This window comes from Ambystoma mexicanum, chromosome 6p (genome assembly GCF_040938575.1).
Source record: "Ambystoma mexicanum isolate Mex_15411 chromosome 6p, UKY_AmexF1_1, whole genome shotgun sequence".
Lineage (NCBI taxonomy): Eukaryota > Metazoa > Chordata > Amphibia > Caudata > Ambystomatidae > Ambystoma > Ambystoma mexicanum.
This window is the reverse complement of record NC_090935.1, coordinates 151,432,856-152,009,571: the sequence shown is the minus strand read 5'-3', so window position 1 is coordinate 152,009,571 and position 576,716 is coordinate 151,432,856. Positions and strand designations below refer to the sequence as shown.

The 576,716-nt window shown below is 45.8% G+C and overlaps 2 protein-coding genes across 3 annotated transcripts in view; both read right to left on the bottom strand.

The window, feature by feature from the left end:
• Nucleotides 1–92,674: 92,674 nt before the first annotated feature.
• On the bottom strand, nucleotides 92,675–403,122 carry SPMIP6 (sperm microtubule inner protein 6). 2 transcript variants are annotated; one of them, XR_011280602.1, is made up of 9 exons: nucleotides 402,751–403,122; nucleotides 316,916–317,099; nucleotides 289,444–289,595; nucleotides 279,138–279,197; nucleotides 242,739–242,817; nucleotides 193,645–193,837; nucleotides 129,461–129,550; nucleotides 109,150–109,262; nucleotides 92,676–92,813 (listed from the first exon to the last, which is right to left on the bottom strand). XR_011280602.1 is itself a non-coding variant. In XM_069626836.1 (8 exons), the coding sequence occupies exons 1-8, from the start codon at nucleotides 402,865–402,867 to the stop codon at nucleotides 92,711–92,713; spliced, it is 978 nt and encodes a 325-aa protein (XP_069482937.1). In that variant the 5' UTR covers nucleotides 402,868–403,118; the 3' UTR covers nucleotides 92,675–92,710. The 2 variants fall into 2 exon arrangements, 1 of the variants encoding a protein (XP_069482937.1); XM_069626836.1 differs by lacking the exon at nucleotides 109,150–109,262 and having other exon boundaries at nucleotides 92,675–92,813; nucleotides 402,751–403,118.
• Nucleotides 403,123–485,957: 82,835 nt separating this feature from the next.
• LOC138510706 (BOS complex subunit NCLN-like) overlaps nucleotides 485,958–576,716 on the bottom strand; it is a 426,819-nt gene continuing 336,060 nt past the window's right edge. The window contains exons 12-14 of the mRNA XM_069626473.1: nucleotides 557,914–557,967; nucleotides 555,960–556,038; nucleotides 485,958–490,283 (exon numbers count right to left, since the gene is read on the bottom strand). Coding sequence (XP_069482574.1) covers nucleotides 490,224–490,283; nucleotides 555,960–556,038; nucleotides 557,914–557,967 — 193 coding nt within the window. The 3' untranslated portion in view covers nucleotides 485,958–490,223. The remainder of the gene's footprint in view (nucleotides 490,284–555,959; nucleotides 556,039–557,913; nucleotides 557,968–576,716) is intronic.

The window sequence follows — 576,716 nt, the reverse complement described above, 5'->3', positions numbered from 1 at the left end:
CTCAGTTTTCCTTCAGGCTCCCCTCAACCTACTCTGCTCTCTCGCTCATTCCTGGTGTCATCTTCAACTTCACTCTCTCTTTCTCTCCTCCCACCTCAGACATCGCCAAGAAGTCCAACTACCAGCTGCACCTCCTCAAAGGGACTCTTCCCTTTCTCACTTTCCCCCAGAAGCTCACTGTCTCTAGTGCCTTGGTTCTCTCTAGGCTGGACTACTGTGACAGCCACTTTCTCAATTTGACCCTTTGCATTGTGCACAACGCTTTCTGGGGCTGAGATCCGCACTACAAAATGTTCCTCTTCTCTGTTTTCTCTCTCTCCCGCCCCTGCTGACCTACCGGACCTACCTGTCTGCTGTACCAACTGGTTGCTTGGCTACCCTCAGTCTCACTGAGTCCAGGCTCTTTCTTGCTGAGTCACCCATGCACCGCCTCCGGGCCTGCCACGAAGTTAGGGGCTGTAACTGTAACCCTACAGTCTCTTGTTCTCCTTGCCCTATCCAGAGCCGCGCTGCCCTGGCTGCACTTACTCAGAGCATTGCTGCCCTGTTTTCCCCTCCCCTCTCCCTTGCACTTCCTCCCTCCCTTTCCCCTTGCACTTCTCGTTCTCGCACTTGCACGATCTGAATGGCACATTTGTCTTGTCCTCCCTCTGTTTTCCTTCCCTAAAACACTTGTGTACAGGCGCGTTATATATGACTTATCATGTCATATCATTTTATCACAGATGCCCAGAAAAATATACAGTGCCGCAGTAAGAAACGGCTAGACTGGCAGAACCCAAATGCCAGTCTAGCCAGGTAATTACACTTAGCAGGACTGCTTTTATCATAAATGTCTTGTTAAAAAAAGTCATACCAAACTGAGGAATGACTAGACTGGCTGCACCGAAATGCCGCTCTAGCACCTATCACCACATATCATGCCTGCTTAGCATGGACATGAACAACCATTATGATTTATTGCACAATCCCACCCCCCACACACATCCCCTCTCCCTCCCATCGCCTACCCCAACCTCCAAAATCAGCTCATTGGTTCAGAATTACCTCCACATCCCTCTTCCTTGTCCCTGTGCTTATGTATGAGGCTCCTTGCACACTCAGGCAGCCACCCATACATTTAAGTGTGCACCCTTTCACCATACGGGCACACCCAGGCAGCCACCCGTACATTTAAGTGTGAAACCTTTTGTCATACAGGCACACCCACCGAGGCACCCACCCATACATTATGATTTATTGCACAATCCCACCTCCCCACACACATCCCCTCTCCCTCCCATCGCCTACCCCAACCTCCAAAATCATCTCTTTGGCTCAGAATTACCTCCACGTCCCTCTTCCTTGTGCCTGTGCTTACGTATGAGGCTCCTTGCACACTCAGGCAGCCACCCATACATTTAAGTGTGCACCCTTTCACCATACGGGCACACCCAGGCAGCCACCCGTACATTTAAGTGTGAAACCTTTCACCATACAGGCACACCCAACAAGGCACCAACCCATACATTTAAGTGTGCACCCTTTCACCATACAGACACATCCAGGCAGCCACCCATACATTTAAGTGTGAATCCTTTCACCGTACACGCACACCGAGCTACCCATACATTTGTGTGCACCCTTTCACCATACACTCACACAGGCAGTCGCCTATACATGTAAGTGTGCACCCTTTCACCATACAGGCACACACAGGCAGCCACCCATACATTTAAGTGTTCACCCTTTCACTGTACACGTACACACACATACCCAGCGACCCATACATTTGTGTGAACTCTTTCACCATACATTCACACACACACACGTCATGGGGTTGAGGGGAGCCATAATACTTCAAAAAGAAATTGTTTCTTTTTGAAGTCACTCTGACTTCATAAAGGAATTATTTCCATTAAGGACTAAACCATAACGGAAATCATTTCTTTATAAAGGCAGAGTGACTTAAAAAATAAACTATTTATTTTTGAAGTCATAGGGCTTTCCCCACCACATCACATGGAGGCCTTCAGCATAAGGTCTTGATGTCATGGGGTATGGGTAGCCCCCGGACTTTTAAAAAAAGTTTCTTTTTGTATTCACTCTGCCTTCATAAAGAAATAAATACTGTTACAGAAATAATGTCTTTATATATGCAGAGTGAATTCAAAAAGAAACATTACAAAAAAAAATGGAAAACAATTTTAAATTATTATTTTTTTTACTCCAAGTGTGGCCCCCTCTCAGGACATGTGGTCTCGGGCCCCCCCGCACCGCGGGGGCTGCGGCGGCCCCTTTTACACCATTGGTCTGAAGAAGATGACAGTGGTGGGAGAGAGCCCTTCTCCCCACCGACAAATCGCATTCCCACGAGGCCTCAGCGATGTCGCATGAAGCCTCACCAACTGATCGAGGAAATGGGCTGATGGACAGTGAGTGACCTACTGTCTTAAAAAGGGGGAGATGTCATGTCGCGAGCGAGCGCAACCCCTTCGTCCCTCATCATTATGTGGGCTGGCCTGCGATCGGGCCGTATTGAGGGAAAGTGACGTTGGGGTTAGGGAGGCGGGTGTTGGGGAAAGTTCGTTCCGTGATATGTTTTAAATAAAGACGTTGTGTTAACCACAACTCTGAGTCCTGCGCATTCTTTGATAACAAAACGGTGGCCTCACACCATCTCTAACTGATTTACCAGTGCCCCCCTCCAGTTCCTCATAAACATTGTACCAGTGTTGAGAGGTCAGAAGGGAAAAATAAGTTGAATGACCCTTCAAAACAAGCTGACTACCAACCAAATAAGCTGAAAAAACAAGTGCACCTCTAAAACACTGTGAATAGGTCTCAAATGTTGCCATGCTAATCCCCCACCCAGTTCTTGCCCCTTCCTGGCCAAAACACCTTGTCATGGGAACTCTTTGAGCTCTCTTTATTCACACCTTAATATCAAACTTTGCACTCTTAGTGCATGCCTTTGTTTTTTCAAAGCAGTCTTCTGAGAGTTAATGACTTAATTTGAGCTGTAAATGCTACTGGTGTAATAAAAATGTCTTAACTGAGTTTACCTTTAGCCAATCGAGTTATAAGCACTGTCCGTGTCCTCAGTGAAGTCCTGTTAAAAAAAGCAGTGGCACAGCCAACTGTTTTTGGCTTGTGTAAACGTATTAGGCATTTTTCCGGCACTGCTATTAGATGCTCAGGTACTCGAACCATTTTGCACCTGCTACCGTTCATACCACTATAGCAGTGCCTGGCAAAGGCCGTTCCCATGCCTACACAAAAGCCCAAACTATTGGCATTGCCAATGCTTGTTTCCATCATGCCTTAAATGCCCTGTGTTTACATCTTTTCTAGGTAATGAGTCTTCAAAGGGTCTTCTATATTGAAAGAGCCCATCAATGCAAAATGCCTCCACACAAACCTACAAAGGGAGCGCCCTGGTGATAAAACAAAGGAGTACTTGCAAGTCGTTAAGGGGCTGCAGACAGCCCTGTCCTGGACGCTGTGTGTGGCTTCGCATTAGAAAGGCAATCAGCCGGACCCTCACAGTGTGTCCATAACTGGATATGGGAGGATGGGATTTGCACCTTTAATATGCATTTTTCTTTTCTTTTTTTGAATGGAGCCAAGTCGGACAGGGCCTGGCAGACAAGTGGAACAATAAGCATACAATTAGGGGAAAACGCAGACACGACCCAGGTGTTGGACCATGGTGCTCATAGCACCATGGTCCATGCAGGTAACTTACCGACTCTGCCATGGCGGAATGGGGAATTACCGCCCCATTCCGAGGTTGGCGGGGCGGTAATTCCCCATGCCGCCATGGCCCTTCCCCATTCCCATTTTTGACCCATAGGGCTCAATGGGAATGGGGAAGGCGCTAAGTACGGTGCTGCAAATTGCGGCACCGTACTTAGCACCAAGGTCCCGTTGCGGGTTGGTTTTTTAACGCCTGCTAAAAGCAGGCGTTAAAGTGCCACCCGCAAAGGGACCTCGTAATCAGGCGTTAAGGGTTTAACGGCGCCGCCACCTTTTACGGCGCCGTTAACCCCTTAACGCCTGGGTTGTATTGAGGGCCAAAAAGCGCAACAAGCGACCTGGAAATATTATAAGCAGACATGGCAACACTGCATTGTACTATTTGCATTTGCAGGGACCCTCCGTAGCACACGCAGTCGAGGGAACCTTAATCCTGGTGCATCCCTGGGAAACCCCGGACTGTACTATTTAAACAAATCACTGGGCTCAGGTCAAATTAAAATCCACTCTCAAGTGGATTTGGGGGTGGGGGTTTTGGAGGGGGGGTTACAGTTACATAGAAAAATGTAAACAGTATACCTCAATCACCGTAGGCACTGTCGGGGGAAGACAGACTATACTCTCCAGAGAGATGAGTCCGCAGAGGAAAAAATCCAAAAAACAACAGGAAATCAAATCTATATATATATCAACGTCAAACGTTGTGTGTGGGTTTGTGGCAAAGCGTATTTCCTTATACAATTCCACACTGTTTCACCAATTTGCACCACATTTTGCACAGTTACCTGTTAGGACCCTCCAGACAATCCTGGCTACATGACATGTGGACACCCCACCCCTTTCCCTTCATTTCAGTACAAGTCAAAATTAGTTGGTGGGTTTGTGGCTTGGCGAGGCGTTGTTCCTTATACAATTCCACACCGTTTTTAACAATCTGCACCAAACGTTGCATAGGTACCTGTTAGGACCCTACGGATATTTCTGGCTACATTACATTTGGACACCCCACCCCTTTCCCCGGATTTCAGCACCTTCACACATTAGACAGTTGCCTGAAATCGGTGAAACCTCAATGTGGTCGCAGAAGGACCTGTGCTGATACGAGGAACCACCTCGAGGTCCCCCCTATGATGCACGGTTTCCGAGATATTTGTACCACATGCAACGCAAACACTGCACCATGCCAGGGTGAGGCGACGGGTGGGGAGAGAGCACAGAAGGTCCCAGTATGCAGCAGCACACCCAACTCTCGCCTCCCCCCCAAAGTCTGCTCCGGGGTATGTCAGCCAGCCACATGCAGCCATTCTCAGTGCAGTTTACTTCAGGGTCCAAAGCACATCAAGCGATAAGCGAATCGGAACAGTGACCTACAGGATGAGTGGTATCATGTCTGTCTTCAGAACCCGTTCAGAGAACAGGTACTTCTGCTAGTATTTATCAAAAAGAATATCTGAACATGTGTATACAATAATAGTACTGTTTTCTAACACAACCTGAAAACAATACAACCCTCCAAGCCCTGCAGTAGAAGAAGCAATACAGGCAGACTGGATATCGAAAACAGGCAGGATAGATAAATAGGAAATGAACTGCAGGTTGACATCAACAATAAGCAAATAAAAGAGACATAAAAACAAAACAGTCTACAAGAATCTTCTTGTGGTCAAGGTGATAACAAGGCACCTAATGAAACACTATGGCCCACCAAGGTAAGGCTTGGTGGTCTGGGTACTTAGGATGCCTGGGACTGGCACCTGCTCCACTAGTTCGAACGCCTTAATTATTGATCTTGGCAGTTCAGCAGCATGGAACTGGTCTTTTGGATGCTTTGTACCTGTTAGAACAGGTTGATCTTGTATTTGAGTTGGGTGAAAGGTGCTCTCCTACAGTAGTGTGGCACTGTCTAACTGCTCATCAAACCAGTCAAACCAGCCTGCTTTGAGCAAACCAGCCGCTGAGACATAGTACTGCTAGGCCACTATTTCCGCTGTCTTAGATGGATCAGGTGGCGGTCCATTGCATGAACATGAGCTGGTTCGACAGGCAGTTTGGTGCTGGTGCCATGGTTTGATTGATTAATTGATTTGAGTGTTCTTAGGGATTGACGAACAGCAGCCTTCCTTGACATTTCTTGAAAAAGATGATGGAGGCGGTCCCCTCGAAAGAAGTACCAACCTTGATGCACTCTTCTGCTCTTCAACGCCAGACGACGTGCATACCTCTACCCGCGACCAAACCAGGATGCTAACAACAGACCCGTCATTAAAGGGACCGTTGTTAGTATCCTCCCCATTCCCATTGAGCCCTATGGCGGCTCGAATGGGGATGTACCGGGTCCGGGTCCCGAGAATGGGAATTACCGGGCCCGCTAAAGTCGGCATGGCCCGGTAATTCCCTATTTTGAGACCCGGACCCAGTACCCGGTTTGGGGGTAGCCATGCCAGTATGAACGGCATGTCTACCTCCAAACTCCTAATGAGGCCTAGTGGGTCTTTCTCCTTCTACTCGATACACACACACACATCCATGTAGGGGAATGGTGAGTTTAGAGCAGCTCACTAGGGTCCAATGGGATCCTCACCTGAGTGGAGTGCCCACCACTTTGCAGAACTCCCAGATTGCTTTGCTTTTGGCAAATGTTTTGAGTGGCAGCTACCCAGCATTCAGGGAGACCCAAAATGGTGCATATGACTCTTACTGCCCCATAGCTCCTAGGCTGCCAGTATTCTGTCTCTTCAAGGAGAAAGCAGCCCTGGCTTCATTCTGTAATTCCTTGACATAACTACTCCTTGTTTGGAGAGCCTGTTGCTGGCTCAGCACTACAGTAGTATTCCCTTTAGTATTGCTCTTCACTCTTGGAGACAGGTTGGAGGTGTTTTGGGCTGTAATCAGGTGGTTCTAGATCTGGGGTTAGGGGCTATTTTCTCAGCACCAATCTGAGAACGGCAAAGATTAGCATGCTTATTAGGATTGAAGGTTTTATGGCTACAACTTTCTGTCTGTGTACAACACATCCTTTTCATTTTGCAATATGCTGCTTAATATTTAAAAAATTGCCCATTCAGTTTGTACATTGCCAGCACAGCCATCAGGTATGACACACAATTGGAAATCCCAAACAGAGTTTTAGCATGAAGGTTTAATTTTTGCAAGTAAACCCCAATGCGGCTAGCCTGGATGCGGGCCTAACAGCCTTTCTGATTAATATCATACTTGCTCGGACCAGTATGATTTGGTAATGACATGGTCAGGGGTACATTGAACTCATCCGCTGATTATCAATGGACTTTTAAAGAAGCTGTGCGGTGAAGGCAGAAGGAAAAGGCCTCAACCGCTCTCTGCAGCTCCGCTGTGAGCGTTATCACAGCCAACGGAGGAATAAGCTGTTCCTTTCTTCATAGGGACGCCGGAGTGTTCCCTTATGCCCGTCGCTACTGCTGCAGCTCACGCAGCCTCATACACCGACAAGATGCCGGTCCTGGTTGCCCCAGCAACCACCAACAACATGAGAGTTTCAGGAGGCATCACCGCAGCAGGGCATAGCCCGGATTGGATGCTCCAACCTTCCCACTCCTCCCCTCCTGCCTTAAAGGGAGAGGGAGAGCAGCGGCAGGCGAAGCTGTGCGGTGAAGGCCTGAGGAAAAGGCCTCAACTGCTCTCTGCAGCTCTCCGCAGCTCAGAGAAGCTGCCCGCTGCTAGCCTTTCCGTCACACCTGCTCACCAAGGTAAGCGTCCTCTTGCTATAATAATTCTGATGCTGCTACATTGTATGCTCCATGATACCACCAGTTGCTGTTACTACCGTGCCTATGATGAATCATTCTGATACTGCTACATTGTATGCCCCTATGATACCACCAGTTGCTGTTACTACCGTGCCTATGATAAATAATTCTGATACTGCTACATTGTATGCCCCATGATACTACCAGTTGCAGTTACTACCGTGCCTGTGATGAATAATTCTGATGCTGCTACATTGTATGCCACTATGATACCACCAGTTGATGTTACTACCGTGCTTGTGATGAATAATTCTGATACTGCAACACTGAATTTACCTGTACTACCACCTATGATCACTATTACCATGCCTGTGCCTGATACTGCCATTGATGCTACTATCTGTGCACCCATGACACCACCTGCTCTAATGAGTTCCTTGCATTAGCCTGTTGCTGCCCATGATGATACACTGTATGCCCGCACATTAACACCTTCTATAATGTCCACCATGCTCATGCCGGATCTTGCCCATGTTGCCAGCCCCCCGCCTTGGTCCACTCCCCACCTATACCTAAACCCAGCCAATCCCGCACCCTTCCTCTCAGCTGCGCCCTTATCAACGTCCGGTCACCCATAGCCCATGCCCTGGACGTTCACGGGTTTATCACCAGCTGCAACCTTGATCTCTTAATCAGTGAAACCTGGCTCCACGAAGCATCCGGTCCGGCCCAGCCCATGCCTTAGCCATCCGTCAAGGTTGCACTATTTTTAGGGAAGATCGCACTCTCCAGAAAGGTGGAGGGGTGGCTCTCATAACTAAAGAGACCATACCGATCAAAAGGGTGGAAGGAGAACTTGGCTACAACAGTGACTACCTTCTCCTCAAAGTCAACACATCCCCAAACTACAATATTGCCCTCCACATTGTTTACTGACCAACTGGGCCAGTCACAGATTTCCAAGATACCCTCATACACACCATCTCTGATAATCTAAGAAAATCCACAAAAGCCATCCTCCTAGGAGACCTACACTTGGGCCTTAATGACTCTAACGACTCCCAAGCAGCCACTCTCAATAAAGCTTTATCCACCTAAGGATTCAAACAGGCCGTCACAGAGCTCACCCACATCAAAGGACGCACCCTTGACTGGGTTGCCCACCAAAAATGCCCTCTCACTGTAACAGCCATTTCGACCATTCCCTGGTCAGACCACCACTACATTCATTTCGATCTTAGCATCGCCAAGGGGCCCCCCATGCAAGAGACTCCACTCCTCGTGCTCTCACTAGGAGCTCCCGTCAGCCCACAAGGATAGGCTCACACTCTACCTCTTGGTGCCTGCCCTCAAACCCCCCCTTTATCAGTGACCATGAAATTCTTGCATCTTCCTTCAACACCATCATCACCCAAGCGGTTGACGTCATTGCCCCACTCACCCTTAGGAAAGCCAAGCGCATTAAGCACACTAATGCATGGTTCTCCTCTGAGCTTCTTGAGCTGTGCAACAGGAAAAGGGCTGCACCCTCCATCTAGATAGCCAAGCCTGTTACTCCTCTAAACTAGCATTCAAGATTATCTCCAAAGCTGCCATAATTAAAGCCAAAGCCACCACCTTCAACACTAGAATAGCAAATGCTAAATCAGATTCCAAAGAGATATTTGCCATCCTCAGGGAGCTGGACACCCGCTCCCACCCTGCCGAATCCCACCAAATACTTGACAAGCTTAACATCCTTCAAAACAAAATCCTCGCCCACCAACAGGCCCTCAGCTACCAAATATCTAAACTCCACAGCAGCACCTCCTGTGACTCTCCCTCATTCGCCTTCAAGGAAATGGATGAATAGAAGTCATCGCCCTCCTTAAATCCATCAACCCCTTCAATTGTAAAGGGGTCCCCTGCCCTGCTCAACTCATCAAAGAATACTCCTCCACCCTTGCTCCTTTCCTTACATCCTTTATCAATGCCTCCTACACGTCAGGCCATGTCCCATCCTGCGTCAAGGAAGCTTGGGTACGCCCTCTCCTGAAGAAACTTGCGCTCAACACAACCATCCCAGGGAACTACAGACCTATCACCACAGTCTCTTTTCTCTTAAAAATCCTTGACAAAGCAGCTTACCTGCAAGTCCAAAAATTCCTCGAGGCTAATACCCATCTTGGTCTCCGGCAGTCAGGCTTCCGTCCTGGCCACAGTACCAAAACCGCACTATTAGACCTCAAAAATCAAATGGGTGATTTCAGAGACTGGGGCAAATCAGCCCTCCTTCTGCTCCTCGACCTGTCTGCAGCTTTTGATTTGGTGGACAACAACACCCTTTGCCACCATCTCTCTTACGCTGCCAATTGTTCCCCTAAGGCTACAGCTTGGATCACCTCCTTTATCCAGTAAAGAGTTATGAAAGTTTTTTCTGACAAAGCCTGAGCCCACCCAAGTCTTATCAAATGGAGGGTCCCACAGGGCTCTTGCATTTCACCCACCCTTTACAACCTGTTCACGAGGCCACTATTCAACATTCTGAGTGCGCTAGGCATCATATATACTAACTATGCTGATGGCACGCAGGCCCTCATCCCCCTCACCGGCGGCTATGAGTCCGACGTGGAAACCCTCAACCTAACTTACTCCACGAACCAAACTTGGATGGCGAAAACTGGTTGTGCCTTAACGGCGAAAAAAACAAACGACTACTTATGGATTGGATGACCTGCAACCCTAAAGAAGCTCGACAAACAGTATAGCTGTTTCACAATCAACAACACTCAAATTACCGTCTCCCAGGCGGTCCGAACCTTGGGGGTCTACATAAACTCCAACCTCTCAATGATCAGACAGGTCAACGCCATAGCGCCTGCTGCGGCCTACCACTCAAAACTGCTCAATGCAGCTAGAACTTCCTGTCAGAGCAGAACTGCCTTACAATAGGGAGAGCGATAATTGGGTCTTGGCTTGATTATTGCAACGCCCTCCTAGCAGGCACTTCCTCAAAAAAAATCAGTAAACTCCATGCTATCCAAAACAATGCCCTCAGGGCCGCCACCGGCATATCCAAAAGGGCCCACATTTCAGCAACGAGGAAAGAAGTCCATTGGCTTCCCATCAAGGAACGTATCATATTCAAAACTCTCGCCCTCACGCACAAAAGTATCCATAACACTGCCCCCCTGTACCTATCACAGAGAATCGCCAAACCAACCACAGACAGATCGACCAAAATCGTATAACCGAATCACCATTCCCAAGACCCTGAGGACTTGCGCAGGAGGCACTAGCTTCCCTGTCATGGCCACGACCCACTGGAACTCCCTGCTACCCCACCTCAGAATCATAGATTTGCACATAGCCTTCCGGAAAGCTATAGAAACTCTGCTATTTGTATAAACGGGGCCCGACTGGCCTCGCTGCTTTGCTTGTGCTGTATGCTATTTCTTACCATGCGATGTAACCTTCACTGCTACTCTGTGATAAATATAACCTGTAACCACCTATGTAACCGTCATCGCTTCACTCTGTAAGTTTATACGCTCACTGTAACCTTTTACTAAGACACTTTCTTGCAACAGCGCCTCGATGACCCGGGCTGGTAGTGCGCTTTACAAATCTAAAAAAATAAATCAAAGAAAAATGCCACCAGTTTCTTTCATGAGCACATTTCAGACTGCATTTAGCTGTGCATCTTGAAGACTGCACTTGGAACTTCCAGCTGCTCTGCTAGCGTGTCTTCTGAGTGTGCACAGCACTGGATTACATCCATGTCCACTATATAGACGTCATCGATCTATATGTACAGCATGGGACCATGCAGATGTTACCACTTACTCCACTTGTTAGACACCAAGATTGTGTGGACGGTTGGTTTGGTTGGCAAAACACTCTTTCCTGCAGAATCCATCATGCTTGGTTCCCAACATGTAAAAGAAAATCGGGAGAGTACACCTCGCAGGTGGCATTATGTCATATCAAAAGTGGTGACCCTTTTTCGTAATATAACACAGGACAGGCCACCCACATGGAAACTACAGTTTCACCGCTGAAGCTGGAGTCCTACTTCTATGTCAATAGCCTGCCCGTGTTTTTTATTTTCGAAATCTGATGGTCACCCTATTTCCAACGCATTTCTAGTCAACTGGTGGACTCGTTTCTTTATCCAAAAGAGATCTAGTTGAAGCTACTTTGTCCTTATGAACCATAGATTAGATACAGATAGCTTTGCGGCTTTGTGATTTACAGACACTGTAAACTGGATCGTTTGTACGCAGTTGCCTAACAGGTTTTATTCCATTATCCAACTGGATAGCACTAATCTCACTGAACACCAAAGGCTGGGTGGCAGAATCAAAACCAAGATAAATGCAGTTTAATCTCGGGGAACCCCCACACCGCCGCCATAAATGGCCGTATTTAGTCACATAGTAAACAAGCAATTCATATTATATAACAATCAATAGATTACGACTGGATTAAACAATAACTGTACACTTAGTTTCAAAGGCAACCCCGCGTACTGCAATCCTGCAATCAATGCGCCAGGTCTATACGTCACTTCCTCATTCTTAGCTGATAGCAATGGCGGCTCTCTAATGTGCAGGTCTGGAAGTGCTGAAGAGATAAGCATGCGAGTGGATTGTTAATCAGTTATGTAAGGCAGCTCGAAAATACCTGTGCAACCACTGAGAGGGGGAGGGGGAGGACGGAAGGGGGGAAGAGGGTTTGAGTGGAATACAGCTCTCCACCCACCGTACCCCATGTCTGAACTTTGCCCTTTGAGCCCTCTCTCCACGTTTCTCTCCCTCGCAGTCTTGAAGTCAGGGACTTGGGAGTCTCGAGGTGACCTTGGAGCGAATCGCAACCTCGAGCCAGCTGTGCCAATGTGTTCTTCCTTCTCCCCCACTCCTTCCCGGTTGACTGCTCGCTGGCAATCATTAACCAGTGGCCCGTGCTTCCTCTGTCCCTGTGGTTGCACAAATATTAGTCTAACCAGTTAGTTTGGACACATATAAGATAGCACTTTGAGTTAAGCACTCACCTTGCAAATCTAGCTGCAACACACACTTGAAAAATACAAAGACACATAAATGTGTACTATCTACCACAGCTCAGCTTTCCTGTTTTATTTGTAAAGCTCTAAAAAGAGAAGCCAGGAAGCATTGTCTCGGGAGGATAGCTCAGGGGCAACATGCTCGCCTTGGAAGCAAGACGGCACGGAGCAACACAGGTTTGATCCCTGGTCCATGCTTAGAAACGTCTGCCTACTAAGTGCATTATAAATAATAATAATCATATCATAGTAGCACTAACAAAACACACATAAAAATACATACAAGAAATAGGAAATCAAGCATAACAACAAAGCAGCATCAGGAATTAGGCAAACAGATCAATAAAATAAACTGCGCTTGAAGCAATCTAGAGAAGCACAGCCCCTGAGGTAGGGCGGTAGGGTTTCCAGCAACTCGGTGCTGCATAGTGAAATGCTCCCTGGCTAACCCTAGTCATCTTCTATCTAGGCATATGCTTTGTCCCGGGAGGATAGCCCAGCAGCAACATGCTCGCCTTTGGAAGCAAGACTACACGAAGCAACACAGGTTCGATCCCGGTCTGCGCTTAGAAACCACTGGGTGGTTTCTACATAAAATAAATATGCAAGAGATGGGTGTTGTCATCTCAGTGTCCTTTGGGAAGGCAGCCAGGACAGCCTATCTGAGAGGTAAGTTGGCCTTAAGCCGTAGATACACTTATGTGTCAAAAAGAGCAGGCAAAGGGTGATCCTGGCGTCCACTGCCTGCCCTCAAGGATGTGATCTCTCTTACCCAAGCCTTCTACGGCACGAACACTACCGTTTGGATCGTCTGAACCCTTGTTATTTCTCCTCCCCCCAATACCCTGCAATAGGCTGGCGCAGTGATCTCTATTGATGACGGCCCTGGCAATAGTAGTGCAGTTGTGTGTCAGTGTGCCACTCCCTCCTTCCCTGCAGCTCTCTGGCCGGCCTCCCTTGGCCTTCTTCCTGCTCCTACCTGCACGGCAAAAAAACTCGGGGTCATCTTCGACTCCACACTCTCCTTCTCTCACATCTCTGACGTCTCTAAGAAGTCACACTACCAGCTACACCTCCTCAGAGGTATCCTTCCTTTTCTCTCCTTCCCCCAGAAGCTCACTGTCTCCTGAGCTCTGGTTCTCTCTAGGCTGGACTACTGTAATAGCCTCTATCTAAATCTTCCTGCCTCTACTCTCCGCCCTTTGCAACTCATCCAGAACAGGACTGCGAGACTTGTCCTTGGCCTCAAGCTCAGGGACCGTATCTCTCCAGGACTGAAATCACTACACTGGCTCCCACTGGCTGCAAGGATTAAGTTCAAAACCCTCTGCATTGTCCACAAGGCCTTCTGGGGCCTTGGGCCGAAATACCTTCAACTCTCTCTTCCTAAATATCTTCCTTCTCGAGCCCTTCGCTCATCCACCTCCAACTACCTCAGGGTCAGCCGCTTCTCCAAGCAACAAGCTGGTGGTAGATCTCTCGTCGCAGCAGGGGCCTCCCTCTGGAACAGCCTTCCTGCCTCCCTGAAACTTGAGGAGAACCATCTCCGGTTCCAGAAGCACCTCAAAACCTTCCTCTTTGCCTCTGCTTTCTCTCCCTCTCTCCCCTGCTAAAATCACTGAACCTGCACTAAATCTGCAACTGGGCCACTCACCGATCTCATGTCCTGGCCCAGCCACTCTTCCTTGCACTGCCTACATGCACTACGGGACTGTCTCTGTATCCTACAGCCCCTTCTCCTGGCACTTACCTTTGCACTTGCCACCAGCTGGCCCTATTATTGATCTTGTATTCTATTAACCATGTACCGCACTTTCCTTGCACTTGCCACCAGCTGGCCCTATTATTTATCTTGTATTCTACTAACCATGTACTGCACTTCCCCTCTCCCCTTCCCCCGCACTTTTTCCCCAGTTTCCCTACCCTTGCACTTGCGCGATCTGAATGACACCTGGCCTAGTAAGATCGTTGTCTGTCTCCCTCTGTCCCCCTCCGCCTCGTCGCGCCTTGAAACACTTGTGTATAGGCGCGTTACAAATGCCATATCATATCATATCATATCAGGAGGGGGATTTAGCTGAGTCAGCAGCTTAATATAAACAGACGAAGATGAGAACAGGCTGTTCACATGAGCCTTCGTGTTAAGTTCTTTATCGAAAACGACGCCCAACATTTTAACTTTAAAACAGAGCTGATGATAACAGGTGCAACTGCGCGGCTAAGAAAGCTTGACCTTAAGTACAGGGAATTTCTGCTATCAGGCTGCGCCGTTGTTATTCTGGCCAAAGTTAAAATGTTATCATCAGCCCTTCTTTAGAGTTGAAACGGGCCATCCATAGCTGAATCAATGCATATATAGCATTAATGGTTTCCGCATCTTGAGCGTAGTTACCCGAGAAAGGTGTGAGACAGAGTATCGTCAGCGTAGTTGGTATATGAAACCTCTTTGGCTTCAAGCAATTTGAACAGAGGTTTTGTAAAAATATTGTATAGGCTGGGGGATAGATATGATCCCTGAGGGAACCCACACGTCACCATTCATCAGCAACGGCATTAACACAAAAAACTCAGCGAAGCGGCTAGTTACAAAGGACGTTACCAGATTAGCAGCTGCTGGTGAAAACGAGTCAGAATGTACTAACCTATCGACCAGTAATCTAAGCTAGCTACAAGGTTGAAAGCTGTGGAAAGATCCAGGAGCATAGGTAGTGCAGTACCATTTTTTTCCATTATCTGTAAGATACTGGACTTCAGGTCAAGCCATGCTGTTTCGGTGCCATCGACAGTCCGAAACCCAGACTGCCAATGGCCTAAAATGTTATCCTGAGTGAGAAAGTCCTGAACTTGGGTATAAGCCCCGATCATGAATTTTGAGCAGGAAAGGACCATTTGTGATGGGCCTGTGATGTGAAGGAACGCTCAGATCCATCAATGGTTAAAAGAGGAGAGATCCAAGCCTGCTTAATGCAGGGTGGTATCAAGCTTTCCATGAAGGCTTCATTAATGAACTTGGTGATAATTGGAATAAGTGAAGGCACACATGCCTTCACCACCGTCACAGGACACACATCCCCTTTACAATAAGTAGGTCATCAGCCTTTGGAGTGTCTGCTTTCTTATGTGAGTGCAAGTGAGAGCACAGTCAATTTGGTAACACAATTGCTGAAACTAAATAGGTACAACAAGTAAAAAGCACATGGGACAACAACGTCCGCCCTTACAAGCAAGCTGCTCAACACAACAGTATGCTGATACTGAGTTTTTAGTGGATTATGAAAGTGCATAGTTCATGACAGTAAGCACAACAAATTGCGTGCTGCATGCCTGAGAACTCTCAGGAACTGCCACTGTCAGTCGCAGGGATTTGAGTGCAATCTCAAGGGCTCAGGGAAATGACCGCCTTACCCCTCTTCTTCATCCCAGCCCTTACCAATTGAGACATCCTGCCTACTCGACACTGGCAATACCTTGCTAAAATCTCAAAGAAATATTTTTGACCCCCTGATCTCCCCCTTGACAGAAGAGAGGATGAGAGTGCCGACACACCCTAAACCTACCAGTTTTGTTTCTGTTTTTGCAGACAAGTAGCTGCTTGTAAGTAAGTATGGGCAGTATATTTTTCTTCCCCAATACTTAAGCCAAGGACTGCAGACCTGTTAATGCCCCTGACAACTGACCAGTGCAGGTAAACTGACTGTGAAAGTAAACATGACCCAAAGTAATTTGCTTGTTTGGTGAGGGAAGCCTCGTGTTCTGGGCCAGACTCTAAACCTCCCCGCCCCCAAGGGTCAATTGATTACCTCATGTTTACTTCTCCGCCCACATCTCTGATGTCTCTAAAAAGTCAAACTTCCTACTGCACCTCCTCAGAGGTACTCTACTGTAAGAAGATTCAATTCAACACTACAGCTAAGTCAATGCCTCGTCTGGGATACTGAATGGAAACCCTTATTGATATATTTTTATGTCCAGTTCATGAGTTCTGGATGACTACCACTATATAACACCCCTCTCTTAGAATCCCCCTGACCTCACTGAGCCAAGAAGTAGTTCTGTTTTGCAAGTTTAAAAGGTTTATTTGAGAAATAAGACAAAATATAGATACCACGCTTTTATAATAAATTAATAATTGATATCGCCCTTATAAATATAATGTTAATCAACAATGGGTAATCTGACACTAGCACACTTCTTTATAATCAATGAGGAGTTAGTATAGATGGATCAAGTAGCAAAAATACTTTTATGATTTCAAGGGAAAAGCAATGAGGAATAAAATGCAGTACAGAAATACTTGAGATGATTTTAGCAAAAGATAATATAATCACTTTTTCTCTGGCAATTCACCCCCTCCCCTATGCAATGTAAGACATGGAAGTAGATGGAAAGAGGAGCACACAGTTCTCAGGAATGCAATCAAATACAATACGAAATTCAGTTCCCCCCCAGCAAGCTTAGAGAAAACCGGTATGAGTTTTAAAACACAGGCCCAAGTGCTTTGAATGTGGTGGCAATGAAGTGAGAAATATGCTGAAAATGCTTTTAATTTCCTTTAGGAGGTTCAGGGTGAGTGAGAGATACTTGGGATGAGTTCAGTCTCACTTTAGCAATGATTCAGAGATGTGATTAAGAGGCAAACAAATTTTTAGTAAGGAAAGAAATGACTGCTGATGGTTACACGTGGCTGGATTTTTAACCAAATCGCAAATCGCCGTAAAATTTGCGAGTGCGTGAATCGTGATTACGGCAAAAGTATAAGGAGTAGCAAGTCTGTTCTAGGTTCGTTGGAAAGCAGAGGAAAGTTAAATTTCGTTCCTATCCCAAACGGTTCCAGAGATACGGACGATTAAATAAAGGTAGTTTTTCGGATTTAAAGTAAACTCAAAATGACAGGTGACAGCTTGCAGCTTCAGAATTGACAGGTGACAGTTGTGTAGCTTTACAAATGACAGATGACACGATTTCTAGGAGGCTGTTCTACTTAGGTTAAAATAGTTTGGATTAGATTATTTTAACTAAGAGATTGGTTCTGCACAGTTCTGCTAGGTACTCACAATATAAATTTGAAATAGGCCTCGCCACGGATCTGGTCAGGTTTTGGACTGGACTCCGGTTCTGGTCTCGGCACTTCACAGTGATCTGGGTCAGCTCTCTGGTTCTGCTCACAGCGGTCTGGGTCACTCTGGATCTCTGGTCTGACTGTCCGGATACAGCGGTCTCTGCACGGCTCCTGGATCTCTGCACTGGTCCTGGCAAAAGTTCTTAGCAAGGGATTCAAGCAGCTTGCCCGGCTGTGAGTAGCTTGCAATGATTTGAGGCCTGCTGCAGAGAACTCAGCTTGTGGTTTTAGGCCTCTGATTTAGGTTCTAAAGTATAAGTTCTAGGTTCTGGAGTATGTAGCTGGAGTCAGTCTGGAACTGGTATCTTCTGGATGTTGTGTGGTCCGGCAAAACGCTCCGCAGCAACTGGATTTGAATGTCTCTACCTGTCCCAGCAGTCTCTTTTTATGTGTTTTGAAAATGGGTGTGTGCCTGGGCCTAGCTAAGCCTGCCCCTCTCTACTTGTCATTTGCCCAATTCTCCCCTCTCCCATGATTGGGGGAAGGAAATGTGAGTCAGAGTGATGCTGTAGGTTTTATGGGTCAGAGGATCCTCCCCTGGTCAGTTTGCCCACAAATCTATATTTGATTCAAATACATCCTTCCCAGATATACAATTTGTTGAAATTACATGTGCACATTATATATTCCTTATGGTCCATGCTTGTCCGCCTCTGATCTTCCTGGGGGCTTGCATTCAAAAATGACAACATTTTGCGCTTTTTAACTGGTTTTGCAATATCGGATATTTACCCAAATTTACACACATGTGCGCAAGGAGTATGGACATTAATTGATGAAGTGTCAGATTTTTAACATGCAGACATTTGGAGTGAGACCCTATTTTCCGCTAGCAACCCCCCAGAATACACCACAGGGTCCTAACGCCCCTTAAAATGTTCACAGAAAAATCACAAAAATAATGATATTACTTATATAATTCTGACAAGTCCGCACTATGAGTTATCTATCTTTTTAAAATTATGCCCTGGTCAAAAAGGGGTGTGGCTTCCCACATCACAGGGTGGAATAACTGGTTTATCCACTTCCCCCAAGCTCAGCTGCTAGCAGAGGCACTGCCCCTCCCAGTTTCCCCTAAGAGGAAGCCACTTTTACGACGCCCCCAATATAACATTTGCCTGAGTCCAGGACAGGCCTTTGTTCAACTCCCTGTAGTCCCCAGCTGCTCCACCCCTAATCTAAACAACAGGGCCATGTGACCTCAGGATGCAGCCAGGCCTGGCAGCCAGGCCTGGGAACACAGCTGTTGATCCAGTATCAACTCCTTTCGGGGGTAGTTGTCAGGCCGAATTCAGTTTCATTAAGCCAGGTTTCAGCTAAATGTCACTTTTTGTTCCCAGTTTTCTACATTCAAATCAAACTGACAATTTTTACATATACATTAATTAATTACTTCCTTCAAGTCATTTCAGAATATAGTTTTACATTGTATCCACCTCTTAGCAAGTCTTTCCTTGGTCTGGTTTTGTTTCATTTGTTCAGTTTTACACAAGAGTCTGGTGGTTTTAAAACACCGGCTTTCTGATAGTCGTGAGTACTGGTAATGCAACCATTTTTGGGATTAAGAAAATGAATTCCCCACAAGAAGGTTGTATCTTTGGAGTGGTCTCGTGCCAACTGCGCATTTCTCCTATTCTGGCGTGAATGTGGGCGGCGATAGCTCATCCCCACATCCACCCAGTCTATTGATTTAGTTTGTTCTGGGATAGAATAATGGGCGGCGACAGCTCAACCCCACATCTACCCAGTCTATTGATTCAACATGGGTCAAAACCCATGACACTACCTAACCTCTCCTTCCCCCAGAAGCACATGGTCTCCCAAGCTCTGGTTCTCTCTAGGTTGGAATATTGTAACAACCTCTTTCTAAATCTACCTGCCTCTACTCTCTGTCCTCTGCAACTAAGCCAGAACAGGACTGCAAGACTTGTCCTTGGCCTCAAGCCCTGGGATCATATCTCTCCAGCTCTGAAATCTCTCCATTGGCTTCCAGTGGATGCAAGGATTAAATTCCAAACACTCTGCATTGTCCACAAGACTTTCTGGGGCATGGGTCCAAAATACCTCAGCTATCCCTCCGCAAATACCTCCCCTCTCGAGCTCTTCGCTCCTCTACCTCTAACTCCCTCAGGTTCAGTCGTTTTTCAAAGAAACGGGCTTGGGGTAGATCTTTGTCTTCGGCTGGGTCCTCCCTCTGGCACAGCCTCCCTGCCACTATAAAACTTGAAGAGAACCATCTCCGGTTCCCGGAGCACCTCAATACCTTCCTCTTTGCTTCTGCCTTCGCTACTCCTCTGCCCTGCTGATCTGTTCTCTCTTGGTACCGTGCACCAAGCCACCCTCTGTCCTCCGGGCCCAGGTACCTGCTCACCATGCCACCTTCCCGCACTGTCTCCGGGCCACCCCTTGCACTGGGGTCTATATCTGTACCCATACTGCCCCCCTTTTCTTCCTGCACTTATCAGACCTCCCCTGTCTGCTGCCTTAAACCCAGCACTTGCCAATTGCTGGCTGCACTACCACTGTTTGTTGCCTTTATTATGTATTCATTATTATTTATCTGTTTCTCCTTTGATCCGCACTTTCCACTTCTCACCCCTTCCATGCACTTTTCCTCTCCCCCTCACCCATGCACTTGTGCGTTCTCAATGTCACTGGGCCTAGTAAGATAGTTGTTTTGTTCTCAACTGTTCCCCTCCCTTGCCTTGTTGCGGTCTGAATTACTTGTGTACAAGCGCAATAGAAATAAAATATCAATATCAATTAAGGGGCGGCGGAGTCAACCACGTCATAGAGTCCATTCAGTTCCCTGGATGGAGCAGATCATGACTGGGGAACGAGATTCGATGTAAACGCAGATGTGAGAAGGAGGATGACAGCATGATGAACGAGAAGCCTTAAAGGTCTGTACCCTGCTATTCTCCATTTTGGTTTTGGCTCTATGTGGCATTAGCCACAGAATTGCCATAACATTGATACCGTATAAGAGAAAGGAGAAAGGGGAGTTTGGGAGCAGTGTATGACGTTGGCATGGCAACTTGATGATGCTTGCCGATGAAATGGCCGAAGCACCAGGTGGGCTTTGTTTTTTTTCCATCTGCTTGGCCTTCTTTTTGACCCATGTGCTTCCGCCATTTGACGTGCTTTAATGAGGTCTCATGTCACCATTACAAGTCCTCGCTTGCTCCAAGCAGCTGCAGAGCTGTGGTGCAGTGATACAAGACTGACACAGGCCTCTTTGCAGCCCAGGCACCAGAAAGGAAAGAATGAAAATGCAACGAGGAAGAAAGACCGGATCGAGGAATGATGCAGTTACAGCAATTACATGTATGCGTGGAGTTGAAAAAAGGGGCCCGTTTGTGCTCACCCTCACCAGGCAGCCCTTTAAGGGTCGGCCAGCACTTCCTCCATGACGGGGCAACAGCTGCACTGCTTTGCTTGCTTGTTTAAAGAGGGCGTGATGGTGGGTTGGCGCTTCCACAGGGGATCACCGAGCAGGCTGGCGCTTGCAGTTTTGCCCCGCAGTGCTCCACGGTGGCATACATGCCAACATTCTGTGACCAAAAATCTGTAGGAATCTTAAAGTTTCAAAAATAGTCAGTCGAGGAGGTAATGATAGGAATAGGGCGCGTCAGCAGCCCATTGTCATTGAATGAGCCCGCCGCCGCGGGTGCATTCAATGACAATGAGGCGCCTGCCACGCCTTCTGCCATCACGCCAGCTCGGGGGAGCCCTTGAAAGACTCACCAGAGTTGACGTGGTGGGGGGGCTAATGGCGCCTTTTGTGAAAGGCACTCGCGGCGGAGGGGCGCCTTTAGCCCACCGCCGTGGACGCCTTTTACATCAAAGGCCTGCATGCTGCGCCTTCTCCCGCTACGCCAGCTCGGGGAAGTCCTTGAAAGACTCCCCCGAGCTGGCGTGGTGGGGGGCTAATGGCGCCTTTGACCAAAAGGCACCCGCGGTGGAGGGGCGCTTTTAGCCCACCGCCGTGGGTGCCTTTGACATTAAAAGCCTGCATGCTGCGCCTTCTCCCGCTACGCCAGCTCGGGGAAGTCCTTGAAAGACTCCCCCGAGCTGGCGTGGTGGGGGGCTAATGGCGCCTTTGACCAAAAGGCACCCGCGGTGGAGGGGCGCTTTTAGCCCACCGCCGTGGGTGCCTTTGACATTAAAAGCCTGCATGCTGCGCCTTCTCCCGCTACGCCAGCTCGGGGAAGTCCTTGAAAAACTCCCCGAGTTGGCGTGGTGGGGGGCTAATGGCGCCTTTTGCCAAAGGCACCCACGGCGGAAGGGTGCTTTTAGCCCACCGCCGTGGGTGCCTTTGACGTTAACAGCCTGCATGCCGCGCCTTCTCCCGCTACACCAGCTCGGGGAAGTCCTTGAAAGACTCCCCGAGTTGGCGTGGTGGGGGGCTAATGGCGCCTTTTGCCAAAGGCACCCGCGGCGGAAGGGCGCTTTTAGCCCACCGCCGTGGGTGCCTTTGACATTAAAAGCCTGCATGCTGCGCCTTCTCCCGCTACGCCAGCTCGGGGAAGTCCTTGAAAGACTCCCCGAGTTGGCGTGGTGGGGGGCTAATGGCGCCTTTTGTCAAAGGCACCCGCGGCGGAAGGGCGCTTTTAGCCCACCGCCGTGGGTGCCTTTGACATTAAAAGCCTGCATGCCGGGCATTCTCCCGGTGCGCCAGCTCGGGGGAGCCCTTGAAAGACTCCCCGAGCTGGCGTGGTCAAAAAAAAAAAAATGTAAAAAAAAAAATTTTTTTTTTTTTTTTTTTTTTACAAAAAAAAATCGGTATTTCATGTCAAAAAATCGGTAGGCGGTAGGACTGCTTAAAAAGCGGTATCCTACCGCCTAAATCGGTAGGGTTGGCAAGTATGCGGTGGTACGAATGGGTGCCACTTTCTCTTGCCTCCCCCATCGGTGTTCCAGCTTAACTGCATTTTCATGCTTGTTTTTCTTAAGGTGCTTGCTTTATTGCCCTTTTGCCAGCATTACCTACTATGGGGGTTTCAGCTTTCCATAACCCTGCTCGTTTTGGTGAGCAACACAAAGCGATTGCTTGAAGGTAATTACCCCAAAAACACCCTTTCGGTGAAGAGCGAGCAGAGTGGGACGAGAGAGCCGGCTTCCTCTTCACGGCAGCCTGTGAGGTTGAGGCGAATTAAGCTCTCGGCAGCATATAGGTAAGTTTGCAGACTACATTCCAGTTTTACGTGATGGCAGCATTTGTTGCTTTACATCCACGCGCTAGGTTAATAACGAGCGTACATGGTTAATAACGAGTTTTGCCCATTTATCGCACTTTACCAGTCCCCTGGTCAGACATTAATTAGCAATGTAACGAGGAATGGGTGCTCTCCTATCTAAGGAACGTTTGCATTAGTTGCCTGACAGGTTATCAAGATGGAGTGCAGTGCTATGTTGCAAAATAGTAACGCGATAGGTCGAATGTGTGTGGTGTCACAAGAAGAGTTCCCTTTCAGGGAACTCTCCGCTCCAACAAAGATACTCTCCTGAAGCATCCACAAATCCTACTGTAGAGGATCCGTGGCTCAGGCTTTCATGCCTGGGCCCCAGATCTCTGGAATCAGCTTCCGTCTACTCTCAAGGGCTGTGAGTCTACCACCCAATTTAAGAAATAACTAAAAGCACACCTATTTGACATGGGCTAACGCAGTTTCCTCATTTCCTGGTGAAGACCCTCCCTCTCTGACACTGGTCTCTGTTTATTTGTTATGGCTGTTTGTGAGCGCCTTGAGGCCTATGGGTGAATGGCACTATATAAGAACATAATAGATAGATAGATAGATAGATAGATAGATAGATAGATAGATAGATAGATAGATAGATAGATAGATAGATAGATAGATAGATCGCTCCCCCGCAAATCATCATGCTGGACTGGTGAATGAAAGAGCTAATTAGCGAGGATTGCTTCAGAGGATTGCTTTCCTTCACAAGAAGTTGGTCAGTACCAAGAAGTTTTCAATGGTTCCATTATGAAGGTGGAGATCAGTGCTATTTTCTAAAATACTTCATGTGGTGGGGCTCGTTCTCTGGACTGCACTTCTGTGCAGGTCTGTTAACTACTTGACCAGTTAAAACCAGACCCTGATTTCCTCATCCCCACTGGATATCTTCTCCCTACTTTGTTTTTCGCGTACAGGGGGTGGGGGGAGTTGCCTGTTAGGAAACAAAATAGATGTTACGGAATTGAGGGCATTTTAATGTACAGGTAAGGAATGTTTTGTCATATGGCCGTATGGCTGTGAGAAAAACAGTTAAGAAGGTTCGGGGCTGGCCGGTGGAGTGGATGAGAGATCAGAGGAAGAACTGCTTGTGGAGGACTCTTCCGTACATTTCCCGATAGGATAGGGAAGTTGCTTCCTTGGAAGGGAAGGATTACATGAGGATTAAGGTTGCAATTTTGATTAGTTTCTCGGTCTCAATCATTTCTCATTCAACTGGTTTATTGAGCCATATGACAGAACAGGCTTCTCCGCAAGGTGAAAGGAAAGGGGGTTGGTCTCTGTTCGGGCGGCAAAGGGAAGACCGCCTGAGAGTTACGGGGTGTTTTGTTTCCCAGGCAAACATTACTTGCCGCTGGAACTTAGACAGCTCGTAAAATGCTCAAGCACTTGCCCCCCTTAGCCCTCGCTTTTATTTGCGTCCACTCTGTCGTATGGACGTGATGGTCCACATGGGCAATAGGCTTAAATGGGGTGACCTGGGGGCTGCTGTCCCGAGTGATGAGGAGTGTAGATTGATTTGGCGGTCACCACGCAGCATTTCCTCTGCTCAACTGTTTTGTAGGGCGGCTTAAGGTTTGTGTGGGTGCATCGCGCAGTGGGCCTTGTTAGGGCGGTCTCCGCACTGCATGGTGTAATCTTTGGAAAAGGGAGTATTACGAGCATGGGGGCAATTGTGTGTTTAGAGGTTTACAATTGTGTGTTTAAAGGCATGAATTTTTTATTTGGATGCTAGTTGTATGTGCATTCAAACTGACAATTCTCACAATTAATTGTTTTCAAATAATGTTCCACCTGCACCCCTTATCACATCCTTCTTTAAAACCTTTCACTCTGCTCTTTGCACCCTGGTGCCCATAAATGCAAAATGCTAACAACAGCAGTTAACACCAAAACTATTGTCATTGCCAATGTTTGTTACTGTTATTGTTAAAAAGGCAAATGGCATGAAGCACTGACATCTTCTACTTTGAACAATCCAGAACATGGATTGGCAATCACTGCATAACTGATCACATGCTAGATGGGAGTCATCAATGAGGCTTCCTCTCATGGCCACAAGTCCTGGGCAGAGATCAAAGGAGAAAGAGTGATCTGAGGTGCAGGTCCGGATCTTACTCCCACCCGAAGAGCTGCCACATGGAAAGGTCTCCAGATTTAGGCCTGTAGTAACTGCATCCACAGCTTTTTCAAAGCACACACTAAACATGTCAATTTCTGCAACTGAATTAAAGATGATTATTTTGGAAACAGTGAAGAGTGTCATTGAGGCCAAGGTCATTGATTCCAGGTTCCTTTACTTCTCCCTATCCTCCTGGTGCACTGTCAGTCCAAGCTGTCCAATCAGACAAGCAGTCAGAAGGATCAGTTACCCCTTCAAACTTCTATAAGTGGAAGGCCTGAGGAAAATCTCCCCAAAGATGATAGTGGAACAGTACGATGCTGTAGAAGTAGCAAGAAATTTCCTGAAGTAGAAGGTAGTTGAGGAAGAGGTGACCCACCTCCTGCACTTCCTTAACCTTTGGGATGTAACAGCACCTACTACAAAAGAGGATACTTCAGATGCTTTCAGCAGATATGTCCCATCTCCTAAATATGGATCTCTAGTTCTAAAGAGTGTTGGGTTGGTGGAAATGGTCTCCATGATTACAAGGGGTCCATGTTGCGCGCACCCTATTGACAGCCGGCGGTGGTGGAAAACTGGGCGAGATTTTGCAATTTTCATATATATTAAAGTGTAGTTCATTATGGATGGGATATACTCTAGAATTGATACATATTAGCTTGCACGCCCGTAGAAAGATAACATGTTAAACCCACAAAAATGTAAAAACATATACATTAATATAAATACATGGAGAATTCATGAATCTCAATATAGTGGGCTTTTACCAATATATCAAACCCACTGTAGTTGGGATTGCTTTTAAGGTGAAGTTTGACTCTTAAGTAAGGGATTCTGTGAGGTTTTAGAAGCAACAGGAGGGATTAATAAGTAACTCCACAACCTTCACGGTCAGCACAGCTGCAGAAACTGGCCATGAGTTTTATGGTTTGATCAATTTCACAGATGGCAGAAGGTACTCTCCTTATGATTGGGAGCGTGAGAGAAGGGATTTTCATTATTTGTTTTAGCTAGCAGTCAAACACGGGGTGAGCCAATGCGAAGGCAAAACTAATAAGAAACCAGGATTTACAAATATATTTTCAGATGTGATATGTGTGATAAAGTGTTATGCTATTTAGAATAGAATTTTTTTCACTTAGACTAATGACCTGGGGAATAAGTTAGCATCACTAACTCAAAGAGAAATAATTCACCCAGTCTTTCTCATATCGCTGGGAATATTCATGCAAACCATGTGCAAATCGAGAGGCAAGGTTTAAACGGCTTAGGCCAATCATTTCTAGTAATGAATTATGTTTCAATACCAATGGTTAACCATGTGCTGATGACATGCCCACCACAAGCTTCCCTAAGAACAGGTGTGTTATGAATATGATCTGAAGATTACTATTAAGATACAACTGGCCAATGAAAACATAGGAATTGGGAAAAGATGTGATTTTTTAAAATAGGTTTTTGTCCAATCATGTTTGGGGATGGATTGTAATAAAGTATCTGGTAGTGTAACTTTTGCAAAAATATACAAAAGATGTCAACAGATGTGGTTTGTTGAGACTTTGGCTAGTTTGGTCCTGTAACACCATCTAACCGCTGCCTGGATAATTGTACCATAAACTTGCTTTATGTACAACTGTGTACTCACTTCTTAAATGGTTGGCCTTTTTGGGTTAAGGTGATTAAGGGCCCATCTGCACATTTGGCATCCCTGGTGTGTGCCCCAGGCTTTCCGAGATGTTGGGGGTCTCCTGCCTGAACTACCCAGCTGTGGCACCTCACAGCAAAGACCATTTTTCTGTGCACAGTAAAAAAGAGGTCTGCGGACGATAACTAGAGAACATGAGGAAGGAGATGAGCCAAAAGATGAACAGAGATGTGGGGAGAAGGAAGTGGGACAAGAACCAAAAAGATCAGGGGCAGAGATATGTTGCCAGAGATAATGAGTAGAACATATGTAAGGGAGCCTGTTAAGGGAGTGAGTTTTGATCTCATACTTGAGGATGACGAGAGTGGAGAAAGGGATAGGGAGACATATTGGGTAGACGTGGATGGTGAAGAGGGGGGAGAAGAGGCAGCACAAACCACACAAATGGATACCACAGGACCAGGCGTAGGAGAGATAGCAGATTTACTGGGGCCACACTTAAGCCTTTATCCACCCCTCACATCAGTACTGCCCATACATGAAGACAATAAATCACCACATTTCTTAAGAAACTTTCCAGAACGCCAGTGATACCATGTAGCTGAGACAATGAAAAGGAGAACTTACACAGAATCACCTTTGCGCAAGAAAGGGGTAACACAATTCCCACTGCTCCACAAGGGATTAGGGCAACCCCACTATACTCCATGGTATAGACAGACAAAAATAACTTGATGGATAAGTTGCCATCACTGACAGTACTGGCAGGCCACTGAATCTACAAGCTAGAGCGAGAAACAGCTGGGATAGCATAAGCTATAGGTGACATGAAAAGCCTATTTGCATCCATATTGGGTGACCAGACAGAGGAGGTGTGGAAGCGAGCAGGCTATTCTGCAGTGACAGAACATAACACCACTAAATATGACGGGTCACCATTTAATAATTGCAGAGATAATGTATGGAAGGCACTGAGGGTGCTGTTTCCAGATCCATCTGACATGAGTGCCATAATGACTAGAAAAATGGGGCCTACTGAGGACCCCGCATCCTATATTCAAGACATTAAAGAACGTTGGCGTTTGGAAACTAAAGACCATTAGGATAAAAATACCAGTGTTTTATCATATTCTATATCAGGACCTATATCAGGAATGAAGAAGTACAGATACAGTTAAAACAGATTGTGAGGATTGAAATGAGACCATGGCCAGAGATACAACTGACTATTGTCCGTCACTGCAGGTTAAAGCAGGAGAAGGATCAAAAGAAAGTAGAGAAAAGGCAAAAGGAAGAGGCAAAATTAGTACAGAAAATATTATGCAAAATGGCAGTAGAAGGAGCAGTATTGGTAAATACAGGAGACGGGAATAATGGAAAGGGAGTTATCATGCCACAGCAGGGTATGGGTGGATATTTTTCAAGAAGAGGGGAAGATCCATTTTTACCCCAGAGGAGGAAGAGGATTTGTTCGCAAAGGGAGATGTTGGGGGTTTGGTGGGGGACAGCCCTGCTTTGGAGGACCTGGGGGACCCGGAGCAGTATGCTGATCATGTGGGAAAGTAGGATACATTTCATGAGTGTGTAGAAGTAGAAGGGCAATGCAGCAAGGTGCAATGCAGTATGGGACAGGAGGGGGGAGGGCATATCCAGCACCATATGGTGTACCACAGCAAGACTAGGGGTATTGTGACTACACACAATATTCACCAGATCAGACACAAGGGCTGCAGGTACAGCCACAGATAGTGCCACAACAACCACTGCAGACATTGACACATCAACCACAGAATGCAGTACAATCACAGCAAACAGTGACACAGTGGGATACCAATATTCTGCCACAGACACCACGAATAGGAGGCGTGACAGCAGTTGGGGGGAACCTTCCACAGGGACAGGACTGAGATGTATCCCCAATAGGACAGCCCACAGAATAGCTTAATATGCCCTATCCTAACAGTAACCACAGACACTGAACAGGAACCGAGGGTGGCGGTATCTATACGGGACCAGCCTCTTCCTTTCTTAGTTGACACTGGGACAGCAACATCCTTTGACAGGAGATCAGATGGCAACTATCCCATTCCTATATTCCAGGAATACACCTGTTAACATATTGGGAAGAGTGGTTATGGCCAAACTCAATATGTCAATATCATTAACAGAGGACAGCATAATATGCTCTGCACCAGGCACACATTTCCAGACAGCAAAAGAATACATACAAGCCTTACATTGAAAATAGAGTAAACAGAGATGCCACAACAAATAATGCTAGCTAGAAAAGTACCATCATTTATGGGAAAAGATTTGGCAAGGGTACCCGGCATACTATGGATGATCAGTCTATATGCTGTGGGGTTTTTAAAGGGAATTGAGGCAGTAAAAATAAAGTTAAAGAAAGGCGCAATTTCACCTCGAGTAAGGCAGTATCCAAATGTCCAAAGAAGCAGATGAGGGTATTTTACGCAACAATACATTTGCTCATTGAGCAGGGAGTGATAATGCCATCTAAATCTCCTTGCAACACTGATGTATACATAGTCGTGGATATGTAAGCACTTATTTATTTTATATGTATAAAAAGCACATAACTCTCAGGCATCACAGTTAGCGAGATTAGCAAGATTGCATCTGACTCCTTATGAGTTGCTGACAGGTTGTAGGATGCATGTGCCCATTACCTCGCCCATGTGTGCGCAAGCAGATGCCCAAAAAGCACTGTGACTTTGTTTGTAAACATGTTACATGACTATTTGATGTCCATGGCTTAAGACCACTGTTTTTCGGTTCCTGACAGAAAAGGAAAGGCGGGGAGGTATGGCTAAAGGCACAGAAAAAGACAAAATAGAATTGTATACCAGTGTAGTTGTCAAAAATGTTTTCTATGGGTCAACATAGCCAACATAAGACAATAAAAGAGTTCTGCCTCCCTGCCCAGCTGCCAGGTTCCCGAGGGAGAAGAGAACAAAAATAGACCCAGGACAAGAGCTCAAGTGCATGCTGAGAAAGAAGATAAAAGGAATAAGGAACTTGAAAGTAAGGAAGATATAAATCCCATTGCACCACTTGAGGAACACTGATGCTGAACGTTGAGGCTGAACTTTCACTGGAACAATAAGGAAGGAGTTGATGCTTTGACTTCATTTAATTTGAGCTAAGATTTCTAACGCACATATCCCAAAGGAACAAAGCGGCAAGCCACATCTAGGCACAGATTTAAATTACAGTATGCAGAGGACTTTTTGAATACATCACCCATGATGAAAATGAAAAGAAAGGTACTCAAGTATATACTATGAGATCCAAAAAGAGGAGATGTTGAAGTAGTGGATTGCCAAACATAAAGGTGTACAGATGCCCAATTTAATTTGATACCTCATTGTACCGACAGACCACAACTACAAATAAAGGGGAAAGTATATTCCTCAGGATGATGGGTTGTGGGAATGATGGGATGCAAAGCAGAGGCAGCATAGACTGCAACAATAGAAGTGATAAAAAACACGGACAGAGTGTGCCGTGAGGAATGGAAAGAAACCACAACTTTTTAACATGGGTAGAAGATGAAGCAGGGCCACTGTCCGTAACCAAACTACAAGCACCAACATTTTGCTTTAGAAATTATGGTTCAGTAAAGTTTGGCGACAATGAAGGGTGCAAACGCATTATGGATTTGACAGGTACGAAAGTTGGCACAGCTGTACTAATGGACCATTACTGGGCTTGCGGTATGAGAGCTTATATGCAGCTTCCACCCAACTGGGGTGGCATATGTACCCGCACATGATGAAGAGAATGGGACCTTGACAGAGGCCATATACTCCCTGAAGGAGCTGCATGTGAAAATAGAGGAGGACATTCTCCTGGATGCCTACCTGGCTAACAAATGCATTCAAATTTCTGTTGGCAATTTTGGTACTGGTCCTAATGGCTTTTGCATCTTCAGAATAGGAATAAGCCAATGTAAAAAGACTGGCAAGAAGGCACCTCAAATGACAGTAATGGTTAATGTGGCTGACGCCGTATATCAGTATACTCAAACTGATGAGGAACTTTACAGTGCTCGCATGCCCAAAATATACCCGTAACTACAATGAGCACAGGATGAAATGTGATGACAAGGGCGAGTGCTGGCTTATGACATGTAGTCCAGCTGAATATGTAGCACAAGGAGGTAACGTGTGGGGAGTCACCAGAGTGTGGCTGCCCAAGGATGGCTGTAACATGATGAGAAAAAATGAAGGTATGGGTGATGACTCGATCAGAGGGGGGAAATGTAGTGGGGCAATTGTTGACTAGAGAGCAGGTGCCCCCCTGCGTTCCCCAGAAAAAACTGAATTACAAAATCAGAAAGGACTGCACTTTAAATCCTCCTGGAAATGCAGCTGGCACAATGAATAGTTAGTTTGCTACACAAGTAGGGACAGAGCAGAGAAGGCATTAGCTTGCCCAATTAGAGTGTCTTTTAAAATAGAATAGACTAGGTGACAAGTAGGCATGTACCCAGGATAAGGGACTCACAACACAAGTAGGGCAGCATTTCTATAGGTAGGGATGAGGTTGCAGCGTACCCATAAGTAGAAAATGTATTTGTCAGGCATGCACCAGGCCTCAGCAGGCAGCAAATAAATGCAGAGTAAATGTGTCCTGCAGAGGAATAGAAACTTGACAAGAAGTTGCCATTTTAAATTGCACCAGTAGGAGGGAATTTAGTGCTACAACTCTAAGGGAAAGGCCCAGTTAAGCACGCTCCAACAAATACAGTTAAGTGAGGGAAAATGCTGTAGCCAGCTAGATGGTAGGTACATTAAAAGCAATGTCAACAGCCCAAGGCCTTGGAGAGGAGGTGTGCATGGCTAACAAGATATTATTATGTGTGGTCAGCTGTCAGATCAATTAAGTTGCAAAGACATGGCAAACTGTTTCAAGTTTATACCATTCCAGGAAATCAGAAGCAGTTGGCAGATTAATGTTCCTGCAGCTGGCTAGGCGTGACAGGAGGACACAAAATGCGACTCAAGAAAAAACAACTAATTACCGCAATGAAATCTTAGCAGAGTGAAAAGCAGGATGACTCCCAAAATAGTTATTCATAAAAGTGTCAAGTGCAGGATGGCGATTACCATTGCGAGAAATATATCTTTGGGACTGGCAACTCATTTCAGGGGGGGTAACATGGACTAGATGATTTAATTAAAATAAGGCAATATGCTCTTTCTCTCTTATGTACATAAGCATGGCATCATGCAGCCAGTTCATGGATTGTGTGACCACATTCTGACTGATGAAGCACATGTTTCTTTTCTCACTGCAGAAGTTATTTAGGGCCTACCAATTAATTTCCAGATATGATGAGGTAGCACTTTCTTTGGGATGGTTCATTATTATTATTATTTATTTATTTGTATAGCGCCGACTGCCCGCAAGCATCGGGGCGCATACATTAAGACAAGGACAAACGGAAAGTGACAGAACGTAAGACAGGACAGATCAAGTGCTAATAGAGATAGGACGTTTAGAAGTCATGCAATCTCATCAGTGTGGCTTATTTGAAGAAGTTATTTTAAGAAGTTTTTTATGAAATGAGTAGTCATTTGTTTCCAACCTGAGACAGATCGGCAGTTTCCTCCAGCTGGCTGCCACACGGTTGTGGAAGGCTTTACCCAATCTGAGTTCTTTTTTTATGTTTCAGTGTTGTTATCAGGCCCTTGGCTTGTGATCTTAATGCCCTGGTAGGGTTGTAGAAGGTGAGTTTGGACTTCAGGTAGGCTGGTGCTTTGCCATAAAGACACTTGTGTGTTAGGCATAAAGACTTGAATAGTACACGCTCCTCCATTTTCAGCCAGTGGTGGTCCCGCCTGGCTTCACTCATATGTTCATTTTTTGTTTTTTGTTTAATCGTTCTGATCGCATTGTTTTGGACCAGTTGGAACTTGTGCATGCTTTGCTTGCTTGCACCTGCAAGGAGTGAATTTCCATAATCTAGGCGTGACAAGATGGTAGCTCTGGCAATAGTGGCGCAATTCTTTTCACTGAGTAGGGGTCTGATTGCTTTAAGGAGTCTGATATAGTAATTACAATTTTTGCTAACATACATGGCTTGAGCATCTGCGTTAAGAATGGCTTCCAGGGTCATGCCGAGTGTTTTAACCTTGCCCACTACTTCAATACGGGATTAATTGATTTGAAATGCCTGGTAGTCAGAGGAGAGTTTGGCACGCGCCTGGGTGGATCCGAAGACCATTAACTCGGTCTTATTGCTGTTAAGGCACATCCAATTGTTGTTCATCCACTCTTCAATTTTCTTGTAAAGTGTGGTCAATGCCATACTGTCTTTCGCGTAGTCCCCACTCAATTCCAGTATGAGCTGGGTGTCGTCAGCATAGTTGGTAAAGAACACCTGGAGTTGTTCTAATAACTCACACAGGAAGCAAATGTATACGTTAAAGAGCAGTGGGGACAGACTAGCTCCTTGTGGAACCCCACATAGGATGTTGTGTTCTGAGGAGAATTTATCTCCCCAATGGACTCGGGAGATTCTGTTCTTGAGGAAAGAGGATAGCCAACTTATTGCTTCCTTAGAGCAATTTGCGATTTTGGTGAGTGCTTATTGTAGTAGCTGGTGGTCTAACAGGTCGAAGGCGGCACTTAGATCTAAAAGAACTAGCAAGCCGGTTTTGCCCTTGTCCATAATTCCCAGCATTTTCATTTGTAAATCTAGCATTGCTGTCTCTGTGCTAAGTACGGCTCTAAAGCCAGATTGTTGTGGGTGTAGAACCTCATGCCTTTCTACGTGTTCCTGAAGTTGTGCTGTTGCTATCTTATCCATGACTTTAAGTGTAAAGTTGCAGTTCGTGATAGGCCTCAGGTTGTTTGGGTCACGTTGGTCTAAATTAGTTTTTTTTACAAGCAGTGTGATGGTGACTTTTTTTTATGTTTTCCAGTACAGTTTTGTCACGGAAGGAGGTATTTATGATTTTATTGAATAATGGGGCAAAGATGTCCGAATGATCAAGAAAGATCTTGGGGGGAGAGTTTGTTTTCCGTACAGGACGATGGTTTCATGGACGCCAACGTTTTCATCATGAAATCAACAGAAATTTGTAAATTGGAACTTCTCTTTTCCCTTAGTAGTCATCAGTTCGACTGGGCGATTAGGTTGAGATTTATTCGCTTGCGCAGAGGCAATGCGTTCTCTAGCTTTGGTGATTTTGTTAGCAAAAGCTATCTGAGTGTTTTTGTATTCAGATTGAGATGGAATGAAGGCGGGAGCCAAAGCCTGAGGTATATCTATAGATTTTGGGATATCAAAGAGTTTACTAGCTGAGTTAGAGGATGCTTCGGTTTGACTATTGAAGTAGTTCTTTTTGGCCTCATTGATGTTGTTCTTATAGGATTTTTCGTAGTAATTTCCAGCTGGTCTTATTGTTGTCGGTTTGATTTTTTTGCCATTGTGCTTCACTGCATTTTTTTTTTCTTTTTCAGGATGTTACCTCTGGTGTGAACCATTTTTGATGGTGGTTGAGATTGGGCCTGACTGTTTTTTCTCGATTGGGAGCTTTCTGGTTTATCAATATGAGCATCTGTTGATCATATTTATTAATAATGGTGTCACAGGAGTCCTTTTCAGTAATGTCTGCAAGAATGCTGTTAACGCAGAGTTGTAAATCCGCCCTTTCAATGTTTTTGAAGTTTCTGGAAAACACTTTCCTTGCTTCGTTTGCAGGTTTTTTGGCTAGTTGGGGTGAAAGTAGATTAAAAACTACTTCATAATGGTCCGTCCAAATACAGGGGGTAGTTACAAAATTGTTTGTCTCAATGCTATTAGTGATGAGCCAGTCTAATTGGTGTCCATTGGCCATAGCAGGATCATGGTTCATCACATTAAATTGCATTTTTTGAAGATTTTTCTTAAGTAGGATTGCTTCATTATCTTTTAGATCTCCACGCCATCAATTCAAGTCTCCAAGGATGATTGTGGATTTATTCTGGCCAATTAATGAGTTGGCAAGGTGGATGAGTTCATCATTGAACTCAGATTCCAGTGAGGGTGGTCTGTAAATGAGTAAAAAATTAATACAATTATTGTCTGTGGGACAGTATTTTAGATGTAATGTTTTGCAGCCTGAGCAAAATGATATCGTAGGGAATACGGGTAGTGATCTCGTGTTATTATGGCTACCCCGCCCCCTTTCCCACTACCTCTATTGGTGTAATGGATTGTATAACCTGTAGGGACTGCCAGAGCACATGTAGGACCTATCGGGTCCTGTAGCCATGTCTCTGTAATGCACATAATGTCAATGTTGTCTGACAAAATTAGATCGTGTACACATAATGCGTGTTGATTGAGGGATTGTGTATTTAATAAGCCTAGCTTACGTTTTTTCGTATTTAGAAGATTCAGGTTTTCTTCATTCTGTTTGTGCTTGGATTGCACCCTGGTGGTCTTATTATTAGGAGGTTGAGTATGTACCTTGTCTGATGTAGTCAAAGTGCTTAAAGGTATAGGAATGGCGTCGCTAATGGAGTCATGGTCAAGACACACCGATACGCTGTGGACCTTGTCAAGAGTCCCCTGCGTTAGTGCATGTATAGCTTCTGTCCTTTGTAGTTCTTGTAACTTTGAAAGAAGTATATTGATATTTGCTATACCCATTCTTACCGAGGATTAGTTACTTGAATCGGCAGAGCATTGGAGATGCAGGGTTTCTGGCCGAGGGTGACAGGGTCGGCGAGGACCGACGCAGACCGGCTTGCCTCAGAAGCACCGGTGCAGAAGTGCCTGACGTTTCTGGAAATAGCCTGCAAGTCCTCTTAGGAACTGTAGTTCCTGTTCAGTAGAGCGCACACAAGAAATCTCAATACGAGTGCTTACTCGTTGCACAATAGATTCACAATTCAATACAATGACAAGTTGCTCTACGTTGTGCTGAGTGACCCCCAGTAAAAGCCAGCTCTAGTGGTTTGTAATAACAACTCGCTCAGTAGGCACGTCCCGAGTGTTACTGGTAAGTACAAGTTATGAAAGTAGCGTTTGCCCCTGGAAAGGCATTTCCGTCAAACAGTCAATTTTACACAAAGAAAAACAAAGTATGCAATTTAAATTTCACGTTCTTCCCAGCCCTGAACTACAGGGGGACTAACCTCTTACCATCATGGGTGGGATCTTAGATAACGATTGTCCAATCCCTAGTTGTGCACATATAGGTTCCATATGTAGCTTAGTAGAGGGAGCCAATGACCAGGACCAATAGGTTTTCATAACGCAGTGATCATAATGACATCAGAATGACTCATTTGTACTATATAAACTCCTGTTGTCTGTTCAAATGTTGGAGAATTCTGGAGGGAGAGCTTGGCTTTTGATCTTGTTTTTTTCTCCAGTCTATTGCAATAAACTGGTTACCTTATATTTGGCATACCACAATCACTCCTTATTGTCACTTTATTGACAAATACCAGTTAGAAGGCTAGTTGTCTTTTGACCTCTGGTTTTCAAAGTCTTCTTAGATTGGGCCAATTTCATAGAGACAAACTTGTCACTGATGGGCTGCAGGATAATTTGACAATGAGTTAAATAATGTTACAGTCTATCTTATCTTCAAGGATAGGTACTTTGACCACCAATTTGGCTGAAGGGACCTTAGGTAAGGCTTGTTTAGATCTGTAGGTAGCATAAGAGTGAGAAAGTATATACAGTGAAAGAATCTTGGAAAGAATTGTCGCATAAGGTCAGACATTGTTACACATTATTTATCTATGGAACTTGATACAGATATGCAGGATTGTATTAAAATGGCCTCTCAGTCTAGTAGGCATGAACAGCCTAGGTATCCCTTGCTTACACCCTTTAATAGACACTGGGCCTCATTACAACCCCAGTGGTAGCCGTGCCTGTAAAGTATTTTTCCGGTGCCCATTCCGGCCTTGCCGGACCCGGTATTTGCCCATTCCTTGGTGCTGGAAAAAATTCTTCCCCATTCCAATTGAGCCCCATAGAGCTCAATTGGAATGGGGAAGCCGGTTGCGTAGGTGCCGTTATTAACGGTGCCTGTGCATCCGAAATGCTGTGCTCACGGGTGCCTTTCATTCCACCAGGTCAGACCTGGCGGAATGAAAGTCACCTGCGAGCACAACTCAGAGTTTGCCGGTCCGAATACAACGGTACTGGTAAGCTTACCGGTACCGTTGTATCCAGACCGGCAAACTCGTAATGAGGCCCTGTCATAAACTCTCCTGTAAAAATGCATACACCTATGACATTGCATTTTCATAGAGGCCTCTCACGGCCACACTTGAGGAACCCTTTGCTAGAGGAGCTAGTGGACAGACCGTTGAAAGAATGTGCCGTTTGTCCAATTGCAACTACTTATGGGCATTTCCTCTATGCATAGTAAGCATACTAATAGGACAACCAGTTTGCCATCTTTGAACGTCGTACTACTAAACACCTGTTGTTTAGTGTGTCATGCTGCTGAATGATCAGATTGCATTTTAGAATCATAAACTGACCTCTTTGCTATCACAGAGACTTGGCTCCAAGACTCAGCTACATAGGCCATTCCTCTTGCTACACCTAAAGGTAATAGTTTGGTGCACATAGACCGCACTAGCTCAAGAGGAGGAGGAGTTGCATGTTTTTAAGGAGTATTTAAGGATCTTCAGTACTGTATGTTCCGGATCATTGCAAATCTATGTTGATTAAACTTAATCCTAATGCCACTACAAAACAAACTCCTGATTTTGAGGAACAACTTCTTTCCCTTCCTGGGGCTGTGACAAAACCATCCTCCTACGTTCTCATTCTGGGAGATTTAGGGGCATATAGTCCCCTGGACGTGGCTGCCTCCTCATTGCTGAAGTTATTTGGGGTTCTTGCTTCAGTCAACAAGTGAAGACTGGCACACATTGCAGGGGCAATATCCTGGACTGGATATTGACCAGTAACATATCTATTTCATCTACTGTGGTGGAAGAGTGCATGTGGCCTTCCCACTTCTCTATTACTTTTGACCTTTTTCTCCTGTGCTATATAGCTGCAGGATGCCCTGTAGTGAAAAAGACTTATGTCCAGAAACATCCAGAACGTTCCCCTGGAAGCTATTAACTCACTAGTAATCCCACGGTTTACTAATCTTAATAAAGATATTTCATTAGCTAACTTCACTCAGCACTTTAGAGCTATTACTAACATTGCCTTTGATACAATGGCACGCCTCCGTCTAGCTGCCCAAAAAAAAGCCTCAAAGCGGAACCAATGGTTCTCATCTGAAATACTATGCCTTAGGCAGATCAAACGCGTGACCGAGCACAGATGGAGAAATCGTCCATCTCATTCCACCATGAGAGCATATAAGACAACTGTTAAAGAATAGAGTAGGCTATCTTCAAAGCAAAGGGGGCTACATTTAATGATTGTTACATTCAGCAAAATCTAATACACAAGAACTATTTTCCATTCTGCATGAACTAGAAGGTAAATTGGGTAAATCCAGTATTACTGTTGACAACAACTGGTGTCAAAGTGTTCATGACAGGTTTTCTCAGAAAATATCCAGTCAAGTCCTTATTGCAGAGAGTGCTAGACTACCTGTAAAACCAGTGGCGGAAATCCAACCCACTGTTACAGCTGTTCTATCTGACCCTCCTTTATTTTTCTCCTTCAGGGATTTATCCGAAAATGAGGTTGTAAACATTGTTCGAGGAAGGAAGCCAATGTCCTTTTAAAGGTGATGTTTTTCCAGCTTTCCTCTTTAAAGATTTCTTGGTCTCGCTAGTCCTGTGGGTTACAAGGTTTATCAATGCATCTTTTCTCAAGGCCCAAGTTCTGGAATGTCTGAAAGAGGTCTGGATTTCCCCTTTATTGGAAAAGCAGAACCTGGACCCTGCTGACCCTGCCAGCTATAGCCACATAACTAATGTACCTTTTTTGTTGAAGTTTCCTGATTAAGTGGCATGTCATCAATACCAGGACTTCATTGAACAACACAGAATTCTCGCGCAGGACAATTTGGATTTTGCTCAAGGCACGGGACAGAACCTAAAGTCAAATATCATAAAAATTATTGATACGGGCCACACAGCACTGCTGCTAGTGCTTGACCTCCCTGCCTCCCTGCCACATTTGATTTAGTTGACCATGCTCTTCTTGCAGACAGATTGGTCAAGACAGGAAAATGTTCAGCTAGTGCTGCTCATTGGTTCACGTCCTTTCTAGGGCCAAGACAGGTCAGAGTTGTTAGTAGTGTTTAATGTGTATACTAGGTCCCTATGTGACCTCCTGGATGATCTGGGTGTCCAGTTTGCAAATTATACGGATGACACCCAGATATTTCCTGAGCTGACAGGGACCTATTCCAAGGATGTCAAAAAAGTCAATGAGGTATATGTGGTAGTCCAGACATGTATGGATTCAAATTCACATGCCTTGAATGATAGTAAGACAGAGCTTCATATCTTGGGAACAAGCAGTCGTTTTCTGATTGCTGGCAATGTTATTCCTGTCCTGACACTGGGAGTCTACTTAGATGCACAACTGACCTTCAACCGACATGCATAACATCTAAGCTCTTCATGCTCTTACATGACTCGTCTTCTATGGCATATTCACCCATATTTAACAGAAAAGAATAGGGCGCTGATTGGCTTTGCTACCATAAACACCAGACTGGAATATTGTAATAGCCTATTGGTTGGTTCATCACAAGTCAACCTCAGGAGATTACAGGTCAACCAGAATGGAGAAGTTTCTTCGGTTTGCGGGCTGGGGTGGCAGGTTCACGTGACTGAGGCTCGTCGCAAACTACCTTGGTTCTGTTGGGTATTTTGTATAGATTTGGGGCCTAGCGGTATTTTCTTACCGCCAAAATGAAAATAATTCAGTAATAATCACTCTTTGCATTCAGATTAGATTTGGTATATAGTACTATAGTATACATACATTATTTCAGCACACTGATACATTTAGTGGTATACATTATGTTGGTATGCGTTATTGGTGGTATTTCTGGTGAGCATAATTACTTTGTTTTATATATGGCCCCAATATCCAGAACCCCTTATTTTTGCTTAGTTTCTTCGTGTGATCACTAGAGAGACCTCAGGCCTACATTTCAGAAATATCACATTTTCATTTTTAGTGTGCCACCATGGGCGGTCCTCGCTGTCTTATCTACGGCAGCGAGCTAACATGCGGTATCTATCACCAACTTATCTACGTCGGTGAACTATGTCCAGGGCCTCTCTTTCTGCTGACTCATGTACCTCCAGCAGGCTATAACACACACAGTTATTTACAGTTGCTCATACTGAATGAATTTGTGCACACAGCTGCAGCCAAGTCTTATTTTTAGCTACCTTAAAAATGACAATTGCACTGTCTAAACATCTCCCCACATCATCAGCACTGTATTGGTAAATGCACAAAGGAAAGAAAAAATAAAACACACTACCCGTCTGCTTTCAGATATTTTTGTGTATTATAAAAGTTGCACTTAAACACAATCTCACTCTTTTTACAGAAATAAATGAAATAGCACAGTCAACATTATCTGTAACAAAATGAGAAGAGGGCGACTAGAAGTCGCAACATTAAACCTGACGATATGACACTGGAATTCTTTCTTCTACACTGACTGAATAGTTTCGCACACATGCACACTGCCCCCACACTCTGCAATATATAATTACCTAATCTGTTCAGCATGTGAGATGCTTCGGCTGGTCGCCTTCTGGAAGTGGCAATACTCCCACTTAAAACACCCCCAGCGAGAACGTGCATCTGCAATTACTCAAGCCGGGGATTATTGTCTGGGAGTTCCCAGTCTCTGTGCACCGGGATCTGCTTTTTCAGTCAGGCAGCCACCAGCCAGGTCTTTCTCCGAGCTCTCTAAAATGTATTCTCCCCTTCTCCTTCCCCCAGATTCTACAGGAAAACTTGGTTACAGCCTGCTATTCGAGTCTTTGCTTCCTGCAAATACTGCGGACAGGGCGCAGATAGAAGCAAAGAAAAAAAAATCTGGATGCGCTTTTAAAATGACTTTCAGAGCATGTGATTTTCCATTCATTTTGCACTGGAGAACACATTATTTTATTAATGAGTTAGCATGTTAGTTTTTTGTTAATGAGGTTAGTTCATTAATCCTCAAATGTGTCTCCTGCAACAGAGGAATTTCAGGTAAATATATATGCTTTTAACTGTGAAAAAAAAATGATATGCATTTTATATGTAGAAATCGTTTTTGACTGCATCGCCTGTTTTCATTTACATGTCCATAGGTTGCACTGGCAACACATAGCTTGAAACAATTGCATCATAGCAATGCACCAAACCCATGCAGTGGTGCTGTATAAAAACATGTTATACATTGATCCTGTGCAGTGGTGCCGTACTCTGTGTTCCCAAAACCCGCTAATTAATCTTACATATACCCTACTTTTTTTTTAGAACTTGGCTACGATCCAAGCCAATTTTAAAAAAACAACCTGCTTCTTTTCTTCTTTTCAAAATGTATGTGTATTGGGATATCTTTCTCTTCCTGACGTAGCTACTAAAATTAGCAACATTTTCATTTTTACAATCAACCATCCACCCATCATTAGCACCAGGACATTCAAACCCACTATAGAGCGTTCTCCCCAGGTTCCCCAATTAAATCTTTCCACTTCTATTATACCCAGGTTACTAACTGTAATATTGTTTTTTTTCAAATTCATTCTCATTACATGTTTTTCTTTGTGATTCAATAAAAACTCCACATCCGGATCTATTGGAAATGTGTCCCTTTGAAAAAAATCGATATTTTCTACTTGGTTTTCCCAAATATCGTTTGTTACATGAAACAATGTTAACCCTCCAGTTGACACAATTGTATCCTTCGGAACCTGCAAGTAAAAAACATTGTATTTCACCTGTTTAACCACATATGTTCCATGATTCAAATGTACTATTGTCATGTTCTTTAAATAGGTGCTGACTAACCATTTACCTCTGACCATCTTAGCCTGTGCCAATTCTTCACTTGGGTCAGATCTCAAACCACAAATAGCGTCTGTGGCATCAGGAACAAACGGTTTACCCGGGCACATATAGTTTTGTTCTTTAAATATGACACACGTTTCCAAGTTTGGTATCAAGTAAACTTCAGGTTCCCACGATTGAAATGCCACTACTTCTGGAGTCTTAATCTTAATAAGTTTGTCCTCTTGCCAAAATCCCACGTTGTGTACCCACTTGGTCTGATAAATAAGTTCAGGAGCCACATATGGGATGCATAGTAAAAACCCCACCTCCAACCTCTCCAAGTCCACATATAATGGCACTGCATTACCCATTTCAAATGCAATTTTTACTTGTATCACTTGGAGCCCACTGGCTCCCAATAAAGGAAAGGACCGTATTCAAAGCCCTGACACTGACCCACAAGTGCATTCACCTCACTGCTCCAGCATACCTCTCTCAAAGGATCCACCCCGTCTCCACTACCAGGCCAACCAGATCACCGTACACCAACATGCTCTCGGTGCCACTAGTAAAAAGAGTAAAAGCGGGCGGATCCAGCTTCCCCTACCTCGCGCCAACTCACTGGAATGCCCTGGAATGCCCTACCTCCCACTATCCGAGGGGAGGCCTCCCTCACCACCTTCCGCAAAACTCTGAAAACTACCCTCTTCACATAAGACCCGACACACCAGCACGAATACTTATCATATATGTTGTAATATACGTCCCAATGCAATATCTGTAACAACAGTACGACATCTTGTAGTATTCGTAATGCCTGCACCATGTAACTAAGTTATTGCAAGTAACAGCGCCTCAATGCCCATGGGCTTCTTGCGCGCTATATAAATATAAATAAATAAATAAATAAATCAACCTCCCTCCTGGTCAACCTTTCTATCATTTGATGAATAATATCCTGTGAAACAAAATACAATGGTATACGTCCTTGAATCAATTGTGAAATTGCAGCTTGAACTTCTCTCATATAATTTGTCAATAGTCTATCCACAGGACTCATTATTTTCAAAATCTCACTGAGTGTTTTGTCATGCTTAATAATTAACTTAGTTGCTCGTTGCATCACATCCGCTTGTTCATTCAATATGAACGCAGTTTCATTTATGAACCTTACTTGTTCATCCAATCCCCCTTTGATTCCATTTAATGTTTTTTGTATTATTTCTAGGTCAACACTCTGTTGTTGTGCTTTAGTGCTTAGTGTCCCTACTGAAATGGCATTGGCTGTTGATATCGTGGTACCCATTATGGCTCCAATTATAGACATTACCAATGAGATCGCCAGCATCACGGCTCCTCTCTTTCCTCTCCTCTTCTTAATGTCTGCTGGATTCACAAATGTTTTCTCCAATTACATCAATATATCTCTTATTGACTGCTTAGAGTCCTCTTTTCCTATTTCCAGCCACTCTTTAGTCTGTTCAATCTTAATTCCGGTATTGTTCAAATGTTTTTCAATCAAAATCTCAGGATTCAATGGTATGTAGATATTTTGGAAAATCATCCTTCTATCACTCATGATGAATCCAGGTGCCTCTTCTACCGCGATACCAGATGCTGGTCCAGGTTCAATGACAACCTGTGCTTCTGAATTTTTTAAGATCCCTCCGAATATCATCATCATTAACCATATTGTTGGTGTCATCTTCAATGCTGATCGCTTTGCAGCCTTGGTCTTCGCCCCCCTTCGGGGCTTTTCCAGAATCCGTCCACCTGGGCTCCAGGACTCCATCTTCTCCCGTGACCTCCGGTACAAATATGTTAATATTCTAAATCAAATAGAAAAGAAACAGATTAAGTATATAGCACAATAGCGACTTCACCCTTTTGCCAAAAATAAAACATGCTTTGTAAACATTACTCATTAGAGTACTTGTGAAATGACTTCCTCTGTCTGACTCAATTCTTTGTGGCAACCCAAACCTTGAGAACACATGGTTCACCAGCAATGTGGCTGCTGTTTGCGCACTACAATCTGGTGCAGGAATACATTCAATCCACTTCGACATCAAACATATCACACTTAAAATATAACGGTTTCCTCTGCTCGACCTTTTTAAAGGGCCTACATAGTCTATTTGCAAATCTGACCATGGAAGAGTTAAGCCTCTTTTCATCAATGGGGCTCTATGCATTGGTGAAGCAGGTTTAAATTGGGCGCATACTAGACATCCTCTAGTATATAATTCCACATCTTGGGACATATGTGGCCAGTAAGCATAATCTTTTAGTATTTCCAATGTTTTTTGTGAACCTCTGTGTCCTGCAGTTATTGCATCATGTGCATGTTGTAGCATTAGCCCTCTGAATGAAAGGGGTACCACCCACTGTATCTGTCCCGTTATGGACTCTCTAATCATGAGTCCATCCTGTAATCTAATTCATTTTTTATTCTTTACTAGCACCCTCAACTCTTCTTTTCCCATACAATCATTTTCTGTTAAAGGGTTTTGTTCAGGATCTATCAAATGATTATAATAGATTCCCAATATTCGATCATTCTTTTGTGCCTCAATCAAATCTTGGTCTGGTGTATTATGACCCCACTTTACCACTGGTTGATCTACCTCCTTTGGTGCTTTAGAACGTGTTACTGCATCAATTTGTATTTCACCCAGTAAATCATCAATAGGTAGCAACTCTCCCATCACAGCCCCAATTTTAGCCAGGTGGTCTGCCTTATCGTTTCCCTCCTTATCCTTCCCGGGTGTTTTTAAATGCCCACGAATCTTTCTCCAGTATATTGTCAAATCATTCTCTGACACCAATTTGTCTATGGCTTGTATCATTTTTCCATGTTTAAGTGGCTTTTTGTTGTATGTAATCATGCCTCTCGCTTTCCAGTCAGGTAAATACTCCACAAAGCTATTTCGTGCATAGTCAGAATCAGTCACCAGGACAATTTCACTGAATTTATTATCAACTGCAGTAGCAATTGCTTTATAAATGGCCGCATATTCCGCCACTTGACTGCTTCTAGCTCCAATCCTCATCCCTATACGGGGGACGCCTTCACATTTCAACCAGACGTTCCCTATTCCTGACACTAATTGTTTATTACTGTCATTTTCAATGTGAAAAGCACAACCATCCACATATACAGTTGTCAAATCCTTGCATGTTTTTTTCATCAAAAACTTTGTGTGGTGATTGTTCAAATTCCTGAAAACTAGGTTCCACTTCCATTTCGTTTGATACTTGTTCAGCTGCACAGTCATGTAAGTCAGCTAACCCTTGAGCAATTGGGCTCTTATTATTTTGTCCATATCTCACTTCTACAGGAAAACCTTGTAATGCCAGCGTCCATGAAGTGATTCTGGACTGCGCTAGATTACCTGACCTAATTCTTTTACTCTCTAAAAACTGCAAAGGTTGATGATTTGTTTCAATAATCACCTTTTCTCCCTGAACAATAGGGCGGAAATGTTGTGTGCGCCCACTTAGTGGTTAATAGGGCCTTTTCACATTCATTGAATTTCATTTCAACTTGGGAAAATGCTTTACTTGCATAGGCAATGGTTTTGTGATTCACATCATGTTTTTGTGATAACACTGCTGACATACATTGTTCAGAGAAACCTATTTCTACAAAGAAATCCCTACCCTTTATGGGATATGCTAAACATGGTGCCTTTACAAGACATTCCTTCAATTTAGCCACTGCCTCAGACTGCTCTTTTTCCCATATCCAGGGTGTATTCAGTTTAAGCAGTTTAGTCAATGGTTGAGTGATTTCAGCATAATTTTCAATGAACTTTCTGTTATAGCCTGTCATCCCCAATAAACTTTTTACCCCTTTTACATTTTTAGGGTCCTTTAGTTTTTGTATGGCCTCTATTTTCTTCTTTTGTGGATTTAGCCCATGTTCAGTCACTTCATGGCCTTGAAAGTTCACTTTTTTCTTGCACCATTGTGCTTTTTGTAAAGACACTTGGGCGCCTGCTTTCTGCAATTGGCCAAGCACATGCCTTATTTCATCAAAATGGTTTTTTAAGCTTTCATTTTTTATCAGGACATCATCCACATAAACTATGGTTCCTCTTTCCGCTGCATCTGGCATGGCCTTTCTCAAAAATATGCCAAATTCACTCCCAATATTGATGTACCCGAACAGAGTTCCAAGCCATGCGTATTGAGTCCTGTCAAATGTAAAGGAAAATACATTCTGTATCTCCTCTGCCAATGGCACGCACCAATATCCAGAGGTGAGATCTAATGTGGTAAACACTTTTGAACCATGTACCTGAGCTAGGCCCTGATCAATGAATGGCAGTGGCCATCTGGATACTGGCACTCTTTTATTTAACTCCCTCAAGTCTGCACATAGCCGCCATTGACCATTTGGCTTTAACACACCTAAAATGGGCGTGTTGGATGTGCTATGGATTGGCCTGATGATTCCTCGCGATTCTAAATTTTTAATAATCTCTGCCAATGATTCTAAACATGCCAGCGGTAGTCTATACTGGCGTACAAATACTGGACTTCTGCTACACCCTTCCGGAAGTGTGGCCACATGTAAATCAGTTAAACCGCAATCATAAGCATCTTTTGCAAATACATCTTTAAATTCCATAAATATCTTTCTCAGTTCGTTCCTATCCTCATCGTTGTCACACGCATCCGCTAAGGAGATCTGCTCTTCTACCATTTTGGAAAATTCCGGAAAATGTTCTGGTAGTGGAATCTCAGCGCTTTCCTCTAACTGTGTGGCTGTGTCTTTTTGTGAAGCTGCCACTTTTAAATATTTTGGCATATCAGCTTCCACTTCAATGGGCTGATTTTCTGTTTCATTTTCATTTATATTAAATGTTATGCAATCCTCTTGATGGCAGCACACTGTCTCATTTGAATCATAAGGGTACACAGAATTAATTTTAAATATTCCTTTGGGCTGAGAGTCCAGGTATTCTGGTAACTTACCCTTGGCATCTACATACTTTTCAGGGATATTTCCAACCACCATGTTATTTAGATCTGCAGTATAATGTGATTTTTGTATGGCCATTCCTAATGGGGAGTTTTCCTCTAAATGAATATCTTGACAACCCTTATTATTTACCATAATTCTTACAGGCCCTTCACCAATATCTACCAATGGAATGTATTCATAATCCAGGCCTTGCTGTTTTATGGATTCATTCAGGCATACAAATGCATCAGAGTCTTTCATCTGCTGTCCATTTTTGCATTTCAGTGTTATTGCAAACTGTTTTGTAAATGCAGGAATAATAGTTTCTTTCCTCATTTGTAATTTGATTGCATAAGGAACCAGTTGTGCACAATGATAAGCCCTTCTTTTGTCTTCAAATTCAGGTGCCGGCCTACCTAGGCGTGACCATATTTTTTGATTAAGGAAATCTAACACCATACACATTCTGTGCATGATGTCATTGCCCATGTAAAAATCATTTTGTGCTCCACTCACTATCCATACATTATGGTAAATTGTTTTCTGCCCAATGCTAATTTTAAGCATGCATCTGCCTGCAATTCGGTTTTCAAAGTCTGGCATGTCCAACCCAGAAACATATTGGTTTTTAATTCTAAATTTCAGGATCTCCTCCATCTCCATTATTTTTTCCAATCATTTTTCATTAATGAAACTCCTCTCCTGTTCAAGCGCTAAAGTGGCTTTTATTGTTTTAAAACAGTCATTTATACCAACATGAACCCATGGTTGCTCAACTTCCATGTGTATTTCAGCAAGAGTGGTAATGTGTTTTTCTGATTCTGTTTTAGGAGCAATATTCTGTTTGGATGTTTTCTCTTTTAAATAAAAACATAATGTGTGCTCATCTATGGCAGTCTGGCAATTTTCCCTTGGGTCCAAGTATATTTGTACAGGTAGTCTTTCATTGTCGCTCTGCATTTTGTCTTGACACATTAATATAACAGTGACACTAGGTATGCAACTATTCTGGAGATATACCTCCACAGCATCATTTGTTTTGGCAACGGTGTGACATTCATTTATGTTGCTGTTTTGTGATTTTAGTTTCTTAGGTCTCAATGGTTTTTTGGTTAAGGACCACAGCACTCCATTCACCCCATCTGCGAGGAGACAATCTTTTCAGGCAATCTGTCCCTATCAGAAATGGAATTTCACAAATAGATATGATCAATACCTCTTGTTTCATTCTGTGCTTTCCTATTTTTATGTCAACCTCAGTTACACCTATGATGGGCACCTCCTCCCCATTAAAGTTATGCAATGGACCTTGATTTTCCTTCACTGTGATCTGATTCTGTGGGGGTCTCCCTTCATTGATACTCTTTACCAGCTCCTTGGACATAATTGTGGCCTGTGCGCCAGTGTCAATCATAGCAAATGTTTGGCATTTTTCTTCTACAGTGATGGGTGCATAATATCTGTCCTCAACTTCCTCTAATACACATAAGAAGTGTGAATTCTTACTGATTTCAGGGCTCACCTTTCACAGGCCTTTTTCACTTTTGGCTAAGCACATTGGTAAATGGAAAGACATTTTTCCCTCCTTTTTACCCATTTCTGCGCGAGAGACTTTATTCATTTCTCCATGTTCAGAGGTTTTTTGGAGTGTGGCCACTGTTCGCCCATCCATCTGGGTATCATCAGGGACCACATTACAACCTTCCTACTGAACATGTGTAACAACATCATTTAGTAATTTGTCATTGTTTAATTCTGTGCATTTGTGATCATTTAGTGTGGTACCAGCCCTTTCAGCCTCTTCAAAAATATGTGGCTCAAAGAATTCTTCAGGTGATTGATTTGTACCCTCCTTTTGAGTATTTCCTTTTCCTGTATGTGTTTGTTCACCATTTTGACTGTCCAGGGAAGGGGCTATAGCATCCCTGCTTACTCCCTGTCCACTGGTATTCCCCATGCATGAGTCATTTTTCTTAAATCTGTCCCTTTGTTCTTTTGGAATTTCAGGTGTTTCTTTTTCATTTGCACAAACCTTCAATGTTTGATTTAGCTCTAGGTTAAACCGTACCTCTCTTTTAGAATTATTTGCACTTTCTGTTACATGTTCATTCATTGGTGCTTTCACTTTTACATCATTAGGCATCTCAGAGTCATCATGCAAAATTACATTAGGGCAATCTGTCTTTTCGGCGCTGTAGGTATCATGAGTACTTAGTCACTTTTCAGAAGAAGCCCCCCGGTCATTGCTAGGGTCATCAGCCCCCTCTTTGGATGGTTGTTTTTGCGCTGTATAGAGCTTCCCTATTTGCTCAGCTAATATTTTCACTTGGGCCTCGAGGCACTGGAACCTTTCCATCTCTCTAGAATCCTCTTTCTGTGGCCTAGGTCGATATTGGTTGTTTTCCCGCTGATTGGATCTGTTCTGATACCACTCAGGTGAGTGATTTCTATTGGGATGGTTCCTGAACTCTTGATTCAGTTGTGGAGGGGAGCTGGGTGCACCCATCCTTTGGTTGTAGTCCCCTGGTGGGGAATCATTGTACTGACGTGGAGTGTAATTCATGTTCTGTCTCATGTCCTGTCTCTCATGTTGTGGGTACTGACCCCTATGTTGATTCCCATTATCAGCAAATCGATCCACATATCGGGGTCTATCCTGATTACCATATATCATGGTGTTGGGATCAAATCTTCTCTGTGTCCCCAATGTCTGGTAGGGACCATCATTTCTTTGATCTTGATTTTGTCTTTGGTTATTATTCATACCTGACATATCAGGCCGATATCCTGCCCGGGGTCTATCCCCTAAATACCTAGGGCTGATGTAGCTCTCCCTATTACTAGGATCATGTGATTGGAACATTGGTGCAGAGTGTGATGACCTTTGTTGATTAACCCTTTGTTCAGGTGTCGAATTATTTTTACCTGGACTTTGAGCAGACTCAAGGGACATTTTGGCTGACCTGATTTCCATCACTGTGGCTGAGGGTTCTTTAGATTTAGGTCTAATATCTTTCATTTTATCACTTTCTCTACCCTGACAATAGAGTACCTCATATAGTTTTGTGTTTTGATGTACAATCCATTCAAGGGACTTGTCACGGACAAATTCACGGACCAATTGTGATATGATGTCTTTCTGTAGCCCATAGAAGTAGGCAGTTTTAAACTCATTGGAATTGGGGTCAAAAGATACATCAAAGCGAGAAAATGCCCTTTTTAAGTCCTGTAAAAATTGGCGCGGGGATGTGTTAGGCCCAGCAGTGATTGTGTAAGCGACTTTCTTTGCCTCCTGCAATGACTGAAAAGGAGATAAATGACACCTAATTTCTTTTTCAAACTCCACCCATGTCATATTCTGCTGTTCATTTAATCCCCTTATGATGCTGGCCGTCGGAGCATCTAAAGTCAAATGAAAATATTGTCTGTACTGTTCCTTAGGTATCTGGAGTGCTTTAAAAATGTCATGAACCGCTTCTAAGTGATCCTCAATGCAGCATTCCCCGCCTTTTTTAAATGGTTTGATCAGGGCTTTAATAGATTTCATTATCTTTATGGGGCTACTTGTTGCAATACATGGAATTGCACTATTTTGTGATTCAATCCGGGTCTCAGGTGTATGGGATTGGTGGCTGGCCCCAATGGGAGTATCAAATCCCCCAAGGGCGCTGCAACCAATTTCAGTCACCGGCCCAGTCACTGGAGCACTAGCTCTTTGGGCAGAACTAGAATTCACCTCCACTCCATTGAATGTAGTACCCTGCCGCCTCTCCTGGGCCCTGGGAATGCACATTTGTTGTTCTAAGTCTTTGCACTTTTTAAGGAGCCTGTGTGCTTCATTTTGCAGATAGTTGTTTTCATCACTCATTTTATTTATTACCTCCTGCATGTCGCACATTTCCATTTGGCATTCATTGAATTCTTTGTTTCTCTTGTCTCTTTCTTGAATCATTTTAACCATTTCTTGCTATGCACCTTGGAGATCACTTTCTTTTTCAAAATTTTCTTTTTGTAAAATCTGCATTTCAGAAACAATCTCATCTTTATCCTGTCTAATGTGGTCCACTAAGGCTTTTAAATGTACCAATTCTTGCTCACTGTCTTCAAACTGTTTCTTGCTTTTGGACAACTGAATATCAAAATCTCTGCATTTTAATTGCATGTCTTTCTGACATCCTTCTAATTCTGTTCTTAACATCTCCTCTTTTTTACTTGCCCCATCTAAGTCAGTCTTTAACCTGTTAATTAGTTGGGTATCATTTTCCTGCATTCGCAGGGACCTATTAAAAATAAACCATATTTTGGCACATAGCCGTATTAAACAGTCTTTTTCTGCATGTTTGTCAGCTGCATTTAATAATCTCTGAAGGCAGACCTGAATTATGCTGCCTGCTGCAAAAATACTGTCTAGTTTTTCTTTCTGCACTTCACCATGAATGCGGTCGTGCCATTCTGTGGCATTGTGCGATGACCACGTCCCATGTGCAAACAACTTTGCCTCTAAATATTGCACTAGCTCTGGGAATGTGGCTTCCATTTGAGACATTCTGAAATTCGTTTTTAGTGGCACACTGCTATTATGAAATGGGTTCCCTCTAATGTACAGATGGCAGTGTGAGACACGCTTGCCACGCCCGGTAGGTGCGCTATGATCACTTTCCCGGCCTGCAACGCACCATAAATATGTTGGGTATTTTGTATAGATTTGGGGCCTAGCTGTATTTTCTTACCGCCAAAATGAAAATAATTCAGTAATAATCACTCTTTGCATTCAAATTAGATTTGGTATATAGTACTATAGTATACATACATTATTTCAGCACACTGATACATTTAGTGGTATACATTATGTTGGTATGCGTTATTGGTGGTATTTCTGGTGAGCATAATTCCTTTGTTTTTTATATGGCCCCAATATCCAGAACCCCTTATTTTTGCTTAGTTTCTTCGTGTGATCACTAGAGAGACCTCAGGCCTACATTTCAGAAATACCACATTTTCATGTTTAGTGTGCCACCATGGGCTGTCCTCGCTGTCTTATCTATGGCAGCGAGCTAACATGCGGTATCTATCACCAACTTATCTACGTCGGTGAACTATGTCCAGGGCCTCTCTTTCTGCTGACTCATGTACCTCCAGCAGGCTATAACGCACACAGTTATTTACAATTGCTCATACTGAATGAATTCGTGCATACAGCTGCAGCCAAGTCTTATTTTTAGCTACCTTAGAAATGACAATTGCACTGTCTAAACATCTCCCCACATCATCAGCACTGTATTGGTAAATGCACAAAGGAAAGAGAAAATAAAACACACTACCCATCTGCTTTCAGATATTTGTGTGTATTATAAAAGTTGCACTTAAACACGATCTCACTCTTTTTACAGAAATAAATGAAATAGCACAGTCAACATTATCTGTAACAAAATGAGAAGAGGGCGACTAGAAGTCGCAACATTAAACCTGATGATAAGACACTGGAATTCTTTCTTCTACACTGACTGAATAGTTTCGCACACATGCACACTGCCCCCACACTCTGCAATATATAATTACCTAATCTGTTCAGCATGTGAGATTCTTCGGCTGGTCGCCTTCTGGAAGTGGCAATACTCCCACTTAAAGCACCCCCAGCGAGAACGTGCATCTGCAGTTACCCAAGCCGGGGATTATTGTCTGGGAGTTCCCAGTCTCTGCAGCAGTGCACCGGGATCTTCTTTTTCAGTCAGGCAGCCACCAGCCAGGTCTTTCTCCGAGCTCTCTAAAATGTATTCTCCCCTTCTCTTTCCCCCAGATTCTACAAGAAAACTTGGTTACAGCCTCTAAAATGATGCTTGTCCAATAAGAATCCCTCATGTTCTATCCTCCTCCTGCACACAATAGAAATCGTTTACAGTAAGCAACTGTAACAAAACTGATTTCCTGCTATTCGAGTCTTTGCTTCCTGCAAATACTGTGGACAGAGCGCAGATAGAAGCAAAGAAAAAAGAAATCTGGATGCGCTTTTAAAATGACTTTCAGAGCATGTGATTTTCCATTCATTTTGCACTGGAGAACACATTATTTTATTAATGAGTTAGCATGTTAGTTTTTTGTTAATGAGGTTAGTTCATTAATCCTCAAATGTGTCTCCTGCAACAGAGGAATTTCAGGTAAAAATATATGCTTTTAACTGTGAAAAAAAAATTATTTGCATTTTATATGTAGAAATCGTTTTTGACTGCATCGCCTGTTTTCATTTACATGTCCATAGGTTGCACTGGCAACACATAGCTTGAAACAATTGCATCATAGCAATGCACCAAACCCATGCAGTGGTGCTGTATAAAAACATGCTATACATTGATCCTGTGCAGTGGTGCCGTGCTCTGTGTTCCCAAAACCCGCTAATTAATCTTACAGTTCCCAGTGAAACAGAGAGTGCAACATAAGGCTACCACCTTGGTGTACAAATGCCAGACCAGGATCACCCCTGCATACCTCTGCTCATGCATCGAGAAGGCACTTGGTCATCATACTTTACGATCTAATAAAGACTTACTTCTGAACTATTCTCGTTTCTCCCTGAAGACATTTGGTTGCACCAGCTTTGATGCCGGGGCTCCTGTGATCTGGAATGCTCTTCTCCCTCCATTTAGGACAATCCCATCCCTGGCCCAGTTAAAAAAAAATAATGAAGACTTTTCTCTTTGATAAAGGCAGAGATGAATACACTTGACTGTTCATTAGTACCCTTCCTATATGTTTCTTGTAAGCGCCCTGAGGCCTAAGGGTGTGAGGCACTATATAAGAATTATATAGAAGGGAAGAGAATAGAAATAGATAACAAGGAGATAGTGGAATGTTTCATGAAATGGTCACTCTATGAGACCAGTACTGTAGAGACTGCATTTATGAAAAGTTGTCCGCTAAGAATCATATACAAGCAGTGACCACCAGAGTGTAAGGGAGAGTTGGTGGCCAAGGATAGCAAATGCATAAACATACGAACTGTCAGTATGTTAACACAGGTAACTGGTTAGGTGAGGCAGTCATGCCAGATGTTAAAATCTCTTACAGCAAGGAGATTTGTAATATACAGGGCAGTAGAAGAAAGGAATTGTTCATGAAACACAACAAATTAAGTTGCCGGGTAAGGTGGCCTGTAAAATAAGACAATTTTGAAAGAGTCCAAAAGGGAGAGCCGTCTCGTTAAGGAACACATTTGGCAGTGGCCATCCCACAAAAGCGTGTTCAAATTACTAACTGTCAAGTGGGATTTAAAGACAACAGCAATACCTCCACCCCTGTGACTGAGCCAGTTGACTCATTTGATGGAGTAGTGCTCTGGAATCTTCAAATGAAAAAGAGCTTGAGAGTCCTCAGATCCCCAAGGTTCAGGAATGAAAAGGTCAAAATTGGAGGCGGCTAGCAGATTGTAGATTATATCCTGTGCCCATATATTCATGCTGGCTGCACCAATATAGGCCAGTATTCCGATAAAAGATAATACTCCTATTTGCTTTGCCCATAATACTAATAATGATACTGTAAGAAAACATGTCCATGCTGACTCTGCCAATACATGCCAGTAATCCCAGGTGAGAATGTAGTCCTGTTGGCTTTGCCAGGAAAAAATGCCATGGCACACTAAAGTAATCAGACTGGCAGCACCAATGTAGGTTTGTATCACTCATCATGTTGGCTTTACCCTTGATTCCAGTACAAAAAGGGCATGATGTGTTATGAAGAAATGCCCACACAGGCTACACCAATGTAGCCCAGTGAAGCCATGTAAGAAAACTAATCAGTTGACCTCACCCTTGATACCAGGAAAACATGCCATGAAACAGTGAAACAACATGTCCTGAGTGACTATGCCAATGTAGGCCATTTATCCAGGTAAGAACACTAAAAAAAAGCCATACCACAGTAGGAAAATATGTCCAGACTGGCGCATCAATGTAGTCCAGCATTTCCATGTAAGAACATTAATCCTGATGGTTTTACCCTTCATGCCAGTAGAAAATGCCATACCACAGTGGGAAAACATGCCGAGACTGGCTACATCTTATAAGTTTACACAGCTGCATTCAATGGCGTTGTCAGAAATCTCCTATGAGAGCATTTGAAAAGATAGGAAATACCATTGGATCTTCTGAACATGATACAGCAGCTATATACAGGAACAACAGTGACAGTCAGACTTGATAACACTGGTAAATTCACCAAGTATTACCACATCAATGTGGGACTCAAGCAGGGTTGGATGATGGTGCCCTTCTCCTCTTCAATCTCTAAATTGCTGATATGCAGGTGAAGGTAACAAAGTGAATAACCTTCCTCTGAAGATAGGCTCCAGACATATTCCCTCTTCTCTGATACCCAAAGTCCACCCTTCTCTTGTTTCCTATCTTACTACTCTCCTTAATACCTCTCTTTTCACATCGATCTTTCCTTCTTGCTTTAGGCATGCTTCTATTCTCCCTATTCTGAAGAAACCATCACTTGACCTCTCTCTTCCTTCTAATTTCCGTCCTATTTCTCTCCTTCCCTCCCTCTCGAAACTGCTTCAACGATTAGTTTATACTCAGGATTTTACCTTTGTTAATGATAATTCTATCCTTCCTTCTCTCCAGTCTGGCTTCCATCCCTGTCACTCAACTGAAACTGTGGTTCTCTCTGTTTGCGATTCCTTTTTCTCTTCCCGTTACACCAAGCACTCTTCTCTTCTTATACTTTTAGACGTATCTGTTGCATTTGACACAGTTGCTCACACTTTGCTATTATCTTCTCTGTCTTCTTTTGTATTTGCTGACTCTGCTCTTGCCTGGTTTTATGCGTATTTCGCTAACAATACTTAATATGTTTCCTGGGCTGGTCCCTCCTCTGAAACTTTTCCTCTTTTTCATGGTGTCCCTCAAGACTCTGTTCTTGGTCCCTTTCTCTCCTCTCTGTATTCTTATCCTCTTGCTGCAATTATCTAATTCTTTGGGATTTCTCACCATTTTTAGGCTGATGACACACAACTTTTTCTCTCCTTCTCTTCGTTTACTTCGACTATCCACGATAATTTAACTTCCTGTTTGCGTGCAATCAAGTCCTGGACGTCTCACCACTTCCTTGTCCTGAACTCATCTAAAACTGAATTGCTCTCCTTCCATACCACCACTATTCCCCCTTTCCCCTCCCTTCTACTGTCTTTTTCCCTCCTTCTTCTTTATCTCTTTCCAACACTGCTTGTAATCTCAGTCTCTAATCTGACATGGATTTATCCTTTTCCCTTCAAATTTCTGCTATTTCCCCGTTCTTGTCACTTCCATCTTTTTTATTTTTTGCAAAGCTTGTTCTTTTATGTCCTTCGGCGCTACCAAACTCCTGATCTCATCTCTAATTTGTTCTCGCCTTATTTGCTGTTCTTCTATTCTTTTTGGCCTTCCTCTTTCTCGCTTGGCCCCTCCTAAATCCATCTTCAATGCTTCTATTCGGCTTCTATTCCAGCAATGCCCCCACAATTCAATTTCTAAATCTCTGTCTTCGATTGGCTGTTTCTTTCTCCTCTCGGCTCAAATAAAATGTTCTTTGTATTGCGTTAAAATCCCTCTATCGTCTTGCTCCCAGCTATTTGTCATCCTTGGTCTCTTTCTATGCCCCCATTCACTCTCTTCACTCTCAATCTCACTTTCTATTAACTCTCCCTTGCCCTCCATGTGCCCAATCCCAAGTCCATTTGTTTTCTTTTCTTGCCCCTTACCACTGGAACTCTCTCCCTTTGCCCCTCTGTTCTATTACTTCCTACATTTCCTTCCGTACTTCTCTAAGGAACCATCTTTTCAAGTCCTGATTCGCTCCTTGAAAATGTTTGTGATTGAATCAATCTTCATTTGTATTGTACTGTAACTTTTTTGTACAGCGTTTTGGAGTAAAGCTCTCTATAAATGCCAAATAGATACAAATGCCCCTTGGATGGGCCATGCAGATGATATAGTCTTAATGGATCATGCGCCAATAAGTCTAAGAAGCTCTATTTACTACTCGAATGAAAATCACCTTTTAATCAACTAAAATAAAGCTAAAATAAGGGTGCATGAGTAAAAAATATCTCTAATTACTGAAACAGCATTTACCAGGTAACTCTTAAGAACCTTGGGCTCCTATTAGGCAACATCATAACCTATCACGATTGGCAAGAGAATATTAGCACCAAACTCGTGGCTAATCCTTCATACATAAAATCCTTTGTAAACCATACAAGTGGTTATTCATTAGACGGCCTTATGCGAATATATAAATCTAGCATAGATCCAATGATATTGTGTGCCCAAGAAATGTGCCTATCATGTAGAATAGATTGGCTGGATAGATTAGAAGGTAGGCTACGGGGAACAACTCTAGGCCTACCGCAATGTGTCCCGATTCAAGCTTTCTGCTTAGAATTGGGGCTCATGCCTTTGGACTCAATGGCACAATACAAATCAAGTGCGCAAGTTATAAAGTTATATAAAACACAGGATAATTCCATCCAGGGCCTATTCGGTGATTTTATACACAGAGGCCTAAACAAAACAATGCAACATTTTTTTACAGTATGTAATAAGCGCCACAAAAAGATTGGATGGTCGGCTGCTGGGAATTATATTCCGACTTGTTATGTGCCAAATTAAAAGCAAAAACATGGAGCTGGTACTGGTGTAGCGACATAACCCATTTAGCTGGAAAAAGCCATATGCAGAATATCCAATGCAGGCTTTTCCTGTCGCCAAAAGAAGAAGTATTTATTAGTGTACGAAATGCAAAAACGGCATAGATTTCGTATGCTTTTTTGACTATACATGCTCCCATAAAGATTGATTCTGGGGGCAAGGCAGGACATATTTAGAGAGCTGAGGACATGTCTACAATATCCTAGTCTCAATGAATTATATGGTAACATATGGGGGAATTATGTGAATAATATAGCTTACATTTCATCAGAAAACAGCTCAAGGCCTATCGTGACATTGCCCGCCCTCCCTCACTCTTCCCACCTTTGCCATCACGCTGGTCCTAATGCCTAGATGACCACTGGCTGTGTGTGCTGTTACAAATGAATAACTAAATAAATAAATAAATACATAATTTTATGTTTTGACCTTATCGTACTTCCGGGAGATCCATTTAATTAACGAACGCACGGAGATGCCTATTGGACGTTGCTATGATCAAATGAAAGATTAAGGAGTCAAGTGGAGGCCCCAGAAAACATTCGAAACAATGTATTTTGAATATAAGTGAACTCTGGAATCCTCATTCCCCAACATTGAGAGACTACGGTACCACGCATGATAAAATGACATTGAATCCACTGGGTTTATTTTAAAATTACGAATTAAAGTACTTGTATGGTCATCAAGACATGTAATTAATTAAGGCTATTAAAGTTGTAATTGATATCATCTATATACTATATATTGATATTTTTAAAGAATTGCATTGGTGATTTTTAATGGAATTACTATTTGTGTAATTGTGTGAAAGGTTATGTTCAACCAAAACACACGTCAAATTAAATTTGAAAAAAGGTATGTCAGAATGGCCATGTAAGGAGACTCATAATGCTGACCTTTGATTGATTGATGTGTTATTTATTATGCGCCTATACACAAGTGTTTCAAGACGCAACAAGGCAATGGAGGGGTAACAAAGGGAGGACCAGCCAAACCATATTACTAGGCCTAGTGTCTTTTAGATTGTGCAAGTGCGCAACAAGAAGTGCAGGTGGGAGGGTACAAGACAAGTGCACCCAGAACAGCAGGGCCCTGAGTTAAGTGCAAGGAAGGCTGGGACTACAGGGGGCAGTCCCAGCCAGGAAGTGTAAGGTAAACCAGGCAGCAGTCCAAGGTGTGCCAGGCAGCAAGTGGAGGGGGACCGGTCAGGAGGGACCTGGTGTCCTATAAGATTCTGAGGACACCGAGCAGCCAGTCAGCTGATGGTGCAGGAGCAAGGGTAGGTTAGCAGGGGAGAGGGCGCGAGAAAGAAGAGGAGAAAAGTAAGGTCTTGAGGAGCTTCTGGATCCAGCTCAAGGTGGGGAGAGGCAGGGAGGCCAATCCAAAAGAAGGGGCACCTACAAAGGAGAGAGAGCTACCCCCATTCTTTGCTTGGAGAAGCGACTCACCCGCAAAGAATTAGAAGTAGACAAGTGGAGGGCTGTAGGATGAAGCTACTTAGGAAGAGACAGTTGAAGGTAGTGAGGGCCACAGCCCCAGAAAGCCTTGTGGTCGATGCAGAGGGTTTTAAACCTGATCCTTGCAGCCACTGGGAGCCAGTGTAGAGAATTCAGGGCCGGAGAGATGCAATCCCTGGGCTTGAGGCCAAGGATAAGTCTCACAGTCCTGTCTGGATGAGTTGAAGAGGGCAAAGAGTAAGTAAGGGAGATTGTGAAAGAGGCTGTTGCAGTAGTCCAGCCTAGAGAGAACCAGGGCTCTGGAGACAGTGAGCTTCTGGGGGAAGGTGAGAAAAGGGAGAATGCATCTTAGGAGGTGGAGCTGGAAATGGGCCTTTTTGGCAAGGTCCGTGATGTGTGGAGAGAAGGGCAGAGTGGAGTCGAAGATGACACAAACGTTTTTTGCCTCACTAGAGGGTGGGGGCAGAGGCCCAAGGAGGGTGGCCGGAGTGAGAGAGGAAAAGCGAGTGCAGGGCTCCTAATGTGAAGGATATCAGTTTTACTGGCATTAAGGCAGAGATCGTTAGAGGCGCTTCATGCCTGAATAGCGGATAGACAGTCAGGGATGAGCAAGGAGGAGGAGGCAGAGGGTAGCAGGGACTTCATTTCACCAAAATGCGAGGGGTCGCGGAAGTGATGTCATTTGACCCAACCCCCGAGTGACATCACAGTGAGTGATGTCATTTGGGTCCGACCCCAAGTGACATCGCCGGAAGTTGCATCCTAAGACAATATCCCTCAGTACACTAAGAAAAATATGGTTACAATATCCTTCTGGACCGCAGTGCATTTGCCATGCGTTTGATGTTTTAACCAGTGTGCATTTTATCCTTTGCTAATTTAGACCACAAGAAATTCCAGCTGAGCTCCCTTAGTCGTCCAACATGGCTAAGAAGCCCAATAAGCCTCTAATACACCCCCACAACCTCCTTCATTGCTAATAGCTTTAGCTTATCTTCTCTGGTTTACCTGCTCCTTTGCCTCTTTCTCCAAAGCCAAGGCTTGGTCCACCTCTCACATTCCCTGTTTTAGCTATGTTTCGACGTCTCACTCCTTCCCTCTTCATTCCTTGTTTTCCATTTCTGGGCCACGTCTTCATATGCATTCTCTTTCGATCTCTTCTATTTTCTACCCAGCCCATGTTCTTGTCACCTTTTGTTTACAGCAAAAACTACAATAAACTGGCTGGACAAACATTCCCATGGTACCGTGTACATGCATCGGAAGCCAGTTGGCCAGGGTTGGTGTAAACCGCATTACTATTGAATTTAATTGATTGAATGGATCATAGTGATTTCCTTATCACACAGCAATCGGATTGGTATTCCTTTAAATGCTTGCAAACATGTAAACATTGCACTGTCTTTATTACACGAAACGATAGCTTTGTTTCACCCGTTTCTCATCTCTTGTTCGAGCGCGACCATTCCTCAGTACTAAACACAGCCTTCCCCTTCCACCATCTCTCAATGAAGCCCGGCTGAAGAAGTGAAGAGGTCCATTCAACACCCCCTCCTCCTTGCTGAGAGCAGAAAACAGACTAGTGCAACCGTGGGGTGCATTCATTAAATTAGGGACAAATACAAACACGTTAGCAGACTTGCCAATTACGCGTCCGGAGGCACAGTCAGAAGTCTGATAATAAAATGTGCCTTACCTGTCCTGCACCAGTCCTGCCGCACAGTTTGCTTAGAAGCTCAGCTCACTCTGTCGCACCCGTGCTGCGCACCGTCCTCAGTGTAGCTGACTGGCTGCTGCAGTCATCGCTCTGTTCTTCAGGTCTGCTCTTCGACCCTGCCCCGGGCCCTGACGAGCTATGGTTGCTAAGCAACCTCAATCAATAGACATGAAGGAACCTGGCACCGGCGACTCGCTGAAGGCACCGGTGCCTCGCTGTTTAGTGCTTCCACTGGCCAGGCCTGGGGTGGCGTCAGGAGCTTGCTCGTTTTTTATGAATAGTTTCAACCTATTTATAAAAAATGAAATCTCCAGGGCTCCAGGCAAGGCATCGCAAAACTATTCCAGAGGTCGCTGGGGAAACGGAAGAGGTCCCTCTAGTAACATCTGACAACCCCCAATTGACGTCCCTGGATGGTAGCATGAAAGAGAGCTGCGTGTCATCCACATAACAAGTTAGAGGAAAAGATGGAGAGGAGGAGGGCTAAAGGGGCCAGATAGACATTGAAAAGCCAGGGGGAGAGGATTGAGCTCTGGGGAACACCACATGTGGAGAGGGAGGTGGTGGAGAGAAAGCACCCAAGCTGAACCTGGGAGCGATGGTCCAGGAGGAAGGAGGTCAACCACGCCAGAGCCTGATCCGTGATGCCCAGGGTCTCACGGAGAAAAGTAATCAGGATGGTGTGGTTGACCATGTCAAATGCAGAGGAAAGGTCGAGGAGTATGAGGTCAGAGGGAGAGCTAGAGTCAAGATTAGAGAGCAGATCTTCACAGGTGTTCAGGAGTGCAGTTTCCGTGCCTCTAGCTTTTCTGAAGCCAGATTGATGGTCATGGAGACAACAGTTTCAGTCTGGAGGGTTAGCTGGGAAATAGCCAACTTCTCCAGGAGTTTGCCCAGGAAAGGAGTGATAGAGATTGGACGATAGTTTGCCGGAAAGGAGGGGTTGGCAGAAGGCTTTTTTAGTTGGGGGTGCACAAGGGAGTGCTTAAGAATAGAGGGGAAAGAGCCAGTGGCGAATGAGTGACTACAGAAATTGGCCAAGGCTCGAGCGAGAGAACCAATGTTGTCCTTAATGGTTAATGAGGAGAATGGGGTCACCTGTTTGGATGAGAATTTCAGAGACCAGACTTGTCTAGAAACATCAACAGGAGAGGGGGAGGAGCGAAGGAGAGGAGGGGCGGTGGCCAAGGAGGGCCTGTGAGAGGTAGAGGGAGAGGGAAGTGAAGAGTAGGAGAGTGCGGACAGGATGTCCTGGGTTTTAGTGGTGAAATGAGAAGCCAGAGCTGTGCAGAGGCCTTGGGAAGGAGTAGAAGAGGTACATACTGCAGTCGGATTGGCCAGGAGTTTGGCGGTGTTGTTAGAGGCTGCAGTGATGCAGGCATGGATATGGACCTTCTCCTTGGAGAAGATGGAGAGTCTGTATTGCATTTGAAGCAGGCGTCAGGCCAGTTTGCTAGTTTGTCAGAGGGTGCGCCCGAAGCTCCCCACTTCCGAGAGGCCAGATCGGAGCCATACCAAGAGTTTTACTTGGTGGCAGGCTTAAGGCAGATCCTCATGACAGGGGCAAGAATATCCAGAGTGTTAGAGATGGAAAGGTGAAATTTGGAAAGGGCTGTGTCAGGATGGGAGTCAGCCGCAGGAGTAGATGGTGGAGAGAAGGTGGAGGAATAGGTGACCACTGACACTCGCTTCATAGGTTGAATGACCATGAAGGAAGGTGGCAGTTATGGTGGGCCTTTGCCAGGAAGCTTCAATTGGGAAGAAAGAAGAAAGTGGTCAGTCGAGGGTAGAGGAGTAGTGAGAGATTAGAGAGGGGGATATCTGAAGAGATGACAACATCCAAGGTGGGTCTAGTAGAGTGTGTCGGACCTAAGGGTAGAGTGGAGAGGGAAAGAGAGTCGCACAGGTTGTGCTAGAGCCCAGAGGAGTCTGGGAGTCCAGGTGGATGTTGAGATCCCCAAGGAGAAGTTGGGAGGTAGAGGAAAGGAAAGAGGAAGTGCGGTCAACCCATTCAGAGAGGAAGAGGGTGACCTGGCCAGGTGGCCTGTAGATGGTGGCCAAGGTCAGAGAGAGGCCAGGAGAGATAGGGAGCCTTCAGACCAGGCATTAATCAGAGAAATAAGTCTGAGCGGGGATGATGGAAGCAGGGATCCACTGTCATGGCTGGTAATATCTGATAAAATCCTTATCCACGCAGGAGCTGCTGAGTCCCACGATCCCACTAAGATGTCTAGCAGACAACTAAATATAACAGCTGTATACTAGACACCCTTGGGGGGAAGGGGGAAAAGTGGATAAAATAACACATCAGACACAGGATCTTCTTTCTTCATCCAGTCTCTACATGAATGAGAATTAAAACACATTAAATATACATATATATCACTAAAACAAACTATTTATATTTAAATAGCCTTCTACCATCCTACCTGAGTTTCCTCTGCAATAGGCCTAGAGGATGATATTATTCTACAATAACTCTGTGGATATGTTTGTTCTTATACTGTGCTATATATTATTATAAAGGTCTTAAAGTCTTTTCAATCAACTAAATGAAGAGAGTTTGTTGTTGTGCACCATTCACCAAAGGTTCCATAGAAATGTCTTATGAATAAATTCACATTTGAAGGATTAAATAAAGCACAGAATTTAAGAACATATTCCCAAAGCCTTTCTTGTAGTTTATAAGTAGCCTTGAAAAGATTCTTCATTTAGAACTGATGCTCAAGTTTTCATATTTTTTCTTCCTGTAAGAACATTACAATCCTTTGATCCCAAAGAGTATGCTCATTAGAGTTACACTTATAAAATGTGCTTGTTTGTTCTTACATTAATATAAGTGCCTTGAACGAAACCTTCTTTTCATTACCCAGTCTCAAAAAAGAAGAGTTCAATAGTTAAAAAATAATATCTTCTCAACTTGAAGTCTTTTGTATTTAAAAACATGCAGTCTTACCTTGATTTCTTTAGAAAAGAAATAGTTCATCTTACTGCATCATCATAAAAAACTCAGGAGAAAAACCAAACATGACCTGCTCTGAAAACATAACTGATGAAAGGCAGTTTAGAATGTTGGGGATTAAACAGTGTCAACCTGCCACCCAATCAGAACTCCTGCCTCTGCCCTCCATCTTGGCTTGGGGTATCTGCAGTACTCTGAATGTAAAAGTTAAGGCCAAACATTTTGAAGATTAAATGAAAGAACATATTATTTACTATGGAAACCTAACTTATGGAAATTTACTATGGAAAACTAACATATGGAAACCTGACATCCACTCAGGAAAGAGCAGGGCCAATCTGCCTCTGGGCCTATTGGGCCTGGGCTCGGAGAGGATCTTGTCGCCCTCAGGAAGGAGTGTGTCAAAACTTGTCACAGTGCTGGCCTTGAACCATGTCTCGGTAAGAGCGAGAACGTCCAGTTCCAGGAGTTCAATGAGGTGGCAGATGTCAAGGGAGTGTTTGACAGAAGAGCGAAAGTTGAGAGTAGCCACATGGAGCATTTTGCCACTTTTGAAAGACTTCCAGGGATGGGTATGGGGGAGAGGAGTACCCATCAGAAGTGCCAGAGGCAACAGAGAGGTGGAAGGAGGAGGTGGCAGAGGAGCCAGAGAGGTAGTGGATGGCAACAGAGCCAGAGAGGTGGTGGACCGAGGTGGCAAGGGAGCCAGAGAGGAGGTAGATGGCAAGGAAGCCAGAGAGGTGAAGGGTGGAGGTGGCTGAGGGGCCAGAGAGGTAGTTAATGGCATAGGAGCCAGATCAGTAGAAGAAGGAGGTGGCAGAGGAGCCAGGGAAGTGGTAGATGGAATAGCAGGAGAACAAAGGCAGTTCATGTGCAAGGGAGGTGCCTATCAAATAGTAGGAGATTGGGCTGAGGGCCCTGGACCATGATGGTGCCGTTTAGATAGACATTAATGATGACTTTGGAGGACTAGAAGGAGGCCAGGAGGTCTTCCGACCGGGTACCTCCATTAATGGGAGAAGAGGAGGAAGGAGAGAGCACAGAGACCATATGTAGGGTCCATGGTCGGGAGGAGAAGGAACGGCAAAGAGGAAGTCGGTGAGAGTCTGTCTGGAGGAAGCACTGACATAGATGTCAGTGATGAGAAGGCCTGGATTGGAGACCAGGGTGTCCTTCTTGAGCCACCTCCTTCTAGTCTTAGTGAGAAGAGTAGGATAGGAGATAGAAAAGCAGTTAGGGAAGATGGGGAATATTGAAAGCACCATTCTGAGTGTGATAGAGGAGAGGGAAAGGGCAGGGGAGAGGAGGACAAGAGAAGGAAACACATCACAGAACTACACCACACAGGGTGTACAAGGAGGGGATTTGGAAAAGAGGGGGTAGCAGAGAGAACAACGGGGCAACAAAGAGCGCAGATGGAGACAAGTACACAAGGGCAGCACAGGCAGTGAGTGTAAACAGCGGTGAGAGCCGACCAGGCCCAGCTCAACCTAAGGCGGAAAGGCCTGGAGGGCAACAGTAATGATCCCAGAGTAAGCAGGAACCTAGAGAAGAGGGAAAATGCCTACTGGACACAGCAAGCCATGTGCAAGCACACCCCAGAACACTTGCCTGGTGGAGAAATGCAAGAATGCAGGAGGAATGCAGAGAACAAAGATAAAGGCCAATACATTCACCTAGCAGGAAACAATGCAGAAACATGCAGGGAAATGCAGAAAAACAGTGAAGGAGGCCAACAACATTCACCTAGAGGGGAAAACATGTGGAAGATGCCAGAAAAATGCAGATAAACAGTTGCAGAGACACAGAAAACAAAGTGTGGCTACCCGGGAGAGGGACAGCCTAATGGATGTGTAGAGACAGTGCAGGGAGAGAATCGCACTGAAATACCCTTGATTCCGGTATAAAATGCCATGGCACAGTAATAACACATATCCAGACTAGCTGTACCAAGGTAGGCCAGTGTGACCGCGTAAAAACACTCATTTAGTTGGCTTGACCCCTGGTCAAAGGCCATGTCACAGTAAGAAAACATGTAAAGGCTTGCTGCACCAATACATGCCAGAACGGCCATGTAAGAAAACACATATTATGTTGACTACCGCCAAAAGTATAATAGCATTTTTACTGGCATTATGGCCCATTAGGCCAGAATAAATGCTAATATGCCCACTGTAAGAACATATACCCATGCTGCCTGCATCAATGTAGCCTCCATCCCCATGCAAGAACATTCATCATGGGGGATTATGGCAAGAGGATAAATGTATGCCCACTGTAAGAAAATATGTCCATTTTGGCTGCTGTTGCTACACCAATGTAGCCTGCACCCTAGATCAGAGGTCCACTTTTTGGTCCAGCAAATACCAAGCACACACCTTCATAGAGGGCATACATTCTCTCATTCACAGGCTCACTCATACAACAGGCACACTCTCACATATGCTTCTGCACAACATACACTCTCTTAATAACAAGTGCACTCAAACAACATACATTCTCTTATTCACATGTGCACTTTCAGATGCGTGCATTCAAACACATGCTGCCTGCATTATGACCATCTGGCTACCGCACAGCAAGCAAACTAGAACCAAGAAATAGGGAGAGCTTCTTGGTTCGTATACATGCCTGGTGGAGCTGGAGCACCACCACCCCACTCCACCAGGTTATCCAAATATGTAGTGCCCCATAGCACATTTGGTCCTGCATTACACCAGAAAAACACCCCAGGCCTTGTATGGCCAATTGGGCATGCGTGCTGGGTTATTGAACTGTCGAAGGGAAACCATGTTTCCCTGTAAAGTTAAACCCAGCCTAGAATCAAATCTTCAACTGCTTGCTGCAGTCGAATGAGTGCTCAGTGTTTTGCAGTTAATGCAGTCTGCTCCAGCTAGCAGCTTGTCAAAGCAAGTCTCGATTTTACTCAGTGTGGTAATGTCCCCTTATATGCCAGCGAATGAACTATTTAAAAAAATGTGTGGTGTACTCTGAGTGGGTCTGTGAAGATCATCTATGGTGGGATATTCTCCATAGTAAATCAGTCGCACTAAATTTGGCAGTAGTAAGATTCTTATCCGTGGTATGTAATTTAGTTTAGATCTGCAATACAAAGTTTCTGGTATCCGTATTTGATGATTTTGTAACAGATAATTTGTCAATATATATATGAATTGTCATATTTTTCTTCCTGTGTCGGCACTTGTAATGTGTGCGATCCCAGAAATTAATGCCAAACGAAAATCCAAATGCGATGAAGAAAATTCTTGATTTATTGCTAAATTACATATAAATGTATTCTTCATGTATTGATTTCATACATAACATTTGACATATGTTTGATGTACAGTTCGTAATGGTTACTCCTCCATTTATCATGTATTAATTTCATACATTTAAGCACATTTTACATTCTCATTTTGCACTTGTATGCATATTTTATCTCCCAACACGTGTCTCCCCACAGCATTGGCCGTGGTTCATCAGGAGACATTCTTAGTCTCCTTTTCTTTTTGCCAATTTGAAGGTAGCATCCGCAAGGTCCGATTGCCTTGCTCACTTCACCAGGATCCGCGATGGATCCTGGTGAATTGTACAAGAATTGTATTGAGGAACTGCATGTGTCTTATGTATATTGAGGTATAGGTATTTGCATTACCATACGTGTCTTAATCCATTTGTTTATGTATGATATAATGTATAATACTGTTTTAATTGTGTTTTTCAATATTCACATTGTAAAGGATTATATTGACCAAAACAAATAAATAATAATAATGGCCCCTGCATCAGGTTAATGGGTTTGACAGTGTCATGGAGGATGGGGACCCCTCTCAGTTTGGAGTGTGCCGCCTACCAGCATAATGCCAGAGGCCGTCATAGGTTGTACGGTGGAGGTGAGAGATACTTTTTTTTATTTTATTGTTCATTTATAACACGCTTCGTACCAGCGAGTAGTTTCTAAGCGCAGGAGCAGCATTCGAACCTGTGTTGCGCCACATTGTCTTACTTCCAAGACAAACACGTTGCCTCTGAGCTATCCTTCCTCTCTGTGTCCCTGTCTGCCCAGTATGTATGGAGCCACACATTTACTTTGGTGCCCTTGACTCTATCCAAAGCCTATCAGCCTCTGTCCTGGCCTTGTCCCTTTGTCTATCCTTTCAGGGGATTCACAAGAAACTTTGTCTCCCAGAATGCAGGAGACTCCTCGGAAACTGGGATAGATAATAGTTCCCAGGAGGCAGAACCACTTAGAGAAAACCCACAATGCCCCAGGCTGAACGGACACGACCCAGCCTGGAACAGGAGGCAGGGACTGGCTACCAAAATAGGAATGGATGACGCTTCCCCCCTCAAGTGCTGAATTGGGCATACACACCAGATCCACAACCCCCTGCCAGACTATAAGGAAGAAGTGGGGCAGCAGAAGAGAAGCTGGAACTAGCAGGGAGCTGCCCAGCACTAGTGGGCGGGAGCAGGGATCCTTCCCAAGAACCGTTGTGGGCAAAAGCTTACTTGATCCAGGAGGGTAACAGAAAACAAATAACCCTAGTGACTTTAATGTCAAGGATGGAGGCACCAGAGATGCTTTTGAAGACTCCCATGGGAGATCCAGGCCCTTAAGGGAATAGCTCATACCGAGATTGGCCCAAAAAGGAATCAGCTGAAGAGGTGTCAATGGAAGAAGTGGGGTGCTTCTTGGCACAAAAGTGAGGGTTTTGGAAAGCCTGCAGAATCAGATGGTAGTGAGTGGTTTATGGGTGAGGTCAGAGAGCAGGTGGAGGACCAACACACCAGCGAGAGGGTCTAGCAGCTGGAGGAACATTTGGAGGAGACTTTGGATTGTGAACAGAGAGAGGAGGTAAGTTGTTGGAGTGAAATAATTGACTGTGAGTGAGGTAGTGGTTAGAGAGAGAAAAGGAGGTGAGAGCAGATATGTGGGAGAGAGAGTGTGTGAGAGAGAAAGAGGGGCAATTGAGAGGCAGGAGTGTGACAAGGAAAGACACAGGGTATTGTTGGGAGGAGTGAGGTTTGGAGAGAAGCGGCTGGGGTCAAGATGGAGTTGGAGGGTGGAGACAGGTGAAGTGCGAGAGGCGAGAGATAAGAAACAGAGACCCAGTGTAGTGAGAGGGGCGAGATCAGGAGAAGGGTGGAGGGTGAACACTGGAGAAGGGTAAGAGAGCAAGGAGACCAGAAGAGAGACTGTGGCTAGAGAGAGAGTGAGGCAGAGAGAGAGAGAGAGAGAGGGGAGTGTGAAAAAGAGGAGGCCACCATAGGGAGTAGACAGTGAGAAAAAGGTTGAGAGGCGGGGATCTGGAGGTGAAGGGCATCAGGATAAATATTACCCTGCAAAGGCACCTAGGAGGCCACTGAGGGAGTCAGAGAGGTATGACCTCAGCCTTGAGGCCCTCCCAAGATCAGGAATAGAGCGGACTGGGCTAGAGACACGAATAGGGAAGTGGGGGGCATCTCGAAGGAAGGATGAGGGACAGTTGTACTGGAGTCTCACCTAGACGGTGAGTCCCAAATTGCCTGTTTCTGTAAATTTGTATAATACAAACGGAAAACGTATTGGAATTGCTGTGTCACTCATTAAGAACCTGGCCACACCCACCAGGGGTGGACTGGCCTACAGGGAACTCTGGAGATTTCCCGGTGGGCCTCTTTTGTGTGATTACCAATTGTATTTCCACATGTCCGTATGTGAAAATAGTTGGGCTTGGTCACACTGCGTAGCATGGAGCCATTTTCAAAACATTTCCAGTGCCTCTTTGGGTTCCCAGGCCACCTCTGCTCCCCCACATCACACCACTGAGGAGCCTGGTTTGTGTGTCACAGGCCAAAGGTAATCTTGTTTTCAGGGTGCTCAATGTGCACCTCAAAAGTCTGCAGTCGGGTCGGCCACCAGGGGGCGCACGGATGAGCACCTATCCTGTGTGAGCCCCGTTGCTGCAGGTCCGCGAGGTGATTTGAGCCCCCACACAGCGACCCCCTCCACGGAGAAAAGACTTGAAGAACGCAGATCGGAACTTCCCCCCCACTCCACAGGAGAAAACCCGATTAAAATCGGAGCCGCATAGCCTAAGAAAGTGCTGTTTAAAGTCCCGCTCAGTCGACGGCCTGAAAGCGAAAGTGAAACGGCCCAGCGTGGCCGCGCTGGAGAACGGGCCCGCCCGGGGAACAGTGCTCAGCTGAAGAGGTGCCATTCAGAGCTCCCACCCCGGCCCGCAAACCTCAGTCCAGGGGTACCCCCGTCTGTTTGTCGGCACGGACTCCTTGCTGTCGCCCCCCCGGCCTCCAGACCACCGGGCATACGCGGGACTCTCCCGGGAGGTAAGCCACGCCCCCGGCCGAGCGCGGCTTATACGGCCGGCTCTGACCGCGGTGCCCTGGGTGCCGTGGACCGTGAGTGAGGGCCCGACACCCAGTGAACCTACTTGGGCCCACCCATCAGTGAACATCAAACGCGGGTGTGCTGCACCCCGCGGCCTGCGGGTGCATCCATCAGCGCACGAGAGAACGGCACTGGTCCGCAACAGTTATTCCACGTATTGCGCAGCCCCCGCCCCGGCCGTTAAGTACATCGCGGCACATAGATTTCCAAACTGACCTTTGGGGCGGCAGCGAGGACCCGCTGCGGAACACCCGCCCCCCCAGGAAAACCACGGCCCCTAGTGCCCTGCGTTCCGCAACCCAGCCCTGGGCCATCACAAAGAACTCTGACTCTGGGGCTTACCAACCCCTCTGGAAACCCCATCAGGGGTGACGGACCACTGGAGTAGTGTACATATCCCAGATCTGTCGGGGTGGCATCATAACAGTGTTCTGAGTGTGTCGGTCGAGAAGGCCTTTACACCCGACCCCTAATAGTAAACAGTGTACCTCAGGAATGCCATATCTTCTCTTCATATTACACCGGCGACGATATACATGACGCGTGGACCACGGGGAGGTCATTACGCATCAGTACGCAAAACAGACACGCATAGAGCGCAGTGAACACTGGTCTCATGGTCTCAATCACCAGCTCCTACTGAATATGGTCATAGAACCCCCGGGCCGCTACACTCCACCTGCCTCCCCCAGTGCATAAGGCAAGAGGTGTTGGGACTGAGGGTTGGGCCCCCGAAACAGGGGCGTGTGCCTCCTCAAGTGCCCAGCATTGACTTGAATCAGAACCAGGAGGACATCCCGCAACTCCCCCTCTACACAAGAGACCTGCGAATCGTGAGGCCAACTCACTGGAGACTGTGGGTCACACGCCTGTCTTAAGGGAAGTGACCAATACAATTACTTACATGTGATGTGAATCATCCAGGCACCTGCACAGCCTTCCCAAGCTCCACGAAGCCCCGAGCATTCAGCCCACCTCGCTCTCTCACATCTATATCATCGCACAGAGGGTAGGGCCCCCGAACCAGGGGCGTGTGCCTCCTCTAATTCAAAGACCACCCTATGCAGGTACAAAACAAGCTTGCCAAATACGCCTACGTCCCTCCCCCCTTGGCCCCGGTCCAGGACACAATGATGACGATGGACATCACCGGAGCGGAGGCCGCCGCCACCAAGGGGGACATCGCGGCACTACTGTCTGAGATAAAGACCCTGGGAACCAACCTGGGCGGCAAGATCGACAGGATCACCCAAAGAATGGACAACTTTGAGGAGAGACTGGAGGGTGTCGAGAACAACCAAGCGTCCATTGATACTCTTGAAGCCCAAATGGACACAAGACTACGCAACATTGAAAGGAGGGAAGAAGAGGTACGACTCAAAATCGACGATTTAGAAATAGGGAAAGAAGGAATAACCTTCGATTTTTTGGTATCCCGGAATCCGAGGGAGAAACTGAAGACTCACTCAAGGTCATGATATACAGCATCATAAAAATCTTAATGCCAGATGAAGAGATAGACGAGCCCAAAACCGAGCGGATCCACAGGGCTGGCGGACCCCCTGGTGGCCCGCGTTCTGTCCTCACAAAATTCCACCGATACCAAGACAGAAATAAGATCCTGATGAAGGCCAGATCCGGAGACTCACTCACATTGGGCGGCGCCTCCATCACCATCTTCCAGGACTTATCATCGCTCACACTAGCATTAAGGCGCCTTTGCAGCCCCCTGACCAAGTGGCTCAAAGAGAGGGGAATGAGATACCGGTGGGGATACCCTTTCTCCCTCACATTTGAACACAACAGCACGAAAATTGTCCTCTGAACCGAAGCGGAGATCAAAGATTGCATTGCGGATATTCTCGGGACTGCTCCCAGAGGAGCTGAAAGAGGTGAGTCTGATCAGTCCGGACCACAATGGGAACTTCAGGGCCCCAGAAGAAAGAGAGTGAAAGGATCCAGAAAATACAGACGCCCAAATATCACGCCGGAACAAGAGAAATCGGGACGGACCCTTTGAATTTGGCGAACTAACGCACGCACGCTTACAAAGGAATAGCTCGAAACCAAGCCTTTGGGGCACGAAACAATGTGATTGCTGTAGGCATAACAGTGCTCGGCAGCAACAACCTCCCCCGAAACAAGGGGGAAAAGAATACCCGAAGGAGAGGCCGGACGACACACGTATCGTTACAATTTTACTTTCTTTGTTGATGTTATAGTTGAAATGAAAGGAGATAGGGGGGGATAGGTGGGGGGGGCTCAACGATATGTGATGATAGTCGACTTACACGGGACCGAGAGGCAGCGGTCCCCAACTGGCGGTCCGATATTGGACTGAACTTTTCCATCATGTCCGCGTCGGATGCCGTCAAAGTGCTGGAGACAGCACATCTCCTGCTCCCGGGTTCGGATGAACGTCGGGGACTAAGGAAGGGGGGGAACGGGGGGGAAGGGTGAAGAGAAACTTGAGATCACTAATAGCACCATTTGAATTTATCTGCAATATTAACATTGGTGTGGGACTGAGAGACCGAACAATTGTCTGGTTGTCGACAGTGAACGACGTTCCAAAGACACTCAGAGATGGCATCACTTGATGTACGTAAAGTGAGTGACTCGCTTACAATCGCATCTCTCAATGTGAAGGGATTGAACTCTCCAACCAAGAGGTCGTTAGTGCTTAGGGAATTCCGTAGAATCAACATTGACATATTGCTCCTACAGGAGACCAAGTTTGCCAAGGGCGAAGAGCGGAGCATCCTGGGGAAGCGGGGTGGACTGGAGTTCTGGGGCTCGGGCCCTCTTACAAAGGGAGGGGTCGGTATTTTACTCAAGAAGGGAATTCAATTTGAGGTGGAAAAGACATGGTCAGATGTAGTGGGCCGGACCCTGCTGATTATGGGGAAAATAGCCAAAGTGAAAGTGACTATTGCCACTGTATACACGCCAAACAATGGACAGGCTGCATTCCTTTGGAAAACGATCCCTAAAGTAATGTTGGAGGCCACGGGGCACGTCATTCTGGGGGGAGATTTCAACCAATGGGCTGATCCAGATATGGATTGGAAACCAGGAAACCCAGAAACAAGAAACCAAAATAGAGGGGGTCGAACCAAACTCGCTGAAATAACGGACCTGTACGACCTGCAGGACGTCTAGAGAATTATGCATCCTGATGCGATTGGATACACCTTCTATTCGAACCCCCACCACACATTTACACGTATTGACTACATATATCTCACAAGCGATATTACAACCACTGCACAGCATGCAGATATCGTCCCGATAACCTGGTCAGACCATGATATGGTCCTAGTCGATATCGCTTGGGCAGACCTACCTACCATTGGAGGGAAGTGGCGGTGTAACGAGACCCTCTGGAAAGATCCGGTCTTCAAAACAAATATGGAGACCGAAATTGAAGACTATTTTAAAACAAATAATGATGGGGAAGTCTCCAAACAAGTGGTCTGGGAGGCAGGGAAGGCCACGTGGCGAGGTGTCTTAATACGAGAAGGGTCCTTTAGGAAGAGGGAGCGGAAGATCATAGAGCAAAGGCTAAGGTTGGAAATAGGTCAAGTAGAGGATGATATGAGAAAAAACCCTTTGTTAGACCCCGCTAAAATGAAAACAGCCCAACTAAAAAGGGAAGAACTGCGACTCCTGGGACACAACCAAGTGGTACGCAAACTGCAGTTCCTAAAACAGAAATTCTATGAGAAAGGAGATAAAGCAGATGCCTTACTAGCTGCCAGACTTAGGGAACAAAGAGCAGAACGCAGGTTAATGAAATCACTGAGGACTCCACCCCCTCCCCCTATGCCCCTTGCCCCATTCCAGAATCCCTAGCCAATTTCTATGAAAAGCTTTACACCTCTGAAATAGATTCTGGCCAACTGGACACAACTGCTTACCTATCATCAATCACTACGCCCACAATAACAAATACAGAAGCGGAACTCCTTGACTCCCCAATTACTGAACTGGAGATACAGGAAGCTATAAAAAGGCTAACTTTAGGTAAATCCCCAGGAGAGGATGGGTATACAGCCGGTTTCTATAAAACGTTTACTAAACAACTAACTCCCTTCTTATCGGAACTTTTTAACGAAATACTAGAGACAGGCCACGCTCCAGACGCCTTCAAAAAAGCACTGATAACAGTGATCCCCAAAGCAGGAAGGGACCCTAAAAGTTCCATACACCACGCTGACGCTCGCCAAGGACAAGGGAGTGGTCGGGCTTCCCGACTTGAGAGCTTATTACATTGCTGCCCAATTACGAGTCTTAATCCCGCACCTCAGAGATCATCACAACCTCCAATGGGTACAAATGGACAACCACTACTTGTCCCCTGCCACAGTATCAGAATACTATGGACTCCGCACAAAAGGGTACTTTGGAAAATTAAAGGTCATCCCATACTGAGCACCATATGGAGCATATGGCGTGTAAACAAAGAGATACGCAAAATTACCACCTGGCCGTCTCCGCTCAGTCACTTATGGTCCCCTGGTATAAACAACCACATACCCGACGTGGGCAGGTACCAATCATGGTACGAGGCGGGCTTGGAAAGGGTGGGACAGCTGCAGAAGAAAGACTCTTATATCACCCTACCGGAACTGACTGAAGCGTTGGGTATAGGCCCCCTATCCACATTCCAGTACATCCAACTGAAAGGGGTCCTAACGAAGGCAAAATGGAAAGACAAACTGAACAGGGACCTGACCTCATTCGAGAAGATCCTAGACTCTGAAGCAGAGATGAAAGGTCTTATATCAGTAATGTATCAGGAACTAATAGCAGCGGGGGACGGATCCACGGAACACCTGAGATCCAGATGGGAAAAAGACTTGGGGGAAGACATACACCCGGAGCAATGGGATATAATGTGTAGGGCTGCCTCCAGAACATCAATATCCATTCAATATAAACTCCATGCCATCAAACACCTCCGCAGGTGGCAATATGACCCCCTTAGGCTATCTAAAATGTCCCAGACCATGAATCCAACATGCTGGAGGAGATGCGGTCAGACAGCCAGTTATTGGCACATGTGGTGGGATTGTCCGCGCATCAAGGTATTCTGGAACAAAGTCCTGGGGTGGATCAAGGAAATAGAAGGCATCCAAAGAGACACTGACCCCTACCTAGTGCTTTTGGCCTAGAAAGGGATGCAGATGATTAGACCAGAGTGAAGGGCCTGACTCCCCACTTACTACTTGCTACCAGGGCTCTTCTGGTGATCAAATAGAAATCTGTAGTGGTCCCTGGAAAGAATGAATGGATCGCCCTAGCCACAAACATCTACTTAATGGAAACCATAATGGCCGCCCTACTTGGCAAGGCCGCTCAATGCGAGGCCCTATGGATGGACTTTAAAAGTAAATATTTAACAACAGATCACGAATCCCAATCAGAAGAGCCTGAGGACCCTTGACGGAAGTCTAATACTCAAGCAGCAGCGAGGAAAAAAAACTCCAGAAGCGAGTGAACGCTGCGCGACCAGACAATGGAGACACAGTTATCGAGCTATTGATGTTTCCACACCACTACAACGAATAATGAATAATGTGCTAGAAGAATGGAGGGGAGGAGGAAGGGGGGAAGTGGAGGGGTTTTGCCTATTCCCTTTTTTTTCCTCTTGTTAGTTTAAGGAAATACACCGCAATAGAGAACTGTGAAAAACGTTTAACACCTTATGCTGATATAATGGGTTCGGTTATTGTTGAACAGCTGAAAGTCAGGAAGGATGTACAATTTGAAATGTATTTTATCTTTCTGTCCTTTCTCCTCTTTGTTGTTTAAGATAAAACCAATAAAACCAAATAAAAAAAATAAAAAAAGCCTGCAGTCTCCCCTCAACATTTTCAATCCTGTTACCCCAGGGGTACGCTGCTATTAGAGCAGCAGGAGCTACACACACTACTCAGGGTCTTTCTTTTTCGTTTCTTCTACCCATCTAGTTTGTTTTTGTTCCATCCCTTCTCTCTTTATTCTTCCATCTTTGCAATTCATCTATTCCACACACCTTTCCATCTCTTCTTCTCTCTCTTCCCTCCTTCAATTTTTTACTCATTCCACCTTTCCTTCCCACCCACCTTCCCTTCCTTCTATTCTTTCCTTTGCCTTTCCCCACTTTTTTGTCTACCTGCTGTTTCCCTCTTTACCCATCCCTACTCATTGTTTTCATTCGCTCTCTCTTTCGCCCACTGCCTGGTGCTAGAGGTCAGTTATTTGACCTGCCTGTCAAGGTGTGCAAGCGACCAACACCAGCAAGCTGGATCCCCACACCACAGGCATAGATCACTCCAAGAATCACTCGGACTCAGGAGCGCAGCTACACACTTCTTTATTGTCCCTCGACCAAGTACATACTAAAGAAACCCTGTGCCCTCCTTTGTACTACCGCCTCCCTAGCCTCAATGTCATGTCCTATAGTAACTTGGTCCAAACTGCGATCCACCCACATGACGATGTGAGAGGGGCGAGGTCAGCCTCAGGCACGTCACAACATGACACTTCTAAGTATAAATCTATAGTATTAAGGCAAACGCCAAGTGAACCTTGACAGGCACTTCCATCGACCTGCTATCCCAGGCAGATATCTGATTCTATGCGAAGACAGGAGCCTCATATTATGCATTACAATCTTTACTTCTGAAGCCACAGCAGCAAAGAAAAAACTTTTACAAACAAAAAGTTTCAAAAACAGAACTAAATAGAGTTCAATGTCAATGTAAGGGGGAACTCCCCAATCCATCATGGAGGACAGGTCATGCCCTGCAGGAGACCAATGAGCAGGGACCTTCCACTATACAACTCCAATCATAACTCCTCTTTCATTCCTGCTGACACCACAGCTAAGTCACTCCTTTTAGTTGTGTCTTGCATATTAGTCAGTAGTAGGCCTTAATAGTACATTAAGGCCTTAAATTGTGTAAATATAGATGTATTTGTGAATATATATTAGGGTACCTTTATTCTTTTTATTTTGATTTAATTGCGATGCAATTTTTACAAAAATTAAAACCTCCACCGATTCGCTTTTCCTTGATCCCGTTCAATTAAAGAAAAGAAAAGGCTTCTTTTGTCTCATCTCATGTTTTCACGGTGTGGGGTTACTTTAGGTCCAGATATTTCAGAAATAATGCCACCCCGATCACAACTCGTCTATCGTTTCCACTGGTCCGGAGGGACCATAGTTCCTCTGCATCTAAGGTTGCAAAGTTTTTCAACGGATCCGAGAGAAAACAGGTTCTTGCTGTTTTGAGTCCGTCACATTCTAGTAGTAAATGCCGGCTCGTTTCGACTTGTGGATTTTCCTCACAAAAGCGGCAGTTATTCGATGGTACCTGTTTCCTTAAAGCTAGTATTTTGTTCATTTTCACCTGATTTAGACGGAATCTGAAAAATGTTCTGCTTAGGTTTTTGTCAGGAAAATGCCTTAGATACCCTCTCACTTTGTTGACTTTCATTGGCATTGTTGGAAAATTCGAAGTCAGGGAGTAGGTGTAGCCACTTCTAGGGTATTAATCCAGTCGGTCTCAAACAGTTTTTTTGCCACTTTGTTTGGGTTGCGTATCTGTGTTTCTACAGACGTATCCAGTTTTTCTAATGTTTCCAAGTTTGACTGCTCCCATTAGTCTAACATCTGGTTCGTCCCCATGTCCATCTCTTTATCGACTAAATCGAGTGCTCTTGATCTTGGAACACTGAGCACTTTCCTGTATAGCATTAAAGTGGCTCTCGTTTTGATGGCCAATAGCGACGGTGCACATAATTCTCTTCTGATAAGCACCATTGGTGTTGATTTCGGCAGACCCAGTACGCCTCTCCAGTAGTAGCTTTCGAGTTTCATCCAGATCGTGTTAGAAATTTGCGGCATTGCCTCCACTCCGTAGGTTAATGCAAAGACAACCTTCATTTTAATGAAGTTGAAAGCCGGAATGAGGGCTTGCGCCGTCAGTCTTTTTAGTTTGCTCCACAAGGCATCTTGCATGGCTGCTTCCTGTCGGTCATTGCTGATCATTATTCCCAAGTATTTGAACTTAGTTTCTTTTTCCAGGAGTAGACCCTTGCAGCGCCACACTGCCTTTGGCGTTTTTTGGTGCTTTTTCCCATAATAATGATTTTCGTTTTTTTTTTAGGTAAGTCACCAGGTTGTCCAATTGCTGCTGCAGGCCTATGGGTGTTAAGTCCAGCAGTATAATATCGTCAGCGTATAGGAGTCTGGATACCTTAGCGCCTCATATTGTCGGTGGAAAACGTCTGACTTGAGCTGCTGATTCATCATAGTCTGCTATATATGCATTGTACAATGATGGAGCAAGTGGACAGCCCTGATTTACTCCCCTGGCCGTCTGGATTTCTTCCGACAAGCAGCCCCCTCTGCTTAGGCGTACCCTTATAGTTTTTTTGTGGTGTAATGCTTGGATCGGCTCGAAAATAGATGCAGGGCAGTTCTTAAATTGCAGCTTATTCCAGAAACGTTGTCTGTTGACCTGGTCAAAAGCTTGGACCAGGTCAATAAAGGCCATGTAAACTGATGGTTCTCCTTGCATAACCTTTGCCTTCATGGTACTTATCAGTAGAATGTTGATCGTGGTTCCCGAGTTCTTTACAAACCCACTCTGAAGTGGGTCTATACATTCGGAGGTGTGAAGCCAGCTTTGAAAGGTGTCCAACGCCAATGAGGCAAAAACTTTGCACATCACATCAAGAAGAGCAATTGGTCGGTATTGGTTGGGGTCGTCCGTCGCTCCTCTTTTAAAGATCAGGACGATGATTGCTTTTCTCTATGATTGGGGGACCGCCTGGGTATTGTTACAATTTGTGAAGATGTTACTCATTATGTTAGCCCACAGCTCTGGATGTTTTTTCAGTTCTAAGTTATAGATCCCGCATGTCCGGGTGCCCTCGAGTTGTTTAGTTTACTGATTTTACTTAGGATCGTCTCCTCGTCGCAAGGGATGTTCCAACTTGGTTTTTTCCTTACCCCAACTTCACTAGTGTTTTCCTTCTGGTCCTTTTGAGCCATTACCAGGGCGTATAGGTGCGAGAAGTGGATTATCCACCGATCTTCCCCGACGTTATTTTGTATATGATCATTCGTGGATTTTGATTTACCTTTGATCATGCTCCAAAAGTCTTTGGCTTTATTACCACTTATTGCACGCAGCATTTGCTCAGAATCTTGCAGATATAGATTGTACCGATACTGGATTAGCCAATTCCTGTATTCTTGAAGAGCCCGTTGCCACCTCGCCTTGTTTTCGACTGTCTGACTTTTTTTGAAGATTTTCTTGAGTCTTCGTGGTGTTTGTCTTTTTTTTTTACTAGTTCCGGGTTGTAGTTGTGTAAATGTTTAGACCCTGGTTTTATAATTTTGTTACAGCTCACAGTGTATCTTGTTAATAATGGGGTGTAATCCAAATCGTCCTCTCTGTTGTTTAGTGCGTTCAGGTTGTCCGCACTTATTCTTTTGTACTGCTTTGCTATTTGTAGTAATGCTCTTTCCGTAATCTTTAAATGCGTAACTCCCATCCCCAATGATATTGCAGGTATTGCAGAAAAGTGTTGAACCAAAGGCGCAAAGCACAATGTGATAAGTATATTGTGATCGCTGTTTCGTGTTCAGTCGACTTTAAAGATCTTGATCTCCGACAGGAAGTGCTTTTATACATATACATGATCAATCGTGCCTTGCTGAATTCCTCTCTGCCAAGAGTTGGTTTTGGGACTCAGTCAAGGAAGATTGTGCATATCACGGGCTGCCATGACGTCTTCCAGAAGTTTGACTCAAATCCTCACAGGGATGTTGTTTTCTTGGTGTTTCACCTGGAGTCCCACGCCTTCACAGGAGGCGTTCAAATTACTGTTTATTATGGTGTAGTTCCCCAGATGTTTGGCATACACTTCATCCATGATTTTTCCCATCTCATGTAAGAATTCATCGTTTGATGTTATTTCCGGGGCCCAATACACGTTTATTATTAAAATCGTCTCCAACATCTGTTTGTGGAGGCCTTCAGTCAGCCGCTTCCATTTTAGTATGACGGCCTGAATCCAATGTGATGAATATATCACTTTGTGAGTGTCTAAGCCGTTTTTTGCTGCATTGAAGACTAGGTCATATCCATCCAGTTGGGGTTTGGTGGTCAACCACGTCGCTTGTAGACATATGTCATAGAGACCCAGGTTGACGTCAGTTTTCCTTGTCAAATGCTCGAATCCCCAGGTATCCCAGCATCCCAATATTATGTTTTTTCTATGTACAGTTTTTTTTAGCCTAAATACATTCTCCAAAGTATCTAGCCATCTTGTTATCCTCAAAGGTAGTGGCTAGTTTTTACGTTGAAGTTCTACCGGGGCCTTTGACCATGTCCAGTTGTCTGGGTCTTTAACAGAGACTCCTTTGGTCCTTTTTAAAGTTTTGTCTTTCGTATTGAAGTCTGATGTCCTTGGGGCCTATTCCCTATGGAGATCTCCACTTAGGCCCCTCGGTCTTCGACCAGGGTCTCTCCTTGATTCCTGTTGTTCTTCTTCTTCTCGCCTCCCCTCTCGTCGTTGTTCTTTGTTAATGGTCTGATAACGTTCCGTCCTACTTATATAGTGCGTATACGTGCCTTCTGTCTCTCTGGCTCTCGTCGCGCTGTTGTAATTTTTTCCCGCTGTGGGGGGCCGTCTCAGGGATTTGTCATCCACAGTTGTTCAGTTGGTTATGATTTTTTTTTATCCTGTAGTTCCCTGTTCATCAGGTCTATTGAGCTCGCCAGTGTTCTTCTGGGGCGCAATAACTTCTGTCATATCATATCCGAAGACGGATTAACTTTCGCTTTCTTTTATTAATCAATGCTCAATAACTTTAGAGGCTATGTGCAGGTAAGAGCAGTCTCTTCGCCCTAAATTGCATGGTTCCACCATCCACGAGTCCACATTCTGTATGTGTCCGAGCCTTGGTATTTGTTTAAATAATTCCAGAATGGTGGTTCTGTTTAAGGTCAGACCGTCACCTTGGTGGTGGATGCGTTTCAGTTTGAAGATACATGAGCTCTTAATTCTCCTCGAGAGGGTTTCTTGTTGCTTATCATCAGTCTGGGTTCGTGATTCACTACGTTCGCGTCGCCTTTTAATCTTCAGTGGCGATCGCCTTTTTCTCTTTTCTGAGACAGGCGCATCTTCGTGTCAATCTTTTTTAGCTCCCACTTTACATTTGTTGTTCTTTGGGAACCTTCTTTCAAGGTTGCTGTCGTGACTCGCTCTTCTCGATTTCGGTGAGCATTCAATCTTTTCTATTTCCTCTTTTTTTTGTAGTTTTTCCAACTTTCTCAGTTCCTCTGTTGCTTTTGTCTTTGTTTATTTGTAGTGTGATTGTCTCAGGAGATGCTGGTTCATATATTTGGACCTTCTTCAATGGCTCCCATCTTGAAGTTCTATCGTCCAAGGTTTCAGCTTTCCTCTTGTGACTCACTGCCACATTGATCTCTGACTCAGACTCTTTGATCGTATATGTGCTCCAGTCCAGTTGCTCCTCAGAAAAGCACGGCTGGGCTTTCAGTATTGTATGCCCTGTTTTAATGGTGATATCGATCTGCTTGCTAGTCGTTTGTTTTCGGTTTGTTAATTCAGTATTATTTGTACCTGTTTTTTTGAACTTCTGTTTGTATTGATCATTTACTTGCAGGGTCTTTTGTTCTTTGGGAGTGGTAAGGCCCTTATTTGTTGGCACTTGAGGGCTCCTTGTTTGGGCGAATACTGGTTCGTGAGATTTGTGGTGGTTAAATATTCCGTACGTAAAGTTTGATTTTTGTCCACTCATGGGGAGCTTGTTGCTTTTGTTGGTCGTTAGTTTTTTGATAGAGAAGGGGTTTGCTTGCTCTGCATCTGGTCCTATATTTTTAAGGATAATCTGAGGTTCCTGCTTCTTCGCTTCCTCTTTGTCAATTAGAGCGATAATTTCAAACATTGGGTCTGATATGTCCGCTTGTTCAGGGTTCGTGCATGGTGAAACTTGTTGTTGGATCTTCTTGGATGCTTCCATCAGCTCTGAGTCCGACTCTTTGTTACTTGATTTCATTGCGTTTGGTATGGCAGGGTTCTGTTCTCCAGAATGGTTGTTTGTAGAGTTTGTTAGATTCCTGTTTCTTGATTGATCCTGCCATAGCGACTGCGCGATCCGAGAACCGATGCTCCCCTCATTACCAATGATGAAACCCTCCAGATAGTTCAGTTTTGTGTGCATCATGGCTATGAGGGAAGTTTGATCGCGCAAGGTGACATTTAATGCCTCATACAACTTGCTGAAAGGAGCGAGAGCGCGATTGTGACCGTGGACATGATGGTAAGTAAGTCTACTTTTTTTGCGGGGAGTCTTGAATCGGGGGTTGTTGGAGTTCAATCAGCCTTCTCGACTGAATCGGGGTACGTAGTGTGTCTGGAAATTTGTTGGCTGCCGATTCGTTATTCCTTCCTGTTTTTTTTGGAATCCAGACACTGTCTTTGTCTTCCACCTGCGTTTCCACTGATGCCATTGGTTTATCATGATGCTGATGGCACATGTGTTCTTCTCGCCCGCGCCCTCTTGGGCATTAGCAGTCATTCTTTCCTTTGCATGTTTCCGAATGCGGTCCTTGTTTTGGTAGTTGGGCACTCTTCACCAGCGTCGTGAGAAAGGACTCTCCCTTATGGTTTTCGATGGGCTTGCAAAGGAGCCTTGGAGTTCTCCCTTGGATTCCATCAGGAGGCGTGGGGGAGGTCGGTTTTTCTCCACAATGCCATCTGAGAACTGGTCGAATTTCATATTTCGTTTACGTTTGTGTGTCCTCTTTCTTTTTTTTTGTACAGTGGTACCCCTCAGTACTCGCTTCTTCATGCTCGAGGGCTGGGTTTGTCACCAAATATTCAGAGGTGCCCTGCGCTTTTGGCGGTTCATTTCGTGTTCCTTGAGTTAATTGCTTTGAGGATTCTACCGTGATGATATACTCCGGATTGAGGAGATGTGATGCTTCTATGTTCTCCAGAAGCTTCAGCTTGGTTTAAATCATTTCTGGGCCCACGAAACATGAGGGTAACAAAGGATAATGCTCATTCTATAGCATCCCTATTGTTATGCAGTGTCCCACAGGGCTCATGTCTTTCCCCCTTACTTTTTAACATTTACTCACGTCTCCTCTGCGCTCTTTTGTCAACCATGGGCATTTATTTTGCCAACTATGCCGATGACATGCAGATTGTTGTCCAACTTACTGGTGAGTACTTAAAAGATGCAGAACATATTAATGCTATCTTTGCTGAAATCCAGAAGTGGATGGCATTTAACTCATTAGCCCTTAACAACGCTAAGACTGAGCTGTTGATCTTAGGCACCCAGCAGAGATTAAAGAAACTTGATACAAAGTATGACAACTTCCTGATAGGCCAACACGTCATTGCTGTTTCTAAATCTGTAAAAACTCTAGGGGTCTTTTTTGACCCTCAGTTATCCTTTACCCGTCAGGTCAAATACCTTAAATCTTCCTGCTACTATTATATCCAGCGCTTATGGCAGATTCGTCCGTTTCTGTCTAAAGAAAATCTTGCTTTGATCGCAACTGCCATTGTAAACTGCAAGCTGGACTATTGTAATAGTCTGATGATTAGTACTTCGCAGGCCAACGTGAAAACGATGCAGATTATTCAAAACAGTGCAGTTCGGGCTGTAATGGGCCTTAAACGTAATATGCACATTTCCGATGCTAGGCGTAGCCTGCATTGGCTGCCAGTTAAACAGCGCCTAGATCATAAAGGTTTATCCATAGTCTTTAAATGTCTGTTCGGTCAAGCACCATCTTATCTTACAGCTAGGCTAAGAAAGAAGCAAGTTACCTGTTCTTTGCGCTGTAACAGTAACATCATCTTGGCTCAACCACCATTTGCTCTGAAAAGATTTGGCGGTGTTAGTTTTGTTTCTTGGGTTCCGGCTCTATGGAATTCACTTCCTAGCTATTTTGCTAACAGCGACTCCGTGGTTACCTTTAAGAAGCAACTAAAGACCTTCTTGTTTGATAAAGGTTAGGACATTCTCAACTTTTCCGACCCTGCACTCTGATATCTGGTCTTCTTTCTGTCATTTCTCCTCATCATGATTGGCCTGTGTGATGACGGGCCTCCCTTGGTCACTGTCTTTTTTGTGCTACTTGTTTGTCATTGTTGTCTGTTGTCTGCTCTCTCTCTCTCTTCTGTGAGCGCCCTGAGGCCTTTGGGTTAGTGGCGCAATACAAGAACCTAGATAGATAGATAGATAGATGTTATCCTCTTCCAGATTGGTAGGCCCGTGGTTTGTCTGAATTGCCAGCTTCTTCATCACTAGAGGAGTTGGTTCGTTCTCTGGGTTCCTCAAGTGTTCATGAGCCGTTACCGCGTGTATATCGATTATACACGATGTACGTGCTTTCGAAGATTGAATGATTAGACTGTGGTTGGAAGGTTGTTCGTGTTCTCTGGCTCTGATCGGAGAGCTTGGACTCGTTGGGCAAACATGGTCTGGGGGTGATTCCCTCTCAGACTGCTGTGAAATTATGTCTGGCTCGTGGTTTTCACAAGGGGCACTCAGTGTTATAAAGTTACCCCCTAACTGGGCCAGTCTTGCGTTTTCTAGAGCGGGTTGTGGAGACCAGGGCGCTGTAGACCCTGGTTTAGCAGGTGAATGCTGGCCCGCTAGAGTCGATGAAGAGCTGCTTGGTATCGGCGGCCACAAGGTGCTTTCCTTGTTCACTTCCCGAACCCCGCCTCCCCTGCTGTTCTTGCTTGGTGAGCGCATTGGTTTCTCCTGAGAGTTTTTCCCAAGGGGGCGCTTTGTTGGGGCCAATTTTTTGCCCTGTTTCTTAAAGTTTGCCTTGAAAATCATCAATGCTTTTGGGGTTGTAGTACACGCCTGTTGACTTCCGGTGCGCTGGATGCTGTTGGGCTACTTCTGGCAGGTAAGTCAAGGGATTGTGGCACGGGGAAGGGGGAGAAGGAGTCCTTACCTGCAATAGCTTCAGTTGTTTTCTCGGCTATTGTCTGTGCTGGGGGAATTTTCTCTATTTGGTCCATTGTCGAGAGCTATCGTTCTCTGCTTTGACAGTACTCCTTGCTCTCCGTTCACGATGGCTGTCACTATAAGGCCGGGCACACGGCGATGCTACCTGAGCACCCTAGCAACCTGCCACAGTCTGCCAATGTCTGCAGTCACTCTGCAACTCACTCCGCGGCCGCTCATCGGCCGAGCCCAGTACTTGAAAGAGTGAACAGGATCCGCCTCTTCAATAGAGCCTGTAGAAAGACTCTGATAGTGGTCTGCCAACGTCTGCAGTCACTCTGCAACTCACTCCACAGCCGCTCCGTGGCCCAGCCCAGTTCTTGAAGGAGTGAACAGGATCCGCCTCTTCAATGGAGCCTGTTGAAAGACTCTGTTAGTGGTCTGCCAACGTCTGCAGTCACTCTGCAACTCACTCCACTTAGGGTACCTTTATTGTATAAGGGACGTTTTACTGCTTTGGCGTTGTATCTGGGAGGCCGCATGCGGCCGTTGCTTTTTTTAATATGTTGTTTTTGGTTACAATGATAGCGTTCGTATACCTCTGTGTATTAAGCGCGTTATAATTAACCGTTCATTTCCTTACTAGAAATTATTTAATCCTGTGCACGCCGGTCTAATGGAAGCTTCTGCTTCAGACCCAGCGCATGCAGGCCTCTTTGATTAAGCTCTTTATGGTCCCGGTGCGCGCTAGTCGCATAAGAAGCTGGTGCTTCATACCCGGCGTGCACGGGTCTAGTTCTTTTAAAGAAATGCCTGAGAATTCCAGGTGCTGTACACTAGTGGGCTTGTCTGTGTAGGCTCACTACCCGACTCGGACACCCAAAGTTTAAAGAAATATGACAAACCCCAGCGGGGAATGAGACCAAGAAGACAGGCTGCAAGAGTTTATCTCTTTATGTAAGAATTAACATCCAGAGAACTCTGCTGCCCGAGAGTGCTCTGGCAAACATTACAAGGATGGCAGCTTATAACGGGAAAAAACATTATACATGACGTTGTTACATATGGGGCCTTATTGGCAACGGATTGGATAAGACACATAGACATGTATACACTGTATATAGTTGCTTCTGCTGGATTGGTTGTTATGTTGATGGGAGGACTTGTCCCACGAGGTCCAGTTGCCTGTGTCTAGGAGGGGTGAGGGGCAGGTCACGGCGAAGCAGGGCAGGCCCTAACCAATCTAACATAACACATTGTTTTAAGCATGCACTAAATAATCATTACTTAGGCTCCTTTGAGCAAATCATTATAGCAGTAAATTTTGGGGTTATACTAGCATCATTATATACTGGGGTCTTATGAGGCTTATCACAACTCAGGGGGGGCTCGGATAAGGTGGGATCGTTGATCATGGGGTGGGTCTGGTTACATCAAAGAGGCTTGGGGGCACGCTGACATTTGTTAGTTCTAAGGGGCAATATATGGTGACAGAGCTGGGCTGGTGTTAGTAGGGGCACACTAGGGTGGGCATCACACAGAGTTTACAAATCTGGTACATCAAGAGAATACCTATCGGGGGCCATGGGTTATATTGGCAGTAATTTTCCAACGTCGGGGGGTGAAGGGACATGGCAGGTTTGTGGAGATGGATGAGTTTGCAAGGCATGATCTGAGCCAGTTCACACACAGGACAGTGATCTCAAAGGAAGGGCGAGGCGTTACATTTGTTTTTGTTGCAATTACCTCCGGCTCAGGAGTAAGAATGAAGCTGCAAGTCTTTCAGACACGGGAAAAATGTGGGGACCGTTGAGAGTGCCGAGCGCGGCGCTGCAAAGGGGAGAGAAGCCTTCTCGTAGTATCGCAGCGAGGCCTAATCCAAAGATGGAGTCGGGGGTGTCCAAGATGGATGCCGAGTGTCTCTAAACAGCTCCTCCTGCATCGTCATCAGCACGTTGGCTAGTTATGTACACAGGGGCAAAAGGAGGCTTCCCCCACTGTTGGTCGAGCAAGTGGCATGTACCTTAGACTGAGTGAGGGGGGGCCAGACTGGCCCGGCCACTCCCACACACCTGCACTGTGTGGTCCCGTTGCGCGCCGGTCTGAATGAAGCTGCTGCTTCAGATCCGGTGCGCTCGGGCCTATTTGTTTGTTTTAAGAAATGCCTGCCCTTGGTGGTCACGTGCACGGGCCTCCTTGATTTAGGAGACACCTGGAAATACCAGCTGCTGTAGGCTAGTGGCCTTGCCTGCCCTTTATGGTCCTGTTGCATGCTGGTCTGAAAGAAGCTTCTGCTTCAGGACTGGCGTGCACGGACCCATATATTTCTTTTCAGTGACTGTGTTTATTGGAATATAACAAAAACTTCTGCTTCAGTGCAGAAGCAGGATAGCTCAATGATAGAGCTGCATGTTTACCATGCATGGGGACCTGGGTTTGTTTCCAGCCATGTCTAGTACATATTTATTTATATGTATTTTTAAGATTGATATTTTTAATTTCTTATTTTTAAATAATGATATTTTGCAATATATATTTGGCCGATGACCCGCCCGCTCAAGAGCCTGATGGGCTGCCAGTCTGCAGCTCTGTTTAAGTGCTGCATATGGCATAGGTGATTGCCTTCTCTGTAGCTGTGCCATAACCTGCTCGGTGCCAGTCTTTGCCTGCGTTCTTGTGCGAGGTTGCACCCTCGTGTACTGCTGGTTACCACACCCTGCTAGGGTGAGCGGTTTGAGGTGCACTTGCTCAGTGTACTCCTTTGTTAAGCAATATTTTTAAGCTGTGTGTGAAGCACATGAACGATTTTCCTGTTGGCAGTAGCCCAGATGGCTCAGTAAGCATCACTTTTTTTCTATAAGGGGCCAGGGTTCGGACCCTTGTTCGGGCGTAACCCCACTTCCTAGGGGTATTACTTTGTATTTTTATTTATTTTACCACACCCTGCTAGGGTGAGCGGTTTGAGGTGCACTTGCTCAGTGTTCTCCTTTGTTAAGCAATATTTTTAAGCTGTGTGTGAAGCACATGAACGTTTTTCCTGTTGGCAGTAGCCTGGGTGGCTCAGTAAGCATCACTTTTTTTCTATAAGGGGCCAGGGTACGGACCCCTGTTCGGGCATAACCCCACTTCCTAGGGGTATTACTTTGTATTTTTATTTATTTATTTATTTAGTACTTAAAAAAAAAGAGTGTTTAGAGGAGGTCGTTAACAGACCTTAGGGGGGCTCTATCTTCCTTTCTAGCCATCACTTAGGTGCTAACCTTAGTCCTTTTAGTAAAATTCTGTCAGCCCCATACATTTGTTAATTACAGGTGTGGGATATATTGAACCCCTCAAAGGCATTGCCCCACCTCACTAAGCTGCATTTGCGCAAGAAACAGCAACCTGGCTGCGTTGGCTCCTGTGCGCACCAGGACCGCAAAACTATGTATTGGCAGCAACAAAAAAATGGCTGCACCAACCTGCATAGCACACTTCAGGCAAAATGGAACAAGGGGACACCCTGAAAAAGTCTGCCAGTGGGTTCCGAAACCTATCAATGGAATCAAGTGAAAAAGCAGCTTTGCTTTACTGCAAAAGCCAAAAATCCCCTTCAAGATGAAACATATTCACCCTTCAAAAATGTTGTTTTGACGTTAATTCCATCTTTTCATTCTGAAACCACTGTGATTGAAAAGGCTCTGTCATGCCCAGGATATTTCACTGTGCTTCACCAAAACCAGGCATAATTCCTGAGTGACAGGCCCAGTCAAACCAGCTCTGAGAGAAATGAATAAGCAACTTAATTTTCACTCGCACGGGAACACGTCTTTATTTCTTGCAAAAATGGATCCAGGCTCAGCAGTTCAAAGAAACTTTAAATCTCTGAGCCAGGTCAGTGCCAAAGTATCTATGCTTTAGATAAAACTCCTGCTTCAAGGAAATTGCTACAGCTGCAAAAACAGTGTGGGCAGCTGGTGGAGCTGCAAACTGAATTTAAAGAAAAAAATGCTTCTAGTTGTTAGCACATGTGGAAAAATGGGCTTTTCTGACTGAAGAAAAATTGGCCTGTTTAAAAATAAATTGTGAAGGAAAGCCGGCTTACTTAACAATGTAAAGGGATTATGTTAGTGGTGATAATACACACATAGGCTTCTTTCACAGGTTTGTTTAATTCAGGACCCGAAATAAAAAATTAAAGAGTTTAAAACACATGGGCTGGATTTGCAAGCTCTCAGAAAAACCAGTCATTCCAGTTGCCAGCCATGAAACTTTCCCAAGGAAGGGAGACACACCATAAATCCAGGATACGTAGGTGAAAATTGCAGCTTGAAAAACTTTGAATGGGCTAGGACAAAGAAAGTTTGCACGCTCGTCAGACATTCGTCTGTGCTCCAGGCTGGGACAATAGAAGTCCTGGGACACTGACCTGTTAAGTGTAAGGGCAATAAAACCTTCAATTAAGATGGGAAATCCCCCTTGCCTTGAAGGAAATGACAGTTGCTTGCACTTGGAGGAAGAAATAAAAAAGGATCTAGTAACAATGGACTTCCTTTTGGTTACAAAGACTATTTTATAAAGAAACTTTAAAGACTTTTTATCTCTACAGCAAGAATTAGTAAAAATGTAAAAAGTTCACAATTTCAAATCTAATTTTATGGGCTGTTTTTTAAAACTTGGTAGAACTCATTGCTGCACGGGGAACATAAGTTACAAAATTTGACAGTTTCCAAGGAAAGTATTAATGTATCCCTGGGGATAATTCGCATCTGTGTATAGAATTGTGGAATTTTAGGCTGAATCTTTCATGTTTAAAATTACCAAAATATATTCGAAGAGCGAAACAAGGTCGCACAGACCTGAGGATTGGAATGATCTGTACTGCGCATAATATGCAATCTTCAATTTTTCTTTTTTCCTTCAAATTTGTGTCAATATTGTAAATATGTAAATTTGATAATTGTATGTAATAATTAGTAACCTTTTTGTACAAAATGTATTATTGAAAAGTTGACTTAGTCAGCTATATCAATAAATAAAAATAAAAAAAGTAATCTGTGGATATCATTTGCCAAGAGATTGCAAGTGTATAAATGTATGTTTTTGGCAAAATCGGATTCTCAGTAAAGTAAATGTGGGAGTTTCAGGACGTTGTAAACCTCACCTCATAAACCTGACATCATTCCCTTAGAAACCCAACCAGTTGAGAGCAAGACGGAGGCTAGCACCCCTGCCCAATACAAGTAGTTTAGTGTCGTGCAATTCCACTCCTTAAAGGGTGGCGTGATTTCCCTTACTATTTGTCCCAATATTGCATTAATCAAGCCAATTTTCAATATTGGCGGGGACAATGTCAGCTCAAAGGCAACTCTTTAGTCTTGCAAGCAAGACAACATTGAGCAACCCAGGTTCTGACCCTGATGCAGTGTTTAGGAAACACTTGCTGGTATCAGAGGGAAAGATTACCAAATTGGATGTAAGATACATTTTTCTCTTTGGCAAGTTCTGTCTCTTAAGGGTCAGGTTTATGTAAATATCTCCCTATGGTCATGATAGCAGATTCCTTCTTCAAGAGCTCAGGTGGTCTTACGGTCTCCGTCTTTACGGCTTGGCGGATTTAACTCTTCCTGGTGTTTTCAAGGATTTTCGGGAATATCTTTTTGTCATCAGTGTCCCCTGGGTGGGCTCTTCTTAGTCAGGATGCTATTTAGCAGCTATATGCTGGGTTTCAGGTGTGGACCCACTCTTCCATCCCGCTTCTGCCTCCAGAAGATGTAATACTTTTCTTGGTTTAGAAAGGTTAATGGTATACAGGTTTTACATATGACTGGAGGCAATTGTGTAGTTAAGGGCAGGACTTGGGGTGGACACTTCTGGGTGCGTAAGGCCCTCAAATCTATTGCATTTAAGCTCCACCTAAGCTAGGTTGTCCTATAACATGTTAATAAAGTGTCTCTTTGACTCCCGCTTTGGCCTTCTAATGAAGATTTGCCTTTCCAACACTGTTCCCCAGGGTAGTCATGTGATATGTCTTGTTTCCAATAGGATTTCTTTCATCAACACATGGGATGGAGCCAACAAAGCTTTCACCCCTCTGGGGGTAATTTTTCTTTATCCCCTGGAGAACTAAGTGTTTAACTTCTTACGTTTAATAACTAGGTTTACCATAATATGGTATGACTTTAAGTGTTTTAAATGTTTGTTGTTGAAGACAGAGGAGCTTACTACTCCTATGCCTTTTTCCTGCCTATTTCTATAGGAAGACTTTTGTCTGGTGTCACCCCCTTTCCCCCCGCTTTGTAACCAAGTGGTTTTGGTGGCTTGTGAGGAACGCTGGAGTGGGCACATCTTCCTCGTTCTTTGCAGTTAAGACTGCTATGCCTTATAGGACAGTTCTTGGGGCAGCTTAGCCTGGGGAATACATTTTGCAATCAGTTGATTGGTCAAAATAGAAACATTTAAAACACTTCTTCTCCTATTTGTATTGTATTGTCACTATTGTATTGATCATGTTGTAATTAATATGATGCAAGGGCTTCAAACTTGCATAATATGAGCCTTCTGCCTTGCCATAGAATGACTAATCCCGCTCACTAGCGTGAGAAGGGGGTTTAGATTGTATTAAAGACAAGGAGGTGACTATTATCCCCCCCCTTTCTTTGGTTTGTAGTTCTGACCACCCCCCAACCCTCTTTGTTTGTTATTCTTACAGCTTCGGGCTAAGATGTTCTGTTCAGGAACGTTGGTCACAGTTACCGGATGTGGACAGTGCGTGATCTGGTAGGTTCGCTGGATTCTGTCTCCATAATTTATCATCTGGTCTGTGCAGTGGACGTCTGGTTCAAGACAGCTACAGAAAGAGGAGTTGTGATTGGAGTAAAGGACTTACATAGAGGAGGATCCCTGCTCATTGGTCTCCTGCACGGCATGACCTGTCCTCCATGATGGATTGGGGAGTTCCCCCTTACATTGATATTGAACTCTCTTTAGTTCTGTTATTGAAACTTTTTTTGTAAAAGTTATTTCTTTGCTGCTGTGGTTTCAGAAGTAAAGATTGTAATGCATAATGCTCGCCCCTTGTTTTTAATAGAATCTAAACTCCCTTCTCACGCTAGTGAGGGGGATTAGCCAGTCTGCCTCTTCAGAGGAACAGCCCTGCACAGAACTGGTATTAGAACCAGTGGCATAAAGGTGGCCTTGCACAAACACTAGGCCCCAACCTCTGGAAAAAACCTGTTCCCTATCAAAAAGAATATGCCTCTTCCAGCCAAAGTGGGAGCACTACCTATGTTCGATGCAGACCAGGCAATTCTGCAGAAAGCAGTTCTAATGTGAAAAATTCAAATTTCCTAGTGAGATAAGTATTTAAATTTCCTAACGAATTTCAGAAAACTACAGCAGATTTTGAAAATGTTAGACATTTCTCACACATCTCTCTGTCCCTATGAAACAGGCAGAGGGAACGTCTTCAGCAATTCTAGCATAGTTGCCAACATGATACATTCCAATCTATAGGCGCTTATCCAGTACTTGTTTTACTTTGTATTCTGGGACTTGTAGTTCTGTTTTTGCTATTTTATAGTTTGGCATACAAGGGACTGGATAAGCACCTCCAGATTGGAATGGGCCATGTTGGCAACTAAGCAGCAGGTTTAGCCAACCTGTCGCTCTGATGTAGCTTATTTTGTTAGTAATGCACATTGTTACTGTCGTTACTGTTGATTCCCAGGTTTCCCTCACGGATTGTACCCTTTTTCCATAGAAATTGAAACATATTTCTGCATGTGTTCACGCAAGTTTACGTGCATATGTCGGCGGGAATACGTGAGACTATCTGCCCAGGCAGGCGTCTCTTTACCTCTCAGCAATACACACAGACACGCGTGGAGATGTTCCTAACTGCTTTATTGGAGCTGCTTATCTAACAGTGTGCTGGCACAGACTCTGACCCAAAATCGACATTGATGACATAGTAGTTTCTGTCAGGGGGGTTGACTTGCTTAAAGGCGCCCATATCCCATTTCCTGAAAAAACAACACAAACATGTTATTTTTATTTCTTGTAATGATATATTTTGGACTTTACAACCTTAATATATAACAATTCTCTGTATATCGTCCCAATAAAATAAATACCACTTTACTACTGGTCTTACGGTTTTCTACACATAACAAAACAATGCGAGACAAGCTAAGTACATTATTTGGGGCGGTGTGCTGAGATCCTGTAATACTTACAAATGAAGTGTCTGAAAACACACATGGCTAAGAAGTTAATAATACAGAATGAGATCCATTATGTTTCGATCATGTGCTATTGCAAAACTATATAGAATAAACTCACCTTAATGTGGCAATATTTAGATAACAAAGAGTGTAGTTGCTGTATTTAACTTTATAATCATTTATTTTGAATCTATCTGATCACTGCGCCACCCGGAACTGCACAGATGAAAATGTCGACACCAATTACGGAGCAGAGCAGTGATTAGATAGATCACTGTGCCCGCATCCCCCAGGCCACATTTTACTTCCCAACCCCCCCACCCCACATACCTTGACAGCGGCACACGTCTGTGCGTGCCGCCTACACCCTGCTTTCCCTGTGGCACCAGCTCCTCCCACTAACGTGGATTCGAGCTTTTCTTTTTTTGTCTTGTCCCCACTTAACAAAATGTTAAGCGAGGGTCACCACCAGAACCCTGACTCCCGTTACGGTGCCAAAGTAGAGCAGGAGATACCCCTGCAAACCCCACTCTGCTTCTGCGCAGTAAATATCGCCCTCATTTTGTGCGCCCCCAAAGTGGCAGTGACTGCAGCGGCGCACAAATGAGGGCAACATTTTGGCACGATTCCTTTATTTCTTAAATACCGCTACACACCCATAGGTCTCAGAGCACTCAAATAACAGAAGACATTATTATCCCACAGAGTAGTACTCATTTTATCGACCTTGGAAGGATGAAAGGCTTAGTTGACCCTCCCGGGATTTGAACCTGCCACAGCAGGCTGCACACAGATATCAGGGCCGAGCACTTAGTCCGCTCTGCTATTATACATTTCAGACAGCTGTTTCGGAAGGGAGTAATGGCTTTTATGAACCAACTTAATATGCCAAAGTATTGGACAACCTAGAGAATGTGTCGGCGGTCATGCTGCCATGTATCTCTCCGCAAGGTGCCAAGCAAACAGGTACTTTCAGTACAAATAGCTTTTTTTCCCCATGCAGGTTGCTAGGGTAGCCCGTGGCCCCACGCAGCCCGGGTGAAGACCGTGGCCAGCCCCCTGTGTCTAACGATGAATTGCTGAGGGGCCGAGCCAGAAGAAGAGAAGGCTGCGGCGCACAGCGTGATCCAAGACAGGGTCCGCAGTTGCAATGGGGACACGGCCTGACCTTAAAATGGCTGCAGGTGCGGCAGTGAATGCGTGTGGGCTTCCCAGCGAACAGTGCCCACCCTGAAGATACAAAACAGGCACAGGTGGCCGCCCAGGAAATGTAAACAAGCACAGGTTGTGCAATGAGCGTGGGTGCCCCATGTGGTGAACGGAGCCACCATGACTAAAGGAGAGGAGCCAGGCCCCATTATTCATCCAGAGGGGGCAAGACCCTAGGCAGCACAGCTACCAGCAAAGTCACCAGCCACCCACCAGCCAGCTTTGCCTCGAGCCAGTGTAGCAGCCAGCACAGAGCCAGCACCACCAAGGACAGACCCAGGAAGGTACCGTAAAGGGGATGACTGGCTGCACTATTGTGACATATTGTCCATATGTAGTATATATGTTGTATTTTAATGTATTTATGCATGTGTAGTTAGATGTATATATTTATTTAATTACTGTTATGCAGGGTCATTCTTTAGCACAGGGAAGTGTAGTGTTCGGTTAAGTATTAGGGGGATGTTATTCAGGTGTAAAATTTAAGTATGGGTAGGATTCTATATATAAGGACTAGGGTGTAGAGTTGAGATACCCTGGCATGGGGTAATGGAATAGTGTGGCGGCCTGCTTGAGGCCTCACACTCCATGTGGATGATACCTGAGTTTAGGTAGGGGGTCTGTTGCGCCAGACTCACCTTAAGGGTCCCTGATACCCCTCCAAGGAAGGATGAGCTGACGTAGCCGGTTCCCATTTAGATGGAGCTCAAGCAAGGGGAATTCTAGGGAATCGGAAAAAGTATTAAAGGTTAAGAGTGCTTAATAAAGAGGGTTCCCCATTGGGATCCCTATAAAACTCACTCTGGTGTCTGTGTCCATTAGCGATCTAAGAACTCAGGGTGTAGCCCATCTCCTGTTATCAGCAATTTTATTTTGGCAGGTGCAGCGCCCCTCCATACACAGGTGGGCAGGTGGGCGGGGGTGGTAGTATCCATGCTGTCTCAGTGTCATTTTCTTTATTTTTTAAATTTATTTATTTATTTAATTTCTTGTTTTTAAGCAAAAGAGATTTTTACAAGAATACTTCGAAAAATTCAATATAAGTAAAATATGAAAAATAAGTAAAATACATGAAATACATTAATGCCATCATAATTTTACAATATTTTATAATATGTCCTTAAGCCTCATGAACTTGAGCATGTTAATGCATCTGACATGTGATAGTAACTAGGACAGATTTTATGAAAGAATCAAATATCGCATGGTATATGCAAGCTAAGATTATTCAGAAACTCAACAGAAGCGATAAATAAACTCATATTCGTGGAGTTTAGCAGATAGGCCCATCTCATGTTCTGCTGTACATTAGCAACCACAGTCATATGTTTCTTGTATGCATTGTTTCTTGATGAGCATAGAGCAGGGCATTCCACTACGATGTGTTCTAAAGTTTCTTTTTGTGATGTCTTTTGACAGAACCTACAGAAGTTATCTGACATGTCTATTTGTTTCCGCTGTGCCAGGATGTCTCGGGTCAACCACAAGCTGAAACGCATTCTCATGATTGCCGTGCGAAGTTGAGGAGATGGTGATTTTAACAGGTAAGTTTCAACAGTTCCCATTTTTTTGTCTGGAAACAAATAACTACTGAAATGTTTATATTGCAGACAAAGAGTACGATTCGCCAACCAGTCCTGGTAAAAGATTTTTTTTTTTGCTCGATTAGGGTTCTGTGTTAGAATTTCTACGTCTACTACAGCTACAGCCATTATTTAATAGACATAGGTGGCCAAATTAACTATGAATCGATGATTTGAGTTAAATAAATATGCCGCCAATACAGCTAAAATTGATTCAGTTTCGATATTCAATAAACATTTCCTGAAAAATGCACACAGCTGCCAATGATATCTTGCCTTGAGTGATGTAAGACCGAGTTCGTACCTTATGCATGATACCGGCGTTGCTTGTGGGAGCTGTAAGATGTTTCTCCAAAATTTAGCTTCCATTCTGTCTAGATCTTTCACGTCAGTTAAAGCTCGTGCCTCCATCCCATATAAAATTGTAGGAGTTACTTTTTGCTGCCAGTAATGTAGGGCAGGCTTGATGGAAAATGTACCATATTTATAAAGAATCAATTTAGACTGGGAAATTGCTATAGTCAATTTACTTTGTAGTAGACGATGATGGTCAATAGTCACAGAATTGGCTTCAAATTGAGTACCCAGGTACTTATAGCTTGAGACAATGTCGAGGGTAATATTTTTGACCCTCCATACGAACTTGTTTCTTTGTGATCTCGTAGGGGTGTCAGCTATAATCTGGCATTTTTTTATATTCATTGATAGCTCATTATTTTCAAAGTAAATTGAGAGTGCAGTTATTAACTTTTTGGAGGCTTGTCGGTGTCTTGGAAATTAGCACAAGGTCATCGGCGTACCATAATGCTTGTATTATAAGACCGTTCATTTTCGGTGAGTCAGTAGGTAAGTTGTAAAATATTTCTTGGACATCGTGAATGAAAAAGTTGAAGAGTGATGAGGCCAAGATGCACCCTTGTTTCAGGCCTCTTGATGTGTTAATTGCTGAAGAAAGCAGGCCAGTAGAGGACAACCGAATTTGAATGGACGTGCCTGAATGAAGAGCAGCTATGATGTCGATTAGATCTTGTGGGCACTGTGCTTTAACTAGTTTTTGAAGAAGTTTTACACGAGAAACCGAATCAAACGCAGCATTTAGGTCAATAAATGCGAAAAATAATGCTGTTTTTGTTTGTTGTGCTTGAGCTTTTAATGCATTGAGGATCATTAGATTTACAGACGTCCCCAATCCACGAACAAAGCCTGTTTGATTACGGTCTCTGATTTTGTTTTCAAGTGTCCAAGTATTGAAGCCTGTTAAGACTAATCTATTGAATATTTTACCTGGGGAATCCAATAGCGCGATCGGGTGGTAATTAGCTGGTATGCTACAGTCCCCTTTTTTAAAAATTGGCACAATAACAGACGTACGCCATGAGTCTGGAATCCTCCGTGTCTTTAATATGTGCTGGAAAATGTTGTTCAGAATCTTGGCCCAAAGTTGTGGATGTTGTTTTAGCATATAATTAGTTATGCCATCTGGGCCTGCTGCTCGCGAAGATGAAGATTTAGTTATGAGCGTCTCAATTATTTCTTCTGAGCATTCAATGTTCCAGGTCACTGCAGAGTAACTCTTAGGATCATACTGAAAGGCTTTGTCTGTGTACAGTTGTGAGAAATGTGCTACCCATTGACTTTCGGTAACTCCATTTAGTTGTGATTGCCGAATGTTTGGGTTTAGTTTTTGATTGAGTAATTGCCATATTTGTGCAGAATTCTTGCTTATTGTAGCTGTCAAAAAGGCCTCTCCATCCTGTTGAAAAAACTGTCCTTTATGAGCCCATATCCAGGATCTATAACAGGTTTTTAGAGTTTGACATAATTCTTCATTTTCAGGCCATGGAAGATGTCTGGCTAATCTCAGCTCCTTACGATTTTCCTTTTTTTTTTGAGATAGTAACTGATCATATGTATGAAGATGAGAGCGTCCCGAAGGAAAAAAAAGGGTTTTGTAGGTGGCAAGTGCTTCCACATATGTATGAGTATTCCGTGAGTCATTTTGTAACATTAAATTTGCATTTAAGCTTATCAATTTAGACGGCGTCCACTTAAATAGTGATTTTGCATTGTTGATTGTCAGTTTTTGCGTCATCCATTGAGATTTAATACTTTCTTTCTGTGTGTCTCTTGGCCACAATAGAGATAGCATATGGTGGTCGCTACTCGATTGTTTGATTATCCTAAATTCAATTGATGACATAAAAAGCCCCGCTGAGAGGTATATATAGTCTAGAGTACTTGACGATGATCCTCGTTGCCACGTAGCATGTTGAGGAATATCTCCCGGTAGTGATCCATTAGCCATTCTCATGTCAAATAGCTTCATGAGAGAACTCCACTTTTTATAATCCTGTGTTCTTTTCCCCAATTCACATTTGAAAGCATCAATATTGAGGTCCCCCGCTAGAATAACATCAGTTATTTCTTTAGATTGGGCAATTATATCAAACATTTTGGACAGATCTTTATAAAAACAGAGATCCGTAATCGCGTCTAAGTTTCTGTAAACGCTTATTAATGCAAGCCTTTTGGACTCCATCGAGATATTTACCAACTGTATGAACTTATTGGGGTTTTCCCATGCTTGTAATTGTATTTTAGTTCCCAACTTAACGGCTACCAGAAGCCCTGCCATCGGGCGACCTTTTTGAGCTATAATTGCAGGGTTAATTACGTTGACATGGTTATCCCATAGTGGTGCATCGCTTAGCCATGTTTCTTGAAGGACTATGATGTCTGCTTCATTCAAGAGGGAGTTAGGGTTAGTTAAAAGATGGGAGTAACCCCTTGTATTCCAGCTTACAAGTGTGGCAAAGTCAACTTTTTGCCCATTGAGTTCTTGAGTCGATGGTGGTTATGACTGAGAGAGACGGGCATTAAGAAATACAAAATCAACAGTATTGCATTTAAAGCACTGGCAAACACTTGTAGATGGAATAGCCATTACTTGTTCCTCTGCGGTTATTTCGCTATTTTTTCTTTCCGGATCTTGAGCAAGCAGAAAACCCATTGCAAAGAGTTTCATTTGTGCCTGCCATAGGGAATTCATGACTAGCCCGGATTTCATCCATAAACGCACAATCCCCAAATTGGTATCACAAATAAATTCCACTTGGTTAATGTCAAGTGAGGTGAGGTCTCCTAGTTCTGGCACATCACTAAAGATCTTAAGTACACTTGTGCGAGACGGATCATATTGAGGATGAAGAGCCGCACAACATTTTAAGATTAATGTGTGATGGTTTGCAAATTTTTGTTTTCTTTTTAGGTCCTGTTTTTGTTGTTTTGTTACAGGTTCTTGAGTTTTGGAGAATTGTTTACAGTTAGATTCACTGGTCACTTGTTTAGTCTTTTGACATAGGTCAAGGTCAGTGTCAGGTCTTTGTTCATCAGAAAATGTGACTTTATTCGGTTTCTCTGATAAGCATCTTGGTGTGAGGAACGATCCTAAACGAGTATCCAAATAAGATTCGATTACTGATTTAATTTTCTCATTTTGATCGTGCCATGTCTCATCACCATGGGATTTGTTTACTACCTCTGGAACATTTCAGACATTGAGTGTAGAATGTCTTCTGTTTTCTCTGTCTTTTACACACTGAGATTCAGCGAGCGCTTTACTATGCTGTACAGTGTCCACAGAGTATTTCGCCACAGTGATCTGTGAATTTTTTTTTGCAGCCAGGTCCTTTATCTCAGATGTACGCTGGAGAATTTATGCATCTACCGCAGCTTTGAGTTGGTCAATTTGTGGCCTCTCCGTTGTTGGCAAGATTTCTTGCATTATTTTTTCAGTTATATCAATTGATTGAGCCTTTGGATAGGTTTCCTGAGGGCTCGTTTGGAATTGCTGTTTCCAAAGACGAGACCAGTTTTGGCTTAATGGGGACTCATTGATTTGTGGTATATGATGGTTCGACGACGTAAGTAGAACAGGAACCTTTTGACCTGAAATATCATCATCAATTGATTGGCCAACACTAGACTTTGCAGGAGCAATCAGGTCCACTGTTTGTGCGTGGAATATTCGATTAGTTATTTTGTTATTTCGTTTCATAGATTGGAACAGTTTAGTGATAAGATGTCTTGCACAACCTTTATTCCATGATTGTTTGTTAAAAAGATCATATTGAGCTCTATTTGCTGGTTGCTTCACTATTTTAGGCGAATTCTCAACACTTATCCATGATGTATTTTGCTGCGTAATTACTTGCGGATCTGCTTCAATTGGGCAGATGACATGCTCAAATGTTGGAAGACTGGCAGAATATGTGGTGGGAACGGTCACAATTTCAATACTTTTGGATAGATCATTATGTGGTTCTTCAGTTCGACAACATTTCTCTATTTGCATCGCTTGTGTTTGGATCCATGAGGTTATATGATCAATCTTAGCGGATTGTAAATTAATCTTACATTCAAGAGTTTCAAATAACTTGAACAAACTCTTGATTGTTGTATTTACTGCCATAAGTGTGACTTCCAAAAGCCCTGCATTAGCAGGAGCCTTTTCTTTTTCACGTGATGATTCACAATGTCTTGGCTTTGGAAGTATGTAGGACGCAGCATCCGAAATGGTAGAGTCCATTGAGCATCGTTGGTGATAGTCCGTAGGTGACCTAATGAGAGATGTGATCACACTTATAGGCGTCATTTGTTTGACTTCTTTCAAGAAGACCTCCTCATTCGATTCATTAAGTTCATCCTCTTGTATTTCTGTTATTTTATCCAATTGCAGTTTTGGATCTTTCTTTTGTTTGATTTGATTTGTAGATTGAAGCATGGTGTTATCAGAAATTGGCATGTTGTGTAAAACTTCAGGCTCTACAATATTCGACATAACAGCCTGCTTTAATGATTCCCCTTGATTTGGATCTGATGTTACATTTGGTATGTTTAGGTTTGGTCCAATTTGTTCTTCATTGCACCTCATAGAGGGGCTTGTAGGGATCTCCATTTGTGCCTCATTAGCTTGTTTAGATATACCTTCTGCATTGAGGTCTTCTTGTTGGGAAGCGGGCGTTGTACACGGTAGGGTAGGATTTTTTAATACCGGGCAGAACTGCCTAATATCTTTGCTTGCGAGTTGTGTTTTTAGGTGTGTTTTTGCACGCGGGGTCAAAGTTATTGATGTGGATGATGTGATTTTTTTCAAGTTACTTTTAGACCTGGTTGCGACAACCTCCATTGGTGTATTGGAGGCCACCGCAGGGGAAGACACGCTGGTTTTGCGTCTTTGCGGCGTTAAAGACATTTTGATTGTGCAACAAAACGGTATGTTAATTGGGCGTGAGGTCACCAATACGCAAAATGTACCTTTTTGTCGGAAACTGGATCAAAGAGGGCACACCTCCGCAGTCTCCTGTTTGATCAGCGCAAAACAGCCGCACAACAGCCAGCGCCCTTTTCCCCGATGGGCTTTACGCCGCAAGGGTGACTCTGGCGCAGGGATGAGGGCTTGGGTTGCTCACGTGACCACGCACGTGGGCGGCTGTAACTCCGCCTCTTCCAGGAAGCGGATCGCGGAAATGCAGTTCCCGGCAAGAGCTTCACTCCTTTGCTCGCAGTGCCGGGAACAGAAATGAAGTCCAAAAGTGCAAGCACAAAGAAAACAGTGCCGCTTCAGCGTTCAGACACACACGCCACTCGGGCGACTCTGGCGCAGGGATGAGGGCTTGGATTGCTCACGTGACCACGCACGTGGGTGGCTGTAACTCCGCCTCCTCCAGGAAGCGGATTGCAGAATTGCAGTTCCCGGCAAGAGCTTCACTCCTTTGCTCGCAGTGAACAGAAATGAAGTCCAAAAGTGCAAGCACAAAGAAAACAGTGCCGCTTCAGATTTCAGACACACATCAATGACAAGTGTCATTTTCTGACATCTTATTAAAAATTAAGAAGCATTTTGTTTAATCTGAGCTGTGAGCTGTTCAACTGTTTTCTGCAAGAGAGCCGGATTCCAGCGAACATTGCCAGGAGGTACCAGCCCCTGGTCAGGTTAATAGGCCCAAGGAAAGCGAGGGGCTTTACGGAAGTTGAGGAAGGATGCTGTGTGTGTGGTTACCTTAACAATCAGGCGTATGTGTAATCTTGCTATCAGTTACATGCCTTTGGCTCACTTAGAACCTTAAACCCCACCTTTGTGCGCAGCAAAGCCCAACCTCAGTAAAGTTGCAATGATGCAGTATCATTGCAACTTTCCTGAAGTTGGGCTTTGCCGCGCAACTGGAGATATCCCTGAAGGTATCATCGATACCTTCAGGGGTGGCGGTCTAACACGGCTCTCCAACTGTGCATTCTAGGTCCGTGCACACAATCAGAATATGTGCGCAGCCAGGGGTGGACTGGCCTATAGGGAAGTCTGGAGATTTCCCAGTGGGCCTCTGCACCATGGGCCTCTTTTGTGTGGTATGTCCACATTTTCCCATAGGAAAAGGGTTGGGTTTGCTGAAAATGTGCACGTTTGGGCAACTTTGAAAATTATTTCCAGGGCTTTGTTTGGTTATTTATTTATTTATTGTTTACATTTGTATAGTGTACAAACAGCCCTTGGGCATCGTGGCGCTGTTACTTGTGGGGAGATTAGTTTCAGGGAAGCTACAAGTGTGTTATACATTTATACATATTTGAGCATAGGTTATAAAATACACTTTGCAGGTTAACAGGAGATGCAGGTCCCAGTCCACCCCTGTGCGCAGCAGAAATGTTCTGTCAGAGAGCAACGTCAGCGGTCGTCCTGGGACACCGAGGCCCTGATTCTAAGGTGCACACAAACTGGAGTGGAAATCCTACATCCCCCCTCCACTCTGAGGTGGGTGGTAGGATTTGAGGGGGCTGTCGTGCTTTCCAGCTGCTAACGCTTTCCTTGTGGGAGCAAGTGTCGCTAGGAGGATTCTGAAAAGTCTGACATTTTTCTCATTTACTAAACTCTCATTGAGTCTTCAGTACATGAGATAAGTGGTGTTGCCATACAGGGAAAAGCCTACCTTTTCCAGGAAAAACGAGTATAGAAATGTTAACGACACTTCACAGGTGCTGTATTTTAACTCCTTTTTTTAAATGTGCAAAAGAAGGGCCGCAAGTGCTCCATCGAGGTAGGCCCAGGGGTGCTGCTAGGTCTGGAAAATATCCAGGGCTACGCTAATGATATGATATGTTATTTATAACGCGCAAGCGCGGACCCGGGAATCAAACCTGTGTTGCTCTCTGTCGTCTTGCTTCCAAGGCGAGCACGTTGCCACTGAGCTATCCTCCCGAGATGTCAGGATTGTCGGGACTCGGGCTAGTTAGCCTTTTGGTTGTAGCCCCTTAGCTTCTATCTGGGGCAGCAACCAAAAGACCAGGGGCTATAGCCATCACGTGACCACTACAGTCTGTTGAAACATGTTGGCCGCTGATCTTTTGTATTGCATTTATGATCTACGCTTGCAAGTGTCTGGTAGCCATGACAACAGCCCGTTTCTCAGTAAGCCAGTAGATAGTTCAGACAATTAAGTACTCCCCTTAGACATCTACGTGCAATCCAAACTGAGCCCTGGATCCTTCTGGTAATAACACCTATTAAGGCATGGCTTATAAGAGGGACATGAAGCACTATATAGCAATATATTATTATCACTATGCCAGGATGGAGAAAGTGTATATCATAGATCCATATATTCAATAAGGTAACGTCTATATATAGACTCCTAGAGGCCTTTTAAGTAATTAATATGGGTCACTTTGCGGCAATTTATTTATTTATTTAAATTTGTATAGAGCACCACAGCCGTAGTAGTAGTAATCACACTATTGATATGATGGGGATAGTCAGAGAACACGATTTGAAATCTTAAAACTATGCAAATAGGTTTAATATCCAAATGCAAGATGGGGAGGAAGACTTTTTTGGAGGAAGCACCAGCTATTCTTCAGACCGAAAACCTTGCACTGCTGTCATCAGCAAATGTCAAACCAGGCAATCCGAGGATTGAGAAGAAATATCTCGTGCCAGGGGACCCTAAAATAGGGCAGGGCCCCCGATATCGCTGGCAATGGTAAAAGACGGTTTGTTTGGGACACATCTTACCCCGAAGTACCACCTTAAGTAAGAGATTGTTTGCATACACTATACAAATTTACATACAGTGGCATACTGGCACGGTACGGCCATTACAAATGCAATGAGATGCAGGAAATAACATTACTGCCAAAAGACCCAAGAGTAAGAATGCACACCATTGCACAAGCAGGACAGTTAGGTGCTATACAATGATCCAGAGAAGCCTGGATGCAGTGGAGAACGCTACTGCACTCTGTGCAATTACTACCCAGGAGGCGGAGGAGGATGTGGTGGCCTTTCAGCCAATCAGGAGGCTCAGGACGGGGGCTTTACTACATGGTAAGTGCGTTCCTATGCTCCCCCTGCATCTCCTTTCTCCAACCCCTATTTTCACATCCCTAACCCACCCTGTCCTCCGCCCCTTCTCCCTTGTCCATGGTGGCCATTTTGGATTGTAATTTTTTCCAAGTTGAGAAATGTCAACTTTATAAAAAACCTAGCAGCATCCCGGGGAAAAAAAGCTTTCCATGATACTAATAGCAATACAACTCTCCAGGCAGGGGAATTACCTAGTCAGGTAATGCCTCATGGGCTATCATTAAGGCCCTCATTTTGCTCGATCTGTAAATTGGCGTGGGGCATCCCGCCCGATGGTGTTTATTGCCTAATTATAAACTCTGGCTCCTTAAAGAAAGAATATTCTGGCGTTAGCGGTGCACTCTACAGGCCGCAAATCTGTTCCGGTAGCTGCCTGATTAAACACACACCACTAGGCCATTTCACAGCACATAGCATGTACATCCAACACTTCTCTTTAAACCCTGACTTCATGTTTGTGGGTGTCTACGTGGTGCCTCCGATTTTGGGCTCTGGTGATGCGCAGGTGTTTCTCCTTTATGGGAATATGTGGGTCCTCTGGAGAGTGTTGGTGCCTTGCTGGAAATAGTTTGTGTACTTTGCTGTTACTTTGCTATGCATGTGTATCTATAGTTGGATCGGAATCACAGAGACCAATTGCTCCTCCTAAACGCCCCTCTGGCACCATCTCTTCTCCCACTCATCTCCCAACCTGCTGCCTATACCCACCCAATGGAGTAACTGAGGCAGAGCAATAGGGCAGCACTCGACAACTAGGCAGGAGGATATGCATGGCTGATGAGCAACTCTGGGCTCTGCCCACCATCGGTAGGCACCACAAATGTGGAGGACCCTTTCATTAAAATACAATGTCTCCATCTTGCCATGATGCAGTTACACCAATTATGACCCTCACTACATCATCAAGTACGGCTACTTGTCACAATGTATTTATTTAATTGTTTTTTTTAACGTGCCTAATACCGTACCACAATTTGGTTTCTAAGTGCGCATCCGGGATCCAAACTTCTGTTGCTCTGCATGGTCTTGCTTCCAAGACCAGTGTGTTGCCCCTGTGCTATCCTCCGTTGACAATGAAGGGGAAACAGAGCGCACGACAACTGTGAAGTAGGATCAGCAGCATTTATTTCATAGGACACGGTTGCACACTTGTCTTGAAGGAAGGCATACAATAACTGGATAGGGCTATGAAAGTCTTCTCTGACTCAGCCTCTGCCACTCCAAGTCACCCCGAATGCGGAGTCCCACAGGGCTCGTGTATTGCGCCCACCCTATATAACCTATTCACAAGGCCACTGTTTAACCTTCTAGACGCACTGGGCATCTCATACACCAACTATGCAGATGATACCCAGGTGCTTATCCCCCTCTCAGGGGACTACAAGGCCGATTTGAACACCCTTAATTCCATCTACTCAAGGATCCAATCCTGGATGGCAGAAAACTGGCTTTGCCTTAACACTGAGAAAACTGAACTCCTGTTAATTGAATCTCCAGTCACCCTGGGTAAACTTGATAAATAGTACAAATCCTTCACCATCGATAATATACCTATCTCAGTGTCTCAAACTGTCAAGACTCTTGGAGTCTATCTTGATTCCAATCTTACCATGAACAGACAAGTGAATGTCATTGCCTCATCCTCAGCGTACTACTCCAAACTGCTTAATGGAGCCAGACCTTTCCTATCTCAACAAAACTGCCTCACCATTGCGAGGGCTGTAATTGGTTCAAGATTGGATTACTACAAGGCCCTCTTTATAAGGACCTCTGGCAAGAATATTGCCAAACTGCAACTGGTACAAAACAACGCCCTCAGGGCCGCCACCGGGATCTCTGCGGTTCGGAGGCAGGTTCATTGGCTCCCAGTTAAAGAGAGAATTGTCTTTAAAACCCTTGCCCTTATGCATAAATGCCTCCATGACTTGGCACCCCCTTACTTGGTTCAAAGAACAGCAAAGCCCACCTTATCTAGGCCTACTAGGAAAGCCTACGCCAATAGGATCACCTTGCCAAAGACCTGGAGAATTCTTGCAGGAGGAACTAGCTTCCCATCCATGCCTGCCCTTCACTGGAATGCCCTTCCATCCCACATTAGGATGATTGACTCGCACATAGCCTTCCGCAAAGCAATCAAAAATAGGTTATTTGTATGATATTTGAGCTCATACTAGCCACCTACTCTAGTTTGCTCTCTGAAGTTTGTGACGTCCTGTACTGAATTACCTGATATTACTCTGCTTACTAATGTTGTAACTATCTACTGAAATGTGGAATAAAAAAATCTACTGTTGGGCCGCTCTCATTGTAACCCTGAACCAAGCCTACTCACAACCACAAATAACAGCACCTCAATGCCTCTGGGCTGTAGTGCGCTTTACAAATTCAAAAATAAATAAACTGAGGGTGGCCTACTCGGCTTAGTACTGAGATTGTTGAAAAGTTGCTGAAGAGGGGAACAGACAAAACAACAGAGTGGTGGCTGTTTCCTAAGCTTTCTGTCAAAGATCCCAGTTGTCTACTGGAGGGGTCGGACAAACATCTGCAGGGTCTACTGGGAAAGATAGGGGGGACCAATGAATAACAGTGTCATGGTGGAGGACCAACAGGAAAGCAGGGCAAATGCCTATTATAAAGGGTATCTGAGGTCCCCGTCCAAAGTCCAGACACCTATTCTAAATCACTGGATCCCAGTGTTGCCACCCCTGTTCCCTCCTTCAGTTCACTTCAATGTTTAGGGTATTTAAAGCACCCCAACACGCTTCTTTCCTGGGCTTGCTGGTTGCTCTATGGGTTGTCGGTCAACTTACTGGGCTTTGGAGTTTTGGCTACAATGCACACCTACTATACAGAGGTTAAGAATCATACTGACCTTAGAGGATGTACCAAAAGGTTTAAAGGCAGTCATTTTTACCCTCCTGTCTGGGTGCCTTTCAGAGTGAGCTTATTCTTATCTAAAAGCCATGAGTAATCCTTCTAGGCAGGAACCAGTCCACCACATGTTCTAGACAACCACAGGGTCTTGGGTTCTACCAATGGTATAGGATGACATACTCCTTCTCATTTCTGCTGGCTTTCACCATGGTGTTGGCTGTAGCCCAAAGCAGGCTCTGTGCAAAGCATCGTTCTTTCAAGGTCACAAATGAACTACGCTTCTAGGCAAACACGACCTTCCACCCCCTCTTGCTCTCTCTAATTCCCTGCTTTAAAAGCACACCAACCCCCTGGAACACCGTCCTAACTCGCTCACGGATGTTCTCCTTGAGCCTATAATTATACTGTTTGGAAAAGGCTTAAGTGTTTCAATAATGTCAGGGGTTGGCTGGGCTCCTTTCTCCTTAACTCTCAGTTATCTGATTGGCCAGTGCTTTGTGTGGCCCCTCCATGTGTTTGCTCTTTCTATATCTTCGCTGCAACATTCTCTACAGGTTTGATTTCCACGCATTACGCAGGCCGAGGGATTGTGGAGGCCACTTGCCATATTTCAATCAAGGGGAAGCAACTTGGTGGTTAGGTAGCTCCATTGGTTCTCTGTGGTTTTGCCGAAGCAAATTACTTTGTTGTAATTCTCTTCTACAGCACCCTCAACACATAGATCAACAAAGCAATTTTGTGGAAGTAAATTACAACAAAGCAATTGACTTTGGCAAAACCACGGCATACCGCTCAGTGGGCTGGCTATTTCGTGTGAAGTTGGGGATTCCACATGTCTCCAACTGTGTCTGTGCAATGCGCATGTATATATGTTCCCCTGTGTCTGGGGAAGGCGACTGTTCTTCCCTGCTTCACTATCCTTGAATGCTCGTTGAGCTCCCCAGTATATTGGGGGCCTCAGAAAGAATTCTCCCACCCTGTGCACGGGCTCATAGAATGGCACTCTGGAAAGACAGTGAATTCACCATATTTTGTGAATTCTCCATGCAGGTATCATAAATGTGACTTTTGAATCTCTTAATTTGTTGACAGTATATGCCATGAGGCATCTGGTGACCATGGAAACTTGATCAAATGAGGTGTATTGGGGCACCTCGACAATGGGGCTTTGGTAGGCTTTGTAGATTGTGGGGATTCCTCATTCTGGGAAATGGAGTCTCCTGAGGTCACATCGCTTGGCTAGATGCCTTCTCTGTCTCCATCTCCTCCTCCCCAGCCCCACTAATTGTGACACCATCACATCATTTCGCTTTATAACTCGATACACTACATAGAAGTGTGCTTATATTATTTAGCTGTATAACATGCTAGGACTCTGTCTCACAGCACAGAAGGATTTTTCTCAAAACCGTATTACTATTATGCATACTAGGGGAAATGTATTCCTGTTAATCGCATGGCCCACAACTGCAATCAGTTTCTGCGAGCAACATAGTCATGTCTCAGCTCACTTTACTTGCTCCACCTATTACTGCAGCATTCCCACAACAGCTGCCAGAGCACCATGAGGGCAATTTGGCTCTCGCACCAATCATCACAAATGTACTGATATAGTCAAACAGATACTGCCCCCCCCCCACCCAAAACATAGCAACTGTAAAAGATATGGGGCAGTACCAAGCATGTATGCCGAAGCCGTTCTCAATTTCCTGTGGCATAATGTACAGTTTTTCTTCTTATTTTCAGACTACGGTCTACCAAATTCCCAGACAACCTACTACGCCTCAGACCATAACAATGACAGTTAGCTGTTTTACAAAAGTCACATAACAGAGCGTAACATAATATTACTTCTCTGTTGGTAGTTAAAAAATAGCTACAGTGAAATACATTGTTGTGATATGTCAAGGGAAAGAAACAATGACTGGAGTAAAATATCATTGTTGACAGTAAAAACATACTGTTATTCCATAACATAAAAAAATTCAGGGAGGAGATATGATCTTGGTACACACTAATCCTTCATCATCACCTGATAGTTTAGGGACCTCACCTGACTCACACTTCAGGTTGTGGCTGCAGGGTTTGATTTTTGATTCCATTTAGGATAAGTGCACAGCAGATATTTCCAGTAATATTCACTGCTATTGTAAGGCGTTGTTTTTCCTGCAAATGGAATAACCAGTGATAATGGAATAACCATGTTTTGCATTAACCACAGGCAGTATATTTTCTACTGGCAGTAATGCATTTTCTTCTTTTGTAATGGGTAGTAAAACAGCTTTTATCATTGACGAATTAAGCGCTCATCTCAGACATCTATGTTCAACATGCATGGCACAGAATTGCATCCTGGCAGGAATAAATTGACTATGATTACATTGGGTAAAAATAACGCCAATTTTGACAGTGCATGAACGATGCAGATATCTGCCATGAAGTGCTGTTACCACATGAATCCCAAAGGAATCGAGGTTATCGGGGGTGCTTAAACCCAAACAAATTGATAATGTATAACCCAATACAATTAGGGTTGAGTAAATGTTGTGTAAACTCATTGGATATAGCTCGAGCAAAGTAGTTTCCGTATGATGATTAATTGTATATTATCAGTACATATGTTGTTGTTGTATGCTGTATTGAATAAACATTGATTATTTTATGTTGATAACTTTTTTTTAGCTATAGTAAACCTGTCAATCTATGACTAACACAAAATAAGTTGTGATAAGAAAATAGTTATACTATTTAAAGGTGTTTGAGCAACAAACATCAATTATAATTCTAAATGTATAGTTTGGTATCTGCTGCTATATAATTTGGGGTGTCAGTGTTTTATATTTTTTTTAAAATGCTTTATCTAGGTACAGTGACGTTGGAGGTGAAAAATCACTGGTCATGGCCAAAAGCCATTGTTGGTGACCTGATAGGTATTAGAGAGTCTTTTTTATTTTAGATGTTTGTTTTCAGACTTCTCAGCATGTGAGACTTTGGAGAAAGATAGAAGAAAATAGTCTAATAAAATCAATATAAAAAGGAGCAACTGTAGTCTTGTTTTAGATGTGCCACACAATGTATTTTAGGTTGTGTATTCTCACATATGGTATTATGTTGTGTGGGTGTGAAATGTTTACTGTTAAGTATTTTCTTTCAGGAGTCTTATTTTCCAGTTACTTTTTATTAGTCCACGAGTGGTGTTGTCTCCCTTTTAACTGACTTTTGTAGTCCATCAACTGTAGCCGCAGGTATAATACATTTTTTAGTTATTATTTATTGTATTTGTGTATGATGAGTATTCTTTAAATGGACTGTTTTGGGGTACACAGAGTGTTAAACTTTAGCACATCAGGAGTACTGTTTTGATGTTATGCAGGAACAATGCATTTCCTTCATCGGTTAGGTGTATCCCATCATGCCTATAGAAATTGGCCATGTAGAACTCTATATTGTTGTTCGCAATTCATAATTGGCTGTGGTCTGTCATGAATGCTGAAACTGCTTTATTAACATTTCTCTGGGATTTTTCAATTTTATCATTAAATCTGGTAGTCTGTCTCCATTTTTGCCTCTGAGTGAGATTGGAAAAGATAAAGATGGTTTGAGTAAATAGTTCATTGGTTTTCCCATGTCTTGTTTCATCATTAAAATAAGGGACACCCCTCGTACATTCCCAAAATCATTGGCCCTGATTCATGGATTATGGTGCTATTGTTAGTATTCGCAGCTATTGAACAACCGACCAGCGCGTGGCATTGCTAGTCGCAGGTAGACACCTCCCCTATTGCAGCCGCGGCTAGTTACATGTGTGTTTGTGGACGTGTGGTAGTCGCGGCTATTCAACATTTTGGGTTGGGTGGCATCTTATATGCATTGAGTGTTTTGGGGATTATAAGAGACTAGGGGAGTGGAGGAGGATTATGAGGAGCAGAGGGGGGCTGATAGGCATGTTGGGAACAGTTTTGGGAGTTTGGTGCAGTGTAAATGCAATTTTGAATTCAACGTTTTTGCACGTAGCCGCGGCTATGAACAAATGTCCTAGAAGGGCTCTTGTATAGCCAATACTACTCTGCATTTCATTTGTTGCAGCTGGAGCCGTGCGTATATTTAAAGTTGCGTCTATAAATATACATTTTCTGTGCGGTAATCATACCTTTATGTGGATGATACAGTACAGCTTTTTATTTCTGTATGTTATTACATGTACTTGGTTGTTCACTTATTTGATTTGAAGGTTTCAAGGCCAATTTAGTTTGATTTGAGCCTTGTAAATAATTTACCTTTCAATATTCGCGGCTACATTTGATGCCGAGCAGGATTTGTATGTGTTTTGGTGTTTCTAATTGGGTAGTGTTAAAGTTGTTAATGAGTACTTCATTGTGATAGGTTGCAGTAAACCTGCCGGCCATTTTATTCTTTTTATTACAATATAGTTCTCTTTTTGTGGTTTTGATTTTGGAAAGTATGAAAGTCCATTTTTGTCTGCTTTTCTCATTTCCACTGCAAAACACATACTGTGCAGTTCATGTTACCTGTGATGGATATCAGTGGCATTAATCAGTTGTTGGGCATTGTTGTGTTGAAAGTTTGATTTAATGATATGTTCATAATGGGGCTATGTGGTTTTCTTTGTTTTTTAACTATATTTGTTAACATGAAGTGCTGCTGCTTTATATGTAGAAAATGGGTGGGAATCAGGGTCGGAATGGGGCATAAAATTGTCTCGGCCACCAACAATAAAGTGGCCCACAGTTGCAAATGGGAATTCATTCCTTTTGTGACGCTGTTTGAATAGTACCCAAGGTGGAGGTTTTTGATAAAATGTGATGCAAATGGTACATTTAAAGAATATTTATTCAGCATCCATGGTCAAAACTATTAGCCGCATAGTGAAGTAACTCATCAAACTGCCCCACATTGGCCAAAAACGTGCCCCACTTTGACCCAGAAAACTGGTCCACACAGGCATTTTGCATTTTAGGTTCGGCCATGGGCCTATTGCCCTATAGGCCAGTCTGAGCCTGGTGGTAATAATTATTGAAAGTTGTTTATTAGGAAAGAAATAGAATTTGATAAAATCATGAAGTATGCTTGTTGGTTGCAAAATACAAGATTTATCACAGAGCAGTAGAATTGTGATTTTATCTACGGTGCTTTTTTAATCACTTATGGTGTGTGTTAAAGTGATTTTTGGGGTAATATAAAAATGTGTTTGTTTTAAAAAGATTTTCCTTTTTGCTGGTGTTGTGTGATATTTAGCGTGTCCGTAGTTAAGGGTTCTGACTAATGTGAGGGCTTCAATAAAGACATTGGGCGGCGTTGGGCTTATTGCTATGCAAACTCCTATTATATAAAACACAGTATGTGTTGGGAAATGCTATTTTAGTACAGGGATTAGAGGTTGTACAATGTTGGGATAGTTTATTTGAAGTTTCCATGTGCAACAGTTTTAAATAGGAAACACTGTTTTTGTTTTAATGTTCTTGTTGCTGTATAGGTACAACAGAAATACTGGCAGCTGTCAATGGCAGTTTACTTGGCACACCGTCCTGGACAGCCCTGTGATGTCCATGAATATCTTAGATGTTCAGGCCATGAATGCCTATTTGGATGGCTTACAACTTTGGTGCCACTCAATGAAACTGCATGTAATTCAGGAATTTCATTCTAGACCACATTGTGAATGGTTTTCCAAAGTGTGATGCTGTTTTGTCAACAGGGTGCAAAATTAGAGTGGGGGGTCCCAAAGTATTATCATTTATTTATTTATAAATTCCTAAAGTGCCACAGTCCGTAGGCATCAGTGCGCGGAGAGAAGATAGAAGGAGCAACAGTGGGATGAAAAGGGAATCATCAGTGATGAGTCAAAAACTAAGAGAAATAAGAAGGCAACCACGCCTGTACAAACGCATGAGAAATTTTGCCCTCAAGCGGCGACTGTGGACTATGACTCTGCCGCTGAGGGGTCTTCTTCAAGATTGGAGTATAATCGCAACACACAACGAAACGTATAACGCTGCATGGTTTATTCCGACTGAATAATCACTTTGGCATTCTTGCTTCCCGAGCCATGACCGCAGATCATGACTCTTGGAGCCACTATTGGGATCTTTATTCAGAGCACACCTGCAGTCTTATATTGCCCTGCTGTTACCATAATGGAACAAACATACTGCTATTTCAACTCCTGAGTGGTGACTGCAGAGTTTTCTCTTGAAACCGCTGTGCGAATCTACTGATCTCGATTATCTGCTACTCACCTGTGAGTGCCTTGAGCTTCTACATCATGAAGTCATGTAGTAAGCTCAAGGTAAATACAAAAAAATGGGTCTGTAAATGGGTCAAGGTCTATGGGCGAAGCAAGCACCCAAACGACTGCGACTAAGGAAAACAAAATAACGGATTTCTTCATGGGAAAGCCCGCAGTCGCTGAGATCCATGCTGACCCCCCATCCCCCAAGACTGTGGGGATATCTATTGAAGCTGTGTAGATCCCTACAGATTATGACAATACCAACTCATTACTTCATCTTTGTAAGGACAAACGGCGAACCTTGAATGTGCAAACTCTATAATTGAACAACATCTTGCTGCGGAGGAGGTTATTTGTGCTCCAGCAGTTCACGTGGCGACTGAAGAACACTGTGCTATACCAACAACTGTGCCTTTATCTAATCCTGGTAGATTGTCCTGCACTCCTCGGCTTAGTGGCCTAGCAGATAAAACCATTGAGTCTGAATTTACTATGGGTAGCAAGGAACAGTCTGTACTGTCAGCTGACGCTACTATGGTAAATTGCTTTAGTTAAACCAAACTTAAGGAAATGGAAGTTCATAATATTTCTACGGGGTTTGCTTTAAATATTCTGTTGAAACTCTTCTATAATATACTGTGCATAGTGGATAAGAATGCCTTTTTACTAAACAAAGTGACTACTGAGAAAGGGGTCGCTGTGATACTAGAGAACCAACCTCCTTTACCTGTGGCTTCTAACAAACTAGAATCCACCTAGCTGGAGATGATACAACTGTGGACGGATTTTGCCACCTATCTAAAAGAGAGAGGCGAAGAAAGAAGAAAAAGGCTACCGATTTGTAGGGCAAATTGCCTGATAGTGAAGTGATGGAAGTTATAGCAGTTCCTTCTGCCTTTCCTCCTAATGTGATTTCTTCTAAGAAAATGACTTCAAAAAAAGGCAAGAAAGAGGATACCCAGAAAAGACTAGCATTAAAATCTGGTAACTTGACTTCCTGGCTTTTGGGGGCGTCAATACCAAATGAAGGGACTTCTAAACCTGAGATAGAAAATATTGAATCTAGCTCAAGTGACATGGAGTCTGAGCCTTCTGATACGTTTAGTGATAGTAGTATTATGTCTATTGTAACTCCTGTTCAGAAATCCAAATGTAATAATGATGATATCAAAAAAGACTCTCCTACAAAGAAACAGGCCAGTGAAACAAAAATTACTGAATAATCTCTGCCATTGCCAACAAAAATATTTACCATATCAGCTGGCTGGAAGAGGCTAATAAAGCCCATAAATAGAAGCCTACTACTGGCGATTCTCTACTCGCAACTGATGCCGAGAATGGTAAAAAGTAGCGACTTTAAGTTTAAGTTTGTGGACTCACGCCCAAAAGGTATGACAGAAGTACACTGTTACTCTGATAGTCAACAAAAATTGGACCAATGGAACCAGGAATAGCCTCTCAATACATCTATTTCTTTCATAAATACCAATAAATGTTCAGTTGTCAGTTTCTAAAAACTTTTATTTACATATCAAATTCATATAAAATACTGGAGCATTTCCACAGACAAGTATCTACAAGTTCCACTCATACTCAATCACTCCTACCATTCATTCTATTTTTTACTTTTTCGTATCAAATTATTGACATATAAATATATATGGCCTCATATATGGACAGCCTCCAACCCTAATTCCATATTGCACAAAAATCCTCCATTCGATTATCTGGTGGTTCCGTCTATGTGTTCCTAATTACACCGACGTTTGGTTACAGGATGAACGTCGGTGTAATTAGGTAATATTTGGGTAACCCATCTTGAGGATACATTTTGGGGTGATTCTTTTTGGTTAGAAAAAAGACCTATGACAAACTTCATAATACAGAGAGATGATGTTATCAACATTATAAAACAGCTCAATACATCTAGGGATCCTGGCCCAGATGGAATATGCAATACCATTATCAAGAAAAACAGTGATATCTGGGCAGATATCTTACTTATTATCTACCATAAAATCCTAATGACTGGCGTTATTCCTAACTCATGGAAGAGTTCTATAACAATTCCTGTGGCAATAGGAAACTGCCTGGAAACTACGCCTATTAGCCCTGACAAGGGCTGTTGCTAGGTCTGAAAAAGACCCGGGGCTACGCTAATGTCAGAACTGTCGGGACTGGAGGCTAGCTAGCCTTTTGGTTGTAGCTCCTGAGATTCTATCTGGGGCTACAACCAAAAGAGCAGGGGCTATAACTCCCTAAACCCCCCCCATAGCAATGTCTCTAGCCCTGACTGATGTTTCAAGCAAGATTTTATGCATGCTGGTCCTTAGGGAAATCAATCGACGGGCATCAAGTAATAATATTTTCAATAAAGCCCAAACTGGCTTCCACAAGGGCTATTCAATGGTGGACAATATCTTGATTGTTTATACCCTGGTTGAACAAGCTAGCAGTTCAAATGGGTTACCTTTGTATATCCTGTATGTTGACTTCTCCTCAGCATTTGATATGGTGAACAGAAACTTGCTATGGAAGATATGTGAGCGTATGGGCATGCCTACACATAGGCTCTATATTTGCAGGTTGATGTATGAACAGAATTCTATCAGAGTAAGACTTAACAACATGGGACTAATGTCTGATCAAATACAGTGAAGATGGCGGTAAGATAGGGCTGTGCCTTGGGCCCCATGTTTTTCAACTTGTTTATGGCCAAATTTGTGGATGACTTCATTGATAAAATGAATGCCTTCCCCAGGAATGGAGTAAATACGTTAAGCTGGAGCTGTTATGCAGACGATATTGTTATCTTTGATAACACATATGTCGGAATCTGCAACAGCGCTAGAGCAGTGTATGGCTTGAAAATTAATATAAATAAGATGCAATTCATGGCCATTGAGCGTAACAGAAGTAATAAGGATCCAACAAAAGGGTTAATACCTACAAGAACCTTGCCCATGAAGTTGTGTCTAATAATAAAGGGGCTAAGGAAAAAGAGCAGGAAAACAAACGAGCAAAGGTTCTTTCTACCATGGAGGTTATTTCATCTTTGCCAACAGTTTGTGCAGTGTTTGGACCATTTACAATCAGAAATTGACAACAGCTTCTGTGTATAGTTTGGAGGCATCGTTAAGAGATTCGACTCGAAGGCCGTGTTTGGCGCAGAATCCTAGGACTTAGCAATTATAGGCCTGTTGAGGCTATTAGGTTGGAAATGGGACTAGTCTCCCTCAGCACCCTAATTGACCTGAACAGAGCAAAATCTCCTGATACTTTCTTGTCAACTCTGCGGTTGCCTCTGGTGAATACAGTAAATAAATTTAAACACATATTTGAGAGTTTCTTTGAAAGGTTGTACTGTTTGTCAGCCTTCTTTATGATGCTTTATATTATCAAGAAATGCAAGGTTATCTTAAATCATGCCCGTCTTGGAAAACACGCGAAATATTTATGAATATTAGGCTAAATAGGCTTGACATGTAGAATTTGCTGTGATAGGCAGAAAGTTGAATCTGCCAGACAGATACTTACAGGATGTGTAAGCATAATTTCCATCTACAAACGTTATTATTCTAAATTTGTTACAGATCTGAAGGATATAACCTGCGCATTTATTTGGCTAAAATGTTTGACTGGCCAGAGTCGTAGCAAAATTATTGCTATAACACAGGTCTGGAAATGTGTTGTTGAGAAATTGTGTAAGTTTGAGGCAGATACAAAATTATTAGAGGAACTTCATAATTTTTGATGTATAAATTGAATGTATCTCTGACATTTACTTTGTATCACCCTGTGCTCTTGCCCTTATGCTCCCTTTTCTTATGTATGAATTACTTATTTTTATTTTCTGAAGATATATATGGATGTATGGTGTGATCTAATATTTTTAATTCGATGTTTCACTCACTAGTGTAATGATCTATTATCTTTTTTTCTTTTTTATCTAAAGAAATTGTTTTATATATGTGTAAACATTTTTCGTTCTTTAAAACTGTATACACAATAAAAAAAAGAAGGTCTTTAATGCTTTTTAAATGCTGGTAAACTTCTATAAAGGCTTATAAATGTGGTGCCATTTGACGAATCTGCAGGAAGGCTTTGCAAAAAGATTTTAGATCTAGATATAAATGTTTTTGCAAAGTTTGGTGGGATTTTGTGAAGAGCGTGCAAAATTAGAGGGGGGGTCTCAACATTTTTAGATGGTTTATAACTTTTTTGCCATTTGACGAATGTGGACACATGTTTTCAGAAAGATCATAGACCCAACCTTGAATGTTTGTGCAAAGTCTGAATGGATTTTGTGCAGTGGGGCTAAGTCATTTGATTATTGTATGTACATATATTTTGACAGTTTTGAAAAAATAAAGCATGGGCGGATTTCCAGCAAAGTCACGTAAGGAGCATTGGCAAGGACCTGAAGGCATGATTATTTTTTTACTAGTGTCATAATGTAGGTACCAAACATAGTGATATATCTTTGGTGTTTGCAATATAACCTATGGCCATAGACAGTGGCCTAGATTGTCCGGGTCATGGCATAAGGTCATGACCCGGACAATCTGGATAGTGGCCATGACCACCAGGGATGACCAATGGGGTTAAAGTGGCCATGTGCACCAGGGACCGGCTATGTGGTCAGGAATTTTGAAATTGGGATAGGTTTGAAAAGGAAGAACATGTTCTTGTGGGTACAGGTTGAAGTGCTGGGTGGGATTGCAGAAAAGTTGTACAAGGAGGGTCAGCAAGAAATGGAAAGCATGGTTTTGCAAATATGTCCTGTGTTTTAAAAAAAAGTATAAATAGTAAGTACACAACACAGTGATATAACTCTAATGACTGGGCAATGGGCGTGGGTGTTAACAAGAAGAAATGTGTATTGTCATCTGCTTGTTGTGGCATACAGCATGGCCGAAGCAGTAGGTTTGAATGGTAAAAAATATTTAGCTTGTGGTTACAGCCTGAATTGGTGGACTAGATTACAACAAACTTGCCTGACGAGCCTTAGCAGGGACCTGCAGGCATGTTTTTGGAAACATCTCTTGTGTAAGATTATAAGTAGAAAACTAGTGCTGTACATTTGGTGTCTGGGTAGTGGGCCTGACCCTCAGCAAATGCAAATGTGTACTCTGATTTGCTAATTGGGGAATGCAGAATGGTTGATGTGTTGCAAGCAATGAGCAGTGGGCATTAGTTACATTATTATGGTATAGTGGACACTGAACTAGGATGCATCGTAGGTGCAGTGAATAATAGGGGCTGTTTGTTTCAGCTGGGGTCATGGTGGATCCTTATGGCATAGGCAATTGAATGATGATTTCCACCCCCGGCATGCACTGCTGATAACAATGGACATAAGTATGTGTTGCAAAAAATATGTTTCTTAAAGGAGCATTATAGTGCTTTCATGTATGTGAAGAGTAGCCCATCTAATGTTCTCTTTTAAAGCGTGGGAACATTAATTATGATCAATTAAGTGGTGCATATTTCCTGAAATTATGTGGATGATGCGTATTGCAAATTGCATGAGCACTACACAAAATAAAATGCTCGTGGGCTCATGTGTTATGTGTATGGAAATTGGATGTACGTTGAGTAGGTGATTCCCCCAGTGCAATGCCACCAATATTGAATGAACCGTTGATTTTGACAACAGTGTCCACTTTACATGTTCCAGTTTTTCTGCCTGGTAATGTCTAAGTGTTCTAAACAATAAAAATCCTCTCTTTCAAAAATGGGATGCATGTTTGAAATATCTAATCCAAGAATAATTTTACCCTAAAAATAGCACAAGCTCCGGAAAATACATGTCATTTTATGTGTATATAAAATGAGACTAACAATAATATTTTATGGAAGACATATTAGTCACCAAACACATATAGATTGTCTGTCTACTATAAATTGTTTATACAAACAACACAATTATATTTACATTTTATTATATCTTCAATTTTTTCAAAATATTTGAAATATTTTCAAACAGGTGAACAAGTTATTGTAGTATGATGAAGAATCAAAGAAGAAGCACTACAACAACTACTCACAAAACTAATCCTAGATCATTTAAAACTATTAAAATGACTATTAATTCATTTTGGAAAAGAAGTGCAATCAATTAAAAAGGATATTGAAAATGTAAGAGAAATTATGGACAGTAAAAATCACATTGAGTTAGAAAACATGAAGATGTGGCTATTTTAATGTACTGTCACAAAAATTGCAAACATGAATTATGATGAATTATCTGGTGCAAGTGTCCAGGGATGATGTGAATGATGTGTATTGGAAATTGGACAAGACGGTGTGGTCCATACTGGGCTGCAGTCTTTTTTTACTTATATGTGGTCTTATATTTTTATTGTAGCTGTGAGCTGTGGTTGTATATAATCAACCTCAAGCTATTAAAAGTTCTGCTAGCAACAGCTAGAGTTTTCAAACATCTGCAACATTGGCACACTCTATTTGAGGAGTTACTAGAAATTCCAGAGAGGTGTCTTCATTTTTTGTGGCATTGTCTTTTTAGAGTTCTCATTTTTGTTATTTTATATTTTTCATTTCAAATGTTTCATTAAAAAGGACAACACATGAAATGACTGACTGCAATTTCTCCATCAAATGAGTAGGAGACATTATCATCGGCCAAGAATCTAGTTTTTATTTTTTATTTTATTTTAATTCACACAGGTATATCACATCTATACTCACTTCTAGATGACATTAAGTACACAATAGCAGAACATCCCCCCTTGTTATCATATATCGTTATTCAATCATAGCATCATCATCATCATCGATTTGGTCCATGAGGTATTGTTTATATCTACCCCAAATGTTCCTGGGTTGCATTGCACCATGCATCAGTTCTATATATGTTTCTTCGTTATCGTTTGCCCATAGCATATCTTTATCCCAGTCACTCTTAGTGGGTGGGTCTTTGCTTTTCCATCTAGGAGTAGGGCCCTTTTAGCTAGTAGTAGCCCAAGGTTAAGTAATTTCCGCCACGTGGGATTCATCTTCCCCTTGAAACACTTGTGTATAGGCGCGTTACAAATGCCATATCATATCATATCATATCATATCATGGCCCCAAGTAGACACATCGTTGGTGATCTTTCAATAGGTTGGTCTGCCATTTCGTCCAGTGCGTCACACACATTTCTCCAATATTCTCTCAGGCTTGGGCTGGACCAGAACATGTGTAGGGTATCAGCACCTGTGCTCAAACATCTGGGACAGTTAGAATCTGCTGTAGGATACATGCGTCGTAACTTAGCTGGTGTGTAATGTATTCTATGTATAATCTTGTAATGTATAAGCTTATACCGTATTACATGACATTTATTTAGTCAGACCGCATATTTGTTCCCAATGTTTGTCAGTAATGGTGTGTCCCAGATCCAATTCCCACTTCTCCCTTGCCCTATGAACAATTTGTGGGCGGGACGTGATTATTAGTTTGTATAGCATCGAGGGCTTAATTTTAGCTGTCCGTGCTGTAAACATATACCCCAACCCTGGATGTATCGCTGGTTCTGCCGGGAGTGTTACCCACATCTGGGCAATGGCTGATCTCATTCATATGTAGTGCATTTACTGTTTTGGCGTGTCCCCCACTTTCTCTTTTATTTTCTCCCATGTTATAAATTTCTTATCAGGGTATAGGTCTCCAAATTGGTTGATGTCCCTGGTCCCCCAGTGCGTAGCAATCTCTGTATCCAATGAGGGAGCTATATAATGTGCTCTCCAGATCGGCATGTTTGGATGGTATAACACTTTTGACTCTTTTGTATCAGCGATTTTGGCCCAGGCTGTGCTCGTTGCAAGCGCTGGGTCTGTGGTGTTGTAGCGTTTGGGGCGTGACACTGCTAGCGTGTGGAGGAGCTCATTCGGTTTCTGAAGTAGGTCGGTTACCCTTCTGTGGGTAGGGTCCAGATATGCAGTTGCCCATTGTGCCGCATAGTGGGCCTGCGCCACTAGGTAGTACATTTAAAATCTGGAACTGCTAACCCCCCCTTGAGAGTATTGATCGGTGAGCTCCCGCTATCCTAGCCTCGCTTGCCCATTCATATCAGTGAAGTGCATGTGCTCTTAATCTTTCAGAACAATACTCTACCCGGCCATATCGGAACAGTACTGAACATTTGCAAGGGCTTTGTAGTTCAGAACGTGAGACAGCTGTGCTGTTCTAGTAACCTATACCCCCAGATACTTGATGTGGACCGGGCTCCTAAGTAGTTGGTCGGGTGGTTGTGTCTGTTAGGGGGAAGATTTCAGACTTTCCAATGCTTTGACTGATGCTAAAACCCTGCCTAGATTGCGTTCGGGGTTCTTTAGATACAATAGTATGGCCTCGGCAAACAATGTAATTATCTCTACCCTACCCGCTAGCTGTAATCCAAGTTTACTATATCTCGCCCTCATCAGGTCTGCTAATGGTTCTATCACCAAGGCGAAGAGCAGAGGAGACAGCGGGCAGCCTTGTCGCGCACCTCCCTGTAGCTCCAACATCACCGAGAGAGCGCTGTTGATTTTTTTTCTAGCGCAGGGGTACAGGATCCTAACCCACTTAATAAAGTTATCGCCGAATCCATAGTTTCTCAGGATTCCAAATAAAAATGTCAAATAGACCGTATCAAAGGCCATATGCATATATAATGCAATTGCCACCCCCGGTTATTGTAGCAGTGCCGAATATTCTCAGCTGCGGACCTGCTTGTTATAAAGCCTGCTTGATCTTCGTGGACCATGTAAGGCATCAACGGCGTCAGCCGTGTCGCCAGAATCTTGGCGAAGATCTTAGCGTTGGTGTTTATCAACGACAGTGGTCTATACGAGCCGCAGTCCTCGGGGGGTTTCCCTGGCTTAAGCAGCAGGGTAATGATAGCTTCTCTGGTGGTCTCTGGAAGTTCACCCTTTCCTTGTGCTTCCATCCAGACATCATGTAATTTGGGGGCAAGGAGCCCAGCAAACTCCTTATAAAATTCAGCCCCTAGGCCGTCCGATCCCAGGGCCTTGCTATTAGGCAGTGTCTTGATGGCCTCCAGTATCTCTGCTACCGTTATTGGGGCTTCAAGCGTATTCCTTGCATCTGGAGACAGTCATCAGTATTTTTGCCAGATATTGATCTACATCTAAGTCCTTGGCTGTGCTTTGTGGAGAGTATAGACGCTTATAAAACTCATAAAAGGTTTCTTCAATCTCTGCCTGCTCTATGGTCACCACCCCATCCAAACGTGTTATACCTGGTATGCATGTGGCTCCTCGTTCACCCTGTACAATCCTTGCCAAAAGCCTGCCAGGGTGCTCTTGTTCTCCATATCGTCTGGCTGCAGCGGGTCTTTCAAAGTAGCAGACTTCATGGTCTGCCATTTTCCTGAATTCTTCCTGAATTCTTCCACCTGATTTTTAATATGTAGCCCCAATTGTGGGGACAGATGGTCAATATAGTGAGGTCCCTGCGTATATCTCTCAAAACCCTGAATTCTGTCGCAATCGCTGTTCCCCTTATGCACACCTTAAAGGCTTGCCCCAATCATGCCTGGGACTCCCCCATGCCCTCGTTTAGTTCGAAATACTCCTCATTGTGTTGGCTAACGCTGTTTTATATACCTGGTCTGGCAGAGAGGCAGCCTTGAATCTCTATGGGGTCCTGTGTATTTTCATCTATGGTATTTTTAAAGTTATTTTTATGGGGGAATGGTCAGAGGGCATTCTAGGAAGTATCTGTGTTTCCATGGCCCACCCAGGGTGTCATGCGATAGGAGCCATGCATCTATTCTGGAGTGCATATCGTGCACTGTGGAGTAGTACGTGTATGTCCGTCTCGTGCCCTGTAGGGAGCACCAGGCGTCCCACAATCCCAGATCAGTCATGTGGGTCAGTATCATGTGAGCAGCGTGGTGAGAACTCTAGGTTGGTTAGATGTGCGGTCTAGCTGTGTATCTAGAATGGTATTAATATCCCCTCCACATATCAAATGAGATGTAGGGTATTTAGCCAGTTTCGCAAAGAGTTTCGAATAGAGCCCCAGGTCATCGATATTCGGGCCATACACATTCACGACCAGTACCTCTTCCTCCCTAAGTTTACCATGTACTAGGACATAGCAACCTTCCTGATTGATCTCAGTGTTCTGGCATGTGAGGGGAATGGATTTATGTATCAAGGTCATCACACCCCTGGCCCGTGATAAGTACGATGTGTAGTAGCGCTGAGGGCCCCAGCTGGAAGCTGCTTGGTGCTCTAGTAAGTGGGTTTCTTGCAGGAAGACAATTTTGAGGCCCAGTCTGTTAATGTACGCTATGACCTTCCTCCTTTTTATCGGGGAACCCAGCCCGCAGACATTCCAGCTCAACAATGTGATGCTGTCTGTATCCCTCTTAGCCATAGTCGTGTATTTCCTTTAGAGATTGTTGAATGTGTCTCTGTATAGACGTGATTCCATACTTTGTCATCTGTAGTACATGTGTTATTTTAACATTAACTCCCACCATACCCCACCCTTTCCCCAACCCCCCTCATAGTTCCCCGAACTCCAACTATGTGTCCCAATTTACCTCCCTCCCTACCCATAACCTATAGTGTGCACCTGCAGCAGGGGGTGTCTGCTGCAACGGTCTGGGCTTGTTGCTGAATATACTTCCGGTCTAGCTTGTAATCATTTGTTTCCCAAACCCATAAATAAAGACTCGGGGGTACCCCTCTGTATCATACATCAACATACTATGTCATAAGCAATTGAGATAGGGTCATCATCTTTCTGATATCTGTTATCTTCTTTCATTCTAGTGCTGCCACATCTTGTGACGGAGCAGATAGAGAGTTCAGTTGATTCAGGTCTCAGTTGCAGTCGTTGACTGTTGCAGGGGTATTGGAATATTAGCCTCCACAAAGCTTGCCGCCTCCTCCGGGACGTGAAGAAATAAGTCTTGTTTTGGTATTGCAATCGTAGTCTCGCAGGGTATAGCATAGCATAGGGGACCTGGCGGTCGTGCAGCAGTTTCTTGACCCCTGTGTAAGAGCGCCTCTCCTGCTGGACTGCTAAAGTGTAATCCGGGAATATGCGGACAATGCTGGCCTCCCATCGTAGCTCCTGCTTATCCCTTGCCGCTCTCAACACAAGGTCTCTGTAGTTCATTAGCCGCGCAATGATGGGTCTGGGGTATGCTCCAGGCTTGGGACATGGAGCAATCATTCTGTGTGCCCATTCCACAACAAACATGGGTGACCATCCCGGATCGCCCAGCAGGTCTTTCAATAGCTTTTCCACTGCAAGCTCCATAGGCCCCTTTCGTGCCTCCTCTCGAATGTCTATACTTCAGATGTTATTACGGCGTGACCAGGCTCCCAAGTCTTCGAATTTCAATTTCACAGATCCCAGATCCTTCACCATCAATGTCACAGTATTTCGCAGCGCTTCCAGCGAGTCCTTGGTAGTGCTGATACGGGTCTCGGCTTCTGTGATGCAGCCCATAGCCTTCTCCAGTTGATTTCTAATGGTTGCCACATTTGCTGTGAATCCATCCAGTTTCTCCAGTTTCTAGTTAAGGGCTGAGAAGCCTTGTTGCATAGCCGCGAAAACTGCCTGTGAGTCCATGGTTGTTGATGTGGTGTTGGGATTAGCTTGTGATGCCTATACTGTGGACATAACTGTTCCTGTCACTTTCGTAGTGGCTGTTGTGTATTTGTCAATTTTTCCCTTACCCTTCTTTGGGCCCGCGCCTTTGGGCATCGTCTTCTTTCCGTATCTCCGTCTGTTCCACTCCCCACAGCACACTAATGATCAGCGTGGTTTGCTTGCTTGCTTTATATTCGTTCTGACTTGCAGCTCAGATTATGCAACATGAACGATATGTTGGTGTAGTTGTTAGCCCTTCCGTTAGTAATTGGCCATTGTGGTTGACCAGGAGTGCATATTTTCCAATGGATCCCCTAATCTGCAAATACCCTTTTCCCCCTATTTGGCCGGGTGATACGAGACAGCAAGTTCCCGCTGACCTTCAGAGGGGTCCGGTACGTGATAGAGGTGAGTAATCTCTCTCCCCCTGCAAGGGTGACTGCAAGCCCACTCTCCCTTAACGTGGGGCATCCCTGTTAGCCCACTCATTCACCGTTGGCGCTCTCATGAAGTAGTTGGGGGAGCCCTTCCTGTTCTCTGCCTTAAGCCTGTAACTAAAAGGCTAGCAGGGGGAAGTATTTCAGATTATGCTATTGAGAACCATGCTGAGACCAACGGTCTCTACTCCAAATGTCGAGGGTGATGCACAAGATACCCCTTCCTGTGCTGCCCTGGGAGTATGGGCTCTTCAGTGAGGTGTCTAGGCACTCTCACAAGCCTTTTGCATTCACCTTTTACTGCTTGCCCTTAGCTGTTGTTCCCTCCACACCCGTGCTAGCCAGCCTTAGCACTGTTGTGGGAAATAGTTTGGTCAGACTGTGGCCCACGACAAGTTGACCGCTTTCCAGGAGCGTGTCCCTCCACTTTCCGTTCACTGCGTGTCCGCTCTTACTGCTGCATAACGGGAGTCAGCCCTCGCCCGTCTAATACCTTGTGGGGGACTTTGAGTTTATACACCCAGGCACTTAACAATTAGAACCCTACTTAGATCTCATGCCCTATGAGGTCTCCTTGTGTGCGTCTTGGCAGAGACCAAAGTCCTTAATCGAACAGTTCCTAGGCTGCGCAGGGCTTAATGTGCACTACCCTGAATGCACCCCCCGCCTCGGACTTGCGGGCTAACAGCTCGCGCGAAGGAGGCCTGGAAGAGCAGGGCAGCAGCCTCGTTCGTACCTCAGCTGCCGTGTCTGCTGTAGTCTCTGGCACCAAACACCGTTCCTGCGCCTCACCGTATTATCACCCCTCAGTTTTCCAATCTCCTGTAGGGTATGTCGCCAAATGTCAGCAGGCGCTCAACGGAGCCTCGCAGCGCCTGCAACCAACACAGTTTACGCATCTCGGATGTCCTCGCCGGCACCGATCACTTCAGGATAAGCGACTGTCGCCTGGGCTCCTCCTCCTTCACCCTTCCCTGGCACTCGGGTGTGGTATCTCTGCAGCTTGGAATCTTGCAGGCCCACCTGGCCAAGAGCGTAGTCGGCTGCTTCGCTCGATGTTTCTTAGGCAGTTCAATATCAATCTGCCTGATCTTTCAGCCAAGCATGTAGTGGGTTCTCACCGACGTCTCCTCCAATTTTTAATATTGATAAATATCCCTATTTGCCCAGATTGTTGCAGGAGCTCACTCGGCTGTGACCATCTCACCGTGTGCACAACAGTGCCCCTATCTAGGCGTTTCTTTTTAGAGATATTAAACAATAGCCAGTTTGTGAAGTATTTTCCATGAACACATCGACATTTGCTCCTAATAGTCAGTAGCAATAACCACATTTGTATTAGCCAATGCCTTTTACTTTAGTACAGTCAAAAAGTGTCTGGGCAGACCAAGTTGAACTGCGCTCAAGGTTCATGAAAATAAATATATATCTGATTTGATCTCTACATTGATGGTGTGCTGCATATTTAGGTGTGTGATATGCTATGCCCAGCGCCTCCTTATTAAGACTCTGAAAATGCGCGCACACCTTTGCGGATTATCAACTAATACCATAACAGAAGTTTGTAAGTGACACATTGGTTTAATATAAACAGTAGGATATTGGTGTTTAAACAGTTTTTGAGAAATATGTTCATCGCAAATATAAACAAGATTAATTTGCCAATGTAAAGGCTTGAGAAAGACCCAGATGGGTCGAAACACGTGTTGGCGAGGGCAAGAATTGGTTAGGGCTAGAACCTGTTTTGCCTTATTACTGTTTATATTAAACCAATGTGTCACCTACAAAATTGTGCATGGTATTAGATGAATATGCACAAAGTCATCGGTGTGTGCACATTTTCAGGGGCATTTACTCTAATAGCTCCTGAGCGATCTATTTTACAAAAGGACACACATCTGTCTCCAGATGTGTGTCCTTTCAATGAAAATGGAGGGCACATCCTCATGATTACCCCTTAAACATAATAGCCCGAAACACAAGTTACTTTGCGCATGCTCTCTTGTAAAATTACAAAGTCTTTTAAGTTCAAGTGTGAATGTACTTCCCTTACAAATCACTTACGTGAACATGAATTGTCATGTTTGTAACTCGTTGAATATTAAGGGTGATGTAGTGATAGTGATAATAACAACAATCAAATGTATTATCTGTACCCAGAGTAATACATGCTTATCTAGCACTCACTCTGTCTCTGTCGCTCTCGTTTTCTCTCTGTCTATCTGAAAATCGCAATGCCAAATGCATTTCTCCTGGAGTCACCCCACCTGCTCATGACAGCTGCATGACCAGAGGAAAAAACATAGATATCTTAACGCGGGAGGATGCTGTTTTTTTAGTCGTTAAAAAAAGAATGACATCAGCCAAGGGGATAGCTCAGCTGATCTTGATCTCCAGCCTTTCATCCTTCAGAGATTTATAAAAGGATCTTCACTTTCATTGGGTAACAACAACCGTGCCTACATTAAGTACTTTTGAGTCTAGGTAAAGCCATGAAGTGCTAAGGAATCCCCCAAGTTGTTGACTGGCTTGGTATTTGGAGACATACATTAGAATTGTGTGTGTCCTGAAAGAATGTTGCAATTACACTGAGGGTGCATTGTCTGCAAGAGGGGAGTTTTGGTGGATGTGGAAAGGCAGTGCAGGGGGTGCTGGTATTCTGGTTTATTGTTATTCATGTATTTGTATATGATTAACAAATAATCTTTGCAATAACGATACAAAAAACAATCTAAAATACTATCATTGGCATACCTTGTAAGAGACCAGAGGACCAGACTTTAGGGTCTACAACTTAGTTATGTTATATGTTTTGTTAATTATTGGTTGTTGTGCATACTGTACAAAATGCATGCGTTTGTAATATTACAAACCAATCAATGGCCAGCCAGCAAAATTAAAGGTTCCATTACTGATGACTGTGGAAGGATATCATTGGTGGTTTTAGTATTAGATCAACCCTTTTCAAGAAGGAAGGACATTCTGAAAAACAAAGTGCTGTGTATTTTCAGCAAAGGAAGCTTTAAAAAAGAGAAATTATGCTAATTTGGAAATCGGGCAAACTTGCAAACTGTTAAATCTTTTAGTATATACTTTAATCATACTGCAATATTAAGAATGTTAAACGTGTTTTACTGAGCAAAGCACATTCTCAAAAACTAGAATAAACATATACATTATTTTCGGATCATTCCAAGATGGACAGTCTGGTACACTCCCATCCTTTTGAAATACCCTTTATGAGAAAGGGGAAGATACAAATGACATAATGTGGGTTCCTGGCTCATTTGCATACATCCAAAGGGCATTTTGGGAACATAATAATATCACCAGAAAAATATGCCCATGATAAAAGGGTTTATATCTGAATCACCAAGTTATTAACACAGTCTGAGATTGGTGCTCATTTTCTTTTTCACACCACTCAACCTAATATTAAAGTGTTTGTAATCATAAACCATGCATACACATTTGGGCAGCTTCAGGCTTTGGATGTGAGGCTAAAATGGCTGCAACCTCTGTCACTCCATTGGGGTCTGAAAGCCATGCCTCTTCTTGTTTCCATAGATATGTTTGATTTCACCAAAACTGGGTGCCTCTCAGAATTTTAGAAGAGAAGAGGTTGATAGGGGATGGCGGGCATAGGCACGCTTAGAAATGTATTTATATTGTATAATTATCATAATATTAATATCACGTTTTTATATAGTGCTTCACGAAACAATCTTCTTACTTCTAAGATTTCATCCCAACGCTGATTTGAGCAGCGGTTCAAGCCATGGAACATGAGGGTAATTGCAATAAATGTTTGGGGAAATAAAAATAAATTGGTTAAAAAAACATATCATGTAAGCTGAAATAGAAAAGCAGCATTTTTCAAAATCAATCCTCCAGTAAACCTAGAATTGAAGCATAATTGGATGGTGTCTCGGTGCTGCTCCCGCACTTTCATGAGCGATGACCACTTTTAAAATGCAGTTATTCATTGGTTCAAAACAATGCAATTTAAACCTTAGACAATCTATTCAGCGAATATGAGGTCTAATGTTCTTACTTAACACTGGTGAAAGGGATGCACTCAGGGAGCCGGAATGGAGGTCCAAGGTTCCGGCTTCCCTGCAAAGGGTCGTAATGAGGAATACCCCTGAAACGAAAAAAAGGGAGGAGTTTAATCAGAACAAATATTTAGTGTGCGTCCTTTTTGCTCCTCTGTGAACTGCAAACACGTATGTTCATGAAATGATGTTTAATTTAACAAAAACATTCTACACGCTGCGATAGAAAACCAGCATAATAGGTGTCAGTCATAAAGCGCAGCAACCTTTTCTCATCAGCATGCTGGGTATTGTGTTGCTTCAATTAATCTAAGATCAATCATTTTCACTCACCTTAAAGTGCGTTTGCCTGAATCACCTACTTGCCCTCATGATAAATGCATATGTTTTACTACTGATCTTAACTTGTATCTAAAGTTTAGACACAAGTTTATATCAGTAATAAAAAGCTATTCTGTTTTTCTTGGTCTGAAATCTTCTCAAGCAACTTTGGGAAGCACTTGTGTACCTGGGTTATCCGAGCTTATACATAGTTGTTGACATTTAAATGGTGTGTTTGCTGAATCTGGTCTTCAGCTTGCAATGAAAATTGTGTGTAATGGTGCCATTTACCTGCATACGGCTATCATTATGCTAAGGGGCTGATTCAGAGACGCATGTTAGAATGGCGCAATCCCATTGGAAAACGCTCTGTGAGTCAGGCCCTAAATGTCTTTCTATCTAGATTCTAGACTGAAAAAATAATAATCCATTTCTAGTCCTGCAAACTCCAGTATTCAATGACCTCTTTTGAATTTCTTCCCTCAATGTTCTACTGGTTAAAATATAATCTTGCAACCCTGAAGTTATAAAAAATATTAAAAAATGAAATCAATAGAAAAAAGTGAATGAGCAAATGTTGGAAGCACAGAGATGAAAGTTAGGAAAGGGTGGAAATCGCCTTGCATCAAATTTCCCAAAGGACGTACCTTGGGTTGCCTTCAAAATTCACTAATAAAATTACAAAAGTAATTAAAAAAGCAGTGTACACCAGGCAAGAAGTCATGCAATTTCGTAAGGGCCCAGGTGCAGCTGGGAAAGCAAGATTCACACAGAATGCAGAACAGAACTGCATGAAAAGCGCTGTCAAATATGCGTTTCTACACCAAAGTTTTTATAACCGTATAAACTAAATAACATTGAAACACATTGCAACATTAAGTCCATCCTCCATCCAGAACTTGTTCATGAACAACACATCATTCCCCTTTAGTAGGACATACATTGTTCTAAAATGATTGGATCCCAAAATCTTACCACAACACCCTCGACCACCTCTGTGAGGTCACAGTCCAACATCATTGGGCCAAAGCATTGAGACATTTTGAGATGATCAGCAGATCTTTATACAACTGCCGCCGATCATCTTCATCCATTTCTCACGGGCGAGCTACCAATCATGACTCTGACAGAGCCTTAAATAGCGGACAAGTTACCATTTTAATGTTGCATCTTAAGAACTCTTTGCACCACTTCCCAGGCTGCGTTGTGCTAGAGGGCAATTTGAAACTGCCATGGGGCACTTTGAAACTGCCAGTAGGCTGGTTTCATAAACTACTATGCTGAACTGTAAAAATAATATTGCATTCACTTCTATTCCCCGGCACCTGTGAGCTTGGCTTCCTGGCCTTTGAAGTATCAAAGGCTGTCCATTCCTTTCTGCATGTTCCTGGGAACGTGTAGTTTGCAATGTGCTCTCAGCTTCTGCGGCTGCTAAGTGTGAGTTTGTTTCTTAGTGAAAAAACAAGCTTTGAGGACTGTTTACAGTACCTCAATCTAATGTTACACCCTACATGCATACATACCTGTAACAATTTGCTTGGCTTCTGTGTTGTTCCCTTAGAACTCAATTACTCGGAACATTCTCTCCTTTGGTGCATACAACAAAGTGATTATCAATGAAGCCCAGCCCCTTCTTCACAGGCTATTCCCGCAATTGAGAAGTTCACCTCTCTTTACCATGCTGCTCTTGCATTTTCACCACAAGTACAAAAGTACCAATGCCCATATGATCCCACAAGCTCAAACATATGACAAAACAGCATCAAAACTGAAAAGTGATGGTTAGAAAAACCTTGACTTAATCATAACCACTGGAATTGCTATAGGAAGCTTTGCCTGCCATCAATTTTAGCCTGCTGTGCCATCTCACCCTCAAAGGGGCAGTCAAGCCAAACTGCTGGGTCACAGACTGAATTCAACAACAGACTTGTTTTGGCCTCATTGGCAGTCATCAGTGAGCCCACCAATCTATGCACATCAAGCTGGGGGCCAGAAGTGCCCATGGCAGTTAAGGTAACTTTGCAACTCTGAAGAGTGAAGGCTTTTAATTAACCAGAAGCACTGACAATTGTTCTGGAATGCCTTCCAAATCATTGTTTGTTTTTCAGGCCAATGTGCCATTACACTAGGGGAAAACTCATGTGTACATTAGATTTACTCACACCCCAAAACATTTAGTTCAGCCCAAACTTCTCAGTCACCTCCCTTCAGACCATGAACATAGAGTGCCACAAAATGTGCAAGAATGGGGATGCAAAGTGTCAAAGCATCTCAGAACTAAGGCACAAGCATGTACACAGGCTAAGGGATTTTATGAAGGTCAGTCTTTTTCTTAGCTTCTTTCCCCAGCCTGTTCATTGCAACATTCTTTTTTGCTGGCACATGCCGGCTATCCTCTCACTTCATGTCTGGAAAAGTAAAGGAGTATTCCAGTGCCAGTGGAAATAGGCTTGCCGTAACCACACACTCTCCTCCGATATCTCTGTACTCTTGTATAAATGTATGGGAATTTCAAGATGCAAATCAAGCTGGAAAGCAATGGAGTGCTGTACATGAGTGATATGTTTGTTTATGTTTATGTGTATTCACTTATAATGCGCTGGAGCCCGCAGGCATCAGGGTTATATATCTAGGGGGTTTCAAGTAGATTGCGGACACAGCAGATGAGCTGGGATGGACAGGAGTAAGAGCTGTGGGGTGATCCACGGAAAAGAAGAATTTATGTTGAGTTAGACGATCAGTGATTGGCGTACACTCTACGGGGTCTCAATCAGTCATACTAGCATGGTCAATTGTAAGGGATCATGGGAGTTGTAGTCCAAAACATCTGCAGAGCCGCGGGTTTCATAGGCCTGCTCTACAGGTTACAATTGTGTTGATAATCACATCACAGATGTTCGGCCCTTATCGTTGAAACTTTGCAACCTAGAGCCTCAGGTGGTGCCAAGAGTTTTTCTTACACAGTTTTATTGCACCATTTGATTATTAAGAAGACATGCTTCAAAATGAGAATGTCTGAGCCATCATAATTTTCAGTTGCTTCTAGCAGCAGGCACCATCGCTTCATTCATTTTAGGCACACATTCCACAGCCGCATGACGAAAGGTTGTATGCCACTTACATTACGCAAAGACGACTCTCTAGGACATACAATTCAAGTAAATCATCGTGTGGTCCCATTTTTCCCATCGGCCCCAGCGCATAACAAACAGCTGCTAGAGTCTGGCCATTCACGTGCAGACTTGCAAAAAGGCAAGGACCAGAAAACAATCCTTTTCTGCCTACGCCACAAGACTATGAAACCTCCTGCCCGTCAGCATCAGACTCGCTCCCATGCTCCTACAATTCAGGAAAGCACTCAAACCCACCTCTTCAAGGTAACTCTCTGCCTCAACATCTAGGTCAGCACATCGCCCCGTGCAACCTGACATGCTAGACGCCGCCCGCCCTTCTCCTCCCTGCCACCTGGTACAGCTGTACCTCTCCTGTGTGCCCCCCTGTATATCTGTACTGTTGTATACCTCTGTAAAGCACTGTGTTGCTTCTCGAAGCTAAGTCTGCGTTCAATAAATACAATAATAATTATAATTATAATAATAATAATAATAATGCTTGACCAATAAGTCTACCTTTTTGCTTCTTGTTCCGTGCACCCATTTGGATAGCTACATGGTTTCTTCAACAACCAACTCTCTCCAACATGTATTCATCAGAAGGTGTGTTGTTTCATATCTCATTGCAATGTTCCCAGCCATCCATGTCTAGGAATTCTGTAGGCAGTCTCCATCAAGACATTCTGGGCAGCATGGGTGACTGACTGATCTCAGAATCTTAAGATTAATTCTTAGAAAATACGTAAGTAGTAGTTAAGTACTGCTGCCAGGTACACTAGTCTCCAAATATAGCATGGGTGATGCGGTAAGTTGGTATACCCTCTAGCAGTGCACTCAGTAGGGATGACCAGCTCAAAGGTAAACACTTTCAAAGGAGAAGCAAGAAAACAAACCTTCAAAGCCCCCCGAAAAAAGGTCAATATATTTGTGTTAATTCACAGAAGAGGAAACAATTTTAAATATAAGGCAATCCAAAATAATAATAATAATAATAATAATAATAATAATAATAATAATAATACTAACAGCAGTATTTGGCTCCAATGGATATGGGACAGAGCCAAGGCCATGGAAGGGGGGGAGTGAATGGATCCTTCTTTACCTAAGAAAGGAGGCTCACCATGACAAAAGCCAGAGCCAACCCTGTCCCAGATGAAGAAAGCGAGAGTTGTGGGGGAGGGGAATCAGTCCCTGAAAACCCCCCATGTGCCACAAATGTCACCACTAGTAATGCTCTTGTTTAACCAATGCTTAGTACATTTGCTGGACAGTGTTTTCACTTTTCCATTTCAAAACTCCAACTCCCACAGTGCACCTGGGAGCAACTGAGAAAACCCGGACGGGAGCCAGGAGAACAAAATCAAAAACAGCCAGCAAATGGACTTCCCTGCCAAACAGAAATGGCACAACCAACACCCGACCTGACAACCCCAGATGGACCGCAGGGGGGGGGGCAGCAGAAAATGAAATGCGAGTGAGAAGAGACTGCAGGGGGACAAGAGATACACAGAAAAGAGTTAAACAGAATTGACAACAACAAAATCTACCATCAACTGAGGAAAGCCACAGGGAGAATGAGCAGCCTGAGCCCCTGACTGCTACCACACTAGAGAGAGCAGATAAAACCAAGCTGAAAATGGGGGAGAGGCTTAGTCTTTTTTTAATGCCTCTCACCTTTGTATCCCAGTCCCTGGGGAAAAGACTGAAATGGATTGTTTCCAAGTGCCGGTTTGGAAACCTCTCATCTGTAAGTAAGCGAAGCTCATTTTATGTATGTTTTAAAATAGTTTTTTTGATCAGTCATTTCCAGTCTACTCCTCTCATTTGTATCCCCATCTCCTCGTTGCCCGGTATCTAACTTCCACCACCTCCAACGACCATAGGATAATGCTTTTCAGCATTTTGTGGGTCAAGGAATTTGAGCTTGCATCGAACTTGTAAGAATGCAGCCATTTGAATCTTTTAAAATGGACGCACAGTCCAATTCCCATCTCTTTTCTATCAGTAATTGAGGTCAAATAAATAAAAAATATCAGCCTCTTTGAACTGGTTTCCCGCATATAATGCCAGAGTTTTTTTCTTTAGCATGTAGTACACAAGATTAATAAGGATTTTTCACGGGTTTCCAACTATTATTTTTCCATCATGTCAGAGCTCTGTGGGCCATCTGTATTTCCATTTCTCTAATTTTTTTATCCAAGGCGAGCGGCCCTTATAGCAGCCATGCCATAAAGGACTTAGTATCATCATCATGTTCTTCTCTTTCTAGTATTAAGAGATTACATCTAAGGCTTTGAGTTTTTAACCATGCTTGTTGTGTTATCCAATCTCTCGGTCTTTATCTTATTTGAGTGACATACATTTTCTACAATATCAATTCGTCCCACTACTTCCATACCATGAGCTCCCGCCTCCTCCTGTTCCTCCGCAATAGCATACACTTTCCTATCCATTATCTTCAAAGTTTCATTGAACGCATCCCTGCAAAAATCTTCTCATGTTGCTGGATACCGGTTTGAATTTCCTGAATTTGCCTTCCATGGGATATTCCTCTCCTTCTGTACTCTTCCAATCAGCATTGGTCACACTGTTCTAGCTCCCTTTTGCTTGTTAGAATGGTCATTATTTCTTTCCTCTGATACATCATTTTTATATGTGGCCCATTTTCCTTCTTCTCAGCACCATTCTCCTTCTCCTCCTCCTTCTCATCCTCTTCATCTCTTTCTATCACCTGTACTTCCAGTTGGTCTCCCAATTGCGCTTCCGTCCTCCCAGCATCTTTTCCATGGTTCTTCTTTCAGCTCTCCTTCCTCCATTACTTTTAGCCTTACACCACTATGATTACTCTGTTTTCAAATGTTTCGCTCTCTCTGTTCTACCTGATTCTTTGGCATCGGTGAGGGCGTGGACGGGGCAGGACCTTGGGACAAGGGTCAATGGCCGGCTTGAGGTTTCAGGGATTGATTTACTTTTGTTAATCCCAAGACCTTTCATATTCTCTGCATTTGCACCTTCCATTCCCCTTTCAAGCAAGATTCCCTTGATATCATTATGGAGTGGGGAGCAACACTTAACCAGCCATCTACATACCTGATACAGATTATTCGGCCAATGTCTGCGGTTCTTCAATCTCTTCAGTCGCTTGTCCTTCTACTTCATCGTCTGTTTCAGCCAGTACTTCACTTGTCAGTAATTTTGGAGGAGATTTGCAGTTCCAACGTATCCAGTATATCGATCTGTCTTGTGCGTGTCTTTGCGCCCTGTTGTCTAGCTCGGCTCTGACCCCCGCCCCATCCCCTTTGCCGTTGTCAGGTTGCTCGCCTTCTAAAAGCAGGGGATCATTTAGATCTGCATTGGAGATAAGCAATTGAAATGACCAATCAGACACTTTTACTTGCCTTCAGTCTAGAGTGGATAGCTGTCTGCAACAATAAATACAGATTACAGCGCATCCAATAAATAACAACAACTTCACAGGAGCTATAGTTGCAGCTGGTATCCTTAAAAAAGAAAAGCAGTCTATATTGTGAATTGCAGATTAACTAGTAGAATTATTCAAATATTGTGTGAAATATGACCAATAGTCTTTGGGTGGAGTGATCATCATTTGAATTTCCCTGTAAGTGTCCTCTGTTCATTGGCTATTTTTCTATATGTCACATCTCCTACAATTTCTCTACGCATCACATCGATTACAGTTGCTCTAATGCTGTATTGGGTATTCAGTCGCCATATCTGTAAGAGAAGTCGATGTATAGTTAGCATGCTATGAGTTTACAAGTCTGTTACTGCAAACTTGTCTTTAAATCAGAGGAAAAACCTCTATCTCTGTGTTTGTTTGTCTGCTCAACTGAGTATTCTGTGTTCTTGCCCCTCACTGCTGTGTCCTGCAGCACATCTGGCTTTGCCCACTCTACCTGCATCTGTGTTCTCTTTCTCCTCCTCATGTGTCTGTGGGGGCTTTTATATGATCTCTCAATCCAGAAACCACCTCCCACCACTAACTGATTCTACACATTAATCCCTCTCTGTGAGGCAGATGTGGTATTTTGATTTGGAGCTACTGTTAATTATGGCATCTAGTCAACTTTGTCCATTATAAAGAAAATAATCTAAATTGCCTATCATAGCAAATACATTTGTTTGGAATAGCAATTCTTTAGCAAGGTGTTTATATAATCATGCTCCTTTCTAAGATAAACAATGTTTTATTTACTTGAATGTTCAGAGTGTCCCTGCTGCGTGGAATTAGTTGAATGTTATACTAATTTAGCTATATAGGGAAGGAGACTGTGTAGTGTTTTAACTGAGACTGGTTCGCAGTTGTTTTAACACATTTTAGTCCTTTTTGTATTGGAATTTTAGTTTCTTTTTGTAACAGAATATAATGTATAATGGACAATGTGTAGTACTGAACTTTATGTTATGTGTAAGGTTAGCTTGTCTAGCCATTTCATTATATAAAAAAGGTTATTGCTATGAAATGTTTGTATAAGCAAAAATATTCATCACCTTATTACGATAAAAATAATAACAATAAAATACAGTGAATATATCTAATGTCAGTTCACTACCATATATGCAAATCTTCAATTATCTTAAAAATCGAATGATTCCATTTTTTTAAATGTCATATATCTCAAGTTAAAATCATTTCCTTGAAGAACATTGTACCACAGTGTTTGCATACATTAGCTTCTTGCCACATTGTTATATTTACAGATGTATCATAGCCTAACCTTCTCTAAACTCTCACACTCCATTAGAATATGTTTTATTGTGTAGACGAGGGGTCAAATCGGACCCTCATGCCCCCTGTACGACTCTCTACCTGAAGACAGAGAAACGACAGATGCGCCTCTCTTTGAGGCCCATCACCACGGTCATCAATGTATCGTAGGGGTGAAAAGCGGTATTCGAACGGGTTGTGTCCTCCGACGTATTCCTTATCTTAGATATCTCTTTCCAGCTTTGCTGGCCTCGGAAATTTTTTCTCTGTAGCGGGCGCTGCGCATCGACGTCCGCCGAGTCGATGTCCCTCGACAGCCGCCGTATCGACGTCGACGTCATCCTGCCTATAAAGGCAGCACGCAGCGTCCGTTGCTCAGTTCCGTTTTTCCGCGCTTACTCAGTGCCTCGGAATATCGTTGCTCAGTTTCGTAGATATATTATTCCATTTTCCTTGAGATATTCGATCCATACTCGATGGCTTCCTCGTCTGAACCGACGACCCCTCGGTCCGGCTTTAAAAAATGCAGAGACTGTGGAAAAAAGATGTCGCTAATGGACCCTCACAATGTCTGTCTGTGGTGTTTGGGAGCTGAACACCATTGTTCGGAGTGTAAGACTGTATGTCCATGACAGCGAAAGCCCTGAAGGAGCGTAGGGGGAAGCTGGAAAAAGGTAAGACTTCTAAAGCTTCTTCTTCCTCGACGAAGTGGAGACATTCGTCTCCTTGTCACCATTCGCGCTCCAGGTCTCGAAGTGGGTCCCATCACTCTTCGAGATCGAAGCACTCGAAAAGGAGACGCCGAAGATCCCCTTCTTCGTCCTCCTCTTTCTCTGTTTCACCTAAGAGAATCCCTTGCCCCACGAAGCATAGTTCCCAGGCTGAATGGGTGGAATTCCGAAAAATATGATGAGCGTCTTCGAGAAAGCGGCCTCGACCCCCTCGAAGACTGCCGAGAGCGATGCTCTGGTCGAAAGACCCGAAGGACCAAAACGCCGCGAGTCGCAGCACCCGGCGAAGGAAGCTTCTCGAGTGCGTCACAAAACCTCGAATAAAGCAAAGACCTCGAATCCTTCTTCGAAGGTTCCGTCGACGCCGTCGACGAAGGTTCCGTCGACGCCGAGGTCGGTGTCTTCGACGCCGTTGTCGAAGGGACCTTCGACACACAGGTCTGTCGACTCGACGCCATCCTCAACACCGGCGTCGACGCCAAGGAAAGTCACGGTTGCGGCGCACCCAGTGGCTATTCCCAGGTCTTCGATGTCGATGTAGTCGAGATTGTCGATATCCTCGAGCAGAATTCCGATTCTGTCGAAGACCTCGAGGCCTCCACCTTTGTTTTCGACGCCACTTTCGAAGCCTTCGACGTCGGCGTCGACGACATCGACGTTTTCGAGGCCGATTACGACAAGTTTGGCACCCTCTGCCTTGGAGAGGGGTTTCACACCCTTTGTGAGCTCAGACCAATTGAGAACAATGTCTTCAATTATGGAAGAGGGAGAACTGTCTGATCAAGAAGAGCCATTTGAGTTGCAGGGATCTGCAACCCCAGTTCAAGAGGAGTTATCCTCAGAGGAACGCAGATTAAAGGAACTCCATGATTCCATACATGAGGCAAGTGGTTTAGACACTTCCCCAGAGGTGGAGTTCGCTAGGCCAGACCCAGGGGAGCATGCTGAAACCCCTTATAGAGCCTTAATGGCCAGGATTACAGAACTTATGGGGTGGTCAACACCTTCACCGGCTTTCCAACAGGATGACCTCACGGATATTCTTGATAAAGGTCCACAGGAGGATCCTGTAGTACCTTTTCATAAAGCTCTTCAAAGAAAAATAATGACGAACTGGGAAACCCCAGATGACGTCCCGGCAGTAAATAAAAAACTGTCTGCTAAATACAGGGCATCTTCTGCAGACCCAGAGTTTTTGTCCAAACACCCATCCCCAGAAGGTCTGGTGGTACAGGCAGCATCTTCTACTGACATTAAGACTGCTTACCCTACCGTCCCACAGGACAGGGACGATAAGAAATACGATGCTATGGCTAAGAAAGTCTTTTCGGCATGTAGCATGGCGTTAAAATCTATTAATGCTACTTGCACCCTTGCTAGATTTAGCCATACACTTTGGGAGTGTGCTTCTACAGCGGCTGACTGCATCCCGGAGGGAGAAGAAAGGGAGGCGTTCCTAAATATCATAAGGGACGGTAAAGACGCTATGTGCGAATTCCTCCAGACGGGCATTGACTCGGCTGACAGTATCAGCAGAGCAAATGCGGCAAGTACAACAACCAGGAGATTTGCTTGGTTGAGAAAGTCTGGTTTTGCCCCAGATGTGCAAGCCAGGCTCTTGAACATGCCATTTGATGGCTCTTCTTTGTTTGGGAAAAAGGCGGATGACAGTTTAGAAAAACTGCAAACATCAAAGGCAGCAGCAAAATCCCTAGGCGCTGCAATCCGTCAGACACCTTTTCGTCCCACAGGAACCTCTGTGAGAGGCAAGTCTTTTCGCTTCTACTCGGCATTCGGAAGAGGTAGAGGACGACCGGCTCAAAGGGGACAAAGAAGAACTACCCGAGGTGGACGGGGTAGATATTCAAAAGCCGCAGCAACAGCAGGTGCCTCTTTACCATCGGCATCTGCATCAGCCGCCCCTAAACCACTCTGAGGACTTCCCTCACAAGACACCTGTAGGAGGCAGGTTAACTCAACATCTGGCAGAATGGCAGGCTATCAAGTCAGATGCTTGGGCATTGGAGACAGTTGCACAAGGTTACTGCCTGCCTCTCCTACGTATACCTCAGAGTCATCCACCGGGGATCAGCTCTCAAAAAGCTCCAGATCCGTTCCTCTTGCAGGAAATTGTAGACCTGCTAGAGAAAGGTGCCAAAGAACCGGTACCTGTAGCGGAGAGGAACAAGGGCTGGTACTCCCCTTACTTTCTCATACCAAAGAAAGACGGAGGACTGAGACCCATCTTGGACTTGCGGGAATTGAACAAATTCCTCAGGAAAGACAAATTCAAGATGGGAACTCTCTCTCAGATCCTTCAGGCCCTTCCGTTCCAGGACTGGTTGGTATCTCTGGACCCTCAGGACGCTTATTTCCATGTGCCAATCCATCTCAAACACAGGAAATACCTGAGGTTCGCAATTGGCAACTCTCATTATCAATTTCAAGTTCTGCCATTTGGGCTGACCTCCGCCCGAGGGTCTTCACCAAGTTAATGTCGGTAGTCGCTGCAAGTCTAAGGAGGGAAGGGATTCACGTCTACCCCTACCTGGACGATTGGTTGATCAGAGCTGTATCTTCGGAACAAGCTCAGATCCAGCTAGATTATGTTTGCCACTCCCTTCACAGACTGGGCTTCTCCCTCAATTTAAAGAAGTCACAAATGATACCATCGCAGAGACTCCAGTTCATCGGAGCGATCCTGGACACTTCCCTGGGAAAAGCCTTGCCACCAGAGGTGAGGGCTCAAGATATTATACAGATGGTCACCAAGTTTCAAAATGCCCAACGTCTCCCAGCCTTCGACTTCTTGAGGTTGCTAGGCCTCATGGCATCCTGCATTTTCCTAGTGCCAGAGGTTCGCCTGAGAATGAGATCTCTCCAGTGGGCACTGAGAACTCAGTGGTCACAATTCTCAGGGAGAATGACAGATCTTCTTCAGGTTCCCGACAGGGTGGCTCGAGACTTTCAGTGGTGGGCCTGTCAGGAGAACATTCTGAAAGGAGAGCAATTTTGGCAACCTTGGCCTGAGATAACAGTAGTCACGGATGCCTCACTTACGGGGTGGGGAGCCCACGCCAACGACTTGACGATCAACGGTCATTGGTCTCCATCGGAGTCCAGACTACATATCAACCTGTTAGAGCTGAGGGCCATCAGACTTGCACGGAAGGCTTTTCTGCCATCTGTACAAGGAAAGAATGTCCTGATAATGACGGACAACACAGTGGCCATGCATTACCTCAACAAAAGAGGAGGCGTAGGATCACTACCACTGTGCAGAGAGGCGATGCAGCTCTGGTTTTGGGCAATCCAAGAAGGAATCTCTCTATCGGCAGTTCACCTAGCCAGAGAGAAGAACTTGACAGCAGACGCTCTGAGCAGGCAGAGCACAGTCTCCCACGAGTGGGAACTAGCTCAGGAAGGCCTTCAAGAGATCTTCGCCCTTTGGGGAACCCCTCAGGTGGATCTGTTCGTCACCAGTGTCAACAGGAAGTGCGATCTGTTCTGTTCAAGGGAATTTCCCCGGAGAGGAGCTTTGGGAGACGCGTTCATAATGGACTGGGAGATTCCACTCCTGTACGCGTTTCCACCAGTCCCTGTCATTCCTCAAATGATCAGGCGGTTGAGAAGATTCCGGAAAACCATGATCCTAATTGCCCCGGATTGGGCCAGGAGAACGTGGTACCCGGACCTTCTAGACTTGTCCATCTGCCCTCCAATTCGACTTCCACTCAGAGAGAATCTGCTCTCACAGAAGGGTGGTCAGGTTCTCCATCCAGACATCAAAACCCTCAACATTCATGCTTGGCTTCTGAAAGGCTGAGGTACAAGGATTGTGACCTCCCTGATGACGTTATGGAGGTGTTGCTTTCGGCAAGAAGGCCACCAACAAAATCTTTATACCGCTGCCGTTGGAACAGATTTTGCAGCTGGTTTAGGGAAAAGAATACCGATCCCTTTTCATGTGGTACACCAATGGTTTTGTCCTTCCTACTTTATTTAGCGAATTCAGGCCTTCAAGTTGGCACCATCAAGGTCTATCTCGCAGTGCTATCCATCTTTAAGCGCACTGCGGAAGAACCATCCTATTTCAAGTTACCCTTGGTAATACAGTTTCTAAAGGGGTTAACTAATGTTTATCCCCCAAGACCATTCCAGGTTCCCCTGTGGGATTTAAATTTAGTCCTAACTTTCCTGATGGGCACACCTTTCGAACCACTCCACTCTTGTTCGTTAAGGTTTCTTACCCTTAAGACTGTTTTATTAGTAGCACTTACATCTGCTAGAAGGGTGAGCGAGTTACAAGCTCTTTCTTGTAAACCCCCTCATACAATCTTTCACAAAGACAACGTTGTTCTGCAAGTGAAGCCTAATTTCCTCCCAAAGGTGGTTTCTGAATTTCATATCACACAGAAGATTACCCTTCCATCTTTCTATCCTCCTCCCCATCCGGGGAAAGAGGAAGAGAGGTTACACAGGCTGGACCCAAGAAGGGGTTTACGTTTTTACATTAGTAGACTGGCTAGGATGAGACAAGCAGACCAGCTGTTTGTAGGCTACGCAGGTCACAAGCTGGGGCTACCGATAAGTAAGCAGGCCATTTCCAGATGGATTATTTTAGCCATTTTGGAATGTTATAAACTGGCAGGAAAAGAGCCCCCTCAAAATCTTAGGGCTCATTCGACCAGAGGTATCGCAGCTTCATCGGCCTTCAAAAGAGGAGTGCCGGTTCAAGACATATGTGCGGCTGCCACATGGTCGTCCGTCCATACCTTTACACGGTTTTACAACTTGGATTCCTCCTCCAGTCAGGAAACTAGGTTTGGAAGGGCAGTATTGCACTCTATTCATCAATAAGAGGAAGCATGAAGTCAGTACTCCCACCTCCAATAACAGAATACTGCTATGGGATCCTATCTAAGATAAGAAATACGTCGGAGGACACAATCCCTTCGAAGAACAAGTTACTTCTTACCTTGTAACGTTCTTTCGATGGGATGTTCCTCCGACGTATTCCTTATCAACCCTCCCATCCATCCCTGCAGTACTACTTCCCTTGTTGTTGCAGCTTACGCTCCTTCAGGGTGATTAGTCTAGTCCAGAAAGAATTATTGTGGGCTACAAAACGGAACTGAGCAACGGACGCTGTGCGCGGCCTTTATAGGCAGGATGACGTCGACGTCGATACGGCGGCTGTCGAAGGACATCGACTCGGCGGACGTCGACGCGCAGCGCCCTCTAGAGACAAACAATTTCCGAGGCCAGCAAAGCTGGAAAGAGATATCTAAGATAAGGAATACGTCGGAGGAACATCCCATCGAAAGAACGTTACAAGGTAAGAAGTAACTTGTTCTTCCCTTCGACAACCGTTCAGACCATACCCAAGTGATGATTTGGATGATATGGAATAGACTTTGATTGATCACGTAGACTCATTTTTACATGAAGTACATATCCATCCATTCATGAAGCTACACAGACCTACACTTGTTCATTGCATTAGGCATGATGCACATGCTTATGACGCACTGAGGCAGAGGACTGACACACATGCATGTCTCTATATTCATATCTTTCGCCAAAGCTGAAACCGCAAGATGCAACAGTATTCATATATTATAGGGCGGCGACGACCACCCTATAGTTAAGGTGAGTCGGAGATACTTAGAAATCCCTCAAAATTCTATTGCTAATAACCTCTGATACGATTAACGGGTTTGACTGAAATTCTGGAAGTGATTACAAATCTGAGCCCCTCCAACCCCAGAATGCAGAAGTTATATAATGATTGGTTAGAAAATGAAAAGGTTATTAAGCATCAAAGATATTTTTTTCAAAAAATTCGCCTAATTCCTATTAATTTTCCCATAGACAAAAAAGGTAAATTTTTGCAACAGCGCACAACCTAAACCGCTGCACGGATTTGGATCAGGTCCGAAACAACTTGGGAACGAAGTATTGACTCACACGCCGTTCATGATTTGGGATTATTCTGTGCAGTAGTTATTTAAATATTTGATGGAGAAGGGCGTGCACATTTCCCCCAAAGAAATTGAGAAAGCCCCTATGGTGCATGCCAGGATCATGGTTTTCAGAAATGAATCAACTGTCATCTGGTTTTTCTCTCAATGCAAGAGATATTCGCGGCTATAACCGAGGTTAAAGGCATGGTCTAGTAAAACATTGTATTTAAAAAATAGATAGGCAACATAAAAAAAAATACTAGCATTCTCTTTTTTAAAACTTCCTATGTAAAATGTTGATCTACTCAAGCTCAAAATTCGCAAAAGCAAGCACATGGGCGCATCCATTTTGTGAAATGGATGCCCTCCTGTGCTGGCTTTTGCTTTTGCGGCACTAATGAAGGAAAAGCCAGCCAGCTGTAGTAAACAAAAGCTACCGCTGGGTGGCTTTCCCTTCATTAGTGCTGTACGCGGAGGACGGGGACCGGAGACCAGAGCAGGAAAGCTGTAGCTGAATCTCGGTAAGTGCTATTTATTTTATTTTAAAAATAAGCACTAGCTGTGTTTTTTTTCTAAGTTTTCCGGTCTGGAGGAGCCCAGAAAACTTAGAAATAAAACCACAGCTTTAAAAACGTTGTATTTATGTTTGCGGTCGCTTTTGAAGCGACCGCAAACATAAATACAACGTTATTGTGTTGGAAAACGCTGCGGTTTTTCTTTCCAAGTTTCTCAGGCTCCTCCGGCTCGGAGGAGCCTGAGAAACTCGGAAAGAAAAACCGCAGCGTTTTCCAACACAACCGCGTTGTTTCTGCCTGAATCTGCTTTCCCATTTGGGGTTCTCGGGCTCCCCCGAGAGCCCCAAATGGGAAAGCAGATTCAAGCAGAAACAACGCGGCATTGCGGAAAACAACCGCGAGGAGCCTGAGAGCCCGGAAAACTTCGAAAAAAAACCCAGCTAGTGCTTATTTTTTTTTTTTAAATAAATAGCACTTACCGAGATTCAGCTGCAGCTTTCCTGCTCTGGTCTCCGGTCCCCGTCCTCCACGTACAGCACTAATGAAGGGAAAGCCACCCAGCGGTAGCTTTTGTTTACTACAGCTGGCTGGCTTTTCCTTCATTAGTGCCGCAAAAGCAAAAGCCAGCACAGGAGGGCATCCATTTCACAAAATGGATGCCCCCATGTGCTTGCTTTGTGAATTTTGAGCTTGAATAGCTCAACATTTTACATAGGAAGTTTTAAAAATGCTAGTATTTTTTTTTTGTTGCCTATCTATTTTTTAAATAACATTTTTTACTAGACCATGCCTTTAAGGGAAAATGAAACACAGTAAAGAGCTATAGGCAGGTCAAAAAAACATACAAATGCCATCAGTGTGGAGGTGGGGGGGACGGCTAGAGGGCACTGAGTGAAATCTGGGAGTTGGAGGTGGTACAGGCCCAGAGTTTGCAACACAAAGCTTTCTGTAGCCCTGGCTATAGGCGCGAATAGCCAACATCTTAAAGCAAATTGCGTCAGAGGGCGGGGAAGGTGAGGAAGCTGCTTGGGGAGTGGGAGGAGCTGGCACTGATGAGGGGGGGGCACTTGGTGATGGCCTGGGGGGACAACAAAGCATTTCTTTTCCGGTCATTTTGCCGATATTCCTGGCTATATCCGAGGCTACGAAGGACTACAGATACCCACAAGTAAGAGTAGTTCTGTATTCGCAGCTATATTTTTGGGTGTGCTTGTGTTTCATTTATTTTCTAAAGTTATTTGCATAGGTATAGTGACATTGGGGTAAAAATCACTGGCCAGTTAGTTTTTAGAGAGTCTTTTTTTATTTTGGATGTGTGTTTTCAGACTATTGAGCATGTGAGCCTTGGAGAAAAAAATAAGAAAATAGTTTAACAAAATTAAAATAAGAAGGAGCATTTGTAGTCTAGTTCTATGCTTTCCTATTTTTCAGTTACTTTAAATAAGTACATTAGTAGTGTTGTACTGAATTGATTATTTAAGTTGGATTGTAGTATAAAACTCAGTCCCCCTTTTAAGTGATTTTTTTTAACCCCAGTTATGGGAAAAGACAATGAACTGTAGCCGCGGGTATGATAAAAAATATGTTTTTTTATTATTTATTGCACTTGTAAATTTATGTATGATGTGTAGTCCTTAAAAGGACTGTTTTGGGGTACAAAGTTTGCATGGCATCAGCACTAGGGCAAATTTTGCCCTATTTTTAGAAACACTGGGACACATTAAAAAGCCATTGCACCTTGACAATTATTGAATTATGGATTTTAGAGTCCTTTTGTTTGCACTTACGCACCCCTTTTGTTGATCCCGTTGGCACTTGGTTCACTGAAATGATTACATGATACATAGTAGTTTTGTTCACCTCAGAATTTATTTTGCATTTAAAGTTGAATTGCCTTCATTCAACTAAAATTGTTCATACTAGAAACAATTGTAGCATTTGTGTGAATTCATCGTCATTCAGATAATACTTTACTTGTTTCAAACAATTGGATTGACCTCATTCAGTTGACATATATGTGATTTCATTCCCCTGGTTTGACTACTTTCAGTTACTTCATTTCCCCGACACGTGTTTCCCCATCTACAATACGACGGTTCATCAGGGGGTGCAGTTTGCACTCGAATGGTGATGTGTTTAAGTTCCAAAGTTTGTTATGATGCTCGAAGTTGATTGTCTGTTTTAGACAATAAATAGTTTTTTATTTTTCTAGAATAGACTCACTTGGCGTTGGTTTGCTGTGCTTGGCTATGGTAGTTGCCAATATCGTTATGGCTTCTCAATATGGTCTGTTGGTCGCCATAGATTACCGATTTAGGATTATTAATTTGATATTTGATTTGGATCCGTAAATCTTATCTCTCTCTCGCTCCCTATAGATAGAAGTTTAGAAAAGCTTTAGTCTCCGTTTTTGAACAGCGGTATATTCGCATGGATAGAACAGAAGTTAACGTTTCTAATACACTCTGTGGCAGTGTGCTCCTGAAGTTTTATCATCCACATTATCGTGTGCTTTATTCGCTTTGGTTAGAGGATTTCTACTGTTTAGATTAGAACATTATTTGCATGATGTCTTACCTTATTTTCTATCTTTCTACTGCATGGTATTTTCTCGCGGTCATTCTTGTGAGTCTACTTAGGGAAGTTGTTTGCTATTGTACTGCGTAATGACGTTGTGGGGGTTACACGTGACGCTCGTTTGACTGCCATTTTGGATCGGGAACAAGATTATAGATACTCTTAAGATCCATATTAATTTTGATTGTATCTTATATTAGATTTGCCCGATTGGTTTCTTCGTATTTGATGTAAATGTATTATTATCCTATGATGTTTGTTTAATATTTGATATGCTTGCTGAGGCAAAATCATTTCCGGGGCGGAGGCATCAAGGTATTTGTATACAATGTCAGTGTATGTATTGTATATAGGTTTACACTGTTGCATATTTTGCACAGATTCATTTTTCACTGTACTTGTATACATACAATTTGCATTAAAACATTCAGTTTCTGACACACACAAACTTGAACAAAGCTAATTGTGAACATACATTGGGCTTGTCAGAGGAAGTGATGCATCTTCTGATCTATATTTAGACCGGAGTAACAGGTGTCCATGAAGCATATCCAGTATGCCTCCCGTCTTCTAAGTAGCGTTTCCATATTGCCTCCTCTTGGTGGGGACACCAATTTTTAAATTCCATACCATTTGAGTTGTGTAATTTGAGTTGCTTGCAACACACTCTCAGCAAGAAATCACACAACTCAGTAACTATTCATGAACAGTAACCCCTCATTGCTGCATGTAGCCACACATACATCATTAGTAGACCGGCTATAAAACCATTTAAAATATATATATATATATATATATATATTTCTACACATATCATTTAAACCACCTGTCTTTCCCTGTACCAGCTGCCTTCTAAGGATGTCACCCTGCCCACTCTGGGACAGAGTCAACAGCCCCTCCATTGGCCTGAAGCAGACCCAGCAGCTACATTAAGATGGCTGCTGCTTTTTCGCCACGTCTACGATTTGCCTGGCGTGCCTGGAGGGGCACCACCAAGATGCTGTAACCTAATTGGTCCCCTTCCTCAGCAAATACCAAGGCCCGGCCAAGCCATGAGGCAAAGCTGGGCCCGGCATTAAAGGCATGCATTTAAGGCCACCTGTCTTTCCCTGTACCAGCTGCCTTCTCAGGATGGCCCCCAGAGTCTGCAGCCCGTGCATCGGCCTGAAGCAGGCCCAGCAGCTACATTAAGATGGCTGCTGCTTTTTCACCACATCCACGATCTGCCTGGAGTGCCTTGAGAGGCACCAACAAGATGCTGCAACCTGATTGGTCCCCTTCCTCAGCAAATACTGAGGCCCATCTAACATGAGGTGCGTTTGTCAGCCTGTAATGTTCCCACCTGATTTTAACCTTGACTGACTGATATGATTCATTGTCTCGGGACGATAGCTCAGGGGCAACGTGCTCACCTTGGAAGCAAGATGACACGGAGCACCACAGGTTATATCCACGGATCCGTGCTTAGAAACCTCTGGGTATTAAGTGAGTTATAAATAACCTATCATATCATATCATTGTGTGTGTGTCTGCTTCAGCCTCTTTAACATGAGGTGTGTTCCTGCCAGTCTGCCTAACTCTATTGTACCGTCCCGATTTTTCATGTAACTTACTGATTTGACTCATTGGGTGTGCGCCTCTGCAGCCCCTTTAACACGATGGGCCTTTTGTTGAGCATGCCCACCTGTAATGTACCCACCCACCTGTAATTTGTGACTACTCCTGTAACCTATTGAATTGAACCACTGCCTGTGCACCTATGACAGCCACTTCCATGTATGCTCTTTAAGCACTTCTGTAACTAACTAAGCCTTCTGTAACAGCGCCACGTTGCCTAAGGGCTGTTTGTGCATTTTATAAATGCAGCAAAAAAAAAAGAATATATATATATATATGGGCAGTAGTCTTGTACATATTTATTTTAAAATATATTGAGTGTAGTTTTTCTACACAGTTACTGTAACACTTTAGAAACTGTTCATGACAGTACATTTACATGTAAGTACATATGCAAACACATTTTCTGTAACAACAGGTTTATTTGGAGGTGTGTGGTTACACAATTACTTTTTATTTTACTTTCTAGACATAATACATAGTATTGTGTAGCCAAATTGTCTGTATAATTAATGTTAATTATCTATGGAATAACAAGGAAATTCAAGGAAATAACTTTAAATGCAGGGGAGTTAAGGTGCGCAATACATTGTAACAAAACCCTTGAAATTCAAGGAAAATACTTTAGTTACATGTACGTTAAGGTGAGAACTGAATGCAAAAAAAGCCTGGAAATTCAGCTAACGCCACTTTAACTTCTCGCCCCCTGTTGCGCTGACTATGACCATAATACTGGCCACTGGCTTCAATCTCAGACTTCTTGTGCCTGGCCTTGCATCTTGGTCACTATGCTGCCTCGCCACTTGCAACCGAGCCTCACTCCCCAGGCCCAGGAATATCATTGGACATCAATAAACAAGGGCCAGAGGTGGGCAGAAGGCGCAAGGCAGCAAAGCCTGGGATAGAGCAGGGCGGGTTCTACCTCATTTTACCCCATGGCACCCCTAAACCCCTTCACGAAGGCCCCAAATACAACCACAATACGTGTAGGCAATGCTTCCATTTAAGTATTTTTAAAATGGATCTTCACAGTCAATCAATCAATTGTTTATAGAAGCATTTGACTCAAATGCTTCTATAAACGATTGATTGACTGTTAAGAAACATGATTTGAGTCAACTTAAAACTCAATAGCAGTTAACATGACATTAAAAACATTCACGTAAATATGTTCAGTAGCCAAACGCGTAAAAAGCTTAAAGCTGGACATTTAAAAGACCTATACCCTTCTCATATTGACAGTAGCCCCACTCTCCTGCCCCATGCTCTTGGCTGGGACTGTACCACTGCATAGGCACGAGTAAAGTATGAAACATGCTTCATAAGTGTGCGAGTCTGTGAGCAATTCTGGGCCTTCTGCAGTACCTCCATTTCAGAAGGGTACAGAGCAATAGTGTATGATACATTAACAATTATAGCGTTTGGCAGCGTCTGTGGACCCTAGGCAGTAGGTAGGGGGAAAGGTGGATTGGGGTTCATGGTTTACACTATCGATAACTAACATGTGTTAATGGGCTTTTCACACTCTTTACAGATAGGACTCATATGTCAGAGGGCTCTGTAACTAGAAACGAAAAACGTGCATCTAGCTGGGGTGCATTTTATGGGCGCAGACATACTGGATTTCAAATTGGGCATTGCAGGTATCAGTGCCAGTGGTCAAAGTGAGCGGGAATGTTCCAGATGGACTTCCACTACGTTTAATTTTTACTGTTAACGGTTCCACTACTTTTTGCAACCATTTGCATCATTCCGGGACGGTTCTTTGAGAAGTTAAAGCACATTTCTCAACTTTACCACCCAATAGCAGTTACAGCTAAAATGAAATCTGTTTCAACTCAATTGGCTGTCAAGCAGCATGGCTGCAACCCTGAAAACCCCCCTTTTTTGGTACACTTCTATCACTGATCAGTGCTGGACTGCATCTGCCTGCCCAGGAGTGGCTGATGATTATGCTTGGCCCAGAGTGCCCTTTAACGCAGTCCGCACAGGTGTGGTGGGATTGTGAGACATGCATGTCCAAGGCAATGCAAGGAGGAGACCATATGGTGGTCATGTGTATTTGAACCTTTCGGGTGTTTGAGGAAGATATGGGTAGTGTTTGTGGAGGCTCTATGTAGACTGTGACTTCAGCGAATTTGGTGTAAGCCAATAAAGTGAAATTAAAATACATACACTGTGCAATGTATTCAAATGCACACCGTGCAGACACTCGCTTTGCCCAGACACCTATGGATGGAAATGGACAATAATAGCTCTGGGGTTAATTAAGCACATGTGAGTCAGGAATCAGAGTGAATTTTATGAGGCCTTCTGTGGAGGTGACATGTGCTTATCATTCCAGCGTTTATAGCGGTGAGCATCAACATTACAACGTGGCATAGAAAAACTGGGCCGCTTCATTCACACTACTAGGCACCACCGCCATGAGCAACTCTCATCCACCCACCAACTAAATTTAGTACCGTCCTTCGTCTGGTCTAGATGTTGCCATCAGAGTATATTCTCTACTCTTAAACAAGCGTCACATTCCTGAGACCTACAGACAACTAACTGCAGTTAGAAAGACGCACCCCTTCTACCACAATCATATCCTACCCCCCTCTTCCCAAAAGGTTTTTCCTACTGAACTTGTGCTCTTGACTGTTTGTTCCCTCTCTCCTATCAACTACCCCTAACCCTACTCTTCCTTTCCACAGACTAAGGTCTGGCAATACCCTGGTGGGGTCACAATGCACCACTTTACGGACAAGGCCAGATGCAGCAAGAACACTACGGTGGTGATGGATGCAGTATAAGCACTGTAATGCGTAACATAATGTATAAAATACAGAAAAAAGTGGGCCCTAGGTCTCAAACTCCGCTTGCGCTTCACTCTGTTATTGTCTCAGATCTTTGGGCTGCATGGTCACGGGAAGGTGGAGGTGCTGCCCACACCTTCTTGTCTGAAGGGAAAACTTGATGATGCCGGAATACCTTGCGCTGGTTTAAGAATGATGGGTATCTATAATGGTCAGCCAACACATGTTTCGACCTCAATGGGCATTTCCAAGGCTAGGGTAAAGGAATGATGTGCTGTAAGTCCTGGGCTGGAGTAGATACTGCAGACCTGGTAAGGCTGAATCGGCAATACCTGCCGCGTTTTATGCGTGTCCCTCTGTCGCATACCCTAGCCTTGATTATGACCGTTGAGGTCGAAACATGTGTCGGCTGACCATTTATGACTATTGGGTTTAAACAGTAATAACACCACTTGGTTTATATATAACTTTGTAGATATCCATCATTCTTAAACCAGCGCAAGGAATCCGGGACCATCCAGTTTTTCCATCATGTATAACATAAGCTGTCCGGGAAATGCAACATATCATTGGTTAATTATGGAAATTAGTCTAATTCATGATGACATCAATATCTCCAAGTGTTAGAAAAGGATTTGGTTGGAGTGGCGTGGAGTAGCATGTCCCGCTCCTATGGGGGGGTAAGTGGACTTCCGAGAAGGGATTTTGGTTTGTTACAAGGGGAAGGGGAAGCCCCCATTGGTTAGGGGACCCGTGGGTTTCACTCTACTGCAAGGAGTCTAATTTACATCTGCTACTGGTGAACTGCGCCCAAGTTAAAACTGCTTAATGCATTTAAAAAGCACACATCCACTCTCAAGGAATATGCAAAATAAAGTGTGCCCATTTTCTATTCAAATCTGTATGTTGAATGTAAGGTTGGAGCTTTCTCACGTTTTAAAGACACTTCCCTACTGTAGAAGGTTTTACCCAAATTGGTTGTTTTTAATTGACCGAATGTTACAATTGGTCGAATTCCGTCGGTACCATTTGGTCGTTTCGAAATGACCAATTTGGGTAATCACTACCAAACATGGGGAGCGGCGTTTGCGTGGGTGTCCCCTTCTCTCCATGTTTGGTAGTGATTGCCTTTGGGGGTAGCAGGGGTGTCCCTCGCTTCCAGAGGTATGGAGATGGGGGACAAAAAAAACAACACATCCGACCCAGGTAGGAGGGACGGATCCGACGCCACAGGGTCAGAAAAGGACCGGACAGTGAAAAGGTAAGTAGGGGGTGGTTGGGGGTGTGTGTCGGGGTGGGTGGAGTTTTTTAAAACAGGGCATTTTTGGGCGTGGCAAAATTGGCTTTGCAGCCAAATTGACCACAGTCAATGCGGCAGCGACCAATTGTGCGAAGGCCAAAACGTATACATCCCTGTAGAACACGTGTTTTCATACTTGTGTAGGCAGTGCTAAGGTCCTTTTCTGATTAGGCTTGCATCAGCAATATTTAATAACGGGATGCCAAATGCATGAAGGACTGGACGCTGTGTGAGTTTGTTTCTGCTGGAGTCTGGTAAATTGCTTACACATGTTTCTCTGGATTTTGATGATGCTGCAGTGGCTGTCCTCACAAGAAAGCACAACGAAGCCAGCTGTGCCTCGCAAGCCCTGGAGGGCAGGGGCTGAAGGGGCCCTGTTTCTGTTACTGAACGTAAACACGAGCTCTTGATCACAGCTCTGAAGCATATTTTATTTTAATTGAACGTTTACATTTATAGCAGCGCACCAAGCCCTGAGACATCTAGGTGCTAGTCCACAGTGTGCGCGACCAAGCAAAGAAGTTACAACTAAGGCAAAATAGTGAATGCACATTCCGGTAAAGCCTCACCTCACGGTGCAGGTGTTACATCGGGTGTACAGTTAGTCATTAAAGGCAACATTCAGGTGGCTGCACATTCTGGTAAAGCCTCACTTCATGGTACGGGGGGCTACATTGGGTGTACAGTTAGGCATAATAGGCAGCATTTGTGTGGCTGCACATTCCAGTAAAGCCTCTACTCATGGTACGGGGGGTTACATCGGGTATACAGTTGGGCATAATATGCAACATTCATGTGGTTGCACATTCCAGTAAAGCCTCACCTCATGGTACGGGGGGCTACATCGGGTGTACAGTTAGGCATCATAGGCAGCATTCATGTGAATGCACATTCCGGTAAAGCCCCACGGCATGGTACGGGGGGGGCTACATCGGGTGTATAGTTAGACATAATAGGTAGCATTTATGTGGCTGCACATTCCAGTAAAGTCTCATATCATGTTATGGGGGTTACATTGGGTGTACAGTTAGTCATTAAAGGCAACATTCAGGTGGCTGCACATTCCAGTAAAGCCTTACCTCATGGTACGGGGCGGGGGGCACTGCAGGTTTACAGTTTGTCATAATAGGCAGCATTCATTTGATAAAGAAAAATGCACATTCCAGTAAAGCCTCACCTCATGGTATGAGGGCTACATCGGGTATACAGTTAGTCATAATAGACAACATTCATGTGGCTGCACAATCCAGTAAAGCCTCACCTTATGGTTCGGGGGGCTACATCGGGTGTACAGTTAGGCATAATAGGCAACAATCATTTTGCTGCACATTCCAGTAAAGCCTTACCTCATGGTACGGGGGCTACATCGGGTGTACAGTTAGGCATAACAGGCAGCATTCATGTGACTGCGCATTCCAGTAAAGCCTCAACTCAAGGTACGGGGCTAGATTGGGTGTATAGTTAGTCATAATAGGCAACATTCATGTGAATGCAAATTCCAGTAAAGCCTCACCTAATGGTAGGGGGGCTACATCGGGTGTACAGTTAGGCATAATAGGCAGCATTCATGTGGCTGCGCATTCCGGTAATGACCCTTCCCGAGGTCTATAAACTATTAACTCATGCTGGTAGTAGCAATACATGTTTTTGCAGTTTTTGGGGGTGAAGTAAACAATGTGCTACTTTAAGAGTGAGTACAGTAAATAGACAAACTGAGTTAGTAAATTAAATGTGTTATATTTTATGTATTTAAATAACATGGTTGTCTTCCTAATTGTAACTTGGCTGAACTGGAATAGGTATAAGAAGAGCATGCCTAAGGTGTCATGTAACAGAAAATGGTTTAAAAGAAAGTGAAAGTGTAAAGGTACACTGGAAAGCACCAGTATATGCGAAACAGGCTGGCTGGGAAATCCTGCACCCAATAACGGAAATAGTCAAAGTAAATGGCAAAACCTGCTTTATTAACAATCCACATAAAGCAGGGACAGCAATAAGCACACACGTCCCAAGAGATCTCAGTGGTTTCAATACAGAACAATGCATTATAAATGAAAAACATGTCATAGCTGATGTAATGCTACAATCTTAGTTACAAAAACCTATGGGGTCAGGGGATTGGTTAGGGGAATTGTATACATATATAATAATAATAATGTAGCATTTATATAGCGCTACGAACCCACGGGCATCTGAGCGCTGCTTATTATTACCCACAGTGTGTGCTGCTCATTCTTCGATCTCGGAAGTCTACTTGCTGTGCTATCTGACCGTAATCATATATAAAATATAAGTTAGTATTTTCATTGGGTATAGTTATCTAATGGCCCCACCTTAGGTCACCCCTAATTTGATAAAGGTAAAAAAGACATCAACTTAGCAATAGGTAGTTGGCTAATGCAACATGTACTCAGCGGCACCATATTGAGTGTTTTGATTGGTTGGTGTCTGACTTACCAACCTGGAGCACTTGCCAGGTCAACACAGGAGCAAAAATAGGAAAAGGAGGAGAGAAACCAAGAACCTGTTTCTTCCAATTAAATAAGATACCATCCCTTATTTCCAGGGCATCTAGCTTTGTACTTGGCCTTGTTGGATGCCTCTGATGTGGGAATTTGTGGGGAGTCAATGCAGGTACCTATCTGTGTCTGGAATAATGAATAGACAGTGTCTTCCAATTATAGGTCACATGTGAGAAGACCATATTTTAAATTTATTTACCCTGCTTTTACTGTGGTTTATTAATGTAATATTAATGCAAGTGTTATTACACTCTCTGGCCACTGGAGACTTGGTCGATCCATTCCTTATACATTATTAAGCTTCTAATTAATCAGCACCTGGCATTCAAAAGCTGTTTGTTCTTTACTTACTCTGCGAGAAATATGTCTTACACTTCGGGAAATTTTATCTCCTGTTCTCTTTGGAGCAAATCAACCTCCTTTATTTCTCAGTAACCTTGGAAAGGGGTAGCATAGCTATTGTCTGTCCTGCATGGGTATGTATTTCAGTGAATTCAGCAAGTTGAACTTTCCTGCAGCCTCAAAGCTTCCCATTCACTCTAATACAACTCTGCCGTCCATTTTATACAAGATGGCCACTCATTATTGTTGCGTTTCTTCATTTGCAAGCTATATGTGCATATCATTTGTGTTGCATTTCAGCATATACATTGGTTATGTTAAATTCTTTGTGCCTATGTGATGCAAGCAATGTTCTTTGTGTCTTAATGCACTTTTCACCTAGTGCTCGTGTTTGTTCATGGTGAATACATATCTACTTCGTGTCTATTGCACTCACGTGTGTCAGTTAGCAGTGAGTTCACTCACGCTCACCATCTTTAGTTACATCAGGTTCATTTTATCTTGTATTTGTGTGGGATAAGGCTGATATGGTTGCTGTAAAGCATAACGCCTTTCACCTACACGATATAGGGGCGGGGAGGGCCAGTCACCATGAATGATGTATTCATCTGTCTCTCGACATTCTCCACTTTGGTCCCCCCTCGACCAGTATAATTGCATGGGTCTGGGGGATAAAAGAGTTTTGACCCAGGAGGTGTAATGGGGCTTTCCATCACTTGGGCATGAAGCGGGTTTTCTGTCTGTGTTTGCTCTTGAGTGGAAATACTCATGCCTATTTCTATCACTCTGTTACTATTTCCATTCCAACTGCTCCCTTGGCAGCCTTTTTACACAAATGTATTGCTATTCTTAGAACACAGAAGACCAGTAGTATGAATACTACTGAAGAGGGAAAATGGGACGATCCATTCCCCCGATTGTCATCCAGACCATGGCCTAGGACGTCACGACCCAAGCACCCACCGCGAGAGGAATTCGACCCGCTCACTACTGCCCCAGATGTCAAGATCCACTGTGTCCACGCCCCACACATCCAGGGAAGCTGCGCGTCAATCAAACCCACGTGCTGGGACCTCAGGTGCAGCTGACACCAACCATATGGATCACCTCGATTTGACAGCACCCACAAATACCAGCACAGTTAGAGATGCCATGACGACATAACTAGCGGACAAGAACACACGTGCCACCAAGCACATTGGTCATACACACACCAATCCACACGAAGAACATACTCAGTGCTATGACGTAGAGGACGACACACACTCACACATGCATAGTTGTTATTTTTCACATAGGCCAACTACAGCACCGCAGAAACGCAAGATGCCAGAAGAGCTTGTGTACATGCTTGCAGACGCTTCCTCGCCACTAATACCATGAAGATGTAACCCCGTATAAGGACTAATGCATATGAATCTTTGTCACCCCTCGCGACCCCCTTATTATGGACTAAAGCCAGAGTCACCAGGCCGGAGCAGCTCAGACAAAGCAGCAAGGTGCTGATCACGCAGAACGAGCCCTGACGAGAGCCCACAGCCAAGGTCTTAATGTTGCAATCTACACGACGCGCTACCCGTGCCAAGGTTACACCTGCCACTGCTAGACGCTCCTCAGAGCCGAAATACAAATCAAATGCTCATAATTCTGCTTCAGCCACGGTCTCACAACACGTGACCAGGCCGACCTGATACGATGCCAAGCCCAAGGACCAGAGAAGCTCTGGGGTCTCACGTCTGGGACACAGACTGCAACAATGAAGTGACAAATTGGACACCAACAGCAATGGGAAAGACCCGCACACCAGCTAATAGTCAGACCTGTCCATTGTACGCCACTGACACATAGTCATACTTTGTTGCCAGCAACAGTGATGGTCCCAGGCTTGGGGGCTCGCGGGTGGACCAATCAGAATACGAGGGGCTCACCATTTATGTCACTATAGTCTAGCCAATCACTAGTTGTCCCCTTGTAACAATTCTCTTGTAGCAACTATGAGGGATGGCCCAAGCGTACCACCTGACCCTTTTTCCACAACTAACATTTTCCTCTATATGTGCCTATACTGACCTTACCACTCGGGGAGCCAACCCGAGATGGCGTTAGGTTTTGGGGCTAGTTCTCCCAGGTGACGCACGTAGTGGCGTCATACAGCTAGAAAAAGGGCCTGCGAGCCCACCACAAACGAAATGCCTCCTGGATGCCTGTGATCTGAGAGCTTGTCCCTGTCTGTTTTGTGCAATAAACAGCAGCAACTCTTTGCTCTTGTGTGTGTCTCATACTCCTTTGGGATGCGGGAGGAGATGGGGCATCCCCAACCCCGGAGGTCCGCGGACGGCCCTGCCGACCCCCAGATAATTACCCTGACAAGTTGGAGGCACTGCTGAGATTGAGGGAGATCACAGCGAGGCCGCATGTGTCAAGGTGGCCCGGCAACATGGCCCCCTCTGCCATTTCCCCCTTTGTAGGACTAAAGGACCATCGCGGAACTGCGAGACGACCGGACTGCGCAATCCGGATATTGGCAGTCGGGAGCCATCTTCAGAAGTATCCCGCCCACGGTTGGCGAGTGTCCAGGCGTGGTCCAGATGAGGGGATACGGCGAGCTGATTGGGAGGGGTGCCCACAGTCGAGCGGCACTGGCAGACGAGATCCCGATGTGAGTATGGCACACACAACCAGCAATGCAATGTTGCACGGGAGGTGGGAGGCACTGTAATTAGAGTGGCGGGTGGCTCTTACAGTGAGTTAAGAAAAGATTTTGGTCATTAAGCGGCGATCAATGTGTAAGGTCTAGCAGGGATCGGCACGAGGGCCGTCCCTTCTAGTGTTACAGAGAGAATTGGGCAGGGGCTTCAAGCACCCACGTGTGACTGGTGAATCACGTTGATTGGTCTAGATTGCGGACACCTGTATGAAGGGGTGTGGCATTCCTATGAGTTGGCGTTGTAGATCAATGAATAGATGCAGATTCCTATTGATTGGGTGTTTTAGCTCGGTGGGTAGATGACCTATTCCCGCAGGAGCTAGCTAGATTGTTTCTCAATGCGGAAGATAGTTGGCTGGTTAAGCTCCCATAGAGAGGGGGCGTATCACACGCGAGGTGAAGCAATGTGCGCAGGCCAATTGTAATAATGAAGTGATTAACGAATACTCCACTCCAGACGTGGTGGGAAGACAGCTGTGGGGATCACGAGGAATAACATTGTCAAATATGGCGCGCATTCATCTTTTATTGTAATTGTACGTACTGGTAACCCCTTGTAGAAGTTGGTGACATCACCCATAGGACTTGCATAGGATACAGCGGTCTTGTTCCAAGAGTGTTCGGGGCAGGGACACGCGATAAGGGAGGGGTGAAAGGGGAGAGGCAGCTGTGCACCAAGAACGCCGGCACGTCCTCAACAATGGGGGTTGCACCAAGAGGTGGTGCAGCTGGTGGGAGAGGGACAAGAAGGGCATACACTGCGCAGGCGGTGAGGACAGAGGAGAAGGAGGAGGAGTCAGGAGTACATTGCAGGTGCGCCAAGTAGCGGCGGAACAGAGAAGGCGGGGCAGCTCAAAAGCACGCTGCACGGAGCACGCAGCCGCAGGGGGATTTGTGTGTCACGGGTCGAAGGGGGCCCTAGCTCCGGAAGGAGAAGTATAAAAGAAGGTGACATCGTTGTAAAGATCAAGAGGGCGGTGGCGACCAGCATGAAAGTACTGTAATAAAATACTGAAGAACCCAATTTACAGGGCCAGGTAACGGGGGTATTGAGAAAGTGAAGTTTCTAAAAATGTCTATGTATTATGGGATAGGGGCAGGGTTAGGGCACAGGGCCAGCACCTTAACAACACTACTCCAGCATATCCGCGCAACACTAATTTCGCACAGAGATAAAATAGTAAAATACAGTATTGAATGGACGCAAGGGACAGATAACAAAATAAGGATACCATGGCCGCCCAACGGCAGGTCTGACATGTGCACCCAACATTCACTCCTAGTGTATCTACATAACACATATAAGGGGAAGAAGTTAGCGAGCCACCTAGACGTTTTTGACCTCTGGAAAATGTTTCAGGGGTGCGCACAAGGGGTACCAGGGGAGTTCACCGTGCAGGGAGTAAAGGAGGAGAAGGTGAGCGGGAGGGCGGCGGCAGCGCGCCCCAAGTTCCCCCCAGCGCTGAGGAAAGTGAGGAAGAATCAGAAGGATCATTCCCAGTTGCAGAGGTAAAAAATGAAGGTGAGGGAGAAATGCCCAAAACTAAAGAAGTAAAGAAAGAAACAGAAGGGCCGTATCCAATAAGAAAGTTGAGAGAAGCAACACGATCACAGTTAACAGCAGCTGAAGGATACTCCAACCCTACATACAGCCCACCACCACACGCACCAGCAGACAGCTACTAAAAGGGGGTGGGTGCAAGGAGTGCAGCAGATACAAAACCAACACAGGTAAGCACCGGGGGCGTAAAAAAGGCACAAATAGATTTAGCAAGAATAGGACCAGATGAATGGATAGCAACGCAGGTGTTACTGAAGCTTCAAAGGACGTTAACAGGGGAAGAGGAAGAAGCGTTACAGAAGGTAGGTGTAGAAGAGACAGAATACACACAGAGAGGGTGCGACTTAAGTACAAAGGAGGAGGGAAGAATGACACAGGAAGAAGAGGAAGTGCTGGAGGCGAAATTAGCAGAGCTGAGGGAAGCGCAGAGCGTATTGATTAGACAGCTCGAGCAGGATGAACGGGAAAGAAAGGTGAAGAGGAAGGAAGGTAAGGAGGACAAAGTGGGATTAAAACAGCAAGTGGAAGAACGAAGGAAACGAGAAGAGGACCGCATAAGGGTGATTGCAGAAAGAGTGGCACACATGGACAGCGGGAGGTCAGGAGAAAAGAAGAAGAATGAGAAGAAAATGTCAGGGAGATGGGTTTATGGAGGAAGAAGATTATATCGGAGAGCGCATGAAAGTACGAGGAAGGTAGAATTATAGAGAGTATACTGGCAAGGGAGGGCGGAATATGGAGCAACAAGAAGGAAGAGGAAAGGGTATAAGAACAGGTAAGCGACGCAATAATGAATGAACTTTGCAGGGCAAGAGCGGAGGTAGGTGATGAAGTGAACAAGCAAAGCAATATAGCAGTAAGAGAGACGCGCAAGGAACATGGGGCCAAGACATACGTGTGTAGCAATAAGGAGGTAACGATAACACAGGCACAGGGGGGCACAGAGAAGACAGGTGAGTACACAGACATAGACTTACAGACTGCAACAGTGGGGGGAAAACGCCCAAGCACAGGGTTGACATTCTCAGATGGATTTTGCAGTGAGGAGGAAGAGGGATCTTGTGGAGGACGGAGTGATGGAAGTGCGGAGGAGCTAAGCAAATTATACATAACATGCACAGACTGCGGGTCATCATGGGAATGTGAGACACGAGAAGAAGAAAACACAGGGAGGGAGAGCAAAAGGCAACTAAAACAAAGAACACCACGGCCACTGACACCGCCAGCCAACACACGACATATGCTAATAGTCTCAGAGACCTCTCAGGATGCAGAATGGAAGAATCAGCTAATACACACAGGAAGGGTCAAGTGGTTCAACAGAGAAGGCATAAGAGCATAGGAGATGATAGAGTAATACAACACATTACGGACATTATCGAAGAACTTTCTGACATGGAAGAGGAGAGCAAATACATGGACACATCCCTGCACAGACGAACGCCAGGGGAGGTGAAGGAGTAAACTCTAATTCCATTACTAACGAGAGGGGGAGCAAGGCCACAATATGTCACATGGAAACATGTGGACAAAGAAAACATTAAATGCAGGCTTCCAACTTTGAGTGGAGGGGCCGGGAAATGGATATATGAAATGGAAAAACAAACTGCAGGACAAAAATTAGCAGTAGGCGATATCAAGGGGTTGTTAATTTCCATAATGGGTGACGCAGCAGATGACATTTGGAAGGGGGCGGATTTCCCAGGAGTGACAATAAGTGACACATCACATGGTGGGGCGCCATTTGCAAATTGCAGACACGCGCTATGGCAGGCACTGAGGATGCAATATCCAGACACTTCAGACATAGGGGCAATAACGTCATGCAAAATGCGTGAGAATGAAGATCTTGTTGATTAAATCCAGGAAATTCAGGAGAAGTGGCGCCGGGAAACGCGGGAACCGTGGGACAAAACACTAGCAATTTTTTACCACATACTGATACAGGGCCTCCCAGAACAAGTACAGAGACAATTAAAGAAATTGGTAGTAATGGAAGCAAAAGCATGGCCAGAGATACAGCGGACAATAGTACACCATTGTAGGCTATGAAAAGATGAAACAGAAAGAGGAAGACAGAAAGGCAGAGGAGGCCAAGTTGGTCCAAAAGAGACTGTCCAAATATGCCATGGAAGGTGCGCTAATAACAGGCCCCGCCCAGGTAACTCTGGCACCAGACACTACACAACAGCAACAACAACAAACAGCATCACTACAGCAAGCACAAATGACAACACAGCAAATGCCACCACCTCCGCCATACACAGCCCAACACCAATACGCCACACAGCTGGGGGGTGGATACAAGCAAATGGGAAATGGTTACACAAACAACTACAGGGGGAGGGGTGGGCTAGCGAGAGAGAGGGGATTTGGACCAGCAGCACCACAGCAAGAGGGAGGTTTCCGGGGGCACAACCAATAGGGACATCAGGGGTACTTAGATAGCTCTGGAGGATACCCGTGGCAAGCACGGGAGCCGCCAACGTGCTGGACATGTGGGCTAGTAGGACACATATCACGCACGTGCAGAGCGAGACCGACACAAGTAGGGTGGGGAGAGCAAGGGCAACATGGTTACAATGGGGGATAACAACTATATCAACAACAACAGCAAAAACAGGTGATAGAAACACAAATACAACAACAAGCACCACCTCCACCACAGCAGCAACTACAAACATACACGGCACAACAACCACAAGTTAAGTACCAACCAGCACAACAACAGCCACAACAGTAAGTGGCCGCAACACAACAACACATCCAGACAGTACAACAACTCACACAAATACAGGACAATAAATTACTACCCGCAAACACACCGATACAACAGACACAATTGGGGAGGGTGACAATATTGGGTCACAACCCATACACAGGGAGCGGACAGTCCCTATACCCCCAATAGGACAGCCCACAGACATCCTTGATGTGTCCCATCCTATCCGTAACACCTAACCCTGCGGAGGAACCACGCATAAAGGTGGCGATAGGAGACAAAACATTTTCCTTCCTAGTTGACACAGGGGCCACTAGGTCCTGTATTAGGGAGGGGAAGTTCAACTTGTCAGGCAAAGCCATACACACTCAAGGATTCTTTGCGGCTCGAGGGCTGGTTCCTTTTAATGATAAAATCTCCTTATCTGTTGGAGATCACAACCTATCTCTACCACTGCTATACTCAAAACAATCACCAGTAAACATACTTGGGAGAGACATTATGAGCAGACTGAACATGACTATATCCTTCACTGACAAGGGAATAGTGTGCTCCACACGAGGCATAAACATGCTCACAGCACGACACATACTCCAGGCTTACTGTGGAAAAACAGTGGCGAGGGCATAACCAGTGGAGGGGACCTCTTCCAATATGGAACAGACATGGCAATAGCATGGCTACCAGGAATTGAGGGGAAAGTGTGGGGGAGACCAGCAGCATACCTTTTCAGACCAGAAACACCCACTAGTGAGGAGGAAGGGGCAATAATATCAGTGGACAACGAGAGTATTGTGGCAACCACAGACTACATTGCAGTCCAGGTCCAGGATGGGGAGGGGAAAGCGTGGAGAGCACTAGCACTACATAGCACTAGTAGAAGGATGCAGGCTAACGCAGGTGTCAGATGAGGGGCTGTTCTCAGATGAAGCAGGAGATGGGGAGATGGTGTTCCAGATGAATGCCTATATATGGTTAAAAGTGACATAAAAGGAGGTGGCCCAGAAAATGGCAATGGCACTAGAGGCACCCACCCCTACCTAAGAACCTTTCTACGAGGAAGATTTGGTAGCTGTACCCGCCTCCCTATGGACCACTAGTCCATATGAAGTAGGCTGCATAAAAAGCATTGGAGGAGTACAAATAAAGCTTAAGAAAGGTGCAGTACTGCCCAGTGTGAAGCAGTACCCACTATCTAAAGAAGCTAATGAAGGAATCTATAAAATAATAGCTGCCCTAGTGGATAGAGGAATATTGTACCATCAGAGTCACCATGAAACACTGCGGTGTATCCTGTGCGCAAGGCAAAGGTAGGGTCTTGCCATTTCATATAAGATTTGAGACCTCTTAATCACATTGTAGAGGCAGAGTACCCAATATCAGCTAACCCAGCAACCACACTGTGTGGGATACTAGCAGAGGTGTCACGATTCAGTGTGATCAACCTCATAAACGCCTTTTTCTCAATACCTCTACACCCTGATTCACAAGACTTAACTAGTTTCACATACCGCAACACAAAGAGGAAACACACTAGACTACCCAAGGGTACTGAGAGTCACCATCCATTTTTAACAGAGTAATACAAATGGATCTAGGAAACATAGAGATGGAAAGCATGGTGCTGCAATATGTAGATGACATCATCATCTGCAGCATCACTGAAGAGAAGTGCAGAAGGGACTCTGTAAAGATGCCCACAGTGCTGGCTGAGAAAGGATACAAGGTTGACAAGGGGAAACTGCAGTACTGTCAAGAACAAGTACTTTATATCAGGCAGATCATTTCACAAAAGGGAAGGAACATTGCACCACAAAGGGCACAGGCAATAACGAATACACCACAGCTACAGACTGTAAGAGAACTGCAGCAATTCCTGGACATATGCAACTACTGCAGAGCATGGGTCTTTGACTACAGCTCATACATAGGACCACTGCTTGAGGCCCTTCGAGAAGCACAGATGGGGGGGGAGTTGGGATGGACAAGAGAAATGACAGAGGCATTCAATGAATTAAAACATGCCATTTCAACTGCACCAGTACTAGCTACCCCCAACTATGAAGAGCAATTCTACATATTCTCACATTGTGATACTGCAGTAATGAAAGCAGTACTAACACAAAAGACAAGCATGGGATACAAACCGGTGGCATTTTACAGTGGCCATTTGGATCCTGTAATGTTAAGTCACTTCCCGTGCCAGCAGAGCCTAGCTACAGCAGCATTTGCGGTAGAAAAGTACTTCTCAATCACCATGGGATGCCCCACCACACTGTACGTGGAGCATGTCCGCTTTGCAATTCTGAACAAGCCAAAATCCATACTGACCCCTCAAAGAGCTACATGGTACGAGATTATACTCTCCAGACCAGAGCTGAAAATAATAAGGTGCAGTAATGTTAACCCAGCATGGTTATAGCAGAAGAAGTGAAAAATGGAGAGCATGCACATGACTGCACACAGGCAATTGAAATTTACTCAAGTACCAGGAAAGTGGAAGAAAATGCCCTAGAGGGGGGGAGATAATGTACATCGATGGGTCATCAACGATTGATCAAAGCGATGGGATAAGAAGGACAGGAGCAGCAGTACTGCGATTGAGGGAAGACTGGACTCACATTCCAGTAAAATGCATCAAATTACCACAACACTATTTTGCGCAAGCAGCAGAGCTAGTAGCGCTCATTTTGGCATTAGAAGAAAGCAATGGGAAAAGAGTAACTATATACTCTGACAGTGCATATGTTACATCAACAGTACACTCAGGATTGATAAAATGGCAAAGAAGAGGATTAAGACGAGCAGATGGTACTCCGGTACAACATGCTCTCCTACTGGCTGAAATAATTGAAGTAATTAATTACCGGAATACCTCTTCCGGTGGTACCAGTGCTACCACCGGAAGAGGTAGCACTGGTGAAGTGCCAGGCACACACTAAGAGTGATGACTCAATATCAAGAGGTAACGCAACAGCAGACGCACATGCAAAATATGCTGCGTACTTTGGCAAGACATGGACCCACCCAGAAAAACAAAAAGATAAGGTGGGGGAATAAGACAGATGTTGATGAAGGATGGGTACACACACATCCCAGAAACACAAATTATGGAGCTGCAGGCAGCAGCACCAATGGCAGAGAAGGAACTATGGGTCAAAAGAGGATGCATCATGTTCCCCACTGATGCATTATGGTGACAGAATAAGACAGGGAAAGTTGTGATACCCCTGGCCCTATTGAAAACAGCTCTGACCCAATTGCACTGTCCCACGCACTGAGGGAAAGAAGTAATTGCTGCACGGATAAAAGAATCATGGTTCTGCCGGAACTAAACTCACTTGTTTCAAATTTCCTTAGCAACTGCCTCACATGTCAGCAATTTACGGCCGGTCACACGCTGCAAGTGATCAAAGGTACAATAACCGGCCTGAAGGACCCTTTCTACACCTACACATTGACTACATTGTCATGATCAATGTATGTCAAGGTTACAGATACATGATTGTAGTAGTGTGCCCATTCTCAAGGTGGATCGAGGCAGGTCCATGCACTCATGAAGATGCATTCAGAGCAGCCAAATTCATGGTGAGAGAGGTGTTCCCGAGGTGGGAATATGCGAAGTGCTGCGGTCAGCCAATGGCCCCCACATTGCCAATTAATTGTTCTAGCACGTAACTGCCCTTTTGGGAATTAAACATAAGTTTGCATGCGCGTATCACCCATGGCATCTGCGAACGGCAAATGGCATCCGCGAACGCCTCAACGGCCTCCTAAAAGAAGAAATAGCAAAGATCCAACAAACAACCAAAAAAAGTTGGCTGTACTGCCTCCCTTTGGCCTTGTTTGAGCTGAGAAACAGACCAGGGTTGGACCACCACCTTGCACCCCACGAGGTGGTGACCGGACATCAAATGCATCTTCCACTAACACCACCATCAAGAGCAATAATTGACGGCCACACTACAAGTACGGTTTTTGGTGAAGAAATGCACAAGTATGTCTCTTCCTTGGTTACTAGTGCTGCTTTTATCTCTCAACAGATCCAACGGACATAGGGCGGGTCGAAGAACAACCAACAGGGAGAAGCAACCAACGAGGAACAGTAAGAGACTGCACAATGGACAGTGAAAGAGGGAGACCAGGTTCTCCTGAAAAATTATCGTAGAAAGTGGAACAATCCTAGATTCACAGGCCCCCACTTGGTGGAAAAGATAGCCCCTAGAGCAGTCAAGTTGCAGGGTAAGGACTTGTGGACACACATCTACGACATCAAGCCCTACAAAGCACAGACCCCCCTCTCACCTCAGCGAAGGGGCCAACGCTTCAGCAAAGACAACTGGCAACAACAACGACACAGTACAGACACCGGATATCCCAAAGGACCGAAATGACCAACCACCCATAGCGCACCCTATGATCACGAAATCGCAGACAAAATAAATAACTTTTGGTAAAATTACCCCCCACCAGCCACCAGTTAATGAAGAACATTGTCAAAACAGTCTGCAAAATACACCACACTGTGTAAACATGTGCATGCTCTCTTCTTTTGTCTCGCACTGCAGGTATTGCGCATTGCTATTGTATAGTAAAAAAGGACATGGGACATACGTCACTGAAACATACATCATCGCACAGGGGTAAATGCTACCCACAGACGATAAGATCCCAGAAGCACTCTCACACCAGTTTGTATACGTTATAAAAAGGCCAAAATACTTAAGGCGAAGGAGAATAGGTGTATTATAATGCGTTTCTTATGATAATAGTACAATAATTTCCACATCTCCACACAGCACTACCCGCCCTAAGAGATAGGACGGTGAGGAAAGCGTGGGTAGAGCTTTTCGTCTGGGCATTGAACGATTATTTGATACGCAGGGCTTGAATAAAAGTACTAACAATAATAACACACATTTTGAGAGATTTTCAGGCGAGCACCTATATCATCTAAAGTAAAGTAGCTGCAGGACCGCAGCAAAGGTAAAAGGGACATGCCAGTGGTAATAGCAGCTGTAATAAAGATGTTAGGGATATTTTTCACCACTGGTCTGATTACTGCCACTGTGTGGCAGGCCTACTATGCTTTCTATGTGATGGTATCTCCCTCTACTAACATTTCCCCTACCATGGCTGCAAGGAGCACGGTGTCAGGTGGTACAAGTAGCACCGGGTCAAACATAAAGAGGGATAAATGTAGTGTTCCCATTGATGTACATGGGGTGGACACGTACCTCACAGAATCCGCACATATCTCCAACAACATGTTGTACAAGCACATGGCCAAAATTGGTAAGAACACGACAAAGGACAACTGCTATGTGTGCTCGTTGATCCCATACGCCATGAGCGCCTCAAGAACTTTTGTGGAACCCGAAGTACCTGCAACAACTGCTGAATGCTTGTTATATCTATCATTGTTCCAAACACAAGGACGATTTCAAGGAAAAAGAGCAACACTAGGTTGGAAATCAAGGTCAACATACCCCTATGAAGATAACTTCATCAAAACACTACCAATGTATGACGAATCGTGGCAGCAGACAAAAGGGCTCAAGTACATAACAGATGGACCCGACAAAGGAGAAACAGAAGAGGTTACACTAAATTACTTACCATGCGAGTGGTACGCAAAAGAAGTCGCAGGTGAACCAGGATACTGGGAAAGACCACTAATATTAATATATGGCAAAGTATACACGAAAGGAGGGTGGGTGGATGGAGTTATAGGAAGTAAAATGTTGACCTTGGCAAAGTCACCAGTGATGATAGTGCAAGAAGAAAAAGACAAATGCTACAAGGAGTGGACAAAGAGTGCAGCACTGGTGACATGGTTAGATAAAGAGGAGGAACCCATAACAATACTTCCACTCACAGCACCAACACTGTGTTACCAGCATGATGGAGAAGTTGATGTTGGAGCAAATGAAAGTTGCAAGAGAACAATAAAGCTCCCTGAGGGGGGTGCAGGAACAGCAGTACTGATGGACCACTATTGAGCCTGCGGAGCGAAGGAATACAACAGCTTGCTACCGTTGTGGAATGGAGTGTGCACTATAGTACACATCAACGTACCATCACGAGTAGTACCGCAAAAGCATGTCAACATGGAGGACTTCCCTAAAATGGATGAAGGGAATAAAAGGATGAAAAGATCACTGAAGATGGTAGGAAGCAAGCAACGGAATGATACTACACACCTGTCCAGAGTAAAAAGACAAGGAGAACCACTGACAGGAAACTACTTGTGGGGACAGTCCGAAACAGCTCTGAGTGACATTCCACCAGCACACAGGCTGTGTAGCAGAGTGGCAATGTTCTTTTCCTCCATCGTACATCCAGGGGTGCAGGAATATGCAAATGCGAAGTGGCTCCAGATAACAAGATGGGAGCTAATGATGACAATCAACTACACAGTTAACGGATTCAACGCGATAAAGGAAGAACTAAGAGCGATTAGGATAGTGGCCCTACAGAACAGATATGTGCTGGACCTTCGGACGGCAATGGAAGGAGGTGTTTGCTCAGAAATTGGAAGTTCATGTTGCACATTTATTCCTGCCAATGACGAGGACAACGATACGTTATCTGAGGCAGTATCACAGCTGGCCAAGCTGCACGCCAAGATGGAAGAGGAAGCAAAGGGAGTGAAGAAGGACAGTAGCTGGTTCTCTTACATCTGGTCCTGGATGCCATCATGGCTCTCAGATGGCCTTAAGGTTGTGGCAGGATGCATAATTTTAGGAATGGCTTTTCTGATGGGGATAAAGGTATGGAAGGCAAAATCAAAGCGTATTGCCGAAGAAATGATCGGCATGCACGTCCTAATGCCAGCTGAAGACGACCAACACACAGACGTCATTATTAAGGAACGTGAACGGCTGCGCCAGCAGATAGTAGAAGCAGACTTGTACCCACCATCAATAAAGGTTGAGTATCCAAGAAACCCGAAAAGCTACGTTGGAAAATGGGTTTATTGCAAACCCTGTGGTGGATGTGTTTATATGTACTGGTCATTTGAAGATCATGTGGACCGGTACGGACACCTGGCAGGAATAACGAAGGTATGGCGAGTACGAGGAGACAAGAGAGTGGATAATTTTGTGGTCGACAAGTCGAGCAGAGGGGGGACTGAAGAGGGAAAATGGGACAAACCCTTCCCCCAATTGTCATCCAGACCAGGGCCTAGGATGTCACGACCTAAGCACCCACCGCAAGAGGAATTGGACCCTCTCACTACCGCCCCAGATGTCAAGATCCACTGTGGCCATGCCCCACACATCCAGGGAAGCTGGGCATCAATCAAACCACGCGCTGGGACCTCAGGTGCAGCTGACACCGGCCATATGGATCAACTCGATTAGAAAGCACCCATAAATACCGCCACCGTTAGAGATGCCATGACGACATAGCCAGCAGACAAGAACACACGTGCCACCAAGCACATTGGTCATACACACACCAATCCACACGAAGAACATACTCTGTGTTATGACGTAGTGGACTACACACACTCACACATGCATCATTGTTATTTTTCACATAGGCCAACTACAGCACCGCAAAAACGCAAGACGTCAGAAGAGCTCATGTACATGCTTGCAGAAGCTTCCTCACCACTAATATCATAAAGATGTAACTCTGAATATGGTTACATGCTTTTGAATCTCTGTCGCCCCTCGTGACCCCCACATTATGGACTATGTACCGCCACCCATTAGCCAGGCCAAGGTAGGCTGCAAAGCCAGAGTCCCCAGGATGGAGCAGCTCAGACAAAGCTGCAAGGTGCTGGTCACGCAAAACGAGCCCTGACAAGAGCACACAGCCAAGGTCGTAATGTTGCAATCTACACGCCATGCTCCCTGCGCCAAGGTTACACCTGCCACTGCTAAACACTCCTCAGAGCCGAAATACAAATCAAATTCTCATAATTCTGCTTCAGCCACGGGCTCACAACACATGAGCAGGCCGACCTGATACGATGTCAAGCTCAAGGACCAGAGAAGCTCTGGGGTCTCACGTCTGGGACACAGACTGCAACAATGAAGTGACAAATTGGACACCAACAGCGATGGGAAAGACACACACACCAGCTAATAGTCAGACCTGTCCATTGTCTGCCACTGACATATAGGGCCTCATTACACGTAGTGCAGTAAGGGTTTACCGGTACCGGTAAGGGCACCGGTACTGGTGAACCCTTACCGTCTTACTACTTTATTTATTTATTTATTTATAAAGCGCAGAAACTACGAGGTCCCTTTGCGGGTTGGTACTTTAACGCCTGCTTTTTAGCAGGCGTTAAAAACCAACCCGCAAAGGGACCAGGGTGCTAATTACGGTACCGCAATTTGCGGCACCGTAATTAGCACCTTCCCCATTCCCATAGAGCCCTATGGGGCAAAAATGGGAATGGGGAAGGGCAATGGAGGAAGGTGGAATTACCGCCTTCCCAACCTTGGAATAGGGCGGTAATTCCCCTTTCCTTTAAGGCGGTACCGGTAAATTACCGGCATGAACCATGGTGCTAATAGCACCATGGTTTACCGCACTACGCGTAATGAGGCCCATAGTCATATTTTGTTGCCAGCACCAGGTACACAGTGAGCTGGCAACAGCGATGGTCCCAGGCTTGGGGGCTCGCGGGTGGACCAATCAGAATGTGAGGTGCTCACCATTGACGCCACTATAGTCTAGCCAATCACTAATTGTCCCCTTGTAACAATTCTCTTGTAGCAACTATTAGGGATGGCCCAAGCGTACCCCCGGACCCTTTCTCCACCACTAACATTTGCCTCTATATGTGCCTATACTGACCTTACCACTCGGGGAGCCACCCCGAGATGCCGTTAGGTTTTAGGGCTAGTTCTCCCAGGTGACGCACGTAGTAATGTCATACAACTAGAAAAAGGGCATGCAAGCCCACCACGAACGAAATGCCTCCTGGATGCCTGTGATCTGAGAGCTTGTCCCTGTCTGTTTTGGGCAATAAACAGCAGTAACTCTTTGCTCTAGTGTGTGTGTCTCATACTCTGTTGGGACGCGGGAGGAGTTGGGGCCTCCCCAACCCCCGAGGTCTCCGGACAGCCCTGCCGACCCCTGGGAAATTACCCCAACACTACTATAGCAATTTAATATCTTGAATGCTTTAGCCAAACTGGACAGTATCCAAGAAAACAAATAACTGAACAAATCATAATTTTCTGTTTTATTCACCTACTTTATGGGTTTTTCATGCGATTCTGTTAACGTGGGTATGGCCTCTGTGAGGGTCCCATTTTCTCCATTGTGCGCACGTGTGTACGCACAGCAGGATGGCCCTATTTCAGCGCATGTGCCACCTTCCATGGCTGTATCTGTTCTGGGGGGGTCATACGCTTGATGCCCCTTAACTCATCCCTTCTGGCACTGATGCCTTTCACGGTTGCATTAATTATCTTCACCATCAGATTCACCTCGTAATCGCCAGCCATTTTGTGTTTACTGTAGTTTTCAATCCAGGGAGAAAGATGTAAGAGAGAACTACAGATGCTGTACTGAGCACCCTCTGTTCATAAGATATTTCTGCAAGAGAATCCCTTGCTTATGTTGAGAAATAATGATCCCCCTTACTGAGCACAAGAGTGAGGAATCTCTTTTTCCTTAAATGTGCATCAATTTTGGGAAAGTTGGTAGCTTGTATGTTGCTCTGGGGTACTACCAGAATGTGTATGATTATTAGCACTATGGAATATAACCCTTGCTAATATAGGGGCAAGTTCATGCATGCCCTGGATCCACAAGCCCAATAGTGATCCATCATTATTGCTGTGCCTGTCTTCATGTCTGGTAATTCAAAGATACGTTTAAACCCAGTATTTTTCCCAAGGCTTGTTGTACCATTATTCCGGAAGCATAGGGTGGCATTTTTCAGGGGTACTATCTGTATTGGTTCCCCCTCGCCGTCGACCCATGTGTGTAACCTTGTAATTTTGGGCCACAGGTTGAGACATTCTGCATTTACGTTTACCACAACCTGTTCACATTGTTCCAACAGTGCTACTGACTTGCATGCCACTAGTCCGTCCATCCACCTCTCAGGTGTAAGTACAGTACCCTTTATTTGTAATTGGCCCCATTCTCAGCATCCGGGTATTTCCTTCACTGTATTGTCATTGCACTGCACTACATCATTCTATTGGAATTCCTGCTGTTTGCTCCAGATTGCCCATATCTTATTACCTTGTGCTTTGTTTCAGTTTTTATCATCGATTTTATATCTTGTATATAATTATCTTCTCGTTGGGATTTTGCTTTGTTCACCCACACAAGTGAAGCAGTCTGGGCCTGGAATTGCCCTCTGATTAGGTAAAGTGCAAGGTGTGACAGGCAATGTGCTGTCTTTGCGGGCACTTCGGTGGCTCTAAAGACTCTGGAAATGCTCATGGCATAGGAGATAACGTACCACACACAGCAGCTCTCTTCAGACGTCCATCTCCCTATCTGGCTCATGTGCTGGTACCACAAATTGTTAGTTACTTGGATTGGATTAGTCATAAATGTATTAAAGTGTTGAAAGTCATTCATCACATTTCATTTTAGTCTTTTTATCTGCTTAGTAGCTACAGTACATTATTTAGTTGTTCGTTCATTTGTCACAGTAATAGGGTTGACATTGCTGCAGATGGGTTAGGATACGTTATACAGGACTAACTCCCATCATCCCATAAGGATAGGAAAATGAAGGCTGCTAAATGTGAACAATTTAGCTATAGGCATTACTGCCAATGAATCCACATTTTGTAAATAACCACAGTGTTATGTTGTCTGCGAGCCAAAAGCGAGTACCTAACAGAATGGAAAAGCCCAATGTTCTTCTTTTCACTGAGTCCCTTTACATTATCTCTAAAATGTGTCTACAAGAATAACTGTACCACTGTGGCAAGAAGAACTCTTTCAAGAATAAAGCACATCTTAGAACTGCAGAAAAGTTATATTTCTTGTTCTTAAAGCAGGGTGCGTGTCCGCTATATAGGAAAAGATCGTACAAAGTAGCATTTGTAGATGAAGCATTTAGTGTTTGTATTTCTTTACTTGTAAAAGGGGCTATGCTATTCTTTATTTTGTGTTGGTTAGATTCATAGGAGAAATGTTCACTGAATTTTTTCTGTTTGCTCATTAAGAACCATCGGCTTATTATCTGTCTCAGTCTCCTGGTTGCTACTTGTTTCTGATAGCCGACCTCATTTGGACTTGTGTCGCCTCTTCTTCACCTTCAGATTCAGGGAGTTGTGACAGGGGGTTTCTCCTCTATAGGGTTTGATGTTACCAAGGTGCAGTCAGGCTGTTCTCCCTTGCACTCTTACCACTGTGTGTGTGACCTCCTTCAAAACATGACCCGTGTAAAACTCCCAATGAGCACTGTGTCTCCAGGGTATAATGCGGGGGGCTTCAGCAATGTTTTGGGGTCAATTTGTCCGGTGTCTAAGCTATTGAGACATAAAAGTAACACTCACCGTCATAGCATCCAAATAATCATGCATTTCGGCTGCAAGTATATTAGACATGTTATGGGCGTCAGTTTGCACTTGAGTGGGAGAAGCATGAGGTACATGCATGTGGCATCCCGTCACCAGTTCATGAGGAGTCAGGTGATGGTCTGAGCCGGGCTGATTACACAATGGAAATAGAGCTAAGGGTAGGGAGTCGAGCAATCCTTTTTTCAGAGTCACTTTTAGCTGGCAATGCATTCTTTGAGGAGGCCATTGAGACACTCACATAACCTATTTGTCTGCGGTGGAAATCCGAATGCGCTGGCCAACCATCTGAACCACTACCATATGTAAAGGCATATTGGAAAGCACACGTATATGCACAAGAGAGGCTGAAAAATCCTGCACCCAATAACAGAAATATTTGATCAAAAAGTAACACAGCTATGTTGTGTCCCTCTGCTTATCAACAAATGTGATGATTAGAAAAAAAAATATTATAGAATTTTATTTTGTTATTTGTTTATTTTTAAAAATGATTTGTTTATTTTATTAGTTGCCTGTCGCTCCTCCAAGGATACCTTAAGGTATAGCCAATCCTTTGAAGAAAATAAGATCTGTAATGGTGTACCCCAAAGATGCGCCAGACACTTAAGACAAAACAAATACATCATGGTTTGAAGCTTAGGTACACGTGGACATTTATTATATGATCATAAATATTCATTATTTCAGTGCCTAAATGTGACACGTGTTTCAACCTTACTGCTGCCTTTTTCAAAACTGGGCTTTAATTGTCAAAATTAAAGTTATATGCGATGAGCATGAAACATCATGATATGTTATCAAAAGGAAATGTGATATCAATAGTAAATAAATAGATCAGAAAAATGCAGTTATGAATAAGTCAGTACAAGACAAATAGTTCAGAACATTGTATCAATTTGGTCAGACCAAAGTGGATTGTGTTTGCAAAATATTATTCATTCGGGCAAACAACCCATTAATACATAAATTAAATAATGAAATAATGCACATATAACAAGGGGTTTGAGAAGGGAGGATTGTTCGGGAGAGAGAAAGGTAAAGGAAATCCAATCAATAACCTTATATGTGTCCAGAATGGTTAGTCTCAGAATCGCAACCATGTGTAGCCTATACTGTGACTGTTTTGCTACCACATTTGTGGCTCACTCTCCTTGTGCTTTTCAATTGATGATGTTTTTTTACATCCTTAAAAGTGCCTCTACATCCAGGTCACAATTACTGGCAGGGACGTCATTTGACCAAAACGCTAGGGGTAGCGGAAGAGATATCAGACGACCCCTGACGACATCACAGGAAGTGATGTCATTCGACCCAACCCCGAAGTGGCATCACAGGAACCAAAGGAACACGACCTTTCGCTCCTTGATAAAACAGGAAGGGGCATCACATAACATTGTTCCTACATACACAACGAAAAATATGGTAACGATATCGCTATAATGTGATATACATTTCACATAAGAATGGATCACCATATGTATCGTTAATATCTGTGTGTATAGGCCCATATTACCAAATTACTGTGAATGCAAGAAGACATCCAAGGCCAAATGATAATGATGTGTTACTATAAGCGCTTTATATAGAACAATTATACGTACAATATCACCCAACCAGTGTTGGTACTCATTTATCGACCTCAGAAGGAGGAAAGGCTGAGTTGAGGGGTTTAAGAACAGACTAAATCAGGGACTCACCCCCTGAAGTGTGCCTAAAATAAACCTTCAATGAGTCTAGCAATTATTGTATAGAATTCCAGAAAGACAAATTATTTGTTATTCCTATTCATTCTTATTTAGGGTCACTACTCAAATGTTACACTATTGCAACCCCCTATTTTTTTAAGAGGCTTGAACAACAAAGACAGCCACTCCAGAAACAAAGAGCCACATGACACTGGGCACAGCCAGCCCAGGAGCTTACATTTCTTTTTTTTAGGGGAAGCAAGGGAGACCACACGGGTAGCAAGGGAGACCTCAGGGGTCGCAGTTGCAACCCCTGGTGACCCCCAAATGACGTCCCTGATTACTGGTAATAGTGCATCAATTCCTTGTCACCATTATCTCTAGTAGCTTTATGCATGTACGCCACATGCTGGGTGTTTATTTCACACATTTGTGGGTGTACACACTGGATCGTGCATATATATGGCTCTCAAACCCTACATCTGTCAGGTGATGGACAGAGTCCCGCATGAACGCTCAACTTATTTAATTAGCAGTCCTGTGAAATCTTGTAATGCAAATGCTCAACATCAAATTACAGGGATATCGTGTAATGCAAATGCTCAACATCAAATTACAGGGATAGGTCCCTTGGCCTTAAAAGGAAATCGATATTAGAAAGCTGCTATATGCTGAGAATCCATCTGAAATATCCTCACATAAACAACAATAGTTCTTTCCCCTAAACCAAGACAAAGTTAACACTGATTGAGAGCGAGAAGAAAATACTAGTCAAATCTCTCTTAATTACTCGATAATTACTAGTACACATAGTGTACAATTAAACAGAATTCGATAGCTTAATGGTTGGGCAACTCGATGCATCAATTATTAAGTGTTTAGCCCCTCCGAAATGGCGTCTCATGTGGCTTGTTTACCCAACCTCCTATCCCATACAGACACCACCATCTAGAATAGAGAGGAGGTTTATTTTTAGAGTGCTACCTCCAATAGAGTTAACCCAATCGATTCGGAGCCCCAAAGATATTGCCTCTTAAGCTTGTTTGTTCACCCGCTTACCTTCCTTTTAGAGAAGGTGCCACTCTTACACTGGTGTTCGCTTTCGATTTAATGCTGAGTTTGCTATTTTAGGATCCCCTGTATATTAAGTAAACATCGGGTAACATCACTTGTCCTGCGTGTGACTTAAGACTTCCTGTCAGCCATTTTGTAAGGCTGTTTCAATAACAAAGTCACAGCACAGTATGCCGTTTGTTAAATTGGAACAATATCTGTCAGTAAATCCACCCACAATACCTCAATCACTTCCTTATCCTGCACACTTTATTAAGGACAGTAGTGTGTGATTGATTAATAAATCAAATGGGTACATGCCATATAGGTTCTACCCCATATTATCTATATATGGCATAAGTATAGTGTTGGCAGGAGCCTGAAAGTTACGGTTGGTACCCACTGCTACCCATTGCCATGCTAACACCCTGATCCTGAGTTTGTTGCCAGGGGAGAATTCACCCACAGTCCTGGACCACTTCCTTTGTCTGCCATTCTTGTTTTGTGGACCCTGTATGTAATTGATTGATAAATCAAATGGGTAAATGCCATATTGATTATAACTGATATTGTCTATATGGCATAAATATAGAATTGGCATAAACCTGATACTTAAGTGGAGTACACACTGCTACTGATTGTCATACTTAAAACCTGGTCCTGGATTGAATACAGAGCTAACTATTCCTCTGGAATTAATCTAAATCTTAAAATATGCATTCTTTATGCATAAATGTTCTCATAGGAAAACCCCAATCCCGTGATCAGTGTGCAGTCAATATTCTGTAGATCGCATTTTACATATAATTTGGACTCCATTTGTCTGAGTTTTAATTCTTTATCCCGTTTACCCGTTTTTCCCAGGGAGATTAAACAAGTAAAGCACAGTTTTGAAAAAGGCCTCAGTAAGGCCGAAACATGTGTCACATTTGGGAATTGAAATAAGGCACATTTATGATCATCTAATAAATGTCCACTTGTACTAAGCTTCAAAACATGATGTCTTTTTTGAGTCTTAAAACAACCTTTTGGGTGTCGGGCGCATCTTGGGGATACACCATTACCATAACAGAAATAGTCAAGGTAAATGGCAAAGCCTGCTTTATTAACAATCCACATAAAGCAGGGACAGGAAGAAGCACACAAATCTCAACAGCTCTCAGAGGTTTGAATACAGAACAATGAATTATGAATGAAAAACACATCATAGCTGACGTAATTCTATAGTCTTAGTTACGAAAACCGACGGGGTCAGGGATTGGTTTGGGGAATTGTATACATATATAAAATATGAGAGTTTGTCTTTTCATTGGGAATAGTTGGCCCCACCTTAGGACACCCCTAAATTGATAAAGGTATAAACGACATCTTCTCAGCAATAGGTAATTGTCCAATGCAACATTTACTGGGCGGCATCACATTGAGAGTTTTGAGTGGTTGGCTTCTGTCTTACCATTCTTGAACACTTGCCAGGTCAGCAACACATAAGCAAAAAGAGTCAGGGGAGAGAAACCCAGTAACGGTTTCTTCCAATTAAATAGGACACCAGCCCTTATTTCCTAGGCAATGAGCCAGGGCATCTAGCTTTGTACTTGGCCTTGTCTGGTGCCTCTGTTCTGGGAATTTGTGGGGGAATCGATGCAGGTAGCTATCTGTGTCTTGTGGGATGTTTTAACCCACTAGTCCAGGCCCTGCAACATTACTGTGCGCTGCTTGCATCAGGAACATCAGAATGGCCGCCAGAAAGCATGATGCGTGCTAAAAATCACCCAGAAGTGCGCAGGAAAACCTGAAGAATCGGCCACCAATCCACTTTTGCCTATGTCAGTGGTAATACAGGAGACCACTGCCAAAACCTATCATTTGGTTACCCACAGAGTAAATTGAAACTACTTAAGAAAGTAATGCTGCATTGCAAATAGAAACACAGAGCTGTTTGAAAAACAATTTTTCTTGGCTGTCAAATTTGCAAAAATCATGGTTCACAAACCACCCAAAAGATCCAACCTCCTTGTTGGGTGTTAAACATCATTCTACTTTAAGAATCCACATAAATGCAATGTCAGCAGAAGTACATTTATCAGAAGAAAATCCACATTTAAAGATGCTTGCTTGGAAAATATGTTGAAAATGGGCGCAATACCGCTACTTGCCTGTGTCAGAAGGTGGCGACCTCTAAACCTGTCATGTTAAACTTGTGTTTCAAAATCTAAGTGTGGGGAAAGAAGAGACTTCCCATCAAAGGAAACCTGCGTGAAAGATGCAGACTGGTGTGAGAGGATTCAAAAAGCCCTAGCAGACAAAATCACCATGTTACAATCCAAAATCGAACAGAAAAAGCTCAGCCTTTCCAAAAAAACAAACCATCCTCCGTCCACCACCCCAAAAACACCTACTTGCCCCCCCTTCTCCTTCTCACCAGTTTCCACTAAAGAAGTAGAAAGCATCATTAAGGGCCTCAAGCCCTCTAGATGCCAAGGGGACTCATGCCCAGCTCCCATCATCCAAGAAGGCGCCAACACTCTGGCCCCCTTCATAACAGCCCTCATCAATGCATCCTTCAAATCAAGCTCAGTGCCCAGCAGCCTCAAGGAGGCCTGGGTCATGCCACTTCTAAAAAAACCTAATCTAGACCCCAATAACCCAACTAATTACAGGCCAATCACCACCGTTCCCTACATCCTAAAGATCCTAGACAGAGTGGCCTACCTGCAAATACAGAAGCACCTGGAAGACAACAACCTCCTGGGTCTCAGACAATCCGGCTTCAGGCCAAGGCATGGAACAGAGTCAGCCCTACTGGACCTAAAAATCCAGATGGACGAGGCAAAGGACAAGGGTAATCTAGCCATTCTCCTACTGCTAGATCTATCAGCTGCCTTCGACCTCGTCGACCATCAGATCCTCACAGAACATCTGATGACCTCAGCGGCCTTCTCTAACCAGGCGACTGCCTGGATCCAGTCCTTCCTAACCAACCGAACCACCCGGGTCTTCTCCCCAGGGGCATCAGCACTCCCTGTCCCCATCACCTGCGGCGTTCCTCAAGGCTCGTGCGTCTCGCCGACCCTATACAATATCTTCACAAAGCTATTGTTTGACCGCCTAGATAACTTAGGTGTCACATACACAAACTATGCTGACGATACCCAGGTTCTCATCACCCTATCAGGGTGCTACGACGAGGACTCCACCAGAATCAACAACCTTTATTTAGAGATCCAAGCCTGGATGGCAGAGCACGGCCTATGCCTCAACGACGAGAAAACTGAGCTCCTCATTGTCGGCTCCCAACATCGACTAAACAAACTAGACCCCCGTTACGCGTCCATCAACATAGACGGTAACCTAATCACAGTAGCCAAAGAAATTAAAACCCTTGGGGTTTATCTAGACTCTACTCTCTCGCTCAAAAGACAGGTGAACGCAACTGCCTCTTCAACAGCTTACACCAATAAGCTCATCAACGCCTGCAAACCTTTCCTATCACCTTCCAGCTGCATTACACTAGCCAGAGCGTTAGTGCTCTCAAAAATTGATTACTGCAATACCCTCTTTCTTGGCTCATCAGAACACAACCTGAACAAACTACAGGTACTTCAAAATAATGCCATCAGAGCCGCCTTCAGTATCCCACGAAACGCCCACATCTCCAGCTTCAGACAAGATGCTCACTGGCTCCCAGTACGAGACAGAATCACCCTCAGATCCCTCGTCATCGTCCATAAATGCCGCTCTAATGACGCACCCAAATACCTGGCAGACAAGTTCCACAACCACACCTCAACTAGACCAACTAGAACACCATACGCACATTGCCTTTCCGTTCCCAAATTCTCCCTAAAAAAAGCAGGTGGCGCCAGCTTCCCGGTCCTAGCTGCCAAACTATGGAACGCTATGCCACCATACCTTAGAGCAGAACCCTCATTTTGGACTTTTAGAGCCAAAACGAAAACATGGCTTTCCAACAAAAACGCTGCTTAATGCACTTCCTCTCTGCATGCCTCTGTTGACCACCTGTAACCCGGTCTGCTACACCGTTGTTGTTTTATCACAGTCTGTATTGTATATTTTTGCCATGCTGTAACTGTCTCTAAGTCTCCGGCGCCCAGCTACCCCAGGGTTCGGTGCGCGGTACAAATAAATAAACTAAACTAAACTAAACTAAAGGCAATATAGGTTGCCACTACTTAATTTTCACATTGAAAAAGACTGGAATTGAAGATATGTTTGCTTATTTTTACATTTTTAACTTTAAATTTCACAAAGAACAATGTCACAATTTACTGTAAGTTAACCTGATTCAGCTAAACTTCAAAGATATTTTCCCCCACTGAGAACACACCACCCTTTTCCTTCCCATCAAAAGGAGAGGATCTCTCATTTGGATACTAATGAGAAGAGACAATGGGTTTCTCGAACTGAAAGGAAATGTTAATTTGGGGCGTCAGCAGAAATCAGCACAGGCAGGAACAAGCTAATGTTACTCTCTGGCTTGGCCAAGCCTTGGAGGCAGGCCAGACTGAAAATTTGGATTTGAAACTGAAGTAACTGTATGTTTGAGAAAAAGACTTATAGCAATTGTGCCGAACTGGTAAAAATATGGAATTTGGAGGTTATTAAAATGAAAAGGTCGCTCAGAGTTTAAAACTAATCTGGAATCTGTGCAATGTTCAGAGACTGAACCACGAAAATGTTAAGATTGTAGCAATTGTGATAATGCTAGGAATATGAAAATGTACAGGAATATACTCGGATGTTATGTGCATGTATGTAAAAAAAGTGTACAGATCTGACAATGTGTAACCAACCAAAAGCGCGAAAAACTGTAATTTGTGAACCAAAACTCGTAGGAAGATGAGACTTTGACAGAAACGTACCTTAGTTAATCTGTAATGTAAATATGTATTGTTAACAAGTTGGAGATATTGGAAATATGTTTTTTATGAAAAATAGATTTTCTGGGTAAAAACAAAGGGGAGGGTTTTTCTCTGGACCATAAACACAGTGTCACTCTGACACATCATGACACATTGTTCCCTTCTCAAAGCAGGGGAGAGGGAGTTCTCTGACCTATCAGATTCTTAGAAGGTTGGGCATAGTATAATCAGCCTCCCCACCCCCTTGGGAAATACATACATAAGGACTGCTGAGGACAGATACAGACACACACATTCACTCATCAACTGATCCACTGGCAAAGCACCCTACAGGAAAACTCCAGAACTATCCAGACTCCAGAAACCTGAAGCAAAGGCCCAATCCAAAAAGCTGAACCCTTCTCAGCTGGCCTTTGAAATCTTGCAACTTGATTTAACCCCAACCTTCCACGGGGCCTAACCAATTCAACAGCCTGGCTGTGCTGTTTTGGCTGCTTCTGGCTAAAAACCCTTGCTAGAACCCTGAGATCCAGATCAATAGAGCAGAGCTGTACCCAGAACCAACCAGTCAGATCCAGTCCAGGAGGCCGTGCAGACCAGAGTGCCTTGCTGAGAGCAGAACCAAGCGCCTGAGACCTGTCCAGTGGCGAGCGAATTCCAAGCCAAACCTTGGACCATATCTTTGACAGGCCTATTCCATTCCAAAGCCATAGTAGTGAGTATTTAGCATAGAACTGTCCATAGCAAATCGCTTAGTATTAAGTAATCCAATCCAACCCATTCCAACAAATCCAGACTGCATTATAGATTCTCTTTTGTCTATCCTGAATCCTTCTCTAATCGATATACTTCTGTGATAATTGTAGTGATAATCATCTTTGCGTTAAATATATTTTCAGAAGAAAGACAAATTTCTCGGCGGGCAAAATTCAGAGCGGAGGCGCCCTGTTCTGGTGGCTGACCGTTCGGGTATCTTGCATCTTCATAGCCGCTTAATGTTAAGAAACCTTTGTTCCAAATCTTCAACAGCGCATTTTTCATTTTGAAATCTTCACTCTTTTGAGAAAAATCTACCTTTACTAAAACCTCTGTAACTTTTGAACCGTACATGCTAGGACGAAAAATAACTGTCAACTTGAAGCAAACATCCTCAGCTTTCAAACGAACTAAGAACCACACTTCAGGTTTTGCTGTAATCGCATTTCACGTGCGCTGAAAGGTTTGCCGCGATTTGCATTTGGCTCAATTTCACTCCATATAAAAATAGCTATTTCTTGCTTTCAACTTCTGAATTTCGTTTTCAATCTGATAATCATTCAACAATCATTGCTGGTGTCTACCTGAACCAATCCAAAGCAACTCTCACTAGTTCTGAATCAATTCAGCGAATTAAAGTCATTTTAGCATTTTTCCCATAACTTCATATTACATTCAAAAGCATTTGACCTGTTTAAAATCATTCCTGTTCTCTAAGCTTGCTGGGGGAATCCGGATTGAAACTGCAATTGTTGATTGTTATTCCTGAAACCTGTGTGCCCTCATTCCATGTCTTCATACTGCATATAAGGGGGGAGTGAGTAGTAACAGGGGGAAAGCGTGATTACATTGTCTTTGATTGAATTCATACAAGTTTATTCTGTGCTGCATTAATTTCACCTCATTGCATTCATTGAACCACATAAAGTTATTCTCTGCTACCTTATTCTTCTCACCCATACTCCTATTGATTAAAGAGATTGTTGATTGTTGTGATATCACCCATTGCTGATCATTGTTCATATTCATAATAGTGTGATATTTAGATATTGTTCATATTCATAAAAGTGTGATATATATATTGTGCAATTCTTCAAATAAATCTTTTAACTTGCAAAAAAAACCTACTTCTTGGTTCAGTGAGACGGGGGGATTCAAAGAGAGGGGCATTATATAAGGGGACATAATCCAGAAATAAAATAACTTTTGACATAAATATAAATAAATAAGGGTTCCAGCTGGGCATTACAGCTAGGCATTGACTAGGCTGGAGTGCTGGGTTGAAACCACTTACAGTTTGGAGCCAATGAATAGACAGTGTCTTCCAATTATAGGTCATGTGTGAGAAGACCATGTTTCGAATTGATTTACCCTGCTTGTACTGTGGTTTTAGCTAATATTAATGCAAGTGCTATTAACTCCCCAACTAAGTTGATTCCTTTAGCCTTAAACAGTGGACATGGCCAGCTTTCTTTATGTTAGAATAGAGCAAGTAGAATAAAAGTAAAAAATAAAAATGTGCTAGTGTCTCCACCTAATTTGTTACACACACACAGAAGTGTTGCTCCGGTCACTTACCTCACCAGATACCTACTAGACAGCTCAAGAGGACGTGAACCCACCACAATCGAAAGAAGAAGGGCCCTGCCTTCGGGCTGCTAATCTTGGTCAAGTATCTCTCAAGCCCATATCCCTCCTCACCATCAAATTTGGCTCCACACACCTGGCTCAAGGCAGCCTCTGTTTTACCGATTAATTTGCTTTATCTCAGTGGGCCGCCTTAAATTTCAATTTATCGTTAATAATTACTGACTGATACCAAAGTGATTAAATGTCCCTTTTACTTTTGCCCAACACAGAATATTCCCTTCTAATCCAATAAAGCAGAGCTCTTAAACTAATTTGTATCAGCCAATACCGGCATACACAGCTCAACCCTCAATGCAATAACTGCCGCGTTCTCTGGCACAGTAAGCAACTTTCTAAAGGAAGTCTTTTCTGCTGGTGTCAGCCCATGGGTAGAAGATTATCCCAAGATTTCTCACCCATATCCACTGTAGCAGTATCAACCTGCAGTACTTCAATATTAACTGAAACATCAAATTGCATGTTATGTGCGACACGCTCTAGTTACATGATTGAGTGCCTCCTTGGCCCTTTACATTACTCGACCCAGATATTGGTGCTAGAAAAATCAGAGTCCTAAATAATCAAAATTCCTTACTACTTTGACCTTACCGCTACTCATAATGAAGGTGTTTGGCGGCTTTGTCCCTTTACCTAGTTTCAGTGCCTTGAATTTCCCCTCATTCATTTCTAAACGGTGATCTAAACAGAAGTGTGAAAATCTCCGAAGCTGCGTCTATGTCCTGCTGCTGTTCTTGATGCCAGATTATCATCCTCCGCGTAGAGCCGGATAGGGATGCGCCGTCCCCACCTCCACCAGAACTGTTGAGCCAAGGTCCTTCTCCATATCCACATTGACTACCATATCGATATACAAGTTGAGCTTCTACGAGGCAGGATCACATCCCTGGCAAACACCTCTTTGGACACGGAGTAGAATGGTAGTTTCTCCCCCTCTGACATAACGTTGTGCGGTTTGTGAAATTATTGAATAGCCCTTAAAAGTGAATGGACCATTTCTTTTCAAAATGTTGGCCTATCCACTACGTAGAAAGCCTGTCTGAGATCTGAAAAGGACAAAGGGCCTCTTTGTTAACCTTGCTTGATGAGGCCCAACAAGGCCGAAACATGTCTGGGGTTGCTTATGTTTCCATGCAGAGGGGACCTGGCCTAGAAGTTTGGGCAAGGCTGCTCCTACTGGTGGCAGAACCTGACTTATTCGCATATGGATGGCCTCCTTTTGCAATGGTGCAGACAGCTATAAAACAGTGGTGTGGAAGTTTGCCTAGAGCAGTGCCAGTGGTTCAGATTAATTCAAAACCTTCCACCCATCACTTTTTTGGTTATAGTTTGTCTCCCTATGTGAGAGAGGGTATGCCCTGATGTGGGTCCCTTGCTCGTAGTGCCATAGGGAACAAAGCTTCACCTCACTGATAAGACCCAACAAGGCCGAAACATTTCTGGGGTTGCTTGTGTTTCCGTGCAGAGGGGACCTGGCCTAGCAGTTTGGAGAGGGCTGCTCCCCTTGGTGGTAGAACCTTACTTATTTGTATATGGCTGGACCCCTTTTGCAATGACGCAGTCGGGCAAAACAACCGTGGTGTGGAAGGTTGCCCAGAGCAGTGCCAGTGGTTCAGATGAATTGAAAACCTTCCACCCATCACTTTTTTGTTTATAGTTTGTCTCCCTATGTGAGAGAAGGTATGCCCAAACATGGGTCCCTTGCTCACTGCAACATAGGGAACCAAGCTTCACTTCACTGATGAGGCCAAACAACCCTAAAACATGTCTGGGGATGCTTGTGTTTCCGTGCAGAGAGGACCTGGCGTAGCAGTTCAGGCAGGGTTGCTCTCATTGGGGACAGAACCTGACTTATTTGCATTTGGCTGGTCCCCTTTTGCAATTGCGCAGACAGGGTAAAAAACAGGGTTGTGGAAAGTTGCCTGGAGCAGCGCCAGTGGTTCACATTAATTCAAAACCTTCCACCCATCACTTTTTTGGTTATTGTTTGTCTCCCTATCTGAGACAGGGGGTTCCCAGAGGCGGATACCTTGCTCGCTGTGCCATAGGGAACCATGCTTCACCTCACTGATGAGGCCCAAGAAGCCCAAAACATGTCTGGGGTTGCTTGTGTTTCTGTGCAGAGGGAACCTGGCCTAGCAGTTCGGGCAGGCTGCTCCTACTGTTGGCAGAACCTGACTTATTTGCATATGGCTGTACCCCTATTGCAATGGAGCAGACGGGCTAAAAAACTCTCTTGTGGAAGGTTGCCCAGAGCAGAGCCAGTGGTTCAGATTAATTGAAAACCTTCCACCCCTCACTTGTTTGTGGTTATAGTTTGTCTCCCTATGTGAGAGAAGGTATGCCCAGAGGGGGGTACCTTGCTCACTGCACTATAGGAAACCAAGCTTCATTTCACTGATGAGTCCCAACAAGCCCAAAACATGTCTGAGGTTGCTTATGTTTCTGTGCAGAGAGGACCTGGCCTAGCATTTCGGGCAGGGTTGCTCTCAATGGGGACAGAACCTGACTTATTTGCATTTGGCTGGACACCTTTTGCAATTGCGCAGACGGGCTAAAAAACAGTGCTGTGGAAGGTTGTCCAGAGCAGTGCCAGTGGTTCAGATGAATTTAAAACCTTCCACCCATCACTTTTTTGGTTATAGAGAAGTTAAGACAGTAGCACACTGTCTTCCCCTCAAGATCTCAAATGTTCTAGGAGGGCCGTTCCTAGAAACGAAGAGGACGAATCGAGTAGGGAGAGGGGCCTACAGAAAGCCAGACTTTCTCATCCCCTCAAAGAGGACGAATGGCTGAAAATTCATCACCAGAAAATCGTGGACCATTGCTAGTTATCGCCATCCACCAGCTGCTGCGTGAAGAAATATACTGTGCAATTACAGTAGCTAATTATGCGTTAAAGGTCTCCTATTAAGAAGCAAAAGTACACTTGGGATGCATTCTTCATTCATGCTCCGCTGCATTTCTCTTCCATCTATAGGGGAAGCCAAGGGAATGACACTAACTCCAGATTGCGGTTTGACTTCAGTCTTGACTTTTTTGCTGCTTCAATTTCATCATTCTTCTGACCGACCCATCTTCTTCCTTCCGCAAGAGTGACAAGTAGTGAGGATCCTTAACATGCTGGCGTCTCACCTTTCCTGACATATACACGGCATGTTTGGACTGTATAGGCATCATACCCTCAACACTTGGGGTCACTCCCTATCGACTCCCCACTTCCCCTTCTATAGGGGAAGCGAAGGGAATGACACTAACTCCAGATTGCGGTTTGACTTGAGTCTTGAGTTTTTTGCTGCTTCAATTTCATCATTCTTCTGACCGACCCATCTTCTTCCTTCCGCAAGAGTGACAAGTAGTGAGGATCCTTAACATGCTGGCGTCTCACCTTTCCTGACATATACACGGCATGTTTGGACTGTATAGGCATCATACCCTCAACACTTGGGGTCACTCCCTATCGACTCCCCACTTCCCCTTCTATAGGGGAAGCGAAGGGAATGACACTAACTCCAGATTGCGGTTTGACTTGAGTCTTGAGTTTTTTGCTGCTTCAATTTCATCATTCTTCTGACCGACCCATCTTCTTCCTTCCGCAAGAGTGACAAGTAGTGAGGATCCTTAACATGCTGGCGTCTCACCTTTCCTGACATATACACGGCATGTTTGGACTGTATAGGCATCATACCCTCAACACTTGGGGTCACTCCCTATCGACTCCCCACTTCCCCTTCTATAGGGGAAGCGAAGGGAATGACACTAACTCCAGATTGCGGTTTGACTTGAGTCTTGAGTTTTTTGCTGCTTCAATTTCATCATTCTTCTGACCGACCCATCTTCTTCCTTCCGCAAGAGTGACAAGTAGTGAGGATCCTTAACATGCTGGCGTCTCACCTTTTCTGACATATACACGGCATGTTTGGACTGTATAGGCATCATACCCTCAACACTTGGGGTCACTCCCTATCCACTCCCCACTTTACCTGAGACTGGGCAATCTGCTCCCCCGTATTTCCACCCCCCAGTTACTTGTACATGCTTAGCTGCCAAGTTGCCCGCCATCCCTCTCCCCTATTGTTAGCTCAGCGCTCACTTGTAATGATTCCTTGCAACCTACTTCCCTTGCTCTGTACTTCCCTCTATGACTTGTAAAGCACTACCTTGCTTCGCGAAGCAAGGTCCACGCTCCATAAATATAATATTAATAATGATAATAATTTGCAAAACCTGCCCCTCTAGGGATCCTTGAGTGATTTGTTAGAAGTCACATGCCAGTGCATCTCTGTGATCCAAGTAGATGTTTTTAATTCTCTTTGTTCAGGAGTTAACCAGTAAATGGAAAAAGGAAACTGCAGAGGTAGAAATACAGATGGATGGAAAGAAGCAGTGGAAAGATGAAAAGAAAGTTAAAATGTCAAAAGGGTGCAGTGCCAAACAAAGAGTGGTTGAAGGAGAGAATACAATAATACAAGGCAAATGACAGCTCCAAGAAATGAAAAAAAGATGGAAAAAAGCACACTCGCATGCTCATGTACTACAAGGGATAAAATACCCCTAAATGAGATATTGCAGCTCGTCTGCAAGATGCTGGACCGTATAATGGCACTCCGCCTGCTGCCTTCATACCGTTACAGAACATTTCTCTGACTTGCACTAGCCTTAACGTGTTTATCCCATTTATTACAGTATAGTTAGTAAACAGCATCCTTACTGAAGTGTAAAAAGGTTGCTAAGAAGCCATTTATGGTAGTATGTTTGCGTTTAGACTGGTGGAGTTCAGTGCAAGACATTAAGAACCTGTCTGCCAGCCACCTCTCATTTTAAACTACAGAGCAGTAATTACATGTTTTTAAAACATCTTAACAATTTGGGTGACAATACTGATTTGATTTTATTATAGCATGGGACAGTCCCAAACAAGCATCAGAGCGCTACACGCAGAAGCAGAAAAACATGACTGGTAGAAACGTATGAAGGCAGATAACCCGCACAATAGTCTGAACAATATATGCATAAACAGCTGCGTGTGCCCAGTCTCGCGAGATAACTATCCTCATTTGTAACCATTGCTTTTTACAGAGCTCGAAACTGGATTGCTGTTTAGATTGCTACTGAAATCACTTCACACACCTCCGGAGAGTATAGCCTGCCCTCAGTTCATGTTACCACAAAAGGCAAATGTGGTATACCCTCTCGGCTGCGTCTGCTATGTCTTCATGATAGAGAACACTGCTGGTTCACTGGTATTGTTTATTTGTTTATTTATTTATTTATTTGCATTTTTAAAGCGCTCACACAGCCTGGGGGCATCGAGGTGCTGTTACATGAACATGTCTCCTAGTTGCGTATTTGTAACGCGCTTAATACCCCAAGGTTTCTAAGGGCGGACCCGGGGATCGAACCTTAGTTGCTGCGTGTCGTCTTGTTTCCAAGGCGAGCACGTTGATGCTGAGGTTTCCTCCCAAGACAATTATTGATTTGTATTGCACGCCGAAACCCAAAGGTATCTGGGCGCTTTTGCCCGGACGGACAAGAATACATTAGGCTTAAGGTACAGTGTTACAGTTCAGTAAAATACAACGGTTACACTGATATATACATAATAAAAACAATACAATAGGGCAGGGAGGGTAATTGACAAGGCTGAGACAAGTCAAATGTCTCATGTGTCCTTACATACAAGCCAATTTATGATATTGCGCCTAAAGTGTAGTGCAGCCACCTAGTCAGTATGGCCGAGTAGGTGGTTTAGCCATTACTCTCTCCTGCACTGCTGCAGAGCAGTAGTCATTTTGTCACAAGAGGTTTTGAGTGTGTAAAAAAAATGTCTGCATGGCTGCTGAGAGAACCATCTATTGCATGCAAGCTAGCTGGTAAGCCCTCAAAAAAGGCAGGGGGCAAGAAAATAGGCCCTATAAAAAAATGCTATATCCGGGAGTTAAGTGGCATGATGTAGATGTGGCCAGGGGAGCGAAAAAGGAGGAGAAAGTGAATGGCACGAAGCAGGTGTAGTTAGCAGTTAAGTCTACACCACCACTGGAGCAGAGGGAGGACTGAGGAGGGTGCAGTAGCGGAGTCAGCTTTTGGTGCAGGGTAGATAATAGTGTGCCAGCGGGAGGCTGGGGGGGCACACTGTGGAGCAGTGGGGTTACGGGGGGCGCATGCCCCCCCTGAACCTCCCCTGGCTCAGCCACTGGGAAGGGGTAAATGAGGGGTGAGACAAGCTGCATCTAAGAAGAAAGGTGTGAGGAGACAGAACAGGAACAGTGTCAAAGCAGGCACCACCATTAAACTGCCAGAGATAATCCAGCAATGGTATTGATTTACATGAAGAGCTTGCAAAGTGTTGGACTAGCTCCAGTGTGTAAAATGTTTCTTGGACAGAGAAGTCTTCAGTCCTTTCCTGAAAATGATTCCAGGTCCTCGAAGCATGGCCTGAGAAAGACTTTCTAAGAGTGTAGTACATTTTGAACTTTGCGGAGTCACTTCTGTGCTCCGTGGCGCCTGCAGGCTACCGAGATCAGACGCTTTTTCGCCAGGCACTTTAGGGATTGCAGGTGCAGGGTTTTGTTTGTTTGGCATCGATCTTCTGTTGGGAGCCACTGTAATGGGAGGAGAGCAGGAGTCATGTGATTAAACAGAAAGTGCCAGATATCAGATGGGTTGGGCCATGTTGTAGGACCTACACCATTGCTAGGTGGCTTTTCAGTAGGGTGACCAGATATCCTGGTTTTCCCAGGACAGTCTGAGAAATCGCTCTCCGCCCCAGGGTCCAGAGAGTTTTTTAACTTAAAGAACCCCGTCCCGGGATTTGATGGATGGCTGGCTGCTGTCCCGATTTTTGCCGTATCCAATTCAGAAATCCGGAAATCCAGGGCCTGGCGCTACTCTTCCTATGCATGATGGCTTTTCGCACCCCCCTTTCTATCTCCTTCCCCTCCCTGGTTGCTCTCCTCCAATGAGAGGAGTGTGGCTGGAACACATCCCCACGCAACAGTCCAGCAACATGGAAGTTGGACTACCGTTTTATCAGAGCCCTGTTTGTGTTTTACTGTAGTCCTAATTCTATGTCTATTGCCTGTCCCTTTTTTTATCTGGTCTCCCTAATTTTCAGGAGGCCCAGCTACTGGCTTTTCCTATAGTCCAGACTGAAAAGGGATGTTGCTTCTATCACTGACCAGATGTCCAACTTTAGTGAGCTTTTTAGGTTTCCCAGTAGCGTGAGCTAGAATTGAGAATTGTTTTTGATTGGAATATCTAATTGAATGATGGTGTCCAGAACAAAACCCAAAGATATACCATCCACGTCAAAAGCCTAATTTTTAATTGTTTGCACAGATTGGCCCCACCTCACCTGGCCCAACGTATTCTATTGTACCAGCCTTCCCGTTTGTTCGATCTTCCAACACATTCATCCTTGCTGTTCCGTCAAGTCGCTGGTATACTCGAGGCGGCAGGCGTCTTACTTCTCGCCCCAAAATCTGGAACAGCCTACCCCTTCCAATGCAATCCCTGGAGACTTTAGCATCCTTCAATAAATCCCTTAAAAGCTAAGAGCACCCAGATGCAGTTGATTCTGCCCACTCCAATTTCTATTGTTATGCACATTACAAATCGTTCAAGCATCAACATCAAACATCCATAACTAGATTTGCAGGAATCCTGAACTCTGAGTGTTGGATGGGGATGTGTGTGGAATGTTGGATGGGGGTTGGAATGTGGCAAAGGCATCATTAGGAATTCAGTTTGCAGAGGGTTTAGCTTCATGCGATGGAGGGACATTGAGTGTTTTATTTTTCCTAGATTTTCAGCCAGGCAGAACATATATTGTTCCCTCGTGATCTTGAGGACAAGTTGAGCATCGTCTACCTGCTGCTGAATTGTGAGGTTCATGTCACTTATCACATCACCCAGCGGTAGCCAATAGGATGAAGCCGAAGTGGATGACGTCGGGTGCAGGTGCAAGTAAAAGCATTAAGAACGACTCCATAAAACTACTTGTTTTCCAAAAAGTATAGATTCTACATTGAATTGTGCAAATCAACAGCTGCAGGATTTCTTGCATAATAGTGAGAAAGAGACCACATATTGACTGGTAATGATGGATAAGGAATAACCTGGCCCATGCAATAAGTAAACATTGTATTGCAAGTCATGGGAGTTCCTTATAAAGGGGGCACTTTATCCCATGTACAACATCCAGGGAATCTCTATTCAAAGATGTACATGCAAATTGGCTTTTGTTTGCTCTCCATTGCCCAATCTAACTGCGGTTGGAGCAACTAACTGCATCTAAACAAGATGTAGGCCCTCATTATAGGTTTGCTGGTGTCCCGAAGGTAATTCCAGTGGGCTACCGGCAAACTTGCTTTACCGTCTCCCCCGCCCGATATCCGGGTATTACCGTGATATTATGGGTGGCGGATGGCCGGTAAGTTCCCATGCCCATGGAGTCATATAAGACTCCATGGGATGGTATCGCCGTAATCGCCAGCACCGGTAGTGCCAGTGATTCTGACAATTATTTGCGGTAGGCACCTGATCTACCTGATCTGTGGCCTCCACTGGAAAAACTGAAGTGTGCCGGGGCAGGAAAATGCCAGAGCCGGAATTACTGACATTTTTACAGGATTCTTACTGGACTGGCACACTTGTAATGAGGTCTTTAGTTTTGATTCTAGGACATGCGTATGCAACCTTTGACTCTCCAAAGACTCCCATGATCCCTCACCATTGACTATGGTGGCTTGGGCTAATGGCAGTTGTAGTCCAAAACACCTGGAGAGCCAAAGGTAGCAGACCCCTGTTCTAGGAAATATTAAAGTACAAAGTCACGTCAGTGGCATGTTTGTGCCCTATAAGAGAGTACATAATAAGGGATAAAAAACACAAACTTAACACATCTCTAAGCAACATAATTAATGAGCTCCCTAGTACTCGCTCAACACTTCCTTCCCATTTGAGACATTTTGGTATTGCCATTTGTAATGTTGTATGAGACATGGAAGTGAACACCTAATCAATACCTTGAAGGTCATTGCATGTATGATAACAGCCATGTGCTGATCTCTAGATATAAATGTCCTTAATTAAGTGGGCAAAGGCTATTTGATTACCTGGCAATCTTGCTCATAACTAGCTTCAGTCGTCTTTCGGTGGCTGGTGCAGGGTCCACACGAGGGTCTACCCCTTTCATCATGAAGGTACGTCCAGAGGACGGGCTGCAGTATCCGGTTTTGCACCATCCTCCAGTAAGACCCGAGCGATTCTTCTCTAAGGTGTCCAGCATCTTGACAATAGCTCCTCTATCTGGAACCAGACAGGGAATTAGAAGGAGCAACACAGAACCGATTAAAAGCATGTCCCTGGATCCTCAAAAGTGGATGATCATGTGACTGAGAGCCACCTATCTGCATACATAGTCATGTGCTACCAGCTTAGCATCTAAAAAGCAGCATCACAGGTGACATACGGTGTACACATTATAGTTATTGATATGCTGAGCATTTTTATAATTCTATTAAGCTTGCCTGGATTTTGGTACTGTGTAGGGACATGGACATTAAAGGTGGGCCATTCGCCTACCACCTGAAAACATTACAGGAACGCAAAAAAATCACCTAACCAACTATCAGATCCCAATCCACAATGAAGAGGCTCAGGGACAAAGTCCCAAAAGAGGAGAAAAAGAAAGAGAATTAAGAATTGAAGAGGTTATCGAGAAATCTTAATGAAGAAAAGTGATACATACAAAATTGTGCTAAGATAATGATGTCTCTACTCTGGCATTAGTTAATATGAGTGTTCATAAATAAATGTCACGTAAAAATCACGTAAAAATAATGAGCATTCTAGTTTATAATTTTCACTTCTGCTTCCATGTACTTTTGCATTAAGGTATTCTTAATTTTCACGTAGACGCAACCCATACATTCCTGTAGTGACTATATGATAATAGGAAACATCCAAAACTGCTCCCACACGCCCCATACTGGAAATGGCCCTTCCTCCTTCTCCTCTTACCGATTGAAGCCATCAGAGTGTAACCCTGCACTGAAGCTCTCCATATGGGAATATTATTGTTCTTACACCATGATTACCATAAACCTAGTCAATAAAGTGGCAATAAGACCCGAGGTGGCCGGCCAATACCGCCCCAGGTAATGCCCCGGAGGCATTATTTTGGGCGGTATTGGCCCGCCGCCCAGGGTCGTATAGCCATTAGTACCAATACTAATAGTGTGAAAACAAAATCAAAATATCGAGGCTGAGTACCCCAAAAGGAAATACACCGAACACGGGTTACAAAGGAACATACAAAGAACTTTATTTTATACTGAACAGTTTTCCAAGAGAAGTAACAGATAGCTATCAGCCCTCAGTACAACACAATGAACTCCAGCGTGGTTCAGTGTGTTCAGTGAGAGACGCTGTACATTAGAATTTGTCGCTCTTTTATACCATTTGCGAACATGATGTCCAACCCTACTTCGGGTTAATATTCCTCTAATACATTACTGATCTAGGGTTCATGCCGAGTTCGCATATCCACATGTAAATAGTTTGCCTTTAATACATACGTCAACAAGCCTACACAGCAACTGTGTATTTTGGGATTTCCCATACAGGTCTTCTCAAACATTAATACAATGTAGTTAAACAAGTGTTCTCAGTTCAGTATTTGAATACATTGTTCTTAACATATGCTCGCGGATTAGTTTCATTGACGCAAGTAATCCTTTGCACACAGGCTAACGAAGGACAAGGTCTCAGTTCACGACCTCAACAAGTGGCCTGCAGGCAAGTTACATATTAATTACACACAGAGGTCAAGACGGCCATGTTGTATTTCGGAATGACATCATCTACCATTTTAACTCACAAGGTGACTTTACAGAGCGAACCTAAGATGGCGGATTGACCTAAAATGGCAGCTTACATTGATTTTAAGGTCAGGACCTTGCAACACGGATTTCTTCGCAAGTGGCTCACAAGCAGCTTGGCGTAGGCCAATATACACATATTCGTTGCAATAGGAGGCACAATATAATTTCTCATTTGACAAACCCTCCTTTTGGCCTATGCCAAGTGCTAAACTACTTCGGATCTCCAACCAAATAACTCCATGCATCATCGTCCATGCACCCTGAATTGCTGTCAGAAATATCTATTGCCATCAGGTCATTTGCTAAAATTTCTTTTAACATGTTTCCTTGGAAGTTTTATCCGGGGCATACACTTTATGTCCTATCGTACCTATTGCTTGTGCGCAACATACCCCTAGTATCGAACATATACTAGGTAGACACTGAATACAACAACAAAGGAACAACAGAATTCCCAAAATGATCAGTAAGACCGAAAGTACCTTCCAACCCCAAGATCGCAAGAAGTCCCAGAACCAAGCGCTAAGATCCCAATTTCCCTCAGGAACATGCACTTCTGAACTGAGGACGTGCAGATTCTGTATTGCCTTGAAGATAGTTGGGGAGGAATCTGGCACGAAAACACAGCAAGCGGACCCCAATAATTTACACACTCCACCACTTTCAGCCAGAATGACATCTAATGCCATCCGGTTCTGAAGCGCTACCAGTCTTATCGCTTTCCGTTCTAATGTCATATTATAGAGTATGTCCGTGGTCCGGTTGATGGTTCTCTCCAGTACTCTCGCTAGTCTTCTGATATGTTTGGAATTCGCTATCTGCCCCCAAAATGGCACAACTGATTTTGCTATATCTCCCAAGATTTGTGCTGGAGTGTCACCGTTCTCGTCCCGCCGTGGACGAGCCTTTGAAACTTCTATTGAACTAGCTATAAACACCCCAGGTAACAGGATCCCTAAATAACAGGTTCCCTGCCAATTCCTGGGCAACCATAGAAATGCTACATTACCGCAAACAAAGTAGACAGGTTCGCCTACATACAAAGGTCTGTCTTCCTCAGTCAAATTTGCAATGTTGGCACAACCTTTAAAAGCTCCCATTGACTAAGTACCATTCCTCTGTATGCAGAAAGAAACTGAATCGGGCTATGGTAAACAGTATAAGAAGGAGGCATGGCATCCTTATTGCCTATCGGAGCCATCTTAAAGGAAATCAAGGATTGGAAAGGACGAGACAGTCTATCAGAAGGCCTAATAGAAGCAACGTTGGGCTTACTCCTATTTGCGAAAAGCGAGCATCCCAGGGGAGTCAGAACACGTTTCTCAAAGCTATTCAAATTAGTGCCATCAAAGTTTCCTGAGATGCTATCGTTCCAACGGCCAAAGAACAGTGCTCTAAGAGAAGCATAACAAGCAGTTGTCAAAGGCAAAGGATGAATATACCAACCTAGCCCCTTATCCCTGTGTTGCGGTAAATGCGAGCAGACCCAACAATTAGACTTATTAAAAATGGCAAGCATAGCATTCATGATAAGTAGCAGAGTATTATTTTGGTACCTTTGTCTATGCTGGGACTCCCTAGGGGACAAAGTCTGCAAATGTACGAAAGGAGTAGGAACAGTAGGTACATTTTCAGTCGGTAAGAAGGATTCTAAAGGATGCATTTCCTCGAGGTACCATAAGCCTAGGACAGTGACTATTTTAAAACCAAATGTCATTATAAAAATACAGCAATACGTTTTCGGGGCCCAGGTGCATTGTCCATTGTCCCGGTTGGTCACACAATCATTTACAAAACCCATACGAGCGGTAGCGGTGGCAGGCATTGTAGTCTTCAAACGACAAACTCCAGAGTTATTAGCTTGTGACCTCCCGGCCGCGCGACTTCTGAGTCCTTCCACAACCCTAGCCAACAGAATCCCCTTTCTCAAATGTGGGCAAAAACAAGCCCTTGATGATCTTTCCTTCTCTGAATGCACAGCCGAACCGTGCCGTAAGTCTGTCAGATGCACAGCAAAACCGTGACGTAAGTCTATTTTCTTGGACGCAGATTGTACCTTGCTTTTCCCGGTACTGATTGATCCGGAAACTATATGTCGTCAATTCACGTTGGAAGCAACGAATCGAAGACAAGTGAAGATGCCGAATTTGAAACAGCAGTTTCCGGAAGCAAAACTTTTGGAGAGTGGGGAGACAAAATGGCTGGTATCCCAAGCCTCACAGGCTCAGAAAGATTCTCCGATACACTCTCAGCACTATCTACTGCTTTGGGATCGTTGGTTGCAGCGTTAGCGAGGGGTTCTGTTTCTTCTGTATCGTGTGGCACTGGTTGAAGAAGTTTCTTGACGTGCGACACATGGATCCAGTTCTTTCTTCCAGAAACCCGCACCGCCATTTGTGTGACCAACAGGACCTGGAATGGGCCCCGCCAGCTAGGTGCAAGGCAGGAAGAGCGCTCAAATGCCTTGATGAGCATGCAGCTTCCAGGCCGTATGCTGTGGCCCGGGCCCTCGTATCGCACAGGTAAAGCCTCTCGCACCTGGTGATAAATCAAATACAGGGTTTAAGTCAACTGGCTGCAATAATCTGAAAGTAATACATTTTCAACATCTCTCAAAGATCTACATTTAGGAAGGTTCCAGATATTGGCAGGTCTCCCCATTACCACCTCAAATGGAGAGAGCCCAGTCTTAGTTTGAGGGGTTGTACGCATGGCTAATAACACGATCGGTAAGGCGTCCGGCCATTTTAATTTAGTGGCGGCACACGTCTTAGTGAGCTTATTCTTGATGATACCATTGTGTATTTCTACTAGTCCGGCGATCTGAGCATGTCTGGCCGAATGGAACCGTTTTTTGATCTGTAATGCCGCACATATCTGCAGAATTACGGCAGCGACAAAATGTGCACCATTGTCTGACCAGATGACTCTTAGTAGCCTGTACCGTGGGAATTACTCTTTTAACATGGTTTTCACCGTAATCATAGCTGAAGCATCTTTGAAAGGGAAAGCCTCAACCCATTTACTAAAAGCACAGATGACCACTAATACGTACTTCATATTATTACAGCGTTCCATTTCAATAAAATCAAAGTGGATGACTTTGAAGGGGACAGAGGGTGGCCCTACACTTCCCCTTGGAGTTGCCGTCCCCTTTCCCACATTGTGTTGTAGGCAAATCATGCAATCCTGAACATAGCGTTTTTTTCGAAATTTTGTCATTTACCCAAACGTTCTCTAACATTTTCTTTTCTGGGCACATAGATGCGTAGGACCATGGGCCATGATAACCATCATCATTACATACGCGTCAGGGAGTAGCTATTTCCCTTCAACTATGTCCACCCAACACCCGTCATCATCGAGTTTCCCCAAGCCTTCAGCCCACCTCTTGGATTCTTCTAGCGTGGCATCAGCTTGGATATCCCGTACAGACCCAACACCCTTGTCTATTGCATAGGCATTTACAGTCTCCCTTGTAACATACATCTCCGTAAGGGGATGTCATGATGCCTACCCCCGGGGAACCAGACCAGGTCCAGCAATCCTGGAAGCAGGCATCAAGTTATTTTGAGCAAGCCCAAAAACCCCTGCTAGGGGCTGTTTGGGTGCGGTCCTGGTGCCTATGGCGCCAGGCTCATATGGAGAGATAGTCCTGGCGCCATAGGTGCCAGGCTCATAGAGTACAACTTACCTGATGCAGACCATGCTGCAAGCTTACCTGATGCAGACCATGCTGCAGAGCTCCAAGCCAAATGAGGCTTGGAAGGGACTATTTTACCTAGGGACTATTTTTTACTCGGGTGGGGCTGGGGAGGAATACTTACCTGGGACTACTTTGGAGGCTATTTAAACCACGCCTGAAGAGCAGCACACGCTTCGCGTTATTCTGCATCCAGCAGCGTAACGCTCACAGTGTCTGCAAGCCTGCATCCAGTCTTCTGCAACGCCCGCCTTGAGTCTGCAGCTCCTCGAAAAAGGGAGGAACAGAAGGAGAAGAGGTTAGAATAAGAGCAAGACCTTCGATCCTTACCTGAATTCCGGATCCACCGCGCCTTGGAGCTGGAAGAAAGAAGCATTTTACGCGTGCCGCCTCGCCTGCTGCAGCACCTCGCTGAACTCACCGGCCTTCGCAGCATCCTCATGATCCACCGCATCCTTCTGCACGTTCCCGCCGCACTCTGGCACCAAGGTGAACACAAGAACAGCAAAGGTGAACCAAGGGACTAAACAGAGGCAATAGTAACTACCCCCATAGACTTACCTGATTACCGCCGGGGTTACTATTCCTCTTCACGGGTCGGCGCAGTCTCCATTGCATCCTTGCCGTACTCCGGCCCCTAAGGGAAACAAAAGGACAACAAGGTGAGATGGAGGGACAAACAAGGGGAACTCTTCTCACCACAATAGACTTACCTAATTTTACCGCCGGAGGCATTATTTCCCCGAACTTCATATTTTCTCTCCACACCTGAATAAGGGAGCAAGCCACAAGTTACATTCTGGCCTTATTTTATTGAACTGTGTAAGATAAGCCAAATCCTTACCTGAACTTCGTCAGCTACCACAAGGAACTCTTCGCTGGGGTCAAGCTGCAAACTGCAAGGAATCGGACAAGAGTGAAAGTCAGACATGTGAACTCTTACGAACTACATACTTTTCGGAGTCAATATTGTTCTGGAACTCACCAATTCCTTTGAGCCAGTGGAGCAACTGGTTATCAACGCGCCCCTGTGCTCAATGCAGGATGGAGAGCTCATCTTTTCAAACCATCAGGTGAGACTATAAGAGGGGACATCAAAGGTGATGGGGACATCAAAGAGGGGACATCAAAGGTGATCTGTGGGGAGAACAGCGGGGGTGGGGGGATTTACGCTCAACTCCACGGGTGGTTAATTCCCTTTCTCCATTTGCAGAGGAATATTCCTACGGGCCAAGCAAATGAAGCCAGGTGGGCCAGTCCAGTCCGTCATCTCGGCCCTACACGTCACATTGGTGGAGACCGCAGCTGTCCAGCTCAGATTGACGCCTCTGTGGGAGCCAGGTGAGCATAACAGAACGCAAAGCCTACCCACAAATTCACACCCGGGAGTTATGGATACCTCAGAGACTGACCAATTGGCCCAATTACTAGGGGAACTGAGGGCTGAAGTGCATTCTGCCCGTCAAGAAACCAATGCTCTTAGGAGAGAACTGATTTTGTCAAAGGAGCAAACTGATGACCTTGCTAGGCAACTATTGTAAAGCCAGGCTGGACAAGCACCCCTACCTGGTTCCGGGGGAAATCCAGCTCCTGTGTTATCGAGTAACCCTGTGCAAATAAACCTACCAGGAAATATTCCATTAGCCCCACCCGAACGCTTTGCCTGAGATCCAAAAAGGTTTGCCATGTTTATGAACCAATGGCGCTTGCATTTTTTATGCAGACCTGGAGCCTTCCCAAACGATCAAGCCAAGGTAGCCTTTGTATTGTTATATCTCAGCGGCAGTGCAGCTGATTGGTCAATTCCACTAGTTAGTCAGGATGATCCAAGTCTTCGGGATTTTCAGGGCTTTCAAACTAGCATGGAAAGACTATTTGCCCAGCACTCCCAAGGACAGGCCCTGGATAACGAACTTTTGTCCCTACGACAGGGTAACCAGGACCTTCTATCCTACATCACGGCCTTTAATAAGTTAATAGTGGAAACTGGATGGCCTGAGGTCAAACGAATCACGTTATTTCATCGAGGGCTTCGAGGAGAACTCAAGGATGTCTGTCTTGGCTCAAGTCGTGAACCCACCTCAAGACTTCGCTGAATATATAGACTTAGTGGTCCAGTTAGATCACAGACTTCAGAACAGAAAGGCTGATCGAGCCAAGTTTGAGAATCGGGTGTTGGTCAAATCCCACGCTAACCCCAAAGGAGCAGATGCTTCAGAACCCATGCAAATCGGAGGGTTAAAGGACCCTTAACCCAGAAGGAAAGAGAAAGGAGACGGCAAATGCAATTGTGTCTATATTGTGGAACTCCTGGGCATTGTCTATGGGATTGCCCTGTAAAACCACCCAAGAAGGTGGTAGGAGCTGCTGATAAAAGCCATATGGAGTCAGACTCGGGAAACGACCACGCCCGACAAGCGTAGATGTCCGCTTGCCGAGCTAGAAGAAGGATTCTCAGACCTCGCATTTCATCATACCATGGTCCTCGTAGATCCAGGGCAGCCATCGCGTATGCACGCAGTAAGGGCATACATTGATAGCGGGGCCATAGGAAACTATGTGGACTATGAATTGGCTTCCAGGATGAATCTACCTCTCTGCCGAAAAACCACCTCAGATGTCATCACCACAGTCGATGGAACTGAAATTGCCTCTGGGACTGTAACACATTCCACCGCAGAGATGACACTATTGGGTCAGGATGGGCATCGAGAGACTATTGTGTTTGATCTAATCAAAGCCCCACAGTTCCAAATAATACTGGGGATACCTTGGTTGGAAACCCATAATCCTTGTATTGATTGGCGAGAGAAGAGAATAACCTTCCCGGATTGTGCACAAACCTGTTACCTAAAGAAAAATCAGAACGCAGGCCTGGCCACAGTAACCACAGCAGTCATGCAACTACCTCCAGAATACCAAGAATTCCAGGATGTCTTCCAAAAGGAACAGGCAAACAACTTACCTCCTCACAGATCGTACAATTGTCAAATCGATCTCATACCCGGTGCACAACCTCCTTGTAGCAGGATCTATGCCCTTACGGAACCTGAGAACCTTCACCTACGACAATACTTAGACCAGTACCTTGCCAATGGCTTTATTCGCCCATCCAAGTCCCCTGCATCTTCAGCTTCGTTCTTCGTGCCCAAAAAGGAAGGTGACCTCAGAACGTGCATAGACTACCGCGCATTGAACCAGATAACTGTTAAGAACCGATACCCATTGCCTCTGATCCCTGAACTACTAGACCAAGTGAATGACGCTTGTATATACACTAAATTAGATCTCCGGGGGGCATACCATCTGGTACGTGTAAAAGAGGGCGACGAATGGAAGACTGCTTTCTGCACTGAGTATGGGTTATTCGAATACCAGGTGATGCCTTACGGGTTGTGCAATGCACCAGCAGCCTTCCAATACTTCATGAACGATGTCCTTTGTGAACTCATTGACGTTTGTGTTGTCGTGTATATCGATGATATTCTAGTATACTCCTCTTCAGAATCTGACCATGTGAGGCATGTCCGAGCAGTCCTTGAGAAATTGCGCCAGCAAAAACTATATGCAAAACTTGAAAAATGCGTTTTTCATGCCACAGAAGTTGAATTCCTTGAGTTTATCCTGACCCCGAAGGGAGTCCGAATGGACTCACGAAAGGTGGACGCAATCCTTAAGTGGCCATCACCAAGTTCAGTTAAAGGAGTACAAAGCATGCTCGGCTTTGCCAATTTCTACCGCAGATTCATCCCAGATTTTTCACATGTCATACATCCCATCACAGCACTCTTGCAAAAAAATAAACGCTTTATGTGGACTGAAGAAGCTGAAAATGCCTTCCAAGAGCTGAAAGCGAAATTCACGTCTGCACCTGTGTTAAAGCACCCGCGCCCTGAACTTCCATACATAGTGGAAACTGATGCATCCAGTTTAGCCATGGGAGCCGTCCTGTCTCAAAAGGACCCTAAAACTGGCCAGCTTCACCCAGTAGCATTTTGGTCCAGAAAGTTCTTGACACCCGAGTTAAACTATGCGGTTACCGACAAGGAGTTATTAGCCATTAAATCCACCTTCAAGGCATGGCGGCACTATCTTCTCGGTGCCAGGCATACCATTACTGTGATCACCGGAACTTACAGTATTTAAAAACAGCCAAGGCCCAATCATCACATCAACTCCGATGGGCATTGTTCTTTGCCGAGTTCGATTTCGTGATAACCTATCGACCAGGTTGTAAGAATGGTAAAGCAGATGCCTTATCCTGAATAGGGATGGGAGAGGCAGAAGTGAACCCAGAACCAGTACCTATAATTTCCGAACAAAGGATTCTTGGCATGACTACTCTACAGACACTAGACGACATTCAGGTTAAGATCCAGCAACTCTTTGATCCTACAGCCCTGCAGGACTGGGTAAAGAAAGGCCCGCACTACTCTTTCACCAATGATCTGCCTTATTACCAAGGGCGGCTATTTCTGCCGCACAAGGAACTACAAGAGCTAGGCATTTCCCGTTATCATGATACCCTAATGGAGGGGCACCCAGGTATTGCAAAAACTGAAGCTAAAATTAAAAGACAATTCTGGTGGCCCACCTGGCGAAAGGATATTAAATCTTTTGTGATGTCTTGTGGCATTTGCGCCCAAAACAAAAGTCAAAAGAAAAAACCAGCTGGACTCTTACAACCTTTAGTCATTCCGCCTACACCATGGCACACCTTATTGTTAGACTTTATAACCGATCTACCTCCTTGTAATGGGTTTAACACCATTCTAGTTATTGTGGATCTTTTTTCGAAGATGGCCCACTTTATTCCTTTAAAAGGACTACCTTCAGCCTCAATCCTGGCCAAAGAATTCCTCGAAAATATTGTTTGTATACATGGATTTCCGTCCGTGTTGGTCTCTGACCGTGGCAGTCAATTAATTTCACATTTTTGGAAGAAATGTTGTCAATTGGCGCAAATCGACATGAGATTATCGACCAGTCACCACCCCCAGACCGATGGTCAAACGGAGAGGACCAACCAGACTCTTGAACAATACCTGCGTTGTATGTTACATCAGACTGAGAGTAATTGGAAGGACATTCTTTGGATCGCCGAATATGCATACAATAATTCAGTACATTCTGGACTGGACAAAGCCCCTTTTATACCCTATATAGACACCACCCTCGAACCTCAGACCTTGACTCACCCCAACACTTAGAAATGCCCACAGTGGACAATCTACACGCTACGATTACACAAGCCTTTACGGAGGCAACTGCACATTTACAACAGGCGAAGGAGAAATATAAGAAAGATGCTGATTGGCATAGAAGTGATACTCCACAGTACCAGATAGGGGACCAAGTATGGTTGGCCACAAAACACATACCTCTCAAAGGAACCCGGACCTTTAACCCTAGATATTTGAGACCTTACTCTATTAAGGCCATTATCAACCCGGTGGCCGTCAAGTTGGACTTACCTGCTAATATGCGAATTCACCCCGTCTTTCATGTGTCACTTTTGAAGCCAGTGCAACCAGGGACAAGACTAACCAAGCCACCAAACCCCATCCTTATAGACGGGGAACCTGAATTTGAAGTTAAGAACATCCTGGACTCCAAGATAGTAAAGTCAACATTTTTTATTTAATCGACTGGAAAGGTTACGGACCACAGGAAAGGTCTTGGGAACCTAGTGACCACGTGCATGCACCTGGATCGGTGAAAAGATTCCACCAAAATTTCCCAGACAAACCAAAACCACGGGGAAGAACGACTTTAGGAGGGGCCTTGGGGGGAGTGCTGTCATGATGCCTACCCACGGTGAACCAGACCAGGTCCAGCAATCCCGGAAGCAGGCATCAAGTTATTTTGAGCAAGCCCAAAAACCCCTGCTAGGGGCTGTTTGGGTGCGGTTCTGCCGCCTATGGCGCCAGGCTCATATGGAGAGTCAGTCCTGGCACTATAGGCGCCAGGCTCATAGAGTAGAACTTACCTGATGCAGACCATGCTGCAAGCTTACCTGATGCAGACCATGCTGCAGAGCTCCAAGCCAAATGAGGCTTGGAAGGGACTATTTTACCTAGGGACTATTTTTTACTCGGGTGGGGCTGGGGAGGAATACTTACCTGGGACTACTTTGGAGGCTATTTAAACCACGCCCGAAGAGCAGCACACGCTTCGCGTTATTCTGCATCCAGCAGCGTAACGTTCACTGTGTCTGCAAGCCTGCATCCAGTCTTCTGCCATGCCCGCCTCGAGTCTGCAGCTCCTCGAAAAAAGGGAGGAACAGAAGGAGAAGAGGTTAGAATAAGAGCAAAACCTTCCATCCTTACCTGAATTCCGGATCCACCGCGCCTTCGAGCTGGAAGAAAGAAGCATTTTACGCGCGCTGCTTTGCCTGCTGCAGCACCGCGCTGAACTCACCGGCCTTTGCAGCATCCTCACGATCCGCCGCATCCTTCTGTACGTTCCCACCACACTCTGGCACCTAAGGGGAACACAAGAACAGCAAAGGTGAGCCAAGGGAATAAACAGAGGCAATAGTAACTACGCCCATAGACTTACCTTATTACGCCGGGGGTACTATTCCTCTTCACGGGTCGGCGCAGTCTCCATTGCATCATTGCCATACCCCGGCCCCTAAGGGGAACAAAAGGACAACAAGGTGAGACAAAGGGACAAACAAGGGGAACTCTTCTCACCACAATAGACTTACTTAATTTTACTGCCGGAGGCATTATTTCCCAGAACTTCATATTTTCTCTCCACACCTGAATAAGGGAGCAAGCCACAGGTTGCATTCAGGCCTTATTTTATTGAACTGTGTAGGATAAGCCAAATCCTTACCTGAACTTCGTCAGCTATCACGAGGAACTCTTCGCTGGGGTCAATCTGCAAACTGCAAGGAATCGGACAAGAGTGAAAGTCAGACATGTGAACTTTTACGAACTACATACTTTTCGGAGTCAATATTGTTCTGGAACCCACCAATTCCTTCGAGCCAGTGAAGCAACTGGTTATCAACGCGCCCCTGCGCTCAATGCAGGATGGGGAGCTTATCTTTTCAAACCATCAGGTGAGACTATAAGAGGGGACATCAAAGGTGATCTGTGGGGAGAACAGCAGGGGTGGGGGGATTTACGCTCAACTCCACGGGTGGTTAATTCTCTTTCTCCATTTGCAGAGGAATATTCCTACGGGCCAAGCAAACGAAGCTAGGTGGGCCAGTCCAGTCCGTCATCTCAGCCCTATGCGTCACATTGGTGGAGACCGCAGCTGTCCAGTTCAGATTGACGCCTCTGTTGGAGCCAGGTGAGCGTAACAGGGATCAGTAGCAGTTTGTCTAACTATCTGATCAGCGATAGCATTCCCTTTTCCTATGTCATCTGTAATCTTTCGATGTGCTGCACACTTAATAACGGCTAACTGAATAGGGAGCGCAAGCGCTGAGAGCAGGTGTACTATTAGGGAGCCATGTTGGATCTTGGTGCCATGTGAAGTTATGAACCCTCACTCTGACCAAAGTCTCCCAAAGTTGTGAACCACCCCAAAGGCATACTGACTATCAGTATATATGTTTACTGCAAGCCCTTCGAAAAGTTCACAAGCTCTGGTCAATGCTATAATCTCTGTGGCCTGCGTAGAGTTATGCGTAATTCTCTTGGTTTCCACGACCGTGCTTAATGTGGTGATTGCATAAGCAGCTGTGGATATACCATCCAGAAGTTTGAAGCAGGAGCCATCACAAAACAGCTCTCCTTGCGGATTATCCAAAGGAGTGTCTTTCAAATCAATTCTACCCTTTGTCTCTTGTTTGGTAGTATGCAGACAGTAATGTGACTCTTCATCGCTGCAAGTAGTATCTTGCGGGAAAGGTAGGAGTTCAGCTGGATTAAGAACACAACACCTCTTAATTTGGATGTGAGGAGCAAACAAGATCAATTCATATCTCGTCAACCGTGCGGAAGTGAGGTGTTGCGTTTGGGTTTGGTTCAGTAGAACATCTACAGAGTGAGGCACCATCAGGGTTAGATCATGGCCTAGGACCATTCCCTCACTCTGTTTTACAGACGCAGCAGCAGCAGCGACAGCTCGCAAACATCTTGGCAAAGCGCATGCTACAGGATCAAGGGCGGAAGAATAGTAATCGCACAGCCTATTCTTCTCTCCATGTTCCTGCGTTAACACAGCCAAAGCACATCCATCACATTCATGCACAAACAACACAAAGGCCTTTTCATAGTTTGGTGTGCCCAAAACTGGTGCCGAGCATAATGCAGTCTTGAGCAAATCAAACGATTGCTGGTGTTCCGCGTGTCACGGCAATGGTGAAGAAATGCCCTTCTTTGTCATAGCCAACATCAGTTTGATCACTAGTGAAAGGTTCGGGATCCACAACCTACAGTAAGAAGCCATACCTATCAAGGCTCTAACTTCCTTCTGTGTATTTGGGACAGATATGCCAGAAATATGTTTTATTCTTTCAGGTGTCAATCTTCTTCCCTCTTTTGACAGGAAATAGCCTAAATAGGCGACCTCCTGACAACAATATTGAAACTTTTTAAGTGAAGCTTTTTGACCATGCTTAGCTAGATGAATAAGCAATAATACAGTGCCCTCCTTACAGGTGCTCTCAGAGTCAGCGGCTCAAAGCAAGTCATCAACATATTGAAGCAATGTACAAGTAGAGGGCAATTCAAGGGTATCAAGCTGTTCTTTCAAAGCCCTACTATAGATGCTAGGACTCTCTGTGTACCCTTGAGGTGCACAATAAATGTGAACGAGCGTCCCCCTAAGGTGAATGCGAACAAGTATCTACTATCCTTGTGTATAAGAATACTAAAGAAAGCATTCTTTAGATCCACAACACTAAAGTAAGTAGCTATAGCTGGAATCATGGTTAATATTGTTGTCACATCAGGAACAATTTGAAATTGCGGAGCGACGACTTTATTAATGGCACGTAAATCAATTATAAAACGGAATGGAATTGCATTATCGCCTTTCTTGTACACGGGTAAAATCAGACTATTGCACAAACTTCCTGAAATTTCCTTAATCACCCCGCGATGCACAAAATCGGAAACAATGCATTTCAAAGCTTGCTCGCCCTCAACTGAAATCTTATACTGGGGAATGCGTGGCAGCTCTATTCCATGTTAAACTACCTTAACAGGCTCAATCTGTAAAACACTGATATCGTTGTCGTCAACAGCCCATAAGCTCTCTGGTACATCAATGAATTCTGGCGGCAAAAGTCTAGTCAAGAATTGCGGGACAGAAAGTTGCTGTGGTGAAATCGTCAAGCACACTCCATCAGAAGAACAATAAATCACTGGATTTAATTCTTTAACAGGTTCAACCCCAGCAAATTCTCTCCACAATTCGAAGTCAACAGAAATGGACAGTGGTCCGTAAAGGGACCCAAAGAAATGGGTACCGGTGAAGAAACTGGACAAACAACTGGCGTACCAGAAAACCCTACAGAAACATTGGTTTGCCCTGACAGTGGAATGTTTGGAACCCGAGAATGACCAATGGAACACTTCTGTGCTTCAGTATCTATCAAAAACTGATGTTTCCTATTTCCCACCAACATTTCAACGTAGGGACCTTTCTGATTGACGGGAGTAGGTGTAGGTTCCAAACCCTGCTTCGGGCAATCCTAACAAAACAGAATATCATCAAAAGGAAGCTCTTCAGATAGATATGCAGCAGAAGGATGATGAAATATGGTCCTAGTGTCCGCACTCGAGCGACCTCTGGATCGTCTACCTATATTCCCAAATGTGTTATTCAACCTCTGTCGAAGGACGGGGCATTGTGCACGCCAATGACCCTCTTGTCAACAATAGGCACACTGGTTAATGTTCACAGGACCCAAGGGCACATTCCCTTGTGGAACATACCGACCTCTAATCTGCGAACTACCCCCTCTGGGGCCTCTAACAATTTGCTGTAATAGTACTTTAGTCTTTAAATCACCTTTTCGTTTTTCGACTCTATCTTTTTCATTATTGACACGATTCTCGTAGTACTGAGCCATATGCAGTACTTCTGATTGGGACTTCGCCTGCCAAGCGCTCTCAGAAGACATCATTTCTGACTGGATGTCAGGCAGCAATCCACGCACAAATTTGTCCACAAATAACCTTTTCCCAGACTCTGTGCCTAGGTCTTGTCCTGTGAAATCTGAGAATACGTGTTCGAACCGATTAAAGAACTCGGTAGCACCCTCAGACTTCCCTTGGAGACAGGCAATAAGTTTGTCCCAAATAATTCTTTTCTCAGGAATTATGGTTTTTAATTTTGCAATGATTCTATCAGGCAAATTTAGTATCTTTCACCAGATGGCCTTTCTCCATCGAATCTAGTTATATTCGCCCATGTATCTCCCAACCCTGGCACGTCGTCTATAGCCCTAACTTGTTTCCACAAATCTACGGGCAGGAGTACAGGAAATAACAAATCAATATTCCGTAAGGTAATCACTGAGGACTGCAAGACGGACTCTATTTCTTTATAGAATCCTGTCAGATTTTTCCTAATATCAGGAACAGATTGTCTAATAGTATTCACTTCCTCTCTTGAGAATGGGACATGAACAAACTGTGATACATAATGTGTATGAATGTTCACAGCGACTATACCCTGTGTAGCATCGGCCGTAATCTCAACCTTCGGGACAAATGTTGGAGGAACCTCTCTCATAGGCAACTGGGAAATAGCTGACTCCGAACGCTTACTAAGCAACAGAGCTAAGTCAAGTGCTAAAGCAGTCGAAGAAGTGTCAAGTGAAAAAGCTCTCTTATAAATACTCAATAGCTCTGTGGGACAACTAATCTTTCTTTTTACACAATCATCCCGTAGGTACTCTATCATTACCTGTATCACTTTCCACTTCATTTCTGGCGTATGCTGACTATATGTGTCATATACCTCAACTGAAGTTATCGACATATCTGAAATCCATCTAAGCGCGTCCTTCGTACAAATCCGTGCTTCCTCAGATATCGATTTTCGATAAGGAAGGAACCGTTTCTGTACATACATACTTTCCCCCTCATCATCCTCATTCTGTAACCTTTCCAACTCCTTTCTATACTCAAATAACCTCTCGACATGCTCATTTACTTTCTCCACAGTGTCTCTTGAAAACGCTAAAGTCTTTAGATCCCCAAACCTTTGCGAGAGATCTGTATTATTTAATTTGCCCCACATTACACATAAATGAATCCCTAAACCTTCTATAAAAACAATTTTCTCAGGAAAATTATCCATATTAAAAAGTGTGGCAAAAATATTAGCTTGATCATCCCTCTCCATACAATGCTTAGCCCATGCAATCAAATGACGTTTCTTCTCTGGTGGCACAGTATTGCAAGTGACAACCTTCGACCCCGCACCTTGATCCACTACAAGCGGCACAGGACCACTTGGAAGAGAGGGAGCAGGCAAATTCAATGGAGGTACTGTTGCTGGTGCAATAAGAAGAGGTGGAGGAATAGGTGGAGGAATAGGTGGAGGAAGAGGAACATTAGGAGGAGCAGGAACAACAGGAACAACAGCAGGTAGAGCAGGAATAGCAGCAGGAAGAGGCAAAGCAGCAGGAAGAGGAACATACGGAGGTGGCGCAGAGGCACCAGGCCTTTGTTCATTTAATAATTTGTCGATGAATTCATCGCAAACATGAAGGTCTTTAGAAAGATAGATTTTCTGAATTCCAAGTGAGAAAGCCCTATCCATATTCCTAGTCGACTCAGAATACTTATCTTGGTCATACAATAATGCTTTTTCGGCATTCGTCTTATGACAGCGCGCATGTTTTTCGCTACTCTTAAGTTGCTGCAACGCTACTTTTTTCCAATTCTGCAAAAAATCAAATGCTGCAGGTCTAGCCTTTGTCTTTAATAGAATAGAATCTAAATACTCAATATGAGGGATTTCAAAACTTCCATTGATTGGCCACTGAAGTTCGGAGGCATGTCTGGTTTGTCTGTGCCAAATATCATTAAACACTATACTTCCAATGCAATGCTTACAGTACATAGTACACGCCGGCGACCCCTCCTGTGGTGCCGGACGGCTAAATTCCAAAGATTGTCTATCACTGCGGAATAACGCCATGAAGCAGGTAGACAATTTCCCAGGCATATCAAATTATTGGTGTTACCTGGTCAATAATTGTGTCTGCAGATACAATACGCCAAAATCAAATTATCAGGATTATTTAAGAGTCGGGTCACGACTCACCTGATCGATTTCCTAAGGAGGTCCTATTGGATTTCAAAGAATGTTACCTAACTAATCTTACCTCGTGTGTGGTGATTTCGGCAAATCTGCCCGCCTCGATAAGTGGACCCTCGTCAAGATGCCGTTCTCGGACCACAAGCTAATCGTCCAGGGATCGGGTCGTGCAGCGCTGCTGAGGTGTCGTGTCTCGTTCAGTGGGGCCCCTTTTTGTCACACCTTCCGATCCCGGTCCGATAGCGAGGGTCAACCTTCGATAAGCCGGCATCAATCTTGAGGGTCCCTATTCGGGCGCCAACTGTGAAAACAAAAATCAAAATATCGAGGCTGAGTACCCCAAAAGGAAATACACCGAACACGGGTTACAAAGGAAGATACAAAGAACTTTATTTTATACTGAACAGTTTTCCAAGAAAAGTAACAGATAGCTATCGGCCCTCAGTGTAACACAACGAACTCCAGCATGGTTCAGTGTGTTCAGTGAGAGACGCTGTACATTAGAATTTGTCGCTCTTTTATACCATTTGCGTACATGATGTCCAACCCTACCTCGGGTTAATATTCCTCTAATACATTACTGATCTAGGGTTCATGCCGAGTTTGCATATCCACATGTAACTTGTTTGCCTTTAATACATATGTCAACAAGCCTACACAGCAACTGTGTATTTTGGGATTTCCCATACAGGTCTTCTCAAACATTAATACAATGTATTTAAACAAGTGTTCTCAGTTCAGTATTTGAATACATTGTTTTTAACATATGCTCGCGGATTAGTTTCATTGGCGCGAGTAATCCTTTACACACAGGTCAACGAAGGACAAGGTCTCAGTTCACGACCTCAATAAGTAGCCTGCAGGCAAGTTATATATTAATTACACACAGAGCTCAAGACGGCCATGTTGTATTTCGGAATGACATCGTCCACCATTTTAACTCACAAGGTGATTTTACAGAGTGAACCTAAAATGGCGGATTGACCTAAAATGGCGGCTTACATTGATTTCAAGGTCAGAACCTTGCAACACGGATTTCTTCGCAAGTGGCTTTCAAGCAGTTTGGCGTAGGCCAATATCCACATATTCGTTGCAATAGGAGGCACGATATAATTTCTAATTTGACAGTAGGTATTGCCGCATTTTGAGACAGAAAAAAAAAAAAAAAAGTTGAAAAAAATGGCTGCGGTAAAGGGAAAATGTACTCAGTTTTCCCTTTCCATGGCAGCCATCGGGAGCTGACGCAATAAGGGCCCAGGTGAAACCAATGCAAATCAGAGGCCTACAAAGGAGCCACCCATCCACAACACACACTTCCAAACACCATGCTGCCATTTGAATCCGGGAGCCTTGATGTGGACTTCTACCTGCTGCGCCTGGAGCTACAGAGGCCAGCCAACCAGGCCAGGGCCTTGGGAGCGCAGGGGTTGGTGGGGAAGAGGAGAAGGAGGACGAGAGCAGCACCAGCAAGGCGGTCAGCCATCCCCAGGGTCAGGCCAACACCCTGGGCCCTGACTGATGGCCAGTTGGTGACCGAATATCGGCTGGACAGGGCAACCATCACCCAGTTGCTGGACATAATCCAGGCTGACATTGGCAGCCGTATAGCCATCAGCACAGCATTACCCCCACTTGTCAAGCTTGTGTCCATGCTACAATTCCTTGGGACTGGCAGCTACCAACACACTGTTGCCATGATGCATGGCATGGCCCAGTCCACATTCAGTGCCATGCTGGGACAGGTGCTGGATGCTGTTACGCTCACCTGGTTCCCACAGGGGCGTCGATAGGACCCGGACAGCTGTGGTCTCCACCAATGTGATGCGTAGTGCCGAGATCACTGTCTGGACTGGCCTGCCTAATCTCGTCTGCTTGATCCGTAGAAGTATTCTCCTGCAAGTGGAGAAAGGGATTTAGCCACCCGTGGATATGAGTGATAGCCCCCTCCCACTGTTCTCGTTCTCCCTTCTTGTCACCTCCGATATCCCCTTTTAGGAACCTCACCTTATGTTTTTAAATGATGAACTCTCCATCCTGCGTGGATTGCAGGGGCGCGTTGATGCCAGTTACTTCACTGGTTTGATGGCGTGGGAGAGTTCCGGAGAGTATTGACTCTGAGGTTCCTGGCAAGGTTCGGTAAGTATCAAGTTCATAGAGTTCAATATGTCTGATGATTGACTCTTGTTCCCCCCTTCCTTCCTTGTCTTGCAACTAAGATCGTGAGAAGATACCTCTCGTGGCAGTTGGTGACGCTCAGGTAAGAGTCTGTATTACCCGACGCTATCCGGTAAATGTTGCCGGTGTTTAACGTGTTGTTTTCTCTCCCTTTGCAGGTGCGGCACATGAAGATGTGGAGAGTTATAGAATAATGCCTCCGGTGGTAATCAGATAAGTCTATGATGATAAGTGTTTTATTTGTTGGTTTTCTCGGCTTACCTTGTTTTCTTTTGTCCCTCAGGTGCCGGAGTTTGGCGAAGAAATGATGAAGGCAGCGCCGGATTGAAAGATGCTGCGAGGACTGGTGAGTATGGCGCGGCGCTGCAGCTGGAGATGCGACGCGTACACAAATGATGTTCTTTCCAGGTCCGGAGGCGAGATAGATCCGAAATCAGGTGAGGAATTCAAAATAGTTAGTTTTCTAATCTTGTCCTTTTCTTTCCTCTTGGTTTTAGGAGCTCCAGATACGAGGCGGGCGTATGGATGCAGACTGCAGGCACGGTGAGTGTTACGCTGCTGGATGCAGAATAATGCGAAGCGTGTGCTGTTGTTCGGGTGTGGTTTAAATAGCCTCCAAAGTAGTTCCAGGTAAGAAGTTCCCTAGAACCACGCCTGAGTAAAAAATAGTCTCCGTAGAAAAATAGTCCTATCCAGGCCTCACGTTGTCTTGGACTCACTAGCAGCATGGTCTGCATCAGGTAAGTAAAGTCTATGAGCCTGGCGCCTAGGGCGCCAGGACTGATTTTCATGATGAGCCTGGCGCCTAAGGCGTTGGACTGAACCCAAACAGCCCCCAGCCGGGGCTGTTGGGGTTTTAATAAGTATCTGTATGCCTGCTCCCGGAGCTGATGGGCTTGGTCCTGATGCCCGGGAGTAGGCATCATGACAGATGCACTGTTGAATTATGTGAATGAGCACATCGCATTGCCAGCCACACAGGCACAGGTGAACCAGCTGAAGGGTCAATTCCATGCCCTTGCCCAAGTCCCGAATGTAATAGCAGCCCTGGACTGCACACATGTAGCACTCGTACCATCCCAGGCACATGAGGCAGCCTACAGAAACCGGAAAAATTACCGTTCCCTGGATCTGCAGATGACATGTGGCCCTGACCTCACCTTCAGCCACTGCTGTGCCCGCTACCCAGGATCCACCCACGACTCCATGGTCCTGCGCAACAGTACCCTGTCAGTATACATGGAAAGGCACCCAGGGCAAAACACATGGCTGCTGGGTGAGTACAAATATATACCGTAATGCATGTCAATCCACATCTGAAGGGGCTGGTCACACACAATGAAATTCCTCAATGTTAATAGGCAGCACCATCAGTGCAGCATTTCCATTCAAGCACCTTGAACGGGAAACCTTAGACATGTCCAACACAGCAGAAGACACCCATTCAGGATGTAAAAGACATGTGGCAGCACAGTGACGTATGGAAGGCCTACCACCACAAAGCCTCCTGTGTGAGTAGCACTATGGCTCCCCACACTGACACAGTACAGACATCCCACCCTGCCCACCCGACAGTAGTCTGATTAATGGCAATTTACATCCCACAAACATCCTGTCCCCTGATTGGCCAATGAATTGCCTGGAGAACAGTGCACAATAGTGACAACCAGCAAATGCAACTGCAGCCAAAGGGAATGGCAATGACACATGAGGTAGCCACTTCTCGCATGCACAAGCAGATGGAAGGGTCCCCTTCCCCAGTGACAAGTGAATGAGTACTGTTACATTCTGAAACAGAGGCATACCAAGTTGCGAGTACTTCATTGAATCAATGCTGCTCGTAGCACAGCACACTCCACAATGTTAGTGACCAAATGACAAGTATGGCAAATTGACACTGATGACTGTGCCCTGTACACCCACTGAACTTACCTTGTCCCCAAACCTGCTTTCTTTCCCCTGCAGGTGATTCTGGATATCCCCAGTACACGTGGCTCATGACCCCTGTGCATCATCCACACACTGCAGCAGAGCGGGCATACAACATTGCCCATGGTCGTACACGGATCTGCGTGGAGAGGGCATTTGGACTGCTGAAGGCACGCTTCCTGTGCCCAGACCGTACAGGAGGGACATTGATGTATGCACCTGAAAAAGTTGGAAAAATTGTACTGACATGTGCCATGTTGCACAACATCTGCTGTCGCAGGAATGTGCCACTGCCCCCTGATGCTCATGTGCAGCCACCTGAGGATGGGAGTGAAGGTGATGACGTGCCGGAAGGTGTTGCACATGCACAAAGGGTTGGGCTGAGGAAGGCGAGGTTGGCCAGACAGGGCTTGATTGATGTTTTTTTTTATACGGGTGTCGGCTACATTTTGCACAGGTCACTTTAACATTAAAGAGCACTTAATCACAATCACTACTGTCCATGCTTTGTGAATTTTGAAACGTGATTTATTCTCAGTTTAACAATCCCTCCTCCCCCCAGTGAACACCCAGCACACAATCCTCCCTCCTCCCAGTGAACACCCAGCACACAAACCCCCTCCCCCACTGAACACCCAGCACACAATCCTCCCTCCCCCAGTGAACACCCAGAACACAATCCCCCCTCCCCCCAGTGAACTCCCCACAACACTGCAGGTAGGTGCATATCTGCTTTCAGGGCACCCACAACAATGCCGTGTCCAACTACAATGGTCGTGGGTGCTTTCCATGTCCAGGCCCCTCTGGTGTGTGTGACCTCAGGTGGCGCATAGAACAGCACCTAGGAGACAGCTCAAGGGATCTCTCCGTGGGTGTAGTGGAGGTCGATGGGACTGACCCGGTTGCTTGCATGTGCTAATGGAGAAGGTTGTTCCCCTCCCTTGACTGCTTAGCAAGTGCTGATACTGCCTCGCACAACTCCCTCACCCTTTGACCAAACCCTGTCAGTGTCAGGGTCCGGCTTGACTGAATTCCACAGGAGCTGATGCTGGCCCCACAGACCCTCACCAGGAGTTCACCTCTCAACCCTTAAATATAAGCTGAGCTGAAAACCCCAAGAAAGGGAAAGGGGAATTTGGAGAAAATAACAACGGAGACACTGCAGCCCTGCAACCGTCTGGTAGGCTCTGGTATCTGTGGTAAACAAATACACCTGGTTACTTATATGATAAGAAAAACTTCTTTTCTAAAATTATTCTAAATAAACTCTAAACTCTTTACCTCTAAAACCTCAGTAAAAGACTTAGAGGCTAGTAATCTGTGTGGAATATCTTGTAAATATATCTTGTGTTGTGCATATAGTTCAAGCCACTCAAGTCTCTTTAGAATCCTAAAGTAATGGCCTTTGCAAACACCTTTTCAGAACTAGATATTCTTCTTGCTTCAAAGTTCTTTTAACCTTATGTAGTTTTCAATGCTTTCATAAATTGCAGTCTTTCTCTGAAGTATTGAATTCCATTTGCATAAATTACATTAAAAAATATTCTTTAACTTCCTGGAATACTGCTTTCCTTCTGCGTGTGAATTGTTTCCTTATTTACACAAAGAACGTATAGTTTCCTCCTTAATAAGCGTGTGCGATAAACACGTGAAATCAGAAGACATGAAGAATTGTCCTCGCGTTTAAAATACACACGCGATTCTTTACAAAACCTGCGCGCGTGAAAAAATACTTAAACTCGATAAAAAATAACACGCGTTGGTAAAAATGGACTTGCGCTCTATCGCTACTGTACTCACGTGGAGAAACGAAACGTATTTCACGTAAAATAGTTCACGCGTTTAAAACAACTTGCGCTTCATCAAAATGGACTCGCGCAATTCTTTTGGGCACACGCTCTATCGCAAAACAACACGCGCTTTCTCATGAAACGTCTTTCACGTTAAAAATGTACACGCGCTAAAATTTGCTCGCTCAATTCATTTGGGCACGCGCTCTATCGCTCTGAATACCCGCGCGCTTTCAAAAACACATAAACGACGACTTGCGAGCTCGCGCACACATTAAACAGTCTTGAAGAACATTACACGCAGTTAATTAACTTTAAACTCCTACGCACTATCTTCAAGCTTGTTTTCCTTATAATAACTTTAACTGTAAATGTCTCTTTTCTCAAATGAATTTGAAACTTGTTAACTCTTTAAGTTTTCTTATAAAAGAAAATGAAAGTTCACTGTGACAATCTTAAAATCTTTAAAAGAACGATCCCACCTGATGACTTCTTGTTCAAACTGGATCAGCAAACGATATTCTTACTTCTTTGGTAGATTTTCTGAGCTCTGAAAAGGCCTTACTTAAGGAGCTTAACTAATGTACAACCAGCCACTGAATTTCTCTGGATGAAAGGCAGTTTAGAATCTTGCTCACCTCCCAAGAATCAAACCCATTGTCCTCTCCACCAATCAGGCAAACCAAACATATCATTGTTCCTTTAACCAATCAGATTAAGTTTCTTTCGCTCCATCTTGACTTGGGCAAGCACAATGTTAATTCTATGTACAAACTCTTCCTGTTACTAACCCAGCCAGTTCTGAAAGCACAACTAACCCAACCAGCTCTGAAGGCACAATGTTAATCTTGTTACTCTTCCTGTTACTAACCCAGCCAGTCCTGACAGTAACCCCCTCTTCAAAGCCCTGTCCCAGGGCCTGGCTTAGCAGGGAACCTTTTGTGAAACTGTTTTATCAATTGAGGGGCATGTACATCTACTTGATCCTCCCATGATCTTTCCTCAGGACCGTATCCCTTCCAGTCAATAAGATACTGCAAGGTACCTGTCGGGGGGAAATTCTGCCGGGGTCGGCCGGGCCGTCCGCAGACCTCCGGGCAGGGAGGCCCCAACTCCTCCCGTATATCCCAAAGGAGATAGAGTATGAGACACACACAAGAAGCAATGTGACTCTGCTGTTTATTAAACACAAACGGCAGGGATGGGTCGAGGATCATACGCGTCTGACCTGACACACACAATCGTGGGGCTCGCAGGCCCTTTTTACTGTAGTATGACGTGCTACCTGCGTCACTTTAGAAAATTAACAAAAAACCTATCGCCACTCTTAATTGGTTGCTCGAGTGGTAGGGTTAGTATAGCATACGTATAGAGAATAATATGAGTGGCCGAGGGTTAGTCAGGTGATATATCTGGGTTGTCCCTACAATTAGATACATGAGAATTGTTACATGAAGACTCATAATGATTGGTTGATGTTAATGGCGTCAGTGATAAGAGCCCCATGTTCTGATTGGTGCGCCCGTGAGCTTCCCAGCCTGGGACCATCGCTGTTCCCAGCTCTCGGTGTACCTGCAATTTGCAACAATGTTTCACTATTGGTACATGCAGACAATGTGAAGACTTATTCATGAGCTGGACGGCCGACTACTCCCACCATTGCAGATGTCCATTGATCCTTTCAAGTGCATCTGCCTGTGTCTTGTAACGAGGGATCCAGACGCCTCCTTCCTCCTGGGTTTGGCATCTCGTCAGGTTCGGCTTGGTCACGTGGGATGGGACCGTGTTTGAGGCAGAATTCTGCACAATTAATATTGTTTTTCTACTGTGTGCCTGGTTTAATTGCAGGTGCGACTTTGATGTTGGTGCGTGGCGTGCGAGGTTGCAACATCGTGCCCTTGATGGTCTGCTTTTGGATTGCGGGTTTGCAACATTACGACCTTGGCTGTCTGCTTTCGCCAGGCTCATTCTGCAGGATCAGCAACCTGACTCTTGTTCTGTTAATCGTCCACGGGAGCTCTTGCTTGCGGCCTACTTAGGCCTAGTATATAGGTGGAACCGTCTGGTGCACAGGCGCTTTAGGTTATAGTCTCATATTGTCTTATGACCAGTCTCGTGTCTTTGTTATAATTCTCATTACGGCACCTAAGTGTAGGAGAAGCGTAAGCAAGCTCTTTAGATGAGTTCATGGTGCGTCTTGCGTTTCTGCATTTTTGAAAGCCTATGTGGAAAATAATAAAGATGCACGTTCGTGAGTATGTCTGTCGCCTACGTAATAGCACTGAGTATATTCTTCATGTAGACTGGTGCGGGAGTGTCCAGTGTGTATGTTGGCACAGGTGTGCTATCCGTTGGCTAGGTCGTCATGGCATCTCTAACGACGTATAGTTTTAGTCCAGTTGATCCATGCCGCAGGCATCGGCATGGGCAGGGCGGGCTGCTGGGCAGGCAGATGGACACATCCGTATGTTCCTGTACCAGGGTATCTGGTCGTCTGGTAGATTGGCAAACTCTTCTCGTGGCGGGTGCTTGGGCCGTGAACCTTTAGGCCAGGCGCGAGAGGGGAAAGAGGGGAGTCTGTTTTTCCATTTTCCCACTTCAGTCCCCCCTCTGGTCGACTTGTCGACCACAAACATATCCTTTTCATTATCTCCTCTTACTCTCCACACTTTAGTTATTCCTCCTAAATGTCCATAATGGTTAACCTGATCTTCAAATGACCAATGCATATACTCACAGGCTCCTCCAGGAGTACAGTATACCCACTTCCCTATGTAACTCCTGGGGTTTCTTGGGTTCTCCACCTTCACCGATGGTGGGTCCAGATGGTTGGAGATGATCTGGTTGCGCAATTTCTCTCTCTCTTGTATTATTATGCCTGTGTGTTGGCCGTCATCCGCTGGCATCAGTGGGTGCATACCGACCATTTCAAGCAACTCGTCAGTGGTGCGTGCCTTCCGGGCTTTCCAAAATCTTATTATGATCAGGGTAGCTCCAGCCAAAATAATACAGCCAACTATAATTTTCAGTCCATCTGACAGCCAAGATGGCATCCAAGACCATAATATCGAAAACCAGCTCTCATCCTTTTTCACACCCTTACTTTCATCCACCATTTTGGAGTGTAACTGGGCCAGTTGTGAAACTGCTTCTGTCAATGTACCGTTGTCAGCATCGTTGGCAGGAATGAATGTGCAGCATGATTGTCCTATCTTTGCGCAAACTCCTCCTTCCATGGCAGTGAGGAGGTCCAACACGTATCTGTTCTGCAGTGCTACCATCCTTATTGCTCGCAGCTCTTCTCTTATTGCGTTGAATCCGTTTACTGTAGAATTGATGGTCATCATGAGTTCCCATCTAGTTATCTGGAGCCATTTTGCGTTTGCGTAAGCCTGCAGTCCCGGATGGATTATTGAGGAGAAGAACATTGCTGCTCTGCTGAATAATCTGTGTTCTGGCGGGATTGAAGTGAGTGCCGTTTCCGACCTTCCCCATAGGTAATTTCCTGTCAGAGGTTCCCCTTGTCTTTTCCGTCTGTTTAGGACAGTATCATTGCCGTTGGTCCTGTTTCCTGGCTCCCCCTGAGGCGGTGCAGATCTCTTATTTCTCTTGTCCCCTTCATCCATTTTGGGAAAGTTTGCCACATTCACATGCTTCTGGGGTACCACTAGCGATGGTACATTGACGTGCACCATCGTGCATACACCATTCCACAGAGGGGGCAGCGTGTGATATGCCTTTTCTCCACAGGCCCAGTAATGGTCCATTATCACTGCTGTTCCTGCTCCCCCCTCAGGTAACTCCGTCACGCTTCCACAATTGGTGTTATATCCTACGTCCACCTCTCCTTTATGTTGGTAGCATACTTTAGGCGCAGTCAACGGCAGTATTGTTATGGGGTCTTCATCCGTTTCTATCCATGTGAGCATGGGCACGTATTTGATCCAAGTCGTCCAACATCTGTGGTTGTGTGCATCGATAGTTGAAATAGTTTCTTTTGTTACCATGTTGCTGCCAACCACTCCTATCTCCCATTTGTTGTCCAAGTACACTTTCCCCGTTATCGTCACCAGTGGCCTCTCCCAGCATCCTAATTTACCAGGGACTTCAGTGGCGTACCAATCACATGATAAGTACTGCAGTGTTACTTTCTTTGTTTCTCCTTTTGCAGGACCACTTGTTATGTATCTAAATGCTTCAGCATGTAAACTGCTCTTGTGGTAACTCAAATAAGTCTTGAGGAAGTTGTTTTCGTATGGGTATGAGTCTCGTGTTTTCCACGTCATATGCACCACTGTTCCTTGAAATCTTCCTTTCGTTTGGAACAGTGCCAAGTATATTATGCACCGTGCCGTTTTTTCGTCTATTTCTGTGGCAACAAATGTTCGAGAAGCGCTCATGGCGTATGGTATTAATGAGCAAACGTAGCAGCTGTCTTCTGTTGTCTGCTTACCAATGCGGGTCATGTGTTGATACCATATGTTGTTTGAGACGTGTGCTGAATCTTGTATATAATTGTCAATACCTTTATTATCTGAGTATGTGCTGCGTTGTACTCTATTCTGCTTGTGCGCTACTTTGCTAATATCACCTGACGTAACACCTGTTGCAGCTGGGGATGGGGGTGTGTTAGGTTTGGGTACAGCAATAATATTGGTAGCATAGCTGTACTGCCATACAGAGGCAGCTACAAACCCGGTGATTATCAAAATCCCTATTACCTTTATTACATATGCTAATTTCACCGGCATTTTGCTCTTACCTTGCTGCAGTCCGGCAGCGAATTCTTGCGATGTTAGAGTTGCCCGCCTGAAAATTCTTAATATGCTGGTTAATGTTAGTTGTTAAGCTCTCCCTATCAAATAGTCATTCAGTGCCCAGGCGAAGAGCTGTTCCCACGCTACTCTGAGCGATCTATCTCTTAGGGCAGGTAAGTATGGGTGGAGGTGGGGCATCGAATATTCTATGGCCAAAAGGAACGCTGTGTAGTAAACTCGTACCCTTTTCCTTTTCAGGTACGTTGGCCTTTTTATTTCATATACAAATTGGTGTGACAATTCTTCTGGGTAATTATCGTCTGAGGGTACCATCTACTCCTAGGCAGTGAATTTGTTAGTTATCTACTTCTTAGCAATACAATAATGCGCGGTTCCTGCATGTGCAAGAGAAAAGAAAAGAGAGCATTCACGTGTTTGCATGTGTATTTGTGCGAGGCAATGTCCTTTAGTACAGTTACTACTGTAATGGGTACAGGGGTCAGTGGATGGTGGGCAGGGGGTGTTTGGGTTCAACCTGTGGGCGTTGTTTTACTCTTTGAGCGTGTGATCATGGGGTGGGCTGGATGGGGATCACCCCTTTCTTCTTCAGTTATTGTCTCTGGGGAGTCTGGGGAGTGACACGGTATGGGAATACTTGGGCCGCTGGCTGTGGTAGAACTTCCTTCTTCTGTTGTCGATGTTGTTGCTGTTCTCTCAATGGACCTGTCGGTGGCGCTGGGGCGGGTCTGTTGTCTGTAGATCTTTACGTCGTGTAGGTGGTTCCAGGCACGCTTGTCCTGTAACTTTACTGCTCTTGTTGATACTTCCTCTACCAGATGGGGACCAGTAAAGCGTGGGTCATTCCATCTCCCATTGAAGTTGCGAAGTAGTACGTGGTCACCTTTAGCAACCTTACACAGTCCTTCCTTTTCCAGTTCTTTATCCGCGTCTTCTTGTTGGCTTCTATTAGACCCGCCCCGTGTGCGCTCGAGCTGTTGAGACACAAACACTACACTAGTAATCAGAGAAGACACATATTGGTATATTTCATCACCCAGAACACTTGCAGAGCTTTCATGGTCGGTAAATGCTCTTGACGTTGGTGTTAGGGGAAGGCGCATTTGACGTCCGGTAACCACCTCATGGGGAGTGAGGTGGTGGTCGGACCCTGGCCTATTCCTCAGCTCAAATAATGCTAATGGAAGACAATATAACCAACTCTTCTTTGTTGTTTGCTGTATCTTTGCAATTGCCTCCTTTAATAGGCCATTCAGGCGTTCACATACCCCGTTGGCCTGTGGGTGGTATGCACATGCAAATTTATGTTTAATGTTCAGCAGCGATGTGATGTGCTGAAACATCTCGTTTGCAAAATGTGGGCCGTTGTCTGACCTTAACACCTCGCACACTCCCCACCTGGGGAAGACCTCCCTCACTAGGAACTTGGCTGCTCTAAATGCATCTGGGTGTGAACAAGGCCCTGCCTCAATCCACCTAGAGAATGGGCATACTACTACAATCATATACCTATTTCCTTAACATATATTGATCATATCAACATAGTCAATGTGGAGATGCCGGAAAGGTCCCTCTGGCCGGGGTATAGTACCTCTTATCACCTTTAGAGTGTGGCCGGCCGCAAACTGTTGACATGTGATACAGTTACTGATAAAATTCGACACATGCGAATTTAACTCGGGGCAGAACCAGTCTTCCCTAATTCGTGCTGCAATTACTTCCTTGCCTGTGTGGGCTGGATGATGTAGTTGGCTCAGGGCAGTGTTCAAAAGTGCCAATGGTATTACAACCTTTCCAGTGCCACCCTGGCGCCATAGTGCGTCAGTTGGGGACATTGTACATCCTCTTTTTACCCATATTTCCTTTTCGGCCATTGGTGCAGCCGCTTGTAGCTCCATAATCTGTGTGGCTGGGAGATGGGTGTACCCTTCTCTAAACAACATCTCTTTTGCTATTCCCCTCCCTCTCCCTCTCTGTGACTCTGGGGGGTTCCATATCTCACCAAAGTATGCAGCATACTTCGCATGTGCGTCTGCTGCTGCATTCCCTTTTGAGACGTGATCTTCACCATTGGTGTGTGCGGTGCATTTTACTAAAGCTAGTTCCTGGGGGTCATTTATTACTTCAATCAGTTCAGCCAATAAGAGAGCATGTTGCACTGGGGTGCCATCAGCTCTCCTAAACCCTCTTCTTCTCCATTTCGACAACCCTGAGTGGACAGTTGATGTAACATATGCGCTGTCGGAATATATAGTTACTCGTTTGTCAAAGCTTTCCTTCAACGCCAAGATCAGTGCGACCAGTTCAGCTGCTTGAGCAGAGTAATGCTGTGGTAATTGTACACATTTCACTGCCATACACACCGGTACCTCCATCATTTTCACCACTGCTGCCCCAGTCCTCATCACACCATCCCCCTGATCGATGGTAGATGACCCATCAATAAATAACAGCTCACCCCCTCTAGTGCGTTTTCCTCAACTTTTCTAGTAGATGAGTACATTTCAGTTGTTTCAGTACAGTCATGGGCATAGTCTCCCTCCTCAATTACTTCTGCTAGGAACCTTGCAGGCTTGACCATGCTACATCTAACAATTGACAGTTCAGCTCTGGATAGAATGATCTCATAACCTGATGCCCTTTGCGTGGTTAGGGTGGATTTAGGTTTATTCAATATTGCAAAAAGTGCATGTTCCACAAATAGTGTAGTCGGGCACCCCATGGTTATTGTTGATGCTTTCTCCACCGCAAAAGCGGCTGCGGCGAGACCTTGTTCGCAGGGGAAGTGGCCTAACATTACAGGATCTAAGTGGCCACTGTAAAATGCTACTGGTTTGTAGCCCATGCTTGTTTTTTGAGCCAACACGGCTTTCATTACTGCTGAGTCGCAATGTGAAAATATAAAAAATCGCCGCTCATAGTCTGGGGATGCCAGCACCGGAGCAGTTGATATCGCATCTTTTAATTCATCAAAAGCTTCTTTCATTTCCCTCGTCCACCCCAATTTGTTCCCCCCTTTATTAGCTTCCCGTAACGCCTCAAGCAGGGGTCCTATATATGAACTGTAATCAAATACCCAAGCTCTACAGTAGTTGCAGAGCCCCAGGAACTGCTGCAGTTCCCTTACAGTTTGTGGCATTGGAGTGGCCGAAATAGCTTGTGCTCTTTGTGGTGCGATCTTTCTTCCATGTTGGGATATAAGCTGACCAATGTAAAGTACCTGTTCCTGACAGTACTGTATCTTTTCCATGTCTACCTTGTAACCTTTGTCAGCCAATATTGTCAACATCTTTAATGAGTCCTCTCTGCATGTTTTTTCGTTTTTACTGCAAATTATTATGTCATCCACGTACTGCAACACCGTGCTTTCTACTTCAATGTTACCCAAATCCATCTGTATCACTCTGTTGAAAATTGAAGGTGATTCACAATACCCTTGTGGTAATCTGGTGTGCTTCCACTTAGCGTTTCTGTAAGTGAAGCTCGTCAGATCTTGTGAGTCTGGGTGTAATGGTATTGAGAAAAACGCATTTTTAAGATCAATCACTGTAAATCGTGATGCTTCTGCTGGAATGCCACACAATATTGTGGCCGGGTTTGCAGCTACGGGATATTCCGCTTCTACTATGTTGTTCAAGGGCCTGAGGTCCTGTATAAAGCGCCAAGACCCTCCTTTAGCCTTGCGCACTGGGTACACAGCCGTATTACATGGTGATTCTGAGGGGACCAATATACCATTATTTATAAGGGCTGTTATGGTTTCATATATGCCCTCATCTGCCTCTTTTGATAGTGGGTACTGTTTTACTCTGGGGAGTATTGCACCTTTTTTCAATTTTATTTTTACTCCCCCTATACTTTTTATGCAGCCCACGTCATAGGGGCCAGTAGTCCACAATGATTTGGGTACCTTTGACATATCATCCTTAAAGAAAGGGACCGGGGTGCATGTGGGTGCCTCAAGTGCCATTGCAATTGTCTGTGCTACTTGTTTGTAGGCCACTCTTAGCCATATTTCCACACTCATCATAAACACCATTTCACCTTCCTCCTTTTCATCTGAAAACAGCTCTTCATCTGACACCTGGGTGAGCCTACATCCTTCTGCTAATGCTATCACTGCCCTCCATGCTCTTCCTTCTTTGTCTTTGGCATGTACAGCAATATAATCAGCTGTTGCAATAATGCTCTCAATATCCATTGAAACCACCTTCCCTTCTGGTTCATTAACAGGTGTTTCTGGTCTGAACAGATAGGCTGCTGGCCTTCTCCATATTTTCCCTTCTATCCCTGGCATCCATGCAATTGTCATGTCGGTTCCATACTGGAACAGTTCACCATCTACTGGCTCCGGCCTAATCGCTGTCTGTCCACAGTATTCCTGCATAATTTGTCGTGCTGTGAGCATGTTAATCCCTGGAGTAGAGCAAATTATGCCGTCCTCAGTAAAGGAGATTGTCATATTCAACCTGTTCATTATATCTCTCCCCAGTATATTTACTGGTGAAGCCCTATAATATAAAAGTGGAACTGACAGATCGTAATCTCCAATAGATAAGGGAATGTTATCAGTAAAGGGAACCAACCCTCTAGCCCCAGAGAATCCTTGGGTGTTCATGGTCTCACCTGACATCTTAAATTTACCTTCCCTTATGCAAGACCGGGTCGCCCCGGTGTCAACAAGGAATGATAATTTTTTGTCACCTATCGTTACCTCTATGCGTGGTTCCTCCGCACTATTAGGTGTTACTGACAGGATGGGACACACCAAGGCCGTCTGTGGGCTGTCCTATTGGGGGTACAACGACTGGCCATTCCCGGTATAAGGGTTGTGACCCAAAACCGTCACCCTACCCAATTGCGTTTGTGGTATTTGTGGTTGTTGTGTGATCGCTACCTGTTGTTGTGGCAATGTTTGGGGCTGTTGTTGTGTTAATTGTTGTTGTTGTTCATTTCCTTGTGGCAACATTTGCTGTTGTGGTATGCCTTGCTGTACTTGTGCGGGCCGTGGTTGTCCCTCATTACTCCATGATGGTGTTCCTGGTCTAACTCTACACGTGCGTGACATGTGCCCCAATAGTCCACAGCTCCAACACACCGGTGGTTCCCTATTCTGCCATGGAAAGCTCCCTGTGTTGTCCTGGTATACTGGTTGCCCTGTGGGATAGGAATTTCTAAATCCTCCCACCTGTGGTTGGGTACCATACCCGTACCCTCTCCCCCTCATAAGTCCTCCTCTCCCCCTGTTATAATTGTAATATCCAGCTCCTTGCATTGGGTATCCTCCTCCCATGTTGGGCGTGTATGGTTGGAGTGGCGGCACCTGTTGTGTTGTAATCTGTGAAGGTGGTATTTGGGAGGAATCTTGTGCAGCCACTACTTGTGTGGGGCTTTGGGTCATTGTTGTAGGTGTAGTTATTAGTGCCCCTTCCATTGTGTACTTAGTAAGCTTTTTTTGTACTAGTTTAGCCTCTTCCGTTTTCCTGTCCTCTTCCTTTTGTTTCATTTTTCCTTGCCATGTCCTACAATGATGCACTATAGTCAGTTGTATTTCGGGCCATGGTTTTGCTTCCATTCCCACTACTTTCTTTAGTTGTTTCTGAACTCCTTCCGGGAGCCCTTGTACTGGTATATGGTAAAATATTGCTGGTGTTTTATCCCATTGTTCTCTAGTTTCCATGCGCCACTTCTCTTGGATTTCCTGAATATAATCAACAGGATCTTCGTTCTCATGCATTTTGCGGCATGTGATTGCTCCTATATCTGAGGTGTCTGGGTACTGTACCCTCAATGCCTGCCATAGTGCATGTCTGCAGTTTGCGAACGGTGCCCCATCGTGCGATGTATTTGTTATTGTTACCCCATGAAATCCCGCTCTTTTCCATATGTCATCCGCTCTATCCCCTAATATTGATATTAAAAGGCCCTTTACATCTCCTACTGCTAGCTTCTGTCCTGCGGTGTGTTTTTCCATTTCATATATCAATTTACCCGCACCTCCACTTAATGATGGGAGCCTACATTTGATATTTTCTTTATAGGTATGCTTCCAAGGGACATACTGTGGTCTAACTCCACCTCTCTCCAACAGTGGCATTAAATTATGTTTCGGTTCACCCTTTGTGTTCCATAATATTGAGTCCTCACACCCTTCCTCCTCTTCTCTTTCTTCCGCATTTTCACTTTCGTTTGTATTTCCCCTGCTCATACCTCTTTCTTCTCCATCTTTTCCCCTTCTTCCATCTTCCTCTGTATTTAATGTGGGCATGTGTACACCTCTTTCCTGCCTGCGACTAGGGAGGTCTCTAAGCCGCCATGTATAGGGTGTCAGTTCGTCTGTGAAGGGAGCTAGTTTTATTTTGCGTAACGAACGTGAGGTGGTTGAGCCTGTAGGGTGCGATAGGGGAGGGCGTGATGGGGATGATGGGGATGGGGATGTTGCGTCCACATTTGCCCGTCTTTCCTCTACTCCTGTCTTTCCCTCCTCACTTCTCTCCATCTCATCCTTTCTCCTACTGATCCATGGTGAGTTCATGTTGGTCCGGGTGATGTATAGTTTATCTAAGCTTTCCCTTTCACTGTTTCTTCCTTCATTTTCCGCTCCCTCTTCCTCACTACAAAAGCTAGTCATAAACGGCACCCCCCACTCGTTCTTTTTCCCCTTGATCGTTACTGTATGTAAATCTATTAGGTCCAGTTCTCCTCTTTCCCCTTTATCAACCGCTCCCCTTTGTGCTGATGTTGTTGCTACTTCTGTGTCATGATATATATTCCCCCATTTTCCACTCTCTCTTCCCCTATCTCCTCTTTCTCCTTCATACCTTTCCTCCATCTCCTTATTATTTTCCTCCCTCTTCCTTTTCAATTCCTCCATCACTTCACTTCTCATCTGTTCTAATATTCTCTCATCCTCTTTCACCCTCTCCCATTTCGCCCTTTCTTTTTCTACTATACTCTCCATCACCCTCTCTTCTTCATATTTCTTAGTTGATTCTGATAGTAACCTCCTCCTCGATATTGCCATTTCTTTTTCTTTTTCTTCTTCTTCCCTTTTCTTTTCCCGCAGTACTACTCTTGATACCCTTTCTGCTGCTGCTTTTACCCTGTCAGCTTCTCTCCTTTGCTCCTTAGTTCGTTCCCTTATTTTTTCCAATTCGTTCTTACCTTCTTTCCTTTTCCTCGATCTCTCTCTCTCTTCCCTCTCAAGCTACTTGGTCAATTCATTCTGTTCATCCCTTAGTTTTGCTAATCGTTCCTCCAAAATCTCTTCCTTTTGTCTTAAAAGCTCTTCCCCCCTCAATTCACTCTCCCTGGTATTATCCTCATCTGTTTTCTTCACTACCTCCCTTTCTTCTCCCGTTAATGAACCTCGTAATTTCAATAATATCTGTGCAGCTACCCATTCATCATTTCCTATCTCCACAGTCTGGTCTTCTCCAGTCCTCCCTTCCCCTGCTAGCATTTTCCTATGAGCTACATATGGTGGGGGGCTGTATGTCGGGTTCGAGTATCCCTCAGCCGCCCTTAACTGTCCTCTTTCTATTTCTCCCAATTCTCTTAAAGGGTACAACCCCCCTCCCTCTGTTTTTACTCCCGCTACTATGGGTACATCATTGCTCGGTTCCTTTTTTATTTCATCTGCTTTATTATTCTTTTCTCCTCCCTCACCTCTGTTCCCCGTGTTCTTTGGGTCCTCATACCCCTGTTTCCCATTCTCTTCTTCCTCCTTAATCTCTGTTTCTTCTGGTATTTCCCCCATAGTGAATATTCCATTTGGTCCTGGTCGGGACCCCTGGAACATCCTCCATAAGTTAAACACCTCCATGTGGTTTGCCAACTTCTTCCCTTTATATGTATTGTGCAGATGATTTAATAGTGAATGTTGGGCATATGGATCGAAGCTACCATTAGGCGGCCATGGTGTTAGCATTTTGTTATCCGTCCCCTGGGTCCATTATATGCTATACTTAATCAGTTTCTCCCTATGGGGTGGCAGTGTTGTGCATATGTATTGTAGTGGCGTGGTGAGGGTGTTCCCCCACCCTCCCGATCCTGTTCCGTATGACATAGTAGCGCTCCACTCGCTACCCTCCCTTAATCTGGTGTCAGTTTATCCCACTAGTAGTTTACAATATACAGCCTTATATCGTTACCTGGCCCCGTAAGTTTGGGGACTTACGATAGTCTGCTTAAGGGAAATTATAAAAATATAGTATGTTACATTTGTACATTTTCCTCTGCCCTTCTTCCTTTATACAACACCCTTACGGCCCCCTGCGGCCGAGGCGCACGTAGCCCCCTGCGGCTGCGTACCCCTTATTACGTGCTTATACAGTCGTCCTGTTTTCACGTGCTCCTCCCCCTTCTACACTTGCCGTGGCCGGCGTTCTCCTTGCGCAGCCACGTTCCCCGTTTCGCCTTTTCTCGATCAACTCGTTTTACCGTTTATCTCCGTTTCTACTCCCTTACCACCGTTCTCTTCCTCAACACTCTCACAACGAGGATGCCTCGTGTTTGCGATATCCTATGAAAACCCTATTGGTGACGTCACCGATCACGTAGAGCTACTGGTAAGTTCTTCATATACTCTTTAAATCCAGAATACACCTGCAATCTACCCCCGTTAACCCCACAGCTGTCTTCCTGTCACTCCTGGAACAAGGTAATCAAATCAACACTATAATCGGACTGCGCATGCTGCGTCGCCTCGCGTGTGATACGCCCCTCGACAGGAGGGCTTAACCAGCCAATTATCTTCCGTATTTAGGCAACTTAACTAGCTACCGCCTACAGGGAAACGTCATCTACCTATCGAGTGTCTTGCTCGAACAATAGGGATCCTCATCTACTCTTTGATCAATAAATGCCAAATCGTAGGAAACCACACACACACACACACACCCTTACACGTAGTCGCGGCCTAGGCCAATCAGTTTCTACGAGCGGCCGCACGTGATGTTTTCGTGCTCCGCCCCCTTCTCTCGCGTTACGTAGCCAACTGCTCTCGCGCTTGTTCAACTGTCATTCATTCTATTTCTAACACTAAACTATCAAACCTTCGCCGTTCACCTGTGCAACACCTCCCGCCTCCCGTATTTAATTCTTCCCCCCTCCCTCACAATTTCACATTGTTTGTTGTGCGTGGCATGCTAACCAAGTTCTCCTGATGCGGGGCCGCTCGACTGCGTGCACCCCTCCAAGCGGCTCGCCACCTCCCCTCGTCTGGACCACGTCTGGACACTTGCCAACCGCGGGCGGGATACTTCTCAACCGGCTCCCGAGGGCCAATATTCGGATTGCGCTGTCCGGTCTTCTCGCAGTTCTGCGAAGGTCCTGTAGTCCTCAGAAGGGGGCGACGGCAGAGGGGGCCGCGCCGCCAGGCCTCCTCGCAACTGGAGTGCCTGGAAAAAGTAAAAGTAAAAATGCCGATCTTAAACAGATCTCAGCAGTGCCTCCAGCTTGTCGGGGGGAAATTCTGCCGGGGTCGGCCGGGCCGTCTGCAGACCTCCAGGCAGGGAGGCCCCAACTCCTCCCGTATATCCCAAAGGAGATAGAGTATGAGACACACACAAGAAGCAATGTGACTCTGCTGTTTATTAAACACAAACGGCAGGGATGGGTTGAGGATCATACGCGTCTGACCTGACACACACACAATCGTGGGGCTCGCAGGCCCTTTTTACTGTAGTATGACGTGCTACCTGCATCACTTTAGAAAATTAACAAAAAACCTATCGCCACTCTTAATTGGTTGCTCGAGTGGTAGGATTAGTATAGCATACGTATAGAGAATAATATGAGTGGCCGAGGGTTAGTCAAGTGATATATCTGGGTTGTCCCTACAATTAGATACATGAGAATTGTTACATGAAGACTCATAATGATTGGTTGATGTTAATGGCGTCATTGATAAGAGCCCCATGTTCTGATTGGTGCGCCCGTGAGCTTCCCAGCCTGGGACCATCGCTGTTCCCAGCTCTCGGTGTACCTGCAATTTGCAACAATGTTTCACTATTGGTACATGCAGACAATGTGAAGACTTATTCATGAGCTGGACGGCCGACTATTCCCACCGTTGCAGATGTCCATTGATCCTTTCAAGTGCATCTGCCTGTGTCTTGTAACGAGGGATCCAGACGCCTCCTTCCTCCTGGGTTTGGCATCTCGTCAGGTTCGGCTTGGTCACGTGGGATGGGACCGTGTTTGAGGCAGAATTCTGCACAATTAATATTGTTTTTCTACTGTGTGCCTGGTTTAATTGCAGGTGCGACTTTGATGTTGGTGCGCGGCGTGCGAGGTTGCAACATCGTGCCCTTGATGGTCTGCTTTTGGATTGCGGGTTTGCAACATTACGACCTTGGCTGTCTGCTTTCGCCAGGCTCATTCTGCAGGATCAGCAACCTGACTCTTGTTCTGTTAATCGTCCACGGGAGCTCTTGCTTGCGGCCTACTTAGGCCTAGTATATAGGTGGAACCGTCTGGTGCACAGGCGCTTTAGGTTATAGTCTCATATTGTCTTATGACCAGTCTCGTGTCTTTGTTATAATTCTCATTACGGCACCTAAGTGTAGGAGAAGCGTAAGCAAGCTCTTTAGATGAGTTCATGGTGCGTCTTGCGTTTCTGTATTTTTGAAAGCCTATGTGGAAAATAATAAAGATGCACGTCCGTGAGTATGTCTGTCGCCTACGTCATAGCACTGAGTATATTCTTCATGTAGACTGGTGCGGGAGTGTCCAGTGTGTATGTTGGCACAGGTGTGCTATCCGTTGGCTAGGTCGTCATGGCATCTCTAACGACGTATAGTTTTAGTCCAGTTGATCCATGCCGCAGGCATCGGCATGGGCAGGGCGGGCTGCTGGGCAGGCAAATGGACACATCCGTATGTTCCTGTACCAGGGTATCTGGTCGTCTGGTAGATTGGCAAACTCTTCTCGTGGCGGGTGCTTGGGCCGTGAACCTTTAGGCCAGGCGCGAGAGGGGAAAGAGGGGAGTCTGTTTTTCCATTTTCCCACTTCACACCTCTAACAATCCTGGAATCTAAGATTTTCTTAACTTCAAACTCTTCGTCATTTTCCTCTGTGTAAACTGATGGTGGTGGTTTTCCCAATCTAGTTCCTGACACACAAGGTTTCACTAAGCTGACATGAAATGTAGGGTGACTTTTGATACTTGCGGGTAATTTCAGTTTGATTGCTACGGGATTTATTATTCTTTCTATTTCAAATGGACCAATAAATCTCGGACTAAATTTAGTTCTTCCCTTTTAACGTAGGTTTTTTGTGGACAGCCGAACTTTTTGACCCACCTGATAATGTGGTGCTTTACGACGTTTCTTATCAGCAAATGTCTTAAATCTTAGCTTACTTTTTTCCAAAGTTTCTTTAGCTTTCACTAAACCATCTCTAATACAAGTCAATCGCTGCTCAACCTCTGGATTGGAATACTCAGATGGCAACACTTCTTTCAAAAATCGTGGGTGGAAACCATAATTGCTAAAAAATGGAGAATACTTAGTAGAATCCTTGACAGAATTGTTATAACTAAACTCTGCTAGCCAAAGAAGATCTACCCAACTTCCTCTTTCTTGCCAAAAAGCTCTAATATATTTTTCCAACTCCTGATTTACTCGCTCTGTTTAGCCGTTGGTCTGTGGATGATAACCTGAAGAAAGCTTTACCTCAATTCCCAACTCTGTACAGAAAACTCGCCAAAACTTAGAAATGAACTGAGACCCTCGATCTGATACAATTTGTGTTGGTAGACCATGTAATCGTACCACTTCTTGCAAAACATTTTTTGCCAGATTCCTTTCAGAAGCCTCTCCTTTCATGGGAATGAAATGCCCAGCTTTAGTTAGTAAATCCACAACTACTAATACTGTAGGGTAACTTTGATCTTTAGGAAGATCTACAATATAATCCATAGAAATTGTAAACCAAGGACTAGGGGGTACTGGTAACGGATTTAATAACCCAGATGGTTTTCCTCCTCCTGACTTTACTAGAGCACAGACTTCACATGTTTTCACATAGTCTTCAATATCCTTTTTCATTTCTTTCCACCAAAACTTTCTTTCAACCAGTTCAATAGTCTTACGAATTCCAGGGTGACCCACCAACTTGGATTCATGACATTCTTGCATAATTTCCTTTTGCAGTTCCTTGCTTGGAAGGTAAATTTTAGAATGGACACATGGAAATCCTTCAATTAAATGTCTTCCAGAATCCTCCGCTAACCAAGATTGAATTTCATCTTCTGGTAATTCCTTTTGAATCTTTTTAAGAAGCTGATTCTCTTCCTTTGTAGTACTTAGAATAAATTTTTCTTCTGCAATCACTGGTTCTGGTAATAATTGATTTTCAACTTCTCCCGAAGATCCTTGTCGCGATAAAGCATCCGCTCTACTGTTTAATCGCCCAGGCTTGAATGTTATCACAAAATCGTACTCTGAAAAGAAAAGTGACCACCTAAGTTGTCGAGGTGATAGTGTTCGAGCAGATTTCAAAAACAGAAGATTTCTATGATCGGTTAAAACGGTTACTGTGAATCTTGCTCCTAACAGATAATGCCTCCATTCCTGAAATGCCCTCTTGATTGTCAGGAGTTCTCTGTCAGTAATTGTGTAGTTCACTTCTGCTGGAAGCAATTTCTTAGATAGATAGGCCACAGGATGCAACTGTCCAGTTTCAGGATGCCGTTGAGAAAGCACTGCTCCAATTGAAACATTAGAAGCATCTGCCTCCACAAAAAATGGTTGTGAAGTAATAAGATCGGTCCTGATGTAAAACAGTTCTTCAATGTTTTGAAAGCTTGATCGGCTTCATCTTTCCACTCAAATTTCATTCCTTTCTTCAATAATTTGGTGATAGGAGCAACAGGTTGAGAGAAATTTTTAATGAATCTCCTGTAAAAGTTTGCAAAGCCCAGGAAGCTTTGGATATCTTTAACACAAGTTGGAGTTGGCCACTGTTCAACTGCCTTAATTTTCTTCATATCCATTTCCAAACCTTTGGGAGAAATCATAAAACCTAAAAATTCCACTTCCATGGTATGAAATTGGCTCTTTTCTAACTTAGCAAATAGTTTATTCTCCCTTAGTCGCTGTAACACTTTCTTTACATGTTCTTCATGTTGCAGTAGATCCTTAGAATAAATGAGAATGTCATCTATGTATACTACTACAAAGATGTCAATAAAATCTCTTAATACCTCATTTATAAAAAATTGAAAGGCCGCGGGAGCGTTACACAATCCGAATGGCATTACTTGATATTCGAAAAGACCAAATTTTGTTCTAAATGCCATTTTCCATTCATCACCTTGACGTACTCGCACCAAATGATATGCACCACGAAGATCTAGTTTGGTAAATACTGAGGCTCCTTGAATCTGGTCTAACATTACTGATATTAAGGGCAGAGGATATCTGTTTTTAATTGTTATCTTATTTAATGCCCTATAATCTATGCATGTTCGTAAAGTGCCTTCCTTTTTGGGAACAAAGAATAGTGGAGAAGCTGCTGGCGATTGAGAGTGCCTGATGAACCCCTTATTCAAATTTTCTTGGATGTAATCTTTCAAATGTTGATTCTCTTTTTCTGTTAAGGCATAGATGCGACTGCAAGGAATGTGGGCCCCTGGTTCTAAATCAATTTTACAGTCATACTCTCTATGAGGAGGTAATTCATTAGCTTCCTTTTCACTAAACACATCATTGAAATCATGGTAACACTTTGGTAATTCTCCCATTACAGCCCCTATAGAATGTACTATAGTTCCCAAATTCACCAAACCTTCCACTACTTCTGAACAATTACCACTAGAAACATTTTCCTGAACTACTTCTTTACAACAATTTGTAACACAAAAAGCAGAATCCAATTTCACCACTCTTCTTCTCCAATCAATATGAGGGTTATGATACGTCAGCCAAGGCATTCCCAAAATTATTTTCAACTGTGGAGTGTCAATTAATTCAAACACAATTCCCTCCCAGTGTCCTCCAATTTCCATTTCCAATGGGATTGTTTCGTGTGTAATTAAACCTGATGTCAGTTGAGACCCATTCACCGCTCTCACATACTCTGGTATATTTTTTACAACGTAAGGCACATTCATATCTTTAACCTCATTCCAATCCATGAAGTTACCAGTGGCTCCTGAATCTATTACTACTGGACCACTTCCCTTTAATTCCTCTTTAATATAGAAGGATACATTCAATGTAATATGTGGTACCGCTGCTTGGATTGTATTTGCCACTTGCTGATTTCTGGAGCTGTTAGTAGATGCAGAAGGTTTTGGACACCAAGGGCAATTTCCAACAAAGTGTCCTGATTTCCCACAATAAAAACATAAATTATTCTGTCTTCGCCTATCCTTCTCCTCCTTAGTTAAAGGACCTCTCACTTTATTTACTCTCTCTGCATTCCCAGTTCTCAATTATTTATTTACAAATTCAAATCTTCCTTTATCAACTCTAGGGAAAACTCTGGGTTGCTCAACTCCTCCTCTTCTACGCTCAGCCTTGCGTTCCCCTAATCTATAGTCAATTTGTATGACAAGATTAATTAAATCCTCACATGAAGTGGGTCTATTAACAATTGTAGATAAGGCATCTTTCAATTCCTTCTTCAAGCCTCTATAGAATAAAGAGGATTGCTTCTCTTCTGGCCAATTGCTCTCTAATACTAAAGATCTGAACTGTGTGATGTAAGACACTAAATCTTTGGTTCCCTGTTTTAACTCTAATAGTTCTCCATCTACTTCTTGAGATAATTGGCGTCTGTCAAACATCTTTTTAAATTCTAACTTGAAAGCTACCAAGTTCTATAGGATTCTCTTGACCAACTAATAATACTGACCAAGTTGCCGCCTCACCAGTAAGGTAAGACAGCATAAAAGCTATTTTAGAAGCATCTGTATTAAAAGCTTCAGGTCTACAAAGGAAATGAAGTTCACACTGTGTAAGGAAAATCTGGCATTTCTTGGCATCTCCCCCAAAACGCTCTGGAGGTGCTAAGGGGACTGGACCTACAGGTATATTCAAACTTCCCCTACTTCTTCCCTGAGAACTCGTTCCTTCACCCAAATCCTCTCTAATTAACACTGGTAATTCTCTACTAGTATCCTCTGAATCTCTTGACTCCAAAGAAATTTCTTCACCCTTACGGGTAACCTTGGAGTTTAACTCTTCAAACTTGACTTGTAATTCCTGGTTTTCTTTTCGCACAGCCCTCATTTCCTCCCTTAACTCTGAAAACATGTCCCTTATGGAACTTGCTAGTGCCTCTGTGGGATCCATATCAGCTCATGTGGAGAAAATATTATCGTGGGCCTTTCATCCTGTCAGGGTCCGGCTTGACTGAATTCCACAGGAGCTGATGCTGGCCCCACAGACCCTCACCAGGAGTTCACCTCTCAACCCTTAAATATAAGCTGGGCTGAAAACCCCAAAAAAGGGAAATGGGAATTTGGAGAAAATAACAACGGAGACACTGCAGCCCTGCAACCGTCTGGTAGGCTCTGGTATCTGTGGTAAACAAATACACCTGGTTACTTATATGATAAGAAAAACTTCTTTTCTAAAATTATTCTAAATAAACTCTAAACTCTTTACCTCTTAAACCTCAGTAAAAGACTTAGAGGCTAGTAATCTGTGTGGAATATCTTGTAAATATATCTTGTGTTGTGCCTATAGTTCAAGCCACTCAAGTCTCTTTAGAATCCTAAAGTAATGGCCTTTGCAAACACCTTTTCAGAACTAGATATTCTAGATATTCTTCTTGCTTCAAAGTTCTTTTAACCTTATGTAGTTTTCAATGCTTTCATAAATTGCAGTCTTTCTCTGAAGTATTGAATTCCATTTGCATTAATTACATTAAATAATATTCTTTAACTTCCTGGAATACTGCTTTCCTTCTGCGTGTGAATTGTTTCCTTATTTACACAAAGAACGTATAGTTTCTTCCTTAATAAGCGTGTGTGATAAACACGTGAAATCAGAAGACGTGACAAATTGTCCTCACGTTTAAAATACACACGCGATTCTTTACAAAACCCGCGCGCGTGAAAAAATACATAAACGCGATCAAAAATAACACGCGCTGGTAAAAATGGACTCGCGCTCTATCGCTACCAAACTCACATGGAGAAACGAAACGTATTTCACGTAAAACAGTTCACGCGTTTAAAACAACTCGCGCTTCATCAAAATGGACTCGCGCAATTCTTTTGGGCACGCGCTCTATCGCAAAACAACACGCTTTCTCATGAAACGTCTTTCACGTTAAAAATGTACACGCGCTAAAATTTGCTCGCTCAATTCATTTGGGCACGCGCTCTATCGCTCTGAATACCCGCGCGCTTTCAAAAACACGTAAACGACGACTTGCGAGCTCGCGCACACATTAAACAGTCTTGAAGAACATTACACGCAGTTAATTAACTTTAAACTCCTACGCACTATCTTCAAGCTTGTTTTCCTTATAATTACTTTAACTGTAAATGTCTCTTTTCTCAAATTAATTTGAAACTTGTTAACTCTTTAAGTTTTCTTATAAAAGAAAATGAAAGTTCACTGTGACAATCTTAAAATCTTTAAAAGAACGATCCCACCTGATGACTTCTTGTTTAAACTGGATCAGCAAATGATATTCTTACTTCTTTGGTAGATTTTCTGAGCTCTGAAAAGGCCTTACTTAAGGAGCTTAACTAATGTACAACCAGCCACTGAATTTCTCTGGATGAAATGCAGTTTAGAATCTTGCTCACCTCCCAAGAATCAAACCCATTGTCCTCTCCACCAATCAGGCAAACCAAACATATCATTGTTCCTTTAACCAATCAGATTAAGTTTCTTTCGCTCCATCTTGACTTGGGCAAGCACAATGTTAATTCTATGTACAAACTCTTCCTGTTACTAACCCAGCCAATTCTGAAAGCACAACTAACCCAGCCAGCTCTGAAGGCACAATGTTAATCTTGTTACTCTTCCTGTTACTAACCAAGCCAGTCCTGACAGTCAGGGCTGTGGTGTATTGCTCCACTACTCTGTGTGTGCATGCATTGTCTCGCGCAAAGTACTTGCCATCCATGGCGTATGGATGCACTGATGGCCTTGATGTGGCGGCTGTGAACTTTGGCCATGGATTCAACTTTGGCCTGTTTGGCCTCGATCACATCCAGTCGTCCCATCACTGCTTCCCCCGTGATAAAGGGTACCCCTGCCACTTGTGCGCTGTTGGGGGGGGCTGCATTGGGACATGTTGCCGGCTGTTATTGTGCTTCAGGGCTCTGAGTGCCAGTCTTCAGGGCTGCCATGTGATGGCGTGTCTTCGTCTGGCTGTGGTGTGCGGACATGATGCACATGCACACTTGGGGTTTGTGATAGCTGTGTGCCTGGCCCTGGGGTCCCCTGTGGTGTGCCCATCCCTTCAGCATCACTGCTTCCGGGTGAATGCAGACGTCCTATCTGATGCGCATGTGGTGGTGTCACTCCCACGTCATGATCCGATCCACAGGTGACTCCCTCTGCATCGGGGCTTTGCCTGGTGGCTTGGGGCGAGCTGGCTGCGGACTCACTGCGGACATGTGGGTGCTGCAGCGGTCTGGTTGGGCTGCGTTGTGGTGATGTTGGATGTGGCCTGCGTCGTTTCCCTGCGTCGTATCATATAAAATCAACTGTGTCAGGAGACTAATAATACATTGTGATATGCATCCTACCCTGTGACTAGAGATCTCAGAGTAAGGGTTTACATTCTTTTTGGGCCCTTGAGTAGCTATCTTAGAAGTTTGCACAGAGTTTATTTACAGTTTGTTCTCAATATTGTGCTTATAAAAATCACTATGTATTCTTGACGGGCACTGTCTGCGAATATACTTGTGTCGGGGTGTGCCTTTATCAAACAGATACTGCTTTTGACACACTTTGAGAGCAGTCCCACGGAATGATCACATTTGAAGCCTGATTATGCTGACCCACATCCACAGATTTGTCTACTCATTTAAGTGCTTTACACTGGTATCATACCAAACCAACTGTGCTAGGAGGCTAATAATACATTGTGAAATGCATCCCACCCTGTGGCTAGAGTTCTCTAAGTAAGGGTTAACAAAAATGTTTGCGCCCGCAAATTCTTTGGTAACCCTAACTCGGAGATCTCTAGCCACTGGGTAGGATGCATTTCACAATTTATTATTAGCCATGCCTGTGTGATCTTTGACAAAAACAAGCATTTGTCAAATACTAACTTCACAATGTCAATATTGCGGAAAGACAATACTAAAGTTAAAAACTGTCATTAAACATGCTAGCACACCCTATTACATATCTAGCCCTGAATTAACAAAGCACACATTGTGGCTTGCCCATGTAAAAATGGATTCCTAGCACTCTAAGCCTTCCGTAGCACCCAGAGCTCGTTGCTTGCATTCAACAGAATGTCAATTGTTACATTTTGTCCAGACCACACGTCTAAATTGTAAATATAGCTTTTAATTTGTGTGCTGGTTGATACATCAAAACAGGCTGGAACTGCTCTCAACCTCCAGGGTGTAAGATACCCCTCATAAATTTACTTAAAACATAGTGACACTCATTTAGAATGCAAAAGATCCTTGTGACTAAATGTTACCGAAAATATTCTTAATAGAATGCACAGCATTTTAACACTGACATCTTAAGCCCTGTTAATTCAGAGTCCAACCCTAATAACATATTTAAAGGCAGTCATTAAATGCACAGAGATGGTTTAATTTAAAAGTAAATACACCAGAACTTTTTTTTCTTTTTGGCGATAATCTACCTAAAAGAGACTAAAAGCCTTCCAGGAGTTCCCTCTGTTACAGGCTGACAGATAACAGGCCTCCATGCAAAGCTGCCGGCAGTTCAACCCAATTATCCACATCACAGGGAATCAATCAGCAGGTCCTGGACATCTCCCGAAACTTCAAAGTGCTATTTCTGTTGGCTTACTTCCAAACTCTGCTTTTTAAACAATACGGCCTACATTCACTCACTTGTTGGTTTGTTATCAAAAACCCCTAGCTGGCTGTATTTTATAAAAAAGTATGGCCCATCCCTGTGCAAAATCCGTTATCCACAAACACATAAATATATTTGTGCTTACGTTGTAAAAATAGAGCTTTATGACAAAACTAAAATGACCTAGCCACCTCTGACCAGTCATAGATAACAATATTGTGTATTGCAGGTCCACTCCCTATGTGCTCCATCCAGCTCATCAGGCCTTATCAGGCCCGTCATCTGTCTTTTCTACTGCAGTGGGGAAAATAGAAAAGTCTTGATTTTGACAGATAAAAACCCCTTCCCACAGCGGGCCTGTTTCACAGCTGACCAGTGTCGTCCTTTCTCTCTGCATGCCCCTGCAGCCCTTTTAAACAGCATTTATTCTAAGAGAACCGGTCTGTGTGTACATTCTTTCCAGATCAGCAGACCTTTGTGTAACTCTAGTGGAGATGCTTTGTGTTCTGTCATTTATATTTTGCCATAGCAATAGTTGCTTGCATGTGCTGACGGAGACTAGGACTAGGACTTTTGTATAACTCTGGTGAGGACACTTTAGTAATAAACAAACTGCTTTCATTATTTAAAAGAAACATGTATTGTCAAACCACATAGTTTGACTTTTGTATAGACTCCAAACCACATACTTTACACTCTGTCATTTGTGTTTTGGGCTGCCAGCCTCTATTTAGAGTCTATATAATATCTACCCCAGCGTTACCAGGCGAAAACCCCGATAGACCCCAGCAATCGTTTGTAATGCTATGACCTCATCTATACTACATATAGACTTTATGGCCAGTTGATATCACTTTGATATACATTTTATATCACATTCGATATACAAATATTTGACACCACATTTATGGGGGGAGAACTACAATATTATATTCATTTTTATATTAAAAAATATTAATTTGCACATTAAAAATATTGATTTTGCATATTACATGTTATATATTTGCATATCAACATATTTATATATATATATTTTTATATAAATTTTTATATATTAAATAATATAAATTGTTATATTGTTTGTATATAAAAATATACTTTTTTAATACATTTTTATATATATTTTATATTAAAAAATATCAAAATCTTTTGATATCCGCTTCCTATTCACATTAAAGGCCAAACCCCTCTCTGACGTCATCGCAGCATCACAACACAAAACCCTAAGTTCACAGTCTCTGTCGTCGGAGCTCATTTCGCACTCAATAGTCGACCGAGCAACACTTCAACACACTGCTCCTGTGTTTACAGCATTTTTATATAAAATGTATATTCACTTTATATCAAAAGTGATATAAATTATACCCACTTGATATCAAATATACTTTTGATAGCAAATTGATATCAAAACATTTTGATATCTTTTTGATTTCAAATGTATATTTAATTGATATCAAAAACATATGAAAGGGGGGGATTAAAGACACCAAGGGGGCATGCCCACGAGTCAATATTTAACATTGAGAATAAGGGGGGCCCAGTAACCACTCTCAAGGGTTAAATTCATGAGATAATATCAGCATTTAGCTGAATTAATGAATTAATAGTTTTAAGATAGTGGAAACTAAACATTTCAAATTCAAGCCTATATCAATAGAAGGCTGTTTGAAAACCACCCACAGGAGAGGCTTTGTTGGCTGCTAGGCTAGTGAGGTCAACTTACCATGAGTACTGAGGTTGGCGTGTTCTGGGGTGACTTGACATCTCTTCCAGTAAAGGTCCTGGTTTGAGGTCCCTGCTATCTGTTAAGAAAGATGTAAGAGATCAAGAGTGACCACACGACACACGTGCAACATGTACCAGCCTGAATAGAATGGAGACTGAACATCGGGATCCAGAAGTGTTCATGCTGAGATGTCGTGACTATTCTCTGGAATCCTACACTTACCTGTTTCATTACTTGGCCCTCATTACGCAAGCATTTCATAATTACAGCCTGCAGTGGCTGGGACTATCTCTGGGCGGTATGCACCACTCTTTATGTAACCACAGTGGGGTTCGTCAGAGCTCCTCACCCAACTCGCAGACAGAGTGTGACTTTTAAAGGGGCCCGGGTGCACTTCCTGTAATATTGGCTACACCTTCCCTTCTCCGGACCCCACACATTTCATAGCAGGGTCTGCCTGCTTTGCAGAGGGGTGGACACATCAGGAACGTGCATTTGCTCTCATGTATGTTCCCATTAGTAACATGCATCTGGACCTATTAGTTGTTCATACCTTTATTTTGAATGGTTGTTTACCCTTATAGCTAGCAAGGCTGCTAGTTATTCATATGTTACTGTGTGCAATTGTCTAGCCCCAACACCCCACCCATGAAGTCCTTCAACCACTCAAGATAGAATATCCAGAGTAGGTCCTTCTTCCTATTGGGTAGAAGCATAAACATACATCATTTCTGTGCAGTCTAAATGCCCATGATAGGATCCTTTTGCTAGAACTTGCCTGGAAAGGGCGCTTGTCTATATTGGCCAGAGGTGCATCCAAAATGCTTCTCCCCACCTCCAGAAAAGAACAACCCATTTGTGCATCAGTCACCCACATACCCGCACACTGGAACCCGCACACTGAAACCTAATTGTTCAAATGCCTCTCTTGCACTCTACTTTAGTATGTATATGTTTTCTGAGGCATCTTTGCCTGTCGCAAAGTGGGCCGGAACTGGCGCTGTTGGGTCCTTTTTTTCCTTGTTTCTGATCTTTTTTGACCCGGCCATCCATGTAGTGAAAGTGAGGGACACCCATGCAACCCCCTAGCCCCATTTTACCAAGAAGGGGGACGGGGGACACCCCTGCATCCCCCGTTTCCTTCATTCAGTACAATCGGATTCAGTATTTTCGTAACTTCCGAATGCGTGATAGTTTCTCAGAATACCGCAAAAATAAACCTTGCCCAAAAAGCAGTACATGAGCAGGGGCTGGATTCCTCATCTCAAAGAGGGGTTGTGGGGGAGTAAAGCATGAGTCATCCTGCAGTTTTTTTGGGGTGTTTGGTAGATCCCAAAAATGAGTGATCCTGATTGCCAGTGAGTGGGCATGTGCTGTTTACAGTGAGTAGCATTCTCATAGATGCTAATGGTTCTACTTGGGTGTGTGGAGTGCCAGGCATGTGATGGAGTGGGGATTACAGTGTAGCAACATTGCGCCTAGTTCTTCCATGCTTGTGCACAGCAGCTGTATTTGCCAGCATTTACGGTAGATCCAGGCATAGTGCTGTTTTGTTATGTTATCTTGCAATTGTATAGCGCCTACTGCCATATTTCATGGCGTCTAGGCACTTTTGCCTGTCAGCGAGGTCAAGGAGGATTGTGATAGAACATGCAGAAGTCGTAGGAGTTAGCAAAGTCGGGTAGATAGTTGAGATGAGGGCAACGGATAGAGAAGATGCTCAGGAAGGCATGAGAAGGAAAAGGTGGAAGAGCTATGTGTACAATTGGACCAAATATATTGTGGGACTCAACTTTATTCTATGGAGCGAAGTGCCAAAAGGAGGTAGCTGGAGAAGAGGTGTTTGCTGTGCCAGGGGGGTATGTCTGGAACTTAGTCACTGCATGGTGAGCTGGGGCATGTTGAAGCCATGCGCAACAACATTTGGCAGGGGTTTTATGGCAGAAATCCGGGTTTGACAATTTTTGCAAAAACAATTCTGTCTGGGCACCCAATGCTCTATGGGTATGGAGTAGGAGCTGCTGGTGGTCAGCATGATAATGCAACTCAGCGTGCTAATGGTCGTGGTGGCTCAGTGTTTCTTAGAGCACAATGTCGCAACAGCCGTGAGCTGCACAAGGAGGAAGAGGTTTGTGGGATGCCTGAGTGAGCAGGTGTCACGTGCAGCCCACATGCAGGGGGCACAGTAGGGAATGAAGGGAAGAGTGTGTGTCAGCCCATAAAAAAGGGTTGGAGAAAGTAAATGCTGCACTGTTAGAGTGTTGGCCTGGGTAGGCACAGGGCTGTCTCTGTCCCAGGTGGAGGTACTGGTGGGTAGAGTGGTCCATGAGGGGAAAAGGTAGGAGGCAGGTGGGAATTGAACCTCCACCACTCCAAGAATGAAATCCTACTGCTGACCAACAACACCGAACACCCTGACATCTAGACCTGGCCCTCTGCTATGAACCTCGAGGGCTTCACACTCCAGCTGTCCACCTGTGCCACGCATCTTGGGTTCAACATTGGCAGACACCTCACGTTCAAACAGCGCATAGCAAGGAAGACACAAACAGCTTGGTACCAACGTTCTCTCATGTGGAATAACAAGCCCTTCAACAACTGTCCATACCTTAGTCCTCACCCAACTGAACGGTGCTGATGCCGTTTTGAAAGGGCTTCCGGCGACTACCATGGCACCTCTGAGATGCATCCTTCATGCTGAAGCAAGACTCATCAATGGACACCGCAGATTCGATCTCATAACCTGACCCTCATCGAACTGCACTGGCTCCCACTGCAAGCCTGTATAATCTTCAAATCCTGTTGCATGTTAGAGAATTTAGGATATAAAGAGTCTGTACAGTAGGTGCAACAACATTTAGAATTAGGAGGTGAGTAGAGTAAGGCTAGATATACTTGGGCTACGCAAGTACTAGCATAGCTGCAGGTGCATAAATACAGCTGGGTTTCCAAAAATCGAAGTAAAATCAAACATGAACAGCAGTGCTTCATGAAGAAAAAGATTCATAGTGTTCCGAGGATGTAGCAGAAATGAAATCGGCCTTGTGAGAAACCAGTCGTTGTTTGTGCAAGTTAGAACAGAAGGGAACTAAAATGGATGCAGATGTAGCTAAAGGTTCTGCAGGCGGCATGAAATTGTGCAAAACGGAATGCTGTTCAAAGGTCGCCATGGATTGAGGTCGAAAAATTACACAAGTTAGCACGAGACCCGGTGAGAGATAACAGCACATGGAGAAGATGTAAGTAAGGTACATAAAATGTACAGCGGGGCAGATATGAATGATGAAGTTGAAATAGAGGAGAAAGGAGGAAGGCGGGGGAAGTACTTGGAGCCTGCTGATGGCTGTGGGTGGGGAGAATTTGGGGACCAGCTCATGGGAGTTGGTCTGACAATGACGAGCTGAGGCATACCAAGTTGCCTGAAACGAGCGGTCTGGCAGCGAGCGTGGGGCAGACATACGAGGGCGAGACGGCCCATCGAAGTTACAGGGAGGTGGAAAATCATTCAGATGGTGAGTACAAATATACATGAATAAATAAGATACCTCCTGCAGAATAATTGTCAACGGGTCGGATTCCGCACAAAGCAGCATTTTATTCACCTTTTTTGGTAGCAAAAGGTTAATGAATAAGTTAGGCTCCAATCTGAGTTGACGATTTTGCATTTAACGCAGAGGTTTAAAATATAATGAGCTATCTGATGATAGATGAGGCTGTGAGGAAGAGAGAGACACAGAAATTCGAAAAACGAATGTTTTTATACATTGTTACAATAACAAATGAAAGCAGAAATCTAACAAATTGCTCACATCATGAATGCCATGCCAAAGTAAATGTTCATTTGCACATCTAGTTTAAAATAGCAGTTTCATGTGTATTTTAGTTTATGCACAGCAAGTTATTTAACAGCTTGGCTGATTCAAGTTGATGAGATCACATATATAAAGTACATGAATGCAAAAGTGTGTGGGTGTTTTTATTTGCATCTGAAATATATAATATATAATACATTGATGCTATCACACCACAGTACTGAGTTACCAGTGTATAGCTGAAGGGTCAGGCTACCTCACTGAGAAACTCAGCATCACTGTAGGCCTGCGATCCACCAAAGGTAAGAAAATGTGCAGACTTGACCTCCGATGGTGCAGGTAGGAGAAAACCAAAAGCTGATCTGTCTACGCTCTAAGACTCAACTTGCCCCATCACTTCTACAGTTCACGAAGGAGCTCAAGAGCTTCCTCTTCAAGGAATGGCTCCTCCCTAACACCTAGGTCCACACACGCTGCTCTCCCCACCCAACCTGAGTCTCAGTGATCTGCTCCCCACTGTCTCCTCCCCTTGTTGCTGGTAGATCCCTTGCTGCCAATTGCCCACCCTCACCTTCCCCTATTAGCTCCCCGCTCCCCTTTTCTCTGCTTCCCTTCCTGTGTTCATCCCCCGATGATTGTAAAGTGCGCTGTTAGCCACTGAATATTATGGTATGTTTCCATCCTGACAATATACAATAGATGCAAACCAAAATTAATTTCATAGTAATCTTCAGGACACACATCCTCAAACGATAGGCACATTTAAGCCGCAACCATTCATGATAATGTCAAATACGTGTGATTACTACATGTAACATTAATACTCCTATCCTGAATTTATAAAAGTAGTCAGCAGAATGTATAATAATGTACTGTCTTTTGATCAAATCATTTGTTTTTATACAAGAATGTCTGTTTATTTTTTGTTTAAATATGCAGAGAATGATAGTAGCAGGACACAGGGTGCTTTACTTTGGTTTGGCCATCCAGTCCTTTCTGTTCATCCCCAAAGGAATGGTCTTGTTTAATCACAAGGTGCGCATACATGATATGATATGCCATTTATAACGTGCCTATACACAAGTGTTTCAAGGCATGACAAGACAAGGAGGGGATACTAGGGGTCGACAAAACAACTATCTTACTAGGCCTTGTGTCATTCAGATTGCGCAAGTGCGGGGAAGAGGGAGAGTAGAAGTTCCAGGGGGAAGGGGATGGGAGAAGCGTGGGTAATAAGTGCCTCCAGCAGGTGGCTCATAAGTGCAGAGAGAAGACCCTAAGCGCCGGGGGAGCCCAGAGGAAGTGCAAGATCAACTGGACATACAGTAGCCTGGGCCCGAGTTCGGACGGTAGCCAGGTGACCAGTGCATGGAGCAGTCAGGAACATCACTAGGGAAGAGAGAAAGCGAAAGCGAAAAGGAAGGTCTTGAGTCGCTTCCGGAACCAGAGGCGGTTCTACCCAAGTTTGAGAGAGGCAGAGAGGCTGCTCCAGAGGGAGGCCTGAGCTGAGGAGATAGATCTGCCCCAACTCTCTTCTTGGAGAAGTGTCTTACCCTCAGAGAGTTGTGGGTGGATGAGAGTAGAGCTCGAGAAGAAAGATGTTTAGGCAGAGAAAGTTGGAGGTAGAGTGGTCCCAGGCCCCAGAAAGCCTTGTGGACAATGCAGAGGGTCTTGAAATTGATCATTGCAGTCACAGGGAGCCAGTGAAGAGATTTCAAAGCTGGAGAGATATGATTGATGGGCCTGAGGCCAAGGGCAAGTCTCGCAGTCCTGTTCTGGATAAATTGTAAAGGTCGAAGAGTAGAGGCAGGACGATTTAGAAAGCAGCTGTTGTAATAGTCCAGCCTAGAGAGGACTAGATCTCTTGGGACAGCTTCTGGGGAAAGTGAGAAAAGGATGAATACCTCTGAGGAGGTGCAGATGATAGCTTGACTTCTTAGAGATGTCAGAGATTTGAGGAGAGAAGGAGAGGGTGAAGTCGAAGATGACACCAAGGTTCTTAGCCTCACAGGAAGGAGCAGGAAGAGGGCCCAGAGTGGGCGGCCAGAGAGAGGAAAGGAGGGAGCGGGTGTCCCAATGAGGAGGATCTCAGTCTTACTGGCATTAATGCCGAGATTATTGGCGGCACACCATTCCTGAATTGCGGCCAGACAGTCTGGGTGAGAGAAGAAGCAGAGGTGGCTGAGGCGAGCCTGAAGAGAGCTCAGTGTTTTACACATAACATTGAAAATTGGAGCAGAAAGTAGTGATGCAGTGGGCAAATGGTGCCAGGTAGTGGTTGAAGAGCCATGGAGAGAAGTTTGACACCTGGAGAACACCCCAAATAGAGAGAGAGAGATAGAAGAGAGGAAAGACCTCAGTTGGACCTGATGCATAAAAGGGTAAATTCTGGCTCTTGTATGCCTCATATGAGTAAGGGATGATAAGAGGCAAACAGAGATGGCCACCTTTTTACCCCCTCAGCATGGCTATTTGTAAAAAATATTTTTCGTTCTGTATAGTAAAAAGAAAGATTTAAAAATTGTGGGCCTGTTTGGATTTGTACCTCCACCTTCTAGGTAGCGGTAAAACAGATGAATTTCCTGCAAAAATTCTGTCTAAGATACCACCATTGGCATTCCCATGGAATAGCACTGATGGTATTTAATCAAACCATCAATTGGGTGGAAAGTGCAATAAACAGTATTTGTCAAATACTGATGATTTTACTGTCACCATCCAACTCTGAATGACCCGATAATGTCTGTGATCGTTTTTAATTGTCTTGACCAGAACACTCTACTCTTATGGGAACCACAAAAGACACACATGCAAATCAACACCAGATATATATAGGTACAAAGTTACATGAACAAAGATACACTCTTCCACCTATACCCTGTGACAAATACACAGACAGACACACACACACACACACACACACACACATATATATTTTTTAAACATGTTTTTTTGGTTAATCAGTTAAACCTTTAACATTTCCACATTCAGATTCCTTAAATGCTTATCATTTACTGATGGATACTGTCCATTTTCCTGTAGGTCCATAGAAATGTCAATTCTCAATACCCATTCATTTCCTCCAATCTGGGTTCCCCTCCCACCACTATTCCCAATTTCAGGGATTCGACAAATTTCAAAGCGTCTATTGTCCGTCCTACTTTATCTGCTGTCAATAGCCTCCCCCAGTATTCTTCTTCCATCTCCGGTAGGAGTTCTGTCACATAACTCCCCATTACCGTCGAACGTTGCATCCCCAGAGCCATACAATTTAGCATCACATGCCTGATGGTCTCCAGTGATTCTTTGGCTTTGCAGAACCTGCAATACGCTACTTTCTTTAAGATATGTTTTCTCCTCAGTTGCACCTCCCTTGAGTGCCAGATGTTTAATCTACATCGCATCAATAGATCTCTGTAGTGACACGACGGAAATTTCTTCAGAAATGGGGGGAGGTCGTTCAGGGTTTTCTGTTCCCATGTAATGTTATGGCAGAGATGTTTTCCCCTTTTCGCTTCCTGAGTTTCATCCCAGTCTTTTTCCTGGAGATTTCTTTTTGCCTTGTTTGGGTTGTATTTCAAAAGGTCGCCCGGGATGTTCTGCTGTTCCAGAAGGTTTTTGCATTTGCTCTTCCAGCACTGTAGTGTCTTATCTCTCTTTACAGGCTCTTGGTGCACTAGGATTTCAAATGGTGCTGGTGGTTGATCGAGGATACATTTCCGGTAGAGGGAGAGAGTTTTCCACAATACTATAGAAACAAGTGATTGCAGCCTCAGTTCATGTCTTATAATATCCACTGGAAGAGAGTTAGGCAGTTTCAAGATTTGAAGCCAGAAATATGCCTCACAGACACCCCAAGTTTCCCAACGAAGGGCCAGTAGAGCCTCAGACCCGTAGGTAAGCGCTGCTACCACCTTTTGTTTGTAAAAGGTTAAGATAGGGCTCAAGGAAAAGTTCCTGTGTCTTCCATTTAAAACTAGCCCCTGGTTGGTTAAGGTCACTAGTTTTTCCCGGATCAGTGCGTATTGCCCCTCTTTGTTGCTGTTCTTATTTATCCTCACTCCTAGATATATTATTGTGTCCACCACGTCCAAATGTAGTTGTTCTTTTCTCCCTTCTTTCTGCGACTAGATTTCATTATCAATACCATTGATGTTTTTATATTTATCTTCATACTATTTTCTGGTAGGTATTCCTTGAATGCCATTATCCGTCGTTGAAGACCAATGGCCGTCTGAATGATGAAAACCACATCATCAGCGTATGTGTACCATCGATCTTTGGAGCAAAGGCGCGTACCGTGCCTTGTGAGGCCGTCATGTCGGCCATGTATAGGACAAACAGGAAAGGTGCCAGTGCACATCCCTGCTTTATTCCTCTGAAAGTCTGGATCTTTTCCGTTACCGTGCCCATAGATGTTATTTGGACCTGTATGCTGGTGTTTGTATAGAGGGCTTGAATGGCTTCTAACAAGTCGTCAGGACACCCCCAGCTTTTTAACTTCGACCATAGACGGTCACGATTTATCCCGTTGAATGCCTGTTCTAGATCTATGAAGTCCAAGTAGATGTTTATTTTTTCTTCTAATTCCCTTGCTTTCAATTGGTTAAGCAGGAACAAATTCAGTGATGTGCCCACACCACTAATGAAGGCAGTTTGCCGTTTGTCCAAAATAGTAGTCTTTAGGGCCCATTTATTCAGATCTCTTAACAGGATGGAGGCAAATAACTTGTCAATTGAGTCCAATAGGGCGATTGGCCTATAGTTTCTAAGATCGCCTCTATCCCCCTTTATATACATTGGCACAATAAATGCCTCCCTCCATGACACTGGGATTTTTCTGGTTCTCCTTATTTGTTGGAACGATGAAAGTATTAAATCCATCCATTCTTCACAATTATCCTTAAGCATCTTGTTTGAAATGCCATCAGGCCCGGCCACCCTTGAGGAGCTCAGTCATTTTATCATCCCTGAGATGTCTTCACGATTAAATTCAGTTGACCATGGTTTTACGTTGTGCCATATTTTCTTGTGTATTGTCACATTTTCTGCCTATATATATTAGGTCACCATCACCAGGCCCACAGTGTATTTCCTTTTCAGTTTTCTCTGTTTCAGTGAGTTGAAATGTGTAGCTGACTTTCCAAGAAAGTGCAACTTGGGAGCACCTTAAGCCATGTCCTACTGCTGAATTTCACTCTGCATTTTCCAAGTGCAGACCCGATAGCATCAATAACCTGCAGAACCCCGACCACAGCTTCTTGTCATGTATAGCAGAGGCAGACTGGCAAATCAAGGTGGTCTACTGCCTAACTGTAAGCCAGGTCAATAGAAGGTGGTGAGGGGCAAGGACTGGGCTGGGTGTGATGAGCAATTAAAGGGGTGATGACAAAGAATTAGTGACTGAGCAATGTGGGCAAGGGGATGGAGGAGCATGCAAGATAAGGGAAGGGAATTGAATTAATAGTTAAAGGATGGTGTAAAGTGGAACAGGAAGTTCATTGTAAGACACAAGGAGTGTGGGGGGTGAACATTTCTTTCAAGGTAAGGACACCGGAGGATGATGGTTAAGGAAAATAGGGTAAATGAGACAGAGGTACACATCTGAAACAGTAGGTCAGCATGTTGACTGTTGCTGAGATCTATGTCCTGTACTTTTTTAGGTTGATTTATCATGTGCTTTGGTGCTTTCAAAGTACACACAATTTTACAGACTAGGATTATAATAAAAGTAGGTTTTCATTATTATTATTATAATCCAAATCTGTTTCTTAGATGTATTTGCCTTGGGATACAGGAGATTAACAGGCTTCCCCCTTGTAGATACTTTGGTGATTTGAAAAACAAGTTTATTGAACAGTATACTAGTTTAGCCCTTTAATACCAACTTTGCAGAAAGCATTTTTTTGTTTCTAGTATTGAAGATAGAATAAGAGAAGCTGAAGCTTCTACTGCTTTCTGAATTGGAAACTGTGGAACCAGGAACACAGGGATGAAATCCCCTCCTTCCAGTCTTCATACATTATGTAATCCTGAGCCAATCACTTTTCATCACTTTGCCTCATTTGCCTTAACTATCTGTAGAGAAAGCCTCACTCAAATGGTTGTATACTCTATAGCAGTGGTCTTCAAACTGTGGAGACGGGCCCACCTGAAGGCCCAATGGGTGTCCAGAGAGAGCGCAAGGCTCTTCCAAAAGGGAGTACAGCGACTGATTTTTGTAGAAAAAATAAGCAGAAACGACATCTAGGGGGCAGCAGTATGATGTTTAACTCAAGGGGGGCTCGGCATAAACAAGTTTGAATACCACTGCTCTATAGTGTTACTCTACAAATAATGTTATACATTTTTGTTAAGCATGCTAGTGAGGAGGCGGGATGACAAGTGTGGGTCTTATGTTGTGGGCGGTGGGTGCAGAGGATGCAGGTATTGGTTTTGTGTTGTGGGCTGGGGAGGCAGGACGCCAGGTATGTGTCCTTTGCCATGCCAGCTCACGCTTGCCTCTGGGAGCAATCCCAAGCCCCTTTGTTCAGCATTGGCTCTACTCTACCAATTAACTATCTAGCTTTGCCACCTCTTTACATTGTTCTAAAGCTAAACATGAGATGGGAGGAAATGTAGCCTGCTACCAAATTACAAACTGCAACACATTGAAAACTGGGCTCAAATCCCAACTTTCCCATTTCATTCATTATATTATCCTGGTAAAATAATGTTGCTATCTTTGGTAAGTGGTAGAATTTCCAGGAGTCCGGGCCTCTAAGAAACGACAAACATAACTGAAAAATATGCTGCATAAAAGGAATGTAATGTAAGTAATGTGTACTATATACTTGGGAATGTATGGGAGGGAAGAGGTTGGTATTGAGATTATTTGCTCTCCAAGTTGGACCTCCTGCCCTGTGGGATTTGGCCACTGCACTATGGGCCAGAAAAGCAAACGTCCCCCAGGCCCAATGTTGTGAGTCCTCCCCTGGTGACAATGTAGCGACAGGGTGGCCTGTCAGAGTGGCAGGGTTAGATATTTACCAATGTGGCTCGGGCTAAAGATGCAGTAATGTCAATAAGGAGGTGTAAGGAGAGGGGACTGGGGAGCTGGAGGTTAAATAGGCCAAACAGTGCATTTATGGAGTTCCTTCCGCTGCTGGCGACTTACAATGTGGGAGTGATCCGGAGAGCATAAAAACGCACTGTGATTGGAACGACGGTGAAGTGGGGGTGGCAGTATATAGGCATTCAGCAAAGGATGAGAGATGTCTTACCTTACCCACAGTGACCAACAGAAAACATGACACAACATATGGTTACAACTCTTATTTATTGTCAGGAAGAAGTTGGGTAAAATATGTAAGGAACTAGAGGTTTATCTACAATTAGAAAGGGTGTTTTTATCTTGTAACCATCTAAACCAGGGATCTGCAATCTTTGGCTCTCCATATGTTTTGGACTACAGCTTCCATCGACCGTAAACAGCATAGTCAATAGTGAGGGATCATGGGAGCTGTAATCCAAAACATCTAGAGAGCTAAAGGTTGCAGACCCCTGATCTAAATAAAAGGTGTTAGGATGGGAAAATCTATAGCGCCTCAGGTGCCACTTCTCTAATAGGAATAGTAATCACACTCTTCCCATAGATCACTGCTCTGAATACGGCCACTGGGAAATAGCTACCAGCCTACTTCTTATCATAGTCTCAGGTCTATAGTGCCCCAGCCACTCCCTAGTCACAGGGACATGGTTCCTAGCTCACTGTTTATGATTCCAGCTAGGGTCATGGTGCCTGGACTGCTTCTTTCTGCCCCCTTGAACGTGGTGCTCAGCTAACTCTTCAGGGATATAGCACTGATATCACTTGGACGCAGTCACAGGCATTTCAGCATCCTTAGACTGCCCAGCCTTTCAGGCCAAGCATGCATCCCTCAGGACCTCACACTGTTCTCATCAGCCAACTGTGGTGCCCTGTTCCAGCCCTTTCTCTGCCACAGTCCCTCCCTGGTTTCTGTGTGACTGCTGCTTCCTGCCTCTCAGTTGCAGGTATTTTATATGTGGTAGGCAGGCTTTCCAGTGCTGCAATGCTCGCTCCTAGCCATGGGTGGTGCTCAGGCTCCTGGCCTTTTCACATCCCCTTGCCCTTCTGGATGGTCTCACTTGTGGTGAAAGAAAGTAAGCAGGCTTTTATTTATTTATTTCATACTTTAATGTGTTTTAGTCAAAGACGTTACGCGTAAAGGAAAAAGAAACAAAAATAATAGAGCATATAGATATACAATACAGAAAATTAACAGAATTGCAAAATTGACAGAATTTACAAAATGTAAAGAATTTAACGAATTTACTGATATAAACACCATAAAACCGATAAAAGAATTAAGAAAAATTCATAATTAGAAATCCTTAAAAGAGGCATCGGAGACACCCAAAGCAGGTCATACGAGGATTATTTCACCCCTTCCTAAATGGCATGGGCTATTATAGGCTGTATTGGCATAGCTGCTCAGAACACGCCTCTGAATATGCAGCCTATGGCATAGAAATCAGGGGGAATACAGAATGGTAGTATGGCAGTATTTTCTATTTCCGTTTTCCTATTTCTGTTTTCTATTTTATCGCTTCACCCCATGATATCCGACCAGGCTCGAGTTCTATTTACAGCTCAGAGTCTGTCAGCAATTGCCCAAATGATAACCATAAGCGATTTAATACCAGTGTGGTCTATCATTATCTGTATTCAGGCAGCAGAGCCACAAGGCACTCTCGCTGATTGAAGACAAATCATGTACATAGCCAGCCAGATTTGACATGATAGCTGTAACCATACAGGGGCACTCAGTACATGCGTCTCAGTTTCCAGGCAACTTTGGTTGCACGGCAGTTTCGTTCACTGCGCTTCATTTTCCTTGCCGGTCCGGTGTTGCCCAATACTGGCAGCCTGTTTATTCTGGGGAGCAATATAAACCTACGAAGATTTCTTGATGGACATAACATGAGACAGCGCTGGGCCGCTCCCGGGGTATACAGCATGTATGATATAAACTGGTATGATTTCAGCTTCTGTAGGCGTGTGTGATCTTTCATCCTGTCCCAGTCTAGCATCTGATTCTTAAACATCTTTCAGGGTTTCCAGTATACAAGCTCCAAGTTTGGTGACCAATGAATTAATCCAAACAGGTCAAAGATGCACTTTACATATAGAGAATTCTCTCTGTCCTCCATATCCAAGCCCATCAGATTTAATAATGGATGCAGTGGTTTAGATAGAGCCTTTATGCATAGCAGGCCAATCCTCATCAAGATCAATGTTTCCATTGACCAAAGGGCCAGTTATAGGCGTATGACCTTGATTGGGATACGGGATGGTAGTCCTAGGATCCGACACCAAAAGCAAGCCTCTATCCTGGCAACCTAGGGCATGTCCGTCAGCATGAGGGATTCCAGGCCATTTATCACAGCAGTGCAAAAGCACTGTTTCCACATCCGCAGGATTCCCTTCAGGCTGTACCCCGCCCACATGCTCTTATCAAAGGTGGCAATCAGAGCAGTTAATTGCATTGCTTTCCTTTTCCTGCTAGCTTCACACACTGGGTAATTCCTTTTACTCTCCAACTCCATCCCCAGGTATTGATAGCTGTCAGTGTAATCTATTTCAACTTCCTCAATCAAAAGTGCAGGACGAGCCACTCTCTTCTGATTGAATAGCATTAACTGGGTCTTTTGCGGAATGATTACTAGATAGTTTTCCGCAGCATATCTCCGTAGGCCCTCAGCAAGCTTTCTCATGCCAGTGAAGGTCGTGTCCATAAGTACCAGATTGCCGGCGTAAGCCAAATGTTTGAAATGCGCCGATGCTATCTTAGGCAGGCGTGTGTCCTGCCCCTCTAAATATTCTGGTAGATCTGCCAAATACATATTAAACAGAAATGGTGCCAGACCACACCCCTGTTTCAGCCCCCTTTAGTACGCCAGCGGTCATGATAAAGTCCCCTCATTATCTAACTTGACCTGTACAGTGTTATTAGTGTGGAGTAATTTTACAAAATATAATAGGACTGGTGGACATCCCATTGCTTCAAGCTTTAACCAAACTCTCGCCCTGGGATCCTGGTCAAAGGCAGATGTAAAGTCCACAAAAAGCGCATACAGGTTGAGACCACCTTTGGTCCTTGCGCCATCGATCAGCAGGTCCATGGCCCTGAGGTTGGGGGTTGTAGAGGAGCCTGGGCAAAAGCCCGTATGAAATCGGTCTAAGATTTTATTAGCATCAGACCATTTTTGCAGGCGGTCCAGTATGAAGAAGTCAAACAGCTTCCCGGAGACGTCCAACATTGATAACAGGTGATAGTTTGTTACCATCATCCTATTGCCCTTCTTAAAAACTGGGATTAGTATTGCCGTTAGCCATGATTCCAGGATCCTGCCTTCTCTCATCACTTTCCTAAACAGTATTTCTAAGACTGTTGCCCAATATTCAGAGGCGTTCTTCATCACTAGCACACCCAGCCCATCGGGGCCCGGGGATTTGGATGACTTAAGTTTCTTAATTTTGAGGACTACATCTTCCCAGTCAATCCTGAAGCGGCCGCCTCGCCAATTCCCTCCTTCAGGCTTGGTCCACTTAGTTGGCACTGTTTCTACGTGGCCAATCCATTGCGCTTCACTCACACGATTGACTACCTTTTCACAAACCTTCCCCTTGGCTGCCCCCAATGCCTGCCAAATCTTCCTCGTATCCCCCGAGCACAGCATTCTAGCCATATTTTGCTACCCTTCCTGTTTTAGAGAGTAGCACCACCACCTGACCCAGGTTTGATATTGCTTTTTAATTGTTGTCATTTGCGAGAGGACACTTAAAGTACAGGTCTTATTTTTTACGTAGAGAATCACCTGTCTGATTTCTGACCAGAAAAGAAGGGCCAGAACTGACAGAGAAGTTGAAGAAGAGCTACATGGGGAAACCCTGACATCGTAGATGAAAAGTGAGGGTACATTAAAATCAAATAAGTGTCTTGAGCTTCTCAGATTGCATAGAAATGGGATGCATAACAGGCCCTTATTGCCCACTGACATTGTGGCTAAGAACTGCTATGCCAATGCCAATCGATATGCAAGGAAGGTTGGTCTTTAACGCAAAGAGTGTGCGTGCCGCAGGATTTGCAAAGAGACAGATGGTTGCTTGGAACTGTGCCCTGGCTCACCCTAATAGGCACCTACACTCCCTACTTGCTTATGGGGATATGGAACACTTTCCAAAAGGATCTGGCGCTATGGGAAAAAAAGCCTGACGATGAAGCAACAGGGTTTTGAACATGCTTCGCTTCATTATGCCGCTGTACGGGCTGATTTCACGCAGCACATATCTGTCGATGCTAAAAGCGCAGGAAAATCTTAACATTTTCCCTAAGTACAAGCACTCAGTGTGCAGTTGTGTCTCCCTGTGCTGGAACATCTGGAGGTGTTCTGTGGACCTCTGGCCTGAACTATGCAATTCACATCCACTCTGGATTCAGTAAGAACTGGTGCTCTGCATCTGGATTGCAATTCATGGCTTCCATTCACTCTGTCCCGAATCTGAATTCTGGGTTGGCAATCCTGCTAACCTCTATTGACTGAAGAATTGAGCATTCCCAGACATCTAGATCACTGGAACAAAAAGAGCTTCACATGGCCTAACTTTGCATTTAAAGAGAACCTTTTGAGCCCATATTGCATTTACAATTATAATATATGACAGGTGATGCAAGTCCCATAATCACATCTCTTAAATAAAAATCTCTAGCTGGAGACCAGACCAGAAGAGTGACTCATGGTGTGTCCGTGTGTGTCCAAACACAAAAAGACCTATAGTATTGTGCAGTGTGTATCATTATTTCCTATGGTGCTGGCCTAGCACTCTGCAGCTGCACCAGAAGCAGTGCAGGATCCATGGCTAGTCACTGCACACCAAACCACTGCTAACAGAGGTGTGGAGAGAATTGCAGTCTTAGGAGTGGGCATTTCTTAGCACCAGAAATTTGTCTGAGGCCTCTTGGCTGCAATGAAAGCAGCTGAGAACTGTAGAGGGCTTGGCTCTGTCCACAGACCACCATCTGTGCAAAGTAATCAGAACTAAAAAGACCCACAGTGTTGCAGTGGGTGGTAGCTACACCTAGGACTCTTGAAGCACCCATCCCTGGGCTTATCATTTCCTCATGGGTCATCCAGTCTGCGGTGCAGGAAAAACGGAATCGTCTCCGCCTAGAAGTGCACTTGCACCCCCATTTTCGCCTTTGGGGTTGGTTTCATGAAATGCTGTTACTTCCACTATCAACCGTGCACCTGCTGGTGAGGGCATGACTCTAAATGGACATACGGGCAATGATCAGAAATTAAGCTGAGTATCATTTTCCAGGACAGAGAGGCTTGTTGGTGATTGACACCATGAATGATGAAGACACATGGCAGACTTGCTCTACCACAGCGCCTGCATAGGCAAGGTGAAAGGCTCCTCAAAGGCCACATTTACACATTTAATCTATGGAAAGGTTTAAAATTTCAGATGTGCCATCAAGCAATTGCCCTTGGTGGGGCACTGGGTTGAATGCTTACAAATGTAGTTTGTGGCTGTTAGTGAGGACAATGACTCAAGCAAGAACTGTACCCACCTTTATAAGGTTGAGTAAGCGGTTCACAAATTCTTTAATACCCACTAATGACTCATACAGGCCAGCAAAAGACGGGTTGTCAGTGTACTTTAACCGTTGGTGAATGCCCTCATTATGAGTCTGCTGGTAACCCGCTGGTGCTACCGGCGGGTTACCGGAAGAATCGCCTTACTGTTGCTGGCGCCCGATATCCCGGTGTTACCAGGTTATTACTGGTGGGTCCACGACAGTAAGTTCCCATTCCATGGAGTCCTATAGGAATAGGAACTACTGAATCAATGGCAAAACTCAGGGTATGCAAGTCCAGGAAAAATGCCAGTAGTACTGGACGTTTTACCAACATTTTGCCCAAACGGGAATACTCATAATGAGGGCCATATGTGATCTTTAACCTGAGAAAACCTCACCAGGGTGAAGGAGAATCTGTAGAGAAGCGTGTAAATGCTTTCTCACTAGCTCCCGCCCCCTACCACTGTCATACTGGAACAGCAGAAGAGCAGTAAATGGGACCTCCTGTATCATTCCTTTACCACATCGAGAGTATGAAAGACCTTATGCACTCAAACAGCCATACAGAATGTACCCTTGCACTGAAAGCATGTAAGGATGCAGTGTGGAAGGATGTCGCATGCACGGATGTCAGAATGCACCGATGGACATCATGGATGTACGATAAAGTAAAATCTGATGAGGACAGAGTGATGTCATAAAGAAGATGCATGAACCTAAGTTGAAACAATATGAAAATACTTAGAGCAATGATGTAACTGCAGCACCAAGAGAAACATGTACCTAAAGCTAAAGTAACTGTGGATACAAAGAAGATGAAGGAATGCATTGACTAATAACTGTAAATACGCAGTAACGCAAGGTAGAAAGAAAACATATATAATCTTGCTATAAAGGTATATATAATGTGGCAAGGATGACCATAATAGGAAAATGGACGATGGCTCAAATTGAACTTAACCAAGCTACCTCAGAGACAGACCGAGTCTGTAGAATCAGGAGACAGCTCCATGTGCAGAGCCAACGATGTGTCAAGCTTGGCCCAAAATTAAGGATGCTATTTTAAGAGATAAGCACAGAGCACAAAGGAAACATGGATAAGCTCTGAATGTGGGACATTACTCATAGATTGAAGAAGGAGAAAACATCTGTGAGAGCCAAAATGCTGGTCAATTAAAAGTATACAAAGTTCATATGAGATAGAGTGAGCAAGTTTCTAGAGGCCAAGAGGAGCAACATCACCCTGCATAATTAAATCAAATAGCAGTAAATAGAAGGCAGAAATTGACAATATCGTGGTCTCTTCACATGTGACTCAGAAGTTGAAAACAAAGGCTATTCATTAGCGCCTCAAGTTAAGATAGTGATGTGCTCATGCGCCCTTTGAATGTTCCAGGCCAGTGAGCAGACAACAAGTTCAACTACAAACGGAAGACTTTGGCTTATGTCCTACCGATGAGAGATGATGGTCTAATTGGGAAACGGAGAGTAGTCAGAAGGGATTCAAACACCAGAGTTTCAAATCATGTATGTGCTGCCAAAGAGCCAAAAGTCCAAGGTTGGGATAGTATGTCAACCAATCAGTGGGGTTGAGGGACAACCTAATATACAATGTTGCAGAGACAAACCTACTGTTGTTTAGACCCCTATAATAAGTAATATACGTATTTAGAGGTAGCTCAAAGCGTGCCCTACAGATAAGGGTTAGACAATGATGCACTTATCCTTATACTTTCTATAAGTAGATATGTTCCCTTAACCAATCCCTTCCTCTCAATAGGTTTTGCATTTTGCCATTTAGAATGACATCATAGATGACGCATATCGAGGTATAAGACCTCCATGTAATCACGTTTAGTTGCGAGTGTACAAGCATCACTACGATGCATGTGAGTTCTCCCTACTTTATTAAAGAAGAATAAAGTAGTACTTTGCCATATCGCCTTGAGTCTGTTTGATTATTTGGTCTGAGATCATTATTTGTAAATTCCATCTAACACAAAAGACGCTTCAAGGTGCTAGAGCACAAATCCTTACATGCATTTCATACTTGGCCGCATCACCTTGTTTTCACATCCACCCTCATAGATGATGAAGATGACGGCATAGCTCAACTGATACAAAGCTGCTTCTCAGTGAAGCTGCATAGACAAATAATAAGAAAGCCAGGAACTATGCTCAAACAAAGTTTGGAGCTTAAATGATCTTACAAAGCTAACTGCAAAGAGGGCCTTGTACAGGAACAAGGCACTCAACTCCCTACAAATAGAAGAAGTAAGAGCTATGCTAAAAACCCTGACAGTAAGTCACTACTCAACAACCTGCCTCAAGACCCAAAACACAATAACAAGACCCCTACAATTTCTGTCCATCAAAAGGGCAAATCTGCAGCTGTTGTAGAAATCTCAGTCATTATGCCTGAAACAAGGACCACATTGAAAAATGTGTAGAGTTGCTTAAGAGGATGTGAACTGAGATGATGAAGAAAGTAAGAATCCAAAAGGGGATGAAGGAATATTATTTATCTGAGTGTAAACAGTGTCGCCAAATGTGATACAGAGTTCAGATACAAGGTAAGGACATCCCAAGTCTTTTCGACACAGTCATAACAGTCAATGCCATTACGGATATCAATTTCAGACCACTGCACCTGTGCCAAACTCTTACACCCTCAGAGGTTGACATCTTTGCATTTGGAGTTTCTCCTAAAAGGTACCTTCCTGACAAAGGTTCATCCTGGCAAAAAAATAGGAAATCCTGGTACTATATGTCAAAAACGAGACCCCTAAATTTGCATATTTCACATTCACAGTAAACACAGAGACTGTTGCCAATTTTCTCATCAAACAGAAATCATTATTCCATGGAATACAATGCCCCAAAGGTCAGCCTGTCAGACTTCACATCGATGACACAATTTAATCTGTCACCTGTAAAAACAGGAGAGTCCCTTTTACAATTGGAGGAAAGTCAGGCCTCTGTTAGACAAGCTGGAACATGAGGACATTATTGACAGATTGTCAGTCTCACTGCCTGGGCATCCCCTATCGTTTTAATGAACAAAACCCATGAAAGCAGATTCATGAGGATTTGTGTGGATATACACCTTCCAAACCAGGCAATCAAGCAGGAGCACCAGCAAGAGCCCACCATAGAGTACATTCAGACAACTTTTCTTCAAGATGGATCACAACTCTGGGTACCGCATAGCTTTTGGGTGTTTTGAGCTGTCAATGGGGGCCAAATATACCATCAGCTGGGTACTGGCTGGCCTCACTGCAGTGTTGATAATAACTGACTATATTCCTGTTCATGCATCAAAAGCGATAGAACACATTGAGAATGTGTCCAATATACTTACCAGATGACAGCTTCATTGGCTAAACCGGGACAGCTCCATGTACGTGTATTTACAACCCAAACTCTAGGTGTTTTGTTTTGGCAGACCCGCAACTGTGATCGATGCTCATGTGACCACAGCACTAACCAACCCCTCACATACTGTGGCTGATTTATTCAACTTAACAGAGTAATCCGTAAATCTGCTAAGAAAGATTACACATGTCAGTGGATTTTGCTGGAGGAACATACATTCCAAGACACCAAGGCGGAGCCCACCACTGATGCTGCTATGGCATTCTTTTACCTGTCAGGTCCCACAGATATAGGGTCTGCCACAAACCCCTTCTTTCTAGGGACAGCTTTGTTACCGCAGGACAAGACAGGGGCAGCCATCCCCATTGCCCATGTTGAACTAGTGGTCACAGCCATACAAACAGACCTCAGGAAGAAGCTAGGTAAGTCCCAAGATCACTGGACACCCAAAGCAGAATCAAGCATAGGGGGCCTATGGAAAATCTCTCAAGATCCCACATGCTCACTAGAGTGATTCTTGCTACATGATTCCTAGATTGTGGTATCCTATTAAGTGGACAAAAGACATCAAGGTTTAGCAAAGACCAAAGCACAGCTCTGTGATAGGCGTTGTTCTCAGACCCATAGGAAAGAGAAGAATTGTATTCATGGAAATGTGTGGTGCCAGGCAACAGTGACACTTAATAGCTGTCCCCCAATAGAAGCAACTCAAAGAAGCTCCAAATCATGGACCAGTGAAAGCATGAACTTTGGCACCCCATACTCATGGACAAACATGTTCTCATGGTAGCGGAGGAGAGGTCCACATTTGTATATGTATTTGTATTTTATTTATTTGTATAGCGCGCCTGGCCCAAAGGCATCTGGGTGCATGTCTGAGGTTACAATAACACAGTAGACAGCACAGCAAAATTGCATATGTACATATAGTAAAAAATCAAATACAAAATCACATATTATACATACAGAGAGACAAAAAATAAGAGTCAAGTAGCGTACAAGCATAGAGGAAATAAAGCCTTAGGATAATTAGAAGATAATTACAGGGGATATGCAGTGTATTTACAGAATGTGAGGACCTGGAGGGTATAAGAGCAGGGTCCTGCAGAGGTAAGTCAAAGCTCAGTGTGCCAGGAGGGAGTTTTAGGTGTCTTGGGTGATCAGCCACAACTTGACTTTACGTATGAATGAGTAGGAGGAAGGTTCGGTCCTGAGAAAGATAGGCAATGAGTTCCAAAGTTTAGAGGTAATAACTGGGAAACTCGTCCCGCCTGCTTTCTGCAGTTTGTATCGGGGTACGGTAAGACAGTGTTCTTGGGCAGTTCTCAGCGGGCGGGTAGAGGTGTGGTGAGTGAAACGGTTGGCCAGATAGATGGGGGCCTGGTTGGTCACGCATTTGTGAGTGAGGGAAAGCGTTTTGAGTGCTATTCTTTGGGTAACTGATAGCCAGTGTATGCTTCTCCTGGTGTCAGAGATGTGTGTCGGTCAGGGATGGCTGGCTGGCTGAGTAGGAACTAGGAAGAGTATGTACATAGAATTAACATTGTGGTTGTCGAAGTCAAGATGGAGAGAAAGAAACTTAATCTGATTGGTTTGAGGAACAATGCTATGTTTGGTTTGTCTGATTGGTGGAAAGGATAATGGTTGGATTCTTGGGAGGTGAGCAAGATTCTAAACTGCCTTTCATCCAAAGTAATTCAGTGGCTGGTTGTATTTTAGTTAAGCTCCTTAAGTAAGGCCTTTCAGAATTCAGAAGATTTACTAAAGAAGTAAGAAAATCGTTTGCTGAGCCAGAGAGATCAAGAAGACATCAGGTGGGATTGTTCCTTTTAAAAGCTTAAAGATTTTCACAGTGAACTTCCATTGTTTATCAGAAACTTAAAGAGTTTAGAAGTTTAAAGCTTACTGAGAGAAAGAACGTTTACAGTTTATATACAATAAGGAGAAAACAATTGAAAAGACTGTGCGCGCAAGTTTTAAAGTTGTAAACTGTGCGAAAAGTGTTTCAAGACTGTTTAACGTGCGCGCAAGTCTTCATGACTTCAGCAACGTCGTTGGGAGCGCGTGCGTATGAGAGCGTGTGTTGGATTGCGATAGAGCGCGAGTCCATATCAACTGAGCGCGGGTAGTGTTTGGCGCGTGTATATTTTTCACGTGAGCAACGTTACGTAAGAGAGCGCGTGTTGGATTGCGATAGAGCGCAAGTCCATATTAACTGAGCGCGAGTAGTTTTTAGCGCATGTATATTTTTCACGTGCGCAACATTACATAAGAGAGCGCGTGTAGGATTGCGATAGAGCGCGAGTCCATATTAACTGAGCACGAGTAGTTTTAGCGCATGTTTCTGTTGGCGATTGCGCACATAGTTTTTTCAGAGCGTGCGCGTGTTTCTTGTACGCGTGGAATTGTTTGTGTGCGTGTTTCACATCCGCGTGAATTTGTTAAAGTGCTCGTGTTTCACGTACACGTGAATTGTTAAAAATGCGTGTTTCACGTGCACGTGTATTTGTTAAAGTGCGCGTGTAATTTTTAGTGCGAGGACAATTTTTCACATTTTGTGATTTTGCGTGTTAATCGCATGAATGCAGTGAGAATTCAATACTTCAAGAAAGACTGTATTTCTCAAGAGTATTTGGAAATGTAAATTTTATGGAGTTGAGTGAACTTAAAGTCAAAGAAGAATATTTAAGATTGTAAGGTGTTTGCAAGAGTCATCTTCTTCAGAATATTTAAGAGACTGGAATGGCTAGTTTTCAAGATATTCTCTACAGACAATTAACCTCTAAGTTCTAAACAGAGGTATAAGAGGTAAAGAAGTTAGAGTTGTTTTAAAAAAAATAATTTAGAGAAAAAGATTTACACTGATGTATAAGTAACCAAGTGTGTTTATTACTACAGATACCAGAGCCTACCAGAAGGTTTCAGGGCTGCAGTGTCTCCGTTGTTATTTTATCCAAATTCCCCTTTCCCTTTCCCCATGTTTTCAGCTCAGCTTTCACTTTAGGGTTGAGAGGTGAACTCTTGGGGAGGGTCTGTGGGGCCGGCATCAGCTCCTGTGAATTCAGTCAAGCCGGACCCTGACAGTGTCAATCTAGAGAGATTTAGGGCTGCCCTGATGGCATTATTTTGAGTCCCCTGAAGTTTGTTAAGATTGAGTTGGCTTGTCCCTAGGTAAAGTGCATTACAAAATTCAAGTTTGGACATAACCAGGGTTCTAGCAAGGATGGTGCAGTTAGCAGTGCTGAGGAAGGGCGGCAAGCTGTGATGAGTTTGCACATGTATGCAGAAGCTGAGATTACAGCATTGGTTTGTCTGTTGAGTGATAGTGTAGAGTCAAGGTATATTCCTAAAGTTTTAGTATAGTTGGCAACCTTAATGATGTTACCATCAATATTAAAAGCTTTAAATGACAGATCTAGTTTGTTAAGTCGGTGTTGTGAACTGTCAGGGTCCGGCTTGACTGAATTACACAGGAGCTGATGCTGGCCCCACAGACCCTCACCAGGAGTTCACCTCTCAACCCTTAAGTATAAGCTGAGCTGAAAACCCCAAGAAAGGGAAAGTGGAATTTGGAGAAAATAACAACGGAGACACTGCAGCCCTGCAACCTTCTGGTAGGCTCTGGTATCTGTAGTAAACAAATACACCTGGTTACTTATATGATAATATAAACTTCTTTTCTAAAATTATTCTAAACAAACTCTAAATTCTTTACCTCTTAAACCTCAGTAAAAGACTTAGAGGCTAATAATCTGTGTGGAATATCTTGTAAATAATATCTTGTTTAGTGCATATAGTTCAAGCCACTCAAGTCTCTTTAGAATCCTAAAGTGATGGCCCTTGCAAACACCTTACAGACTTAGATATTCTTCTTGCTTTAAAGTTCTTTTCACTCTATGTAGTTTTTAATGCTTTTATAAAATGCAGTCTTCCTCTGAAGTATTGAATTCCATTTGCATAAATTACATTAAATAGATACTCTTTAACTTTCTGGAATGCTGCTTTCCTTCTGCGTGTGAATTGTTTCCTTATTTACACATAAAAACATATAGTTTCTTTCTTGATACACGTGTGCGTTAAACACATGAAATCAGAAGACGTGAAGAATTGTCCTCGCGTTTAAAATACACACGCGATTCTTAACAAAACACGCACGTGTGAAAAAATACGTAAACGCGATAAAAATAACATGCGCTAGTTAAAATGGACTCGCGCTCTATCGCTACCGAACACACACGGAGAAATGAAATGTAATTCACGTAAAATAGTTCACGCGTTAAAAACAACTCGCGCTTAATTAAAATGGACTCACGCTCTATCGCAACCCAACACGCGTTTTCTTATGAAACGTCTTTCACGTTAAAAATGTACACGCGCTAAAATTCACTCGCGGAATTCATTTGGGCACGCGCTCTATCGCGTTGAATACCCGCGCGCTTCCAAAAACACGTAAACGACGACACGCGAACTCGCGCACACATTAAACAGTCTTGAGGTACATTACACGCAGTTAATAAACTTTAAACTTCAACGCACAATGTTCAAGCTTGTTTCCTTATAGTAACTTAACTGTAAATGTCTCTTTTCTCAAATAATTTTGAAACTTGTTAACTCTTTTAGTTTTCTTATAAAAGAAAATGAAAATTCACTGTGAAAATCTTAAAATCTTTAAAAGAACGATCCCACCTGATGTCTTTTTGTTCATACTGGATCAGCAAACGATATTCTTACTTCTTTGGTAGATTTTCTGAACTCTGAAAGGGCCTTACTTAAGGAGCTTAACTAATGTACAACCAGCCACTGAATTTCTATGGATGAAAGGCAGTTTAGAATCTTGCTCACCTCCCAAGAATCAAACCCATTGTCCTTTCCACCAATCAAGCAAACCAAACATATCATTGTTCCTTTAACCAATCAGATTAAGTTTCTTTCTCTCCATCTTGACTTGGGCAAGCACAATGTTGATTCTATGTACAAACTCTTCCTGTTACTAGCCCAGCCAGCTCTGAAAGCACAACTAACCCAGCCAGCTCTGAAAGCACAATGTTAATCCTGTTACTCTTCCTGTTACTAACCCAGCCAGTCCTGACAGTACCCCCCTCTTCAAAGCCCTGTCCCAGGGCCTGGCTTAGCAGGGAACGTTTTGTGAAACTGTCTTATCAATTGAGGGGCATGTACATCTGTTTGATCCTCCCAAGATCTTTCCTCAGGCCCGTATCCCTTCCAGTCAATAAGATACTGCAAGGTACCTCTAACAAAGCTGGAATCTAAGATTTTTTTAACTTCAATCTCTTCGTCATTTTCCTCTGTGTAAACTGCTGGTGGTGGTTTTCCCAATCTAGTTCCTGACACACAAGGTTTCACTAAGCTGACATGAAATGTAGGGTGACTTTTGATACTTGCGGGTAATTTCAGTCTGATTGCTATGGGATTTATTATTCTTTCTATTTCAAATGGACCAATAAATCTAGGACTAAATTTAGTTCTTCCCTTTAAACGTAGGTTTTTTGTGGACAACCAAACTTTTTGACCCACCTGATAATGTGGTGCTTTTCGGCAAATGTCTTACATCTTAATTTACTTTTCTCTAAAGTTTCTTTAGCTTTCACTAAACCATCTGTAATACAAGTCATTCGCTGCTCAACCTCTGGATTGGAATACTCAGATGGCAACACTTCTTTCAAAAATCGTGGATGGAAACCATAATTGCTAAAAAATGGAGAATACTTAGTAGAATCCTTGACAGAATTGTTATAGCTAAACTCTGCTAGCCAAAGAAGATCTACCCAACTTCCTCTTTCTTGCCAAAAAGCTCTAATATATTTTTCCAACTCCTGATTTACTCGCTCTGTTTGGCCGTTGGTCTGTGGATGATAACCTGAAGAAAGCTTTACCTCAATTCCCAACTCTGTACAGAAGGCTCGCCAAAACTTAGAAATGAACTGAGACCCCCGATCTGATACAATTTGTATTGGTAGACCATGCAATCGTACCACTTCTTGCAAAAAACATTTTGCCAGATTCCTTGCAGAAGCCTCTCCTTTCATGGGAATGAAATGCCCAGCTTTAGTTAGTAAATCCACAACTACTAATACTGTAGTGTAACTTTGATTTTTAGGAAGATCTACAATATAATCCATAGAGATTGTAAACCAAGGACTAGGGGGTACTCGTAACGGATTTAGTAACCCAGATGGTTTTCCTCCTCCTGACTTCACTCGAGCACAGATTTCACATGTTTTCACATAGTCTTCAATATTCTTTTTAATTTCTTTCCACCAGAACTTCCTTTCAACCAGTTCAATTGTCTTACGAATTCCAGGGTGACCCACCAACTTTGATTCATGACATTCTTGCATAATTTCCTTTTGCAGTTCCTTACTTGGAAGGTAAATTTTAGAATGGACACATGGAAATCCTTCAATTAAATGTCTTCCAGAATCCTCCGCTAACCAAGATTGAATCGCCTCTTCTGGTAATTCCTTTTGAATTTTCTTAAGAAGCAGATTCTCTTCCTTTGTAGTACTTAGAATAAATCTATCTTCTGCAATCACTGGTTCTGGTAATAATTGATTTTCAACTTCTTCCGAAGAACCTTGTCGCGATAAAGCATCCACTTTACCATTTAACCGCCCAGGCTTGAATGTTATCACAAAATCGTATTCTGAAAAGAAGAGTGACCACCTAAGTTGTCGAGGTGATAGTGTTCGAGCTGATTTCAAAAACAGAAGATTTCTATGATTGTTTAAAACGGTTACTGTGAATCTTGCTCCTAACAGATAAAGCCTCCATTCCTGAAATGCCTTCTTGATTGCCAGGAGTTCTCTGTCAGTAATCGTGTAGTTCACTTCTGCTGGAAGCAATTTCTTAGATAGATAGGCCACAGGATGCAACTGTCCAGTTTCAGGATGCCGTTGAGAAAGCACAGCTCCAATTGCAACATTAGAAGCATCTGCCTCGACAAAAAATGGTTGTGAAGGATCTGGGTGTAATAAGATCAGTCCAGATGTAAAACAGTTCTTCAATTTTTTGAAAGCTTGATCCGCTTCATCTTTCCACTCAAATTTCATTCCTTTCTTCAATAATTTGGTGATAGGAGAAACAGTTTGAGAAACATTTTTAATGAATCTCCTGTAAAAAATTGCAAAGCCCAGGAAGCTTTGGATATCTTTAACACAAGTTGGAGTTGGCCACTGTTCAACTGCTTTAATTTTCTTCATATCCATTTCCAAACCTTTAGGAGAAATCATAAAACCTAAAAATTCCACTTCCATGGTATGAAATTGGCTCTTTTCTAACTTAGCAAATAGTTTATTCTCCCTTAGTCGCTGTAACACTTTCTTTAGATGTTCTTCATGTTGCAGTAGATCCTTAGAGTAAATGAGAATGTCATCTATGTATACTACTACAAAGATGTCAATAAAATCTCTCAATACCTCATTTATAAAAAATTGAAAGGCTGCGGGAGCGTTACACAATCCGAATGGCATTACTTGATATTCGAAAAGACCACATTTTGTTCTAAATGCTGTTTTCCATTCATCACCTTGACGTACCCGCACCGAATGATATGCACCACGAAGATCTAGTTTGGTAAATACTGAGGCTCATATCTTGTTTAGTGCATATAGTTCAAGCCACTCAAGTCTCTTTAGAATCCTAAAGTGATGGCCCTTGCAAACACCTTACAGACTTAGATATTCTTCTTGCTTTAAAGTTCTTTTCACTCTATGTAGTTTTTAATGCTTTTATAAAATGCAGTCTTTCTCTGAAGTATTAAATTCCATTTGCATAAATTACATTAAATAGATACTCTTTAACTTTCTGGAATGCTGCTTTTCTTCTGTGTGTGAATTGTTTCCTTATTTACACATAAAAACGTATAGTTTCATTCTTGATACGCGTGTGTGTTAAACACGTGAAATCAGAAGACGTTAAGAATTGTCTCGCGTTTAAAATGCACACGCGATTCTTAACAAAACACGCACGTGTGAAATAATACGTAAACGCGATAAAAATAACACGCGCTAGTTAAAATGGACTCACGCTCTATCGCTACCGAACACACGCAGAGAAACGAAACGTAATTCACGTAAAATAGTTCACGCGTTAAAAACAACTCGCGCTTAATTAAAATGGACACGCGTTTTCTTATGAAACGTCTTTCACGTTAAAAATGTACATGCGCTAAAATTCACTTGCGCAATTCATTTGGGCACGCGCTCCATCGCTCTGAATACCCGCGCGCTTCCAAAAACACGTAAACGACGACACGCGAACTCGCGCACACATTAAACAGTCTTGAAGTACATTACACGCAGTTAATAAACTTTAAAATTCAACGCACAATCTTCAAGCTTTTTTCCTTATAGTAACTTAACTGTAAATGTCTCTTTTCTCAAATCATTTTGAAACTTGTTAACTCTTTTAGTTTTCTTATAAAAGAAAATGAAAGTTCACTGTGAAAATCTTAAAATCTTTAAAAGAACGATCCCACCTGATGTCTTCTTGTTCATACTGGATCAGCAAACGATATTCTTACTTCTTTGGTAGATTTTCTGAGCTCTGAAAAGGCCTTACTTAAGGAGCTTAACTAATGTACAACCAGCCACTGAATTTCTATCGATGAAAGGCAGTTTAGAATCTTGCTCACCTCCCAAGAATCAAACCCATTGTCCTCTCCACCAATCAGGCAAACCAAACATATCATTGTTCCTTTAACCAATCAAATTAAGTTTCTTTCTCTCCATCTTAACTTGGGCAAGCACAATGTTAATTCTATGTACAAACTCTTCCTGTTACTAACCCAGCCAGTCCTGACAGCACAACCAACCCAGCCAGCTCTGAAGGCACAATGTTAATCTTGTTACTCTTCCTGTTACTAGCCCAGCCAGTCCTGACAAAGGTAAAGGGGAGGCTGAGGGTGGTGCTACTTTCGTTGTCTGATGATAGTTGTGAGGTTGTTAGGATGTGCGTCGGAATATGGTCCTGAGTCTGGAGTTCTGGTGTGTAGCGCGCATGGTTGGTTAGGTGTAGGTTTGGATGCAAAATGCTCTAGCCAGAGGGCTGGGGAGTTCAGGTAGGGATTGGTCACTTGTGGTGAGGAAGTCAGCGAAGTGATAGGAGTGAATAGTGAGGCATGGGGTGAGGCAGGCATGCCGGTGGGTGAGCTGTGGTGCGATGGCATGATGTAGCCTGTGTGGCGGGCAGAATGCAGGATGTTATGACTGAGAGTTTCAGTGGTAGCGGGAAGGTGAGGAGTGTTACAGTGATAGGCAAGTACACAGGCCAGTGCAAGTGTCTTGACCAATAGCTCAAGGATGCAGCTAACAGTAAGGTGCTACAGCATAGTGATGTGTAAGTAGTGCAGGTCGAAGAGATTTGAGCACTATTCGCGCAGTCAAATACGATAAAAAAGGGACGTGTGTGAGAAAGTGTGAGGTGAAGGCACACAATAAGTTATAGCAGTGAAGATGCACACTATCTCAGATGCATTCAAGAGGGCAACCAAAATCAGTGTTCGAGGCACGTCATAGCAGTGGTGATAGACTTTGACTCAATGGTCTCAATGTAAAGTGGCACATATACGTAAATTGAATTCGTACAGATGACAGGAGCAAGAACAGTTTTAACGATTCTGGAAAATAACTTTGCTACTCATGCGCTACATGCAGAGAAATAAATAGATAACGGAGACCTTTTTTAAGGGAAAGAATTCCAAGGGTTCATGAGCTCTATAAGTATCCACCATCAACGGATGATGCTGCCACGAAGAAAGGCAAATGGCAATGCAGAAAGAATCATGTGTTCACTGATAAGAATGTTAAAAATTGTACATTGTCAAGTAAAAAGCATGGAGAGGACACTGTACCTGTTCACTGGGGGAATATCACCCAACTCTGGAGAAATATTGCTGATTGGACCACTCATTTGTGGAGCATTTGCTAAATAACCTCTCCAGGACAGTTAGCCAAATTGAAAATGATAAAGTGTGAGCCAAACAGGTATCAGGTTCTATCTTCTTTGATGGCCAGTTATTTTGCTGAATGATTTTGTCCAAAAAATCTCATCTATTTTTTATTTTATTTGGGGAGGTTCCCCCTCAAGCCCCACCTTCTCTATTATCTAGTATGAATGATTAAAGTTAAATGAGTGGTTTCATTTGCTATCTAGTTGGGTGGTAAAGGGCTGTTACATTTAAACTTATGATTGAATGGGGTGATGCAAGGCACCTGTGAGACTAATAAGCTCAGGGTCATCTTCAACTCCACACTTTCCTTCTCTCCTCACATCTCTGGCATCTCTAATAAGTCAAATTACCCACTGCACCTCCTCAGAGGTATTCTTCCTTTCCTCTCCTTCCCCCAGAATCTCACTGTCTCTAGAGCTCTGGTTCTCTCTAGGCTGGACTACTGCAACAGCCTCTTTGTAAATCTGCCTGCTTCTACTCTCCACCCTCTGCAACTTATCCAGAACAGGTCTCAGAGACTTCTCCTTGGCCTTAAGCCCAGGGATCATATCTCTCCATCACTGAAATCTCTGCATTGGCTCCTAGTGGCTGCAAGGATTAAGTTCAAGACCCTGTACATAGTCCACAAGGCCCTCTGGGGCCTGAGTCCTTAATACCTCCAACTCTCTCTTTGTAAATACCTTCCTACTCAAGCTCTTTTCTCTTCCACCTCCAACTCCCTCAGGGTCAGTCGCTTCTCCAAGCAACAAGTTGGTGGTATATCTATTTCTTCGCTGGAGCCTCCTTCTAGAACAGCCTTCCTACCTCTCTGATACTTGAGGAGAACCATCTCCGGTTCCGGAAACACCTCAAGACCTTCCTCTTTGCTTCTGCCTTCTCACTTCCACTCCCCTGCTGATTTCCTGTCTAATACTGCACTGGTCTACTGGCTACCCTCTGATTTCAGGCCCAGGTCCCTGTCTGCCCTGTTGCATACCCGCACTGCCTCTAGGCAACCCTTGCACTTGGGTCTGTATCTCTAACCCTATATTCCCCCTACCTGCACTTTTGGACACCTGGTGTCTGCACTTACTCTTGCACCTGCCACCTGCTGGCTTCACTTGTTATTGTTTTGATCCCAGGTACAGCACTGCCCCCTCTTTCCCCTGGCACTTTTCCCCTCCTCCTCCCTTGCACTTGCACGATCTCAATGTCACTTGGCCTAGTAAGATCGTTGTCTCTGTCCTCCCTCTGTTCCCCCTTCCTTGCCTCATCGTGCCTTGAAAAACTTGTGTATATGCGCGTTACAAATGCCATATCATATAATATCATCACGCCTCTAAAACAAATAGCTTGGCTGGCACCTGCTCGAGACCAGACCAGGATATCAACTCAATGTGTGCATGCCATTCCTTCCTCTAGTTCTGGCACTCAGCAACTGTGCCACGCTCTGTGCCCCTGGGCGGCCTCTGTACACTCCAAGACCCCTCTGCCAGAGAATATAGGGGGCCGGGGCTGTTGACCAAGGAATCCTGGGGTCCCTCTTATTGATTCTGCCAATCCGCATTCCAAGGTTATGTAGAGGAGGAGCAAAGTACCCCCCCTCCAGCTGCCCCACCCTTATTACCTATAAAGTGGGAACCAAAGCATGTGACGTATGTGGAACAGTTGAACCAACGAAGAGCAGACTGTGGACTCTGTGCAGTTCCGATAAGAATATCAGTACATAAGAGAATCTGGGAGCAAGGTATCCATTGAGAAAACTGTACCCGCATGCAAGACAATATGATGGCCATTTAAATTAGATTCCTTAAGAAGCAAGGCAGATTTAGGGCAAAGATGAATGGTGACATCACAGAGAGAGAGATGACGCACACAGAAGAGATGCAGAGACCAGAGAATGCAGATAGTCTATAAGGCATCAAGAAGGTACCAAGGAAAAGTGACATCTTGGGATCAAGGAGAAGAAGCTTATGCCACAGAAACAAATAAAGATATTAAGCTAGTTTAAATGTTTACAGATGCAACAGAAATGCAAGCAGCAAAGTAATCTTGAAAGCTAGCCTCAAGCTTTATAGTAAATAGATTGCGGCAAGCGCCAATATGTATAGATGCATATGGACAAGTAAAAGATGGATGTTTCCAATACGCATTATAAAGCAGTGCTTAACATTAACAAGAAGGTCTCACTTCAGTGTGTCGCAGTTAAAAGCAAATTTAATTACAAAATGAGATCTCAGCAGAAGGAGTTGAATGAGCCAAGCAGCCAAGGTCTTATCAAACCGGTATTGGCTGACATTGGATACAAATTATGTGAAAGAACAGAGACTCATGCTCAGAAGTCTTGAGCAAAACAAAAGACGTCAGAGGACTATTAGAAAATAATATTAAATACACGAAAAGGCTTGATTTCATGGTGTCAAGTCACGTGGTCGAAGGAAGTTGGACGATCGAGGTGGTCACACCTACGCACGAGGGCAGTCTGTGCCTACACTCCTTAAAATTCTCAGAGCACAGTACAAACTCAAAGCCAAACTTCAAAGCACTAATTGACACTGGACCATTGAGGTGATGATGGACTGATATATTAATTGGTGGGAAGCTAGTGTTTAGATATGCCCACTAGCACCTGGATGTTCAGTCTGCATGCTGCTAGACGTAGGTGGAAACGTACTGACGGGGGTTAGAATCCAACCAATGTTAGAGGACCACGTAATTAAGGGTCCTATAGTTTGTGTAGCCGATGGAACGTTGTGTATTTAGTGACGTTTATAGTGGCCATTTTGAGGAGAGGGTTTAGTTGCGTTGCCCCACCTGATGTTAAGTACCCTATCACTCTCCTTCACAGTTCTATACTGATATGGATACTTAGATATTCACTTAGAGTTTATCACTTTCTCCGATAGGTTTTGTATGTAGGTAGTGACGTAGGTCAACACGTCACTGATGACGATTTTATATTATATAATCTCAGTTTCTACTAAAATAGGTCGAGTAAGAGGATCAAGCGAATGCTGATGTTTGTTGTACTCACAGTTTTAGACAATTGATAGTAAAACTGATTCCCTTTTGCCAAGCTACCTGAGTCATCTTGATTATTGATGTATGAATAAAATCTGCATCCCCATCCAGTTCCAGGGTATTCTACTCATCTTAAAGGGCTGGTGCGAACCAGTGCAGTTATGCTTAAGACAGATCAGAGTGTGCAGTGTATTTTTCCAGGATTGAGAAATAACAGGGTTCTGAAGGGGAAGAGGTGGCCTTGTGATGGAGATTACGCCGAAGAAATGAAGGACACCTTATCAGAGTGCACACCACAGCTTCTTTCGCCTTAAGGACCTGCCATCCTGTATGGGAGTGAGGGGTCCTCAGGCCTCCTCGCGACGTACACTCCTCAGTACAAGGCTTGGACCATGTGCCTCCGGTAGTGGGATTGCCCCTCGCCCTTATGTAAAGTTAACCACGGTTGGCCGCTACATAGATGGGACTACTGAGCCCAGGGCACAGGGCATCCATCTTTTGTGCCCCATTTCGACTCCATCTTGGGTAAACAGGCCTCACTGCAATAGTACAGCAATGTTCAGCTCCTCTTTCACCGCAGCAGCCAAGGACAGAGACACACACACACACACAAGGTGCGCAGGCAGCTGGCTGGCCCCCACCCTTGCACCCCCCTGGGAAGGAAAGCTCTGCGCTTCCATTCTCACACAGAAGCCGGAGAAAGTTACAACAACCAATATGATAAAGTTTTCTTCCTCTGAGATCACTGCTCGCCTGAGAACCAGCATGTGAACTAGAATGAGCTAAGCACTTTCTGCTCGATTCATCCCCATAAACGTGCCAGCCATCCATCCCCATTTTAGAACAATTTTTTGCCCTCCTGACCCTACGCTCCCAGTAAGGTATTTCTTTTAAGTGCCAGACCCTCGCTGTGTTGCGAAACCCACCCAACACACTCCTTATTAACCTTAAGCATTTTTACTACTATATATGTTTTTACTTGTAATAATGAGTTTGAAACCTAGGAGAGATGCGAAACACAGCCGATTCTTTTTACATGCACAATAAGGGTCAAGGCCTTCAATTACAAGCCACGCATGACCCAATTCTACTTACAATAATCATTGTGTGTGACTTATGTAGAAATGTGAAAAGTAGTATAAAATGTTTTAGATAATTTGTTATTTAATGTGTAACATATTAGCTTAGGTAGTGACCACAGTGACGGACCCTGACCTGCGTGGAGCACAAGATATTTGACGTCCATCATCTCGTCAGCCACTCAGCCAACCAGAAGGAAGAGATGCCACACACACCTACAGCACCACACCGCCTGGCCAATCAGGTCCATTTTAGCATTTTTTTGTTAAAGTTACTTTAATTGATATAAATACAAGCGTGATGTAATGAGAGAGGAGGGTTTTTTTGGGTTATTTCCTAGCTGGAGAAATAAACCATCCTTTGAACTCTTGCAGCCGGGTCTCAGTGCCTCCTTCCCCGACAGGGGGTTGTATCGGTTATTTTATTTTCTCTCACACGTAGTAAGCCGGGGAAAGGCACCTACAATCCCTGTAATGCTGTCACACCACAGAATTCACAAAAACAAGAAAAAGGTAATCAGGTCATCAGGGAACTCTAAAGCCACAAGTACCCATTTGGGCATATAAGGAAAATGAAAGTAACGGATCAAAGTAATGCACACAAAATTACCCATAAAATGCTACCACCATCATAGCGTCAATGGTGGAGGCTGGATTCAAATACAAAGTCAGGTGAGGGTGTGCAGACTTCCTGTAATTTGCGGTACTGTCTCGAATGTATAGGTTGTGTCCCATGTCCTGCACACACCCTGTTTGGGATGGGAACAGTCCCAACTTCGCCTTTGGGCATCATTAAGGCCTTTAAGAACGCAGCAGGAACACCTTTCACAAGCCTCTGTGAACAATGTTAATAGGTTGCTCTGCGACAACAAAGCGATTATAACTGGAACAACTAGGCATTGATGGCAGCAGACATAGCAGGGAGGAGGCTACTAGCAGGGACTCATGTCCCTTAAGAAGTGCAAATGGTGGGTGATGAGAAATGGGATGTATAATAATAGTGACTATTCATATGTCGCCCCACAAAGATATGTGTGTCTCGACTTTCTCATGGCAACGTCTTGTAATGTCACTTCCCATGGGCCTCGCAGTATCAAGGACTGATGATGCTCCTTGTATTGCCCTTTACTTCTCCACCCCCCTGACTCTCCTTCCCCACCTCTCTCCCCCCTCATACCCTGCCCCCTCTTCCCTTCTCCTCTCCCCTTCCCCCTCTTCCCATTGACTTCATATTGGATACTGTAACCACCATAATGCGTAGGAGGTCACCTGGGGGCTCTCCCCTCTTCCCCTCCCTCCTTCCCCCTCCCTCCTCTGAATAAATTGTTCTAGATACTGTTTCACTGGTTTGTTTCACGTTTGTAAATCATGCTTCATTCATTAATGTATGTGTTGTTATTCTGTAGAGCGCTTTGGTGTAAAGCGCTATATAAACTCAATAAACATAAACATACTGTGAAGTTACTTGTATTGCTGTGATAGGCAAATTGGGTGATTTTTGTGTCTTTTATCCCACAAGGCATGGACAGAACTCAAACAGGTCAGTGTCCTAAATGCATAATAGTTCCATAGTTGTGTTAGTGTTTGTGCTCTGTATGTGTTAAAATGCCATCTTCCACTAAAGCTACTAAACAAAACCAAAGAGCGTAAAAGATGGGCGTGAGTGACAGGAGCGTACTGGGAGAAAAAAGAGGCCCTGGAAATACTGTTCAAAGTGGCCCCATTTTATGCATTTTCAGCAAGAACCAACCCTTTTCCTATGGAAATACTACACAAGAGAGGCCCACGGTGCAGAGGACAACCAGGAAATCTCCAGAGTTTCCTATGGGCCAGTCCACCCCTGGTGAGTGACACTGTATGGAATAGCGTGCACGGTAGAACGCTTCTGATGCCCTGCCGTGACAAAAGCGCCCTGCGAAAACTTTTTGTAAAGATGGCCTCCCTAAGTCAGGTTGAAATCAAGGGAGCTGCTCACAATACTAGCAATGGAACTGCTGTGATGGACATGAATACAAATATGAAGGACCAGTTGATGAAAGAAACATATGCAATTATTGAAATGCAGAAGAAAAAACAAAAAAGGCTATGGGGGATGAATATGAGTTTGCTGGTATCCCGCTGGTAATTCTGCCGGGATACCGGCAAACTGACCTTACCATTTCTGCCATCTGATATCCCGGTATTACCAGAATATTCCAGGTGGCGGAAACGCCGGTAAATCGCCATTCCATGGAGTTCAATTGGACTCCATCGAGGGGATTGCCGATGACGGTAATTCCTGCATTTATTTGCCGGTAGAGGTGTGATTTACCTCCAGTGCTTGGCTTGGGGTAAATCCGTGACCCCCACTGACAAACTGGTGTTTTGCCGGTCCGGTAAAATTGCCGGATCCAGAACTACCAGCAATTTTACCGGACCACCAAACTGTAATGACCCCCACTCTTGCCCTGCATCTATTAAGGGTGATGACATTCAATTCAAGAAACATATATTTTGAAACCAATGACAAGTACCTGTCCTCCCTGCAATCCCTTCGCCATGGAAAGCATTCCTTCTTGACCTGGGATCGGGCACTGAAAGAAAAGAAAGACTGTTTTTTAGAGGGATGCCAGAGATTCACTCATAGTTCTCATAGTGCTCATGCAGATCAGTGCCGTTCTGATATTACATTCACTCTAGAATAACACCCAGTTTTCCCTGCAAGTTATTGGCAAATTTGCAGTTTAAAACCAAAATATAAATATAGGCCGTTTAATGATTTGGTTTTAAAAATAAGCTGTTTGCGCACACTAGATAGAGGGAACTTCACTCGCAGGAAATCCAAATGCTGCTTACTTCCTCCACTATACAGTGAGGCACCCTCCAGAATGATCTAGAAAGTTCGAAAATTATTTTTTTGTTGTTTTCAGGTGCATTTGTATTGCTGCAAACACTGGTACTTCCAAGAATGCGTGGGTCACCATCCATGAGTATTTCTATTGACAAATACAAGATTTCTAGCGCTTGTTTTTTAGCAGGTTTAATGCATGTCCTCATTGAGTGCAAGTGCCCTCAGAGTCCTCAGTTCCTCGGCGAGACTTTGTAGGTTATTCGATCCTAGGGATCTCACAAAATAATCCAAATATATTTCACACATCCTTTTTCCGTTGAGGAAAACAATGCTTTTTCATAATGTACGTGGTCGAAGTTAAGTTTATGCCGATCTATGGTCTGGATGTGAAATTTGTGACATTTCTCAGCAAACTACTTAATTCATTAACATTTGCCAAAGAACCCGTTTCTGCAGTCCTCGAACTGGCTGCTACTGGCTGACAACGTGGGCCCACCGTAGGCTGTTGAGCGGCCGCGAGGGGCGGTGCTAGGTCTGGAAACGATCCGGGGCTACGTTAATGTCAGGACAGCCTTTTGGTTGTGGCCCCTGAGCTTCTATCTGGGCTACAACCAAAAGACACAGGGCTATAGCCTCCTCAGCCCCTCCACCCCCAGCAACGCCTCTAACCACCGATCCAGGACACTGACCAGCCTGCACCAGCTTTGAAGTATCCCAGAGACTGAGTTTGGGACCGTTTCAAAAGAGAAAATAAGAGTTTCTGAGAAGTACGTGGAATTATAGGCTTTTAATGACATCGATCCCAGAGGATCGAAAAGTAATTGGCACACAGTAATTAATGGCATGGGTAGGGTATTCATTTTTTTGTATCGTGCCAACTTCAAAGCACCAAGCACATTACATTTACGCCTCAAGGGGGACATGGCAACCTTCTTGCTAAGAGCAATTACACCCCACCATTTTATTGCTCCGGCTCATCACAGTTTTAAATGATTGATATATTTAGTCATAAGAAATGCATCAACGGAAGCAGATTAGGAAACTCTGGAAAAATTAATAAGGAAATGAGACATATACAAAGCATTTGATGTTTCTATAGTTTTTTCCACAATCCAAGGATTTCATTTGCATGAGAGTCCCGCCTGGTGTCACAGATGGCCTTGCAAATTCCCAGACTCCTAAGTGTGGTTCCAGAGATTTTTTTTATTGTAAATCTTAAAAAGGTGTTCAGACTGACTTTTAATACATGAGGTATTGGAGCACACCAATGGGTGCCACTTTCTCGTCTACTCCTGGGATTCCCCGTCCTAGGCCAGGTATCCCTGACCGCACAGCGGGAGCTAGTGGTAGGTATCCCCTGCTTTCTAATGACTGACTGTGGTGAGGGCTTACTGCTTGAATCCGTATCTATCTATCTCCCACTGGGGTTCTTCTAAGTCAGTGGTCTTCAAACTGTGGGACTGCCCCTACAGAGGGATCCGAAGGATGACAAGTGGGAGCGAGTCTGTTTATAAAGAGAGTACACTGGCTGCCTTTAATAGAAAATATAAGCAGATCTGGTAGCAGGGCGGCAGGAACATCTGGTAGCAGGGCGGCAGGAACATCTGGTAGCAGGGCGGCAGGAACAATATTTGCTTCTCAAGGAGGATTGGCAGCCATATTGTTACTCAAGGGGACGCAGCATAAGAAGTTTGAATAACACTTTTTTAAGGGCTCCCTGTCCTAACACTACTCTAGACCAGACTGTGCGATATTGGGTGTTCCATTATTGTCCATTCACAAATGCCAGTCTCCTCTCTCTCTCTGTCTCTCCACGTGCTCTCTCTCCTTCTTTTTCCTGATGTTCCTTGTCTTATGCTACACTCTGCTTCTACTCCTGTCGTTCTCCCACCTCCTTCTCTACTCCTCCTTTTCTATCTCCACCAGTTCTGTTTATCTGTCCCTCCGATGTTCACACACTCTCTTCTCTCCTTGCTTCTCACTTCTAGTCCCCCTTCTCCTGCTCGTCACCTTTCTCCTTTGCCCTCTCTTCTCTCCCTTCTCTCCTCTCACTCACACTCTCCCCTCCCTTTCTCACTCTTCTTCCCTCTCTCCTCTCTCATTTCTCCTATCCCCTCTATCTTCTCCCTTCTCCCCACTCTCCTCTCACTCTCTCCTCTCACTCTCACTCTCTCCTCTCAATCACTCCCCTATCATTCACCCCCCCTCTACACCTAGTCCCTTTCACTCAACCCACTAAGCCCTCACTCGCAGCCTCACTTTCATGATCTGGTACCAATCTCTCTCACCACCAACACCTCATATGTAATGACCTCCCCCAAAATCTCCTCAACGCTCAGCACCACTTTGTCTCTTAGTCGACATCTCCACCTCATGAGCTCACCTGAACACCACTCACTCTGCTCTTCGTGGGCCAGTCTTTTCTAACTCTCCCTTCCTGTCCCTAACCTTCCCCTCCCATTGCTTGGTCTGGCTCCCCACCTGACCCAATGAACCTATGTAAGTCTACTCTTTCTGTCTGGGGTGGGCTTCGACTTTGAACATGTTATTAAGCCCCTTTAGGCCATGCTCTCATGGCCATGGAACATCTGAATTCAAGTTTGGACCAGGATGCTGGTGGGATTCTTCAACTCAGCCTCCTTCACACTCCGCAGTACGTGTATTTGGTGCAGCGCGGCAAGCGGCTCAGTTGATGCGGTTGCGTGGGAGACTTTGCGGAACACTGCTGATTTCTGTCTTCAGGTCACAGCAGTCTCTGGCAGTGGCAGGGCTCGCTGGTCTTTGTATTTCTGAAATGAGACAAAAAGAACTTGGGCCAGAATTGGAGCTGCAATTAATGGTGGGAGTGACAGTGGCGCAATATGCATTCAACACGACATATGTGGAGGGGCAGAGAATGGGCCCTCCAAACCCCCTCATCCCAGAACTGGCTGTAGTAAAAATCTTGGTAGGCCTCCTGCCTAAGGCTGTGAGGCCCCCATTGTCTCCCTGACAGTTTCAAACCTTTGACCTTGTCACATACCTCCACCCCTTCTTCTGAATTCCCGCCCCCCCCCTCTGGCTCTCTAATAACCTGGGAATATTCAGAGAGAAATGTCATGTTAATTTGTTTCTTTCCTGCTTGTGTCTGGAGAGCTTTAAGGCACTTGTTGAAAAGAGGGTAATTTGTCTCAAACAGGGCTCCTTCGGGTAGGCTGGGCATTACATTCATGAAGACTGATATTTTCTGCTCCAACACTTGAATTCCTACTTTGGCTTGGGTATATAGATATGCATCCCTGTAAGCGCAGATGATTCTGGGCAGAGGTCCAGGGTGAGTTCCTCTTGGGCTATGAAATCTGACCTAATGACTGTCTTCCTGCTCCCTCAGGCCAGGAAAGCTTTTGCCGGTCTTCCCTGAACTATCACAGGAAGCTGGAATGCCCAGTCTACTTCACCTGTGGTGTATACGGTCCACGCTGGGTATTCATAAGCCTTCTCTTCTTTGGGGAACAGATCAGAGAGGTACTACGGGCTGGTGACTCTTTCTCGCCATCGGGTTAAAGCTGTCCTAGGTTTAGCAGCCATCGTCTCTTCCCTCCGCTGGTCAAGTCTAAACATGACTATATGCCAGGGTTTCCCACATGTTAGCGCCATTACCTCCGGGCGCGGGCTGGGTCTTGATTTTCTCTTATCCGCTGGGCGAGGCAATGTCACTCTCGACCCAGCAACAATTGATGCAGAGGTTAGATTTATCAGGTTAAGGTTTTCCTCTCTTAAACGGGTCCCAGGATTGGCATCACTGGTCTCTTCGCTTCCACTAACCTATCCCTGGTTCTCTGTTGAGTGTTGGCTGTTTGAATCGCTTCCTCCTGTAACTAGTAAATTACCTTTGGCAAGTATAGTGGCAAAGAATTCGCAACTTGCTAATGCAGGAGCATTTTCTGTAGGTCTTATGTCTTCACCATGTATTGAAAAGATTCTTCACCTAATCTGACATCTGATTGGGGCTCATGGCCTGTACACACTGAAAACCTCACGGGAGGCATCACAGACATCTACAGAAGTCCTAAGTACCAGAACCACACATAACATGTGGCCATCACAATCACTGACCACCATGTTCATGATCCCAGACATCCCCTGTCAAGGGGTGCATAATGGGGACAATCTGTCAGCACATCTTGGTGGAATCTACTTCTATTTCCCTCTCTTTAGCCAGGAACTGGAATGCAGTCTTCTGGCTGAGCTGTGAAAGTCTCCCAACCCTCACTCTCCTTCTAGCTACCCTCTTCTACTTTCTCCTATTGCCCTCCCTTTAGGAATCAGAATGTGGCTCCCTTGTTTAGCTGTAAATGGAGCCAAACTAGCACTACTCCTACCTTACTACTCATACTTCTATCTCCCTCTCTTTAGTCAGGAACTGGAATGCAGTCTTCTGGCAGAGCTGCGAAAGTCTCCCAATCTTCACTCTCCTCCTTTCTACCCACTCTACTTTCTCCTATTGCCATCCTTTTAGGAATCAGAATGTGGCTCTCCTCTTTAGCTGTGAATGGCACCTAACCAGCACTACTACCTAACTACTCCTACTTCTATCTCCCTCTCTTTAGCAAGAAACTGGAATGCAGTCTTCTGGCCGAGCTGCGAAAGTCTCCCAATCATCACTCTCCTCCTATCTACACTCTTCTACTGTATCCTATTGCCCTCCATTAGGAATCAGGATGTGCCTCTCTTGTTTAGCTGTGAATGGAGCCAAACCAGCACTACTCCTACCTTACCACTCATACTTCTATCTCCCTCTCTTTAGTCAGGAACTGGAATGCAGTCTTCTGGTCGACCTGCGAAAGTCTCCCAACCCTCACTCTCCTTCTATCTACCCATGTTCACTTTCTCCTATTGCCCTCCCTTTAGGAATCAGAATGTGGCTCTCCCCTTTAGCTGTGAATGGCACCTAACCAGCACTACTACCTAACTACTCCTACTTCTATCTCCCTCTCTTTAGACAGGAAATGCGTTGTGGCCCACTGGTTTAGCTGTGACTGTTCCCTAGCCGACTCTTCTTCTATCTACCCACTCCTCTTCCTAGCTCCCTCTCTTTAGTCAGGAACTGGACTGGCGCCTTCTGACTTTGTTGTGAGCGTCCCCAACCCATACTCTGCTCCTATTTACCCACTTCTTTCTTCTATCGCCCTCACTTTAGTCAGGAACCAGAATGCGGCCCTCTGGTTTCGCTGCGTATGTCCCCTAACTGACACTCCTCCTTCTGTCGCCGGAACTGGAATGTCGTCAGGAACTGGAATGTCGTCTTCTGGAAGTTCTGGCTGAGCTGTGAAGGTCCCCTAATCGCGTAGTGCACTCACCCATTACCTACCCACGACTCTTTGCTTCTGTTTACCTTCCTTTGGTCAGGAATCGGAATGTGGCCTCCTGAACTAGCTGTGATCATACACTGACCCCTTATTTCTAACCCCCACACTTTGAGGCAAATGATTTTGGCAACGTACACCAATAAATAAACGACTAACAAAGAAATACATCCTGTCCGGTGCTCACGCAGTGCAGCAGCTCAGGACATAGCATACACTAATGGAGTGTACAGAACAAAACGCCGGGAGAGGCGGAACAAGCCATTTCCTTAAGTAGTTTAAAATGAGAAACATGAATCTATTATTTTATAAAGGCTTCCCACCTATTCCTTCTTCCTACCCTTAACTGAAAGGGAAGCACAAGTGGTAATCATCGTGAGTGCTTGTAAATCTGAGTGGTAATGAGATTGAGATTTTAGAAATTCAATACATATACAAAATAAATATTAGTTAAATTGTACATTTACAATATTGTAACAACCAATACAACAACTTTACTCTCAAAATTCCATGCAGGATAAACGTTTAATGACTATTTCCTTTGTCCCCAGATTCAGCACTTTGTCTGAATATTGAATCCGCCCCCTCCGCCTACCCTCATTGGGCGCCAACACAAGACGTTCAAGAGCATACATACTGCTCATCATTGGGAAGCGGGGAAATCTGTCCGGAGCGCAGTTTCCTCCTACACTGTCTCCATTCTTTCACCTTAATACATATGCAACCTCTTCAGTATTGCTTCCTGGGGGTTCCCTGCTTAAAGGTGGCTGAAATAGGTGAGCTTTAGAAGGACACTGACCTTGGGCTCGGACAGCAGGAACACCATCTGCACATCACTCCCAACATTTGTAGTTTCTAACCATGGCAAACCCTCAAAGCCTGCATCACTTTGAACATGCCTACTTCACCTATAAGGCTAAAACACAGAAAGTTGCCTCCCACAGCACCCGGCTGAAAACATATGGGTGTCACCACAGCACCAGGAGCTGCAACAACGCCAGGCTAGAATCTAACAGCAGCAATAAGGAATAATAAACAGGAGACAGGCCTTCTCCTGCTACACACCCAGAACCCTGAAGCTCTTACAGACACACAACAGGATGGCCTCATCTCTAACGCACTTCAGCTGAGAACTAAAGACTCTTCCCAAAGAACATAATATTTAGGTAATAGAACCCGAGGTCGGGGGAGGGGCATTACTGGCCGGGTAATGCCCCTGGGGAGATAGTTACAAGCCTGAGCAAAGACAGGGCTTTAACGTAGCCCTGGGATCATTACCTGACGAGTAATGCCCCCCTCTGAGGGTTCTATCGCTACAAGTACCCCAGCACATCATACCAGGGTACTAATACATTTTTTTTTAAGTTGTGACACAAGTTTGCGTTCGTTTCTCAACTCGAAGAATAAAAGCAAAATAAATGGCCACCAGGGATTGGGGAAAAGGTACTACACGTAGACCCTTCTCCCTTTTCATGGCGGCCATTACAAACATTGAAAAATAATAAACTGAACAAAATGGCCGCTGTAGAGCATGGAAAAGGGACTGCACTTAGTCCCTTCTCCCTTTCCATGGCGGCCTTCCATAGAAAGGGAGGGAACTCCATGGGACGCGGAGCTTGGGCACACAGCAGGTGAATCTTTTTCGGCCGGGCAACGGCCTGTCAAGGGCCAATCAGATTGTTTGATAAAATCGTATTGTCCCTAGCCAGGTACTAATTAAGCAATAGAACCCGAGCGTCGGGGGCATTACCGACTCAGGTAATGCCCCGGGGCCCATAGGTAAGGACCCGAGCGAAGCGAGTTAAAACCCTGATAGTACTTCTACCTGCTTCCCAACTTGATCTCCTGGTCCTACACTCTCTGTATTCTCCTATTTTTCCTTGTAACAATCTGTTGTATCCAGCTACGTTTGCATTGTGTATAACTCTCACAGGTATACCTACGTTGTCTTGCTATACTCTTCTCTTTATACATCCACTGATTATGTATGCTAGGATAATTACATAGATTTCGCAGGATAGTCTGTCAGAATGTGTTTGTAGGTTCATATCTGTATTGTACAGTTCTCAGTGGGAGGAATAAGAACAATCAGTGGGCGTTGGGAGCAAAGCTCTGTCTACTAGGGTCAAGGGACAGAACAGAACGGGTAAACATTCCAAAACACATCTGCACTTCATGAAGCCAGTTTCCATGCAGGTGTGTATTGACAAGGCCTTCCCCTAAGATGCTGGCATCTGGGCCGAGGAGCATCTTGCAACCTTTTGGAAGTGTACTTAGGTCATTGGCCAGTAGTCGAGGGTGGACTCTGGAGAGAAAACATAGGGTGAGGGAATGAACAGCTTTGCGAATCAGTCAGAGAGTGTCGAAAGTTGATGGAGCATTTCACTGGGATGAGGATAGTGGATGCAAGGCCAGGAAAATGAGGGTGAAGGCTGAAGATTGAGCAGAGGGGAGTTTTTTAGGGTCTTATAGGGATTTCCTGGTATCCCATTTCAGGAGTCTCGCTAGACAGATATAGGAGTAGATGGACGCCCCATAGGAGTTGCCTGTGGGGAATGAGGGCATACCGTGGAAAGTGACCCTCAGTTTACAGACCTGACACACATGTAAGTGCCCACGGTTGATGCCCGTGAGAAAGGTAGGAGAAGGGCTCACTGGAACCGCACTCAGGACCGAGTACAATATATTCATGAGGTGCACAGTACATGCTCCAAGGCAGAAGGCAGAGATGGTGTTCATGCAGTCAACTGGATGTGGTGGATGGATGCTGTTATCTGTTGATGTCCAACTGGGCTCTGCTGGAATAGTGTCATCGGCAAGCACAAGGTATCAGTATTACCCAATTTTGTCGAATCGCATTTTTTATGAATTATTTTTACAAATATTGTTTTGCTGGAAAAATATAGATGGTAAGTTTGGGTCAGGTATATAGAAGGGTAGTTTTGGGTGTAAGTGGGAGTTTGGCAGGTGCCATCCTGCTTTCACCGGTAAAAAAGCAGTAAAGTTGGCACAAAAAATCAGCGAAATTGCCATTCAGTAAAATAAATTTCATAGATCCAAATGATCAAATCTGATAACTACATAGCATGCATGCCAGTGGGAACATACATATGTTTAATCCAAATGGCAATAGGGCCGATCCTGCAAATGATCTGCATAGAATATAACAGGAACAATTACATCTGCAGCTGGTGAATGTATTAAGCCGTTAAGCTGGCGAAACCGGTCAGGCCAGTGCCTCCAATCGCTATTGCCGGACGGAGGGACTGCATGCAGACGTCATTTGTTTCTGCATCAGAGGCAGTGAACAGGTGGAATGGTATCAGAGCACATGAGTAGCATGAGGCCTGGTCTGAGGTATTTCTTCCCTAGTGCTCTTGAAAATAGTTCTGGATCCATGGATGGGCAGAGGTATTGACAGAGCACGCTATGTAGATTATCGGGAGTGGGCATTGGGGAGGTGATTACTGCTTCTAGTGTATTAGCCGTGCATGGAAGACCAGAGAGTCTGGGCATCATTCCAGGTTTGGCTGTGCAGGAAAAAAATGGCGGTTATTCCGTTGCCGCCATTTTACCCAGACCGCTAAACTACAAGTTTGGTGATGGGGTGGTAGGATTTACCTGCAGCCCCGAGCGGCCGGGAATTCCGGTACCCCACCACCAAAAAATGGCAGTATTACTATTGCCGGTAATACCGGCAATTCCTAAGGACTCCATGGAATGGTGAATTACATACACTTACTGGCACCTGTAATCTCCCAGTAATTCCGGTAGATCAAGTGTCCCGGTAACCGTTATACCATTTGGTGGTATCCCACCAGAATTACCGGCGGTATACCACCAAAGCTAATAATGAGAGCCAGTAACTTTTGTTAATACCGTTAGATAAGCCTTTGGAGATTTCATGAGGGAGGTGATGGGTACATGCTTTCATGTAATTAGCCCTTCTTAAAGAGAACAGTTGATAAGGTGAGTCAGAAGGTTTCTGGAAGAACTTCTTGGGGACTTCACTACCTAATAAAAAGACCTTGGTAATATGACTTGTGTGCTCTCTAAACTGAATCCAGGCAGCTGCTTGTGATGAATGCTGCGCGGTCAATAGCGGTTTGGGTTTTTTGTCCTAAAGCCTCTCTAGTGCCCTCCATTTGTTTGGGCTTGCTATCCTCTGCGTTCCTACTGCCACCCATGTTGGTGTGGTAAACACTGAAGTTAGCAGCACTGTGTGTGAGGAAAAATATGATGGTGAGGACAGGTTTTTACTTTCCTCTAAGGTTATATCTCCAATTGCTATCACAGTCTGCAAAAGGGTTAGCATAATGCCCTCCCATCTGTGGGAGTAAAAACTATGGTTCCGGTGAGGTTTCAGTAAGAAGGACGAATGCACATAACATTGGCACATCGGGAACAATGAGTCTAACCATGTACTGAGCACTTGCCTCTGATGGTACTGGTAAACACAGCTGTTATGGTTTGCTCTTATAAATGAGGATCTTCAGCTACTCTCACAGAGTAGATAATGCCTGTGTGTCCCATTACTTGAGAATAAACTCTTTCATTGGAGCACAGTTGGATCCTCTTTCACAGTACTGTGCTACCACATGGCTTGAATGAGTGCATGGGATATAGAATGGGATCTTCATTTACCGGGGACGGCCTTTGGTCGGGCCACAGACATGCCCTGCATGGATCTTCTTCTTCCTGCGATTCCGTTTTCCAATCGGGTAGCTTTGGCCCTTTGGACAAGTTGCAGCTCCGTTCATCAGGCATTTCCTTGGCCAATGTTTCTTTAGTTAATTCTGTGTGATAACAATGACACAGTGTTAGTGTGCGATAAGACGACACAGCTAACCATTATTTTGCAGAACACAAGATTTAGAAGGCAGTATTGGAGTAGATTAGATCCATATAATACCAGCGACACCTTTCTACATGGAGACATGTGCACCTAATAACCTAACAACACCAAGTGTAGCATAATGTTCATATTATTTGCGGTTCGGAATCATCTTATCATTCAATGGTAGTGGCATCCTAACCAATCCGAAATCCTAGTTGCACATATTTAGTGGACACACAATAAATGTGGATAAATGCAGATAAAAGAGCAACACAATAAATATGGAAGAACACAGATGGAAATGTCAGGAAAAGAAATATAATTAACCTGGTGCCTTAATCCTAATATAATCAGCTAGTTATGACATCACCACACACACACACACACACACACACACACACACACACACACACACACACACACACACACACACACACACACACACACACACACACACACACACACACACACACACACACACACACACACACACACACACACACACACACACACACACACACACACACACACACACACACACACACACACACACACACACACACACACACACACACACACACACACACACACACACACACACACACACACACACACACACACACACACACACACACACACACACACACACACACACACACACACACACACACACACACACCCCCCCCCCCCCCCCCCCCCCCCCTCTGCTTCACTGTTCTTCCCAGCCAAATGTAACATTAGGAAAACATCACTCAAGGAAATCCCCACTTCACACTCAAGGACCAGCCCTGTGAAAGTCCCATCCCTACCAAGGTCCATCCACGCCCTCATAACCATCACCATTCGGGGTCCCATCCCCGCCGAAAGATCCATCCCTGCCACAAGGTTCATCCCTGTCCCAAGGCCCCTCACTGCCGCGCATCCCCTCCTGGTATTTCGTAGCCCATTCCCACATGTGGCCCATCCCTGCTACTTATCAGAGGGGGCGTATCCCCTCCTGATATTTCGTAGCCCATTCCCACATGTGGGCCATCCCTGCTACTTATCAGAGGGGGCGTATCCCTTCCTGGTATTTCGTAGCCCATTCCCACATGTGGGCCATCCCTGCTACTTATCAGAGGGGGCGCGTATCCCCTCCTGGTATTTCGTAGCCCATTCCCACATGTGGGCCATCCCTGCTACTTATCAGAGGGGGCACATCCCCTCCTGATATTTCGTAGCCCATTCCCACATGTGGGCCATCCCTGCTACTTATCAGAGGGGGCGCGTATCCCCTCCTGGTATTTCGTAGCCCATTCCCACATGTGGGCCATCCCTGCTACTTATCAGAGGGGGCGCATCCCCTCCTGGTATTTCGTAGCCCATTCCCACATGTGGGCCATCCCTGCTACTTATCAGAGGGGGCGCATCCCCTCCTGGGCCATCCCTGCTACTTCTCAGAGGGGGCGCATCCCCTCCTGGTATTTCGTAGCCCATTCCCACATGTGGCCCATCCCTGCTACTTATCAGAGGGGGCGCATCCCCTCCTGATATTTCGTAGCCCATTCCCACATGTGGGCCATCCCTGCTACTTATCAGAGGGGGCGCATCTCCTCCTGATATTTCGTAGCCCATTCCCACATGTGGGCCATCCCTGCTACTTATCAGAGGGGGCGCGTATCCCCTCCTGGTATTTCGTAGCCCATTCCCACATGTGGGCCATCCCTGCTACTTATCAGAGGGGGCGCGTATCCCCTCCTGGTATTTCGTAGCCCATTGCCACATGTGGGCCATCCCTGCTACTTATCAGAGGGGGCGCATCCCCTCCTGATATTTCGTAGCCCATTCCCACATGTGGGCCATCCCTGCTACTTATCAGAGGGGGCGCGTATCCCCTCCTGGTATTTCGTAGCCCATTCCCACATGTGGGCCATCCCTGCTACTTATCAGAGGGGGCGCATCCCCTCCTGATATTTCGTAGCCCATTCCCACATGTGGGCCATCCCTGCTACTTATCAGAGGGGGCGCGTATCCCCTCCTGGTATTTCGTAGCCCATTCCCACATGTGGGCCATCCCTGCTACTTATCAGAGGGGGCGCATCCCCTCCTGGTATTTCGTAGCCCATTCCCACATGTGGGCCATCCCTGCTACTTATCAGAGGGGGCGCATCCCCTCCTGGGCCATCCCTGCTACTTCTCAGAGGGGGCGCATCCCCTCCTGGTATTTCGTAGCCCATTCCCACATGTGGGCCATCCCTGCTACTTATCAGAGGGGGCGCATCCCCTCCTGGTATTTCGTAGCCCATTCCCACATGTGGGCCATCCCTGCTACTTATCAGAGGGGGCGCATCCCCTCCTGGTATTTCGTAGCCCATTCCCACATGTGGGCCATCCCTGCTACTTATCAGAGGGGGCGCATCCCCTCCTGGTATTTCGTAGCCCATTCCCACATGTGGGCCATCCCTGCTACTTATCAGAGGGGGCGCATCCCCTCCTGATATTTCGTAGCCCATTCCCACATGTGGGCCATCCCTGCTACTTATCAGAGGGGGCGCATCCCCTCCTGATATTTCGTAGCCCATTGTCACATGTGGTCCATCCCTGCTACTTATCAGAGGCAAAACGTGGGATTAATGTATAATTCTGTCCGGATCTAAAATGTTTCATAGAAACTCATTCCCACTACAATCGAAGACGCACAGCAGAAACAGTTAGGTGGCTACATTATCCTTATAGTGTGGTTGGGGGGGACCTGGAATGACTGTAGAAAACCTGTCCATAATATGCTCCATTGAGGAAATGCAAACTAAGCGCCGATTTCGACTATTATGATGCAAATAATGTCTTTGCCAACACTGAAAAACACTAACACTGCCTACACAAATCCAGGCAAAAAGCACACAGAAGACAATATGCAAGCCACTCACAAGCCTGCACAAATATAGGGAAATGAAGCTCGCCTACACCAAAGCCCATGTATATGGGCAATGGGCCAATGGCACTTCCAATTGATGACTTTCCGAAGGCCTAGGACTACAACAGGCACGGTCCTACTCAATGCACAACGGCATAACTGAAACAGGCTTCCGTAAGAAACGCGCTGTGAAGCACACTATGCACAAGGGCATAACATGAAATGGGCTTCCGCGAGAAACGAGGCGTGCACCACACTATGCACAAGGGCATAACATGAAACAGGTTTCCATGAGAAACGAGGCGTGCAGCACACTATGCACTAAGGCATAACATGAAATGGGCTTCCACGAATAAGGAGGCATGCAGCACACTATGCACAAGGGCATAACATGAAACAAGCTTCCGTGAGAAATGAGACGTGCAACACACTAGGCACAAGGGCATAACATGAAACAAGCTTCCGTGAGAAACGTGGCGTGCAGCACACTATGCACAAGGGCATAACATGAAACGGGCTTCCGCGAGAAATGAGGCGTGCACCACACTGTGCACAAGGGCATAACATGAAACAGGCTTCCATGAGAAACGAGGCGTGCAGCACACTATGCACTAAGGCATAACATGAAATGGGCTTCCGTGAGAAACAAGGCATGCAGCACACTATGCACAAGGGCATAACATGAAACAGGCTTCTGTGGGAAACGAGGCGTGCACCACACTATGCACAAGGGCATAACATGAAACAGGCTTCCATGAGAAACGCGGCGTGAAGAACACTATGCACAAGGGCATAACATGAAACGGGCTTCCATGAATAAGGAGGCATGCAGCACACTATGCACAAGGGCATAACATGAAACAAGCTTCCGTGAGAAATGAGACGTGCAACACACTAGGCACAAGGGCATAACATGAAACAAGCTTCCGTGAGAAATGGGGCGTGCAGCGCACTATGGATAGGGGTAAAACATTATCATCATCAGAAAATCGTTATTGGGCTAATTGCCATCAAAGAACAAATTTAAACGTACATCATAATACATCACTTTACATTAACATGCATAAAAGATTAAACATTATAAAATACACAAGCAGTCATTAAAAGTATAAATTCATCATATACAGGACAAGCTAAACACTATACCAAATACTTTTTCCTAACCTTAGTCGCTCTCTTAAGAAAAGACAACAGAGCCCATGCAATGTAGCACGACTCTGCCTGCAATAAAAAGAATCGAACCTAGCCCTGGTAATCAGCCCTCGATCAGCAGAATGATTTCTGAAGGTAAGGTGTGGCTGTAGTTTTCCAGGTGTATTAATAATGGCATACTTTCTATCAAAGGTTGTCCTAAATTAACTAAGCTCTCTTGATAACTTGAACTTGTCCCTAAAATGGGCTGTAACTGTTCGGTTAAGGACCTTAGAGACTAATTAACGGCGGCACTAGATGGAAAGTACTCTTGGCATACTTCTCATCCTCTAAGTGCATCATTTATGTCTATCACAATGGCACTGTCATGGCCCAGCGTCCACCCAATGTACTTCTCTTCAGCCAGCGCCTACCGCCCCATATCAGTCATTCATAGGCTTTATTTCGACAGTAAAAGTCATAAAATTGATACATCAAAGATAAAAAAATAAAAAATGCAGGAGTTTAACACAGCATCCCGACAATAAATCAAAGAGTAATTGCCAGGGGTGGCTGAGCTGGCTCTTTAGACTTCTTGATTGTATACCTAGTTGCTTTGAAACGCAAGTGCAGAATTACTGAACAGACGTGGCAGACCTCGACCTCCTCCGCTGACAAACTGGCCTGCCATCTGCTCCAAAGGTAATACCGCCTCTCTATCCGCCCTAAGAAGAGAGCTTATATCCAGGCTAGTATCTCTGGAGTATCTTACAACACGGCTGAACTCTTCACAATCTGCAAGGAACTAGCCAAACCATCTGTAGTCTCCACTCCACCTCTTCCTTCTCAGGCCCTCTGTCCTGCATTGGCCACCCATTTCACCTCTAATACTCAGGACGTTCTGACTTCTCTCTTCTCTTCCCCCTCCTCCATCCCTCTCTCTGTCCTCCTGCCACGGCTGGCTGCTTTTTCACCCCTCCCACTCTCTCCACCTTCTCACCTACCACAACATATGAGATCTCCAGAGTAGTCTGCTCTATGAAGGTCTCATCCAAACAGGTGTCTCCCTACTCTTCCAGAACCATTAAGGATAACATTTCCGCCCTCGCTCCGGCTCTTGCTAATTTCTTCAACCACTCCCTAGCATCTGACTCTTTCCCCTCTTCTGTCAAGCACTCCCTTGTGCATCCCCTCCTGAAAGACCTTCAGCCGGCCCCTCCTGTCTGGCCAACTACCGTCATATCTCTACTAAACCCTTCCTTTGGAAACTCCTGGAGAAGTTAGTCATCCCCCAACTGACCCAACACACTGAGCTCATTGGCTGTTTGCATGACCATCAATCTGGATCCCGAGCATCCAGAGGCACAGAAACTGCTCTCCCGAACACCCGTGAAGAACGGCTCACAAGTGTTGACCCTAACTCTCATGCTGTTCTCATTCTCCTTGACCTCTCTTCCGCCTTTGACACGGTAAACCATTCTATCCTCATAAAGCGGCTGCACGATACTCTTGGTCTCAGACTGGGCACTGGATTGGTTGTCCTCCTTCCTCACTGACCACCCTTCCCAGCTGCTCCTACGTTTTACCGAAAAACAAATCGAAATTGTTTTATTTTTTTATTTTTGGGGGGTTCCCCCCGAACCTCCTATACCATATTGTTTTTTACCTATTCACAAGCACCCCCACCCCTTATATATATTTTTCCAACCCCCTCGCCCTTATATATTTCAAAGAGTTTTTTTGGCAAAATGTACTCATAAAAAATTGCACCCATTGATGAAAGAACGTTATACCCTTTCAACTTCACCTCCTATAGGGAATTCTCCCTTTCCTCACCTTCCTCCAGAAGCTCAATGTCTCTAGAGCTCTGGTCCTCTCCAGGCTACACTACTGTAACAGCCTCTTCCTCAATCAGCCTCTTTCTTCGCTCCGTCCTCTCCTACTAATCCAGAATAGGGCTGCAAGACTTATCCTTGACTTCAAGCCCTGAGACTGGATCTATCTAGCTCTAAAATCTGTCCACTGGCTCCTGGTTGTTTCAAAGATCAAATTGAAGACCCTTTGCATCATCAACAAGGCTGTCTGGGGCCTGGGACCTCGCTACTTGCAACTCTCTCTCACTAAAAACTCTCCCTTCAGATCCCTCTGATCTTAGAGCTCCAACTCTCTGCTGATCAAACACTTCTCCAAGCAGAGAGCAGCGGGCAGATCTCTCTCCTCAGCTGGCTCCCTAGTATGGAATAGCCTCCCTCTCTATCTCCTTCTGGAACCAGACCACCTCAGGCTCCGCAAACAACTCAAGACCTTGCTTTTCTCCTGCTCCTTCCCTCTCCCCTCCCATGCTACCCATCCCCTCTGTCACTGAAATTTGTGGCTTTGTCCCTCATGAGTCCAATAGGGCCCTGGCATTCTGCCCATTCGCCCATAGCACCCCCCTGCACTTCCCTTTGGGCCCACACCCGCCTGTCGGGTGGCCGCCTCTGCTCTGCACTTACCTTTGGGTGGTAGACCTCCCTCGCATGGGATGCCCCTGCCCATGCACTTACCGGTTGCCTCTCCAACGGGCACCTCGGCCACTTGGGACCCTAATAGCACTTACCCCCACCCCATCTCCCTTTATGTCCTTTTTCTTTCTTCACACTTACACGCTCTGAATGTTACAAGGCCTAGTAGGACCGCTTTGCTTTCATACTCATTGTCAATTTCATTGTTTATCTGCTCCCTTGCTCCCTTACCTTATGCCTTGTGGCGCTTTGAAACACTGTCTTGCTGTCTAAGCGCCTTATGAATATCCAATAAAAAATAAAATAGAAAAAGCTGGAGTGGGGTGGGGGGGGGTCAAGCGCACGTGCATTCATTTTGGTTAAACTCATTTTTTTTATAAAACATTTTATTGTTTTTCATGACTGAAACAAGACAGCCACAGAACAAAAGAACAAAAACCACAAACAAAGCAGCAGAACAAAAGCACTTCAGGACAGCGTCCACATCTTAAATCAACAGAATATCATTTGCGTTACAAAACACCAAGAGTTCCACTCTCCATCTGTACGTGCAGTAAGCATCGCTGACCTTGGCCTCAGGGCCCAGACTCGTCCCATTTCCCCCATATTTTAACTGCTTTGGCTGGGTGCCTCTTGTGCCATAGATTCGGTGTTCCATCATAGCACATGAGTCCATATCCAAGATCCACTGTTCCAGTGTCGGGGGGGTCTGGCTCTCCCCATTTTTGCGCGATGTTATGCTTCATTAGGGCCGTCGCAGTATTCAGTAGCAGCATGTCCCATTTATTAAAGTCAGACGGGTCCGGCACACCGAGGATCAGGACCCTCGGGTTCAGTTTAATGGCGCAAGTGAGCACCCTGGAGAGCTTTGCACAGCAAGCATTTCAAAAGGTACGGATCCGGGGGCATAGCCACAGAGTGTGGAAGAAGGTACCCTCCTCTTCGCCACATTGGAGAGAGTTCGAGTTCGTAGCCCTCTTCCAGCCATATAAAGTAGTTCTAGGGTATATATATAAAGTAGTTCTAGGGTAGTATATTCTATGCAGGACTTTGAGTTGCACTAGCCTGAGCCAAGAGGAGATAGCCACCTCCCGTGGATGCATAAGAACCTGGATCCAGTCCTCTGGATCTATCTCCACTACATTTCTCTCCCAATTAGCCTTTAATCTCGATAGCTCGGGGGTAGCAAAGGATGTAATGGCGTTGTAAAGGATGGATGTGCATTTTATGGGGATGCAGGCGGGGAACATATTTCGCTCTATCGGTGTGTAGTCAGGGATCGTGCCCTCTGGAGATATATGAACTCTCAGGGCATGGGACAACTGCATAAAGTGATATGGTTCTTTGGTAGGCAGCTGGAATTTACACTGCATGTCCTCGAACAAAGCTAGTTTCCTGTCCCTCAGGGTATCCTCCACCCTCAAAATTCCCGCTCTTACCCAGCTTGGCCATGGTTCAAGTTTCTCAATTTCCCTCAGGTTACCATTTTGCCATAGGGGCTGCGCTGCGGTTATCTTATTTCCCCACCCAAGAAACACATGTGCCTGTCGCCAAGTGTTGGTGATGTGGGTCGTAGGTGTCTGCCGAGGGGGCCGTTGTGGTGATTGATATAATATCTGTAGCGGGTCAAAGCCCTGTATCGCATCCAATTCGGCCCTGATGTGGGGCAGTGCCCGGTCCCCGGGGATCATGTCGTTGACCACCGCGAGCTGTGAGGCCCAGTAGTAGGTCTGGAGGCGGGGTACCCCTATCCCACCCTCTCAGACCGATCTCTGCAAAGTGCTCAACGCAATACGTGACTGCCCCCCCCCCCAGATAAGTACCCTGAGAAGGGTGTCTACTCAGGTAAATTCAGAGGTAGGGATCATAAGTGGGGCATTCTGCAGGACGTAAAGGAATCTAGGGAGTGCCATCATCTTAAAAAGCGTGGCTCTCCCCATGAGAGTCAGAGGAAGGAGCTTCCAGTGATGAACGTTGTTAACAAACCTTTCTATGATCGGTTGGAGGTTATACATCGCATATTTGGTTAGATCAGTGGTAACTCAAATTCCCAAGTATTTGAAGCCCTGCCTTTCAATCCGAAACGGGCAGCTCGGTGGGCTGGCCTGCTCCCCTCCCTTCACCGGGAAGAGTATTGACTTCTTCCAGTTGATTCGCAGTCCGCTAAATTCCCCGTAGCCAACAAGCATCTGCGTCACTATGGGACAGGTCCTAACCGGGTCGGCCAGGTACAACAGGAGGTCATCGGCATACAGGGAAGTACGATCCTCATGCCCCTCGGGCCATCTGAAACCCGTCCACTTCCTGCACTGGCGAAGCCACAAAGCCAGCGGTTCAATCGTGAGGGCAAAGAGGAAGGGGGACAGGGGGCACCCCTGTCTTGTGCCTCTGCCCAGGGGAAATGATCGGGAGGTCCACCCGTTCACCCTGACCTCTGCTTGGATGTTTGTATAAAGCAATTTTACCCATCCCAGAAAGCCCTCTCCAAACCCCATACGGTCCATGATTTCCCAGAGGCTATCCCATCTGATTGAATCGAATGCCTTTTCAAAATCAATTGCTAAAAGGGCTAATGGGGTGTCCAGAATAGGGGCACGGTCTAGCACCAGATGGAGTCGGCGCAGATTCATTCGGGTTGATTTATGTGGCATGAAGCCACATTGATCTGGATGTATCAAGGTGTTGACTACCTGCTGGAGCCGGTTGGCCAGAAGTTTAGCTAGGACCTTTGCTTCCCCGTTAATTAACGAGATTGGCCTATATGAGGCACTTTTCTCCTGTGGTTTATCCGGTTTGGGGATGACCACAATGGTGGCCTTGCACAGGTCTTGTGGAAGGGAACCTTGTTCCCGGGCTGTCAGCAGCATCCGATGCAGGGGGGGGGGCTATTTTACTACTCCCTAGTTTCTGCCAGATTTCGGCCGGGAACCCATTGGGGCCCGGAGTTTTCCCCGGTTGCAATTGTGCCAGTGCATCTGCTATTTCAGCTTCGGAGATGTCGGCATCCATCAGCTCTCGCTGTTGTTCCGAGAGGGTAGGAATTGCTATGTCATCAAGAAGGGTTGGGTCAAGCGACACCGATGGGGCCCGATACAGCGCAGCCTAAAATTGGGCGAATGCCTCCGCTATCTCAGCGTCCGATCGGCATCTCTCACCTCTGCGGGGTGATGATTACCCGAACGCAGCGCTGTCCCTCATCCCTCCTCTCTAACCACGCCAGCATTCTCCCCGCCTTGTCTCCCAGCTCATATATCCTGGCTCTGGATTCCCAATGGGCCTGCTTGGCGTTATTCAGCATGAGATTGCGGAGGTGTTCGGTGACTCGTTAAAGGGATATGTGGGTCTGGGGGGTTGGATCGAGGGTGTATGCATTTTCCCGATGGGTTACCTCGGCTTCGACATCGTTTATTTTCCGGAGCCTCTCCCTCCTCCTACTCGCCGTCCAGGAGATAATTTCCCCCCGTAACACTGTCTTGTAAGCCTCCCAGATCCCCACCGGGTCGTTTTCGCCTGTATCGTTAATCTCAAAGTACTCGGTGGAGACCTCTGTGAGGCGTTCCACCAATTCTGGGCAGTTCAGATAGTAACTGTTCAACCTCCACGTTCTAGGTGGGGCCGTACCTTGTAGGAGTGATTCCACCATCAGGGGTGAGTGATCTGAGATTCCCGGGGAAGTAATTCTGCCGAAAGTATTCTGAAAAGATCTCTGTGCGGGATGAATAGATAATTGAGCCTAGAGAGGGAGCCGTGGAGTTCCCGCCACACATCACAGAGACCCAGGGCAGATACAAAGCCGGAGAGCCTCGTGGGGACAGTCGGGTTACGCTGTCTAAGATGGGAGCGGTCCATGGAGTTGCACATGACGTCGTTAAAGTCGCCTCCCACGAACCTTTTATCGGGTTGGTGTTTCCCCATAAGGGTGGTCAGTTCTTCTAAAAGCACCTGCCCCAGTCCCGGTGGGGAGTAGATTGAGACAACCCCATATGTTTCCCCCCAGAGTGTACCCAGGACCAACACATAGCGACCCCGGGGGTCCTGCTCCTGTTCCTGTAGTGCGAACGGGACGCGTTTGTGTATGAGAATGAGTGTGCCCATGGATCGCATGGTATATCCCGCATGGAAAGCTATCCTATAATTGTCCGGTGAAAGAAGTTACAGTGCGATCCCCCTAAGTGAATTTCGGTAATCAGGGCTACATCGGGGGAGTGTCTAGAGAGTAGTTGCTTAATCAAGCGTCTCTTGATCGCGGAGCCCATCCCGTTCACATTCCAGGTCAGGATCTTAAGGGACTTGGGACGTGCAGTAAGTGGCATTTGAGAATGGTCAGGTGTCATCTTGCAAGATTATTTGAGGGGAAGGCAGGTGGCCCACAGGGATATCATCTTGGTGCATGATGGTGTAGTGTAAAATAAACAAAAAGTGATGGTTGAGTCGCTGCCTGGGCGTGCTATAAGCCCAACTACCAGAAACACTGCTGTCCCTTGGGGGTTGCAGGGATAAGCTGGTCTTGAAACAACCAGGAACTCTTCCCAACAAAACATTCCCTCCCCCTCCCCATACTCCACCCCAACACGAAGTACCTGTCGCCCCAACATGTGCTGACAATCAGAGAGAAAAAGAGTAGATTGTCAGCGTATAAAAGCCCCTATAGAAGTTGAACTAGAACTGATGGGGGGGGAATAAGATACCCCAGGTGCGAGGGTAGCAGATCCCCGCTTACCGCATTGTAGGTGTGTGACACGCCATTGGCGTCCTTCCGAGGGCCCCTTGCGGTGGCCTCCATGGTATGGTCATATAACGGCAGGAGGTCAAGCCAACGAGGGGGGTCAGGGCAGAGCCCCGACTCCTCCGGGCGCCGGAGGGTCAGGGGGTGGTGGTTGCTCAGGTCTGGGTCATTGTTCCGGAGGTGTTCTAGGGTTTCTTTGCCTGTTTCCTCGGGGCCCCGACCAGTCCCCCTCAATGTGCTGCTCCGCCCAGCGCCATGCTTCGCCCGGGTCGTCAAAGTGAACCGTAGTGCCTTTGTGATAAATTTTAAATTGTGCAGGGAAAAGCAGCCCATACTTGACACCCAGAGATTGCAATTGTCTCTTAAGTTTCTCAAAGGATTGCCTAGCCTTCTGTACCTCCTTTGTATAATCAGGGGAAAAGGCCAGCCTGGACTCGTTGAAGGTTACCGTGCCCTTGGTCCTAGCCAGCTGTAAGAGTGCGTCCCGGTCTCGATAGTTCAAGAACCTCGCTAAACAGTGCGCGGAGGAGCGCCAGGCAGCGGCCTTCCCGTGGGCATTCGGTGTGCTCTCTCTATGGAGAAGAATTTTGAGAAGGAGTGTGAGTCAAAGAGATCTGTTAGTAGTTGTTCCAGAAAGAGTTGCATACATGGGCCCTCCTCTTTCTCGGAGACACTGAGTATACAAACATTGTTACTTCTGGACCTCCCTTCGCTTTCCTCGACCCTCGCCTCCAAGGTCTTGAGTGTGGCCGCGACTCCCTGGAGTTGGTGTTGCACATTGTGTAGCCCATCCTCTGTATTCGAGATGCGCTGTTCCGCTTCTCCAGTACACACGGACAGTTTTTGCAGGTCATGTCTGAGAAGGGACACATCAAAACTTATTCGATCAATCTTCTGCTCCATGGACAAGCGTGAGTCAGCTATTGCAGCCATGACATCTTTGAGGGAGAGTGCGTCGGCGGGTTCCATGTCTCCAGATAGATGCGGTTGAAGGTCGGTGGCCTGAGAAGAGGCGACTGTGTATTGTTCAATCCTATTCTGCATGGCAGGCATTTTTTCTTTGCCCATGGTTGCAACCCGGTCAGGCAGGTGTAATGTCGTGGTGGAGCTCCTGTCTCTCGGTCTCACGGAGTGCGGCCCGGTTCGGTCGCGACTCAATGATGGGATGAGAGGTTGGGTTTTGCTGTTTATTGTTAGTTCACGTATGATTGCGGGCTCCGATGCCAAGTCAGCGCACTCTGCTATATTGGCAGGTGTTCCTAACCCAAAGTTTGTCTGGTTCTCAGGATGTTTATGCTTAATCGATGGTTTCAAGGTATTGGGTGAGGGGGGATTCCTTGGGTGGTGAGAGTGGCCCAGTCGTCCTGCTACCAGTGGCGGTCTATTGGTCTTACTCCCACTGTCTTAGTGTCAGGCCGTGAGCAAGAACGTGTCAGGCCGTGGCGGCGCGGTGCTCCGTCACTCTCGACCAGCCCGGCACACTCACCAGTGGTGTATGGCGGAGGGACCTCCTGGATGTATATGGGGGCACCCCTCACTTATTCCAGGCCGTTCCGGGTCAGGCTGATGTGTGCCTCCTGCAGTGTCTCCAGCTAGGCTCGGCAGGCCCACTGGTTTTCATTACCCCTTCGCCTCAGGGCCCAGGGAGAGCCAGCTATATTGTCCTTTTCTGTGCAGGTGGTGTTACGCTTTGTGTTGTTCCGCTTGGACGTTGTTTGTTCCGGTCCACGGAGGACCCGACAGTTCTTCTCTGGGCGATCCAGCAGCGACCCGCGGGCCTGTACTTAATTGTCCACCCCACCCCGGTGGAGCCGTGGCGCCAAGGGTGGGCTACCCTGAATCACCCGCACACCTTGCTGTTGCGTTCCCCCGCGGGCACCCCTGGGTAGTGAGCACGGGAGCGGCACTGCCCCAGGGATTGGTCCAGTCTGAGGTCTCCTGCAGCGTGTCACAGAGCGGGCGCCGCCTCTGCCCCACCCGATGTTGCTCCTCGGTTGCGTCCCCTGCGGACTCAGGCTCGTCCGGGACCACCACCAATCCCCTCGTGGGCCCCACATGGCGACGGCCGACGCTGGTGCCGGCGGCTGTCTAGCGGTGCGGCCGTGCCTGGGACAGTCAATCCGCCGGGGTAGCAGGCCGTGCAGGGGACGCATTCAGGTCCGGATTGGTTCGGATTTCAGGGCGCCGGAGGTAGGCGCCACCCCTGCAGCCCTGCTGAGCCCCCAGCCCAGCTGCAGTCAGGTCTCCATTCCCCTCAGCAGGGCGTCACTAGCCTGGATCTCCAGCGGCGGCCATCTTGTTTCGGGGACTCCGCTCAGGGCCTCGGACTTCGAATCGCCGGGGTTCAACACAGCCGCCTCCCAGGTCACCACAACTTCTCACACTTGTGCCGCGGGTGTTCCTCGTTCTTGCGGCCCTCTTGGAGCACGGCTAGCGGTCACATATCAGGCTGGTTTTCCAGGATGTATCATGCGGCAGCGGGAGCCGAAGGGACTCACGTCTGCTTCGCCTCGCAGTTGGCCACGCCCCCTGGTTAAACTCATTTTTATGTACTGGAGCCACAGAATTCGATCAGTTCCTGCCAATTTTAGTACTTCCCTAATAAAAAATTGAATTAAAATAGCTTTGGGATTAGACCAAATTCGTAACCAGTGTTAAAGGGGTGCTAAAATTCATCTTCTATAAAGCCAACGTCCAGCTCCTCATGAACTGCAAAATTAGCCGCGGCGCTGGCTAAGCCTAGTCTTGAGGAACTTATTTTCACCCACCTGCAAATGCGAAACATTTTTGAAACCCCACAAAGCAACTCCATAGTTATTTGCGACCAAGCATTGGGTATTATAGACGGTAAGTATCAAGTCTAACGGTTTGCCCACGCACATCCCCGTAAACCAGGATATACCACCCAGCCTTTTGCTCCGTTTTCTGTATGGAGACATGGGCAGTGCCTGTCAAAGACTTTGAGAAACGTACATCCAGGTAGTCAAAGTCTGTCACACCAGGTATAACAGCACCTTGACATAGCATTTTACCCAGCCTCAATGCCTTCTTCCTAGGTGCACATGCTATTACTGTGGATTTGACTGTATACACTTTAAGTTCTAAACCAGACAGGTAGTTAGTATAAGTCAGGATTAGCTGTTGAAGTGCCCATGGGGTATGAGCAATCAAGACAGTGTCATCCTCACAAGCAAGAACTGGGACTCCACGATTACCAGGACTTGGGTAATCAGCCTTAGTGTCCAACAAGGCCTTCTCCAGGCCAGAGTGTAAACAGCACTGGAGCCAAGCACAAACAGCACATCCTTGGCGTACACCCCTATTACATTGAAAATGCTGTGTACATTGACCTTGTTCGCTGCATCAAACACAGGCTCCATTATCCCTGTGTATAGCCTCCAAGAGCCTGATTATGCCACCGGGGCAATTCATGGATCTGAGTACACCCCAAAGCTTAGGCCTTGAGATCTTGTTGAAGGCCACGTATATAGGCTCACTTTTCATAAAAATTAAAAGGGACATTGCTAGATACAGGCTAAGTGCCTGTTCACAGGTTCCCAACCCTGGTCTGAAACCCAATTGAGTATCAGATCAAATGGAATTACACTCTATCCAATTCTCCAAATGCCCCACAACTAGCCTTCCAAACGCTTTAAATGACATGTGCAGGGGAGATATGGGACAATATGAAAGGGGGCTTGCACTATCACCCTTCTTATAGATGGGGAACATTATGGCATCTTTGCAGAACAGGGGAATTACCTTGGCTTTCAAAATTGATTTAAAAATAATAGTCAAAAGAGGGGCTCAGAGATCTATAAGATCCCAAAAATCTCAATTGGGACAGCAATGTGCCTTGTCTCATAGCCTTCAGTTCAAAATTCAGCGACCACTCCAGAGGAACACTTGCTGGGACCTCAGCCTGGCCGGATACACAGATGCAAAATGGTCCTCCCAGGCGGAAGCTGCTACCGTCATCACTGTTCCTAATCTAGAGTGTTTATACAACGGCCCAGAGTTAACCAAAGTCCAAAAGGTTTTAGGATCCTTACAATGAATAGCCTCAACTAATGCTTCCCATGACAATGTGTCAAGTTCCTTCTTCCATTTAATAATGGCTGTTTTTTTAGGATGCTCTGGCAGAATAATGGCAATTTTTGCAGAACTCACAAGGTCCAAAGTCTTCACGAAGATAGACCTAAACGCAGGTTACCACCAGCTCAAATTACATATGGAATCGAGATACATCACAACGTTCTGAACGCACCTGGGACTGATAAGATACAACAAGTTACATTTCGGCATCTGCTCGGCAGCTGACGTTTTCCAGCAGACAATACAGTCTTACAGGTCTGCCGGGATTCTTAAATGTCAGCCATGACATTCACACCCACACAAAAGACAGTGCGGAACACATGCACCTACTAAAAGCAGCCCTCAACCCGCTAGACAAAGCTTGCCCAACCATCCACAAGGAAAAGTGCAAATTCCTCAAGGCAGAGCTGACCTTTTTTGGTTATGTGTTTAACAGAAAGGGCGCTCTACACTCTTCCATACTGCACCACTGCTGCTGGCGGAGATACTGAACCCAGAGATGGCGGCTTGGCAGCACGATAGGTACCACCTGTTGGCGGCACTGAGGCCCCCAGGAAAGTTAAATGACTATGGGCCTCATTCTGAGGTCAGCGGTAACCCGCCGGTGCCACTTGCGGTTTGCCGCCAACCTGGAAACATTGAATCTGCCACCTGACTTCCCGGTGCCACTGGGACATTACAAGTCCCGGCGGCGTGGGAAGTTAGGCCTCTGGTTTGGTAACTCCCCATTCCCCTGGTGTCCCATAGGACTCCATGGGAGTGGGGAGACGGATGGACAGGCACTGTTGCTAAGTGCTTCCGCGAGGACTCTGCATACCGTGGCCGATGCACCCAGCAGGATCAGACCTGCCGGGCGCCATGCTACCTGCAGGCAGACTCGTAGTGTGGCGGTCCGGAATTAAGGGTGCTGGTAACCTTACCCTTAATACCCTCACACACACACACACACACACACACACACACACACACACACACACACACACACACACACACACACACACACACACACACACACACACACACACACACACACACACACACACACACACACACACACACACACACACACACACACACACACACACCCCCCCCCCACCCCCCCCCCACCCCCCCCCCACCCCCCACCCCCCACCCCCGGCCTCGAAGGTGCAAGGTGCAGAGGGATACACAGCCCTTAGACAGTTTATGCAGTTTCGAGATTAAATGCAGCCAGAAACAATTGCACAACTCACTAGGTCCAGGCAACGGTGTCCAGTCAGTATGTCGAACGCATTTTTTCGAATGCAAAAATGTCGAAAACATTATGTCGAAAAAAAATCGAATGTATAATTTTTTTATTTAATACATTTTTGGGGGGTTTTGGTAAGTAAAATAAAGTGTACAAAAAATAGGGGTTTAGGGGGGAACCCCCCATTAAAAAAAAAATTAAACATTCAGAAAAAAAAATCGACTTCATGTTTTCGACATTTTTGCATTCGAAATAATTGAATTCGAAATATTAACTATAAACCGTTGACACCCTCTGAAATATACGATTGAAGGGCACGGTTACAGACACGTCGTACACACATTTGCCTCTCACAGGGGCTATCCGTATATATAACAGCCATAACGTTACAAATACAACTGAAAATAGACTACTTTCCCAACAGAAACACATCCTGGCAAAGGTAAGGAGCATGAACTGCAACCCAGTGCCAGATGTCATAACCAGCACTTCAGGCTACCTACCCACAGTGGCGCAGGCACCCACTGGGGCCATGTAAGGAACTTAGCATGAGTTTCCTCACGCCGAAAATTAAAACGCCTCACACACAAATTAGCAACTATCCCGATCGTGAAGGTTCTTCACATGCATACATCAGTCTGCATACTCCTGACCGTGGAGACTGAGATGGCAAACCATGATGCTTACACAATACTAGCATGCCATCTCCCACATCCACTGCTGCATGCCATATAGAGCATGCCACCTGACTCAGAATAAGCATCAAGATACCCCTCACACTTGCAGTGTGTCCCAGGAGAAGGTGTTGCCTCAGATAGAGCATATACCAAGCAGCACTGGATGGATAACAAGTGGTACTGGAGTATCGGCACCATACCTCCAAGATATCTGGGCCAAGTGCAACCGGAACAGGGGGTTCCAGCTGGGTCACTCAGGGCAGACACATTAGTGTACCACAGTGTTGGTTCTCCATCAGGGATAACAGTTACCTGCTGGGGGCATAATACCAACACAGTCCCCCCACTCCTGTAGGCCAGCGAGTATTGTAGGCCCTCAAGCTTAGGGAAGCCCAGAGGTAGAGCACATAGAATGCGATGCCATCCGAGCATTGGCCATTTGGGTGACCGGAGAAGGATCACTGGTGGTTTTGAGACCCGTTTTGCTACATTAGGTGGGCGTTCAAGTGATGTGTCACCCAGGCTGAGGCGGCAGCAGAGCAGGATAGGGCCAAATTGCAATTAAGGGAAGTGGTGGCCAACAAGAGACCAACACACCGGTGATGTCTGGCCTCTTGTTTGTACAGAGGTATGTCTCTATTGGAAGGAGTGAGGAACACATTGAGTGCAACTCAGATAACCAGCTGTTGCTTCTCTGCATGATGGGAGATATATAGGGGTGCCTAGTGCCGCTTAAGCCCCCTGAGTGTTGATGAGGAGAGCCTGGCATGTTAAGCATGGGGATACAATATTCAAGGCCGTCAGCTTTTTCTGTATGGTCTTGGGGCCACGTTGCTAGTGCAACACATCACACTTGCTCTTCAGTGTACTTTAGTCATATCAGGCACAGGCGTTGAGGCGTTAGCTGCATCCCAGGGTACTGTGCATATGGAAGTGATACAGGTGTACCCCTCTGTCAAATGTGACCACAGACATAGTTGCTGAACAGGTGTTGTTGGCACTGGTGAGGACATTGAGAGGGACACGTAGGTGTGGAGGTGCTTCTAACCAAGGCTAGCCAGGTAAATATCCAAGCAAATTGACAGGGTTCCTGAGGCGTTGCTAGGGGGGGTTAAGGGGGCTATAGCACCTGGACTTTTGATTGTAGCCCCCGATAAAACCTCAGGTGCTACAACCAAAGGAGAGCTAGCCCCGAGTCCTGCCCGTCCCTACATAAGCTTAGTCCCTGTTCTTTTCCAGACCTAGCAACACCCCAACTTCCCAATTGTTTCTCTGGTCTCACCAGGACAATAGCTTCAGGTGTGTGACTCTTTAGGACGCGGTGCATTGACTGTGCATGGTCTGCTGCAACCTCAGTCACCCCTGTACCATGGATGTTCTCCTCCGTTCTCCAGCCACATCCTGCCATTGATTTTGAGGTGCATGTGTTAAAGTATGCCACATTTATCATGATTGGGGGTGGGGTGGGTTGGTTCATGGATGGAGTGGTTGGATGCTCTCAATGCCACCAGGTTGCTAATGCGCATTGCCAATCACATGCCGGGAGGGCACAGATAAGGGTAACGTAACATGTTGATGACCCTCATGTGTATCCGTGTTCATGCATGCTTTTTGTGTGTGTTCGGGCATTTTACTTGTGCCAATCCGAGATGTGCCTTGTTCTGTCGACGTGTGAAGGCATTTTCCTGCAGTGCTGCGTTGGTGCTGGCATGTATTTCCTGTTGTAAGAAAGCATGTGCACTGTTCCTTTCTGATGCCTTGTGTTCAATGACTGCCTTCTGTACGTGTCTTTGCATGTGGGGTGTTTGTTTCTGTGGGTGTTCTCTTGGCAAATGTGCTCAGAGCAGGATTACAGTTTTGGGCTTGGGTTTGTGCTAAGCGTTTGATGCCATGTTCAGTGTTTCAGGGCAAGTCGAGTTTGCTCCTTTGGCATAGTCGCTTTGGGCTTGGGGCGTGGCCATGTTAAAGAGGGGGCAGCCACTGGATTATGAGCCAGTAGGTGTTGGGTGACTACTTTCCAATCACATATGTATTTTTGCATTATTTGATTCAGTAAATTGAATGGTCATATTTTCTGTACTTCGCTTCTGCACACTGTTAAATCTGTATTTGCATAGAGTTCAACAGTAGGGCATACTGTTTTTAATATATCACTACCCACCTTTAGTAGTCATAACCCATTATTGAGTTGTGAAACTACAATGGCTGCTATCAGAGCCACTATAGTGCCAGCTGCCAGCACCTGTTATCTCTCTGACTGTGACAGATGTTTCCGGGCTGGAGAGTGCTGTGTGAGGTAATTTAGATAAGGGCTAGTCACCTGGTGAAAAACAAATCATACATTTAATAATGAGATAACTGGAAGAAATGGAGAAAAGCTGGAGCTCGAACATGAGTGAAAAAAGGATTGGAGATGCCAATAGGCTGTGAAGGACAGCCTAAAATACCCATCATAGACCGGGGATGGTCACCCAAGGTATTGCCGCAAATGTGCAGAGTGTGGGCACTCGAGGCAACAATACATGCCACACACAGGGGGAAATCTAAAGCTAACGATGGTCTTCTATAGAACAGTGTCAGAACAGGCTAATACAATACATGGTTCTCAGGTTGTGATTGTCCCAATAAACTAACACAAAGTAAAGTCTAATCTTTTTAATTGCTTGCCCTTCCGGGGACCCCCTATTCTATAAATGATGTTCCAAATGCTATGGACACAGAAAAGTCCAAAAACCTGAGGTTTCTTTAGCCTCCTGGCTACCCTGTGCTTTAACTCTAAAGGTTACAAGGTTTGGCCAACCCAAGAGTTCAATAATGCTACACTACAATTGTCCACTCCTAAGTTAATCAAAACCAAAACATCTGTTCCTGGGAAGTCTCCTTCTGGGATTACTCACAGTCCAAAGGCTCCTGCTTTCACCATGTTTTTGTCCCTTCACAGGCATTCAATTCGAGACCTTTCTCTTCTTAGATATTTACTAATAAGTTCTCATGTCTTCAAGGATCACAGGAAGTCCCTCCAGTTATCACATCAGGTCTCTCCTAGATCTTAGGTTTCTTAGGATCTACAGTGGGCCCTCCCTGTATTTTGAGTCACACATGCCGAGGGTCTTAAGGATGGGCAGGAGGGCAGTAGTGCTGCACAGAGTGGGTGGGTGTTTCTCCTCACCAAGGTGGTTTTAAAGAAGAGGGAGAGTAAGTGGGCTGGGTTATCTATGAATGTCTTCTGCAAGTTACTGGTTTCTCATTACAGGAGTCCCTGTGTCAAGATGAAGGGAAGGTTCAGTGGTCTTAGGGGCTCTGTGATGTCAGTACCTAGGTGGCGTGAAAATCCGGAGGGTATTTCACTGCCCAGAACCTTAGGGAATGACGAGGAAACATCCAGGGGAGAGACGCGGTATTCCCCCACTATCCAACACTTCCTCCCCCTTTATAGGGCGTAATGAATCCTGTCCCGTTGTCTCCTCCCCAATTCCAACAGGTACATACATTAAAGAGAGGCATGGAGAAGACATATATCCCTATCCGACATCCCCTCAGTCACTATGGGACATTATCATCTAAAACCCATTCACCTACAACCATACACCTGTCCCCTTCCCCCTGACAAACACTTCCGTAAGTTTCCCTTCATCATTAGGGAAAACTACAACTCCCATACTTCCTTTTTTCACAAACACTGGGATGAAGTAAAAGAGGAACAGAGCTATGAAGATTGCCCATAGGAACCAATGTACCATGGATTCCTATGTGCAGTCTCCATCTAGTCACATTAACGTATGTATAAAAAGTAGAGCACAGGAACACACACTGAGCGACCTGGGGATGCAGTGTGGACCAGAGGAGCTGAAGAAGAGAGGAGAGGAGAGTGCTGAGGTCTGGAAGGGAGCTGTGGGCCAAGACGCTGATCATGTGTTGTTGAAGGGCTGCAGCAGGTCTGAGGAGCTGTGCCTCCCAAGAGCCAGAGAGGACAGATCATATCCTGCTGACTCTGTCCACAGAAGGGCTTGTTTCCCCTGGGCATATGAAGGGAAGTCCAGGTGCCTCAGGGGCAGGTGGGAAGACCCTGACCTCGACCCATGAACTCCAGAGAGGTTGCTCGCCAGAGCCACGCTAACCGGGTGAGTCTCATGGCAAGAGAGAGGAAATCCTGGTTAGCATGCGTGTGGCTGGAGCGGGAACCTGAAAACTGAATTTGAGAAAGAAAGCAGGAAATAAAAGGCCCATGAAAGGCATTATGGGACTATGAAGTTCTTTTTGAAATGCAGTGAAAGTAGAATCACATTGAATGCAAGCCAGCAAAAAGGGTTATGAGAAACCCGTGTTAGCATAATTGAATCGCCAGCTGCAAAGGAAGACAGAAAAAAGGGCCTGAAAGAGGATGATGCTTTGAAGGCTTTATGTACTTCCATTGAAAACTACTTTAGAGAGAACCGTGGTTCAACGGATAGCCTAATGGTATGGGACTCATTTAAAGCCTTTATTAGGGGGGAATTGATGAATTGGACCGCTAGAATAAGGAAAAAGGGAGGAATTAAATTGAGGGAACTTGAATTGGAGTTAGGAGACTTGCAAAAAGCTTATGCTCTATCGAGATCTGTAGAAGATCGCGTTCAGTTTGACAAGGCTAGGGAATTGTTAAGATGTGAAGTTGATGCTCAAGCAGATAGAGGTGTGTTTTACTTGAAACAACGCTATTGGGATAAAGGAGACTGTGGGGGTTGGTTGTTGGCTAATAAGTTGAGGGGTTTCTTGGAAAGATCTTTTATTCAAAAAATCGATAATGGTCTGTGTGGTGTGGTGGTTAAAAAGAAAGAGATTAGTGAATCCTTTCGGACGTTTTATGCTACACTGTATTCTGAGAATCACATCCCACACGAGTGTGAACTAGTAGACTTTGTTGGGAAAATTGGTGTTCGCTGTCTTTCTAATGAGGGTTGTTTGTTTCTACATTCTCCATTTCTGTTGCAGAGGTTCTTCAGGCTATTAATGGTCTCAAAGTTGGGAAATCCCCAGGGTCGGATGGATTGCCAACAGAATTCTTTCAGGATTTTGAGGTCCAATTGACGCCAGAATTATGTGTTCTTTACAATCAATTTCTAGTGGAAGGTTCATTATGTCCCTCGATGAAAGAGGCTATAATTACGGTGATTCTCAAGGAAGGGCGAGATGTGTCTAAGTGCTGTAATTACCGTCCTATATCATTGCTCAATGTCGATATGAAGATCTTTACAAAGATTCTAGCCAACAGATTGGATAAACACATTGGGGATCTAATTGATAGAACACATGTTGGCTTTATGAAACAACGCTATGGGTATGATAATATTAGGACACTCCTAGATGTTTTGAATTTGACAAACTCAGAGGTTGAGGGGCTATTATTCATTTTTTTAGATGCTGAGAAAGCCTTCGATAGGGTAAACTGGACTTTTCTGAACTATACATTGATGAAAATGGGTTTTGGACCCTTTTTTATTAATGCTTTGGAGGCTTTACAATTGGACATTAGTGCCAGAGTCTGGGTGTATGGGGAATCGTCTGCCTCTTTTAATCTTTTTAGAGGTACACGACAGGGGTGCCCACTGTCTCCCTACCTTTTTAATTTGGCGCTGGAACCCTTTTTGATTTATATTCAACAAAATCTGCTTTTGAAAGGATTAAAAATAGGGGAACAAGAGGTCAAGGTACTAGCTTATGCTGATAGATAGTTCTTGGTAATCCAATTGAGGGGGGCTCTATTCTGAAGCAAATGGTTGAGGAGTTTGGGGCTCTTTCAGGTTATAAGGTTAACTGGGAGAAAACAGTGGTTTTTCCTGCCAGAGACACCCCTGTTCGTAATTGTTTGATGGATTGGAACTGCAAATGGGAGAACGGTATGGTGAAATATTTAGGGGTATATCTTGTGAGTGATTTGAAGAGGCTGGTTGAATATAATGTAGATAAAATAATGGAGGTTCTTCCTAGGGACATCTGTAAATGGGGAAGACTTTTGTTAAGTATCTGGGCGAAAATGCACGCGATCACAATGGTACTACTACCGAAAGTCCTATATATCATTCAGTCGCTCCCTGTTAAGTTTACAAAGAAAAACTTGGGGTGCATTGATAGGGCGTTCAGGAATTTTTGTGGGGAGTCGGTAAGAGGCTGAGTATACCTCGCTGTATCTAGGTTCGTAGTGTGCATGAGGGAGGTTTTGGATACCCTAACCTTGGGAATTACTGCAAAGGATTTATTTTGAAAAAATCTGTTGCTTATTTCAACATGGATAGTTCCTTGACTCCGTTGTGGGCACAAATAGAAAATCAAAGAATGGGGCCGTATCGGATTGAGAGTTTATATTCAATGGGGAAATTACCTAAGCCAGTGTCTTGTTTGCAGACAGTGGTTGCTACCAAGGAGGCTGTTACATCAATGATACTGGGGAGTGGTCAGGGATTGTTCTTGTATAGGGAGGCTTCCATTTAGCACAATCTAGGTTTGCAGATCAATAACAAATTGTTATGTTGGATTAGTAGAGGTGTATTGTTAATTGGGAATGTCTGGTGTGATGGTAGTATGGTGGCTTTTGAGAATTTAAGAGAAAAATGTGGCTTGCATAAGAGAGTGTTGAGGAGATATGGTTTGTTGACAGCCTTGATTTCAGAAAGACAACAGATGTTAGAGGTTCCTCTGACGCAGAGACCGGAAGGATGTAACCTTCTCAAATCTGCACCATATAAGGTGTCAACTTTTGTTGAAACCTTTCCCATTAGAGGCTCATCTGGCTGAATCATGGGATAAATTGAGACTTACTTGGTCTGAGGAACTGGGTAGGGTTATTTCAATAAAGGAGTGTCTGTGGAAGGTTCCTATCAGGGCAAAAGTTGACTTGAATTTACGTTATATTCACCAGAAGATATTGGGGCGCGTTTATTGGACACCGGTTCGGAAGCACAGATTGGGATTGATAGGAAGTGAAAATTGCTGGAGATGCCACAAGGAGAAAGGTACCCTGTTACATATGATTTGGAATTGTGCCAGGGTGAGGGATTTTTGGAATGACATATTGGATAGAATTGATTTAATATGGAATCTTATATTTCCTAGAACTCCATCTGCAGTGATTTTAAAACCCCCAAAGTATTGTAGGTCTATTGATTGTACAGCATTAGGTTGGATTAACAAAGTCCTCTTGGTCGGAACAAGGTAAATACTAAGAGTCTGGAAAACTCGGAAGAAGCCATGTGTGGCAGAATGGCTTGTTAATATGCAAGTTCTCTCAAATTTTGAAAAGGTTAAGTTTGGTAAGCAGCATGGGGAGGATGTTTATATGTAACAATGGGGACCAATCAATGAATGTTATGATTAATATTAGACGGAGTGTTTGTGACTTTGCTTGATGTTGTCTAGTGGGGTTTTGTGTTGTGAGTATGACTTTTGTCATGTCTTGTGTTTTGTGTTTTATTAGTTTATTGAACTGTATATTATTTAAACTATGATGAGGATTGGTTTGCTCCCAAAAATTGCGCACACAACCGAGAATTATAATGCTCAATTAGGCGTAGTTTAGTGCAGTTTGAAGACAGCCAACACGTGTTTCGAGCAGCAAGCTCTTCTTCCAAGGCTGTAAAGTTATACGCATATTTTGTACATTTTTGACAATCAATTATTGGGATGAGTAACAGTTATACAGTTATACATCAGTCAGGTCCAAAAACCATAGAGTTAACATAAGGGTGGCATATAATATAATTAATACAACATTTCCCAACGAGATATGCCAAATATATTAGCATTGCAAAATATGTTAATATATCATTGCAGAATTGAAATAAACATGATTATTATCGCCATATTCTATACTTGTGTTTAAGTGTCTTGTGGATTTTGTTCTGGTGTACATCTGTTAATCATATGTTGGATTTGTATATCGAATCATCATTTTATTTTTTAATCTGCATTGTTGCAGTGTTATCTGTGTGTGTGTTCTTTGTTTTCATTAGAAACATTATTCATTTGGTTTTTATTTAACGTTTCCTCTATGAAATGACCTGGTCTGGCAATGCCTGAGCCTGCAGCACATCTGTAAGGAGCAGAGGGGTATCACTGTGGACCTACAGTGCGCAAGAATGAACATATTGATGATTTATTTTCTTTAAAAGTGAATACATCGAGTTTGGTTGACAGGATTTTCGAAATTTTTGAGACATGCAAAAGTGCAAGCAAAGAGCTAAGTGCATGGCAAAAATATAAAAAATTGAAATGGATAATTGTGAGATGTGCAGTGCCAAAACCTATTTCTGGAGGTCTATCAGAACACAGCACTGTTTTTGGCCATGAAAACGTTTATAAGACCTTTATTTTGCATGCTTGTTGATTTGACTAGATATTTGGGTAGCGTTTATGGACGAGAAAAACGTTTTATGAAACAAGGGTTTTGAACGAAACGGTTTTCATTTCTTTTGTAAAGTGGAACCGTAACTATGAACTCCCCAGCAGCAAGACACATTTTTGATGGCTGACCACTTTTGCAACATTCAGGGAATCTTCCAAAAACTTTCCCCAGGAAATAGACCTGACACTGAGGGAAGGATGTTGTCACTTCATCAGGGAGAGGGGCCCAGGTATAGGGGTGCTCTAAAGCTTACATTTTCCCATATACAAAAGATTGCTCTGACCTTCCGCCAGCACCACTCGATGGATGTGCTCCATATCGCCTCAATTATTGTGTTAGTTGTCCTGTGCTCCTGATTGGGGCAAAGCTATGGAGGAGTCCCTTTTATATCTGCCCAATTAGCAACATCCTTGTATCACCAGGATAATCCGCGTACACACCTGACATTTTCTAGCTAGCTCATCAGCTACATGCGTCTGTGTCCGCCGAACCACTAGCCGGTCGGCCTGTAGACCTGGTACGGTCAACCATATCGGCTCCTGAAAGGAGGTCAACATTTTTTAAAGAGACGACATTGTGGACTGTGGATGCCTAGCGAGGTGCAGCTGGGTCATGCGCAGCAATACATTTCAAAAGGGGGCATGTGGTAGCTTTCTTGGGGTCTCCCCAGCCCCATGAGAGGTGAAGGGGTTCGCAATGTACCCCTACAAACATCAAACTGGCCACCACGCCAGTCTGCAAGCAACATCCTGATCTCTTTCATTGGGTCCCTCATTTAGGTTTAGGTCAAGGGAAATTGTAACGCAAAAAAGAAAGTGGACATAATTTCTTATGGTAGATGATTTATCTAATACTGATATTAAATTATAATTCTTCAAAGATCTGTGCCCACTGTTTGCCTTATTAGCAATCCCTTACCCCCAACCCCATCTAAAATCATATAATACTTCCATTATCTCTTGAAACAAACAGTTAGGCCCTAGATATTATTTATTTATTTATTATGACTTTACACAGGGCGATCCAGTCCTAGACCATTCAGCTAACAGGAGACTGTGACACAGCTGAACTATAGGGGGTGAAATGGCTGCTGTTTAAATTAGCATCACCAATAATGACTCCATCTATATTAGAAAGCAGCAGCAATTGGGTGGATGTCAATGTATCAGTACACGCATGTGAGCGAGCGCCTAGTCATGAACACAAGAAAATTGGTGCTGCGCCTTCAATCTAGCTAATGGTGGCGTTGGTTTGCCAATGGGACCACTGACAGTTTGCACACTCAAGCACGTGCCAATTGGCTGCTCTCCTTCTCAAGAAGCCATGAATACATTGAGTTCTGCAACAATTTAGGTGAGAATGAAATGTACTGAAAGTCGTGCGTTGGTGATATGTTTGGCTTTGTACGTTTCTCTTACATTCATTTGTGTACATGACTTCCAAGTACCGATAGGAAAGTTACTCACACCTTTTTTGAAAATCTGTGCAAAAAAAAAAAGCATCGGGGGAATAGCTCAGCAGCAACGTGCTCGCCTTGGAAGCAGGACGACACCGAGCAACACAGGTTCGATCCCCAGGTCTGTGCTTAGATACCTCTCGGTATAAAGCCTGTTATAAATAACCTTTCATATCAAAAGTCACCTTTTACCTTTAGGCTTGGGTTTCGGGCGATTATCTGGAAGGATGTCCAGCAGCTTCCGCCGAGGAGCAGTAGCTGATGCCAGGACCCTGTCCACGACTTCTGGTAGAATATTTTCGCGGCCACATGTTTGCGCCTTATGCACCTCATGAGCTAGAACTGATGGTGGCTTTAAACTCTTCTCGGCTTCACCCTGCAGGTAACACATTAGGAAACATGTCAATCCTCTGGTGATACTCAAATACTATTTCATAAATCTGCAATTCTTTCTAAGATTGTCTAGAAATGTAGAAATCATTGACCTACACCTTTGAGGAACGAGTGGAAGGTATATTCAGTGCACTCCATCTAGCCCCAAACACAGCCATTATAGCTACAAAATGGCACTCGTACACCTACCCTCCATGTATGTGTTTCTTTTACTCAGTAAAAGGATGCTTTACTTGTTCAGACACAAGTGGGAAAATCCTCCATGGGTGGAGTCATGGGTGGGGTCATGATATGATAGGGTTAGACCCAATAGAATCAACATAGGCCAAAGCACTGCCACAGCTTTGCCACTTCAGCATTGTATGGCCAGTTTCTTCCAAAGCATGCCAATTATAGCTGCATGCCGGGTATTGTCATTATACAATAAGTAGAGCCCCTATATTGTTACCAACAGTGCAGAGCAGCTGTAATGCTTTGATCCATAATAATATTTTGTTATTTACATAGCACTTCTGCCAAAGCACTAGGCATAGAACACATTTACAAACAACTATCATCCCAACTAAAGTTGGTACTCCTTTATCAACCTTGGAAGAATGAAAGGCAGGCTAAATTGCCAGTGAGCGCTCAACCAGCCGGGCTATCTTACTGCTTTGCTATTAAACATGCAATGCCACAATAAGAAAACATGTCAAATCTAGCTGCACAATGTAGGCCAGACACGTAGTAACACTTATCATGTTTACTGTAGCCTTGATAATGACCAGTAAAAAATGCCATGCTACAGTAAGACATACTTAGGTGGGCTGCACCAAAATGCCAATCTAACCACATAATAACACGGATCATGCTTACTTTATTGTAGATGCCCAGAAAAATATACCATGCTACAGTAAGGAAAGACAAGGCTGGCTACACCCAAATGCCAGTCTAGCTGGGAAATTACACTTATTATAATTGCATTATCTGAGATGCCAGTACAAAATGCCAAGCCACAGTAAGAAATGGCTAGACTAGCTACACAAAAATGCTTGTCTAGTCACGTAATAACACTTATGATGCTTACTTCATTATAAATGCCCAGATAATATTCCATGATACAGTAAGAAATGGATATACTGGCTGCACCCAAATGCGGGTCTAGACAGGAAATAACACTTATCATGCTTACTTTATGATAGATGCCCAGTAAAAATGTCACGCCACTGTAAGAAATTACTAGACTGGCTGTACCAAAATGCCAGTCTAGCCACTAATGCGTATCATGCTGCAATTATCATTGAGGACCATTATGTATTAGTGCACCCCTCTCCTGACCCACCCTTTCCCACATGTCCCGGCTCCCTCTCACTCTCTTCCTCCAACCCCCAAAATCACCTCCTCAGTCGAGAATTACCTCTACGTACGTCTTCCGCGTCCCAGTACTTATGTATGAGTCAAGGTGCTTAATAGGCACGAGGATGAGTGGAAATATGTGTAATGAAGATTACCAGTAAGTAATCCAGGCATTTAACACAGGCACACACATTCACACACCAATCACTTGCTCATTTAAACACGCACCCATTCACCATTCACTGACACTCACACACCCAGCCACGCAGTCACCCATACATCACGCACTCATTCACACAATTTACATGATATCTAGACACACCTACATTACATAATACACACACAAACTTCAAAATGAAATTATTTATTTTTGAAATCCGAGCCCTCCTCCATAACCAGGAGTCGCAGAGACAGTGCAGGAGTCCCATAAGGGTTTCCAGGGGAAAGTTGCGACCCCTGGGAACCCCCAAATGGCGTCTGTGACTGTTGCTCTACTCTGTTGTACTGAGTGCCGTGGGCGGATGGGGTCAAAGGTATTTGCCAGTGGGATTTCTCTACTAGTGCATGGGATATGAATCCAAAGAGATCCTAGGAGCAAGACTGGGAACATGTGAACAACAAGCAGTGCTTGGTTGGGTTACTTGTGCATGATGGCAAGGTCTGGCCTCTCTATGAAGTGAAATGGTTGCAGATAATGGGCCTCATTACAACATAGGCGCTCCCGTAATGAAGGGTGCCGGTACGGGACCGGCACCCTTCATTACGGGATGCATGATCAAGAGGTCCCCTAGTGGGACCCGGAACAGACGTCTGGTAAAACCAGACGTCCTTTCCGGGTCCCGCGAGGGGACCAAGGAGCTAATAACGGGCGTGTTATTAACGGGCCCGTTATTAGCTCCATCCCCCTTCCCATTTAGCCCTATGGGGGCTCAAATGGGAATGGGGAATGGTTTTGTGCATGAGGAATTACCGGGTCCTCCAAGGTCGGAATGACCCGGTAATTCCTCATTCACAGAACCCGGTATTGGAGCCCGATATGGAGGCAGTCATGCCCTTATTAGGGGAATGGCTACCTCCATACTCGTAATGAGGCCCAATGTATTGCCGAACACAGGCTGCACAATCAGGTTACTTTGATCAAGAAAGGAACTGTAATGGAATGGGGCTCTACGGTTTATTTAATTCCGGCCAGTGAATCTCTGACGAGGGAAACAAGCCTGGAAGCATCTCCACTACTGTACATTTCAGAAGCTTGTATTATAGACACATCATGTACTTGCAAGCTTCTGATCACTGATAAAGGCTGCTGCATAGGGATTGGACTACTGTGCTCTGGCTGTTCCAAGAAGCTTGCAATAGCTCTCAGGTCTTCCATATTAGCAATGGCTAGAAAAGACCAGTCCTGCAGCGAGCAGAGAGCTTGGCTGCGAGGCAACAGGAGTCGCAGCCACACCATCAGCGCTCCCACAGTTCTCTCCGGAGTTCCAGAGCTCATTGTCAGCCCTAATCCTCCCACACCCTAGTCCTGCCATCATCCCGCTGTATCCAAGCACTGAAGGTGTTTGACATCCGACAATCGGTGACCAGGATAGGAGTGAGGATGCGTCTGCTAACCAGGATAGGAGCGAGCATCCTTTTTGCGTTCATCACCACTTGCCCCTCATAGAAGGGACAATGGGCTATCAGAGGTCCTGGTACATAGTGCCAAAAGGAGACAGAAGCTCCTGCTAGAACAGCTTTCTTTTACCAAATTGCTGCACATCAACAAAGATCTGATGAACGAGTTCAAGAGGGATGTCTCTAATAATGATGGTAAAGCTAGATGCCTTTCCCTGCGCATGCCGATGTTCTTACAGCCAAAAGCAGTTGATCCTTTTGACAAAGGAGTGAATTAATGGCTCCCATTAACAAGGATTCCATTAATGCTGAAGGCCACATACAGATGGGTGAAACACTCGGGGCTTACCTAACAATCTGTAAGTGTGGACCAGACGGGGGGGGGGGGGGGGGGCGGGTGTGATTCAGCAGCAAGTACAGATAGGGGGGCTGCTGACCTCAAGATATCAGAGACTTGGCGTCTTTTTAAGGAACAGATGCTGCGGGACATTTCAGCCTGCTCTAACATGGAGGATTTTCAGAGATTGATGTTGCCTGCTGGTTTTCACACACTCATCCCACCACTGCCGCACCAGCAGAAGGCTACTCAATTAAAACTTGAAGGAGCGGATAATTCTGCACAAACCACCCCCCCCTCCAGTTTGGTGTTCACCGGGGCTGTCCCGGCAGGTGGAGACAGTTTTGGCTCGCTCCTTGCTTGGCGGGTGATCCTTCATGAGAGGCTCTCGATTTGCCTGTTCCCAATCCTGGTCAAATTCCCGCCAAACAATCTATAGTGTCAAACACCAAACAGGTGGCCTTTAGGAGCTTGCACACCAGGAAACCACAAATGCCCAATATTGATAATACGTGTATTGAATCTCTCGTTCCGGATCAAAGGAACTTTGTGATGATTAATGTTGAGAAGGTGGAAGGGAAAGAATCGAGAGATTCACTGCGAAATAAGGTACTCGCTTGGTTACGTCAAAGAACGGGGCCTGGAGTAATCAGAACATCAGACCTGAAGATCTTACGCAGGATTGACCTAAGCGACTGATGCTCGTAGCAATCTAGTGACTGTGTTCTAGTGGGCTTCGGGTCTAGCACTTTACTCACTTATCTTAGATCATCTAAATATCTCCCTAGGGCAGTGGTCGAAGTGAGCAGGAGCGGTCGGGAGCGGTGCTCCTCTACTTTTTTTAATTACCTTTTGTAGCTCCTATACTTTTATTTTAAAAGAACCCGTTCCGGAATGTTTCGTATTAAAATAAAAGTGTAGGAAGAAGTTGAAACTTGCCCTTTCAGTGCACTGCACTGAACATTCCCTTAAACAGCAGTGTTTGGTGGTGTGTATTGTGTGTGATAGGGGACGTGATGATGGGCTTTGTGGGGAGTGGGTGCAGGCCAGCAGGGAACAAAGTTCCACTACTTCTTTTCATACACTTCGACCACTGCCCTAGGGGCTGCTCGAACTGTAAACTGATACTCTAGGCTCCCCGTCTCGATTGGGCACTGCTTTACTCTTATGATCAAATGGCCCTCACATGTCCGTAATATATGTTCACGGATGTATTCATTCATGGTTCTTTTACTAGCAATATGCTATTGTTGTTTCTTTGCTTCTAACCTCCCCCTTTTCTGTTTTATGTTGTTATATTTTCTGTGTTGTCTGTCCGTACGCGTCATCATGCTTCCGGGTCCATTGTGCGCTATACAAATGTAATAAAGTAAAAAGTAAAAGTAAAGGATGATTGGCTCATTCTGATCGTTACTTACCTAGTAGATTCACACCGATCAACCCACTTTCCTCTTAGCAATTTCCCCAAAGGCCACTTTTGTCCCAAGGTGGCCTGTCGGGGAACTGCGCATGCATTTACTGCGCATGAAGGAAGTGGGATGATCGTGGCGGTGTCAACTAAGGAGGGTGTTGGGGTATAGGTATGTGTGTGTATCAGGTTCCTATGTACGTGTGTGTGTATGTCGGGAACGGGTCGGGGGACAGGGTGTTCCCCGCTGAGCAGTTAACTGGGACTAGGGGGTAGGAACGGGGGTTGCAGGGTCATCCCCTGCATGGGGAAGGGCGTGGGGCGTGGAAAGGGAAAGATGCTTCCTTGCAGCGCCAAAATCAGGCCCGGGCAACCGGCTTCGATTAAATCGGCCCGCAGGGAAACATCATAGATCCGATTTACACCACAAACCAGTCGAGCAGTTACCTGCAATCTTTTCTGAGATGGAGTCTCTAAGTCAAGAGTTTCCATCTGTCACTAGTTGTGAACTCTCTCCCTGGGCACTCTGTCCAAGGGGCAGAGGGGCTTTTTCACTGGAGACATCCATGCACCGCTTCCTGACTGTCTTTCTTGGCCAGCTCTGCCGACTCACTCTCCCTGATCTTTCCACTCTCCTTTGGGTCCTCCAGGCAAAGCTACCTGGGATTTTATTACCTTCTGACCAGGGTAGGTGACAAATTAGCCTTATGGTTTGTTCTTCTGACTGTGGCTTCAAAGTTTAGATGCATTCCCAAAGGTGCCACAATGCCAGGTGGGCACCAATAAAGCAACTGCTTAATTCTAGTGACCGCTTCCATGGGCTGTCGCTGTAAACGATGGGCACCATTTCTTCCTAAAACCTCCAAACAGGCTGAGAATCCAATAAAGTGCTTGCCAAGAGAGTTGGGGAAAGGAGTGGTGGGTTGGAGGGGTTGATCATGTGTGAAGGCAATTATACTGATATGTTGCATGGTTATCATTCGACAGACAGGAGAGCTGAACACCTCTGAAAGGAAAACACATTTCTGTGACTTTCATCTATCTTTTTCTCCCTATCTGTGCCTCACTCGATGTCTCATTCTCCCTCTCTCTGGTCGAGAGTAGCATTGTCAGAGTATCCCCAATTTACTTTGCTTAACGAACATCTTCTGCAATTACTTTTTTACATTCACTTTGTCAGACATGGACTTCTTCATGCATTCACTTTGTATGGATCTTCACATTGTCAAGATGGCCATGAACATGGTAAGGGTAGCTAAAAGGTTAGGGGTGAGGTCAAGGGGGCTAGAGGTTAGAATATGAGTGAGAAAAGTTGGGGCATTTCAGGGGCTCTCCCCCTGTATTAATGAAGAAGTGAATCTTAGAAGAAGGGAAAGACAGAAGAATTAAAGGTATGAAGAGGTAAATGGAACAAAGTGAATGTATGGCAAAGTGAATGCAGAGGACGTAAAGACATAAACCCCATTGTCAGGTGCTTGTTCTCTAGAGCCACCCAAGCCGTTGGTCTTCCTGACATCAGTGCAACCAGAGAAAAATACAGCTTGGGATAAATAGCACTTATGAAGTATCCTGGCTGCTTTGCATGAAATCAAAGAATATTTTTGGAACATAATAACGACTGCAGATATTTACATTTAAGAAATATGTATGTGTTGAAAGGTACCTATGCTTGAATCAATAAGTACATTATACAGGCTGGGCTTGGCGTTCAGTTCATTTTTCACAATACTTTTCCTAGCATTCAACTGTTTGTAAACATGATCCATACATAGTCATTTGGACAGTCTGAGGATGCAGAGTTGAGGATAACATGACTGAAACATCGGTCTCTGTGTTGGAGCCCATAGATATTTTGTAGAGAAGGCGCTCAAGAGAGAGGCCAGGTCTGCACATAAACATAAGCCACAATGCCCAGGCATTCTTAGAGAATTATACATACAGGACATAGATGAGAGTGAAACACATTTTTTAAAAGGATTTGTGGTGCCACCCTATAGAAAGGTGAAATCTACAACTGTTGGGCATGTCGAAATAAAGGTACAAACACGCAGTCCAGAAGTAACAAAGTGTGACATGTACAAATAATGTGAATGCCAACGTTAAGGCACAAGCACCCAGTCCAAAGTGTATAGTTCCCTAATACTAACAAAGTCAATCACATTAACAATGGAACCTTAACTTGCACTGCACCACTACTTCACAAGGCTTACTTTAACTGTGAAACTATAGCATGGATGTGGCCTGTGTAACTTCTGAGAGGGTGATGGGAAGTAGTAGTGAGGTGAGAGTATGACATATGTGTGCCAGTAGTTTCTGCCTGCATAGGTCAGTTACGTGTGGTTCATGCCTTCGTGCGTGTGCATACTGCGTGCCCATGGTGTGTATGCATCTATACAGTGTGTGTACTTGTGCATTCTGTCATGTGTGCGCCCCAAGAATGCATATGAGTGTGAATATTGTCCATGTGATCCGTGTTTCCATACATTCCGAGCATAATGTACGTGCATATTGCCATGTTCTGCCTGGGCATTGTTTGTGTTTGTGTGTCTTCAGAGACTGTAGCTTGTGTATCAGGCATGTCCGCGGCGTGGGGGCCGGGGGTGGATATTTGGATAGGGGTGTCGGAACGGGCGGTGGGTATCCGTGTGGCGCTGTGTGTGTTTCCTTATGGGGCTGGGGATTGATGTGCATGAGTGCTGTGCATGCGCCCTGTCTGTGTGTGTGTGGGTGGAGTATGTGTTTTTGTGCTCGATGTGTGTGTGCGTGTTTGTGTGTGCTTTATTAGTAGGGTGTGCATGAAGTGGGCATGCACTACCCTTTGCTCTTGCACATTCTGAGCTTACTGTCCAGTTGTGTTTTGGGTGTCTATTGCACCCCTTGATATTCCATGCAGATTGAGGATGCAGTCATCCGCAAGGTCATTGTGATCTGTGTACTCCACTATGCGCTGCACGTGTTGTGGGTGTGTATATATGGAGACAGATTTCCACATCTCGTCACTTGCACCAAAACAGGGAGCAGCCCAATCCACAAAGATCACCTGATTGAGCGCTTCCCACATGTGCTCCTTCCAGGGCCCTTTTTTCACCCCTTTGCACATTTGCACAAATCAGGAGGCATTCCCGCAACTGTAAACGCGCTTCCCGAAGTTACAAAGGGAATGTGCTTTTAAACGCACAGAAATGGGGCGTGCACCCTTTGAGCCAAGCAAATCATGACAGGGTCACCCGTGACCTGTCATGACGTTTTCTTGACGTGTGACAGATGCATTTTAAATCATGGCTGTCATACTTGCATTTCCATCGCCCAAACAAGGGATAACATTTTTAGCCTTTCCTCGGTAGTGTGCTCGTTCAGACGCAGTTTTTCACCCCTTTGTGCATGTGTGCAAATCCAGCCACATTTTCTCAATTGACAATCCCTACGCAAAACATATTCGCAAATGGAAACAGTTCATGGATGACATCATCTTCACCTGGAAAGGGAACAAGGAAAATCTGGCACAGTTCTTCCTGTGGGTCAGCAACTGGGACCCTCAGACTAAATTCACTATGAACATGAGTGACAACGAAATCCATTTCTTGGATCTATGCATTGGAGACGATAATGACCATTTGCAATGCACACTATTCAAAAAACCCACGGAGAGGAATACATTACTGTTATACGATAGTTTTCACCCCTTAACTTTGCAAAAACCTACCATATGGCCAGTATTTAAGGGTACGACGCAATTGCACACATTACTATTTTGCACGGATACCTTGACAAACAGGCAAAGCTCTAGAGGCTATCCCAAAGAATTGCTTAATCAATCCAAAAAGAGGGCAGGATTCACCCCTCGTGAAGTTCTTGTGATGCCCAAGGCAACACCGGAACAACAAAGTGACCAACAAATGACATGGGTCACCACGTATTGCCAGGAGACTCAACAGATTAAAACGGTTATCAAGACATTCTGGCATCTGATCAAACTAAACCTAGCGGATGAACCCCTCCCAAGAATGGCACTCAAACGTTCTAAAAACTTGAGGGAACATCTAAACCGTGCCCAATTTCAAAAACAACTGCTGAAAAGGAAAATTGTGCGCAACCATCCATGTGGGACGTGCACAATATGCAGATTAACTCGTAAAATCCCCTCCTTTAGAGTGGAAGGTAATGCTTGGACATTAAAACACTTTACAAATTGCAAAACATCAAATGTCATATACTGTGTACAGTGTCCCTGCGGGATGAAATACATTGGACAAATATCAAGACCAGTATGCAAAAGAATAGGTGAACACTGGTCACGCATCAGGTGCAAAACAGTTACAGCGCCACTAGTTTCCCATTACATCAGTATGCAGCACACATCTGACGATATGGTATGGTGGATAATAGAATACTTCCTACAGAAGGAATCCTGGTGGATACACAAATTGGGGACTAATGTGACAGGGCTAAATGAGGATTTCTTTTTCAATTGACTAGTCTAAGTGCATCGAGGCACAGTTCGAAGATTGGGCCCCTAAACAATAGGAATTGGCCCTTGGGCGAATTGCCACGATGGACAGGAGCAAATGCAAGTCTGAAAAGGGATCTTCGCCGCAGATTCCCACGCTTACCCATGCAACATCACACTCCTCCTCCCACTAACATTTCAGAGCTGGGAATATGACAATATAGTCAGTGCAAATGGTGCTCACATGCACCAGTGAGCAACAGGTGCTGGATGTGTACATTCATTTTCGAAAGCCACTTACTGATGACACGCATGATTAGGTCATCTGCCGGGAGACAAACTCACACCAATAAAGTGGGCTAATCTATGTTGTTCTTTCGATTCGTATATAGGTAAGAGCCAATGGGGATGCGGGAATTAACATAGACTTTTTGCAATGTATGCTAATGTATTCAAATGTTGTGTTTTTCATCTTTGAATATTGTAAACCAATGTTTGCGGGTTGAGAGTTTTCAGCTTTGGGTCTCCTGAGACTTGACTGACCTCCTGGCCATTAATTGCATGCATTAAAGCTGCTTTTCTTGCAATTGATGCCTCTATTGTTTTCGGGACTGATTTGTGGGCCTATTTCTACACTGTTCGGTGCAGTGCTTGCAGGGTAAGCATTCTCTCCCTCTGGTTTAACCTGCTTCTCCTCCCTCTTGCTCCACTGTTGCACAGACATGGAATGGGTTCTTAAGCATATGTGGACGATTCACAGATTCTCCTTAACCTAAAGAGTGTTAATGAAATATGGTTATCAAGTTGAAAAACTGTAGCATTGAGGTCTGTTAGGGAGTGGGTAGGAATGCACTGAAACTCAACCCACTGAAGGCTACCATCCCACTGTTTGTTCCCTACAGATCAGAAGGTGGGATCAGATGTTCTGGCTGAGAGCACTGCCTATGTGCCCAATAGTTTTTTTTTAGTATGCATTTTATTACATGTTCAGAAAAAGTTATTTTCAGACAAGATGTTGAAGGACCAACGTGAGTATACAAATGTTTATAAATGGATGGAACTATCCCCCTATAAAGAGTTATAATTATAAGGGTAGGACAAATGAAGACACTAGCAACACATTAGGGGGAGTGCTGTCAGGGAGAAGATAATACACTAAACATGAAAAGGAACACAAATAGTAAAACAAAAAAAACAAAAAAACAATAATTGTCAATGCCAACAGTTTGGTCTTTTGTGTAGGCATGGAAAAGGCACGTGTGAGGCACTGCCGTAGAGATATTAACTGGTCATTGATGGTAGCAGCTGCAAAATGATGAGAGTACCTGAGTATATAAAAGCAGCACCTGGCAAATGCCCAATATTTATACACAAACCAAAACTGTTGAAGTTGATAATGCTTGTTTTTAACAGGACGTCAGAGAAGGACATGGATAATGCTTAGAAATCGAGTGGCTGAAGGCAGACCTGGTTAAGACAATTGTATTACACAAATAGCATGTTTACAGCTCCAATTAAGTCATTAACTCTCAGAAGACTGCTCTGAAAAAACACTGGCAGGCAATTTGAGTTCAAAGTTTGATTGTAAGACTTCATTGAAGCAATCTTAAAGAGATCCCAGGAGAGTGATTTTGGGGCGGGCAGGGACAGGAGCTGGGTGGGAATAGCCATAGGTATTAGCATGGTCATGGGCAGTTAATGGGATGGCAAATAACCAACCAACTTCAAGCTTTGTGTCCCTCATCATACTGTAATGAAATCGTTTTGGCTTATAGGTGGTGCTGCCAACTAATAGCCCAAACTAAAAAGTGGCAATGGAGGTGAAAGGGATACACTGGAATCAGGTGCATGGATACCGTCTTTATTACTTGGTGGCTTTAGCTTTATTTCCAGGACCTCTATCTGCTTGTCCACCTCCAACCACTTAGCAAATTCTCTCCAAATCATGTCATATGTTCTCCTCCGTCACACATCACCTGTTCACGCTACCGCAGCCGATCCATTTCGCTTCTGCAGTCACTCTGTCACCCAGGGAGGAGCATTCCCGAACCCTAATATCAGTATTTGCCATAAACCCCACTAGCAGCTCTCTATATCCACACATACCTCTGTCTAGGCCATCCCATGGTAAAGGTGCCAGACTTCCGGAGAGCTGCAAATCTTTAATGAAAAGAACCACTACATTTCCGGCAAACCGACAGCAAAATGTTCCAACTTTCTCACAGCTCCAGAAGATGAATTATCCTCTCTCAGCCCATGACCAAACATGTTCTCTGGTGCTCGAAATGTAGTAAATAAGTTATGCTGGTAATCATATACCAATTCTTGATCAACGCATGATCCACATTTTATTTTAAGAAAGTCTCTGGCTTCCAAAATGTAGTAAATATTGTATGCTGGTAAACATATACCAATTCTTGATCAATGCATGAGCCACAGTTTTCATTTTCAGAATTTCTTGTTTTGTATCCTCCTCTATCTCGGTCCCCCATTCCTTCGGCTCCATTTTGGCCAAAGTTCAATTATCCTTTCTTCATTTTTGTGCCTTTAATATGCTATAGATTTACAGTAAGACTAGTTAGTGATGTTCAGAATGTTAGAGGAATCCTTGATTTGACAGTAAGTCTCTGATTTACAGAGCGTTTTCCAATGGGGTTTTGCCATTATAAAACACGTCTGTAAATTAGGCCCTAAGCCTCCAGAGCCGAATAGAAGCTTGAACTAAAAGCTGCCGTTTCAGACTTAATCTGCTTAACTTTTTTGCATTGACCTGCTCAGTGACACTAGTCAATGCATTTATTTCATCTAGGTTAGACTACTACACAGCAGGCAGTAATTGTATACAATGGGCGTCCACTGAGCCCACTACTGCACCCAATGGTGATCACCTGGAAATCAGAGCGCGCCGAACAAAACCTTTCTTGTTTGATACATAGGTTAGATATTCACACAGTATGTATGGTGTGTATGATTCAACAGCTCCAAGACGCCTCTATGAGGTATGTGAGCACTCTAAAAATGTAAGAGATTACATAGGAAAACATAACATCCTGACAGCGCACCAACATCCCCGAGATGGCCCAATATGTCACTGATGTTGCTTGCCATGCTCACAGCCAGGTAGTGAGAAGCCATCTAGGGTCTGTATCAGCCCTTGTGTGTTTGCAGTGATAGTCTGGGCAAGAGCCAGTTGTGAGGTGTAGAGTCCAGTCGCCTGTTGTCCCTTTGAGGACCTTCAACCATGTGCCTGTTGGCGAGAATTAAGCACTCTGGTGTGAATCCACCACAATGGACTGTACTGGACAGGTTACCCGGCCATCCATAGAATTTGTGATTTTCTTGACACCAACTGTTTCTTGTGGCTACAGCGGTAATGGTGGCATCAAACGCCCAACAAGGGACCATTGGCATACCTAACAAATCAATATACGGGTTGCTTATAAAATTCCACCAAACTTCTAAAAAGATAATCATATCAAAATAGTAGGTACTGCAGCAGGTTCAATATAATGGGAGTCTGGATATACCCCTAAGATCTGGAGGACGCACGTTGCACTTTCGTAGTCATGTTTTTCTGCTGTTGAATGGCTGCCACCTTCTTACGGCCGGACGGTCCTATAGTGTTGGTGCCTAGCGGGGTGTCTCATATTGGTTGGAGGGCGGCCTCTTTATATGTTAGCTTTTCTGGTGCCCATCTTCTACCATGGTCTTCCGTGGTCTTTTGGGGCTTCCGGCTTCGGAGGACGTGTGCATGGTCTACAGCGCAATTCAAGCAGGTCCGGTGTCTGAAAAACATGAATAGGGCTCTGTGTCAGAATACGTCTGGGCTGTATGACAGGGCTTCAGCACTATGTGTCCAGCCTGTGGCCCGCACATTTATCTCCTTGAGTTGACCAGTCTATCACACATGCATTGGGGGACTTTGGTATTGTAGGACCTCGAAGAGCATAATTCCAGGAAACATACATTATGCGTTTTCCCCGACACCTCCCCATATCCCTTTAGAACCTAGCGGCTCACTTCCCCTGCTTGAGTTGGTGTGTCTTTGATAGGCACATATGTTGGTGACATTTGCTTGACTATCCTTTAATTTGAGACGGGTTTCAGGGGTTAGACGTGTGGCAAAGCATTAATTATGATTGTTCTTGACTCACCAATTAAGAACCCAGTAGCCAGCCATTTAAAAAGTTTGAATTGGTAGCCTCTACTTCTATCATGTTTGCCAATAGTTCTGAAACCCTTTTTTAAAAAAAAGATTGTCTCTAATGAGTAAGTTGCTGATACAAAAGCCAGGGGACCTTAGCTCCAATTCCAGCTTTTTTACTTGGACAGAACCATGCAATTCCAGGACCATAACATTATCTTCCAATTTCAGTTTCCTTATGTGACCAAAATTTGCAATGCGTAGAAAGAGACTGAACAAAGATATTAAGCGCGTCATTAAAAATAACGAAGGAAACTTGACTGATCTGTTCAGCCTGGAGTCTTTTCAGGTTGTGGTGTTGCACAATATACCCAGTCACTCACAACTGGGGGAGCTCTGTCTAGCCCCAGGCCACAGCCCACAGAAAGCATCCTCACAACTAAAGACTGCAGGCTGAGCCCACCCAGCACCAGTCCAACAAATGCACGGTGAGCCCCAAACTATTTTGTCATTATAATCGGCCAGAAACTTGCCAGCATCAAGGCAGTACCCCAACGCAAGGCATTTAGGGAGACAACCCAACTAAGGAATACTTGGATAGCTTTCGGTTATTTCACAGACAACTCAGTTAGAAGTGTGGCAACCAGGGCGTGCATACCCTCCCTCTTATGCAGACCACCAGTCATCAAATCCCCTACACACACACATTCGTTACCACAGTTATAATCTAATGATCATACAGGAATATATTAAAGTTCTCCACTCACCTTAATGCGGAAGTGTGTGTATTGTGAGGGCGCAGAAGTAAGACTCGGACACAGTGCGGCAGGTTTTTTGGAGGAAACCTTTATTATATGAGAAAGGGTTGGAAAAATGCCTCTCTGTTCTTAAAACTAAGAGGGGTCCCCTGCCTCTGAGAAAACTAAGGAAATTGTCAGAATGTCCAAAACTATAAAGTCTGTCACTGTCATGTCCCAAAAATCCTACCTCTGTCCCTAACACTAATGACCTAAACTAACTGTGCAAGGATGATCACTTTCCCAAACTGAAGTGCTCTTGTAGATCCAACCAACAGAAAAGTTCCCATTTTCTCGGGTAATCACAAGTGGTAAAACCAAGGACATTTTCAAAACAGTAGGACTCCACTGTCAGGTTTGTAAACCTTTCCCCTAGGTTGCTTCATGTAGTGTCTCTCTCCTTCAGGGGCCTCTCTGGCCTGTATTTCCTTATTTAATGGTCAGTCCCTCATTGGGTGTGAATCCCAGACTTTGTAATTTTTCAATTGGCTTTGTTTCTGTTTCTCATGTGGGTTCAGGTCCCAGACTCATAACTTTCTGATTGGCGTTCGTTTCTGTTTCTCAAATGCGTGCAGGTCCCAGACTCGTACTTCTTTCCCAAGGTCCCAGATACTCTTGTTCAGCTTTACCCCATCAGTCCCCCAGATCTCCAGCAGCTCTAGTGTAACCTGCATACCTGTTTTCTTCTTACTGGCAGGTACCGGCGTCTTCCAAGCAGCTGCTGCCTCTCTTGAGGTTCTGGTAGCGTTCCGGGCTCGGTGGTGGTCTGCAGCAGCTTTGCGGACATCTGCTTCTCCCCGGCAGTGCGTCCTCTCTCCGGTGCTCTGGATGCCTGGAGGTCATTCTTGGCAGCAGCCTGAGCAGTCCTTGATTCCTGGACTGTGTTCGGATTCTTCTCCTCTGCTCGCAGCTTCCCTCCTGCTGGCTCTCATCTGCTTGCCTACTGCACGGCTCACCGGCTTCCTCCTTGGAGGCACATTCACCCCTCGCAACTCAGCTGTGGTCTATTTAAACTCCCACTTTGGACAATGGAATTGCTTTGGACGAATGGCATATGTTGAGAAGCTAGAGCGCCCACTCTGCTTCTCCAGGGTGATCCTTGGACTCCTGGTCATCTTCTTCTTCTCAGTACATAAAATAAAGTGCGATGTATGATACTTTGCATTCCCTAATTTTTTAGTCTCGTGAATTATATCAAGATTCCCAATACTTGAAACCGAGCCATATGCAGCATATCTTGATGTTTGAATTCTGTCAAGTATATTAGGTTGGCTAACTTGACTACAGCAGATGTTGGTTATGTCAAAAGGAGAGGAAGAAGGATTTGGCATGGGGGAAGGGTTTAGGTGTACTAATGAGAGGGAATACTGCACTCTCTGAACATGGTCATCCCTAATCTCATATTGGTGTTCCTCCCCTATGTGATCCTCCTTCGGTGCACAACCCCCAGAGGGAGTATAGTCCCGTGGATGCAGATCCCTGCCCCCATGGGAAAGGTCAGCCCCTATGGGAGAAGGGACGACATCCTGAGATTCATCATAGTGTGTTTTACCCTATGCCTGGGGTTTGCGACCTGCCCAGACCGTTTGTACTATTGCTCCCATGATCCCTCGAGATGTACTAAACTGGCTAGGTCTATTGGGGGTTGTAGTTCAAAACATCTGGAGAGCCAAAGATGCAGACTCCTGACCTCCTGGGTAAGGCATTGTTCACATTCCATTGTAACAGGGTACCTATTTACTTTATTATTCGAGTTTTGTAATGTGCTAAATCTCAATAAAGACTGATTCTGATCACCTGAGGCGTGCCAGGTTATGAGGTGAATAGAGGTGATGGGATCGCGGAACTTTTATTGATAAGCCCGAGGGCTGCCTACCTGATTGTGATTCTAAAAGGGCAGTATGAAAAAGATTGGAGGGGTTGGGTAGAAAGATGGTGAAAGGGGTGGGTGGGGTCTTATTAACAAATTTGTTTTATTAAGGTTTTAAGGAGAACATTAGAAAGTACACAATCATTCTCACATCTCCAAAAGGGGTAAGGGAAACGTAGGGATGATGGACGGAGAGGGAAGATGTTGGGAGTGTGGAATTAAGGGTGCAAAAAAGGACAAAAAGAAATAATGCAGAAAGGTCGAAGAATTCGAGGGGATTCACAAAATATTCTTCAAACTGCTTTTGGCAGGTTTATCTTAGAGGGTGGGTGTGGTTAGGTGGAGGCTGTGGAGGGTGTGGAGGATCCCTGCCGCCTCCAAACATGACAAAAAAAGATGCTGCCCCCAAGGATGGGCCTTGGGTGACTGGAAGAGCGGGCGGAGAATGTGTCTTCTCACCTGCTGTTTCAGTCACCTGATTGGATCAGCGCCCTCCCCGTGGTGCAAATGTGTTTAACAGATGTTATATATTCTTTTAATATAACACATTATATTATGGTTTAAAACATGTAACAAATCAAAAACCAAAGCAACACCATGCATGACCTAGTCCATGAGATCTGGACATACAAGAAATTAAGAGCAGCTCAAGGCATAAGTACATACAGTCCTCATCCCTCATCCCAATAACAAAGCTTCTTCCCATTTATGCAATATCCTCTGCAATTTAGTCGCACACCCCCGTTCATTAGATATTCTCCTTTCATACGACATACAGATATCCATATCTGATAACCATTTATTGTATCTAGGCATATCCGACTTACCCCACAACATAGTTCGGAAGATACTTTCAATGAGAAAATACCACAAAAAAGATTATTACATTATTAGATTACACTTATGTTCCAATTAGCAATCTCAATTGCAATCTGTAATCGTGTTGTCACTTAATATTCTGGAGAACTAAATTGTAGAACTCTTGTGAATAAGATATATATAATGACACGGGCTGAAAGACGAAGGTCTGAAGTGTTGCCCTGAGAATTGTCCGTCGTTATGAGTCATTCAGAAGCTTCCAGACATCAGGCTTCAGTTTTGCTTAAGTCACCCTGAGTGGGACCTGTATGCTCAGCTGTGGTAATCAAGCTTGATGTGCCTAGAGAGACAAGGTACACCTCACTGACGAAGCCCAATGAGGCGGAGAACGTGTCCGGTTTAGCTGTTACCCAGAGCAATGCCGCTGCTTATGGTACACTCAGAACCTTCCAGACATCACTTTCAGTGTTTATAATGATATGTGAGACATGGAGTTGTACAGTAAGACTATAATCCACAGCGAAAAGATTTCCCAATATTGGTATTTGTGTCAGAACAGATGCATCAGTAATACTAACGTCATGAACATTGAAGAGGGACTGCCGGGAAGACAGCACTGCGCAGCAATTGGCCGATCCACAACAGGGGAAACACTCTTAGCAACCGTACACTTAGCGGTGAGAGGGCTACAGGAGCGCGGAAGGCAAGGGGTGTTGGTTGCTCTGAGCGCGGACTGTCCTGTAACGAGCAATTTCATTGGCTTAAAAAGTCAACCAGGGTGCTAATGCTGAATACAAACAAGTTATTAGTCAGGAAGGATCGAAGTGATTCGTACAGATGGCTATAATCTTCAGCCCACTCGTGACCATACAGCAGCCAAAAGATAGTCCTCTGATTGCAAAGAGGCCAGTGAGGAAGTGATCGCCCTCACGAATACAAGTAAGAGAGGTAAGAGAGGTGGCCTGCCTACCTCTTCTCTCAATGCATGAGAAACACATGTATTGCTAGAAAGCAACATCATAAGAGACTACACCATGTGACCTTGCAGTATTCAAAATTACAGACACAAGACTACATCTCCTCACACACATCCTTACCCATGCTATACCTGTGCCTGGGCCCAGAGTGGAAACTTTGTATAAACACAACACCGAAAATGTAAAGACTCGCCCTGCAGTCCCACATAAGGTGAAGGAAGGGCCAATAGAGCGACATGGAGTTTGCAATCAAACATATTAGCTAATCACGTTCCCACACACAAAGCACCAGAAATCTGAACATAGTTGGAGGAGGGAGGTCCCTAGTGGTGGGGCCAAACCCCTATGTAAGAGCTGAGGAATGTCAGAAGTTGGTTGGGAGTTGGAAGCAGATGGTGTGGTGCAGCAGCGTGCTGGGGGTAGGAGAAGGCTGAACTAGAGTGTAGAGTGCAAGGCTGGAGAGACACCGGCAGATGAGGTGCCAGAAAAGGGTATGCAGAGCTGCAGCAGAGAGAGGAGAAGGGGATAAAGAGGAAAAGAGACAGAATATGCAAAGAGGAGATGTGAGTAAGGAGGTAAGAAAGAACAGAGATGAGGCAAAATGTAATGAGGGGGAGAAGGAGAAAGATCAAAAGGCAGGGGAGACTTTGCAGGTGGGAAAGAGAGTGAGGGGAATGCACTGGTTGAGATATAACTCCGGATGAGTGCAAATATAAACCAAAAGTCACACTGGTAAACTATGAGAGGAGAAACAGGCATGCTACAAGCAAGTGTGAGAGAACGGGAGGTGGGAAAACACACACGCATGTGGCATAGCATGGAGGAGGTAGTACAGAGAAGAGAACCTAGGAAAGATGTATGACCTATAACCCAGCTTGCAGGCAAGTCTGATCCCCTTGTGGAACATCTATGACTTGGCCTAGTGCAACGTCGTCTTCTTGTTGCCGCCAATGTCTAACATACTGTTGGAGCCACCTATATCATCAGACTTTGAGTGACTGAGAGACTTCCGGAATGGAATCGTGGATTGAGAGAGTTTGTGTTGCATTGGTCTGGTAGCTTATACGTACACATTGAGATGTTTACCTATTTGAAAGACAGAGAGTAGGCATCCTGTGTTTATGAAGCCATTTCTTTGATTGGTTTTCATTTGTTCTGTCCCACAATACATATTCGTATTTTAATTGGACATTCCTCCATATCTGTTGTCCCATTGATTTCACTCAGCCTCATGGTTTCAGAAGTGGGATCAATGGGGCTGAACAAGACAACCCAGCACACCAACACTGAATCCTGTTAGCACTATCCAGTGGGTTAAGTGCTCCTTTAAAACCTTTCCAGGCTCTGCCATCTTTGACCAATAAATCCTCGACAAAGGAGATATTCCGGTTGAGGGCTGGGCCATAGTTGCCCCTTGTCTAAGAATACATCTACCCAATGAGATGTATGGGAGGATAGTTGCGAAGTCAGGCCTTGCTTTAAAATATAGCATAAATGTGATGGATCACGTGACTGATGATGACTATCATAGCATTGTTAAGTTGTCCTGACTAGGGCTGCATGCTATACTGAGAGGGTACCTGCTAGCCCAGATGGTATAAGCATTTAATTTTATGTTCCCCATAACAGGAACTTACAAACCTGGTGAGGCGGGAGCCAAAAAAAAAGGGCGTTGGGTCATCTTACTCTTGATCTATACCCAATCCAAAGGTTGAACTTGCAGACCATTTTCCATTTTGCCCTGAGTTCGCCCCAGCTCATTCTAATTACCCTTCAGTTCAGTCTCCTTTTGACCAGGCCATCTCCATAAAAGAAGACTGAAGTTGGGACAGATTCTACCTTGTTGAGAAAAAGAGACTTCTTTATAGGGCAGATTATAACATAAAGGATTTTGAGCAGATTTTCTATTAGTTATTAGTTCCATCTCCTTTCAAGAGAACAGTCTAAGACCTGGCCAATTTCCATTTACTGGTGGGACATAAGGGCTTTGCAAAAATAGAGGACCATATACGAAGTGAAAATGTTTTGTAAGGAGTGTGCCATCTCCCAGAAAAAATCTCGAACACATCTCGGGCAAACCCCTTAATACCATCTGCCCACTATAGATGCTCCATTTCCCTGCTTACAAACTGGTGGTTGGTTGTGGATTATGACACCTGCTACCCTGAATAATTTACCCTTGGCAATGGCACCAGTCAGAAAATCATTGAGCCCTCTATTTATCCCAGTTAGGGTTTCCTCAAGAGGTCCTTGTGGGTAAGGGAAAGCCGTTTATGTCAAAACTCATGGATGAACCTGAAACCTTGTTCCACAATAACTGTGAACCCCCATCTAAAGACCTCAGTTGTTTAGTTTAGGTGAGACATTCAATCAGACTCTGAAGACTCTGCACCTAAAACTGGTGGATGAAAAGGCTAAGAATGTCCTGTTCCTGTTTTTTGTGAGGATGCCTCTACAGGCCTCTGTTGGCATTGTGCCCAATCGAGCTAGTTTATATCATGATTCCCGGGCATGCCGAAGAAGGGATTGGAGAGTCAAGAAGACACTGGATAGAACACCGCCCAGTTTGTACAGACATCTAGTGGACAAACAGGCTCGGTAAGAGCTCTAGTAGACTAACAGCAGTAGGAAAGACAAGACAAAGAGAAGCAGCTCTATTATTATTACATTATTATAATTAATTGGTTATTTATAACAAGCTTAATACCCAGAGGTTTCTAAGCGCGAACCCGGGGAACGAACCTGTGCTGCATCGTCTTGCTTCCAAGATGAGCACGTTGCCCCTGAGCTATCCTCCTGTGACAAGGCTCACTTAAGGAAACCTTATGTAGGAGACCAACTGCTGCTGCTCCTACCTATCTTAGAAATCAAGCTCCTAGAAAGGTGCTATGGACCCTATTGAGTCACCTTTCTGCTGGGGGAACTGAACCCTCACGCACTACACACACACCATGGCTACAACTACAACTGGATCAAAGTGCGGGAAAATCCAACCTATCCTTCTTTGATGGCCAGCTCAGAGACCTATTCCGGATCTGGTCCAGCTGATACCTTGATGAAGATGATTCCAGAAACCCTAAATGCGGACTATATATTACCTGAACCCAGATGACAGGCAATACAGACATAAGTTGCAAGAATGTCAGAACTCGTCCCATTGAGCAGTCACAGAGCCATTAGTCCCAGGTTGTCAAACCAGATGGACCCTTGGGGTCTGTGTAGCCTTTATAAAGTTAAGAAATGTTTATGTAATGCCTCTAATTGATAGAAAGATCGAGAGGATTGGACCAGCTACACATATTTCACTGTTACATTTAACCAAAGGCTATTGGAAGATCCCCCTGGGCACAGAAGACCAGGAGAAATCTGCCTTTTTAAACTGGATTATTTCAGATTACATTTTGCCATCTGGTCTCCATGGGGCCCAAGCCATATTCCAATGAATGATGGATTGCATCCAGAAGACTAACCAGTGTTACGTTTGAACCAATATGCAGGAGACGGAACACATGTGAAAAGAGAGACGGAGGCGAGGGGTAAGTTCAAAAGCTTTATTCGTACAGGCCCGCTTGGAGCCCAACACACATATTTCCCAACGGTCACTGTCTCTGTCTTGCGACCCCCGCACTTAAGGAGAAACAGGGCTCGCGGAACAGAGACAGGACCAAACATTCCAACATTCTAGGATGTGTTCCGGGCACATCTCTACAACATCCATCACCTGTACCTGGTACACAACGTTCACAGGAGGCTGGTTTGACAGCCAATCCTTATAATTGTCAACAAATGCTCAATAAATAAATAAATGAATTAATTAATTAATCTAGCTCTAATGTCAGTAAAAAATGTGGGCTTTAACATAAGGGAAACAACTGTACAACAACAGGAAGCTAAAATAGAGACCATATAGAAAATTACACCACCCACAATAAAGTTACACCACCCAATAAAGTAACACTATCAAAAGTTACACCACTGTAGGGGAGGGCCGGTCAGTAGGACCCCCCTCTAGCCTACATCTCGTGCCCAGGTGAAGACTCATGACGGCCCCAGGGCCTGGGAGGCGAGGTGGCTGCGGACCGACACGTGAGGCTGCACGACCACATATATGGCACAACACAGACACCATTTTGTACTAGACAACTCCATTTTATCAAAGTCGCTAAAACCTAACACAGGCAGAACAACTTGCGCACATAGAAAGCTACAGCCTTACCCTTGCTTGACTGCGTTCACAGAGGCCTGCACTTCCCCCGGCCTCCACCTTATGGTAGATCCGCTGAGAGCTCATTCTCACGAGCAACCAGACACGAACAAACAACAAAATAAACACTGTATCGTTTAACCTTCCGCAGTACATCATTGCCCCAGTCGTGACCGAGCTCATTAGGAAGCAACCGAAACCAGCCCAATCCTGCATGCCCTGACCCTGTACCAAGCCCCCAAAGTTGGACTGAGTGGCGCCCCTTACCGCAGCCCACCCCCGAGGCACCTTGTATTGTATGGTAGCAATTTTGGTGATATTTGCCGCGTTGACTAATGTTTGCTGCTATTGTGTAGAAGAGTGGCCATATGATATGTGATAGCTTTTTGACAGCCCCTGTACATAATGTAATAATGAATCGCTGAAATGCCTATAGGCCCATCAAGGGACTGGAGTCAGACTGTATCATGGTATAACATGTATTGCCCTCTGTTGCACACCAACCAATCTAACACTACCTCATGTTCGTATGTCAACTGCTGTTATGAAATATTGTGCTAAATCACCCAGCTTATATTCTTACTAATGTAAATATATGTGCACATCCCAGAAGCCCCCAAGTGTTGTCACCCACCCCTTGCCAATGGTACGATACGCTGCCCTGTGCAGGGAGACAGGCTCAGAGCTGCAAGGTTGTCTCCCCCCTCCTCCCTCCCAGGCTTGCCGGGGATAGCTGGTTTTCGAACAGCACAGCTTCGCCTCCCCTCCCAATCCTGCTGGACCCGCTTCAAGCATCCACCTCCCCCATGTCAGAGGCCGCCACAGCCTGACTCTATGAACTACGAGCTACCTGGTCCTAAATCCCACCGTCTCCCAGCACCGGTTACATGCCCCCCACGGCCCATTGGTATCCCCGTTCACCCCAAGTTAATGGCCCTCGAAGGGGGGCACCCACCCCTGTACCAACAGATCGTAATATCATCCCTCACCGACAGGACGATCAAGTAACCCCTCCTGTGCCCCTGACCCTACACATGGACCCATGGAATTAACGTGTTTGAAACTAAGGTGTCCTTACAACAGATGTATTGGGGTACTTCCTATTATATATCAATGTCCCTGTCTCATTCTCGATCTGAGGTCAATGTATTACAAGAGTTACAAGACAACTGAAATTGTATAGCATGATGAATGAATGTGACTGTTTGGCCACAAGGGCAAAGTATCAGAGTCGCCACTTATCATCACTACAAGTCATGTCCGGCCCAGCACTCCACCCCGATGAGCCCAGCTGACCCATCCACCCCGCGTGGCACCGCACGGACGTCCACCAATCCTGGAGCAGCAACTGTATACAATGCATACCACCTAGCCATCACCACCCAATCCCTAAGACTATGTGCCCCCTATAGCTTGTGTGATGCGTGACGTAGTTTTGTACTAAGTAGGACTGTCTTTGCTATTGTCAGACAGAGCGCTCTCGGAGTTTGGAGAGTCCTTTGCATGCCCTAAATTGGTTTAGATAAAAACCCTTTTGATCTTACCCGTACTTGGTCTTGTCTCATTCCCTCCTGGGGTGTGTCTGTTATTGCCTCTCACTAAGGGGGGTGCGTTTTTGGGGACGCTTACATTCACCACCCAATAAAGTTACACCACCCACTTTTTCACCACCAGGGGGCGCAGAAGCTCAGCTGCCTGTGCCGGCGCCTCCTCTACTCAGGCTGAATCCTTCTGAAAATAAAACAATTTCTATAGCAATTCTGCCACTTACCTTTGTCCGTTCCTGCTGCCCTGCTCCTGGGGTCCCTCCGGCTCCGACCTCTGCCAAAATCGGACCTGCTTTCAGCCGCTCCTGCATCGGCTTCGGGAGAGGCCTCCTCCTGCTTTGCCATCTGCCCGGCTCTAGCGGTGATCCTTCTCGCGCTGCGATCGGCTGGGACGGCGCTGTGCACTGTTTGCCTCCGGGTGTCACCGGCACCTGCAGCGGTCCTGGTTTGCGACCACCTGGATCCCTCGCTGTCATCTCCGGCCGGTCTCCTTCCCAGATCTCGGAGTCTGTCCGCCGCCATCTTGATTCCCCCCATCTCAGGCGGCCCTCTTCATTTGGGTGTGGATCCTCCTGCTTGCGCCCGCCGTAGTCTGCCTGACTCAACCTGGGTCTCTGCTCGTTCGCGTCTGCCTGAATCCCTCCTTGTCATCTGCGGGCCTCCTCCATCCCAGATCTCAGGGCCCGACTGGGTTGTGGCTGTCCGCCACCATCTTGACTCCTCCCTCGTCTCCGGTGGCCCTCCTCACTTGAGCGTGACTCTGCTGCTTCCACCCGCCGGCATCTGCCTGACTCCTCCGGAACTCCACTGACCTGTGGCGAGATCGTCCTGATGCCCGCACACTAACTCGGGGCCTGCCTTGCCGCTGGGTTGCACCTGCCTGGGTCCACCGTGTTGGCATCGGCCGTCCTCAGCCACCCTCAGCTGACATCGCCCGCCAGCATCAGCCTGTCTCCTCTGGCGTTCCATGGACCTAGTGTGAGTTCTTTCGGACGCACGTGTCCTACCCTGGTACCTGCCTTCCCACTGTGCTGCGTCTACTGGAGGGTCCTACATCCCGGCTTTGGCCGACATCAGCCTGCTTCAGCCCGCGGGGGTGGACTGCCTGGACTCCCTCCTCTCTGTCCCTGGTCCTTCCTCTCTCCACACTGACTCTCTAGAATCTGGCAGGGCCACGGCTGCTCAGAGTGCCTCATTGCAGCCGTTGACCCGCTGTCTCCGGTCCACCCCACCTGGGTTTGAGCGCGATGGCGCGGGTGCACCTTCACCTGCTTGGACCCCGGTGGCTGACCGCTCACAGTCACTGCCCTGCCCTACCGCCTCTGCTGCCTGAAGCCCTGCCAGAGTGACTGCTCATGACCGCTACCTCAGCCCCTATCCACCGCTTACAACTCTCCCCGCTTTAGTCTGGGCCTCCCGCAGAACGCTCCGGATTCTCCTTTGGCACCCTACCGCCTCTGCTGCCTGAAGCCCTGCCTGTGTTCTTGCACTAGTACCCAGATACAGCCCCTGCCCACAACCTACAACCCTCCCCGCTCTGGCACCGGACCTTCCACAGAATACTGCGGATTCAGCTCACTACCTGCGGTACACCCACGGATCATTGCGGCCTCAGACCACACTTCTTGACTGTCCTTGTTCCTCACCTGGTGTCCGCACCTCACTCTTAGACCCACCAAGTTAATCACGTTAGATCCTTGCTCTCCTCCATTTACCATATGGTCTGAATTCCTCCACTGTCACCTTCCCTTTGCATCTGTTACCACCTGCAATCTCTCCCCCAACACATAAGATCCACTGCTTCAACGTTACTACCTGTGCTGCCTAAGATCCCCCACCATTATCTCCTCCCTACCCCTTTCCATCCCCCTACTACTACCTCCTTCCACTACCTCCCTCCTCACGTGTGGGTGCATTTGAACAGACTTACAGCCCTGTCTCACCCACCTCACCAACTGGTGTACTAGTGGTTCCTCCATTCCACTCCTGCCTCCACCTCCTATGATCCTCCCCTCTCAGTAGTGAGAGCAACTGTCCAAGACCCCGTACCTGCCCATTCCCCTTTATTACCCCTGTCCTTCCTCTGGGGCCTCTACACTGCCCCTGATACCGCTACCCAGTCCTCTGTTTTCTGTCCCATCTTGATACTACCACACTGGTCGCTGTCCTCACCATCACAAGTGTCTACTGCTACAGCCCCCCTGACTTGCCCTATTTCTGAGCCCCTGTTATGCAATCCTCCACATCTTCTTTTCACCCCCCTTTGATCCCTCCTTTTCACCACTCCCACCTTCTCCTTTCCCTCCTTCTCTCCTTTTCCCTCCTTATGACCCGTCCTTTCCCCTATCCCCCCCGCTACTCCTCCTGCAGCACACCTTCCCTCTCTCACCGCCATAATCTTCATTACCCCCCTCTCGCCCACCACTCCAGTCATATGAACATGGCACTCTGGAACGCCAGATCCATCTGCAACAAAACCGCAGCAGTTCTTGACCTATTCTTCCGCCTCAACCTCCATTTTCTATGCTTAACAGAAACCTGGATTCCCCCCCATAACACTTCTGTCCCAGCTTCCTTAACCACCTCCTCCTTCTCTCATACCCCTCGCTCTACTGGCCCTGGCGGAGGTGTTGGCCTCCTCTACCACCCCAGGTTTATCTCCTCCCCCTCCTCTCCATCTCTCCCTTCTTTCCCTTCCTTTGAATTCCTTTACAAATCTTTCTCCTCTCCCTACCCTATCTCTCTCCTGATTATCTATCGACCTCCTGGCCCCCTTTCTTCCTTCTATGAAGACCTGGATCACCTCCTCTCGCTTATCTCTCCCTCCCCCTCTCCTCTGTCAGTGCTTGGCGATTTTAATTTTAATTTTAAAAAAGCCGCGGAGGGAAGGCCAGGAGAAAAGGCCTTCATCCCTCTTGGCAGCTCCGCTGCGAGGGATCACCAGCATAGCAGTCGAGTCCACTCCTGCTAATATCCCTTCCACCCACCCGATGCCGACTTCTTCACGATCAGCTGTTCCAGTCCGGAACATAGTGAAGCAGCGAACCCAACCCAAAATGGCCGCCCTGGCTTCAACCAACGCAACACCAGCCTCTGAGATGCCGGATTGGCTCCCACACCTTGCCGCGACCTCCTCTCCTGCTTTAAAGGGAGAGGAGGCTCGCCGCGAGGCAAAGCCGCGGAGGGAAGGCCAGGAGAAAAGGCCTTCATCCCTCTTAGCATCTCCGCTGCGAGGGATCACCAGCATAGCAGTTGAGTCCACTCCTGCTAATATCCCTCCCACCCACCCGATGCCGACTTCTTCGCGATCAGCTGTTCCAGTCCGGAACATAGTGAAGCGGCGAACCCAACCCAAAATGGCTGCCCTGGCTTCAACCGATGCAACACCAGCCTCTGGGATGCCGGATTGGCTCCCACACCTCGCCGCAACGTCCTCTCCTGCTTTAAAGGGAGAGGAGGCTCGCCGCGAGGCCAAGCCGTGGAGGGAAGGCCAGGAGAAAAGGCCTTCATCCCTCTTAGCAGCTCCGCTGCGAGGGATCACCAGCATAGCAGTCGAGTCCACTCCTGCTAATATCCCTCCCACCCACCCGATGCCGATTTCTTCGCGATCAGCTGTTCCAGTCCGGAACATAGTGAAGCGGTGAACCCAACCCAAAATGGCCACCCTGGCTTGAACCGACGCAACACCAGCCTCTGGGATGCCGGATTGGCTCCCACACCTCGCCACAACCTCCTCTCCTGCTTTAAAGGGAGAGGAGGCTCGCCGCGAGGCAAAGCCGCGGAGGGAAGGCCAGGAGAAAGGGCCTTCATCCCTCTTAGCAGCTCTTTGCTGCTCGTCGAGGCTCGAAGGCGCACCTCGTAACAAAATGGGTAAGGATCAGAGCTGTCGAGAATGTCGCACATACTCATTCATACGTATGGCCAGTGCTTCCTCGAGCCCCCCACACACTCACACCCCGCTCTACCTGTCAGGAACCTCCTTCTCCGCTCACGCATCTTGCAAACTCCGATGCGATGCTACGCTCCGCCCACGAACGTCCGCAACCGCAGAGTTGCTAGTAGATTTCGACATGTAGCCACCCGCTGACACGTTCTCGTACGCGGACCTCTGAACAACCCTAGGAAAGCCCTCTCCACTGAATACAACCGCATCAAAAGACTTACAAAGAGAGCTATAAGAACTGACACTAATAACCATAGCACTGATGTCTTGAATCGCGTTAGTGAACCCTCCTGCTATCCTGGTTATGCATTGCCTTTGCCCACTGAACTGCCTGCACCTATTGATGCTGCCACTGTGACTATGCCCATTGCACTGCCTGCACCTATTGATGTTGCCACTGTGCCTATGCCCATTGCACTGCCTGCACCTATTGATGTTGCCACTATGCCTATGCCCACTGCACTGCCTGCACCTATTGATGATGCCACCATGCCTACTGCACTGCCTGCACCTATTGATGTTGCCACTATGCCTACTGCACTGCCTGCACCTATTGATGTTGCCACTGTGCCTATGCCCATTGCACTGCCTGCACCTATTGATGTTGCCACTATGCCTGTGCCCACTGCACTGCCTGCACCTATTGATGTTGCCACTATGCCTACTGCACTGCCTGCACCTATTGATGTTGCCACTGTGCCTACTGAACTGCCTGCACCTATTGATGTTGCCACTATGCCTATGCCCACACCACTACCCGCCCCACAGCACCCTGCGCATACGCTTAAGTGCGCACTAGTTAATGCTCGCTCTATTCCTGCGCATCCACTTGACATTCACGATCTGATCACCAAAGACAATCTAGACATACTTGCAATCACGGAAACCTGGTTGAGCGACAGCTCAGGACCAGCACTCTCTCTAGCCATCCCCGCTGATTATGCTATCTATAGGAGAGACCGTTCCAACCAGAGAGGAGGGGGTGTCGCCCTCATAGCCAAAAACTCCATAAGCATTAGGGAATCACCAGGACACCATGGACTAACTGGGCTCAACTGTGACTACCTCCCACTTAAAATCAATGTGTCACACACCTGCACCATCAACATGCACATCGTATACCGACCACCTGGTCCCTGCACAGACTTCCAAGACTCGCTTGTCCACGCACTATCGGACAACATCAAAAAAACCTCCCAAACCATCCTCTTGGGTGACCTCAACCTAGGCCTCAATGACCCCAAAGACCATCACGCCAAAGCGCTCGACAAAGCCCTCACCACCCTCGGCTTCGCTCCCTCCATCACTGAACCTACCCATATCAAAGGACGCACCCTGGATTGGATCAACCAGCACAACTGCGCCATCGTGGTCACTGCTAATACCCCTATCCCATGGTCCGACCACCATTACATCCAATTCAACCTCTCCACTAAAAAAAGACTCCGCCCCCACTCAGACCCCCTGCCCAGCGGCACTCGCCAGGAGCTCACGTAAACTTACAGTAGAACATTTGGCGCCGTTTCTTATGGTTCCAGAGCTACAAACGCCCACCTCCAACAACCCAGAAATTCTGGCAAATACCTTCAAAAATATCATCTCCAAAGCTATAGACGCCATTGCGCCCCTGACCCACAAGAAAGCCAAGAAGGTTAAGCACTCCAACTCCTGGTTCTCCAATGAGCTGCTCAAACAACGCTCAGAAAACAGATCTGCCCTCTCTACCTGGAAAGCCAACCCTTCAGAAACTAACAGGGAGGCCTTCTAAACCATCTCCAGATCATACAAAAATAATGCCATCAAAGCGAAAGCTCTCTCATACAACACTAGGATCAATGACGCCAAATCCAACTCCAAAGAAATATTCTCCATCTTCAGAGAATTGGAAAAATCCTCCACCCATCCTCCCACGCTCATCAAGGATGTTAAATAGTGCAACAGCATTCAATCAGCAATGCTAGACAAGCTCAATACCCTTCTGGCCAAAATCATTGGCCACCAAAAAACATTAGAAAAACTGATAGCTAGCCAGCATAGCAAGGCACCTACCTCGCCAGCACCAAAACCCTCTCCCCATTCGAATTCAGAGACATCACTGAATCAAAGGCCATTACCCTCCTCAAATCTATTAAACCATCAAACTGCAAAGGTGATGCCTGTCCAGCTCAACTCATTAAAGACTCCACTCACGCCTTGGCTCCCTTCCTCGCTGCCTTCATTAATGCCTCCTTCAGATCAGGCCTTGTCCCTAAAGACCTCAAAGAAGCGTGGGTACGCCCATTAATCAAAAAACCATCACTCGACCCTACCATCCCCGGGAACTACTGGCCAATCACCACAGTCCCTTTCCTGCTAAAAATTCTCGACAAAGCGACCTATATTCAAGTCCAACAATACTTGGAGGAGAACTAACTCTTAGGCCTACACCAATCAGGTTTCCGCCCAAGACATGGCACGGAATCAGCCCTCCTCGACTTAAAAAACCAAATGGACGACCTGAGAGACCTAGGCAAGCCTGCACTTCTCCTACTCCTTGACTTATGAGCTGCTTTCGACTTGGTCGACCACAACACGCTGTGCTGTCACCTTGCTTCTGTGGCCAACTTCTCTCCCAAAGCACGCGACTGGATTACTTCCTTTCTCAAAGATAGGGCCATGAAAGTCTTCTCGGACTCTGCCTCGGCCACACCGAGCCTACTTAAATGTGGAGTCCCACAAGGGTCATGCATAGCGCCCACGCCCTATAACCTTTTCACCAGGCCACTGTTTAGCATCCTGGATGCCATGGGCATATCATACACCAATTATGCGGATGATACGCAGGTGTTAATCCCTCTTACAGGTGACTACAAGACTGACATGTCTAATCTCACATCTATATACTCGACTATCCAATCCTGGATGGCTGACAACTGGCTCTGTTTAAACAGCGAAAAAACAGAACTCCTACTCATCGGCTCACCCACCACCTTGGGCAACCTCAGTCAGGAATACTCCTCCTTCACTATTGACAATACACCCATCAAGGTGTCTGACCATGTCAAAACATTGGGCGTCTACCTTGACTCAAACCTCACCATGGACAGACAAGTAAATGCCATCTCTACCTTACTACTCCAAAATCATTAATGCAGCCAGACCCTTCCTTTCACAACAGAACTGCCTAGCCATAGCCAGAGCCATCATTGGCTCTAGACTAGACTATTGCAATGCCCTACTATCTGGGACGTCTAGCAAAAACCTTTCTAAACTGCAAGTAGCGCAAAACAATGCCCTCAGGGCAGCCACCGGGACCTCAAGAAAAGAACACATCTCAGAAATCAGGAGCCAAGTTCACTGGCTCCCGGTTAAACAGAGAATCATTTTCAAAACTCTCTCACTAGCGCACAAATGCCTCCATGATACTGCCCCTCCGTACATTGTACAGATGATTGTGAAACACACTGCCACAAGACCCCTTAGGGAAGGTTACTCTAACCTTATCCTAATGCCCAAAACCAATAAGGCCCGTGCAGGAGGCTCCAGCTTCCCCACGATAGCTGCCACACAGAGGAATGCCCTCCTGCCCAGCCTCAGAATGATTCAGTCCGAACTAGCCTTCCGCAAAGCACTCAAGGCACAACTTTTCATCTAACCAACAAGCTGTTTTGATATGTCCGCCTTAAAAAAAATTGTTATGAACTCTGTACGTGCAACTAAGAGACCTGTTTGGTCATATGTAACCTGCCTACTGAAAATTCCTTGTAATCTCTTGTAACAAGCGCCACAATGCCCCCGGGCTGTACGTGCGCTCTACAAATACAAATAAATAAATAAATAAATGAATTAATCTTCATCTCCCTTCTCCTCCTCAATCTTCCCCCCTCTTCTCTATCCTTGATTCCTACCTCCTTTCCCCTCTCCCCTCCTCTCCTACACACTCCTCTGGCTCCACCCTTGACCTCATCTTCAACTCTTCCTACCACACTGTCAGGATCGGCCAGAAACACTCATTGCCTTCTATGTCACCCGGCAGTTTCTCTGGAAGAACCCTTGCATCACTCACGTCACGTTCAGATTTCCGTTACATCCACACTCATTTCAGGACGTGTACAGCTTCGTTGCCATGGCGATTGTGGCGTTCCCTCCACAAGCGTAACGCTATTGCATTCCGCAGGGGAGGAGTCAAGCGGAAATGAGGCCGCGCTCACCTGGTATAATCCCTTCCGGGTTGCCGCACTTGTTGCTTCTGATTCTGATTCAAGGCTAGTTTGTTCGTTCCTTGCTCTTGTTCTTGACCCCCCTTTTGCCCTCTTTTGCCTGGTTTGCTCTCCTCCTGGCCCACGACCCCAGACTGTCCTCTGACCTGCATTTTGGATATGTCTTACCTCTTGTTGATTACACGCTGATGAATCCGGACCGTCCAACAACCTGCCTCCTCTTTCCGGATTATACCTGCATTGCCCGCACGCTTCTTGACCTCGGATTGTTCAACGACCTGCCTCCTCTTTTCGGACATTATCTGTATTGCTCACCCGCTGCCGACCTGGAACGTCCAACGACCTACCTCTTTGGACATCATCTGCATCTGCCACACGACGTCAACTGAGGAGCGGCTCGAAATCCGCTACGGCTGATTGGACGGCCGTGTTTGCTTGCCTCCACTACTGCCTAGAGTGAACCTACACCATCCCATTCTCGGCGCCTGGACTAGAGACTGTGAACATTGGCGCATAAGGCGTTAGGCATCCCCGTTTCGTCGGGATAGTACCTTGGACTAGAGACTATTTCCGCATAGGCGTCCTCTTGTCGGCAAGGTGTTTAGGGTTAGGTTGGATGGTGTACGAGTTCCTCGGTAGTATTCTCACCATAGACGCCAGTGGTAAGTGTACTACATTCCATCTCCTCGTTTCTTCTTGCTTCTTGCTGTTCAATGTTCTTGTTTAGTTCTGATATTCATGGTCTTGTATAGTTCTTGGGGACTACCTTGTTTGAACTCAGGTCTTTTCATTTAGGCAGTCATCAGTATTGGAGTTTACAACCCAAGGCTAACAACAGTATTGGAGTTTCCAACCCGAGGCTAACAACGGTGTCTGAACTTGCCAAACTACGGATGCAGTGATCTCCATCTTTCGGCTAATTGATCCCTTTGTAGTTTTGATTATAAATACAAAGGGGTACATTGGTAGGAAGAACTCTACAGCGACGCTTCCAGTTCTTCTACCGGATTATTCTCAGGACCAGCAGCCTGACACCCACTTCCCCTGTCTCTACCCTTCCTATCTACCTCTCTGACCATGCATTACTCTCTTATTCCCTTTTTTCTCTCCCTCACGCCTTCTCTCCCAACCCCTCCCCTCTAATCTACTCACAGCGTGACTTCCGCAACTTTGACCCCTCTGTCTTTACTGCCACTTGCTCTCCTCTTCTCCCATCTCTCTATGACTACTCATCATTATCGGCGAATGATGCTCTTTCCTCCCTTTCTTCTGCTATTTCATCCTCCCTTGATCAACTCTACCCTCTTCCTTTCTTCCGCCCAACCCGGAAACCCTCTCAACCTTGGCTCACTCCTCATCTCCTCTCTATGAGGCGCCTTCTCAGACGTCTTGAAATACTATGGCTCAAAACTCCCTCATTATCTAACCAAACCTCTTACTTCACCTATCACACCATCTATGACTCTTGTCTGACCTCAGCTAAATCCTCTTACTTCTCTAACCTACTCCAATCTCAAGTGACTCACCCCCACCATATCTTCCAAACTCTCTCTCGACTCCTCTCTCCCCCCACTCCTGATCCCTCCTCCAATTCTTCACACTCTCCTTCTGACTTCGCTAACTTCTTCTCTTCTAAGATTGTTTCCCTGCGGCAAAAAATGCACACCCCCCCTCTGGTTTCTCTTCTTCTACTCCCCCCCCTCCCGCCTGCATGTCCATCTTCTCTCCCGTTTCCCCTGCAGAAGTCTCCACCCTCCTATCCAAAGCTCACCCCACATCTGCCCCTACTGACCCTCTCCCTTCCCTTCTCATCCCTAAGATTTACCCTCTTCTTGTCCCCTACCTCACCTCCTACTTCAACATCTGTCTCTCCTCAGCCACCTTTCCCTCTGCCTTTAAACATGCCACGATCATCCCCATTCTAAAAAAACCTTCTGCTGACCCACGTCTCAGCTGGAATTCCAGGCCTATCTCTCTTCTCCCTTTCCTCTCCAAGCTTCTCGAACGCCTTGCCTACTCTCAACTTTCATCCTTTGTCACTAATTCCTCTCTCTTACCACCCTTCCAATCAGGCTTTCGTACTAAACACTCCACTGAAACTGCTCTCACCTCTATTCTGAACTCCCTTCTTACTGCTCGCCATGCTAAACAATCCTCTATCCTTATTCTCCTTGATCTCTCTGCAGCCTTTTACACTGTCGATCACCCCCTCCTCCTTCATACTCTCTCCTCCTCTGGCTTCAAAGGCTCCGTACTCAACTGGTTATCCTCTTACCTCTCTTCCCTATCCTTTACAGTCTCCTGGGGTGGCCGGTCCTCCCCTAACTATCCTCTTGAATATGGCGTACCCCAAGGTTCTGTCCTAGGCCCTTTCCTTTTCTCTCTATACACCTCCCTCATTGCTCCTGTTATCTCCTCGTTTGGCATCTCCCACCACTTCTACACCAACAACACTCAACTCTTCCTCTCCTTCTCCTCCTTCTCAACTGACCTCCACCTACAACTCTCATCCTGCCTTACTGCCATCAAGAACTGGATGTCTTCCCGATTTCTCTCTCTCAACAACGACAAGACAGAAGTTGTATTCTTTCCCTGTAACTCTCTTCCACCTCCCTCTCCTCCCCCTTTCATTCACTTCCCTCCCTCCAACCTCCCTATCTCTCTTCAGGCTCGTAACTTAGGCGTTCTCTTTGACTTCTCTCTCTCCTTCTCCCAACACATTTCCCTCACTTCTCGCTCCTGTCGCTTCCACCTCTTCAACATTCGCAAAATCCATCCCTCTCTCACTTTCTACGTCACTAAACTCTTAATCTCCTCCCTCATCTTCTCCCGCCTCTTCTACTGCTCCTCCTTACTCTTTAAACTTCCTTCTTCTCACCTTGCCCCTCTTAAATCCATCTACCACTCTGCTGTTCGCACCCTCTGTCTCCTTAACTCCCGTGATTCCATCTCTTCCTCTCTCCTACCTTGGCTGGCTTCCTTTTCACTCCCAACTTAAATTTCAATTTCTTTGCCTTGTCTTCAAATCTCTCCATGGTCTTGCCCCCCCTTATCTCTCCTCCCTTCTCTCCTTCTACTCCCCCTCCCGTTCCCTTCGGTCCACTGACCATTTCCTTCTCACTTCACCCCCACCCCCCTTTGCCTCCTCCCGTTTTTGCTCCTTCCAACTCTTAGCACCTCTACAATGGAACTCCCTTCCTCTTGCTATCCGTTCTCCCCCCACCTTCACTTCATTCCGCACTTCCCTTAAATCTTTCCTTCTCCATTCTCCTCCTTGAAACCCCTACCTTCTACTTCCCTCCTTCCTCACTCTTTTCCCCCACTTTCTCCCCTCCCATCTCCTACCTCCCCTCTCCTACCCTCCCTTTCCGTGCCTCTATAGTTCAGCTTCTGTGGTTCTGCCAACAGAACGGAAGAACTGTGTGAAAGCCATATTCCATAACACAGTGTGATGGGTTATCAGAAGGCCCCTCTTTCCCCTGTCACTATGTGGTACTTCCCTACTTATGTCAATAACTAAGAAGTTTCATCAGTCATCAGGAACGGTCCAAATGAATATGTCAGCTGTCCAAAACTAATATTAACATGAAGGATGAGCGCAAGGACAAATAAACCCCCGCCAGATTATGAGTGGTTAAGATTCTTCCAGGACAGAATCCTGCATTGAGAGTCTTTTTTTGCATCTGGAAGCTTTTAGTTGCACCCATGTCATTTATTTACTTAGCTCAAGCTTGTACTGACTCACAATAACTGTGGTTTTGTTCATTTGACAACCTTTTGTGGCCATCTCCCAAAGATGGTGCTCCTTGGCCACTGGATTTTTTGCAACATCTGTGAACTGGTGGCCTGGTATGGTCACATAACTCTGATTGCAGCTGGGGATACTTGTACCCAAATTTCATGGGAAAATGGTGCTATACGCCCGATGATTCCCAATAGGTCTCATATCACAGCCACACATTCTAGGCTTAATAGAGATTCTGGAATCATCATTGATAATTATTGTTGATGATGCAGGCATGGGTAAAGAGAACATTGTGTGTGACATATTGCACAAATTCATCCATACGACTCATTGGAACATAATGCTTCATACTGAATCGGCAGCCAAGCCATTCTCTGCTACTCCACTCCTGCCGGGATGCCTGATGAACGTGTGGGTCTCCTGATGCCTCAACCCTGCCTGCCACAGCTCTACCACCTCACTGGGCTAAGCCTTACATTAAAGGTTTATTTTGTGGGAAACGCACGTCGGAGTGAATCATTTGTGCAACTTTGACTTAAAAGGCTCATGTTGAGGCAATCCATCCTTTGAGACATGAGGGACAAGCCCTCTTTCCCCCAGCGTTTCTGCCTTCCTGCAGTTAACTTTGCCATCTGCATGCAGGCATTCCATCATGGCCGTACTTTTTCTACACTTGCCTTTGTCTGCTTGGCCGGGCCCTGCTCGCCCCTCCCATTGGCTGCACTTAGCTCCCCCACTCCCTGCCCCCTTTTGTGTCCCCATGCCCCCATGTTGATCTCCTGCCCCCCACTCTCCCCTTTCTTACCTTTTTACCTTGTGCCACCCCCTTCCTGTTCTCCTCCCTCTCCCTCACCCTATCCCCCTTCCTTCCCTTCTTCCCTCCTTCTGTCAATTTCCGGCACTACCGCAATTGCCATCAGGCATAGTAATTCGAAGATGCCTGTCTTTACAGCCTTCTTGCCCCCTCTTCACCTTTAAACTATATCTTAGCACTTACTCTTATCATCGGTCTCTGGATCACTGATAACAGCGTGTCCGTCCCCCCTCTTTCCTTCATGTCTTCTACTCCCACTCCCTCCCTTGCACTATTCTTGAACAGTCGTTGACCTTTTATGGATAGTCACTTGTTTTGGTCCTCTCCTTACCCCTTCTATTCCTCTCCCCCTCACCTCCCCTCTTCCCCTCCTCCCCACTCCTCTTGTCACTCTTGCACTGCAACAATTGTCATCAGGCATAGTAAAGCTACTGCTAGTTTTGTCTCCTTCCACCCCCCCTCACCTCTCCCTTATTGTTCCATGCACTTGTACTATCTGTTATGATTTGATAGTTATTTTTCACATTCTGTAATTGTATTCTCCCATGTTCCCTCCCTCCTTGAAGCGCTTTGAAACACATTGTGTATAGGCGCTCTACAAATAAACAATCAATATCAATATCAAGCAGAGCCCTTAGAATTCTTTCAATGCCTCCTAGTGCAGAGCACCCTGTGAGCACTCCGACATGTTTCTCAAAGTGAAGAAAAATGGCTGACTGTATCCCAGCCAAACTTAACACCTCCCCCTCCATTCTGGCTGAGTGAAGTAGCAAGGAGAGGTGTGACCGGTCGGTTGCAGAATAGCAGTGTTTCTACTTCACAGTGCAAGCCAGAGCCCTACAGCTGAGGAATAGTAAACAGGACAAAGAGAGGGTTCCGACAGTTGTTTGACTTCTTAGACAAAGAAAATTTATCAACTGCACTTACTATTTGTGCAATAATGGCAGTGTATCTAGTCCTACAAAACCTAACACCCAAAAGGTGTATTTCTCCCATTTTTATCTCACGAGCCTTGCTGCTCATCGTCCATGCATGATTCCAATGTATACATCTACAAAGAGGCGTCTTGTACCAGAAACATCTCTGGTATCACCAGGCCCCATACCCCCCATGCACACTACCCATATGCACCCTAATTTCTAAGTAAATTCATCCCCCATAGTGGCACTAATGTACGTTGCAGCGGTTATTGCCTGCACAGTCTACCTCAGCTCATCCTTGCCCAGTATGAATAGTTCTCAGCGGCCATTTTGGAGCCTCACACATAACAAATAGTCAATCTGCATGGAAGGCACATGTCCATTCACAGAGCAGACTCTGGCCTGTTGGGCATGTTGAATTGCTCAGCAACTGCACGTTTGCACAAGGATAGAGCAATGCAGCCAGACCAGCCAGATACAACGCACTGTTGGCATTCACATATCTGCAAATCACTCAATTTTACAATTGAATCACCGATCATCTAATCTCGCCTCTCTATATATATATATATATAAAAGGGAAATGTGTGGATATGTGTGTGTGTCTGGTCGAGATGTTCAGCATGCTTCCCAACATGCTACACACCTGACATTCGCCATGTGGGTAGGTTCATTGGTGTTAGCCAATGTAAAAAGTATAAAACATGAATTTTTCGAATTTTGTTTTTTTAAGTTGTTTTTTTAAGCGTCTGCAATGCATGGATATGTGTGCGAGTCTGTTTGGAATGTTCAGCATACTTCCCAACATGCCACAAACCTGACATTTGGCATGTGGGTAGGTTCCATGGTGTACAAAATGTAAAAAGTATCAAATATAAATATACCTTTGTCTCATTCTTTTTTATAGTAGGAATAATCGTGCGAAGCACGGGTATATAACTGCTAGTGGATAAACGAAAGTGCTAATTGTGTCCTATTATTAATTATCTCGTGGATCATGGATAAGTATTTTACCTTGCTGCGACAGGGGCGGGGTGCCTTGGGATGTAATGGGGGATGGGGAGCTTTATTGAAATCATTCCACCATTCGTGGACAACAATTACATGGGCTTTTTTTATATATGGTGCAACATATGAAGAGGACAGGGGCTGGCGGACTGTGAGGCATGGAGGCGGCTACAGGCACAAAAAAGCTGTGTCGCGTGAGGGGCGGAAGGAGCAGAAGAAGGAAGAATGGAAAGGACCAAGCCGCCAAGATGGTGGGGCAGAGAGGCAACACTAGGGGGGCCTGCAATATGCACAAAAACAATCTGTTCTGCCAGAAGTCCAGTAAGACAGTAGATGGAATGGCAGCCACACAGATAATGACAACACTCCCTGCACTGTGATTGGCCCAAGTGCTCTTGTTTGGTGCTAATTAGGCTATAATGCTGGATTCTGAGTGCATTACCAGGTGTTAACAACCTGCAGTAACCACCAATGGCCTGAGGATGTTCTTGTTAGTAGAACATTGCCCCAATGAGATAGAATTTATGCTTAAAACTAGGAGTGACAAAGGAGAAATATTGGAATGTTTGGACTAAAGACTTATATCTGTCATTACTGCCCTCTGCCAGTGAGTTGTCTGCAATGGAACAGTCAAATTTTGCTTGGGCTCATAGGCCGGTCTTGTGGGCTCAGAATGGTGCTGTATCTGAAAAGGTAGGAGTCATATGAATATATCACATATGGCATGCACGTGGAAGCTCCTGTAAACCATGCCAGCACGTTATACAAGCTTAACATGGGCACAATCAATGGCTCCTAAGACCTTAGGATTACCACTTGTGCCTCATGACCAGGTTTGGGGAGGACAATTATTCAGATGTTCACCTCAAGATGGCTGCAAGAATTAGAAGGTGGAATCCTGAAAGTGAACTCTGGGCCATTTTTGCATGCTGCACAAGTCCAATGGAATGATCTAGATTACACTGAATAGGTTGGAAGTAAGTTACTTGTGCCAGTGTTGCTCCAGACACATTTGCAAGGCTGTCCATTGACTGCAGGATTATTGCACTGTGCATCCTATACCTTTGCTGTACAAGGTCCAGGCCAACTGATTCTGCATGTTTTGCTATATCATTTGCCAGCATATCCTTCTCCTGCAACCATCTTCTCTGGGGTGACGAGGAGCAGTCTGTGCTGATGTACGTGTCAATTTACCTCCATCTTGCTCCCTTGTTTGTGCCATGTAACACTGGCCATGCTTCCACAAGATTCTTTCACATGAAAGCACCTTGCTCATGTTTTGTGGCTGCGTTCCTCTTGGTGGTCCGTTTAAGGTTGATTCTATATGGCCCTCCGACGCTCTTTAAAATTTTTGCTCCAACTTGGACTCTCTACTCTCAGTCCTGTAACCTCGTCCCTCAACTCTCTTTCTCCTTGGTGATTTCAACCTTCAAGTTTCCACTATTCACTCTCCTTCTTCTCACCCTTATGGACATCTATAATCTTTTCCTCACACTCGTCAGGTTCATCTCTTGATCCCATCTTCTCTACTCCCCTCTTGTCTTCTCCTGTCTCTCTCTACCCTTTTATTCTCTGGCACCATCTCCTTCTTTCTTTTGCCTATACTACTCCTACACCCACTGTCCCTGTTGCCTCTAAGCAAACGTTTGTCCATCTGAATTTTCTTACGCTCGACTCTTCTGTTTCTTTTCCTCCCCTTCTTTCCTCTCTCCCTCCACTAACAACCAATTATGCACTTCCTGTAGATACAGCCCTTTCTTTCCTAAACTCAGCTCTTTCTTCCTCACTGGACGTACATCACCCATTATGCTCCTTTCGGCCTTCTGCAAAAACTCCTCAACCATGGCTAACACCGAACCTCCACCCATTGCCCTCCTCTTTGTAGCACGCTAAGCGCCTACAGAAGAAAAACAGGTCACCCCCAGATCTCATTGCTCTTTCCTCTATTTACACCTCTTACGACTCTCTGCCGCTAAAAAGCTAAAAAAAATGGTATTTTTCTAATCTTATTGTTTCTTACTCTCCTCATCCCTCCCAACTTCTTAACCGTTTTCTTTCTCCCACCTCTCCCGATCCCTCCCTTTCTTCTTCACTCTCCCCTTCTGACTTTGCAAACATTTTCATCTCTCAGGTCGCTCTCTTATAATGGCCTTCCTCATCTACTGATAACTCATCTTCAATTACTACTTCTTGTTCAGCAGTCTTCCTTTTCCTCATCTTTCCTTATATCCGAGTCTGACACTGCCCATAATCTTGCAGCTGCTCATCCGACTGCCACTCCTTTTGATCCCATCCCATCCACCCTCATCACAATGTTTTTTTACTTCTAACCTATCTAACCTCATTAACCAATATTTCTCTTTATTCTGCCACTTTCCTTGTTGACTTTAAAGTAGCCATCATGCTCCCTCTCCTGAAAAAACCCTCTCCGGACACTTCTGCTTCTTCCAATTATTGCACCATTTCACTCCTTCCCTACCTTTCTAAGATCTTAGAAAGGGTGGTCTACACTCAGGTTTCATCTTATCTTGACTTTAACTCCCTCCTTCCACCTTCTTGATCAGGCTTTCGCCGCACGGCACTTCTTCCGGTCTGTAAATCTTTGCTATCCTCTAGACACTCTACTCCATTCGTATTCTCCTTTACCTCTCTGCAGCTTTTGACACGGTGGATCACTCAAGTTTACTCTCTTCTCTACATTTACTTGGTTCACCTGGCACCTCTCTGTCTTGCTAAAGGTCTTATCTCTATGATCTGTCTTTTTCTGTTGCTTGGGGAGAATGAATTCCCCCACATTTCCTCTCGCTCATGGAGTCCCTCAGAGTTCAGTCTTAGGTCCTTTCCCTTTTTCACTATGTACTCCTTCACTATATGCTGTCGTCTCTTCTTTTGGTCTGTCGGCATACTTCTATGTGGACGACTCCCAACTATTTATCTCTTTTTATGATTCTTTACATTCTTCTATTTCTGAATGCTTACTCGCTATTCAATCATGGATGTACTAACGCTTTTCCCATCATAACGCGTCGAAGACAGTGATCTCTGCGACCAGCCATAAAGTTGCCTAGGAAATGGCTGCCAGGTGACAACAGTTCCCAAAAAATGCACAGTAAAATCAGTAAAATCAAACACTTTCCCCAAATATTCTAGGACTGGAGTTATTTGCGGAAAGTATTTCAGGGGTCAATATAAAAAAGTTGCCTACCTGGTGACTTTTTCCAGGTGGCATTATCACATGGAAGCAAATTCTCTATTTCCCAGCCTCTATACCCCCTTCACCCAATTGTTCCACCTTCCATCAGCTGTCTGCCTGTTCTTCGTCCTTTCTCTTCTTCCGCCCGCAACTTAGTCCTTCATTACGATTCTTCTCTGTCCTTCTCCTCATGTATCTCAAACACTGCACGGTCTTGTCGCTTTCAGCTCTTCAATATTCAAAAAACTTGCTATTTCCGCACTTTCCATGCTACTAAACTATTGATCACTGCCATTGTTTTTTCCAGCCTTGACTACTGCTGCTGTCTTCTCTTTGGTCTTCCCGCTTCTCATCTGGCTGCCTTGAACTGCATTTTTAAGTCTACTGTTTGCACCATTTGCTTTATTTCCCCTGGCTCTTCTATTTCTTCCACCCTCCTCTCTATTCATTGGTTATCCTTCGAAGCTCGTCTTAAATCCACATTTCTCTGTGTAACATTTACATGTGTCTGTGGGATGTCACCGGGTTATCTATGCTCCTTTGTTTCTATGTATATCCCCTGCCGACCTCTCCCATCTCCATTCCATTGTCTTCTGTCTGTCCCTAAGCCCCATTGGTCTTCTTGCCCCCAGGTTCTGCAATGCTTTACCACTAAACATTCACTCTATTCCTTCTTACTTCTCTCAAAAGCCATCTTCTTTACACTGTGTCCTAATTCTCCTACTTTTGGTTGTCATTTTTGATGCATTTATTTTTGTACCGTTTGTAACTTTGTATGTGCGTGTTACTCACCACACCAAGATTCCGAAGATTGAAACCGGACCTCGAAGACAGAAGTGGTGGAACTCTCAGATCAACCAGTCTCGACCTCAGATACCCTGATTTTAATAAATCAGGCTTCCTCAAAAGAGGAGCTCTTTTTTATGATGTATCCCTCTCCTGTGTTGATAAGACATACAGAGGTATCAATCAAATAAAAGAGCAGGGTAGACACATACACTGCTAGACCAACAGCTGAAAAGAAACCACAGAAAGGGTTATAAACGGCAAGGATAAGAATAATAATTTTAAGACAATCAACTATCCATGAATACCTGAATAATAAGTTGGTTGGAATAGCAGAGCAGATACAGAGCCTAAAAGAACAATGCAAAGGACAATAAGGAACTAACTACTGAGTTAACGAATCCCCTTGAACCCCTAGGGAATGCACAACTGACCTGGAAGGATATGGTTGAAGAGCCAAGAGGGAAATCCAGTTCAAAAGGACACAGCGATAGGAGAAAATAATAAACAGGAAGGTTAGTGAGGGAGGAAACACCCGAACGGCACGAGGGACGCACTAGGTACGGGTTGGTGCAGATAACTGGAAAGCGTCCTGAACTGCACTTGCAATGTAAGAATACAAATCCAGCACAATGTCCAAGGAAGGTAATTTTCTTCACAGCGGGAGTAGACAGTGTTATCCAAGAAGTAAATCACAGGAGATTATGACAATGAAGACACACTTACTGAAAGCAATTAGTGTCAGGCAATGATTGTTTTAATGCAGCCCTTGTGGAAGGAACCAAAAGGCTACAGAGTATAGGAAAATGACTTCTAACAGCCGTTAGCAATCCAGGAAACATTCCGAGTCATAACAGCGTGAAGAACCAAAATCAGCTGGGCAATCCGTGAACAGTCCGAGTGGAGGCAAGGTCAAAAACCAGGAATTCTAGGTTGGAAGGTTTGAAGAAGAAATTAGCTCGAGGGATAAACACGTAAGAGTACGTGTAGACTACAATTAGCAGCACCGAGTCCCGAGCGGAACCGGATGAAGAAGGCAAGGGGCGGGGCATCGGTGTATGCGTAGTGCGTAATGCGCGTGTCAGCTGACGCGGACGATACTGATACCGACATCCATACAGTCTTCATGGAAATCGATAACGCTGCCACAGCGATGTCTTTCCCCGGACGGTGTGAGCTGGTGTAACTGCCGAGGGAGGCTGGCGAGAACCGAGCTAATTTCTTCTTCAAACCTTCCAACCTAGAATTCCTGGTTTTGGACCTTGCCTCCACTCGGACTGTTCATGGATTGCCCAGCTGATTTTGGTTCTTCCCCCTGTTACGACTCGGAATGTTTCCTGGATTGCTGACGGCTGTTAGAAGTCATTTTCCTATGCTCTGTAGCCTTTTGGTTCCTTCCACAAGGGCTGCATTAAAACAATGATCGCCACTATATAGTTCTAATATTATGCATATTATCACTGTATCATCTTGTTGCACTGCACTGCGTTGCTTCACAGGTAAATACAGGAAATACAAACAAAAATGGATGCATACATACAGCTGGCTTTCACAATAGTGGGTCCAGATTGCATACTTGCACTCATACAGATCAGCCACTCACACATTCCATTATACATCAGACACATATTTGCCAGGCAATATTGCCCATAACAATTGTGTGTCTGTGGACTGTCTGAATACCACCTGCCATTATTAGGAAAAAACTGCCAATGCTGCCACTTGCCCAAACACTATGGAGGCGTGTACATCCCCGGTGGCCATATACTTGTGAGTTCCCATGGGTATGTGCTGTGTGTAGGGATTTGGGTTGTTTTACCGAATTAGAAACAATCAGAGCGGGATTGACCGTAGTCGATTTCACCCCAAATCCATTTTGAATTCAGCAAAACAACCCAAATTTGGCTGTAGACCAAATCCTCCCTACTAACCATTTCGCTGGCCGCCGCCGCTGCTTCTCGCGAACCCTGCTGCATCAGTTCCATCCCTCTGGAGCTGCAGGGTCCCTTTTTCTTTTTTGCTTGTTTTTTTTTAAAGGGTCCCACGATTCAATATCAAGGAAGTGGGGGACACGCCCGCAACTCCCATAACCCATAATACCCCACATGGGGAGCAGGGTACCCCCTGCAAACCCTGCTCCTCATGTTCGGTAGGTTCAGGATTTCATTTTTTAGTACTGGCCGAATTCGGCCAAATGGGCCATACAACAATTTCTTTACAAACTTTTTGGGTGTTTCCATGTGTGTTAGGAAAGATTTCGTAATTGTAGGTAATTTCCCTTCCATGTGGCAACCCCTAAACTTTTTGCTGTTGTTTTCACCTTGTTCTTGACTTTGCCAGAGAAGTGCAGCCTTCTGCCGCACTCCTCTGGGCTATCGCTCCTTTCTTACGGGGAAACTGACATGCCCTTAAGACAGTCAGTACCGGGGAACGCTGTTTCCCGTAGTTTCTTCTATCATGTTGCGGCTTTAGTGCAACATGACACAAGAGGGCACTGTAAGCTAAGTTACAGCTCTCTTGGGTCTCTAGCCTTCTACAGGCCCTAGATACTCTTTTAGGATGGTATTTGATCGGTGCAAGTCATTCAGGGACTCGAATGGTGGCAGCGATCGTTTTGTTTATTTTGAGCTCCTTTTGCCGTTCTGAGCACGTTTTTCGCACTGAACCCAAAATGGTGGCCTGGCTCCCAAAATGGCCAGACCACGAGGCTCCTTTGTCTTGTCCACTGACCGTCTTGCTCCCTTCACCTTCCCCAGGTCGAGCGACCCGGGTCCTTCCTTATTTGGGCATGTACTTTCCCGCGAAACGTGGTTGCTTTCGCGGGCTTCTACATGTCGTTTGTGTGCCTCCAGGGTGTGGGCTGGGATGTCTGGTCCCAATACACATCCTGGGTGCCAGAGAGTCTAGGGTGGTGTGAATGCCTGGGACCACCGTGGTCCGTGATTGGTCCACGTATGGTATGTGTGTTGATGAGCGGATCTCCCATTGGCTCCCCTCCGTTTTGGCGCGAAGGGAACCGTGGATAAGAGGGAGCTGGAAACACCACTACCATGTCGATCTCCTGAGTTCTCACGAACGAAGGAATACAGGAGCCAAGTATCCTGCAACCACGAGGCTGGACCGAGGAATCGCTGGTGACCCGCTGAAGGAATCCTCCTTTGCACTGCTGTCGTCCTGTGAAACCCTTTCCTCCTTGGATCGAACCAGAAGGCCTGTACTGGTGCTTCGACCTTTGGAATAGCAGGAACAGCTATTCCCGGCGACTTCATCAACTCCTGCCAAGTAAGCCTTCGGAAGTGTCTCTGGGCCATCCAGTTGACTGACCAGCTTACAAGGGAGTCCTGCTCTCTAACCGCCGCCAGGTTGTGTTGTATTTCGAGTCCTTGTCACTCTCCCACGCTTCGTACACTTGGCGTTCCCAAGTCTGAAGGGAGGAGTGTTCATTTGGCTCGAATACACACGGCCGCTCCGTTGTCCTGCAGCGGCAACAAACTGTGCTGGTTTCGTCGATTGGGACGTGTTTTTGCTCTACACGACTACGAGGCGTTCCCTGCTCTTCTGAACCTGCCAGCTGCTGAAACTAACGTGGAGAAGCCTGGGTCTGCTTGCTTCGGGGACCGGTGAGTAGATTAGCTAGGATCTGGTCGCCCTCCTGCAGTATCCCATTGCTTTTCCCTGCTGTGTAAAAACAGCACCCTTTTGGCCGTACTCGCGCTCTGCTTCTGCCCGCTGTGGAGGCTGCGCTTGAGTTGTGGAACCTGTTCTCCTTCTGCTGTGCACTAACCCGAACTGCCTGACTTCCTCCGAAGAGCTTCTCCTTTTGCCCGTTGGCACCGGCGTGGCAGGTACTTTGAGCACAAGGCTCCACTCTTCGCAGGGCTCGGACTTCCATCTAGTTAGGTGCCTCTGAAGGCGAACTGAGTCTAAAGCGTTATCGCACTGCCTGTTTTCCTTTCCTTTCAGGTGGACTACATATTTCGTGCTTTAAACGCTTGCGACTGTGCATTTGTATATATATTGTGTTGATATGGTATGTGTTGGTTTAATATTGTGATATTGTGATTTTCTCGCTACGATCATTGTTTAAAAGGCCTTAAAATAAATGTGTATCTATTTTTGATATAACAACTGTTTGGAGTAGTTTGTAAGCGCTCTTGCTTTGTGTGCTCATTGCGGGCTTTCAGTCACCCTCACCCCTCTTGAGACCTAGTCTTGACCGCCGCGATCGCTACCTTGATTGGTCTGGCTCGTCCAGAGGTTACCCTGTTCCAAGTAATTAGGTTGGCCTTCTGAACTTCTGCGCCACCAGGACAGAGTTCAGAAATCCGTCTTAACAAATTGGTGTACAGCGGTGGGATACGACTGAAGGTATCCAGTGTTGCGCTCGAACTAAGGCATTTCAGGTTATTCCAACCAGTACACGTAGTGAATTGTTGTAGTATAACTTTAAAAAGGCCATAGTCCTATCAAACAGTATGGAAACAAATACCTTGTTAACTTTAAATGCTTCCAAATCAGAAACGCTGAAAAAGATGTGTGCGGAGAGAGGTGTTTCCTCTCAAGGCACAAAATTGGAAATGATCCAAAGAATCGTGGCGTGGCAAGAAGCGCAGCTTGACGCTATAACTTCTGAGGACAGTGCAGAAGGTGGTGGGGCTGCTCTCACTGGTAGAACCGACGGTTCTGCCGCTGCACTGATCCATCGCGACCACGAGGACAGGGAGGACGAGATGTCTAATGTTTCCTCTGCCAGTGTTGATGGGGATGCTATGCTTGAATTCAAGAAGCAAGAGCTGCGGTTTAGGCAGCAGGAGCTTGAATTCAGCATAGCAAAACTAAAAATCGAACAGGCAGAAAAACAGAAAGACAGGGATCACCAGTTGGAACTGGCCAAGCTTCAGGTTGCAAATGGGTCCAAGGGTCCTGGACATGGGTCTGGGGCTTCCTCTCATCCACGGTTTCCAAAAGATCTGCTCAGTGTGTATGAAGAAAGGAATGACATTATGGACTGGCTGAATGCGTTTGAGTATGCATGCGAGGTTCAAGAAGTTGACAATGCTGATAAGATTGCGTGGTTGCTCAGTAGACTGCCCCATTCTGGCTGTAGTGCCATTATGGAAATGTCGAAGGCTGAGCGGGCTGATTTCGCAATGTTAAAGCAAACTCTCATTTTAAAGTTTGGGAAGACTCCGGCCCAATATTTAAAGCGTTTTCGAGAGTATAAGAAAAAGGAAGGTGGTACTTGGGTATCTTATGTCGCTGAATCCTTGAAAAACTTAACTGGCTGGGTCGAAGGTTATAAGGTTTCTACCTTCGAAGGCATGATAAATCTTGTCATGCTGGAACATATTTTTGCTTCTTCTTCCCCGGAGCTTAAGCAGCATTTGGCCGATTCGAAGGAGATAGATCCTAAGAAGCTGGCCATTGCAGCAGACTTATGGGTGTCACATCGAGTGTCCCATAAGGACAAAACTCATCCTGGTAAGCAGGAGGAAGGGAAAAAGTCCAAAGATATGGAGGGGGGGAATCTGCTAAATCTTCTTCCCATAAGGGCCACAAAAAGAAAAACAAGGGTAAGACACAAGAGAACTCACAGGGCAGTGGAGGTCCGCCTCCGAAACAGAACTCTGGTTACAATAAGCCTCCCTACGTAAACAGACCCACTGGGGCTTGTTTTTCTTGTGGAGCAACTGACCATGTGAAGGGGGATCCCCGTTGTAAGGTTAGACCTTTGGGGGTCCACTCCGCTAATCTGGCCTTCTCCTCCTACGAGGAAGAAGAGATTACAGGAGCATCCTTCTCCTCAGACTCATTTCCCAGCGGAATAGAGGCTGAGGTAGTTTTAGTGTCCCTGGGTTCCTGGGAGCCTAAAGTCGCAGAGGCTTATGCTAGGATTCCGGATAATACCAAGCACTACTTTAAAGACAGTGTGCTGATCAATGGAGTGGATACTCCAGCTCTTAGGGATAGTGGGTGCAGTCGCACTGTAGTGGATTCTACCTTGGTAGACTCAGAGGAAGTTGCCAGAGCTACTCTGATGCCCACTAAGTTGGCTGACGGCCCCCTCCGTATGTTTCCAGTAATACCTGTAAATCTTACTTTAAATGGTACAGCAGTCAGGATTCCAGTGAGCATTCAGAGAAACGTCCCGGGAAAGGTCTTGTTGGGTAATGATCTCAGAGCTTTAGGGCTCGTAGGAGACACTGCCGAAAGACCCTACACACGGTCTCAAGCACGGGCAGCATTGGCCAAGTCCAATACGCCGCCCCAGCCAAAGGGGAAACCCAAGGCGAAAGGAGTCTACAAGTCAAAACGAGGGAAAGAGAATATTCCCCCGAGCTCGCCTACCACTGCGGTGGAGGAAGTTGGTCAATCGCCCGGGCCTGACGAGGAGGTGGCGATGCCTGAAGTATTCGACTCCAACGATCATCCTGAACTAAAAGACTTGTTAGTTGAAGGAGGTCCTGATAGGGACGAATTCAGTAAAGGCCAACGTGAGTGCCCATCTCTGGAAGGCCTAAGGAGACAGGCCTGCTCCCAGCTTGAGGGTGAACCTCCTGGGATGCATAGGATTTACCAGGAAGGTGGACTCCTGTATAGTGAGCCCACAGAGTCTACAGAAGGAGACCATAGGAGGTTGGTGGTTCCCCTTGCTGTTAGGCCCTTCCTCCTGCAGTTGGCGCATGAAGTTCCCCTTGCTGGTCACCTTGGTATGAAGAGGACCAAGCAAAGGTTATCCATGCACTTCTACTGGCCCAAGATGGGGGTGCAAGTAGAAAGTCACTGCAGGAGTTGTGCCTCCTGCCAGTTGTCTGGTAAGGTTGGCGCGACAATCCAAGCTCCGTTGGTACCGCTCCCAGTTGTGGGGGTACCATTTGAAAGGGTAGGGATCGACATGGTTGGTCCCCTTGACCCGCAAACATCCTCAGGCAATAGGTTTATCCTGGTGCTGGTCGACCATGCAACCCGGTATCCTGAGGCCGTCCCATTTACAACTGTAACTGCCAAGCCAGTTGCAGAAGCTTTACTCGGCATGTTTACTAGGGTTGGCTTCCCTAAAGAAGTTGTGCCGGATGATGGCAGCAACTTTATGTCGAAGTATAGGCAGGCTATGTGGATAGAATGTAGGGTCACCTACAGGTTCTCTTCTGCATACCACCCCCAGACCAATGGTCTGGGGGGGCGTTTTAACAGGACGTTAAAGAGCATGATTGGGGCTCTGGAGGAGCCTCAGAGAAGAAAATGGGATCTTCTTGTTTCATGCTTACTGTTTGCCTACCGAGAGGTACCACAGGAGGGTGTTGGCTTCAGCCCCTTCGAACTTCTGTTCGGTCATCCCATACGGGGACCCTTAGCCATCGTCAAAGAGGGATGGGAGATGCCCACTCCCCCTGTTACTACCAATGTAGTTGATTATGTGCTAGGGCTCAGAAAACGGATGGTACTTCTGATGGGCTTGGCTAGTGATAAATTGAAGGCAGGGCAAGCGCTGGTGAAACATTGGTACGACCAGAAAGCTTCCCTCATCAACTTTACACTTGGTCAGCAAGTCCTGATCATGAATCCCATAAGGCCTCGAGCTTTACAGGACAAATGGTCAGGCCCTTACCCAGTGGTGGAGCCCCTGGGTGAGGTTAACTATTCAGTGGACCTTGGAAGGCCTGGACAGGCTCCAAAAGTGTTTCACGTGAATAGGCTGAAGGCTTTCGGCCCAAGCGTCGAAATCGCAGCACTGCTACTGGCTTCAGACGTTGCGGGAGAGGAGTCTGAACCTCTCCCCGACCTGTTCCCAAGCAGTCCTTCAGATAGCTCTTTTGAGGGTGTCCGAGTGGCCCCTCACCAAAATGGACAAGGCTCAGTGGTTTACCTTGGACATGAAGTAGGTGGAGGGAGGAGACAGCCTCTACTCAGTCAGGTACAAGCAGTACAAGACTGGCCTACCCCCACTACGCAAACCCAAGTGAGAGCCTTTTTAGGACTCACGGGGTATTACCGCAATTTTGTGGCAGACTATGGCACCATAGCTGCTCCTCTGACTGCCCTCACAACTCCGAAGAAACCCAAGAAGGTAACTTGGACCGACGAGTGTGAGAAGGCCTTCAATGGCTTAAAAGACTCCTTGTGCCAGGCCCCTGTGCTTAGGGCCCCTGATTATCAAAGACCTTTTATCGTGCAGACGGATGCCTCTGACACTGGGATAGGAGCTGTACTATCACAAGTAGATGAGAAGGGTAAGGAACACCCTATCGGTTTTATTAGTCGCCAGCTTAAGGACAGAGAGCTCAGATGGTCCACGGTAGAGAAAGAATGTTTCTCTGTTGTGTGGGCCCTAAGGAAGCTGAGGCCCTACCTCTATGGGACCCACTTCACTGTGCAAACTGACCATAAGCCGTTAAAGTGGCTAATGAACATGAAGGGGGAGAATCCAAAGTTGCTTAGGTGGTCCATAGGTCTACAAGGCTTCGACTTCACTATTGAGCATAGGCCAGGTGTCCAACATAGCAATGCTGATGGGTTGTCCAGAATGTTTAACCGACCTGAACAAGATACTCATCCAGGGGTGGATTAGTTCCCCCTGTCCATAGTCTGGGAGGGGCGAGTGTTAGGAAAGATTTCGTAATTGTAGGTAATTTTCCTTCCATGTGGCAACCCCTAAACTTTTTGCTGTTGTTTTCACCTTGTTCTTGACTTTGCCAGAGAAGTGCAGCCTTCTGCCGCACTCCTCTGGGCTTTCGCTCCTTTCTTACGGGGAAACTGACATGCCCTTAAGACAGTCAGTACCGGGGAACGCTGTTTCCCGTAGTTTCTTCTTTCATGTTGCGGCTTTAGTGCAACATGACACAAGAGGGCACTGTAAGCTAAGTTACAGCTCTCTTGGGTCTCTAGCCTTCTACAGGCCCTAGATACTCTTTTAGGATGGTATTTGATCGGTGCAAGTCATTCAGGGACTCGAATGGTGGCAGCGATCGTTTTGTTTATTTTGAGCTCCTTTTGGCGTTCTGAGCACGTTTTTCGCACTGAACCCAAAATGGTGGCCTGGCTCCCAAAATGGCCAGACCACGAGGCTCCTTTGTCTTGTCCACTGACCGTCTTGCTCCCTTCACCTTCCCCAGGTCGAGCGACCCGGGGCCTTCCTTATTTGGGCATGTACTTTCCCGCGAAACGTGGTTGCTTTCGCGGGCTTCTACATGTCGTTTGTGTGCCTCCAGGGTGTGGGCTGGGATGTCTGGTCCCAATACACATCCTGGGTGCCAGAGAGTCTAGGGTGGTGTGAATGCCTGGGACCACCGTGGTCCGTGATTGGTCCACGTATGGTATGTGTGTTGATGAGCGGATCTCCCATTGGCTCCCCTCCGTTTTGGCGCGAAGGGAACCGTGGATAAGAGGGAGCTGGAAACACCACTACCATGTCGATCTCCTGAGTTCTCACGAACGAAGGAACACAGGAGCCAAGTATCCTGCAACCACGAGGCTGGACCGAGGAATCGCTGGTGACCCGCTGAAGGAATCCTCCTTTGCACTGCTGTCGTCCTGTGAAACCCTTTCCTCCTTGGATCGAACCGGAAGGCCTGTACTGGTGCTTCGACCTTTGGAATAGCAGGAACAGCTATTCCCGGCGACTTCATCAACTCCTGCCAAGTAAGCCTTCGGAAGTGTCTCTGGGCCATCCAGTTGACTGACCAGCTTACAAGGGAGTCCTGCTCTGTAACCGCCGCCAGGTTGTGTTGTATTTCGAGTCCTTGTCACTCTCCCACGCTTCGTACACTTGGCGTTCCCAAGTCTGAAGGGAGGAGTGTTCATTTGGCTGGAATACACACGGCCGCTCCGTTGTCCTGCTGCGGCAACAAACTGTGCTGGTTTCGTCGATTGGGACGTCTTTTTGCTCTACACGACTACGAGGCGTTCCCTGCTCTTCTGAACCTGCCAGCTGCTGAAACTAACGTGGAGAAGCCTGGGTCTGCTTGCTTCGGGGACCGGTGAGTAGATTAGCTAGGATCTGGTCGCCCTCCTGCAGTAGCCCATTGCTTTTCCCTGCTGTGTAAAAACAGCACCCTTTTGGCCGTACTCGCGCTCTGCTTCTGCCCGCTGTGGAGGCTGCGCTTGAGTTGCGGAACCTGTTCTCCTTCTGCTGTGCACTAACCCGAACTGCCTGACTTCCTCCGAAGAGCTTCTCCTTTTGCCCGTTGGCACCGGCGTGGCAGGTACTTTGAGCACAAGGCTCCACTCTTCGCAGGGCTCGGACTTCCATCTAGTTAGGTGCCTCTGAAGGCGAACTGAGTCTAAAGCGTTATCGCACTGCCTGTTTTCCTTTCCTTTCAGGTGGACTACATATTTCGTGCTTTAAACGCTTGCGACTGTGCATTTGTATATATATTGTGTTGATATGGTATGTGTTGGTTTAATATTGTGATATTGTGATTTTCTCGCTACGATCATTGTTTAAAAGGCCTTAAAATAAATGTGTATCTATTTTTGATATAACAACTGTTTGGAGTAGTTTGTAAGCGCTCTTGCTTTGTGTGCTCATTGCGGGCTTTCAGTCACTATGGAACTGTGGAGGGGGGCGTCCCCTCTTGAGACCTAGTCTTGACCGCCGCGATCGCTACCTTGATTGGTCTGGCTCGTCCAGAGGTTACCCTGTTCCAAGTAATTAGGTTGGCCTTCTGAACTTCTGCGCCACCAGGACAGAGTTCAGAAATCCGTCTTAACAATGTGTAGTAGGCTGCTGCTGCTGGCATGGGTTACGATGGCCTGTGAGATCAGAGGTCACTGTAATCTTGGAATGCTTGTGTGGATGTCGTGTGAATGTTCTTGTGGTGATAGATGGACTAAATTCTGGCAGGGTGTGGATGGGCCGGGGGCTGTGTCTCTATATATGTACCCTCTGGTGGTTTACCTTCAGTTGAGGACTGGTAATAACGCTTACCTTTACACATAGTCAAGAATCATGTGCCTTCTCTAACTTTTCAGACCATGGTTACTTCACTGGTGATGAGGTGGTCTTCTGGAAGCCTTCTGAAGTGCTTGTTAGGGTAGGGTGGTGCAGAGTGGTACAGAAGAACCATTTGTCCAGGGACCCATCCACAACACCAGTAAGGAGATGGAGTGCCATCTGGGCTATTTGACCATCGAAGGTACTATTCCCAGAGGAACTATAGTAATGAGGATGACTGTTGCCCTATGAAACTGTGGAGGGGGGCGTCAAACGGCTAGCCTTGGAGGTGGAGGAATGAATGAATCTCTGCAGCATTAAACAACTCGGCCGAACTTTTCAAAATCTGTAAGGAGCTAGCCAATCCTGCTGCAGTCTCTAGGTCTCCTGTTCCCACCCAGGGCCTCTGCGACAGTCTTGGCTTCTCATTTCATCACTAAAGCTCAGGACATCCTATCCACCCTCTCTTCCTCTACCTCCTTTTCCTCCTCCTCTACCACTCCAGGCCCGTCTGTGGCTGTCTCTCCTCCTCCTTTCTCCTTCTTTCCCTTGGTCACCCCTGACAATGTTTCTAGACAAGACCGATCTATGAAAGTCTTGTCAAAGCAGGTTCTCCCCTGCTCATCCAGAACCATCAAGGACCACATTGACACCCTTGCTCCAGCCTTGGTCGATTTCTGCAATCACTTCTTTGCCACTGGAACTTTTCCCTCCCCACTTACGCACTCCCTTGTGGACCCCCTTCTAAAGAAGCCCTCAGCTGATCCTTCCTATCCGGCTAATTAACACCGATCACCATCACTGCTTTCCTGGGCAAATTCCTGGACAAGCTGGCCGTCCCCAAGCTTAATCTGCATACTGAATATGTTGGTTGTCTCCATGACCACCAATCTGGCTTCAGGGTTGCCAGAAGCACGGAAACTACTCTCCTGAATACCCGTGAACAGCTGCTCTCCAATCTTAACTCTAATCTTCCTTCTGTCCTCATTGACCTCGATCTACCCTCTGCTTTTGACATGATCAACCATGCCATCCTGCTCAATCGCCTCAGTGAAAACCTGGGCCTCACTGATCAGGCCCTGGCCTGTTTGACCTCCTTTCTCCCTGACCGACCCTCTGAGGTCCAACTTGGGTCTTTCCTCTTTTCTATCTCTCTCTCTACCTGTGGTGTTCCCCAGGGGTCAAACCTCTTTCCCTTGCTTTTCAACCATTACCTGGCACCTCGTGCCGACGGCATCGCTACCTTCTGCCCCAATTTTCAGTGTTATGCAGATGACACCCTGCTCTCTTTCAGGCTCCCCTCAGCCACTTCCGCTCCTTCTCTCATACCAGACTGTCTGGTGGCAATACATAAATGGTGCCCCACCAATGATCTCTGCCTTAATGCCAGTAAGGCTGAGATCCTCCTCAATGGGACACCTGCTGCCTCTTTTCTGCTCTCTCTCTCTGGCTGCCCACTCTGGGCCTCTTCCTGCTCCTTCCTGTGAGGCTAAGAACCTTGGTGTCATCTTTGACTCCACCCTCTCCTTCTCTCCTCACATCTCTGACGTCTTTAAGAAGTCTAACCATCAGCTGCACCTCCTGAGACGTATTCTTCCTTTTCTCACTTTTCCCCAGAAGCTCACTGTCTCCAGAGCTCTGGTCCTCTCTAGTCTGGACTACTGCAACAGCCTCTTTCTAAATCTGCCTGCCTCCAATCTTCAACCTTTACAACTTATCCAGAACAGGACGGCAAGACTTGTCCTTGGCCTCAACCCCGGGGATTGTATCTCTCTAACTCTGAAATCTCTTCACTGGCTCCCCGTTGCTGCAACGATCAACTTCAAGACCCTCTGCATTGTTCACAAGGCTTCTGAGGCCTGGGACAGCTCTGCCTTCAGATTTCTCTCCCAAGACACCACCCTTCTCATGCGCTCTGCTCATCCACCTCCAACTCTCTGAGGGTCAGACGCATCTCCAAGCAGAGAGTTGGGGGCAGATCTCTCTCCTCGGCTGGGGCCTCCCTCTGGAACAGCCTCCCTGCCTCTCTCAAACTTGAGCAGAACCACCTCCAGTTTTCAGAAGCAGTTCAAGACCTTCCTCTTCGCTTCTGCTTTCGCTCTTCCTAAACCCTGCTGATGTCCCTGACTGCTCCTCGCACTGGCCACCTGGATACCCTCTGAACTCTGGTCCAGGCACCTGCATATCCAGTTGCCCCTGCACTGTCTCTGGGCACCCCAGCACTTAAGGGTCTGTTCCTGCAACCCTGCAGCCCATTCTCTCTGCACTTATGAGCCACCTGCTGGCTGCATTTATTGAGCTACCTGCACTTCTCCCTTCCCCTCCCCCCGGCACTTCTCCCCTCCCTCTTCCCTGCACTTGCGTGTTCTGAATGACATGAGGCCTAGTAAGATCATTGTTTTGTTCTCCCTTTGTTTTCCCCCTGCTTGTCTTGTCGCGCCTAGAAACACTTGTGTACAGGCGCCTTATAAATGCCATATCATATCACATCATATCATATATTCAGCACTTTAAAACCTATGAGTCTGGAGTTGGCGTTTCACAGTGGTTTAAGACCATGATACTACTGTGGGAGTGTCAGGGCTGGCTAGAGTAGTGACCTGAAAGAGTATGTACATAGAATTAACATTGTGGTGGCCCAAGTTAAGATGGAGAGAAAGAAACTTAATCTGATTGGTTTAAGGAACAATGCTATGTTTGGTTTGTCTGATTGGCTGAAAGGATAATGGGTTGGATTCTGGGGAGGTGAGCAAGATTCTAAACTTCCTTTCATCCAAAGAAATTCAGTGGCTGGTTGTACATTTGTGAAGCTCCTTAAGTAAGGCCTTTCAGAGTTCCGAAGATTTACCAGAGAAGTAAAAGAATTGTTTTCTGAGCCAGAGTGAACAAGAAGACCTCAGGTGGGATCGTTCTTTTAAAAGCTTAAAGATTTTCCCAGAGAATTTCCATTTTTCTAATAAGAAGTTAAAGTGTTAAGAAGTTTAAAATTAACTGAGAGAAAGAACGTTTACAGTTTAAATACAGTAAGCAGACAAGTGTAAAGACTGTGCGCGCAGGTTTTAAAGTTATAAATTACAAGGAAAGTGTTTCAAGACTGTTTAGCGCGCGCGCGAGGCCTCGTGTCTTTAGTAACGTCGTTATGGGAGCGCGCGGGTATGCAGAGCGATAGAGCGCAAGCCCATTTTTACAGAGCGCGAGTTGTTTTTAGCATGTGTACAATTTTCGCGTGAGTGACGTTGCGTACGACAGCTTGTGTTTGGTTGCGATAGAGCGCAAGTCCATTTTTACGTCGCATGTGATTTTTCATCGCGTGCACGTTTTACACGCGTACGTGAATTAGTTAAGAAGCACGTGTGCTTTTAGCGCGTGTACGTGTTTTCTCTTTAATACGGTGCGCATGTGATTTTTTCAGTGCGAGGACAATCTTCACGTCTTGTGAATTCGCGTGTTCATCGCAAAACGTTCGCTCTTGTAAAAAGGAAAGATTCACACGCAGAAGCAGGAGCAGCAGCATTCAAGAAAGTTAATGAGTTTCATTTAAAGTAACCTTCACGCAAAAGGAACTCAATACTTCTTAGAAAAGACTGCATTGTTTTTAAAAGCATTTAAAACTCAACTATCATAGAGTTTAATGTTCTTAAGGAGCAAACAAGAATATCTAAGTCAGTGAACTGCTTGCAAGAGTCATTACTTAGGATTCTAAAGAGACTTGAATGACTAGTGACAATATGCTCTAAAGTACTCCAATTGTTCTATACTCCATGCAGATAATTAACCTCTAAGTCTTAAACAGAGGTTTAAGAGGTAAAGAAGTTAGAGTTGTTTCCAAAATAATTTTAAGATAAGAAGTCTACACTAATGTATAAGTAACTAAGTGTATTTGTTTACTACAGATACCAGAGCCTACCAGATGGTTGCAGGGCTGCAGTGTCTCCGTTGTTATTTTATCCAAATTCCTCTTTCCCTTTCTTGGGGTTCTCAGCTCAGCTTTACTTTAGGGTTGGGAGGTGAACTCCTGGTGAGGGTCTATGGGGCCAGCATCAGCTCCTGTGGAATTCGTTCAAGCCGGACCCTGACAAGACGAAAGGCCCACGATAATTTTTTCCACCTGAGCTGATATGGATCCCACAGAAGCATTAGCAAGTTCCATTAAGGACATGTTTTCAGAGTTAAAGGAGGAGATGAGGGCAGTATGAAAAGAGAACCAGGAACTACAAGTCAGGTTTGAAGAATTAAATTCTAAGGTTACCCGTAGGGGTGAGGACATTTCTTTGGAGTCTAGAGTTTCAGAGAGCCCTAGTAGAAAATTCCCAGTGTTAATAAGAGAAGATGTGGGTGAAGGAACTAGTTTTCAGGAGAGAAGTAGGGAGAGCTTAAAGGTACCTATAAGTCCAGTTCCTTTAGCACCTCCAGAGCATTTTGCGGGAGATGCCAAGAAATGCCAAATTTTTCTTACGCAGTGTGAACTTCATTTCCTTTGTAGACCTGAAGCTTTGAATACAGATGCTGCTAAAATAGCTTTTATGCTGTCTTACCTTACTGGTGAGGCGGCGACTTGGTCTGTGTTATTAGTTGTTCAAGAGAATCCCATACTAAAGAACTTTGTTTGCTTTTAAGTTAGAATTTAGAAAAATGTTTGACAGACGACAGTTATCTCAAGAAGTTGATGGAGAACTATTAGAATTAAAACAGGGAACTAAAGATTTAGGGCCTCATTACACGGATGACGGAGAACAGAAGCAATCATCTTTGTTTTATAGAGGTTTGAGAGAGGAGTTAAAAGATGCATTAGCTACAATAGTGAATAGACCGGCTACATGTGAAGAGTTAATTGATCTAGTCATACAAATTGATTATAGATTAGGAGAACGCAAGGCTGAGCGTAAAAGAGGAGGAGTTGAGCAACCCAGAATTTTCCTTAGAATAGATAAAGGAAGATTTGAGTTTGTAAATAAAGAATTGAGAACTGAGAATGCAGAGAGAGTAAATAAGGTGAGAGGTCCTTTAACTAAGGAGGAGAAGGATAGGCGAAGACAGAACAAATTATGTTTATTTTGTGGTAGATCAGGACATTTTGTTGGAAATTGCCCTTGGTGTCCAAAGGCCTCTTCATCTGCTAGCAGTTCCAGAAACCAACAAGTGGCAAATACTATCCAAGCTGCGGTACCACATATTACATTGAATGTATCCTTGTATATTAAAGAGGAACTTAAGGGAAGTGGTCCTGTAGTGATAGATTCTGGAGCCACAGGTAACTTCATGGATTGGAATGTGGTTAAATAAATGAATGTGCCTTACATTGTAAAAGATATACCAGAGCAAGTGAGAGCAGTGGATGGGTCTAAACTTACATCTGGTTTAATTACACATGAAACAATTCCATTGGGGATGGAGATTGGAGGACACTGGGAGGAAATTGTGTTTGAGTTAATAGATACTCCACAGTTGAAGATAATTTTGGGAATGCCTTGGTTGACGTACCATAACCCTCAAATTGATTGGGGTAGGAGGGTAGTGAAATTGGATTCTTCTTTTTGTGTTACAAACTGTTGTAAGGAAAAAGTTGAAGAAGATGTTTCTCATAGTTGTTCGGAAGTTGTGGAAGGCTTGTTGAAATTGGGAACCATAGAACATTCTATAGGGGCAGTAATTGGAGAATTACCAGAGTGTTATCAAGAATTTAATGATGTGTTTAGTGAGAAGGAAGCTAATGAATTGCCTCATCATTGAGAATACGATTGTAAGATTGATTTAGAACCAGGAGCCCACATTCCTTGCAGTCGCATCTATGCCTTGACTGAGAAAGAGAATCAGCATTTGAAAGATTACATCCAAGAAAATTTGGCTAAGGGGTTCATCAGACTCTCGCAGTTGCCAGCAGCTTCTCCACTATTTTATGTTCCAAAGAAAGAAGGTACTTTACGAACATGTATAGATTATAGGGCCTTGAATAAGATAACCATCACAAATAGATATCCACTGCCTTTAATCTCTGTAATGTTGGACCAGATTCAAGGAGCTTCAGTGTTTACCAAATTAGATCTTTGTGGTGGCATGGAGGCATTATCTGTTAGGAGCAAGATTTACGTTACCTGTTTTAACCGACCATAGAAATCTTCTGTTTTTGAAATCTGCTCGAACATTATCACCGCAACAATTTAGGTGGTTGCTTTTCTTCTCGGAATACGATTTTGTGATAACATTCAAACCAGGGCGGTTTAACGGTAAATCGGACGCTTTATCTCGCCAAGGTTCTTCAGAAGAATTTGAAAATCAGTTATTTCCAGAGCCCGTGATTGCAGGAGATAGATTTATTTTAAGTACTACTAAGAAAGAGAATTTGTTTCTTGAGAAAATTCGAAGGGAATTACCGGAAGAGGCGATGCAGTCTTGGCTTGCGGAAGATTCCGAAAGACATTTAATTAATGGATTTCCATGTGTCCATTCTAAAATTTACCTTCCAAGTAAAGAACTACAAAAAGAAATTATGCAAGAATGTCATGAATCTGAGTTGGTGGGTCATCCTGGAATTTGCAAAACCATTGAATTGGTGGAAAGGAAGTTCTGGTGGAAAGAGATGAAACAAGATATAGAAGACTATGTGAAAACATGTGAAGTCTGTGCTCGAGTGAAGTCAGGAGGAAGAAAACCATCTGGATTACTTAATCTATTACCAGTACCCCCTAGTCCTTGGTTTACCATCTCTATGGATTATATTGTAGATCTTCCTAAAGATCAAGGTTACACTACAGTATTAGTAGTTGTGGATTTATTGACCAAAGCTGGGCATTTCATCCCCATGAAAGGTGAGGCCTCTGCAAGGAATCTGGCAAAGAGTTTTTTGCAAGAAGTGGTGCGACTGCATGGATTGCCAACACAAATTGTATCAGATCGAGGGTCTCAATTCATTTCTAAGTTTTGGCGAGCTTTCTGTAAAGAGTTGGGGATTGAGATAAAACTTTCTTCAGGTTATCATCCACAAACCAATGGCCAGACTGTCACACACTCCACTCACTCTCCCTTCAGTTACGCTAGGGTTCCCATTTCCCACCCCCGTACCTCCATTTCCCCCGTCCTCTTGCCCGGTTCCGGGACTCACATGTGCTTTCCTCTAATCCCCAGGTGCCACGGTGCCAAGTGCCACAGCGCATGGTTCGGCATGCTGCTTGCTCACAGAGACGCCCGCTCCATTGGCGTCTTCCCTGGCGGTTGCAAGACCGGCTTCTTCCGCGTCACATGACCACCGCCTCCCGCTCGTGTGTTTCTAATCTACGCTAACGTGATGCGGTCGCGGCTCATGTGACCAGGAGGAAATAGCAGCGCTAGTATTTAACCGGCTGCATCGTAGTGCTTCGGTGCTTCACAGCTGTTTTCTTGGACTCCTGTACGGCGCTATACTTATCTTTTGTCACCTCTGGATTTTGGACTCAGATTTCACTACGGACTGTTATCGGATTACCCCTGCCTCTGGTTTCTGCTTCTTGGATTCATTGCTACGATCACAGACTGCCTCTCAGACTTCTATCCATTACGTTCCGCCTTCATTGTGTGGATTCTGGTACCCGGTGGGCCCGGCTCTTGCAACACTGCTGGGATCGCTACACTGCTGAAGGAACAGCCTTGTTGGGTCTCGGAACCTCCCCAATAGGTACAACTGATACTCCACGGACACCTCTTGGTAAGACCGTTCCACTTACTTGTTGATGGGTTGTTGATGCTGTTTTGGCTTGATACTTAACCAGTGTTTCCCTTACAGTGGTTCGTGGTTCCACGAGTTCCGCAGTTCCGGAAGAACATCTCCCACCTGTGGCCTCAAAGGTTGTACAGAGAGTGACTTTGATTCTCTCTGTGCGGCATTTGTGGACAGAGGACTCTTCGACTACACGACAGTCAAGACACAACAGACTGTGAAGCCATCCTGTCATGTAGCCTATGGAGGGAGCTGCGGATGACTCCTTAACCACTATGGTTCAGGCCATAACCCTATTACGTGCAGACATGGCCGCAGGGAATACTGCCATTCACCAACGCTTAGATAACATCCAGAGTTCTAGACACCCCTTACCCCCGGACGCTGAGTTTGGGGATATGCCACCAGCCCCTCCACCCGTCAAGCCTCCTGTTCCACCCACTCCTAACCCCATCCCCGCGGTACTTCCCTCTCCTTTTCCCTCGGCCGCCCCCGAGAGATATCATGGGGATCCCAGCAAGTTTAGAACCTTCCTGAACCAATGAAAGTTGCATTTTTTGTGTAGGCCCCTGGCCTTTCCAGACTCCACCACCAAGGCAGCCTTTACTCTCTCGCATCTCGCAGGTACGGCCGCTGCCTGGGCTATCCCACTCCTAGAAAACGACAATCCAGCCCTTTACGACTTTGATCTACTGGTTACGGAAATGTCCCGAGTGTTCGACACTCGTCATAAAGTTCAGTCCCGAGACCTGGAACTCCTGGATCTGGGGCAGGGTAGGGGGTCCTTAATCGAATACATCACTAAGTTCAACCAGCTTGCAGCCTTTCGGCCTGAAACCAAAAAGGCTGTTGTATATTATCCAGGCCTAAACAACGCTATGAAGAACGTCCTTGCGGTTTTTCCCTCCTTACCAACCTCTTACCAGGATTTAGTAGACTTAACACTGCAACTGGACGCCAGACGTTCTGAACGCAGGGCTGAGGCTGTGTCAGGGCTGGGCGGGTTGCTGGTGTTACTCATGGTAAGCTGGTGAATACATCACTAAGTTCAATCAGCTTGCAGCCTTTCGGCCCGAAACCAAAAAGACTGTTGTATATTATCCAGGCCTAAACAACGCTATGAAGAACGTCCTTGCGGTTGTTCCCTCCTTACCGACCTCTTACCAGGATTTAGTAGACATAACACTGCAACTGGACGCAAGACGTTCTGAACGCAGGGCTGAGGCTGTGTCAGGGCTGGGCGGGTTGCTGGTGTTACTCATGGTAAGCTGGTGTCCCACGGTTGTTTAAAGACTTGGTTGCGGCCTCACATGCAGTGCTTAAGGAGAACTTCTCATCTACCTTGCAGGCAGAGCAAACGGGGCCTGAAATCAGGCAAGAGACTACATTACCCAGCAGGCCGTGTAGTTCACAAGCCTGCCAGGAAGAAAAGACACACACGCGGGCCACACCCAACCATCAGCGCATGCGCGTGCCGCGCCCGCTTTTCTCCGCTTGCTATTCCGTCCGTAGAGGAGAGAGGACATGTTCCTTGTTGTTCCCTCAGGGGCAAGCTCACGGGGCAAACCGCCCGCCTGAAGACTTCACAGGCCCCGTGCTTCACTTCAGATAAGTGCCTAGTGTAATCTGCTAACGGGGAGAAAGACTAACAAAGCGACCGAAGCCGCGCTGCATGCAGACGTAGCACTTAGGCGGTTAGACCGCAACACATGGCGCCACACCGCGGCGCACGACAACCCACAGTACATTAACCCTGCATGAAGAGCGTACTATTGGGGAGACAGGCTGAAGTTACGTTCCAGGTGAAGTAACCCGAAGCGAGCCGTCTCAGACTATCCTACGGGGCGGGGCAGGAGGCAAGGAGTACGGAGCCACGGGTGAAGACAACCCGGCCCGCGCTCATCAACTGGCCGTCTTTCATAGCTTTTGGGTGCAAGTTAGTGAGAGTGAGTGGAATCGACATATGCTCATTATTCCTTTGGTGTTTTTCCAGCGGGACTCTGCCGCTACAGAACTATTGGACTACCTGAGCCGTGCTAAGGAGAACACGACTACGGACCGCAGCTAAGTACAATCCTATTCTGTTTGGTGTGATTAAGTGTAACTAAGGGCACTATGTAAAGGTTCTAGGAGCTGTGTAAAGCCAGTGCATGAGTTAGTACCCATTCTGTGTTGTTTACAGTTGATGAAGGGCAGTAAGCACTTGATTAATCTTAGTCAGGTCCAAAAACCCTGTGGTTAGAGCTCCAAGTAAAAGCTCCAGAGAGGTGGTTTCATGCTCCACTAAAAAGGCTCCGATCACTGGCAAGAGAGTGACTGGTGTGCATGGTATGAATGGGCGGAGAACACGCCACAAGAGTTCTACCACAATAGTTGCATCCAAAGGAGGCGGCAGGAGCCGAGGAGCATCTTTCCTTAAACCCCCGTTCCCATCCATAACCTCTCCTAACCCTTGTTCCGGTGTTCCTATAACCGTCTACCTATCTAATCTTAGGACCATAACCCTCTTTCCCCGGTGGGATACGGTAGCCTGTGTTACTTTTGGTTCCAAGCGCCAAGACCCTACGGGGAGGTAGGTGTTCGTGCTGCCTCCGCGTCAGTTGGGACAAGATATCTGACAGAATAGCAAGCCCACGTATTATAGGCGCCCGGGCAGCACGACCAACATGGCAGACGTGGTAGGTCTGTTACAGGAGCTAAAACAAGAACTAGCAGCAACCAGGCAAGACCCTCCAACGCCAGTCCAGGTGCAAGTGTCTAGTGAACCCCAACTCCCGCTGGCTGCCCCGAACGGTACCAAGGTGACCCTCAAAGGTACAACCAATTCGTCATGCAATGCCAACTTCATTTCTTAACAAAACCTACCGTGTTTCGCACAGAGCAGGCCCGCACTGCCTTCGTAATATCATACCTGACTGGAGATGAAGCTTCCTGGCCACACCCCTGGTTCGTAAGGATGATGCTTTATTGTACTCTTGGGACGACTTCTTGGAGGAGGTTGGTTGGATATTCAACTGGCGTTCAGCCTCTTTGCAAAAGGACAGGGAATTGTTGACACTGCGACAGGGTAGTAAGGAGTTAGTTACTTATGTGACCTCTTTCAATAGATTGGCGGTGGAAACAGAGTGGCCCCAAGAAAAACGAATGGCACTGTTCTACCAAGGCCTGCGGGAAGATCTAAAAGACTTGATTGCACAAGTAGATCCTCAACCAAGGGATTGCTCTGGTATGATTGATCTAGTATTGCGTCTGGATCAACGCCAAAGTGACCGTCGTCAGGACAAAAGAAGGTGGGATGTCAAATCATTGGTACGTTTAGATCAGCAGAGACCCGGAAGGTCATCTGAGAGGAGTGCAGGTTCTGAGGAACCAATGCAGATTGGAACAGTACGGGGGCCATTATCCAAAGAGGAGAAAGACAAGAGACGGCGAGACAAGCTCTGTTTATACTGTGGTAAAGCAGGGCACTTCGTGAGAGAATGTCCCACAAAACTAAAAGGGAACCAACCGGGAAACGCCACAGCTCGCCAGTGAGGGTGGCCCAGGCGAGCTTAGTACAAGACACCCCGAAGAGCCTGGCTAATACGTTTTATGGAGTAGCGACTATTGAAGGGACATCTGAATTGGCAGGGTGAACGGGTTTCGGTAACACTCATGGTCGACTCAGGTGCGACGGGAAACTTCGCTGATAAGCAGTTAGCGTTGAACCTTGGCCTCCCATTGGTCAAGAAGAAGCCAGAAGAAGAAGTAAAAGCAGTAGATGGGTCTCCATTGTCTTCAGGACCTATCACACAACAGACGCAAGACCTACGGTTGACTTGCGGGGATCAGCATCAAGAACTGTTGTGGTTTGATGTGATAGCAGCTCCGCATTTCGGTTTCATCTTGGGTCTACCTTGGCTGCGCTCGCATAATCCTCGGATAGACTGGCCTTCAGGTATAGTTCAGTTTTCATCAGACTACTGCCGGGAACATCGTCTACAGTCTCGTGATGCTCAGATCATAGGGAGTACAGATTTGATACTACCTGAAGAGTACGTCGAGTTCAGGGATGTCTTCAGTAAAGCTGCAGCAGAAACTTTACCACCACACAGGTCATTCGATTGCCGCATAGATTTGGAAGAAGGAGCTGTGCTACCATGTAGTAGGATCTATGCACTTACAGAGGCAGAAAACGAGCATCTAAGAACCTATATTGATACTAACCTGGCAAACGGGTTTATACGGCATTCGACTTCACCGGTCTCTTCGCCCTTGTTCTTCGTCCCTAAGAAAACAGGAGATCTACGCACTTGTATCGATTATAGAGCAATCAACCGGATAACTATTAAGAACCGATACCCGCTGCCATTAATACCGGTTTTATTGGATCAAGTAAGAGGGTCCACTGTGTATACTAAACTGGACTTATGCGGAGCATATCATCTCGTCCGCGTAAGGGAAGGAGACGAGTGGAAGACCGCGTTTCGGACCAAGTTCGGTCAATACGAGTACCAAGTGATGCCGTTTGTACTCTGCAACGCCCCAGCGGCGTTTCAGCATTTCTTGGATGAGGTTCTGCGAGGATATCTGGATGTTTTTGCAATTGTATATATCGACGATATCTTGATATACTCACAAAACATGGAGGAGCATCAAAAACATGTGCGAGCTGTTTTGCAAAGACTAAAGAAACACCAACTATTCGTAAAGCTTGAAAAATGTGAGTTCCATAAGTCAACCGTAGAATTCCTTGGGTTTATCCTTTCTCCGCAAGGAGTAACCATGGACAAGCAAAAGGTACAAGCCATACTAGATTGGCCATCACCCCGCTCAATCAAGGAGGTTCAGACCGTATTGGGATTCGCCAACTTTTACAGGCGTTTTATCGAAGGTTTCGCTCAAAAAGTGTATCCTATCACCCGACTTCTCAAGAAGGGAGTGGATTTCCTCTGGAACGCAGCAGCAGAAGAAAGTTTCCAGGCGCTTAAAAAGGCTTTTACCACCGCACCAGTGCTGTTACACCCTGACCCAAATAAACCCTTCATAGTTGAAACGGATGCGTCAAGCTATGCAATCAGAGCTGTTCTGTCGCAGCGTGATGGTCATGGGCAACTCCACCCTGTGGCCTTCTACTCTAGAACCTTGTTGCCAGCCGAACAAAATTACGTGGTTGCGGATCGAGAACTATTGGCAATCAAGGTTGCGTTTGTGAATGGCGGCACTATTTGATGGGAGCTAGGCATACCGTCACCATTTACACTGATCACCGCAATCTACAATTTCTAAAATCAGCTAAAGCATTGAGCCCCCGGCAATTGAGGTGGGCAATGTACTTTGCAGAGTTTAATTTCGTCGTCACTTATCGACCCGGAGCGGACAACAGAAAAGCAGACATCATGTCTAGGTATCCAGAGTCGTCATCACCTTCGGTGGAAAATCCAACGGAATCAAAACCCATTGTTGATCCGGGACGAATTATCGGGAGCATTGTAGTGGAGGACATGTTCCAAGATATCCGAAAGGCTATGACCGCACAAGAACTGGTACAGTGGACAACGCAGAACACAGACCATACAGTAAAAGAAGGACTACCATTCTATAAAGCTTGTCTCTACCTCCCAACCACCTGATTACGGAAACAGGCTCATCAGTGGTGTCACGATTCACCCTTCGTGGGGCATCCTAGAGCGACTAAAACACTAGAATTGCTTCATCGACACTTCTGGTGGCCTCAGATGACCCGAGATGTTCGGCAGTACATAAGTCAATGTGAGAATTGTCTATGGAACAAAACTGACCACCAACGACCAGCAGGCTTGCTTCAACCTCTACCCACGCCACCGAGACCTTGACATACAGTTTCATTGGATCTCATCGTTGACCTTCCTGAGAGTTTGGGGTTCACGTCAATCCTGGTGGTCATAGACTACTTAACAAAAATGGGACACTTTGTTCCGTGCACAGGCACGCCTACTGCTAGCGATATGTCCGAGCTATTTCTGAAAAATATAGTTCCACTCCATGATTTACCTCAAAGAATTATATCGGACAGGGGACCCCAATTCAGCTCCCACTTTTGGAAGGCTTTTTGTAGAGCCGTAGGAATTGAAGTACGTTTGTCTACGGCCTATCATCCCGAGACAGACGGTCAGACGGAACGCCTGAACCAAACACTGGAGCAGTATTTACGATGTATGATTCACAACCAAGACAAGTCATGGGCCGAGGTGATTTGGCTAGCTGAGTTTTCCTACAATAATGCAGTTCACAGCTCTACTAAGGCAACCCCTTTCTACAGCACTTATGGCTTCCACCCAAGATTTCAGCCAATGCCAGAGTTAGCCCCGAGGGCCCCAGCTGTGGAGGAACGAAGGAAACAGCTCATCAGTAGCTGGTGAGTCATACAAGACAACCTGTCTTCAGAAAAACAGAATTATAAGAAATACGCAGACAAAAGACGGAGACCAAGCCCGCAGTACCAAGTTGGGGATACAGTTTGGCTATCCACAAAAAACTTGAACTTCCAAGGTCCAAAGAAATTCCAGCCGAGATTTATTGGCCCATACCCAATTGAAGAAATAACGAGTCCGGTAGCAGTGCGTTTAACCCTACCAAAGCATATGCATATACATCCTGTATTTCATGTATCCTTACTAAAAGCAGCTCCCTCGTCCTTGAAACCCAAAACGCCCCCACCTTTGCTGGTTGATGGCAACCCCGAATATGAGATTAAGGCAATTCTGGACTAGTGTGTTAAACACAATAAGCTCTGGTACTTGATAGACTGGGAAGGTTATGGCCCAGAAGAACAATCCTGGGAACCTGCGTCCCACTTGCATGCTCCTCGGCTCCTCCGTCAATTTCACCAAAGGCACCCGTCTAAACCTGGACCTGCGAGAGGGAGGGGGAGTACTGTCAGGGCTGGGCGGGTTGCTAGTGTTACTCATGGTAAGCTGGTGTCCCACGGTTGTTTAAAGACTTGGTTGCGGCCTCACATGCAGTGCTTAAGGAGAACTTCTCATCTACCTTGCAGGCAGAGCAAACGGGGCCTGAAATCAGACAAGAGACTACATTACCCAGCAGGCCGTGTAGTTCACAAGCCTGCCAGGAAGAAAAGACACACACGCGGGCCACACCCAACCATCAGCGCATGCGCGTGCCGCGCCCGCTTTTCTCCGCTTGCTATTCCGTCCGTAGAGGAGAGAGGACGTGTTCCTTGGAGTTCCCTCAGGGGCAAGCTCACGGGGCAAACCGCCCGCCTGAAGACTTCACAGGCCCCGTGCTTCACTTCAGATAAGTGCCTAGTGTATTCTGCTAACAGGGATAAAGATAACAAAGCGACCGAAGCCGCGCTGCATGCTGCATGCAGACGTAGCACTTAGGCGGTTAGACCGCAACGCATGGCGCCACGCCGCGGCGCACGACAACCCACAGTACATTAACCCTGCATGAAGAGAGTACTATTGGGGAGACAGGCTGAAGTTCCGTTCCGGGTGAAGTAACCTGAAGCGAGCCGTCTCAGACTATCCCACGGGGCAGGGCAGGAGGCAAGGAGTACGGAGCCACGGGTGAAGACAACCCGGCCCGCGCTCATCAACTGGCCGTATTTCAAAGCTTTTGTGTGCAAGTTAGTGAGAGTGAGTGGAATCGACATATGCTCATTATTCCTTTGGTGTTTTTCCAGCGGGACTCCGCCGCTACAGAACTATTGGACTACCTGAGCCGTGCTAAGGAGAACACGACTACGGACCGCAGCTAAGTGCAATCCTATTCTGTTTGGTGTGATTAAGTGTAACTAAGGGCACTATGTAAAGGTTCTAGGAGCTGTGTAAAGCCAGTGCATGAGTTAGTACCCGTTCTGTGTTGTTTACAGTTGATGAAGGGCAGTAAGCACTTGATTAATCTTAGTCAGGTACAAAAACCCTGTGGTTAGAGCTCCAAGTAAAAGCTCCAGAGAGGTGGTTTCATGCTCCACTAAAAAGGCTCCGATCACTGGCAAGAGAGTGACTGGTGTGCATGGTATGAATGGGCGGAGAACACGTCACAAGAGTTCTACCACAAGAGTTGCATCCAAAGGAGGCGGCAGGAGCCGAGGAGCATCTTTCCTTAAACCCCCGTTCCCATCCATAACCTCTTCCTAACCCTTTTTCCGGTGTTCCTACAACCCTCTACCTATCCAATCTTCGGCCCCTAACCCTCTTTCCCCGGTGGGTTGCGGTAGCCTGTGTTACTTTTGGGCCCAGACGTCAAGACCCTACGGGGAGGTAGGTGTTCGTGCTGCCTCTGCGTCAGTTGGGACAAGATATCTGACAGGCTGGTTTTGTGCACACAACTGCCCCATCTCCTTCCACCTCTGCCCCCTCTGGCACCAGTCCCGAACCCATGCAGATTGGAGGCATCAGGAGCCCGATCACACCTATAGAAAGGGAACATAGGAGGGTGGACAACGCTTGCTATTATTGCGGCCTAACCGGCCATTATGTGAAGGAGTGTCCCCGTCGCCCAAAGCTTAAACCTTCGGGTTTTCGGAGTGCTCGACCCTAGACTCGGGGACTGGATCGAGCGCTCCTTGTCATACCCCGAACCCTGTGTTTGCTTTTGGTCGCATCAGGCCCATTTATGTACAGGCCGTTCTACAACCCCCTCCTGATGTCTCTCACCCAGTTACTATTATCATAGATTCCGGGGCCACAGGCAACTACATGGACAAGCTCAAACCCTGAACCTACCTCTTCTAGCCAAAACCAGGCCGGAACCAGTACAGGCAGTCGATGGTACATCTCTAATGTCTGGGCCAATCAAACAACAGACCGCCCCAATGCTCCTGACCATACAAGCCATACATAAGGAAACCTTGAGTTTCGATCTCATCTCGATGCCCCAGTTCGGTGTAATATTGGGGATACCCTGGCTTCGGGAGCACAAACCCTTAATTGACTGGAAAGTGGGCTCGGTGCATTTTGAATCCGATCTCTGTCAACACTATTGTCTAACAGAAACCACTAGCATTGATACACCCGCTCAAGCATTGGGAGTCATAGCTCAATTAACCCTAGAAGAGCCCACTATTCCCTCTACAGAACACCACACAGTTGGCCTGGTCTCCACACTCATTCCAGCTCAATACCAAGATTTCATGGGAGTGTTTGACCATGGTTCGTCGGAAGTCCTACCGCCACATCGTCCATACGAGTGCCCGATAGATCTGGTTCTGGACAGTGCTATTCCCACAGGCCGTATCTATTCCCTTTCCCCTACTGAAGACCTAACCCTCAAGGAGTACATTCAGAAGTCCCTCCGTTTGGGCCAGATACGTCCTTCTACTTCCCCGGCGGCTAGCCCCATCTTCTTTGTTCCCAAGAAGGAGGGTGACTTACGGCCTTGTGTGGACTATCGCCGACTCAATGCCATCACGAAGAAAGACCGCTACCCCATTCCACTAATCACGCCCCTGTTGGACCGTCTCACGCATGCCACTGTTTTCACTAAATTGGACCTCCGCTATGCCTACAATCTTGTCCGTGTGCGTCCCGGAGACGAATGGAAGACCGCTTTTTGTACCCGCTATGGCTTGTACGAGTATACGGTCATGCCGTTCGGTTTGTGCAATGCTCCAGTCACGTTCCAGAGGTTCATGAACGACATCTTCTCTGACATCCTGGACGTGTTCGTTGTGGTCTATTTAGATGACATCTTGATATTCTCCCAGACCATGAAGGAACACGTACAACACGTTAGGGAAGTGCTTTCCCGCCTACGGAGCCACTCCTCGTTTGCCAAACCCGAGAAGTGCCAGTTCCATGCCGACTCCGTAGAGATCCTTGGTTTTCACATCTCATCTGGAGGGCTAGCCATGAATACCTCCAAAGTTCGAGCGGTGTTGGACTGGCCGGTCCCCGATTCCCTGAAGGCGCTCCAGTCTTTCCTTGGCTTCGCTAACTTTTACAGGCGGTTTATCTCTGGGTTCTCATCACTGGTGGCTCCTTTTACCTCCCTGACTAGCCCTCGCTCTCCTTTCTTGTGGACGGAGGCACATCAACAAGCCTTTGAGGCCTTAGAGACGGCGTTCACTACAACCCCTATTCTACAGCACCCAGACCCCAAACTGCCCTTCATAGTGGAGGCTGATGCCTCATCCTTTGCCCTAGATGCTGTATTGTCACAGACTTGCTCTACCTCTGGTCGTCTTCACCCCGTGGCCTTCCATTCCCGTAAGTTCACAGATGCTGAGTCCCACTATACCGTGACCGAAAAAGAACTACTGGCAGTCATGGACGCTTTCCGCGTTTGGCGACATCATCTCTTGGGTGCTAAGCACCGTGTCACGGTTTATTCCGATCACCAGAACTTACAGGACCTAGCGTCCCTGAAATGTATCAACAGCAGACAGGTTCCTGGAGAGTATCTCTCCAGGACTGAAGTCTCTACACTGGCTCCCAGTGGCTGCGAGGATAAAGTTCAAAACCCTCTGCATTGTCCACAAGGCCTTCTGGGGCCTGGGGCCTAAATACCTTCAACTCTCTCTTCCTAAATATCTTCCTTCCCGAGCCCTTCGCTCATCCGTCTCCAACTCCCTCAGGGTCAGCCGCTTCTCGAAGCAACGAGCTGGGGGTAGATCTCTCTCCGCGGCAGGGGCCTCCCTCTGGAACAGCCTTCCTGCCTCCCTGAAACTTGAGGAGAACCATCTACGGTTCCGGAAGCACCTCAAAACCTTCCTCTTTGCTCCTGCTTTTTCTCTCCCTCTCTCCTGCTAATTCTTCGCTGAATCTGCACCGTATCTGCAACTGGGCCACTCTCGCCGACCTCGGTCCTGGGCCCAGCCACTCTCCACTTGCACTGCCTCCCTGGCAACCCATGCACTGCGGGACTGTCTCTGTATCCCTACAGCCCCCGTTCCCAGCACTTGTCTGCACTTACCTTGCACTTGCCACCAGATGGCCCTTATTTATTTTATTCTACTTACCTTGTACTGCACTTTCCCCCTCCCCTCCCCTTGCACTTCTCCCTTCCCCCTACCCCTGCACTTGCGCGATCTGAATGACACCTGGCCTAGTAGGATCATTGTCTGTCTTCCCCTGTTCCCCCCTCCCTGCCTCGTCACGCCTTGAAACACTTGAAACCCTTGTGTATAGGTGCGTTACAAATGCCATATCATATCATATATCATATCTCTTCTTTGCGGCCTTTGATTTTGTTGTCAAACATCGCCCAGGTTCTATCCATGGCAAAGCCGATGCCTTATCGCGTTCCCCTGGTGGGGTGGCTTTGCCGACGTTTCCAGGTACCCTTCTAGATGTCGGTAAGGTGGTTTGTTTGTGTACTCCGACCTTGCCCTTGCTTGACGCAATACGGAACTGGGCTACCTTACACCCAGGTCAGTTGTCCGATTGGGATTTGGTGGTTCACAACGGTCTTCCCTTTGTTTCTGATTGGCTATTCCTGCCAACGGTAGACACCCGCAACATGGCCTTGGAGTGGTCCCACGACGCTCCGGTTCATGGACATCCCGGTCAGAAACGCACTTTGGAGTTGTTGAGAAGGTGGTGCTGGTGGCCGTCTATGAGAAGGGATGTTGAATCATACGTCAACGCATGTGCTGTTTGCACGCAGTGTAAGCATCGTAGGGGTCGCCCTGTGGGTCTCTTGCTTGCTTTACCTGTCCCTCCCAAACCATGGCACACCTTGACCATGGACTTCGTTACTGACCTACCCCGGATCCGGGGCTTTGATACCTTGTGGGTAGTCATCGACTCCTTTTCTAAGATGGCTCGCTTTATCCCGTGTAAGGGCATCCCCTTTGCACCTACACTGGCCCGACTGTTCTTCGAGAATGTCTTCTGTCTTTTCGGGCTTCCTTCGGTTCTCATCTCGGATAGAGGTTCCCAGTTTACGTCACGCTTTTGGCGGGCCCTGACCAAGCTACTTGGTATGGACGTCCGCTTCTCCTCAGCATACCATCCCAAAACGGATGGCCAGACCAAAAGACTTAACCAGACGCTAGAGCAGTACCTGCGTTGTCTGACCTTACAGATGCAGTCTTCTTGGTTAAACATGTTACATCTCGAAGAATTCACATACAGCAACGCTGTGCATTCCTCCACTGGTTTCTCCCCGTTCTATGTGCTGTATGGTCAGCATCCTCGCGGTTTGCCCTTCACGGATCTGCCTCCCTCAGTCAACCCGGCTGCCCTTGCATGTGTTAGGGACCTGACCTCCATCCACGCTCAGGTGTCGACTCATCTTGTCGAGGGTCAGGCGTCCATGAAGGCGCAGGCGGATAGGAAACGGGTGATGGCCCCGTTGTATTCTGTGGGGTCCGTGTTTGGTTGTCCACTCGTCACCTGCGGTTGGTGGGTTGCCGCAAGCTTCTGCCTCGTTTTGTGGGTCCCTATGTTGTCACCCGTGTTATAAAACCTGTGTCCTATCGCATTGCACTTCCAGGGTCCTGGCGGCTTCACCCCGTTTTCCATGTTTCTCTGCTCAAGCCCTGTCACACTCGCACGCGGCTTCGCTCTCCTGTGGCTCCGGTGTCTCTGTCCACCTCGGATGTGTTTGAGGTCTCTGCCATTCTGGGTTCCTGTGTCTCTAGGGGGTGCCTCCAGTACCTCATGGATTGGTCAGGCTATGGCCCCGAGGAGAGGTCCTGGGTCCCTGCTGCTGATGTCCAGGCTCCCCGTCTGGTGGCGCGGTTCCATAGGGACAGTCCTTTGTGCCCACAGGGTCGTGGGCCTTTGGGGGGGGTCTCTGTCACGCACTCCACTCACTCTCCCTTCAGTTCCTCTAGGGTTCCCATTTCCTGCCCCCGTACCTCCATTTCCCCCTGTCCTCTTGCCCGGTTCCGGGACTCACATGTGCTTTCTTCGAATCCCCAGGTGCCACTGCGCCAAGTGCCACAGCGCATGGTTCGGCATGCTGCTTGCCCACGGAGACGCCCGCTCCATTAGCGTCTTCCTTGGCGGTAGCGAGACCGGCTTCTTCTGCGTCACATGACCACCGCCTCCCGCTCGCGTGTTTCTAAGCTACGCTCACGTGATGCGGTCGCGGCTCATGTGACCGGGAGGAAATAGCAGCGCTAGTATTTAAACGGCTGCATCGTAGTGCTTTGGTGCTTCACAGCTGTTTTCTTGGACTCCTGTACGGCGCTATACTTATCTTTTGTCACCTCTGGATTTTGGACTCGGATTTCACTACGGACTGTTATCGGATTACCCCTGCCTCTGGTTTCTGCTTCTTGGATTCATTGCTACGATCACGGACTGCCTCTCGGACTTCTATCCACTACGTTCCGCCTTGATTGTGCGGATTCTGGTACCCGGTGGGCCCGGCTCTTGCAACACTGCTGGGATCGCTACACTGCTGAAGGAACAGCCTTGTTGGGTCTCGGAACCTCCCCTATAGGTACAACTGATACTCCACGGACAACTCTTGGTAAGACCTTTCCACTTACTTGTTGATTGGTTGTTGATGCTGTTTTGGCTTGATACTTAACCAGTGTTTCCCTTACAGTGGTTTGGGGTTCCACGAGTTCCGCAGTTCCGGAAGAACATCTCCCACCTGTGGCCTCAAAGGTTGTACAGAGAGTGACTTTGATTCTCTCTGTGCGGCACTTGTGGACAGAGGACTCTTCGACTACACGACAGTCAAGACACAACACAGACAGAACGAGTAAATCAGGAATTAGAGAAATATATTACATCTTTTTGGCAGGAAAAAAAGATCGGGGTAGATCTTCTTTGGTTGGCAGAGTTTCGTTATAATAACTCTGTCAAGGATTCTACTAGTTATTCTCCTTTTTACAGTAATTTTGGTTTTCATCCACGTTTTTTGAAAGAAGTGTTACCATCTGAGTATTCCAATCCTGAGGTTCACCATCGTTTGACTTGTATTAGAGATGGTTTAGTGAAAGCTAAGGAGATTTTGAAGAAAAGTAAATTAAGGTTCAAGACTTTTGCTGATAGAAAACGTCAAAATGCACCAGATTATCAGGTGGGTCAAAAAGTTTGGTTGTCCACAAAAAATCTATGTCTAAAGGGAAGAACTAAATTTAGTCCGAGATTTATTGGTCCATTTGAAATTGAAAAAATAATCAATCCAGTGGAAATCAGGTTGAAATTACCCCCCAGTATTAAAAGTCATCCTACATTTCATGTCAGTTTAGTGAAAACTTGTGTGTTATGAACTAGATCAGGAAAACCACCACCAGCAGTTTTTACAGAGGAAAATGAAGAAGAGTTTGAAGTTAAGGAAATTTTAGATTCCAGGTTTGTTAGAGGTACCTTGCAGTATGTAATTGATTGGAAGGGATACGGGCCTGAAGAAAGATCTTGGGAAGATCAGGCAGATGTGCATGCCCCTCAATTGATAAGACAATTTCACAGAAAATTCCCTACTAAGCCAGGCCCTGGGACAGGGCTTTGAAGAGAGGGTACTGTCAGGGCTGGCTAGAGTAGTGACCTGAAAGAGTATGTACATAGAATTAACATTGTGGTAGCCCAAGTTAAGATGGAGAGAAAGAAACTTAATCTGATTGGTTTAAGGAACAATGCTATGTTTGGTTTGTCTGATTGGCTGAAAGGATAATGGGTTGGATTCTGGGGAGGGGAGCAAGATTCTAAACTTCCTTTCATCCAAAGAAATTCAGTGGCTGGTTGTACATTTGTTAAGCTCCTTAAGTGAGGCCTTTCAGAGTTCCGAAGATTTACCAGAGAAGTAAAAGAATTGTTTGCTGAGCCAGAGTGAACAAGAAGACCTCAGATGGGATCGTTCTTTTAAAAGCTTAAAGATTTTCACAGAGAATTTCCATTTTTCTAATAAGAAGTTAAAGTGTTAAGAGTTTAAAATTTACTGAGAGAAAGAACGTTTACAGTTTAAATACAGTAAGCAGACAAGTGTAAAGACTGTGCGCGCAAGTTTTAAAGTTATAAATTACAAGGAAAGTGTTTCAAGACTGTTTAGCAGGCGCGCAAGGCCTCGTGTCTTCAGCAGCGTCGTTATGGGAGCACGCGGGTATGCAGAGCGATAGAGCGCAAGCCCATTTTTACAGAGCGCAAGTTGTTTTTAGCATGTGTACAATTTTCGCGTGAGTGACGTTGCGTACGACAGCTTGTGTTTGGTTGCGATAGAGCGCAAGTCCATTTTTACGTCGCATGTGATTTTTCATCGCGTGCATGTTTTACACACGTACGTGAATTAGTTAAGGTGCGCGTGTGCTTTTAGCGCGTGTACGTGTTTTCTCTTTAATACGGTGCATGTGTGATTTTTAATCGCGTGCACGTTTTACACGCGTATGTGAATTATTTAAGGTACACGTGTGCTTTTTAGCGCGTGTACGTGTTTTCTCTTTAATACGGTGCGCGTGTGATTTTTTCAGCGCAAGGACAATTTTCACGTCTTGTGAATTCACGTGATCATCACAAAACGTTCACACTTGTAAAAAGGAAAGATTCACACGCAGAAGCAGGAGCAGCAGCAGTCAAGAAAGTGAATGAGTTTCATTTAAAGTAACCTTCACGCAAAAGGAATTCAATACTTCTTCGAAAAGACTGCATTGTTTTTAAAAGCATTTAAAACTCAAATATCATAGAGTTTAATGTTCTTAGGGAGCAAACAAGAATATCTAAGTCAATGAACTGCTTGCAAGAGTCATTACTTAGGATTCTAAAGAGACTTGAATGACTAGTAAACAATATGCTCTAAAGTACTCCAATTGTTCCATACTCCATGCAGATAATTAACCTCTAAGTCTTAAACAGAGGTTTAAGAGGTAAAGAAGTTAGAGTTGTTTCCAAAATAATTTAAGATAAGAAGTCTACACTAATGTATAAGTAACTAAGTGTATTTGTTTACTACAGATACCAGAGCCTACCAGACGGTTGGCGGGCTGCTGTGTCTCTGTTGTTATTTTATCCAAATTCCCCTTTCCCTTTCTTGGGGTTCTCAGCTCAGCTTTACTTTAGGGTTGAGAGGTGAACTCCTGGTGAGGGTCTGTGGGGCCAGCATCAGCTCCTGTGGAATTCGTTCAAGCCGGACTCTGACAGGGAGGCCATCCCTGTGTGGGCAGCAGATGAGCAGCTCATTAGTGGCTCTCTGCCGTGGTCTGCTGCAGGGGTCCCCGGTGTGTCGTTCCAGATGCTGGAGGGGCGTACGGGCTGCTGGAGGTGTTGCCAGCTTGGTGTCATGGCTCAGCAGCTGGATTCAGGGCTCTCCTCAGGGATATGTGCAGATGGACTCTGTAGGGGTGGAGCTCCTCCATTCGCACCATCCTGAGGCGAAATGACGTAAGAATGGTGGCTGTCATTGTGCGTTCTCCACATGTCTGGGGCATTGTGGATTCTCCAGCATCCCTGAGGAGAGGCAGAAAGGGAAATGGAGCAAGTGTGCACCAGTTTATGATCATGGGACACTGACATCCCTTCCCCAAGGAGTTAAGCAACACGGTTAGTGTGCTTCGCTGGAGCAGAGTGTGTCAGAATGTCCCTGGCTGCACTGGATCTTCGGCTCAGCAATATTTTAAAGTCAGAAGAGCCTGTATGCAATACTAGAGGCGTAGGATGTAATGAGGGTTTGGGGTCTTTGGACACTTCATAGTAGAGGCTATTGACGGGTCATCTTAAGGAGGTGACTGGCTTGTAGGACAAGGTAAGGTGAGCGTTGTGCAGTGCCTCATTCGTCAGCCCCCTTTTTGATATCTGGAGCAGAGTGTACCTTGTGCTGAAAGTTGTCTTCAAGAAGGGTTCTCTGCAGCTGGATTGTGTGCTTGTGAGTAATTCTACTCTGAATTGTTGTAGCTTCCTCAAGTGTTGACAGAGGAGTAGCGATGTTGCCTGGATTTGTCCGGAGACCTGAATTCTTTAATATGCTGTTCATGCATGTACTGGCCTCATGCCGTCAAATCAGGGGAATTGAATCCCTCTAGGTGGGTAGAGGGATCCATGCTCTGTGCCTTTAGCCATGTGTTTACCATGGCCTTCATTTAGTGTGGTGGCTTCACTTTAGGGTCAGTTCGGGTTTAGGGTCATATCGGGTTCTAGGGATAGGATGTCCCGTTAATTTGTATTGCACTGTGGACCTCCATTCAAATAGCCTTGGATGGGATTGGGGTAACAACCTTCAGTCTGTGTGTGCTGTACACTGTAGGGGCATTCTCCAGTGTTTGTGAAGATGTCATGTTTCATCATGCTTGTCCAAGGGTTGAGGGCATTTGTTTGCAAGATTTGTCGAGCGGACCTTTGGGACTACTCAGTTTACTGAGAAGTTGCTCCTAGTTAGAAATGGCCAGTTGGGTTCCCAATTTTTGGGTACTCAACAGGAAACATCTTTTCTTGGAGTGAGTGGTTGTGGCTGTTTTCCCCATGGATCCTTTACAGAGGTGTGCCGGAAGGGTTATTTTGTATGTGCTGTTTTATCCACATGGATCAACCGGAGCAGTGTGCTGCAAAGTTCAGTTGTGGCTGTTTTCCTCAGGGATTATCTGCAGCGGTGTGCTTTAATTTTGTTTGCAATGGTTTGGCCCATGGATTAACTGCAGTCAGGTGCTGCAAGGTTAGATGTCACTGTTAGTCCCATTTATAATCTGCAGTGGTATGCTATACGGCTTGTTTTGGTTGCTTGCCCCATAAATTATGTGCAGTGGTGTGCTACATGGTTTGCAGTGGTCTCGTGGTGTTGGTGTGCTGCAACTTTTTGTTTCTGTCTTTGTTGCCAGGGACTATACTCAGTGGTGGTGGTGGTGTGACTGTAGCCGTTCAGTCTGGTTAGTTGTTGTTCTGAGACTCATTGGTGATGGTAGAGTTGCGGATGGTGCAGTGCAGTGGATCAACTGGCTTTTCACCCCAGGTTTTTCAGCTTGCAACTTTGGTCCATCTTTTAGTATGGTAGCTAGGTGTGTGATGGATTTCCCCTTTTGTGTTGATGCAGGAGGACTGTAACTGCACAAGGTTTGGGGTTTCCTTGTGTTTTTCTCTTGTGTGGTTATGATTTTTTTTCATCATCTTGCCAGTGAGCATCTTGCAAGCTGTTGTGAGTGAATACACATTTCCTTTATTTGTTTGGGTCAGAAGGCGGCTGAATGGGCTTCGCTCTGGTCATGTTTCCCAAATGTTTGGCATGGTTCCCTGGGTCTTTTTAGGGGTGTGCCTGGCAGTAAGGTGGTTGTTCTTGGTTTGAATTGCAGGGGGTACCTCTTTGTGAGCTTGTTCTCCCTTTTGATCATTCCCTCTGGTATGTTTTCCACTGGGTGGTGTCTTTGGTACTCTCTTACCTGGAAATTGTTGGGTGTTGGTGGTATAGAGGAGGAGAGGTGTAGCAGCGTGCTGCTGTCGGCGTGGGTGAGTTCAGGGTGGAGTGTTAGGGCAAATGCCTCTGTGCATGTTGTACGAATGTTTGTGTTATGATGTTGCCTGCTGGATGGAGTGTCAATGGTGGAGCGTTGGAGTGTTGGATGAGTGAGATTCCATTGGGAATGCTATGTTGTGCATGTTGTTTAATGTTTACTTTGGTTGGGGATTCCACAGAGCAGCAATTGGAGAGCACAGCGTTGGTCTTGGCTGCGAACTGAGCTGAGCTGGGGGTCCATTTCCATACTGCTTAACAATAAAGCTTCTAAATAAGTCGCAACGCGTGGTGTCGATGGTATCCTAACATTTATTTATATATTTAGGTATTTGAAGAATGCACCAAGCCGTAGGCATCCAGGCGCTGGTTACAATGGTTACATAGCAGAGTTTTGGTGGTGACAGTTGGACTGGGTACTAGCAGCGTCTGTATGTGCCAATGGTTGGTCCCCTATACATGTGTCCATAGCTATATACCCACATGTGATTTACCTTCATGTGACTGGCACACCAGTGGAAAGTAAAGCTTACCTTTACATATAGTCCTGGATCCTGTGTCCTCTGTACAGTACCGGGCCACTGGTTGCTTTACTGTGTCAACGTACCCCACTGACATATTCCTACATGTGTAGAGGGGGGACATTGCAGAAATATAAACCTTTGCAAAAATCAGATGCTTCCATAAACCAAGAGCTTTATTTTTGGAGTGGACGAAGGCCATTCAACCAACAGTTAGGAGGGCTACAGTTATATCTCCTTTATAGGGCACAGATAAAGGAACCTGCTTGCTTTACACTGTTTGTCCTCTGAGTTATTCTGGCTTTACAAGTCACAATACAACTCAGCAGTCAAGGCAAACTCTGTGGAAGGTGAAGGATAAAAAAAGTTCCATGAAACACTTTCAATAGAATTTGGAAAGTCATCAAAAGTGTCGTTTTCCCAAACACTAAAAGAGAGGATCATTTTATATATACTTTTGTTTTCAAATCCATGCAGAAACAATGAGATGATTTGACTATCTACGGATGATGCACAAAATGAAATAAAAATCATGTGACAGCTTTGGCAAAGGAGACACCTCACATTTAAAACAGACCAACGGGCACAGCCCACACATTCACTGTGTTAAACAATACCTAAGTAGCTTCAGTTCGAATGACATTGGCCCTCATTCCGAGTTTGGAGGTAAATAACGTTCCTTACCGGCATGGCGTAAATAGCTTGTCCGGGCTGTCACCAGTCTGCTAATAGAGGACTATTACGACTTCGCGGGCATGAGCTTTACGCCATGCCGGTATGGTCTTTTGCGCCATGCCGTTAAAGGCACCCAAAATGCCCTTAGTGGCCTCAAGCATAGCGCAGATAACACTACCGACATTGTCCAATGCGGCATTAGCAGTGACCGCAAATGGCGGTGACCGTTATTAGCGGTCACCGCTATTTACAGTCACTGCTAATAAGCGGAGCCGGAAGTAGCGTCATTGCACAGGAACGGGAAGGAGCACGACGGCCATCTTTAAAAACACAATCCAATGCCATCCTCACCACTCAGGATCTCTGTGACTCTGCTGATTTTTGCAAAAGCTCCACCTCCAACACCACTATGCCTAAGGCCCTGAAGAAGGGAGCTGCCTGCTAGCAGAAAGAAAGGTTCAATGAGGATGAGCTGCAGATGCTGGTAGACACACTGCAGGAGCATGCTGCCATAGTGTTCTCTAACAACATGAAGAGAGAGGCAGTGCTTAAGAAGAAAGAGATCTGGGCACTTGTTGCCCAGAACGTCAGTGCTGTGGGGAACAACCCACACACCATTAAAGACTGTCGCAAGCGTTGGGATGACCTGCGACTAAGGGTATGAAACATCCTCTCTGTGAACCGCAGCCAGGCCATGGGATGACCCAGGGGGCGCCGTGTACCAACCGGCAAGCCACCCCAGTTACCCATTGCACCGGTGCCACCAAGGCCCGTGGAGGGCGAAGCACCATCACACCTGCACCCATTGGCCAGCCTGATGATTCATGCAAGGCACCACATTCCAAGGAGTCGAGTTTGGCTGGGGAGGTGGCAACCATGGCACCCCTGGCTGTGGAGTACACACAGGACGACATCTGGGTCCCCATGGAGGACGATGTTTTGGAAGTGGTCCATACCCCAACTCCACCGGCATCCCTCCTAGTATCGTCGCTCGATACAGAGCACGCCACCACCCCGAGCAGTCTGGTCAGAAGCAGACTGAGGGACAATTCAGTCCAATATACACGACTAGGGAGGCTGAGCAGGCTGGGTAGGACAGCCAGGGGCCGACTACCTCCACAGGTGCACCCGCAGGGCCGCAGCGGTCTGACCTGCTTATTGCCCTTGTGAGAGAGTTTGTCCAGGACAACAGACTGGCCAGAGAGGAGTGGCGTCAGGACTTAGCCGCTCTAGGCAGGTCTATCAAGGACAACCCTGCCTCCATGGCCAAATCATTCTCTGACAACACCAGCCGCCTCTGCGAGGAGGTCTTGGCCCTCCGGCAGGTGTTAGGCCACATAGCGGATGCCATGGAGGCAGGGTATCCCGCTACACAACCACAGCAGGCGGCCACACCGTCTTCCTCCAGTTCTGCACAAACAAGCCCGATCCGCAGGTCGGCCCGTACCCTGCGCCGGCAAGACATGCTGCCCCCTGGACCAGGGAGTGCCAATTAATTTTCAGGGCAGCCTCATGTAGGCTTTGGAAACTCAATGGGACTTGTGTGGGTGAGTTGTGGGGGGAGTTGGAGGGGGACAAGGGTGTGTGGGGGAGTTGTGGGGAGGGGGAGGGGAGTGAGGGTGTGTGTTGGGAGTTGTGGGGGAGGTGGAGGGGGTTGAGGGTGGTGGAGGGATTTTGCACTTACGTTTACATTGTTACATTTAACACATTTAATGCGTATAATGGTTGGGAGTGTGTGGAATGGTTGGGAGTGCGTGGAATGGTTGGGAGTGTGTAGAATGGTTGGGAGTGCATGGAATGGTTGGGAGTGCATGGAATGGACTGGAGTGATTGGAATGGACTGGAGTGCATGGAACTGACTGGAGCGCATAGAAGTGCGTGACATACATGAATGGTTTGGAATGCATGTAAAGTTGAAAGAGCATGTAAACCATCTTATCACACCACCATGCTTACTCTCCTCTTTACACCACCATTCAACTAGAACAAAGAGATACTATGACACCATTCGGTATAGCTGTTCTCATACCTACATCTGCCTCATACTCCACATCACTCTAACTAATCACTGCTGGTTTCACTCCCCCCAGCCATGCGTTCTCCTCAGGCCTAATGCAGCCAGAGCCAGTCTGGATAAAACCTGCCAGAACGAACACATAACCCTGATCTCTCAAACCACCACACCTACCGCTATGAAGCAGCTATTACACGAATGCCACACCAGCTGCACACATATCCGGTGCTCACAAGCACCTTTGACTCTCTCTACGCTCTCTACTGACTTGAACTTCGGTTTCCGAGGGCGTTCAACCTACCAGCGCCTTCAGACCATACCAATGGTACATAAGGCGCTATATAAATGCAAAGTAACATAACATAACATAACACCGGTTGTGTGAAAAACAAGACCTGAGTGGACATTCATCATTGCACATGTGTCATTTATTCAATTACAGTGCATAGTGTAAATGTACCCCCACACCCAGTGCCCTCTGTCCAACCATCATGTCACCCTCTGCTGCTATGTGTGTCACTAATATTGTGCAATCACTGACTTGCGCACAGCACGTCCCTCCTGTGCATCGGCACCGCAATGATGTCCAGCCGCATCTTCTTCTTCCCCTTCATCATCACCAGGTGATAGCAGTTCAATGTCAGGGGGCAGGGGCACGTTCTGGCGGATACACATTTTGTGCAGCATGACACATGCCATGATGATCTTAGCCACCTTCTCATGCCTGTAGAGGAGTGCCCCACCCGACCGGCTGATGCAGCAAAATCGTGCCTTCAATAGGCCAAAGGTCTGCTCGATGACCAGACGGGTACGGGTATGGGAACGATTGTAGTCCTCCTCGTGCCTGTCTGTGGGTTTCGGACAGGGGTGAGGAGCCACAGATTCAAGGGATAGCCACTATCACCTGCATGAGAGGCAATTAAAGGTAAATGTCAGGCGACTAATGATGGACAGCTGTACTAGTCACACATGCCTGCATGGCCACATGCACATGTCCTTGGATGTATTGACGCCTTTTTCAGTCCCTCAATGTGTACTGTGCCATGGACTGATGGTGTGGGTTGCATCTTCAAGATGATACATGGTGTGCACTGACGTCTTGTTGCACATGCACGTGTACGCATACAGCTGTGTTAGTGTCAAATTAGTGAGGTGTTGTGTTCTGTGAGATTTTCTTAGAGGGAGCGCTGGCAGTAGTATGTGCAATATTGGGCAATCAGCGCTGATCATTCCCATGGTAACATGCAGCACTCCTGTGAGTATGCCGGCCATGTGCCAGACAGTGTATTCCCTAGTAGGTTCAGTTTGATGAACTCACAGGGATGCTTGTCCTGTGTGGTCATATGCTGGAGACAGCAACATAGTGCATATGCACTGCATGGTGCAGGATGGCGTTACGAGGGTGAGGGCCGCTGATGAGTGGTGCACATGTTGTGGGATGTGGGGTGGTTTCCTCTTAGTCATGTAGTGACAGGTGTCAACCTTACTTTATTCCTATGGGATTTGGGTGACATGTACTGTTTGTGATGCTTTGGGGCACAGTGTTTGGTGATGTGCACATTGTGCAGTCACCACACCAATGACACCAGGGTGGTGTGTGCATCTCTCTACCCATTTCAATGACATATGCCGGTCATGCAACTTACCAAGCAGCCAGGCACGTTGTCCAGCATGTCGCTCCATGAAGTGTGGTAGCGTGGAGTTCCGCAGGACCATAGAGTCATGAGTTGATCTGGGATATTGGGCACAACAATGTGTGATGATCTTGCTGGTGTCGCATACCATCTGCACATTGATGGAGTGGTATTGCTTGCGGTTGCGGTACACCGCCTCCATGGCATGCAGGACCACCAACTCCATGTGGGTGCAGTCGAGGGCACCTACACAAATTGGCATGCCTGCCAGTGCATGGAAACTGACTTTTGTATCAAATATCTCCTGGGGAGTCCGTGGTAGGGATATGTAGTCCCTCGTGTGCTTGAGGAGGGCATCCAGCACTTGGTTCAGTATCTGGGAAAATAAGGGTTGTGAAATGCCATGCATGTGCCCCACTGTGTGCTTGTAGGTGCCTGTGGCAAGGAAGTGGAGCACAGACACCACCTTCAGTAGAGGGGGGATGGCGGTGCGTATTTCAATGAGGCTCACTATGTTGTCGTGTATCAGGTCCCCTATGGTGGTGGTGGTGTCCCGGTCCAGACGGTACAGGGTGTGGATCTGCTCAGGGGTTAGGTTGGAAGGACTAGCTCTGATGCAAGGGATTGGGGGCTGCCGGCGTGGTAACGGTGGCTGCAATGGTTGGGCATGCTGGCCCTGTCTCACCGTCCTTCTCCTCTGTGGTGGCGGCTGTTGTTGTTGTTGTTGATGTTGTGGCAATGCAAGCATGTCCTCCAGCTCCAGTAATGCAACTACTATTGGTATCATCTTGGTGTGGGAGGGGGTGTGGTGTGTGAGTGTGCTCCTTTTGTACTGGGCCAGACTCCATTGCCTCCACCTGTGCTGTTTGTGTGCCCCTGTGGCAGTTGTGAACATTTCCCAGGGCATTTTACGTTAGGTCGGCGAGGCCGGTATTTACGGCATGCCGGTAACCACTTTTTCCGCCTTCATGAAGCCGTTATTTGCATGTCCGCTTCACTTGTGATCTCCTCCAGTTTACGGCATGCCGCTATTGCCAGCATGGTAGGTTGCGTGCCCGCGTCCAGACCGCTATTTACGACATCGTACTTTACGGTGCCGCTAATATCGGTCGGGCTGGTCAGAATAGCCTGTAGCGGTAATCGGTGCGGTATTCCTTTACCGCTATCGTTGTTCCCTTAACACCAAGCTCGGAATGACCCCCATTATGTGACAACATGGCCTGCCTTGCTCTAGAGATTGGGGACGGCGTGGCCAAGGAGGCCCATGTGCTCCAGCCACCACGTGATGCAGGGTATGGGATGACGTTGAGATAATCCCCAGGTCTCCCCTTCCAGAGCCCTGTGTCTGTCAAGGACTTCTCACAAACACAGCATCGTCATGATTGCTCCTTTAAGACATCTAAGACTCCTTCAGCCATCCCCCATGAATCCCCGGGCCCCGGGACTCTTTCATTGAAACTATTTGGTTCTAAAGACAGTGACGCAATACCCACTTGTTGCAACCTAAAGAAAAGCCATTCAAACATTGGTTTGCCTGTTTCTCAACCTGAAAAGGGTCCTTATTTTGTGCCTGAGTTGAACCATTGTCTTGTAATGGTTATAAAGCCCTATTCAAACAATCAACCTCTACGTCTGTGTGACTCATTGAACCTCCACTTGGCTTCATGACCACTGCATATTGCATTCGTGTGTGCATGTATGTAGGCCTGTGCGCAAAACACAGCCTGCAAAAGTCTAAGATTTACCTCCGAGTATTTTCCGGTCACTGGTTTCCATTTCTTAGGCGGTGGGGGCGGCGGTCTGTAGGAATCCTGGTAGGTGGTGATCCCCTTCTGGAACACTATTTTGGCTGGGCCGAACATTTTGTCTTAGGGTGGTGCCGGCACTACGCTTCTCATTTACCGACTCTGGTCACAAGGGCACCGAGGGTCCGGGGGTTGGGGGCACATGCATGGGGCTTGGTAGAGTATCCTCACGTGGGGGGTACTGACACATGCCTACGAGCTTAGTCGGGCGACTGGGAGGACAGGAGGGAATGGGGAGGGTGCTACACAGGGGCAGCAAGACTGGACAGAGTTTCATATAAACATTGCAAGCAGCCAATGAGGAATAAACATCACTTGGCCCTTTGTGGTGGAATTCCTCTTCTGTGATGTCACTAGTGATGTCACAATCGCAGTGGTCGGCCTCAGTTCTTCTTTTTTCTAAACAAATGATTCATATTTATCTATTTTGATAACGTGATTCCCACTTTAAGATGAATGTTTAAATGAAATGCTACAGTCTACTTCACTTCCTTGCGTTGGAGACTTCCTTTCTAATATAACTGCATTGTAGCTAGGTATACCAATTAATTGTACTTCTACTCAACACTGTAAAGAAAATTAACAACAGTGTCAAGGATGTCAGAAAAGAAAAGAACAGAGAAGACAAAGCACATTTCTGAATGCAAAAGGTGAAATGGCAGGAGCACTTTGTTGCAAAGCTGAGTTGGAGCCAATCAATTCATTCACACTGTGCTACCGTGGAAACGGAAATAAACGTTGTAGACTGTACAGGGAACTACAGCAGGGGGTAACACGGCACAGGCAGACAGTCTACGGGGAGGGGGTAAACAGGAAACAAAGAATAACAAACTCATAGAAACAGCACAGACCCTCAAGTCTACAAGTCATGGAACACTGACCATGTGCATCCGATTTACTGATCTGAGTGTTTCTGCCATATGGGCAGAATTATGAGGGGTCCTGATTTCAGCCTTCACATGAGGGTCTGCGAGTAGATTTCCAAGGTCTCCAAATGTCTTTCTTGTCCATCAGCTGAACCCAATAGGAGCAGAGTTTTCAGGTCCTTGGTAAGTGCTGTAAAGATGGCAGAATACGATGAAACTAGCAGCCTGTGATCAGCTCCACTCGAAGAAAGACGCCAGACCACAAACCAACCCTGAAGCCACATAGCACAGGCATGTGCAGGTAGGTCCGTCTGACCTTTGAACAGGGCCACCAAAGATCAGAATCTCATCATTCACATGATTACACTCTTACTGGTGACCATCAGCACAAGAGGAAGATATCTCTATGCATAACACGAGTCAGGATTCATGTTCATGTCATGTACATTTGGAAGAATACCACTTAAATAGCAAACACCACAAGCATCCCTAGTCCCTTTGTATATCTCTGAGGTTGAATAGGGTTGTATGGAGAGAGTAGAGTGAAGTGCTACCTAGGGTAAAACTATTAGATTACACCTCCAGGAGTGCAGCTAAAGGTTCATGTCTCCTTGATTCTCTGGCTGGCAGTCTGTACTTAAAAGGCATGTAACACAGTGCAGTAGGTAGGAGGTGTGATGCTTGATAGGTGCTGCTGCGGTATGCAGTTGGCTGGTTATTCTGAAAAGGGAGACACGTGTTTCTTAAGTGTCAATGTAAACTATTTATTTCAGGCACAATTGGCCTTTATGGAATAAACACCCTTTTGGATCATTTCCAAAAACCTGGTAAAGATATTCCATTCTCCATCTATGGCAGTGTGATTATAGTAACTGGCACGGTGCCAGGACGGGGGCAAAGAGGGAGAAACTGTTGAGACTGCACCGAACCCCAAATTCCAGCACTTTGTCTGTGTTTCTTTCTGTATTTTTTTCCTTTTAGGAGCGGCTACTGGTGAGTTAAGTGTTAAGCTCTTTCCTCAACCACCTCAGTGGTCCTTATGCCTAACCATGTTCCTCAAATCTCAGTTGCTCTATTGTGCTCTACTACATTAGTTTAAGGGCCTTTAATGACCCCCCTCCTGCTGTCTCTAAGGGCTAACTTATATCTTACGAATGTTCATATGCAAAACAACAACTACATACAACATATCACAGAACAACAACAAAATATACGACTTGATTACGGGTATGCAGCCCACTCAGTTCCTGCGCTCACATATTCTGAATGTCCATGCAACATCCCTGATGTGAGATCCCAGCACATGGAGGTCATTAATATTCGGGGAAGCAAGTTTCTGGGTACAGGAGGGGTACACACTGTGAAGGGAGCAAACAGATAGTGTAAATGTTGACACTTGTGGGAACATGACCATTTATGAATAGAGGGTAGAGCATTTATCAATTTGCTGTGCCTAATCACTGAGTATATGTGGTGCAACTTCTGTCCTATCTCTTCTCTCTTCTATCTCTGTTTTAAAGGGATGATCTTGAGTTGAGATCAACAGGAATGTTTCTCATTGTGGGAAAAGGTCTTCAATTTAGCACTGTGAAGGAAAAATATCTTCTCAGGGACCCACCTTACCATGCAAAGTGTAGAGCTGGAATTTCCTCATCCATCTCTTCAATAGGATTCCTGAATGCAGGATATTGACCACCCGCAAGGTATTGCCCGATGTGAAGATGAGGGCCATGAGTCGGAGAATCATCATTTTTCCAAACGGTCATAACCCTTCTGAGGTCTGTTTGGTCATAAGCGCTAAAAGGTGTTCAACTAACAAGGACCGTGAATTATTTCAGGCTGCTGCTCAAGTCAGAATGTTTGCCACAATTTCCATAGCAGAGGTTATAAAGCATTCTTATTTGCCGAGAGGAAATCTATAATCAAATGCCTTTGCTATTTAAGCTTTATTACCACGACCTGAGGGCCATCCCAGGTGTTACGAGCCCTAACTAGGAAGTGAAAGACCAGATCATAGCGAGGGCTTTAAACAAGGTGTATTGGCCCATAACCCCTGGTACTGCCCAATGGCCAGATCCATAAAGTTATTATCAGTCACGTATAAAAAGTTGCATTATGCCTTTTGGTGCATTATTTATTTTAAGAAAAAAACTTTATTTATGAGTCAGCTCGTGGCGCAGTGCGAAAACACTGTGAACGATACATAAAATACTTCTGAGACACAAACATTTTCATGGTAGTACTCAGTACTCATTACTCAGCTGCATCAATACCTCAGAACTCAGTGCTATCTTACGCGCCAGTGACCTTCCACTTATTGAGCTTGCCTTCCAGTTGTTTCACTTGGACATTGCAATTCTTAGGGGGACTGGTTGGTTCTGGATACCATGACCCCCAGGTATTTAATACTACACTGTGCCCATTCAAGGTTGTTCGCACTGTGGGGCCTATCAGTTCTCCCTGTCAGTGGAAATACTTCCCACTTGATGTAATTGATTGTAAACCTGGTAAATGTCCCAAAGTGTAGCACGTTCCTCATAATTGGGTCCACATCACCTTGCAGATTTCTTACAAAAAGATTGATGACGTGCACATAGAGCGGTATGATCTCATGGTGGCCTGATATGAGCATGTTAAGCTCTAATAAGGTCTGCCAAAGGCTCTATCACTATTGTAAATAGAAGGGGTGACAAGGTGCTTCCCTATCAAGTCCCCCTTCTGAGTGTAATTGGTCCAGATAATGCCCCCTTAACCAGTATTCTGGCTACTGGTCCAGCATAGAGTAATTTGGCAAAGTCTATAAATTGGGGACCAACCCCGAATTTGTGCAAGACTCTAAACCAAAAACTCCAGGAAACCATGCCATTCTGGTCGTCTAAGTAAACTGGCACAACAGAGGCCTCTGAGTCATTCTGCGACAGGATATTGAATAACCTGCGTACATTAAGAGCCGCTGAGCGAGCCCGGATAATTCCTGCTTCGTCATGCGGGTTAGATAATGCATTAATGGGAGCAACCTGTTTGCGATTACCTCTGCATGCATGTTAGTATCGAGATTAATGAGAGAGAGCGGTCTGTACGACCCGCACTCTTCTGCCAGTTTTCCAAATTTAAGTATCAGAATTATGGTGCTTCTCTATGTAAGGCAGGCATTTGTTTGTTAAGTAGTGATTCCTTCGAGACTTTTAAAATATCTGGGGCTTGGATCGTGTTATAAGCCTTATAAAAATCAGATCCCAGTCCATGCGGCCCTGGAACCGTATTCCTCTATAGGTCTTCTATTCCTTTCTGGATTTAGCGCTTCTCGATCATATGGGTATGGGATTCCATCTATTAGGAAGTCAATTTCGTCTGTGCTTCTGCTGTTTTGCATTTGATGCAACCCACTGTAGAAGATCATGAAACCCTTTACTTATCTCACTGCCTGTGAGCTTCATGTTCCCCTTATCGTTCTGAATAAGAAGAATGTAGCTCTGGCCACGGTCTGCGCTGATCGGGCGCGACAGGTTTCTGACAGGGCGATCCCCCTTGGCAGACATGCTCGCTGGTAATGTTTTAGTGAGGAATCTCACTTCCCTTCCTGCATGTTCTCAGAATTTGTCATGCGCCGGTTTAAGCTTGGAAAACGAGTCCTCGTTTTGGCGGGTGGTTTTAAGAGTCTCCAATTTACGCAACTCCTTTTTGTTTGCAGTAATATCTTGACTAATAGTCTTTAGCATTCCGAGCTCCGTTGCGCAGAGGCGCCACCAAGAGGTGGACAAGGGGGTTCACGTCCACTCTTCTAATAAAGCTGCCCCCCCCCACCCGCCCACCTGCCTCTTAGAGTCAATGAATGGTCTAGCACCGAAAGATTTCCAGTGACCTCATCACGCCATCCCTATGAAAAATGCCTGGAGGAGCCATTGCCATTACCATGGCCACTCCCCTTATATAAACTTTGACGGCCTGCCACGCTGTTCCCATTGTCTCCACTGCGTCCATGTTGGACTAAAAAGATTGCTTTATCTGCTCTCTAAGGACTTTCTCAAATACTATATCCCGAAGCACTGCTGCCTTAAATCTCCATGTAGGGCCACTGCTTCAACCCCTGTCTACTTCCCTGTGAACTGCCACTGGGGAGTAGGTGCATGGCAATATATTTATCTGGCGTATATGCCGTAGAAGTGTTTGTGGTACCAATACCAGTTACATTCTAGAAGACATATCATTCACAGTCGAATAATACATGTATTCTCTATCCAATGGATGCAGGGTTCTCCCAGCGTATTTTAGTTCAAGGCTGTCTATGCCACACAAAAGTCTGCATGCAGCCTTAGATAGCGGTCTGGGTGCCGATCCAGCACAGTCAACTCCAAGATCTAGTATCATATTCATGTCTCCCCCCATGTTACTGGTGTCAGCGGATATTCTTCACAAAGGTTTTGAATACTTTCAAGGAAACCTGTGTCATGATAATTGGGCCCATATGTATTAATTAACAGTGCTTTATGCCTTGCAGTGTCCTATGAAGAGCTACACGCCGTCCCTCAGGGTCAATGTGTTGCCTGGCACATGAAAAGGAAAGAGATTTGTGTATTAGAATCAACACCCCTCGGGATTGCATATAGTAGGAGGTGAAGTATCTATTCCCCTCCCACAATTTGGCAAAGTATTATTTGTGTTGTCAGTAGCATATGCTTTTTGCAAGAATAGTATATTGCTTTTGTTCCGTTCTATGTACATCAATAGCTTTCATGCCTTTATGGCGTTACCCATTCCCTTGATGATCCAGATCATTAATCAAAGACCTACGATTGAGGGGAAGACAGGAGAATAATTCAGACAGCAGGTATAATGAAAGCATGCCTTGTATTCTGCTGTATCACTAATATCCAGAATAACGTTATCAATCCCAACCAATCGTATTTTCCAAAAATGTTAACCCCGTTTCCACCCACTCACCTCCCGCATTGCCTGCCCAACAAAGCGATGTCCTCCAATCCCTGAAACTGTAACAATAAAAAACAAAAAATCAAACATCTTCCGACTTGTGCTGGTGCGGTTGTTGATGCGGTTGTTGATGTGTAATAAGGTTATTCGTGTTCTGTATCCAGTATTTTCTCTTCTGCATTTACACCAGCAGGTCTACTTGCATCATATGGTGATATTGGCATATTCACTTCATATACTTTCCCGTTATGTTGTATTCTGAGTTTGGCTTGGAAGAGCACAGCATACAGAGTCGATCTTTTTTCCGAAACTGTTTTTTTAGCTCCTGCAAATGTTCTGCATTCTGCTTGTACCACCTCAGGATGCTGTCTCTTTCTCTGTAGTTAAGGACGCCTGCAATGATGGGTCTTGGTAAAGCCCCTGTTTTTGGATTAGGGGCCAGCACACAGAGCACGCTTGCAACTATAAAGTGGGGTGACATTGTTGTGTTGCCTAAAATCTTCATCAATATGTCTTCCACAAGCACTTCCATTGGGCCCTTTACGGTGCCTTACGGTATACCAATTATGCAAATATTGTTTCGCCTTGAGCGCCACTCAAGGTCATCATATATCTGCAAGACGTTCTTTAGATCTTTGACAACAGTGGAAGTCTGTTTTTTAAGCTCATGCACCTCAGCGTTCACTGTACTGATCCTTGAGTCTGCTTCAATAATTCTCGTGCTCTCTTTGTCTAACTTGGCCTTCATTGAGTTTATACTGGTGGTGTTGTCATTGAGCTTCTTATTGACAGAGGTGAAACCAGCTTGTATGCTATGCAGTAACTGACGCATATGATTGTGGTCCTGCTCCTCCTGGCATTCTTGCTCACCTCCTGTATTATGTTTAATGTTTTTCTGTTTAGGATTTTGTTTCATGTAGACATCAAGGCTTCCTTGGTTGTCAGCACACCCTCCACCCATAGCCATAAGGTGTTAATTTTAAAAACCCAGTGCAGAAATCTATGCCAGAGTTTTAGAATAATGCTTGTGCCGGAGACCAAAGAACTCTATTGCCATATGGGTTGCCATATGGGTTGCCAACCCATTCAATCAATCTGGTGATGCCCAAGAGCACTCAGTTCCTCTACATCCCTGCAACAACTCAACAGCCTGCAACCTGCAACAACTCCAGACCTTTCAGAATGATGCTGTTCACATTGTAAAAGGAGTTCTGCGACGTGATCACATCTCAGCTGCCAGGCAATTACTACATTGACTACCAGTCCATGCTCAGATCTACTTCAAGACAGCTAGGCTTGTGCATAAGTGTCTCTATGGTAAGGCACCAGCTTATCCGAAGGCTTGCATTATCTTACATGAGACTAAACGTACCTTACGTACCACGAGTGCTGGACTGATTAGCTCTCACAAATTCAAAAGGGCTAAAGGATTGGGTAAAGCTTTCCCCATATGAGCAGCACAGCATTGGAACTCCCTGCTAAGTACTTTACGCACTGACAAAAACATCAAAACCTTTTGTGCATCCTTGAAAACTCTACTCTTTAGGTAGTTTCAAATTCTCTTTCTTTATGGCGACTGTTTCCCCTTGATTAGTTGGTAATTCCTCAGAGTCCTGTCTTTACATGTTTGCCCATTTGTGCATGTGTGTACCCTGATGACTGTGGGTTCCTGGCGTGTAATAAATAAATGAAATATGGCTCCTCCCCCCGCTCACCGTAACATGCTTAGCCAGATTCCTTGAGATATGGGGGACAGGCAGGTCTCAGTGCCCAGGACTAGGCTACTTCCCGTCCCACCCGCTGCTGCTCACTCGGGCTGTCGGCACCTCACAGCAGGCAAACCGGACTGACAATCAGCCAGAGGAAGAGAGGAACCTCAGGAACTCCAGATGATGCTGCACTCCGTCAATCGCTGGGGTGACACCATCCAGCAGAGCCGATCCACGGCTCAGCGCCAAATCACGTTATATCCCCAGTTATCTTCTTTTTGGGCCAACAACATGCCCTTTCAAGTATAGTAGGTGCTGGGCCTGCACAGGATATTCTCGCGCTTCTCTTCCGGGCTGACTCTCCGCCTTTGGCCTCTCGCTGTGATGTTCATGCACAACCAACTGCTCAGGCAGAGAGCAAACAGATAACCCGCTCCAGCTGCCCAGCTATTCTAAGCCCCAGCGAAGGCCAGGAATTTTCTAGCTGGCAGGACGCCTAGAGCCCCTTTTGTTAAGACCCCCAATCGGCTCCCTAGCCGCCCCGTCTCCGCACAGCATCTTACATCTAAATGGGAGGAGAGATCCCGGGCACCAAGGTGCTATGCGGATGGTGTGATCGGAGCATTAGCAATGCGTAGCCATCTTGCCTGCTGCGCAGCAGCGCACCCCTGTCTTTTGGTGCATTATTGATTGCAAGCCACTCCTCTATGTTTGGGGTTTGAAGGAACTTGAAATTAACCTCATGTCATACTCGCAGATTACGGATGTATGAGGGTGGAGTAATGTTGTGGAAAGAAGTGACAATTACACGAGTGTAGTAGGAGGAGCCTGGTGATAATGTTATGTATAGCCGGAAAGCAGTCAATGCAGCCTTCCAGGAATGCAGCTCTGCGGACGTGAAGGGAGACAGTGCAAGTTCGCCCTTATAAAGATCAGTGATAGCCAGCGCTCTTCCTAGTAGTCCAACTCGATTTTCTAAGTACAGTGTTTCTATGGGTGGTACGGTATGGTATTGCTGCGTTGGAGGGACTTTGTTTTAGCTGGCTGTAGTTTTAGAACTTGACTCGCTTTTGCCTTTAGTTGTGAAGCAGAGATGTTTATTCCCTCACACCATGTTTGTCAGGTGCGAGTGGTGCACCCTGTGCTGAGTGTTTCTCTGTACTCTTGTATTCGTAGCTTTGCTTTTCAATTATTACTGTAGAGCTGTATGTGACAGAGATACAACGTCCTTTCATCGCAGGATGTTTTTTGGCTGGGTTTTTTACCGCAAATTTATTTTCGAAAAAACCCATCAAATTTTTTAGGGGGGGTTAGTTAATTATATACATGGGGTGTGGGTGTTTGGGAATAAATACAAATTAAAGAAAATCGGAGGGTTCAGGGGGGGGGATCCCCCACAAAAATAATGTAAAAAAAATCTGATGGGGTTTTTCGTAAAAGAAACTGCGGTAAAAAACCCTGCGAAAAAACATCCTGCGATGAAAGGACATGGAACCGTGACAGAATGCAAATAAGGAGGCAGGACTGGATATCCTATTCACACGTGAAACTGCAACAACTTGGGGTGCCTGAATCTACTGATGGGTGTTAATAATTGTTGCTTGCTATTTCGTTATTGAAAACAGGCATCCACCATATTGTTTTGCATAGGTATAATTAGAATGTGCAATTTTGAAGAAAAGTTATTTTTTGTTGTTAATCAAGTAGTTATTCTTTGGGTATCCAATCAATTTACCGAATCAAATTTTAGAGTGGTACATTACATTGCGACCATAATACCGAAAAATGTCGAAAATATTAAATAAATATGTATAGGGTAGAGGGGTAAGTGGATAAAATGGGTCGTAATGGGGTTGGAGTGTTGTTATAAGGAATGAAAATTGAGGGGCTTGGGGGAACACCCCCGAAGACAAAGAAATATTCTGTATTTTTCATTAGTACCCGGCGTATGTGTATCCAGTGATACACTTAACGTGATTGGCTCGTTTCCGAGCCATAGCACGTTATAATCCTGTGGACACACGTACATGCCTGCGTTTGTTCCCGGCGGGGGGCGTGGCAGCCCCTTAGCCAATGAGGAGGCTCAAAATGGGGCAATCACCGCCCGAGCCTCCCCACAGCTGGAGGCTGCCTTCGTCCCCCGCCGGGGGCTCGGGTATGCTTTTTCTTTCCTCCACCCCCCTCCCCTGCAAAGTATCCCCTCCCTGCCCTCCCAACCTCACTTACCTTCTTTTTTCTTCTTTTCTCAGGAGAGAACGTGCTGGGAATACTTCTGTTCCCAGCGCGTCCGCTCCCGATGGCCACCACAGAAAGGGAAAACTGACTCAGTTTTCCCTTTCCCGGCGGCCATTTTAGTTTTTCTGTTCAGTTCAGAAATAAATGCTATTAGTACCCCAGTGTAACGGGCTGGGGTACTAATGACATTAAGCCCCTCGACGGCGGGCAAGTACCGCCCACGGTAATGCCCTCAGGGCCTTCGTTAAGGCCCTCACTATGCTCGGCACTGTAACTATGGGCCCTGGGGGCATTACCTGGGACGGTATTGGCCCACTGTCTCGGGGTTTATTGCCACAGTATTTTGGTCGAGATGAAATGTACCACTCTGAAATTTGCTTCGGTAATATCACCTATAACCATGTTTTGCTGTTAATCAAGTAGCTTTGTAAATTTCTATAAATATACAGTTAATCTTTTCTTTCACAAATAAACCAAATAGCTGTTGAGAACTGTTGTAAGGATTTGGGTTAAAAAATGCATATGGAGCATGAAAATTAACAACCCCAACATTAGCACTTTCCGTGAAGCATTGGAATTTTGGGTTCTTTGACCTAGACCTTTGGCGACTTTATGCTTACTGATTTTTGAAATTTTTTGCAGCAAAATGCGCAGTGAGACCATCCGCGTCCGCACTGTGAGTCCGTTGTCAGTGTTGATATCCATATCTGGTGAAGTCTGTGGCTGAAAATTAGACTGCTCAGGTAGGTTTAACTGAGTGACCCCTGCTGATCCGTGCCTCTTCCTCACCACAGTTTCTTGCTTTGCATCTTCATGATAGTCACCCCTATTCTCCTTTGTCTTAGTCCTTTTTACTTCTTGCATAGTATAGAAGTATATGGGATAGGAGGGTAGGGGTGAATACAGTGGGGATGAAGGAGAAGTGCAAGTTTTAGATGTATACCACATTCTCTCACAATAGTCGTCACTGGTCCTAAAGGGGGTCTCCCCTGCCATGAGATCCACCCGCTGAGTACCATCCACGGTTGGAACATCGGGTAGTAGTGTATGGGAGCGAGGGGTCCTCAGGCCCCCTCGCATCGTACGCTCCTCAGTACAAGGCTTGGACCGCGTGCCTCCAGTAGTGGGATTGCCCCTTGCCCTTATGTAAAGTTAACCACGGTTGACTGCTATATAGATGGGACTACTGAGCAGGACACGGCGCATCCATCTTTTGTGCCCCCTTTCGACTCCATCTTGGGTAAACAGGCCTCACTGCAATAGTACAGCAATGCTCAGCTCCCCTTTCCACCGCAGCAGTCAAGGACAGAGACACACACACACAAGGCACGCAGGCAGCTGGCTGGCGCCCACCCTTGCAACCCTCCTGCGAAGGAAAGCTCTGCGCTTCCATTCTCACACTGAAGCTGGAGAAAGTTGCAACAATCAATATGCTACAGTTTTCTTCCTCTGAGATCACTGTTTGCCTGAAAACCGGCATGTGAACCAGGATGAGCTAAGCACTTTCTGCTCGATTCGTCCTCATAAACGTGCAAGCCACCCACCCCCATTAGAACAATTTATTGCCACCCTGACCCTGCACCCCCGTAAGGTATTTCTTTCAAGTGCCAGACCCTCACCTATGCTGCGAAACCCACCCTACACACCCACTACTAACCTTAAGCATTTTTATTATTATATATGCTTTTAATTGCACTAATGAGTTTGAAACCTAGAAAGAGATGCGAAATATAGCCTGATTCTTTTACATGCACAATAAAGGTCAAGGCCTTCAATTAAAGCCACGAATGACCCAATTGTACTGACAATAATCATTGTGTGTAACTTATGTAGAAATGTGACAAGCAGCATAAAATGTTTTAAATAATTTGTCATTTAGTATGTAACAATACTAGCTTAGGTAGTGACCACAGTGACCGAATCTGACCTGCATGGAGCTCAAGATGTTTGACATCCGTTATCTACTCAGCCAACCAGGAGGAAGAGATGCTACCCACACCTACAGCACCACACCGTCTGGCCAATCGGGTCATTTAGCATTTTTTGCTAGAGTTACTTTAACTAATATAAATGTTGGCACTGATGTAAATGAGGGAGAGTTTTTTGGGTTATTTCCTAGCTGGAGAAATAAACCATCCTTTGAACTCTTGCAGCCGGGTCTCAGTGCCTCTTTCCCCGACAAGGGGTTTTGTCTGCTATTTTATTTTTTCCCTCACACGTAGTAAGACGGGGAAGGCACCTACATTTTTGGTGACCCCCGCGATGTGATTTAGAGAGGTGCCTTGAGACCTGCGCCACCTGGCAGCGAGATCCAGGGCGTCCCCCAGCAGAACCATCGCCTCTGCGGTTGACCAGACTGTGCACACCAAGAAGAAAGGGTCAAGGGTTCCCGGTTGATGAATACCCGATCGAAAAAAGCTGCTCACCAAGGCAGGCCACGGCTTGGTTGGGGGATGGGCCTGAGCGAGGTCCGGCCGTGAGCGGCGACCCTCGGTGTACCTGACTGAACACGTGGAGTCCCGGTTACAAAGACCCCAAAGGAAGGAAAGGGGAAAATACGGGAAGAAGGGAATTAGCAACAAAGGGAAGGTAGCCAAGAATAGGGTCTGCGTGAGTGACGGTGAGGCTTTTCTGATCTATCCTTTATATGGCCATTAGGTGTTGTAAGAAGTGAGAAGAAGAAGAGAAGTGGTATCCTAGCCCGTAGGGGGGAGAAGGCCGCGCCGCGAAGCATTTGTCCCGACCAAGTGCAGAATAGAGATAAAGAGAAAAATAGTAGGGGTCTCGTGTAGGCTCGGAGTAGTTTTTAGAATATTCTTTTTCTGTGGAAGTAAGAAATCTTGAGACATAATAAAGGTGAAAGAGGTGGGGAGTGAATGTGAAATAGTGGGTGGTATAGGGAAGAAGAAAAAACAGGGACAGTAACGGGAATAGAGAAAGAACAAACGCGCGCAGGCAGTGCATGTGTATGTTGCATGATTATATGTTTGTTGGTCTGCTTTTATGTATATGTCTTGTTGAACACGCTAAAGTATTTTAACACAAGTAATTTGTGATTGATATAAGGTAAAGCAGAAGAAATAAACTGTGAGGGGTGATCAAGTAACACCTCTCAGAAAGCTAATGTGACATTTGGTAATTGTGAGCATTGATAAAGAACATATTATTTCTACATATTGTAACTGATATACCAAGTAAGAGGTGGGAAGAGATTCAAAGGTACTAGAATACACAAAAAAGGAAAAGAAACATTGCCATGGGGGGAGTAACACCACTGGCACATATTTGCCAGCACCTTCCACTTTATAGCAACAGAATACAGAAGTATCACGATCAGTGGATCACTGAGATAAAGGGAGACGGGGTTACACCAATTTGGCCAGAATGAGGATCATTTGACAAAAGAGTGTTGGACCTAGTATCAACACATTTCCTAGCGCGATACAAAGGGAAACAGTTACAGAACCGGAGAGAAGTGTTAGATTTATGGCGAATGTTTGAGGAATTTTCCCCCACAGCAGAGGTAGGTACAAGCCAAATGACAGAAAAGGAGAAAAACCCTGAAGAAGTAGGTGGGACACCAAAAGGGGAATGCTCAACAACTACAACCGAAAACGAAGTAACAAAAATCTATCCCTTAATGACTAGGCCAACGGTAGGGTTTAGTGAACCCCTGTATATACCACCCACCGCCACTGCCCAGAGTGGGGCAACAGCCCCCGAACCTCCACCATATGACAAAGGAGGCCTGTATGGCCCCACGAGTGCGCCTCCTGTGGATACAGCACGTTTAACAGGTGATTTGAACCATCAGCTAGCACACGCAGAAATGGAAATAACACGGTTAAGAGCTTTATGTGACAAAGGGCAAATGCTGCCAGGGGGAGGGGAGGTACCCCCGCTGTCACTGGCAGATCTCACACCCCCGACAGGGGCAGCAAGCAATGCAACCCCAGCAGCCTCGGTATCAGGGCAGTCTATAGTATCACAAGGGACGTCTTCGCAGCAGAGGCAAGAACAAGAGTGGCAGTCAGGACAGTTCCTGTTCCAATTGAATAACAAGCCAGTGAGAATTATACGCCCAGATACACCGGAGAGTCAACAAGGTGGAGACCAGGGTGAGAGACAAGGAAGTGAACCCAAGGAAAACTGGGAGGATAATAACGAGTTAGAGTCAGAAATAGAAGAAATATGGGACGATTTAGATGAATACGAAGAGGCAGCTGCCGCGGAGGGTTCCCCACTGCCAAACCACCGTTACCCAGACACACTATCGCCACCATTATGGCAAGGTAGATTAAGACAACGAACAGGGAGGATAGGAAACATATTAGTAAGTAAAGTGAAAAAAGGGAAGACAAGCAGAACGGGAAAGAAACAAAAACTACAAATGCCACTGATACATAAAGGAGCAGGTAGGCCAAATTACATTCCGTGGGCCCAAATGGACAAAACCAACCTTTTAAAACTCCCCCCCCCGCTGACGGGAGGGTCAGGTAAGTGGATACATGTATTTGAGAAGAACACGGCAGGCGTGCCGTTAGCTATAGGTGAGGTAAAAAGTCTATTAGTTTCAGCAATCGGGGACCAAGCAGACACAATCTGGGAAAGGGCAGGGTTCCCAGGAGTAACGGTGAGCTGTGACCGACGCGATGGATCACCATTTAACAATGTTCGAGCACAAGTGTGGGATGCATTGCGGCGTGCATTTCCAGACGTTCCAGATTTACATGCAGTGGTGCAGTGCACGATGGAGGAGAACGAGGATCCTGCACAATTCATTTTGCGAGTGCAAGATTTATGGAGAAGCGAAACTGGTACGGCATAGAATCAATCAACAGCTTTATTCTATTTTATCATTAAAAAGGGGTTGCCGAAAGAAGTGCAGAAGGCCTTGGACAAAATAGCTGGGATCGAAGCCAAAGGGTGGCCTGAAATTCAGAGCATAATTGTACACCACTGGAGGAGGATCAAAGAGAAGGAAAAGGAGGTCACGCAAAAGAGGCTGGCTGACAAAGCAAAATTAGTACAGACGAAATTAGTGAAGGTCGCCGCCATTACTGCCAGTGCAACAGTAGACAGAGGAAACGAAGGAGAAGAAAACACGGGAGGAAGGCCCGTCGGGATAGCAGCGCAGTGGGTTGGAGAGGACCAAGGACAGTGGAACAGAGAGGAACAACCATGCCAAGGATCGCAGTGAAAGAACAGGCCGGCCCAAGGAAGAGGTGGGTACCGCGGGCAAAGGGGAGGATACGGAGTAATGGGAAACAGGAGGTATGGTGGGCAAGGACCAAGGGGAGGACAACAGGGGTCGTGTTGGAATTGTGGAAGATGGGGACATTATTCACGAGATTGTAGAATGCGACCATCAGGGTATTTTCAACAGCAGCAACAACAGCCTATGAACAATGAACAGGGGTGGGGCTGCCCACACCCAGGTAGCCCTTGTGGAGCTCCAATGGGGAGAGGGGGGGCAACAGGATCAATACTGCTATGACCTCCAAATGCAACAGAGACAGCCAGCCCCACAACAGCCGCAACAGCAGCAGCCACAACAGCAAAACGCACTACAGCCCATGGCGAGACAAAACCCAGTAGGGAACATAAACAATAACCATTTTGCAGTGGCCGCAAACGGTGCCCCTGCACCATACCGCGGCGTAACGGTCGTGGGTGACAACGTTTTTTCAATGCCAGGTCAGCAAAGATACCAAGACTAGGACAGCCCACAGGGAGCACTTGCATGTCCAGTCCTATCCACCACACAAAGTGCAAATGAGGAACCACTAGTGGCGGCAGAGATAGGAAACAAGCAGTTTATCTTTATGATAGACTCTGGAGCAGAAAAATCATGCCTCACAGAAGGGCGGTTTCAGCTCTCGGGAAGAAATTTGGAGACGCAGGGGTTGTCTGGGGCTATTTTAAAAGTTCCTTATACAAAAGATCTTGATGTAACAGTGGGGGGAAAAACAGTGCGTGCACCCTTATTGTATTAAGAAGACGCGCCAATCAATTTGATGGGACGAGACCTACACAGTAAGTTAAACATGACCATAGCCTTTACTGAAAGAGGAATAGTGTGCTCGACGTCAGGGGTATGCCCCGTACAGGCACTCTTGCTAATAAGTAAGATTACAAAGGAAGTTGCAGTAAGAGGGATACCCATTGACATGGACATGTTCGTCTATGGAATACAGGTATTAGTCCGAGTAGTGCCTGAAATAACACAATAAGAGTGGAGAATACCATCCGACTTCATATTCCGCCCAATCACACCAACAGATTTAGTGCCAGGCACAATTATGTCTATAGACATTGAGGCAGTTCAAGTTTCCAACAAACGCATTGTGGTCATAGGCCTGGACACGCAAGGACGCGAGTGGAGAAGTCTGCTATGTATAGAGCCAAACATAATGCTAAAAGATATAACTGATGAATTGTTTACTGATTACGAAGGGGATGGAGAAATAATAATGGAAATAAGCATACCATGTGACTTTATGATTCAATACAGAGAAATACACAACCCACTCATGGCTAACATAAAGGCCCCACTGACAATATTTGAAGAAGATATGGCCAGAGTAACACCTGAAATTTGGACTACAGGACCACACGATGTAGGATTGTTGCACGAGGTAACTCCCATAAAAATAAAACTGAAACCAGGTGCCCTCCCACCCAGAGTGAAACAATACCCAATATCCAAAGAAGCAGAGGAAGGTATTAGAGAAACAGTGAATGCACTCCTAAGCCAAGGTATCTTAGTGGTATCAACTTCCCCATGCAACACAGTGATTTTTACGATTAAGAAAGCAAAAAGGAGGGGTGTGGAGAATGGTTCAGGGCCTCCGCCCACTCAATAACGTCATCCAAAAAGAGTCCCTTTAGTGCCTAACCCGTCATCAATATTGTGCAGTATACCAAAAGAGGCAACTTGCTTCACTGTCATTGATCTGAAAAATACCTTTTTCTCTGTGCCACTCGCACCAGAGTCGCAGTACCTTACAGCTTTTACATTAGGAAACAGTAGATATGAACATCGCAGACTCCCACAGGGGTATTGCGAGAGCCCAAGCATTTTTAACAGAGTACTACGAGAAGACATTGGCAACATAGATGTAGGGAGCACCATAATACAGTACGTAGACGATTTACTCGACTGCAGTAAAACAGAAGAAGAGTGTAGAGAAGACTCGATAACACTGCTTAACGTATTGGCTGCCAAAGGATACAAGGTGGACAAAGGAAAGTTACAATACTGCCTTGCTGACGTTGTGTATCTTGGCCAGCAAATATCTAAAGATGGAAAAAGAATATTACCAGACAGAGCAGCAGCCATTCGACACATTATCATACCAAAAACAGTGAAGGACATGCAGAAATTTCTTGGCATATGTAACTATTGCCGAGCGTGGATCCTCGATTACGCAGCATACACACAGCCAATGCTACAAGCACTAAAAGAAGCACAAAAGAACAGAGCCCCAATAAAATGGACACAGGAGACAATTGCTCAATTCTCTCGATTAAAAGACCTTATTTCAGACGCCCCAGTCCTTGCAAATCCAGATTATGAAAGGGAATTGTTCCTGTTTTCACACAGCAATGGAACATTAATGACAGCAGTATTGACACAAAAGACATCACTTGCGAACAGGCCCTCGCTGCAGTGGCTTTCGCCATTGAGAAAAGTGCCACGATTGTAATGGGATGTTCAATGATGCTATATGCGGAACATTCGTTATTTGCTATCTTGGAAAGATCAAAATCTACCCTCACAACACAGAGAGCCTCTGCTTATGAAATCATAATATCAAGTCCAAATGTACATGTGGTCAGATGCAAGACAGTGAACCCAGCTACCTTCATTACAGAGCCATGCACAACTGAGGATTTACAGGAACACGATTGTAGCACATACGAGGGAGAGGGCAATGACATTCCCAAAGCAAGCGAAAACGCCCTTACAGAAGGAGAAATGTATTTCATAGACGGGTCAGCATCCATAAATTCAGAGACAGGAGAGAAACATGTGGGGATGGCGGTAGTGCGCATGGAAGAAGACACATACGAAGTGATTGTGCAAAAACGCCTCCCCTCACACTACTCTGCACAAGCAGCCGAACTGACTGCGCTAATCAGCACGTTACACACAGCCAAAGATTGTGCTGTGACCATATATTCAGATGCAGCTTATGTTACCACCACAGTTCACTCAGGGCTATCACGTTGGCGAAGGAGAGGGTTCAGAAGAGCAGACGGGTCCCCTATTCAACATGACACGTTGCTAAATGAACTAATAGAAGCTTTAGCAGAACCATCAGTAGTAGCGGTGGTTAAATGCAAAGCCCATACCCATAACACAGACGCCGTCTCATAGGGGAACGCGGCAGCCAACGCAGCAGCGAAAGAAGCCTCGTACTTCAATAAGACACCAACATCAGAGTACATTGTAAAAACAACCACAGCAGAAAAACCAGCAGATGCATACAATAACACGCCCATAGCACAATTGATAGAACTTCAGAGAAGGGCCCCACCGGAAGAGCAGGAGTTGTGGGGCAAACGAGGGTGTAAGCAATCAGCCACAGATCTCATTTGGAGACAGGAAACGACAGGCAAGGTAGTGATGGCCGTAGAATTATTAGAAGTAGCATTCCAACAACTGCATTTTCCAGCTCACGTTGCAAAACAACACATTTTGCCTCAGATATTCAAGAGGATTGGTTTGATCCTAATCTACACAAATACTTGATTACATTTGTGATTGAATGTACTATATGCCAAACTTACAATTCAGTAATGACATTGCAAACTCTGCGTGGCACTTTGCCATGCCCTACAGGTCCATTTAGAGAACTACATATCGATTACGCCGATGTGGGAGAAAGATGTAACGGAGCAAGATACTTGATTGTGGTGGTATGCCCTTTTTCACGGTGGGTGGAAGTGAGCCCCTGTCCCCATCCTGATGCAAAATGTGCTGCCAAGTTCCTTGTGCGAGAAGTATTCTCACAGTGGGGAATCTGTGACATGACCCGTTCAGACAACGGCACGCACTTTGTAAATGACCTCTTCAAAGAAGTGTCCTCCCTTCTGGGGGTGAAACACAAATTATGTTCGATTTATCATCCCATGGCCAATGGAGTTGTGGAGAGGATCAACGGGCTGCGCAAAAGCAATTTATCGAAATTATGCAGCACGTTGAAAAAGAATTGGGTATATTGTCTGCCCCTAGCACTGTTCCAACTCAGAAACCAACCATGCAAGGATCATCATTTAAGCCCGCATGAAATCGTGACGGGAAGGAGAATGCACACACCGCTCTCCCCTGTTAGGAGGGCGTCTGATGTACACAGGGCTGCCACAGTGCTGGGAGAAGAGTTTAAGGAATACCTAACACAGCTAACGCGCGCAGTACGCAGCATAGCAAAACAAATTGTTTCACCATTTACTGAAGATGTAGCAACAGACACCTCCATGCCACCCTGGCCTCATGGAAAGGGGAACCCCTTCGGAAGCAATAATGACAACCCGGGATTCGTCACAATAGACTAAGCCTTAGTGACTAAGGTAAAGGTGATTATTCAGACAGTTAAGTACTATGACACACAATAAGTAACTTAGAACAACTATTGCAATCTGTACAGTAGGCAAATCACGTTCGTAATAGTTTGAGAAAGGCAGTATCCATTTCAAAGGTAAGTAAAACACGTTTGCAATATCTGTTTCAGGTAATAATGAATTAAACAAAACCAACATAAAACAGGTAAATACTTTTCATAATTTTAGAATAGGCCTTAGGTTTTAGTAGTCCATCCCTATCTATTTACGAGTGTCTCAGGATCAGATTGGAGGGCCCAACAAGCATCTGTTCACCTCATTCACATGGTGCCTCTCCACTGGTACCTGTTATGCATTACTGTGTTCACTGTGTCCTGAAATTGTGGTAAACCAGGGTCTTTCTCTCCCCTCGCAGGATTCTCAAACTTAGGTGGCCTCTCCACTGGTACCTGTTATGCATTACTGTGTTCACTGTGTCCTGAATTTGTGGTAAACCAGGGTCTTTCTCTCCCCTCGCAGGATACTCAAACTTAGGTGGCCTCTCCACTGGTACCTGTTATGCATTACTGTGTTCACTGTGTCCTGAATTTGTGGTAAACCAGGGTATTTTTCTCCCCTCGCAGGATTCTCAAACTTAGGTGGCCTCTCTACTGGTACCTGTTATGCATTACTGTCTTCACTGTGTCCTGAATTTGTGGTAAACTAGGGTCTTTCTCTCCCCTCGCAGGATTCTCAAACTTAGGTGGCCTCTCCACTGGTACCTGTTATGCATTGCTGTGTTCACTGTGTCCTGAATTTGTGGTAAACTAGGGCTTGCCACTCTCTTCCTGTCTGCTTGCTCTTGTCCTGTGCTCCCCCCTCCTATCTCATGGTGCTCTCTATCTCTCCTATCTTTTCTAACTGCTTCTCCAATGACTATCCTGCTCTCCTCACTAAATCTGGTAGGAAAATGTTTAAAAGGGACATCCTGGTCTCCAACCCAGGCCTCCCTATCGCTGACACCTACACCAGTGCCTCATCTAAGGAAACTCTCACTGACATCCTCTTTTTCGTGCCTTCACCTGACCTATGGACCCTTCATATGGTGTCTGTGCTCTCTCCTTTCTCCTCTTCTCCCATTAATGGTGGCACCCGTTGGGATGTCCTCTTGGCCTCCTTCCACTTCTCTAAGGCCATCATTAATGTCTACGCTAATGGGACCGTCTTGGTCCAAGGCCCTCAGGCCAACCTTCACCTCTTTGATAGTTGCTTCCCGCGCCTCATCAACTTCCTTTCCTCTCCTGCTGTCCCCCCTCCTCTGTCCTCGGCTACCTTGCCTCTACCCTCCCTGCCCCCTCCCTTGTTCCTTCTTCACCTCCGCAGGGCGTACCTCTGATCTGTACCCCTCCCCAGAAGTCCTTTAAAGATGGCAATCTTCTCCACATTGCCACTCTTAACTCTCGCTCTGCCGTCAAACATTCCTCTGATATCTGCCGCCTTCTTGAGGAACTGGACCTTGACGTACTCGGTCTTACTGAGACATGGTTCACGGCCAGCTCTGTCACCAGCTTTGACACACTCCTACCTGACGGCTACAAGATCCTCTCCGTGCCCAGGCCCAGCCGTGCTGGGGGGGTGTGGCCCTTATCTTCCCTGAGTGGATTCCTGCCACGGCTATTCCCTCGCAGACCTACTCCTCTTTTGAATGTCTGGTCTGCCGACTCTCTCTCTCTCCTAGCCATTCCCTCACCGTGGCTACTATCTATCGGCCACCTGGTCAAATTTCCCCCTTCCTCTCCGAGTGGGCGGACCTCTCCTCCTCACTCCTGTCCTCAACCACTCAACTCCTCATTCTTGGAGACTTCAACATCCACCTGCATGCCTCCTGTCCCCCCTCTGGTCTCTTTCGCGAACTCTGCGACTCTCTCTCACTCTCTATTCTCCCGTCTGGGCCGACCCATTCTGCAGGGCACACTCTAGATGCCCTGATCTCTTCTGATCTTCCCCTCTCTGTCCCTCTCTCCACTCCTCTCTCCTGGAGTGATCACTTTCTCCTTTCTTCCCACCTCCCCCTCCCTACCCCACAGGCAAAGCCACCCTCATCACTGCCACCTTCCTTCTCGGTCATCCGACCCATGAAGCGTGTGTCATTTGAGGCTTTCGCTGCCACCTTCTCGCCCCCTCCTCCCCCCTCAGCTGACTCCCATCCTGACACAGCCCTCTCCTCTCTCCACTCTGCTATATCTGTTACTCTGGATATCCTTGCCCCTGTCATGAGAATCCGCTTGAAGCCCAAAGCCAAATGCAACTCCTGGTATGACTCGGATCTCGTCACCCTTAAACGCAAGTGCAGGGTGGCAGAGAGGAAATGGCGTGCTTCATCTTCATCCTCTGACAAACTGGCCTGTCGCCTGCTCCAAAGGCAATACCGGCTCTCCGTTCTCACCAAGAAGAGAGCCCTTATCCAAGTCCGCATCACTGCGGTATCTAACAATTCGGCTGAACTCTTTAAAATCTGCAAGGAGCTGGCCAATCCTGCTGCAGTATCTACCTCTCCTGTCCCCTCACAGGCCCTCTGTACGGCACTGGCCTCCCACTTCATTTCAAAAACTCAGGACATCCTGTCCTCACTCTCCTCCTACCACCTCCCCCCCTCTATTCCCTGCCCGTCCTCTGGCCCTTCTGCAGCCACCCCTCTTCTCTCCTTCTCTGCCTTTCCCCTTTTTTCTGCTGAAGAGGTTTCGAGACAAGTCCGATCTATGAAAGTCTCGTCAAAACAGGTCCACCCCTGTTCCTCCAAAACTATCAAGGACCACATTGACTCCTTGGCTCCTGCCCTTGCTGACTTCTGCAACCACTCCTTCGCCTCTGGAGTCTTCCCATCCCCTCTCAAGCACTCCCTTGTGCACCCCCTTCTTAAGAAACCCTCTTCCGACCCTTCCTGCCCAGCTAACTATCGTCCAATCTCTATCACTCCCTTCCTGGGCAAGCTCCTGGAGAAACTGGCCATCTCCCAGCTTAATCTCCATGCTGAATTTGTTGGTAGCCTTCATGACCATCAGTCTGGCTTCAGAGCCGTCAGAAGCACGGAAACTGCTCTCCTGAACATCCGTGAGGATCTACTCTCGAGCCTTTACTCTAACATTCCATGTGTTTTCATTTTGCTTGATCTCTCTTCTACCTTTGACACTGTCAACAATACCATCCTGCTCAACCGTCTCCGTGATAACCTGGGTATCACTGGTCAGGCTCTGGCTTTGCTGAGCTCTTTCCTCTCAAATCGACCCTCCCAGGTCCAACTGGGGTCTTTCCTCTCTGACATATTTTTCTCTACCTGTGGTGTCCCCCAGGGTTCTAACCTCTCTCCCTGGCTGTTCAACCAGTATCTGGCACTTCTTGCCCACCGCATCGCTGCTCTCTGCCCCAACTTTCAGTGCTATGCGGACGATACCCAGCTCATATTCAGGCTACCCTCGGCCTCCTCTTCTCCTTCCCTCATCTCTGACTGTCTTTCTGCTATCCAGGAATGGTGTGCCGCCAACGACCTCTGCCTTAATGCCAGTAAGACTGAGATTCTACTCATCGGCACACCCACTCCCTCCTTCCCTGCAGCTCTCTGACCGGCCTCTCTTGGCCCTCTTCCTGCTCCTACCTGCAAGGCGAAAAACCTCGGGGTCATCTTCGACTCCACACTCTCTTTCTCTCCTCACATTTCTGATGTTTCTAAGAAGTCACACTACCAGCTGCACCTCCTCAGAGGTATCCTTCCTTTCCTCTCCTTCCCCCAAAAGCTCACTGTCTCCAGAGCCCTGGTTCTCTTGAAGCTGGACTACTGTAACAGCCTCTATCTAAATCTGCGTGCCTCTACTCTCCGCCCTCTGCAACTCATCCAGAACAGGACTGCGAGACTTGTCCTTGGCCTCAAGCCCAGGGACCGTATCTCTCCAGGACTGAAATCTCTACACTGGCTCCCTTTGGCTGCGAGGATTAAGTTCAAAACCCTCTGCATTGTCCACAAGGCCTTCTGGGGCCTTGGGCCAAAATACCTTCAACTCTCTGTTCCTAAATATCTTCCTTCTCAAGCTCTTCGCTCTTCCTCCTCCAACTCCCTTCGGGTCAGCCGCTTCTCCAAGCAACGAGTTGGGGGGAGATCTCTCTCCGCGGTGGTCAGTCAAAATCTCGAAAAAATAATCTCGAATAACAATAAGGTCGAAAAAAAAAGACCGAAAAAAAAGTCGCATTTTTTTTTAAATTATATATTTATTTTGGGGACCGGGATTAAAAAAAAAATGGTAAAAAAAAAGGGGGGTTGGGGGGAACCCCCCATTTCGAATAAAAAACGTCATAAAAATAAAATGCAACTTTTTTTTTTCGGCCTTTTTTTCGAGATTTATTTTTTCGAGATTTCTTTATTCGAGATTTTGACCATAAACCTCTCTCCGCAGCAGGGGCCTCCCTCTGGAACAGCCTTCCTGCCTCCCTGAAACTTGAGGAGAACCATCTACGGTTCCGGATGCACCGCAAAACCTTCCTCTTTGCTTCTGCTTTCTCTCCCCCTCTCCCCTGCTAAATCACTGTAACTGTACTGAATCAGCAACTGGGCCACTCACCAATTTCGGTCCTTGGCCCAGCCACTCTCCCCTGCACTGCCTCCCTGGCAACCCCTGCACTGCGGGACTGTCTCTGTATCCCTACAGCCTCCTTTCCCAGCACTTGTCTGCACTTATCCTGCACTTGCCACCAGCTGACCCTCATTATTTATCTTGTATTTTACTAATCACTTTGTACTGCACTTCCCCTCTCCCTTTCCCCCCTGCACTTTTCCCGTCCCCTACCCCTGCACTTGCGCGATCTGAATGACACCTGGCCTAGTAGGATCGTTTGTCTGTCTCCCCTGTTCCCCCCTCCCTGCCTCGTCGCTCCTTGAAACACTTGTGTATAGGTGCGTTAAAAATGCCATATCATATCATATCAAGGCCCAAGCTGTAGAAAGTCCAAAGGTTCCAGAGGAATTATTCAGCAGCGAATAAGTAACACTCTTTATTGGGTAAAAGGTTCAGGGGCCTCGGAGAAGGCTCAGTGCAGGCGCACAGGTGCTAGGCCTGGGTGAACGTGAATGGGTAAACACCCAAACACACGAATCAGCACTCCATCAACACAAATCAGCAAAGCAACTCTAGGTATAATTTCACAGGAGTCTCATAGTACCTTTAGATGTTTCAGGACAGCCAGCCTCCGACTTGGAACTGGTTCCAGGCAGGCACAGCAGAAGACAATGAACAGCAGAGTTTAGGAGTCCTTCACTATTTCCTGTCCTCATATAGTCACACTGGCACATTGGCAGGCTTCACAAAGGGATACCGCCGAAGACAAAAGTCAAACCAAGACCTCCCCCAACCTGCGCTGCAGAAGAAGGACCAGGAACAGACAAGCCATCTTGGATTGGTGATAGAAGAGCACTGTCACCATGTTGGCTCAATGTTAACCCTTCTGTGCACTACTGTGGCTGTGAGTACCTCCTGGGAATACAAATTGCACAACAGCAGGTAGGCTAACAACACTGCCACCAGCCATTCAGATTACATTGTCACTGTAAACAAAATGTTACAGGAGCAATGAGAAAGGGGATACTGTGTAACCCCTCAGCACCCCACATAAGGTGGGGTGTGCTCATCTCACAACAGAACAGATAGGAAAGATACTCAATATCCCCCTTCCCTTGTGAACATGTGTTCCCTCAAGGAAAATAACAGAATATAAAAAGGTATGCCCAAGGGGCTCACAGCAACACTACAGAGAGAGAGCTGTGGGCTGCAAAAGTCAAAGACAGATGCCATAAAACTTGATGGAAAACTCAGAGAAAAGGTACAATAAGAAGTGCAAAAGGATCCCAAAGATGGGGTAAAAGAATGAGTGAGTGTGGAAAAAGATACCCACTCGCTCAGGAGAACCGACAAAAATTCCACAAGTCCAGCCAAAAATGCTGCAGGACTCACATGTGAAGGGGGTTTCAGGTAAAAATGAAAATCTACGTATCAATTAACATAGGTATGTTAGGATACAAATCATAAGGTAGAAATAAGAAACTATTTCTTAAATAAAATAAAAGACAACAAAAGAAAGGAAAATCATTCACAGAGAAACTTGCCAAATGAAGACTGAAGGAGAAGAAACCTCTACGCAATGCCGCAGAGGTGATTAGGTGAATGCTATTTCAGTGGGCGGCTGGACTGGGAAGATTAGATGCACTGGAAGGCCTGAATAGGTAATTAACCCTTGTTATGCTCTTATGTCTTCTAGCTCCAAACATTTAAAACCTGAGGGGAGTTTATTATTTTACCCACTTCCATTTCACCTGCTCCAGGGCAAAGAGTAATAGCAGCTTAACTTTAAACTGCTGGGACGCTGGGTCGCAGGGGACCTGTGGTGAAAGCAGCTCCTGTCTAACCATACACACTGAGAGTGACGCAGCCTCACAGGTAAGGAGGTTTAGGAACCCATAGCAGTTTTCGGTGTTTGCCACCAAATGGAGAAATGTACAAAGTGCCATGATTGGGATCTGGGGTTGATATGCAACCAGACGCTCTGCAGGAAAGGGAGGTGCCGAGATGGAAGCAATGTAGCTGGCAATCTGCAAGCTTTTTGAGAATATTGGTCTTTACCATGCATGTGGATTGCCCCATTGCTACACCCCTTTATGCATCCAAGTTTCATGATACTTATAATTATGTGTATTTGCATTGTATGTATTTGCATTTATCCGCAGGTGAACCTGGCAAAGAAGATTGCATCTTGGTGCAGATGTAGAAACAGGACAGAACCAGAAAGCCCGCATTGTCTACTATTTTCAAAGAAAAGACAGGTTTTCAGTTTTTTCTAAAGTCCAACAAGGACTTGGTGTTACGAAGTTCGAAGGGTGGGGCATTCCAGGCTCTTGGCCCTGGATAGGAAAAACATCTATCGCCCCTTGACACAGAATTTGAGTGCGGAACCACCAATAGCTGTTGCTGTGATGCCCGAAGACAGCGTTCCGGCTGATAAATTGAGATTTTTGACACCGGACATCTCGGGGTGTTCCCTTGGATACATCTAAACACCATACAAAGGGTCTTAAACAGCACCCTCCTTTGTACGGGAAACCAATGGAGGTCCCTCCGAGGTTGAGAAATGTGTGAGCGGCGTGGCAATGAAAAAATCTGCGCAACCTGCAAACGCTGGATTTGCTTTTTCGGAACTCCCATTAAAAGAGCATTACAATAGTCAAGCCTGGAATTAACAAGGGCACCAACAACCAGTGGACGATCTTTGGCTGAGATCAATGGTAACAACGGTTTTGCCAATCTAAGTAATATACAGATATCACTGTGTCATTGGCCTGCAAATTGTAGCTTAAGGTTGCCTGCCAAATAAATCAGAGTTTTTTTTACTTTTCAAGCAAATGATGTAGAAACCTCAAATAACTGCTGGACACGGCAAACATTATAGAGTTTTCTTTTTCAATTTTGTCTTGGTGCCAAACAAAATAACCTCTGGTTTGTTTGGGTAGAGATGGAGTTTGTAGGCAACCATCCAGCTCTTAATTTTACTGGCACATGCAAGCATTCTGTTTTTTTACTTTCTTTATTAAAGCACTTGGTAGTGTGTATTACACAAAGTAGAAATGACATTGAAGCTATCAATAATATCAAAGGTACATTTGTTGACAGACAATGGAAACAAGGAGATAATAAAATGCATAAGAGCAGAAGCATGTGGACATAAACAAGGAATCAAGTCATTATAGGAGAGGAACAACTAATAGTCATATATTGGTTTATCGAGGGGTCTTATTGTGTGCATAATAAATACTATTTTAAGGGCGAGTATTAATCTTTTGGGCAATTTTCAACCGACTGCATGGAAGCTCATTGGTCTACAGTATCACTGGACCAGGCGACAGCACGCAGCCATTGACCAGTCGATGGTATAGTGGGTTTTAGCCAATGAAGCAATAGACATTGTACCGCTAACAACAAACAGAGATTAACAAGTTTACGTGTATGTCCCGCCAAATTGCGAAGACTTATGCTGTCTGAGCACACGGATTTCATCGGCAGCAATAAAGTTCCCATCTAGATACATGTTCCCCAATGAGCTAAATCCATTGTGTACCCACTGATGCTCAGAAGCAGCATCTATCATGGGAAAAGTTAGAAAAGTTCCATAAGGGGAAGCTGCTATGGTAGGGGTGACATCTAAGAGTTTCCAGAGTTTACACCAGGCCAGGGCAGTTTCACCCACCGGATCAAATGGGCAGGAGTCTGAAAACACAAGAGGCAGCTTCAGAGATATAATATCTCGCTTACCCGCAGAATAACATGCAGCTTAAGAGCATTTTGCACTAACCAGAAAGCTGGAAGCTGTACCTGTGCCACCAGCCAGTGTACTTTGAAATTGGGTGCAGTAAACCCTCCTTACGCAAACGGTCGAGTCAGGGAATACCATTTGTGGTGCACTGCCCCCGAGTGCCATATGAAAGTGTTAATACCGACTTCTAGCTCCTTAAACAAATTAGTTCCAGGCCATAACGGTAAACATAGATTTGGAAGGACTAATTTTGAGGAAAGCTATTTTACCTGCATTGGTCAAACACAACCGCGCTTAAGCCAAGTGCTTAGCATAAGTACAAGCAAATAAGGCATTGTGAGGTCTGTTTACTGCAATCCCTAAATATCCCATCTCTGATGGAGCACATGAGAAGCCAAGTAACTCATGCGGTTTGGTCACAGCGTGTGTTAGGGGAAATATTTCAGACTTATTACAGTTTACACGAAGGCCAGACAGCTCCACAAAAGCGAGAACGTCTCATATGATTAGGGCCAGGTGGATCTGCGGGTCCCTTACACAGACTATCACGTCATCTGCATGAATATCATTTCTGGCTCGCCAGTCACCCAAATTCCCATATGTTTGTGTTTATGCCTACTGAGATCTGACAATGGTTATAGTTATGGCCAATAGCAAAGGCGATAAGGGACAGCCTTCGCATGTGCCCTCGACTATGTGAAATGGGGCTGAGAGCATCCCGTTAGAACTAACTCTTGAAACCGTCAAGGTGTAAAGTAGTGACACCCATGATGCAAAATGGGGCCAAATTTGCATTTTCCCAAAACAGCATACATGAATGGCTGGCCATGAGACCGAAACAAAGGCCTTTTGTATATCAACTGTGGCCGCCACTGCCTGGGCTTCCAGATCTATCTGGCCGAGAATATTGTAGAGACGGCACAAATTGAGTACTGTACAACACCCGGGTATGAAACCGGACTGGTCAGGGTGAATCATGCGAGGGATGAATGGCGTTAAGTGGGTAGCTAAAATCTTAATGAAGATTTTGACAGAGTTTATCAGTCAGAGGGGGAGGTAGGAGCCGCAATTTTCAGCGGGTGTATTGGGCTTTAGTAGTACTGTGATGACCACTTCTCTCATTGCAGTAGGAAGCATTTGTCACTCAAGGGCCTCTACCCACACCTTATGAAGATAGAGAACCATGGAAGACTTACTTTTTTTATTTTTTTATTTATTGTGCTTTAGCTTCTTAGAAAACCTTCTACACATAAAATCAGTCCTTTTAATTCATCAATCTTCCACAGATTCATTAGGGTTGGTAAATGGCTATGTTCTTAACTGAGTCCATCTTTGGCCTAATTGGTAGTAACCTCTCTTCCTTTTTACTTAGTCAATCCTATCACAATCTTTTCTCAATTTCTTAAGAGTTCGTCCAACAAGTTCACCATTGCCCAAACCTGCGACTTTTTCACTCCGTGCATAGCAATCGACCACCATTCATCAGGTGTTAGTGAACTGGCATCTGTGAAGAATCTCCCAAGATTTTTTTGTTGCTGCATTGATACTGCATGGCAAAGGAGCATTAGATGTTTAATCGTTTCAGTTTGTTCCAATTGCAAACAGAAATGACAGCATTTGATGCTACGCCTATCTGTTTCCTCCTGTACAGTACTTCCCTTGACTTAAAGTTTGTATAGAATTCTGTGTTGAGGATATCAGGACCAGGGCTTTCCTGGTAGGTAATGCCTCAATCGCTCGAGCAATGGGAGATGGGAAGATCCAGATGAGCCCTAGTCTCTGATGATAAGTGTGTGAGTGGGAGACCCTTGAGAATTCTGTCAATGTCAGCATCTGATCAAGTATCTTTTTGTATAAATCAGAATAGAAGGCTTACAATACTTTCTTAACCTCGGTCAGTGTGTGCACCAAGTTGCCCGATCGTCTTTAATGAGCAGAATGCAGCAAGTCATGCTCGCCTGATGGAATGCACAAGCCAGTAACTTGCCCAGCTGTTCCCCCTCCCCTTAGCGCCTCGCTGTCAACAGAGCATCTAATAGCTTGAGTTATCTTGCCGCATTGTCCCTAAATTTGTCTAATGTGTTTTTAACCTGTGAAATAGTGGCAGAGGGGGGATGAGCTGCCTGTTGCTGCTCTAAGTGGCAGAGGTTGTCCTCACTGTTCTTCATTTCTTGTCTAATCGTCTTAAGAACCCCAAACAACGCAATCCCACAAATGTAGGCTTTGAAAGCCTCCCACAGTGTACCTACCAATAATACTGACCCCTCATTTGTCTCAAAGTATACATTTACATAGTCGTAGGGGTTGGTTTCAGAAGTAACATGCAACAAGGCCTGAGATTTAATGCGCTAGTTGGTACGGCGTTTGGGAGTCCATCCAGCTGCAAAGTAACTAGAACAGAGGAGTGGTCAGAGTATGTTCTGGGCAATATGCTCCTCAATTGACACCACTGATAAGGACATCAGAAATCATCCACAAGTCTATATGGGAAAACAAATCATGCACTGAGGAATAGAATGAGTATGCATCGTCCTCATCGTATCTATCATACACAACTCAACCATTCTGTCGCCTATCACTTGAGTGGCCTCCATAAGTGCCCTACAACTTTGGCCTGACCTGTCCAGCTCAACATTCTAAATGACATTGATATCGCCACCCCACAGTATAGGTATCAGGGGATAAAGAGCTAACATATCCATAAGTTCAGTGTAGAAAGCGGGCTCATCTACATTAGGATCATACACATTCAATAAAATCATCTCCGTACCATGTAGCACCCGGTAGACCATAACATACCGCCCCAGGGGATCTCGTAAACTTTCCTGTGCTTGAATGGCAGAAAACTGTGAAGCAATATCATCACTCCACTAGATTTCGTGGAATACGTGATGTAAAACCTATGTTTGCTTAGGTTTTTGGCAAACCCCCATATCCCACAGCTACAGCATGGGTCTCTTGTAAAAATAAAAGCTCAAACACGTGAGCTCACCCATCCCCGCCATGCTAAACATACATTCACACCCGTCTAAAAGTCACCTTTAAGAAAGCATATTTCCAGTTTCTCCTCCAACATTTGGAAGGGGGGGGAGTACTAGGAGCTGGTGGTGGCTGTGCCTTACTCAGAGGTATTCTGGCTAATTCTCTAGTACTTGCAGCCGGATGGTAGAAACCATAGGGCCCGTACTCTAGGTGCCATGGTGCAGTTCTGTTTGACTTGGTTGGTGTTTCTACTCATTTGGCGCTAGTACATTCCATCATATGAGTTTTTTTGTTTCTTTGACTCAGTTGAGTATCATAACCTGGATCCACACACTGTTTCTTTATTATACCATTGTTGGTTTATTGTAGTTTTGTTCCTCCTTTTTTTATAAATATGCAAAAGGCTTAGACGATGGTGCCGACACGTGTTTCGACCGTACTACTGGTCTTTATCAAGGCTGGATTGGTTATATATGCTGCATCGCAGGTATGTGGGCTGGAGGCCTCATAGGCTTTCCATGGTGGAGAGTGGTAAATTCTCTCTGGTTAGGCGTATCTTAATTAAGGTTGCTGGTTAGCTCGCGCTCCGGTGCTCGATTTCCCCGTTGGTATGTGAGTCCAAGTTATTATATTCAACTGAGTCAAAGAAACAAAAAACTCACATGATGGAATGTACTAGCACCAAATGAGTAGAAACACCAACCAAGTCTCCTTGTCATTGTCTGCAAATCAATAGAGCTTCTATTGCGTATCCTTTTGCATTTTGAATCCCCAACATGACCTCTCCACCCCTCAACCTGACCCCTCCCAATTGGGAAGATGAATCCCCAATATAAGCAACCCAACAAACTTTGCAACATTGCATGTGGAGGCTGGCACAACAACCCTTGAAATATGTAGTATTAAACATGCATTTTTCTCCTGTATCCAATAAAGAAAATGATGAGATGCAGCGGCATCACTGTAGATATGATGCAGCCATATCTACCAATTGTGGGCACCCGCAATTGGACAGAACACAGTCATCAGAAGACGTTAAAGATGGGAATCATAACATGTCATGACTGAGATCCGAGACGAAGTGAAGAACATCATGTGCCACTGGAGCTATCATCCAGGAATTTCACGTCTTCTTCAGGAAGTGTAAAGAAGTATGTCTTGGCAATTCATTCAATATGCAGCTTGGCTGGGTATAGCATTGCGTATTTCATGCCTTGCTCAAAGAATATTTTTTTCACTGCCAGGAACGATTTATTTCCTGCTGCACAGCTACGGAGAAGTCACGGTAAATATGTTGCTTACTGGAGCCTAGCTAACGCTCCCCCTTTTCGCGAGCATCATGTAGGATAGCATCCCTGTCAGTGGCGTCGCTAAAGGGGGCCTGGGGGTCCAGGGCCCCCCCTGTGAAACCCTGTGCCCCTCCTGTGTCCCCCCACCTAAGACGAGCAGTTACCATGTTCTCCCCCTACTTTTGTCTGTGCCCCCCTACTTTTGTCTTTGGCCCCCTCTGTGCCCCTCTTAAATTTGATTCCTGGCGACGCCACTGATCCCTGTCCCGATAGTATAATAACGGGATGAGGTGGTGCTCCAGGCTTAGGTTTCGGCGCCAGGGATCGGTGGGCCCGTTCCGCTGCAAACTGTGGCAACAGCTTGGGATTGTAGAGTAGGGTTAAAATGATGCGCTCCATGAAATCTTCCATGGAGCCCTCAGGTTTGTTCTCTGGAACCCTGATAATCTGGATATTGTTGTGGCACGATCAGGATTCAAGTTTGTCATTTTTCCTAGTTGCTGTTTGGATTTGCTTAGTCAAGGAGGCGGCCTCGGCTTTCAAAGAGGAGACGTCATCTTCCAATACTCCCACTCTGGTTTCTGGCTCAGTCAGTCATTGGTCTGTTTTCTCCAGATATGACTTGATGGAGCCAATCGTGACCTTATTGTCATACAGCTTATTATGGATAGCAGAGAAACCCTCCTGTATACACGCCATCATGAGTTATAATTATATATCTTGATGTATTCAATAGCAATAAATAATATTTAGCAATCCTTACATAATAGAGTAGTGCTAGACATATGATGATATGATATGACATTTATAACGCGCCTATACACAGGTGTTTCGAGAAGCGACGAGACAAGGGGGGGGCAGAGGGAAGACAGACAACGATCTTACTAGGCCAGGTGTCATTCAGATCGCGCAAGTGCAAGGGCAGAGGGAATAAGAAAAGTGAGGGGGGAGTGCAGTACATGGGATAATAAGATAATAACATAAAATAAATAAAGAACGGCCAGCTGGTGGCAAGTACAGGGGGAGTGCAGACATAAGTGCTGGTTTGGGGACTGTAGGGATACAGAAAACAGTCCCCAGGTGCAGGGGTTGCCAGGAAGGCAGCGCAAGCGTGCAACTGGCAGGGCTTGTGCCCAAAATCAGATGGGTTGCCAGGTAACCCATGCAGTCTCAGTCAGGACTTCAGCCAAGGAGAGGGGAAGAGAAAGCAGAAGCGAAGAGGAAGGTTTGTAGGTGCTTCCGGAACCGAAGATGATTCTCCTCAAGTTTCAAGGAGGCGGGGAGCTGTTCCAGAGGGAGGCCCCAGCCGAAGAGAGAGATCTACCGCCAACGCGTTGCTTGGAGAAGCGACTGACCCTGAGGGAGTTGGAGGGGGATGAGCGAAGAGCTTGAGAGGGTAGATATTTAGGAAGAGAGAGTTGAAGGTATTGATGCCCCATGTCCCAGAAGGCCTTGGGGACGATTCAGAGGGTTTTTAACTTAATCCTCGCAGCCCCTGGGAGACAGTGCAGAGATTTCAGTCCTGGAGAGATAGGATCCCTGGGCTTGAGGCCAAGGACAAGTCTCGCAGTCCTGTTCTGGATGAGTTGCAGAGGGCGTAGAGTAGAAGCAGGCAGGTTTAGAAAGAGGCTTTTGCAATAGTCCAGCCTGGAGAGAACCAGCGCTCTGGAGACAGTAAGCTTCTGGGGGAAGCAGAGGAAAGGAAGAATACTTCTGAGGAGGTGCAGCTGGTAGTGTGACTTCTTAGAGACATCAGAGATGTGAGGGGAGAAAGAGAGTGTGGAGTCGAAGAGGTCCCGGGAGGATAGCTCAGCGGCAATGTGCTTGTCTTGGAAACAAGACGACACGAAACAACACAGATTCGATCCACGGGTCCGCGCTTAGAAATCTCTGGCTATTAAGCGCGTTATAAATACGCAACTAAGACATATTCCTGTAACAGCGCCTCGATGCCCCTGGGCTGTGTGAGCGCATAATTAAAATAAATATGGTGTAACTAATTGCAATAGGAATGGCATGGACTAAAACAGATGCTATACATCTGACACATCAGTAGCAAAAATGAACAGTGCCTCTAAACAGCATAATTAAGGCTAAAGTTAAGGTTCTCTAATGTGTTCATGTTTATAGTGGACTCCATGGTTGACTTGACATTAAAACTGGACCCCTTTAATATTAAAAGGACGTTCTTTCCTTCCTGGTGTGTATTTGTGGCATCATCACATGCAATTGGTATGCCTGTCTCCACTGCAGTGAGGGGTAACCACCACAGGGGGCAGTGCTGCACTAGGACATTGAGGACGACTAGCCCTTGGTTGACTATGAGTTATGGTTTTCTAGACTGCTTCCTACTGTTGCCTCCCAGTCATGTAATGAAGGGGTTCCTAGTGACTGTTTCGACAGTCAATGTTTCGAATGCCAAGAGTTCCGACACAAAAGTGTCGAAAAAAAAGCTTGGCATTTTTGTTTCTGGGGGGGGTCCACACCCAAAACCCCCATTGTTTTCTTTTTTAAACACTTACTTAAGTATACAAAATGCTATTTTTATTATTTGTTATGTTATGTTATTCGTTCTTAGTACTATTTTATATTTAATGCATCATTTTTTATTTTTTTATTCTATATGTGTAAAGTGTATTAACTAAACTGTATCAATTAAATAAATAAGATTAACTATACAAAATAAAAAGAAACCCTTTAATATTAAATAAATAAATTCAAAACTTTTTTTCCCGACACTTTTGTGTCTGAACTTTCAATTAATGATTTGAAGCTTTAACTTGTCTGCAGTTTAGTACTACCTCATTGATAAGACCCCTTGCTATTATGTGCTCTCTTTCTGTATTTTATTTATTTTTACCGAAAACCTAATAGTTCTACATAAGTTGAATATTTTCATGTTCTTTTGCTCATAGCCTGCTGTTAATCAGCTCGCTTTAGCTATCTCAGGTGAAACCTGAGTAATAGGCAGCAATGCTAGATAGCATGCTATATATAAGAGGCTAGATAAAGTGCCTATTTCTTTTATTCACTGAAGTTTCTTTAGTTAAAATGCAGTAAAGTTGAGCAGATTCAACGCAACAAGACCCCTGAAATTTAGCGGATGTGGGAAGTCATGACCAGCTTAACTTGGCGCACTCCCGTTAATGTACCGCATAATGCTATGTCCCCCATAATGACATTTTGTTTGTCATTGTGAATCCCTTCCATTATAATATGTATGTGCACATGGGCTTTGCAACAGGAATGTGCTGAGTTAAGCTGGTCATGACTTCCCACATCAGCTGAATTTCAAAGGTTTTGTTGTGCTAAACCGGCTCAACTTAACTGTACTTTAACTAAAAAGTTAATAATAATAGGCTCCTTTTATCTTGTTATCTGCTCAACTTAACTGCAATTTAACTAAAGCTTTTTTCAGTGAATTTCAAGGGTGTTGTTATATCATAGTCTTTTCACAGGCCGATAGCCATGGCCCTCTGCCATGGCCCGTGGCCACGGCCCATGGCCACGGCCTTTGGACGTGTTCAGTTTGCATCTATTTTCGGCCCACTAGTCAGGGCCTTTAGCTGTGGCCAATGAGCACCGCCTTCCGCCGTGCCACTTGTATAATTTGAAACACTACCGGAACACCTTCGGCCATGTCCACTTTCCAGCCCCCACCACACTGTAGCTGTAAAAATCCTTTTTTTTTGTAATGCTCCATTTTTTTAACTCTCTTTTTTAAGAACGTTTTCCCCATAACTGCAGTTGTAATGGCAATATAGTCCACAGAACTAAGGTTATCAGTAATAAACGAAATATCAAAAATGCTTCTTTGCCCTCCCAGGCACTCACTAAGTGCCCACTCCTCCTGGAATGCTCTCCCACTTCCCTTCACGCATCTTTCCCTTGCTAGCCCTCTCTCATGCCCCTCCAACACTCATTTCCTGCGACGCACCTTCATTCACGATCAAGTTTTTTTCATAACTGCGGAACTAAGGCTACGAGAAAACATTTGTTGTCTGAACTTGATCCCCAGCCCTTCTCCAGCTCCTCAATTATACATGGTGTCCTCTTCCCTCTCCCCACCCCTATCCTGGTGCCATTGCCTAATTTTTCAACCTCGAAATGACATTTGTCTGCCATTTTGTTTTCGGGTATCTCTCGGATCAAACAAAAAAAAGAATGTCTTTTCGTTCCTGAAAAGGCACTTTGCTGCAAAGCACCATGTGAGATATAGCTATAATTATGGGAGAAGGATACACCTCCTTCCCCGTCAAACATTTAAAAATGTACTGGATGCTGTAACCATATTCCTCCGCCGCAAATCTAGTCAATATTTTGTGTCCAAGTTGTTTTGTACCTGGTCCAATTTCGTCCAGCGGTTTTGACTATGTGCTCGAACAAAAATTGGATTCTATCCTCTATGTTAAAATGAATGGGGAGAAGGCCAAAACAACGTTTTTTTTTTTTACTTTCTTAATAACTCCCTTCCCAAAGCTTCCAGTGGGCCCACGAGTACAATTTTGTTATGCAAAATTTCAGTCACATGAGTCAAATGTTATTAGCAATTAATTTTTTGTGTTTCCTATGTATCTTTATACTCAACTGAATTATAGTGCAGCGACTGCTGCATTATAATGTTTCATCTTTCTATGTGTTCGGATATATTTTTAAGACCCGTATTGCTGTAAAATGGACGGGTTTGACGAATTTCGAAACCCAATCCTCACAATGGACATTTAATTATTTATTTATTTTATTTCTTGTATGGCGCCACATGCCCATGGCCCGACAGAACGGATTCTGATCGTACCTCATAGAATCATGCTGCATACAGACTCCAATTGTAGCTTTGTAGGCAATTTTTCCTTTGAAGAACAAAACATATCAGGTCACGGATAGTAGGAGTCGACGGGGACTATGGGACTATGGGTTGTATACAGAGAGAGTTGGAAACATTTAAGTGAACTGTGCCTCAGCAATGGCAAATGACTGCGGCCTCTGCAAAAGCAGTTTTCTGTTTCTTGGCTCTGCCCCTCCTATGTCTGCCTCTTTTTTCATTTTGTGCAATCCTGTTCCATTCCCTTCATCTATGCATTATTTATGATCGGGAGTTGGGAGCTCTGTTGCTGGCTCAAACGCACTAGCCTGGGGCTCATTTCTATTCCAGGCGTTCACGCTTTGTTGGGTTCCTTGGCTACTGATGCACCAGAGCAAACACAGGGCAAGGAGGCCGCCCATTCCCGGTGTCACGCATCCCCCTGGGCATTCACTGAATGCCAGCTTATCAGTGAACAGGTCTGAACAGGGATACCGTATCAGACCTACTGACCCTGGTGTCCACACTGCTGTTCTTTTCCTCTAGCACGTTTAGGCACGCCGGCCGAATGCTGCCCGGCATGTCACAGCCAACATTCTCCAAACTACTGGGAAAGGTGCTTGATGCACTCGTGAGACATGCACACAATCATATCTCCCTGCCCGACACACCAACTGAGGCTTATATCATAAAGGGATGATTCTATGTGCCACACCACTTACGCAACACGATTGCAGCATTGAGCCGGACGTATGTAGCATTGGTGCCCCCCACGAGCAGTGAAGCATGTGCACCATAACAGCAAGCCATACCATTCACTGATTGTACAGATGACCTACAATCCAGACCTCACCATGAACCACTACTGTGCCAGATTCCCACGCTCAACTCATGATGCCACGGTGCTGCAGAACAGTACCCTCCTAGGATGCACTGAAAACCACAGAGGACAGCCTAACAGAAGTTTGGGTCTGTAGCCAAACTGCCATTTCAGTAGGCTTGCTTAGCAAGAAAAGAGAGAAGGAATAGGAAGAGGACAGAGAAGCAAAACACCACACATTTCAGGTATACACAGCCACATCCTGCTCTGTGCATGATGCCCATGACCACAAATATACAGCATGCCACAGCCCACACCTTCCACCCATGGCATGCATTTCCATTGTAGTAGTCAGCTGTTTCCCCATGCACTATTGTGCCTTATGGCACAACCAATACCAGCATGTATTGGGTAAGATGTATAAACTAGCCTCCACACCCATCCACGTATACATGGAAGTAGGCACCCAATCGCTTTGAATGATTACAGGGAAGAAAGCCGTGTACCACTCAAAAGAAGAGCCCTAAAGGCACAGATTTCCTAAGTGAGGGTAGCGAATGGCCTAGTAGTATTTAGGATGACAACACCGAGTTTGTTATATGCTCTATGGCTTATGACAGACATGATATGGAATAGGAAGGCTTGAAAACCTATGTCATACACCCCCCCCCCAAATGCAACATAAGGATATTAGGGTGAGAGCACCCAGATGTACATGACTTACGTCAGCGGTCATACGCGCAGGTTAACAACAAACACTCCCTTCAACATTAATATCTCCAATAGCAGGTCACTGGATATCCCCAGCTTGCTTGGCTAATGGCCACCATCAGAAAGATTGGGATGCCACAGATGGTGGTGAACAATGCTGTTCAGATCAGCGCCAGGGTGTTCATAAAACAGACATCTGAACTGCTGAAGACAAGGTGCAGGTCCCCCGACCAGATGGATGGGGCAGTCATGTGCAGACCTCAGGCGTGTTCCTTGGCCACATCCTGCTTTGCCAGAGGGCCATGTGCACCAAGGACTCTGCCCGCAACTGCGGAAGCCATATGGAACGCTGTAACTGGATCCCAGAGTGACATGTGGCACACTGCCTCTCTTATTCAGACTCCTCTGGGCGTCCAGCCCGGGCATCTGCAGCGGAGGGCCAAAGCAGTAAAGGGCAGCTCCCTGTAAGGACCTGTAAGGGCAGTAAAGGGTCTAGGATTAGAACCCCTGCCCAGGCCAGGCCTTCACCAAGCTCACTATTTACTTGACGTCTGCTTCTGCACACAGGGATCCTTCCACCCTTTGACTATCCATCAATGTGGAGCTTCAGTTACCACACAGGACCAAGGAACATTTCTGTTTTGGGTCTGTTAACTGTCATTTGGTTACCTTACCCCCATTCAAGTCCAATTCTGAAGTTACACCTGCTTCTTCTCAGCCAGCCATTCATTCATTGTTTATTTGTAATGCGCCAATACACGTGTGTATGTGTCTCAATGCGCAACAAGGAATGGTGGAGGGGGACGATTCTACTAGACATTGTACATTTGGATCGTGAGCTATCCTCACTTCACTACCCTTCCCTTTTCCACTCACCCACCTACGTTCACTTTCACTAGGTTGGCACCCTTTCCTTATTGTCTTAACTTGTCTATTTCATCTACCCTACATCATGAATCTTGATTTTGCTCCATTTCCCCTTATACTCAGCCATCACCCTCCCTCCTCTTGTTGCCTTAAGATGCAGATTGGTGTAAATTCTACACCAGTCTCTGTCCTCCCCATCCCCCTCCTTCTCCCTTACCCCCTGCGCCCCTCAAATAAGATCCTCCCATGCTCCCAGGATCTCCAACCTCATTTATCCCCCTAACCCACCGCACAGCACCTGTTCCTGACTCCCACCTCCTATCACTCTTTCACTCGACCTCTGGATTGCAAAATCCCTCTTCAACATGTCTTTGTACATCACTGTCCACTTCAACTCGTATCACCCTCAACTTTCACTCCTTTGTATCACAGAAATCCCTCATGACTCTTCCACACTTCCACACTAGCAGCTTTCCACACTGACCCGTCTACCTTCTCCCACTCTCCCACACATGTTAGGAACGGCGGAGGAGTGGGGTTCCATATCATTAAGGCCCTCAACACTTCTGCCTCTGGTATCAACTCTTCCTTTTTTTAATATGCCTCTATTCAACTCCTCCCTCCTACTCCTCGCACTGTTCTGGCTCGCTATGAATCCCTGGTCCTTTCAACTCCGTCTTCCCAGATCTGACCCTTCTCCTTGAGTCACTTCACTATTAACATGATTGGCAACTTTAACCTTCCCAAGCCCTCTGCAGTCACTGATCTTGAACTTAAATCCCTCCTTTATGACCACTTCCTCTACTCTGCACATGACCAGCCTACTCATTCTGGTGGGATCTCTCTTGACCTTGTCTCTCAATCGTATGCTGTCCCCTCCTCTGACCTCTCCATTGACCCCTCCCCCACTGATCACATTCACTTCTCGGTCCCCCTACATTCTACTCCTAATCTCCCCTCTTCAATGACTCAGAGGAAATTCAGGCAGGAGTCTTTTGCCCCTTACATTGATGATCTGAGGACCTCTTTCATGTCTATTTCCCCGATTCATGCCTTTTCCATTGACCGTCCTTTCTCTGATTTTAACTATGCACTTATGACTCCATTTAACCAATATTATCCTGCTCACACTATCACACCTTGCAGAGCCCGTCCTCAGCCTTGCATCACCTCTGAAATTCAGACCCTCAAAACAAACAAGCACTGTGACCTAAGACGCAGGCTCAAATTACAGACATTTTTGCTAACCATTATCTTACAAAATTTCCCTGCTGCCCTAACCTCAGCACTGTTCTCGGCCAACTCCTCCTACTTCACAAGCCTAATCTCCTCTGTTTGCAATCACCTCTGGAAACTTTCATCTACCCTCCAATCTTTACTCACACGCCCCAAGCCAATATCCATCATCTCCTCCCTTTCTGCTATTGACTTTGCTCACTACCTTTCTTCTAAAATCTCTAACATTTGTTTGACTCTCAAACCCCTTCTCTCTCACTCTGCTCAAACATTGTTCTATCCACCACCTCCTTGAACTACCTTTTCAAGGTATGACTACTTCACCCCTAACTCTCCTATTAAATTAGCACCCATCCTTCACAGTATCAACCCACTGGGTGTTCATATCAATCCTTTTGTTCCTCAAATCATCAACGACTCAATCACTTGCCCTTATCTCTCTGTGCTGTTTAACCTCTGTCTTTCCTGACTTATTCAAAGCTGCAACTATCTTAACCTTTTTGAATAAACCCTCTGCTGACCCAATTGTCTCAGAAAACTATCGCCCTATTTCTATCCTTCTCCACCTAAGTCGTTGAGTGGATGTCTTCAACTGGATCACTAAATACTTAGAGGATAATTGTCTTGGAGATCCATCTCAATCTGGCTTCTGTAGTAAGTAATGCACTGAGATGTCTCCACCTTCCTCTCTAATGTCACTACTCCAATCTCTTTTCCATAATCATCCATTTGGACCTTTCTAACGCTTTTCTTTTAATCCTTTATTTATATTTTCTCTCAATGTTATATAAATAGCAACATATTGATCAATTACAAAAATAAATATAATGAACAGCAAATTATAATAATACTTGCATGCAATCTTTAAAGTAATATATTTCATAATGTCCATCATGCTTTATTAAATCTGTTCCAATGATGCTCCCACTGCATGTCCACCGGGGTCGCAGATGTTTATAGTCCTTGTGCTTGAGTAATTTAGCAGGCCGTCATGTGTCTAACTTAGTCAGCTCATGACTTTTGACTTGCTGGGTTTGACTCTACGGTTGGTTATACACTTGCATTGACAAGTTCAGGGTTCCTTTGCACAGGAAAATCGATCTTCAAGGTGATTGCCAGTTATGTATGTATGGGCAGTGGCATGGGTTGGTGGTATTTTCTAAATTGTTGGTGTAGGGTTTGAACCACTGTATTTATTGTGTTCATTCATTTTTGAGCAGTAAGTTGTATCCTCCACAATGCCGATATCAACTTGATTGGCATGACAATTGCACTCTCGAGTGCTACGTGTTGGGTGTACAGTGTAGGGCTGTGCCATACGATGATGTGAAATGCTTGGGCTAATAGATATTAAGTATCAAAGTCTGGTACTGCCAGTCCCCCTCCTCATATGGAAGTGTCCGCATATCACAGGCAACCTCAGGTGTCTTCCCTTCCCAGTCCAGCATCACCAGGAGTGATATCAGCTTCTTGAAGAAGCTAGTAGGGAGCCCAATGTGGATGTTTACAAACAGCTACAATACCGTTGGCAGCATGATCCTCTTGATAAGGGATATTCTGGGTAGCATTGTCATTGGTAGTTTCACCCATGCTTCTACTTTACTTCCCGCCAAGTCAAGGATTGGTAGAACATTTCCCCTCAAAAAGTCTCTTGGTGTCCCATGAAACATTGACCGCTGGATATTTCGGATACTGGCAGAACCACCTGAAACCCCAGTTGTCCCCTACCCTTTTGTATTTGGGGTCAGAGGGAGAAGCTCCAATTTCATCCAGTTTATATGAAAACCCGAGTGCCTCCTAAAGTCGGTAATTTCATCTACTGGTGGACCAATATTTTCTGCAGGGTTAGCACACATAGAGCAGTAAATCATCTGCATAAAGGGAAATCAGCACCTTCCAGGAATAGAATTTGAGGTCTATGTCGATGTGCTCTGTTCTTAGGATACTGGCCAGTTGCTCCATCGCAAGGGCAAAAAGGAGTGGGGAGAGCTGGCACAGTTGTCACTTGCCCTGCTGCAGGGGATTAGGCTGGTTACACTTCCATTTATGAGACGTTTCGCTGGTGGCCCTGGATATAACAGACTTCTTAGGGCAATACATGTGGCGCTCATCCTCATCCTTTACAACATAGTAAATAGGCTATTCCATTTCAAGAATTAAAACGCTTTTTCGGCATCCAAAAACATAGCGACTTTAGCCATGTCTTTGCTAATCAGTGTTAGAATTGCAAACAATTGCCTGGTGTTCTGGTGTGTTGAATGCCCCGGAATAAAGCCAGACTGGTCAGGTAACACCAGCCTCTCCAACTGAGCAGTTAATCTGTGCAACATTTAAAAGGGACATGGGTCTAAAGTATGTATACTGTTTTAGATCTTTACTTGGTTTTGGGAGCAGGATTATGTTAACCTCCCGCAACATGGGGAATATAATATCATTGTGTAAGGCTTCCTGGTATACCACAGTGAGAAACAGTCCTACCATGTCTGTATTATAGCTTTCAGCCCCAGCTGGTGGACGTATATGGACTTTAACAGCTGGCCAGCCTGAGCTTTGGTAGGCCTGAGTGAAATGAGGTCCTCAGCTCGGGCTGAGGGCCGTTAAATCCCATGTCCGCCCCCAAGCCGGGGCATGAAAGCTATTTGCACTCTGTGATTTCCCAGGTGTGGATAGTTTTCTTTTTATTTTCATCTGACGATAGATGAGCTCAGTGCGAGCTCATCTCCATTGGGGTAAAAAAAAGTTATAAAAATGGCCTTCGCCATTAAAATGGAAAACATGTTTCAAAATGGCCACCGTCATCCAAAAAGGGTCCTAGTCCCTTTTCTATTATAATGGCGGCCACATGGGAGGAGCATCGGTAACCGGAGTGCAAGCTCCTGCAGGTAAGTTGGGGTGGGGAAGGTGAATTGGGTTTTTCCAACGTGGGGTGACAACAGGAAGACCCCTTCGGCGCCTCCCCACATTACAAAAAAATAGGAAAAAAAGCTCCACCTGGGTAAGGGCTTCAGGTGGCTGGAACAGCAGGCAGTGATTGTGTCTTCTCGCCCACTGTTCCAGCCACCTGATTGGCTGAGTGCCCTTCCTCAGGTGCAAGTATTCCGTCCGGTCCTGGGGCCTTGCCACTAGCCAAGTCCTCAACTGCAGCTCTTAATTCTCATCTTCCAATGGTTTGTCGGATTTATTAAGATGGGCTTGTACTATCAAGGCCAGCTCTGCTCTGTCCAGGTATGCATCAGTGATGTTCTGAGGTAACTGATCACAAGCTCATATAGCCCAGTGTAATACTCAACAAAGCACTGATTGAGCTCATGCCCCAGCCCACGCTGAACCCCTGCATGCAGCTTGCATCCCCTCTCCCGGGAAGGGCCATACCCCCAGGTTCAGGCTGTAACCAGCTGGCCCGGAGAAGGCACATAAAATGGCCCGGACTACAGAAGTTCAGCCTCTTTTCAGCCCGGCTACCAGCTGACACCCACCCCCCCAGCTTAGGTGCAGGTAATAAGGTTGAACTAGAATCTTTTTGTATGTCTAAATTACTGTTTCGTTGACAAAGACATTATTTTTTGCAATTTACTTATATGTTTTTCTGTCATAAGTGAAGTTGTGAGGGCAGTCCTAGAGAAGGAGGTATGCTGCGGTGCTGCCGCGAGCTATACCCGCTGGCTGCATGAGCCAAGATAGGGTGTGACGGGCACTGACACCACTAGGGACAGTTAGGTCTCCTCAACAATTGAATGCAGTGGCCCGGATTTCGATCCATAGAAAGGTTATGGGAGTGACTGAACAAGCAGCCGGATACCAGAGGCAGTCCGTTCTTCCTGATAGAACGGAAACCAAAGTGAGGAGGGATCACCGGTTTGTAAACACTGGAATGGCAAGGGCCACCCGGGAATGTGTTTGTAGGCCAGGCATACTAGTGGCCTGAGAAGGGTTTGGACCGCCCCTTAGGGTGACCATGTTTTTCCAATCATTCCCCGACAACAATTTTATCAAACGTTATTTTTTTTTAAATTAAAATGTTTTATTGGTTTCATAATCAAGAACAAATCATATTGTTAACAAGATACAAATAAACCTTTAACATTAATAACATCATCATTTTGCAGTCACCTTTAAAAAGCAAACAAAGGAGAAAGACCAAATAAATGAAAAAAGAGAGATCAACAAAGTCCTTTTCAAATTCATCTTCAGGGATCACAACTAAGTCATTCTTGCAGTTTCAATATCCTACACCTCACTAGTCTCATAGGAAGCAAAACAATATCATTTCTCTCCTTCTCCATTATCTGCTCATAGGAATTCTAGAATTTCATTACAGCAATTACCAGACTTAGTTGCTCACCCATCAGCATCCACTTCCACCAATCTAGAGGGCACATGGTCACCCCCTTTAACCCATTTTCTCAATTTTGCCCATAGCTTCTCCCTAAGGACACCATCGAAGGCCTGTTCTAGGTTTATGAAAGCGAGATCCAAAGATCACGATAGTAATAGTCCCAGCTCTGCCCAAAATGACTACCCCCCCTTTCACTTCTCCCCTGTCACTGAGGTCGAAGTAATTAACATATTTGCCAGCCTCAAACCTTCTAATTGTCAAGGCAACTTATACCCTGCCACAGTTATCAAGGATGGGGCCTAAGACCTAGCGCCATTCATCACTACCCTGATAAACTCTTCTTTTAAGAATTCATACGTGCCTAACAATCTTAAAGAGGCATGGGTCCTACCCTTGCTAAAAAACAAAAAACTTAGACCCCAATATACTGACTAACTACAGGCCCATTACGACTGTCCCCTTTCTCCTGAACATTTTAGACAGAGTGGCATATCTCCAAATACAACACCATTTGGAAGACAACAATCTTTTAGGCCTGCAACAATCTGGCTTAAGACCTAGGCATGGGACCGAAACAGCCCTCCTGCACTTAAAAATCCAAATGGATGAAGCCAAAGATAAGGGCAACCTGGCCATCCTGCTCTTATTGGATCTGTCTGTAGCCTTCGATTTAGTGGACCATGAAATTCTGACCAAACATCTCTCTTCGGCTGCTGCATTCTCCCAGAATGCCACCAATTGGATTTGTTCCTTCCTAACCGACAGAACGACCAGGGTCTTTGACCCCACTGCGGCGGCGGATCCTGTCCCAATCCAATGTGGAGTCGCTCAAGGATCTTGTATCTCACCTACGCTGTACAACATCTTTACTAAGCTCCTATTTGACCGCCTCGATGACCTGGGTGTCACATATACTAACTATGTTGACGACACTCAGGTCCTCATTATGCTCACTGGGAACTATGCGGAAGATGTTAAAAATTAAACGAGATATACCTTGAAATCCAAGCCTGCATGGCTGCCCACAGCCTGTGTTTAAATGCCGACAAGAGCGAAATGCTCATCGTTGGCTCCCAGTCCCGTCTTAATAAACTTGACCCCTGGTAGCAATCATTTATCATTGACGGTAATGTCATAAAAGTCTCAAAATAAGTCAAAATACGGGGTATGTATCTTGACTCCACACTCTCGCTCAAAAAACAAATAAATGCTACCATCTCATCCACTGCCTATACAAATAAACTTATCAATGCTTGTAAACCATTTTTATCGATGGCCAGTTGCCTTACCTTGGCCAGGGCCTTAATACCATTCAGACTGGACGATTGCAACACTCTCTTCATAGGCTTAACTAACCACAACTTCAACAGTCTACAGATTCTACAGAACAACGCCCTTAGATGTGCGCTTAACCTCCCCCGCAAGGCCCACATCTCCACAATCAGAAAGAAGGTTCACTGGCTACATATTTGCGATAGAATCAAACTATGCACACTAGTCATTACTCATAAGTGCCTTTTTCTTGACAGTCCCTCGCTACCTTTCAGATAAATTCTCCAGACATAGCTCCTCTAGACCAACCAGATCCCCATATCTACACCAACTTAACATCCCAAAGTTTAACCTCAAACAGCGGGGGGATCAAGGTTCCCTGCACTCGCAGCTAAATATTGGGATGCTCTCCCCTTGACAATCAGAGCTGAGACCTCGTTTTGGTCATTCAGAGCTAAGGTTAAAGCACTGCTCTTAACCTAGCATTAGCGACCTGGTTGCCCGCAGCATACTCTCTCACTCCTTAATACTTTACTATCTACAACTGCGGACCATTCTGTAACATGGTCCATACTGTCAACTTTGTGCTTCCCTATTGTCATGGACCATACTGTAACCCGGTCCCACATGCTATTTCTTTTATTGTACTGTCCTTGTTGTGCAACCTTCTGTAACCCATGTTGTTCTAAAAGACTAATGCGCCCAGTTACCCGAGGGTTTGGCTGCGCTATATAAATAAACAAACTAAACTAAACCAATGATTTACCAGAGTCCAATGCCCTTTCTTTCAGCAAATTGAGAACAAAGAGGTTGAGGGACGTTCCCACCCCTTTCACGAACCCCGTTTGCGAGGATCCAGGATGCCGCTTTTTGATGCCCATGCTCCAAGATCCCTCAACAAGACAGTCGTGAAGTGTTTCCCAATGGAGTCGAGTAGAGCAATAGGACGGTAATTCCTAGGCTCGACCACTTTTTTTTATAGATGGGGACCATATTGGCCTTCCTCCAAGAACTAGGTATCTCCTTATTCACCATAATTTGCTTAAACATGATGACCAGCAATTTGCCCCACCAGGGGTGTTGCCAGGTCTGGAAAAGACCCTGGGCTACGCTGATGTTGGAGCTGTTGGATTGGGGGCTACCCAGCCTTTTGTTGTAGCTCCTGAGATTCTATCCGGGTCTACAACCAAAAGATCAGGGGCTATAGCCCCTTTAGCCCCCCCCCCAAGCAACGCCTCTGTGCCACACTGTTCTTTATTCCTTTTCAGCTCCTGATTTCATCAAACTCAAAGTTCCACCATGCCGGCAAGTAGTTTGTCCTTGCCTCATCCTTCCATTCGGGATCAGAGAAGAGGGAAGAATAGTGCCTAACCCAGTCTTTCTCTGACACCTTATTCAAGGAATTAGCTTCTCTAAACACGCCCCCATTATTAATTAATTCCCAGGCGTCTTTGTGTTTTTTTCCACATACTGCTTTTAGAACGTGCTTTGCATAATTCTGTGATCTAATAGCTCTAGAGCGCTTGCACCAGTTTCTAAATGTCTGCCTAATCTTCCTGATTCGGTCCAATTTATCAGGATAGGCATCTCTCCCAATCACTCTTATCTCCTTTCTCATCACTCTTCTTCTATTTATCAACTCAATGTCATATACATGCTTTTGACACCACACCTTTTTTCCCCTTAGCTGTATTCTTCATATTTAATTCTTTTAGAATTCCTACATATTCAATTTCATTCGGATTTTCATGGATTTGGGCAGAGTATAGAGTTATTGCTTTGTTAATTTCATGATGTTTTAAACTTAATCGATTGCCCCCCCCATCCTAGTACCTCCTCTCCCATTATTGCTCAGGCTTTACAGGGCTCCCATCCCCCTATGTGGATAGCCAAAATATCATGATCACTCAATTTTTGTGGCTTGATCAAAAACCACTCTATTCTCTCTCTTACATTTTTTAGATACAAAGCAATAGTCTGTATATGACTCAAAAGTTCCGGATCTCCATGTGCTACCAGCCGGTATGTACCCCACTGTTTGACCATTTAGGAGGTGCATCCCTCTCACAGACATGTTACACATCCATTCCCGTTCTCTATCCTTCCATTGTTCCTCTTTGAGGGATATACCTATCTTATCCAACAACTTTACATTTAAATAACCACAGATGACAACCTTGATATCATCCCATTCATACATGGTTTCATCTATCAGTTCCATCAGTGCAGCTATCAGTTTTGTTTCTTTGTCCATGTTAGAGCGCCAAGAGATATTAATTAGATAAAGGGAGCGCTCCAAAGCACCCCCCTTTTGTTGTAAAAGGAGCCCTTGGACATAAGGATTGGGACATTTATCTTCAACAACATTTCATCCTGATTTGATTTTAATTAGGGTCAATAGACTCGCTGAAGGACGACCCATTAGTCCTATCAAGGCTGGATTAAGCAATGCCAGGCAGCCATCACAGTCGGGTTGTTTAGTTAACCATGTTCCCTGGAACACCAGGATTTCAAACAAGTCTAAATCTACCACCTTTTCGTTAAACATAGGCCAGAATCCCCTGGTGTTCCAACATCCAATTCTCAACATGTCATGGCTACTCGCTTTAGTAGTCTAATCAGACCTAAGCACATTTATGGCACCTGCCAGCCACACCAACCCTTCTCCTCCTATAGATTTTCCCTTGATTTTGCTAGCTCTCTTTCACTGGCGTTTCCTTGATTAGAAACTGTAAAATTCAGGGCGAGTAGATCTGTTTTCTTGTAGGTAGTACCTAGATCATCATTTATTTGCACTCGTTTTTTTCCTCAGTTCTCGTAGGCTTAGTCTTTACCTCTCTGGAGATAGTCGCCTCTCTCCAACTTGCTTGAATTTTATCTTCATATTCACTCACCTCACACCCCCACTTCAGAAATGTCTCTTTACTAAATAGAATTAGATATTTCTTGTATTCTGAGTGTAAGTGCAAATCAGTCGGCTTCTCTCCTACAAACTCCACAATACTAATGTCCTTTGAGACCCCTTTGTGTTTTGGAATGATACAATTTAGCAGTTTTAGTAAATTTCGTCAATTTAGCACAGGCATGGGAGATCCACTCACTACCCTTTCTACATAGACTCTTCCACTTTTCGTCAACATCCTCTTAGGACTCTCTTTCCTGTTTTTATATTTGTTGTCTTCTTCTTTGAGTCTCTGCTGTTCATCCTTTCCTTTAGCCTCCTTCTCCTTGGAGTGGTTAGCGTGATTACTTGTGCTTGCTACAGGAATTCCCTTCCTTTTTTCTTCCAGCATTTGAAATACTCTGGGAGGATTCAATGGTGCTATGACCTTCATGGTTTTTTCAGAGGTCGAACCAGATTTTTCTCGGAGTTTACTGGCTAATTGAAGGGATTTCCCACATCCATTTAAACTCTGTTTCAGGGAGAATACCAGAGGATTTTGGGTTCCAGTCACTGAGACGGTAGATGAAATCCCTTTCCCACTGCCATTTGGGTAGCCCTTTCGAAGCCCTCCTCTATTTCCGAGGTTTTTCTTTCATCTGCAGTCTGTCTGGACCGACAGGAGGTTTACTAACTGGAGCCAGTTGGCTCTCAATACTTTCCCAGTCCGATAGGCTTACTTCATTCCACTGGTCGTCTTCTTTCACCCTCTCAATGTCCTTAATTAGATCACTTATATCCATAATGGGGAAGGAAACGCCCTCCCCTCCTTCTTCTTTATCAGAGCCCTCTTCCTGTTCCTTGCTCAACGCTGGCTCTCGTAGGATCAATTAATTCCTAGGTTTTTTAGGAACTGGAAGAATCTCCTGCATTGGGGGGGGGGGCGGAGATGCCTCAAAAAAGCTCTGGACCCGTTTGATTTCTTTATGGTGGCTCCCGGCAATTTTTTAGACTTTTTCCCTGGTGCCACCTTCTCTTTTCCCCTCCCTTCTTTAACTTTGAAGACAGCCCCTGCTGCCAAGGTTTTAAAGAGGGAGAATACATTTTTTTCCATGGGGATACGCTCTGAAGAGGGGGATCCTGTATTATCACAACCTCTTCCACCCTTTCATTAGTCATCCCCAGTCAAGAGCGATCCACTGGCTCCATAGGTACTTTTTGAGGGCGGTCCCTGGTCTTTGGGAGACTTTACAGTGTTCTCTCATCCATTTGCAATCAATGAGCAGAGCTTCCATCATCAAGCTTTTATCCCTCATCTCATTTCGGGCCAAGTCACAAACGATTCTGCCAAGAAGCATGAACTTCTGGTCCTTTATCCAGCCTTTTCTCTACCCACCAAAGCACCACCTTCTACTCATATCCGGCAAGAGATCATTGTGATCTTGGATGCTAGTATGTATTGCTTCGCAGACTTTCATAAAAGGTAGGATCAAGATTGTCAATTATGCCATCAAGAGTTGTTGGAGGTGTGCACTCATCTCAGCTCCCTGAGCCACCCGACAATGCAGGGATCTTCCCCTTGACCTTCTATGAGCCTGGAAAGATGACCTCAGAGAGGATTAGGAGCTGGAACTTGAATCATTGAAGACCACATCTCCGTCTGGACACCATTCGGGGACGGCACCAGTCCCACTGTAACACTGCGGCATTGGTTCTGTTGTTACTGCCCCGTCACACAAAACAGAGGGGCACTTAACGTTATTAGGGTTTATCTCATCAGCATTTTCATCTCCCAATTCAGACCGCGCCTGGAGGGGGGCTCATTGAAATCCCCTGCTCTTAACTTTACTAAGGATTCAGCCCCGAATCCAGATCTTCTTTTCCTCTCTCACGACAGTTGCATCCGCGTGAAGTAATGATAAGTCGCCTACAATCGGTCACTCTTAAAATACTCTGACGTTTCTGCTTTGCTCTTTTCACACTGCCATTTTCATTATTTTCTACAACCCTAGACTTCTTAGTGGAGGCATCCATGGAGGTCGATGAATCCACCTCCCTAGCAGCCTTATCAGTGGGAAGGGCCATCACCGGACCTGTTGGATCACCAGTACACGTCAATTCCTCTACAGGAGGCTGTGGGCTGGATCTGTTTTCCATCAGCTCTCTCAGAATAGGTTCACACTCTTTTGCAAAGGTGTTTATATGTCCATTGTCGTATGTAGATGTTTTCAAGTTTTGTCGCTCTCTCATCTGATTATTCATTCCTTCCCCTAGGCCCTCTTCCAAATCTTCAGGGTCTTCCACCACTCCACTCCTCTCCCTTCTTTCTAATCTTTCCTGTTCATGCACCATATTCATCAAATCCAGGACCAAAGTATCAGTTAGTCTTCCCTGATCCAGCTCTCTTGGTGCCTCCTGACCACAGATTTCCATAGTCATCATGAGACCACCCCTTCTAATCTGTTGCCGGGTTCTTGCACTAGGGGGGCTCAATTCTGCTGGCATTTTCATAATACCCCACTCCCCGGCCCCAGCTAAATCTTCAACTAACTCCCAGCAGATACACTTGCCTTTTACACAGAGACACCCAACATTATGCTCCATGGGATTTTATGGGTTTGAATTTGAGGTTCAAAGGCTGCAAATAACCCACAGTCACCACCAAGTCCTTCTACCACACCATGTACGAGTAGGCACGCAGTATATTTCCTTAATGTAATTCTATCTGCAGACACACACACTATAGGATGCTCTTAACCTATATTAAGGTTGTTATACACAGCTGTAATATATGTGGTAGAGGAGGGAATACCCCCGAGTCTCCCCAACTTGGCCTCACTGGTCCTCAACTTTAAGGAGGGAGATTCCTTGCATATACTCCAGGCCAATAGTTTACCTGGCCTCTCCCCCTTAACATACCTCCTGGCTGTCACCTTCCAAGTTACATATTTGACCTCCCGCTCAACCATTTCCCTAAATACGTCTAAGTTTTGCTTATGTCTGCCGCATCTTCACTGTCTCTACTTTCCTGGTATCTACTCTAGATCCCGTTTAGCTATTTCTAGCACATCCTATGAACCCATTAGCGATTTAAATACTCCAGCTTCCGTGGAAAAGCAAACTTCTGTAAGATATTGCTTTTCACTGTGCCCTTGTTTGTGTCTACAAATGCTTGCATGTCTGCGTCAAGAGTTAATTCACATGCCCTGTCTGTGAGTGTTTCCGATTTAAAATGACACCGACGGTGGCCTGAGTTGCTGTTAGGTGGTGCTGGGGTTAGCATAACTGGCGAGTGAAACACGCCTCCACTCTGCCGATCAGTCCTCTCTCCATTTTCCATATGTCTATCCTAGAGCAGGAGTTGTGGACTCCAAACTGGAACGTTTATTCCTGTCTGTTCCATTAGAATGCTGCCAGGGGGTCTGTCAGATTGTACTTCCCCAATAGAGTTGGCAGGGGTTTGGCTGCTCTCCCTAGTGGTCTGTGTTTCATTATTGATCTGCTTAAGACTAGAATCAGTTTATAATCAAATATTGTGTGCACCTTAGACGATAGAGAATCAAATAATTGTGTTGTGTCTAGGTTAGAGGCATCCGAGGCACCCCTGTTTAGCTATGCAACTTTCTCACCATGGAAGCTCCCTGCCACAGTATGAATCTGTGAGTGTCGTGTGCACACGAAATCCGACTGATTGTTGTTGACGTTTAGTGAATGCTAGTTGGGTCCAAGTCGTTCATGTCCCTCTGTTGTCAGAGGTGTCGCTTACAGCACGGCCACAGAAATTGAATGGCGTCTCATATATGCAATGAGCTTGCACGCCTCAATAACGTGATTTAGGAGGACCCTGGCTACGCTGATGTCGGCAAGCAGCATATTTGTAAATCAGGTTACACATTCATGCTTGACATTACCTTTCCTTACATTACCCACTTCCCCCACTCTCACTGCCATTACCCCAACTGCCAGCGCCCTTCTTACACTGCGACCGGAAATACATAGATAAAGAAACATAAAAAAACAAAACAGTGAGGATAGCTAATCCTTTAGCAACAGGTGCATATTACGCTGTGGGTTTGCCCCAAGCGGCAGCCCCAAAACTCCACCAACTCTTGTTGGGATTATTCCATTCTATCTGTGTCCCAGCACCGCAGAGCCGCCTAGTCAGGTGGGGCTGAGACAATTCTAGTGTTAAGTTTACTCTCATCTGTTAGGTCAAGGCTTGTTTACTTTACTGCTTGAGGGCTCTAAATTAACTTTGATGTATGAGGAAACGTCTTCCACTGTATTAAGGCAGTGCGATTTGTCTCTGTGTATTATCATTAGTCGGGGTGGGAAAAGCATTTGGTATTTCACGTTATGCGCTTTAAGCCTGCGTTTAACATCTAGAAAAGTATACAACGCTGCTTGCACCGCTGGACTGAAGTCCAGGACTATTGTTATTTTCACAGATCTGAGTTGGAGGTCTCCTGTTCCCTGGACGCTTGTGGGCATCCCAGGTGCCGGTCGAGGGCAGAGTGATCAGTGCGTTCCCTCCACAAGAACATTTTCTTAAAATAGAGGTCGTCTTAGGATCATGGGTAGCTGTTTCTCCACGAATATCTCCATGGAGCATTTAACCGCTGTCTCTGGCAGGCCTAGAACTCCTATGTTATTGCGCTGTGGCCTTGACTGTAGGTCTTTGGTTTTTGCTTTTACACTTTGGAATTCCTTTTCCAGGGTGTTTACCCTATTTTCTAAAGAGGCTGACTGAGTCTTCTATTTTACCAACTCAAATCTCTGTCTCTGACAATCTGACGCATACCTGTTCTATTTTGTGCTGTGATCTTTCAAGGCCGATGGTCAGCGCGTCTATTTTGTTATCGTGAGAAACCTGAGGGTATCCCCACACCTACACCCCCTGGATCCACTTCTCAGGTGGCCAGGGAAATGCCATTTCTCTTGGATCCTGACCTTGGAGGTGGAGAAGTGAGGGAGGGTCACCTGGTGGAGAAGTGAGGGAGGGTCACCTGGGTGGAGGGTCCTTGGGCATTGGGGAGAGGATATTCACAGGTGGGACATGTTATACCCTTTTCCCTTATGAAGACCAACCCAACCCTCCCCCAGCCTTTATTGGCTATTGTAACACATCTCCCCACATTTCCCATCATTCAACCCACTATGGTACTGGGACGAGGAAGAGGCAACTAAGAGTGGTGTAGAGTATTGTAAAGGTCAGGCATGTCCCTTTAACTATAGTCAGGCAATTGGACTAAATGACCACCACCTGTGGTCACTTAGTAATAACAACGGATGTAGAAATGAGGCTGTTCAAAAGGAGAGGGGGACGCACAGCAGGCTGGAGCTGGAAGCTGATGAATCAGAGAGACAGGTGCAGGAGACGCAGGTGTGGGAAGCCGTGTCAGTCGAGGACCAGTGATGCTGGGTCGAGGCAGGCCCAGAGAAGGTCGTGAAGTCCCCCCACCCTATGTGTTGAGTGCAAACAGGCTCTGTGGGGCCCCAAATCACTCCGGTCGTCGTGGACCACTGGGGAGCAAGCTGCCATGTCCCCACCCTCCATGAGTGAAAAGCGGAGACCTTAGGAGCGGGAAAGGCACAGCAAAGCGAGGTACAAAGCCGACTGGAGCTGCCGGCTGAAACCAGTGAGTGCAAATGGGAAAAATGTGCACCGGGATGCTCCGAAAAAACCTACAATAAGCCTTTCATGAATGTCGAATGCTTTGTAAACTATAATAAGCACTTTTGAACATTGAATCGAGTGCTTATAATCTTTAACTGAATTGAAGGTGATTTCAAAGGTGAAACAAATTAATTTTTTGAAGAATAAACAAACTGAAAGCATTATTGAATACCGTACACAATTAAAGCAAGATAAAAGTATGAATGAATAAGCATTTCTGAATGCACAGAGACAGAACAAATAATGAGCATGTTTTGAGTGGAACAAAGGTAACGTGGTGTAGGTGGCAAATACCACAGAGGGAACTGTTTGAATTACAAACGTTGGCAAAGAAAGTAAAATCCCAAGAAGGGTGTGACAAGAGAAATAAGTATTGACACACGCCAAGTGTTCAAGGAACTACAGGTTAAGAGGAAACCTGCATTGACAAGAACCAGCAAAGTAGTAAAAGTGTAACCAATTGAATGGTGATCAAGCAAGCCACGCTAAAGAAAATAATCTTGATACAAATAATACTTTTCACTGTCAAGAGAAAACAGTGGACAATTTTTGATAAAGCAGATGGAAAAGGTGTATCGGTTGTGCCACCGGTAATCGGAGGACCATGTGGTCTATCAACTGTGCCTAGACGGAGGGAACCCCTGCATGGAAGCAGTTAAAGAACAACAGGGAAGAAAGGGGTTTCGGTTGCGTGATCTGTAATGGGTGGACTGTGTGGTCCGACAACAGCGCCTAGACTGAGTGCCCTGCATGAAAAGCAAATGAAAGGAGCAAGTCAATAAAAATATACAAGGAAGGATTCATATTATAACAGACATTCTTTGGTGAACCAGGGAAAATTACCCATGGTCAGAGGGTTGGAGAGGATCCCAATCCTCTGAGAAATGTTTGGGCTTGAACTTTGAACCTTCTGTCTTGAACTTGGGTATGGGAAGCCCAAGACTCCGTGGAACTGTCTTGAAATTGGTGAAGGGAACCCCAAGAGTTTTGTGGAACTGCTTTAGACTTGGGAAGGGGAGCTGAAAAGTAAGTCAGGAGCTGGAAGAAGCTCAGAACCTTATTTGGAACACTATATCTTTTTATTGCTTCCATCCCTTTACACTGTTGAGATTTATTTGTGAGGGCAAGTATAGGTTTTAGACACGGACAGACCTTTCTGACTCAGACTTTGCTTAGTTTCTTTAGGTAGGGAAATCTCACCTTAGAATGGGGCAAGTGAGGCCTTAAACCATCCTGACATTAATACTTTGTTTGAACTTTGAATCGGTTGCCTGTGTCCAGCTTCATGATGCCTTCCCACTATCCATTGTGTTAATGGTATCTGTCAGGTCTATTATCAGTTCTCGATATTCTATTTCTAGCTGGGCCTGTTGAACCATTGTTTCTGGTAGGTTTGCAGCTTTTGGGTAAGCTTTCTTGTCAGTGTATTGAAACACTTCCAGTCTGGTCTGTGTTTTCTTCTTCATGTGTGGCATAACAGTAAGTTCTGCCAGATTCCCCTCACCCCTGCTCCGCTCTGCTAGAGTGGTGGTCTCAGCAGCCATTCAGCGTGTGCCACTTATCAGTAAGGTTCTGTGATAAGTAGGGCTTGTTTGACTCTTGCCTTTTTGAGGAGGAATGATGTGGTCAGTGCTTTTCCTACCTAGTATGCACTTGCAATAACTTCATAGATGAACCCTTCATATATCTACTTATCCGTGGCTGCCTTACCCACCCACCGTCTTGCGGATCGCTCACCTTCTGTGAGAGGGCCAGCCTAACAGTCATCCCTGTTCAGGATCAGGACATCCTGTCATGATGCCTGCCCCGGAGCACCAGGCCAGGCCCAGCACCCCCGGAAGCAGGCATCATGCCCTCGGGTAAAAGCCCAGCGGCCCCTTACAGGGGCTCTTTGGACTCAGTCCTGGTGCCTTTGGCGCCAGGCTCATAAAGGGAGGTGTTTTGTGCACTTACCTGATGCAGACCATGCTGCACGCTTCAGGCCTCCCTGAGACCTGAAAGGGACTATTTTTTCATAGGGACTATTTTTTCACTCGGGCGTGGCCAGGGAAGGATACATACCTAGTTGGGGAAGGATACATACCTGGGACCTCTTTGGAGGCTATTTAAGCCACGCCCAGACAGCAGCTCATGCTTCGCGTTGTTCTGCATTCCAGCAGCTGAATGCTCACCGTGTCTGCTCCTGCTCCTGGACTCCAGCCATGCCCGCCTCGAACCGGGAACTCCTGTTAGGAAAGAAGAGAAGAGAAAGGTGAAAACCACAAACTATTTCAAACTTCTTACCTGCATCCGGAATCTTCACTCCAGCATCCCTGAAGAAGGACTTCCATTTAAAAGCATTGCGTTGCTCGCTGCAGCGCGCTCTTCACTCACCTGTCCTCGAGACATCTCCCGGCTCCCTCGCGGCTGTCAGCACATGTCACCACATCTCTGCGCCTAGGGGAGAGAAGAAGAGACAAAAGGTGAGCAAAGGGAACACCGGAGGAAAGCCTAAGTTACAGCCATAATACTTACCAGCTTTTCTTGGTGTCATCCCATATTTCGGGTCGGCGCCGCTCCGTTGGCAGGTATCGCACCCCGGCCCCTATGGGGAAAGGACAAAAGACATTATTGGGAAATGATAAAGACATTTAGAAGAATCGCCCTCACTAACTCACCTGAGTTTACCATCGGAAATTAACCCCTTCAACGCATCGTCTTCATTCTGCATCTGAAATAAAGGACAGATCACAAGTTAGGAAGACAACATAAAAGGGGGCTCACTCTTGAACTTTTGAATCTTCATACTTACGGCGTATCGCTCGGAAAAAAAGTCAAGAGGATTTTGCCAGCGCCATTCTGAAAACCAGTGAAGTAACTGGACTAACAAGGGCCCCTGCACCAGACGCAGGATGGAGAGTTCATCCTTCCAAACCATAAGGTGAGCTTAAACCGGGGGTTTGGAGGAGGAAGTTAGAGGAGAACGAAGGGGAACAAGGGGGGAATCAAGCACACTATTCTACAGACGGTTAATTCCCTTTCTCATCTGCAGAAGGATATTCCTATGGGCCAGTCAAGCAAGATTTGGGTACCAGTTCAATTGGTGTTCCGGGCTCTGCGCATCACGCTTGAAGAGGCCACAGCAATCCAGACTAGACCTGCGCCTCCGTGGGAACCAGGTGAGCGTTACAGAACGCGAAGCCTCCCTACAAATTCCAACCCAGGCGCTATGGAAACTTCAGAGACTGACCAACTGGCCCAACTACTGGGGGAATTACGGGCCGAGGTACACGCCGCTCGTCAAGAGACTAATGCCCTCAGGAGAGAAGTGATTGTAACAAGGGAAAGAACTGATGACCTGGCTAGACAGCTTTTGCAAGGTCAAGCTGGACAAACTCCTTTACCCGGTTCCGGGGGGAACCCCACTCCTGTGGTTTCCAGTAACCCTGTACAGATTAATCTACCTGGAAAAATGCCGCTGGCCCCACCCGAACGCTTTGCAGGGGACCCCAAACAATTTGCCGTATTCATGAATCAGTGTCGTTTGCACATCCTATGCAGACCTGGGGCCTTCCCTAATGACCAGACTAAGGTAGCCTTTGTATTGTCATATCTCAGCGGCTGTGCTGCCGATTGGTCAGTTCCACTGGTTACTCAAGATGACCCGATTCTCCGTGACTTTCAAGGATTTCAAGCAAACATGGAAAGGTTATTTGCTCGACACTCTCAGGGGCAGGCTCTGGATGATGAACTTCTATCACTGCGACAGGGCAATCAGGACCTCCTATCCTACATTGCAACCTTTAATAGACTAATTGTGGAAACTGGGTGGCCAGAGGATAAGAGAATCACGTTATTTTATCGAGGTTTACGCGGAGAACTTAAAGATGCCCTGGCCCAAGTTGTGAATCCGCCCCAAGAATGCACAGAATATATAGAATTATTGATCCAATCGGATCACAGACTTCAAAACAGAAAAGCAGATCGGTCCAAGTTTGAAACCCGGCCGTTGGTCAAGACCCACGTGAATCCCAAGGGTGCCGATATCTCCGAGCCTATGCAAATTGGAGAGGTTAAAGGACCTTTAACCCAAAAGGAACGTGAAAGGAGGCGGCAGTTAAAATTATGTCTTTATTGTGGGAACTCTGGACACTTTCTACGAGATTGCCCGGCAAAACCGCCCAAGAAGGTGGTAGGAGCCGCTGATAAAAACCATGAAGACTCTGTTTTGGGAAACGACCCCGCCCGACAAGCGTAGGGGTCCGCTTGCCGAGCTTGAAAACTAACTCTCAGACCTCGCATTTCATTGTGCCAATGGTTCTCGTAGATCCGGAACAGCCTAAGCGGTTGCATGCAATAAAGGCATACATCGATAGTGGGGCTATAGGAAACTATGTGGATCGTGAATTGGTCTCTAGGATTAACCTCACTCTGCGTCCTAAAACCAGCAAAGATGTCATCACCACAGTCGATGGAACTGAAATTGCCTCTGGACCGGTAACACATTCCACTACTGAGGTGAGTCTTATTGGTCCAGACGGCCATCGGGAGGCAGTTGTGTTTGACGTAATCAAGGCTCCACAGTTTCAGGTTGTTCTTGGAATTCCTTGGATAGAGACACATAACCCTTGAATTGATTGGCGAGCGAAGAGAATAACCTTCCCGGATTGTGCACAAACCTGCTACCCAGAAAATCTGAAAATTAGTCTAGCATCAGTAACCTCTGACTCAATGCAACTACCTCCAGAATACCAAGACTTTCAGGACGTCTTCCAAAAGGAACAGGCCAACAAGTTACCTCCCCACCGATCGTACGATTGCCAAATCGATCTGGTGCCCGGTGCACAACCCCCTTGTAGCAGGATTTATGCCCTTACAGAACTGGAAAATCTGCATTTGAGACAATATTTAGATCAATACCTAGCCAATGGTTTCATTCGCCCGTCAAAGTCTCAGGCATCCTCGGCTTTGTTCTTCGTGCCTAAAAAAGAAGGTGACCTTAGAACTTGTATCGATTACCGCGCATTGAACCAGATAACTGTTAAAAATCGTTACCCTCTGCCTCTGATCCCTGAACTCCTGGACCAGGTGAAGGACGCTTGCATATACACCAAGTTAGATCTCTGGGGGGCTTATCATCTGGTACGAGTAAAAGAAGGCGATGAATGGAAAACGGCCTTCCGTACAAAATATGGACTATTCGAATACCAGGTGATGCCTTTCGGGTTGTGCAACGCGCCTGCTGCCTTCCAATTCTTCATGAACGATGTCCTTCGGGAACTCATCGATGTCTGTGTTGTCGTGTATATCGATGACATTCTTGTGTACTCCTCTTCGGAATCTGATCACAGAAAGCATGCCAGGGCCGTTCTAGAGAAATTGTGCCTGCACAAACTGTTTGCAGAGCTGGGAAAATGCGTTTTCCATACCACCGAGGTTGAGTTTCTTGGATTCATCTTGACACCTAAAGGGGTCCGAATGGACTCACGGAAAGTGGATGCCATCCTCAAATGGCCATCACCTAGTTCGGTGAAAGGCGTCCAAAGCATGCTTGGTTTTGCCAATTTTTATCGCAGGTTTATCCCGGAATTTTCACGTGTGGTGCAACCCATCACTGCACTCTTGCGGAAAAATAAATGTTTTGAATGGACCAAGGAAGCCGAACAGGCCTTTCAGGAATTGAAAGCTAAATTTACATCTGCACCTATTTTGAATCACCCACGACCCGATCTCCCATATATAGTTGAAACCGATGCCTCCAGTTTAGCCATGGGAGCTGTCCTGTCTCAGAGAGACCCTGAAACTAACCAACTGCACCCCGTAGCATTTTGGTCATTACCTTCTTGGCGCCCGGCATACCATCACCGTGATCACTGATCACCGAAATTTGCTATATTTAAAAACTGCCAAGGCTCAATCGTCTTGACAGCTCCGATGGGCTTTATTCTTTGCTGAGTTCGATTTTGTAATCACCTACCGCCCCGGCTGTAAGAATGGCAAGGCGGAAGCTCTATCTCGAATTGGAATGGGAGAAATAGACACAAACTCAGAGCCTGTGCCGATAATTCCCGAACAAAGAATTTTGGGGATTTTACAATCCCTTGAAGACATTCAAGCACGAGTAAAACAATTCCTGGACTCTTCAGCCTTGCAGGATTGGATCAAAAGGGGGTCTTACTTTTCAGTAACCGATGGCTTACCTTACTTCCAAGGACGCTTATTTCTGCCAGAAAAGGAATTGCAAGAACTGGTTATTTCCCGTCACCATGATACCCTGATGGAAGGACATCCTGGCATTGCCAAAACAGAGGAAAAGATTAAACGACAATTCTGGTGGCCTTCCTGGCGAAAGGATATTAAATCTTTCGTGATGTCCTGTGGAGTTTGCGCCCAAAACAAAGGTCAGAAAACAAAACCCGCCGGTTTTCTTCAGCCCTTAGACATTCCACCAGCATCTTGGCACTCCTTGTCACTAGATTTTATCACTGACCTGCCCTCCTGTAATGGATACAATACTATTCTGGTCGTGGTGGATTTATTTTCCAAAATGGCCCATTTTATTCCATTGAAAGGATCACCTACAGCTTTTGTTCTTGCCAAGGAATAACTTGAAAATAACATCCGATTGCATGGATTCCCGTCCATACTAGTCTCAGATCGGGGAAGCCAGTTTATTTCTCATTTTTGGAAAAAGTGTTGTCAACTGGCACAAATCGACGTAAGACTCTCAACCAGCCACCACCCACAGACCGATGGTCAGACGGAGAGAACGAACCAGACCCTTGAACAATATCTACGATGTATATTGCACCAATCGGAGGGTAATTGGAAGGACATTTTATAGGTGGCTGAATATGCATACAATAACTCGATACACTCTGGAACTGGTCAGAGCCCCTTTTATACCCTATATGGACATCACCCTCGTACTTCAGACTTGGACTCACCTCTGAACCTTGAAATGCCCGCAGTGGACCATTTGCATTCTACGATTACTCAAGCCTTCAAGAATGCAACTGCACATTTGCAACATGCGAAAGGGAAATACAAAAAGAATGCGGATCTGCATCGAAGAGAGACGCCTCCATACCAAATAGGGGATCAAGTATGGTTGGCTACCAAACACCTATCACTCAAGGGGCCTAGAACTTTTAATCCAAGGTATTTAGGCCCTTTCTCGATCAAAGCTATAATCAACCCAGTGGCAGTCAAGCTCGATCTACCAGCTAACATGCGGATTCACCCCGTTTTTCATGTGTCACTTTTGAAACCAGTGCACCCAGGAACCAGATTAACAAAGCCACCAGAACCGATTCAGATAGATGGGGAGCCTGAATTCGAGGTTAAAAACATTTTGGATTCTAAGATCTCAAAGTCAAAACTTTTCTATCTAATTGATTGGAAAGGGTACGGGCCTCAGGAAAGGTCTTGGGAACCCAGTGACCACGTACATGCACCTCGGCTGGCAAAAAGGTTCCATCGGAATTTCACAAACAAACCGAAACCTCCAGAAGGAACGACCATGGGAGGGACCTTGGGGGGGAGTGCTGTCATGATGCCTGCCCCCGGAGCACCAGGCCAGGCCCAGCACCCCCGAAAGCAGGCATCATGCCCTCGGGTAAAAGCCCAGCGGCCCCTTATAGGGGCTCTGTGGACTCAGTCCTGGCGCCTTTGGCGCCAGGCTCATGTTGGACATCAGTCCTGGCGCCATAGGCGCCAGGCTCATAAAGGGAGGTGTTTGGTGCACTTACCTGATGCAGACCATGCTGCACTATTCAGGCCTCCCTGAGACCTGAAAGGGACTATTTTTTCATAGGGACTATTTTTTCACTCGGGCGTGGCCAGGGAAGGATACATACCTAGTTGGGGAAGGATACATACCTGGGACTTCTTTGGAGGGCTATTTAAGCCACGCCCAGACAGCAGCTCATGCTTCGCGTTGTTCTGCATTCCAGCAGCTGAACGCTCACCGTGTCTGCTCCTGCTCCTGGACTCCAGCCACGCCCGCCTCGAACCTGGAACTCCTGTTAGGAAAGAAGAGAAGAGAAAGGTGAAAACCACAAACTATTTCAAACTTCTTACCTGCATCCGGAATCTTCACTCCAGCATCCCTGAAGAAGGACTACCATTTAAAAGCAACGCGTTGCTCGCTGCAGCGCGCTCTTCACTCACCTGTCCTCGAGACATCTCCCGGCTCCATCGCGGCTGTCAGCACATGTCGCCACATCTCTGCGCCTAGGGGAGAGAAGAAGAGACAAAAGGTGAGCAAAGGGAACACTGGAGGAAAGCCTAATTTACAGCCATAATACTTACCAGCTTTTCTTGGTGTCATCCCATATTTCGGGTCGGCGCCGCTCCGTTGGCAGGTACCGCACCCCGGCCCCTATGGGGAAAGGACAAAAGACATTATTGGGAAATGATAAAGACATTTAGAGGAATCGCCCTCACTAACTCACCTGAGTTTACCATCGGAAATTAACCCCTTCAACGCATCATCTTCATTCTGCATCTGAAATAAAGGACAGATCACAAGTTAGGAAGACAACATAAAAGGGGGCTCACGCTTGAACTTTTGAATCTTCATACTTACGGCGTTTCGCTCAGAAAAAAAGTCAAGAGGATTTTGCCAGTGCCATTCTGAAAACCAGTGAAGTAACTGGACTAACAAGCGCCCCTGCACCAGACGGAGGATGAAGAGTTCATCATTCCAAACCATAAGGTGAGCTTAAACCGGGGGTTTGGAGGAGGAAGTTAGAGGAGAACGAAGGGGAACAAGGGGGGAATCAAGCACACTATTCTGCAGACGGTTAATTCCCTTTCTCATCTGCAGAAGGATATTCCTACGGGCCAGTCAAGCAAGATTTGAGGAACCAGTTCAATCGGTGTTCCGGGCTCTGCGCATCACGCTTGAAGAGGCCACAGCAATCCAGACTAGACCTGCGCCTCCGTGGGAACCAGGTGAGCGTTACACATCCCTGCAGAGATTCACTACCCGTGCCATCCCTTGGTGTCTATCTCAGCCTCTACAGTCACAGCTGGTGGCACTCACTCATTGGGTTCAACTCTGTGGCCCTGTATTCTGGACTTCACCCAGTAGGCTTCAGCGAAAATCAAGGTATCTAAGACCAGCTTCCCAGTGGCTGCTCCTGTGCCCCCCCCAAGTTGTGTGCACGACTCAGGTCTCTGGTTCCCTGAGGTTCCTTGATCAGGTCGATCCTTCCTGGGGCCATGTCACAAGGGGGGCTGTTCACATGACTCTCCCATCTGGAGTGCATCTCTTGTCCCGGTCTGCGATTGTACCTTGCAGCCACTCCTGTCCCGAGGGTTCTACGTGATTTCATCGCCGCACTTTTCATCACTGGGTTTTTTGCCGCAATTTTTTTTAAAAAAAAACATCGCATTTATTTTTATTTTTTTGGGGGTGGGTTAACCCCCCAAACCCCCTATTCTTTTTTTTAACATCCCGAACACCCAAAACCATTTTTTTTAAATTTACCCCCCCCCCCAAAAAATGTGATGTTTTTTTTTCGAAAAAAAAATCGCGGCAAAAAACCCTGCGATGAAAAGTGCGGCGATGAAATGACGGTATACTGTCCCGAGTTGGCCCCTCACAGCTCCAGGAAGACCGGACCAGATGGCGCTTCCTCCCAGCCCTCTCTACACCTCCAAGGCTCAGTTCCCCCAGTGCCGGGCACACCAGGGTTCAACTTTTCAGGGGAGTAATTTGTAATGTTTGTAGGATTATCTATAAGGATTTTGGAGATGTTGCATGGAGGCTTAGGCAGCCATCTTGGTTCATCTCTCCTCCTCACTCTCCAAGACATTGGATCACATAAATCTGTTTTTGCCAGGATCGCTTCTTACCTGAAAGTTCAATCCTTTAAAATGTCTAGGATCTCGCAAACCTCTGACCCCACACGTCTCCATGTCACTGTACCTCAAGGATCAGTCCTTGAACCTCTGCTCATCACCATCTATATACCTCTGCTCTAGAAGGACTTACCTCATCCTTTGGATTTCACTATCACCTTTTTGCTTTCCAAACTCAATATTTTTCTCCTTTCCCTCTTTTACACCCGCCATCTCGGGATAGATACACACTGTCTCAATTAAGTTTTTCTTTGTTTTGTGTTGATTTATTTAAACCTTGTACACAACAAGATAAAAAACATAATATTTAAACCAGACGAAGGGTTATAAACAACCTAGACATTAAAAACAGGATAAAAGTGCATAAGAAGTTCCACCACCTCCTAAAATTCATCAATTAATCTTGAATTAATTAAAGATTTCACTATCGCAATTAAAAGTGCTGTGTTATTGCCACTACAAATTCTACTCCAAAATGAAGTCCTGTTTAACCATGCACAGGTACAAAATGTTAAAACGTACACAATCTGAGAGGTTGCAGAACCGGTCATAAAAGAACAATGTGCTTGAAGGTTTCCGGTTCATTAAAACAATACCTGCACCTGGTATCAGGAGACTGATTTCTGCAGTGCAATATTCCTCGTGCATGCAGCAAGTTGAGTCGAACTCTCAAGAAAGATCTTAAATAGCGACCTCCTTCTGGGCATTTTCTAATGTATGCTGGAATGGACCCATAGCACTTGTTTTGACAACTTCGATCATTACACAATCTATAACTTCCCCTTCCATCGCAAGTATTGATCCAGTCACTCTCTTGCAGCTTTCTTTTCACTCCCCCCGGATTCATCACCAGAGACTAACCGCTCACATTCAGTACAGTTAACAATTCAAAGCATTTTCTCTTAAAACTATTGAGACAGGCGGAATCTGTTTTTTTCTATCTGAAGCCGTGACACATTGGGCCTTATCTGGCCCAATGTTGCCTCATAGGGCCTCATCTGGCAGTAACCCTTAAAATGCGGCGGTAGCGCTATTACTGCTGCATTTAAGGGTCTGCCAGATCATGGCTTTGGCGGATTTCCCCCCAGCTCTGAGCTGGGGGCAAATCCACTGCAAATCTGCCAATTATTTGCACTATTACCGCCGGCGGGAAATCCGCCGGCGGTAATAGAGCGAAAATTCCCCATTTGGCCCAATCAGGAATGAGGGATTCCCGAATGGGTCCAATGGGGAATGGGAAATAACCGCTCCCCCAAACCCGTGATCCGGGCCCTCATAGCACCGGGGCTAGCGCCCAACTCGTGATGAGGCCCAAGGAATCTCTTGCTCCCATGATAGTTTTCCTGTGTAGGGTCAGTGCTTTCTAATGAACCGTAGCAGTCATGGATAGCAGGCTTAGTTTGTACCTTAAAATTACAACTGGCACACAATTAGGAAGATTCAATGCTTTCTGCCAGATTTTCCCTTCCAGCCTGTCAAAATTAAAAACTGCAGAAAAGCAGCTTGTTTCCAAACCATATATAATTGCCGGAAGTACCTTACATTTTAGAAATGTATGAGCGGGTACAGGGTGAATCTACAGTACCTCTGCTCAATATGCTGCATTTAAGCACCAAACTGTTCCCACCCCCCTTTCATACAGTCTGGTGCTCAAATCATCACGATGGATTACCTTAGAAAGAGCAAATCCCAAATATCCTCAAGGACTGAGCCACCGCCAGTTTAGTATCCCCTAGTTTCCAGCAAATACCAGCCGCCTTAGCTCCACCACCTTCAAAACACGTTGTAGTTGTATTGGAATGGTTCATTTTCAATTACTTGTCACCTGTGTATGAAAAAAAGCTGGTAATGAGCCGCTGCAGGCCCAATTGCATCCGATCCAAAAGGAGGACATCGTCTACATAGCTTAAGTCATATGAACGGCTCACCAGCTATTGTGGGTGGCACAAAAGAAACAGGACTCAAGTGCTCACCTGAGTCAGAGAGGTACAGATTAAACAAGCAGGGGGCCAACACTCACCCCTGTCTGAGCCCCCTACTAGTCAGCATTTCACACACCCATACCCATATCACACACCCGTATCCAACCTGACATGTAGAGATGAATTGGTGTTTAAGTGGATTAAGATGGACAATAGTGAGGCCTGAATGCCTCACTTGTTTAACTTACTCCACAGCTGCGATCTATCAACCATGACACAGGCAACATACAAAGGGGTGCATCTTTTTTACAGGTACTCTCAATAAGTGAGTTAATAATGAGGCCATTTATCCACTGCAATTTATCACTAGATGGTTCTCAGCAGCCAACTTTCTCCCAGCTTTCAATGCCATCCCTCCTCTCCCCTCCCTTCTCCTATCTCCTTCCAGCCTGACCTTCTTGCCCTCTCACCCAAGGCTCACAATCTTGGGCTCCTCTTTGATAACGACCTACGACTTAAAAAAATTCACCACTACCACTGCCTATGCTGCTCTCATTAACCTCCTGAATATTCAGAAAATCGTCCTTTTCTCAGTAACCCATCTACAAAAGGTCTAATCTTCACTCTTGCACTCAGCAAACTGGACCACTGCTCAAGCCTACTCCTTGGCATTCCTCTCTACTCCTTCCTCCCTCTAGACAAAGTCCTCAACTTTGCTACCCGCACTCTTTACAACCTCTCCAAATATTCCCCCAATTCTACCTACCGACAACATGCTGGTTGGCTCTCCATTCACAACCGCTCTCTATTAACGTTTCTTCTCCTAGTCTAGAAAGGTATTCATGGTCTCGCCCCTCAGTACATGTCTGATTGTATCTTAGGTTAGTCACCGACTCATTCCCTCCCATCCCCTTCGGCACTCAACCTCACTGCCCCATACCCTCCCTGGGCCTCCTCTTGCTTCTGCTCTTTCTCCCTACTCGCCCCGCGCCACTGGAACCCACTGTCATTAACAATCAAAGCCATCCTAACTGTGGACCTCTGCAAAGCTCGGCTTACATTTCACTTACTTGGTAAAGAAGGAGCTTCCCCTGCCCGCTCCACAATCCTCCCTATCTGACCGCACCACTGCCTACAGCGATGTCTATTAACGAAATGTTTTATATTTAATGTGTATGCTTCTTTAATGTCAAGGCCATGCCCACTTAGGTTAATGTTACCTTTGCAGGTTACCTGTTTCCTTATATACATTTTGCTTTGTTCATGGTATATGTCCCAATTCTTTACACCATCCAAAACTAGCTCACCACTTGCTCTCCTTTTCATGCTACTGTACAGGCACCCTTCATGGAAAGGCTCCCGACATCTGTAATTGTTATTGTGAGTCATTTCTGTCCTGGACGTAATTGACATCTCTGTTCTATAAATAAATACACATGAATACAAAAAGTACAAACTGGGTAAGATTGTTGTTCTGTTTACAACTCAGAGCAACATGGATTCAGAAGAATGTCCTCATGTGTCCAGAAGAGGGTATTGGACACCTTAACACTGATGATGCAGGAAACCGCATGCCACCAAGGATCGGACATGCAAATGCAAGTGAATGATGCATCATCCTGAAGGCATTTTTGGCAACTATTTCTGAGGATTTATTCATGCACCTTTCAGCCCACTATTTTGCATCAATAAAATCACTTGTATGAGATCTCCAAAATGAGTACTGGATTGTCTTGATGCTAACATGTTTTATTTTCCCATGCCCTCCACCTCCCAATACCAAGCCCTCCCAGCACCCTCACCCCAATGACCCATGCTCTTCCACCTTCCTCATCCCAATCACACATTCTCCCCCACTTCTCTCATCCCCAACACCCATGACTTCCCGTCACCCTCATCCTGAAGACCCATACCCACTATACGGAAGGCATGGTATCAAACAGTAACACAGACACAAGTGACAACAGTTTAAGGGTGCTTATTGAACTTCACTTGGGTTTCAAAACACCTATCTAAACCTAGATCTAAAGATGGGAGAAAGCTATGACCATCAAATAATAATAACACAGTCAGAGTCTAGTCTTAAAATAAAAGGGCCTATACTAATAAACCTATTACCAAGTCATACCTCTAAATACAAAATAGTGTGGGAAACATTGTTAGGCAAATGGAAAGTGTTCAAGAAAAGATATGCCAGGATATTCAAGCCGTTGGCCTCCCTTCCCCACGTTTTCAGCATGGGACATGGTGGCACACTCGAGCTTAGCACAGCCTCTGGCTTCGCTACAACGAGGATACAGTATAAATCTCAGTATCAGGGCCTTCTTTGTCAAAGTCTATTTGCCATTCAAAGTATCTTACTTCAGAGAGCCTGATGTGACAAACAAACATTTAAAAGGTTCTTTCTACTCAGGATTCTCATAGACAGCTTCTTGGGTGATTTTTGATTCACCTCAGGCCTCCCTCTCTCGGGCTCAGATCTACTTTAAGACAAAACATTCAATTGATCTCACTCTGTCGGGCTCGGACCAAATCCATGTACTTTTCCAAACGTTCTCTACTTCATCGAAATCGAAGACTTTCGACTGTGTGCGGGATTTAACTTGACCTGTCACAGCACCACTTCCATTCACATTTATTTGTTTTATTTCAATTTACCTACTGTTATTACTTCTTAGCTAGATACCTTACAGACACCTTCAATTGAGCACCCACGCGGTGCCTGACCACTCCGTCAAAGGTATGGTAGCTTGCTTTAAAGTTCAATCACTCATCAGCAGTTTAACTTCATTTGTGTCTCTTATCACACGCGTTTTAACAATGTTCGTTCCAGCTCTCGCCATACAATGTTGCTGCTTGCAACCTTGGTTTCAACCCAGACCAGTCTTGTATCAGTTTCCCCAACTCACTGGCTGTGTTATTTTCACTGAAGCAGCTTTGTTCTTCGAGCCAAGGACAGTAACACAGTGGCTCGAGATTCTCCCCATCTTGATTACTGACGCTGGAGGGTCCCGGGTAACTCCGACACATAATGAAGGATTCTTCAGCTTGGTTTCCTGGTCTTATGCTTTCTGTTCACAAGGTTTTGTGAAAGTAACAGTTTCTTGTCGAAAAAGGTCAATGGCACTTCCCTCCTTGCAACCCCCTTTTGTTTTGCCGCCTTTCTCCACTCGTTAAACTACCAACTACAGAACTGTTCCCAACTAAGTGATTTTCAACTAGAAAGCAACTTTATCCAAGCCAGATTTATCCAAAGAGGGTACAAAGGCAAGCACTGTGAATCCACAGCCAAGAAGGTCAGCAAAATGAGGAGAGAGGATTTGCTCACGCCTAAAAGTGAAGTCTCAAGAAAAGTCTCCAACAAGATCTGGTTAATTACCAGATATAACAAAGACAGCTCCAAACTACATGCTATTATTAAAAGACACTCGCATCTATTACACCTAGTTCAAGACATTGCCAAATGGATAGATCCACACCCTAACTTTTAGCAAAGGGATCACCCTCAAAAATATTTTGAGTCCGTCTTTTGTGCAAAATTTAGAACACAAGCGAACTTAGCTACATATGGCCCAGAATAATGGGTTTCAAAAGTGTGGTAGCTGTACGATGTGTTCATTTGCTCTTGAAACCAAAAGTGCACAATTTGCTATAGGAAAGGAACATCTCATTGAGTCATTCATCATCTGTAAAACGAAATGTGTTCTATATTGCATTATTTGTGTGTGTGATAAAAAAATATATTGGAAGCACTATTAGGCCTCTCAAGATCTGCATTAGGGTACATCTGTCAACTATTGGCAGTCAAGATGCGAAATACCCGCTAGCAAGCCATTGTCAAAAATGCCATCAACTAGAACTTAAGGAGAATATCAAGTTTGTTGGTCTGGCCCGAGCTATGTTGCCTCAGTGTGGGGGTAATCTTACATTGCAACTACGCAGGATTGAAGCCAGGTTAATTTGTAAATATAAGACTGTCCACTGCGGATTAAATTCTGACCACGAATTAGCTGAATTTTTATAGAATTGGGAATTGTAAAGCATTCTTGCAATTAATTCAGTTGTTGCTTTGGGCTCCGATGATGCCAGTATTGCTCAAAACATGGTCAGTTTTGATTTTTCAGCTCACCATTGAGTGTTAATTCATACATGTCACCATTCGGGGTGGGAATGTTAGCGGCATTTAATCTCTTTTTTCATGATAGACGCAATAATTGCAGCATGGGTGCTTCAATTGAGCAGCAGTTACGGAAGAATGTGTATAATTCATTCAATTTCCTTTGTAAATTTTGCAATTCTCGTTCTCATATCATCCCACCACAAGTCCAGGTTATTGCCTTCCAGAGTTCATTTTCATTACATGCATACATGCTTTTATAGTTGCCAACAACTAAGTTTAGCATTTCCAACAGGATTGGTAATTAGACTACAGTTGCAATGTAGTAATTCACAATTTCTCTCAGCTCTGGCATAACATGCATCCAGCAAGTCACGCGCATAGCATTAGAATTTCTCCTTTGTATCTATCCCGGCATTTCCAAGATGGCGGCGCAGTCGTGCCCTTCTCATCAATCTGTTCTTACGGGCTAGCTAGCCTTAGTTTACATATTATGCATGTACGAACCAGCATTTGCGTGGGAATCACTACTACAAACGAACTGACCACCCAAGGTAACATCATTGTCACACGGTCCCTAAGACCCTGCTCAGACTTAGGTCGAGCGCTTTCTTGCAGGACTAATTAGGACTTATTGATGATATGAGTATTAGAGCCGTACATGGGCGCTCATATTTGCCTCTATTTTTATGTGGTTGTCTACACACACATTTTTTTTGGATTAGTTTACCGGAATTCCGGTATCACTTACCTGCTAACAGCATTTTTATTCAGAGCCCATTATTTCTCTTTGCACTACTACATTGTTCCGTTTTCTTTGTGTGTTCGCTACAGTACAAATACAATTTGATTGACTATAAGCTAATTTCGCCTGCAATGCACTATCAATGATCTAAACAGATGCCACAAAGAGTTAAGGTACCTTCTAATTATTGATTGATTAGATATAATAGCTTTCAGCAAGCATTGTATTTCTCCCATGTGCTAAATTACATATTATGTTTCTTTTTTCCTTTTTCTTGTGGCACTTTCTACATTGGGAAAATGCTACTTTCACAGTAACTACAATTTACCTTTCTTTTTTATCGCAAACATATGTGCATTTTAAACTGGTTCTTTTTTGTGCATTATGCAATGATACAGACTGATGTTATGTTCATTCATTTATTTATTTACATGTTATATACATGGTTGATTGTACCTGTCTGCCTCCTTAAAACCCCCCTTTTTGTTGTGTTTTTACTTTTGATCCATATGCCTTTTGAATTTGTTTGTGCATATTAATCGTTTGAACTCACATGATTCATGTTTAATAATTATCAGCCTCAGATGAAGAGCATGGATACGCTCGAAACACGTGTCAGGCTGTATACGATCTATTAAAGACTTCTGCAACTTAAGAAGTATACTAAATATTTACTTTGGGCGCGGCGTGACTGGAACCTGAATATCTACTTTACATTTCTGTGCTGTACTTGGGCAACGTACACACAACCTCCAGCAGCCACCTGCAGCCCTTTTAACTTTGATAAGACTTTTGCAAGTGCAGTGGACTCGTTTGGACTCTGTTGGCATTTGTTGTATTATAGCGCAATATAAATACTCATTAAATAAATAAAGTCAGGGAAATCAATAGAGGTCAGAGAGAGGTCACATGAAGGTATTGAAGGCAAGCCCCTAAATGCTCACACCAGAAAAAATACAACTCACTATGGAAAAAAGGCCCAAGAAACTCTTGCAAGGATAACACGTTTTATTTCCACAAAAATGGGTGCGTCAACCAAGATCTCTGCTGCCATGGAATGCTCTGAGGAAAAGGTGTGCAAGCAGAAGCCTAAAAAGCAATACAGAGTCATAGGCTTTGTCATTACCTACGGTGAAAACCAGCATGGCTGTTAGGTGCGCTGGCCTGCTGTCGCGGTTTTATTACACGGCACACTCCAGCCAGGGACTCCTTCCCCGACAAAGAATGTGGCGTACAATAAAACGTTTTTTATTTTTAATATACTACGGATTCTTTTTTAGTTTGCCTCCAACACATCTCGCACCCAACCTCCACAAACACCCCATGTCACAATGGACTAGGAACCAGTCTGGTGTGTATCAATAAGATATTTGTTAATTTATTATTTAATGAAAAAGGAAAATCAAACAATTTCACAGCCACCAATGTTGTGGCAGCACAAAATGCAATAATCTCTACAAACAACCCTGTTAAGATATATTATCACAGTTACTTCCTTTTCTTAATGGAACAATAGAAAAAGGATAATTTATCACAAAATGATAGTACAGTTAAACCCTGCCCCCTGCATCACTCACCCTTAAACATTAGCTAAACTTGATTCCTTTGAATGGAAGGTAGTAGCAAGGAGTAGGAAGAGATAGAAAATTGGATTTGGGGTAAAGCCCACCACAACAAGATGGAAAGCTGGTAAAGAAAGTGAAAACTCGTTTTTTGAGTAAAATGGTAGAATGTGATTTCGATTTTTATTCACAACGGCTAGGGGACAGATAAAAGGAAATTCGATTTGCTTACACTTTATGAGATTGGAAAAGTTTATAGAACAATAATCAGCACACTAGGGCAAAGATAGACATGAATTGGGAAAATTGGTTTTGGGAGAAAGCAAATGCAAAAGGAAAAATTACAGTGGCAAATGGAAATTCGTTTACACTGGGTTTACTATGACAAGGGCAGAGGCACATAACAGGTAGACTTCTAGGCAAAAGAGATTGCTCATAATGGAATAACGGTTTGGGTTTAAGAAGACAGATGCAGATGGGAATTTGTTTGGTAATGCACACCATACACTGACAAATTCGATTTTCAGTTGAAAGGAGACTAATACTTTCGAGGCAAAACTTTCATGACTAAAAAAATTAAATACAAACACCAGGTACAAGATGGTTAATTTTGAATTTCAACAATCTTGTACCGTGAATTTTAATGGGGGAATTAATTGATTTACTTAAAAATATACTAAGGGTTTACACAGACACAGAGAGGTTTTTCAAAGGAGATATGCTAACATACACAAGCAAATAAGAGATTCTTCTAGGGAGATGTGACTGGATTACACTGGCAATTTTGGGGGTTCTCAATGGGAGAAATATTGGAGCAATGCTACAAAAATGAGGGGCTTATGCAATTTAGGGCTGCGGTAGATGCTACTTACAAATCAAGCCTTGGTTTAGGATTCAGGAAAGCCAGCTGGATCTCAGAACACTCTTGACAGCTAGGGCAATGGGTCTGCTCACTGCACTCTCAAAGATGGTAAGGTTCAGCTGCCTTCTCTCTGTCCTCCTTCTCCTGTCCCCCTGGATTTTTGGTCTGCCTCTCTAATATAGCATGAATGACATCACTAACTTTACAAGAGTACCCTGTAATTATCCCTGCTGCTCGAGTAGGCCAGTTTACCATTCTTCTCTCCGTCCCCTGGCATGATTGGTTTAAGGGAAGAGAGCACCATCTGTCTGTTTGTATTTATTACACTGCTTTGTTCTCAGCTCAACTTTTTGGCAAAAACTAGTTGTGTATCATAACTTCATACCTATACTAGGCACTGTCAAATGAAACAGATATGCAGTTTTAGCTGGTCATAAGGAATTAGGTGTGCAGATCGCCAACTCTGTACGATGTAGCATAGCCATTTGGCACATTTCTGTCATTTTTACAAAATGTACAGTATTATGACTCTGCAAATGATCAAGCATGTTCCTAATTTCATTTTCCATCTTTTCACCAACTGTCACATTTGTCCAATTTTTAGATCAGTTAGAAACTAGTCTTAACTGGCCCTTTCAGTCCCCAAAGTCCTATGAAAATGCAATGAATACCTTTAAAACCACCTGGAATTTACATGAAAAAAATCATAAAACGAAATGAATTCCGGTTCTGAGAACTGGGAAAAATTCCTAAAATGAAATCAGTCTCTTAATGTCAATTAGGCGTGTGGGTCCCCCCTGTGAGAGGGCTGCTTCATCCCCCACAGCCATCTGTCTTCCTCTGGGCTTGACCGGTGACCAGAGATTTTATTAGTCCCTTTAAATTTTACAGTTTGCTCTTTGAGGTGGGTGCAAGAACGGTTCACACCTCCTGGTCAAGCTTTAGCCACACTTGGCCTCCTTTGAACTCTCTGGGCTCCTGCCTTCATGTCTGGCAGAGCAGGGAATTATGACACCCTCAACAGAATCACATTTTATTGTGGGATGGTTATAGGATATGTGTGACATTCACTGGGAAGTGGGGCATTGTCATCATGAGTTCCTGCCTTAATGCCAGAAGTGGGTTTTCCTGTAGTAACTGTCTCTTTACAGGTGATTGAAGTCTTGTGGGTTGGAACATAATGTACCTTTGTTTGGGCCAACCCCACAACCCCCACATCAGGTTTTGCTTTCTGACATTTTCTGTGTGAGCAGTGCTATCTTCCCACTGTGGCTTTTTAAAGCTTTTCTTCTTTTCACACGTGTGCAGGATATTTGCTTCTAATGTTTAAAATCCTGTCTTGCAGGTCACAGGATTCTTTGATTCCTCTCCTTTTTGAGCAAGTTTGCATTTGCTGTTGGTCCATTGATAATGAGGAGTAGGCCCCCTTCCACATGGTTCTTTAATTTGACGTGAACAAAAGAAAAGCCAGGCTGTTTTTTGTTTGCAGTGTTTAAAGGGCTGCTGTTCATGTGCAAGGGAGAGCAAAAGCTGTTTTTGATTGTAGTGATGCAATTCTTGCCCCTCATGTGATATAAAAGTAAAGCATAGCCGTTTTTGGTTACAGTATTTAAATTCTGCTGTTCAAGTGAGAGGGGCTTCTGTCTAGAGCCTTAAAAGCACCCCACACTGCTCTGTAGGGGATGCTAGACCATTGGCCTTAGTCCAGTCTGTCCGTCTACCATCACATGGGGTCTGCTGGGCTCATCGTCTCCAGACAACCAAGGCCAAATGAGCAATTATCTACATTTGTAAATAGTGCTATTCTATCATTATACAAGGCACCTGGCATACTCAAAGACTGGCACAGATGGAATCTCGAGGACATACTGACCCACACATCCTTCACTCATCCCAATCACGTCTTCCGGCTTCCAACCTCGCTTTTTAACTATAATTTATCCCTTCCTGTACCTAGCATTACAAATCATGTCAGTATGACATAAAGGTGGGACGACCATGATCTTAGATCTTTTATGGTGGATTGGTTTATGGTCGGTGGTCTGGGGTTAACTGGTATCTTGGAATTCAGGGATATTGGGACTGGGGCAGTTATAGGGGTTATAACTCATGGTTGGTTGGGTGAGGGTTGGATGCCTGCTCTGGCCTGTGTGGGAAAACACATACACCATAGCACTCAGCACTGTTTTGTGGTACTTTCTTTGTAAGATACACATATTGGCAAAAACATTAGAACAAAGGAAGCTTTCGGTGAAAGTCAGCAATGCAGGCCTCGCTCGTCAACGCTTGGGTCTATTCAGATTTCTCCTTTAGGCTTGTGGCCTGTGTCTAACAAACTAAATACTGCATTGCCGTGCAGGCCTTCTGCTTTGACTATGGCTACAAAATGGCATCTGCTTATATATGCGCACTATGTCTAAGCATCTGAATTAGGTACAATATTATAATATTATAATCTTAAAATGCAGAGAATATGCAGTGGTGGAGAACCTATTCCCAGGGTCACTAGTTTTGTATTCTTGGGAATCTGTTTTACTGAGAACTGGCAAGCGTTTGGCCATATGGATAAACAATGCATGAGGATGAGACAGGCATTAGGGGGCCTGTCACATTTTCTTTTGACTGTCTAGGGCATCCACTCAAGCTAATCCTTGAAGTCTATAGGGCACAAACTAAAACTGCCACTAACTACATGGCTGCACTGTGGGGCATGGAAAATATTCCAAGTATTGAAAATGTTGAGAGTACCGTTCTTAAAAAACGACTTGGGCTACCGCCCAATTATGGCACCCATTTGGAACTTGAGTGCCCTCACATTGCTGACGAGTGGTCATTGGCCCCTGTTGCGCATTGGCTGGCATTATGGTCAAACCAGAAAGCCATTCTCTCACATAAAATCATAACAGCATTGGTGAGAAGTACGGCTGTAAATAAAATACTGTGGCTCATTTACATGCAGAAATTAGTCAGTCAGTTAAACTGTGCTAGCCTCATTTGTCCTCCAACTTTTTTGACTCTGTGTGTTGTAATGGCCCATAAGCAACTGTTTAAATCCATCCTTGAGTCAAAGAGAGAGTCCTCTGCCACAGGCACTCCTGCAAACAGAAGGCATATTGTTCTGACTATTGCAGATACTATTCAGCCATATTTGCTACATAGTGATAAACCCTATGACCTTTGGGCTCTCAGACAAGCCCGATTTGATTGTTTATGGCTTGGGGCCCGAACAAAAAACTGGTCTCACAATGCACAACCTTTGGCTTACCCCTGCTGTCAGTGCCCTGTGGAGGACCTTTTGCATTTGTGCTGTTTTGCCCAACATATACGGACCTAAGGAGGAAGTCACTTTTGCCTTTACTGAGGTCTTCTGGAATGTCTCAAGCTAGGCCTGCCCTATTCTATCTACTCTCAGCTGCCACGCTGTCTGTAGCCTGGGGCTCGGTGGACTGTTTGAGAAAGGCCTGGCACCGGAGAACTAAAATTATTTTTCAAAACTTGACTGAACATTGATAATTTAATGGCTATTATGGTCCTCTTTCAGTGGATATTTATTGGAACACACACCTGCACTTTTTAACTTTTTTATCTTATGTAATGTTTTTCTATTTCTGTGTTATGCATTTTTGTACTATTGTATTTTATCTTACATCTGTTTATGGAAAATTTGTTTACAAATAAACGTATTGATGATGATTGTGTGGGGACCTAAAATATGCCTCTTGGATCATTAGAGTTCTTCCAATGGGACTTTCTTCACCCTAAAGCACCTAGGGGGTGGGATGGGTTTGTTCCCTTCACAACATTATCACATGTATGCAATCTCCCCACCCTGGCCCCAGGAAAATGCTAGGATGTGCTGCACTAGCCAGACCCACAATTCATAGTGATAGCCCACTGGATTGTCTATCTGGGTACATTGGAATCACTGAAGATGTATGATGTGAAGTCTGTCTCGTGTTGTCCCCATTACTTTTTCCAACTCCTTTGCCACCACCAACTGCCTCCCTTTATTTGCTACCATAGCATGACTTGGTAAAGGTTTGTAAAGCACCCAGCAAAGTCATGCGATGGTGTGGTATATTCAAATCAAGTCAAGTTACAGGTTAAGGGTTGGACTGCCCCAAATTCCTTAGAGTTACAAACGTGACAGTGGATAGTGCTCTGATTACTTATCGGTAATCTTCACTACTCCCAGTCCTGGTCTTCCTCGTCACAGTACTGACGACCCTCCTCTCCCTCCCTGCGGGGTTGTCCCATGCTCTGGCTTGGTTATGTTAAAACTGAGAGTTGATGATTAAGCGGAGGAGTTATACTAAAGAAAAGAAATAGAAGAATGTCCTGTGTCAGAGGCAGGGGCCTCATGAAGTAAGTATTGGAACGAGGAAGAGTGGACATGGAGGTAATGTGGCATTCCGGGAGGCTGAGTGCAATCGCACCTGCGCATGAACTCGGAGAGGATATTTGCATGTGGTCAAATGCATAAACAAAGCAGCAATGGCTGATGATTGTGCACAGGCCTGTGAGGGAGCAGGTAGTTATGGGAGATGTTCCCGTGCACGCGGCAGGGCGCAGGCTTCTGACGACTGCCAGTCTGGCTATGAAAGAAGCCAGTGAGCATATAGCATTTCTTAGTTGGTGGGAAGGCACATGGGCAGGAAGATAGCATTAGGACTGGCACAGGACGGTGCCAGAGCTACAGTCAACACAAGCGGAAACCAGCACGAATGCCATTTGTATGCATTTGTACAGTTTATTAGCAGTAGTGGCTTAGAAAACCCAATACACATTCCTTAAATAAGGGGTCTGCAACCAGCGTCCCTTTAGATGTTTTGTACCAGAACTCACTGTATTGCTCACCATTGACCAGGTTGTTAGGGCTGATGGGAGTTGTAGTCCAAAAATAGAGGGCTCTGCTTTCCCTAAAGTGCTGTCGTGCAATGGCTGTTTTAGCACATGAAGTTTGCTGATTAGGGGAAATCTGAATTCTTGCAGCAACAATATTTCCAGGTTAAATGCCCTTTTGTAGATAGTGCAAGTTCAGGGTCTTTGACTGGATGCAATTCCACTGGATCAGTTTGTCATTTCATTAAGATGTATCCTTTGCTAATGTTTGTTTGCAGTTTAATGGCCAGTCTGTTATTGTCACTTTGCACGAACCATACCAAGGAGAGACCAGTGACCCTCCATCGTGCCTCTTGGTGTTGTGCCTTCTAAGCAGTGATACAGTTTGGTAGGCCGTTGGATGGTTTGTCGATGCTTCAGCTTCTGTGCATGTCTGGACCTGTAATCGTGGGAGTCTGGGAGGGGGCGAAGGAAGGTCTGTTGGTGATTGTGCATGCTAGTGCGAGGTACTGTGATCTATATGAGGGCCTCTCAGGATAATAGTGACTGTCTTGGGGGGCTGCGTATGAGGGTCTGTTGGTGGCTGTAGATGGTCTGCGTGAGGTACTGAGGGCTGTGTGAGGGCCTCTCAGGGTAATAGCGACAGTCTTGAAGGGCTGCTTATGAGGGTCTGTTAGTGGCTCAACATGGTCTGTGTGAGGGCCTCTCAGGGTAATAGTGGCAGTTTGGCTGGGATGGATGTGACGGTCTGTTGGTGGCTGTACATGGTCTGTGTGAGGTGCTGAGGGCAGTCTGTGGGCCTCTCAGGGTGATATCAGCAGTCTTGGAGGGCTGCGTATGAGGCTCGGTTGGTGGATGTGAATGGTCAGTGTGAGGTACCATGGGCTACATGAGAGCCTCCGAGGATAACGGTGGCAGTCTGGGAGGGGTGGCAGAAGACGGTCTGTTGGTGGATGTGAATGGTCAGTGTGAAGTACTGTGATCTATGTGAGGGCCTCTCCGGGTAATAGATAGAGTCTGGAAGGGCTGCATATGAGGGTATGTTGGTGGATGTGAATGGTCACTGTGAGGTGTTGTGGTCTTTATGAGGGCCTCTCCGGGTAATAGTGAGAGTCTGGAAGGGTTGCGTATGAGGAGGGTCTGCTGGTGACTGTACATGGTCAGTGTGAGGTACCATGGGCTACATGAGAGCCTCCGAGGATAACGGTGGCAGTCTGGGAGGGGTGGCAGAAGACGGTCTGTTGGTGGATGTGAATGGTCAGTGTGAAGTACTGTGATCTATGTGAGGGCCTCTCCGGGTAATAGATAGAGTCTGGAAGGGCTGCATATGAGGGTATGTTGGTGGATGTGAATGGTCACTGTGAGGTGTTGTGGTCTTTATGAGGGCCTCTCCGGGTAATAGTGAGAGTCTGGAAGGGTTGCGTATGAGGGTATGTTGGTGGATGTGAATGGTCACTGTGAGGTGTTGTGGTCTTTATGAGGGCCTCTCCGGGTAATAGTGAGAGTCTGGAAGGGTTGCGTATGAGGGTATGTTGGTGGATGTGAATGGTCACTGTGAGGTGTTGTGGTCTTTATGAGGGCCTCTCCGGGTAATAGTGAGAGTCTGGAAGGGTTGCGTATGAGGAGGGTCTGCTGGTGACTGTACATGGGCAGTGTGAGGTACTGTGGTCTTTATGAGGGCCTCTCTGGGTAATAGTGAGAGTCTGGTAGGGCTGTATATGAGGGTCTGCTGGTGGCTGTACATGGTCAGTGTGAGGTACTGTGGTCTTTATGAGGGCCTCTCTGGGTAATAGTGAGAGTCTGGTAGGGCTGAATATGTGGGTCTGCTGGTGGCTGTACATGGTCAGTGTGAGGTACTGTGGTCTTTATGAGGGCCTCTCCGGGTAATAGTGAGAGTCTGGTAGGGCTGCATATGAGGGTCTGTTGGTGACTGTGCATGGTCAGTGTGAGATACCATGGGCTACATGAGAGCCTCCGAGGATAACGGTGGCAGTCTGGGAGGGGTGGCAGAAGACGGTCTGTTGTTGGATGTGAATGGTCAGTGTGAAGTACTGTGGTCTATGTGAGGGCCTCTCCGGGTAATAGTGAGAGCCTGGAAAGGCTGCATATGAGGGTCTGTTGGTGACTGAGCATGGTCAGTTTGAGGTACTATGGGCTACATGAGAGCCTCCGAGGATAACGGTGGCAGAAGACGGTCTGTTGGTGGATGTGAATGGTCAGTGTGAAGTACTGTGATCTATGTGAGGGCCTCTCCGGGTAATAGATAGAGTCTGGAAGGGCTGCATATGAGGGTCTGTTGGTGGATGTGAATGGTCAGTGTGAGGTGCTGTGGTCTTTGTGAGGGCCTCTCCGGGTAATAGTGAGAGTCTGGAAGGGTTGCGTATGAGGAGGGTCTGCTGGTGACTGTACATGGTCAGTGTGAGGTACTGTGGTCTTTATGAGGGTCTCTCTGGGTAATAGTGAGAGTCTGGTAGGGCTGCATATGAGGGTCTGCTGGTGGCTGTACATGATCAGTGTGAGGTACTGTGGTCTTTGTGAGGGCCTCTCTGGGTAATAGTGAGAGTCTGGTAGGGCTGCATATGAGGGTCTGCTGGTAGCTGTTCATGGTCAGTGTGAGGTACTGTGGTCTTTGTGAAGGCCTCTCCGGGTAATAGTGAGAGTCTGGTAGGGCTGCATATGAGGGTCTGCTGGTGGCTGTACTTGGTCAGTGTGAGGTAATGTGTTCTTTGTAAGGGCCTCTCTGAGTAATAGTGAGAGTCCTGCATATGAGGGTATGTTGGTGACTGTGCGTAGTGTGAGGCACTGTGGCCTATGTGAGGGCTTTGTGGCCTTTTTAGCTTCTGCTTGTCACATACTTACTTCATTCATTGTGTATTTTGGCTTTCTGTAAAAAGAACGAAGACGTGTTTTTGCACAGAATGTATGCGTTGAACGTTGAGTAACAGTGATGTCGCTCAGTCTGATAGAGCTGCACAATGAGCCCTGAAGAATGGGCGGTACCGCGATGGGACCCCAATTAGCTCCTTACTTGAAGCCAAAGTCTTGTAATGTCTCAGAGCACCGAACTTTGGTACTTGTTGAAAAATGCAGAGTTACATTGTAAACAAGGTGAATGAGATGGCGGCCTAGTGCAGGTCATCACAGATGAACACATGGCTGGATGTGCAACACATGGCAGATGTGCCACACATGGCTGCATGTGCCAGGGCTTCTCTGTAGGGACATCCTGAGGGATGCTGCCCTAAGGCGGAGATGGACTAGGAAAGAAAAGTATCTCTGGAAAACTTTTCAAAATGGCCCCGTCTTGCACTATACAGGCAAACCAACCTCCTCTAAGCAGGGTTTGCGGCTTCTCCCAGACCAACATGTCCAAATAATGAATATTAAATCACATTTCCCCTACATAGGGATTAACAAGTAGCTTTACATAAAAACCTGACCTAGAACATTTGCAAAGGTGGGGAATAACAACCGGGAAGCTTTACAAACACATTCTTTACCTGCAAGGGGGGTAGGGGATGATGAGAGACAGAAAGAAGGGAGTGGGCTGCACAAGGGGAGTGAGTAAGAGGAGCAGAAAGCAAAAGAGGCCCACAGTACAGAGGCCCACAGTACAGAGGCCCACAGTACAGAGGCGCACAGTACAGAGGTGCACAATACAGAGGCGCATAGTACAGAGGCCTATAGTACAGAGGCGCATAGTACGCAGGACCACAGTACAGAGGCCCAGAGTACAGAGGCCCACAGTACAGAGGCCCACAGTACAGAGGCGCACAGTACAGAGGCCCACAGTACAGAGGCCCACAGTACAGAGGCGCATAGTACAGAGGCCTATAGTACAGAGGCGCATAGTACGCAGGCCCACAGTACAGAGGCCCACAGTACAGAGGCCCACAGTACAGAGGCCCACAGTACAGAGGCGCACAGTACAGAGGCCCACAGTACAGAGGCCCATAGTACGCAGGCCCACAGTACAGAGGCCCACAGTACAGAGGCCCACAGTACAGAGGCCCACAGTACAGAGGCGCAAAGTACAGAGGCGCACAGTACAGAGGCGCACAATACAGAGGCGCATAGTACAGAGGCCTATAGTACAGAGGCGCATAGTACGCAGGCCCACAGTACAGAGGCCCACAGTACAGAGGCGCACAGTACAGAGGCCCACAGTACAGAGACGCACAGTTCAGAGGCGCACAGTACAGAGGCCCACAGTACAGAGGCCTATAGTACAGAGGCGCATAGTACGCAGGCCCACAGTACAGAGGCGCACAGTACAGAGGCCCACAGTACAGAGGCCCACAGTACAGAGGCCCATAGTACGCAGGCCCACAGTACAGAGGCCCACAGTACAGAGGCTCACAGTACAGAGGCCCACAGTACAGAGGCCCACTGTACAGAGGCCCATAGGACAGAGGCCCACTGGGAAATCGCTAGAGTTCGCAGCAGGCCAGCCCAGCACTGCCCTAAAGTACGGGGCAGCCCTACTCGTTCACGGGGAACGCCATACAGCTAGATCAACTGGTTACACTCTTACATGTTGTAGTTGCAGACCTCCTTCAGTATATCCCGACAGTCTTTTGTATTTCCACTCTCTAAAATGATATTCTGATCCCAAAAAAGAAGTTGGGTGACCATGTATGAGCACACGCCTCTCTATCTCCAGTGCCGCTCCTGCAGCAGATTTTCCACCGCCTCACACCGTCACCGGTCCGTTGTGCCCCCTAATCCGGACCACAATGTGGAAGTAAGCGCTTTTTTTGTATTTATTTTCATTGTGTCACACCGTTCATTACCAACTTTTCACATTTCAAAAACAAAGAAGAGAAAAAATAAATAAATAAACAGAATACATACATTTGACGTACTGTGTACATAGCACACCCTTTAAAATAACTATACAAAATTCATGAAAGGAAAAGAGACATAAAAAGCCACCTGGTCTATCTTTATCTGTTAGTTCTCATAACTAACACTAGCTTCAGAGGTAACAACAGTATTATCAGTTCTCCCACGCCTCAGTCAATTCATAGTCAATTGCCTGCCGTAACTTTACCAAAGCGGTGGCTCTGGATGTAGAGCCTCCTCACACTCCATTGAGCCCAAGCCCCTCAGGCTGTATAGCTGCCAGGCCACAGGCACGATGCGTGTAGTAGCTGATATTGGCCAATGGACCCAATGGCAATGATGGATCAAGTGAACACACCCCTTAACCCAAATGTACCCCCCAAAAATAGCTCCCAGGTTTTAGCTGGGATTGGATTTTCCAGGGCGACGTGTTGTCGTTTGTCTCGACTGTCAAATATGCCCCACACCCCCTCACTGTCATCCTTCCTGACCACATCATATTTTGCCCGCCAAATTCCTTGCCTGAGGACACGTTATAACTTTGCCATAAGGGCGTGAATGTTTACTACTCTGTTTAAACACATGCCCTCTGCTTCTAGTTAAAAGGTACTGACTTGCTGCTAATGGTAGCGATACTTATTCAGGACGGCGTGATCACTAAGATCAGTAAAAAAGCACCCTCTTCCAGTCAACGCTAGCACATAGTCCACTACTTCCAGATAAATAATCAATAGAAATGAACACATCACCTGGCCGTCTTGTCTGAGCGGGCGGCATATCCCCTATGGCGGAGCCATTAACGGCCATAGGAAAGCAGATCCAACTGCGTTCAGCTTCCTATTAGAGGCGGCTAGCAATGGCATAGCGCCTTTATCAGATACCGAACAATCAATGCAGGGTGAATTAAGGTCACCACCAATAAAGAGATCTGGATCTGATGACCCATTGTTATTTGATACCATATCCACGGGATTACACTGAAAGATGATTGGCTCATTTCCCAGCCCTACCTCAGTATAATCGTGTGGACGCACGAATGTCGTTTGCGTGCCGCGTACACTCTTTTTTTCAAGGCAACCTTGGAAAGGGAGAAGGGACCACACATAGCCCCTTCTGCCTTTTCCAAGGTGGCCCTTTTTTATTTTTGTCCCATTCATTAGTATGGAGCAACTTCCAGTATCCCGAGCCTGCAGGCCCAAGATTACTATTGGCAATAACCGCCTCGCCGGCAGGCTATTCCCACCTAATGTAATGCTCTGGGTCCACTGTAACTTGAGGCCCTGGAGGCATTACCATAGGTGGTAATAGCACGCCGCTCGGCAATTATTGCCACAATAATGCATACAAATAGAGCGGAATACCATCAGTGCATCTACTGCCAGCGGGACCATCAAGATGGATCACCAACATATGGTACCCGCCTTCACACAATCCCACTTCAACAAGCAACAGATTTTGGTTCCTTTAAAGTGCTGCTAATTGCTAATAATGCCCACTGTCTCTTTTGGTGAAACCGAGGCTGATCGTGCTACCACCTGCTCCACCATGATTGTTTGTCCCTGGGATTGGTTTGAAATGAAATGACAAAGTTGCAACAAAATTTTGAAAGCAAAATGAATAGCCTCATTTTGCAGATTTGGTGCTTCACTCTCTCCAGACGTACGGGAATTACTGTGTTCCTCGCAGACTGCATGCACTTGACAGGACGCCGTCTCTTCACATAAAGTGTCCTCAATTAACCCTGTCAAACATGGAGAGGCCGTTTACCAATTATAGATGCACTAGAATTTAGAGCGACCAGCTATGGAAAGTTACTCGCATCAGCTTGAAGCAGCAGGCAAAGGTTGAGCAAGCAATTATTGTTGTCAATTTCGCATGAGTCATTTCCCTCGCATGCCTGTGCACTTGTATGAAGAGGTATTATTTCCTTTATGTCCATATCAACAGTATTCCGCGTCATTGCCTTAAAGAATTTTGTAATTTTAGGGACCCCTTATTCGGCCGGTCGTTGCTATGCCTCGCTTACCCATTGTGCTCATGCAGCACTTTAGACATTTTGTTTTTGTCCTCAGATTGTAGTTCATTTTTGCTGGCATCGCCAAGCACACCGGGAGTGGATACAGAGATGACTAAACGATCACATTGGACAAAGTTTTAAGAGCTTTCACTAACCCACCGTCCTTAGGAGAGCATGGGCGGCACCACACAAGCCTCTTGATCTCGCTGAGACTGCCTTACCTTTGCCAAACTTTTCAGAACGCACACGCTAATGTGCACAGGTGCAGTGATTATGCTGCCAGCAGCAGTCCACCACGTTGCTGTTGGACTTCCCCAGGTGTGAGCAGTAGAAAACAGGTAATCGTCAGCGCCAGGCAGAGAGCCAAGCATGTACATTTGGACCCACCTGGGCGTCCGCAGCCTGAGCGTATTTAATTCGGTGATAGGCAACATTTTTTGGCTACCAAGAAGCACTGGCAGGCCAACACATTTCCATACAAAGGTATCTCGTTTTGACAGCACCTACGCTATGCATTGTTACAGTACAATCATTTGAACCACCAGCTGCTGTAGAATCTTAGACCTTTGTAAACACAATGCTATATATTCTGAATTACAGTACAATGCATTCTCTTAATCCCCAATTTCAAATCAAGACACCCCCATATTCTGAATTACAGAACAATGTATGTTCTTAATCCCCAACTTCACCTCAAGACACCCCCATATTCCTAATTACAGTACAACGTACTCAACTTCACATCAAGACACCCCCATATTCCTAATTACAGTACAATGTATGCTCTTAATCCCCAACTGCACATCAAGACACCCCCATATTCCTAATTACAGTCCAATGTGTGCTCTTAGTCCCCAACTTCACATCAAGACACCCCAGTTAGTTTTAGTTCATATACTCAGATGTGTCAAATTTCTCCATGCCTTGCGTGAGAAACAATTGTTAATCGTCACGAATATACCCCCTGACCCTCCCCGTTTTAATCCAGTTCTAAAGATACAACACAATACTTCCCTGTGTGCAACAAAATGCTGCCACTTGCCAATATATGTATGCATGCATCAAACCAACAAGTACAGGTAAGTAAGATCCATCCACAGCAGAAGCAGATTGAAGGGTCTTCCCTGTGCATGGCCATCAGCTCTTTTAGCATTTAAGCCTTAATAGGCCCATTAATGTCTCTGCGACTTGACACAGACACAAGCGCACTGCAATAAGTCTCCTCTTGTTCATAGCAATATGTGAAATCCTTCAGCCAGCCAGATTGAGTAACGGGTGGGCCTCGCATCAAAGCTCTGGCCGCACGGCGACGAGCAGGTAGTCAAACAAGATCCACAATTCTTCAGCCTGGCAGGTGCACAGAGCATCTAGTGGAGGTGAAGGATCCATAGTCCCTCAAGGCTATACCCGAGAACCTCATACGCCGGAACTGGGGAGCACATCACAACCAAATCATCAAAGTCAGCCCTGGCAGTTCCATCTACCACATATATCCGGGACACTGCGGAGAAACTGTGTTGCTTACTAGCATACTAGGGGTGAAGGAGAACTGGAGGATCATTTAAAATATGCGGGTTTCCCCCCGCATATATGTAACAATTGACCTTCACAATTCGGTCACTTGTGCAAAGGTCAATTGTAGTTCGAACAATTCGTATACAACCAAATGATGGGATTCCACAGTTCAAGGGAATGAGCTATGTCTGCTAACATATGTTAAATCTACTTATCATCAGAGATAATGGTGTGAAGGGCTGCCTCCTACTTTAGCTTAGCACATGCTGAGGTAAGGGTGATAAACTGTGGACCCCGGAGTACAGCCAATGCACTACCCTCTTCTAGAGGACAACAAACAGGTGGCTTCAGTGGGAATGCTCACATTGCACACTACGCAGTCCCCTCAAATTAAGAGTCCCAGCGCCGGGGTACCACCCTGGTGATTTGATGATGTTCCCATCCATAGAATTGAGAACCCTAAGAGGTCTCTACTCTGTACATAGGATGCTTCTAGGACTGATGGCTAATTGTCTTTCCACCTGATTACATAAGTACATTCTCCAGTCTGGACACAGAGTGCATGCTTTCTTCATCATGGGTGTAAAGAGTGCAATTGCTCAAGTCCTCTTGCCATCTCTAAGTTATGTTCCATTTACTTTATCTTCGGTTTCAATATCACTTGGATAAATCTGCTATACATTTGACTAAAACTCTGAAATAGAAAAAAGACATATTAGTAAAATGACATTTTGTCAATTGCCAACACAGACAGAACTGAAAGAGATAGAAATGGCAAATAACATTTTGTGGAAAATTTGGATATCTTTTATAGAAAGCTGTAGAGGGTAGGTGGGGGAACACCATGCGGCCACTGCTTGCTGCACCCCCAACAATAACAAGTGGAACAAGCAGCAGCTCAATGGCTCTGCACCATGGTATCCTGCACCGAACATGACACCAGAATGCTTGGGACTTTCACACAGCACTGACATTTTGGGGTAGCCAGTCTAGCCATTTTTTCTTTGGCATGACATTTTTTACAGCACATTTTTAATTAAGCAGCATAATAAGTGTTATTATATGGCTAGATTGGCATCTTGGTGCAGCCGGTTTTACGATTTCTTACTGTGCTATGACATATTTTACTCAGCAGCTATGATAACGCAGGCATGATAAGTGTGACTGGCATTTGGGTGCAACCAATCTAGCCATTTCTTACTGTAGCATGGCATGCATGATATGTTATATTATCTTATTTGTAAAGCGTGACTGCAACTAAAAAAGGTATCCTGGCACTGAGGGCTCTCAAGATGAGAGTCTGACTACTGGCAACAAAGAAGACGGAACCTGAAAAAAAGAAAATCAGACAGCCACCGCAACTAAGAATTAAACAAAAACGTTTTCAGATTTTTTCAAAAAGAAAAATGCTCCATAACTCTGAATGGGCAAAGGAGGAGCGTTCCACAGAGTATGGGCAGCAGAGAAAAAAAGGCCTGCCACCCATAGTAGATTTACGGAACTCGGGGCTTGACGCCAGTATAAATTAGTTGACCGAAGATTCAGTGCAGGAAAATATCTTTTAATTTTGTGGCAGAGGTAGAAAGCTCCTCATCCATATGTATTATGGCATGGCTAAAGTGGTATTTTAATGCTGCCAGTCTTGCTATTCCTTGTAGTGGTATGGAATTCTTTTCTGGGCCACACTGATAAAGTAAGCATGATAAGTGTTATTATGTGGAAAGTCTGGCATTTTGGTGCAGCCAGTTTGGACAGGTTTTCTTATTGTTGCATGGCACATTTAATGGCAAAGCAAGTAGGAGTTGTCCTTACATGGGGATACTGCCATATATTGGCAGAGCAAGCCTGGACTTCATGTAGCCATCATGTATGGGTACAGGCAACTTGAAAATGTTTTTAAACTGGCATATTTTGTGGGCAATGACATCATGAAAATGCATTTGGAAATGCTTGGGTGCACTGGTGTTGATAATATGCAATACTTTAACTCATTATTCGAAAACCTTTCCCAGAAACAGAACCAGACACCACATATTTGTTTATTTATTTGTAACACGCCTTACGCATTTGCGCAACATTTAGACAAAGACGAACATGAAAGGTAGACAGGACAACTAGGTTGAAGAGGAAGGCACTGCCTAATTCCAGGTTACTTGAAGAGCAAGGTCTTCAAGGTTCAGCAAAATGCCAATGTGTTTTTCTCTAATCTCAGAGCGATGGGAAGTGAATTCCGTAGCTTTGCAGCTTTTACTGGGAAGGATCTACCCCACCGCTTAGTGCATTTGAAATGTAAGCAATTAATCTGTCCCATGTCTCCCGAATGCAGGGATCTGCAGGGACATACTGAGAAATGAAAAGCTTCAAGTAGGAGGGCGCTATTCCAAAAAGACAGCGATGTACGATGGTGTTGGATTTGAAGACGTTGCGCTCCGTCACTGCCAACCAATGTACGTCCCTCCTGTCCAAGGATTGTGCTCACCTGTTGGTTTATTCTTAATGATATGCACTGTTTTCTATTGTATGGACATCTAGCAAGACAGGAACGGTTTGCCCCTATCAGCAACGTATTGCTGTAATGAATGATATGATAGGTTATTTATAACGCGCTTAATACCCACATGCTTCTAAGCACACACCCGGGGATCGAACCTGTGTTGCTTTGTGACGTCTTGCCACCAAGGCGAGCACGTTGCCCTGAGTTGTCCTCCAGGGACATCCTCGATAGGATGATTGCACGTTCAATGGTGGCACAATTTATCTCATTGACAAGAGGTCTCATGTGACTAAGCAGCCAGACGTAATACTGGCAGTTCCTGCTGATCTGGTTCACATGTGCCTCTGCACCGAGGGAGGATTCCAGTGTGTTGCCTAAGGTGTTCACCTTGCCGTGTTCTGTGATGACGCTGTTCTTAATGCTGAAGCTTTTGTAATCTTCACTCAGCTTTGCGCGAGCCTGCCAGGAGCCAGAGATGGGCAGTTCCATTTTTCTACTGTTTAAACACATCCAGTTGGTGCCCATTTAGGAATCAATGGTATTATAGAGGCTTGTAAGGTTGTTCGAAAGACCTATGCCCTTTGGATGGTTCAGGCTCCCTCGCTATGCTTGGTCACTCTAGAATATTTGTTGGAAATGTATCCTTCCAATTAAATAATTCACCAGTCGCCACTGGATGATGGCTGGTGAGTGAGTGGGTAGAAATGTGTGCGTGCAAGGCCGCAGTCTAGGCAAGGGACATTGGAGCATGGGCGTTATGCTTACATTTTACTGATACTATTGGGAAACTTGAATGTTATTGCATGGACAAGGGTTTGAGGTGGAGGGTTTATAGCACAATGGGGCAGACGGTGGATATTTTATTTCTGTAGCCTGGCATTTTTTACTCACATAAGGGTCAAGGCCAATTTGATGTGTGTTCTTACATGGGGAGGTGTGAGGCACTTGTGCAATCTGCATGTACACATTTTCTTACTGAGGCATTGCACGTTTTAATGGTGTTGAGGGAAAAGTCATCATGATGAGTGGGTTGTGGGTGCAGGCATTTGTGCAGCCAAACAAGGTAATGGTTCCTTACATTACCATTGCATGTATTGTGGGATGTATTGACCCACTTTGCTATACTATGCGGCCTCACTCTGATATCTATGGTGTGAGAAACAGCAAAATGGTGGCAAAACCCTTGTGCGCACCAAAACCTCCAAGACCGTGGTTTCAATACACAAAAAGATAGCTGCACAACCTGCCACCCATGGTGCATGGGTGGCGGAACAGTGCACATGCTGCAGAAAAAGTGCCAGTGGGCTCCATGACAAGTAAACATGGGGTACCGAGGGAGCAGTAGCGCTTTGTCAGTGAAACTCCAAAATGTGCCTGTTTATTACATTTATTTTGATGCTGAAACTCAAAAATGCCTGTACAAAACACTGTGCAACACTCAAAATCTTGCTTGGCGCTAAAATCCATTTAACCTAAGGAAGCACTGTGAATGTACAAAGTCCTGAAATGTTAAGAGCAATACACCTTGTCAGCAAAACTGGATTGCCTGTGAATGACAGGTCCTGTCAAAAATCTGTGTGCAGCCACACTGGGCTATCTGTGAATGACAGCCCCTGTCAATTAGGCTCTCCTGATTAACTTTAAAGTTATCTAAACTAAAAGTCTGCCTGATTAGCAAATTTAAAAGGACGGTTGCTGAAAGGAACGCAGATTTCAGTTGTTTTTGATCCCACAGGTTTAAATCTAAGAAAGTAATTTATTTATGTCAGCTGATGCAACAAGTTTGTTTTCTGATGGATTTCAAGTCAAGAAATTAAGAATAAACTAGCCTGGCTGGGCCTGCCAGAAGTCCCAGCGGGAGGGCATTCCTGTCAGCAGATACTCACTGATATATGATAATTGAGGGGTAGGACAGACTTTTGTCTGCAGCCAGAGACTTAACAATGGCAGATCCTCCAAGCCAGGAAATGGACGTGTCAAGAGGTTGTAAACTTAGCTTGCTGATGGAAATCCCAAAAGGTGGGGGCCACTCCTTGAGCTCCTGAGACAGACAAAAGGTGGACCATTTGCTGTTAAAGAATATGTAATGAACATTTTTAGACTCATAACTTGCTATCAGAAATGGTGAAAAATATAAAAAGGGCAGAGTGTTAATTTAATTGTTAGCCCTACATGTCAAAACGTGGAGGAAATGTGTAACATATTCTGAACAGGAATGGCAATATATGTGGTTTTATGGGAACTGTATTTATGCTAGAATTGTTAAACTTTGCACACACATTCCTATGGCAAACACACATATTTGTAGAAATTTGGTGAAAGTTCGGAAAATGTTTTCATGGAGAAATGGACAAAATGCTGCAAAAAGGCGAAACAAGATCTCACAGCTGCAGGATTTTGAGGAACAGGTACTCAATAATATATGTAATCCTTGTATGTGATTTTTGTAGAGGTTACAAATGTATAAATATGTACTTAGGACGAAATTCAATTTTGATACTAGTGGCTCGGGAAGGTTTCTAAAGATTGTAAAAACCAAACCATAAAACTTGACATCATCTGTCCTTGATCCAATCACTCGGGTGCAAGGCGAAGATGAGGATCTGATCCAACCCCATCCCAATGGATGTATGGGCAAGCTTAGTGAAGCCGGCCCATACACCCATTTTTGTGATGTCATTTGAAAGGATAAATAGAGACATCTGACAACATATACAGACTCTCTCTTCTGATGCCAGCGAAGCACTCTGATCCAGCATTCAACATCCAGCTCTTAACATCCTTCAAGATCCAGATGCCAAAGACCAGGCCAAGCAATAGCTGAACCATTTTCAGCCAGGCCTCAATCCTCAATTTATCCTCACAACCCAGTGTAGCGCTGTGGTTTGGGAAAGCATCCTGAAACTAGCATCCTGAAACTATTTTGACTTGCTACCATAATGCTTGCTTAATGAACTCGCAATTCCGCTGGTCTGAAATATCCAGGAACCAGGAGGGCAGATCCTGATTCCCTGATAGACCGATCCATTGACCAGAATCTTGACAGGCCTAAAATCTTAAATCCCAGTGGATTGTGAGTATTAACTGGACGCTAAAGAACTATTGTATAACTTGCATTTTCTTTTTCCATCCTACACTCTCAACTATCCTTAATTCCATAACCAGTAACAGTGTCAGAATCTTTAGTGCTATTCCATCCTGTCTATTTGCTAAGTATCATTTTCATAGTCATTTTTATTTGTGTAACTCTGATCCAAGAATCCCACTTCGAGTGTTTGGACTGGTTCCACCGGGGAAGGTGATGGGGATCTGTTTCTGAAGTCATGAATCAGTCTCAGAGCTTACTTTGTCCGTACTTGGTTGTTTAGTCTGAACGCTCTAGTCTTAAGTAAATGCATTATCCATATTTTCTGATTTCTGAACTGAAGTCCTTGTCCAAATGTGTGCCTTAATTTTTGAAAAACACCTCTCACTGAAACCTCCAAAACTCCCTCAGTTTTTAAGATAGAAATGAAATTTCAACTCCCACTTATATCTAACATCCTTATCTACATCCACCACTCACAACCGCAGTGCAAAACAGTGCGAATGACTCGTTATATAAAAAATCGCATAAGTAAAAGTATGCCGCAAATTTACGTCTTGAAAAAGTTTTACACGTGTTAATCGCCTTTAAATTATTTCCCACTTTGACTTTGAGATTCCAACTGTTTTCTTTTGATTAAATCATTGCTTGTGCTTGCTTGCATCTGTTCAAAGTGGCTCCAGTAGAAATGTATCATCATTTAAGCATTTTTGACCATATTTAGTGTTTTTGCTCAGCCAATTTCAAAGCCACCCTGACAGTTGAAAATTCAAATCCGTTTTTCTCTTTTGTGTAAGGGGGGAAGGTAGGAGTGATATTCTGTTGTTCTGTATTATTCCTGAGTACCTGCTCTCTCCTCATATCTATTTAAATTACCTATTGGTGGGTTGAAGGGTGTTGCAGGGGGCCTCTAACCATGGTGCTATCTATTCCAAACCAAACCAAACCAAAAGTATTCTTTTCTCTGCTGCATTCTTTTTGTGTTCCTTACTTTTTCCCCAGTGCATTAAAGATCTTATTCATTGTTCCTGTCACCCCACTGGTGATTGTTGTTACCTATTAAAAATATATTGTGATTTTCATTTCTAAGTAACTAAATAAATAATTACCTTTGCAACTAGCCTGATTCCTGGTTCAGTCTAACCTGGCGGTATTTTGAGAAGGGTGTGATATGAGTGGTGTGTCATTCAGAATATTGAACTTTTAGACAAAAATAAATAAGGGTTTCATTTGCGCACTAGATGCTGGGTGAGATTTGGGTGTGTGCCTGATTGAAATCCCTTACAGCTTGGGGGCTCGTGACCAGGATCCTGAATTTGACATACCACTCGTGACAGTCTAGCACAGCATACTAGCCGGCGGGGTAATACACCTTGTTGGGTTGGCATACTGTGCTACACTGTACAAGTACCCGTCAAACGAAATACTCAAAAGAATTGGGCCTGTTTGCAAAAGTAAATTAGCCCCGAGATAAGTCAGAAGGAAATTAATATTTCCGGAATGGCACCCCCAGTTGAAATTAATATTGCTAGGGAGCACTTCCTGCACAAACTGTTTGTCAGAACAGGATGAACAGGTATGGCTGCAGGAGATAAAACAACAAGTCACTGCAATCGACCTTGATATCTGACAGGACAAGGGTCCATTACATCAAGCGCTTAGCCAGCTGTATATGGCCCCAAAAATAAAAGAGGAGCAGTGTAAAATTGCCAAAATAGTGGCCTACCTGTACCTCCACATAGGAACCATACAGGAAAAGCATGCAGACAATATAGATTTGACACCGAAACAAGGGGAAGCACTGCAGAAAATCCAGACCAATCTGGACTCTGCAGAGCTAAGGCTCCAGGATAGCAAAGAATCTGAAACAGAGGCTAGGCACTATATCGCCAAACTGAAGGAAGATCTGGCTCTCTTGCAGCAAACAAATGCAGAGCAAGACACCCAGGTACAGACACTGCAAAAAGAGTGTCTGGAAAGGTTTGACTCTTTACAACAGAGTCAACAGAAATTGGAGCAGCAATTAAGCTTTAACAGAGCCTGTGCAGAGCAGGTAGTCACCCTGCAAAACCGCCTAGAATCCTTGAAAGAGGAAACTAATACATTAATTATTAAAGACATCCACTCTCAAGAGGAATTTGATGAGGAGCGCCAGAAATCTAGTGCATTAAAAAAACAGAGGGATGACCTGGCTGAGCAGAGGGGCACTCTAAGTCAGGAGAGGGACGCCTTAGGCCAGGAAGTCAGCCAATTAAAAACAAATTTAGAGGAAAGAAGTCTGGCCCTTCAGGAGTTTAGTGAAATTAAAACGGATTATGAAAAGCTACTAGAGCACACCAGGTGAGTGGAGGATGCTCTGGGAAAGAACACTCAGGCCACTAAGGACCAAACTCAGGAGGTGAGTCTCCTGCAGCTAAAATTAGCCCAGTATTTCCAATCCAGTGAGGAAGCACAGCGAGACCATGAGGCTCTCTGTGAAAAAGAATGACAGGCTCCACAAACAGATAGCTGTACAAGAGCAAATCATTGAGACCAGTAAGGCCTTAATAGAGGAGCAAAGGGGTCAGATTTTGGCATGTCATCAGGGAATAGGGGCTGAAAAGAGATGAGGTAAGAAGGGACAGCAAAATCCCTCAGCATAACCTCAGGACCCCTGTCATCCATGAACTCTGCCACCCTCATGACCACTGGCTCATATGAACCAAGGGCCACGGGAATGGTATACTTCAGCACAATGGGAAATAGGGGAATGGCAGATCAGCGTCTCCCAGAAATGGATGGGTCGGGCATCTATGTACAGATCCCCAAATGTTAGGGCTAGCCTCTCTGATCAGAAAGACTCCAGTGAGGGGAGAATCAGAGAATTGGATCCTCAAAAATACCGGCTACCAAGAGATCAGTCTGTCAAATTTGGTGGGGAACTCCATGAAACTAGGCCCACAAAAAGTATCTTAAAAACCACTTCCCAGCTAGGGCAGTTGGGGGGAGGAGTTACTCAGCCAATCCTGGGAGCAAGGGAGAGTCTCAAGACTCCTCTGAGCACCACAGGTCTCAAGAGACTAGGCCCCCACATTCTGCGAGCCATTCCCAAGCTCGCAGAATCAGGGAGAGCCTAGAGGATCAGATAGCCACCTCCTGTAACAGTATTTCTGAGTCTGAGGATGAGTGGATAAGGACCAAAAATAAAAAGGCCAACAAAATTAAGAGGGCCCTACTGAAAGATCCCCTGAAACAAATCAAGGCCATTAGGAGCATCATAACTCCCTATCATAAAAATGTAAAATATTCAGTTTGGGAGCACCTCGAGTTGTATGAGCAAATGATAGATACTTTCTACCTGAAGGATAGCCAAAATTGCATTCAATATGTCAAGTGGACATTTTCCCCTGAATACTTCAGCTTCTTTGCAGGGCTGGAGCATCAGAACCACTCAAGATGGTCCACCTATGAGGCGGCCATTTTAAAGCATTTTTCCATACATAGAAACCCTCAGGAGGCCCGCAAGGCGGCCTACAATCTACAATGTGGGGAAGACCAGGCCCCACAAGAATTCGTACAAGAGTTAAAACGTGCCTTTGCGCAGACCACCTGGAGGGTGCGCACAGACAGTAGGGAGTTCATCAATACCTTCTTTCATGCACTCCCGAAATACATCATGACCCAGCTGGTGAGGGACTTTCATGAGAAGAGATCACTAGACTGGGTCATTGAACAGGCAACATGCATCTATGAAGTGCAGAAACCAGTAGAAAATAAAAGTACCAATAAAACCCCCAAACCAACCAACACCCCTGCTGCTGCTAAGGTGGCGGAGGTGAAGGTTACCCCCATTTTAGATCTGGAGATGGGGGGGCCTAAGAATATTCCTGTGCAAAATCCTCCTAACCAAAGACCCAGAAGGCCCTCGGGTCAATCCCAAACAGGGAGTCAGGGAGGTAACCCCACAAATGGGACTCCTAACTCCCCTGACTATATCAGCCCCCGTTACAAGGGCAGCAGACCCATACTGGGCTATGTGTGGACTCCCCCAGCCCAAGGGGGGGATCCAACCAGGCATCTGCCAACCCAGGAAACCTCCCTCTTAACTTCCCCCAGGAGGGCAGTAATCCCCCAAGTTCCTGTTTGAGTTTCTTTCCCCGGTACCCACCAAACATCAACCTCCAAAACAACCCTTCTTTCTTTTCCCACTTTCCTGAGCCCAGACAGCCCAATCCGGGAGAGGGGAGTCCAAGGGTGGAGGGGTACCACAACTATCCCAACCAAGGGTATTATGGGAGAAGGGACAGTTACCCTTCCCGTGATCAACCTAGGATGGACCAGGGACCCCCGTACCAGCCGGAGCAGGTGTCCCAACTGGAGCCGCAGGTCCAGAACCTGTCTCAGGATCTGGATCACATGTTGAGGGCTCAGCAAAACCCTTAGATGAACATGGCGGCCCAGAACCCTTCAAATCAAGGGTCTGGTACTCCAAAGCAATGGCGGGGAGAGAACCCCGACAATCCACCGGTTCCCAGGGAGGAGGCACAGGGGTAAAGGTGTCATAAAGCCTTAGAGGCAGCTTCCTTCCCCACTTGTGAAAAGCCCCTGGAAACCCAGAAACCGGAACCAAAATCTCCTGCCCCCGAAAATCTGCAACCTAAGGAACAGAGGGTGGGTAGGAGAAATAAAGGGCCTAAAAAGACCCATTTTGTGGAGGAGGTTAGAATCTTCCAATTTGAAGGAGAGGGGTCCTCAGAGGATTCTGGGGAAAGGATCTTCTCCTTCAGGGATGGGGGAACTCCTCCCAAAGAAAAATGGGTCCCGAGAGATCCTGATCCAGACTGGGTAGATGTGGGGACTGAGGCAAAACCACCCATCATTGAACCCCAGAATGACCAGCCAGAAAATCACCTGGCCCAAACAAATTCTGGTTACTGCCTCCAAAAAGGGGGGGAGGGGCAGCCCAGAATCAGAACCAGGGGAGTCCAAAACTCCCCCAATATCCAACTGTCACCTTTTTCTTACAGATTCCCAAGATCCAAAACATAATCCTGCCCAAACTACCCCTCTGTCGGAATACAGAGCAACAAAAATTAACCCACTAATTGGCCCAAAATGCGCATTATTTTTCCCCCCTTGAGGAAAGGAGGGAAGATTATATGCCCCGGTCCAAATACAGGGGCAATGTACATTTTTGGCACTGGTGGACACTGGATACCAAGCCACCCTTCTGTCAAAAAGAGCCTTTGATCAGCTGAATTCAGGGAGGGGGGAGAGATAGCAAATCCCTCTCACCTCTCTTCCTGGACAACTTCAGAACTTCGATGGGAAGGAAATTCCTGTCGAGGGGACTGCAGATTTAGACATTAAAATTTGGCGACACAAGGTGAAACACCCGGTCATAGTTGTGACTCCAAAGGGCACACCATGTTTATTAGGGAATGACATCCTGCATAGATCATCTCCCCTCATAGATTGTGTAAACAAGGTCCTCTGGAACCAGACTAACCGACCAATAAAATTAAAACATAGTGTCAACCATGTTAGTTTAAATGGCACATGCCACATGGTTGAACAAAAACATGAACAAATTGAATTCCATTTCCAAAACCACCAAATCCCTGACGTGACAGTAATTGCAGTAGGACTAAAAACTGGTGATGGAAAGTCCTCTCTATTCCTGAAAATCAACCTTCCTTCCAGTCTAAAGTGGCATTCCACACTGGAAGGGAATACTCTGAAATTCTATACAAATTCACAATCAGAAAATCCCACTGCTATAGTCCAAAATGATGAGAAACCAGCTCAAAGCTTGGCTGACATTCAGAAAATTGGAGAACAGTTGTTCATCCCCATTCAGTTAAATGGGGGGAAGGACTCTGCTCTCGCCCAAGTGTGTGTGAACAACGGTGAGAGCTTCATCAGTGAAGCCATGTTCCGAAAACTCCCAAAAGATCCAGCCATTCCCACATTTAAATTGATAGACAAATGGGAAATGGACCTGGAAACACCCAATTCCAAACATCTCCTGCTTAGCAGCTGTATGCTCAAAATGCCCATAGCCAACAAGAGCATAGTCCATAATTGTTGGGTCGTGCGAGATGTCCCTGGAGCATTTTATTTAGGCAGTGACATTCTCAATCGCTTTGCCATTAGTTTGGACCTAATAAACTTCAAAGCCTGGTCCCGATTAGCGGGTAATCCCATGGACTTTGATGACCCAGAGAAAGCATTTCGGTCAGCTCAATTGCTGCCATATGCAGTTGAAATTCAGATTGGAGAGGAAGTCACCAATCCCAGAACGGACCCGACAATTCACCCTTAAAGTAAAAATTAAAAGAGGACAGAAACTGCAAAATCCTGACACATATGTTCACCTCAATGCCCATTTCCAACAGCAAGGGTTGGGGTTAAACCCAACACCACTAGTCAATACAGAACACAACACCATTCCAATAGTGGTGGATAACAGCGACCTTAGGAGTATCACTCTGGGAGCAGACACCATTATTGGAATGGCGGTTGATGACTGACATTTTTCCATAGATTTAGGTAAAGAACTGGTAGGACCAATATCCAATGACTGTTTTGACAGTGATAGCGACAATGACACAACACCAGACAGGATCTTCACCCGGCATGAGGGGAATTTCCTGGTGTACTCTTCCTGCCCTTATGGTAAGGAAGATGTGACCTGTGACTTCAGGAGGGATGAGTTGATCTTTCAAGTCCACCAGGACTGCCTTCCCCACCTGAAGCCATCAGTCCAAGTCAGTACTTTAACCAGGGACCTCTCCACCCAGCTGGAGGAGGCCGCTGAGATAGTCAAACCAGAAGTCTTTCTGGGCTTCAGGCAGATGGTTGGAAAGAGAGTCAACCTAGCTGATGCCTGTGAGACTCTGGAGAAAAAGCAAAAATGTAAACAAGTTTTCTTAGATTTTCAAGATCTCTTTGTGGTGGACTCATATGACTGTGGTCACACCGACATCCACACAACAATTCCAACGGACCCCGGCATGACTCCAGTGTTTGTGAAGCAATATCGCTTGCCCCTTGCATCAATGGAGTCCCTTACAGAAATAATTAAGAACCTTGAGTCCCGTGGGATAATTCGTCCAGTCCACAGCACCTTCAATAATCCGGTGCTGGGGATTTCGAAACCATACGGCCAGTGGAGATTCTGTGCTGACCTAAGAGAGCTCAACAAACGGGTCCACACTTCCCGATGGCTCTTTCCTACATTGACCAAGGGCTGGCCCAGATCCAGGGGTCAAAGGTATACACTGCCATTGACCCGACCAATGGGTACTGGACTGTGTCTGTCAGTAGGGAGGACCAATACAAGCTTGCCTTTACCTTCGGGGGGCGGCAGTACACTTGGATCCGGAATCCCTTCGGATACATCAAGTTCGGCAACAAATTTAATATCTTTCTGCATAAGGCCATGCCCGAATTGGGTGAAAGGGGTAACCTGGCCTATGTAGATGATGTTTTAATCAAAAGATCATCTGTGGAGGAACACATAGCAGAGATCTGTTATGTTCTGACACAGTTGAGGGCTGCCGGAGCAAAACTCTCTTTCCAAAAGGCACAGTGGTGCAGGACCCGTATGAATTTCTTGGGGCATGAGAAAACTCCTGAGGGTCTCTGTCCCCAGGAAAAGAAAGTAGAAGCACTCCAGAAACTGAGAGACCCCACAACTCTGCAGGAGCTAAGGAGCCTCCATCGACTGACTAATTATAGTAGAAATTTCATTGAGGATTATGCAGAGATCACGAGACCCCTGGTCCATCTGTTGAAGGGGGGGGTTAAGTGGGAGTGGGGTCCAGAACAAGCCGAGGCAGTAAGACAACTCAAAAGAAGCCTCTCACAAGTGCCTTGCCTAGTTTACCCTGTCAACAACAAGGAGTTCTTCTTGGAGACAGGGTTCTCAAATACATGCTTGACTGCAGTATTATACTAAAAGCATGACAAGGTCAATAAAGTAATCTCCTATGCGAGTAAGACTTTATCCTCTGTAGAGGAAACATTCAATGACTGTGAGAAGGCACTCCTGGCAACGGTGTGGGCTTTGAAGAATTACCGCCCGTTTATCCAGGGGGAACACATCATAGTGGAGACTCCACACCAGCCTTTGCAATATCTTCAAAGTGACTGAATCCGGGCCGGAAATGTGAGAAATTCCCGAATTACTTCCTGGATTCTGTCAATGCAAGGCTTTCTTGTGGTGGTCAGATATGGCCAAAACAAGAAGAGTCCCCTCACGCAAGGTCTGGCTGACTTGCATGATTATGCCAGAGAAAACTGTCTCGAGGACGAAAGTCTTAAAATCAAGGACAACATGGAGGCGTACCTTAATTCCTCACACAAGGTCTATGAAGAAGACAAGTGTGGGGGAATGCCCACTGTCTATGTGTATGGGTGCTCCTACCATGTTGACAATAACAGGGAAAAGGAACTTGTGGCCGGCGTGGGGAATGCATGGGTGAATGATGCCCCAGAACCCTCGGTCCCAGCAGTAGTCAAGTGGCAGAGCTGATGGCTGTGCATCAAGCCATCCTCACTGCTGTCCAACACCACCTCCACAAACTGTTCATAATCACTCATTCCGATTATGTACGGAACAGGTTCGTGGAGCACCTGGTCAATTGGAAAACCAGAGGCATGCTATGAGCTAACAATAAACCAAAACAAAATATTGATGATCTGGTCACCTCAAAAGGGATGACCATCTACTGGAAAAAGATCAAGGGTCATTCTAAAGTAGAGGGACCAGACAAAACTGGAAATGACTTAGCTGATCAGCTGGCCAAAACCGGAGCCATCTAAGGGGATCTACTTGAGGATTGAGTCCCTGTTGGGGGAAATCCAGGTCACTGCTATCACTAGGTAGCAGACAAATGCTCACAATGAACTCTCAACTGCCCAATGGAGTAAGGAGACCCCAGATGCTGATTTGATTACGGCTCAAAAAGGGGATCCAATAATTGGTAAGTTTTATCAACACATTGAGGATCTTCAGAACTTTCCTCTGATGGATACCGATTGCATTGGGAAAGAGGACTTTAGAGTGTTGATGAAATGTCCAAAAATGTCCCGAATCTAAGACGGTTTTGGTGAGGAGATCTATATCTGGCCATGACAAGTGGGGGGTCCCTACCTCATTCCGAAGCCTGATGCTAAGTCACGCCCATGATGTGGCCACAGCCGGTCATCAGGGGTTTCATACGACATTAGAAATATTGCGAGAGGTTGCATACTGGCCACACATGGGGTAGGACCTCGTCCAATACTTGAAGGGGTGTCTTGTGTATGCACATTTTCAGCCAACATCACTCACACACCGTGCTCCCCTCCAAAAGAAGGGGATGACACTGCTTTGGTCAGATTTGCAAGTTGATTTTATCGGGCCCGTGATTCACTCCTCTAGGGGAACAAGTACATGTTGACCGTAACATGCTTGTTTACTAAATGGGTGGAATGTCTCCCGGCCCCAAATTGCAAGGCAGAAACAGCAGCTGCCCTGATGATCAATCACATCTTCTCGCGTTTTGGACGACCCCAAAGGATTGAGTCAGACCAAGGTAGCCACTTCACTATCGAAGTGATGACAAAGATGTGGGAGATACTGGGGGTAATAAGGAAATTACACATTGACTACCGCTGTCCTATAGTGGTGAAGTTGAGAGGTACAATAAAACGATTGTGAGCATATTTAAAAAGTTTGTGGCCGATTCTGGGCCAAGTTGGGACATTCGATTACCCCTTGTCCTTATGGCCATCAGATCTACCCCTTCATCTGCAACTAAAATGTCTCAATTTCAGCTGATGACTGGACGAAGGATAGTGTCAGCTGATGACTGGATGAAGGATGGTGCTACCCCAGCATCTGCTCTACAAAACCCAAGAGAAGACCTTGATAAATGCCTCCACAACACATGAGTATGTTGAGAATCTGAGAAAACACCATCAACATGGTTTGCGTATGCTCAGTGGAATCTAGAAAGATCTGCAGACAGTATGAAGACCCACTGTGACCTTAAGACAACTAAAAAGGAATATCAAGTTGGAGACTGGGTCTTGTACAATTTCCAAAGGAACCAAGCCAAAGAGCGGAAATTCCTCCCAACTTGGCGGGGTCCTTTTGAAATTGTGGACAGAATCTCACCAGTCACCTACAGAATCCGCATCCCCAAGGGCAGTTTGACAGAAGGGAAAGACAAGTGGGTCCACATAAACTAGCTAAAGAGTTGCCACCCCAGGCATACTTTGCGGCAGATAGAACGGCTTACCGGAAACCCAGAGGGGGAAAATCTGGACAGCTAGAAAAATTATTAATATTCATTGATTACAACTGAGAAAATGAGTAAATGATCACTGAATAATAGATGGGAAATATTGCCAATTGTTAGGGAATGCAAGTATTTTTTTCCCACTGCTGAGATCCCCCAAAGATGTGTGGGCCAGTAGTGGGTACATTTTCATAACCGTGTTATGTTCTGTTTTCTAGTGATGGCACTGGAATCCCAAGAATCACAAAGGAGGACCACTCAGGGACCGGGAGGAAAAACCCAAGGATTCCAGAGTATCTTCCCATCCCAACCCGAACCAGCAAGGAGAGCGTGTCGCCTCAATCGCTGACGGGAGAAGCAACTGAATTTCTCCACATGGACAGAAAGAACATCCCAATCGCCCGACTCCCTCTTGACTGGAAGTCAAAATGAAGTTGTGAGGGGGGATTTGTGCGATGTATTGACCCACATTGCTATACTATGCGGCCTCACTCTGCTATCTATGGTGCAAGAAACAGCAAAATGGCAGCAAAACCCTTGTGTGTGCCAAAACCTCCAAAACCGTGGTTTCAACACACAAAAAGATAGCTGCACAACCTGCCACCCATGGTGCATGTGTGGCGGAACAGAGCACACAATGCAGAAAAAGTGCCAGTGGGCTCCATGACAAGTAAACATGGGGGACCGAGGGAGCAGCAGCGCTTTGTCAGTGAAACTCCAAAATGTGCCAGCAAATGACATTTACTTTGCTGCTGAACTCCAAAATGCCTGTACAAAACACTGTCCAACACTCAAAATCTTGCTTGGCACTAAAATCCATTTAACCTAAGGAAGCACTGTGAATGTACAAAGTCCTGAAATGTTAAGAGCAATACACCTTCTCAGCAAAACTGGATTTCCTGTGAATGACAATTCCTGTCAAAAATCTGTGTGCAGCCACACTGGGCTACCTGTGAATGACAGCCCCTGTCAATTAGGCTCTCCTGATTAAAATGTTAAGTTATCTAAACTAAAAGTCGGCCGGATTAGCAAATATAAAAGGACGGTTGCTGAAAGGAACACAGATTTCAGTTGTTTTTGATCCCACAGGTTTAAATCTAAGAAAGTAATTTATCTATGTCAGCTGATGCAACAAGTTTGTTTTCTGATGGATTTCAAGTCAAGAAATTAAGAATAAACTAGCCTGGCTGGGCCTGCCAGAAGTTGAAAAACAAGTTCCCACCCAGGGGGAGGGCATTCCTCTCTGCAGATACTCACTGACATATGATAATTGTGGGGTAGGACAGACTTTTGTCTGCAGTCAGAGACTGAACAATGGCAGATCCTCCAGGCCAGGAAAGGGACATGTCAAGAGGTCGTAAACTTGGCTTGCTGAAGGAAATCCCAAAGGTGGGAGCCACTCCTTGAGCTCCTGAGACAGACAAAAGGTGGACCTTTTGCTGTTAAAGAATATGTAATGAACATTTTTAGAGACTCATAAGTTGCTATCAGAAATGGTGAAAAATATAAAAAGGGCAGAGTTGTTAATTTAATTTTTGGCCCTACATGTCAAAACGTGGTGGAACTGTGTCGCATATTCTGAATAGGAATGGCAATATATGTGGTTTTATGAGAACTGTATTTATGCTAGAATTGTTAAACTTTGCACACACATTCCTATGGCAAACACACATATTTGTAGAAATGTGGGGAAAGTTCGGAAAATGTTTTCATGGAGAAATGGACAAAATGCTGCAAAAAGGTGAAACAAGCTCTCACAGCTGCAGGATTTTGAGGAACAGATACTCCATAATATATGTAATCCTTGTATGTGATTTTTGTAGAGGTTACAAATGTATAAATATGTATTCAGGACAAAATTCAATTTTGATACTAGTGGCTAGGGGAGGTTTCTAAGGATTGTAAAAACCAAGCCATAAAATTTGACATCATCTGTCCTTGATCCAATCACTCGGGTGCAAGGCGGAGATGAGGCTCTGATCCAATCCCAGTTCATAGGGGCAAGTTTAGTGAAGCCAGCCCATACACTCATTTTTGTGATGTCATTTGAAAGGATAAATAGAGACATCTGACAACACATACAGACTTTCTCTTCTGATTCTAGCGAAGCACTCTGATCCAGCATTCAACATCCTGCTCTTAACATCCTTCCAGATCCAGATGCCAAGGACCAAGCCAAGCAATAGCTGAACCATTTTCAGCAAGGCCTTAATCCTCAATCCTCAACTTATCCTCACAACTCATTGTAGCGCCGTGGTGTGGGAAAGCATCCTGAAACTAGCATCCTGAAACTATTTGGCTTGCTACCATAATGCTTGCCTGATGAACTCGCAATTCCGCTGATCTGAAATATGCTGAAACCAGAAGGGCAGATCCTGTGCAGTTCCGGTGACCGGCCTAGCTGATCCTGTCCTGAGACTGATGCGCGGCCCTTCGTAGATAGACCGATCCATTGACCAGAATCTTGACGGGCCTAAAATATTAAATCCCAGTGGTTTGTTAGTATTAACAGGACGCTAGAGAACTATTGTACACCTTGCATTATCTTTTTCCTTCCTAATCTCTGAAATATCCTTACTTCCATAACCAGTAACAGTGTCAGAATCTTTGGTGCTATTCTACCCTGTCTATTTGCTAAGTATCATTTTCATAGTCATTTTTATTTGTGTAACTCTGATCCAAGAATCCCACTTCGAGTGTTTGGACTGGTTCCACCGGGGAAGGTGATGGGGATCTGTTACTGAAGTCACGAATCAGTCTCAGAACTTAATTTGTCCCAACTTGATTGTCTAGTTTGAACGCTCTAGTCTTGAGTAAGTGTATTATCCATATGTTCTGATTTTTGAACTGAAGTCCTTGTCCAAATTCGTGTCTTTATTTTTGAAAAACACCTCTCACTGAAACCTCCATAACTCCGTCAGTTTTTAAGATAGAAACGAAATTTCAACTCCCCCTTATACCTAACATCCTTGGCTACATCCACAACACATAACTGCAGTGCAAAACAGTGTGATTGACCCGCTATATAAATAATTGCATAAGTAAAAGTTTACCGCAAATGTACGTCTTGCAAAAGTTTTACACGTGTGAATCGCCTTTAAATTATTTCCCACTTTGACTTTGAGATTCCAACTGTTTTCTTTTGATTAAATCATTGCTTGTGCTTGTTTGCATCTGTTCAAAGCGGCTCCCGTAGAAATGTATAATAATTTAAGCATTTTTGACCATATTTAGTGTTTTTGCTCAGCCAATTTCAAAACCATTCTGTCAGTTTAAAAGTCAAATCCGTTTTTCTCTTTTGTGTAAGGGGGGAAGGTGGGAGTGATATTCTGTTGTTCTGTATTATTCCTGAGTACCTGCTCTCTCCTCATATCTATTTAAATTGCCTATTGGTAGGTTGAGTGGTGTTGCAGGGGGAACCTCTAACCATAGTGTTATCTATTCCAAACCAAACCAAAAGTATTCTTTCCTCTGCTGCATTCTTTTTCTGTTTCTTACTTGATTCCCAGTGCATTAAAGATCTTATTAATTGTTCCTGTCACCCCACTGGTGATAGTTGTTACCTATTAAAAATATATTCTGATTTTAATTTGTAAGTAACTAAATAAATAATTACCTTTGCAACTAGCCTGATTCCTGGTTCAGTGTAACCTGGGGGTATTTTGAGAAGGGTGTGATATGAATGGTGTGTCATTCAGAATATTGAACTTTAAGACAAAAATAACTAAGGGTTTCTTTTGCGCACTACATGCTGGGCGAGACTTGGGTGTGTGTCTGGTTGAAATCCCTTACAGTATTACTGGTGTTTAGGGCAAAGTCAACATGATGACATGATGGTGCGGGGGTTTGTTGGGTGTCCTGACCCACGTTTGAGCTATCATGCTGCAACATTTGGTGCTGTGGGCTTAAAAAATCCAAGATGGCCAAAAAGCCCACATGTTCGCCAGAATCCAGGAGAACCACGCAGTTTGTGCGCACACCAAAATGGTTACCTAACTTGCAAACCACCAGTGTAAAGAAAGATCTTTGTTAACAAAATCCACTGTTACTGATGTCAAAAAGTTGCTGAAATCGTGGCTCATCGGACCACTTTAAAGATTCAACCCTTTTGTGGGGTTCCACATAACCATTTTACTGTCAGCAGCCCCATCAAAACAATGTTAAGCAAGGATTATTTACTACCATGTAAGAACCATTCCTGTTTGGAATGCATTAATCCAAGAAAGATCCCAAAAAAGCATGCAGTACCCGCTTTTGACGGCGCTAGCGGTCTAAACTCTGACAGGGAAACTGCATGTCAGGAGTTGCAGGAGAGGCCTTTACATCAAAGGCTGGGAGTTAATTAAAATCTTAACCACATGCTGTTCCCAGAAGAAAATCTGATTTAATTAACAGGCCAAAGGCTGGGAAACCTCTCACCTCCAGAGATTCACACCAGGAGTTAGAATCTCACATGACCTCTTGATTGATAGAAGGCAGACTGGCTGGGAGCCTCCTGGAGACCACACAATAGGCTCTTGCACTTGAATAGAAATGTTGATTTTGACTGTTTCCTGTCAACAAAGGCCTGCCTGCCAGCAGAGGCATGGTCACTGACCCACCTTGGAGTCTTGGAGGCGGACTCCAACACTCTGAGAACTTAATTGAAAGCAAAATATATAGTTTATAAAAATACTGATAACTCTTTGTAATCAAATTACAGGAATGTATAACTTTGAGAGCCTTAATTTAAAAAAATGTACCTTCGATTCAAGCCCAAACTCCAATTTGTGTGATGTTCTGGGGCAGAACCCCGCCATTTATTGATACTACCGACTCTCTGTTTAAGCTAGAGACACGGGAATTTACTGGAGTATGTATGGACAGGCCGTGTATATGTGTATAATTTTTAATGAAGAACCAAGGTTGCATAACCCACTAAAATCGAAAATGTTGCCGTTTCTGAATGCAAGCCCTCAGGAAGAGCAGATTTGGGACAGAGACTACCTCATGTGATAGGTAATATGTACATGCAATAACAAACTACTATGTATTTGAGAAATGTGTATTTTGATCAAATATAGATTTGTGGGCAAACTGACCAGGGGAGGATCCTCTGACCCATAAAACCTACAGCATCACTCTGACTCACAGTTCCTTCCCCAATCGTGGGAGAGGGGAGAATTGGGCCAATGACAAGTAGAAAGGGGCAGGCTTAGCTAGGCCCAGGCACACACCCACTTTCAAAACACATAAAAAGAGACTGCTGGGACAGGTAGATTCATTCAAATCCATTTGCTGCAACGCGCTCTGCCGGACCACACAACATCCAGAAGATACTAGATCCAACACTTAGACTTTAAAACTCCAAAGAACTTGATTCAGAACTCAAAGCAAGGGCCTAAACCCACAAACTGAGAACTCTTCTCAGTAGGCCTCAGCATCCAGCAAACCTAACAGCGGTAGCAGCATCCAGGAGCCGTGCAGATCAGCGCTGGGTCCAGGGAAAGCTGTGCAGAAAGATCCAGAAGCAGTGCTGTACCCAGAGAAAGCAGAGCAGTATCCAGAACCAGAGGCCAGAGATCCAGAGTGACCCAGACCCCTGTTAGCAGAACCAGAGAGCTGACCCAGATCACTGTGAAGTGCGCAGACCAGAACCGGAGTCCAGTCCAAAACCTGACCAGATCCGTGGCGAGGCCTAATTCAAAAATATATTGTGAGTACCTAGCAGAACTGTGCAGAACCAATCTCTTAGTTAAAATAATATAATTCAATCTATTTTAATCTAACCAGAACTGCCTCCTAACTGTCACCTGTCATTTGCAAAGCTGTCACCTGTCATTTTCTAGCTGCAAGCTGTAACCTGTCTCTTTGAACTTTTAAAATTTCAAATCCGAAAAACTACCCTTATTTAATCGTCCGTATCTCTGGAACCGTTTGGGCTAGGAACTTGGTTTAACTTTCCTCTGAAAGCTTAGAATCTCAGCTTTTCAACAAGCTTAGAACCGACTTGCTACACCTTATATTTTCTCCGTAATTCGCGAATTCTGCCGCGATTTGCGATTTGGCCCGATTTCTTTACTTGTAAAAAGATAGCTGCTTTTGCCTGAACTACTAAATTTCATTTGCCTCTTAAGAACCATCCCTGAATCCTTGCTAGAGTGAGCCTGGACTAATATTAACTAGATACCACTCACCCTGAACCTCCTGAAGGGAATTAAAACCATTTTTAGCATATTCCTCACTTCATTGCCACCTCTCAAAGCACTTTTGCTTGTATTTCAAACTCATACCTGTTTTCTCTAAGCTTGCTGGGGTGAACTGAATTACATTTGATTGCATTTCTGAGAACTGTGTGCTTTCATCTTCATCTCCTTACATTGCATGAAAGGGGGGGTGAATTGTCCAAGAAAGTGATTACATTGTCTTTTGCTGAAACCCTATCAAGTTATTTTCTGTACTGCATTTTCATTCCACCTTGCATCCATTTGAAACCATAAAAGTATTGTTGCTATTTTATCCATCCTATAACCACTCATCATTGATTATAAAGAAGTGTGCTAGTGCCAGACTATCCATTATTGATTACTGCTCAGATTAAGTGTGATATTCAATTATTAATTTATTATAAAGTGTGATATATATATATATATTGTTTAAATTCTCAAATAAACCTTTTAACTTGCAAAACAGAACTACTTCTTGGCTCCGTGGGGTCAGGGGGATTCCAAGAGAGGGGTGTTATATAGGGGTAGTCATCCAGAACTCATGAACTGGACATAAAGATATATCAATAAGGGTTTCCATTCAGTATCCCAGACTAGGCATTGACTTAGCTGTAGTGTTGAATTGAATCCTCTTACAAAGTGGGGGCTCGAGCCGGACGTTTGGGTAAGATCTATCACTTGTGCAGATTAATACAGTGTGCCAGCTGACCAGATACACATATCCGGTCGGATCACCACGCTGTGTTACGCTGTAAAGCACTCCTCAAAGGAACGCTCTAAGGAAAAGGTCTGTTTTGCAAAAATAAAATATAAACTTCTGTAAGTCAGGAAGGAACTCAAATTCCAGAATGACGACCTTGGTAGATATGAAAATAGCCAGAGAACACTTCTTACATAAGCTATTTGTGAGAGGTGAGTGGACTCATCAGGACCAAACGGTCTGGTTGCAGGCAATCGCGCAACAGGTCACTGAAACAGGGTCAGATATATGGGGAGATCAGGGTCCCCTACATGTGGCCCTGAGTGAACTATATATGGCCCCTAAGGCCAAGGATGAGCACCACAAGATTGCCAGGGTAGCGGCATATTTATATTTACATATGGGAGCCATGCAGGACAAATGTGCTGAAGGCCAAGATCTGGCGAGTAGGCAACTGCTGGCACTACAGAAGGCCCAATCTGATCTGAACTCTTCTGAGCAGAGGCTGCTCAGGAGCCAGGAGTCAGAAAATGACAGCAGATGGTACATCACTAAAATAAAGGAGGATATGGATGTGCTGCAACAGGAAAAGGCGGACCAGGATACCCGATTTCTGGCCTTGCAGAAGGAGTACCAAGAAGGTTTGGACTCCCTACTGCAGAGCCAGAAAAAGCTGGAGCAACAGTTAGACTTCAATAGGGCATGTGCTGAGCAGGTAGTCACCCTGCAAAGCCACCTAGATAGGGAGAAGGCAGTGAGCAATAAACTGATTTTGAAAGACCTGGATACCCAGGCAGAGTTTGACCAGGAGCGCCAGAAAACTGGTGCCTTCCAAAGGCAAAGGGACGACCTGGCGGCACAGATGCAGGCTCTTAGTCAGGAAAGGGATACCTTAGGCCAGGAAGTCTGCCACTTAAAAAGGAAAATGGAAGAAAATCACCTGGCCCTCCAGGGACTGGGTGACCTCCAAAAAGAACACCAGAACTTGTTAGAGCACACCAGGAGGGTGGAGGATGCTCTGGCAAGAAAGGAGCAGGCTAATAGGGACACAGCTCAGGAGGTAACCCTCCTGCAGCAGAGACTGGCCTAGTACTCCAGGACCAATCAGGAGGCACAGAGAGAAAATGAGGCTCTCTGTCAGCACAATGATAGGCTCCAACAACAGGTAGCGATGCAGGAGCGACTGATAGAGTCTAGTAAGGCCTTAACTGAGGAACTGAAAGCGCAGGCTCTTGCATTGCAACAGGGAGCAGGGGCGGATAGAGACCAGGTTCGCTGGGAAAGGGAAACTCCTGAGCATAACCTCAGGAACCCTAGTACCAGAGGCCTTTATCTCTCTCAGTCCCTGGACTCTGCCACCCCCATGTCCCCTGGCGCACATGAGCACCGGGCCACAGGGATGGCAGATTACTATCCAGCCAGAAGCATGGGGCTCATAGGCCAGTACCTCCCAGGAATGTATGGGCGGGCATCAGGGTATGGGCACCCAAGCACAGTGCAATTTAGTGGGGAACCCCAGGAGAATAGGCCCATTAAGGGCATCCTGAAAATCTCTGCCCAGTTAGGTCAGTGGGGGGGGGGTACCCATCAAATCCTGGCAGCAAGGAGGAATCTGAAGACTTCTCTGAACGGCGCAGGACACAGGAGACCAGGTCCCCACATTCTGCCAGCCAATCCCAGGCTCGCAGAATCCGGGAAAACCTGGAAGATCAGACAGGAACCTCTGGGAGCAGTGCCTCTGAGTCAGAGGATGAATGGACCAGGGTTACCCGAACCAAAAAGGCCAATAAGGCAAAAAGGGACTTGCTTAAGGACCCATTGAAACAGATTAAGGCAATCAGGAGTGTCATCACGCCTTATCATAAGAACGCCAAGTACTCTGTTTGGGAACACTTGGAGCTCTATGAGCAAATGATGGAGACTTTTCATTTGAAGGACAGCCAAAGCTGTATCCAATATGTAAAGTGGACATTCTCCCCAGAGTACTCCAGTTTCTTTGCGGGGCTGGAGGACCAAAATCATTCAAGGTGGTCCACCTATAGGGCGGCCATATTAAAACATTTTTCTGTTCACAGAAATCCCCAAGAGGCTCGCAAGGCAGCCTACAATTTGCAGTGTGGGGAGGATCAGGCCCCACAAGAGTTTGTGCAAGAATTAAAGCGTGCTTTTGCGCAGACCACCAGAAGGGTGCGCACAGACAGCAGAGAATTTATCAATACTTTTTTCCATGCCTTGCCCAAATACATCATGACCCAGCTCGTGAGAGATTTTGACGAGAAAAGATCTTTAGACTGGGTCATTGAACAGGCTACCCGGATCTATGAGGTGCAGAAGCCTATCGAAAATTAAAATAACGTGCCGAAAAACCCAAAAACCAACAGCACCCCTGCTGCTGCCAAGGTGGCAGAGGTAAAGGTCGCCCGCGTTTTAGATTTGGAGATGGGGGAGCCTAAAAACCTGCCTGCACCAAATAATTCACAGCCCAGAAGGCCCTCGGGCCAGTCACAGACAGGGAGTCGAGGAGGTAGTCCCACAAATGGGGTCCCCCGCTCCCCTGACTATGTAAGTCCCCGCTACAAGGGAAACCGACCAATCCTGGGTTATGTGTGGACTCCTCCAGCCCAAGGGGGGGGATCCAGCCAAGCACCTGACCCAGGGAGCTTCCCTCCTAACTTCCCCCAGGAGGGCAGAAATTCTCCAAATCCTGGGCAGGACTTTTTCCCCAGGTATCCACCCAATTTCCAGCCCCAAAATCCTCCACCCTTCTATCCCCAATTCCCTGAGCTCAGACAACCTAATCTGAGAGAGGGGAGGCCAAGGGTGGAGGGGTACCAAAATCTTCCCAACCAGGGGTACTACCAGAGAAGGGATAGCTACCCTTCCCGGGATCAGCCCAGGAGAGAAAATAGAGCCCCGTATCAGCCTGAGCGGGTTTCCCAGTTAGAGCGCCAGGTCCAAAATATGGCACGGGATCTGGGTCACATACTGAGGGCTCAACAGAACCCTCAGATGAGCATGCCACCGCAGAATGCCACAAACTCTGGACCTGGTGCTCCAGAACAATGACGGGGGCAGCACCCCGATAACACACCGGTTCCCAGGGAGGAGGCACAAGGGGAAGGGGGGGTGTAAAGCCTTGGAGGAAGCTTCCTTCCCAACTTGTAAACAGCCTCTGGAAAACCAGGAACCGGAAACAAAATCTCCTGCCCCTGAATGCCTGCCTCCCAAGGAGCAGAGGGGAGGTCGGAGAAACAAAGGACCCAAACAGACCCACTTTGTGGAGGAGGTTCAGGTCTTCCAATTTGAGGGAGAGGGATCCTCAGAAGATCCTGGGAAAAGGATCTTCTCCTTCAGAGATGGGGGAACTCCTCCCAAAGAAAAATGGGTCCCAAGCGATTCCAATCCAGACTGGGGAGATATGGAGACTGAGCTACCGCCGCCCATCATCTCATCCCAGAACCCACAATACCGAAATCCCCTGGTTCAAACCCATCCTGGTGACTGCCTCCAAAAAGGGGTTGGCGGTTCGGAACCGGAACCAGGGGAACCCACCATGGCTCTGATCTCCAGTTGCCAACTTTTTCTTTCAGATTCCCAAGACTCTCCACAGAATTCTGCCCAAATCTCTTCGCTAGCAATGTCCAAAACCAGAAAGTTAGCCCACCAGTTGTCTAAAAATGTGCATTATCTGTGCCCCCTTGAGGAGAAGGAGGGAAGATACTATGCCCCGGTACAAGTACAGGGGCAGGGTACAATTTTGGCACTGGTGGACACTGGATCCCAAGCTACCCTTCTGTCCAAAAGGGCTTTTGATGAACTAAATGCAGGAAGGGGGGAGAATTACCGAATTCCTCTCACCTCTCTTCCTGGACAACTGCAGAACTTTGACGGGAAGGAAATTCCCGTTGAGGGGACTGCAGACTTGGACATTAAAATTGGGCGACACAAGGTGAAACACCCGGTCATAGTAGTGACTCCAGAGGGCACCCCTTGTTTACTAGGGAATGACCTCCTGAGAAGGTTGTCACCCCTAATAGATTGCGTAAACAAGGTCCTCTGGACCCAGGCTAGCCGACCAATAAAATTAAAACAGAGTGTCAACCATGTTAGTTTAAACGGCACATGCCACATGGTTGAGCAAAAATCTGACCAAGTAGAATTTCACTTCCAGAACAGCCAGATTCCAGACGTGACAGTAATAGCAGTAGGACAACAGACTGGTGATGGGGGGTCCTCTCTATTTCTGAAAATCAACCTTCCTTCCAGTTTAAAGTGGTACTCCACGCTGGAAGGAAACACTTTGAAATTATATACTAATTCACAATCAGACATTCCCACTCCTATAGTCCAAGAAGATGTGAAATCAGCTCAGAGCCTGGCTGATGTTCAGCAAATTGGAGAGCAGTTTTTCATCCCTGTTCAGTTAAATGATGGGAAGGAATCTGTTCTCGCCCGAGTGTATGTGAACAACGGTAAGAGCTTCATCAGCGAAGCCATGTTCCGCCAACTCCCAAAAGATCCAGCCATTCCCACATTCAAACTGATAGACAAATGGGAAATGGACCTTGAAGCACCTAATTCCAAACATCTCCTGCCAAGCAGGTGTATGCTCAAAATCTCCATTGGCAACAAGAGCATAGTCCATAATTGTTGGGTCGTGCGAGACGTCACTGCCGCCTTTTACTTAGGCAGTGACATTCTCAATCGCTTTGCCATTAGTTTGGACCTAATCAACTTCAAAGTTTGGTCCCGATTAGCGGATAATCCCATGGGCTTTGATGATCAAGAAAAAGCATTTAGGTCAGCTCAATTGCTACCTTATGCAGTTGAAATTCAGATTAAAGAGGAAGTCACCATCCCAGAAAGGACCCGACAATTCTCCCTAGAAGTGAAAGTTAAAAGAGGACAACATTTGAAAAACCCTGATGCTTACATACATCTAAATGCTTCTCTCCAACAGCAAGGGTTGGGGTAAACCCAACTCCATTAGTCAACATAGAACATGACACCATTCCAATAGAGGTGGATAACAGCGACTTAAAGAGTATTACTCTAGCCGCAGGCACCATTATTGGAATGGCGGTTGATGACCGACATTTTTCCATTGATTTAGGAAATGAAATGTTAGGACCAATCCCCAAGGACTGCTTTGACAGTGACAGTGATGACAATACAACACCAGACAGGATTTTCACCCGGCATGGGGGGAACTTCCTGGTGTACACTTCTTGCCCTTATGGTAAGGAAGATGTGACTTGTGACTTCAGGAGGGATGAGGTGATTTTCCAGGTCCATGAGGGCTGCCTTTCCCACCTGAAGCCTCCAGTCCAAATCAGCACTCTGACCAGGGACCTCTCCACCCAGCTGGAGGAGGCCGCTGAAATAGCCAAACCAGAAGTCTTTCCAGGCTTCAGGCAGATGGTGGAAGAGAGAGTCAACCTAGCTGATGCCTGTGTGACTCTGGAACAAAAGCAAAAGTTGAAACAAGTTTTCTTGGATTTCCAAGATCTCTTTGCGGTAGACTCATATGACTGTGGCCGCACCGACATCCACACAACAACAATCCCCACGGACCCTGGCATGACTCCAGTGTTTGTGAAGCAATATCGTTTGCCTCTCGCATCCATGGAGTCCCTTACTGAAATAATTAAGAACCTTGAGTCCCGGGGAATAATCCGTCCAGTCCACAGCACTTTCAATAATCCGGTGCTGGGAATATTGAAGCCAAACGGCCAGTGGAGACTCTGCGCCGACCTTAGGGAGCTCAACAAACGGGTCCATACTTCCCGATGGCCTCTGCCCTACATTGACCAAGGGCTGGCCCAGATCCAGGGGTCACAGGTATTCACTGCAATAGACCTGACCAATGGATACTGGACTGTGCCTGTCAGTAGGGAGGACCAATACAAGCTGGCTTTTACCTTTGGGGGCCAGCAGTACACATGGACCCGGACTCCCTTCGGATACCTCAACTCCGGCAATGAATTTAACATTTTCCTACACAAGGCCATGCCCGACCTGGGTGCAAGGGGTAACCTGGCTTATGTAGATGATGTCCTCATCAAAAGTTCATCTGTGGAGGAACACATAGCGGAGATCCGTTATGTTCTGACCCAGTTGAGGGCCGCCGGAGCAAAACTTTCCTTTCAGAAAGCACAGTGGTGTAGAACCTGTGTTAATTTCTTGGGGCATGAGATTACTCCTCAGGGTCTCTGTCCCCAGGAAAAGAAAGTGGAAGCACTTCAGAAACTGAAAGACCCCACAACTCTGCGGGAACTAAGGAGCCTCCTTGGACTGACTAATTACAGCAGAAAGTTCATTGAGGGCTATGCAGAGATCACCAGACCCCTGATTCATCTCCTGAAGGGGGGGGTCAAGTGGGAATGGGGTCTAGAACAAGCCGAGGCGGTAAAACAACTCAAAAGAAGCCTCTCACAAGCGCCTTGCCTAGCTTACCCTGTCAGAAACAAGGAGTTCTTCCTGGAGACGGGGTTCTCTAATATGTGCTTGACGGCAGTATTATACCAAAAGCATGACAAGGTCAATAAAGTAATCTCCTATGCGAGCAAAACTTTATCCTCTGTGGAGGAAAAATTCAACGATTGTGAGAAGGCACTCCTGGCAACGGTGTGGGCATTGAAGAATTACCGCCCGTTTATCCAGGGGGAACACATCATAGTGGAGACTCCACACCAGCCTCTGCAATATCTCCAAAGTGACAGAATCCGGGCCGGAAATGTGAGTAATTCCCGAATTACTTCCTGGATTCTGTCAATGCAAGGCTTTCCTGTGGAGGTCAGATATGGCCAAATCAAGAAGAGTCCCCTCGCGCAAGGTCTGGCTGACTTGCATGATTGTGCCAGAGAAAACTGTCTTGAGGACGAAAGTCTAAAAATCAAGGACAACATGGAGGCATACCTTAATTCCCCACACAAAGTCTTTGAAGAAGACAAGTGTGAGGGAATGCCCACTGTCTATCTGGATGGATGCTCTTACCATGTTGACAACGACGGGGGAAAGAACTGGTGGCTGGCGTAGGGAATGCATGGGTGAAGGAGTTCCCAGAACCCTCCGCTGGATACAAAATTGGTCCCCAAAGTAGTCAGGTGGCAGAATTGATGGCTGTGCATCAGGCCATCCTCACTGCTGTCCAGCATCAACTCCACAAACTGGTCATAATCACAGATTCGGATTATGTACGGAACGGGTTCGTGGAGCACCTGGTTAATTGGAAAACCAGAGGCATGTTATGTGCTAATAACAAACCCTTGAAACATGGGAAGTTAATCCAAAACATTGATGATCTGGTCACATCGAATGGGATGACCATCTACTGGAAAAAGATCAAGGGTCATTCCAAAGTAGAGGGACCAGACAAAACTGGAAATGACTTAGCTGATCAGCTGGCCAAAACCGAGGCCATCCAAGGGGATCTAATAGAAACAGAGTCCCTATTGGGGGAAATCTAGGTCACTGCTATCACTAGGTCCCAGACAAATGCTCACAATGATCTTTCAACTGCCAAATGGAGCAAGGAGACCCCTGATGCTGATTTAATTACAGCTCAGAAGGGGGATCCAATTATTGGTAAGTTTTACCAACACCTTGAGGACCCTGAGAACTTTCCCCTGACGGATACCGATTACATTGGGAAAGAGGACCTAAGAGTGTTGATGAAATGTCCAAAAATGTTCCGAATCCAAGACGGTTTGCTGGTAAGGAAATCCAAAGCTGTCCACGATCAGTGGGTGGTTCCTACCTCATTCCGAAGCCTGATGTTAAGTCACGCCCATGATGCGGCCACCGCCGGTCATAGGAGGTTTCACACAACACTGGAAATCTTAAGAGAGGTTGCATACTGGCCACACATGGGGCAGGACCTTGACCAATACTTGAAGGGGTGTCTTGTGTGTGCACAATTTCAGCCATCATCCCTCACGCACCGTGCACCCCTCCAAAAGAGGGGGATGACACTGCCATGGTCAGATTTGCAAATCGACTTTGTAGGCCCTGTGATTCGCTCGTCTAGAGGAAACAAGTACATGTTGACCGTTACATGCTTGTTTACCAAGTGGGTGGAATGTCTCCCAGCCCCAAATTGCAAGGCAGAAACAGCAGCTGCCCTGATGATTAACCACATCTTTTCCCGTTTTGGTCTACCTCAAAGGATTGAGTCAGACAGAGGTAGCCACTTCACCAGTGAAGTGATGACAAAGATGTGGGAGATACTGGGGGTCAAGAGAAAGTTACATATTGCTTACCGGCCAGCTTTTTCTGGGGCAGTAGAGAGATATAACCGAACCATAGTGAGCATATTAAAGAAGTTTGTGGCAGATTCTGGGCCAAGTTGGGATATCCGATTACCTCTGGTCCTAATGGCCATCAGATCTACCCCTTCATCTGCAACCAAAATGTCACCATTTGAGTTGATGACTGGACGCAAGATGGTGCTTCCCCAGCATTTACTCTACAGGACCCAAGAGCAGACACTAATAAATGCCTCCACAACTCACGAGTATGTGGAGAATTTAAGGAAACACCTTCAACATGCTTTTGCTTATGCTCAGCGGAATCTAGAAAGATCAGCTGATAGCATGAAGACCCACTATGACCTGAAAACTTCCAGGAAGGAATATCAGGTGGGGGACCGGGTCTATTTATACAACTTCCAAAGAAACCAGGCAAAGCAGCGAAAATGTTTGCATACATGGAAGGGACCCTATGAGATTATAGACAAGATCTCCCCTGTGGCCTACAAGATCCGCATCCCCAAAGGCGGTTTGGCAGAGGGGGAAGACAAGTGGGTCCACATCAACCAGTTGAAGTGTTGCCATCCCAGGCACACTCTGCAACAACTGGAGGAGTCCTCTGCAATCCCAGAGGGTACCGCTCCAGAGTAATTCAATTCCAACCCTAAAATATCCTACATATAACCTATCAAATTCTGTGTTTCTCAAGTTTATGTGTTCCTGTCGCTTAATTTAAAAAATGTGCATGTTCATATCTGTTGAGTTCTAAAATATATATGCCACCCCACTATATCAATGGTGGGGGAGAAATGTCCATGAATAGGTATTGCCGCTCTTCCTTTGTCGTCCTAGGAGAAAGAAAACGTGGAGACTGGCCAAGGAGGACGATCCGGAGACTGGGAGCAGAGACGCAAGGGGCCCGGGGTACCGCCCAATATTCCCATGAGGACCGGCGAGGAGAACCGATCGATCAATACCGGATGGAGGAAAAGATGCTGAACTGTGCCATTTGCAGAATTGGAAGAAGACTATGCGGACATACCAGTGCGTGGGTCATCACCTTTTGTGCACCCGACTCCCCATCGACTCAAATTAAAGTGCAGTCGGGTGGGGGGGGCTTTGTTGGGTGTCCTGACCCACGTTTGAGCTATCATGCTGCAACATTTGGTGCTGTGAGCTTAAAAAATCCAAGATGGCCAAAAAGCCCACATGTGCGCCAGAATCCAGGAGAACCACGCAGTTTGTGCGCACACCAAAATGGTTACTTAACTTGCCACCCACCAGTGTAAAGAAAGATCTTTGTTAACAAAATCCACTGTTACTGATGTCAAAAAGTTGCTGAAATCGTGGCTCATCGGACCACTTTAAAGATTCAACCCTTTTGTGGGGTTCCACATAACCATTTTACTGTCAGGAGCCCCATCAAAACAATGTTAAGCAAGGATTATTTACTACCATGTAAGAACCATTCCTGTTTGGAATGCATTAATCCAAGAAAGATCCCAAAAATGCATGCAGTACCCGCTTTTGACTGAGGGCGGCGCTAGCGGTCTAAACTCTGACAGGGACACTGCATGTCAGGAGTTGCAGGAGAGGCCTTTACATCAAAGGCTGGGAGTTAATTAAAATTTTAACCACATGCTGTTCCCAGAAGACAATCTGATTTAATTAACAGGCCAAAGGCTGGGAAACCTCTCACCTCCAGAGATTCACACCAGGAGTTAGAATCTCACATGACCTCTTGATTGATAGAAGGCAGACTGGCTGGGAGCCTCCTGGAGACCACACAATAGGCTCTTGCACTTGACTAGAAATGTTGATTTTGACTGTTTCCTGTCAACAAAGGCCTGCCTGCCAGCAGAGGCATGGTCACTGACCCACCTTGGAGTCTTGGAGGCGGACTCCAACACTTTGAGAACTTAATTGAAAGCAAAATATATAGTTTATAAAAATACTGATAACTCTTTGTAATCAAATGACAGGAATGTATAACTTTGAGAGCCTTAATTTAAAAAAATGTACCTTCGATTCAAGCCCAAACTCCAATTTGTGTGATGTTCTGGGGCAAAACCCCGCCATTTATTGATACTACCGACTCTGTGTTTAAGCTAGAGACATGGGAATTTACTGGAGTATGTATGGACAGGCCGTGTATATGTGTATAATTTTTAATGAAGAACCAAGGTTGCATAACCCACTAAAATCGAAAATGTTGCTGTTTCTGAATGCAAGCCCTCAGGAAGAGCAGATTTGGGACAGAGACTACCTCATGTGATAGGTAATATGTACATGCAATAACAAACCACTATGTATTTGAGAAATGTGTATTTTGATCAAATATAGATTTGTGGGCAAACTGACCAGGGGAGGATCCTCTGACCCATAAAACCTACAGCATCACTCTGACTCACAGTTCCTTCCCCAATCGTGGGAGAGGGGAGAATTGGGCCAATGACAAGTAGAAAGGGGCAGGCTTAGCTAGGCCCAGGCACACACCCACTTTCAAAACACATAAAAAGAGACTGCTGGGACAGGTAGATTCATTCAAATCCATTTGCTGCAACGCGCTCTGCCGGACCACACAACATCCAGAAGATACTAGATCCAACACTTAGACTTTAAAACTCCAAAGAACTTGATTCAGAACTCAAAGCAAGGGCCTAAACCCACAAACTGAGAACTCTTCTCAGTAGGCCTCAACATCCAGCAAACCTAACAGCGGTAGCAGCATCCAGGAGCCGTGCAGATCAGCGCTGGGTCCAGAGAAAGCTGTGCAGAAAGATCCAGAAGCAGTGCTGTACCCAGAGAAAGCAGAGCAGTATCCAGAACCAGAGGCCAGCGATCCAGAGTGACCCAGACCGCTGTTAGCAGAACCAGAGAGCTGACCCAGATCACTGTGAAGTGCCGAGACCAGAACCGGAGTCCAGTCCAAAACCTGACCAGATCCGTGGCGAGGCCTAATTCAAAAATATATTGTGAGTACCTAGCAGAACTGTGCAGAACCAATCTCTTAGTTAAAATAATATAATTCAATCTATTCTAATCTAACCAGAACTGCCTCCTAACTGTCACCTGTCATTTGCAAAGCTGTCACCTGTCATTTTCTAGCTGCAAGCTGTAACCTGTCGCTTTGAACTTTTAAAATTTCAAATCCGAAAAACTACCTTTATTTAATCGTCCGTATCTCTGGAACCCTTTGGGCTAGGAACTTGGTTTAACTTTCCTCTGAACGCTTAGAATCTCAGCTTTTCAACAAGCTTAGAACCGACTTATACTTTCTCCGTAATCACAATTTCCGCACCCGCGAATTTTGCCGCGATTTGCGATTTGGCCCGATTTCTTTACTTGTAAAAAGATAGCTGCTTTTGCCTGAACTACTAAATTTCGTTTGCCTCTTAAGAACCATCCCTGAATCATTGCTAGAGTGAGCCTGGACTAATATTAACTAGATACCACTCACCCTGAACCTCCTGAAGGGAATTAAAACCATTTTTAGCATATTCCTCACTTCATTGCCACCTCTCAAAGCACTTTTGCTTGTATTTCAAACTCATACCTGTTTTCTCTAAGCTTGCTGGGGTGAACTGAATTACATTTGATTGCATTTCTGAGAACTGTGTGCTTTCATCTTCATCTCCTTACATTGCATGAAAGGGGGGGTGAATTGTCCAAGAAAGTGATTACATCGTCTTTTGCTGAAACCCTATCAAGTTATTTTCTGTACTGCATTTTTATTCCACCTTGCATCCATTTGAAACCATAAAAGTATTGTTGCTATCTTATCCATCCTATAACCACTCATCATTGATTATAAAGAAGTGTGCTAGTGCCAGACTATCCATTATTGATTACTGCTCAGATTAAGTGTGATATTCAATTATTAATTAATTATAAAGTGTGATATATATATATATATATATATTGTTTAAATTCTCAAATAAACCTTTTAACTTGCAAAACAGAACTACTTCTTGGCTCAGTGGGGTCAGGGGGATTCCAAGAGAGGGGTGTTATATAGGGGTAGTCATCCAGAACTCATGAACTGGACATAAAGATATATCAATAAGGGTTTCCATTCAGTATCCCAGACTAGTCATTGACTTAGCTGTAGTGTTGAATTGAATCCTCTTACAGGTTGGGCATGCATCTGTGCAGCAGCAATAACATGTTTGTTTCCTGTAGCTGTAGATTTTTTCTGGCATTATGGGCAAAGCCAACAAAAGAATGCTCGCACATGGTGATACTGGCAGTGCCAGCATCAACATGTTTTTTATGGTATCATTACTGTTTATAATGTTACTGTTTCGCAAGGAGTTGGCTGCTACATTTGGGTGACAGGACTCAGGAGCCAGGCACAGCCCTCTTGTTTCTATGCTAGATAAAGGTTTTAAGATTTGACCAAAACACATACATACATGTTTTACCTAGTACTGTGCGCGGCGTACCCTTGTGGCACCGCGATCATCTTGCAGATTGTATATACATGGTGATCCTTGCCGGCCAGGAATGTTGAACAGCCTGCACTTTGTTGCCAAGCCTGTGGTGGCCCCATCACCATGGCGCGCAAGGGGGGTGGCGGCTCATTTTGTGTTATGCCACTATCACACAACCATATACACACCAGTGTGCTTTTGCATGCACCACTTGATTCCATTTTTGGAGTTTGGTGGAGTTATAGGTCAACCAAATGTTTAGACTGCAGGACGTGTGCCTATCCAGGGGAGAATATTTCATTTATTTATAGCATTTGGTTACATGCCCAAACCCAGATGTATCACGGCGTAGGTTACATACAGTGCTTGTCTGGTTAAAAAAATTGGTTACATACAGGTAGAATATATCACACAGTTACAGTAAAGGCACCATATTTCAGGAAACAAGATTGGTTACCATACAGCCAGAACATTTCAAAAAGCAGTGAAAGGAGTGTGCTCGAAGAGGCGTAGTGGAGTTAATCGATCAACAATACACTTCAATGTAGTACTGAATTGGACATGACATAAAACACAATGCCCGAGAAAACAATCAAAACGAGTATCAAAGTTAGTTGGATACGGCCTGGTGTTGTTCTTTTGAAACAAATAAGCATTAAGAATAGGAGTTCCAGTCCAGTGTAAGGAATGGTAGTTGAGTTTGCAAGGCTTTGTAGGAACTAGGATTTAAGCATGCAGACTCCTTAGTAAAGTACATTTTTTTCTTAATCTGCAAAGACATTTAATTGCAACAAATTGCCCAAACAGCCTGGCTCCAAAGCTCCACCCTTTGCAAAATCAAACCCTTCACCCCGCTGCAGCCGTCCAGAACATACCACAAGACCTTGTGATCTCGCACATCAATGGGGATATGCCGTCCTGACAGGGCTCTGAGCCACAGACTTGGCACCGCTAGAAGCAGTCCACCACGCTGCAGCACATCTTATTACGGGTGCACGGAAATGTGACTGAATCACTCCATCCTACGTGAACCACATTGGCTTTCTATCCCAGTCAGGATATTGTTCAACACTAAACGTACCATGTGCAAAGAAGTCATGAACAGGACATCAGCGTGCCTGGCAGCTAAGCTCCACATACCTGGTGCCCACACTCCTTGTGCAGCAAATTGACAAACCGGCTTGAATCAATACTAGTCTGCAAAGAGAGGGCCTGCAAACAATCCTTCTCTTGTCACACACCCACCCTATGGAACTCGATCCCGGTATTGGCTCTTAATGCCCCCACAATTGTCCAATTTTGCAAATCTCTCAAAACGTGGCTTTTGCAACAGCATCTGACCATGGACAAATCCCAATGGACGCACAGATCACAACTCACAGTACTGCGCTACTGTTTAAAGATGCCAGCCCAAATGCTGGCTACCCACACCATGCACAGTTTTCCGCTGTCCTCTAGTTAGGTATGCGCTTTAAAGAATAAAATAAAAATGTGCAGGACAAAAAGTAGTACATTTGCCTATCTAACAACGCGTCACTGTGATCTAATGCTTACTAGTACAAGACAGTTTATAGAATTAGAAGTTAGTTAAATATGACAAAATATCAGATGTATGCAGCCTGCAATGCTTTAATGTGTCCAAGGTACCACCGGTCGCCTTAGGAAGATGACTGGCAACATTCTGTCCGTGCAGTGCAAAGAAAATGCAGACAGACAAGAGGTAAACTGAGAGCATGCATGCCCCAGTGGTAGGGGAGGCTGAGGAAACCCAAAAGTGATCATGTAGACAGGTGAGACTGTTTGCAAAAAGAAACAAATATTGGCAAAGTCAACAGTTTTGGCTTTGTTTTTGCAATGGCTGAGTATTTGCCAGGCACTGCCATGATGCTAGTAAGAGCTGGCAAATGGTGTGCTTGCCTGGACATATGATGTCAGAGCCCGATGAAAGCCTATCTAATTCCTATAAAAGAACAAGAACTGTTGGCTTTGCCAATCCCTTGTTTTGAACATAAATCCAATGCAACAAACAGATGCAAGGACAAACAAATAGATTAAAAAGGAAGTGTCTGGAGGCACGCTTGGTTAACACCATTTTGATTACACCAAGAGCTGATTTACAGCCGCACTTAAGCCATTCCCTTTCAGAAGATTGCTTAGGAATGACAATGAGAGCCGCTGCCAGAGCTCATGGAGTGATATTACTGTGCGAAATAGTCAACTCAAAGAGATCCTACGAGGGTGCATTTTGGTCAGTAAGGGGCGGTTAATTTGTATGAATTACCATAGGGATGAGCAATGGGCGCGTAAAAAGCCACAGGTCGTGTGTCCATGTTCTCATCTCATCTCTCTACTAGCTGTACTCCTTTGCCAATCCTGCTAAAGCACCCCCTAATAGCCAAAACTAAAGAAATACCCACGAATGTGGTCCAGGCTTTTTACTCTTATCAGTTTCATGTTTACGCATTCAAATGTTAACAGGACTACACACATGTGCACATTTCAATATCATTCAACTTAGAACAAGTCATTGCCACCCCAGTATAGGATTTTAAAACTGACATCATAATCTTGAGTAATACCTGTTTTGTAAGTGTTCTGGCTTAGCTTTCTGCTATGAATAGCGCTAAAAGACAGATCATTGATGAGGTATGGCACAGCTGCCAAAGCACCTTCTTACTAGCTTTTGCTATCTGACAGGGAAGCCTAAATTAAACCGGTTCAGTTCATAGTCCCCATAGTTCTGTTTAAATTCACCAAAAGGACATGAGCGTTTCAGGGGCCCCTTGGAGGCTCATATCCATAAGCACCAGATGGTCCCAAAGCCAGTCGCATGATGTGGCTATCTCAAATAATGACCTAAGCTGCTTAGCCGGAAGATCAAAGACCATCAGACAGTCTATACCAGGGTTCACCAAACACTGGATGGTACTCCCACAGTTGCACAGTACTTCGAATGCACTGTCATATCACATCAGTATCATTTGCATGATAGCACCAGTGGCAAGTATCCCATTTAGCAAGAGACTCACTGTTCCACCAGCATACGCATGAAGTAGTGTTTGCTACATGCACACACTGTTTCTAAATTTTCAGAAGTCACGTGAGGTCGGTCAGCGCTTCATGGTGGTTTGCATTGCTTACCTATGACAATCAGGGGTCAAGTCCTAAAAATTAAAGTGGGGGGACTCATCAACAAACACAATGGGATGTGACATCGCCAGAAATTAGCATATCAAGGTGAAATATGCACATTTCATTAAATGGGCTTTGCATAACCACGCAAATTGAACAGAACGAATGGCAGTTGTCTTTCATGAAATCAACACACACAGAAAACCAAGAGAGGATATTTTCTTCTAAAAGTGTTTTTGAAAACTTTAAAAGGTGTGCATGTTTTAAACTGCAAGAACCAATACAAATGTTTTCCCTGGGCCTGCAAATCTGCTGACTGCGGTTTGATCCCTGAGGTCGGCTTTAATTCATAAATTCAAAGACGACATTCAATGTTTCTCATTTTAGCTGCGTGGACTGAGTCCCCCCTCTAAATAAAGTGGGTGGACTCCGTCCCCCCGCGTGTACCCTCGACTTGAGCCCTGATGATAATGGGATGCTACAGGGAAGATCACAGACCTTGGCGGCTTTCAGCAGTGCTTGCTGGGCACAGCGAGGAAGGGTGAATAGGAAAGATTTCTTGCTCTGGTGCAGGGGAATTCTATAAATATTTATATTGGTTTAGTCTTTGTTTGGTGTTAGTTCTGGTTGTCTATTTTGTGGAAACCTCTGCTAAGAGCAAGGCATGGATACAGGTCTCAAGCATTTTTCTGAAGAAGGTCCAGAGGAGAAGAAGTAGTCAGAAACAAGTCAAGTTGGATCATTTGCTGCTCTGATAATGGATTGAGGTAGGTGTAGCTGACACGAGGCAACGAGGGAGGTCCTACTACCTGCCACCAGCATAGTTTAGCAGCAATGAAAATGGGGTACTGAAGTAGGCTGCCCCCATCTGCAGGAAGCAGGAGCAGAGGCTAATGTGTGTGTGTGGATCCTGAATGTGAAACTTTCTGCAGACAATTAAATCTGTGGGGCACACTAAGAGGCAATGCCAAGGCAGAGTAAGAGACTGCAATGGAGGTGGCTTAGAGGTGCCATGGTGGTGACGAAGAGCTCAGGCACCGTGGCTCGAGTAGGATTGCTGGCGACGTCATGTCACAGAGGATGCTCAGAGAGCATTCAGAAAAAATAACACGTAAACCTGAAAACCTATGTCAGTCGCCTTATCTTTTCCCTGAGGTTGAAGGATTAGATTATACCAGCATTGAAGGCTCTCCACTGGCCTCTTATCAGGGGAAGAGGAGAGTTCAAGATTTGCATTTCTGACCCACAAGTCTCTTCCTGGACAGTCACCATGGTGTTGCAACCCTATCAATCAATAAGATGCCTAAGATCAGCTTGGCCGATCCTACTTTCTATTCATTCTACCAGATTCGAAAAAATGGTGGAAGACCTGCCCACATCCACAGTTCCACAATGTGGATCCTCCTCTGAGCTCGTCTCCGGTCCGACGAGGCCACTTCTGCTTTATCTGGGAGAATGACTGCCCTGGGCATGGTCTCCCTAACGTCTGGGTGCCAGCATCGCAATGACCCTCTTCACCATCAGCGCTGTCACCGTTCCCTGGCTCACCCTTGCCTGTCACAGCTCAGAGGTTCATCGCCTGCTTGTGCTCTGCTCCTCAAAGCAAGTGTTCGAACATCTAGGCCTGATCATCAATCGCTTTGCTCACATAAACGGGTGGCATCTTCACCACCAGGCTTTAACACTTCATCTTCACCCTGGTGCTCATCAACTCTTTGTGCCCCCTATGCAAGTCCCAGACCTGTTTTCAGCAATGTCATGTTTTCTGGAAGATGTAGCCTTGGTGACTTCAATTGAAATAACTGGGCTACCGGACTAGCTGACACTGGCCTTGGAGGTACATATTTATTTATTGTTGTTCATTTACAACACCCCATAGGTAGAAGCTTTCCACTTCAGAGTGCCAAGAGCAAAGGAAAGGGGTGTGAAGGAAGGAAACGTGAAAAGGAAGCAGGGTTAGCAGAGTGAGGTGCAGTGGGAGTTGGAGGGAGCCCCAAGAAAGTTACATTCACAGCCAACAAAACACCAGCCGCCTTCTTGTAGAATGTGACGCTATATTTTGCCTAATTTATATTTTCATTAGGTATAGACGGCTGCACCATGTGGGTCGATGTCCCTTTAGTTTTAGGTTCTTGTTACAGGGTGGAGTGTGCCACATGGTGCGGTGGGGTGCAGAATGGCGGGCGAATGGGAGCAGATGCAATGATGTCAGTGAAGATGATTCCTGACACAAGAGTGGTTTACTTGTTGTTTCAGTATCTTCGAAAGAGAACTGCAAATGCAAGCCTATATACGCCAACCGTTTGCATTCTATCCTTGCATTCTATCAATAGGCCTGCCTCCAGGAAGGTAGAGGTATCCACTGTCATGGAACGATGAAACATACCTGGGGCTGGAGGGTAAGAGACATGCTGTGCCTTAAACCTGATGATAACCTCCTTAACCAGCAACCCACATTTAGACCTCTTCTTATGTCAAAGTGTGTTCAGGAGGGTTTGGTGGCAGTGATGTAAGAGAAAGGAAGGAATGGGGTATACGTGGAAACGAAGACTGTATGGAAAGATACCAGTGGGAAGACTCTGCAGCTCACATGGGGCAGGTGAGGGGGAAAGTGGTCTCTAGGAGGTCTTCTTTCCTCAGCATCCACATATTACCCAAGCACAGCAAATGTACCAATGCTGTCACAAGGGCCCCAACAGCTCCACCACAATATTGTGCAAGTACATATTGTGAAGTTTCCCAATTCCTGACATTTCGGTTCTGGGAGCACTGCTAAATCCCAAATGCGTACTCAGGGCTCGATTCTGAAGTGGGTGTTAAGTACCGAAAAGGTCGGGGAAAGTGCTAACAACCTTTTCGGTACTTAGTTAAGACCTATTCTGAAGGTGGGGCATTCTTCTGAAGTCGGAAGGAATGCGCCACTTTCTGAATATATGTGGCAGTTACAAGGATGGGCGGGAAACCAACCTAGCAACCGCCACATTCGGTAACTACCAATTAACATGGCTATCCTTGTGGCACTCCTCCACTTAAGAATGTGCCTTAAAGTGGCGCACATATACAGTACCACTTTTGTGCCGGTTTTGTGGAGGAGTACCACAGGAAGCCGCTTGTTCACTGCAGGGTAAATATTAATGTAACCGCATCACGGGGAATGCCCAATCAAATGTCAGAAAGTTTCATTGATGGACTGCAGTACTACCTCATCTCTGGCACAGATAAGCTATAGTGATTGTTTCACCAATATGTGTTGAAATGCTGTAGTTCCGGCGCCACAAACCTCTGATGTACATGATTGCTTTGTGGCAGAAAGGGTGTGTACAGACTACCTGTGTCATAATTATTTTGGCTCAGGGCCACAGGAGTGTGAATAAAAGGGCGCCCCGTTGGGGAACGTTTAAATGAAGAAAGGAATGATGTACGTGCTTCCTTAACGGGTGCCGCAGTGATCTCGGCAGCACTTTCGTAAAATGATGGTTTTGCCTTTAGGCGGTGTTGCCGTCAATGTTCGTTCCAGCTCCATTAGGTCCCTTAACACTGACGGCTACACCGCCTAAAGGGAAAATCTCATCTCTGTACTGGCTACTGGCCAGAGGAGGCATTGATCCAAAGGAGCCCTACATAGTGCGATGAGAGAGAGACATAGGCAGATAACTGTACGAGGTGAACTTGCGCCGCATCTGGATGAGGGCCCACAAGAGCTCCAAATGCGGCACAAATAAGGAGGGGGCTATCAAGGTCTGCTATAGATGGTACTTGACACCGGAGGTTCTACATAAGTGTAATCCGTACATACCACCGCACTGCTGGAGAGGATGCGCGGACACTGGAACACTTTATCACCTCCTTTGGACATGCCCACAGACAGTCCGGTTCTGGAAAGAGGTCCTGGAGCAGATTAGACTAATTACCGGCCTATCGATCCCATGGGACCCGGGCATAGTCTTACTGGGTGACACTGGTGAGGGCCAATTCCCGATGACGGGACGACTGGCAGACCTCTACACACATCTGCTCACAGCTGCAAAAATCTCAATAGCCAGGCTGTGGAAATACCCAAGGGGCCAGCGGTCCCCATGTTGTGGACAAAGTGTTGGGACATTGCTGTCGCTGAAAACATCTCTGCCCTCCACTTCGGGAACAGAAGCAAGTTTCACACCATTTGGACCCCATTCTTAGATTACGCACAACAGTTCCCTGGCATGCTCAGGCAGCCACCATACCTCCGCTGGATGGCGAAAAGTGACAAAAAACTAAAACTACCCGCACCCTAGCCCGGGCTGCCGGGGTAGTTTACTGCATGACTACCTTTGACCGAAGCAACTTGTCACCCGAAGCACTCATCCCCCAGCGGATTCTGAACCACGGTTGCCTGACCCACTGCCGACCCCAGAGACAATCCCTGTCATTGCTAACCTTAGACTAAAGCTCCTTCCCTCCCAATTCCCCCTGACATACCCCCCGATGTATACAGCATTTGTTTGTTTGCAAAACCAAAAAAAAACATCCTGTTGAAAAAAGAAAATTATGATTTTCTCGTTATTTATCGAAGGTAATGCCAAGATTTTGCATTCTGCCTGTACTCTCCACCAACAGGCAGAATGCAGGCGGTGCACTGTCGTGCACTCCGAGGACACCCGTCCACTTAAGAATAGTGGTGGAGCCTGGGCGTCCAGATTTTAGCACGCTTACTGCGCCAAGATAAGGATCAGGCCATCAAAGTGTAATCTTTGCTTTGTAAGGCGAAATGTCTGAGGGGTAGAGAAGATGCATTGGAATCAGGCTTTGTATCCCTGTTGTTGATGTAGCAATAACATTAGCAGGAATTTATCCTGCCATCAAGCTTCCCCCAGTATTGGAGAAATAGTTACCATTCTCAAGATGGTTGCAGGGGATTAGGAGGGAAGGGGTGCATAACGCCTCAGCCTCATCCTTTAGCAACCATGCCCTAACAATCATTAAACCATTCCTCTCTGACATCATTATCCTCCATTGCCTTCGGGGGGCGATAGAGACCCCAACCAAGATGACAGCTTCCTTGTGAGCTCTGGGAAGAGCTCCCATTAATCCTGGAAAACTGGCAGCCTAGAGTACAATACGTGGCGCTCCCACATAAGATGCAACCTTAGTGGTCCCCCCCACCAGAGATCCAGCCTCAGCATCACCACGTGGGAAGGAACTGAGGCCTTAGCCAGAGTCGGGGTTCCGTCGGCTGGTCTGCAGACGAAGAAAAGTCACTGAGCAGACGCCCACATCGGCACACAGGCGCAGGGCGCTCGGTGTGAGCCTCCACTTACAACCTGCGACAGAGGCAGTGAGACCGGCGGGGGTACGTGACTGGGCATTCTGCGGAGTGTGTGATCCTGCAAACACATGTACAGAGCGCCATAGACTATTGCCTGCATTTGCTTTACAGACTCCGTACCGTAAGTCCCGACCGGGAGCAAGGCGACCCCGGCAAGAGACCCTGGCCACCACCGCAGTCCAGATGGCCCAGCGATGAGCTAGGTACTGATCTCCTTTAGTCATAACAGTCGCTACGAGACCAGCTCCCCTGTGGGGATCAGCCAGCTAGTCAAGCCCAGAAAAGAGGCGGCCAGGAAGCGATCCGACCCCGATAACGCAATCATACCTTCGCAAACAACAGCAGATAAGTCTTTGTAAAGGTCCCCGGTGAGTGTTGCTCCCCCATACAACTTTCCAGCAAACACCCACAAGCTGATATTTGTCCGAGCACATTCTGGATAGGCAGCTGGCCCAGAAGGTGCACACCTTAAAAGACGGCATTGCCCTTGAGCCCTTATCGAACCTCATTAAGGCGAAGGACGGACACCTCCCTTCATCCCCTAGACACACCTCTCCACAGCGCTCGAGGCCGGGAGGAGTCCGCTGTTCAACCTAAGGCCAACCGCTGGTACGGGTGCAAATGGCAGCGGCGGGTGAGCAGCCGCCGGACACAGTGTGACCCCCCCAATCAATATGAACAAACGGGCCTAATCAACATTGGAGTGGCTGGCTGTGATGACACAGAACAGCGCAGGGGGGGACTGCAGCCTGGGTGGCGGTTACACCTGGCCTTAATGGCTCATATGCGAGGAGGCGTGGGAGTGTGCCCCTAGACTCAAAATTGCAGCATAAGACCCAATCCTCACGCCGCTGCGAGACCTCCTCTGAACAAAAGCAACATCCTCCACAAACAAGCAGCAAGACGGGGAGGAGAGGCCCTGCTTCTCTTCACAGCCCCGGAGGGCGGCAGCAGTCCTCCAGCCACACTCCCCTGCATGAAAAGCACTTTCCGGGGTGCTTCCATGCGAGAACCCTGCCGGTCCAGCATCCACAACCAATGCTGACCCCACTGGGAGATCCCTGTGGCAAATTGAAAACACCCGATGGCACGGGCGTACAGTAGCAGTCCTGCATCTTTTTGAGCCCAAAGACCGGAGAGGCCGGGTAATCCAACAAGAAGCACCCCGGCTGATGGCCTCTCCCTTTCAGCCATTCCTATCTGCTCTGGCAGCCAGTCTACTCTCCCCCGCGTGGAGGGGTTGGGAATACACTCTTTGTCTCCTGCAGAACGCTGCAGTACGGACCATTACACCAAGCATAATACACTCCTATTCACTAGTTTGGATTCTGAGCAGCGCAACACAACAAAAGGTGATATCACACTCTAGAATAGACGGTGGGTGGACCCATCCACACCCTCGATGAGAGCAGCTCAGCTGTGTATTCACTATCTGACATTCTCAGCACAGTTCTCTACACCACCAGCCACAACAATAGCCTGGAGAAAGACACAAATCTCCCAGACCTCAGGTCTAAACCAATCAACCCAGGTATCAAACAGTCGTCCCTCCGGGCTCCTCTGACTGAGTTGCTTACTGTCTCAACAAGGCACCAACTTCATCAGGGCCCCCCTGGGTCGCTACCTATGCGTCACTCCCTTGGCGCCAGAATTTGAGCATGGGTAACTCTGATAAATCTCAGAGGAAGCTGAATTTTGAACCCGGTGCCATGGTCAAGACCCCCAAGGCACTTTAACAGTCAAAGTCTCCAGCATCAACGATGGAACCAGAAGAGGAGAACACACAAGCTCCAGCCATAGATATCTGGGAAATCCTACTTGACCTCAAGCTGGCATCGGCAACCTGGATTTCAAACTTGATGCACTCTCATCGAAAGTGGATCTACTGCAACACCGGTTAGACAAGCATGGAGGCATGTTGGACTCTGCAGAGCAGAGAGTCTCAGACTTGGAAGATAGCAGCACCACACAACATCTAGGGTATCGGCGCTGGAAGCCCAAATGAAAGCAGTATCTGATAAAAATGAGGACCTGGAGGGGAGGGTCTGACACAATAATATCAGGCTGGTTGGAATAAGAGAGAGGCAAATCCCTCAGAAAATGGAAGACTTTGTTGAAACATTATGCAAAGACCTATTTGGCGGTCTCTCGCTGTCCCCGCTTTTTGTCATCGAGAGAGCACACTGGGTACCGTCCAACCGCTCAATCCTCCCACGCCCCATCATCGCACGGCTGCTTAACTTTAAAGACCGGGACATGATCCTGAGACTTGTCAGAGAGAAAGGCGAATTGCAATAAGACGGTGACAAGATCCAAATTCATCCCGACTTCTCACCAGCAGTCCAAGCTTCTCCGAGATCAATCACGGGACCAACACTGAGGTCATTCTGTTACAGTCAAGGAATACATGCAAGTCACACATGGGTAACATCTAGTAAACGTATACACATCCTCAATAAAAGCAATGGCAATCTGAATCATTTAAGCTAGCGACATGAAACATCATGGAGGGCAATAATCCGGCCAAAACCAGGAAGGTATCCCATTACCTGAAGAGAAACAACATTGACATCGCCTTTATACAAGAAACACACCTCCTCCCATCCACTGAGTGCCGCTGGGCGTCTGATTGGGGGTGTCACAGATACTACGCACCCTATTCATCCTATGCCAGGAGGTTGGCCATACTGGTAAACAGAAAAGTGAGGTTCAAACTTCTGTCAACAGCCAGAGACACAGAGGGCAGATCGCGCCTCATTTGGGGGGTACTAGAAGGCAACAAAACTGTCTTGGTGAACTCCTATGGCCCGAACATCGACGGGGCCAACTCTTTGACTGGATGAGGACTCGCCTAGTAGGAACCGACACAGCAACGATTATATGGGTTAGTGACTTGAATACCGCATTAGATGCCGTATGGGACAAATCACACGCACCTACAAGCACACCCTCTAAGGGAGCCTTCAAATTTGAGAAATTTGCAGAGCCTTTGACCTGGTTGATGCTTGGAGGATTAGCCACAGGGACACAAGAGATTACACCTTCCATTCTTGGGGCCACAACACTAGCTCACGGCTAGATTATCTACTGGTGTCACGGAACAGAGGGTTTCCGATGGGGGGTCTGTCAAATACTCCCAAGGACAATCTCCAACCACTCCTCGGTTACCCTGGAGGGCGCCCTCTCAGAAAATAGGAAAAATAGACCCAGCTGGAGATTTAAATCGGGTGCACTTCAAGACCAGGTGTTCGCACAAGAACTCCAGGTTGAGATTACATGCTTTTTGGACTTCAATCAGAACTCTGTGTCATCCAGCGGGACGCTTTGGCAAACACTGAAATGTTATGTTAGAGGGGTGTGCATGGCCAAGGAGAATGGGATACTGAGAACTATTAGAAGGGAACTTGCTGAAAATGAGACATGCCTAAAAAAATTAGAACAAAAATAGGCCACACAGAACGATACCCAGTTACTGGCCCACCTCAGAGAAGAACTAGACAAGTTTAGGGCCAATGCTGACCGAGAGAGCCGCTTCTTGGCACAAGTTCTTCATGTTTGGCAATATGGTGAGGATCAAAAGCCAGGAGTCCTCCTAGCAAGGCTTCTGGTGGCAGACAGAAAGCCCCCACAGGTGGAGGTGGACTGTATCCGCAACATTCAAGGCAACCTAGTCCACATGGAGGATGAAATAGCAGAAGCCTTGCTTCCGCGCCTTTTACAATGACATGTACCCCTCCAAACACTTGAGTAACCCAGAGTCTCTTCAACAGTACCTAGAAGAAACAGAACTATATTGGGTAGAAGACGACCTAAGAGTATTGTTAAACAAATCAATTACATTCGAATAGTTACTAGCAACGATAAAAGAACTCCTGAGCACCAAAGCCCGAGGCCCTGATGGCCTGACTGGGGAATTTTATAAAACATTTGCCCAGACCCTGGAACCAATCCTATTGGCAGTGTACACAGAAGCCTTGGAACGAGGCTTTCTTCCTCCCACTTTTCGTGAAACCCCCTGAAGAATGTGCTTCATACAGATCAATATCGTTGCTCAATGTCGACAATAAAATCCTTGCAAAGATCCTTATTTCCTGTCTACTGCCCCTGATGCCGGCCTGGTTCTCGCGGACCAGGCTGGCCTCATCCCAGGTCGTAGCACATCATTCGGAATCAGACGTCTCTTCGGAATGCTTAAAGCAATTGACCCATCATCCCAAGCAGTACCAGTCCACCAGCCCTGAAGAAGAGATGGGAAAAATCACTGGGGGTTGGGATACCAGATGAGGATTGGTTTTACATCATGAAGCAGATGCAGAAAGTGTCCCTAAACTCTCGATATAAGCTGATACACTTTAATTTCATTCACCAGGTTTACCACACACCGGCCGGACTACACAAACACCACTTAACCATTTCAGAAGCATGTGAAAGGTGTGGCACAACCCCGGCAGACTTCCTACATCTGGCATGGGATTTCCCGCCAATTAACCACTTTTGGAAGGCAGTAATGGAACAGACCTCCTTAATAATCAACGAGGACCTTGTTCAAGACCCTAAAGTAGCGTTACTGGGGTATACTAAGAAGGTGAATTTATCAGTGAGGAGACTGACTGGCCTTCTGCTGGTGTTGGCGAGACGGAGAGTGGCCATGACATGGGTTAGGGGTCCCGCTCCCGCTACAAGATGTGACTTACAGCCAGGACATGGAAACAAATGTTATGAAGACGTTGCCCTTACACGTGAGACCCCCGGACATATGGGGACCCTATATCAATCACTTATTAAACTCAGCAGACTGAACCCTATCACACAATTCAGGATTCCTACTAAAATGTTAAGCAAACTTTTTTCTGCCTGGGTGACTGCCATACTCAATCGTCCTATTTTATCACCTGCATACTGTAAATCCCCATATCTGGCTGTCGAGGGGAGGGAGGGACACGCACTACATGGCACACATTTGTATATAATGTTATGATTAAAAACTCTAAAATAAAGTTTAAAAAAAAATCCTCCATCGCCTTCTCTACCTCCTCTACACCTTTCTCCTCGTTACACTAAGTTCTCAGCCAGCAAACACGCTGGTTCTTTAGGTGTAGTCCACAATGGACCAACCATTCTAGATAAACTATGTTCTGCTCGGGCCCGATGGCACTGGCATGTGATGAGCGCAATGGGGAAAGCAGATTAGGAATGAATACTCTTCCACTCGCACCACAAACAACCAGGCTGCCAACACTAGCCCCAATCCTCGATAGAGCGAAAGTCCATCAGAAGGAATACCGTAGATGGAAACTGTCATAATTACACTCATAGTAACACTTTATTTTCATGAGGTTGGAAAACCGAAGTTTGAATTACTTATTAAAATCATATCACCAGGAGCTGGAGCCTGCTGTGATGTGTCTGTCAGCAAGTCTCCTCCAGTGACTAATGAAGCACCTGAGCCGGAGCCTGATAAGTGTAGGTGACATCGGTGACAGACACGGGATGCATGTCTGCAAGTCTCCAGCAGACACCTACGAGGCAGTCTAATTAAGGCTTGCAAGATTAGATGGTGGTGTTGGGGAAAGCATGCAAGGTGCTCCTTTGCATGCTTTGCTCAGGTGCTAGTGATTAAACGTGCTTGTGCTCTGTAATGTCTTGATGGTGGAGTAGTGTTAATTAAGACTGATTCAGTAGTCATGGAGGTTGGGGGAATTAGAAGTTCATACTGCTGTTGGGGAGGTTAGAGGATAACCTGCTATGCTAGAAGGTAATTGCCAGAACATATACCAGTAGCAGAATCAAGCTCTGGGTCCAATATAACTTTCAACAGGTCTATATTGTGTTTTTTGTTCAAGAGAAAAAATGGTATGGTGTCAATTGACAATTTACTTTGAGGTTATCTGTTATGATGAAGAATCAAACAAAACAGATAGTCCTATAATAAATTCAACACACTTTATCAATGGTGTTTGAATGGGTGGGGGCAGGGGTGTTTCTAGGTCTGGAAAAGACCCGGGGATACTGATGTTGGAACTGTCAGGACTGGGGGCTAGCTAGTCTTTTGGTTGTAGCTCCTGAGATTCTATCCGGGGCTACAACCAAAGGACCAGGGGCTATAGCCCCCTTAGCCACCCCCTAGCAACGCCTCTGGGTGGGGGTAAAACATAAAGGGCATAGTGTCAACGAAGAAGGAAGCATCCTGCAAAAGCCCCCTACCCAGGAACCCTGCTGATTCCAAATCCGGAATGAGGGCTGACCATCTGCCCCCATTGAAACAATACGAGCGTAGAGATCACTCAAAAATGGCCGCCCTTCCTCACCTACCACCTGTATGCCCTTTGCAGCTTGGGCCAGCACAAGGTGCCACTCTTGCCCCTGCAGCATCTGTGGATGCCGCCCAGCCAATTGGAGGAGCCCTGCATGGTCATGTGCACAGGAAGCAAGCCGGCAGGCTCAGCTGGCCCACCCCGAAGGACCACACCTAAGCTCCCTTCCTGTCTGGGACTGTCAGGGCATGGAGGGTCATGAGGTGTCCGATTCCCACATGAAGCACTTGGACCATCTCTGATTCCTACTTTCAGCACCCAGCTGTCTATCCGGTAAGCAAATGTCTCTAGGCGCTATAGTTAGACTGCGCTGCTCGCAAGTAATCCCTCTCCTTCCCCAAACGTCCTTCCTCAAAACTCTCTCTACTCCCCTATTCCCCAAAGAACACATCCTATCAACAACTATGCCTCCGGTCCATAGCCATAGAAAGCCGATCCATACTCCCTCGCCCCACTCCCGTCCATGGCACGAGCTCGGAATCACATACCTGCACATCACGATTCTGCCCCATCTGGCCACCCAGAGATCCCCGTAAGAACCGCCTCAACATCCTGTATCACTAAGCCTGAAGCTGCAATACGACTGCCGCTATAGAGCACCACACACCATGACTCACTCACCTCCCAGAAGGCTAAACCTTGGATTAAGCCATGGGACCCACTTCACTCAGACAAAGCAGTAATCCACTTCTCACAGCAACTACCAGGTGAGCAAATATCGCCCTCAAGGCACACTCCCCTGGCACCCAAAAGCCTACTCACCATTCCCATCACTTACCAAGCCCACACCTCCCCCTCTACTGGCCTGACTCGACTCCTACACCTACGGGCACGTACCTTCATGGGTATCACGTAATATTATCCCCACCAATAATATTGCCATATATATAGTCGTAGGGAAACGGCATAGGCAATATTGATGGGGTTAATATAAGGGTGTAATGGGAGTGGGGGCTTCAGGGGTGCCCCCCGCCCGCAGGTTCCATGGGGTAATATCACAGCAAAAAAACAGTGCCATTCTTGTATGGTGACATTTTTGCAGCAATATTAACGCATGGAACCCCTTCATGCCACATATCCTAAACACCTCCCACTTGCCACCCCATCTCAGCACCAGACAGAACAGAGTAGCTGCACCTAAGCTCATCAACCCCTATGCACCAATCTGCTTAAATCCTAACAAGCTGCCTTCACTCGATATCTTGAGCATTAGGCACAATGATCACATCACACAAACTATAGTTCTGCCACATCCTCCTGCTGAGAACCATACCCAGCCACGACTCACATGCATGGAAACACAAGGCGGCGCTTAACTGCACTAACCTCCAGGAGTCACTTCCCCCTCCAACACATTTCACTCCCGCAATCTACTGCAAATAGAAACTCTCACCTTGGAGACCGGCTGTTCACACCTACTCATCCTAGAACCAAGACTACTTTATCCAGCTGGAGCCACAAGCCAACTAAACCTACCTCCCAACATAAGAATCCCACTAAAACCCAAGCTATACAACAGCTTAGGTATTCTACCACCACTCCCCTGAAATGCGCTCTCATCAACGCAAGAGCCATTCAGGCCCAAGCATTAGACATTAACAACTTATCTCTACCCTTGACCTTAACATCTTGGCAATCTCTGAGATCTGGTTGCACGCCGCATCTGGCCCTCCCTCCTAGATACACTATCTATCGATCAGATAGATCCAACTCCAGAGGTGGTGGAGCAGCACTCATAGCAAAGAACTCATGGCCTATCATGGTACTTAACTCTACCCTGCATAACAACAGCGATATTCTGACTGCCAGACTGACTGACCCTCTAAAACACAGACTCTTTCACACTTTACACCGTTTACCGTCCACCAGGTCCACCTATGTCCTTTGAAGAAAACCTCATCTACACCCTGAGCTCCCTCAAGAAACTTACCTCTAAATTCATCCACCTGAGTGACTTCAGCCTCTGTCTCAATGCCCCTAATGACCCAGCAGCCGCCTCACTGTCCAACTTGCTTCGAGTCTTGGCCTTCCAACATTGCATCAGTACCCCCACGCACAACAAAGGCTGAACATTAGACTGGATATCTGTTCTTAGGTGCAACACGTCTATTCTCTTTAACAGTCCCTGCCCATGGACAGACCACAACATTATACAGTTCTCCTTCAAACCAACAGGACACTTGGCTCCCATCTCTGCCCCCCCGCCATTTCACAATGACCCTAGCACTCTTGCAAACCTGTCTTCAAAAACCCTTACGGCTGCCATTGATATAGCCCCATTAAGCCCCAGAAATCTAAACCATCAACACATTAGAACTCGTGGTACACACCCAAACTCCTAACACATCACGCAAATAAATGGCTAGAAGCGGCAAACTGGAAAAACTCACCCTCAAATACCACTAAGCTTTAATTCACAATAGCCTCCAAACACTACAAAAAAGCCATCATCTCCGCCAAATACCTTACTTACAATACACGCATTTCTAATGCCAAATCTAACTCCTGTGAAATATTCACTATCCTCAGGGAACTGGAAACCCCTACCACACCTCCAGTCACTCTCACCAAAGACACTCAATGGTGTACTAGGATTCAGAACTCCATGCTCACCAAAATAGACACACTGCACATCAAATTCGATTCTAAACAATCCCTCATTGACCCATTATAAGCATCTCGAATAGCGGCTTCCCCCACTCCCTGCTCCCGAAATCTACCCATGTTCTACTTTTCTAATGTCTCAGAAGACATAGGGCCTCATTACATGGTAGGTGGTAACCATGGTGCTATTAGCGCCATGATTGCCGTCTGTATTTTACCATGTCCGCCTTGGTGGATGGCGGAATTACCGCCCTACTCCAAGGTGAGCGGGGGCAGTAATTCCCCATTCATCAAGGCACTTCCCCATTCCCATTTTTGCCCCCATAGGGCATAATAGGAATGGGGAAGGTGCTAATTACGGTACCGCAAATTGCGGTACCGTAATTAGCACCAAGGTCCCTTTGCGGCACCCTACTTTAACGGCTGGTAAAACCAGTCGTTAAGGTCGGGTCCCGCAAAGGGAACTCGTAGTAAGGCGGTAAGGGTTTACCGGTACCAGTGCCCTTACCGGTACCGGTAAACCCTTACCGCCTACCGTGTAATGAGGCCCATAGTCTAATCCATCTTAAAAGGGCTCACACCATCCCGTTCCAAAGGAGACATCTGCCCTACAAGCCTCTGTCAGAAATTCGACCATCCGCACTGGGAGTGTACACCCGCCTTAGCTTTTTTTGAATTTTGGAAATTAAAATGAATGATGGGAAATCAACCTCTGAAAATGTGTGGGGCCATTCTGCACACATTTTCCCTGCTCACTGTACAACAAACACATAGTCGAGTGTACTCCAGGAGGGCACATCCTACAGGCATTGTCCTCCCCTGTCATGTTCAGCTGGAATGTGACAGCCACGGGTACATCAAAAGCATCTCAGAGGGGGAAGGCAACACCTTCCTTCAGCCATGGCCAGCCTAGCTAAAATATCAAAGGCTCCATGGATCTGCCTCTCTATTGTCTAAATCTGCTGGGAACAGCGCACACTGATAAAGAGTTAATTGAAACAGGCCTATGACAGGCTTGGTCGCAGAACAGACAAATGGGAGGCAGGACTAATATCTCTTGAATATGCAATGTGTCAACTTGAAGTTAGCTCCCACCCGTCTGTATGAAAGGCAGTCAATGGCATGTCTGGGTCCACTATTTACCGTAGGCAACCCCTGCAGAGAGGACCCCTTTCAGAGGGAAGAAGAGTGTGATTTAAGGGAGACAGGAAGTCTGCTCTCGTCACAAACTTCAAGGGAGACCTGCGCTTTGATCAAGACTCACAGAGGGCTCAGTTAACCAGAGAGACACTTTGATCAACAACAGACAGGGAGATGCGTGGGATTTAGGAGTACATTCTGTCACCCCTTATGTTTCCTGTTGCAAAACACTCTGGTCCTGACCTCATGCATAACAGAAGATTGTTAGTGGGGACCCAGGATTGGTTCCTTAAGGTAGGCTTAGCTTGCACCAATCACTGGGGCCCATTTCACTTTAAAAGAGGGCTGGGCCCCTCACTTAGCAGATCATCTGATGACTTTGAAAGGAGTAAGAAGAAGGACTCATTTGGACCCTGGCTGAAGGTACAGTCTGACTTACACCCTCCACCATTGAATAAAGGCCAGGATTTCCAAGAGGGAAGCAAGATCCGTCCCCTAAACATCTCCCAGGGAACAGAGGGAGATACCAGACTCCGAAGAGCCATCCAGCATCAACAGAACTGGTACCCAGCCAGCGCACAGCGTGCCCTGCTAGGATCTGCCAGCAAGCTTCTTAGGTGCGAAGTGCCAGAGAGTCTCTGAATAAACGACAAGGCCATTGACTGCAAACACTCTCCTCAGCTTTGGGCCGTCCACCTTGAAGGATGACACAAGCCATGCCAAGAAGCTAGGAGGAGCGCCATAACAAGCAACCAGCATCCATCTTTTAAGGACATTTCCGAACAGTCGAGCCCTTGAACCGCGACCGGGTGCACCACTGACTGTTGTCACGCTGCAGTCATGAAAGCCGTCCGAAAAGCCTCGACCAGCATTCCAGATCTGCCAACCAGCACAGACACAATGATTCTTGACCCGAGCCGCGTGTAGGCCAGCCTACAGCCGTCTGTCCAGCCTCGCTTGCTGAACTGCCTGCCACCTGATACCCGCAGCTGTCTCCTATATTGAACTCTGTCATATCCTCAAACTGACTCAACCCTCCAAGCATCAAGATCATCTCAAGAACCAGGTACATTGGGCCTCATTCCGGGTTTGGAGCTAACCATGGAGTAATTAGCTCCATGGTTGCCTCCGAAACCGTCCCAAATCCGGCATGGTGAATGGAGTAATTACCGGTCCATTCCAGGGTTGGAGGGACCGGTAATTCCATTCACTTTTTGCCCTTCCCCATTCCCATTTCTGCCCCATAGGGCTTAATGGGAATGAGAAAGGAGGTAATTACGGCACCGTAAATTACGGTACCGTAATTACCTCCGAAGTACCTTTGCGGGTCCCGTACTTTACTCCTGCTAAAAGCAGGAGGTAAGGAAGGACCCGCAAAGGGACCTCGGAATACGGAGATAAGGGATTACCGGCATCGGCACCCTTACCGGTGCCCGTAATTCCTTACCTCCAACCTCGGAATGACCCCCATTGTGTTTATGTCCCCATGGCCCTTCTGCGAAGGCTACTAGTGACATTTATGACCCCTTGCTCCCTTGGTGCTGCAACCAAATAACCTTGAGCAGATACGACTGATTGCTTCACCAACTACCCTTTTGTCAGTATCCAAAGTGTATCCCTTTTGTCGTGAAACTGTCTGTCCTTTGTGTTTCTTTACAGGGTTGGTTGTATCGTGTAGTGTACTAGAACTGTCTGTTGTAATAATAATAAAGTCAATATTTTTATACAACCTTGACTTGACCGTCCCTTTTATCATTGGGTAATAATTGTATTTTCACTGTGTTGCAACTAACCAACGATCCACGACCTTGCAGAGATAAGCCTGCAGTTCCGTCCACATTACCAAAATTGGACAAGGAGGTTTATAATTTACTTGTGTTTCCAATCTGCTCAGATCCCTTCTGGTGTACTAGGTGTGGGGCGATTGATGGTTTAGAAAGCGATATTCATCCCTAGACCACAGGTGCCCCGGAAGTTGATTCATCAAAGCCTCATCAAAGACTGCTCTGACACACTAATCCCCCTTATGACTGCATTCATCAATGCCTCCTTCTCTACAGGCATTGTACCTCATTAAAAAACCCTTACTAGACACTGCCATCCCCACCAACTACCACCCCCTCATTACGGTCCCCTAATTGGTAAAAAGTCTGGATAGAGCAGCCTACCCGCAAATCTAGCAATTCCTTGAAGACAACTAAACCATGGTCATATGTCAGTCAAGATTCCAGACAGGTCACAGGACCAAATCGGCACTACTCGACCTCAAGATCCAAATCGATGAATTCAGGGATGAAGGCAAAGCTGCCCTGCTGATCCTTCACGACCTTTCAGCTGTGTTCAACTTAGTGGACCACAACATTCTAGGACATCATCTATATTCTTCAGCTAACGTCTCCTCAGAGGCCACATCCTGGATCTCCTCATTCCTTGGAGACATATCCCTCAGAGTATTCGGCGAGAATGCCAGCGCCCAACCTGCCCCGATCACATGCGGTGTGCCCCAAGGTTCATGCGTATCTCCAACCTTGTACAACATTTTCACAAGACCACATTTGACCCTCCTAGACTCCATTGGCATCTTGTATACAAACTACGCTGGTAACACTGTTAAGTGACTTCAATTCAGCACTCCAACTAAGTCAATGCCTAGTCTGGGATGCCCAAGGGAAGCCCTTATTTATATATTTTTATGACAAGTTCATAGATCTGGATGATAAACCCTTGTATAACGCCCCTCTCTTTGAATCCCCCTGACCTCACTGAGGCAAGAAGTGGGTTTGTTTTGCAAATTAAAAGATTTATTTGAAAATTAAACAATATTTATATATATCACACTTTTATGAATAAATTAATATTTGATAGCACACTTGGTGAAGTGGCACACCGGTGAAGTGGCACAGCGAGTAGAGCGCTCGCAGGTTCGAATCCCGGCAGGGCCAAACTCAGCCTTTCATCCTTCCGAGGTCGATAAATGAGCACCACACACCGTGGGTAATAATAAGCAGTGCTCAGATACCTGAGGGTTCGTAGCGCTATATAAATGCCCAATTATTATTATTATTATTATTATTACTTATGGATATAATGTTGTTCAACAATGGGGAATGTCACAATTGCACGCTATTTACAGTCAGTGAGGAGTTAGTATAGGAAGGATAAGGTAGCAGAGAATACTTTTATGGTTTCAAGGAAAAGCAATTATGGAAAGAATGCAGCACAGGGATAAACTGATATGGTTTCAACAAGAGATAATATAATCACTTTTCCCCTTGTGGCAATTCACTCCCCCCCTATGCAATATAAAGAGATGGAAGGAGAGCACAAAATTCTCAGGAATATAATCAAACGCAATACAAATTCTAGTTCCCCCCTAGCAAGCTTGGAGTAACCGGTATGCTTTAACGGGCAGAAATACTTTTAAATGTGATTTGCAATGAAGTGAAAATATGCTCAAAATTATTTTCATTCCCTCTAGGAGATTCAGGGTAAGTGACAGCTACTTTAAATTAGTTCAGGTCAACACTAGCAATGATTCATGAGGGATTGTCAGGTTGAAAACAAATTTCAGCAGTTATATCAAAAGACAGCTATGTTTGACAGGTGGAGAAATTGAGTCAAATTGCAATTCGCTGCACTTTTTCCCAGTGCGTCCAGCGCGATGACGGAAAACTATAAGGAGTAGAAAGTCGATTCTTAGCTTTAAAATAACAGTTAAATCTCGCTTCAGGACGTGCGGTTCACAAGATACGGACAATTTAGTGGAGGTAGATTCTCAGAAATAAAGTAAGATTCAAATGACAGGTTTGAAATCACAGAATGGACACACGATTTCTATGCAGTTCTAAATAGGTGGAAATGGTTTGAATTAGATTATTTTAAACTAAGAGATTGGTTTTGTACAGCTCTGGCTGGATACTCACTCCTAATTTTGGAAGGAATGGACCTCGTCACAGATCTGGTCAACAGGTTTAGCTGCAGTTCTCTCTGCTCTGCTGGTCTGGATCTCTGGTTCTGGCAAAAGTTCTTGGCACTGCACAGCGGTCTGGTCTGGTCTGCAGTTTGTATACAGCTCTGCTTTCTGGGTCTGGTACTGGGTTCTAGGCCAGAATCAAACAGCTCGCCCGGCTTTTGAATAGTTTGGTTAGGTCGCTGGATTCTGAGGCCTCTGAAGGATTCAGCTTGTGGACTAGGCCTCTCTGCTACAAGTTCTGAAGTCTGGATTCTAAGTTCTGGTTCTGGAGTCTTCTGGCAAAGCGCTTCGCAAGAAATCAGTTTGAAGTGGAAAGTGAACATCTCTACCTGGGTTTCAGTGGCTCTTTTTATGTCTTTTGAAAATGGGTGGGAAGGCTGACTTTCTATGCTCAACCCTCTGAGGATCCTGATAGGCTATAAGATTCTCTGTCGCCTGACTGGGGAACTGAATTGTGAGTCATCCCATGTCATCAGTCATCATTTTTATGGCATACAGAAAGAACACTCCCCTTGTCACTTTGCACACAAATCTATTTTTGACTTAAATGCATATTTATCTATGTACAATTTTTCTAACATTATATGTCCAGTTAACATATTTTCTGTAGCGCCAAACCATCTGATCCCTGTCTTTGTAAGATGTTGTGTTCACTTCTAACAGAATTCTGCCATTTTCATCCAGAACACAATCGCTAAACTTTTCCAGAATTTACACAAATGTGCGCAAGGAATATGGGCATCAGATGATGAAGTGTCAGATTTTTAACATACAGATATTTGGAGTAATACCCTATTTTCCGCTACTACCCCCCAGAACATACCACAGAGTCCTAACACCTCTTAAAATGTGCACAGAAAAATCACAGGAATAATGATATTATTGATATAATTTTGACAATTATGTACTATGAATTATACATCTTTCTAAAATTATGCTCTGGCCCAGAGTGGTGTGGTTGCCCTAAGAACATGGGGGAATTTCTAGTTTGTCCACTTCCTCCAAGCTCAGCTGGCTCACAGAGGCAGTGCCCCTCCCATTTCCTTCCAAGAGGAAGCCATTTATGACCCCCTGATTTAGCAATTGCTTGGAGCAAAGGAAAGTTCATTGTTCTGTTTCACTGCAGTCCCAGGCACCCCTCCCCTGATTCAATCAGAGAGGTGTGATCTCCTTTTGGTGGAGCAGCAGAAGGCATGCCAGGCCTGTGAATACAGTTGCTGGGCAAGTTTCACATTTTTCTTCATTCAAATCAAACTTACAATTTTGACACATGCAGCTAGAACGCTGATTCTAAGTTCAAAACCATGACATTTAAGCAGTTGCAACCTATGTGACACTCAAAAGTAGGTCACTCATTTATTTTAAACATTTCGATTTTAGTGGCTTTAAATCCCATTTCACTTAAGATGCTGACATCCACAGCCCAGCCAGTTTTGTTATGAACATTATTTTAGGCTGTTCATCTTTCCAAATTTTGTATGCACACAAGACTTCATTCTACCAGATGTCTGCTGGTGCTCAGTAAGATTTTTGAATATCTTGCAATGTTTGAAATAGGCATTTTGAGCTTGCATTCAGAGAAACAAAGGTGATTTCAAAGCGCTTTTTGAGCTAACAGGCACTGCTGTTTTTCCTTTGGCACCACGTTTCACTCATGGCGCTTCTGGCCCATCACGCTCACACTGGTGGGTGGCAGGTCAGGCGACCATATTGGTGTGCACAAAAACTGCGCGGTTTTCCTGGATTCTGGCGCAAATGTGGGCTTTTCGGCCCTCTTGGATTTTCTAAGCCCACAGCACCAAATGTTGCAGCATAATAACTTGAACGTGGGTCGATACACCTGACAACACACAGATCCTACTGCCCCTCTCAGGCAACAATCATGATGACGCTACTACTCTCAATACCGTCTACCTGACCATCGGCGCCTGATTGGTTACTCACTGCCTTTGCCTGAACGACGAGAAGATCAAGCTACTCCTTGTAGTGGCCCCATCGGTGATCAAGAAGCTTGACCCCAATATACATCCTTCAACATTGATATGGAATCCCATTCCCAGTCTAACTGTCATCAAAATCCTAGGTGTATACCTTGACGCCACAATGTCCCTCTCTCAGCACATCAGCGCCATAGTCTCATCCGCTACCTCCACAAGTAAGTCAATAAATGCAGCCAGACTTTCCCCATCGCCAGACAGCTGCCTCACCATCGCCCGAGCCACTGTAGGGTCCAGGCTTGACTATTGCAATGCACTCTTTGCAGGCACCAGTGACATCAACATTCGGAAAATGCAAATAATCCAAAACAATGCCCTCACAGCAGCACTAAATATCCCTAAAAGTGAACATATCACGGCGGCAAGAAAACAAGCACACTGGCTCCCAATACGGGAGAGGATTATCCTCAAAACTCTTTCCATCACTCACAGATGTCCGTCCAAGTGCGCTCCGCTACACCTATATAACAAAATCACTAAGGCAACATCTACCAGACCCACCAGAGCAGCCTAAGCACACCGTATCTCAGCGGCTAAATACAAATGTGCCAAATCTGGTGGTTCTAGCTTCCCAGAGATTGCGGGCAAACACTGGAACCTACTCCCGCCTACCCTGTGCACTGAAAATTCCTATTGGACATTTCGAAAAGCATTAAAAATGTTATTGTTTGCCTAGCTGAAGCAAGTGAGTTGCCTCCTGTACCTACTTAAGAACAATGTATGAAACTATCTGTCACCTCTACACAGCTTCTGTATTGTCTTTGCAAGCTACAGCGCCCTGAAGCCCCAGGGCTTAGCGCGCTTTACAAATGTAAAAATAAATTAATAAATAGGGGAATCACACTAAACAGTAAAGGATACTTTTGTGAAGGTACATAAATTGGGTAACTCAAGCTGTCTCAAGGGCTTAAATATGGAAAAACAGTTCTAGAACAGGTTCCCTAATCTATCATGGAGTCTCAGGGACATAGAACCCAGGATTCTTCTTGGCTCATACTCTCAGTCTCAGGAATAAAGCGCACAGTTCACTTCTTCACAGATTCCATCCGAGGGATAAAGTACCCTGTCGTCAGGGTTATAGCGCCACGCTCTCTGTTTTGACTTCAACCACCAGCATGTACTTATTACCTGTTTCTTTATGGTATGTGTCAAGCTCAGCTGTTCTCACCCTCTAGCTACGTGTTCCTGTCATGGGCTCATAATATCTCTGATACAGCCCTGCAGGTAAGTATTTCTCCCCACTTGCTTAAGATCCTGACAGACTTTATAATGTCACCCATCAGCCAGGCCAGACCTAGAGAAGGAAAGACGCCTGTCTGCTGAGGGTGATATTTCAGAAACTGGCTGAGACCAAATCCAGAAAAAAGAAGCAGCGTGAGTCATTGGCCTGCGATGGGCTGTCTCAGACACTGGAAGGTGCCAGATTTTAAGTATAGAGAAAGCACAAAAAGAAAGGTGTATGCCTCCTACCAAAGACTAAGATGTTGCCTGACCCCGCAAGAGAGTTGAACAGATTATGGCCCAGGAGGGCGAACTGTTACCAGTGGGTTATAAAAACAAAGCCTGATGAAGACCTTTGGAAAATGGGAGGAAATCCTTGCTGGTAGGACAGTGTCTAAGGTAGCATCCATACCATTGGTCCAAGAGGGATCCCCACAGAAAGAGACTAATAATTGAGCCTGATGCACAGCCTAACGCAATGATAAGAACTGGCTGGTAGAAGGCACAAAGAATCAATGCTGTTCTTCTCCTGGGCCAGAAGCCTACTTGGGTGTAGGCAGGTTGTTGTTTAACTCAATAGGGTTCAAGATTTGATTGTACACCTAGCTCTCATTAGATTTTGCCAGGGTTGGTATGCTAGAGATTGGGCAGATGTTTGTGTGACCATTTAGATTTTCTGTAATGTTTTTGAGTCGCGGTTTCCTCCTGGCAGACTTGAAATCTCATCATGCAATACCCAATACCAGGGATGATTTCATAGGTTCCCAGTAGGGGGTGGGTGAGATTTCCATGCTGAGGATGACCTTATAAATGCCCAAAGGACAGGGGAGAGTTTGGCCTGTTACTTTCCTTTGCTAACTTGGTAAATGCCAGCTGCACAATGGGTTGCAACTTGCTGAATGTGAGTTGGGTTCCAGTGGGAGTAAATAGCAACTGTTGGCTAGCCTGCAATTCGCCATAAGGGTCATGGGACCCACAGATTAATATCAAAAATTAAAAAAGCTTTAGAAAGTGGTTAGATTCTGAAACTCTGATGAATCTTTGTGATTTGATCAGACTTGGGAACCACCAAAATGGTAAACCAACTTCAGATCCCGCTTGGAGAAGGTGGAACATCCGGTCCGCTAATGACTATGGGCCTCATTACACGGAAGGCGGTGAACCATGGTGCTATTAGCGCCATGGTTCATGCCGGTAAAATACCGGCACCGCCTTGGTGGAAAGGGGAATTACCGCCCCATTCCAAGGTTGGTGGGGCGGTAATTCCCCCTTCCACCATTGCCCTTCCCCATTCCCATTTTTGCCCCATAGGGCTCTATGGGAATGGGGAAGGCGCTAATTACGGTACCGCAAACTGCGGTACCGTAATTAGCTCCACTGGTCCCTTTGCGGGTTGGTTTTTAACGCCTGCAAAAAGCAGGCGTTAAATTTCCCAACCCGCAAAGGGACCTCGTAGTAAGGCGGTAAGGATTTATCGGTACCGGTAAAATACCGGTACCGGTAAACCCTTACCGCCTACCGTGTAATGAGGCATCTGTAACATGTCATCAATTAAAGATGTTGAATACAACAATACCGAATTTCGAGATGCACATTTCCCCGCAACAATATATGAGTGGGAGGGATTTAGGGTTATAAAAAATATAAGAAGGTGTGTGAGTGTTCAGGGGGGTCTTTCCTTACATATAATTGCAGGGAAATGTTTGAGAAACAGAAACAAAAAATGATTTTCGTTTTCGGCATTAATCGCATAGATCCACTATATCTATACATCTGCTTCAACGCGGACTCATTTTTCAGATTTGAGTACCATTACTACGGTATCTAGTGATTCTGCTTGTCTAACGGTTACATTCTAAATCCCAAGGCTGTGTCATGACAAAGCCTCTCATTTGCCTAGAAACATACTTGTAAATAGTGGAAATAAGATCATTTGGCACTATAAGAATATTGAACACTTTTCAGCTCTGTTCTTGGGTAAATTGTGTAATTAACCAAACTGGCTACAGAAGTCATTTTCTTTTAGATCCTAGTTCTTTTAATTTACAGACTAAAGAGCTTTTTGAAGCACTTCCTAAAAAAACATAGTCCATCTCCATACTTATGATGAGAGAGTGGTCACTGAAGAGAAAGAGGTGAGAAGGTAAATTAGAAGGTTGTCGAGGGCTCGTGGGGAGGATTATGCAACTTTACAAAGATTTGTATGAAAAACAAAAGAAAGATGTAAAAATTGGGTTAGTAACCATAAGCATCACATGTACATCCTGGATAGTAGTATAATGCAGGCACATGGGAGGTAAGTCACATACTTGTTTATTGGCAAATTGCTCCTCAGCCTCCTTCACCATTCCACGTACTCCTTCAACCACCTCTCGTTCCAGAACCTCCCCATCATCTCAACCCTCAACAATTCCATCTTAGAACTAATGATACTGCCTTCTCTATGACATCATGAGTGCTAAAACTATGTACAGTAAGAACTAGAAATGCACAATATGACACACCTCCCCATTCCCCAATGAACAATTGAAAAAATAAACTTCTTATGACATGGTCCCACCACTTGAAGACCACCTCCCTCCATGAGAACTCACATTCTCCCTTACAGCCAATCTCCCTTTGTTCCAAACACGTCGATCCTCCAATTGCACTGCATTGTCAAATTCCTTTGTCACTCTGTGGGAGCCAGAAACTCTGCTCACATTTCTGCACTCTTCCAGGCCTTCCCAAAAACTCTAGTTAGAGTAATAAGTAGCAGTAGGATGCACCCAGATAGCGTTGGGGAAAAAGTTCACTTTAGTGAACAACGCGTTCTTTTACAGCACTAAACTGCGCTGATAAAACTGGTTGGGAGGAAGAGAAAGCGAGAAGACGAACTTCAGGGAGGTTGAGAGGTACAAATACACGGTTCTATGACCTTTGCCGATGGGAGTCTTTTCAATGTATACCCAAATACACATGCCAACTTGGCTGCAGTCAGAAAATATGCTACTTTCCGGCCGTGGTTTTGGTGTATTCCACTGAATCGTTGATAAGTGTATACTCTGTGTGTGTTGGAATTCGCAAGTAGGCTGGAAATGGGTGAGAAGCAGAAGAGTGTTTCGGCCTAAAGTGGAGGGAATGGGATTGAAACACAAATGCATTATCTTCAAAATGGACTCACAGGCAAGAGAAATGATGATCTGGGCAGCTGATACTCTTGGACAGCCTTTAAAAAGCCTTTAAAGATAACAGGTGAGATTGCAGTAAACAAAACAAAAACAAAGGGGTGATGGCTGGAAGGTTTAAAATGAATCCTAACCTCTGGCATTGATCTGGGAGAGCATGTGGGTGGGCGTGGGTTGAGGTCTATGTGCACAGATCCCAAGCAAATTGTTTTGTCTTCAGTAGTCAGAATGTATTGTCTGTGATTACTTCTATTTCGAGTGTATTGTGTGTGTGTCCTGTGCTTACTTATACTCCATGCGTAGTATTGCTGAGTATGCATAAATCAAGCGTATTGTTCGTAGTTGTTGTGTGTGTGTGTGTGTGTGTGTGTACATGCGCATGCACAATAAATAGACGCATATATTTTTGGGAATCCAAACCAGGGGCGTCTGACCGAATTACAGATAGTTTTGGGTTTTAAAAAAAAGGAATCTGTGGAGTTTGACTGATCAGATTTTCATACTTGTGGTTTGCTTCTCAAAAGTATATCTTTTTTGGGTTTCTGGAAAAGCTAATGCAAAAAGATGTTTTCTTGCACAGTCCTATTGTCCTTGTTACTGAACAGAATTTGGCACTAAGTTTTCCAGTATCCTGGCGGTAAATCCACCAGCAAACCAGCAAACGGTAAAACCGTTACCGACACCTGACCTGTATTACCACCAGATTATAGGTGCCGACAAGGGTATGGTATTCCACATGCCATTGACTCCATAGGACTCCAAGGGGGGAAGCTGGTATTACTGATGGTGGTGTGCCTGACTTACTTCCAGCTTTTTAAGTCAGGCAACTCCACTGGCAAACTTGTAGTTTGCCGGTCCAGAAAAGTGCCTGTATATGTTATTCCCTGCACTTATCATGAGGCTCTCGTTAAGGAGGGAGAGGGGAATACATTAAAGGGTTGTCCTGACATGTTTCCTCTCCATGTGAGGACTCTGATCCCAATTGTGGAGATACAGCAAAAAACCTAGAATCATGGTTTCTGTGGGTTCCCGTGCATCCACGCCATTTTACACCCTCAAGAAAATTAGGTTCTATGTATTCTTTCTGTACAGATGTAGTGTCATACAAAATGTATGTCTAGAGTGACGAGACATCCCGGTTTCGCTGGGACTATCCTGGAAATGAGTCCTCTGTACCATGAGTTTTCTCCAGTGAAATACTTCATACCAGATTTGCGGAGTGAGTCGGTAGACCTTCCTGAATTGAAACTGCGACTGCTTTGGGAGAGCGCTTCATCACCAATTAAAACAATATCTAAACCAAATAACTTTCATCCTGTCATTTTGTTCATTGACACCTAAACCCAATCTCCCACCATCCCACGGTACCCTGGTGCACAAATGCATTGCAAGTACATGTTTTTTGCAACTGGGCAATTTTTGCTAAAAACTTGCAAAATTGCACTTACAGTGGTGAAATGTTTCTGCAATCTGCGCAAAATGAATAGGTTGTAGTGTAATGGAGTGACAGGAGAAGTGCATGTAACTAAGTGACAGGAGTGATGCCAAGATGGGCGCAAGTAGTCATGTTATGTTAGGTGATATTTGTATAGCGCCTGCTGCCATTGGTATGGTCTCAAAGCACTGTGAGGATGAACGCCCTTTGGAAGACCGGAGTCTGTGTTTAAAAGTAATGAAAGGAGAAATGCATGTGTGCATTTATAGCCAAATCGTAGGTAGGTAGAGAATGGCCAGGTCTCTAACAGCAGCCGATATTGCAAAGGTGCGAGGAATGGGTGCTCTGCGGGTGCAATTACCAGCAGTATCAACAGGACTATCAAATCCAGGTGGCTGCTAAGGCCGCTTAGTAAATGGTGAGGGATCATGGGAGTTGTAGTCCAAAACATCCGGAAAGCCACAAGTTGCATATCCGTGGCCTATTTTAATGGAGATTATCCAATGCCTAGAAAAGATGACTAGTTAAAGCATAGATGTTATCACATTTAACACACTCGAAAAATGTAAGCTGCTTTAATGTCAAATCGTCTGAGCCTAACACAGACAATTACAGCACCTTGCATTCCTTTTATCGTCCCATACCTGAATAGCTTGGTGGACAATTCCCAAGTATGCGGCAATGACCAGGGCCACAAATAGGTCAAAAACAGCTGGCTTTACCCTGGGGAAAAAAGAGAGTATAGTAACGTATGAACTGTTTATAAACCAGGCCGGTTTGGCGGCCCATGTAGTCATATCATTTAAGTCTGGACAAGTATTTCACTCATGCAATCTTTCTTGTAATGTTTGGGTAGTTCAAAGAGTTGTATGACAGCACAGGGAAGCACAGAGAAGAGGGGGGCTGCTATATCTGATGAAAAGAAGTAACAAGGATGGATAATGAAAATCTCCTATGGATTCCAACATGCGGTGGGTTCCAGATTGAGTAAAGATGAGCAATACTAAGGATCATGTTAAAATTGAAGGTCTGTGCGCAAAATAAGGGAACCTGATCAAATTCAAAAATCGAGTGCAAATTGAAAGGCCATGTTTAAATTCAGTAATTTGCACTCTAAGGAACATGTGGATATCCAAGCATTAATAGCAAATTCAAGGATAAAGGGCAAATTCAAAAATCAAATCCAGACACAAGAGTCCTGGTGGAACAAATCCAGGGAAAAAAGCAAATATTGGGATTGTCTGCAAATTCAAGCACCAATTTCCCCCGTTATCCATCATGTCCTCAGCTTGGAACGTTGAGCTTCCCTTGACTTCATACCTCAATAAAAATGACTTGATGACTATTGATGACTCTCATGAAAGTGGAATTTGGCATCCTTTGAAATCAGTAAATCATCCCTAAATTAGTTACTTCGGAGTGTGTTTGTTAAAGACAGACATTTTGCAGATGTCAAACAGCAGGGATAGCATATTCTGGAGACGGTAATATGTGGTTTCATCAAACACACTTACCTCGATCACCTTTTGTCTACTCTTGCTGGTTATACAACCAACCTACATATATATGTATGTTAATTGGAAATGGAGGGAGTTGGGTTTGGGTGGGTAGTGGGTACACTGGGGACCCACCCGCACATTTAAAGTAAAGAAAAGTGGACGACCAATAAGAGTCACACAAAAGGTGGTCAAGGTAAATGTGGTTGATGAAACCACATAGAATCCTTGGAGACAAGCATAGTGGGCCTCATTCCGAGGATGGCGGTAAGGGATAGCGGCCACCGGTAACGAGACCAGTGGCGGTGATCCCTTACCGCCATACTCCGAGTTCCCTTTGCGCCCTCGCCCTTAACGCCTGCTTTGAGCAGGTGTTAAAGTCGAGGGCGCAAAGGGGCCTCCAAGCCAATAACGGTGACCGTAATGAACGGTCACCGTTATTTGCATCTTCCCCATTCCCATTGAGCCCTATGGGGGCTCATTTGGGAATGGGGAAGAGCCTTGGTGAATGGGGAATTACCGCCCCGCCAACCTTGGAATGGGGCGGTAATTCCGCCATCCACCAAGGCGCTGCCGGTCCGAGTACGGCGTCAACCAAGGCGTTAATAGCGGCATTGGTTAGCGCCGTACTCGGAATGAGGCCCAGTGTCTTGTCAGGAGTGAAGGATAGGCCGCAGACTGAGCTGGTAATACAATGGAGCTCAGGAGGAAGACCTTATGGCAGACATTTTAGATCGGTGGCTGGGAAGCTTCAAGGAGGATTCCATTTTATTCCTGATCACTCATGAGCTATCAGTGAAATGGAGCTGCGTTCATCAACCCATCCGATACTAAAATAAACCAAGTGTTCATGAAAAATATTCCACTATTTTATAATTGCATTTCATTACATGCATACTCATTGCACATATCTTGAATAGCAAGTGTGGTTTTAACATTCTTTGGGGCAGCTAGCATGGAATAACATTATACACCTAAAGATGTGCCAAATGAAATGGACTGAAAAGATTGCTGTCCACATGTGCTTTGTACACTTAATTGGATCAGTGAAAATGATGGTGGACAAATTGAAGTTTCCCTTCGAGAAGAGGGCTACGTTTACCTGTATGAAGTCATGGTTTGTTTCAGCTGGTCATAGAAAACAAACTCTGGTTCCCTAGAAAACACAATCAGACACAGAGGCATAAGATCATGTGTCTCCACCAACATACCACCAGAAGTAGAACATCTAAACAATACATTGCAAAAGACATGCAATCAGAAACATCATTGGCAAAAGTAATTATGAATAACACTGGATTTATTTCAATTCGTCATTCATTGGTCAAATGTTAAAATGGCACATTGAGTCCCAGCACTTCAAAGTTCTATTGGGTGTGGCGGCGGAGACACACAAAGCAGTGGGGGGCCGATATGACCATGCGCAGATGGCCGTCAAGTTTATAATGCAAACACTATGCACACTGTAACACAGGGCTCTTCAGGCCAAGAAAGAAGGCAAGACCTTAGTGTTAATTTCAACAGCTTTATTTGGGATTTGTTTAACAGTGGGGCAGCTGAAACTAAACAAGGTCCCACACTCAAAGTAAATGTTTCAGAATAGGTTTCCTTGGTTCTATGGGGGACACTGCCTGGGGGCAAGCAGGTGACCTTTCATCAGGTAGGACTTCTAATAGGTTTCCAGAAGGGGTGTGATGTTTTTCAGAAAATGGATCTGGATATGTGTTTTTTTTTTTTAGATTTAGTTGATTTGTAGTTGAAAGAACATTACTTAATCAAATATGATGTCTAGGGTTCTATGCTGGTCAGATGGCGTAGGTGGGGTTCGAATGATCGATTGCCAAGGGAAGGGGGATTCACAATGCTTTTATCAAACTTAAGAATCTCTGTTTTGTCTATGTTTAAGCAAAGCCCGTCAAAGGTATGGGACAAGCATGCAGTTATTGATGTATGTTGAGGGAGTCAGGGCACAGTTGAGTGAGGATTTTAAGGTAATTACCATAGCACTGGATCTGGAAGAGAAGGAGTTAAAGAGAGATTTGTGTGGTCTTTGGTAAGCATTGAAAGGACACAGATGAATGACAGAGCATTGTTGGACCCAACAGGGTCGGGCCAAGTTTAAATGAAATCACAAAAAATATATGGTCTGATCTTGGCATTTAGGAAAGAGTGGCCCACTCTATGATTGGAGTGATGCACAAGACAGAGGTCATCATTACGGGTTTGGCTATAATTTCGGTGGTAATTCTGCCAGCGCTAATTCTTCTGGGGCTAATTTTTCCAAAGGTATTCACACACATTTTCGGTGAAACTTAATTCGAGTGGTAAAAGGGGCTGTAATTCCATTACCGTCACTTTTTCCACTTACCACCCAACTCATAATAACCCCAGAGGGTCTCTGATCAATCAAGAGCCAATACCTCTTTAAAGCGGTCAAGCACTGTCTCAACCCTCTACCCGCCCCTGCCATACCACACTCCATCGAAAAATCCACCGCCATTAATATCTTCATCATTGACAAAATCAGCAAGATTCGCTAGTTCATAAACACCAGCTCTGCATCACGTCCTTCCTCGTGAAATCTCCACTCCCTGAACAATATTCAATACACTCTCGACAGATGACCTGGCATAAAACTTTGGCCGCCCAAAAACCACATTGTATACAGACGACATCCTCCCAGCATCCATCCTCAAGACCCTCCCCGCAGAAACTCTCCTTGCCTAGATGGAGATCATCAACAGTTCTCTAACTCAAGGCACCTTCCCATTGACCCTAAAAACAGTACAAATCCTCCTTCTACTAAAGAAACCGACTCTGGATCCCGACAACCTAGGTAACTATCGCCCCATCACCCATCTTCCCTTCTTTGGTAAGATCATGGAGAAAGCAGTAGCCACACAACTGTAGCAACATATCGACAGCAACAATCTTCTACAAACCTACCACTCCAGGTTCAGACCCAGATGCAGCAAGGAGACAGCAACCATACACGTGGTCAATGACACCCTCAACATCCTTGGTGATGGCCACGCCTTCCTCCTGGTTCTACTTGATCTCTCTGCTGCTTTCGTCACAGTAGACCACCAGGCGTTTATGGACACCGTCCATCGGCGCATAGGGATCAGCAACCTTGTCCTATGTTGGTTCAACCGCTACCTCTCTGACTGCCAGCAGTTTGTTCAGATTGATTCCTCTAGATCGCCAACGCTACCCATCACCTGTGCAGTCCCGCAGGGTCCCATCCTCTACCCAGTGACCTTCTATCTATACATGCAGCTGCTGGGAGCACTCCTAACCACACACAACATGCACATCCACCAATACGCTGACGACACACAGCTATAGCTCAAGATTGACTCCATCAAGGTTCATCCATAGGCTCAAACCTACCTCTCACTGATACAGTCTTGGATGTCCAGTGCATACTTGAAGCTCAACCCCTCCGAATTCCTACTCCTCACCAACAATACAAAACACCCAGACATACAGACCTGGCTATTAACCATGAACTCTGAGGGATTCGAACCTGAGCACACCCCATGCGCCAAGTCCCTCAGGTTCCACATTGACAAACACCTCTCCTTCAAGACACACATAGCTAAGAATACTCAGAAAGCGAAAAGGCAAGCCATTCCTCCCTCCGGACAGCTTTGGATCTACCATTCAAGCACTGGTGCTATCCCACCTGGATGGGGTAAATGCCCTCCTCGAAGGCCTCCCGTCGTCCTCCCTTGTGCCCTTCTCAGAAGTGTCCTACACGCGGGCGCCTCATCAAGGGTCTATGCAGATAAGGCAAGGGAGAATTAAGTCTGAATGGTGGTAAGAATAGGATGCAATGGAAGTTCAATAAATTAGAGAGTGCTAGAGAAATAGTTCAGGAAGAGCTAAATGGTCATTTGAATAGAATGAAATACAGGGGAATAGAAAAGAGTGCTGAATGGGTCATTGAGGAGTTTAAGAAAGTGTTGATCAATATCCGGGATCTGGTATTCCAGATTTGTAGCACAAAATAATTACAAGAGCAATGTAAGGAAATACCGACATCCAAAAGGAATGATCATGATGGAGGGGAGTGATACAATTAGAAAAAAAACAGCTCAGAAGGGACCTTGAAGAAATAATACACATTCATGTATATCCTGGGCTTGTAACCTCGAATAAAAGATTAACAGGGTAATTCATAGAATTTCGCAGAAAAGTGTCGCAAGCGGCTGAAGCAGAGTGTCCGCATGCGATTGTCTGCGCCAGGCACGTGCGCTAAAACCGATTTCCGCGCACAGCGTATTCATGGATTATAGGCTCCCAAACCAGCCGTGGCGCAGAGTATCGCAGCGACCCTGCAGCAGCGCCAGTAACGCCCCCAAGAACGCCCTCGCGCAAGGAAAAGCCATCAAAATCGATAAATCATCGCAAAGGGCAGCGCTAACCCTGGACCAGTCCACAGGGCTGCCAAACAAGGAACGCAAAGCGGGTAACGTGCATATCAGGGGTACGCGTGAAGTTATACACGCGATTAGCCAGGGTACGTGTATTACAGGGGTACGTGGGAATTATCACACGCGATTTTGCTGGGTACGTGTATTACAGGGGTACACGGGAAGTTCTACACGCGATTCGGCTGGGTACGTGTATTACAGGGGTGCGCGGGAATTCTCACATGCGATTTGGCCAGGTACGTGTATTACAGGGGTGCGCGGGAATTATCAGACGCGATTTGGCTGGGTACGTGTATTACAGGGGTACACGGGAAGTTCTACACGCGATTCGGCTCGGTACGTGTATTACAGGGGTGCGCGGGAATTCTCACATGCGATTTGGCCAGGTACGTGTATTACAGGGGTGCGCGGGAATTATCAAACGCGATTTGGCTGGGTACGTGTATTACAGGGGTACACGGGAAGTTCTACACGCGATTCGGCTGGGTACGTGTATTACAGGGGTGCGTGGGAATTCTCACATGCGATTTGGTCAGGTACGTGTATTACAGGGGTGCGCGGGAATTATCACACGCGATTTGGCTTGGTACGTGTATAACAGGGGTGCGTGGTAATGATCAGACGGGATTTGGCTTGGTACGTGTATTACAGGGGTACACAGGAAGTTCTACACGCGATTTGGCTGGGTACGTGTATTACAGGGGTGCGCGGGAATTCTCACATGCAATTTGGCCAGGTACGTGTATTACAAGGGTGCGCGGGAATTATCACACGCGATTTGGCTTGGTACGTGTATAACAGGGGTGCGTGGTAATGATCAGATGGGATTTGGCTTGGTTAGTGTATTACAGGGGTGCGTGGGAAGTTCTACACGCGATTGGCCAGGGTACGTGTATTACAGGGGTACGTGGGAATTATCACACGCGATTTGGCTGGGTACGTGTATTACAGGGGTACACAGGAAGTTCTACACGCGATTCGGCTGGGTACGTGTATTACAGGGGTGCGCGGGAATTCTCACATGCGATTTGGCCAGGTACGTGTATTACAGGGGTGTGCGGGAATAATCACACGCAATTAGGCTGGGTGGGTCCTCACAGGTGTTCCCTGTACACCCTCCACGGCCCCTGCAGGCAGCCCACAAAACAGGGGACTACCCTGCACACCTGCTCATGTCCCCCTGCACCCCCACCCCCCTGCCACCATGGGCAGCCCCCACCAGGCCCCCACTCATGTCTCCCGCCACCCCCACCCCCCAGCAGTGCAGGGTCAACCTCCACCAGGCCCCCACTCATGTCCCCCTGCACCCCCACCCCCCAGCAGTGCAGGGGCACCCTCCACCAGGCACCCACCCATGTCTCCCACCACCCCCACCCCCCAGCAGTGCAGGGGGACCCTCCACCAGGCCCCCACTCATGTCTCCCACCACCCCCACCCCCCTGCCACCATGGGCAGCCCCCACCAGGCCCCCACTCATGTCTCCCACCACCCCCACCCCCCAGCAGTGCAGGGTCAACCTCAACCAGGCCCCCACTCATGTCTCCCACCACCCCCACCCCCCAGCAGTGCAGGGGCACCCTCCACCAGGCACCCACCCATGTCTCCCACCACCCCCACCCCCCAGCAGTGCAGGGGCACCCTCCACCAGGCCCCCACTCATGTCTCCCACCACCCCCACCCCCCTGCCACCATGGGCAGCCCCCACCAGGCCCCCACTCATGTCTCCCACCACCCCCACCCCCCTGCCACCATGGGCAGCCCCCACCAGGCCCCCACTCATGTACCCCTGCACCCCCACCCCCCAGCAGTGCAGGGTCAACCTCCACCAGGCCCCTTCTCATGTCCCCCTGCACCCCCACCCCCCAGCAGTGCAGGGGCACCCTCCACCAGGCCCCCACTCATGTCTCCCACCACCCCCACCCCCCAGCAGTGCAGGGTCACCCTCCACCAGGCACCCACCCATGTCTCCCACCACCCCCACCCCCCAGCAGTGCAGGGGCACCCTCCACCAGGCCCCCACTCATGTCTCCCACCACCCCCACCCCCCTGCCACCATGGGCAGCCCCCACCAGGCCCCCACTCATGTCTCCCACCACCCCCACCCCCCAGCAGTGCAGGGGCACCCTCCACCAGGCCCCCACTCATGTCTCCCACCACCCCCACCCCCCAGCAGTGCAGGGGCACCCTCCACCAGGCACCCACTCATGTCTCCCACCACCCCCACCCCCCTGCCACCATGGGCATCCCCCACCAGGCCCCCACTCATGTCTCCCACCACCCCCACCCCCCAGCAGTGCAGGGTCAACCTCCACCAGGCCCCCACTCATGTCCCCCTGCACCCCCACCCCCCAGCAGTGCAGGGTCAACCTCCACCAGGCCCCCACTCATGTCCCCCTGCACCCCCACCCCCCAGCAGTGCAGGGGCACCCTCCACCAGGCCCCCACTCATGTCTCCCACCACCCCCACCCCCCAGCAGTGCAGGGTCACCCTCCACCAGGCACCCACCCATGTCTCCCACCACCCCCACCCCCCAGCAGTGCAGGGGCACCCTCCACCAGGCCCCCACTCATGTCCCCCACCACCCCCACCCCCCTGCCACCATGGGCAGCCCCCACCAGGCCCCCACTCATGTCTCCCACCACCCCCACCCCCCAGCAGTGCAGGGGCACCCTCCACCAGGCCCCCACTCATGTCGACCACCACCCCCACCCCCCAGCAGTGCAGGGGCACCCTCCACCAGGCACCCACCCATGTCTCCCACCACCCCCACCCCCCAGCAGTGCAGGGGCATCCTCCACCAGGCCCCCACTCATGTCTCCCACCACCCCCACCCCCCTGCCACCATGGGCAGCCCCCACCAGGCCCCCACTCATGTCTTCCACCACCCCCACCCCCCAGCAGTGCAGGGTCAACCTCCACCAGGCCCCCACTCATGTCCCCCTGCACCCCCACCCCCCAGCAGTGCAGGGGCACCCTCCACCAGGCCCCCACTCATGTCTCCCACCACCCCCACCCCCCTGCCACCATGGGCAGCCCCCACCAGGCCCCCACTCATGTCTCCCACCACCCCCTCCCCCCAGCAGTGCAGGGGCACCCTCCACCAGGCCCCCACTCATGTCTCCCACCACCCCCACCCCCCAGCAGTGCAGGGGCACCCTCCACCAGGCCCCCACTCATGTCTCCCACCACCCCCACCCCCCAGCAGTGCAGGGTCAACCTCCACCAGGCCCCCACTCATGTCCCCCTGCACCCCCACCCCCCAGCAGTGCAGGGGCACCCTCCACCAGGCACCCACCCATGTCTCCCACCGCCCCCACCCCCCAGCAGTGCAGGGGCACCCTCCACCAGGCCCCCACTCATGTCTCCCACCACCCCCACCCCCCTGCCACCATGTGCAGCCCCCACCAGGTCCTCACAATCCCCAATCAAGTGCGTAATGGTCAGCCTCCACAGCCAAAAAGCCCTACCAAGTAACCCATTCACCCACATGGAAATGAAAACACATGTTACACCCCCAATGTTCATGAAGCAAATGAACCCATGTCCGTCACACACATATTTTCAAATTGAATGGGAAAACACACAACATGACATGCATGAAACCAATGAGATGAAACCACACAGTGAACAATGGAAAAAAAAATGTATTGGACAAAAATACGAATGGTAAAGAAAGAAAAATAACTACAATGTAAATGTTAAAAAATAAGCTGCATGTCCGCATAAAAACACAAAAGTAGAAAATCAAATCCAAAAAATTTAGTCCAAAGTGAAATGTAAAAACTCTCCATGCAACAAAGAACTATGTACAAAAATAACAAGGGTCCATCATCACAACTGAACTAAGGAAACCTCCTAAAAAACCTACCTAAATATCAACTATATACAAAAAGTGGAGCAGTGTCCGTCGACTCAAATCATAAGAAAAAACAAAGGAAACCTAAAACTAAAGAACTATATACAAAGGCGGAGGGCAAGTCCAGCGGCTCACTCCATGGTGTTCCGGGCCAGGGCATCATCGAACTCCTGTTCGATGTCCCGGAGGCGGTCCAGTTCCATGGCCCCGTGGGTCCGCAGGGACGACGCCGTGTCCTCCTCCAACCCCCTGCGGATTGCTTCGAGGCACTCGGCCCGCCTCAGGGCCCTCCGCATGGAGTTCTCCGCCCTGACCATTGTGAGCCGCGCCTCTTCCGCCCGCCGCCGCTCCGCACCTATGGCGTGGCCCAACCGCTGCCACACGGAAGACACTCTCTGTCCTGGGTCCTCCTGCCCTCCGGCCGATGCCTGCCCCTCCGATGTCGAAGGCCCCGAGCCTTCATGGCTCCCACCATGTTGCTGCTGCTGCTCTGCCTCTGCCCGTGCACTGCCTCCTGCTGCCTGCACATCCTCTGCCGGCTGGGGTGCAGTTGTTGATGTGGCCACCCCTGCTGGACGTCCGACTCCCGACTGTGGCAGGGATGCCTCCTCCACCAGCCTGGCCGCACTGTCAGAGGCAGCTCCACAGGGCACCCAGGTGACTGATGGGTGGGAAGATGGCACAGAGGACGACTGGCGCGTAGGGGGTCCAGTTGAGGAGGGGGTCGGAACAAGCCCCATCAGACGGAGGAATCCGGTCTGGGTGACCTGTCCCAGCAGGCTGACGTGGTCAACGAGCCATTCGAGATGACGTGCAGTCTCTCCATGAAAAGACTGCAGGTCACCTCGCATGGCCCGTTGACGCAACGCCACACCAGCCAGGACAGGCTCAACCCGGACCTGGATAGCCACGTCCGCAGGCAGAGGAAGGCCAGTTGACGTCAGCTCATCCCCTGCCTGGAAACGGGTCTGGACGTAGGCATCCCTGCTGGTGCAAGATGATGCACGGACAGGATCGGGGACAGGATTGCACACAGGCACCTCCGCGGCGGCCTGTGCTGCCTCCTGTCCCTGGTCCTGGACTGCACCACTAGCACGAGTGGGATCCCCACCTCCAGACCCCGTCTCTGGTGCTTGCACGGCCTCGTCCTCCACCAGACCCCCCACCAACCTGGATGACTCCGTGCCATCTTCCCCTGTTGGGCCCTGTGGGGTCCCAGCTGCCCCTTCTGCTGCCGAGGAGTCCAACTCCAACCTCCGCCTCTTGGACCTCCCCCCGGCAGCTGCGGCCTGGGACGCGGCACCGGACTCCTCACTCCCCGACGAGATGACAACACGGGAGGGGAGCCGGGCCTTGCGTCTCCGGCTGGCGGTCGGATCCCCGCTGCTGTGCTCCACAGCACCTTCTCCGCCCTCTTCATCAGTTGACGCTGCAGACAGGGAGAAACAAAACACAGGCATCAGGGCACTGTACAATGGACACATACACATATGACAGTTGCACATGAGTGGCATTGGCAAACCTCAGACATGTCATCACAATCCCCAACACACATGTCATTGCAACTCGCACACATGAGCCATACCACAGCCATATCGCAACTGCCACCACCATCCATACACATACAACAGCATGAGCAGCCAAAGGTGACCCAGACATCACATGCAACACAGGAAGTGCACCACACATGTACACACACCACCACACTTGCATGCATGTGTACACCTCTGCCAAGTGTCGCACTGTTCAGACGGGCATCCATGTCACATCTGCCAATCAGGCTTACACATACCGCAGTCACATGCATCCATGTTGCATCACTGTTGCACCCTTGTCAAATACACACACATGCACATGTACACAGTGCTCATACATGCAGCCCAAAACAACATACATGCGTGACATCACGGACATGTCTACTTACATACACATACATACAAACATGTGTGCACGCACAACTGCATTTGCCATGCAAGCCTACACACACAAGCACCATCCATGTCTCACACATTACAGCCCTTGCATGTGTCAGCCCCACGGCCATGTACACCCCCACCCATACTCGACCCCATACAAACAGATGTGCAACCTGCACAATACCGAATAATCACCACACGCACTGCTCACAATCAGGATGCATGTACACTCACCGCTCGACTCCAGACGGGTCTGCTTCTCCAGGACCTGGACGTGGAGCGCTGGGGATATGCATTCCAGGACCCCCATCTGTTCTTCCGACAAGTGGCCCCGGCGCCCCTTGGCATCCGCTGCCTTCAAGAGGCGCCGGGCCTTGTTCAGGGTCCTGGACCTGAAGTCCTCCCAGCGCTTCCTGACATGTTGTAAGTCCCGGACTGCCACCCCCTCCGCGTTGATGGCAGTCACGATGTCAGTCCAGATCCGAGTACGTCCTTCCTTGTCGGCGCGGGAACTTCCGAAGAGGGCATCATACTGCCCCAGGACTTGCTCCACCAGGACACCAACTTCGGTGGCACTGAAGCTGGTGCCCCTCTGCCTCTCTGGCCGGGGGTTGTCAGTGGTCACAGATGGTGTTTGCCCCGACATGACAACCCCAGAGGCAGGAGTGGGTGGGCAACTGGGTCCTGGGGCTGGGCTGTGGAGCGATGGAATTCCAGTCGGGAGTCTTCGGTTCCAGCAGGGGTGGTCACAGCAACAGCACCCCTGGCTGATGTGCAGGCAGCAAATGGCAGTGCACGTGGGCAGCAGGCAGTCAGGCAGCAGCAGATGGTAGGTGGGAGCGTGCTCGGGGCTCTGGGGGGCAGTAGTTCGGCCTTCTGGGCAGGAGCGTGGTCTTCCGTGTGCTTACGCGTGGCCAGCTTGGTACGGAGTGATTTGGCACGTGAAAATCCTGCACGTCAGCGTGAAAATCGAGGAAAGGCCCTTAGCGCGTAAGCGCGTCAGCACGCATACGCGATTCTATTGGACCAAAGGCCCTCAGCGCGTAAGCGCGTCTGTGACGTGACCCGCACGGGTGTTTCCCACACAGCACGTGATGACAGAGCACACGTGGAAAGACTGCACGTCAGAGTCTCATCGCGTGTGATTGGTGGAAATGGCCCTACACGCAGAAGTGACAAAGCGTGTAATTGGTGGAAATGGCCCTACACGCAGAAGTGACAAAGCGTGTAAGTGGTGGAAATGGCCCTACACGCAGAAGTGACAAAGCGTGTAATTGGAGGAAATTCCCTACACTGCAGAAGTGACAAAGCGTGTAATTGGTGGAAATGGCCCTAGCGCGTACACGCCGCGTAAGTGACGCTGGACGTGTGGGCCTGTACAAAAGGTACGCGTAGAACACCACTTCCTTGTACGTGCTTTTCGTGGAGAGCGAGTGGGTGAATTCTGTACTTCTTGTCGTTTCACACGCGATTTACTTCACGGCGTTTCAAGTTCGTATTCCCTGTTACCTCTGACAGCTTTTTCTCTTCTTTCGCTTTTACTGGTTTACCTGGGCCTGTTCCCTCAAACAGTGTTCCCTTCTACTGTTGTCCTGTCTCCTCAGACAGCGTACAAATCTTCTTTTGGCGGGGGTGTTGCCAACCAAACGTGCTCCTTTTACACGCTCGTTTACCAGGCAGACGGTGAGTCACGCACGTATCTAACATCTGTGCTTGCCCCGTGTGTAGCCTACCCCTTCAGAGGTCATTCTAGGCTGCGTGTGACACGCATACGTTCATTCTTGTGTTACTGGGTGCCACAGCGTAGTGCAGGTTTTTCTTTCTGCACACGTGGTCTAGGAGGGGTTGCGTGCACGTCATCTCCCTTTTTTGGGGCTCCTGTGCGTAGCGTGACCCGACATCTTTCCCCAGGGGTTACAATCAGCCTTGCAAGAGCACTAGGGTACAATTACCATCTGGTACCCAACCCCTTTGACCCCCTATTGCCCAGGACAATAATTTCCAGCCACTCCCATACGCACATTTACATCAGTGCCAGTGGGAGGCGAGGATTCCGTAAGGGTGGCAAAGGTGGAAGAGCCACAAGTGGTGGCCGTGGTGGATCCGGTAGGGGACGTGGTCGTTACTTGCAGGGTGAGCCTGTCCCCCCATGTGTGGAGGACCAGTCAAGGGCACCCATAATCCCCCCCCCCCTCCCGTTGAGGCTGATGTGGCTGACACCATCCATGCTCAGCCCTTGTTGGACCAGCCCATTGTGGCACCAGATCTGGCTGACTCCATGGCTGACTTCCAGGTCAGCAGGCCTATGACACGTGCGCTGGTGCACGTTGATGTCACCATGCCACGTGCATCTGGGCCAGCAAGGTCATCTGCTGCACCAAGGAGGCAGGGCGGAGAGGCTGCAGGGGCAGCTGCGGCTCCATCCACCCCAGCCCTCACACACCCAGCCAGGACAGTGTCGGTCCTAGTCCATGCTGCTGACATTCCCCCTGACACCATCACACTAGAGCCAATGCCTGCACCAACTCCCATGCTGAGTGTGCAATCCCACACTCCTGATACAGAGCCCACTAGGGCTCCTGCCCCTAGTGTCCAGAGCGGCGCAGGACACTCAGGATCACCACCACCTTCCAAGCGGAAGAGGAAGAGTGCTCGTCCGGCACTGGCTGATGCCCCAGACACGGCTACACAGTCCGGCCCATCCAGGAAGCCCAGCTTCACGGATGACGAACTGAATGCACTTGTCGAGTATGTGTCCGGACATGATAACGAGATGGTCATTGTTGCAGGATCCAAGACCACACCTGCACAACGCCAGGCACACTGGCAGACCGTTGCGGACATCGTAAGTGCCCTTGGAATCGTGAGGCGCACAGCCAATGATTGCTATAAGCGCTGGAATGACCTAAAGCGCAGGGCAAAGAGTAAGCTGGCCTCAAGTCATGCCGCAACTCTAGTGACTGGAGGTGGGTCTCCAGTAGTAGACATGGAACTCACTCCACATGAGTCAGTCGCTGGGACCTACGTCACGGAGGAACAGATCCAAGGCGTGGGAGATCTGGCTGATTACGAGGCATTGTCCGGTGAGTGCACATGCATGTGTGTGTCATCCATGTGCATGGTGTGTGTGTGAGGGCTTCTGTTTGTGTGCCAGGTGAGAGTGTGTGCGCCTGAGTCGTATGGGTCAGCCATGTGCTTCATGCAATCCTTCCTGCGCAGCTGCATTTGGCCATAGCAGTATCCCTTCTGCCAACAGTAGACATCTAGCCCAACTGCACGCCAGTTGCCCTTGAAGTGTCACGTTGCCACAACATATTTGCTTATTTTTCACTGTTCATTCAGTCAGTTTGTTTGCATTCCACCACTTTCACTAGGCATGTCGCTGTCCACTAGTCACATGTCTGACATGGGTATGGTAAAGTGGAGTGACTTTGTTACCTGGATATCATTTGTACACACATGTCCCTGTGCAATTGGACCATTTCAGACTGGCAGCTCCAGGTGAATAATCTGACCTGTTAGAATTAGAAAAGCGATTACATGCGGGAACTGGACTGAATGAATAGGTGCTGCCCTCCTCTCCATCTTCACTCAATAGCAATGGTACATGCCATCTGTGTGATGGCATGTGTGTTTCACCTGGCAATCACAGGCCAATGTGTGATGCCACTGCCAGGCAGCATGCAGAAAATGTGTTCATCTTCCATCTTGGTGTCATCAGTGTGTGCCATTTGCCTGCACTTCATACGCAGTGAGGGTGCATGCATGGGAGGGTTTTAGTCATGTGGGACATGTGTCAATCAAGTACTGGTTCTCTTGCTTATCAGCCCTCATTGTGTGCCATGGTGCTAATGCCTGTTTCCATTTCTTTGTTTTCATGTCTTTGCAGGGGAAGACGCACCTGATACTGCTGGGGTTGTGGAGATGGTGCAGACCCAGGAGGGGTCCGAGGGCCGACCAACCACCAGTGAGGGACGTGGTGTGGTGGTGGGGGAGAACCCACAAGTGCTGCAGGTCGTGCTCTCAAGGGGTGTCTCTGGCTGCACCTCCCCCGAGCTGTACTCAGGTGTTGATTCGGATGAGACCTACGTGCCGTCGCAGGTGAGTGTTCCAGGGAGGGATTCTGTTCTGTCTCACCCACCTGCACCAGGGTCAGAACCCTCCATGGGGATGTCAGTGTTGGCAGCTACGCCTTCGGTGGTTACGGATGCAGGGTCACACTCCGCGACATCTGATCCTGTTCCTGGGCCAGCAGATCAGAGGGGGAATGCAGTCCTGCAGGCTCAGGCAGTGCCGGCACAGCAAGGCGCAGTTCGCCTTGCCCCAGACAGGTGTGGTGCCCGCCGACGTGGTGGCCGTACGCCACCCGGCAATACCGCATGGGAGCAATCCATTTACGGTATGGCAACCCAACAGGCTGCATCATCCGAGATGATGGCTCAGGCCATGGATAGGGTGGCCACTTCCATTGTCCCCCCAGAAAGTCTGATGGAGCGACTAGAGCAGGCAACCGACTCCATCTGCCAGTCACACAGGGAGGACATGTTGGGGTCCAACAGGGACAGGCGGGCGGCACTGGCGACTCTGCAGGAGGCCATCTCCATTGAGTCCCAGGGCCACAGGGAAGCCCTGAGGCAGGAGCTCCTTCACCTCAGGACGACTCTTGTTGAGCTTGAGGCTTCAACACACCAAAGGACAGAACAGCAGCTGGAGCGTCTCACCCGTACGCTCTCAGCTGAGATGCAGGCAACGAGGGCGGAGGTCCGGGCATCCCGTGAGTTGTTGCATGGGGACCTCCGCACACTCATCCTCCAGAACCAGACCTACCACACCCGCATGCTTGCAGCCATGGAGGAGCAGACTAGGGCCTTGCGTGGGCTGCCTCCCATAGTGCAACCACCTCCGGATGCAGCTGCACAGGGTGATAATAGCGACAGCAGTGATACTCCCACAATAGGGTAGCCGTGTGGGCCATGAGCCCATGGAGGTGTTTTATCTTCCCAGGATCCACGCAGGTGGGTTCTGGTGTGCATCCTGTCCTCGGACCTCCTGGGTGGCCTCCCCAACCCCCCCGGGCCCATCAATGGCCATTTTTTATTGTTTCTTATTTTTATTTTTATTTTGATTTCTTTTATTCCCAATTTTTTTGGGACGATTTGTTGGCTTCCGTGGTTCCTGTGGGCATACGCTGCATTGTGGCTGGGCACATGCAGGCTTGTAATGTATTTGGTTCAGATGCTTGGGTTTGAGTCACACACACCCCTCCTGCTTCCCGTTTACATGGGCTTGCAAAGGGTGTGCCCAAGTGACAGTGAATTACACAGTGACGTTGGACTCCCATGAGCTGTGTGGGCAGTCTGTAGTCAATACTGTGTATACATTCCTAGTGCATATTGCTGTTGTGTTGTACACTGCATGTTGCATTGATGTGTAACTCTTCTTCTGTGTCTACCTCCCAATTTGCAGGTCCCTTCCTCATGTCTACACAAGGACCTCTAGTCTGGAGATGGGGTCCATGTTGGCAGCAGTGCACCTACAACTCTACATGGCGCCAACACTGCACAGTTGGTAGTGGTGGGAGACATGAGTGGGGGCCTGGTGGAGGGTGACCCTGGTGGCTGGGGGGTGGGGGTGGTGGGTGACAGGAGTGGGGGCCTGGTGGAGGGTGCCCCTGCACTGCTGGGGGGTGGGGGGTGGTGGGAGACATGGGTGGGGGTCTGGTGGAGGGTGACCCTGGTGGCTGGGGGGTGGGGGTGGTGGGTGACATGAGTGGGGGCCTGGTGGAGGGTGACCCTGGTGGCTGGGGGGTGGGGGTGGTGGGAGACATGGGTGGGGGCCTGGTGGAGGGTGACCCTGGTGGCTGGGGGGTGGGGGTGGTGGGTGACATGAGTGGGGGCCTGGTGGAGGCTGCCCCTGCACTGCAGGTGGGTGGGGGTGGTGGGAGACATGAGTTGGACATGGGTGGGGGCCTGCTGGCAGGTGCCCCACAGTGCTGGGGGGTGGGGGTGGTGGGGGACATGAGTTGGACATGGGTGGGGGCCTGCTGGCAGGTGCCCCACAGTGCTGGGGGGTGGGGGTGGTGGGGGACATGAGTGGGGGCCTGGTGGAGGGTGCCCCTGCACTGCTGGGGGGTGGGGGGTGGTGGGAGACATGAGTGGGGGCCTGGTGGAGGGTGCCCCTGCACTGCTGGGGGGTGGGGGGTGGTGGGAGACATGAGTGGGGGCCTGGTGGAGGGTGACCCTGGTGGCTGGGGGGTGGGGGTGGTGGGTGACATGAGTGGGGGCCTGGTGGAGGGTGCCCCTGCACTGCTGGGGGGTGGGGGGTGGTGGGAGACATGAGTGGGGGCCTGGTGGAGGGTGACCCTGGGGGGTGGGGGTGGTGGGAGACATGGGTGGGGGCCTGGTGGAGGGTGACCCTGGTGGCTGGGGGGTGGGGGTGGTGGGTGACATGAGTGGGGGCCTGTTGGAGGGTGCCCCTGCACTGCTGGGGGGTGGGAGGTGGTGGGAGACATGAGTGGGGGCCTGGTGGAGGGTGACCCTGGTGGCTGGGGGGTGGGGGTGGTGGGTGACATGAGTGGGGGCGTGGTGGAGGGTGCCCCTGCACTGCTGGGGGGTGGGGGGTGGTGGGAGACATGAGTGGGGGCCTGGTGGAGGGTGACCCTGGTGGCTGGGGGGTGGGGGTGGTGGGAGACATGGGTGGGGGCCTGGTGGAGGGTGACCCTGGTGGCTGGGGGGTGGGGGTGGTGGGTGACATGAGTGGGGGCCTGGTGGAGGGTGCCCCTGCACTGCTGGGGGTGGGGGGTGGTGGGAGACATGAGTGGGGGCCTGGTGGAGGGTGACCCTGGTGGCTGGGGGGTGGGGGTGGTGGGAGACATGGGTGGGGGCCTGGTGGAGGGTGACCCTGGTGGCTGGGGGGTGGGAGTGGTGGGTGACATGAGTGGGGGCCTGGTGGAGGGTGCCCCTGCACTGCTGGGGGGTGGGGGGTGGTGGGAGACATGAGTGGGGGCCTGGTGGAGGGTGACCCTGGTGGCTGGGGGGTGGGGGTGGTGGGTGACATGAGTGGGGGCCTGGTGGAGGGTGCCCCTGCACTGCTGGGGGGTGGGGGGTGGTGGGAGACATGGGTGGGGGCCTGGTGGAGGGTGACCCTGGTGGCTGGGGGGTGGGGGTGGTGGGTGACATGATTGGGGGCCTGGTGGAGGCTGCCCCTGCACTGCTGGTGGGTGGGGGTGGTGGGAGACATGAGTTGGACATGGGTGGGGGCCTGCTGGCAGGTGCCCCACAGTGCTGGGGGGTGGGGGTGCAAGGGGACATGAGTTGGTGTTCATTAGTTCAAGGAGACATGTGCCTTTGCTGGGGGGCATGCCCATGTTGGGTGGGCTGCCTGCGGGACATGACCAGGGATGCAGGGTAGTCCCCTGTGGTGTGGCCTGCCTGCAGGGGCCGTGGAGGGTGTACAGGGTACACCTGGGAGGACCCACACTGTCAAATCACATGTGGGACTCCCCGGCACCCCTGAAATACACGTACCGTGCAGAAATCGCGTGTAAAACTTCCCGCGCACCCCTGAAATACACGCGCACCGGCTATTCGCGTGTGAAACTTCCCGCGCACCCCTCAAATACAGGCGCCCAGGCTATTCGCGTGTGGAACTTCCCGCGCACCCCTGAAATACACGCGCCCAGGCTATTCGTGTGTGGAACTTCCCGCGCACCCCTGAAATACACGCGCCCAGGCTATTTGCGTGTGGAACTTCCCGCGCACCCCTCAAATACAGGCGCCCAGGCTATTCGCGTGTGGAACTTCCCGCGCACCCCTGAAATACACGCGCCCAGGCTATTCGCGTGTGGAACTTCCCGCGCACCCCTGAAATACACGCGCCCAGGGTATTCGCATGTAAAACTTCCCGCGCACCCCTGAAATGCACGTAGCCCGCTCCCCCAGGCCCGATCGCGTGTGAAAGTTCACGCGAACCCCTGAAATACACGTAGCACGCTCACCCAGGCCCGATCGCGTGAGAAACTTCACGCGAACCCCTGAAATACACGTAGCCCGCTCCCCCAGGCCCGATCGCGTGAATGACTTCACGCGCACCCCTGAAATACACGCGCCCAGGCTATTTGCGTGTGGAACTTCCCGCGCACCCCTCAAATACAGGCGCCCAGGCTATTCGCGTGTGGAACTTCCCGCGCACCCCTGAAATACATGCGTCCAGGCTATTCGCGTGTGGAACTTCCCGCGCACCCCTGAAATACACGCGCCCAGGCTATTTGCGTGTGGAACTTCCCGCGCACCCCTCAAATACAGGCGCCCAGGCTATTCGCGTGTGGAACTTCCCGCGCACCCCTGAAATACACGCGCCCAGGCTATTCGCGTGTGGAACTTCCCGCGCACCCCTGAAATACACGCGCCCAGGCTATTTGCGTGTGGAACTTCCCGCGCACCCCTCAAATACAGGCGCCCAGGCTATTCGCGTGTGGAACTTCCCGCGCACCCTTGAAATACACGCGCCCAGGGTATTCGCGTGTAAAACTTCCTGCGTACTCCTGAAATGCACGTAGCCCGCTCCCCCAGACCCGATCGCGTGTGAAAGTTCACGCGAACCCCTGAAATACACGTAGCACGCTCACCCAGGCCTGATCGCGTGAGAAACTTCACGCGAACCCCTGAAATACACGTAGCCCGCTCCCCCAGGCCCGATCGCGTGAATGACTTCACGTGAACCCCTGTGATGCACGTACCCTGCTGAAATCGCGTGTGAGACTTCCCGCGCACCCCGGTATACACGCACACGTATTTTTTGTCAGCGGGTGTCCGTGTTTGTGGGTACCCCTTTGCACGTCATTTTTCCTGGAGGGCCACAGTATGGGACATTCATCATGGCAGTATATAGGTGCTATTTGTTGGCGCACCTTTTGGCGCACATTTCTTACAGCCGCAGAGACGCTACCGCCTGCTTTCTTGTGGCGGTCGTGTTTGTGCCTGTGCGCTGGTTTGAGCGTGCGCTTTTTTGCCCCATTCTATTCCATAAATACGTGTTGTAGGCGAGCGTGTGGGCGTTCCGCGCACTTGTGCCCTGTACTTCCCCCGTGAGGCCCACGTTTTGGCAAGTTGTTCCCCATTCCGAGTGTTACGCCCGTGTTCCGCCTACTTTTGTTGCGTGCGCCGCGCTATGTGCGAATTTCACTGTGGCCTGTGCGATTTTCGCTGTGACCTGGCGCACGCTGTTAGATGGCCTGTGCGCCAACGTGCGCCGCGCACTTTTTTATCGCACATCCGCTGGTTTTCTCGCGCACGCCCTTCCATGAATCGACGTGCGCTGCTTTTCGTGCGATTTTCGCACTTGCACTGCGATTTTCGCTATTCCACTGCGAATCGCACGTTTTTGCCCACTTGCGCTGCGCTAATTATTCCATGAATCGGCCTGTAAGTGAGAACCTGCAGATCAGAAAATCCCAATTTAAGAAATGGGTTCCTACTCATTTTCGAAACAAAGAAAAATGGTGGTTGGGCATTGCGAAAGCATTGAATGACAATGACTATAGGTGGTTTTGGCAATGCATTAACAGAAATAATAATCTGTGGATTCTAATGAATGTGCTATTGAGCAGAGAGTGGGAGGATTATGTTACCTCGACATTGGTTGATGCGGCTGTGCTGATGGAGGAAAGTATATATGGTGATGAATGGCCATTTA

Coding starts and splice junctions, on each gene's coding strand:
- SPMIP6 (XM_069626836.1), bottom strand. CDS start 402,867: ATGTTCGGCCCAGCCAAAATAGTGTTCCAGAAGGGGATCACCACCTAC. Junction 317,100..402,750: donor TGACCGGAAAATACTCGGAG/GTAAATCTTAGA, acceptor TGTTACCTGCAG/GGTGAAGCCGAGAAGAGTTT. Junction 289,596..316,915: donor CCCGAAACCCAAGCCTAAAG/GTAAAAGGTGAC, acceptor GTTATCACACAG/AATTAACTAAAGAAACATTG.